At 40.4% G+C, this 576,716-nt stretch overlaps 2 protein-coding genes and 1 pseudogene across 7 annotated transcripts; all 3 read right to left on the bottom strand.

The window, feature by feature from the left end:
• Positions 1-103,045: 103,045 nt before the first annotated feature.
• Positions 103,046-106,209, bottom strand: LOC123647025 (annotated as a pseudogene). Its single transcript, XR_006738111.1, has 3 exons — positions 106,129-106,209; positions 104,627-105,451; positions 103,046-104,406 (listed from the first exon to the last, which is right to left on the bottom strand). The product of XR_006738111.1 is annotated as a heat shock protein HSP 90-alpha-like (transcript).
• A 12,290-nt stretch (positions 106,210-118,499) lies between these two features.
• On the bottom strand, positions 118,500-518,269 carry LOC123647677 (ATP-binding cassette sub-family A member 13-like). Of its 4 annotated transcripts, none has more exons than XM_045565332.1 (56): positions 517,506-518,269; positions 513,778-513,911; positions 502,703-502,867; positions 501,089-501,288; positions 496,946-497,073; positions 496,039-496,139; positions 495,608-495,784; positions 493,496-493,701; positions 492,589-492,728; positions 486,290-486,404; positions 478,844-483,604; positions 473,874-473,983; positions 467,901-468,019; positions 461,222-461,385; positions 460,398-460,477; positions 459,576-459,697; positions 450,857-451,051; positions 447,785-447,949; positions 446,618-446,795; positions 443,696-443,835; positions 428,530-428,643; positions 425,594-425,684; positions 413,397-413,573; positions 411,381-411,687; positions 395,014-395,128; positions 387,387-387,716; positions 385,497-385,566; positions 383,550-383,681; positions 371,286-371,423; positions 370,096-370,276; positions 367,164-367,382; positions 355,855-356,051; positions 349,419-349,576; positions 348,152-348,382; positions 333,833-333,938; positions 301,270-301,519; positions 289,079-289,168; positions 284,759-284,828; positions 277,747-277,865; positions 275,954-276,041; positions 270,237-270,345; positions 246,179-246,233; positions 244,559-244,736; positions 241,452-241,567; positions 234,374-234,530; positions 229,266-229,519; positions 225,276-225,468; positions 221,737-221,846; positions 170,282-170,432; positions 164,038-164,172; positions 159,163-159,266; positions 148,604-148,675; positions 147,150-147,242; positions 122,280-122,385; positions 120,903-121,040; positions 118,500-120,240 (listed from the first exon to the last, which is right to left on the bottom strand). In XM_045565332.1, the coding sequence occupies exons 1-56, from the start codon at positions 517,765-517,767 to the stop codon at positions 120,145-120,147; spliced, it is 12,912 nt and encodes a 4,303-aa protein (XP_045421288.1). In that variant the 5' UTR covers positions 517,768-518,269; the 3' UTR covers positions 118,500-120,144. The 4 variants fall into 4 exon arrangements, with proteins under 4 accessions (XP_045421288.1, XP_045421289.1, XP_045421290.1 ...); XM_045565333.1 differs by having other exon boundaries at positions 289,079-289,165; XM_045565334.1 differs by lacking the exon at positions 148,604-148,675.
• Positions 518,264-569,495, bottom strand: LOC123647678 (ATP-binding cassette sub-family A member 13-like). 2 transcript variants are annotated; one of them, XM_045565336.1, is made up of 6 exons: positions 568,785-569,495; positions 550,387-550,480; positions 545,602-545,725; positions 528,110-528,261; positions 526,236-526,264; positions 518,264-520,190 (listed from the first exon to the last, which is right to left on the bottom strand). In XM_045565336.1, the coding sequence occupies exons 1-6, from the start codon at positions 568,851-568,853 to the stop codon at positions 520,023-520,025; spliced, it is 636 nt and encodes a 211-aa protein (XP_045421292.1). In that variant the 5' UTR covers positions 568,854-569,495; the 3' UTR covers positions 518,264-520,022. The 2 variants fall into 2 exon arrangements, with proteins under 2 accessions (XP_045421292.1, XP_045421293.1); XM_045565337.1 differs by lacking the exon at positions 568,785-569,495 and adding an exon at positions 561,368-561,429.
• Between the last annotated feature and the right edge of the window lie 7,221 nt (positions 569,496-576,716).

Raw genomic sequence — 576,716 nt, 5'->3', positions numbered from 1 at the left:
AAAATTCACTCTTCTTGCCATAAAGTTATATGGGTCTTATCAAATGCATAAATGTCTTATATTCACCTTTACAGTTTCATATATAGTCATTTTGCTGTCTTAAAGTTCTTGCATTTTATATATTTATTCTTTTTCCCTTCCCCTGGGACATTTAAAATCATGAATCACTTAACTGCCTCAGCCAGCTTTGCCTTTTCCAAAATATCGTATAATGGAATCATGTAATGTGTAGCCTATTTATATTGGCATCTTTCATTTAATAATATATATTTAAGTTTTCCTTCATATTTTTTGTGCTTTGATAGTTTATTTCTTTTTTATTTCTGAATAATATTCCATTGTATAAATGCACCAGTTTGTTTATCCATTCATCTGTTGAAGGACATCTTGGATGTTGCCAACTTTTGGAGGTTATGGCTCAATCTGCTATAAGCATTTGTGCAGGTTTTTGTATGAATGTAAATTTTCAAATCCATTGGTTAAATACCTAGAAATGAGATTGCTGGATCATGTAAGGAGACTATGTTTAGCTTTGTATGAGACTGCCAAGCTGTCTTCCAAAGGGGTCTTCACATTTTTCAATCCCACCAGCAATGAATGAGAGTTCCTGATGCTCTCTGCATACACATCAGCATTTGGTATTGTCAGTGCCTTAAATTTTAGTCATTCTAATGGATGTATAAGTCCCTTAAAATTGCTTGGTAATAAATGATGATTATCATCTTTACATATGCTTATTTACCATCTACATGGTGTCTTTGAAGAAGTGGCTGTATTTTTGCATATTATTAAATTGTTCTTTTTCCTTATTGTTGAGTTTTAACAGACATATTTTGTGAAAGAATATTTTCTCTAAGTCTGTAACCTATCTTTTGAGCTTTCAAAAAAGCAGAAGTCTTTAATTTTAGTTAAGTCTAAATTATTTTTTTTCTTTCTTTAACATTCTTTTGGTGTTATTTGTAAAATCTCTTTGCCAAACCCAAGGTCATGTGGACATTTTACTATTTTTTTTCTTAGAAGTTTTATAGTATTGCATTTTACATTTGTATGATCCATTTTATTTAACTTTTGTGAGGTATAAATTCCAAATATAGCTTTTTTCCCCCTTTCATATGAACATTCAATGTGTCAGTACCATTTGTTGAAAAGACTAATCTTTCACCATTGAATTGCTTTTGTTCCTTTGTCAGAGATCAGTTGACTATGTTTGTGTGATTCTTTTACTGGGTTCTCTCTGCTGCTCCATTGAATTATGTGTCTATACTTTCTCCATTACCAAGTTATCTTGATTATTGTAGCTTTATACTAACTGTTAAAGTGGGGTCATGTCAGTCCCCCAACTATGTTCTGTTTCAGTTTGGCATTGATTTTCTAAGGGCCTTTGCCATTCCATGTAAACTGCAAAGTCAGTTTGTCAATATTTTCAAAATAGCTTGCAAGATTTTGATTGGGATTATGTTGAATCTATAGACAAATTTAGAAACAACTGTTATCTTAACAATATTTAATTTTCCAAACTATGATACAGAGAATTTTACTCCATTTATTTGGATCTTTTTTGATTTCTTTCATCAGAGTTTTATAGTTCTCCTCATGTAAATCTTATACGTGTTTTGTTAGATTTAAATCTGTTTCATTTTTTATTTTTAATGCAAATGGTGTTATATTTTTAATTTCAAATTTCAATCACTCATTGCTGGTATATAGGAAAGCATATATTTGTTCTTTTATTAAGTTGAGTATCTTTCCCTCTATTCCTATTTTGCTGAGAGTTTTTAATCATTAATAGGTGTTCGATTTTGTCAAATGTATTTTCTGCATCGATTTATATGATCACATATTTTTTTCTTTGTGAATTAGCTGGATTAGGTGGATGTTTTTGAGTGTTAAGAAAACCTTGCATACATGGAATAAATCTAGTTTAGCTATGGTGTGTAATTGGGGCTACACATTATTGGTTTAGACCTAGTACTATTTTTTGCAGTATTTTTGCACCTATGTTCATGAGAGATTGGTCTGTAGCTTTCCTTTTTTGTGATATTTTTATCTGGTTTTGGCATTAGGGTGATGCTGATCTCATACAAGGAGTTAGTAAATGTTCTCTATGCTTTTATTTTCTGGATGTAATTTTAGAGAATTATTATTATCTCTTCCTTAAATGCTTGGTAGATTCACTAGTGAGACTAAGAGTCAGGAAATAAGTGTGGCTTTAGTATATATGATTATTAAGAAATTTAGTCCTAATTAACTATTCATTAAATACAATAAGATTTTTCTTTCATTTTTTTTTTGCTTCCCCTACCCCCTAATACAGTAAGATTTTGAACAATGAAAATATACCTCTGAAAATATCAGTTCACTGACAATTTTATGTAATCTTTGTGCATTATTTGTTCCAAGTGTCAAATGATGAATTTAGAAATTATTCATATTTTGAAAAGATCGACTAAAAACTGAGAGTTAAATCACCAAGTAAAGAATGCTGCTTCTCACTGATAAGTGGGAAAGCAAGGTCTGAACACTAACGGGAAATGTGGCATAAGTACATTAAAAACTTCAGAAACGCTACTTTCCGGATTCCATTAACACCCTGACTCTGCCATGCTTCAGATATGGTTTTACCTGTGTTTTTCATCTACTTTAGCTGTAAAATTAATAGTTCCTTCAATACTAGATTGTTTTTTTTTTCTGAATTGTGTCTAGACCTAGTGTAGTTCATACATTATTAACTAAGTGGCAATGTCTGACACAATTCACCAGAGATATTTAAAATGAATACTAAGGATTAAACAATGACATTACTTATCTAAACTTTTTAACTGAGGAACTTTAGAACTAGGGAAGGAAAGAAGACAGATTTTACAAAATATATATATATGTACTTGGGCATTGAATGTCCCTTAAAACATAATAAATTATATCTCAAAGAAGCAGTAGAGGATAGTGGCTTTACTAGATGGTATTATTGTTCATGAGTTGCTTCCTCTGTGTGAGGTGGATTTTACTTTCTGCCTCAGTGACTTCGGTCTTTGTCATCTGAAAGGCTCCACCCAGTGAGAAGGTAAAGGTGGCCATGTGAGCCACTCTGAGCAGAGCCTCTCCGAGTCACCGAGTGCCTCAACCACATCTCTTATTTCCTCATCTGATATTAGCAGTGTCCCAAATCAGTCAGGGTCTCACACAGAAATGACAGGAGGAGAGCTGCAGCTGACCCACAATGGACGGCCACACAACAGGACAGTCAACGTGAAGGAGAGCACTGGGAGCAATCTTAAGACTTACAGAATATTTCAGTAAATTATGGTATATTACCCATTAAAATGATTTTAAGAGAAACACATGAAAACGTATTTATAGAGTATTATATAACAAAAATGCAATACAAAATTGAAAATATAAAACTACCATTGTGTGATATAATTACATTTAGATATGGCTCGGAAGGAAATTCAAAAATAGAGGAACTTTGGCACATTTTTCTTCTTTTCCACATTTTTTTTAAAAAACAAAGAAAAAATATCTTAAAGATTAAAGGATAGGCAATAGGATATCTTCTCATAACAGTTGCCTTCAGCTATCAACACATGTGCACACACATACATACCGTATTTACAGAGTTTCTTTTATATTTCTAAAGGTATCGCTGGGTAAGAATAAATTTTCATTGTCTTCCATATCCACTTTGTTAAAAATGGCACTTGGACAGAAACTGTATTAAAATTTAGCCAGAAGTGTTAGAACTGCAGCAGTGAACAAAATGTACTACTAGAACCATAAATCAAAGCGATGCACCATCCCGGCTTCCTACCAGATGCAGCAGGAGAATGAAACCGCCTTGTGAATTAGAACAAGAGGAAAAAGTTACCCACAGAGTCCTTCTCAGACTAGGGCTACAGCGGACGAAAATGTCCTTCATGCTGCTATTTTTTAAACATCTGTTCAAATAGAGCCCACATTTCTGTGTCACCACCTCTACAGGTCAGACTCCTCAAATGTTTTCAAAAGATCTTTATCTTGGAGTTATAATATTTTATTTATGTGAAAGGGACTCTATTATAACCATCCAGAATAAAGCTGGAGCTAGTAAAACAAAATCTAAGAGATTTGCATTTCTAAACAACATGTATGCATTTTAACACACTTTAATGAGAAAATAATCGCTGCACTACTTTCCTAGTTTGACATAATTCAAGACAGAGAGTTACTGCATTTTTAAAGGAGTGAACAATAAATCATGCAGCTAAATGACAACATTTGTATGTACTATGAGATCAATTCACTGGAAAACAGCTTTTTGTTTAACATTTAAAAGAACAGAAAGTCAAATGTCCTTATATCGCACATATCCCCTCTATGAGGCCACATACAATACACTCATGTCTCCATTTCAGGAAAGCAATACCTGTAGACAGCCAGTCACAGTGATGCTCCCCTAGCCCCGTAACCATGGTTTTGTTTCCTACAGTTTCAGTTACCACAGTCAACCACAGCCTGAAAACATTAAATGGAAAATTCCAGGAATAAACAATTCATAAGTTTTAAATTGTACATAGTTCTGTGTATTACGGTAAAATTTTGTGCCATCCCACTCTGTCCCTCCTGGGCCGTGAACTATCCCTTTGTCCAGTGGATCCATGCGTCTATGCCATTGGATCATTAGTCACCTAAGAGCCATGCCATTGTCAGATGGACTGCTCCCGTGTCACAGTGCTTCTATTCGAGTTGCGTTTGTTTTACTTAATAGTGGCCCCAAAGTGTAAGAGTAGTGAAGCTGGCATATTTTTATAATTGTTCTATTTTATTATTAGTTATTGCTGTTAACCTCTTATTGTGCCTAATTTATAAATTAAACAATCATGAGTATGTATGTATGGAAGAAAAACACAGTTCATATTGGATTCAATACTATCTGTGGTTTCAGGCGTGCATTGGGGGTGTTGGAATGTATCCCCCAGGGATGGGGGGCTGCTGTATTCTGCTCATGTAGGTACAAGACTCCACTAATTACCCTCGCTTCCCCATTGGCATCACCTATTAGGGGCTTAGACATAGATGCATAGCCAACTTCTAGAAATCTCGCATGACTCTCTGCCAGGCATTTTGCATGCTACCACAACCTTACCACTAGTTTTTATTTTTATTTTACTTTCCTCTAAATTTTCCCTATTTCTGCCTTGTTTCCATTATTGTCTATATTTTTCTTTTAGCTGTCTCAAGTTAAAGGAACAAATAAACCGAAATCTTTTTTATTATTAAATAATATACAGGAGCCTAGATTTGATTTCTGTGCTCAGTGGCCAGGCCTGGCTTCCTGCACTTGGCCTAGATTAGATCCAAATCCTTCCAGTGCAAGAGCAGCCTGGAAAACGGAAGTTACTGCGTGACATGTGGGTGGCCACAGCAAATCCAGTCTCCTCACTGGGCATCCTTCTAGCATGTCAGGGATAAAATTAACCTCTCCTGGTCCTCCTCTCAGTATAACCAGTTTGGTTACCTGCTTTTCTTCTCAACTCTATTACTATTCCGAGGGCTCAAACAATTAACTGTTCCCTTTCCTGGCCAGTAAAGTCCTCTTTCAGAGACAGTGACGTTACTCCTTCGCATTTCACCAGAGTGTTTCATGTGATCAAGATCTAATTAGTCAACAGTGGGGTTCCCTAGAGGCAGCAAAGTAAACCACAGAAACTGAGCTGTGAATGTCTACGCACAGCCCGCAGCCTGTCCCAGTCACCTGTGGTTCCCCTGTGACCCTGTGCGGCCTCCCCTGGCCTCCGCCAGCTTTTCATGTGTGTCTTGGGTCCAGAAATTTGGCTTCTGTTGCCACAAAGCTGAGTCTCCAATGTGTAGATTTAACTGTCTTTTATCATATCCTTGAAAATGGGAGGGGACTGAGCCCAGGAGGCCCTGCCGAGTTCTGCTGTCCTGTCGGAAGCTGAGCAGATCAGGCCTGCAGGTGGTGTCTCCTTTGCTTTCTTCCCATTCTTGTCCAAACTTCCAGGCCAAACGACATATGGACATGATGATAAAAGTGAAGCGTGGCCACAGGACACCTGCCCCCTTCTACTCTGCCTCAGCTTCTCAGGCAAAGGCCAGGGCTACCCAGCAAGGACAGTAAGACCTGAGTGCCCCAGAGCACATGCCCTGGCCTAGAAATAAGGTCGTCTGTCTCTTAATAACCAAATTACAACAATGCTGAACCCTTCTTGAACAAATTACCATAAAATCTACCTTTCCCTGGGATCTTCCTAAGTGCTCCAGTGACGGTTGAGAGCTCACAGTCTACGAATTACTTATTATGGGTCGACACCTAGACAGGTGCAAAAGTTGAGAAAAATCATTTAGTATGTTTGACAGCAATTTGACCGAGAGTCATTTTATGTGTGTTGAATCTAGTTATAAATAATTAGGATTTATCTGGTGTATTTTTGTGATTTTTAAAATTATGTTTCTGGTACTTTTCTGTTTTTTTAAGTGTTGATCCACCTATGTTAGGGGAAAAAGATAAAGGACAAAGGACTTTGCCACAGATGAGGAGCACGGTGGTGCTAGGCTGACTGCGGGTGTCCTGCAGTCAGAGCCCTCACCCAGGGGCCTGCGCAGCTGCCCGGAGAACTCTGCGAAGCCCTGATAGCCTCTCCTTCCCTGAGGTCACCAGATGACTCTTTACTGCTTTGGCCTCATCCTCAGGAAGGTGCCCGGTCCTTCAATTTTAACATTAGAGGCTTCCCTTCACTTGTGTATTTACACACGTGAATAAAGAATCCAAGTTTAACCTGCCGTGTCTGACAAATGATGAGGAACACAGACAACACTGTTGCCAGCTCTCACCTTCATCAAGTCAAACATTCCTGCGCTCACATAACTGGCATTTATATGGCTTTTTAAATGTTTCCATACTACAGTATAATTGTTTGCAATATGTTATCTTAAAGCAACTCTGACATAAGCATTATTTTTATCTCAAATATATAAAAAGGAGTCAGGATTAAATGGTCTAAGTAATCTGTTCAGATTCTGGAAATTGGCAAAGCCAAGATTTGAACCCATGCAAATGAAAGTCAAATTCCATGCTCATTCCAAAGCCCCAGGATGCCTTTTTATGTATTCAACCTATGCATGTAACTGCCCACTGTACATTTAGATCTGGAATAACCAGCATTTCAAAATGGGCACGTCCACGACAGAATTCTTTAATGCTTCCCCTGACTCCCTCCATTGCAATCTGGTCCCCCTGCCTTCTTCCCCATCTCAGCAAATGACATCAGTGAATTCTCATGTGCTCATGTCCAAACTTTGGACCCAAGTTTGCTTTCTCTGTTTCTCTGATCCCCACAATCAAGATAGCAACAAATAGTTGTTATGCTTGAATCTCTTGACTACACTTCTTTCTTTGCATGTCTCTGTAACTATTTTTAGTAGTCTGGGTTCCCCAGAGAACCTCTTTCTATTAAAGAACAGAGAGAGAAATTTTAAGGAATGTTCACAAGATCATGAGGACTGGCAAGTCCAAAATCTGCAGGGTAGCCAGCAGGCTGGAGGCCCAGGAAAGAGTTGCATGGACAGTCCAGAGGCAGTCTGCTGGCAGATTCCTTCTCCCTCAGGCAAAGGCAGTCTTTTTCTTTTAAAACATTCAACTGATTGGTTGAGGCCTACCCACATTATGGAGGGCAATCTGCTTTACTCAAAGTCTCCTGATTTAAATGTTAATCTTTCAAAAATCATACCTTCACAGCAACATCTAGATGGGTATTTGACCAAATGCCCAGGCAGGAAGTCCAGCCCACACAAGATTAACCATCACAACATTCTCGGCCAAATCTCCATGACCTCTCCTTTCCCTGCTACATCTTCTACTCGAATCCTCCTATAAAGCCACCTTCTCACAGCAGAGAGGCCTTTTAAAAAGGTAAGTAAGATCCCAGATTTTAAAACTTCGTTAGCTTCCCATTGCTCTTAGAACAAAATCTGGGCGTCCTTCCCAAGGTCTATAGGCCACCTGACTTGGGCCCACCCGCCCCACTGGCCGCATCCCCCATCCCTTCGTAGCCTCATTGTTTTCCTGTCTGTCCCTCTAACGGGGGGTCCAAGCCATCGTCTCCAACTCCAGGTTCTTCGCATGATTGCCTCTCATCTTTCAGTTCTGAGCTCAATTGGCATCACCTCGGAGAGGCTTTCTGTAGCCTCTTTAATGATTTTTGTTTTGTTTTCTGGGTCCTGTATCAGACGATAACCATGAGAGCAGGGCTGTGTTTATCTTTCATGAGCACCAAGTAGATATTCAATGCACGCTTGTTAAAGGATGGAGAGTGCATGTGCTCCCATATTTATTCTGGTGTTTTGGGTGTGGACCTGAAATCTTACCTGGTAACGGCAGAGGCAAGAAACAGTTAAATTCGTCCATCATCTGCCTATAACTTTCTGAAGCAGTTTTTCACACGTACCTGACAGAGTTATGGAAGGGGAATCTGATGGCCAGGAGTGAATTAGGTACCAAATGGGTACTTGAAATGTAGAAACCTATCAGTCAAAGTATGCTGGAGGCTCCTCTTGATTCCAGAAAATGAAAAGTTTATGAGCTTCATGTCTTGGAATCTTTAAAGACCTTAGGGTATTTTTTGAAGTATGGTTTTAAAAGAGCAGAGCCATTTTAACTCCCTGATTAAGTCAAATGTTACAAACATAACCATGTTACCTGTAGCCTCTATTGATTAAAAAATGAATTCAAATCTTATTTCAGCAACTTTAACTATAGATTTTTAGCTGCTGTCACTTATGGAGAAAACTTTCTTTTGCCACAAGGTATAATGAAGACTCTCAAGAAAAGTGTGGAAAAGTGGGAAGATGACATTACCTTGGGAAAAGGACACCACAAAATTGAAGAAGTAAATCAAAAAATAGTTATTATGACATAGAAGTTTAACAGCTGCTAAACAAGTAGTGGGGAAACTGTGACATTTTAATATAAAAAGTAGTCAAATATTTTTTTTCCTTTTACCTATGAATTAGAACCTATCAAAGGACATGTATTTAATTCTCACACCTGTACCACAAAGCAAGATTATTTTGTCAATGATTTTGACAGGCAACACTCTTTTCTTACAAAGTCTTGCAAAAATATTATTAGCATCTTCCAAGCATAGAATTATGTGAAAATGAAAGATAATTTCAGGTTTTAGACATATGATTTCTTCTTACAGACCTATCTTAATTAGGTCTGAAATAAGTCTCAAACCTCAGGCCCCTAATTGACAACTAAGCAAGCTGTGAAGGTCAGAAGGGTTCTAATGACGGATACAGACACAGTGTTAGGACTGAATCTGTAAGGCAAAGAAAGATCTGCTTCTGAAGCAGAGATAGGCAGGTGGACCTGGAATACCCAGGAGAAAGAATCACATTCACTTTGGGTTATTATGGGAAACAAGTGCCTGTGAGCCTCCTAGAAAATGCCTGAGGACTTTTATCTCCTTTTCTCCTTCCTTTTTTCTGCCACTCTTTCTGTATGCATTTGTGTACTGCCCACAAAGCTGCAGGAATTGTGCTAGACATGGGAAACAAACATGAATAGGACAAGGTGTCTGTTTGACAGAGCATGAGTATAGTGGGTCAGGCAGACAGGTAAACATTTTTTTTTTTCTTATTGAGACAGAGTCTCACTCTGTTGCCCGGGCTAGAGTGAGTGCCGTGGCATCAGCCTAGCTCACAGCAACTTCAAACTCCTGGGCTTAAGCGATCCTACTGCCTCAGCCTCCCAAGTAGCTGGGACTACAAGGATGCGCCACCATGCCCGGCTAATTTTTTCTATATATATTTTTAGTTGTCCAGATAATTTATTTCTATTTTTAGTAGAGACAGGGTCTTGCTCAGGCTGGTCTCGAACTCCTGACCTCGAGCAATCCACCCGCCTCGGCCTCCCAGAGGGCTAGGATTACAGGCGTGAGCCACTGCACCCGGCCCAACAGGTAAACATTTAATTGAAACTTGCCTGTGCTGTAGGTAATGGTAGGCCAGACGATTTGGATCAACTGTTCTGAGGAAGGTTTTTAAAGCTGCTTGCAAAAATATGTCTCAGATATTTTACTGAAGGCATTAGAGTGCTAATAACTTATTTAAGAAACAGCTAACCCAGATCCAGGAGAAAAAAGAGACTCGGGATCTCAAACCCAGTGTTTGCAGTTGTTCTTCCCTGTGCACTGCGGTGTCTGAAAGGACCAGTGGCTGAATGGTGAATTCACAACCCGGAAAGTGTAGGGGAAAATTCAGGATCCCCAGTGAACAGGCCCCCGGAGAACGTCCCACCCTTTGGGATGGAAGCAGAAGTGAAAGCTCCTTACAGAAGGAGCAACTTAACTTAGTCATCTTCCTTCCTGAAAATGGACGACGGTAACAACACATTGAAATTTTGCCCTAGAAAAAGAAAATCAAATCCTCTCTGAAAAAATGTAGCATCATCCTATATTTGAGGTTATTTTTTTTTACAAACAATATTTCAGATACATAATTTAATGGAACACAACTAAATACAACCAGACAACAACATCTGGCTTCCGGTCTGGCTTTGAAGGTAAGGGGCTTAGAAGTCGTCACGTCATTCTATTAATAACAACAAGTAAAATACTGAACAAAGAAAAATATCAGCAGCTCTTCATAAATCCAGCAGTGGAGTGAGGCCATAGGGCAAACTGCCGCCCCCAATATTGGAGAGACAGACGGAGGGGTACAGAGAGTCACAACTCACCAAACCAGACACCCACAAGCAGAAACACCCTCGGGAACTAGTGTGGAGGCAGAGAAACCTGAATTGTAGTAGAGGGATTGCTGGAAGCTTGGTGTGGGCAAGTCTGAGAGATGAAACTCCAGGGGGACCCAGTCATAGGAAGACTCCCACACTTTTGTGAGTTTTAGCTCCTGCACCTACCGGGTTATTACGGTGAATAGTGGAGAAAAATCCCCTTGTGCTTACAGTAGGGGAAAGGGAGAAGGAACCATTCTGAAATATGCCAGAGCATCCTGTTCTTAACAAGGTCTACCCTTAGGAGGAACTACTCAACTAGAAGCTGGCCTGCTGGGGTTTTATCAGAGCTATCTGACCTAGGGGAAGGGAAATAGCCAACTTTAGCCAGCCCTACCCTTCCACATGGGGGAAGGGAAATACCCAACTCATGCCCGCTCTAGCCATCCTGTCCCAATTGGAGGGTGGGGGAAACCCCAAGAAGCACTGGTGAAGTTCAAGGTCAGAGACACAGGCTCACCAAAAGACTAAGACCTACACAAAGGACTCTAGAATATTCCCCCATCCCCATTCCTTTCCACCACATCACTAAAGGCCTATTTGCCACAATTCCTTTTACCCAGTATATCATGTCTACTTTTCAGTAAAAAATTACAAGGCATACTAAAAGGCAAAAAAAAAAAAAAAGGTTTGAAGAAACTGAGGAAGCATTACAACTAAAGTTAGATACGACTTTTGAAAGTTTCTACTGTCATATTTTCAAGCTCAGAGATTCTTTTTTTTCCCACTGAGACAGAGTCTCACTCTGTCATCCAGGTTGGAGTATAGTGGCATCAACAGAGCTCACTGCAACCTCAAACTCCTGGGCTCAAGTGATCCTCCTGCCTCAGCTTCCTGAGTAGCTGGGACTACAGGGGCACACCACCACGCCCAGCTAATTTTTTCTATTTTCAGTAGAGACGAGGTCTCCCTCTTGCTCAGGCTGGTCTCAAACTCCTGAGCTCAAGCAATCCTCCCACCTAGGCCTCCCAGAGTGCTAAGATTACAGACATGACTGCCTTGAACTGAGGCATAATTCTTTTTCCTACCTTCAGCCTTGAAATAAAACTTAGTATCTTCCTGGGTCTCAAGCCTGCTAGCTTTCACACTGGAGCTTACACAATTGGCTCCTTCATTCTCAGGCCTTCAGACTCAGAGTAGAACTTACATGATTGGCACTCTTGGGTTTTCAGCTTGCTAAATATACATCTTGGTATTTTTCAGGTTCTGTAACTGTGAGAGCTAATTCAACACAAGCAACAGGGCGTGTACGCATGTGTATGTATCCATATATATGATATATAAATGTGTGATTTATTTTTTGTCTTGAATTATCTAATTTCAATACATACACATGCGTACACACCCTGTTGCTTCTGTTTCTCTGGAGAACACGGACTAATACATGATTAGATTACTAAGTGATTTCTAGAGGTCTTTTTACTTGTAAAACTATATTTTGCTTTCAAAAAAAGAGAAAGAAAAAAACTCTTAGGACACTATGGTATGCTTTTCATTTTAGATATAAATTTTGGGAAGATGGACTAATTGCAGGTATATATCTGCTTATAGAGAGCACAAATTAGCATCCAAAATGTGAGAAGGACTAGCACAATTCCTGATATTCGGGAGCAAGTCTGGCAATATCGTTTGGCGTTTGGTGTTTTCCTGTTGAGCATAAACAATTTCATAGAATAGCAACATCAGACAAGGCCACCCAGTAAATGTGACAGAATAAGAAACATACAAGGCCACTTCACAATCATGTCAGAACATAGACAAAATCGTGAACATTGACCAAACCACAATATGACCAAGCAGCCCCACATGTGGGCTATTTTGAGCGACATGGCTGCTACTCCTTTATTGATCAGAGCATTAGACTGGACTCATTCATCCTAACAGATAGATAAGATATATTAAGATATTAATCACAGAATGTCATTACTTCCTGATGGCATCCACTCCAGAGTAGAACTCTATTTTCTTTAACTCTACCCAGAATTATCTAACTTGAGCCAAAATCCTATAAGTATTTCTCTATATCTTTTTATTGAGTTGTCCCATGGTGTGTGTTCTTCCTCACTGCATCAAATAAGGAACCCTCCTTGTTGAACTGCAAGTTGCAGTGTAACCTGGTGTAGCAGGTGGTCGCAGTGGCCTATGGGTAGAGGACACTGACATATAAAAAGCAGTTCTGTGTCTTGCCTGCTACCATGATTATGCTTTCTGTAGCAATTAGTTTAAAGGTAGGGAAGAGAAAGAGAAAGAAGGAGAATCTGACAAGACTTCTCTATCCCAGCTTGACTCTTGGTAGCATGAAGTTGTGTCTTCAATGTGTAAATTTAACTGCCTTTTATTGTGTCTTCAAAGAGAGACCGAGGCTGGGAGGCCCTGCCAGGTTGTACCGTAGTCTCCAGAAACTAAACAGATTTGGCCTGTGGGTGGTGTATCCTTTGCTCTCCTATTCTTGGCCAGACTCCATGCAAAACGACACACAGACACGATTGCAGGAGTGAAGTGTAGCCACCTGACACCTGCCCCTTCCCACTTTGTTCCTGTTTCTCAGGCAAAGGGCAGGGTTACCTAGCAAGGATTATAAGATGAAACTTGCCCAAGCCACATGCCCCCTGGACAAAAAATAGGGTCATCGGCCTCTTAATACTCAAATCCCAACATCGCTGAATGCTTATTGGACAAATTAGCATAAAATCTATCTGTTTCCTGGTGTCTTCACCTCAAATATTTCTTAGAATTATTTCCTAAGTGACACTGCTCCAATTATGTTGAAAGCTCATAATCTGTGAATATCTTGCTACAGGTTCAGCCTAGACAAATGCAAAAAGTGAGACAGATTTTACTCATATTAAGATTCTTTAGAAACAACTGCCTCTTCACGAAGTCACCCCTGTCTGGTAACGAAAGATCCTCTTTCAAATCAAGACTCAGATGACTGTACTTCGCCCTTGAAATATAATCCATATTTTCTCAAAGATATCTTGGCAGATCAACCTGCAACCCAAGGTATGAAAATAACTCTTCATTTCCCATTCTTATACCAGCACTGACAGAACTGTCACTGGTTCCAGAAATCTCTAGATTTTGCTTATTACTTGGAAATGTGTTACTCATAGACCAATGTAGAATACTGGAGCTGGGTAAGTTATTATTTAATCCACTGATTACCTTTTGCATAATGAGAGAGTGAGATTCAGACAATGAAATGACTCCACCTGAACCGAGAGAGGTGCGGTCAGTTCTGGACTAGTAACCTATGATCATGGTCCTCAGAGTTTGGTCCCTGGACCAGCAGCAATGGCACCTCTTGGGAGTTTGTAGAAATTCAAACTCTTGAGTGTCAGCCCAGATCCAGTAAATCAGAAACTCTAGAGTTTTTAATAAGCTCTCGGGTGGTCCAAGGCATGCCACAGTTTGAGAACCACTAGTCTAAAGATTGGGACACTGTCCAGCATAGGAAGCAAAACCTGTTTTTCTTTAACTTTCAAACACTTGTCACTTGATTCATTCTCAGTCGCTACTTGTTAAATAATTTAATGAATTCCACATTCACAAGTGTGATTTGTTGGTTTTTGTTTTATAATTTCTGAACAGTCAATATTTCAATAAAATAAACATTCACTGAATTCTTAACATATTCATGCCATTGAGTAAAGAGAAATTCAAACAGATGTTCATTCCCTAACTTTAGGGAATGAATGGCACAGACGTGTGCACCCTGATAACTGGGATGGGGCCACTGTGGTAGCTGACAAAACCTGCTGTCCAGAAAGCAGACAAGATATATACTAATTTTTTTCTGGACAATTTCTTGCAAGGGTGTGGGGAGGTCCTCTAGGACAGGCAGGACCTCTGAGGGCAGAGATTAGCTAGGGTCGGAGGGAGAGCACCTCAGAGAGAGGGGCCTGATGAGTGGAGCACACGTCTGGCAGAAGAGTGAGGGCAAGAAAGCCCTCAGGATGTGGAGAGTTGCCTCCTGTGGTCAACGCCCAACGATGGCAGCAGGCAGAGGATCTGGGAGACTCAGTTTGTACCAAGTGATGGGATATTGGAGTCTGGCCCTTATTTGTATCTGGGGAAGTTTCCCTGAATTACTGCATAGAAGAAGGAGGTGAGGGAAGCTACAGTCTGAGATAATTCAAGTGAAAATATGAAAGAGAGGCAGAGGCTGAAAGCAGGGAGAATAATTTAAACCTTATTACTCAAGATAAAGAAAGAAAGGATGAGATGCCAAGGCAGAAAATGGTGATGTAGAAAGAAGTGAGGGTACAGCCAAGATGGTAGACAAAGTGAAGCCGGGAAGAAGCTGGGTGCTGATTGCCATGGGAGCTGGGGCGGTGAGGGCGAGGCTGCTGTAGCGGGTCATTCTGGCTGTGGGAGGATGCTGCTGCAGCAGAAACAGAGCAGTTGGGAAAGTGGAAGGTGCTGTGAGATTTACCTGCAGAGAATTTGGAGCGTCCTACAGAAACCTCAATGTGACGTTAAGTGAAGAATTGCAAACAGAAGCCTGAGTCTCAAAGCAGAGGTATGGATTAGGGAGATAAGTGCATAGATGTCCAGACACTGGCAATGTAGTGATTATGTCATCATAGGAAAAAATATAGACAATGAGAAAAGTGCATTGTGAAAATAACTTTTGTAAGATATCTATTTAGAAGCCCCCAGGAGGAAGAGGACTGAGGAGATGGTGGTAAAAAAGAAGGACAGTAATCTAGAAAGTACATTCAAAGAAACTAAGAGGAGCGGGCAAGAAAAGCCAGCATTCATGGGGCATTTACTCTGAGTCAAGCTTGTACTAAATGTGTTATATGCGTAATCTCCTGGAATCCTCATGAGGACATGTTGAGGTAGGAATTCGTAATCCCTTTGTACAGAGAAGGAAAACTGAGGCCTCAATGACCTGCCTAAGCTCACACAGCTAGAAAGTAGTGGAGCCAAAGCTCCAAACCCAGACTCAAAACACAAGGTTTTAACCACGACCCAGAAAAGATGCTTCAGGGCAATCATCTCTGCTGCCGGAGGTGCAGCGAGGGAGGTGAGAAGCGTCCCACTAACTGCGAGACCACAGTGCTCCCAGTGGCCTTGAAGTGTATGGTCTCAGTGGACAGCGCCTGGGTAGCTGTGAAGTGAGGGCGAGTGTGTGTGAAGGTAAGAAGACGGAAGTACGGGCTGTGTTCCCACTGGATGTGCTAAGCAGGGGCGTGAGGAGTGAGGTGGCTGGAGGATTCACGGCATGTCTTGGATGGAAAAACTCTGACGGTTACAGGCTGAGGAAGAACCTAAATTCTGTGACAGGGGAAAAAGGAATGATGTCCTATCTCTGCCAAGCTCCCTTTGTTACAGAAATAAAGCAGTGCTGGCTCATATGAGCAAAACCATGAGTGCAGACAGGGCGTCCAAGCAGGGTGCACTGGGTGAGGGACGTGTGTACTCATCTGCTAGGGTGAGCCTGGTGTGCCCGAGAGCCCCAGCCCAAGTCGGCCCGTGAACAGGAGCAAGCACAGGACAAGCCACAGGGTTTGGGACGGGGATAGAAAGTGACCATTCTGTACAAGAGCATCCAGGGACCTGCTTTGACCCATGTCACGTCATGGTGCCTGACTGATCAGTGGTGGATTGAAATTGTCGCACCATTTTGAGTTGGTGGAGAATAAACTGACAGATGCTAAGCCACAGGCCTCAGTCTTCTCTACAGAGAGGGAGTGGGGAGGGCAGGGGCCAAGTTTCAGGTTAAGAAGAGACGCCCTGGCAAAGCTCTCTCCATGCCCTGCCTCTAAATAGCTGTTCTGCTGGCAAGTTGCCCATTTGGGGGACCTTTACTAAAACTTGACAAGCCCTCTGTGACATTTGCTGTAACCACCTAACAGTGTTTCCATTATAACCTTTGAGAAAATTCAATTCAATACCAGAGACTTGAAGGTGCTCATTTTGTCAAATCGCTCGACATTTCCGGCTTGCGGACGGGGAGTGGGTCAGGCGAATGCATACATAAAGGGCCAGGTGCCCACGCCCTTTGAAGTAAGTACATTCTGGGTCACTTTATTTCATTCCCCAGCAGCTCTGTAATCCTCACTCCCAATATTTTTCCTACTTTTTCACGTGTTGTTCCAATTCCTTTCTTCACCATGATCTCCCCTAATGACATGAGAAAACCAGCATGTATTTTCACCTGGAGTTCCACTGAAAACACTTTCGTCACTCTTTAGAATATTTCCTTCCCTTTTTAATAATTCCCCCTGTCACTTTCAATTTTTTTTTCTTTCAGCTTATTATGGGGGTACAAAAGTTCAGGCTATATATATATTGCCCGTGACCCACCCATCCCCCTGAGTCAGAGCTTCAGCCCTGTTCATTCCCCAGACAGTGCACATTGCACTTAAATTAAAACCATTCTGTTTAGGAAAAGCCAACAGGCTTATTGCAGAAAATTCAATTTAGCCTACATTATATATTTACTACAAAATGCAATCAATATATTTACTTTAAATGAATGCAAACTTGGACAAGGTACTCAACCTCCCTGAGTTCCAACTGTCAAGTCAATCAAGTGGTAGATTAATATCTACTCACAGGAGTGTTGTGGGGATTATGTGATAACACATAAATCACTGCCTGGCAAACAGACAGAGAAGAAATCTGGAATATCATCTCCCTTTGTTTCTTTTCTTACAACGTGCTGCCAACACAAAATAGTTTTATCCTGTCTCTTCCATCACATGCGGCAAACTCACGGGGGGCAGGTATTGAGAATCTGGAGAACGAAGAAATGACTAGTAACAGTTGGACCCAAATTCCAGGCATCCTTCACATGGCCTCTGGCACAAACACATACAGTTTTGCTCATGTGTGTCTTTCATGCTGAATTGTGTCTTTGTATCTGCAGGTACCCGATGCAGTAATAGTTGTGCTCATTCAATGTTTAATGAATGAGTGAACACATGAATGAATGAATGAACAAATGAATAATGGAGAAATCAAAAGTGAGATAAATTGCACAAACAAGGTGCTGTGGGATTTCTTTATTAAACAATCTACTAAGAAGTAGTGTTCCTCACTTCAATACCACCGACTCCACTCAAAAGCGTCTTCCTACACAATTGAAGTCTTTTCGGATGTGGAATTCTAAGGTTTGAGCCTGAGCCTTTGCACTCTGAATAAATGACAGTGTGCTAAGAAGCCCGGCCTGTCGCCTGCTGTATGATGCAGGGCAGAGCACGCACGCCCCCAGAGCATCAGCGCCTTTATAGATAAAATGTGTACTGCTCAGCAGGGTTGCAAAGAACAAATGGGATAATAACTATGAAAACATTTTTCTGAACTTCAAAATACTTTTTTACATGAACACAACTGCCTCTTGGATCTCTCCGTTAGGACATTTCAAACACAGTGTGTTTGAACTAAACTCCCGGTGCTGCCATGACCACCTTTTCCCCTCGACGTGCCCCACCGCCGTGAGAAGCACGACCGCAGTCTCCCAGCAGATTCACAATGATGGCACACGCCTCCCTCTCGCTGGGCGCTCCGTCAAGCCCATAAGAAAAGCCTTTTGACTTGACCTCCTTAAACCCCAACCTTAGGTCCTTCTTGCTTTTTTTGTTGTTACTTTTTAAATCTGTAATTTCGTTACCAAACATAGGGTTTATCCCATGCATGTATAGACGTACTTAATATCTATTATTTGTTTGATTGCACTTTCACTTTGCTTAGACAAAAAGGATTTAGGACATTTGCATATGATCATAGAATAAATGGATGAGAGCATTACAGCAAAGAAAGAAATAAGGGCAGGAAGAGACATGTAAAACACAGGTAAGCATAATAGAAACTTAATATATACTTACAAGCAATTCATCCTTCTTCTATTTTTTGCTGACAGAACTCTAAGTTTCATTTACCTCCTCCACTAGGGCATCTGTGAAGGGAATTGACCTCCAGTTCCAGGGGGTGCGTACTGGTAGGTCTAGGCCAGCACTGGCAATCCCATTCCTCATTGCTGGTAGGCAGAGATGTGAGCAGAAATCTGTAAGTAGGCTCCTCTTCTTCCTTTCCACTGAGCATGTCTTCTTGGGATGAATCATTGTGCACCTATGAGAAGAACTCTAATAACAAAAACCAACACATAGAGGAAAAAGCAGATTGAACGAGCACATCTTTGGCTGGGTGCAGTGGCTCTCACCTGCAATCCTAGCACTCTGGGAGGCTAAGGCAGGAGGTTCACTTCAGGTCAGGAATTTGAGACCAGCCTGAGCAAGAGTGAGACCCCATCTGTACTAAAAAAAAAAATAGAAAACTTAGCCTGGTGTGGTGGTTCTTGCCTATAATCCCAGTTACTCAGGAGGCTGAGGCAGGAGGATTGACCAGGAGTTTGAGGTTGCTGTGAGCTAGGCTGACACCATGGCACTCTAGCCTAGATGACAGAGCAAGACTCTGTCTCAAAAAAAAAAAAAAAAAGAGCACATCCCTGCTGAGTCACAGAATTAGTCAGCATCATAGCCACCTTCTCTCTGTGTACTTCTTGGACAAGATAACACCTTCCCCTTACTTCCTTTAATGTCAGCCAAATAGGAGTTTTCCAGTACACACATTCTAAATGTTACATAAATTTAATACACAAAAATGCATATGATTGTATCTTGAAATGCTGTTTAATATGAACAACAAACCTAGCTAGAGCAAAGACCAAAATATAATTGTAATTCAATGACCATAAAATCAAAACAAAACTATTTATACAGAAAAAGAGGAGCTTCCGTGTGCTAAAACAAAGAAACTAACAAACCAAAAAATAAGTTCTTTCCATGGGCTATTATGAAGGGGATGGAAAGTTTTCTATGCTTGTGTTTTTAATGTCCTTAAATGTGAGTAAGAGATGCTATTTAGGAAAATCACTTCCACAGGGTACCAGAGGGTGTTGAGTGTTGCCTTAGCTGTGTGGTGATTTTGAATTGCTCCAAGAGTAATATTTAGCTACTTAGATTCTAGCAGATGGAACAGGGTGTGCATCTCACACACTGTCCATGAGTAAGATTGTTCAGTGTTTAATGGCAAATGGATAGCTATGAGCTTAAAGCTAAAGATTCTGGCCAAAACATATTTATAATACCATTCAGTTATCCTGTGCTCTCTTTAGGGCCTGGCACGTAGCAGGCATTCAACATACAAGTTGAAGCTTTAGTAGTGAAGAGTTCATGAGTGTATCAGACATCCTTCTTCATCATCCTTCAGATCTCAACACAAATGTCACTTTCTTTGCTTTAAGCCTCTGAAGAGGCCAGCTCCATAGTTGAAAGCCTCTAGAGGACATTTCTAGAAACTCTGTATATTCATGGAACTCTCTCTACTTGCAAGTCTTAATTGATTTATTTCCATTCATCCTGCCAGACTGTCTCCAAAAAGTGGGACATGTCAACCGGGGTCTTCCCAGTGTCTCCAGATCGCAGCCCATGCCTGGCTCTGATGATCAATGACCATTTGCTGAGAGCATTAATAATAAAACACATGAGGAAACTTGTGGAGTGTTTTTGTTTGGTTCTGTTTAAATAATAAGTGCTGTGGACTGAATTGTGCCCCCCTCCACACCGAATTTACATGCTGAAGCCCTGATCCCAATGGGATGGTATCTGGAGGTGGGGCCTTTGGGGAGGGATTAGGTTTAGATGAGGACAGGAGGAAGGGACCTCATGATACGATGAGCAACGTTATCAAAAAGACACCGGAGAGCCGGCTTCCTCTTTCTCCACCCACATGCACGGGAGAAAGGCCACATGTAGACACAGCAAAAAGTTATGTCTGCAAGCCAATGAGAGAGCCCTCGCCAGACACCAAATTGGCCGGTACCTTGTTCTTGGACTTCCAGTCTCCAGAGTTGTGAGAAATTCCTATTGTCTAAGCCACCAGTCTGTGAACAGTATTCTGTTAAGGCAGCCTGAGCTTACTAAGACAGTAGGGGGAGATGATAAGGACAATGAGTGAGAATGGAGGTGCAGGCAGGACCAGAGAGCCTGAGAAGAAAGAGCTCAATGCGCAATTTAACAATTTCCCAACTTTCTTGGCACTGAGCCTGGCTTGGTTCAAATGTATATTCACAGAGATTTTAGCTAGGTAGACCTGGGCTCTTATAGATTTATTCTCCTTCCATAAAATAGAAAACAATCTCCATATGCCCTGACGTGGATACTCAGGATAGTAGTTTTATTTCCAGCTTGAAGATTCAATTGTAGACAAAGGCTTATCATAATATCCGCTTTGACCACCCATGTTTCATGTTAACTGCAGCGATAAGTCATAGCCACCATCGCTTGCTCATGTGCCTGGCACAGAGCTTTCTCTCTCCAGTACCTCATCTCTACACTCTGAGGCAAATGGTGTGATCTCCCTTTCTCAGATGAAGAACCTCATGTCAAAAAGCCACAGGTACTAAGGTGCATCCAAGACATCAATTCAAATGGATTTGCCTCTAAAACACGTTTATCTACTACCATTTCATTCTTGAAGACATGTCTATCCAGTTTTCAAGTAAACCTTTTTAAATGCATATCTTTTTAAAATAAATCATTTCCACGTTTTCCTGCTATTCCCACTACTCTTTGCCATAAGAATGCTAACACAGTTACAGTAGCAAAATTATTTCAAATTTTACCAATTTTAGCTGCTTCTCCAGTATTTGTATCTCTCCTCTTTGATGCATTGCCGACTCCGGTGCCCACATGTCCTCACACAAGCCAGTCTGACCTGCAAGCAATTTGCTCAGCTAGGTACGCATTCACACCTTGGCTGCAACATTTGCTCAAAAGGAGCTAAAAATATGAAGCGCAAACCTTTCAGTTCCTCCTAGGAGAAAACTGACACTTGCTTAAGGACTTTAGTCACTAGGTCAAAAAGTTTCTGGTTTCTTTCTATCTATTAAAAAAGAAAAAACAAAACAGAAAACAAATCTCGCTGATAGCTACAATCAATATCCCAAGCATTGTAGGTTATAAGGTGATTGTGGCCATGTGGTGTTCTGCAATTTGAAGTTAAGAAAGGGACTATAGCTACAATTAGGTGAACTCTCACATACTTATTTTAGCAAAAGTGTCTCAGAGATAGCTATAAATTTTCAGTTTAATATCTGTAACTATTTCAGTGAAATCACCTGTGTCCATTGGGGAACAATTGAATGTACAGACAATGCTTGTTACATGAATTTAACACTCATCTTAATTGGCAAATCCAGTAGTTCATTAATTCCAAAATGGTACAAATTTTCCAATATACATAATTAAGATAAACAAATATTGCTATCTTTATCATTGCTGTATAACATTTATGAACCTCAGCCTCTGAGAAATTCTGTGAAAATATGGGATCATAGTAATACTAATAATACCTCAAATTATAATAATAATGAAATACATATGTAAAGTATAAAATTGAACATGTCTACTACATACCTTTTCTCGATTAGATGTTGTAGCATCACTTTGAGAAATTTATAGGGCATAGTGTCACTACTTTATAATGAGGAAAGAGAATTAGAATCTCAGGTTAAAAAAATAAAGTCAACTGCATTACCCTAACTCAATTTATTTATTTTTTTAGTTGTTTGATTTGTACAAGACTATGCTTTTTCCAGTGGAGAAATCTTTCATGTTTGTATAGTGTGGTAAAATGTTCAAGTTCTGCCTTTGCGACTAAGCAATACTGAGACACCTGGTACAGGAAAAGAAACTCTTTAAGGTTCTTTCCAGCAGATCATTTCGAACTCTGAGATGCAAAGAGCCAAGGAGAGGAACGCCCAGACAAAGGGGGAGAAAAATGCCAGGAGTCCTCCTGCTCTATAATGCTGGGTGGATCCCTGACTCTTTCCAAAACTTAGGTTTCTTTTATTTCAACTTAGGGTAACTACTTAAATGAAATAATCTGTGTAAAGTACCTGGCAGAGAAATAACATACAATAAAGTCCCCAGCAGCAATGAAAGGATCTTTCCCAATAAAATCAGATCATGGTAAGATAAGCCTATTAATAAATATAAGGTATTAGTTTGCTTTTGCTGCTGTAACAAATTATCACAAACTCAGTGGCTCAAAACAACACAAATTTATTCTCCTAAAATTCTGAGAGTCAAAAGTCCAAAATATATTTCACTGGCCTAAAATGAAGGTGTCATCGGCCTATGTTCCTTTTGGAGGCTCCAGGAGACAATCTATATCCTTGTCTTTTTCCACTTCTAGAGGTCATGTGCAGTCCCTGGCTCATGGCACCTTCCTCCTTCTTCAAAGAAAGCAGCACTGCATCTTAAATTCTTCTTTGCCTCTCTTCCTTTCTCTTTTGCTTGTAAGGATCCTTCACCCTCCCAGATATCTCAGGATTTCCCATCTGAAGATCCTTAACCAAATCTGTAAAGTTTCTTTTGCCTTGTAAGCTACTTATACAAAAGTTGCAGTGATTATAACATGGACATTTTTGAGGGAGCATTATTTTGTACAGTAATTACAAACTATTAATAGCACTAAATTTACTGGTACACCACCATCACCTATTATTAGAAAGAGATATCTCTGTGAAGTTTGCATATTGTTTGGATTGCTATTTGTGTAAATAAGAATACAAAATATGAGAGCAAGATTAGAGTTAAGGTTGACATGACTTAATTAAGAGCAAGATTAGAGCTAGGGTTGACAGGACTTAGTTCAAAGAGACCCAGGGTCCAGCTATAACACTGACTTTGTTCAACATGTGCACAATCATTCTGGACATTACAAAAGAAGACCACCATCAAATTGTTAGCTATGTAGGGCTTGAAAAGGGAGTAAAGTCCTGCTCACATGTGGATTTGTAAAGTCTTTCAAAGGCATAAGTTATAGGCTTATTTAGTGGAACAGAATTCAATATACATTAATGTAAAGTCCCACTCCTGGGTCCAAGAAGTTAATGATATAAAAGATGAGGGAGATATAGTTCTGCAAGCATGATGTCCAAATACAGAATTCAGACAAACAAACACATACCTTATGGTTTTCCCTTGGTTTTAACAAGAAGGTCAATGTGATTTAAAATGGGAAATAAATAACCAGTTTTTGATAGGTCAGTATATCACTCTCCTCATTGTTTTCACACATTTATTTTATTTAATTCTCACAGTAACTTTATGTGTGAAACTTTGTTTTCTCCATTTTACAGATTAAAATATTGAGACTCATAAAAGTAAAGTAAATACACTTGTCATACATCTATCTATTACTTAGCATAATGTGAAATCAGATCTTTCTGACTCTAGATCCCTTCATCTTCCAAATACATTTGCTCTAAGAAGTGACTGCTAAAATATGTATTTATGATTTATACTACTGAAATGAAAGTATTAAAGTTTGAAATAGAAATGTGTTCAATTATAAGTAAGAAAGCTACCATCTAGAAATTCAGTAAAGATGGTTCCAGTAGAGTTTTCCATGTGGATGGAAATATTCTATATTATTACTATTCAATATAACACCCACTGGCCCCAGATAGCTACTAGGCAATTAAAATGTATCTACTATATTGGACAATACTTTTCTAGAGTGAGACATTAGATTGAAGTAATTATAATGTTGATTGTAAAGATCTCATTCATCTCCAACATTCCGTAGTTCTGTAAGTTCCAACAGCTCAAGGATAATGGTTGAACTCAGAGGCACTGACTAGGTCCCTTTAACCACAAGGCAAACAAACAAATGTTGGAGGGTATTGAAGGGTGATTATACTTTTATATTACAACAGTAGAAGATCTGTTCCTCCATGTCTGAGTCAAAAGGAAACATCAGAATGAGATGATAGGTCTAGAAAATGTAGCTTGTGGACTAACAGAGATTTCTTCAATTTTTGTTTCTAGTTGATCTCTTGCACCCATCATTCAGGTAGAGGAATTCACCTACAGGTTAACTGTGAGAATAAATTGACTCTAGAGCATCCCAAATCCTAGGCAATTGAGACTATGTATCCAATGATACTTTGGGTGGATACAAATATATCTAAATCACATCTGATTTTTATTACTGTTACGAAATAAACAATAAACCTAGGTAGTTACAGATTTGGCCAAGATGCAACAAGCACACTCTACCCTACCCTTCCAACTAACTATAACTAGAAACCCTGGACGAAATACATGATGCACCTATGGGAAGACTTTAGAAGACAAAGCAAAGAAGGAAGACTCACTAAGGACCTCAGGATTCGAGGAACAAATGCAGTAAGTTCCATTGGGTTTTTGGTCTGTTCATGTTTGTTCTTATTCCCATTTGTTAGACACACACACACACACACACACACACACACACACACACACATCCCCTAAACTGGGTGGTAGAGCAATTCATAACCCAGATCTTCCAACAAACACACAGGAAAAAAAATTCTCAAGAAAACTCCATTCCTGCCAGAAGATTTAGAAGAAAGTGGCCCTGCAAGATGGAACCATTTCGACTAAACTCACCATATTCCAGGTGAATGCCATGCAAGAAGTAAGTGCCGAACTGGTGGAGGCCTCGACATACTCAGAAGGAATTTTGAGGAGTGTGATTGGAGTGGCAGCAGCTTCAGTTAAGGGGTGAGTTAGCCTGTGGAAATAACAATCATCAAATGCATGCCACTTAAAATGTACATACACATACTGCAAACTAAATGCAAGCAGTTGCAAGGATCCTTAACCAGAGCTTAACATCCTAGAACCGTAAGTTAAGTCATAGCTGATGGTGGATTAGCAGAATCCAGGAGAAAAGAAGTAGGATGAGTATAAATACCACCTCTTTACCATCACGGTCACCACTAATTCCATAGTAAGGAGGGGCTGGAACTAGACAGAGTATTGCCGTAGAGCAGGTGTAGTGGTCTCAAGCTCTGCCTAAGTTCCATGGCAGGCAAGGCACATGGAGTTCTATTTGATTTCAGTCAAGTGTGAAAATCCTTTTGCCTTTTTTATAAAGATGCACTTTAGAGAACCCTCCAATCTATTCACAGATAGATTCTCAATGAATGGATTGCATCATTCTAGACACTTAAAGTCAAGATCTTAATGCCAGAAAGGAAAAGCTAAGAACATAGCCTTTTATTCTACAATGTTCTATTAAAGAGGGCTTATTTCTATTCAATATCACTATGTATTAATATTGAAATGGATGTGAATTATCAAGACCATGTTGGTTTGCATTCAGCCAGAACTTGCTCCATGCTTATTCTGTGCCATGCACAGAGCAACACCCCAGAGATTCACAAGTCAATGAGACTCATTGTCTGACCTGAAATTATTTAGTCTAGTTGAAGAGAAAGATAAACTTATAACAGTAACAAAGTGGTGAAAAGCAGGCATTGAAAGAATTCACAAAACATCAATAAGATAAGGCAAGAAATGTAGGGGAGACTTCAGAGAAGGTATCACAGGTGTGACCTACATTCCTAGAGAAGTACATTGGCAGAAAAAAATTTCAAATAGATATTTGTAAAATGTGAATTTCTGCTATTCTGCATTGTGATGGTTAATTTTATGTGTTGATTTGGAAGGTGTTTTAGGATAAGATTAACATTTAAATTGGTGGATACTGAGTAATTAGATTGCTGTCCATAATGTTAGTAGGTCTCATCCAATCAGTCAGAGGTCTGAACAGAACAAAAGACTGACCTCCTTTGACCAAGAGGGAATTCTTCAGCAGATGGCCTTGGGACTTCGCCTGCACCGTCAGCTCCCCGAGTCTCCAGGCTGCAGCCCGCACTGCATATTTGGACTTGCCAGCCTCCATAATCATGTGAGCCAATTCCTTATAACAAACCCATTGGTTCTGTTTCTGCTTTCCATTTAGACACTGTGAAGAAGAGCAATAGTCATGCATGGCACAGATGAGTGATCTGGGACTTCAAAAGGCTAAAGCCATTGCATGGAGAATTTCAACTCACGAAGATTGCAAGTTCCAGAAGCCAAGGTTGCCTGTGATCTCGATACTCTATCACAGGCTTTTATTCAACCAGGTATAATTGGAGCTTTTATCCCTTTAGGTAATTTGCCAAGCGATACAGATTGTCCATTTAGTTGAAAGTGGGCAATTCCACTACTAATCAATTTTTAAATTGCTCATTTCTAAGGCAGATTGTGTATATGACACATATGGAAAAGAATCTCCAAAACAGGTTGAATAAAAAACTAAGTTGCAGGATAATGTGCACAGTATGCTTCCTTTGACTAAAGTCCCAAACCTTCTAAAACCAAACAATAGATTGCTTAGAGATGCATATGTTGCTGGTGGGGGAAGGAGATCAAAGAAAATGGGAATAATTAAGATAAAATGTATGATAGTGTTTCTCTCTGTGGGGGAGAGAGGGAGAGCAGGCGGAGGCTGCTGCAGCAGTGAGGTAGTTTTCTGTTGGGTTAGGAGGCTCATTTTAGTATAACTCCTTAAGATATGCATGTGTGTGTGTGTGTGTGTGTGTGTGTGTGTGTGTGTCCATCCCATCCAAATTTTGTGCATGCAAACAAAAAGAAAAACAGGAATACATAAGTAATGTACTTTGTGATTTCTTGGTCTGAAACAATTTAAAGTCTTACACAGTAATCTAGAAAGAAAAAATAATAAATAGGAGCCCTTGTTCTCACAATTCATTCAAACAGTGGCTGCCTGCATGCATTAGTATAATGTTTAATTTGTTAAAGACAATCTCCAGCCTTTGTCTGAAAATATAAATTACTAAGATTCAGTCCTTTGCCAACATATCATGAATAAATAGTGAGCAATAAGTAGAAAGCAGATGAAATAAAAAGGCATATTTTAAAATGCAGTCCATTCTAAAGCAATGCATCTCAAAAGGCTGTTCTTTAATGGCAAATTTCAAATTATTAAATTTAGAATGGTCTTTTAAAATTGGAAACATCACAGAATTTAATAGAGCAAAGATCGAGGGACTGCAGCATCATTATCATCCCGCCGAGCACATTTTCATTCCCTGCCAAATGCAGAGGGCTCTGCTCTAAAAGCCAGTTTGCAGCAGGTAAGCACAGGCCTGGACCATGCTCAGGCACACGCCATCTCTGACCCTCTCTACCTGCCAATGACAGTATCTTACTTCATTTCTTTTAGCTGTGAGTTCCCCATCAGTAAATGGGGATGATAATAAATGCCCTGTTATAAGGGATTTTAAGAGGATTAGATGTGAAAGTACACTTCAAAAACACTTCAAAAAAAAGCGATGCAAATTTTTATTCTTACTGTTATATGGTCTAAGGCTAGACAACTAGTTTGTGGAAGATGTAGGATTATAGTATGTGTATTAGGGTTATCCAAAGAAACAAAACCAATAGATCATAGAATATATGTATATGTGGTTGGCCTTCCATACATGTAGGCTCCACATCTGTGAATTCTACCAGTAACAAATACAAAATATTTCAGAAAAAATTATACAATTTTGTCTGTACCAGACATATACAGACTTTTTTTGTCTTGTCATTATTCCCTAAACAATATTACAGTTATACATTATTCCGTATATCATATAACAACAAAATAGCATTTTCATTGTATTAGGTATTATAAGTAATCTAGAAATGATTTAAAGTATATAGGAAGATATGCACAGGTTATATACAATACTACACTATTACATATATATATAAAACACACATATATATCTATGGGAAGAGAGAAAGAAATTAATTTACTATAAGGAATTTGCTGGCACAATTATAGAGGCTGAGAAGTCCAAGATCTGCAGTTAGCAAAATGGAGACCCAGGAGAACCAATGTCATAGTTCCAGTCTGAGTCCAAAGATGAGAGAACCAAAAGAGATGATGAAATTCCAGTACAAGAACAAGTCTGAAGGCCAGAGAAGACCAGCAGCCTAGCTTGGGGATAGTTGAGCAGAGATCATTCTTTCTTAGTTTTTTAGTTTATTCAGACCTTCAGTGGATTGAATGAGACCTACTCACACTGGGGAGGACAATCTACTTTACTCAGTCTACTGATTCAAATGTCAATCTCATCCAGCAACACTCTCACAGACAACCAAAAACAATGTTTAACCAATATCTTGGCATTATGTGGTCCTATCAAGCTGACACATAAAGTCAGTTATCAGTTATGTTAGTGCTTTGAGACATACAGACTAGCTGGGATGTACTGAAGGGGACACATCTGGAGCTGTAGAAAAATGTTGGCCTTCATTAATTTGTCTGAATATCTCCTTTTCTCAGTCTGCTCACACTGTGCTCCCTTTGTCTATGGATAATAATCAACCCTTCTAAGTTCCGTCCTTCCAGGTTGCCACACCTTGACCACAGAACCTCACATAAGTTTCTGAGTCTCAGTTTTCTCTTCTAACAGAGATTTCTATGCAAAAAGTTATTTTGAGAGCCAAGGGACATTTGTATTGTGGAAAGTATTTTTAAAACTATAAAATACAAAACAAAAGTAAATTCATAATAATATGGTTGCCAATGAAAATAACTAGAATCCTATTATATTAAATAAATTAAAGCACCTTTAGAAATAACACGTTAGCCTACAAACAACTGATCTTTGACAAAGCAGACAATATACACTGGGGAAAATAAGCCCTATTCAAAAAATGGTGCTGGGAAAACTGGATAGCCACATGCAGAAGATTGAAACAGGATCCATATCTCTCATCACTCACAAAAATTAATTCAAGATGTATAAAAGACTTTAAGGCATGAAATCATAAGAATTCTGGAAGAAAATGTTGGAAAAACTCTTCTAGATATTGGCCTACAAAAGAATTTATGAAGAAGACCCCAATGACAATCACAGCAACAACAAAAATAAAAAAATAGGACTTAATTAAATTAAAATGCTTCTGTACAGCTAAGGAAATAATCAACAGAGCAAAGCCTACAGAATGGGAGAAAATATTCGCAAGCTATACATGTGATAAAGAGCTAATAACCAGAATCTACAAAGAATTCAAGCAAATCAGCAAGGAAAAAAACCCACCTCCAATAAAAAGCAGGCAAAAGACATGAACAGAAGCTTTTCAAAAGAAGATATACAAATGGCCAATAAACATATGAAAAAATGTTCAACATCATTAATTATCAGGGAAATGCAAAATAAAACCAAAATGATTTACCACCTTACCCCAGTTAGAATGACTTTTATTAAAAAGTCCAAAAACAATAGATGCTGGCATGGATGCAGAGAGAAAGGAATGCTTATACACTGTTGGTGGGACTTCAAATTAGTACAACTCTATGGAAAACAGTATGGAGATTCCTCAAAGAACTAAAAGTAGACCTACCATTTGATCCAGCAATCTCATTACTGGGTATTTACCCAAAGAAAAAGAAGTCATTACATCAAAAAGACAACTGCACTCAAATGTTTATCATAGCACAATTCACAATTGCAAAGTTGTGGAATCAACCCAAGTGCCCATCAATTTATGAGTGGATTAACAAAATGTGGTATATGTATACTATGGAATACTAAGCCATGAAGAAGGATAAATTAAGGCTTTTTGCAACAATTCAGATAGAACTAGAGACCATTATCCTAAGTGTAGTATCTAAAGAATAGACAAACACCACATGTACTCGCTATTAAACTTGAAGTAACTGATGGGCACATATGTGCACAGAGGGAAGTAAAACTCAGTGGAAATCAGGCGGCGGGGGAAGGGGAAGGAGTTGGATGGGTGAAAATCTACCTAATAGGTACAATGAGTGCTCTCTGGTTGATGAATATACTTACAATCCTGACATAAGCATAACAAAATCGATACATGTAGCCAAAAACATTTGTACTCCTGTAATATTTTGAAATAAAAAAAAAGAAATAACACATAAGCTTAATTAATACTTTGAGGTAAGCTTTTGGAATTGACTGTCATTCCCATGATGAGTGAACTTATGAGTAAACACATAAATTTACCACAGTCAGGAAACTACAGCTACACACAAAGCACAACAAAACAGACTTGTCTTTGAGGTAACCCATCCATCCAATGGAGTAAATGACCATTTTGTTTCAAGCCACTGATTTTCTTGTTGCAGTTCTGAATTATCCCATAGCACATATAGGAAGGAGAAAATTTTGCTTCAAGAACTTTATTAGATCTAGAAGAATCCATTTACCCTCCTGAAGAAAAGTCAGATTCCAGACAGATTAATTAAATATTTACAAGTATGACAAGGAAAACAGCAAATCAGCACACACAGTGACCACTGCAACATCCCAGCATGCACTGGCTGAGCACAGCCCCAAAGACGCTTGGGAATAATCTAGTCTTCTAAGTTTTCAAACCATTTTTTTCATCCTTCAAATCAGAAGTTGCAAGATGAACCATCAAGGTAACTGATCCTTCCCTACTTTCCCCAGGAGCTCTGCCCTCCCTGTGTCCCCTAAGTCACCTTAAAGACGTATAGCTCCAGACATTACTTAAAGCCCTTGTCTGAGGCCAGTCAAAGAGCCTGAGGAGGTCTAGATGGAAGAATAGAAGGATGGAAGCATGAAAAGATAGACAGATGGGAGAATGGAGAAATGAGAGGCTCAGGGGGTGGTCAGATAGAAGGATGAAGGAATATGAGGACAGGAGGATAGGCAGATGGATGGATTGACAGGACAGAAAGATGGGAGAATGGGAGGATGGGAGGACAGAGGATGGGAGGATGGGAGGATGGGAGGAGGAAAGGATAGAAGGATGACTGGGAGATGAAGTTGGGGAGATAAAGCTGGCTAGGCTTATGCAGGTATGGTGGCTGGTAGTAAGGGCGAACTGGTAGCTACTGCAGGCATGGTGTTGCTGGTAGTAAGGGCCAACTACTTACTGGGAAATGGTGCCTAACAACTTATATTTATTATCTTAAAAAATCTTGTGAAATAGTTATGTTTATTTTCCCTAATCCTAAGGAAGCACAGGCTTTGGGTTATTAAGTTGGAGATCTAGAACTTATACCTTTGTCTGTCTCACCCCAGAGCCTGTGCTATTGACCACACTCATCTACAGCCACACAGGGTACAAACCAACAGTGGCAAAGCAGTAATGGATTGTATTTAAGGGCAGAAAGTTTTCCCCTCATCTCCAGAAGTCATCAGGACTATTTTTCCTGCCTTTCAAGGGGAGGTTTAGGTTTCTTCTCACATTTGCCCTATAGAACCTTTCTTTAAATAATATCTGCACCGAAGCTCTTGCTGGGGCTACTTCCAAAGGTTCTGCTGCTCAAGGCCCAGTGATTTATAATTATCCTCACTTACTACTGGTCAGACACTGGACTTTCTGTGCATAAGGCTCATTTGGCCTTTACACCACCCAGTTAAGTAGGTGTTAGGATCATCTCCGTTTGTCAGATGAGCAAACTAAGGCTTATATGAGGTTCATGTCCAAGGTTTGCACAACGAGTAAATGGGATATCTGGGATTCAAACTCAGGTCTTGTCTTTCTCTATTGCTCATGTCCTTAAGCCCTGTGCTTGGATATGTAATGGGGTAGTAGGAAAGGAGTCATTGGCATGAGCTTTGAACACCCCCTACCCTCCGTTAGGATCTTTTCAGTTTGTCTCCAGGGCTGCCACATGGAGATAAACTATCCCAATGGTGAGTCTATAAGAGACACCCAAAATTAGTGAAGTGGGCCATTAGGAATCACCCAGTGCACTGTCTTTGCCCCCAGTCCAGGCACATGGGGCCATCTTTGTTCCCAGCTGGAATGTCATTTACATATCCCCCAGGAGAAGAGCATGTGTCTCAGAGAGTGGGATACCTGGGAATGTGCCCTCACTGCCTGTTCATACATTCACACTGCTAAGCACCAAACTCTTGTGATTTGCTTAACGAGCACCATTTCCAAGGTCTTAATAGGGTCTAGTTAACTTGGTTTCTGGACTATCATGACCTCTTGGAAGGCTTTCCCTCCTTCTGCTATATCCTGCTCTTCCTAATCTAACATCAGCAAGACATTGGATCACCACACTTGAAATACTTTCTCTTCCTTTACATTCAGAATCACAGACCCAAACCACGGTTAGACGGGAATAAAAATATCAGTGCTGTCAATGACAAAGGTCATCTGGAAAATAAGATTTAGGGTGAAGCCTATATAAATACTTCCTTCTTCTCCTCCAAAGCAGGTTATGGGACTAGTATTTAGGATTGGTGGGATATTGGTAGGATGTAAATAAACAGCAGATAGTCATTCAACCAGCTTTCCTGAGGACCTTAACTGCCTTGATATTTATCAAACAGACTAGAAAAAACCAGAGAAACATTCCCTAGAGCCATGTTGCTGGTAGTCAGGCAGGTTGGAGAGAGAGTACCCAGGAGAGGAGGCTACACATATGGAGGGACCTTCACCCCAGCGTTGTCCAGTGTGTTGCCACTCCTTCACCCCTGTCGGGGAAGAAGTGAAGGGCTGGAGGAATGGTAGACCCTGCCTTCCGAGCGCTTTCCAGAGAAGGCAAAAGAGTCTCAAAATCCTACCAGAACTTCCCAAGAGGACAGAATTGTTCATGAAAGGTCATAAACTAAGGACCAACACAGAAACCTGAGCAGAAGGAAAGATGTTTCCTTCATGGGCGCTGGTGTTCCACTGGACAGTTTCTTGTGAAAATTGTCTCATATGTAACCAGCTGTGGCTTTTCCTCCCTCCCTAATGCCAGGGAACTCTGAGCTGCAGGCAGACTGTGGACAACAGGACCTGTCAAATCTTTAACTCCATTTTGTCCAGCTAATTTTGTGAGGATAGTGCTCTAAAGGCACATCTTCTCCATTTGCTCTGCACAGAGTGCATGTTAATAAAGTTTAGAAAAATTTACAAATCTTACATTTTCTTTTCTTACTATTCTTGCAGTTTTCTGTCAGAGGGTTATAATGACTTTGGGTGATAAAACACCAGAGCTGAAGGATAAAGCAAATACGCTTTTACTTTGCATTTTTGGAAGATCATATACAACACACCTAGAGTCTGTGCAACACCCATAATCTGAATGTGCCAATAATTTATTACCTTCATAGCTCCACTGCAAAATCTATATGGGAAGTAGAAAATGTATTTTTCAGCTCTAGTAGCAAGAAAATCAATCTGTGGCTGCCTGACAGATTCTGATCTTGAGACGTAGGTGCTTTTAATCAGAGAAGTCTCATGAAGGTAGAGCAGAGTGCATTGGAATAATAAAGAAGAAACTTGGAAAAATAGAAAAGTTGGAAGCAAATAGCTGCCTACGAGTATCTAACAGCTGTGGCAGAGCAGAGAGTTTGTGATTTTCAGTCTCAAGAGTCCTGGGGTCAAATCTTCACTCAGCCATTTAGGGTATAAAACTTCAGTTTTCTCATCTATAAACCTTGGTACTGACCCCTACTTCACAGAGCTCTCTCATGATGACATAACACTTCCTAAATGACCCACCAAGATCACAAATGAAAGACTGAGAATATAAAGAAAGCAGTTGGTATAAAGTAGCTACTTGGGTCTTTTCTCCACGTGAAGGCTTCTTCAGAAATGGTATCTTCCAAAGCAAGCTCCTTCTCTTTGCCCAGGAACTCATTGACAGTAACCTGGAAACCTTGGAGCCAGTCACCTGATCTGAGGATATTTGACCCTTTTCTCCTCTACATGACATCCCGCTCCCCCAATTCTCCCTAAGCTGCACAGAGTAGTTAAATCATAAACCGGAGGAGACATTGAAAAAGTCTGTTTTTATACCTCCTTTCAAGTCCCGTGGAAGCACTTTATCATGGTAATAGAAACATGAGTCCTGGTGTTATGGAAAAAAATAGAAATTAACAGCAGACAAGCGAGAGAGCTGGAAGACCAGCCCTGTCTACCCAAATCAAACACCTAGACATATTCACCTGTCCGTCTGACTTTCTTACATTCTCTGAGCCCAACAGTGTTGTACGTAATTCATCAAGTTATTTTTTAAAATAAGAGAGGGATGCCACAATTGAGCGTTCTTTATACATTGCACAATGCTATACAAATATTAACAGCTGTAATCTTTCTGGATCAAATTCAACTCAGAAATTATAATGTTTATTCTTTAAAAAGGGAGGTCTCTAACTGCTCCTTTTTCCACAATATGTGGAAATGCACTTAGATAAAGAAGACATTAACATACCCATGACACTTAAAACTGTAGTATTGCTTGGATCCTTGCAAAGAGGAGTGAACAATAGAACATAAGAAGAATTTGTTTTACTTTAAAGACAAAGTTTTCTCAGGCAAGTGTAGAATTTACAGGAAGGACTTTTTTCTATCTGTATGTTACCTCTGATGAAAATATACAAACAGTCTGTAGGAATGAGTCAGAGAATATGCAAACTGGAGTTCTACCTGCCTTCAGGAACCAGGCAGGATGCTAATCGTGAAGGAAGCTGAAATAAAGGTAACAGCTTTGTCATTTGAGGATTCATAGCAGATGCCTGGGGCATTTGCCCATCCGAAGGGGGCCCTGTGCATATGAGGCCCAAGGGTGGACAGAACTGCCCTTCTCTTCCTAAGAAAAGCTAGAAACGTTGATTAGTAATATCTAAATGCTGATATAAACTTAAACACACAATGTATTTAAATGTCAGTGTAAACTTAAAAAATAAATGAAAGCAAAACCAGTGCATCTGAGGGATAAATGTATCGCCTGTCCTAGACCATAATCAATATAGAGCACAATCAAGGACTATATACTTGAAGTGCCACCATTATATCAGTAAGAGAATGACAATTAATATACCAAACAAGACTTGGCTAATGCAACTGCATATGTGTCCATACACATATCTATGCTTAAGATAATCATTTAGCTAATAATTACCTCACAGTTTGGTTCTTCCCAAATGAGTAATTTTGTTGGCTATTGAAAAAATATACGAACTATTGGACCTTTTTAGGTTGCAGGAAAAGGGGACCTTGGTATTAAGAATTCTGTGCCCTGTTTGAGCAGTCCAAGTAAGCAACATAAGTCAATGACTAAATTGTGTGAATCAGTTACTTCCCGTCAACAGAATTTTAAAGGTATGTTTCCCACTATGTTCTAAATTAGGCCTGCATTCTCAACCTGCTCCTAAGAGGTCCACAGTTAAAAGCACTGTGAATCCTCCCTTTCTGCACAGATACTCTAATGGTATTTTCTGCATCATGCAGGTATTTGCAGGTATAATAACGTAGACCTGTGCTCTCCCATGTGGTAGCCACTGGCCACGGCTGGCTATTGAGAACCTCAAACGTGGATAGCCCAAACTGAGATGTTCTGCAGTGTAAAATATACACCATATTTCAGAGTTTTAATATACAAAAAGGAATGTAAAGTATCTCATAAATTATTTTTATATTGAATACATAAACAAATGATAATATTTTGTACATATTGGGTTAAATAAAATACAGTATTAAAATTAATTTTTCCTGTTTCTTGCTTTTTATTTTTTTAAATGAGACTGCTAGAAAATTTAAAATTACATATATGATTTTTATATTTATATTGGATAGCTCTGCTTTAGACCAAAGACTAGATATACAATAAAATTATAAAAATGACAATTACAGTGGCAAGGCATAATGGCAGTTTTTAACAATTCTTAAGGTTGAGTATATAATAGCAGAACCATCAAAAAGAAATGGGAAAGCAGGTTAAATGGAAAAGCATGATTTTGGGAGGACATATAATTTCATATAATAATCTTGAGTGGGTGTACGTGTGTGTATATAGGGAGGTATTAATAGATAAAGGAAATCTCAGTGAGAATAATATAGTCAATCTACTCAATCCAATTCTCCTAAATTTGTTGGGACACACTTCTCTGTAGTGAACAAAAAAAAAATTTCAATTCAATTAGTTCACATGATAAAGATATGCATTACCTCTTACAGTAAGAGGCCTGGATGAATGATAACAGTATTTCTCCACAGTGCTCTGAGATTCTCAGGGTTCTGTTTGATTCAGACTGGAAGCACACTGGCAGCTTCACCTACAACAGTCACCTTCACTCATACAAGGAAGCCTCCAGCTCATGGCTCATTGGCCAGGGTTCACTCCATACCCACTCCTAAACCAAACACGTAACGAGGCTTAGAATGAGGTTATGCCCAACTAACACTAATCATTTTGCATGTAATAGATTTTGAGGACCCCAGTATCATTGTGACTATTGAGAAACTGAGAAAATGGACCATGTGGGAAATGACCACTCCATTCTACGAAGACAAGGACTGCCCTGGAGAGGGAAGATGCAGAATGTATTACAAAACACTGACACCAAGTGAGAATACACATTTATGTAAGCCTCTTGGATTTTATACGAAACCATAAAATTGCTGCTTGCCATTGAAATTAAATCTAGAACCCCTACAGAACATCACCCCAGGGATGATCACTCTGAGCAGGCTATGAAGAAGTTTGTCAATAGTGTGTGAGTGTGCATATTGATGTGTGTAGAATAAACTTTGCTAATGACATACACTCTGAAAATTGGAATTACATAGCTGATTGTGATTTGTCTTCAACCTTCCCTAGGGGTTATATGTCAGAAAAATACCACTTGCTTTTATTTCACAAAACATAAACAACAAAATTGCCAACATAAAATTTAAGTCTTTACCTTGAGATAGAACCTTGGAATCATAAATATTTGTGTGTCTGTGTGTGTGTGTATGCATATGATCATATATGGTCATATATATCGTGTTTGAAACTAAATTTACTCTTTCCCATTTCTAGTCACTTCTGTTACAGTAATGCTCCTTAATCGGCAAATGTGAAAATTTGAGATTCAAAATTGACTTTTCATTTTTCTTACGTAACTTACAATATTTGGTGAAAATATATACTAAAATATTCTATTTTTTATGCAAGACAATCTTATATACCTAGGAAATTCTGGGCTTTTAGATTTAAAAAGTGGTAAATGAAACAACAAAACTAGAATTTTAAAGAATTAATGTAGCTAAATTAGAAAAAACCTAAAATTATAGTAACGAACTCTAAAAATAATAAACTTTCTGTGATAGCAGATACAGCTAAAGACTACAACAGTTTCAATCCATCAATGGCCATGCTTAGCTGACCTGTGCCACCCAGATGTGTAAAGAACAAAACCTAGTAGCATTTATATGAGAATCTAAAAGTAATCAGGTTCTCATTTTCTTTCCTTTCCAATGGTGGGATTCACTTCAAGCATTTCCAGAAAGTTTTAGTTCCTGACAGATATATTAATAAATTAGAGTCTTCCAACCTGAGTTCCAATCCCACCTCACTACAGACATGCAGTGTCACTGAATTGGAAAGTAGTAAGGGCTCAAAACAGTACTAAACATGATTAGAAAAAATCCAAAACATAGAGCACACATGATAAGTATGCAGAAATTGATGCACCCATGATGAACCTCACCTAACTAGCTAGAATATATGGGATCTCATTCACGATAGCAACTAAAATGCAAAATACTGCAGAATAAGCTGTGAGAAAGGCATATGAACTACAAAGGAAAATTACAACAGTTTACAAGTGAACAGCAAAGATGACTTGAATACCTACAGTAACAGAGCATTTTCCTAAATCAAGGGATAAAACACCAATGTTTCAAAGACAATTTCTATACTTTAATGAAATAGCACTCAAAAGCCCAAAGGAAAAACTCTTGTAACCTAGCAAATTGATTCTACAAGTCATCTAGAAAAGCGAATAGTCACTTAATGAAAGATTATTGTTAACATTTGGAACAAATTATCTAACTAGTCCAATTATATATTTAGCCATATATATAGTACTTAAACTATGCCATAACATTTTGACATTATTAATAAAATATTAAAATATTATGTATTTAGTATATTCATATTTTATTGTGAACATAATTAATAACTGCATGTAACTGAAACATGTCAGTAAATGAATCCAATGGCAAAACTTTGAGAAATCAACAAATGTTTGACTGTGATTAAGTTTAAGTAGTAACTTAGACTCAAAATTCCCAGATGGAAATGGTCCTGGCTCCCGGATAGGGTGTGAGTACCTTTTGCTCTACATGGATATCCTATAATTAGCTATAGTGATAATGATGTCTCAAATATTGAACTGAGTTAAATCTCTCCATTATAATAGCATCTAGAAAGTTTATTCAGTATATTTAACTCCTGTCTCCATTATTGCATGCTACAGTGCTGACAATTTTACCCCATCTGTTCTGTCTTATGCTTTTTCCCACGATGGTAGTTGCTGAGTGCTGCCTTCTTTCACAGTAGTAAGTCTTCCTAGGGATGTGCTAAGCACAGGCAAGTGTTAAGTGTTATGGATTCTGTGCCATTTCCCCATTCTTGTCTCTGATTCCCTCCTCCTTCCTGTGTGATGTATTCTTGCCACACTATCTAGTGTCTGGGGATCTTAATCCTCCTCTGCTGGTTAATTAACAAGTCTATGAACAAAATCTATGAGTAAAGACATGTCATTTCTGTAACTACTTATTAAGAAAAGCCTTAAAATTTGAAATGGGAAGTTCCACAAATACTTTTAATTTCTGCATTAACTTAAAAAATTGAAAATACATGTTATAGAAAGTATAAGTTTATTTAAAAATTGGATAAATAATTGCCTAAAAACACATCATATAATTAATAAATGTTTCTCCTCGACAAAACGTTTATAAATTAAAATAGTGTAATGTTTATGTGGTCACAGTATGCATGCATGATCACTGATGGAATTAACCTTATGGGTACAGCATACTCTGCTGATTATTAGGAAAACTTGCCTAACCTAGTCAGTTGACTAAAAGATAGAAATAATAATTAAAAGTCTGATAATTGCTTAACATGAATATACTTGAAAAGTGGAATGTGATTCAAAGGTTGAAAATGGATACCTTATACATCAAACACTAAACATGCTACAAAATATTAATGTAGAGCGTTTACACAATTTAAAGTTAACAAAAAAGTTTATGACACAAAATTATTAATATATGTACAGTATGATTTCCCAAACATAGAAGAAAATTCACACACAGAATGCAAAAGACTCTACCATTTAAATATTATAGTTTGGTTAAATAAAAATCAAACTTAAAATTTTTTTTAAATAAAATATTTAATTAAAAGTAACAGCTATTCTCAATGTCTTATAAAGAGATCATGGAAATTAATAAAATCAATACTAATTTCCAGTAATAAGCAGGCAAACTAAATTGATAAAAGACCAAAGACTAAGATACTTAAAAATAATTCTGTAACCATGAGCCCAGCCCAAACTGAGCCTATGCTGTTGATAACAAAATGTTGAGTTACCTTACAGGTAACAGAGCCAAAATCTGCAAGTCATATAACCTGGGAATGCAAAACAGAAATAGCTTTGATCTGTAACAACACCTGGAACCAACAATTCCTTCCCTCAGAACCAAGAAGGCCAGGACACGACCAGAACCTGAAGCTCAGAATGCTCCCAAAAGCAAGAGGTCCCTTGGCCCACAGGATGTGGAGCTAAAATCTACCTTCACATATGTTTTTGTAAATGGCCAGATTTGAAGCCCTCCAATCAGAACCTGTCAAGTCAACATTCTCAAATCCTTTCCCTGCCCTCCAAGCCCATGAACTTGCCCCAGACTCCGAACTGAAGAGACAGATTTGAGTCTCCTCCTGTCTCCTTGCTACACAGTCCTAGGAACTTCAGAAGCTGGTGTGAGAGTGTTGGCTTCTGTGTGCACCTTTGAGGCAGCAAACCCGTCTGCTTGGTAACAATTCTTGCAATTTTTACCTTTTAAGTAACATTTGAATAGATCTAAACTTCTCTAACTCCATGATTATTACTTAATTCTAGAATATTTTCTGTTTTAAGCTCTATGAAGGTAGAAATTCTGCCAATTATAATTACTGCTGTATCACAAATGCTTACAAGGATAACAGACACACAGCTGTCTCTTTGTCAATGTTTGTTGTATTTAAAAAATGAACTAACATTTGAAAGATCCCATTAGGTGATCTCACTGAATCCAGTTTCTTACTCACATCATCCATTTTTATGTTCTTAAAAAACAATTATCTTTCTGAAAAACAAGAACAATACAATCTTGTGGGAGAAAATGCAATGACATGGGAAGACCGTTAGCTAGCCAGACTACCATTACTGCACAGAGTAACGATACCACCATCTCAGACATGCAAGGACTCAACTTAGCTGTGTGTCCTTCCTGGAAAAATGTTCTAGAGTTAACACTCCGTCATCTGGCTACACAGAATGGTCTGCAAGTCTGAAAATCTGGTGATCTCCATCAATTGGGAGCTTGTTAGAGATCTGTAATCTCAGGCCCACCTACACTTACTGAATCATTATCTGCTTTTCCACAAGATTCCAGGTGATTTGTGCACGTGTTTAAGTTTGGGAAGCTCTGCTATATGTGAATAAGACACTACTCAGGGATGGAAAAAACATATTATTTTTAAGATAATAAACAATGAACTGTAAAACTAATTAAAATTAATTTAATTTACATGATTAAGGAGTAAAGTAACTATCAGAATATAAAAATTTAATAGTAAACCCCTGATTCAAAAATCCCATATTAGTAAAAATTTAATAAAATTAAATAATAGAGAGGAGGAGGATAGGAAGAACTAAAGTAATAAATTAAATTTTCACATGCCTTAGGAAAGTATTGTGTTAACTGAGATATCTTTATCTTTAATATAGTTAAAGATATAACGTATCAAGTATGTTTTGAAACCATCAAAGGATAAATACTGGAATTATAATTTTCAAACCAGTGGGGAGAGACCTGAAAACAAAAGATAGTGAACGACAGGAGATGAAAACCGCAAGGAAGCACACAAACTAACACAGGAGAAGGAGAAAGAGTACATCACCACCTGTTTTGTGCTATTTTAAAGGGATACATTTCTAACACAAAATGACACAAATGGTCAAACATCAAAGGATAGTTAAATTCATTTACATATAAAAAACATGAGTATTCTTTATATATTGGTAATTGGTCCAATGCATCCAACTCTGACTTACTCTTACATGCCAAAATTTCAATTTGAGTTACAACTGACTCTCCACCTACTGCACACCTAGAAAAACACACAGCCATGGGGACTGATGTCATTCAAATTTCATGCCTACAACCTTCAATGACTCCTTCAACTTGCCTGGCAATCACACAATATTTCCCCTGTCTATTCATCCTTCCATTCCCCAGGACAACTCTTCCATAACTTATTTTTCTCTTTGAATCCTCAATACTCCCCAACCCCATGCTGACTCTCTCAGCTTTCCATTTCACTGAGCAAACAGAAGCAGCAACAGAAAACCTCCACAACCTTCCACCCCCAGCATCTCTCTCCATACAGTCTTCCTTCACTCCTGCTAGGAGGGAGAGAGCTCAAATTTAACGGGGAGAGTCTGTCTCAGGCCCACAGGCCCAAACCTACACATTATCTCTTTCCTTCCACTCATGGGCATCTGCCGGTAAGTTTCCCCTCTATTTCCAGAATCACTAATTTTTTTCAACTCTACTGAATCATTCACATCAGGACACAGGTATGTTTTTATTTATCCATTCTTCAAATAATACGAAATGCAAAACTTCTCAGTTTTACTCTCCAGCTATTGCCTCATTGCTTTATTACCCTTTACAGAAACTCCTTGAGGTTTTTGCCCTATGTGTGCAATTCCAGTCACCTGTTCTCTCCTCCCCTCATCGTGCCATCAATATTGACCTTGTCAACGTGCCCGACTCATTGCTAACTCCTAAGTCAGTTCTTAGTCTGCATCACGGTTGCATGTGATGCAAGAGATCTTTCCTTTCCTCACTGATATATTACCTTTACCTGGCTTCCAGGATACCAATCATACTTGATTGTTTTTCTACTTTTCTCACTTTTGGCTTCTCCTGAATCTCCTCTGCTGGGTCACGCTCACTCCTCAAACTTTTCATGTTGGAATGTTTTGGAGCTTGACCTTCAGATATTTAACAGATTTTAAAAAGTCATTATGAATAACCTTATGCTAAGAATTTGCAATTCTAGCTGTAGTGGACAACAATTAAAACAAAAATGATTCTAGGCAATATATGTAACCTAAACATTTGTACCCCCTTAATATGCTGAAATTAAAAAAAAAATAAGTATCCAGAAGCTGAATATAGACAGAACCATTATGATAACCCGTAACAGTCAGATTTCAAAACAAACATGTGTGTGTCTGTGTGTGTGTGTTTGTGTGTGTGTGTGTGTGTGTGTGTGTGTGTGTATGGTGTATGTGGTGTCTGATCAAAAGTACCAGTTTGAGAAGGTGACCTTGGAAAAAGTTTCTGGAGCTTTGCCACAGCATTAAATGCAAATAAAACAAAACTGGAAAAGTGCAAGTTCTGTCCTCCATTATGGATTGTGATTTAAGTTAGCAATATTTTTTTCAAAACAGTATTAGGAAAGACTTCCCATTTTATTGGAAATATCGGGGGAAAAAGCCCTCCAAAAGTAAGTGCCCATTCTGTGTCATGTTGTCTCAAAAGAACCTTTCTGTTTTGCTCTATTAGTAATTGGTTTTGAATGTAGAAGTTATCTTTCTGTGTGCAAGGCCAAGACAGCCACTGCTGTGGGGCTTCCCAGGGGCTCCTTTAGTGCTCTCTCCTTGTCTGCAATATTGCTCCACTTCAAAACCGAATCTCCTAACTGACTTTAAAACAACTACTTTGAGTCAGACATTCAGCAGAAAAACAATATTGTGTTACTGTCTTTTAAAATTGTTTTACTACACAGACCACTTTAAAAGCAGGAAACAGTACTGCTTTTGATCATGAGACATAAGTAATGCCAGACACATAGTAAGTTGCATATATAATATGCATTTGCTACATTACAAAGTAATAGATAAGTTTGGTTTGTTCGTTTTGTGCTGCTGTAACAGAATACCTGAGATTAGGTAATTTATAAAGGAAAGAAGATCTATTTCTTACAGTTCTGGAAGTTGGGAAGTCTGAGGTCAAGGGGGTCTTGTCTGATGAGGGCCTTCTTGCTGTGGCATCCCGTGGCAGGAGGGCAAAGAGGGAACAAGAGATCCAACTGGCAACCTCAAACCCTTTTATAGTTGGCATTATGCATTCATGAGGGTGGAGCTCTTAAGCCCTAAACACCTCCCATTAGGCCCCACCTCCCAGCATGGTTACACTGGGGATGAAGTTCCAACACATGATTTTGGGGGGCACATTCAAACCATGGCAATGCTATTCTCTAAAGTCTTACCTATTACTGAAAGCTTATGGCTTAATAGAGAGAGGGGAAACGTCTTTGCCTCACCCCTGGGATTCTTAAATGTAGGGTAAACTCTAATATACCACTCAGTCACTTAAGCCAATAGCAACAGAATAAGGTCCCTGCCTCAAGGGAACAGGAGGACACAGCACAGAACTGGCAATGATGCTGTGACAAATGCCGGACAGAGCTCTAGAGCCAGAGAAGGGAGACGTGGGGGCTATTTCACAGAGGGGGTGCTCTGGACTTCCACTGTGGAAGAGGAGAAACAGTTTGTCAGATTAAGAAGCTGAGAATCCATCTTCCCGTCAAAATCGGGAGAGGATGTGACATCTGAGAATCGCGCAGTGAAGCCGGGGCTGCTGTCTCTTCAGCAGGAGGGGCAAGAGCAGGAAAGTTTCACAGCCATACTGAGGCGTGTTTACTTCATCACTTGGAAACAGGAAGGGCTATTTGTGTTATCATCGAGTTAATGAAAGTCTTAGGTTTTGTGCCCTCTGTGTTTTCTTTTCCTGATCCCCGCTGAAAACACATCATGCACTTGAAATCCCCCTCCTTACAAAAATAAAGACTAAAAAAACAAGGATTCTGACCTCTAAGGTACTAAAATAGCATCTCTATGATAATTTTAAGAAACACAGGATGTTAGAGCTTCAGACCTGAAAATTCACCAATTCATTTACCGGTGAAAAAAGTTGATCTAAAGGTTAAGAAATTGTTCAAATTCACCCCGCTATGAGTCTAGGAGCCAGGGCTAGAGATTTGCCTTTAACGATACCCATTATAGCGTACAGCTTCCCGACATAGGAATCCCCCTCGCTCTTCCCAGACTCGCATGTGGATCATCCAGATGATGAGCATCGATTACTATCAGTTCTGGAAAGACACTGAGCTTCACTCTCTGCGGACGGCAGCACTGTCCGTCATAAGGTGACAGCTCGTGGGAAACTCCATCAATGTGGATTTATAATGCCAGAGACAACTGTTCTTCAGGAAAAAAAAAGCTCCTCAATATCATAAATTAACTGTTTTGTTCTATTTCCCTTGTTTACCCAGTACTTACCTCCAGTTTTGCTAACTTCACTCATCAATCACTGGAAATATTCACTTAACTGCTCTCTCTTCCCAGTAACTGAGTAACTCAGTGGTACACCGTGAAGGCTTGTTTCTCAGATTCAGGTGGTTTTGTCTGTTACCAATGAACTTAGAATAAAATTAGGAGCGTTCACCATGCACTGGGCTCCCAAACATTAGCTCTGATATTGTAGGTTGGAAGTTGCCTTTGAAAAAAGGCAACTGTGTCAACTGATAGAACTAGACAGCATTCAGTGGTGGAACTTCTGAAGGATGGCTTGTGTATCTGAGCAAAAGATAGAGAATACACAAAGAAAACTGGTAGGCAGAACTCTGAGATGGACCCCAAGTTTCCCTCTGCCTGGTGTCTACACCCTGCCTAATCCCTTCCCTGTGGGCAAGATCTGTCAATATGATGGAAATCACTCCTGGGATTCACCCTTGTGTTACATATTAAAGGTAAAGAGAGCTTTCAGATGTAATTAAGGTTCCAAATAAGTTGATTTTTAGTCAATCAAGTGGGAGATCATCCTGGATGGGTCTGACAATGAGGTAAAAACCCCTAAAAGAGGGACTGGGTCCTTCTTAAAGAGAGACAGTCTCTTTTGCTGCGTTGAAGAAGTAAGCCACTGTGAGTTCTACAGCTGCAAAAAATGAATTCTGCAAACAACTTGAGGCAGCTTGGAAGTGGCTATCATCCCCGTTTAAGCTGATGAAGAGAACGCAGCCCAGCCAGCACCTCCACTGCAGCCTCGTTTGATGCTGAGAAGGGGCTACAGCTGAGCCATGCTAGATTCCTGCCCCTCAGAAACTGTGAGATAATGAGTGCCTGTTGTTTCAGGCCATTATTTTCTTACACATCAAGAGGGAATGAACATAGTAGTCACAAAGATATTGGATAAGGACATTGACCCAGAATAGAAAATGTCCCATTCAACCTTGATTCTTCCTCTACACTCTGAGTTGTATGAAAAACAAACAAACGAAAAAAAAACCATGCTGGTCATTTGTCTATTTACTTTCAGACACATTTCCCACATTTCTGTGGCTGTGCTCTGTAATTTAAGGGATTGACTCCTAAAAATTACATTCCCCAGTTTCCACTGGCCACTGGGGTTCAGATGGGTTTAGTCAACGGAGACTAGGATGGGAGACTTGAGGGCATGAGGAAGAGAGAATCTCAACTGTTTCCACCCCCTCTCTCTGCCTGCCCAGGTACATCTGTGTCCCCTTTGTGGTTTAATCTCACACTGGGATGTCTGTCTTCATGTCATCTCACCCTCGTCCAGGCAGCCTTCCTCATAGCTCCAGCTGTCAGGAAGTATCCCTTCCACCATGTGTCCTATCCTACCATTTCCCCAACACATCCCTCCAGCCCTAGAGGTGGCCAAAGATTTGGGTTAGCATTTTGTAAATTGTTAATCTGTCATTATTAACCCGTAGGCCACCTTACTTTCTTATCTTCATCTCTTCTGACAACTGCATAAGCATTTCCTCATATTGCATTTCCTCTCTTAAACCCCAGGCATAGGTTTTATTCTCTGCGGTCTACCTTGGCTGATGTGGAGCTGGGTTCTAGGAGTGAACTTAGGTAACAGACCTTTAAGATAAGATTTAGGGATCTGGTGGCCTACCAGATTGACCTGGATTAGTAATGACTTCACTGTTGTTGAAAAGGGAATGGTAACAATCAATGGGATTCAGTGGCATCACAATTATTTAAGTTATTAAGCATACATACTTAAAGTACTCATTGAAGACAAAAATGTGGGAGATCAGATAGCTACTTCATTTGACTAATAAGGTAGTCATCATGACACCATAAAGACTAACAGTAGTTTGACTGTTTTTAGCTATTTTGGAAAGGCTACAGAAAAACATTGATCAGCTCAGAATTTTACACTCTTGGCTTCTGTCATAGTTAGAAATCAGAGCTCCTATTGTGGCCTTAAAACAGCCCTAATTTTTTACTCTTTTAATAGACTGAGGCATTGACTGGGAACAGTTGGTAACCTGAGAAATAACGGAACAACTTCGAATGGCATTGAATGAATCTGAGAACCTCGAATCCCCAATACCCATGATCAACTTTATTACCAACAGAAGCAGTCTCTCCCTCTGCCTAGAAACTGGCTTTCTTTTTTTTTTTTTTTCCTTTTCTAAACTTACTATATTTTATTTTATTTTTTATTCTATTTTTTTTATTTCAGCTTATTATGGGGGTATAAAAGTTTAGGTTATATACAATGCCCAAGCCCCCCCATGCCCCCGAGTCAGAGCTTCAAGCATGTCCATCCCCCAGACAGTGAGCATCGCACTCATCATGTAGGTATACACCCATCCCCTCTCCCCACCTCCCACCTCTGAAACTGGCTTTCTTTTGCTTGAAAACATCAAGTAAGAGTATTGCCTGAGGAAGCTGCCTCATATGGGGGTTCCTGTTACCCTCCATACTTAACCCCACCTTCTTCCGTAGTCGCCAACATATCACATCATGAGAATTAGACGGCAACACGCTTCTAGGGGAAAAGTACACGGCCTAATAAGGAAAGAGTGGCAAGAGCTTGCAGCCTACCAGTGGGAATAACTCTGGGGTGATCAGATGAAGGATGATGGAAGTGCTGAATTTGTCACTACAGGCCTCCTTTCTCCAGATTCAGGATTTAATGTACTAACTTATTTTTATACTATGATTACATTAACATGTTTGTATTGAGATAAGGAAGAAATATTCATAACTATTGCAGTTCTCATTTCTGCAACTGGCCATGAGGTTACAGCTGGTATTTATAACTATCTTCTTCAACTATCCATTCCATACTTCCTAGGCCCATAGCAAGCACCTCAGCTGGCCATGGTTCCTTGTCTGACGGGTCACCCAGCTCTCCATCTCAATAACAACTTTGCCCAAGTGATGTTTCATTTTTCTCACTGATGTTAATTATAAGGCATGGGAATACTAAGAAGTGTCCTAGGGGGTCTCCTTTATTTCAGACATACTCTTTCTTATGCCAGTTACATAGTGACAACCCAAATTTCCCTTGATATCCAGGGTCAAGCACCCCAGCCAGCACATACCCCCTTCTTTATTTGTTGATTCAGAGGCAGGAGGAGCCTAGGTGGCCAGTGTCAGTCTTAACTGCCAGTTGAATGGAGTCATTGCCGTGTCCCCTGATGAAGGCATTTCTCCCTTTGTAACTAAAACTAACCCAGCAGGTCCAGTCGGCATAATGCCATCGTTGTGATGGACAAGGATGATGTTCTATAGAAGGAAAAGCAACCAAATTATGATATAAGAGAGAAGAGTTGACTTACCCCTCAGGTAGGTCCAAGAAGGTATATTGCTGACATGGCCAGCTGAAAAGCAATTGTTTCTAGTGGTCTTTATTAGTAGATATACAGAAATAAAATTCACAAGATCCATAGTGGTAAGCCAGGTACCAAGGACTGCATTAATTTTATAACACAACAAATCACATCTGGAACAGCAGATGCTGTTTTATTGAGTCATTTCCCACGATCCATGTGTAAGTGCAATTGGGATGCAGGGGGAATCACCATCTCAGCACCTTTCAAGACCTTGACAGTGGCACTAATCTCTGCAGTCCCTCCAAGAATATGGTATGGGTTTTGGTTTACCATTTTGGTAGTTAGAGGAAAGTAGAAGCTGCAAGACATATAAGCAAGAAAATGAATGACATCATTGCAGATAGTAATAAGCGTCATGGAAAAAGAAACTGACAGCTTTGAAAGAGTAAGAAAAGGCTTTCATTATTTCTTAATTAAGCCTAGCTTTTTAAAATGACATTTAGAAGGATTATTTCAAAATGATATCAAATATGAATTTAAAAGCTGCCATTAATCTCAATGTTTTTGGTCTTTGGACCAGACTTATCATTTGTGTAGAATTATAATGTCATCATCACAGCTCATTAAAGAATAATTTTCTAATATTCAGTCCACATTCAAATTTCTTCAATTCTACAGAATCTCTAGGGTAGAACCCAGGCATCAGTATTTTTTAAAGCTATAGGATGATCCCAATGTGCAGCTTAGGTTGAAAAATACTGCTCTATCCTCCATATTTTTAAATGAAATTTAGACTGGATTTGATTAAATTCAGTTTAAACATGTGTTGCAAGAGTAATTTCTAGGTGAAGCTGTGCACTTCCTACTGTATAATATGAGGAGGCAAAAGTTATTGGGCGATAGCAGTGCTATTAACATTCATCTCTGCATTGAAAGGTATACTTTTTATCCTTTGCAATGATTGAGTTATTTGCACAGATTTTGCTTGTTTGCTTTTTGCACTATCAGAATTCTATTCACCAGCAACTTTAAAGATTTAGCAATCATAGATCATTTCTGACCCAATATTAAATATTTTGCAAGTATAAGAAATTGATGATTTTTCTAATTTTATCTTTCTTCTATATTTATAAGCTAGAATTATTCTCTAAAACATGTATTTACCTTCATCAAAAATTTTAAAATTACAGTATCAATATTACTCTTTACAATAATGTAACTGAGTGAATTTTAAAAGTTCTTCATAGTTATTTCGTAACACATAGTCAACTAACCAAATAGTCATAGAACTATATTTAAATTTATAAACTTAAAATAATTATTTCATTCCTGTAGCTATATTGATATATGGATTCATTTGTTTTTGTTTGCTTTCAATTTCAGGGTGTGCTTTCTAATTAAATTTTACTTTTGAACATGCAAAATATTTCCAAAATTTCAAACTATATGAAAAGGCATACTCAGTAAAATCTTGCTTTCATCCCTATGTCCTTTATCCAATTCTCCTTGCCTGTGAGGTAACCATTTGAATTAGATTCTAGTTTATACTTTGAGTATATCTTTTTCCCCCAAATTAAGCAAATAATTAATTCCAATGGTCACTACTTGTGATGGTTTATTTTAGATGTCAGCTGGAATTAAGGAATACTCAGAGAGCTAGTTAAACCTTATTTCTGGTATGTGTGTGTGGGTGTTCTTGACGAGATTGGCATTCGAATCAGTGTACTGAGTGAAGATCATCCCTCATCCAGCGTGGGCAGGCACCATCCAACTGACCCAAGGCCCAGATAGAACTAAAAGGCAGAGGAAAGGGAAATTTTCTCTTTCTCTCTTCAGAAATTGGGACACTCTTCTTCTCCTATCCTTGGGCATCATAACTCCAGGTCCTCCAGCCTTTGGCCTCTGGGATTTGCACCAGTGGCCCTGCCAGTTCTTTGGCCTTTGGCCTCGGACTAAGAGTTACACCAGCAGCTCCCCTGGTTCTCAGGCCTTCAGAGTTGGACTCAGCCATGCTACAGGCTTTCTTGATTCCCTAGGTTGCAGATGGCCCATCATAGGACTTCTCAGCCTCCATAATCACATGAGCCCATTCCCCTAATAGAGCCCCTCTCACGTATCCATGTCGTCTATCCATATACAGGCATTTAGATATATCCTCTTGGTTCTGTCTCTCTGGAGACCCTGACTAATACACTCCTTAATATAGAGATTTCCTCATTCGTTTTATTTTTATGGCTTGCTGATAGTTCAATCAAGTGGCAATTGTTATCTGGGGAACGTTTTAAAAATAAACTTTCTTTGCTCCAAGGAAAGAGAGCCTTCATTGGTCAGCAATGGGTAGTAAGGGAGAAGAAGCAGATGGATTTTGTCCTAAGTTTGAGGTAGTGTCTAGTCCTACCTTACACCATGCTGTTTTTTTATGAACTTTCACAAATTCAGAAGCTCAGGAATTATCTCTAGATTCATTATATAATCAAAAGACAAGCAGAACAAAAGATTATTAATATTAGTACTACTATTTATTTAGTATTCTGAAACCAGGCTGTGAAAAGTACTCCCTGGTGAATATGAAGGATTTGTGAGAAAGACATGAATTTATCTCTGGAAAGAACAAATTCAGAATGGTGCTCCATTCAGACTATGATAAAAGCATTGTTTATTAACCATTTCGTTTATTCATTCATTCAAAATGTACTCGGTAAGGGCTAAGTGTGGGAAAGGCAGTGTGCTCAGCACAGGAAATACACAGTAAGCCAGACAGACCTCCTGGCCACCTTTGTGGGTATTGTGATTGAGGGGGAAAGAGGCTATAAAACAGTTATTGCAAACAAAAGGAAACTGTTGTGAAAAAGGAGAACTAGGTGAAACCGGGACATTCTACCCAATAAATAGAGTGAACACATGGATCCCAGAAAAAGCGATGTGTAAGTTGAGATCTGGTGCATGGTCAGGACACAGCCAGCAGAAATGATTGGGCCCAATATTTTAGTAACACGGAACAGCCTGTGCAAACCTTGCCACGGAAAAGAGCGTGACATATATTGATTGAAATACACTTGCGGAAGAGCCCTGAGAGAGCTCATCATTCTCTCCAGAACTGTTCTTTCTTTTCTTTCCTGAGGATTGGCTTTTCTCTCTCCTTTCTTTGGTTTTAATTTTATTTTTTAATTGACAAATAATAATTGTACATAGTCATGGGTACCTAGCGATGTTTCAATACATATAGTGTATAGTGATCAGATCAGTGTAATTAGCATAGCCAGCATCTCAAACAGATATCATTTCTTTGTGTTGGGAACAGTCAATGTCCTCCTGCTAAATATTCAAAACTATATAGTATATTATTGTTAACTATAATCATCTTACAGTGATATAGAACCCTAGAATTTATTCCTCCCATCTAGTAGTAAAATGAAATAAGTCAGAAACAGAAAGTTTTTAAACTAAATAACTTATTAACTAATAAATGCATGTTCTCACTTATATGTGGAATATAAATAATATAAAATTATATAAATACACATTTATATATAATATAAACATAACATATATTTATATAAAAATATAATATATATTTATATACTTATATAAATATAAATAATATAAATAAGTTGATCTCATAGAAGTAAAAAGTAGAACTGGTAGAGTAGAACTCTAGAGCTTAAAGGATACAAAATTATTCCTTCTTCTGATTTTGTTAATCTCAATCCTAGAATCCCAGCACTCAACTGAAAAAAGAGCATCTTCAGCTGCTCCTGGTTCAAGCTCCCAATCCATGACCTTGGTATCCACTTATTTTGATCTGTCTCCTCCTCTCTATCCTCTCTGATACTATGTAATTCAGAAATTGGATAGCCATTCATCTAAACTACAGTTATTTCCATCTTCAAATATATAGATATATATATATAAAATCTATCTCTATAATCCCAGTTCAGTTCCTTGAATTTACTGTTAAATTCAAACATTATTATCAGAGTCACACTCTATCTCAAAGTGGTCTTTTTGGCACAGATAGACTTTGAGGTTTTTTATTTTTCTTTTACCCTTTTTTCCTGATCTAAACTGAGCCCTGAAGCTAAGTCCCAGGGTGCTCACTGTGATAGATTATATCATGTTCTCAACTCTTCCCTCCCCTGTGAATGTGCACCCTTTGACATGTAACTGTGCAGTCTCTCCCACTAAAGAGAAACAGGGGAGACATGAGCAAAGCCATGCCAGCTGTGCACAGCAGCAGGAGAATGGCCATGGCTAACCGTGTAGTAAGGATTAGCACTGCCCAAAGAAAGGCCTGGCCCTGGCTCAGCTGCTGGAAGTAACTCCAAGCCCGTGCAACGTTCTGCTAGGAACTACCAGCTCCTCTCTTTGCTCTGTAGTAAAGTGTATCGGGTCCTGAGAACTTTCCTCAGACTCACCTGTCTCGACTTCTTCCACAGCCACTCCTCCTACTCCTGCACACTGATGAAAACATGGCTCTTCTGAAAATGGAAACTTCAAGAGCTTGCAGCTTCTGCAGTCTGCAATCCAGTAAGGAGGGCAATGAATGTAATTACCATGAATGTAATTCTTATATTAACACTGGTTTTTCCCCACGGGACATTCGTAAACTCAGGATAAAGAGGCTGGGCAGAAAACAGAGATGTGGCAGTTTCTTTGGCCCAGAGACACTTAAATTTGTGTTCAGTGATATCCCAGCATCTGAGACTTAAGGGTTTGGGATCTTAAAGAAAAGGAGATTGCATGAAAGCAAGCTCAGCGTTGTGCACACAATTCCCCTCAGTGCTGATTCCTACAGTGCACCCACACAGGGCAAGAATCTGGAAAACCAAGCATCAGGTGGCTTCAAGAGGCTAAAAAGCTAAGCAGATATTTCAGAAGTTTGGTGATTCTTGGAAGATCAAAAAAAAAAAAAAAAAAGAAAGAAAGAAAGAAAGAAAGACAAAAAACAAACAAAAAAAAAGAAACAACTTTAGTTCAGTGCTTCTCAAAAACAAGACACCCTGGGAAATACATCAGGCTTTTAAGTGGGACTCCAGAAAGGACATACTCAAGGAGTAAAGGTAAACTGAAAGTGGACTGGTCTTGACTTATCTGAGGTGATCTTATTATACTCTGTATGCCTATCAGGAGAAAATTTCTTTTTCTATAGAACAAAGAAATTTATTCCAGAAATTCTACAAATTGTCGTGCACTACACCCAGCTTTCAATAAAAATTTACCAAGCAGCCCAGGAATAGGAGCAGGAGCCAAAAACCAAGGGATCATAAAGACATCAGAAGCAGACCATCATGTGATCTATATATATTGGAGTTTTTACATATGAGTGTTTAAATGACTATGATTAATGCTTTCAATTAAAGATATGAACAGAATGAAAATTTCACCAGAGAGTTTTAGTCTGTAAAACAATAAAATAAAATCCTAGATATTAAAAGTCCATAAATGATAGCAAAGATATAAGGACAAAAATGTTTCAATATAGGTAGGTTAATACATATCAGGTTAAGGAGGAAAGAGGAAAGAAAATTAGTAAACTAGAAGATGAGTTAATACAAACCATCCAGATTGAATCAAGGAAACACAAAGAGATGGAAAATAAGGAAAAGAGACATGTGGAGCACAGTGACAGGGTCTAATATGCATGTAATTGGAGTCTAGAATAACAGAATAAAGAGATTGGGAAGGAAGCAATATTTGAAGAGATACTTAGCACAGGATTTTCTAGAAATGATTTAAAAAAACGTAATGAAGAGCTTGTTCTACAAAACTCACACAAAGCAAATACAAAGAAAAACCACACCAATAAATATCATAAACTTCTAGGAAACAGAAACAAAGATAAATCTTAAAGCAAACATAGAACAACATATCTAACCTTCAAAAAGGCAACAGTAAGACTGATAACACTAAAAAAAATATTACTAAAGGAAGCCCTTACAGAAAAAATGACCCAAGATCATTTTCCCAGGAAATGTAGAAAAATATAAGCAGTAACAGTGGAAAGAATAAATAGGCAGGTAAACTTATTTAACATGGGTTATTTAAAACATTATTAATATTATTTGGTGAATTTAAAATATGTAGAATTACAATATTTTGCCACAGCAACATGAAACCAAGGGAATGTCAATGGAGTTAAAATGTTTTAATTAAAGTCCCCCCTATATGATGCAGGAAGTAGTAAAAGTACAAGTATAAGGCAGAATATAATACGTCACTTTCCAAAAGAAAGACAATGTAAATCACATATGCAAATTTATATATTTTAGCAGCAAAATTTTAAAAAATTAAAGAAATAGATAAAATTCATTTAAATAATTTATTTGTATTTAACTGTCACAAAAATATTATTCCAATATGTAATCAATGTAAAAATTAATAACAGATACTTTACATTATGTTGTTAGCTCTAAATATTTGAAATCCTGTGTGTATTTTACATTACAGCACAATTCAATTTAGCATAATTAAAGTGTTCCATAACCACACGCAGCCAGTGGCTTCCAGACTGGACGGTGGTACTTCACAGGGAAAGAAGCAGTAATTGCAAGAGTAGAAAAAAAAAAATTAAAAGAATAATTCTTAGGTCAACACATTGGAAAAAAATGAAAAAACCAAAAATACTTGGGTGAAACAGATCAAGTAAAAGATGAGAGAAATAGAAAACATGGGGCAAGACTGGTGATTTAAACGCAACTGTATTTACAGTGCATTAAATACAAGTGGACTAAACACCCCCCCAGGAGGTCCCTCTGTTAGCTCTGGAGCCAAGAGGGAGACACACGAAGCCTGAAGTGTAGCAAAATGCTGTTTATTTTGAGCCTCTGGCTGCAGATGGCTGGAGGCCAAAAGAGCATCCACCACGAGGGAGGGGAGAGCCTTGGGTTTTATGGAGGGTTTTTCTGGGGGCGGGGAGTGAGCATCACCAGCAGAGATAGGGGAGGGTCGTAGCTTCATCCTTATGAGCTGCCTGTGGTCAGAGTTAGATTTACAAACTCCAGATGCTCCAGATCCTGTGGCTTTTGTTTCACAGGCTTTGTGATCATGCTCGCCATCTAAGTTTTCTATTAACGGCATTCTATCTTATACATACTTCTTGGGTTCCCACCAGAAACAAACCTAACACACTCTATAACGAGCACCCTGTTTGGAAGCACTCTCTATCCCCCTCAAAACTTGAGAATCCCTTCCCTCACTGACAGACATGGGGTGTCCAGGAAGCACAGGTAAGTGGGATCCTGCCTCAGCTGGCCTCCTGGCCTGCGGAAACTGTCATCCATAAGTGGTGAAGAATCCCTTCCCCCACCTTGAAGCACCACAGGTCCTGACCTGAGAAAACTGTCCCCTTCATATGCCAGTAGGGTCACCAGCAAAGCCAGATAACCCAAGCAGAAAAAATTCAACACCACAAAGATTCTGATGATTAAATTGTCATTGGAATCACTAACCACTAACTAGTCTGAGATTTGTATATTAAATCTCAACAGGGACACTCCTACTGAAAGAGGAAATTTGAATAGGATCCCAAGTCTCATAACATAATAGACATAATAGACAACATGTCCAGAATACAACTGAAAATCACTACCAAGAACCAAGAAATTCAGAACTTGAGTGAGAAAACACAATCAACTCAACCCAACATTGAGCTAACACGGACGTTGGAAATATCTGATGGGGATTTGAAAGCAGCTCCCATAAAAGTGCTTCAATAAGCAGTTATAATTTCTCTTGAAACAAATGAATATTGGGATATCTCAGCAAAGAAATATAGTTGTAAAAAAAGAACCAAACTAAAAATAAAAAAAACGAAATTTAAAAACTTACTGGATGGCTCCGTAGTAGAGCAGAGACTACAGAGAATGGAATTGGTGAACCTGAGGACCAGCCAGTAAAATTTTCCCAATCTGAACAATAGAAAGAAAGCAGACCAAAAAAAAAAAAAATTGATCAGAGCCTTAGGGATGAGGGGTAATAATAGAAGAATAGAGTCAACATTTCTATTTAAAGAAATAATGGCTAAAACTTCCCAAAGTTAGCAAAAGACACAAATCTTACAGATTTAAATATCTTAGTGAACCCCAGATAGGATAAATCCAAGGAAATCTACACCAACACACATCATAATTAATTTTCTGAAAACTAATGACGAAGAAAAGAATTAAAACTACCCAGAGAGAAATTGCATTATCTACAGGAGAACACCAATTCAAATGGTTTCCCCAACTGAAACCATGGAAACAAGAAGAAAGTGTGGGGGAGAATGGAAAACCTCCGCTTCACTCCTAGAAGTTTCCTCGGCAGATAGAACTCACATAAAGGCAGATTAATAAGAGAAAGAGATGACAATTTATTTATTGTGTGCACAGGGAGAATCACAGATTACCCAATGATTACCCAATATCCCAGTGAGGTCCAGAATTTTACTTACCCCCATTTTAGAGGGGAGGAGGACATGAGGAATATAGGTTATTCTTTTGAGAGGCAATAAATGGTTATTAGGGAGAATGAACAGACACTTGGGAGGATGAATGGATGTGGGGGGGCGGAAACAGATTGATTTGTAAATGAATCTCTTTGGAAATTAAATTAACCTGAAAGGCAGGTATTACCCTTAAAATGGGTTGGGCCAGGTCTGGTTGCATTCTTCATCTTCTTTCCTGCAATATATTGAGATAACCTGGAGGTGAAGGGAAGTTAATTGTTCTTTTTGATGGGTCTGCTTTTATGCAGATGGAGGGAAAGCCCCTTCCAAAGCCTGTTCATCGCTAAAAGCCTTTAATTCAAAATACTCTTTATAACAAGGAGTCATATTTTGGGGTAAAATTTCCTGAGCTCCTTAAAAGTGACACAAAATTTTCAAATGATATAAGCAAAGAGTTGTGAACCACTAGTTCTGTAACTGGTGAAATGATTCTTAAGGAATGAAGAAGCAATAAAGACTGTGAACTAAAATAAAATTTTAAGGCTCACCCCCATACTGGCTGACTGAATGGACCCACTCATAGCCAAAGGAATATCCTAAAACTCAATTGCCTGCCAGGAGGACAGAGGTCAGACATGCCTCATCAGGCCCCCTCCCTTCTGAGACTTCCTTTGTAACCCATTAACAGGTCTAAGGCTATGCAAGACAAATCTGCAGGTCCTTAATTTACACAACAAATCTATGTCTGGTGCCTTCATCTCTGATAAACAGCTCCTTATGTTAAAACATTCCAAGCCTTTAAACAAAGCTTCATGTCTTTAACCAATTACAAGTCAAAGAATCTTTAAACCCACCTATAACCTGTAAGCCACCACCCCCACTTTGAGATGGCCCACCTTTGGGGGCCAAACCAATGTATGCCTCCCACATATTGATTTATGACTTTACCTGTAGCCTCTGTCTCCCTGAAATGTATAAAACCAACTGCAACCCAGCCACACCCAGTCCACTTGCTCAAGGCTTCTTGTGATAAGGAAAACCCCCATCTATTGCTTGGCACAGCAGCCACCTGACACCCCCAACCCTCACGGAAGACCTGCATCAGCATAATACTAACCTATTACCTGACACATCAACTAACCTATTACCTGGCGGGCATTAGCCACCTGATGCTCCCACCCCTCGGACCACTCCAACTTAATAAAAGTGGGAAAAATCTGGTAGACGGGGCTCAGAATTTGGTGGCAAGACCCCTCTGAGCCCACCGGTGAATAAACCTTGATTAATTCTCCGACTCTCCGTGTGCAGATCGGTTTGTCCTCTGGAAAACCCGCTGTAACACTTGGGTGTGGCTCTGGGTCCTGGTCCTCAAGTTTGGCTCAGAATAAATCTCTTTAAAATTACTTTACAGAGTTTGGCTTTTTTTTTTCCCCCGTTAACAAGATATTCTCAGACAAAGGAAAACTATAAGCACTTGTCACTAGTAGACTTACTCTTAAAGCCAGGGCTAAAGGAAATTCTTCAAATAGAAAGAAAATAATAAAAGAAAAAGTCTCAGAGATCAGAAAGGAAGAAAAAACTGAAAAAGCAAAAATATAGGTACATACAACATATTATCCTTCTCTTTCTGAATTTTATAAACCATATTTGACGATTGAAACAAGAATTGTTACATCAGCTGTTACTCCAGACGATGATATTTAAAAGTGAGGAAGCTACAGGGACTTAAAAGCAAGTAAGGTGTCCACATTACTCAGGGTGGTACAATATTGACACCAATGGACTGTGATAAGTCACGTGTGGGATACTATAATATCCACAACAGCACTAAGAAAACTATGCAAAGAGATGCATTCCAAAGCACTATAAAAATAAATCAAGATAGAATTCTTACAAAATATTCAAGTAACCCACAGGAAGGCAGGGAAAAGGAAATAAAAGGTTGAAAAACAAAGGAAGCACATAGAAAACAACTAATAAAATGGCAAATTTAAGCTCTATCATAACAGTAATCACTTTAAAGGTAAATGGTCTGAATATACCAATTCCAAGTCAGAGATTTTCAGAGTATATAAACAAACAGAATTCAACCATATGCTATTTACAAGAAATTCACTTCAAATTCAACAACATAGGTAGCTTGAGGACAAAGATATATTATACAGACATTAACCCAAAAGATACCAGTTGCCTGAATTGAACATTTTAACTTTGAAACCCCTCTATGGCATTTACGATTTAAATATGCTCTAAAATGTTGATATAATAAAAATTTTAGTAATTGCAGTTATCTGCTTAAAAATTCAAATGTTATTTTCTGCCGCTTTTGGCATTTAGAAAGGGCTAAAAATTATATATCTACTAACTTAGACATCTTCGTTAAGTTTGCAAATGTCAAACATTATGTCAATGGCAGTACTAGAAAACAAGTTGGTGGTTTATCAGGGTTCCACTTATTTGTTTATAATTAACATTGTGGATCCTAGGAAAACATGAATGGATATTGTCATTAACTTTTATAGATAAACATTGGATTTTATTTCTTTAGAAACAAAAAAAAAAAATCCTGGAAAATATATTTGCCTCAAATTACAATTTTTGAGCCTTGTAGACTTTTTCTATTCACTAGTGTAACTAATGTAGACTTGGGAAAAAATGCTAAAAAGAATAAAGGCAGAGTAGACAAATCCATAATTATAATTGCATATATAAGTAACATTCTCAGTAAATGAAAGAAAAACATAAGTAAATCAGAAAGAATATAAAAGATTAGAACAATAAGATTAATAAGTTGGTATAATTAACACATGTAAAACTTTCACAGGGATCAAGAGAAGACAAGTTTTTTCCCATGCAAATCTTCACTAACACTGATCAAATACTGAGCCATAAAGAAAAGCTCAAAAAAAATTCAGAGATTTAGGTCTGAACACAGAGAAATTAAGCTAAAGTATTGTTAAAACAATTGACATTTTAAAAATGTTAAAAATAATTAAGAATGATTAACAAAATGATAGCTAAAAAAATCCCAAATGTTTGAAAATTAAGCAATACACTATTAAACACTCCTTGGATCAAAGAAGCAATCAAAATAAAAGAATTTGTTTTAAACTCAATAAAAATTTAGAATACTGTATACTAAAAATTATGGAATGGATCTAAAGTATGCTTGAAAAAGCATGGATAGGCTTCACTGAGTATTCTCTAAAAAATAAGAAAGAATAAAAATCAAAGATTTCAATTCAACAAACAGATTTATGTGAGCATCTGACTTGTGGACAAGGTGACGCTGCAATGGTATGAGGCATGGACAGTTCATCAACAGTGCTATGCCAACTGGATGTTCCTACAGGATAAAAAAAATGAATCTTTACACCTACCTCACTATACACACATGCCATACTCTTCATGCCACACATATGAAACCACACTTATGAATTAGTAAAAAGGGGTGCAAGACAAGAACTGTGGTAAGGACCTAGCTAAAAATGAGGCACAGGCCTTTCTAAAAATAATGATTTTCACTGTCTCCTGTTTGCTTCTCTGTAATTGCCACTCTGGAGCCACACAGCTGGTGGTCATAAAGATCCTTAGCTTTCTCCATAGGTAATACCACCTTTTTGAAACCTGGGGGTAGTTTCTGAGATATCTTCCAGGCCCCATATCCCAGTGGAACTGCTGACCCACCCAGACCAGCAGCTCCTACCGAGGAACTGACTCAACTGGTCTTGTGACCCAAGAACCTGGTCTGCAAAGAAGACAATTTCTACACCCCTATAGTTCCGCCCCAATCCTGCCAATTAGCAGACTCAATTGCCTATGCCAAACTGTCTTTAAAATTCTTCCTGTCTTCCAAATTCTCAGGGAGGCGGATTTGAGAAATTTCTGCCATCTCCCCACTTAGCACTATGGGGAATAAACTCTTTCTCTCCTGTAAACCCTGCTGTCTCAGAGTATTGGTTTCCTCTTGGGCAGCCGGCAAATAAATGAACCTGGTTGGGTGGCAATACACACACACACACCTATTCTAGATGCATCATTAACTAAATGTGAAAATTAAAACAGTACTGCTCCTTGATGATAACAGGAAAATGTCTTCATTGCCTTATAGTTGGCAAAGATTTCTTAAATTGCACACGAAAAGTACCAACTATAAAGCAAAATATTGACACATTGGACTTTGCAAAATCAATAATTACTCTTCATCAGAAAATACCACTGAATTAATAGGCAATTATAAGATAAAGTATCTTACAAAGGATTTATGTTTTTTATTTAAAAAAATACTCACACAAATTGATATGGAAAAGAGAGTCATTCCAGTAAAATATGGGGAGGGGGTCATTTGACACAGCATGTCACACAGGGCCACTCAATTCTGAGCCAGAAGGAGAAATGACAACAGTGGGTGAGCACCTTTTCTATGGTTTCTGCAGGCATGAGGGTTAGGTCGGGTAACCAGGCTGAGGATTGGCCAGTTGGAGTAATTTCAGTGGGCTCTGGGGCAAAGGGCTGTCACTGGTTGTCTGGTACCTGGATCTGAGGCAAATAGGGTGGTTTTATAGTGGCCCAGAGTTGGCAAGGCAAATAAGGAGGTGACTGTGGAGTGGACTTAATTGGCTACACAAGAAAGGCCTCTAGCCAGGGCCTCTAAACTCAGTCAGCACAGTGCAGAGTAGTTCTCCAGGTGGCCTTGGACCAACCCAAGTCTGCCCGTTCTCCTGCGTGTAGCTCTCAAGGATAACTACAGAATGTGTCAGCAGTGTGACATCCTGTGATAAGCAGGGTCTGTATGGAACAGCCCCAGTTCTGCTCCAGTCCCTGCTAGAACAGGGTGTCCAGGATGTCCTGCCCAGCACTGTGTGTCTCTCTGTCCCTCAGGTCTCTCAGCTACAGTGCAGCTGGGCCTGAATAGACCAGATTACATCGGCTCAGGTGGCTTTCCTGGGCCTCGGGGCTGGGGCTGTCACAAATCCCAGGCTTCTTTTGTCCCTTGCTGCCTATCTATAAGTAATAAACCTGCTTCATGTAACGTTTTGTCTATAAGTGTTCTGTCTCACAGCCAATGTGAACTAAAAAAAAATCATAAGCCCCCCAGCTGACTGAATCGACCTCCTCTTGGCCAAGGGAACCCCAGAAATACCCTGAAGCTGAGTTTCTGGCCACGAGAGGAGAAGTCAGGCATGCCTTGTCATGCCCTCCTCCCTTCTTGGAGATGTCCTGTGTAACTGATTAACGGGCCTAAGGCCATGCAAGACAAAGCTTAAACCTCACCTGCAGGCCAGCAATTTACTTAACGGATCACTTGAGTCTGGGTATATGTCTAGTAGATGTCCAGTGGCTTTTCTGAACTTTAAACTTTCCAAGCCTTTAGACAAACCTTTATTTCTTTAACCAACTACAAATCAAAGAATCTTCAAACCCATCTATAACCTGTAATGCCCCGCTTTGAGATGTGCTGCCTTTTCAGGCCAAACCAACATACACCTTCCATGTATTGATTTATGACCTTACGTGTAATTCCTGTCTCCCTGAGATGTATGAAACCAAACTGTAGCCCAACCATGGCCAGACCACTTGTTCAAGGTTTCCAGAGTGCAGCTCTCGGGCCATAGTCACACATATTCTGCTTAGAATAAACCTCTTTAAATTAATTCTGTTGATGCCAAAAGGCATTGGGATCAAGTGGTATCCTGTGACAGTGAACCCACTTTGCAGACAGAACTTTTTAGAACACTATATCACAATGCCCAATAAGCATTTGAAATGGTGCCTAACATCAGTACTGTCCAGGAAAATGTTACTGGAACTGCAACATGATAACATTGCCTAGCCTCTGGGAGGGCTAGCATTTATAAAAACTGACAATATCAAGTGTAGAGACAATGTGGGGCAATGAAACTTTCAGATACTGCTGGAAGGAACATAAATTGGCAGATTATGCAAAACTGTATATCTATCAAGTTAGCACTAAAGTTATGTGTGTATTGTGACACAACTGTCCCACCCAATGTAAATGTATTCATAGATTCATCAAAACTCATTGCAAAATATTAATAGAAGTACCAATTACAATAGTAAAACTAAGGAAACTGCCCAAATTCCCATCAACAGTTGAATACATAAGTAAAGCTTGATTTATTACACAATGAATGCCATACCATAAAGAGAAATACTAAACTACTCTGTGCGGCATGAGAAATTTCACATACGTAGTGTCAAGAAAAAAGCTGAAAACAAGAAAAGAAAATCCAGACACAAAAGAGTACTTGTCATACAATTCCATTTATATAGTAAATTAAAATAAAAAACAGAAAAAAAACTAATTTATGGTGATCATGAAAATAATAATTATCTTTAGAGGTGCAATGAATAGAAGTCATGAGAGAGTCTCTAGGGTGCTGACAGTCTTCTACATTTTGAGCTGGATGGTAGTTGAATGAGTATGTTCACTTTGTGTGAAAAACGTGTATAATCAAAATCTGCTTCTTGATCATATGTGTCTTTCACTTCAACAAACATTAAAAGAAAAATTCAACTCATCTAATCAAGCAAGTTGCTATCATTTTGCTGAATGTATCAGGAAAATTATTTTGATAAAGCCTGGGCTTAAAGAGAACTTTGAGGTATCCCTGAGAAAAATGTTAAATTAAAAATAAAAATGATAATTGTCCTTTATGAATAGCATTTTACATACATTATTTTATTTCCTTCTTGCAATAATCCTATGAGATAGCCATAATTATTCCCAAACACATATGAGGTAACTGAGGCCTAAATAAATTAAATAATCTCACTGTGATTACACAGCTGGTCAGAAGTGGGGTTGGAATCGAAACATACTTTATTCCCAAGCCTGTGCTATTGCACAGTTTTCTTTATAATAATTATCCCAAACCAAAGAAAGTTCCATTCCGTTGCATGAAAGCTTGGAATTCATGGAGTAGGACAAGGGGAGGGATGGATAGAGCAAGGGTTACCACATAAAATGCAGTATGTGGAATTGCATTTGAATTTAGACCAACTATAAAAATTTTTTAAATAAATATGCCCCATGCAATATTTGGGACATATTAAGCATACAATTATGCCATGCAGTTGAACATACATATACTAAAAATCTTATTTGTTGTTTATCTGAAATTCAACTTTAACAAGGTGTCCTGTATTTTTATTTGCTAAATGTGGAGACCCTAGTGAGGACAAGGTTTCTCAACATGGGCTCTACTGACGTTTTGGATTGTATAATGCTCTGTTGTGGGGGGTTGTCTCGTCCATCATAGGATGTTTAGCAGCATCTCTGTTCTCTATTCACTAGATGCCATTAGCATCCTCCCCTTCCCTCAAGTTGTGACAACCAAAAGTGTCCACGGACATTGCCATTGCCAATGGCCCCTTGGTGGCAGTGCCAAATTTCCTGAAGTTGACAACCACTGGGTTAGGACAAGCCAGGATATAGTCTACTCCCCTGATGTCACTGGTTAAAGAGTCATAATAAAATTGGGTGTGCAGGAAGCAAAGGTGATATAAAAATTCAGTGCCTGGCATTGAGTCCGCTATAAATAAGTACACACGAAAAATACCACCTTCATTTCAGGGTGTGCACACAGGCATTCTTGACTAAATTTTGATTTTCCTTTTTTAATGTCCAAGTTTAATAAGTTTATTCTTATAATGAATTGAGTCTGAGGGAGCATTGATGATAACTACAGTCAACATCCTAGTTCCAAACATCAGAAAAATAAAGAGCAACATCTCCTGTAACCATTTTCCTGGCCAGCAGTTTTATGTTCCCTGTAGATTTAACACATTCATTCAGCAAGAATTTTTGAGCATCTACTACATGTTCTCAATAAATTTTATCTGGATGAGCACTTACTTAGAAAATTAACTCAGAGTCAGCATAATCCTAACTGATCAGTAGTTTTTCTTTTGAATAATTAGGAAAGAAATTCAAGTTATTTCTGCATAAAACTCTCACATTTCCAAGAATCTAAAGTGTATCTAGAATCCAACAGTTCACATACTCCCCACACCTCCTGCTAGATCTCAGAGCATGACCCTGGCCCACGTTCGCTTCCTTCTGCAGAGTTTGCAGGACGGCTCTTCCCCAAAGTGTTTCTGGAAGCAGCAAACCCCACCCTCCCAAAGAACCCTTTAACACCAGTTATCCGCCTTCCAGAGTTCTCCAAGGAGCTCCAGACATTCACTAGCTGTTCCCTTCAGGTGGGTAACAGAGGAATCAATGGTTACAAGCAGATTAATGAGATACTATTTTTCTAATATTCCCAGCATCCCCACAGGCGCCTAGACAATTTCCCAGCTTGCCTAAATGAAAGTGAATTAACATCCTTCCTCACTCACAGCTGCGCATTAAGCAGGCAGGACAAGCAACACGCACGAACCCAGCATCTCTGTTGTGCAGGAATCTTCCTAACCGATTGTCTTCTCACCACGAACTTCTTGATCACCTGCAGAGAGGGCCAGCAAGTCAGTACTTCCTGTTCTGCAGGGCAAAAGCCATGGCATTCATTGAAAAATTGGCTTCTGAACTTGGGAAAGCCATAATGAATTTATCTGCCAAAAGCTGAGTTTTGTAACTCAAGGACAATCAGAGAGGAGTGTGACCGTACATCAGGCAGACGGGCTGAACGCTGAGTGCTGCAGTGAGAGGTGCTGGGTTGAATTCCAAGTCATCAGCCAGGCCACATCCCAGATCACACTGGGAAAACGGCACCACTGAGCCCTCCGCTCTGCTTGTGACATAGGACCAGGCCGTTCAGGGACAACCTCCCGTACCACGTGGCTAAAGATTGTCTTCTGTTCATGGGCTCACGTGCAATGAAAACAAGCCAGTGCCTCCCACCTTTTGCCACCAGCATTGCAGCCTGCGGACTTGACTTTGGGTTTCACAGTCTACTGAATCAGGCTCACAGGTTTTTGGATTCTAAGACATGCTGCTGTATCCATGCTATCCAGATTGCCTGTAGGGATAATATTGAGGGAACTTCAATATTAAAGATTTATCCCATCACCTCACCTCGGTTTGGCTGTATGATACGGCATAGAGACAGAGGCTTTGTGGAGATACATACCTGAAACTCCCTTCTGCTAGCTACTTTACCACTACAAACGTATATTTTTTCCTGTATGAGCTAGGATAATGAGAGTTATCTTTCACAAAGGTTTAGGGATCCAATGAGTTAGCCTAAGACTCCATCAATAGTGCTCTACAAATGTGTTTCTGACTTTGTCCCCTTGGTAGATCTTGATCAGAGCATTGCTGTACCCTGGGCCCGGGCCCCTGCGCATCAGCACACGTTGCTGGATCTCCGGCCGCCTGTCCCACCTTCATGGACACTGGGCGTGCCTTCTTTACCCACAATGGCCTGCTGAAGTCCTTATTTACAAATGACAGAGGATCAAATCCAGTAGCATTCCCAAGATAAGAAGAATGTCAGTGTCAGACACCCTGTGGCTGGGGATCCTCTCTTGGCAGGATCCACTGGCCCACTGAGTGCATCATGCCAGTTCTGACGCCCTGATCTGGACAGGAAGAGCCCAGACAGGAAGCTTCCCTGGACCTGGGACTCCAGCCCTGGGTCGAGGTCAGTCCCCCTAACCACATCTGGCTTATGCCAGCTGCATTACAGGCCCCACTTCTCTTCAACGAAGTAGACTTTTTTTGCAGCAGAAGCCACTTTAACTAAAGTTTAAGACTCTGGCAGTGTCTCCCTGCCAAGACCAGCCTCCAGCTGCAGGCAGCTCCACTTTGGAAGATAAGGGATCCTGTGGGGCACGGACCACCGCTTCAGCCCAGGGGCTTTGCTAGCTCACTTGCACAATGCCATTCAACACAAAACCTAGCTATGAGCTCATTTTTCTTCAGCTCTGGTTGGAATTTGTTGCCACTTCTCATCTGTCCCATTCTCTCATTGTATTCTTTTCAACATAAACGAATGCCAGATTTTAGCAGCATTTGAAACCTACAGCAAAGCTTCCTGTTTTGGCTCATCCTAAGACCCTTCCTTCAACCTCTTAGGGTAATTTAGTCTCATATGATGGAAGCATCTGCTGTGTACAGAAAACATGCGATTTCAACATCTGAAAGAGGCAGCCTGATTGGGCCTAGAGATGAGGCACCGCGTGGCAGCTCCCTTTCAGCAAGTGGCAGCTTCTCTTGGAAGCAGAGAAAGAACTGCTACACGCAGATGTTCTCTGAATAGCACTTATGACAAGAATGGAAGCTTGAACAGCACACATTTGCTAAGGCTAATGAAAGTCTTGGGGGAAATGAATAACCCAACTTTTAAAATTAGAAGGGGAAAGAGCTTTTTACTGAATTTTTAAAAATCAGTTATTCATCCGTTTCCTTTAAAATGATTTTATGCATTTGTCATTTGTTTGCTATTCCAAGTTGCCCCCTTCGTTTCGAAGCCTCCCGGCCTATTCTATACCTTAAAATGCACAAATCACCATGTTTGCTTCCAAAGGAGGGGACATATATACACAATGAATGGATCGCAGGTGTCTCTTCCATCCTAGGTCATTCCAATGTGGTCCACTTGTGCATAGCTCCCTGCTGGAGCATAAACGCCTACTGCTGATGGGGGAGCAGGCTTCTAAATGTTTGCCTGCTTGGGCAGGTGCTGGGCATTAAGCACTCTCAGGAACTCAACTAAAGGGAAGAAGCCATGGGATACAAGCTGTGGGACAGGATTTAATGTAGTCTGCCTGCCTTTGCCACGCCAGGCTGGGATGGCCAGTGAGAGCTGACTGTGCCTTTGCATGAGATTTAACATAGTACCCCCTGCCAGCAGCCCAGCTTGGCATGGTGGACAGATTGAGTTCCCTTATTTATTATTCATATCTGTTTATTATTTTTACAGCTAGCTAGGCACTAGAGTAGGTCTTGGGTAGAAACTGATGGGCAAAACAGACCTGGTTCCTGCCTTTAAAGAGTTTGCAGCTTTCAACAAAAGGAGATAAGGACATTGTGGTTGAAATGATATTGTTAAGCATCTGGTATAAGTGCTCAGAAATAGTACCTATTGTGATTATTGTTGTGTTTCTCACATTTTGTAAACTCAGGGCTGGCACATTTATCCACAACCCATGCCCAGCCATACTTCCCTCCTTTTGAGATGCACTTAAATTGGTCCTCTACCTGTCTGCTTCCCCCACTGAACAGTAAGCACCTTTTAAAGTCAGGGATATTCTCCTTCCAAATTCGCCCACCACCCCTCAGTGCCTAAAACGGTATGTCACACCAACATTCATTTTTTTAAAAAAGTAGCCAGATCTAGAAACAGATAGAGACGACATAGATGTAGCTATAAATCTGCACAAAACATATTTTTAAAAGAGCAGTGAATCAAAGATTCTAGGAATACTATAAAACTCCTTTCTTCATCGTTTCTAGGCTTTCATTCTTAATTTCTCCACTACCAGTGTCCAGGAGCCTAACCTCTCTCTCTCCTTCATGTTCTCACTGTAGAGCTCAGCAAATCCCATCTCTGCAGCTCTCTAGGCTATGACGTTCTTTGCAAAAGGCCCTCTTCACAGCATGGGGAACAGTCAGGGTTGTATATGGGTGGGCTCTTCAAGAATCCTCTTATCTCAATGAAAACATTTGCATTTCAATATCCCATAGTTTGGGGGCTCTCTGGCTGTAGACAGAGAGTGTGTCCTCATAATCCACGTCCTATGATGCCCATGGAAGGTAAAATCCTCCACCAACTGACCTAGTCAACATAATGTTTGTTCCTACCAATCTATGTGTACCCCCCGATCACCATAGCTTGGAAAAAAATAGAAATAATATCATCTGATAAGGATCATCGACTCTTTAATACCCAAACTTGTCAGGCTTCCCTCAAATAACGTGATCAATACTCCCTACACATTTAGTAGTCTGATCCCAGCTGGTCCCTCAGGCCACCTTCACTGGCTCTCAGGTGACTGTCATTTTCCTCCCCTACAACTGTTTGGCGCTTTGCGTCTGTTCCCCAGATGCATCCTAGCCTTTGCCTCTCTCTCAAGCCCAGACTTTCGGAGGGCTTCTACGAAAAGATACATCTAAAACTAAATGCCTCTGGTCTTTCCTTTTACCTTTCTCTCAAAAACTAAAATTTCCAGCTGAGATTTGGAGGTCAGCTTTCCTTAATCTTCTCTGATGGTGATCAGTCCAAGGATTGTGATCTATCTTCCCTCCCCATGGCGTACAAACATGTTCAAAGGCCACTTGGCCTGGCTACTCTCACTCCAGCCTGTGCCCTGCCCTCGCATCCTCCCTAGAGAGCGGAGGTTACTCCATCACCTCCCTGTCACCACGAGTGGACGCCTTTTTCTGCAACAGTCCTCCAGAGATCAACGGCGGCCTCCAAATTTCTTACACTCACTGAAATATTTTATTATGAAATAATTGATATACACAGAAGAATTTATATTTCACATACATAAACTGGAAACAAAAATTTAAAATGAAAACTCGCAAACTCACTACCCATTTAAGAACTAAAACATTAAATGACTCTCCTTGAAACTGCATGTCTTATCCTCTGTATCATCATGTCATCTTGCTTTTTTAAAATATATATTTTATGGTATGCATAAGCATCTCTAAAAATATAAGTGGTATATTTTTACTTAATTTTGAATTTTATAAAAATGATTTCATTCTGTAGAACTGCACCTACCATGGTGCACAGAAGATTGCATGTAAAAATGGAACTGATCAAAGTCTGAGCTAATAGGACAATACCAACGTCAAAGTTCTGGTTTGAGATTGTGCTGGAGTCATTCAAGATGGCATCAGTGTCTCCAGAGGAACTTTTAATCTCAACGGCAGCATTTTCTTTAATTATGTAGACCAAGCTGTGACCAAAAACTATTTGTAGTTTGTGAATTGAGGAAAACTTCAACTATTCAATTAAAAGAAACTCAATTATTTAAAATAAGCTTTAAAATGTATTTAATAACTTCCATATATAGTTATTTTCCTTTATGTCCCTAATATTATGATTTTTTTCTTTTATGCTTCCTCGATGATCCCAGATATTTATCTGTTCCACTAGTTTTAGTTTTTCTATTAACATTTAGCTCCCCTGATCCTTTCTGTGATATTGTCTTCTATTTCAGTAATTTCCACTATAATCTCGACCATCATTTCCTTCTCTGTATTTTCTTGGAGATTATTCTGGTATACTTTTACTACTACATTTGTAAATGTTCCTCTAAATCCTTCTGTAACTGCATCGCCCGCGTACATGATTTTTATCACCTCTCAGCTCTGTGTATTTCTTTAAATTTTCATTGCCACTTCATTTTGATGCACATTTATTAGAACTTTTTTATTTCTAATGTATGTGGATTTAAAAATTATCTTTATTGTATAATTTAATTGCATCGTATCTGAGATTTTAAACATTATGAAACAGATTCTTTAAATGTGCTGAAATTTGTTACATTGGTAAGAACACGGTTGTAGCAAATGCTCTTGACGATCCACCCTAATTGCCTCCTCCTCACCCCTGCAGTTGAGAGCGGCCTGGTTTCCAGCAGCCAGCACCTGCCAGCCTGCAACCCTCCTTGTGTGGCCATGGCCTGTGCTGCCACCCAGCCGTGCTGTGGCCCAGGCGGCACCATGGGCGCAGCAGGACGAACACCCTGCGGGGCGCAGCGCTCAGCAGAGGCCCCACGGGGGCTGGTGAGTCCCTCAGCTCCCGGCCCCTCCCGTGGGAGGACGCGGAGGCGCGTGTTTTGTCCCCGTGCCACAGCTTCTCGCAGGAATGAGCTCCCTGCACCCACCCTGGCAACCGACTGGAAACTGCGCCCTTTGGTGCTTCCCTTTCCCATCTCGCTTCGCGTCCTCTGTCGGTGCTTCCCTTCTCCCTGTAAGTAAACGCTGGCTCTCAAGCGCTTGCCCGGAGTCCCAGTTCTAAACAAACGCCATGGAAAGGCTGCGGCGAATTGGAAGTTGAATACCTTCTGGAGAACCTGCTTTCTCTGTTAGCTGCAAAAAAACAAATAAATAAAAAGCATGTAATTAATGTCATATAGATTGCTTAAGTCTTATGCTATTTAAATGCAACGAACAGGGTCAGAGGAGCTCTCTGTGGCGGGGCAGACCACGTGCTCTCTCATCGGCCCTTCTTGGGGCTCTACTGTCTGCAGAACTTGGCCACACAGACCAGTAAAACATCGCGTCAAGTCCCTCAGAGTCAGGAGGGATTTGAAACGCTGAGAGAAACGCCAGTAACTGCGGCGTATCTGAGAGGGACCGGAGCTGAGTGTCGCACGTCCCTGCAATCAGCCCACGCCCCGCACGGCACCAGCGCAGCCACGCGACACACGTCCTCTCCCGCGTGTCTGCAGAGCAGGGGGTCGGAAGACACCTGCGTCTGAGAGCTCCGTCTGCGACGAAACTTGGAGCTATATCCTCACAGTTTCAAATCAGTGATTGTGCAGTAAAATATTTATTCAAGCCCTTCCTTAGCAGTTTGGGGGGGGGTAGTAGTGGGGGGACAGCCCTAGTTGTTTACCTGAAACCAGATATATTCTGAACTGAATGCAACCTCTCTTCTTTGTGCATAAATACAACAAAAGCATTACTAAATACAGATAAATATTAAAAGAAAAAATTCTATATTTCTGATATCTTTGTTGTAAATAAAATGAGTTAAAAATAACACAATATTTTTAGGATGTGGTTGATGGTCTAGTTCACTTTATCAGCCTGCTATTTTCATTAAAATGTAATCGACAGATGATTTATATCCTGCATGTGTCTGTGAAGCACTGGAGACAAGAAGTACACACAATACCAAACAAAATTAAAAAGACGAAGGAACAAAAGTCGGAAATTATATTTCATTTAAGGGAAAGATTTATCATCAAATGCATACTATAAGATCTCTTGCATTTGCTAAACTTGGAACGTAGACACAGGCCTGGGTTTTTAGCAGCCAGAGAAAGGAGGGGAGATCTTCCCAGATGAAATTCATAAAGGCTCTATTCCAGCTTAAACCAAATGTATAGATTGTACTGTTACCAAGCCCTAATATAACTTTCCTCAGAAAATATAGTCTCAGTGGTGTCTTCATTTTAATATCTAGCCGTGCCTCTTCAGTATCCAGGACTGCTATTTCAGTCTCCAAAAAGACAAATCTCTTTTTCTCTGCTATTCATAACAGAAAACATAGGCTTCTCAAGTTGTGATCATGCATTGTTAGCATGTGGGCAAACTTCTTCTCCCCAACCTCTTGCCTGTCTGTCACCAGTTCCCCTCTCAACATCTCGATCACTGTGGCTTTAAATTACAAACAGTAAAAAAGTTCTGGTGGAAAGAGAAATTACCCCTCTAAGGTATGTTTTTATGACAACTGCTCGGAAAAGGCAAAGTGGCCGTTCACTAAGGGACAGCGTCTCATGCCCACCTGGGCTCTGGGCGTCACTACAGATCAATAGCTACGCCTGAGTCACTGGCAGTGGTTCCACGGTGATTTTGCAGGACATGCAATAATTTAATGAGGAAAAAATACATTTCTTGGGAAAGGCAGCTCTTTGGCTGGATTGCCATAGCAACAAGGAGATGTAACAGGGATTCACAAAGACAGTAAAGGTTTGTTAACTTACGCCATGAAATTTCAAATAGTTATTTAGGAAGAATCATAGAGTATACCTTTTAGAGAGCACAGAATTTCTTGAAAAATAAGCAAAAAATAATAACAAAGATCCTTCCATTGCATATGATGGGTAAACATCTATATTTTAAAACACCATTTTTTATACAAATCCAAATTCCTGCAATTAATTTTCCCTCATTTTTTTTTCAAAAAGGTCTGTTAATATCTAAATAAAATTTTTCTGCTCACAAATATGTGTTAAATTATTAAGAGTTGTCTCATAGAGACACTGGTCACTGGATTTAGGTGCTGTCATTGTGCTACAGTGGTAGCACATAACATTCAATGTTTCAGGCTTCAGGTGAAGCATTTTTGATGCGCCGTGCTTTGATGAAGGATTATAACACTCTCTCTGTTTAATCCCTGTCAGTGAGGTACAATACAGTATGTCTGCATGGTTGGGTTTGAGTCTTTGCTCTATCACTCATTACATCAATAAACCAGGGTAAATTACTTAACCTTTCTGACTTTTTCCCAATTATAATAATGAAGCAATGTGACCAACCTCACAAAATCATTTAAAAAATTAATTGAGATAAGACATCTGTAGCTGATGCTGTTGGTCCCTGTCCATGTTTCCTCCACCCACCCAGGAGGTCACCTGAATAGTCCCCAGGCCTGCAGATGGCATCTGGTATCTTCCACAGGAGGGTGCTCTCTGCCCTAGGAGTGCACTGGGCACACAAGGCAGGCTGGAGGAAACAGCCCAGGATCAATCTCAAACAGTAAGGAATGAGAGCTGATGCAACACACCCCCGCCCCCATGAGACAGCTCTGCAGTTTCTTAGGGGGCCTCCATGGGACTGAGGCACAGGTGCCCATATGGGTGACCTCCTCCTTCCTGCCCTCCCTGCAGGCATCCCTCCCTCCCCGTGGCCCTTCCCCACGCCCTCACACTGAGTCCTACAATCACTGGGCAAATAAATTATCTTCATCCAAATCTTCATCTGAGGGTCTGCTTCGGGCAGACTTCAAACTCAGACAGCCCAGGAGGTGCCAGACAGGAGTAGGCACGCCACGGTGTAAATTCTTTAGTTGAGTCGCCTCCTCTCCTAGCAGTATTTCTGATGAGTATATGGTTGAAAATATTCCTAAGTTTCCTCAAGCAAGTTTACATATCCACAACTATGCGAATTTGATGACTCTTCCACTTAAAACTTGATCAAAAAAGAAATAAGCAAAGAATTCTATGGTGATTTTATAAACAATTTTTTTTTTATTTCTAATTGTCCAAATATGGCAGACTCTCAATTATGCTGATGATTTTGAAGTAGGTGCCCATAACTGATTTCTTGAGTTTGATTTATACAGGAAAGAAGTTTCTAATCTCTGGCTGTTGACACATTGTCTAGTATTAGGCCATAGACTTCTCTATGTCATTAAAGAAAACACTGCTATGGAGATTAAAAATCATTCTGGAAAAGGCAAAAGAGAAATGTAGACTAAATTGCTTACCTAGCCTAGCCCACTCGCCTGATGGAACACTTGACTTCAAGTCCACTGTATGCTTTGCAAGTCTACACGTGCATTGTTAACTTCTGTTCAAGACAATATTTTGATCACCTACCATGTGTCATGCACTCTGCTAGAAACTAGATGAATGGAACAGCTACATTTTGTCACTCTTAGCAAAGGTATAGACAGACAATTAAGATGCAAGGATATTTGTGCTGTGGCTGAGTAGACACACGGCATCATAGGAATGAGTATATCGAGTATATTGCCACACAAAGTTAAGTCTGGGATTAATGTGTTTCAGGCAAAGTGGGCTTCCCCTTGTTGCTCAACGTCTTTCCTCCCTCTTAGAAGTAAAGCCCCCTTAATGCAGGGACCCCGTCTGTCTTAATCACTACCCCAACTAGAGCGTAGTGAGAGCTCAGTGTGCTTTTTTGTTGAATTAATAAATGACATTTTTACAAAAAAAATTTTGACCTAAGAAACATCATTAACCTGCTTAAGATAGATGCTCAATCGATCTCAATATGTCTAGATAGGTTCAAAACTAGACTAGAAATGTGTTAAATGCAACCAGTTTTATCACACTATCCCTGGGCATAAAATTTTTTGAAGTTCAAAGTTAGGTGCTCTGAATAGTTTTCTGCTCCTGGGCAATTTTTAGAGACATTATACAAATCTGTATTCTTTTTTATGAGCTGAATATATTCAGGGTGGGCAACTAAACAAGTGATTAAAATGCCACTGTTGTAACATGTGTGTAGTGATATTTTGTAGACCTCAGCAAAATATGCTCATTGTACAACACCTTCCCATTAAATTTAATGGGTAACCTTTAGAGATTCGAAGTCAGAGCGCATATCTTTGTGGTACTGCATGACACCAGCATGCATGAGGGTACAGAGACAGTAACCCATGGTAATTTTTGTTTCCAAATACGTATTTGCTGTTGTGATTCCCAGGATGATACAAAGTGCAAAAGGAGTCATTCCACAAGGCAAGACATAATGATTTCTAATATACATGTTGACATTTATCAAATGCTGTTATATTTTACTATTACACTTTTTTCAATGGAATGTGATCTGGTTTTTTTAATGTTTTTGTGACTGTTCTAGATTTTTTGCCTAATTTATAAATGTTATACTAATGTTTGATTCTTCAAATATTTTTTAATTAGTAGGACAGAAATACAAGCAAGCCACAGACAAAACAACAAAATAGACTTATAGCTATATACTATGTATCAGTGCAATACATTTCTTTTATCATTAGAAGATTTTTTTAGAATGAAAATTTTTTGCCCTTTCCCCATTTTATCAGATTTCAGAATGATCAACAATAATAGCTTCCTGTGATTTATGTTATGTATAAGTTCAACTTCCTCAAGCAAAATGTATTATCATGGAATATTAAGCTTCCTTAAAGATTATCTAGCTGCTGAAATCTCGTTCTTGTTCTAAAAGAATTTGGTGGGTGGTGAGGGAGGAAACCTGGGATCAGACAGCTAATTAACTTACTGAAGATCCTAAGTAAGGGGAAGTTACTGTTCAAAAATTTCAAAACTTCATTGTATCCAACATGTCACCTGTTCCCTTTCTTCCATATACCACCAAAATCTTCTCTTACTGAAAGGGCAAAACAGTGTACAACCAGGCAGTGCCACTGATAATTTTCACACAAGATTGAGTATTCCCAAAATATAAGCAACATAATTTAGTCCTCGTCTGGGCAGCCTCAGAAACGTCAGCTGTGCTAGAGGTTTGTGGTTGGAAAGTGCTCAGACCCAATTCTACCTTTCTGACAACCTGTACGGCCTTCAGTGATTTACTAACCCATCCAGAGCTCAGTTTTCCTGGCATCATTTACTGGCTTCTGTCTATTATTGCATTAAATTATCAGGGAAAACCAAATTTAAGAATAAATATTAAATGTAAAAAGGACACTGAAATAAATGTAAAGCAAAATGGCATAGTGGTTAAGAGAATGAAATTAGGAGACATGTTGACATGTTCAAATTTAGGCTATGATGTTCCCCAGCTGTGCCTGGAACACTTCCATTCTAAGCCTCAGTTTTCTCACCAGTAAAATGGGTGCCCAGCAGGGCAGTTGTAAAGCAGAAATGAAAAGCACTGTGATATGAGCCGCACCATAGAGCGCTGGCTTGTAGCAAGTGTTCACTAGGGTATTGTAAAGATGATAAAATACTGCCTGATGATATTAATATTTTGCAATCATTCTTGCTCCAGAAAAAGGAATCATTTTCTAATGTAGATATCCCATTTCAACTTTTGCATATTGGATTTTTGTTTGTTTTTTTTTCACAATATTATGAGGGTACAAACGTTTTGGATCACTGCACACTGGTTTTAACACATGTTTTTATAAAAACATTATATATTAGAGTAAGAGGCTGAATTTCTCTAAGGCCCAGGGTGCTCTCTCCGCATTCAATGCTGCCTCCCTGGAGCACCTGAATGCTTGAATGCTTTCTGGCCATACCGTGTTAGACCAGTCAGCCGTCTGCTTGCAGCTTCTTTTTCTCCTGGTGAGAGCCCAGCTGCCCACAGAGCACCAAGGCAGTGGAGCAGAGGGAAGGGGCCAAGAGCCCCCATGCTGGTGAGAATTAGTTTAGAATTCATGAAGAGAGTTCCCTGTCTGCATTTTCTGAGGTTTGGCCTCAACTCCTTCCCCAGCCAAAAACCCCAGAAAAAGTTATCTATATCAACAGATGAGGTTCTTTAAATCAAAAAGTATCTACATCCAAGTCTGACAATGGTACCTGCTAGAATAGCCACAAACACAACATCAAACATGCAGGCAGAACTAAGCTGATCAAAACAGCATTAAAAAAAAAAGAGATGTTCTTTCCTGCTGCTTTCACATAAAAAGGTAAACAAGATTGATAAAAAATAACTTTCAGTGAATCTTATGATGCATAAATTATCATTTTTTTCTGATAAAACTATGCAAAAAATCCTTCATTAGATAAACTCGTAAACACTGACAAGCTGTTAATTGCAAAGAGAGATATAATATATTCAGGGTCTTTCCAAACATTTTCTTACTTACTAAGAGCTTATTTCCAAGGCCCTCTCTATTCAAAAGCAGCTTCAGTAGGACAGTCAAGTTAAGCCAGCCCTCTGCAATGCCTTCCGCCATAAAACCTCTCCAAGAACAGTGTACCTGGAGGGCCTTCCCAGTGTCGGGCACAGGCTTTTTAAAAAAATTCTAATCTTCTCAGCATGTCTAGATTCTTCTCTTGATTTCATTCGTCAACTTTCCTGCCTTAAAAAAAATAATTAGGTGAATTAATGTAAATTTTCTCTGACATTTTCTCACTCCAGCAATCTGATAGAGCTTATGCATAGTTACGTGAAGAAAGAAAGCATCGATCAGGGACTAAGCAGATCCACATTTCAACGAGGCATTTTGGCTTTGTCTCTAAAACATTTCCAGAAAAAGGACTAAACCCCTGAAAATTCATTTCAGCCAAAACTGTACTAGCTACAAATACCTTGTTAAGTTGATACCTTTGCTAGCTTTATCAAATATATTAGACTTTTGCAGACACAATTTTTATCTTTGAGGATTTTATTGTCCCTTAGGGAAATTTTACAACCTCAATGCCAAATTGAAAGTTGTATGTGAGAAAAATTTGAAATATACTTTCTATTCATTGTATAATGTGATTTTTATAAAAAGCAATTATATTTTACATTATTAAAAGAGGAAGCACAGGGCTCTTTCTTCCATAACTGAATAAATGCACATTTACACAGAATTATCTGAGGTATCTGATGACAGCTGTGTAAATTTTCTCTTTTGTATAGGACAATTCCCTTGGCAAGAAAGTGAATGTATTCCAAAATTATTCAAAATAAAGGAATCTCAAAATGGCAAATCTATGAAAGTCTCCCACCTTAGAAATTTTATGCAATGCATCTAAGAATAAGGATAATTAGAACTTGGATGGTTAATATACTTTTAATTATCTGTCTCTACTTGGAAGGCTTCAATAACATTAAAACAAGGTTAATTTCTAAATCAGTAGGAGATATATATAAAAATAGAGATAGATTGTGTGTGTGTGTGTGTGTGTGTATTCTTAATAATTAAGTAGAGAATCATTCAAGGTCAAGGTATCAGGTAATAATTTCTGCATAACAGCACCCTTAAATTCAGTGGGTTAAAAAATCAACCCTACATTTAGTTCATGATTCTGTGGCTTGGTCATTTAGGCAGGGCTCCGCTAGTCAGCTCCTCTACTCAGTACCAGGTTCTGGTGCAGTCAGCGGAGCTTGGTCATGCATCTGTGATCCGCTGGTAGGTTGTCCAGAGCTGGCTGGTTTTTGTTGGTCTCAGATGGGCCAGTTAGAATGATGGGAGCCTCTCCGTATGGTCCCTCATCCTGCGCAAGTCATATTCCTATGAAGGGCTCAGCATTCCTAAGACAGCAAACAAGCCTCAATGCACAAGGACTCCCAAGTCTCTGCATCATGATTGCAATGCCCCATTGGCTAAAGCCAGCTAAATGGCCAAGCCCAGATTCAAGGCAAGGACACAGTGGGGTAGGAACACATCAGGCCCATTTCTTCAGTCATTTGGCCACACTCAAGGAGTTGAATGGGCTATAATACTTTTGAGTGAAGATCCCAAGATATTCAGACTGCAGAGCATTCACACTCAGCAAGTGTTTATTGCAATCCAATTTACAGTGGTTTGAAAATGTCCTCCAGAATTTATGTCTAGCTGGGACCTCAAAATGGACTTTATTTGGAAATAGGATCATTGCAGATGTACTTAGTCAGGATGAGGTCATACTGGATTTGCATGGGGCCTAAATGGAATGACTGGTGCCTTATAAGGAGAGAGGGCACAAGACAGACACACACAAGGGCAAAACATCATGTAACACTGAAGACAGAGATTGGAATGAGTCAGCTGCCAGCCGAGGAACACCCAGAATTGCCAGGAATTGCAGAAGTTAGGGAGAGACGAGCAAGGCTAGAGCTCAAGAGCCTTCCTAAAGAGCATGGCACTGACAACACCTTCGTTTCAGAACTCCACCTTGCAGAACTATGAGAGAATAAATACCTGCTTTTCTTTAAAAAATGTTTTTAAAAGTAAATTTCATTGTATATGTTTGATGTTCTGGGAGACATACAGATACATACAGATAGCACAGGGATTGCTATAGTGAAGAGGGCAGCGTATCTACTATGTTATCCCACCCAGTTACTTTTTTGTGACAGAACAGCTACAGTCTACTTATTTAATAAAAATCCCTAAAGCAATTTTATTAACTTTAGTCCTCATGTTGTTCATTAGATCTCTAAACTTATTCATCCTATATATCTGCTATTTTGTTTCCTTCGACCTACATCGCCCCATTTCTACCCCCAGCCCTTTTCCCCGCATGAAAACCACTGCTCCATTCTGTATCTCTGCATGTTCTCACTTACATGTGGAGTAAAAAAAAACATAAAAGGAGCCCAAATACCTGCTGTTTTAGGCCACTCAGTTTGTAGTAGTTTCTTACAGCACCCCTAGGAAACAAATTACACCTACTAAGCACCACGCACTAAACAAAATACCTGTCTTCATAAAATTTATTTTTTAGGGGGATAATAAACAATAAACAAAGTGAGGAAGACATTTATATATGATAGACTAAGAGGTGATAAATGCAATGGAAAAATGAAGCCAGGAAGGATGATGAAAAATGCTCAAGTGGGCTGGTTACAATTTTGAGTAATGCAATCATGAAAGAGTTTAGTGAGCAGGCGGCATTTAAACAAAGACCTGTGGTAGGCAAGGGTGGTGGCTATGAGGATAACTGGGGAAAGAGCTTCCAAAGCAGAGAGGACAACAAATGCAAAAGTCCTAAGATGAGAATGTGCCTGTAATGAGGAGCTCCATGCAAGCAGGTAACCAGGTGAGCAGAGAGGGTCTTGTTGCCAGACAGGCCGGGAAGGGTGGGGGAGCAGAGCTGGACCCAGACTGGACACACCGGAATGAGGCCCCACAGGGGATGCCCAACACACAGAGAGGGCAGCAGATATGGTAAATTTTACCCCTTTCTATTTTTCATCCTTTGGTTTCTTTTTCAAGCATATCTAAGATATTAATTTAGGAGAGACATCTTGAGTAAAAGGGAATCATGCCTCACTGTGGGAAAAAAAAGAGCCATTTTAGGGTCAAATAGAACTTAGTTTAAATTGCAACTCTACTTATTCCTTGGTAATGTAGTGAATGTCATTTTTTCCTGTTATCTTGTCTGTGAAATGGGAAAAATAACACCTCCTGGACAGTGCTGTTGGGAAGAGTAAACTAGTTAAGTCACAGAAAAGTGCCAGCCAGAGAGCAAGCATTCAACACAAGGGAACTTTTATCATGACTGGTTAGTTATAAGTAGTTTTATCTCCCTCAGTAGACCCAGATTTCTATGTAATTTCTCTTCATACTCCCTCTCCATGCAGTCTCCAGCTGCTTACCTGGTACGTAGCATCACAATACAAATATTTGTGCATTATTAAAGAAAAGAATGAATGAATGAATGAATGAATGAATGAACGAACGAACAGATCTCTGCAAGTGTCTCCTGGTCCCCAGTCTTCTGGCTCCTCTGTCGGCTTCCACTCCCCACTCTGACAAGTTGTCTCTCTTATTCACGGGTTGTGAATACTTTGAGGCAGGCTTTATACTCCTCAGCAAATAGTGCCACGAATTGAATTTAATCCAGTAGACAAGAAGGGAAACCTGAGCTATAGTGTCTGAGCTCTGGTAGACCTATTTTATTTTTGAAGCCTCATGAACTCTTTCTTCCTCAGTTCACGAGATGCTTAATATTGCTAGATAACTTCTTCAAATCGCTTAAGGTGAAAAAGAAAAAGAAGAAGGAGCTGGTGTTATCAAAGTACAAATTGGGAGTTTCTTAAAAGCAGTCGGGTACATAATTGAAAACTAACTGAATGTTCTAATCCATATGCATGAAAAACAATTTGCATTGCTTCATTATTTAAAAGCAGTGTAAAGATGAGGATGTGGTGGGAATTTACTTGAGGAATATTCTGAGACTATTTATACAAAATGAAGCTTAACCCTTTAGACTTTGGAAATATATTTTGGAAATATCTAAACACTGTAAATAACTTGTGTTATTTTATTGGTTTCAGATGAATAAACATTGTATTAGAGCTAGTTATGTCTCCTTTCTACTTAAAAACAGAATTCCATTTTTAAGACTATTTCCTCTAGACAAAGAAAACTGGACAATTCAGTGTTCAAAATAACTTGTATTGAAACTTCTGTTAAGTCTCAATATACTCTGTTAGTTGTAAAAGTCACCTCTGTAACTGCATGTTTAATATTTCCAGAACCACTATTGGTGGTTCAGAAAAACAAATAGAATTCCACGGAAGAAAATGAACAGAATTACAGAACATTACCATTCCCCATCCCCAATAACAGAGTCCCTAATCTGAGTCGAACTCCATGTCAGACATTTTGATTTATCTTTTACTACTTAATTCATGTGTAATTAAAATAGTTGTATATTCTTTCCATATGGTGTTGTTTACTCTGTTTCTAAGATATTCCATGGTACTATGAGATTCATCACACCTTATTTTTTGGAAAGCCCTTTTGTTCTTATTATCTGGTTCTTATTACTGTCCTCAATCAAAATTAAATTTACACGGGGACTTTTGTTTCTGACAAGATGAAGTAACAGGAACTATATTTGCTCCCTCACCTTAAACAACTGAAAAAAATGGAAAAATATACAAAACAATGTTTTCAAACACTGACAATCCCCACGAGTGGGAAAGCAAATAGTCAGAGCTCTACAGTTGTCCCTGTGTGCCGTTGGGGGAGAGATTCCGGGTCACAGCCCAGGGCGGAGTAATGAAGACAGAGCCTGATGACTGCCTGGATGTCAGGAGATGGAATTGTGAGTCTGAGAAGAATGAAATAGGCAGAGATTTTTGGGCCGGGCACCATAGAGAGGAGAGCTGTATGGCGAGTGAGCCGCAGAGTTCGCAGAGGGTTTCCAGCTATTCAGCAGAGTGTGATCAGTGTGGGTGAGGAAAATACCCAAAGGTTGGAAGAGAACCGCCTGAAAAGAGCAGGTGAAAGAATCTTCAGAGCTAATATAATGCCAGGAATAGCTGTTGTTTCCACCAAAATCAGATAATGATAGTAATAATAATACCAATAATACATAGGGAATTAGAAAGAGTTAACCCAAGGGTTTTGCTTCAAAAGTGGGGAAAATAAGTCCTACACTAAATTTTGATCTGGCCTTAAACATTAAACATTAAAATCAAGTCTCAAAAATATCAAACTGTTTAAAAGCAATTTAACTGAATTAAAATGAAGAATTGTTTAAAAATAAAAGCAGAATATTTAGAAGTGTGATGTCAAACAGATAGAACTTACAACTTTAAAAAACAGGAGCTACAGAGATACCCAAATAATATAAAACCACAATGTTGGGCATCTAATTAAAAAATTTCACATGTGAGCAGAAGCTTGAGGGAAAAAATCAAAACTGACCCAGAAAATCATATGGTTTATAGATTTAGTATACAAGGATATTAATATTCTAATTACAACTTTATTTTATATATTCAAGAAAGTAGAAAACAGCACTTCCACTTTTTTATATCTTCATGAGACAAGAAGATATAAAAAAATTAAATCCATAGTGAGTTTCTAGTAATGAAAACTGTAATGTCTGAGATAAAAATAACTGGATGAAAGTTACAGTGGATTCAACACTACAGAAGAATATCTTATAAAATCGAAGACATAGCCATTAAAATGTTCAAAATAAAACACAAAAAGTTTTGGAGGAAAGACTACTAATGAGCCAACGGCAGGACATCTTTAATTGGACCAATACACGTGTAACTGGAATCAATGAAAACGTGAGGGGAGGAGAAATATTTCAAAAAATAATAGTGAATTATTTGTCTAAGTTTGATTTTAAAAGACCTCTACTATTTATCGGGGACTTTGTTCAACAGCAAAACAATAAACTTTTTTTAAGTGTATATGAATATCTCCCAAGGTAGAATATATTTTGATTTATCAAACTATTCTGAATATATTTGAAAATATTTAAATCATATAAAGTACGTTCTATGAACAAAAAGGAATCAAATTAAAAGTCAATAACAGAAAGATCTTGGTGGAAAAAATATTTGCAACAACACAACAAACTTCTAATTACTATATGGTTCAAGGAAAAAAATTAAAAGATATATTAGAAAGTAATTTAAACTTAATAAAATACAAATTACAATATACCAAAATTTGTAAGATGTAGTGATAGAGGTAAATTTATAGCTGTAAAAATATACAGTCATGCACCCCTTAATAACAGGTATGTGTTGTTAGGCAATTTCATAGTCAGGAGAACATCATAGAGTGCACTTACACTAACCTGGATGGTGGAGCCCACTACTCACCATGGCTATATGCTCCTAGGCTACACACCTGCACAGCATGTTATTGTACTGAGTACTGTAGGCAATTGTAACACAATGGCAGTATTTGTGTATCTAAAACATATGTAAGCATAGAAAAGCCACAGTAAAAGTACATATTACCATCTTACGGAACTACTGTTATATATGCAGTCCATTTTTGACCAAAAAAATTATTATGCAGTGGCATGACTGTATATTGGAAAAGAATAAAAGTGACACATCAATAGCCTAAGACTCCTACTTTAGAAAATATTTGTTAAGATGTTAACTTAACAGTCTATGGAAACATCTGTAGATTCAACATAATTCCAATCCAAATCACAGCAGGAAATTGTAGAAATTGACATAGTGATTCTACAATTTGTATGCAAATGCAGAGACTAGAGTCAAAATGTTGAAAAGAACAAGTTTGGCGGATTCACACTACCTGATGTTAAGAGTTATAATACTCAGTTATCAAAACAGTGTAGTATTGGTGAAAGGCTAGATGTAGATGAATGGAATAGGATATGGTACAGAAATAAACTCACATATATGTGCTCAAGTGATTTTCAGCACAATTGCAAAGGAAACTTAATGGAAACAGAATAGTATTTTTAAACAAATGGCACTAGAACACTTGAATATTCACATGTAAAAATAATAAAATAAGGTAAAATAAAGTTCAAGCCATACCTCACTCCATATACAAAATTTACTCAAATGGGTAACAGACATAAATGTATATCTTAAAACTCTAAAACTTCCAGGAGAAAACCACTGTGACTTTGAGTTAGGTAAAACATTCTTAGATGTGATACATGTTCAGCAGAGGAAAATAACTGATAAATTGGACTTGACCTAATTTAAGAACTTTTGCTTTTCAAAAGACACTACTAGGGAATATACAAAATGGTAACATTGGAGAAAGTAGAGTGAGGGATACAAGAAAACTCTCTGTTCTGATTCTGAAATTTTTCTGTAAATCAAAAACTAGTCTAAATAAAAACTATTTAAATAAACGTACAAGCTTCAGATAGGGAGGAAATATTTGTAAATGACATATCTGTTTAGGCAAATGTGTATGAAATATCTTAAAAACTCTGAAAATTCACTCCCTTCCTTTCTTCTTCTCTCCTCATCCCTCCTTCCCACCCTCCCTTCCTTCATGTCTTCCTTCCTTTAAAATAAATTCAGACAATTTACCAAGCTAATATACAGATGGCAAAAAAGTACACAAAAAGTTGTATCATTAGTCATCAAAGAAATGCAAATTAAAACCACAAGGAAAACCAGTAGACGCCTATTAAAACGGCTGGAATAAAAATAACTGACACTACCAAGGAAAGGAGACAGAGCAACAGGAATGCTCTTATATATCATGTGGAGTTTAAAATGGTGCAACCACTTTGCAAAACAATTAAGCAGTTTATTATAAAGTAAAAGAAATACGATATATTCTAGATCTCATTTCTAGGTATTTTCTCATGTTAAATGGAATCTTTTATTCACACAAAATCCTGTGCACAATGTTAGTAGTAAAAAAAAACCTGGTAAAAACTCCAGTACTTTCATCCTGGCAGATGGACAAACAAACTGTGGTCTACATCTACAGTGGAAGACTGCTGTGCAATGAAAAGGAAATAGTTACTGTGATACACTCAACTAGCATGGATCTCAAATGCATTCTAAGTAAAGGAAGACAAATTAAAATTATAACATAGTGTTGATTTCATATATGTGACATCTTGGAAGCCACACAACACTAGGGACAGAAAACAGATCAGTGGTGTCAGGGAAGGGAGTGGGGGAGGGAGGGATTTATTACGAAGGCACAGAGGGGCATTTGGGAATTTGGGGAATTGCACTGTTTTACGTGTTGACTATGTTAGTGGTTATATAGCTATGTGGTTTTGTCAAAACTTGCAGAACTATACATCAAAAAGTATGAATTACATTGTGTATAAGTTATACCTTAAAAAATAAAAGGACAAAGAATATCTACAGAAGCACCCTCTTTCAAGTCAGCCCTGACGGGAGCCATGGGCTTCACTCTGAGTGCCCCACACCATCATGCTGGCATTTTAAGAATCCTGCTCTTTTTCCTGGACCAGGATTCGTTCCCTGAAGTTCTTTGAAATTCAACAGTTCATTGTACGACTTTTTGCATATTTATCACCATCTCTGTGGCTGTTCTAGTAGTCAGTTTATTTTTCCTGTATGTGGTCCCTGGAAGCTGTGATCCTATCGACACTTACCTCCCACCACAGCTACCTGGCGCAGGGGCAGACCCAACCCGACGGCCACAATCCAAGGCTGGTTCTGGGGAAATCAGCTTTCCCATCTCAAGCAACTGAACACAGAAGCATAGAGACTAGATTCTGGTTTTATTTATTGGTTGGTTGGTTGTTGTGTCATTATTGCTTGAATTAAATGGGCATTTATCATGAGGATGACATAGCACCTTTGGTTAAGGCTCACTCATGAAGAAACAGAAAAGACGAGTTATTCAATGGAGAGGCAGTGGAACAACAAAGAGAGAAATGGAGATGAAAGTTGACGCTGCTTCTTAGGAGGACAGAAAACATAGCAAGTCCCAAGCATAGCCTTGGGAAACTGACTTTTCAGGTCCTATTCTCTTGTCTCTCATTAATGGATACTCCTGAGATTGCCTGCTATGTCCTTACAATAAACCGCTCTTTATTCATCATAGCTGGATGAGGTTCTGCCCTTTTAGCTATTCATAAATAAAACAAGCCAGAAGCAGACAACATGGGGCTTAAAGGAGATTAAGGTGAGTGAGTACCTACCTTAATATTTGATTTCTTAGAAAGAGTTCAAGAACATGACCACCAAGCAAAAATTGTCTCCATAGCAATAAAGATGATGGGAAAAACAATTTAGAGGACACCCACCCCCACTCCCTCACATTACACATGAAACCCACGAAGAGGAAGTGCGTTGTCCTGGTAATTCAGATAGTTTTCACCCAAGAACAAGTCATTTGGGCAAGTCTATTTAGAATGAAGTAACTGAACAAATTGGTAATGCTACTACAAAAGGCAAGCTACTCCCATTTCAGGCAACATTAATTGTGAGAAAGTTCTTTGCAACATTAACCCAGAATCCACATAACTTCTACACACTATAACTACTATTGCTGTCTACAGTCACATAAAATAGTCTGATATAAATTTAATATGAATTTGTTTGTCCCATCATTCTTTCAACAAAGGTCTACTGACATTTTTTGTGAGCCAGGCACTTTCATTAATGTCAAAAATATCAAGATGTCAATAATTTAAATCCTTTTTAGTAGAGAATACATCTCTATACATAATTAATATAATATCCTATGCAAATACAGAGAGGAAAGCATTTTGGTGAGGTAAAGAAAGCCTTAAAATATAAGGTGAGGCCGGACATGGTGGCTCACGTTTATAATCCCAGCACTTTGGGAAGCCGGGCTGGGGCGATTACTTGAGCCCAAAAGTTCAAAACCAGCCAGGGAACTATAGTGAGACACTGTCTCTACAAAAAAAACTAAGGAAAAAAAAAAATAGCTGGGCACAGTGACATGCACCTGTAGTTGTGCAACTGCAGTGGTAGCTACTTGGGAGGCTAAGGTGGGAGGATTGCTGGAGCCCAGGAATTCAACATTGCAGTGAGCTACGAGAGAGCCACTACCCTCCAGCCTGGGTGACAGAGCAAAACCCTGTCTCAAACCCACCCCTCAAAAATATGCACACAGACACACACACACACACACACACACACACACACACACACACACACACAGTGACATTTATTTTGGACCTTAAAAAACAATAACAGCAATAATAGTAGTGTTATGTACTGAAAGTTTTTGCCACCCCCCCCAAATTCACATGTTGAAGCCCCAACCCCCTGTGTGCCCGTATTTGGAGACATGGCCTTTATGGCAGCAATCAGGGTTAAATAAGGTCATATGGTAAAGCCTTGGTCTCATAGGATTAGTGCCTTTATACGAAGAGACACCATAGGGCTCCCTCTTTCTCCCTGGTGCTCACAAAGAAGAGGTCGTGTGAGCACACAGCGAGACGGGGACAGCCTGCAAGCCGGGAGAAGAGTGCTCAGAATGAAACCTACCTTGCCAGCACCTTGAACTTGGACTTCCCAGGCTCCAGGACTGGGAGAAGAACATTTCTGTTGTTTAGGCCACCTAGTGTGCAGTATTTTGTTATGGTGGCCTGACTAGTGTAACTAGTAATAAAAATAGTTAACATTTATTAATTGCTTGTCACATACAAGTTTTACATGTGCTATCTCATTTAATTCCTATAAAAACCCTCACCATCCTGATATTCTAGGTAAGAAAACTGAATCATAGAGAGTTTAAACTCTCCAAAGTTACACAGCTAGTATATACAGCCAAAGCCCAAACTGCTAATGACAACGTGATCCAGCCTCAGGACTGAGAATAGCAGTGGCAATATAGCAGCTACTATTCATTAAACCTTTAGTACATGCTGAACACTTGTGATAAGAGCATTGCATGAATTACCTAATTTGATCCTCAAAACAGCCATCTGAATGAGAGACTTTCTCCACATCCATAACACAGCAGAGGGACCTGAGGCTGAGGGAGGTTAAGTCGCAACTCCTGAAGTCTCACTATTCTCAGGAGAAAAAGGCACAATTTGAAAATTGATCTTTCTAATTTCAGAACTCATCTTCCTCCTACTGCCCAAACTTTCACAGCATTTCATTCAGAAGGTAGAGCAGAAAAAAAGCTTTTCAAACAGAGGAAGCTGAGAGACCGTACTTGGACGTAGGAAAGGGCCCAGTTCCTGCAGGAGTGAGTGTGTGAGCGCGCTCAGTGAGAGCATGTGGGGAGAGGAGGCTCTGCACACTGAGCAGCCTCACGGCAGCCCGGGTTGTTTGGACACATTGTGTGGACACTGTGTGGTCTTACATGCAGAGCAGAGGGTGTTTACATGTTTAGAAAACATCTTGACTAGGCCTAGGCCAAGCACAAAAGCCTATTCCTCCTCCATAGATTTTGTTTCTGAATCATTCAGATCGATAAATTAGAGTCAGTAATTCAATGCATTATTGCCTGCGTTATGTCTTCAACCTTTGACTATAAACCGGCTCACATTTGTCCATTTGTCCACCACAGCCACAAGCATATCCCATGGTATGTTCTCTTGCAGTGTGGCCTTACACTGTGGAGAGTAGCCCACTGCCCACTGGCCCTTTATGTGTGTCATAAAAGGAAAGGGACCTGCTTGATTTGTTTTCAGTCTCATAGATTCCTATTTTTCTAGCTTCTTTACAAACCACCTTTTTAATGATCTCATGTAAAATTTCTCAGCTTACACTCTCCCGCCTTCTTTCTGAAGATCGGCATGGCACCTACAAGTCTGGTGAACCTCTTCACAGGGATGCAAGGTTTCCTGAGGCCTCACAACGTGACAGAGTTTTACAAGCACCAGGTTCTTGGGATCCTATTTGTGTCTGGAGAACAACACACTCTGGCTAGTTTTGAGAGCCTATATTTGTGTCTTTGCCTCTACAAATGTCTAATGTGTCTCTTAAGCAACTTATCGACTCCTTCTTAGTCATCTTTGATCTATTTCTTCCAGCCTGAAGATGGTTTGTTCTCCTTTTCACCAAAGTTGGAAACAAGATAGATATACATTCTGATAGGACTGATTCTCCTTGTACATCACTTGGGATCAACACACAACCTTTCCCAAGAATCCTGCCCATTAAAATATGAATTCACTGGAGAGCCATGTAGGCCGCCATTTCCCTGGTTAGCTCCACCACCTTCCACACCCCTTCTCATCCTTTTGGAGCACACCTGAGGACTGTTAGGGCATCGTGTCCACCCTCCTGACCCAGAACTTCTTCCCAGCTCTGAGCCACACAACAGAGCCTACCTTTCCTCTGAATTTTATGAAGTCAAAAAGTAATTAAAATTACCTTTGTCTCATAGTGCCACAGTTATACTGACTTTATTCTCTGATATAATAATTTTATTTCCAATCTTTTGTGTTGCAAAAAGTTCAATGGTATTCATTTCCTTCTCTTTGAACATATGAAAATTGTCAGAATATTAATAAATTTACACAGAGGTCTAATCTTATTTTTAATTAAAAATATATATTTTGACACAATATCAAAATTCTACATCCCCAAATTGCAAATATTATTATTATTTTTTGTCCAGAGCCATCTAGGAATAACCTTAGATAAGATACGTTAGTGTGTATATCCTACAAAGACTTGTTTCTATATAACCAAAGTGCAGACATCAAAATCAGGAAATTACATTGACACATTATTACCTTCTAAGCCTTAGACCCCATTCAAATTTCACCAATTGTCCAACATGTAGCAAGCAAGAGATCCAGTACAGAAATCACTCATTGGGTACCTTTAGTCTGCTTCAATTAGTTAGAGTTCCTTAGACTTTCTGTGTCTTTCATGCCTTTGACCCTTTTGAAAGATACAGGCTAGTTATTTTGTAGCATGGCTTTCAATTTGGGTTTGCATGACATTTCCTTATGATTAGATTCAAGTTTTGAATCTTTGGTAGGAATATCACAAAAACAATGCTATGTTTTACTCATTGCATCCTATCATGTAACATATAAGACTGATCTGTCCCTTTATTGATGACATTCACTTTGATTGCTTAATTAAGTCTGTAAATCCTCTCCACTATAAATTATCATTTCCCCTTTGTAATTAATTATTTTATTGGGAAAAATTTTGAATATTCTCTTCATCAAATTTTTAATTTCTTCATTTTTAAAAGTTTCTATCAATATGAACTCATGGACTCCAATTTTATTCGATAGATTATAATCCATTACTATCATTATTATGATGATCAAATAGTCTCATATTTGGCCAGAAGGAGCCTTTTGGACTGATCATTATCATTCTTTGTGCTTTGCTTTACTTTATGATGAAAAGAAAGAAGCTCCAGGCTCCTGTTGTACTTTCTCTCACCCTGCCCTGGAATCAGCCATTTCTTCAAGGGGCCCTTGTACCTTTTAAGGTGTTAAATGATATTTAAAATCCAAGATGCATATGCTGGTGTTCAGCAGGCTCTCCCAGTAGACTATGCTAGGGAATGTATATGTATATGCATATTTATTTTTGTGTGCACATTTATGTCTATACTTATTTTATATCTATTTATAGATTAAAAAAATAATTTTTATAGATATCTCCATTTCCAACTAAATGCAATAGGGTTCATTCTAATTTTCTCCCTTTCAGTATACATAATTTTCTTCTTTGAGAGTGAGAAGTCTGGCTATCAATATCCTCATATATTTACCTATTTAATTTATTATCCTGTATGTAACCAATTTCTTGTCATCACCATGCAACCCCACTCCCCTCCAACACCCTGCTTATCCCAACTGAGCTCCAATAACCTGTGTGGAGATGCCACCTGCCCCTGCCATGACACCCATGGACAATCTCTCTGCATTGCTAGGTCAGTCTCTGACATCCTAAGCCAAATCTCTGCATCCCATCTTCCACCCCCCTGCAGAAGCCAACCCTGCTTAGACCCACCTAGTGACTTTTGGTCTTAAAAAAAAATTGGGGGGGGGAGGGAAGGGAAGGAGAAGAGGAACAGTTCTAATATAATTTTAAATCTGTAATTGTACCAACTAGGCTACAAATGTTGCTATCTCAGGTAGCTATATGTTGAGTGTGCATTTGGTTCTACTGTTTTATTTCCTCCAAGGATTCAATCATTGCAAGGCAAAGATGAAACTGTGGCTGTATCACAGACAAGAGCAAGTGCAGGGTTCCAAGGCTACTTGAATTCCAAGTCCATTTCTGAATGGGACTCCTGTAAGAGTTCCCCTACAGATTAGCATGTGCTCAGAGAGCTTATGGTCATTTATCATTCACACCATAGCAGCCATCCATCTGTGGTCCCTAAACATAGAGAGATTGTTTGATTTCAGGAATTTAAACTGTGCATTAACATTTAATATATTATGATATGAGATCTTGCTTCCATGCTTCTTAGCAACTACCAAAGGATCTAGAATTAAATGTCCTCTAAAACCCTAATAGCCCTTGATCATACAGAAGGGAAGGGACAGAATCTCATTGACTCTGTCTTTCTGGGAAGATATCAGAATCTACTGGGCTATTAAAAAAATCCCATTTCAAAGACCCAGACAATTATTCCTGATGCATTTAGTCCTTCTCTTTGATGGAGGATCCAGAAAGATTTCAATAAGTAGGTAAATATTGGGTAACCCTCCTGCTCATCTCTCTGCAATCAATATAGTCAGAAATGATGATGGGTTTGAGGACTTTCTTTCAGTTATTTCTGTAGATATCCTAATTCTTCTTTCTTGAAGTCTGACCCTGGTCTAAACAAACAATGATATAATTGTATTTCATCAATATTCTTATGTCTGACTATGACCATTATTTTGGATGCAAAGGATTCTAGGAAATTTTTGGGAGATACTCTGTCATTTTGTTTTTTGGGGGGTATTTAAACATTGCCTTTGAATCTAACATGAATTCCAAGTTGCCAGGCAAGTTCAAATTTCAGTCATTGCACTTCACTTTTATAAATGTTCTATTTATTCCTTGAAACTGGCTCAAATGGGTTAGTTCAGACTCCTCAGGTAGTCTCCTTTCCCTTAGGACTCTGTACTTCTGTGAAGCATTACGTTGCAGTGTTATCATTGATGCATAATCTTCACTATTTCCCTAACAGACTATGGTTGCCTTGAGATCTATAACTTAATAATCCCAGTTCCGAGTACAAGGCCTAGCACATGACAAGCACCCAATAAATACCTGTTAAAAAATGAAGGAAACCTGGATGGGAGTATCAGCCTTGTCATCTAAATCAGGGGCAAATGCCTCATTGCCCTTGATAGCGTTAGTTAGACTTGGTTTAACTTGCAAATCCTTTGCCAGCTCCACCGGCATTTCAGATCCAATGAAGAGAGAAGTAATGTGCATTTGCTTTGAATGTATGGCATTTTACATTGACAGCCAGGGTAGGTATACCAGAAATAACAGCCTCAACAAAGTTGTGACGATGTCCTATTTGGCTTCTAGCTAATGGCTGCCTCTCCTAGGGCTAGGGGCAGAATGCAATTTTGGATTTATGCCAGTTGACTTGGCATTGCCAAGAACCCTCTCCTCTGGTGTCAGTGTGCCTTAGACCACACTCATGGTCAGGTCCTGCAGAGGTCAGCCCAGGCTTCTCTCTTGCAAGCATTGCTTTAGCATGATGATCTCATGTTTCTCAAATGAGCCCACTCTTTCCCTACTCCTCTGCTTGAAATGGGACCCTCTCTGTCGACACACCCACCTTCACCACTCTTATGCATGGCTGAAGCCTCAACCCTCAAGCCTCAGCTTTCTTCTGGCATCTGTCCTCCAGGCAGCCTTGTCCTATCACCTACACTCAGTGAAGTCCCACTTTCCTCACAGTGCAGGACAAGGCCTGAGATAGCCTTGACCTACCTCGCTTTTCCCCTTTTCCTGTTTGTAGTTCTCAGAATAACCGTGGAGCATTCTGAGAATGAAACATCTTGAGTTAAGGAGGAACTGGTGGAAACAGTCTGAGCCCTGTCCCTGTGCCTCCCAGAACAGGATGTCCCACAATGCATTAGCGCAGTGACCCCAGTGGGTAAAAACCCAGGGTAGAATTCTGTTGGGGTCTGTTAGCTGTGGTGCATGTGGGGCACATGCAGGTAAGGCTCCATCTAGCTTGGGTGGTTTTCCTTAGCTGTGGGACCCTGGCTCACCATGAATTCCAGGCTTCTGTCGTCCCTTGCTGCCTATTTGTGAGCCCTGAGGTTGCTTCACCCGACCTGCATGAGTGTCTGGCTCACCAGGCTTGTGTGTGGAAATTTCAGTCCAGGATGAAATGGGAGGAAGTGTCTGGAATCCTATTGCTGGTGACTGACATGGAAATGATCTTTGCTGTCCTCCACGCACTGGGACTCCTCTCCTAAGGTGGGTAACCGGCACACAGTGAACGTGCTTCACCTGGAACACCTGCCGCTTGTCCTTCAAAACAGTCATGTGCTCGTAAATACTTTTTAACTTGTCAGTGGTTCTTTCTGGATTATAAACCCAGTGAGGATGGGACTCTATCCATCTTTCTCACTGCTCTATTGCAATTCCTAGCATTCATATCTATCTTATGCCAACTGTTGAAAGGCAAAATCAGATTATATGTCATGTATCACAGAGCCTAACATATATCAGGATTCCAGAAATTCTTTCTAAATTATTGAAACAATCCTCAAAACATGCCAGGGAGACAGTGATATAAAAGTCACTCATAAAGTTTCAGATTCAATTTCAATTTCCTGAGACAGAATCTGAAGTAACTAGAAGTTGTCCGATTAATTAAAGTACTCTTAACTTGTCTTTGACAATGTCACATCCAGTTTGGAAGCTGCCCTCAGAGCCGTATGCTGGTGGAGATTGTTGCTAATCCTAGGTCCTGCTAACATGGCTATAATGAGGTTTTTGCACATCATTAACTATGGATGCATTGAGAGAGATTCCTAATACAATTGCACTTTTATTATAACTAGGTATTTAAAGCTATAGTATAAGCATCAGTAATAATAATTAGCATTGATTGATGCCATTTCATAGTCTGGCATTCACTGTTTCTAAGTACTTTATATATAACATCTAATTCAGTCTTCCCAAGACCCCTATAGGATAAATAAAAACATCTCCCTTTAAGTTAGAAAACTTCTGCTCAAAAACAGTTAAATAACTTACCCAAGGAGGGTCACAAAGCAGATTAATACTTGGTGAATGGTCCACTCCAAGACTTGCCTGGTGCCAAAGCCCATATTATTATCACGGCTCCATTGCTTCACCGTGTTTTTTGGAAATCACATAGCAACGCCAGTGGAGCATTTCCTGAGAAAGTGTGAGAACTTGCTGTCTCCTTTTTTGTCTTTTTAAGACCTTTTGCATTTGAAATAGAATCTTGAAAAGGGCACAATATGCACCAAAATGAAAACTGTAGTTGGCTGATGCCACCTCCTTTGCCTACCACACACACAAGCACACAGAGTCCTTTCGTGGCTCCGGTTACTGCCAGAGTACAAACAGAGCAACCTGGCCTGGCCCACAAGGCCTCTACCAACATCCTCCCCCACAGACTTAGCTGCTTCTTCTGTCCCTCACCTCCACCTACGTCCAGTACCTGGGCATTCTCTTGTCTTCTTGCCTTCATGCGGGCTTCTTCTCTGAACAGAATGGCTTTTTATACTGTTGTGAATTATACCTCCACTAACAAATCATACATGGCCTAATTCAAATACATTTTGATCAAATGTATATTTGGATATTTCTACAAAATTTCCACACAATTAATCACTCTAACTTCAGGCATAACAATGGCCTACCCATTGAGTGAGTGAATAAAATGGAAATAGTGTTTGCAACGCTAGCTGTATTGTTTTCCAGCTTCAAATACTCAATCCTGGGTTAGGAAATTCTCTTGATCAACTTGTTGTTCCTCAAGATGGATGAACTTGGCAATGAATATGATGTCCATAATCATTTCCCCCCAGCATTGGCACACACATTTTCAGTTGTTTTATTTGATCTCAGGAAAATGTTAAAAAGGGACAAGTGAAGTGCAGTGGGTAGGGCTTACTCCTCTGGGGTCCTCAGTCCCAACAAGACCCATGCATTAAGGCTAAAGTGATTCTGGCATTTCTCCAAAGAAGGGGAGGGAATGTTGGCCTTCCATTGGCTTATGTATTCATTCTAACTCCCAAGTGGATAAAGGACAGTCCAGTTATTACTGTCTGAACGACTTTGTCCTGCTTACCTAGAAGTTAATATTTGGCAAAACAGTGTCATTCTCTATTTTCCCCTCCCAATCTGTTCTGCACCCTCCTCTGTCTTGCTAGTTGCCTTGGGAGGCTGACCCTTGCACACTGCGTCACCCAACCCCCCTTGCCAGCTGGCTGCTGGTGACAGAGAGCAGAGGATGGGACCCGAGACAGGTCAACCTATTTCTCTGCATCTTGTCTGTCCAGCACATCTCGAAGGTGTCTTTGCTCCCTCCCCTCCCTGACCACCCTGACCACTGCTCTCAAAAGGGCAGCTTCGAGCCCCCCAGCCCTTAGCCATTATGGCTCATCACAGTTTTCTGCTGCTGCTGCTCATCTCTGAGAGTCCTTTTTGTCAACCCAGACCTCACCTCTATAACTGTTCTGTTTCTTAAAGTCCCTCTATTTGAGTCCTAAAAAAACAAAAATGAATTCCCTTTTCTGTAGGAGTCTGAATGATACAATCAGAAACAGAACATTGTTCTCACCCAGTTCTCAACCAAAACAAAAATTTTCTCTAATCTGTTATCTAGTTTATGTTAAAGTAGTTTCACTATCTAAACCAAAAACATGTCAATGTAGCCTGTGATTTTATTTTTCAGGGATGAGTACAAGCACACGCAGACACACAAAGATCTCTAACACATATTTTGATGACAACTTCATTTCAAACAGGATGAAACATTGGTCCGTGACTCATATTTCAGGAGTCAATTCATCCCATGGTGTTTTCCCTGCTTCCCTTCACAGAGCTGGACAAGATCTTTATTCTTTCCTTAGGATTCCTCATCCATTGACTATTGAGGGTTCGAGATGTCCCCAATATAACCGTGTCCCCAGGCAGTGTGTGCTGCAAGAGATGGGAGAGACAAAGACATGGACACAAAAAGTAAGGTGAGAGGGGAGAGTGTGGGGGGGTCGAGGGACCACCAGCATTCCCGTGAGCCAGATGGTACTGACTGAAGTCTAGCACCTGTTTTTATTCTCTTTTTCATGTTATAGATTACAATGATTTCACATGAAAAGTTCTTGAGTTAGCAGTAAAGTGTATAATCTAAATGGGAACAAAGAGACCATGTCCTTCTTTCTGGTTTATCTAGTTCCTCATTTACTGAAACATGAACTCAGGAGAGACAGATAGGAACATTGCCTCAGGCTTAGAATTGCAAACTGCTCCTATCTGCTGGGCTGACATCCTTTGATCATTCTCTCTACCTTCTGATTACAAGCCCAGGTCCGTTTGCAGACATCCAGGCTCTAGCCCTCAGGCTTCAAGGGGGCTCCATTTGCAGACATCCCTGATTGGTGGAATGTCTCCCACTAGGTCAAGCAGCTTTTGCTCAGTGAACTAACATGTCCACAGGTTGCTCTTTGGCCAAGTCCTGTCCCACTCCTGGGGTTCTCACGTCTCGACCCTAACCCTTAAGAATTAAACAACTCAATTTTGCAATTGCCCTTCTAATTGTCCCTGGCACATGAAAATGGAAGATTGTACAGCAAAGAAGAAAATGCCTTGAGCACCTAAAGTCCTCCTGTTGCATGTTCATCAGGGCTGTTCCGTACCACTTCCATGGTGGCTCATACGCTCTCCAGCCAGTCTGGCCACTCACCCTCCTGCCACTGTCCAGACTGCACTTGGCTGCCTACGTTCAGCCATCTGGGTACTGCTTCCAGTGATGGATCCCACTGCAATAAACACGTTAATCCTGGCGTGCACGTAGGCACGGAGAGCTCCCCAGCTGGAAGAAACATCCAGGCACATATCTTTATTTGGCACATTATCAAAATAATTTGCCTAAATCTTGCTATTCTGCATAGTATAATCTGTAAGACCCTCGCAGCAGTACACTCTGCTTACTCATGTTTGTGTCTGGAGTGCTCAGCACACTATAGCCACTTGATTAACATTTGTTAAATATTTAATCAAAGAAATTTCGATGGAAAATTAACAGCATGACCACTTTTATGCTTGGAAAGAAGGGCTACTACACAACATAAACATTTTCAACTTTATGATTCAATCCCTTTTTATTCCATACATTATGTTCAAATATATGCACTGAATTCTGCAGTCTAATGTTTTCTATCCCAGCTCCTTCATTTGTCTTCTTATTTCACAGCTAATTCTGCCAGCAGCCATTGGAAGTTTTTGACAAAATGGGAAGATCATTGCTGTATACTTATAGTTTAAATAGCAAGCATTTAAGCTTTCTCTGAGGCAGCTTCTGGGAAGTTCAAGACTAATGAGAAAATAGCTGAGTAAACGCTCCCAGATGAGTTTATGTCCCTAAGCAATGGATTTTTGAATGGTGCAATGTTCTCACATGTGATGGGCAGTGAATTCCCAGAGAACCATCAAGTACCCTCTAGAATAAGTAAAAACAGCAGGACATGTTCTTTCAGGACTGCTGAGCCACAGTGAAACTCCAGAGAATGTTCTAATTTCTTTATTTATTTACTGGCTTTCTTCCTAAAAAACATGCAATGATTAAAACAAATATACAAGGGGTGAGTTCTTACAGTCCAGTGATCACAAAATCATTAATTCTGTGATGCTTCCCACATTATAGGCAAGTAGCAAGAAAAAAAACCCACTGAACTTTGAAGAAATCACTTTGAGAAATTTTCAAAATGATCTGAGAGAAATAGAAGAGAAATAGAAAATAACATGCTGCTGTCCAGATAGATTTACTGGAGGAACCGCAAAGATGAGATTGTTAAGGAAGGGTCAGGAGATGGGGACAGTAAAATGCATTTGTTTCTTCATATCACACTAAGATTTCCAAGTGGCAACTGACATCATAATTTAGAAAAAGAGACAAGCATTTCCAAAGCGAAAAAGGGAGAGAGCAAGTTACATGCACAATTATTAGAAAAGTGACATCTGAGGATTCGGCACCCAGTGGCACACATGTGTACTTTGTCCCTTTAAATGGGACTTCTCACCCATCTTCATGCTGCCCGGCAGTGACCTGCTTCTGAGCCTTCTACTGTTGTCACTGCAGCCTGTCCCAAAGTCTTCTTATTCTAGGCAGATGGTTCCTCCTCCACAAGTATTTCCCCAACCTCTAACTAGAAGCAGTTTTTCCTATTTGCTGAATCTCAGAGGACACCACCGATTTCTACTGCTCTTATTAACAAAACCCTTTTCCCACCCACCACCCCCACACACCTAAGTATAGAAGGACCAGGTGACCATCAAAGGATGAATGTGGAGCTGACAGCCACGGAGCACACAACCCACAAGCAGTCCAGAGGGTGGATAAATGTATGGGGAGAATGAAGTAGCTGCCAACTCCTGGGAAAGCAGTCGGGGGTCCGGAAACCCGACGTATGGGAGAAGCAAGTGGGGAGCCCTGGTGGCGGAAGGGATAAAGGAGGAGAGGAGATGGAATGGTCACCTTGGTGCCACCTCTTGCCCTGCTCACAGTTTGCTCTACTGCACTGCTAGCCAGGGGCTGCACGGCCTTCCAGGTGTGAGGACTACAGTCAGAGAGGACACCAGAACCCAACAGAGTCCCACATGAAGACTTCCTGGGTTCACCTGCTGGAAGCCTATTCTGGAGCATTTTGTAGCATTCCTATGATGGAAGGGTGGATTTTCATGATCCTGTTTTCTTGGTCCATTATTATTGTTGTTATTATTATTGCATCAACCAATAGAGCTGCCCTGGCCTTCACTGGAGCCAAGCCATGATTGTTAAAAGTTTCCTCAGGGCCGGGTGGGGCTCATGCCTGTAATATCAGTATTTTGGGAGGCCGAGGTAGGATGATCGCTTGAACCCAGGAGTTTGAGGTTGCAGTGAGCTATGATGATACTGCACTCTACCTCAGGCAACAGAGTGAGGCTCTATCAAAAAACAAACAAACAAACAAACAAACAAACAAACAAAACACACTCAGCCTATTGACATGGCCAAAATATATTACAGGACCTCTTGGAAAGCACCACTCTTCCTACTACTGCCAGAAACTCTGATGGTGGAAATGGCCAGCAGTAAAGACAGCCAGGAACAAAGAAAGTCATAGTTGCAAGGGGCCCCTGTGTTTTACCTTGGGAGCAGTGGGGAATCGTTGTGGGCAAATTTTGCAATGGTGAAAGAATGAATCAGTCCACTCATAAGAGTGGTAGCAATAGAACTATTCTGTTGAGAATCAGTAGATTCTTACCTTTTCTACCTTGTTGTCCCCTATAAGTGTTGCACATACAGTGGCAGATGCATCCAGTCACACACACCTGCAAATCTAGAAAATATCCATGCTATTGATTATTACAGAGAGCCATGGAGGAAATATTACATCCTTGTGAAAATATCTTTCACCTTCCAGGTGGTGCTGTGCCCAAGGAAAGGGAGCAGATGAAGGTGCCTATGGCTGTATTTCATGGAAAACTGAAGAGTGGATGCAAGGAGATTAATTTATCTGTGAACTAAGAGCAAAAGTTTCAAGTGCAGTATATTCAAAAATGGCATATCAGATATAAGGCCAATGGAAATCCCTCAGACGCCACAATCCATATTTTGCATGGGCATTGAAGCCCTTGCAGAGGGACTTTTTTGTGTTTCAAATGTCTTGTTCCTCAGGAGTCAGCTCGGCCCGTTGCAGCCCAGGGGCAGCGCAAGGTGGGACTCAGGCGGCCGTGGGTGCAGTGTCCCGCCAGGGAGCACCAAGCAGCTCTTCCCCAGGGTCTTGGTGTGGACCAGCCGGTTATTAGACTCGTGCTAGACAGCATCAGCAATCCTTGTTTTGCGAGTACAACTCTCCAAGCCCCAGAAATTTTTCAGGTCTAGCCTCAGGGCACAGTATTGCTTTTACCTCCCTGCACACGACTGTGTGTGTGGCAGGGACCCATCTTAGCGACGGCAGCGGGACGTCCCAGCTCGTCCTTGGCTTTCTCCTGCCCCGTCTTGCGGTTCTTGTGCCAGTTGTCCAGAGATCTTCCTCCACCTCTGCTCAGTCCTCACATTTCAACAAGTGCTCCTTTTCCTTTGTTCTTCTTTGAAATTTTGGTCCCCTCAGGATTTGTGTTTCCTCTTTCTCCACACTCCATCTTTAATGAACATCAACCCCTCCATAGTTGATGTGCCACAGCTCCCTGTACTTGCCAAGTCTTTCTCCCAGTCCAGATCTCCCTGCCGAAGACCAATGCACACACTCAGTTCTCTGCTGGCCCTCTCACCTTTGCTTTCTAGATCTCTCCCCATCTGCCCACTGCCAGCTGAGGCCCTCCAGCATTGTCACTTGGGCCATGGCTGCAGCCAGCTAGCTGACGCTGGGGCTCTGGGCTCTCCTGCATTCCCAGTTAAACCCTGGTGGACATCAAAGCTGTTTTTCCAAAACAGGACATTTTTACTCTATTGTTAACCCTCCTCCATGGTTCCCCATGACCAATACAGATTCTTAAGCAATGGTGTACCCCAGAATGTCTTCAAAGAGATCATACATAATGCGCTTGCTCAGGAGCCATGGGAAAACCTGGAAGAGGACCTCATCAAATTCACTGTTGCAGTGAACTCTAAACTCTGCAGCATGGCCCTAGAGATGCTCCAAACCTGTCCAGCCCCAAACCTCGCCTCCCCCTGTCTGAGCCTGTGCTCCAGCGACACTCACACTGAACTGCCGGCATTCTAGAAGTCCGCCTGGCAAGTGTCGTCTCCACCTTTCCACACTCTTCCTGTTCCCTGGATGCAGCCATCCTGGTCCAACTGGCAAACTCCGATCTTCCCAAGAGTAGGCACAAAGCTTCTCTTCCCCTGTGAAGCCATCCCTGATTGCCTTGGGAAAAGCTATCCCTCCTTCACTTATGGTTGGTTGTACCTTTCTCCTGGTACACCCGTATCTACTATTGCAATGTTATCCTTAGCATTTGGGGCTTTTGTTTCCTCTACTAGACTGCAAATATTCAAGGGGTCTTTATGTCTATGGACCCCAGACCTAGGACATAATCGATAGTAAATAAGCATTTTTGGGTGAATACATTAATGAATGAAAGGATAGCAGAGAATAGTTTTTGTTCAAATGATATGGAACATGGAATAGAAAAAACAACTACAAAAACAAAATGATTGCTTGCATTTATATGACACCTTATAGCTCATACTCCCACGTAACTTGTGACTCCTTATCTCCTGACAGTAAATGTTCACAGGATTTACTGTGATTTAACAGGATTTTATATTTTCTTATTTTTTTGTCTTGGGGAATTATGGCCTTTAGCAGGTTGGGTAGTCATCGTGTCCTTCCTCCTCTGCCTCAGCCCCTGTCCCCACACCACACCCACTCTCAGGATGCTGAGCGGGAGCCTCCCCATCCCATCTGCCCATGTGGCTGCTCTGTTTCTCAGCACAGCCGGCCAGGCGTTTGAGCTCAGGATTGGATGGCAGATGCTGACTTTCCTGGTTGACCACACAGTCACCATCATTCCGTGTGAGAACACCAGAATCACTTCCTGTGGCCCAGCTAGAGCGTAAACTCTGCTGCCTGGCTTATCTGACCCCCTTTTAATCACCTCCCCAGAGTCAGACGCCAAACCCTAAGCCTCTCTGAGAGGACACCCCCACTGCCTGCTGCACAGATTTCCTCCAAGCCCAGTGTGGATGAGGGCGAGTTTTCTCGGTGGCCCTTTGGCTGTACATAGACAGACACAGAGAATGTTCCTGCTTTTCACCTAAAAATCCACTGACAATGTATTTTAAGAAAATAATCTGAAATGCACACAAAGGTTAAGGCACAAAGATATGAATCACAGAAATACCTACAATGATGCAAATGTGATATATATGTATATGTGTGTGTACGTGCATGTCCTTGACCTTAAATTCTGACACTGTTGCTTACTTATCTAAATAGAAATTTTGATAGTACCACTATCATTTCACAGGGTGGCTGCGGGGACTTCACGTATGTGTGCACGCACACGCAGAGGGAGGCCTGTCTGCACAGCCTGCTGGGCAAGAGGGAAAGGAGACCTGACTTCTGAAGGCAGCATAGCAAGTTTCTCTTTGCAGTAGGCCCAGAGTCAGCTACTTTAGAGTCTTGTGCTTCTCCAGTTTTCTTTTTATCCCCTATTCTTTTTTGTTCTGTTTTGGTTTTTTAATTTTTTTTTTAACTTATCTGTATTTGTCACAAGTTTTAAGTGGATTGTGACTTGGGCACCACATTTCCATTCACAAGCCTCACTTTTCAAAACAGCTTCACAACACGCATGGGGAGGGCTTATAATTTTGCTCCTCTAAATAATACTTTTTCTTTGGAAAACAAGCCCTGTGTAGAGTTTCATCAAGTTGCTTCAATTTAAACATACTTATTTCTAGAGGACTTAGTACATGCAGAAACTACAAGGTGATGAAAAGTTTAAAAAGTAGATTCTAGAAGATGAACTCAAGTCATTTAACAAATACTTTTCTTCTAAACATCAAGATATATCTTGGAATACTCAGTGACAAAAGATTTGGTCTACTAAGGAATCCAGCTTAATATCTAAACACTCTAGGCCACAAAGTTAACAGAGGTTAGATATATCTTACAACACTTTTTACCTCGGTCTATTAAAATAAGCCAATGTGAAACCAGAAAAGCATTACTAGCTCTGCTTTAGTGCCTAAAGTATCACAGTATCACACTTAGAAAGAAATCTTATCTTCCCCTTAAGGTAGTTATTGTCATGCCATACAGATTTTTTAAATGTTAAAAATAAATTTAAAAAATCCTTGAAAATATATTATCAGAGGAAATGAAGTATTGAACACGTATATAAGTCATTCTTCAGAGAGAGCTTAGTCTACTTCCTCCATGAGTGATGTGTCGTCATCTCCTTCAAGAGGTGGCATCTCTTCAATTACAGCAGCGTCAGTATCATTGGTAGTAGGGTCATCTTCATCAATTCCCAGACCAAGTTTGACCATCCTGTAGATCCTGTTAGCAGGGGTCTGGGATCTTCCAGACTGAAGCCAGAAGGCAGGAGTGCAGTAACGTAAAGCAAGATGGCCAGATCCTTCAGACTTGTCGTTCTTGTCAGCCTCTGCCTTTTGCCTTAGGGTCTCAATAATGGAATGGTCAGGGTTTATCTCCAGGTGTTTCTTCGCTGCCATGTAACCCATAGTGGAGGTGTCTCTTAGGGCTTGAGCTCTCATAATTCTTTCCATGTTTGCTGTCCAGCTATATGTGCTTGTGACAATGCAGCATGGGGATGTCACCAATCCAGTTTGACAGAACCAGGTTTTCAACTTTTTTCTCCAAGATGTCTTTCATGATTTTGCAGAGGTTTTCAAACTTTGTTTTTTTCTCTTCCTGTTTCTTTTTCTCTTCTTCATCTCCTGGAAGTTCTAAGCCTTCTTTGGTGGCTGACACTAAAGTTTTCCCCTCAAATTCCTTTTGCTGTTGGACGCCGTACTCATCGATTGGCTCGATCATATAGATCACTTCTAAGCCATGCTTCCGAAGACGGTCCACGAAGGCTGAGTTAGCTACCTGGTCCTTAGTCTCACCTGTGATATAGTAGATATGTTTCTGATTTTCCTTCCTTCTGGTGCAATAGTCTTTGCAGAAGCAGATGTATAGTATCGTAACAGCTCTGAAAGCTTCTTTTGGTTTTGAGAGTTTTCATGTATTCCAAGCTTTATGTTTTTAAAGAAGTGCTCATAAAGCTTTTTGTAGTTCTCTTTATCTTCTGCCAATTTGGTGAAGAGCTCTAAGCACTTTTTGACCAAATTCTTTCTGATAACTTTCAAAATTTTGCTTTGCTGCACCATCTCACAGGAAATATTTAGAGGGAGATCCTCAGAGTCCACCACTCCTCTAAGGAAATTCAAGTATTCAGGGATCAGCTCCTCACAGTTATCCACAATGAAAACTCTGTGCACATAGAACTTAATGTTGTTCTTTTCCTTTCTGTTTTCAAATAGGTTGAAAGGAGCAAGTCTTGGGACAAAAAGAAGAGCTCTGAATTCCAACTGTCCTTCAACCAAAAAGTGCTTCACCACCAAATGATCTTCCCAGTCATTGGTCAAGCTCTTATAGAATTTTCCGTATTCTTCATTAGTAATATCATCAGGATTTCTGGTCCACATAGGCTTTGTTTTGTTGAGCTCTTCTTGATCAATGTACTTTTCCTTTTCTTCTTCTTCTTCTTCTTCTTCTTCTTCTTCTTCTTCTTCTTCTTCTTCTTCTTCTTCTTCTTCTTCTTTCTTCTTCTTCTTCTTCTTCTTCTTCTTCTTCTTCTTCTTCTTCTTCTTCTTCTTCTTCTTCTTCTTCTTCTTCTTCTTCTTCTTCTTCTTCTTCTTCTTCTTCTTCTTCATCTCCTTCTCCTTCTCCTTCTCCTTCTCCTTCTTCTTCTTCTTCCTTCTTCTTCTTCTCACCATCCTTCTTTTCTTCTTTTTCTTCATCAGAACCAACATCTTCTATTTCAGGATTGTCATCAGATTCCAGATTCCTTTTCTTCTTTTTCTTTCTCCTCCTCCTTGTCTTCCTTTTCTTCAGCCTCATCATCGCTGACTTCTTTGTCACGTCCCTTCTCCACACACAGAGTAATGGGATAGCCAATAAACTGAGAATGTTTCTTCACAATCTCCTTTATTCTTCTTTCCTCCAAGCACTCAGTTTGGTCTTCTTTCAGATGGAGGATAACCTTTGTTCCATGACCCATAGGTTCACCTGTGTCAGTTCTAACTGTAACAGATCCCCCTGCTGAGGACTCCGAGGCATACTGGGAGTCATCGTTATGTTTGGTGATCACAGTTACTTTTTCAGCAACCAAATATGCAGAATAAAAACCAACGCTAAACTGACCAATCATAGATATGTCTGCACCAGCCTGCAGAGCTTCCATGAATGCCTTGGTCCCAGACTTGGCGATAGTACCAAGGTTATTGATCAAGTCGGCCTTGGTCATTCCAATTCCAGTATCCACAATAGTGAGGGTTCGATCTTGTTTGTTTGGTATGAGATTAATGTGTGACTCTTTCCCAGAGTCTAGTTTACTGGGATCTGTCAAGCTTTCGTTTGTATCTGATTTTGTCCAAAGCATCCAATGAGTTTGAAATGAGCTCTCTCAGAAAAATCTCTTTGTTTCAGTAGAAAGTATTGATGATCAATGACATCAGCAGGGCAATTTCTGCCTGAAAGACAAATGTCTTAACCTCTTCCTCCGCCACTGGTTGGGGTTGGTCTTGGGTCTGGGTTTCCTCAGGCACCACAGCAGCACCAGGACGCTGATGAAACTTTATCTCCTATCCTAATCCTCATTTTGCCATGCAAATAAACCTGCTTTGCATTATTTAAAAAAGATCTCTCTTTTTTCCATGAAGCTCAAGACTCATTGCTACACTGTCTCCTAAGAGCATTAATTAAATTAATGTACTTATTGACACAAATTAACTGAACAGGAGAATAAATAAAGTTTTAAGCTTTCTAAACCAAGCTCCTCCAACAAACTTCAACAATTTATGGTGTCCCACCCTACACTAAAACATGTAAGGGTGTAAACTCATGCTTTTCAACCTCAGAGATCCACCCTGAGTCTCAGCTTGATGACCTGCAGGTAACAAGTGGCCGTTTGCTTTAAAAGCAAATAGGCTTCCAAACTGAGATCTTGTGATTCATGGCAACATCCTGCCCCTGAGAAAAGAATCTTATCATGAGTTCCTCAAATTGTTTATGTACTGATTAATGTGTCCCCTACTGATATTGAAAGGGACACTGATTTATTTCTGACTTAGAAGTTTTACTGATTGTCTTGCAATTAGACATTTTAGCCTGCATATTGCCATCTGCAGCCAAGATTGTAAGTTTTGTATTCTACCCTCCAATGAAAAAGGACAACTCCAGCATGAGGAGTCCTCTCCCCTTCTTATAAACTCACCTGTAAAAGCCTTCCAACTTGTAACAGACCCCCGGACACTTCCAACTTTGTTGGTGTGTCTTCCACAGCTGGTCCCCACATTTGGTTTCCAATAAACCTTTGTCAAATTAGTTCTGTCTCAACAGAGCTAATTTCGGTCAACAAGCCATAATCCCACTCATTTATGACAGCTTATATTTTAGTTTAGTAACGTATTATTTGTATCATAACCTAGGTACAGTAAAAACTGGTTTTGCCTAGAAGGAAAAAGGATATAGAACAAGAAAATGTGCAACTATTCCAGACTGGGCTGAGTTAACGTTTGAGAGAACAGAGCCAGACCAGACTGGCCCCGTTCTGCTGGACCACAAAGGAATTCACTCAGAAGCCAACAGCTTGCTTGATGCCTCCAAGCCCCATGCAAGGAGAGGGAACAGTCCTCGTTCCATTACACCCTGATGTCAAAGAAAGGCTTCTTCCCTTTCCTCCCATTCCCAAGTGTGGAAAGCTCTTGCGCAGCGGATCCCAAATCCAGGCTGTCATGTGAAGCAGCTCACTTTGTCTCTGTATCCAAGTCTGTGCATTAGGGTAGCTGCTGCTTAGACAGCATCCTTCATCCCATTGGGTGGGCCGTTTGTAACTAACCCCTTTGTTACCATAACAACATATTCAGTTAAAGAACTCCAGCAGGTTCTGGGGAACAGTGGGGTGCAGCAATTGTTCTCTGTATAATGTCAAGGTCTGAAGCAGCAAACCCTCTGCTCCCCTCAACACAACCCAAGCCCCTGCCCCTCCCTCTGCCCAGCTGTCTTGAATGGTCCCTCTTCTTAGATAATCTTAACTCAGTCATCACAGCCTCTCTCTTCAGTCCCCTTTAATCTGGAGACTTTGAGTCAGCACTACAGAGATTTTGGTTGTGCAGCCATCACTTCTGTCACCTCACCCTGCACCAACTCCCTCTCCACAGCCGGAGGTCCAGGAGAGCCTTGCTCTTAGAGGAGGCCACATTTTGGAACACACGCCCCCAACCTCCCAGCCTGTCTCCATTCTCATCTAAGGGGAAAATCTGAGTGGGTCTGGTTAGCAGGCATTAGTGAGTCCCAGTTCTCTGAACGAGAAACACTTAATAGCAGGGCACGCACGAACCAGGTTTATTCCTGTGTGGGAAAGCCATCTCCCACACACGATGACATAAAAAGGGCCAGAATATTTCTAAAGACTTGTAAGTGCTGCAAGGATTTAAAATAATGTCCTATTTTTAAAATCAAAAACAAACTTGGAACCTTTTATTCCATCTTTCTGGATAGTTGATATTCCCTTTGGTTTCTGACAAAATTTGGTGAAGGAGAAGATAAGATCGCTTTTATGCTTTTATTGACATCTGATGACAAATTTATTTTATTCTTTTTAATTTTTCATGCTTTATTGATCTATATTACCTTGCTTTCCTGAGCCATAAAGGTTTAGAACACGACATTGGGAATGTATTGCTACAGATAAAAAAAATAACAAAACACTAATATTAGCACTTCCTATGACTTCAACTCCTCAAGATGTCCCAACATGCAAATGATAATAACTCTCTAAAAAATAGCTTTCCTAAATACATAAAATGATAATGCAAGTTAATCTTATATCAGATGGGTAGAAACACTGTCAGCTCGGAGTAATTTTCACGTAGTCGAATACATCACAAGACTCCAAATGCTATCCCCAGTACAGGCAGCAATAAAACACGCTCAAGACTGCCCATTCCTGGGGTTCTGTGCATGCCCTGACTCAGCACATAAGGTTCACTCCCACAGTGACACATGCTGTAGGCTAGCACTTGGGAACACAGAGAAGTAAAGGAAGAATAAGGAGAAAAAGCACTGTCCCTGACTTTATGGAGGAGTACACTTAAAGTCAGGTAGAGAAAGAGACAAAAATTAAAGAATAAGAAATGTGGAGCAGCAATGCCAACAATGACAAGGGTTGAAAAGGGAACATGCATGATATGAAGAGAGTACCACAGAAAGGTCATGATGGGGCTGCTCGGACGTTCTGAGGACAGAGAAGGACATGAGCAAATGTCCTCTGGCAGGAAGGAACGCAGGGAGGTCCAGGCACTGGAAGATTCTGGTGCTGAGGATATGGAGAGCGAGTGGGGCTTGGTGCTGTGTGAGGCTGTGAGACCAGTGTGGGCAGGTATGCGAGGATGTGTCAGGGAGTTTTACCTGAGTCTTGCTTTCAAGAAGAATTAGAAATCACTAGAGCGATTTGAGGGTGTTCCCAGGGCCTTGGGAGATGACATAATCAGATCTGAGTCTCAGAAATGGCAGGATTCCTCTGACACATCCCCTCTCTGTCTTTACGGCTTCCCTCGTGCCCAGACGAGGACCCGTGCGATTACTTTGAGTCCACCTGGTAAAGCAGGATGTCTCCTCATCGCCAGGTCCTTAACTTAATGGCATCCACAAAGTCCCTTTGGCCATGGACGTTACTATATTTATAGCTTCCAGGGATGGGGTGTCATTTTTGTCTGCCACAGGTGCACAGGTAGAAAAGCTGGGAGGCAGCAGCCTTGAGAGAAACGAAGGCCCTTGGGCCAGAACATCTGCAGGGGAGAGGGATAGAAAGGGAAGGTCCGGGAGGCAAAGTTGGCAGGACGCCATAACGGACTGAGCGTGGACAGTAAGAGGAATGGAAGCACCCAAATAACTATCAGCGCATCCTTGAATTACAGTGTGAGTTCTAAGAGCATGAGTGTTATGTTTGGAAGGGATCAAGGTTTGGCGAGAAAGTCCATGAGTTTGATTTGGGTTATTTTGAGTTTAAAGGCCTTGGGGTCATTCAAAGGGAGATTCCAAGTAGATACTTAGACAGACAGATCTACAACTAAAACTAGGTTTGTCCATAATGTAAATCTGAGATATGTATTATTGAACTGTCCTCTATACCTCATGTAGCATCAAAGAAGGTAGAGAAAAGGGAGAGACAGGGGGAGACGGGAGGGCAGCACACACCTTCCCATGTGGGCGGGGTACTGGGGTGTGAATACTGGTCACTGGCCCCAGGAGCAGTTTGAGTTTGCTGTCTCATTTCGTTTCCCAGCAGCACCGTGCGGCCGTCATCATCACCCCAGCTTAATAAAATGGACGTTAGAAATGCTTAAGTGACAGCGTGTGTTATGAGTTGAAGTGTGTCTCCCGAAAGATACGTCGAATCCTGACCCCAACACTCATGAATCTTATGAATGTGACCTTATTTGGAATGGTCTTTGCAGATCAAATTAAGTTAAGACAAGGCCATTAGGGTGGGTCCTAATCCAAAATGACCGGTATCTTTATAAGAAAAGGAAAACACACAGTTAAAATGGCTTTTATTGAAAAGATAGGCAATAATGAATGCTAGCAAGGATGTGGAGAAACAGGAACCCTCGCACGCTGTTGGTGGGAATGTAAATTAGTGCAACTACTATGGAGAACAGTAGGGAGGTTCCTCAAAAAACTAAACATAGAACTACCATATGACCCAGCAATCCCAGTGCTGCGTATATATCCAAAAGAAAGGAAATCAGATACAGAACACATATCTGTACTCTCACGTTTATTGCAGCACTAGTCACAATAACCAGAGTTTGGAGTCAACCTAAATGTCCATTAACAGGTGACTGGATAAAGAAATCATGGTGCATATACACAATGAAATATTATACAGCCATAAAAAAGAATGAAATCCTGCCATCTGCAACAACATGGATGGAAGTGAAGAACATTATGTAAAGTGCAATAAGCCAAGCACAGAAAGACAAATTTGCATGTTCTCACTCATATGTTGGAGCTAAATATTAAAACAATTGATCCCACAGAGACAGAGAGTAGAATGACTGTTACCAGAGGCTGGGAAAGGTAATTCAGAGTGGGGGATAAAGTGAGGATGGCTAATGGATGAAAAAATATAGTTAGTTAGACAGAACAGACAATATTTGATAGTAAAACAAAGTGAGAATAATTAACAATAAGTTAGGGTATACTTTAAAATAACCAAAAATGTGGAATTGGAATGTTCCTAACACAAATAAATAAGTGGTTGAGGTATAGATACCCCAGTTACCTTGATTTGATTAATACACATTGTATGCCTGTATCAAAACATTACATGTACCCTGTAAAGGTATATAATTATTATGTACCCATAATAACAAAAACTATTTTTTCTAAAGAAGGAAAACACAATGTGAACATAGATGCACACAGGGAGAATGCCAGGTTGTGGCAATGGAGGCAGAGATTCAAGTGACATGTCTTCTGGTCTAGAAATGCAAAGCATTGAAGCTAGAAGAGACAAGAAAAGATTCTACCCAGAGTCTCAGAGGAAGGATGGCTCTTTCAATACCTGGATCTTGGGCTTCTAGACTCCAGAACTGTGGGTGAATAAATTTATGCTGTTTTAAGCTGTCCAGTTTGTCGTACTTTGTTATGGCAGTTCTAGATCCAAGATATAGGACCCAGTCTGATTTCCAAACCCTATTTTTCTGTGCTGTTCCATTTCTGAACAAGATATTCAGTGCTATTTTTCTGCAAATTAATTTTTATGGCTACTGTCTTAGTCCATTTGGGCTGCTATAACAAAATACCATACACTGGGTGGCTTATAAACAACAAAAATTCATTTCTCACAGTTTTAGAAGCTGGAAAATGCAAGATCAAATCATCGGCAGATTCAGCATCTAGAGGTGGCCTGCTTCCTTGTAGATGATGTTGCTCTATGTCCTCGGGCGATGGAAGGGTGAGGGTCCTCTGGGGCCTCTTTTACAAGGTCACTAGTCTTCACTCTCATAAAGTGATCACCTCCCAAAGGCCCCGCCTCCCTAAAACCATCACCTTGAGGATTTCAATACATAAATTTAGAGGGAAGAGGGTGCAAACATTCAGACCATTGCAGCTATACTGATTGGTAAATGGGAAAATCAAACAAAAGTCAAGTTGTGGGTGCAGCTGGAAAAATAAAGGCTGCAAATTCCAAACTGAGAATTATCTCAATGTTTTCAGTCCCGATGTTTCAGTGTTAAGAAGGTGGAATAAGATAAGGACTAGAAGAAGAGTTGTCTCTATGTTTTCTGTGTTAAAGACTAGAGGAAAAAATTAAAAGGGGATTGAAGACATTTCAGAGGGCAATGGCAGAGTGGAGAAAAATAAAAGTTGAGGTCTAAGAAGAAAGATTCAGAAACAATTTGTCCCAGTGAGGACTGGTGGGTCCCCAGTTTCTGCCTCTCTCTCTTAAGACATCATCACAAATCCCATGCTTTTGTAGGTTCTCCTCAGGATCTAGACTTGTCTGTCCTCTCCACTCAGGACACGACCCAGCAGCCAGGCAATTTCAGGGTGGAGAGAGATTCTTGCTGGGGCTGCTGTTACATGTGGCTCTGCTTCCTCTGGCTGCCTGGACACCTGTATTTATTTCTATTCTGCCCTAGGCTGACCTCCTGCTAGAGACATCAACTGTCTCACAAGCTTCAGTAACCACACTCCAAGTCCTACAAGAAAATCCCTTCCAAAACGCATCTAGTTTCCAGTTCCAGTTCCACCTATGACTTGGGTATCTCTGTGCAAATCATCTTTAAAGTAGATGAGTGTCCCTTTTCCCCTTGCAACCAAACACAGGATACAGTATCAGTATCATATCAGTAATAACTGTTTTCTGCTTAGATGTCATGGACAAAGCATTTCCTTCCCTAGAGGTGCCAATTTTCTATTAAGATCTTGCTACCAAGTTGCTTGCAGGAAATGAGATTAAGCTGGTGTGTGGGAATGTGTCCCAACGACCCCATGAAACAGCCCTGGGCTCCTGGGACCTGAAGTCAGGACATTTTTTTTCTCCTTGTGGTCATTACAGTTACATGAGGGATGGCTCCACATTTTTCACTTTGAATAAACTGAAGGAAAATGGATACACTTTTCATGCACCTAAAATGTGCAAGTGTTTTCTTAGAAAGCAGTGAGTAAGTGTAGGGTTTTCAAGGAAAGCACAAGAATAACTCAGGTGGCCTTGCAGCTCTGGAGGACAGGGACTCCAATGTTGCAGATGACTGTGGGGTTTGTGCTGAGGCATTTATGGCCAGGACACCTTCCTACAGCCTAGGGCCACGGAGTGACACACACCATCTCTGTATCAGTGAGCACTGCTGAAAGTGTTGTGCGCAGGACTGTGTTGAGAACTCACACAGCCTAACAAGAAATGACGGAGTCTCTCACTTTGATTAAGTCATTGCCTCGCTATTGCTAGTTTTGAGCAGCCGTCTCCAGCGGTGATTGTGCAGTTTTGCAGGTTGTTGTTTTTATTTGTTCCTTCGGCAAACATTTATAAGAACATTCATACATATGAGGCTCTGGGAATACAATGTTGCAACTGGTTCTGAACTTATTTTTGGAAAATTTTATCATCTGCAAGGAAATAAATAAGAAAAATTATAGTTTTTAATGATAAAGACATGTATAGGAATCAAGACACTCAGAGGTGGTCACCATTAACTCTGTCTGAGCCAGGGAAAGGTTCAAGGAAGAGTTAAGAGAGGAACTAGTAATGCGTCTCGAGAAACGGTCCCTGAAAGGCAAGGGGCAAGCCTTGGCCGGCGGAGCAAACAGCGTGTGCCACACGCAAGCTGCACAAGAGCCTGGCTCGGGGGCAAGGCTGGAAGTTGTGGGTATCAGGGGCAGATGCTGCATGGGAAGGAGGAAGGGGGACGGACCGGAGGGCAACAAGGGACAGGGGAGGACAGGTCTTTTGTGACCGAGTGTGACTTTGGAAAGCCAATCGGGCACAGCAAGGAGGGCTGAGTAGAATGTGGCAGGTGATCGTCCAGGGGGCCCGCCAGGGGCTGCTCTAGAAAACACGAGATGAACAACACGGGGAGACGGGAAGGCAGGCTCTCTCCCTAAATTACAGACCTAAGCAGGGTACGGCCCCGCTGCCAACCTTCCCTGTCTGCTCCTGCAGGTCTGCAGGGCGAGCCCAGGTCTCTGGGCTGCCCAGGGCCTGACCCTCATCTGCCTTCCCTGGAATTTCCTCACATGCATGTTACAAACATTTCAAGTTCTTCTCACCTCTGTGCCTTTTCAGGACTCAATTCTCTCTTCAGAACGTGGCTATTTGCTATAATCAGCTCCCTCACCAGCTCAAAAGTCACTTTCTCAGTCAATGTTTCCTTGACTTTCTTGGTGTTTCAGCGACACTTTATGCTGCTGACCCGGCATCCCCAGGAAACACGGCCGTGGAGGCCCAGGGAAGCCTGGATTGTTCTGAGAGGAAAATCGATGCTCAGTCACCCATTCACTGATTCGTTCCAACAGGTATTTATTGATCACTCATTCGGGGCCAGACGCCGGGAATAAGATGGAGAGAGGAAAACGCACACACAACGCTGTCGCCGGCCTGATGGAACTTGCAGCTTAGCGGGAGATAGACACGTTTCAGATAGTTGCACACGAGCCGTTTTGCAATCACGGCGCTTGCTATGAAGCAGATGTTCGGGGCGAAATGAGAGGGATTCCTAGCGGGAAGGCCCGGGCCGTGCTCAGGAGAGCTTCCATGAGGAGGGACGTTTGCGCTGACACACGAAGCGTGGGGCAGTTAACTGGCAGACACGAGGCGAGGACAGGGCGGAGGGAATCGCGCGTGTGCGTCCTCTGCAGCGGCCCGGCCTGCGGGGAGAGCGCCAGGCGCACGCGGGCCCATCGCGGGACCGGGAGGGTCTGTGCAGGACAGGCCGGTCACGGTGCTCCAGGCATTGTCGCAAATGTTTTCTTTATCCTGAGAGCGTTGGGAAGGCTCAAAGGAGTGACATTCTTGGCTTTACATGGAAAAAAAAAATCACCCCATCAAAAACGTGGACGGCAATGGTAGACAGGAAAAGTTAGATTAGATAAAGAGAAGCTAGTTAAAATATTAGTGCTATGGTGAAACTGTTGTCCAAGTGAGAAATGACGGAAGCTTTCATTAGGACAGAGAAAGAAGAGGTGGAGAAAAAGTCGGTCAGAGACGTTAAGGAAGATCACCAGGACTCCGTGAAGAACTGATCCCGGAGCACGGGCAGCGGCAGTCTCGAGGACAGCCCTCGCAGTCCCACTCCTGGAGCTGCAAGGTTGCCGTGATGTTCCCTGGCGTGGTGAGCACACAGGCAATGGGTGGGTTGCCCTGGAGAGAGGGTGCATTCATTTGTTCTCTTGGTAAGTTTGATGAGCCCGTGAGACATGCATGAGTGGAGAAGCCAAGTGGGCTTTGGTGCATTTCTGGGCTGTGGAGACAGTGATCTGTGAACTGTCAGCCTGCCGTGGTCACTGGTGGGGAAGGGATTGCCTGGGAGGGCAAAGAACTGGGCCCGCAAAGCCCCCGCAGTGCGCTGCCGCGTGAAGGAACATTCGCCTGAAAAGGAAATTACAAAGAGGGAAAGAAAACCAAGAAAGTGTACAGTCATGGAATCCAAGGAATAAAAACATTTCAACAGGGAGGGGAGTGGACGTGAGCTTTAAAGTATCTATTGGACTTAGAAAGATGGAGACCCCTGGTGACCCGAGCCAGGGCGGTTCTGGCTGCATAAATGGAGCAGTGGCCAGAGTGAACAGCAGGGGCAGTGGCAGGAGGGGAACTCGAGGCAGTGAGACAGAAACGTCTTCTGAGACTGCTTGCAGGGCCGGAAGGAGATGGAGTGGACGCTCAGTGGGACTGCTGAGTTGCCACTGATTTGGCACTTGCAGAGTATTTTATAAAGTGGGAGAGAGAAAAGCATCTTAAATGTTGCCAGAAGGGCCCAGCTCTAGAAGAGAGAAAAGAAATAATCAAAAGATTCTAGACAAAGAAATATTATATTCGCAGAGCATACCACACTTCAACTTTTAAACTTTCATAAATATTATTAGATAGATTTTATCAGATTATGAAAATTATCTTGTAATCCTAGCTTTCTCTAGTAAAAGTTATCATCTATTTTGTGAAATTTTTTCTTCATTTGAGACAATGCATATTCTTGCCTTTGAATACAGTGACATTCTGTAGATAAATCACATTTGATATGAGACATATTGTATACACTACTGAATTTTATGTACTAATATATCTGTATCCATGTTCATACATTAAGTTGCTCTATAGTTGTCTTATTTTCTATTCTTGGACAAGTTTTTGTACCAAGGTTATGTTGATGTCATAACGTGAGATGGATAGAATTTGTTTTCTGAAGTAGTTTGTATAATAGAGAGTTCATCTCCTTTAGTGTGATGCATTCGTAAAACCATCTGGGCCTGCTGTCTTGGGACGGGGTGTTGGTGGGGATGTCCTGTGATAACATTTTACTGTCAAGTCATTTTCTAGAGTGGCTGTTGTTTTCTTGAGGCAGCCTTGATTTTTAATTGCTTACTAAAAATATCATCATTTCATCTGTTTTCAAATATTTTGCATAAAATTTTTCATGTTATTCTCTTATAATTTTTTATTTCTAAAAAAAATTAGATTTGCTAATTTTATTAGGCTTCTTAAAGATCTTTTCATTATTGTAAAAGTGAGGAAAATGGAAGTATAATAGAGCAGATCCCACCTCCGATGGGTAGTGGAGCCTGGTCTCCTGACCACCAGCCTAGGAATTTTCCCCGGGACTTGCTACCATGCCCTGGCTTGTGCTACTAACTTACTTCGGTTTATGCCAAGGCAAACAATGTTTCCATTTGGTTATGTTTGGGCAGAAAAAAAGCCACTATGACACTGAGTGCAAGTGTTGTAGTGGGGATTTTTCTCAGCTACTTTCAAAGGAATAAGCAAACATTGGTAGGAATCGGCGCCCACAAAGGGTTTACCTGAGCTGTATTCACAATAGCTCATGAACAAAACCACTGGCCGAATGGAACCCCACCACTAACAGATGTAATTCACCAAAACAAATCCACATCCATGGGACACAAATGCAAAGGCAAATATGTTGTTCACGGTGTTGCCTTCTATTTGAAAAAAAGAATGTGTTCATAAAATTTCTACATGTGTTTTTTTAACCAGTGAATTTTCCTAGGTTTAAGATGTATCTTTAACTCCGTGGACCTCATTTTTTCTTAAAACACTTTAAAATAAAGAGTATTTCTTTAAAACACTATAATATAAAGAAAAAAATGTGATGGATTCAGTTATAGTGAAATACAGTGAAATGTCTCTTTTGTGATGACAAGCAATAGCAAATAATTAAGAAAAATGTTTCTGACTTCTTCCAGCACTGAAACCCTTTCCAGCAGGAGACATTTACCCATTAAAGTTCTCACTAGGAATTCTTACTGTGAGAAAATGACAACGCTATTTATTTAGCCCAAATGGAAAATATCCATAAAATTCTTTCTTCTCTTTATCTACTGCATTCAATTTGACAGTAATGTTTATAAATACAAATAGCATTTTCTCTACAGATCTTAACATATAACTTTAATTCTGAAAATAGTGACACTCTTAGAACCTGGATTGCTCAAAATAGCCACATAATTTGACATTACCTAATTTACTCAACATCTCCAAAATTAAGTGCATTCTGTGCCCCTGTAAAATAGCCACAAAACTTTTGTTTGCTTTCCTGTGGTAGACATTGCTGGCTGGCCATCTATCCAGTACCAATTTGGTTCTTCTTGCATAGAATCAAAACTCTCATTTCATTTTAGGGTTGTCAGAAGCCTAGCTGAAGACTACATTGATGAAACATTCTTGCAGCTAGTTGGGACCATGTGAAGATTTCTGGATGATGTAATGTAAGGCTAAATGTGCAGATTAGGCTGCTGGGAAAGTTCTTTAAACAGGTGTGCTTTTATCTTCTTAGTCCAATTTCTCTTTTTATTTCCGCTTTGAACATTGTGATAGCTAGAGCTCTAGCAGCCACCTTGGAATGCAAGGGAAATTCTAAAAATGATATGCTTGGCGTCTTGATGCCTGTGGAACCACTGAATTAGCTACTCCCAAAGTAATAGGCACACATCCATTGCTCATTAAATATCGTTGACTTGCTCTGATACTACCTTAGCCTCAGATGGCATTTTCCCCATCTTCTTCCTGTAAAGGCCCACCCAGTTTGTTCCTACGTCCACAATTTGTTCCTACATCCTTGGTGACAGAATCACTCTGTGGCCTCATAGCAGGGAGTATTCGTTGCTTATAGATCTCACCTTGCCATTGCCACCTGTTTGTGTGCTACTGAAGGACAACAATTGTGGCTTTTTTATCTATTAGTCCACCACCCTCATGTTTACAGTACCCATCACCTACTTAGATACATGGGACAGACTCAATAACTATTAGCTGAAAGAATAAAGGTTTGTGTGTTTGATTCTGTGGTATGTGCGCATGTGTGTAATATGTGCATGTGTGTTTCTGTATGTGTGATGTGTGTATGTATGTGTGTTTATGTCTGAAAGGGATTTGAACTAGTCAAGTGTGTGAAACTGAGTTATAACATACCATAAATAAAAATTCACTGAACTGAAATAGTGCAACAGACCAAAGGAAAAGCCAAAGGAGGACCGTGGTTAAGCCAGTTTGAAAATTTAAAATGTCTATAACCCCCAGCTGAGTAGAAAAATTTGTGATTAAGCCAATATCCATGTAATTCTCATGAACACTTATAGTGCTCACGTGGGGGGATTGTGGCTTGTGTGTGTGCATTTTGTAAGATGTTTTGGAGCGGCCATGTTGAGCTATTTTTCAATTCAATGCCCATGAAACAAAGCTATCTGTAACCTTAAGCCACCTAGTCTTTGCTATTCTGAAAATATAACTCTTATTTGTTTTTTACAATCATGATTTTGCATGAGGACTTTAAATATCATCATCTGTTTAAATATCTCAGTAAAGATGAACTATATAATAAATGCTAGATTATGGGGACTGAAATAATCATCATTTTATCTCTGTCTTAGAAAGTATTCTATTTGAAATGATTTCAAAGGAAGGCAGTTTGTTTAAAAGTCTCAGTTGTGTGACCTTAAGCCCAAAGGTCTTAAGACAAATGTTTAACTCCAAAGGCATAAAATATCTGCGTACTTATAAATGCAATGACATTTTCAACATTAACATAAGATTTGACCTTTCGTGTTTAGTATTCTGGGATGTGGTGCTTTAGCATGTTGGGTTCTTTTTCTTCCTGTTTATTGTTCAAAGGCACACCTTGAAGTATAAACTTTCAGAATACAAGCAGTTCAAACCAGAAAAGAACCCCTCAGAGCAGAACATAGCAGAGTAGAACTCAATTAAATTTTAACCTTTCAAGCTTTAAAAGATCTGGAGTGGCTTCATTTCCTCCTTGCCTAAATTAAATTGGATCCCTAAAGACACAAATAAAGATGCAAGGAAATATATTGGCAAAAACACAATTACGTTACAAGAATTGGGTTAAATTAAAGCACATATCATTTATTTACTGCAGTTTAAACATGTTCATGTTTCATAAATTGGTATTTATTGATTCAACAATAATAAAAAATATTACATCTTTTATTTTGACAATAAGACTATGTTATAATTGGAGAAAAAAATCATACAACCCTAAATTGCAAAATAAGAATCAGAATCACTCGTGTCATAGCTATCCATGATTGGCTTAATCCTAACCATTTAAAAAATATCTCTGATATAGAATGATATTTAGGAAAGAAAGATTTAATGAGATCTTGCTTTAGTAAGGAAATGTTACAAGGGAGTTTTTCCTTTGATCACAAGTTACTAGTACTCAATGATAGTGTTGAATAAGGTCAAATAGTAAAATGGGATTAATGTGTTCTTCCACTGAAGGTTTGGAAAAAAGTTGTTAAAAGAATATTGAGGAATGTATGACTAGAAACTATTTTCAGATGTTGCCAGACTGGTGTTATACTTTTCACTAAGAATAACATACAAAATATCAAGTTTATATAGCCTTTGAGAGCCACATCTCAGGATTTTATATTTGAAAATACTTGGAGGACAGCAATTCTAAAAAATGGCATAATTTTTAGAAATTTTTAAGTTGAAAATGAATGTTTAGTTATTACATACTGTGCTGATTTTGCTTGTATAATTAGGAGGTTACTAGCCATTTCCTTAGGTCATGGGTTTTCAAATGGGAATATGCTTGTTAAGCCCCAGAGTTTGAGATTCACTGGGTCTGGGGTAGAGCCTGAGAATCTGCATTTCTTACAAGCTCCCAGGAGATGACAATGTGGCTAGTACGGGGACCACCACAATTTGAAAACCATTGGCTTAGAATAACAAAAATCAGCAGTTTTTCTATCAAATTAAGACAAATAAAATATATTTACATTCTGTTTTTTTCTATACTTACATAAAATTATAATTTGTGAGATTCTGGTAAAATTTTTATAAATGGTTCAGAATAACTAGTTCAATTAATTTGATTTTGCTAAAGAGTTGACAAAAAACCTTTTTAATTCTTATTTTTTTAAAAATCTCTTATATGTAAAAATAATTGGCAATTTTTTGTCATACCATATAATGTCATTTAGTATTAGGAAAAGTTTGCATTTAAATCATTAATTTTTTAAAAAAAATCTGTAAGCATATCTAGTAAAGAAGATGACAAAAATAGAAAACAGTTCTTGATACGACTTTCTACACAGTAAGTCAGGGAAGATTTTCAACCGTGAGCAGCAGGGCGGGGCAGCAGGGAGCGCTTAGTTTCCTCCACAGTGAAGTGAGATGTTCGGAGTGGGCGACCTGTGACAGCCGCCCCAGCTCCAAATCTCTCAGTCTGGACTCTGTCAAGTCATTCATGCCTCTGTCACAAAGAAGCTGGTATCCATCTGGCATGGCAAAAAGTATACGTATTGGAGGAATCCCCCGACAGTCTACACTGAGGAAGGACCTTTTCGTTTGCTGGTTATTAATTAACAAAGAGTTTCAAAATAGAAAATGAAGGAGAGAAGGAAATTTGATTGCCAGGAGCATGTCTTCCAGCTCCTTAGCTGTGCACCTGCTGGTTCGATCCTTGACTATTACTTGTAAAGACAAGCCTTTACTCCTTAGGCAAATTTCTTCTTTTAGTGCTTAGATGGGCAGGTGATGTGGGTGATGATAATCAGCGGATGGAATAAGAGTAGGCTGTGGAGTTTGCTGCTGCTCATTAGCAAAATTAATAAATATCTGTAAGAAATAAGAAAAATAGTTGTTAACTTATAAGAACTCTCAACCTTCTGCCTCAACTATTACAAAGGGAGAAATATCCTCTCTAAACACTGCCCAACTTGTATTAAAGGTCAGAAATCATTAATTCATATCACCCCTCCTAAATCACCATAAATGCGTAAATCCATTGAGGATACAACTCCAGAAATGATAAATATTTCTGGACAATTGATAAATCACCTGGAAGTTCTCAGTACCTTACACATGGTTTTAGAAAGAAGTTGTGATGTATTTTTATGTTTCTGGTACTCTGAGTAGATCAAGTCCTTATGATTTCCCCCGAAGTTAGTTATTATTTGATTACAGTGGAGCCCCCAAGCCTTTTGGGGGCTGAGTAAAGTGGATAAGGGAAGATTACTGGGACAGAATTTCACTTCCTGAATGCCCAATGTAATTATGAACAAATTAAAGTCCTGTTGAAGATGTATCTTGAGTGAAGGGCTTACGATAAACAAATCTCCTAACACTCACCATTCTTATCAGAATTTTGTAAAGTTGAATAAGATTAATTAAATGAAATGGTGAGCTGAAGAAGCAATCTGGCTAGTTTAAAAATTGGCTGGATTAGGCCTGATACGCAGACCAAAATGCAACCTGCTGCATCATTCAAGGTACTATACCTGTTCCAAAGTGGTTTGGTTAATGGAGTAATGCTTGATATTCAAGAAGGTCTTATTGTTCTCCAGAACTTTGAACAAGTCAGCTAAGCATCCCCATCTTTTTGGCACATGATATTCCAGTAAATTAAGATGCTGTCCCTAAAAACCAAAAAATAAAAAAAATAACAAGTATCACATGATTAGCAATCATTAAACAAAATTGATCTCATGCTATGTTTAATTGGCTGATACACTCAGGTATGTTTTCTCAACCCACACATGTAAACACCAGCTAGGGCTGCAGGTTAATTTCGTGAGTCTCCAATGAATGCTTATGGATGAAAACTTACCATAAGGCATCTTTGATAAATGGCATTCACCTGAGTTGTGTTGCTGTTCTGCGCCCTGGTATGCCCCCACCTTTCCATGAGCATGGGGAAGACCTCCTACAGATACTCACGATGTAGGCAGTTAATGTGGCCTAACAAAGGTGATGGAGGTGCCCTGAACTTCACAGTGGGACTTGGGCTTGGCTCTCAGATGTCCTCACCATTATCTTAGCAACTCTTGATAAGATATTTAGCCATTCTGATGTTTATTTTAATGTGTGCCAATGGAGGAAATGATATCTATTTATAGGTTTGTTCAGAGTGGTACTTGATCATGACTGATAGTGTCTTACACAGCATGGTTCTTCCATGGTAGGATTTCTCTCAATGGTTGTTGTTGAAATAAGTAGGGAATAGCTACTTTATGGGCTCCAACCTGTTAAAATTTATGATAAACTACCATCATACAGTTATCCAAAAGAATTTTAGACAGTGCTTTTCCATCTTTAATATGCATAGGAGTTACCTGGTCACCATGTTAAAATACAGATTCAAATTGAGTAGGTTGGGGCCTGAGATACTGCATGTCTAACAGGTCCCAGGTGATGAAGATGGGGCTGGTTCAGGGACCACACTTGATCACGTCAAGTCTGAAGGGGATTTTAATCCTAAGAACAGGGATCTTCTTCTAAATGAAAACACCAAGTCTATAAACCCCGCAGCAAATATTAATATATGTTAGAAATTAACTTTTACAATCTTCCATCCCAAGTTAGATGAGCTATGCAATGGAAGTGAGCCCCCAGACAAGAGGAATGACGTGTAATCACAGGCTCCTCTGGGCAATCCAACAAGTAACCCTGCAAGCTGGGCATTCTTCAGAGTGGTCAGACGGCATCAGCCCTCTGTGCTATTTTGAGTAGGGAAGCCTGGCCTGTGGTTTGCAATGACCCCAAGACAACAGGCAGTATTTCACAGCAGGATAGAATAAAAACAGAAAAAAGGGTAGGTACATTTACAAGTTTTTTTTAGCTGAAAACAAAGAAGCAGTGCAGAATATTAATACTACCTTAAACTGGATTCCTGGGAAATGGAGCTTCAGGCAGTCAGAAATAGTGCTATGTTGATTGATTTCCTTGCAGAGCCAAACTTTGATTGTATAACCATCACCAAACCTGAGAGTTAAATAAAATAAAAAATGGTTACCATTATATTACCTAAGATGTGGAAATTTTAAGATTTTTTATACAGAGGCAGGAAAAGGATGTAACTATTCTAAATTTTTGAGATATTTTAGATTCTCAAAAATATAATATGCAGATATTAATTGTAAGTGAATTATGCAGTTTGCTGTCATTCTATGTATATTGACACACTGATTTATCTTAAAACAATAACAGTCAGCAAGTCCTAGAATCAACATCTAGTTGATAAAAGAGAGAAGGTGAAACTGTAAACTGTGAGAGTAACTAAATTAGCTGAGGTCAGAAGCTGGGCTGGAAACTAACCCTGAGAAGCATTACTGCTTTATTGCTTCAAGGTCTGCAGTGATTAACATGTGGCTGGGAAATGAAAGAGAATGCATAATTAATTTAACCAGGCACTCGTTTGTTTGTTATGTAAAAGAATTCTCCCAATTGTACTTCAACCCAGCCTGGGTGAGCAGGCCCTTGACTGCAAGGGAAGTCGCCAGCCTAAGAGGCACTGTTCCTAACGATATTACAGAGCTACAGATGGTAGTGAGTTCAAAGGACAATGCAGGTGGTTATACTCATATTCTAAGGTATTCTCAAAGACAAACCTCAAAAAATGTAGGGAACTTCCAAAAACTATGTGTATTATTCTACTGCCTTATCACAGGTACCCAGCACGGTGGTGGGCACATGATAGCATCTCAATAAAGATCTGTTCAATAAAAACAATACATGAATATACCATGATGATTACAGTTTTTATGTATTTTGCTCACTGATGTACATATTCCAAGTACTTAGCACAGCACCTAGCACCTAGTACCAAGTACCTAGCACTAATAAATACTTAGCTTAATGAATGAATGAAACAACAAATGGCATGTTCAAAGTCTTGCAATCTTACAGTACCTCACAATACAATACAATCATTTACAGAACTCATTTACAATACTCACAAAACAATCTTACAATACCTCACTTACGAAACATTGCTGGGGGAAAATGTGTTACCCTTAAGGAAAGTTTTCCCACCTAAGGTTGACCTCTACTATATGTATGGTTGAATCATTGTTTCAAGTCTGATGAAGTCAGAGGCCCATGATTATGTGACCTTGTTTCAGTTGCATGGATCACCCTTGTGACCCCCCCAGAGCTCCTCACGCCAGGGTTATGTTTCCCCGCCTCCTGCGTTGATTTCAGGGTGTCAGCTGGCCTTCCCCCACCAGGTCTGTGCAGGGACCCAGCAGCCTCCTGTCATTTTGAGTCAATGATTTCTAACCTACATATGGCCGAGAGGTTGTTGAGGACATTGATAAAATATATGGAAAGCATTCGGAGATGCACCTCTATTTAGCTATCTCTAAGAATTTTTAGAGGCCAACAGATTGAGTTAGTACAAGGTACTCAGTGGCCATTCCTCCTCTTCTCAGCAGCATCTGTCAGAGGCTGCGCTGCGGATTAACATGGACCACCCCGCTCTGCTTTCCCCACACCCTCCAGAGCAGGTGTGCACTGCAGCACGTCACGCGAGGAAAGGCTTGAGGCCCAGATAGTTGACTAGTTGACGGGGCTCCCCAAGGTGAAGAGCTGTGTCACTGGAGCTGTGTAACTACTCCGGGGAGAGCTCTCCGCTGTGTCCGGGCACATGGTTGTGTCCTGGGGGCGTGGCGGGGGGGAGATGTTTGTGGATGGAGACTGTTTATGGCCTCACGGTGACGAACGATTCTGAAGACATGACATGATTAGTTTGCACTACTGACGCTGGGTCCCGGCAGCCTGGCTTCGACTCCAGCTCCTCCAGGTACTAGCGTGACTCTGCAAAATCAGGTAAATTTTCTAACCTCAGTTGCCTCATCTAGAAAATGAGGCTAATAATGGTGGCTGCCTGGTAAGGTTGCTAGAGGAATAAATGAATTAATTCTTCTAAATCACCAGGAACAATTTCTGGCACTGCGTAAGTAAGGAGATAAGTAAATAGTGAAATTTAGGTTGGGGGCAGTATATGATCAAATGGAAGAATGCTCTATTTAGGGTGAAAAAGTCCACAGTTTATTTGGGGAACTTAGATGGAAGCAGATGCAATGACTGGAACACGAGCCGGAACACGACATAGACGTGCGACGGTGGCGACGTGCGACGTGCGATGGTGCGACCGTGCGACTCGGGGGGCAGGGCCGGGGGAGGAGAAGCGGCTGCCGTCCTTGCGCACGGCACGTCAGCCCCCACTTTCCCTCCGGGCAGAAGCCGCAGCCCTGTGGGCATATTTTGCTAATGAATGTTGAAAAATTCATGCTAAATTTCAATTGTCTAATTGTCAATTGTCTAATAAATTCTCTACAAGCATATATGCATATTAATATTTAAAATTCTTTGAAAATTAAGTGTCATTTGAAATAAAACACTTTTAGCTTTACTATGGAGAATCTGAATTACACAAAAATAAAATTAGATAACTCTTAAAAAGCAAAAACCAAAACAAACTTAAGAGAAAATATTCCTGAAATAGATGGTAAATTACTGAGAATCTCTCTAGAACAGTTAATAAGACTTCTGGACATAAAATTATAAAGGCATGGCACCTTCAACAATTAAGAGAATCTTTGTAGATTATTACATTCCTTATGATGCAAGTGATTAGCTTTACCTTCTTGTTTCTGCCTGTAACCTACACATTTATGCCAAGCATCTAAATTCCCTGAGGGATTTATTTGATTCCCATACTTCTATGGAATAAAAGGTTTCAAAATAGCAAGGAGTCATTTATTTATATACTCACTCATTGATCTAACATTTCTAGATAATACACCACATACACATCATTTACATAATCAATGATTACACAGAGAGTAATAAACAGCAATATCTGCAGGTGTAGGTGCTCATAAGAAATATTCTACAACTTTTTGCTATACACCATTTTGGTACCACAAACATTAATTGTAATATATGTAATAAATGCTAAAATAGAAGCACGAGTAATGTGCTAGAGGAATAACAAACACACACACACATGTATTTTAAAAGCCGACACTTCCAGAGCACAGGAGAGAGCTGATAATACTCCTAAAGGGACATTTCTGAAAAATCACTTGTCAGGTTATACCAAGAGCTATGAAGCTTTGCATTCCTGTGCTGTAGACTCTACTTATAATCTTCTCCAAAAATTAAAAGTTAAAGATTTATGACAAATATGTTTATTTCAGCCTCAACTATTAAAGTATCTCTACAAAGAAGACGTAATGGTGAGAAAAATGCCTATTACATAATATTAATATTAAATGCAAAATATAAAAGAGGAATTATAGACTCAGTATGATGTCAACTATGTAAGTATATCTACATATTTTTACAAAATCAGACTCAAATAAAATTCTAGATTGTATCTAGACAAGAGGAATAACAGTATGACTGTTGTTTTGTTTTTCTTTATATGCTTCTGAATCCTAAGATAATGACTACATACCACTTTTATATGTAAAGAGAAAAAATACAGGTTTCTAAGGTAATAAAGGGAACATGTTCATTAATGTCCCATACTCTACAACTGCATTTCAGTTTCTGATTGCAAAATTATTTATTTAGAAACCTTTTGTCATATTGCCTCTAAGAATTATATGCATAAAATTCTTCTTAGTATAGAAGCTAATCTTGGGCTTCAGAAAATAATAAAATACTTAAGCTGTGTAATATCTGTATTAGGTGTTTATATGTAAATATATACATGCTCACTTATTTCTATCATCTGCTCCACATGGAATCTATTCACACACACACAGCCTTCCCCACAAGTACCAGACCATGAGATGACTCTGAAAATGACCTTCCCCATCTCACAGGGTGAGCGCAGAGAGAGCAGAGAGCGACCAGGCCTCCTGTGGTCACACACAAAGCTCTCATCAAACACACGTGTCACCGCACCAGCTGTGGGATAGGGGCCCCCACGGCCTCAGACCACATCGGTCTCCAATGCCAACCTTCCTGCCTCAGCACACCACACCCCACTCCTCATGAGTTGGCCCCTCTGCAATATGCCAAATCTCGGCAACCCATCCTCAGTAACTGCATAGTAATCCCTTGTCCTTGGGATGCACGAAGAGGAGGGGAGGGTGGCACTGAGGAAGGGCAGCGGATGACAGGTGGGAAGCAAGCATTTATGTGAGCACCTGATGCGTAGCTGGCATCTCTGTGTTAGGAATGTCCTCATCGTGCCTGCTGGAGGGAGAGGAAACATGAGAGAGAGGACTGAGGGCCCGAGCTCTGTCCTGCAGCCTCTGTGAGTGAGGCACCTGGCACGTTATCCCTTTTAATCCCTGCAGGATGTTGTCTTTCTTTTACAGCAGTGAAGCGGCAGCTCACACAGGTTAGGGAACTCATTCCGGTCACACACTGCAAGGCAATGGAGGCAGGCATGACTGTGACGCCCTAGGATCTCACGTCACCGTTAGTGCTCCTGCACTCTTTGTGTCAACACTTGCGCATAAATATGTTCACTTCATCCTTACAGCAACCTGTATACTGATTAGACCAGACAGCATTTCCTCTTCACAAAATGAAAAACTTTGAGGCCCAAAGAGCCCAGGACATTTTTTCTTTGTCACTCAGCGTATTATCCAGCAGATTTGGGACCAGCTGGGGTTTACTCCACAAACACCTGTCTCGGTCCCAAGTACCTTCATTATTTCAGTTCTGGTAAGTGTGATTAGGAGAACTTTCTAATCATGGCATATGCAAATCAGAGTGGCTGTCAGGATTGTAGATCTAAGGTATACGGTAACATAAAGACAACCTTTGACAAATAACAGATTAAAAACAAACGAACAGTGTTTGGCAGCTGGCACCGCATTCCTCCTGGGGAAGAAATCCTCTTTGAAAAGAGCCTCAGTAAGCTTCCGGGTTTAAAGACAAGGTCATACACGTGGATGACACAGCTTCACTATAAAAATAGGCCTGAACCGTGTCAGCACATTTCTCCATAAAGATTCCTCTCTGTGGCTGGAGGCGTCACTTTCTTAAATAACTCTGCCAGCCACAGATCCAGAATAAAGAGCTCGGGTCAGCGTTGCCTCCAGGAACGTCCAACAGAACGTCTCAGAGCTCAGGAGGCCATGCAGCATCAGGACTGAAGGACTTGGACTCAAAATCAAAGTCATCAGCTCTATCCACAAGGCTGTCCATGATGTCACTAATGCCTTCCTCTCCAACTCATCATCTAAGGGTACCCCTCATGCCACCCACACCACGCCTCCTTTCCTACTTTCATTCAGTACTTAGTTAGTGCTCAGTGATGCAAGGCCCTCCTCTGGGTGTGGGGCCTCCTTCCATGCCATCAGCTGTCACAGGAGACCTCCTAGAGGATGCGACCCACAGGCTTTTCTGCCACTGACCCTAACATCCCACAGATGCCCAGTTCATATTTGATGAAGTAATCAATGGATCAAACTCCTTGCAGGCTTTGGTGTAATGGGCACAATATTTCTTTCTTAAATGAACAGAAAAATGTACCATTTCTATTGCTTTCCTTTCTTCTTTGGAGTTATCAAAAGGGATCATTTTAAAGCATGGAGTAATAGCCAAGTGAGCAGGACAGAAAAATGCATGGTCTCAGCACCAGCACTGCATCATTTCACTCCAGACTAGCAAGACAGACTATTTTCTTTTAGGGTGGTGAGGTGACAGCTATATGGCTCAGCCACTTATGTGGCCTACTGCATTTTTTAGGGTCTCTAAAAATGATTTCTTCACTTCAAAAATACTTTAGAATCTAGATAAACAAAAGATACTTTTTAAAGCTGACAATATTGCAAGAATGATTTTCTGTATTTCTCCGTCTTGACCAAGTAAGTGTTTCTTTTTGTCTTTGGGCTGGGCATGGTGGCTCATGCCTGTAATTCCAGCATTTTGGGAGGCCCAGGTTGGAGGATGGCTTGAGGCTAGAAGTGTGAGACCAGCCTCAGCAACATAACAAGACTTTGTCTCTATAAAAAGTGAAAAAAAAATTAGTCAGGTGTGGTGGTGCATGCCTGTAGTCCCATCTACTCGGGAGGCTGAGGCAGGAGGATCACTTGAACTCAAGAGTTAGAGGTTGCAGTGAGCTATGATCACATCACTGGGTGACAGAGTGAGAACTTGTCTCAAAAAAAAAAAAAAAGAGAGAGAGAAAAAGAAAGTTAGAAAATAAATGTAACAATTATTCATGAAGTTGAAATCCTGACACCATGATTTCCACTTGAGTAACAATAGACAACTTTTGCTTGGGGCACAAAGGAATCCCTAAAATGTCTTTATTGTTGAAATAAGTTGCAGGTGTGATTTTTCTCATTAATAGGAGCATAACAATAGCTTATAAATGTGTGTTATTCCTCCTGTGTAAAGTAAGGGTCAGTAAGATGCTATGAAATGGTTTCAATCGGCAGACATTCGATGTAGTAGAAAGCCTCATAAGCTACCTGGGAAACAGACAAGAATGAAAATCTCTCACTTGGTTTTATTTTACTCTTCAGAAATCCACGCACAGCCCCTAAAGTGAAAATGCTATGAGGTGGCACATTTTCTTTTTCTTTTTTCTTTGTCTTTTTTTTTTCCCCTCTCTTTTTTTTTTTTTTTTTGAGACAAAGTCGCACTCTGTCACCCTGTCTAGAGTGCAGCAATGTCATCATAGCTCACTGCAACCTCCATTCCACTCCTGGGCTCAAGTGATCCTCCTGCCTCAGCCTCCCAAGTAGCTGGGACTACCGGCATGCACCACCATGCCCTGCTGATTTTTCTTTTTTTTTAATTTTTAGTAGAGATTGGGTTTTACTCTTGCTCAGGATGGTCTCAAACTCCTGACCTGAAGCAATCCTCCCACTCCAGCCTCCCAGAGTGCTAGGATTACAGGCGTGAGCCACGGCGCCTGGCCAGCTCATTTTCTTCAAGCAATCAAACCCTGATTATCAAAGATGAGAGCATTTCTGTGGTTTCAGGGTCTACCCATTGTAGTTGACAAAAGTACCAGAGGAGAGGTGTCTTCAGGAAAGAAAATGTTTCTAGCAAGCTGAATCAAGTCCTCATCAGACATCCTCATCAGCCACCAAGCTGTTCCGAGACCAGTTACCACAAGAGGCAAAGAAAGCTAACGTAGTCACTCTCTTCCTGGTTTTTTCTCTGAGCCTATGAACATAATTAAGAAAACACCCCACGGAAGAAGCCAGGGTAACATGCTTTCCTGCCTGATGGGTGCTGCCCACAGAGAAGCCCCCAGCACTTTGCGGGTGAGACCTGAGGAGGAAAACACCAGCATAAAAAAGCCTCGAAGCCAGCACCCCGATCAGTCACCACCTGCGCACAAACGGAAGCTTTGTAAAACGTCTCCCTAGGGGAAGGAGGGTTCTGCTGCAGGCTCACAGGCAAATATACTTTGTTCTGTTCTGCTGTCGGTTTAAGCTTCCGTAGGGACACAGTCCCTTCGGAGGATCTGATTAAACCTCTTTTAAGTTCAGTTTCAGAGGTTTCCCAAATAACCCCCTGAACTCCAATCAGACCCCACGTAACATAGCCTTTGATTAATTAAAGTAACAATAAGCAAAATCCATAATTGTCTTAGCAGAGAGCAATTGCTTTAAGGAGAAACAACTCTCCTATTGTTGAGAAAAGGCTTTGATAAGCCAGACTCTGGGTAAAAGTCCCAGGGCCAATATGTGGCCAGAACTTTTCAGCTGGATCCCAGGGTAAGGATCACACATCCGCCACAAGGAGAACAGAGCCGGGAGAGAAAACAGCTGGGGAGGCAGGGTGGGTGGGGAGCACAGAAATCCCAGAGCTCCCCGATTACTCCCCACTTCACCCCCACATTCAAAAGCATGAGAAAATTCCTAAATTTACAGAATACTTCAGACAAGTGCATTTGGGTGCAGGGGGCAGGGGGCGGTGAACAGTAAAAAGGGGTGTGTCACTGGCTCCTCAGACCAGGGAAAGCATACGTAGGCGGGACCCTGCAGGCTCAAAGACACGGCAGGGCACAGAGACCACGTAACTCACCAGGAACTCACAGGACCCTCAGTGGAGTGAAATCAGGCACATTTACCTAAATTTCCCAAGGGCAGGAAAAACCCGAGTGATAGATGAGTTATGAAAATGAATCAACCAGATGGTGAAAATTTTAAATATTACTCTGGATCCCTCCAAACACTAAGTAAAAACTAGATGAGCTATATGTGAACTAAAATAAAATCTTAAGCCCCCAGACAGCTGAAGGAACCCCCTCTTGGCCAAGCAGATCCCCCCAAAAAAACCTTAAAGCTGAGTTGGTGGCCATGATGAGAAGGGAGGTCAGACATGACTAATTATGCCCTGTCCCTTCTGGAGTTATTCTTTGTAACAATAAGATACAAAATCATAAAGCTAAAGGCCACATAAGGCAAAGGTTAAACTGCACCTGCAGGTAATCAATTTACTGAACAGATCGCTTGAGTCTCAGTACATGACAGGTATATGTCCAGTGGCTTGTCTCTGATTAACAGACTTCTTTATCTTGACTTAAAACACTCCAGGCCTTTAGACAAAGCTTCATTTCTTTAACGGATTAAAAATCAAATAATCTTTAAACCCACCTATAACCCATAATCCCCCACTTCAAGATGTCCTATCATTTTGAGCCAAATCAATGTATGCCTTCCATGTTTTGATTTATGACTTTACATGTAATTCCTGTCTCTCTGAAATATATAAAACCAAACTGTAACCCAACCACTGAGAGACCACTTGCTCAAGGCTTCTTGGGTGTGGCTCTCTAGGCCATGGTCACACACATTTGGCTCAGAATAAACTTCTTTAAATTAATTTACAGAATTTAGGTTCTTTCCAATGACATATAACAAAGAAAATACTAATTGGGATCAGCTTTTCCACATTATAGGGAGTGGCTGTGTATACTGGAGACAACTGACTCCTCACTTTCTCTGCAAACAATAGCATTGGAATTATTTCCTAAATTTCTTATTAAAAGACTGGTGCTTGTGCTTATGTAATGTCATTTAATCACTCAAACATGCCTTTGCAAACAATAAAATTAATACTATAAATGTTTATAATAATGAGAAGAAAGCAGGGGCCATTAGGAAACTAGATATTATAAATGGCCTCAAAAATAATGGACCCAGATTTTTCATTTTATGGTCACAGTCACTTTAGATGTAGGTACAAAACCAGCATGAAGTGGATATAAACAGATGTTTTTGAAAGAGTTCAGCCAGACTTCCAGCAGTACTGTGTGAGAAGCTCTGCAGATCCATTCCCCAAGAAAACCTGTGACAATTATTAAAAAGCAACCATTTAAAGCCTCCAAAAATGGTCTTTCTACATACAGCAAGTGGGAAAAAAGTAGTTATTCAAAAAACTGTAAGAACAGTAAAAATCTATGGCATTTGAAACTAGATCTACTCCCTCCCCACCATGTCCCAGCTCAGGAAGATGAAAACTCCAGACTGGTTCTTCCGAGAAAACAGGGCTCTCTTTCCCGTAGCTCCCAGTCACTGGGCCATTTTCCCAGGAGGGGCATGATGTCAGTGTTTCTCATTCTGGACTCAGCTACCTGTTGCTGAGGCTAAGTTGCCTATAAGTATAGCTAAGATGTAATGGCCCCCTTCTCCTAACCAGCTCTACCTCACGAGTCAGAGACTCTATAGTAGGTGCAGCATTGCTGAGAATATCGGGGTCCCCATTGTCCTTGCTCCAGATCATGGTGTGGGGTTTCCACACTGGGAGAAGCAAATTGAGAAAGTCTGAGTCTACTGCTCTCTCTCTCCAATGAGTGCTCAGCTCCTAAAGTGGGGGTGTCACTCAGACAGAAGCATAACATTGTTTCCATTCCCAACTCCAGATATGTGGCCCATATATTTTGCTTTGGAGAAGTAAGCCTTAAAACATATAGCTCCTAATCTATTTCCAAAGGAACTGATTTCATTTGCAACAGATTATGGAGAAGTTCATGCATAAGCATTCTCTTAATAACAGTGGAAATCACGATGAAAGGTAATTGGGAGGAGATTGATAGATTCATTGAAAATACAGTCTAACCTATAGGCTGTCTAGTTTGCCAGAGAACCCAGGAGATCGCTGAGAGAAGCCCTCCTGCAACCAGAACAAATCTGAAACACTGCCTTTGGGAATGAAGCCTTCAAAGGAGCCTGCATTTGATTAGATTCATATGCAAAGCAATTTATGCTCACAGTATTGTTGAAAAAATAGAGCAATCAGTTAATCTTACCAGCTGGGTGTGGGTAGGCAGAAGCAACCACAAGTTAATTTATAAAATACTTGGTGATGAATGGAAATGAAGGTTTAACATTTGAAAGCTTATGGTATGCAGCTAAAGCAGTGCTTAGAGGGACATTTATAGCAGTAATGCCTACATTAAAAGATAAGAAAGATCAGGAAACCATAATCTAACCTTATACCTTAAGAGACTGAAAAAAAAAGCAAGCTAAGCATGAAAGAAAGAAATAAGATTAGAGTAGGAATTATTAAAATCAAGAATGTAAAAATGATAGAGAAAAATCAATGAAACTAAAGCTGAGTATGGAATTTTGGAATGCCATTTAAAATATGGCTATGAAAAACATAAATGAAATTGACAGATATTTACTTTGATTGACCAAGAACTAAAGAGAGAAGATTCGAGTGACTCCTATCAGAAATGAAAGAGGGGACATTACTACTGACCTTACAAAAACAAGACATCCTAGATAGCTTCATTGGTGAATTCTACCAAATGTTTTAAGAAATAATACCAACTTTCACAAAATATCCAGAAAATAGAAGAAGAGGAACACCTTGAGCTCATTCTATGAGGCCAGTATTACCATGATATCAAAACCAGACAAGAATATTACAAGAAAAAGAAAAACGGGGCAGGACCACTACAGACCAATATCTCTTATGAGTGTGAACACCAAAAGCTCAACAAAATACTAGCAAACAAATCCAATAACATTTATAAAAAAAGAATTATATATCATGATCAAGTGAGATTTATCCCAGGAGTGCAAGATTGGTTTATCATTCAAAACTTGCTAATATATTACATCATTTGTCAAAATTTAACAGAATCTTGAACACTTTTATGATAAAAAACACTAACCAAATTTGGAATAGGTGGTAACTTCCTCAACCTGATGAAGGGCATCTACAAAAAAACCCACAACATGGTACTTCAAGGTAGAAGACTGGATACTTTCCTCTAAGATCAGGAACAACTCAAGGATGCCTACTCTCAACAGCCTCTATTCAGTGTTGTAATGGATGTTCCAGCTGGGGCCATCAAGCAAGAAAATAAAATAAAATGCATCCCAATTGAAAAGGAAGAAGTAACACTGTTTCTATTCACAGATGCCATGAAGGCATAGATAGACAATCCTTAAAAACACACTAAAAAATATTAGAACTAATAAGCAAGTTCAGTAAGGTTGAAATATACAAGATCAATTCACAAAAAATAACTGCATTTCTATACATTTGCAATGAACAATCAAAAAATGAAATTAAGAACTCTATTTCTAATAGCATAAAAAGAATAAAATATTTCTAATTAAATTTAACAAAAGAATTCCAAAACTTACACTCTGTAAATTAGAAGGTATTGTTGAAAGAATTAAAGATCTAAACAAATGGGAAATATCCCATGTTCATGAATTGGAAAACTTGATAATATTGAGATCACAGTACTCTCCAAATGGACCTACACAATCCCTATCAGAATCCCTGGTGACTTCTTCGTAGAAACTGACAACCTGATTCTAAAATTCATATGGAATTTCAAGGGACCCAGAATAGATAAAACAATTTTAAAAAGAAGACCAATGCTGAAGGACTTACACATCCCAATTTCAAAACTTATTACAAAGCAACAATAATCAAGACAGTGTGGTGTTGGCAATAGGACACACCTGTAAATTAATGGAACAGAATCGAAAGTCCAGAAGTAAATTGTGGGGTCTATGATCAACTGATTTTTGCAAGAGTGCTAGAAAAATCAGTGGAGAAAGAATATTTTTTTCCCACAAATGGTGCTAGGAGAACTCTATAGCCACATGCAAAAGAATAAAGGTGGGCCCTTAACTCACACACAGTTAATACAAAAAGTATAGTTGAAATAAATCAAAAACCTAAATTGAAGTGCTAAAATTATAAAACCCGTAGAAGAAAATATAAAGGTAAATCTTTATGACCTTGGATGGCAATGGATTCTCAGATATGGCACCAAAAATGCAAACAACAAAAGGAGAAAGTAAAATGTTAGACTTTGTTAAAATTAAAGAACACTATCAAAAGTGTGAATGACAATTCAAAGAATGGGAAAATATATCTTATAAGATATATATGTATTCATCTACCTACATGTGTATATATGTGTGTATGTGTGTATATATGTATATCTTCCAACTCAGTAATAAAACGACAACCCAATATAAACATGGCCAGAGGATCTGAACAGACATTTCATCAGCGAAGATATACAAATGGCAATAAGCACATGAAAAGAAGTTCAACATCATTAGTCATTAGGAAAATGCAAACGGAAACCACACTGTGATTCCCCTTTGTACCCATTAGGATAGCTAAAAAAAATTCAGATAAGAACAAATGGTAGCAAGGATGTGGAGACATCAGAACCCTTATGCACTGACGATGGGAATGTAAAATGATGCAGCTGATTTGGAAAACAGTCCAGCATGTCTTCCAATGGCTAAACAGAGTCCCTCTGTGACCCAACAGCTCCACTCCAAGTGACAAACCTGAAGAAATTTTGTTTAAAAGGCCACACAAAAATATGACAATAATGTTTATAGTAAACTTATGCATAATAGCCAAATGTCCATGAATGGATGAATGAATGAATGTTAAATATTATTTGGCTGTAAAAAGGAACAAAGTACTGATACAACTGCTACAACATGGATAAACCTTAAAATATCATGCTAAGTGAAATAAGGCAGTCATAAAATTCCACATACTATATTATTCCATTTATACGAAATATCAGTAGTAGACAAATCTCTATGTACAGAAAACTGATTCCTGGTCTTTTACAGCTTGGGGGAATGGGAGCCTCGAGGAACAACAGGTAAAGGGATAGGGTTTTTGTTTTTCTTTCTTTTTGAAATGATGAAAATGCTCTAAAATAAACCATGGAGGTGGTTGCAAATATGTGTGATTATACTAAAAACCATTTACTTACATGACTTAAACAGGTGAATTATATGGTATATGAATTGTATCTTAATTAAGCTGTTAAAAAGCAAAGAGGATGGCAAGGTTTAAAAGAAATGGTTACAAAATGCCTGGAGACAGCAGTAGATTGTAAATACAGCCCAGTTCTTCGCTCCTTCCCACCTCCCTGTCCTTTGCCACATAGCCACGTGGTGTCCTTCTCTATGGGTGGGGATGCTTTCCCACCCTTTTCCTTTGAGCTAGCCACGTGACTTGATGAGGCCAAAAGGACCTTAGTAGATGTCATGTGACCACCCGTATCATCCTTGTGCAGTTTGGCCTGTCGGTTCTCGCACCTTAACCTTGCAGACACTTATACCAGAAGGAGGATGAAAGACAGCCGGATCAAGCCCTGCCTCGGCCAGCCCATCTCCAGAAAGCCTGCAGCTTCTGGAGGGTGAATGACAATTGTTTTAAGCCGCTGACTTTTTATAAACTTTGAAGCATTTTTGTACAAAAAAAAAAATCTAACCGATGCAGGGTTTTTTTGTGGTTTTATTAAAATGAAACCAAAAATCAAATTTGTGAAATGCTTTAAACTATGAAACCAAGAAATGTTGTGAACTCCTGCATTTCTACAAATACACACACACACACACACACACACACACACACACACACATACACACACACATACACATTTTAGGCTGATTGTTTGAACCCAGAGTAAATAAATATTTTCCCAGATCCCAATCCTGATTTATTTTAAACCTAAATATAATTCTGATCTAATAGGTATTCACTTCATTGCCTAGGCTGTGTTTTCTTGTGCTTAGGCTGTATTTACAATCAGAAATCACAATCCCCCTAGTGTACAGTTGAGTTTTGGAATGGCACATTTTTGCTGTCTGCATTGTACATTAATTCTTGGCTGGCAAGTGTGCATCAGTGCTCAGTCTGGCTCTCCTGCAGAGAAGGTGACTACAAAATATTGCCAAGACCATGCAAGCAATTAGGCTTGAATCACACACCTGATAGTTTCTACTAATAGAGATGCTGAATATAGAAAGAGCTCTGTTTTTAAAAGCAGCAAACTAATCGTGAATAATGCAGACTGTTTTGAGAGAAGGCAGGCTTCACCCTGTTTAGAGATAAATGGGCCTGAAATAAAAGTCTCCATCACATGGGGCGATTATTATTAGTAGTAGTAGTTATTCATTAGGACAGCGACTAGGCAGAATCTGAATGCTTCCATGGCCTTGTCGGATTCCTTTTTTAGAATCCAGTCGTAGCAATACAAAAGGAACTACCACTATGTAAAGTTCTGCCAGGGGCTATGGATTTGACATTCATCCTTAACACATCCATCCATTTGTTCAACAAATACTTTGAGCATGTTTATTTACCTGGCATTTGGTGATACAGAATTAAACAGAAACAAAGGTCTACCCTTACAAGCACATATTTCACAGGACACAGGTAGACAGTAACTAGGCAAATAAATTAATGCTGTATTTAATAAGTCAGAAGAAGTATTAGTTGGTTTTGGTTCCTGTATGAGTAACAGAAAACCCTAAATAGTAGGGATGTTAGTAAGTTTAAAGTCTGAAGCCAGGCAGCCCAGAGCAGATAAAGCATTCCTGTGGCTCATTCTATATTATTGTTCCACTTCACAGGTCTCCAGTACTAAGACTTCCTCATGGCCCCAAGGTGGCTGCTTCATCTGTAACCATCACGTCTGAATTCAAGTCAGGAAGAAGGAAGCAAGGCACAGAAAAAAAATGCATGTTCCTCCTGCAAATTCATATCCCCGAAGTTACAGACATCTCTTCTTCCTGTAACTGTTAGCCACAGGTAGCTGTAGGGAAAGCTGAGAAACGCAGTCTGACTTCTAGAGGGGCATGTTGCCAGCTACCATTCAGAGCTTCTTCTGATTCTATGAATAAGTAGAATGAATACTGGAAACCTCTCTGAAGAGGGGACAGTTGAACAGTGTGTCCCCCAGACGTTCACAGGAAGAAACCTTAATTCCTCAGTATGGTGGTGTTGAGATGGGGGACAAGTAAGAGGTTTTTGGGTCATGGAGGCTCTGCCCTCATAAATCAGTTAATGCCATCCTCAAGAGACTGAGTCAGTCCTGGAGGAACTAGGTTAGTTCTCACAAGAGGTTGTTATGAAACAAGCCCAGCCCCTCATGCCTGTCCCTTTTTGCAAATGCTCACTGGTCCTTCTGCATTTCCGCCATGCTAGGAAGTAGCACTGGGGCCACACCAGAAGCCAACCAGATGTGGCCACCTGACCTTGGACTTCCCAGCTTCCAGAACCACACACTAAATAAAACTTTCTCCTTTATAAACTATCCAGTCTCAGGTACACTGCTATAGCAACAGAAAATTAAGACATACAGAAAAATAATTGGTATACTCCTACACTATTTTTCCAAATACTATAAAATATGTATTATTGTCATGAATGAATTAAAACAAAAAAATGAAATAACTTTTGGAGATGTTAAATAACTTTTTCCAAGTCATGTAGGTAGTAAATAAAGCTCTGACTCTGAATCTCTTTTATTTCATCAGACCACACTGGCTTTCAAAGAGCAGTCTGCCTATGGTTTTAAAAGATTGTCTGTTTTCTCAGCAAATACACAGGAAATAATTTAACAGAAGAATTGTGTAGGTTTCATCATGTGTCTATGACACCTACGTGGAGTGGAACTCTGTTCTTTAATCAGTTGTAGACAGTGGGATTATAGCAGTGGCATGGAAAGAATAAGAAACTCAGAGTCAGTAAATTGAGTTTGAGAACTGCTTCTTTCAATAGTAACTCTGGGTTGCAAGCCAACTGCTTAAATTCTTTAGGTCTTGGTTGCCTTATACTGAAGTGGGTAAAATGATAGCCATTTATGCTGTAAGATTTAAAAGAGACAATGCACAGGAAACATTTGGAAAACGGCTTGTTCAGTAATCATTAAAATAAATGCAGCAGCATGGATCTGAGCTCAGCTCACTTCACCCCAGAGTTTATAAACATTGGTTCAAAGCTGTGAGGAGTTCAGCTACTCCATCCCTCTATCCCAACCAGAGGCAATAATCACTCCTACGTTTAGCTTTCTTCTCCTATCTCCTGTGAAAAGTGCACTGCTCAGAATGTCAACTGCACTTCTTCACTATGAGTTACTCAAACAGCCCATCAGAGACCCCCATGGGCATGCCCAATACCTACATCCTGCTCACCCTCACAGCCTTTCCTGACTTCTCCATTTCTCTAGTGAAATCACTATCTTTCCATCTGCCAAGCCCAAAGCCTCCTGCTTTTCCTAAGCTACAGATCAGCCAGTTGTAAAGTTCTATTATTTTTTGCAGCGTCTCCTACACCAATGCTGCCTTCTTCGTGTGCTCTGTCACCAGCTGAATTCAGTTCACCTTATTTAACCTCCAGCTAGAGAAAACAGCTGTTCAATGGACCACTCCTTCTCCTGTAACTAGTTGCTTCCCTTCATTCCCCCACTTTTTACCCTAGAATTAAAACCTCCCATGATTTGATCCCAAAGATGGTCTTCAAGTGTATGCCTCACTGTTCTGTCTATACCTCATTTACAGGCAAGTTGCTCCCAAACATGATTTGCATTGTTTATCTCTGTGCCTTTATCCCCAATGCACTCATATTTGATTAGCGGCCTATGCATACACTTGGTTTAAATGTCTCCTTGCCCATGAAGCCACCAGTGCCAAATCCTTCGCCTAAAACCCTGGGTGTGCATTCTTCCTCCTCTTAACTTCTACCTTGTGGGCTTTGAAACTTTCTTGTGGAACTTAAAGTCTCTGGTATACAATTTTTGATTCGTGTGTCTAGCCCAGTTCTTACAAGGCTCATGCCCTATCCTTCATTCAACCCCAAGGCCCTGGCACTACATGTACACTCGGTAATGTTTGCTGATTTAAATTGAGTTGCATCACACAGCATTCCCTTCTCTTAGTCTCTTAGAGCAATTATGACACTGTGTTGCATCCATCCGTATATGTCTGACTCCAACACTACGCTGAGAGTTTATTAACATCAGCAATCACATCTTCATCAACTCTAATAAGGTGGCTATTCAACAAATGTGAGTGAATGAACAGGAATGTGGTGCAAGTCTGAGTCCCCAGTAAAAAAAAAAAATCATCCATCTAAAAATGTCTCCAACACTTCCATTTCCCATCTTCATTGTGAGAAGCTGTCTATTCACTCTTAACAGAAAATATTCAAAAATGAAAGCAGGGTATTCCCTTTTGGCAAAGTGATAACTCTGGGTGACATCGGTCGTAATTGGAATTTCCAAGACCAGAGGCATCCAACCAAACATCCAGCATGAGAAGGGCATGAGAATCAGAAACTCTTCCCAGGTGATTACGTCAGTGCAAGATTGTGCTCATGCGACACGATGCTGTGAAAACACATGAGATGACCACTTATATGTACCAGTTGGGGTGCAAACGTTCTAGGAAATAGAGGTGAGTTAACTTCGCTCTCTTAATAAAACCATTTCTAGTAATGAGAATTAATTCAGTGGTGAGTGGGGGCAGGTGAATTATATGATGCTTTAAGCTAAAATAAAATGTAGAAAAATATAATTCAGTAGCACATCATTCCATAGTTCCACGTCATGGCAGAAATCATTTTATGTGCTCATGTGCAAACTTCCTTCTTCATTTGTGAAAATGACATAAACAAATTGAATTGTCTATTTCATTTTTAAATGAGCTACTTTATTATTTGGTGATGTAACCTTAATCTAAGCTGTTATGTTTATTGTAACATTTTATAGATGTATTAAATCAAAGTTGCCACACTGAAGCATATGGTGTCACATAAGGTGATATATTAATTTGCAGCTACTCAGATATTGGTAGCTTGAGAGCTCAAACATCAATATGCCTCCTTTCATTTTTTAGAAAAAAATCCACAAAAACCTCTAGACTATTCTTTACATTTTAAGTTAAGTAGCTATATAACATATCTATGATGGCATCCTTTGAAGTTTATTCCATTGAATTCTTGATTCCCAAAGTTTTAATGTTTGACAACTCAAAAAAAAAAAAAAGAAAATTCTCATAATTTTAAGATTTTCTTTAAATCATTTAAAGCTTTGTTTTGTTTACAAATAGACAGCCTTTATCCTCCCTGCCCCCCAAATCAGAAATTGGCCTGGCATATTCCCAGTTGTAAACTCTGTGCTTCAGAAGCACACTGTATTTCTCCTCCTTGGAGGAGTGTTTTGGCTGCTCGGACTTAAGCCTCCTGTGCAACTAAAGTCAGTTCCAAGGGAGGCGAAAAGCACACAGGTGCTGTACGCAGCTGCTACTGGTTCTCTCCAGGTGGGTTATAAATGTTCCCACAGCCTACATGCAGAAAGACAGCTACTGGGGCCTTAGTTATGTGCTCAATTTATGACGCACGGGGGATTTGAGGATGCATCCCTAATTGCCTGGGATTATGTGCTCACACATAAACTTATAAATCTCTATTATATAAAAGGCTCTTCCACATCATATGACAGTTTTGAATCAGAAGCCCAAGGGTCTCTACAGCTCAACTGCTCAATCTAATGACTTATCTTCAACTGAGAAAAGAATCTAAGCCAGAGAACAAGCCAGACTGCATGCATCCCAACCAACACTCATGTCTCCTGTCTTCCTCAGTAACAGGAACCTAACTTTATTGAAGTGGCAAAGTGCCCAGCTAAAGTCTATGTTTCTTTGACTTCTTAGTAGCAAAGGTAACCAATGAAACACAGTATAAGGTGCTGGGTGGGACTTTTTTAGAAAACTACTTTAAGATGGGATGGACATTTGGTACATGCTCTTTTTGCTTTTCTATGTTTCTCTTATTTGCTGTCTAGAACATAAATATTTTGGGTGGAGCTACAGTAGCCATTCCGGGACCAAGCAAATTGTCAGGCCTAGAACCTCTGACCGAATGCCACAGCCAGTGACCTCTGGATTCTTATTACATATAAAAATTAATATGGCTGAGACAATGAATATGCTTAAGTCAATTTGGTGATGTTCTGTTATGATAGGCAAATAACAGCTCATAACTGATAAAAAAGAAAAGATCAAAAGTATAAAAGAGAAAGAAGAAAACTACTGGAGACAGGTCTCAGAAGGGAAACAGGTAGAAGAAAAACACTTGATAGGCAAAATTCTTTCTCAGACATAGACACAAAGAAACAGATGAGAAAGAAGTAAACATTTTGTGAGATCCCGTCAAGGAGCTAGCTGCTAGTTGGCATCTCTCTGCTCAGGAAATTAGACATTATGTAATGGGATGATGAGGTGATGACATCTTAAAAAGAATGGAGAAGATGTTGAAACTTTGACAAAAGAAAGGCCAACAAGAGAGAGTCACTGGTGCAGATGCAATTAAAGATTCAGCAGGAGTTTGTGTGTCCACGCGCACGGCTCTGGGAGGCGCAGAAAGGAAGTGGAACTCGTGCTGGTGGAGTCTGGGTGCGCTGGAGTCAGGCTGGTCCCCGCTGGGCCCAACCTCCTCCATGGGCACCAGGCTCACTTTCTTCATGTGTTAACTGCAGATAATCATGAGAATATGCACTACAGAGCAAAGTGGAACCAGAATCCCAGCTCTTTCACTTATTACCTGGTAACTCTGGAAAAGTCATTCAACCTTTTGATAACTCATTTTCCATGCTATAATATGAGGATAATAATTATAGCTACTTCATGGCATTGTCGTGAAGAATAAATTAATATGTACAAAGTGCCGAGAGCTAGCATATAGTAATCACTATGTAAGTGTTAATTCTTATATTATTATCCACCTAGCAAGGTAATCTATATACAGTGTTCAGGACAGTAGGGAAGAGAATATATGTTTAATAAATGGCAACCAGAAAAGAAATCAGGACTAGAACAATCAGGGAAGAGGGTATTCGTAGACCAGGGAAGGAGGAAGAAGGGAAAACAGAGATGCAATAGAAGGGGCTACACCACGGCTGAGAGATGATCTGGGGTTGCAGGTTACAGACGTGTGCTACAGGTTTCATAAGATGTCACTGTTCTTTTGCCAGGGACCAAAAGGGGAGAAGGGAATTTTCTGGGGTTTCTTAGGGGTGTCACAAAATATACTTAGAGAAACTTTAACAAGAAGACCTAGAACTTGAGGATAATGTAGAACATCAATTTAGTCAATAGTATTTCCTGTTTGGTGTGGTTCTCCTGAGTTTCTGCAGGCCAAGGCCCCCAGGACTGGTGTGATTGCCCTCAAATTTTATCTCTGAAATCATGTGGATGCATGAGCACATGGCAATGCTGGGACTGATAAGAGTCCAAGTCTGTGCTCTCCAGGAGTGTAACATCAAATTGGAGCAAGGAAGTCCTGTGGAAATTAAACACTGTACAAACAGATCTTTTAGCAGGCAGGATGCAGGTTTATGCTAAAGAAGAGAAAAAGGTTATCCCTATGAAGAGAAACACGAGCAAAAAGGAAGAAAATGCCAAGCATTGGAGAGGCCAGAGCCATCTCAAGAAAAAAGGAAGAATGGCCTGGGTGTGCAGTCAGTGGAGGGCAGGTGTTCCAAGCAAGGTGTGCATGTGAGAAAAAACCCCAGGGTACGATGGAGGAATGTGTTCAGAGGAGCACAGAAGAACATCTGAGTGACTGTGACCTGCAGATTCCCCAGTTCCCATTAGGTCTTTGGCTCCCAGATACGACTTTTGAAATCCCATACTGGAGCAGGACACTCTTCCCACATGAACGCTCCTGGAGCTCCTGCAAAATGAGGTCACTGCAGGGCCCAGAGGGTCCACCTGTGGGAAAATAATGCCCCATGTACAGCATCCTCCACCCACCCTGGAGCTCCTATTTCATAGGCCCACCTCTGTATCACCTTGCTGGGCCTCAGTAAATGTTTGGTAGAACATTATTAAAATATTAAATGTCAGAAGCAAACCTTTTGCCAGCAAAAGCTCTAATATTGATTGATTTTTTCCTAAATTATAACTTGGGTAAAAAACAATGTCAGAGTGAAAATAACAACTTGATTTCAGTGGACACACTCAAACCATGTAGTTTCCTACTGCGTTAACTTTTCCCAGAGGCCCTTCACCATGGAGGACTGGTACAATCTGGTCACACAGAGCTCTCGGTTATTTGCAGATCAGAGGTCCCAGAACTTATTTTTTAATACAACAACTCCATAACCTCAAAGGGTTTAGAAATTCGTGATGTAGAAAATTACACTGAAGATAATTCCACTACTGGAAAGATTGCCAGAAAGAACAAAACTCTACCTCAAGGAAGAGGAGGGGGACTTCAGGACCCTCAGCAAGGCCAGGTCCCTGCCTTCCTCTGCAAAGTGGGCATGTCTGGCTTCCTCCAGGAAGGGGGACATGAGGGGAACAGGATGGCCCCACACCCATGGCCCTGCTGAGCCTCAGTGAGTCCTGATAAAAGATATAACCTAATAAAAGATATCAATCATATCTTTTATTTCTGTAATCTGATGCTTTGAAAATATGGAGCCTTGCTGATTCTGGTGAGACTGCCCCTCCCAGAGCAAGCCAGCTCCTAAAGTTAGTAAACAAGTTGCCCACAAATGCCTTGTTCAAATACAAATCAGTCAACCCAGAGCCCGCATACCAAGCACCTCTCTATGGGGTGCTGACACTAGGGCCACTATCTACCTGCCATCATCAGCCCACACAGGTACCAGACAGCTAGGGACAAGCCTCAGAGCCCTGAAATTATTCAAACTAGCCCACCCTGGCCCCCTTGCCCCGTCTCACCTGTTCCTTCCCATGGGAACCACAGTAAAGGTTCCTGCTCATGTTTCCCCCTGTTCCCCTCCGCCTCCAGACCAGCACCCGCCGCTTCCCCGTGCGGCCCTGTGTGTCCTGCCCCTACTCTTGGGGACTCTTAGGAGCTGTCTTTTTAATGGCAGCCATTTCCTGATCTTTCAGCCTTACAGTATCTCAAATTTCCTATGAATGCTGTACATTTAAAACAGTGGGCTGGGGAGAACGTGGGTGTGGACTTGCACCAGGATGCCGGGAGGTCACAGGCAGCCAGGAGCACTGGAATGGGATTTAGTGTCTTTGGAGGATGGTGAAGTACCTGGCTGCACTTAGGGCCCAGCAAAGCAAGTGAAATGAGCACAGCAGGAGGGAACAGAATCACAACAGAGTCAGCACCATGTGCAGGGGATCCATGGACTAAACCACCAGCAGAGGGTGGTAAGGACAGACAGTGCCACCCACAGTGGCCAGTGCCCTCAGCACACCCTCATTCAAGTTCGTGGCTTGTTGCCATGCACTTCCACGGTTCCGCTCTGGCTTCCCTTCTGTCACAAGGACCACTGCTCAAGCCTCCTCACTGCCAGCCTCCTCCCCAACCTGCTCCCTCCCTGCTCTCCCTGCCCCTGCAAAGTGCCAGTGGGGTGCACTGGGCTGAGAAGTTGCTTCTGTTCAGATCACATGTGATAGTAATGGCAGCAAACATTAAAGTGTGGCCTGTGCCAGACAGTCTCCTAAGTGCTATCACCTTGTTTAGTGCTCACAAGGACCCCAGCGACAGCTAAGGAGACCGGCGCAGGGAGCCTGTGCGATGGGCACACTGGAGAAACCAGGGCCAAGCTATGCTCTGGTGTCACCGTCTTCAGGACCCCAGCAGGTGCCCGGGCACACAGGGCCCTCCCCTCAAAATCAGTCCAAACTGAACATCCAGAGTCACCACTGCAGGTCACATCCTATGGCAACGTCATCAGGACACCTGGGAGGTAATCTCCTTTCTGCCCATGTACCAAGATGGTCACAGGTGCGTGTAGGACAACAATGTCTGAGGCAAAAGTCCATTTTCCGTGTGCTCTGATGCCCCCAGGACAAGAGCTTAAGGACCATGGGCACAGGGTGCACGCCCAGGGAAAGAAAGGCAAGGAGAAGAGGACGAGGGGGCCCTGCTGCAGGTCCTCTCATCCGTGTCAATGCCACCATGTCTCAGGGAGGGAAACGGGCACTGGTGTGTAGATGCCTAAGATTAGGAAAACTCTAATTGATGTCACCACCTATTTCAAGACTGATCCTTTCTTCTTTATCTCAATATTATAGAAACATATACAGTCATATGTTTACTTATTATAGGTTTATTTGTTGTAGAAGAATACAAACTTTACAAATTATTTTAAAATTTGTATTAAGTTCAATGTTTCAGTGAAGTACCCACAAGCTTTTTAGTGCTTAATATAGTTCTGTAGTTCCTATCCACTAACAATCCATCCTAGCCCACATATCACCTTGTCAGAGCTGGACTCAGAGGTGGGCAGGCTGTCCAGTGTGGACCGGAACCGGCTGGAGGGAAGCTCTCTCACACGCGCCATCCCGCTGGCCTCTGTGCCAACTTCAGTAAACACAAATCCCACATAAATCTCCCAGCAATCAGGGATGGGCTATAAAACTTGGTGTAGGCATTCATAAAGGTTAGAGAGCATGAAATATTATTTTTCTTTTGATGATACTTATTAAAGGTGAGCAGAGTATATACTGAGAATAGTTTTCAGCAGGTGCATTTGACAAGCAATTGACCCCACGCAGCGAGCAACAGTAAGGATGACAGTCCTGGAGCCCAGCAGCACCTGAGGCCGGGCATTGACTGGGAAACTGACGTTTGCCTCCTAATATGTGACGTCAATTCAGAGCATTAGCTATTTTCTTCATAAAATAAGAATATCTAAACTATATATGAGACAATTTACCAAACTTCTGCTTGAGAATTATAACCTTAGAAACCTTGAATAAATGAAAATGAAAAGAGATTTACTAATATAAATTAATAAATTACTCTATTTAAAAAGTAGCAGATTAAACAACAAATTAAAAGGAAATCAGAAAATCATTTAGGCAACTCTTAAGTAAAAAAAAGTTATACTAAGACATAAAAGTATTCATAGAAATTGATAAAAAAAAAATAAGATTCCAAAAAGTAAATGGAAAAAAGACACAGAGAGATAATTAACCAGGAAGAAGTCTATGGGATTAATGAGCACAGGAAAAAAAAATTTCTAGTCTTTCATTAGTCCAAATGAAAAGCACCCACAGCCCTCTTTTGCCCTGTTAAATTGATAGAGATCTTTTTAAAAGTATAGTGTCTGCTGGGGCAAAACAGGAATTCTGATTCACTGCGGATGAGGGACATGTCGGTACAACCTTTTTATAAGGCATTTTGGGTATAATGAGGACATTTCTTGTCCTGTCTTCCTCTTGACTCTGCAGTCATATTCTCTCCCCTACTGATGTTCCTACAGTGAGGTACAGTGTCCTCCTGGGAGGAAAAAGCAAAATGTTGTAGGGGAAACACTGGACTCTGTCTGGGAGTGGCTGCGCCTTTGTCTTACTCCCCACGGTATTTTAAACAAACCGCCTAGCGTGGCAGGGCTGTCCCCTCCCAGTTTATGCCAGGAGGTAATTGGACCACACTGGTTCTAAGGCATCTCCAATCAGAACAATGCATCATGCTACTGATTTTATAGCAAATATTTAAGCAAAAAGAGAAATTCAACATACCTATTTTTAATGTGCTGAGGGGAACCAAGACACTTAAAGCTGCCATTGACCATTATGGCCAGTCTCGTGCAAAGAGCCTCACACTCTTCCATGCTGGGAGGAAAGAAAAAGAAATATACGAATGAGCCATATCCTGAAGATGTGAGGCTTGAACCCAACTTTTCAAAATAAAAAATAGACAAAATGCCAATAGGAAAAATTATTTAATTTTGTACATAGATGTCTCAGGTAAACCAAACTAAAATCTTTAAAAATTGATAAGATTTTATTTAGGTAAACAATTATACAGTTAGCAAAAAAATTAGGTGTTCCGTATCAGGAGGACCATTTATAAAATATATGGGAGAGACTCATTTCGCAATACTATTATACAAAAATACAAAATAAATAAGAATGATCTTAACAAAATAATGTGAACATTTTATAAAAAGAAACAAGAAAGCTTTCCTAAAGGGCACAAATGAAATGTTGACTCAATGTAAGGCAGTATGGAAAAAAGAAAAGAATGGATATTTTTGAAGTAGGAAAATTGTTGTAAAAACTACTGAAATATAAAATAATATTAATATAATGTTAGGGTAAATTTAAAATAAGGTATTACTGTTAGTGTAATTATAAATATAAATAAATTAATTATATAAAAAATATAAATATGCTATATTTTAATAAATACATAATATAAAATATAATACTATAAATAAACATTTTAATGTATAATTATAATTTAAATTATATTATAATTTAATATTATTTCAATTCAAAATATAATGTTGCAAAGATTTGTAATGTATACTTGTAGTATAAATATATAAAATATAAATTGTAATGTGGATATAGTATAATACCAATACAAATTTTATGTTTAAATTTATCATGCCCAGGAGAAAAACTTGAAGTAATTATAAGGTATATCTTTAAAATCACTTAGTGAGAGAAAGAAAAATATTGAAAGAGGAGTCATGAGAGAAGACTTACTCCAGAAAACATTAATATGTATTACATAGCAAAAATAATTAAATTTAGGTAATACATGAAAGAATTATAAGGCAGATGGCATTAGAATAAGATAAGAAAGCCCCGAATGAGACATTAATAGCTTAAATATACAAGTGATTTGAGGATGGGAACATACTTTCTAAGCATAATAGCAATAAAGGAACTATGAAGGGGACATTTCATACACTTGACAAGGCAAAACTACATACTTCTAATAAGCGTGTCAAAACACAGCTAACTAACATTTTAAAAATTTGCAACAAACACATGCAGGGGTTGATATACTTACTATAAATAAATCATACATATTAATTTAAAAACAAAACAAAGTAAATTGAATAAAGAAAAAGGGCAAATAACATGTGGAGACTATTAAAAGAACTGTTCATGAATAATAAACACACCAACAAATTACAAACTAAACAACAAATCAATTGATTTTAAAACTATTTTCTCACCAGAAAGGCATCCCTCGTGTATGCTTTTGTATATTGCAGAGAAAAATGTGCTTTTTATTCCCATCCTCATTTCTATAAAAATGAGTTCTCAGATGAAAAAAATACCCAGAGAGGTAAAGACATTTTCTCAGTAATTCTAAATAAGTCATCTCATATATTGCTACTGAGAGTAAAAATTGGTGTCACTTTTTCAAAACCAATCTGGCACTAATTACTTTTTTAGGAACTTACTCTAGGAAACAGCAAATATGAATATATATAAGAACTTATTTATAATAGTAAACATCTGAAAACAGGTAAACATAAATGTTTCACAGTAGGACAGTATAATACTCATACAAATGAGAATGCATCCATGTAGTAGTCAGCCATTAAAATGAGGTCCCCTAAAGTCAATTAAGTGCATGGGACAAAGGTCATGATATAGCAATGATAAAATCACAGTGCATATTAGGAGAACTGTACAGGTATGTAAAAGGAATTTCTCAGGAAGAAAAAAAATACAAAAAAAGGTAGGCCTATCAATAACTGAAAAGTGAAATTAATGGTATATTTTCTTTCCTTCTTTTATAATTTTGCATTATCCAAATTCTGTACAGGAAGCATGTCTTCTTTTATTGGGGAACAGTCATAAAGCATTCTGTTAGTGGGGTGAATGGACGTTCAGACCAAGATTATATTTCTCAGCCTTCCTTGCAGGTAGATGTGGGTGTGTAGCAATTTCAGGCCAATAGAATGTACAATTTCTGGGTCCTGTTGAAATACGGCAAGCCCCTTGACCCAGATTTTGGTTTTTTCCATGTTCCTTGAGCTGGGGTGTAGACATAGTGCTGATGAGTCAGCGCCAGCCATGACAACGGTGATGATGGCGTGGGGGAAAGAACCTGAGGCCTTGGTCAGCCTGATGGAGCCGAGCCCAGAAAGACGAATTGTTAAGTGAGAGAAAAACATGTGTCTTGTCTGAGCCACTGTAAGTTGAGGTTCCTTTGTAGCTTAACATGAAGTCTCGGGAATACATGCTATAAACATTCCAAAGATGCTTTATGTATTTTTCTGTGAAAACATACCTTTCTCTATGTTTCTTTAATTAATTTCAATTTAAAAGTCTTACCATTTTCATGAGTGCATGGTAGGTACTCTAATTAAAGAGGGAGGCTACAAAGTCACATCTATATTACTTCCTTAAACATTAGTTCAGACAAGTGCAAGTCCAAATAACAACCAATTCATATGAATTAAGGCCTCAGAATAAATGACTTGGTAGTTTCAACTGAATTGTTAACAGCTATCCAACAAATATGCTCCAAACATGTGGGAAACCACAAAATCTCAGCCTAAAGGGCAGAGACAGATATTTTGATGATCTCTCACATCAAGAAAAATATAGAAAGCCAGAAATTATACAATGAAAGCAGCCACTGGCCATTTACTCAAAAAACGAAGGCCAAATTTCCTTTATTGGAGATTAATCTGATTAGTACATAAATATGGCCAGGTGACACAGGCATTCAAGGACTTATTTGGGATTCATGTATCAGTGTTTGATGTGTGAGGAAGGAGCAGTGTTAGTCATTCTTGTTAGGACTGATTTAAATTCCTCTCAGTAAGTAAAGTGGTATACGGGTTCTCACTCTCAGCTTCCTGCCCCATACTTTATGAAGATCCTCTGGGGTAAGGAACAGAAGAAGCAATGATACTTGAACTCAAAGTTAAGAGGAAAGTGTCCAGCTTAGAGAATTCTTATCAACTAAATGGTGCCATTTTAGAATCACAGAATCAATCATCAGCTGCCCTCCTCTTCATTAGCAGTGAGTAATCTAATTCACTGTATTGCATGAATATGGAAATGTTTATGGAAATGAATATATACCTTTAATGTGAAACCAAATGAATAGTAAGATATAAAAGAGAAATTGCAGTGATATGTGGTCTTTCTGAGAACAGTCTGCAATAATTATATATTATATGAGAAATAAAAGCAATTTTTATTGTGACACCACTTTACCCAAACATGCAGACTGATGTCCTCATGACAGTAAACAAATGACAGCAAAATAAATACAGGAAAGGAGAGAGTTTCCAGAATTGGCAAAGCAAAATCATCATTTTAAGCAAAATCATGTACACATTATGATGAAGTAGATTCATCAAATTTAATTCATTTAAATGTAAAATTTTATTTCCTGAAGTGAAACAGAAGAAAGACAAAAAACTAAAAATAAAAATGAAAGAATCAGGGGTAGGATTTCTGGCTATGGTCAAGTGAAGAAATTGGCAAATTCTTTCCCTCAAAAGCAACTATAAATCTAGACAAAATTAACAAAAACAACAATTTATGAATTCTGAGAATTAACCAAATGCATACAGCAATCTAAGAAGCACTTACAGCTAACAAACTGCTAAGCTTAGGGTAAGAAGGATGGCAATCCGTGGCCTTCCAGCCGTGGGCTACTCCTGCCACTCTCCAGCTTAACCAACTCACAGTTACTAGCAAGACAAGGCAGGCATGAGCTCTGGCAGCTTCTCTGCCACAGCTGAAGCGGGTGCACCCCTGGGTAAAGTCCAGGCCCAGTGACATTGTTAATATACATGACTATCTTAGAGCCAAGCAAACAGGAAAGGCCAACTTTCCAGTATATGGCCAGAGGTGGCTTCTACTAGACTGAAATTTTGTGGTCATGGCATGTATATAGCCAACTGAGGCTGCAAGTACGTGCAGTAGAGACTGAAGAAGGCCAGGCCAGCCACAGACTCCTTGTCAGCCCAGAGGCTATCCACATGCATATAGGAGAGACACAAAAAGCCCCCAGTAAAACTGGGGAAACCCAAAAATGGCCTGAACTTTGAACATTCTCCACTATCCACACACAGGTCCTCAGAAGACAAAAATCTTGTTGGCCTGAAATAGTTGAGCATAACCTCTGCCCAGTCGCTGGCTGGCAACTAGCTTCTGTAAAAACAGGGGCAACATCTATGCAGCCAGGCCTAAAAATATGGGAACAAATTTTTATAAACAAACTGAGCAGAGTCATCAGTAGCCACTCATAGCAAGGGAAAGACTTTTCATGGACTTATTCTAGGCAAACACAAAATGAACAAATAAACATTAAAAAAGAGGAACAATTATCTAATATGTCCAGTTTTCATTAAAAAATTATAAGACCTGAAAAGAAAAAGGAAAGTGTGATCCATCATCAAGGATAAAAAGCAGTCAATAGAAATTGTTTCTAATTGTTTCTCAATGTTAGATTTAGCAGAAAAAATTCAATGCCATTATCATAAATATGTTTAAAGAATATATTTATAATATGTTCAAAGAATTAAAGGAAAGCATCTTTAAAAAATTAACGGAAAATATGAATACAAAAATCAACATAGACTCTGAAGAAGAATATGAGAGTTATAAAGCAAAGAAAGAAATCTTTCAGTAAAAAATATAATAAATGAAATGAAAATTCATAAGAGGGTTCACCATCAGATTTAAGGTGAAAGAGTCAGCAAACCTGAACATAAATCAATAAAGAATATTCAATACAAAAAGAGAGAAAAAAAAGATTGAAAAGAAATAAGCATGAATTCAGAAATTTATGCACTAACATCAGAGTTTCAACATACATGTAATGAAAGAACCAAAAGGAGGGGAGATACAGAACAAGCTAAAAAAAATATTTGAGTAAATAATGGCCAAAATTTTCTCAAATTTTTCACATGGACAAATAAACATCAGAAATGGCAATTATATGTGTGATTCCATTAATAGAACACTCTGCAGATATATTTTTCTCATATATTTTCTTATCTTCTTCTAAAGGTTTAAGATTGTACAAAGTGATTATAACATGTTATATTGAATTACTATGGTAATAAGAGTACAAAAAAGGAGGGAGGAAATGTAGCCATATTAGGGCAAAGTTACAATACTTTACTAAAATTAAGTTATCATTAATTTGATAAATTAAGATGCATACTGTAATCCCTAGACCATCCACTAAGAAAATATCTCAAAAAATGTATAGTTAAAATAGCAAAAACAGAAACTTTTAAATTATTTATTCAAAATATGAAAGGCTATCAAATAGAAACAGAGATAGAAAAAAACACAAGAGACATATCAAAAACAAATAGCAAAATAGTCAGTATAACTTCAGCATTAGTAATAATTATATTAAATGTAGAATGTTCCAAACAACTCATTAAAAGGCAGAGATTGGCAGACTGGATTTAAGAAAAAATCAAGACCCAACTACATGTCATCTACAGGAAACATTCCTTCTATTGAAAGACACAAACTGAAAGTAAAGGGATATGAAAAATATATACCATATGAACACTAAGAAAAAGACAGAGGCAGTGGTTATGTAATCAGGCAAAATAGACTTTAAGACAAAACATACTACTAGTGACAAAGAGGGACATTTCATGATGATAAGAAGGTCAAAATATGAGGAGGACAATAAATAATGCATATTCATCTAGCTGCACAGACTCAAAATACATGGAATAAAAACTGCACAATTTAAAGGAGGAAAATAATATAGACCTTTGGAACAGGAATGAGAATCCGGAGATGAAACCATCCACATATGGTAACCTAATCTTTGACAAAGCAGACAAAAATATACACTGGGGAAAAGAATCTCTTTTCAATAAATGGTGCTGGGAAAACTGGATAGCTACATGCAGAAGATTGAAACTGGATCCCCACCTCTCACCTCTCACAAAAATCAATTCAAGATGGATAACAGACTTAAACCTAAGGCATGAAACCTTAAGAATTCTAGAAGAAGATGTTGGGAAGACCCTTTCTGACATCGGCCTAGGCAAAGAATTTTTGAAGAAGACACCCAAAGCAATCACCACAGCAACAAAAATAAATAAATGGGATCTGATCAAATTAAAAAGCTTTTGCACAGCCAAGGAAACTATTGTTAGAGTGAATAGACAGCCTATAGAATGGGAGAAAATATTTGCTTTCTACACATCAGATAAAGCTCTGATAACAAGAATCTATCTAGAACTTAAAAAAAACAACAGAAAAAAATCAAACAACCCCATGAATAAATGGGCAAAGGAAATGAATAGAAACTTTTCAAAAGAAGACAGAATAATGGCCAGCAAACATATAAGAAAAAAATGCTCAACATCTCTAATCATTAGAGAAATGCAAATCAAAACCACAATGAGATATCACCTAACCCCAGTGAGATTGGCCTCTATCAAAAAATCCCAAAAGAACAAATGCTGGTGAGGATGTGGAGAGACAGGAACACTCCTACACTGCTGGTGGGACTGCAGATTGGTGCAACCTCTGTGGAAAAGAATCTGGAGATACCTCAAAGAGCTGAGAGTGGAAATACCATTAGATCCAGCAATAGCACTGTTGGGCATCTACCCAAAAGAGCAAAAGACATTCTGTAATAAAGACATCTGCACCCGAATGTTTATGGCAGCACAATTCACTATTGCAAGGATCTGGAAACAACCCAAGTGCCCATCAATTCATGAGTGGATTACTAAAATTTGGTATATGTTTACAATGGAATATTGTTCAATTATAAGAAATGACAGTGATCTAGCACAGCTTATATTTTCCTGGATTGAGCTTGAGCCCATTATCCACAGTGAGGTATCACAAGATCGAAGGAATAGTCTACATGTATACTCGCTGTCAAATTGGTACTAACTGATCAACACTATGGTGCTCATATGGTAGTAATATTCTCCACGGATTAGGGGGTTGGGGGGACAAACTCACAACTAAGGTTCACAGACACAGTGAGAATTGTAGAGCGGAAGGGTATGCCTCTAAACCTCACTTGGGTGAGGCAAAGTCATAACATGTAACCAGAAGATATCTGCACTTCAGTGTTTATTGAAGCATTATTCACAATGGCTAAATTATGGAATCAACTTAAGGGTTTATCAAGGGATGAATGGATAAAAATGATGTGGTATACGTACACAAAGGAATATTATTTAGCCATGAAGTAAAGGAAATTTTGTCATTTGCAGAAACATGGATAGATCTGGAGGACATTTTTTTAAGTGAAATAAACCAGGCACAGAAAGACAAATCTTTCATTTTCACGCTCAAATATGGGACCTAAAAAAAAAAATTGATCTCAAGGAAGTAGTGAATAGAATGGTGGCTACTAGAGATTGGTAAGGTGGTGGGAAGGGGTAATGAAGAGATGTTGGTGAAGGGATAATTCTGTTTAATAGAAGGAAGAAGTTCTGATGTTTACTGGTACAATGGGGCAACTGTAGTTGATGATAGTTTACTGTATTTCAGAATAGCTAGAAGTTTTCAAATGCTCCCAACATAAAGCAATGATGAATGTTTCAGGTAAAACTTGTCTCAGTTACCCTGATTTGATCATTGTATGTTGTGTGCTTGTTTCAAGATGTAACATGTAATCCATGAATATGTACAATTATTATGTATCAATAAAAAAATTAAAAAAATAACGGAGGAAAAGAAAATTTAACAGTAATATTTGAAAATTTCAATATCTTATTTTCAATAATTGATAGAACATCCAGGCAAAAATCTACAAGAATATAGAATATTTAACACTCTCAATCTAACTTGCCATATACACAATGTTCCGCCCAACTAGCACAGAACACATACTCCTTTCTAGCACTCATGGACAATTCTCTAGGTTAGACCACATGCTAAGGCAGGAATAGAAAACTAAAGCCCATGGGCCAAATCCAGTCTGTCACCTTTTTTTTTTGAGGGGGGAGCGGTGTAAATAAAGTTTTGTTGGAATATAACCATACTTATTCATTTACCTAATGCCTATGGTAGCTTTCACACTACAATAGCAGAGTTGAATAGTTGCAGTAGAGACCATATGACTTATGAAACCTGCATATATAACCATAATCAAGACAATACTATATTGGTGAGAGGATAGACATATATATCAATGAATAATAATTAGGATTCTAGAAATAAATCCATACAATTGTGTTCAATTGATTTCGGAAATAGTGTCATGACAATTCAATGAGGAAAGAACTTTTTCCAGAAATAGTGCTGAAACAGCTTGATATTCACATATATAAAAGTGAATTTAGACCCTTTTCTCATATTATACACAAAATTTTGCTCAAAATGGGTAAAAGACTTAAATAAAAGAGATAAAATTCCAAAATTTTTAGAAGAAAACATAGGAAAAAATCCTTATGACTTGATTTGAATTGAGTTCTTAGATGTGACATCAAAAGCACAAACCATATTAAAAAATGACAAATTACGGACAATATATGTAACCTGAACTTTTGTACCTTCATAATAAGCTGAAATAAAAAAAAAATGACAAATTATACCTAATCAAAATTTAAAATGTTCACATTTCTAAAGACACCGTTAATAAAACAGAAAGATGGTCATAGAATGAAAGAAAATATTTACAAACTATATATTCAACAAGGGACTTGTATCCAGAATATAAGAATATTCAGTATATAAAAAGAACTCTTACAATTTAAAAATAAGTAGATAAAAACACACAATTAAAAAATGGGGGATGCTTACAAAACTCAACACACTGTTACCATCCAATCCAGCAGTCACACTCCTTGGTATTTACCTAAAGGAACTGAAAAAATGTCCATACAAAAATCTGCACATGAATATTTAAACAGCTTTATTCAAAATTTTCAAAACTTGGAAGCAACCAAGATGTTCCTCAGTAGGTAAGTGAATAAATAAACTGTGGTACATCCAGATAATGGATTGTTATTCAGCACTAAAAATAAATAAACTATTAAGTCATAAGAAGATGTGGAGGAAACCAAGTGAAAAGAAGCCAATCTTAAAGGGTTACATAGTATATGACTCCAATTATATAGCATTTTAGAAAAAGTAAAACTATGGAAACAGTAAAAAGAAAAGTTTTTGCTAGGGGTGAGATGGGAGGGAGGGATAATTAGGTGGAACACAGGATTTTTAGGGCAGTAAAACTATTGTGTATGATTATATAATGATGGATACTTATTATATATTTGTCCAAATCCATAAAATGTCCAACACCAAAAGTAAACTCTAATAAAGTCAACAATGTATTTCGGGTAGTAATGATGTGTCAAGTGTGTGAGTTTAATAAATTTACCACTCTGATAAAGGACATTGATAATGGGGGAGGATATGTATGTGTAGGGGTTGCAGGGGACATGGAAACTTTTTGTACTTTCCTCTTGGTATTGCTGTGAACTCAAACTTCTAAAATAAATATAAAATATTTTTTAAAAATTATGGAAATATTTGAATAGAAATTTCACTAAAGAATAAATACAAACAGCCAACAAGCACATGAAAACACTCAACACCATTAGTCATTAGGAAAATGTGACTTAAAGTCCCACTTCACTAGAATGGCTACAATCAAAAAGACAGTGTGGACAAGGGTGTGGAGTAACTAGAAGCCTCATCATGGCCAGGAATATAAAATGATAAAGCCATGTTGGAAAATAGCTCTGCAGTTTCTTAAAGTGACAAACACAGCCCCAGCAATTAGACTGCTAGGAATCTTCCCAAGAAAAACAAAAACGTATATCTATAAAGACTTTATATAACTGTTCATATCATGTTATTCATAATAGTCAAACACTGGAAACAATCTAAATGTTCATCAACTGGTTAATGGATAAACAAAAGTGGTCCAGCCATATAATGGGATACTGATCAGCAGTGAAAAGGAGCAAACTAGTGATCTGATATATGCTACAACATAGGCGGACTTCAAAAATTATGATAAGTGAAAGAAGTCAGACACAAAAACTTCTTATTGCATGATTCTATTAACACGAAATATCTATATAAAGAAAATTTGTACAGACTGAAAGCAGATCAATGTTTTCTTAGGACAGGGGTTTTGAATGGAGGCTTTACTGAAAACAGGCATGAGAAAATTTGGGGGATGATAGAAATGTTCTAAAGCTCCCTTATGGTGACATTTGCACAAGTCTACACTTTTAATAAAAAATCACAGAACTCTACATTTGGGTGGTTAAATTATATGGCAGGCAAATTATACTTCAAAAAAGTTATTCAAAAAAATCAATGTTTAGTCTGGCAGTGAAAATTTGGAAATGTTGGGCAATATAGGCAAACCTATCAGTGAATGAATATAAGAGGTTACAAAAAAGAGCTCAGAGATAGAAAATTAAAAAGAAAAGTCTACTTGAACATGAAGCAATGTATGATGTGTATGAATGGCTGATTCCTTTACAATAGGTTGGCTTTACAGGCTTGGATCTTCAAGGTAGCCCCCAATACGTTATTAGAAATGTCTGTAAGTCATTAGCAGTCTCCTGAGATCCCCTAAGAGATCTCACATTTCAGATGATACGGCAACTTTATATTTCACTTCTAGTAACAAGGGCTGGGTTACTAACTCAAGCACAGACTTAATGATTTACTAACTGTTGGGAGACACTCCTTCATGGGTCCTTCATATTCCTACAAATCTTGCCATGAATCTCCAGAATGCTAGGCCCTGACTACACTTTACTTGGGCCATTTCTCAAAGTTGTGTTGGCAGTGAATAACCTTGGAGGAAGAGGTGACATCTCTTCCCAAACCAAGAGCCGGTTTGTTTATCAGTCATATAAAGTGGAGGGTTCACTAGGTTGGGGGCTCCTCTCCTGTGTGTGAAGGAATCCATCTACACCCACCTGTGTTACTCCCATGGGAACTGGGGCTCAGGGAACCAATCAGACCCTGCTGACACTCTGGCTACTGCTTTTGCTTTGAGTAATAAAGTCTTTCATCTCTGACCCAGAACTCTTGTGTCCTCTGTCAGCAACCATGAAACTATGAAAAGCTAAATTTGTTAGCCTGTAAGAAGAATGAAATCTCAGGTTCTTGAAAGTTTTTGACATTATATTCACCATCTATTTTACTTAAGCATAGGGAAAGAACAAGTCTAAACCTGAAAGCCTGATCTCCATTACATCATCAGGATTATTATCAGCCAAATCTTGTTACTCATCCTCCATAAATATTTTTATGAAATCTATATTTGTATGGTTGTGTGGCCTATTACAGTGTATTGTAAATTTAAAAAGAAGCCAATGGTTTTGAAACCTAATTATAAAATTAATTCCATGATGAAGAAAAATTAGACCATATTCAGTAACCTGTTAAGCCTTTAGTTCAACTAATTCTACCTGCTTGGATAAGAGGCCTTGGGTAGAAAGGATCTGAAAGACCCTTTAGGAAGACTTGAGTGAGGAAGTCTAGCACTCACCCTTGAGCAGCAGCAATGCACTAGGCAAGGGTATGGCCTTTGAACACAAACTACTAGGTTCAAATTCTAGCTTTGCTACTTGCTTGCTGTGTAATTTTGTTTATGTTACTTAATCTCTCTCTGCTTCAGTCTTCCAATCTATACAATGGGGACTAACAACCATATCACCATTATAATGTTGTAAAGGTGAAGGAATGTCTGTGTGTAGAACGGTGCCTAGCCCTGAATGCACTCCTTCACTTTTGACTGCTACTCCATCTTGCTGAGAAAATGGCCACAAGAGGCAGCTTGGCTCACCTGTGTGAGGTCAGCACTGCAGCACAGCCTTCCCGAACCTCCTTCACTATTGTTTGCCACAGGTACCGCTTAGAGCAGGGATCCATCCCAGAGCTTGGCTCATCCTGAAGGAAAGAAAACACACAGTAATGGGCATTTGGAAAAAACACATAGGAATATGTACAACAACATGTGAGGCCAAACCCTGGCTGAGAGAAAATCTCTGCTGTGCCTCTAACAGGCATTTTCCATCGGCTTTGTTTCACTCGCTTCAACAAAGTCAGTATGACGAGAGAAAGTAAGAGTTTAAAGAGTGAATGCCTGCTTACCCACCCATGTAGGATGCTGCCCAAGGCCCACTTCTTTCTTACCCACCAAAAAATGTTACAACTAAAAAATAAATTCATGGGATACAAAGTCAACATACAAATATAGTTGTGTTTCTATATACTAACAATGAATTTGTCTGGAAAAGAAATTTAAAACAATCCCATTTACAACAGCATCCAAAAAAAGTACTTAGGAATAATTTTAACCAAGGAGGTGAAATATCTGTACACTGAAATCTATAAAATGTTGATTAAAGAAATTGAAGATACAAATAAATGGAAAGACATTTGTGTACATGAATTAGAAGAATTAGTATTTTCAAGATGTCCATATTGCCTAAAGCAATCTATAGATTCAATGCAATCCTTATCAAAATTCTATTAGCATTTTTCACAGAAATAGAAAAAAATAAGATTCTGAAATTTGTATAGAACTACAAGAGGTCATAAATAGCTAAAGAAATACTGAACAAGAGAAACATAGCTGGAAGGCTTCTTACTTGCTGATTTCAAATTACATTTCTAAGCTATTGTAATCAAAATAGTATGATACTGGCATAAAAACAGATATAGACCAATGGAAAAGAATAGAGAGCCCAGAAATAAACTCACACACATATAATCACCTAATCTTTGATAAAGGTACTCAGAATATAAAATGGAAAAAGCTACTCTCCTCAAAAAATAGTTTTATGAAAACTGGATATCCACATGCAAAAAAATAAAATTGTATCCTTATCTTACACCACACAAAAAAAATCAACTGAAAATGGATTAAAGACTTAAATATAAGATGGGAAACCTTAAAACTTTTTGAAGAAAACAGTAAAATTCCTTGATATTCAACTTGGCAATGATTTCTTGGATAGGATACTCAAAGCACAGAAAACAAAAGCAAAAATAAACAAGTGAGACTATTTCAAACTAACAAAGTTTCTACACAGCAGAGGAAAAAATTCACCAAAAAGGCAAACCACAGAATGAGAGAAAATATTTGCAAACCATATATCCAATAGGACTTACATCCAAAATATATAAGGAATTCGTACCACTGAGTAGCAAAACCCCAAACAACCCAATCTTAAAAATGGGCAAAGGACTTGAATAGATATTTCTTAAAAGAAGACACTCAAATCACCAACAGGTATATGAAAAGGTGCCACCATTATTAATCATCAGGTAAATGCAAATCAAAACCACAATGAGATATCACTTTGTACATGTTAGAATGGCTAGTATCAAAAGGACAGAAAATAAGTGCTGGTAAGGACGTGGAGAACAGGGAACACTTGTACACTGTTGTTGGAATGTGAAGCCATTATGGAAAACAGTATGGAAGCTCCTCTAAAAATTAAAAAATGCTACCATACGATCCGGCAATCTCACTTCTGGGTATATATTTAAAGGAAACAAAATCATGATCTGGAAAAGATGTCTGCACTCCCATGTTCATTGCAGCATTATTTATAATAGCCAAGATATGGAAACAACCTAAGTGTCCCTCAGCAGATAAATGGATAAAGAAAATGTGTGTGTGTGCATATGTATATATGTATAAATATATAATAGAATATTATTCATCCTTAAAAAGAAGGGAATTCTGCCATTTTCAGCAATATGGATGAACCCGGAGGACATTATGCTAAGGAAAACAACAAACCAGACATGGAAAGACAAATAGTTTTTGATCTCATATGTGAAATCTAAAAAGTCAAACTCATAGAAACAGAGTAGGAAGGTATTTACCAGGGGCCAGGTGTGGGGAAACGGGGAGATGTTGGTCAAGAGTTCAAACTTTCAGTTGTGCAGGATGAATAAGTTCTGGAGACCTAATATACAGCACGGGGACTGCTATTTTGTCCTCTCCAAAATTCATGTTGAAATTTAATCCCCAGTTCAACAGTATTCAGAGGTATGGCCTTTGGGAGATGATTGAGTCATGAGGGATCCACTCTTGTGAATGAGATTAAGTGCCCTTGTAAGAGGGCCTGACAAAGGGAATTTGTCCCTTTTTGTCCTTACACGGCAGAAAGCATTCTTCCCTCTGGAGGACACACAGTTTAAGGCATCATCTTGGAAGCAGAGACAGGACCCTCACCAGACACCTAAACCTGCCGGTGTACTGATCTTGGGCTTCCCAGACTCCAAAACTGTGAGAATAAATTTGTGCTCTTTATAAATTACCCAGTCAGTGATATCCTGTTATATACCAGCACAACAGACTAAGAGAGGGACTATAGTTAACAGTGCTGTATTATATACTTGAAATTTCCAAAGAGGATAGATATTAAGTGTTCTCACCACACACAGGAAAAAAAATGGAAATCATGTGAGGTTATCAATGCATTAATTAGCGTGTGCTAATCATTTCACAATGTATATGTATATCAAAACATATTGCATTTTAAAAATCTATATAATATTTATTTGTCAGTTATACCTCAATAAAATTGGGGGGAAAAACATTGAGATGTATCAAGTTGGTTCCCCTTCGTGATCTGGTTAGGTAAGGCACCCTTGATGTTTTTAAAATGAATTTTCAGCCTCCGAAAAATTTCAGAATGATATCCCCTAGGAAGACATATGACAGCAGGAAAAAGCTTCATTTATTTAGTAACATCAAATAAATTGATATTTCTTGGAACCTGAAGCTTTCTCCTTCAATAAACAACAAAGCATTTCTTATTTGAACCACTTTTGAGAGAACTCTTGCCAAAGTACATGATGTATTTCCGTGCTTTTTGCAGTCAGGGAGTACTAAACACATATTTCTTAAGAGCTTAGGGTCATAAGCTTCCCTAAGGAAAGAAACAGAAGGGAAATAACAGTGGGGGAGGGGAAGGCACAGAACTGGAAAATAAATGTCTGGTCTTTTCTGAAAATCAAGTGATGTATGTGCACTAGTTATAAAAATAGATAACTAAAAGGTGTGATCATGCATTATTCAGTATGAGAGTTAGATGTGTAAGTTTACATTTTCCTGATTCCTGCCTTGATGTCTGCTCTGAGAGCCACTTCCAGTCTCTCTGTGAACCTCAAAGGATCTGCAATGCGTCTCTTTAACGTGATGCTCTGAACAGTCACCACCGTCACAGTCACTAGTGGTTACTGTGGTTTACCATGTGCAGGCCCCAGGACTCTGTGCTTAATGTGGATGGATTTGTTTACTGCTTTCTGTGGCTCCACGGGACAGACGCTCTCGTCAGGACCACTTTCAGACAAGGAGGCAGCAAGCACAGAGCATGCACGGCTGCATTCTGGAGAGGCAGAATCTGAACCTGGTCAGTCAGAGTCCAGAGTCCCCCGTTGACCACCACGCCACAGCCCTGGGCATCCGAGGGGAGCTGAAAGCCAGGATGTATCGTAGAAGAACACGTGAGGGTCTGCAGCGAGGGGGGCCGTGGGTCCAGAGCAGAGGCCCCTTCATCAGACTGAGGAGATGCCCTGTGAAAGGCCGGGCGTGGGGAAATTCTGCAGAAGGTAATGAACGCCCACGTCTTACCAACTCCTCCACACAGCCCTGCCTCACTCATCTTGAAAGGACAATGTAGTTTGTAAAATGCACAATTGTGTAAATGGTAGTTTTTATTATCAGGTTTCAGAATATGCAATAGTCCCTGATTTGGGACATAGCAAAAGGCAAACTTACAGTAAGTAAAAAGAATATTCCAATAAGTCTCCAGGAGACAACCGGCAAACTATGGAGCCACTTTCCGGCACAGACCTTCTGAATCCCCATTTGCTTCGCCACTGAAAGGCTGCTTTCATTTGATGAGCACAGACAAAAAAAGAGAATCTGCTTTGTTTCCCATACTTTCTGATGCCTCTTAGGCTTTCTACCAGTGTGAAGCCCTGGGGTACACTCTAGTGATTAGAATCTGGTCTATGTATGGCATGGAACAATAGCCTTTATTTACCGTTTGAATGGCATTACTTACAGTTATAGGTATTTTTGAAATGCAAAACAATTGGCTCTATTTCTTGACAACTGTCACCTCCAATCAATGCTGTGATCCAGCCGAATTGAGTTAACTGCAGTTCCCAGATAGATTACAGACCAGCTTGTCTCAGGCCACCCTCTTGCTGGAATCCCCTCTCTACCCTCCGTTCCATGTCCATCCTCAGCCCCAACATCCATCCTCAGAACTCACCACGGTTGGTGCCACTACTGCTATGGTAAACATATATCTGCAGACAGAAAAAGACCTGGAAGCAATATGCTAGAGGAAAAACGTAATTTGTTTTCAGATTACAGGTGAATTCTAATGTTCTTTTTATATAGTGTTTTAATGTTAAAATTTTATTGAATTTTTAACTTGACAAATATAAGTGAATCTATCAAAAATATAAATGTTTTATTTCTGTAAAATTCCAGTGATATTTTACATTCTGTTTGGGAAATGCTGACTTAGGCAAAAGAGTTCATTAGTTCATAGAACCAGCATTGTTACTTCTGAAGTCACTTCCTGAAAAGAACTCTGATAGGTTAAAATAAGTTTAAAAATACACACACAATGTGTACCTTATCCCAAGACACTGGCATATTACTGATGCTACCACTACTCACCAACAAAAGAATGTCAGGTTTCCCCACCAGGGCCAGGGCTGTGGAGAGTTTCCGCTTGGTTCCCCCGCTGTAGGTGGCCACAGGCTTATCCGCGTGGGCTTGGAGGTGTAAGCGCCTCACCAGGTCTCCAGCAACCTGGAAGAGAGGAAGTGCCCACAAGCACCTGTCACCAGAGTGCCCACCAGACAGGGGGGCTCAGCCCTGACTCCTGCACGGTCCTCCACTACCCCTGCCCACCCCTCACACAACAGCAAGTGCATCTCCTGGGACATCGCCCTTCACGAGACAGGAAGTAATTGAGAATGGGCAGGTGGGCGTCTCCTCTGTGCCTGGAGACCAAGTGATGGTGAGAATGCCGGGGTCAGGAGCTCAGGGGAGGAGGGTGGGGAGAAAGGAAGGCTCCAGGCTGGACCCCGGTGAATATCCAACTTAAGGTGAGCAGAGGAGGGTGAGCCAAAAAGAAGACTGAGAAGGAACTGACTGGGAATGAAACCAGTAAAGAGAAGGGACAAAACTTCAAGGGAGGAAAGAATTAAAGGAGAGAATTTTCAATATTAAAACAGGAAAAGAAATTGATACTGAGGAGCCACTGTCAGAGTTTGCACACTCAGAGTTCGGTTTATAAACTAGTGGTGGGGAGAGACTGGGGAAATGTTTCTTATTCACACCTGCTGGAGACCATTTTATCAAATCCCGGGACGGTGACTGCTTTCACCAAACCTCCCCCTCTCGGCCACGGAAATTCTGACTCCTCCCAGGTGCCTGGTGCTCACGGCCCCTTTATTCTTCCCAACCCTTCAACCAGCCAGCTTTCCACACATGCTCGGAGGCCCCGCCTATTTCCACATCTCTCCTCAGCAGAAATAATTGTCACCTCTTCTGTGTATTTTGTGTGTCTATAGAACATTTTTATTTAGCATTTCCCAATGTAATTTGCACCACACTATATTTTCTCTGTTTCCGGTTCTGTCTCCTGTGCTGGATTTGGCTCCTCTTGGGGCCCAAGTTAAGCAACTTCTTTGTTTCCAACTCTGCATGATTTAAAAATTTTGCAGTTTTATTTAACCCTTGTGACCACAGAGGTTTTCATGTAGGTTCATTTTTAAGAGAACATCATACAGCCAAACTGACCAAGATCAGACCTTAATTCAAATTTAGGAGAAGACGGAAAAACTTATAGCATTATGAAGATGAGTTAATAATTGTGTGTCCTAAATAAGTAAATCAAATATAGCTTTAAACTAATGCATGTACTTTTTTGATAAGTGCATAAAAATTAGGATTATAATAATAATGATGATGAAGTGTTAAGGACCTCTAAAAATATTGATAGTAATTATGCCTCCCAACACAAACTTTCAAAGAAATTTTTCTATCACTTTATTTGTACAGCCTCAAAATAAATTAAAAATGAACTAAAAGGCTCAAGAACTAAAAGACTCAAGAACTGTTCTGTGGTCGAATAATATAATTCAAAGAAATGCAGATTCACGAAGCTGACATCTTGAAATTCCAGCTATCTACTGAAGAAAATCATATCAAGGCCAGTAGTTTGTTCTTACTGAAAATAGCAAAGTCTTTTTTTTTTTCAAGATTGTTTTGTATGAATCATCCTTTTTCCTGGCTCCATTCAGTTCAATTATTTCAATCAACATAAATTGAATAAAATGTCATTTAAATAAATAAAAAATATTTAAACAAGACATTTTTATTCAAAACAAGCAAACACACAAATATTAATAGAAGTGCCGTGTAAATAAAGCAATACAATGCGTGGCATTGCAGGAATTAAAGATATGATAGAAGTAGTATGTACATTGATCCAAATTACCCCAAGAGAGGAAATACTAAGAAGTGTGAGACCAACCAGTCCCTGATGAAGAGTCACAAGAAAGACAAAGGAAGAGGAGCCACATGTCCACGTAAAAGAAAAGGAACCTTGAAAACATATTAGACACTTTTAGGAAGCTTTGTCTCTTGGAAAAAGCAAATAGAGTAATTCCTTACTTAACATCGTCAATAGATTCTTGGAAACTGCAACTTCAAGCAAATCGATGTATTAACAAAATCAATTTTACCATAGGCTGGTTGTTATAAACAAGACTTAGGTTCCTAGGGCATATTTCTGGTCACAAAAACATCATCAAACTTCTAAATAAAGACCAAAACACTTTTAATATTAAACACTGAAATAAATGTGAATTATACATACATTGAAGAAAGATTAATAAAAACAGGATAGTTATTTGCCCAGTTATTCCAGTTCAGGGTCATGGGTGGCCAGAGCCTATCCTGGCAGCTCAGGGCACAGGGCAGGAACCCAGCCCGGATAACACACCACCTCATCGCAGGGCACTCTCTCATACCCCCACACTCACTCAACCCAGGCAATTCAAACATGCCAATGAACTAATGGGCACAACTTTGGGACATGGGCAGGAAACTGAAGTAACGAGAGAAAACTCACACAGAACTGGGGAGAAAGTGCAAACTCCACACAGATAGTAGCCCTGGTGGGGAATCGATTTTATTTTTCTCATCATTGTTATAATGAAACTATGTTGAACTAAATGACATTATTCAAAGACCTGCTGTACTAATAGCAGTGAAGCTGGTAAAAATGCCAAATTAGGAAAATGATGTTTTTTGTTATTTTTGCATTCATAAAAAATTACAGAAAAAAATGAAAATATGTGTGTATGCATGTGTATGTATTAGAAAGAAATTTTTATTTTACTCTCATTCATTTTATTCATAGATTAGCAATACATAAATGAAAGCTGACAGACAAATGATATAAAAAATAATAATATAAGCACCTGGTTCTGTAGAAATATACCCCAGAATGATAAGAGTTTTGAATAAATTTGCCAAACTATTATTGCATATTTTTTATGAAATCAGGAAACATATGTCAGGTTTTCCCAATTTCACAAAAGGTTAAAATGTTTCAGCTGGCAAATCCTGGGTTGGTTAACCATAGGAAAGATTCCAGAATATATAGGAACAACTGTATCAGTTTGATCCAATGCTTTCTGAATGTCATCTTGTCAGAAGATAACTGAAAGTAACCTAATAAGAAGTATTTCACTGTAGTCTTTTCTGCACTCAGCACCACCATCAAAGTAATGAGAAACGCAATGGCTTTGCAATCATGCCGGTGAATTACTGCCAAAACCCCAAAGTGTCATAAGTTAACAGAATCTCTAAGCAATTTGGTATTTTTCTCCCATAAAGCTCTTGAAGCACTTAAGACAAGAGATTGGAATTCATTTGTTTTTATATCACTAGTGCTTAATCATATTTGGCACATAGTAGGACTTTTATAAATATTACTGGAGCCAAAATAAATTGCTCAGAGATTCACACATGCATCTGTTGGATTCCAAAGCCAACGTTTTTTCACTAGCACACAGGATGGCCATGTCAAAATTTTCTGTAAGATTAAAGACAAAAATGAGTAATCAAGTAGGAAAAAGGAGCCAAGGATTTCAGAAAGAAATGACTTTTTTTCTCATGCTCCCTGTGATAATGACCTCCTGGCCACGTTCTTCCTATCTTAGAACTTCTAGCTCCTTCTAGCAAAGTTTTGTGAATGGGAGAAAACTTAAAGATGAAAGTCATGTCTATAGAGAAGCTGATACGAAACAAGACACAGTAGGGGTTTTCCCTGGTGGGGATTTGCAGGTATTAATATTAACAAAAATAAGGTGGCAAGGGGCCCTACCTCTGTTCTACTAGGGAATATTAAATGCAGAATTCACCAGTTCTCATCCTACTTAAAAGCGTTGTTTGGTTGTTTTGGTATGACACTGAAATTCACTACTACGATGGACTTCTCTTACATGCTTTCCCTTGCATGCCAGATTATGTAGACCTCATCTCCTCATTTGGTTAAGACTTGATATAAAATTTTTCAGCAGGTTAATCAAATTCAGGCTCAAATATGTGCACTGTACAAAATTGTGTAGTGTGAATGGTGGGGAAAATTGAAATGGTTTATGCACCCTGCAGAACCTAAATTCAAGCCATGTGAAGAAGCATCTTTTTCTCACCTAACTGAACTTTTGGAGGGTTGGGGGAGTGAGTGACATGACTGTAGGTGAAATGACCAGCAAGCTGGAGCACAGGTGGGCTGGGGTCTCCAGTGCAGATGGAGCTCAGTGCCAGGCCTGGGCTCGAGGCTGCGTGGGAGGGAGGAGAAGAGGATGGGAAGCTGAGTGGAAAGGACCCTCCCAGCAGGCACAGGAGGGTCTTCCTCTAGAATCACAGAGGAGAAGAGGAAGGCCAATCAGTAGGAGGAACTCCGTGTTGGAGGAGCCACGTGGTAACCCCACAGAGTGTCCACTTCAGCCACGGCAGGGGCATAAACCATAAGACTGAGCTATAAATGGCACCCGGAATGCTTAGTGTCAGAGCAGTGTCTGAATCACAAACATGTACTGTGGAGCTTGTTTATCTGGTTTCAAAACAAAACCTTGCCACATACTGGCCATATGAACTTGGGTAAACTACCTAATTTCTATGTGCCTCAGTTTCCCCATGTGTAAAATGGGGAATAAGCATCTATTTGATATGGTTGCTGTAAAATACTTAGAACAGTGCCTGACAGAATGAATACTGAAAAATTAGCTAAAACGATTGTTTTCTGTTATTTTATAATAATCTCTTCTGGTAACCTTGTGGTAAGCACCCCAAAATAGATATGCCTGCTCTGCAGTTTAAATATTCCCAAAATTTATAGGAGAAGGAAATTTGCCAGAAAAGGAGCTAACTCCTTAGGGAACAGATGGAAAAGTGTGCTGACATCTTAGAAACAAGAGCAAGTAGCAATACAGTCTGCAAAATCAGTTGCAGTTTTATAAAAGAAATGAAGCCACTTCCTAATTGGCAGCCATTAAAATAACTTTTCTTGGTAGAGCAGTTCAGAAAAACAAGGCTGTACGACAGCCGAGTATCAGGAGGCAATTGCCCTTGAATGGCAGGCAGCACCCAGCCTATGATATTGAGGAGAGCGTTTTCATAGGCACGTCTCCCCTGCACAGCAAAGGGGCCAGCTTACAGCACTTGCCAAGCATCCGCCTCTTAATCAAACACTAACACGGGGGAGCTGACAGGGTTGAACATCTATCTATTAAAGACTGAGCCAACAATTAGTCCCAGATTTCATTAACTGTTTAACTACAATGAGCAGGTCTCCCGTGGGGTGGTCAGTTCTCTTTGCTCTATTAAGATGGGAGGTGAATAAAGGGGCCAGAGTCCCTACAATGATGTGGAGAGATCCTGTTCTGGTTTCACTTAAAGTTACAGAGCATAACTAAGAAACGAAGGCTGGAGCATTACAAAAACAGCACAGGGAATGAATGTTCACGGACCAGTGAAGGCGATGGCTATTAGTTTCGTCTCCTGTGAGTCCTAGGTTGTTCCATCTCTTGAAAATCTAATTGCAAATGCATCATGTAGGCCACTTATTTCTACTCTTTGTTCAGAATCCAGAAATAGAAGGAGCCAGCACCCCAGACTCTCTACAATGAGATGCAGGAAAGTAAAAATGTGTCTTAAGCAACTGCCATTCTGGTGGTTCCTGGCATGACACCCTCTGAGCTGCCAGTCAAGGCTGTCTGCTCTGCTTGGCTGGCCACCGCTTGCAATAGAAGTGGCAGCTGTCTCTTGTTCTCTCTCTGTTCACCTGCCTCTCCCTCCTCTCACAGACAGCGATGGGGGGGAGGTCCTGCAGTTTCTGCCACTCCTTCCTTGTCCTAAGGCTGCTCAGAAAGGAACTCTCTGGCAGGAATTCTCAGCCCACTCACCAGGAAGTTATGCTTTCCAACAATTCCCTGAATTCCAGAATTCCACACATACTGTGTCCATTCCTCTGTAAGACCTGGGGATACTGACTTTATGACATTTGTTCCTGAATACAAATTAATAGTCCAGTAAATGTAAAAGGCATTTAGAGAGGGGGGGAAAAAACCAGCAAGAAATACAAAGTTATAAATGATGTTATCTATATGCTTTAACTCCTACCACGTGACTTTGTCACACTGATACATTTAAATATATAATATAAATAAGGCAAACATATTTTAGTATGTTTCCTTTCAGTAAAATCACATTGAAAAGTATTTTTCAGGTTAGGTTTATCTATCACTATGGTTGCTTCTCATAGGGAGACAGCTGCCTTGGTGGTCACCAAGCATTCCTCAGTGGGCCCCTTTTTCTGGAAAACCCCAGGGACGGTTACCTCAGGGATGTGCTGCTTTGGAATCCCACGTAGGCTGCAGTAATAATGAAGATGTTCCCAACCGGTCAGAAGCTCGTCCAGAGCATCCTGCTGTGGACAGTAGCCAATGAGCACGCCCGCCGCGCCGGCAGAAGCCAGGTCCACCTCACCTCTGTGCAGAGAAGCAGCGAGGTTGAGAACAGCAGCTTCCAAAACAGGCATCGATCATTTTTTACACCTGACTCATCAATATGAAGTCCACTGCAGTTTGTCTAACGCAATTAATTCATTTCCCACGAATAGTTTTAACTAATGAAAACTGAGGGATTTCAGAATATATCACCCCAAAATATGCCTCTTTGGCAAATTGATTATGTGAGCAATGAGCAGTTGAGAACCAGCAACAAAGGAAAAGCTCTTGGCTCCCCCCTAAATGCCTAAAAATTGAATATAAATTTCTCCTTTTGAAAAGGAAATTCACATTCACAAATGAAATTTTTATTTGTAAAGACGTCTCCATTCTAAGGACAGAGCTACTTCTCCGACCACTCTGGTCACCTAGACACTCATCGGTGTAATAACACAACCCTAATTCACAGCTTACCTCCTCCCTCCCTCCTCCTCCCTTTACCTTCCCATAAATTGCCTCCCCTGCCCAGAAGCCCCAAACCCACCCCCTTTTTTTCTTGCTGCTTTTGTTTGGCCTAAGATGGTGGGTAAGCCTCAATCTTCAGGACGGTTCTTTGAGTTTTATTTTTTTGTGAAATTCCTGGGCATATACATATACGTATTTAAACTGTTTTGTTTTTCTTATTAATAAGTACTTTATCAGTTTCATATCCAGGGCCCTAACTGGAGAACCTAAGAAAGTACAGGGAAAAATTTTCTTCCCCCTACCGTAGGAAGACATGTGTCTGGCAGAACAATCTTGGCTCCAGAATCAGAGGCCCAGGTGTTAACTGGGGTAAATCCACAACAGCTTTGAGTGTTAAAGAAAAACATGTATTTCACAAATCACATGTGCTCAATGAATGGCTGTCATATTTATTATTTCCCGACCCAAACAATTCATGTGAACAGCAAATAAATCAATGACCTGTGAACTAAAATAGAATCTCAACCCCTTAGCCAACTGAATGGACCCACTCTCGGCCAATCTTAAAGCTGATGTATAGGCCTGGAGAGGAAGGGAGGTCAGACACACCCTCCCTGCCCCCTCCCTCTTGGAGTTACTCTTTGTAATGATAAGACACAGAATCATTAACAAGCCTAAAGCCATCATGTAAGACCTAAGGTTAAAGACAACTGCAAGTCATCAGTTTACTTAACAGATCACTTCAGTCTGGTTATATGTCCTGTGGCTTGTCTCTGTTAATGGATTTCCTTATCTCAACTTAAAACATTCCAAGCATTTAGAAAGAGCTTCAATTCTTTAACCAATTACAAATCAAAGAATCATTAAACCCACCTATAACCCGAAAGCGTGCCTTCCCAACCCCTGCCTCCAAGACGTCCTGCTTTTTCAGGCCAAAGCAACATACGCTTCCCACGTATGATCTTACCTGTAATTCCGTCTCTATGATCTTACCTGTAATTCCGTCTCTGCGAATGCATAAAACCAAACTGTCACCCTACTACTGCAGGCACATTTTCTCAGGACGGCTTGAGGCCATGTGCTCTGAGCCAGTCACACACATTCAGCTCAGAATGACCCTCTTTAAATCATTTTACAGAGTTTGGGTTTTTTTTCCGTTAACAGACTTAACTATCATTCAGTTACTGATTTTTTAAAAAATTAAATTTTATTATAACAGTGATATATATAATCTCTCATTGAACATATAGAAAAATAGAAAAAAAGGAAAATTCATGGTACCAACTCTCAGTGATTTCTGCTATTAATATTTTGGTGTTAATCCTTCAAGTATAGCTATGTTACATGATGATAGGGTGGAGATTATACAAAACTCTACCTACTTAAATAAAAGAACTCCTGCTTTATTTTTAACATTAATGAATATTCATCGTGGAAAATGTAAAACTACTCAAATATGATTAACATTTTGACCATTGTATTACTGACTTATTTGTATGCAATTTTACATGAATAAAATTGTATTGATCATAAACATTTCTGAGAACACTTTAGGAAGAAAAATTCTTATTTCCTAAATAGGGAATAATGTAAAAAAAAGATGTGCTGGGAAATTATGACTAGTACAAGGAGTGATTATTAGCCTTTCTCAAAAAAAAAAAAAAAAAAGCAAACAGTGAAACAGTGAAAAGAGGATTATTACTATTTTTAATTCCTCTGAAAACAATATATCTACATGGAAACAAGTAAACAATACAAGAAAACTGGATTTTGTATAAAATTTTATGTTTTCAACTTTATTTTGTTTTTCCCTTCAAAATCTTGTAAAAATTACTTCCTCAAACTTTTTCCCCCTAAATTTTGTGTAGCCAAAAGTTTATTTCAGTCTGATTTTTGCTATACCATAAGAAACTATTTTTTTCTGTCTGTTCATCCTTTGAAATATTCCTTATCAGTCTAATCTGAGAGTTCTTTATAAGATATATATATACACACACACACAGATATATATATGTAAATATAGAGATATCTTTTTTCAATGACTTTACCTAAAACATTAAAATATTGTGAATTATTTCAATATATAATATCAGGCCTTGTTTTTAAGCACTGCTTCTGAAAATTTTTGCTTAATAACTTTTAAGGTTTTTTTAATTCTCTTTTTATTGTAATAAGACATATAAAATTTACCATTTTAACCATATTATGGTGTACAGTTCAGTGACATTAGAATAATCACAGTGCTGCACAAACATTATTAACTATCTAGTTCCAGAATATTTTCATCATTCCAAAATGAAACTTAGTACCCACTATGGGGGATAATGTAAAAAAAAGATGTGCTGGGAAATTATGACTAGTACAAGGGGTGATTATTAGCCTTTCTCAAAAAAAAAAAAAAAAGCAAACAGTGAAACAGTGAAAAGAGGATTATTACTATTTTTAATTCCTCTGAAAACAATATATCTACATGGATATAGGTTGCTCCACATTCACCTTTGTCCTTGGCATGACACTGTTAGTCTTTATTCTGTCTCTATGGATTTCCCTATTTTAGATATTCCATATAAAAGGAACCATATGATTCATTTTTATAATCCATGAGTACTGTAGAATCATGTGGCTTTTTGTGTCTTGCTTCTTTCACTTAGCATAATATTTCCAAGGTTAATCCATGCTGTAGCATGTGTCAGGATTTTACTATATTCTCTTTTAGTAAGGAAATGTACACAGCAGTTATTTAAAAAAAATAATACCTTCATTTTGCAGATGATAAAACTAAGGTCCACATGATGCAGCTGGCCCTGAGTTAACCAGAACCAGCTCTAACACTTTAACCTTGCAATTGCAAGTCCACCATTCCTCATTCTGTGACACTTGCATAGAAAGTTAAAGGAACCACATATAAAAGAGAGAAGATAATTTTAAAAAAATAAATAGGCTTTAGTTTTTAGAGTATTATTAACATCCTGAATTGGTGTGGTAAATTGGTTACAATTGATGAACATTATTAATACATTATTATTAAAGTTCATAATTTACATTAGAATTCACTCTTTGTATTGTACAGTTTTATGGGTTTTGACAAATGCATAATGTCATGTATCCAGCATTACAGTATCATACGGAATAGTTTCACTGCCCTAAAAATCCTGTGAACTCATCCTATTCATCCCTCCCCCCTTCCCCACAAACCACTTATCTTTTTTCTGTCCTGACAGCTCTTTTCAGAATGTCATAAAGTTGGAATAATACAATATGTGGCATTTTCATGCTGGCTTCTTTCACTTAGCAATATCCACTTAAGGTTCCTCCATGTCTTTTCATGGCTTAATAGTTCTTTTCTTTTTATAGCTGAATAATATTCCATTGTAATTATGAACGACAGTTTATTTATCCATCCACCTATTGAAAGGCATCTTGATTGCCTTCAAGTTTTGGCAATTATGAATAACATTGCTGTAAACATCCACGTGCAAACATTTTTGTGTATAGGAACACAAGTTTTCAACTCATTTGAGTAACACCTATGAGCACAATTGCTGAACTATGTGGAAAGACTGTGCTTAGCTTTATAAGAATCTGCCAAACTGTCTTCCAAAGCAGTTGTACCATTTTGCATTCCAGTCAGCAGTAAATGAGAGTTCCTATTATGCCACATTCTTGCCAGCATTTGGTGTTGTCAGTGTTTTGTATTTTATTTATCCCATTGTTTTAATTCGCAGTTTTGCCTATGACATATGCTGTTGAGTATCTTTTCCCATAATTGCCATCTATCTGCTTTCTTTGGTGAGGTTCAGATATTTTGCCCACATTTTAACTGAGTTGTTTCTCATTGTTGAGTTTTAAGAGTTCTTTGTGTATTGTGGATACAGTCTTTTATCAGAAATGGTTCTGCAACATTTTTTCTCCTAGTCTGTGGATTGACTTTTCAATATCTTAATAGTGTCTTTCACAGACAAGTTTGTTTCAACTAATTCAAACTTATCAACATTTTCTTTCAAGGATCATGCCTTTGATGTATCTAAAAAGGCATTGCCAAATCCAAGGTCACCTAGATTTACTGTTATGTTATCTTCTAGAACTTTTACATTTTTATATTTAGGTCATTGATCCACATTGAGTTAATTTCTGTGACAGGTTTAAGTTAAGTGCCCAGAGTCATTGTTTTGCTTTTGCATGTCCATTTGTTCCTACACCATTTTGGTGAAAATGTGATCCTTTCTCCACTGGATTGCCTTTGCTCTTTTGTCATAGATCAGTTACCAGCCTCTGTGCAGGTCTGTTTCTGGAATCGCTAATCATTGTAATTTTATGCTAAACCTTGAAGTTGGGTAAGGTCAGTACTCAGATTTTGTTCTTCTTCCATACTGCATTGCCTAACACAGGCTTTTTGCTTCTCCGTGTAAACTTGAAAATCAGTTTGTCAATGTCCACAAAGTAACGTGCTGAGATTTTGATTGGGATTGCGTTGAATCTAAAACCAAAGTTGGGAAGAACTAACATCTGGACAATATTGAGTCTTTCTATCAAAAAATGGATTATTTATTTAGAGCTTTTTGGATTTCTTCTTTTAGGATTTTGTAGTTTTCCTCATGTAGATCATATAAATATAAAAATAAATACATATATTTATAATTTGTTAGATTTATACCTAAGTATTTCATTTTGTAGGCTGTTAATGTAAATAGTGTTGTGTTTTTAATTTCAAATTCCAACTATTCGTTGCAGGTATATAGGGAAACACTTGACTTTTCTATATTAACCTTGTATCTTAAAACCTTGATATAATCACCTATTAGTTCCAAGAGATTTTGGACAGTTCTTCCGGAGTTTACACACACACACACACACACACACACACACACACACACACACACACAAAATCATGTCATCAGTAAACAATGAGTTTTACTTATTTATTTCCAATCTGTATGCTTTTTATTTCCTTTTCTTGTCTTATTGCATTATGTAGGACTGCCAGTAGAGTGCTGAAGAAGGGTGAGAGAAAACATCTTTGTCATATTAAATCATCACCAAGTATGATATTAGCTGTAGGCTTATTGTAGCCGTAGGTTTATTACAGATGTTCTTTATTAAGTTGAAGAAGTTCTTTTCTATTCCCACTTGCTAAGAGATAGTATTAAGAATGGGTGTTGGATTCTGTCAAATTTTAAGTCTTATACATGTTAATATGATCATTTTTTCCTCTTTATCCTATTGATGTGAATGGATCTTTAAATGGATTTTCAAATATTGAACCAGGCTTACATATCTGGAATAAATTCCTCTTGGTCATGGTGTGTAATTCTTTTTATACATTGTTGAAGTTAGCATTATAATATTCTGTTGAGGATTTTTGTATGTATATTACTGAGAGATACTAGTCTGTATAAATAATTTTCCCTTCTTGTAATGTCTTTGTTTGGTTTCAGTATTATGATAATGTTGACCTCATAAAATTAGTTTAGGAAATGTTCCCTCTGTATCTATTTTCTAGAAGATATGGTAGCGAATTGATATTTCTTTCTTAAATCACAGAATTCACCAGTGAAACCAAGGTCTATTGCTTTGCTTTTAAGGTTATTAGTTGTTGATTCAATTTCTTTCATTGATATAAACCTATTTCTCTGTATGCATTATGGTAAATTGTGTCTTTAGGGAACTGATCAATTTCAAAGAAGTTATTAAATAAGTGAACATAGATTTGTTCATAATATTTTCTTATTATTGTATTAATGTTCATGAGATCAGTAATGATGGCCCTCTTTAATTGTTGATATTAGTAATTAGTATCTTCTCTCTTTTTTTTAATGCATGGCCTGACTAGGAGTTTATCAGTTTTATTGATTTGATCTTTTAGATTCATTGATTTCAGCTTTTAGGTTCATTTATTTTTCTCTGTTTTCCTGCTTAAAATTATATTGCTTTCTGCTCTTATTTTTATTATCTCTTTTCTTCTGCTTACTTTGAATTTAATTTGCTCCCTTCTTCTAATTTCCTAAGGTGTGAGCTTAGATTATCTATTTTAGGTCTTTCATATTTTCTAATATATGTATTCTAATATATGTAATCCATTGTGGCCTGACAGCATAGTTTTAATGATGTCTATTCTTTTAAATTTGTTGAGGTGTGTTTTATGGCACAGATGTGGTCTACCCTGGTGAATGTTTCCAATGAGCTTAAGAAGAATGTAATTTTTGTTGTCATTGGATGAAATATTCTCTAAATGTTAACTACATCCAGTTGCCTCAGTCAGTTTGAGCTGCTATAACCAAATCCCAAATACTGAATGTCTTAGTCAGCACACATTCATTTCTCCTAGTTCTGGAAGCTGGGAGGTCCAAGGTCAAGGTGACAGTAGATCTGGTGTCTACTAAAGCCTTCTTTCTGCTTTGCAGATAGCTACCTTCTTGCTGTATCCCTGCATGGCAAAGACACAGAGGGCACTGGTCTCTGTTTCCATTCTCAGAAGGACACTAATCCCATCATGGAAGCCCCTCCTGATTTCATCCAATCCTCATCACCTCCCACAGCCCACACCTCCAAATAGCATCACAAGGGGATTAGGGTTTCGACATTTGGATTTGGGAGGAGGGGTGCCAGCATTCAGTCCATAGCAGCACTTGATTGATAGTGGTGTTCAGCTATGGCCTTGCTGAAATTTTGCCTGCTAGTTTTGCCCATTTCAGATAGAGGAGAATTGAAGTCTCTTGCTATAATAGTGGGTTCATCTATTTCTCCTTTAAGTTCTATAAGTTTTTGTCTCATGTATTTTGATGTTCTGTCATTAAAGATATACATGTTAAGGCTTGTCATGTCGTTTTGGAGAATTCATGCTTGTATCATTATGTAGTGTCCCACTTTATCACTGATAATTTTCCTTGCTCTAAAGTTTTTTCTATCTGAAATTAATCTAGCTACTCCAGCTTTCTTTTGATTAGTATTAGCATGATATACTAATTTTTTCTTCCCTTTACTTTTACTCTATGTCTTTATGTATAAAGTGGGTTTCTTTTAGACAATAAATATTTGGGTTTTGATATTTTATGCACTTAGTTTAAGTCTTTTAATTGATGTATTTAGGCAATTCACATTTAAAGTGATCATTGATATAGTTGGATTGATATCTGGCATATTTGCACCTATTTTCTATTTGTACCCTTTTTCTTTGTTTCTATTTTTTAAATCTTCCACTCTTTTTAAGCTTTTTTATGTCTTTATTGGGCATTTTATATGATTCTATTTTTCTCCTCTCTTAATTAACAGTAAGCTTTTTCTCCTCTCTTTAATTAATTAAAATTAATACAATTTTAGTTATTTTTTTAGTGGTTACAGAGTTTGCAATATATACATTTACAATCAATCCAAATCCACTTTCAATTGACACTATTCTGCTTAAGAAATACACAAATAACTAGCAATGGAGTATTCACAGTTCCTTTCTCCCATTACTTACAACATTGGTGACATTTGTTTTATTTAGCTATAAGCTACAATCATGGAATATACTCTTGCCATTATTATTTTAAACAAACTATTAACTATCAAATTAACCATAAAAATATAAACAATTTTATTTTACCTTCATGTATTCCTGCTCTAACATTCTTCCTTTCTTTATACAGATTTGATTTTCTGATCTATATAATTTTCCTCCTTTCTGAAGAATTTCTTTTAATATTTCTTACAAAGCAGATTTACTGGCAACAAATTCCCTCAATTTTTGTGTGTTGGAGAAAGTATCCTTCACTTTTGAAGGATAATTTCACTAGATACAGGCTGGTGTTTCTTTTCTTTCAACTCTTCAAATATTTCATTCTTTTCTTGCCTGCATAGTTTTAAGGAGAAATTTGATGTAATTCTTACCTCTTTGTTCTTCTGTAGGTAATGTGGTTTTTACCACCCTCTGACTTCTTAAAGATTTTCTCTGTCTTTGATTTTCTATGGTTTGAATATGATACGCCTGGATGTAGATTTTTTGACATTTATGCTACTCAGTGTTCTCTGAACTTCCTGGATCTGTACTTTGGTGTCTGTTATAAATTTTGGAAAATTCTTAGCCATTATGATTTCAAATATTTCTTCTGCCTCCTTCTCTCTTTCTCTCCTTCTTATATTAGAATTACTCATATGTTAGACATTTTGTCATTGTCCTATAGTTCTTTGATATTCTGTTTTATCCTTTTTAGTACTTTTCTCTTCCTTCTTCAGTTTTAGAAGTTTCTATTGACATATCTTCAAGCTCACTATTTTTTTTCTTAGCTCTGTGCAATCTACTGACAAGCCTACCAAGGGAATTCTCCATTTCTGTTACAGTATTTTGGTTTTCTAGCATTTCCTTTGGACTCTTAGCATTTCCTTCCCTCTGCTTATACTATATTTCTTGCATGTTATCAAGTTTTTCCATTAGAGCCTTTAGTATATTAATCATAGCTATTTTAAATTCCCAGTATGATACTTACAAAATTTCTGCCATATAAGAGTCTGATTCTGAAGTTTGCTTTGTCTCTGTAGCCTGTTTTCTGTCACTTAGCACGCTTTGTAATTTTTGTTGAAAGCCAGACAAGGTGTATTAAGTAAAAGAACCACACAGGTAAACAGGCTTTTAGTGTGAGGTTTTATGTTTACCTGGCTAGGAGTTAGGCTGTGTTTATAGCTGCTGTAGCTGTGACATCAGATTCAACAATTTTTTTCTAGGGTTCTTGTTTTTATCTCCACCATTGTCTTTAGGTTTGCCCAGACTCCATCTTAAATAGAGTGTGAGGCTTGTAGCTCTTATATAATAGTCATAGTCCTTTGTTATTATATAGGAGCTCCTCTAATGTGGTGGTGAGGAGTTGGTGGAGGGGAAGAGTCCTATGATCATGTCTCCATCTTTTAGAGCCCAAGCTGGACATTTTGCTTCCCCAGGTTCATTAGGCTTCGGGAACACCCCAGTCAGATAGGCTCTGGTCAACACAGTCTCTCCTGTGGACTGGCCTTTCAAGGAGAACAGAGGGCTCTGGGCATATTTCCATATGATATGCTCTGCTGGAAACAAGATGGGTTTTTTTTCTCCAGACTTCACAGTGAGAACCTGGTAGAGTTCCTGAAGCTAATACTTAACAATGAGGAGCCCCGTAAGACTGAGTCCCCTTGGTGTTTCTGACTCTCAGGTAAGTCCACACTGAACCTACATCAATTTTTCAACTACAGTTGAAGTGTTCCTACTGATTTGGGGTCCATGAGGGGATTCTGCACCTAAGCCTTCTCATTCACAGTCCTAGACTTCTTCTAGTGAAGCCATCCCTCAGTATTCATGGGGTACTGGTTCCAGAATACCCCTCTTCCCTTCCTACAGATACCAAAATCTACAGATGCTCAAATCCCATATATAAAATGGTGTAGCATTTGCTTATAGAACTCACACAGCCTCCAGTGTACTTTATATTATCTCTAGATTACTTATAATATCTATGCAATGTAAATGCTATTTAAATAGCTGTTATACAGTATTTTTTAAGGAATAATGACAAGAAATAAAGTCTGTACATGTTCAGTACAAATGCAATCCTACACTTTTTTTCTGAATATCTTTGAGCTGCCATTGGTTGAATCCACAATGCAGAACCCACAGACATGGCGGCCCACTATATTCCCCGACTCTGTTTCCAGTGCTGGGGCATCAGTTTGCTCTGTGACCTCTGTGTTCTGAATCTTCTAACAAGAGTTAGTAATTTACAGGTTTTCAGGAATTTTTTGTTTGTTTTGAGAATGAAAATGACAACTTTCAAACTCTTTAAATGTTGTACCAGAAACCAGAACTCAATAACTTTTTCACTAGACTTTTTGTTTCATTTTTTCATGTTCCATATCCCTTCCCCTCAGAAAAAGCTATAAATTTTACATGTGTCTCTCCAGCCTATATATTATCTACCATTCTTTTACTCATCAATTTCATGGCTTCTAATCTATACCCTGGGACAATGTCTTAAGTTGATTCCTGCTATTAGTAATTTAATATTCTACACTTTTAATTCTGCTCTTGTATGTGACAAATATTCCAAAAAACTGGATTTAAGATCTACTGTGTGCTGAGTCTCCTTTATATTATTAGTTCCCATCACAACCATATTGTCTTGTCTTTCAAATTCAGCTAGCACATTTGTCAAGAAGTTTTCCACATCTGAAAATTACTTTTTTAGATCAAGATGATACCACATTTTCTAAAAGTATTTCCCTATATTTAAATAAGTCAAACTGTGCATGTATAACTTTAACAGTTATAGTCTTTCTCTAGTGCTATAATCAGTTTTTGGACAATAATTTTATATATGCTTTACTGTTTACTCATTCTTGTATGGGGAGCAAGATTGTCAGATAAAATATAAGATATATACTTTATTTTGTATTTTAGATAGACAATGAATAAATGTTAAGTATGAGTATACACCATGGAATATTTGTGTGTATTATGCAAAAAAAAAAAAAGCTTGTTGGAAATTCAAGTTTCAAATGTTTCCCATATGGGAGAATATTTCTGAAAGATAATGTATATATTATCAATGGCTCCAAATATATCATCCGTGTGCTATTTTAAATTCATTATCAAAACTGAAGTTCAACTGGGAGAGTAGTTTTGAATAGACCACAAAACAATGGAACAGCTGTATGAAATGCAAGAAAATCTATTTAAAGGCTAGGCATTAATGATTCACATCCCAAAGAGAAGAAAAACTCACTGAGATGAGACATATATTCTGATTTTTCTTTTGAAGCATTGACCACTCGTATAGGATGAGGGAGAAGAGGTGATGATGCTGTGTAGAAGTGCTTTGCAGAGGGGCTAAGCAAAGCTAGTATCATTCTTCTGAAGAGACAGAAAATGAGGTTTAGAGTAACCAAGGCAGATAAGACTTGGGGAGCCCGTATCTCAGAGGGAAGGAAGAGAGGAAAACTCTGTAACTCTAAGGTGGCTTCACCCTTGGCACACTCACTAATTCATGAGCAATGCAGGCCTATAATTGAAGAAGGAAAGCATGACACAAGTCTGATAAGCTAAAAATTAAGCAAAACTTTCAGGTTTATAATAAATGTGTAATAATAAAAACTGGAATTAAGCAGAGAGTTAGGAGTTGGGACTCTGGTAAATAACCATGACTTTGAATCAGGATCACTAAAAGGTGAAATCCTGGAAAACACAAAAATGAGACAAGTCCTTAAAAATTTATTTAATAAGATTGTCTTATTTTCTGAATGTATTTTTTCCTATCCTAATTACACATCAAAGCCAAAAAGAATTCTCTTTGGAGGAAAACAGAATCATCCGGAAGTCCTAATGTTTTCATTCAATCAAACTTTATCAAGTGTTAAGAGTTGACTTGTGTCCCACCAAAAACAAAGAAACAAACAAACAAACAATGTTGGAGTCCTAAATCCCAGCACCTCAGAATATGTCCTTATTTGGAAATAGAGTGTTATAGAGAAAATCAAATTCAAATGAGGATATTCTGGTAGGCCCTAATCCAATATGACTGATGTCCTTACAAAAGGCAGGAATTTGAACACAGAAACATACTTAGAGGGAAGACTGTACAAACATCCATGGAAAAGGTGGCCATTTACAAGCCAAGGAAAGAGGCCTGGAACAAATCCTCCCCTCACAGCCCTCAGGAGGAACCAAGCCTGACGATACTTCTAGCCTCTAGAACTATGAGAGAATAAACTTTTGCTGGTTAAGCCACCCAGTTTGTAGTACATTTTTACAGCAATCCTGGAAAACTAATACACCAAAAATATCATTAAACAGAACCAAGGTGAAAAATAAAGAAAATAAAAGTAAATCCACAGGTGGATATTGCATTTACAGCTATAGATTTTAATATAGTTCAATTAATACATGAAGAAAAAAGCAGAAAAAGTGGTGAATTACACTAGAAAACTGGGATCTATAAAAAAGGAATAAAATGAAAATTCTATAATATGAGAATTATATTAATAATAAACAAAATTTAAAAAGTAATGGAATGCTTTAAACAGTAATAAATACTAATATTAATATAATTTGGCACAAAATACCAACATCACTAAGGTCTTTATAGATATTAAAAGTAAAATGTTAGTACATTATGCACAAAATATTTCCAAAGAAATGTGATGATTTAGATGAAATAGAAAAACTCCTTAAAATACAGAGTACCAAAACAGAAGAAATAGAAAGTCTAAAAATTTCTATACCTAAAAATTAAGTGAATCATTAATTAAAACTGTTTTGGTAAATTCAGGCTAAAATGGATTCACTAGGACATTTTTTGAAATATTTATGGAAAAATTATATGAATCATATACTCTTTTCAAAAATAAAAGTACTGGAAACAATTCTCAAGTTATTTTATGAGGCCATCATTACCTTAATACTTAAACTTGACAAGTATGCTACAATAAGTAAAATCACAGCACAACTTCTCATAATAATCATTGTAAAATATTAATAGTTATTACCAAATCAAATCAAGTAATATATAAAATGGATAATAAATGTTGACCAAGTCAGCCCTATCCATAAATCCAAAAATATTTTTAAAACAAAATTTAACAAATCATTAAAGATAATATGTACACTAACAGAAGAAGAAACACTATATGATCATGTCAAGAGATTAGGAAAAAATTCAGCAAAGTTTTTAAAATATTCTTCATAAAAATCAAAAACTGAACTGGCCATGTGCAGTGGCTCGTGCCTGTAATCCTAGCACTTTGAGAAGCCAAGGTGGGAGGATTTCTTGAGTTCAGGAGTTCAAGACCAGCCTGAGCAAGAGAGAGACCCCCATCTCTACTAAAAATAGAAAAATTAGTCATGGCATTTATCTATAGTCCCAGCTAACTTGGGAGGCTAAGGCAGGAGGATCACTTGAGCCCAGGAGTTTGAGGATGCAGTGAGCTACGACGATACTATTGCACTTTACTTGGGGTGACAGAGCAAGACTCTGTCTCAAAAAAAAAAAAAAGAAAGAAAGAAAAAAACAATAAAAAGAAAAAAATATTTGCAAGCTAGGAATAGAAATATAAGAGAACTTTCTGAATTTGATAAAAAGTATCTACACAAACCCACAGAAACTGTGTAATATTTAAGTTAATAATAAAAAATTTGAAGTCTTCTCCTTGATATCAAGAAAAAAGATGCCCATTGTCACTTCTTCTATTCAACATTATATGGATAGTCCTGGCCAGTGCAATAAGGCAAGGAAAAAAAGTTCTAAGAAGCAAAAGAAAACAATAATGCTGCATATGTTTACAAGTCAGATCATTATGTATAAAATATACACAAAATTATCTACACCTAGACAAATCATAACTGCTGTCAAAAGCTGAAGACAAAGAGAGGATCATGATAGCAACAAGAGAAATGACTCATAATGTACAAAGAATTCTCAATAAGGTTAATAGTTGATTTCTCAACAGAAATTATAGAGACCAGAAAGCTATAGGATGACATATAAAATTCTGAAAGGAAAAAAAAGCCAACTAAGGATTCTACCTGAAACAAAACCATCTTTTAAAATTGAATGAGAAATTAAGACATTCACATATAAAGAAAACCTGAGAGAGTTTGCTGATAGTAGAGCTGCCTCAAAAACTACTAAAGAAAGTTCTTTAGGCTGAAATGAAAAGTACTAACAGTAACTTTAATTTCCATAATGAGATTAAATGAAGAGCACAGGTTCTTTATTTAGATAAAGAAATATAAATGACAGGATATATGTACATGTTGCTTGTAATTTCTTTTTTCCTATGTTATTTAAATGCACCTGCATAATATAATAATAATAAATCCATGCTGATGAGCACACAATCTCTAAAAATGTAACTTGTAATAATAACAGCATAAGCAGGGCTGGAACTATATAGGAACACAGTTTTATAAACTATTGAAATTAAGTGGGTATTCATCTAAATTAGAGGATTTTAACTCAAGATGTTAATTATAATCCCCAGGAAAATTGCTAAGAAAATAATTCAAAAATGTATCTCAAAAGAAATAAGAAATTAAAGTGGTGTTATAGAAAATATATATTTAACACAAAAGAAGGCAGTAATGGAAGAACAGAGGAACAAAAAATATAGAAGACACGTAGAAAGCAAATAGCAAAATAGTATACATCAATCTGACCATTTTAGTAATTATATTAAATGTAAATGAGTTAAATACTCCAAACAAAAGTCAGAGACTGGCAAAACGGATTTTTAAAAAGTGGTTTAATTATACTCTGTCTATAAAATATACAATTTAGAATCAAGTCACAAATATCCAAAGGAGATCTGGGGTAGCTCTACTAATATAAAACAAAATAGTAAAGCAAACATTGTTACTATAGACAAAGAAAAACATTTTAAAATGATAAAAGGCTCAATTCCTCAGGAAGACAGACTAATCATAAAAATACATACACTGAAGAACAGAGCTCCACAACATACAAAGCAAAAGCTGAGCATCAAGGGAGAAAGAGACAATTCAACAATAATAGAAAGTTCAACACATCACATTCAATATTGCATAGAATAAGTATGCCAAAAGATTAACAAAAATATAGGAGACTTGAACAATATAACAAGCCAGCCAGACCTAAGAGACTATAGAAAGTTATAGAACTCTCCTCCCAACAAGAGCAGAATGTACATTCTTCTCAAATGCACATGGAATATTCTTCAGGATAGAATATATGTTTGGTCATTAAAAAAAAAAAAACTTCAATACATTTAAGAGGACTGAAGGTATGTGCTCTGTCTACAATGGACTGAAATTAAAAATCAGTATAGAAGTAAACTTTGGGAAATCCCAAATGTGTAGAAATTAAACAACATACTTCTACATAACCAATGGGTCAAAGAAGAAATCAAAAGGAAAATTAGAAAATTCTTTGAGATTAATGAAAACAAATCCACAACTCACCAAAACTTATGGTATTCAGCTAAAAAAAGTTCTTAAAGGGAAAGAGATAGCTGTAACATCTATATTTTAAAAAATAAAGATAGATCTCAGAACAATAACCTAGCCATTATCTTAAGAAATTAGAAAAAGTAAGGCAAACTAAACCTAAAGCAAACATAAAGATGGAAATAATAATGATCCAACCAGAAATAAATAAGATAGGGAAGAAAAGAATAGAAAAAATCATCAGAATCAAAAGTTGGTTCTATAAAATCAACAAAATCTACAAACCTTAGCTGCACCAACCCAAAAAAATCAGACAATATTCAAATAACTAAAATAGGACTGAAACATTTCTACTAACATCAAAGAAATAGAAAAGCATATACAATAACAGTCTAAATATTCATATGCCAACAAATTAGGCAATTTAAACGAAATGGACAAACCCTAGAAAGATACAAACTACTGAAAGTGACTAAATGAAAAAGAGAAATCTAAACAAATCTGTAACAAGAGATTGAATTAGTAATTAAAAGAAATAAAAACAAAAACCTTCTTACAAATAAAAGCGTAGGACCAGATGGTTTCACTGGTAAGTTCTACAAAATACTTAAAGTTGAATTACCACCAATCCTTCACAAACTGTTCCACAAAAAGAAGAGGAAAGACTTCCAAACTAATTATAAGAGGCCAGTATTACTCTGATAGCAAAATAAAAGACATGACAAGAAAAAAAACTATATAACATTTCCTATAAATATATGTGCAAAAATCTTTAACAACATACAAGTAAATCAAATCCAGCAGCATCTAAAGACATCATGATCAAGTGGGATTATTCCAAGGATGTAAGGTTGGTTTAATACATAAAAATCAATCATTTGTTACAATATATACCACATTAATAGAATAAAGGGCAAAACCTAGACAATATTTCAATAAACAGAAATAAAACATTTGACAAAATCCAACAGCTTTCATGATAAAACAATTAAATAACTAGGTATAGAAAGGATTTTATCATAAATGGTATGAAACCATTTATATGAAATTTCCAGAATAGTCAAATCCACAGAGATAGAAAGTAGATGAATTGTTGGGAAAGACTGGGGTAGGGGAGACAACAGGGGATGACGGCTAATTGGCGTAGGGTTTCTTTGCAAGGTAATAAAAATATTCTGAAATTAGATAGTGGAAATCATTGCATGGCTTTATGAATATGTTAAAAACCACTGAATTGTTACACTTAAAATTGTAAGTTCTATGGTGTGGGAATTATGTCTTAATTAATCAAAATACTATCAGTCCTTACAAAAGCTGAACATACTCATGCTCTGTGGAAGCAATTTTATTCATATGTGTACCAGCATATATCTGTAAAAATTATCAGTCAATATTAAGGAAAATAAAACTACTGCAACATGAAACAACATGGGTGTATTTTGCAAACATATTATAGGAAAAAATCACTCACAAAAGGATATACACTGTATGATCCCACTTACATAAAATTCACAAATAAATGAAACTCATCTATGGTGATAAAAGTCAGAAGAGTGTTTATCTTTGTCATGAATGGGCTCATGAAGGGGGTTCCTGGGGCAATGATCTATTTCCTAATGATAGTTATATGTATGCTAACATTATAAAAATTCATCAACCCACATACTCATGACTTATAGATATTATATATCTCAATTTTAAAATGTATATTTTAAAAATTGTTGTTCATCTCTACATGTTAATTGATAAATCTCCTAGCACAATTCTTAATGTTTAAAAAGATTTTACCTAGGTTCTTCTGGAATGAGTTTTGATGGTCTACCAAATGTTCCTCAATCTCAACTAGCTCTTTGACAATTTAAAGATATGAAATATATTTAAACCATTTCAAGATATAGAATATACATTCAAATATCCTTCATGTTGTTCAGTGACTCCAGGACACTTCCTGCTTCTGCACTGCATGGGCCCATATTTGTTCTAGTTTCTAGTTGGTATCTCTGAACTTCAGAACAGATGGATAACAGTAGTTTGCAGATACAGGGATTCAACAACAAAAAAGGTCTTCCTGCCTTCACAGCAACTTATCATCTGGTGCAGTGATGGCTGCCTAATTTCTAGCTATATAGGAGTTATATTTTTAAACTAAGAGTACAATTTCACCATGGAATGAAATGAAGAGCCTTTACTTCAATCTCAGAGCAGAACATCTTTGCGGTGCAATTGAAGTGTTTGCACCTGTTTTGCAGTTAGAGGAAATCACCTCCTCACTCAACTCCTGCACATAGGATATCTATCAGTTCTATAGGTTTTGGTGAGAATTTATGTCTATCATGGTAGATAGTTTGCTAGAATATTTGCCTAGAGGATCCTGCATGTACTGAACCACAGTAGAGCCAGGTACTCAATAGCATTAAAGACAATGTTAAGTCAAACCATACCGCAGTTCCCTTTGCTCTGTTTTATTAGCTTAAATACCTGCTGCTCTGTGACCAGCTAGGTCTCTTTATCTAAATTGTGGGGAAAATAAGGATCTAGGAAGATTAACCTGACAACTCAAAGTTTAAGGGTCAAAAACCTATTTTTCAATGGTGTTTTATTATAGTCCAGATTGAGACACTAAGTGGGCATAGTGTTGTGCAGATTTGCATACAAAAGAGGGCATATAATGAAGCTGTTCGGTCAGGCAAGAGTTTAATACCTAAACTGAAGTTCCTTTTAACTGACCTAGAAGATGAGCTCATCTATATAAATCTTCTCATCTCTCTGTGTGATGTTAGCCAACACCTCCTTAATCAAAATCACTGTCAATCATATTGATATTATTAGAAAATGCCCACATCCATTTTAAAGTTTCCATGCACTTGCCTTTCAGTTAACTCAACCTAACAGTGAAGGTCATAACATTCTGTGTGCTTTATGCTTCAGCACCACTTGGAAAGGCAAGACATCTTTCAGTCCCGGGTCTGACACAAAAGTGAACTTCAAGTGGCTTTTATCATGATGCATGTTGACTAGCTCCCCCTGCTTTATTTAATGACATAACAGATCAAGGAACACTGGACAGTAAATAAAATATTTAGAGCACTCTCAGGGGTCTTTGCCAAACCAAGAACTTTCTCCTTTCAGGCATTTAATTTACTTTATATTATCAGCAGTTGGTAAACTGCAAAGTAGGTCCAATGAGAGTTAAGAAAGAACTGTTTGGTGGTCTTAATTTGATTAGCTTTCTAGCTAGTATTTTAAATCCATTTGCTTTCAAACTGCTTGATTTTTTTCTGGCACTGTCCACATTTCATTGCAGGATTAACCCCCAATTTGCCACCCATCCCTATTATCAAGTGACTGGATCCAGAATGCCTGGATTGTTTACGTGTATTCACATGAACGCCACTGGCAGTTAGTCTCGTTGGCTCTTAGACATGAGCCATGAATCAGGAAAAGTCTCTGAGCCCATGATCAAGACCAAAGAACTGAAATCCAGTAACTGCTTCACGGAGTGCACCCTCCATGATAGCCTGACATTGTTTTAGAAAGAATATGATGCTGCCACGGTGCTTTGTTTCTTAAATATGGGTCAGGAACATGTTTCCACTTCATTCTTTGAAAGATAGAGTAAGTTCATTCCCCAGGTTTAAACCTACACACACACACACACACACACACACACACACACACACACACTCAAACACACAAACACATACACACTACCTATTTAACCATCCAATAAAGGAGCATTCTTCAAATTGGTATTTAAACATAAATATGTTTGCAAAATAAGAGAACATAGTTTTATTATTTTAGGAAGTATTTAAGCAATGATTTTTATTCATTTTCCTCCTTTGTAACTGACAAAGCGAGAAGCCAAAAAATGTGATTAAATAATTTCTTTTCAAAATAGTAAAATTACACACAATTATATTTTCATGCTCCTCAGGTTTTTCCTTTTTGTCCACCAGAAAAATGTGAGCTTCTGGCAACAAAATGGCTCATTAAATTACATGTATGCATCGTGCATAGCAGTTGCCCATCTTCCCATCTAATAATTTATTGAAGGAAGAGAATAAGTTAATACATCAAGCACTTGTTTTTAGAGAACACATGCTGGATTATGTTTATCACCTATTCCACCGTCACTCGGACTTTTCATTTGATGTTTCTTTCATTTGACATGTCTTCCTTTATGACACACACAGGTCCACGTCTAGAAACTACCCAGAAAGCATTAGCACAGCTCCAGTTTCCCAGAACTCCTTTACCTAAGACAACTCTTCCTCGAGGTCAGTATTATAGGTTAAGCAAAGTCACTGGTATGTTTTATAGAATCTGGGTAGCAAATATGATCATCACTAATTCATATAACTATCTATAATATATCTTGCACATACTTTTATTATTGTCCAAGTATGTAGAGTCAAATTTTTAAAATGCAATATTAATTTCATAATATTGTCAGGAAGAGTTTTTAAAATTGAATAGTTCAAATTACTCTAATGTTGGATATCTTTAACTTGCTTTAATTATATAGGGAATTTTTATGTAAATAAATACTAGAAACTATGTCATTTACAAGGATACACATAAATGTGAATACACATACACAATCCAAGCATTACAGATTAAGATTAGTACAACTATTCTCTACCTACTTGATATTTTGAACATTTAAGCAAGGGCAGGCTAACTCACTAGAGTTCTTATTTTCCTGAAATGAGACTTATAAAAAAAATTCTACATGAGAAGCACAGGTAATTTTACTACATTATGTGTCAAAATCTACTAAGAACTATTATAATAAATAAATAAATTGAAAATAAATCTGTCAGAAATACAGCTTTATTTATATTTATTGTCAACAAACTGTCAATAAACAGTAGCCACAAGATGATAATGCCTCAGTTTTATAGCATTCTTTAAAGTATTCGGTCCTTTAGAGATTCTAATACATATTTTGTAAAAAAAAAAAAGAAAAAAGAAACTTGGAAAATTTATTGTTGTTATTGTTTTACAAATTAAAAACAGGCAGAATTCACGTCCATATATAGGTCTGAGAGGTGAGTGTCACCCAGAGCCCCTGGCTATCAGTCCCGTTTTCGCTCCTAGATTTATACCGTGCTGCTTTTCCAAAACAAACAAATAAGCAAAACCAATGCTAGTAGTAAAAAGATGAAAGGTAAAGATCTACTTAAAAACAAAGAGAGGGACTAGAGATGCCTGGTGCTCACCCCCCATAACAAGGGCCAAGGCAACAAATGGACAGCTGAGGTGTGCCTAGAGACGTGGAGAGCACTTAAGTGCTGTGGAGGAGCGCAGAGGCATCTGTGGTGATTGGAAGTCCCTGAGGGCAGTGTGGAAGCACCCTGCCTCTGCAGCCCCATGCCCGCTCTGGGTGGGATCTCACTGGCATCAGGAGAAACTTTCCATTTGGGGATAAAGGCAAGCAGAACCCCAGCAGCCACCAGTGCCACAGCAAACACCTATAGTCCTTATCACAGGAGAATCAAATGGTCCTTGCATGCCCGGAGCCTAGTGTGGAGAGCTCTGGGAATTCACGCATCTGCACAATCACAGATTAGGATGATAAGGTATGTACTTCCCACCATCCACCCACACCCTGTGAAACAGGATGCTGAGCACAGCACTATTTTGAGACCAGAGCCACCTCAGGAGTGCACCCTGCTCTGGGGACCAGTAGCCACTGCACCTCGACAGCACTGGGGCTCCAACTTCATTTCACCAAACCCACATGGTGGCTGAATGCCACAACCCCAGCTTTGAAGAGCGTAGGCCCAGTATTGGCTGTGACTCTGGTCCTGCACAGCAGAGAAACCAACCCCCACCACTGCACATCCAACCAGAGGAACAGTCTGACAATTCCACCCATGGTGAACCTGTCCTGGAGTCAGCCAAACTGCTGCATGCCCAACCAGGAGTGGCAGAGGCTCCTGAGCCTCCGATCAACCAATACACCCCTTGGGCCAATGGAATGGCTGTACACCTGTGCTCGGGACTGAGATACAGCCCTGTGGAGTCTCTGTCTTCTGCACATATGTCCCCTGGCCTGCCCAGTTATCCTGCACCCACCATCAGAGCCTAAGAAACAGTCTTACAGGCTGCCCCTGGTAGGCTCATCCCCAGACTCACAAGCAGCTATATGTCCACATCTCAGGCACAAGACACAGTCCTGTGGGCTGCCTCTGGTTAATATACCCCTAGGCCTGCCGAGCAGCCCCGTGCCCACGTCCCAGGCCTATGAAACAGCCCAGTGGTCCACCCCCTGCAAAACGCTCTCAGGCCAACCAAGTAGCCTTGTCACAAACACGAGAAACAGCCCTGTGAGTTGCCACCAAAAGATGTATCCCCATGCCAGCAGAGCAGCTGTGCCTTTGCATACCAGGCATAAGAAACAGAGTTGCTGGATGCCCATGGCAAGCATGCCCCCGAGCTGGCTGAGCAGCCTTCCACCCATGTACGAAACCTGAAAATTAGCCCTATGGGCCACAACCAACAGACATATCCCCAGACATATCCCTGTGTGGCTGCCTCTAGGCCCTGAGAAATAGCCCAGTGGCCTACGCCTGGCAGCACATCCCCAGGCCAGCAGAACAAATGTGTGCCTGTAATCCTAGCCAACATAACAGCTTTGTGGCCTCAGCTGCAGTAAGCCAGACTCCAAGTTGGCTGACCCACCATATGTACGTGTGTGCTGAGCTCCCACCCTGAGAAACAGCCTGGCAAGCCCAAATCCAGCAAAGCTACACCACTGCCAGGATAGACCTCAGCCTAGGCCACTGAGGTACTTGCAACTGTCACTAGTATGGATCACAGGTGAAGGAACTTCATGGAGACTACACTACTGCATCCACCTAAAACAAAGGCCAATGCATCCTACCCAAAGTGACACTGTAAGATCCACTCATATGAATAATCCTTTCCCTATGAAATCTACTCCATAAAATTTGAAGAGGCAACTTTTTGACCAGATGTGTAGAAATCAATGTAGCAATATATCAAATATGAAAAAGCAAGGAAATTTAACCCAAATAGGTCCTATCCAAGAAACATTATAGTTTAATTGTCAAAAGTCAAAGACTAACACAAAATTTTAAATTGGCAAGAGAGAGGCATCAAGTTGTGTACAAGGGAATCTCCATTAGACTAACAAAGGATTTTTTAGCAGAAATCTTACAGGCCATTAGGATACAGTAGGATATACCCAAAGTACTGGGGGATGGGGAGAAATTGCCATTCAAGAATACTAAATCCAGCAAAGCTATCCTTCAGAAATGAAGGAGGAAAAAATCTTTCCCAAAGAAGCAAAAGCTGAGGAAATTCATCACCACCAGACCATCCTTACAAGAAATTCTCAAGAGGATCTTACAACTAGAAGTTAAAACAAGAAAACCACTATCATACAAATATGTGAAACTAAGAATCTCAATGGTAGAGTCTATACACAAAGGAGAAAGAGAAAGGAATAAAACCCCATCACTACAGAAAACCACCCAATCACAAAAATAAACAATAAGAAAGAAAGGAAAGAATATAGAATATAAAAACAACAAGAAAATAATAAATTGACAGGAATAATTCCTATACTAACAATAAAATGTTGAGTGTAAATATATTAAATTCTCTACTTAAAAGATATAGACTGGATGAACGGGTTTAACAACAACAACAACAAAAAAAAACAAGACCCAACAATATGCTGTCTATAAGAAACTCACCTCATCTGTAAAGACATCCACAGAATGAAAGGAATGAAAAAAGATATTCTACACAAATGCAAACCAAAAGTGAACAGGAATAGTTGTACTTGACTTCAAGTCAAAAGTTGTAAAAAGAGACAAAGAAGGACATTATTTAATAATAAAAAGATCAATTCACCAAGAGAATATGCCAATTTTAAATATATATGTACCAAACACAAGGGAACCCATGTATACAAAGCAAATATTATTAGACCTAAAGGGAGAAATAGACCCTCGTACAAGAATAGTTGGGAACTTTAACACACCACAATCAGATTATCTAGACAGAAAATCAACAATGAAACATTGGATTTAAATTGTACCACAGAACAAATAGATATAACAGAAATTTATAGAACATTTTATTCAGCTGCTACAGAGTACACATTCTTTTCATCAGCACATGGAATATTCTCCAGGACTGACCATATGTTAGTATGAAAACCAAGTCTCAATTTTTTTAAAATGGTCAAATAATCAAATATCTTATCTGACCACAATGGAATAAAATTAGATATCAATAACAAGAGGAACATTGGAAACTATACAAATACATGGTAATTAAACAGCATGCTCCTGAACAGCCAGTAGGTGGAGGACAAAATTAAGAATGAAATTTAAAAACTCTCTGAAACAAATGAAAATAGAAATACAACATAGCAAAAGCTATGGTACATAGTGAAAGCAGTATTAGGAGTCAAGTTTATAGCAACGAAAGCCTCCTACATAATAAAACTAGAAAAATTTTAAGTAAACAAACTAACAACGCATCTTAAGGAACTAGAAAATCAAGAACAAACCAAATTAAAAATTAGTAGAAGAAGACCGGGCGTGGTGGCTCACGCCTGTAATCCTAGCCCTCTGGGAGGCCGAGGCGGGTGGATCACTCGAGGTCAGGAGTTCGAGACCAGCCTGAGCGAGACCCCCGTCTCTACTGAAAAATAGAAATAGAAAATTTATCTGGCCAACTAAAATATATATATAGAAAAAATTAGCCGGGTATGGTGGCACATGCCTGTAGTCCCAGCTACTCGGGAGGCTGAGGCAGTAGGATCGCTTAAGCCCAAGAGTTTGAGGTTGCTGTGAGCTAGCCTGACGCCACGGCACTCACTCTAGCCCAGGCAACAAAGTGACACCCTGTCTCAAAAAAAAAAAAAAAAAATTAGTAGAAGAAAAGAAATAATAAAGATAAGAGCAGAAAAAAAACAAATTTTGACTAAAAAAATATAAAAGATCAACTAAACAAAAATTTGTTTCTTTGAAAAGATAAATAAAATCAAACCATTACCACAATTAAGAAAAAAAAGAGATAAGACCCAAATAAGTAAAATCAGAAACAAAGGAGACATTACAACAGATTCCAAAGAAATACGAAGGATCATTAGCAACTACTATGGTAACTGTATATGATACATTTGAAAACCTAAAGGAAATGAATAAATTCCCGGATACATATAACCTCTCAAGAAGTAACAGAAAACCTAAAGAGACCAATAACAAGTAATGAGATTGAATGAGTAATAAAAGGCTCTCAAGAAAGAAAAGTCCAGGATTGAGTGGCTTCACTGTTGAATTCTACCAAACATTGAAATAAAAATTAATATTAATTCCTTTCAAATTATTACCAAAATTAAAGCAGAGAGAATTTTTCCTAACTCATTCTATGAGGTCAGCATAGCCCTGATATCAAAACCAAACGAGGACACAACAAAAAAACAAAACTATAGGCTAACATCCTTGATGAACATAAACACAAAAATCTTCAATAAAATACTAGCAAATCAAATCCAACAACACATCAAAAAGATAATATACCATGATCAAGCAAGATTTATCCCAAGAATACAAGGATGGTTTAACATACACAAATCAATAAACATGATACACCACATCAAGAGAATGAAAGATTAAAACTGTATAATCATCTTAATATTAATAGATACAGAAAAAGCATTTAACAAAATTCAGACTCTCTTCATTATAAAAACTCTCAATAAATTAGGTATAGAAGGAAAGTACCTGAACGTAATAAAGGTTATATACAGCAAAACCACACCTAACATTATACTGAATGGAGAAAAGCTAAAAGCTTCTCCTCTAAGAACTGGAACAAGACAAGGATGCCCATTCTCACCATTCTATTTCAACTTAGTATTGGAAATCCTAGACACAGAAATTAGGCAAGAGAAAGAAATAAAGACATCCAAATTGAAAAGGAGGAAGTCAAATTGTCCTTGTTTATAGACAACAGGATCATATATATAGAAAAACCTAGACTCTACCAAAAATTTCTTAGAATTGGTAAATGAATTAAAGTTACAAAATACAAAATCAATATAATCAGTAGCATTTCTATACACAAATGGTGAATTAGCTGAAAAAAAGAATCAAGAAGGCAATGCTACTTACAACAGCTACAAAAAATAGCTAGGAATAAATTTTGTGTTAGTTTGTTTTGATGCAGGGTCTCATAGTGTTACCCAGGCTGGAGTGCAGTGGTGCTATCATAGCTCACTGCAGCCTTGAACTCCTGGATCAAGGGATCTTCATGCCTCAGCTGCCTGAGTAGATGGTACTACAGGTGTGTGTCAGCATGGCTGGCTAATTTTTTATTTTTTGTAGAGATGGGGACTTGCTATGTTGACCAGGTTGTTCTCAAATTCCTGGTCTCAAGCAATCCTCCTACCTGGGCCTCCCAACACACTGGGATTACAGGCATGAACCCCCATGTCAAGCCCCTTAGGAATAAATTTAACCAAGGAGGTAAAAGACTTTTTGAATAAAAACAACAAAACACTGATCCAAGAAATAGAAGAGGATACAAACAAATGGAAAGACATCCTATGCTCATGGATTGGAAAAAATACTACTACTTGTCTTAGTCCATTTAATCTTGCTAAAAAGGAATACCTGAGGCTGGGTAATTTATAAAGAAAAGAGGGTTATTTGGCTCATGGTTCTGCAGTCTGTACAAACATGGAACTGCACCTGCTTCTCATGAGGGCTGCAGGCTGTTTCCAAGTCATGGAGAAAGAGCAGAAGCAGTGTGTGCAGAGATTGCACAGTGAGAGAGAGAGAGCAAGAGAGAGCAGAGGGAGGTGTCAGGCTCTTTTTAACAACCATCTTTCTCAGGAACTAACAGAGAAAGAACTCATTACCACAAGGACAAAACCAAGTCATTCATGAGCAATTGGCTCCCATGATCCAAACACCTCCCAGTGGGCTCTATCTCCATCATTGGGGATCAAATTTCAACATGAGGTTTGGAGGTGTCAAATATCCAAACCATAGCACTAACCAGAAAATCTACAGATTCAGTGTAGTCCCTATGAAAACACCAATGTCATTCCTCACAGATATAGAAAAAAAAATCCTAAAATTTGTATGGAACCACAGAAGACTAGCCAAACTAATCCTGAGCAAAAAGAGAAAGCTGGAGGTATCACACTACCAGATTTCAAAATATATTACAAAGCTGTAGTAACCAAAACAGCATGGTGCTGGCATAAAAATAGACACATAAACCAATGGAACACAATAGGAAACCCAGAAATTAATCCATGTATCTAGAACCAACTGATTTTTGACAAAGGTAACAAGAGCACTCCTTGGAGAAAAGACAATCTCTTCAATAAACGATGCTGGGAAATCTGGATATCCATAAGCAGAAGAATGAAACTCAACACCCACCTCTTACCCTATACAAAAATCAACTCTAAATAGATCAAAGATCTAAATATAAGACCCAAACCTGTAAAACTACTAGAAGAAAACATACGGAAAATATTTTAGGACCTTGGTCTGAGAAAAGATTTTTTGAATAAGAGCTCAAAACTATAGACAACAAAAGCAAAACTAAACAATGGAATCATATCAAACTAAAACACATCTTCACAGAAAAAGAAAAAATCAGCAGAGTGAAAAGACAAACTACTCTCAGTACTCAACACTTTTCCACTCCTAGGCCTCTACTCTCTCTTTCCCCTGAGCTTCCAGGTCCATAAAATGACAAGAACCTTTTTTTTAGGGCTCATCAACATGAGACAATCCTCATGTGTGCACAGACCTACCTGACTACCATTCCATGGGGGAGAATGGAACGGAGGGAGTCGGCATTATCTCCAGTTTAGACTCTTGCTTATATATTGAAATACATGACTAAAGGATTAATTCCTTCATTTTTCATCTGCTGTTTTAATTGGCTATTCTGACACCTGACAGCTCAGCTCTCTTCCAGCTCAGCTGAGCTCCTAACAACATTTATGTGTATACACACACACACATGTAACAAGAGTAGAAAGCAAAATATAAAATGAGATGACACAACTAAGGGTAAAAGAACTTGTCTGGCAATAAATAAAAATAGGCAAATTCAACTATTGCAGCAAAAGACTCAGATTGAATCAAAAGTCAAAAATCTAGCATTGTTGTCTTAAACAGATACATTTCAAGTGACTCAGAAAAGCAGACCATACAGGGGTAAGTAAAGATTAGGAAAAGGGAAGCAAAAAGAAAGATGATGTCACAGCATTAATTTCAAATACAGTTACATTCAAGTCTAAGCATTAAATGAGCCAATATATTAAAACTGACCATATATTAATATTAGAAGGAAAAATATCAAAAAAGGACATGAAAACGTCCTATTGCAAAGAAATAAACCAATAGAAATCAAAACACCATACCAGTTTTGAATTTCAAAATAAAAGCTCTTTCCAAAAAGAAAAAAAAAGAAATGATATTGCAGAATATTTGGGATTTATAAAAATGAAGTCATGTGTGTAATATTAGCTAGAACAATGGTCAGAGGAAATTCATGAATTTAAATTTTTGCAGTAACAAGGAAGATATAATTGGAATAAATTTTTTAACATCATACTTCAAAAGTTAGAAAAAGAACAAAAAGACATCGAGGGATATAATTCCATGGAAAACATTGATAAATTTCGTTTCTTTAGAAACAGAGGTTAAAAAAAATCACAACGCTAAAAAGGTGAAATGAATTGAGACATAATTATAAATATAGATTAAATTAAAACAATAAGAAGATATTACTTTACCCAAATCAAAGCAAATAAATTTAAATTTTGGATAAAATTTATTATTTTCCAGGAAATATAAATGATCCAGTTTGATCCTCCAGATTGGCAATCTAAACAAACACCAATTACTGTTTTAGAAATTGCAAAGAACATGCTAGTAAGCAACTCCCCACTACCTTCTCACTTTCACTCAAATCTGTGCACAGAAAATATACAAAACTAAACAAGAAACTTACGGAGAGAAAAACTGGATGACTGGAAAAAACTATATCTGCCTGTATCTTTGACATACATTGATTTTACCTCTTATAATCTGAATATTTTTACCCTGTACATGCATTGCATATTTAAAAATATTTAAAATGATTGTGTCATCACAAAGTGGCATCACAAAACATACACACACACACACACACACACACACTTATACATACATAAAATAACTTAAAGCTATAAAGCATCATCATTCTTTTGTAAATCACAATATTTTAGTGTCATTACAGATGATGATACCAAATGTTTACTATTTATGCTCCATAATTTTGGCAATCATCTACCATATTCACAGGTAACTAATTATATCAAAATCATAACTTTATGCCTGTCAATCTCATGATGCATATTTATTTTTTATAGTTATGTCAAGGAAGAAAAAAGAAAAGAGCATGAATTATGATGCATTTGTCCCTTTAAAAGAAAAGCATTTCTTTCAGGAAAAATAAGATTGAATGTGTAAAAATACCAAAAAATGAATAATAATATCTAAAAAGAAAGGCAGCATCTTATCCCCTGATGATCTTTTTCATTTTTTCTGTTGCTGATTAACATTTCACTCCTCAAAAAATCCTGACTCAAACTTCTCAACCTCAAATTATATTGGATTCTACTTTTTCACTGCCCCTGTTCAAGATTTACAGTTCTATGGAAACAAAGCTGTGTTTGCATATTTCATTTCTACTTCTTTAACTTCTCAAGTCTTCTCCTATGTTTCAGTTCCTCATTGTTCCTTACCTAGATATCTGAGAAAAAACTTGAGGAGTCATTGCCCATGGTAATCTACACTTTACCTTGTCAGAGTTACTATCCAAAATCAGAACTCTAATGTTCAGCTCAGAATGACACCTCCAATATTTCCCACAGAATGAAAACAAAAACAAGCCACACACAAAAAAAAGGTAATGGTAACTAGCAGGTGTCAATAGTTGCAAAACAGAACTAAGGCGTATGACTAAAACAAGCAAAAACAAACTATCACAACTTCAGCTAGGGTCACCATAAGGATTTAAGTCATGAAAGAGAGAATATGTGGGGAACAAAAGGTAGGTAAACCTCACATCCACACTGGTACCCTCGCCACACACATACGTGCATACGCCATCTGAGCCCTGGCTTGGAGGTGGGGGAAGTACGCTGACCAGACGACAGGGTACTTTGCTCCTCAAACACTGGGTGCTGCTCAGGGTACAGAGCCTGTCCTCATGTGCTACACTTGTTCAGGGAAGGCGAAGGCAGCACGCAAAAGAATGAAATTGGACCCCTATTTTATATCACATAAAAAATCAATTCAAAATGAATTAAAGACTTAAACATAAGACCTGAAGCTATAAAACTACTAGAAGAAAACACAGAGGAAAAAACTACATGACATTGGTCTGGGCAATGATTTTTTAGATCTGACCTTAAAAACACAGGCAACAAAAACAAAGATAGACAAATGACATTATATCAGAATAAAAAGCTTCTGCACATCAAAGGAAACAATTAACAGTGAAGACACAATCTAAGAATTGGGAGAAAATATTTGCAAGCCATACATCTGATAAGATATTAATATCCAAAAAATATATAAGCAATTCAAGCAAACTTTCTACAGAAAAAAATCTGATTAAAAAATGGGCAAGAAACCTGAATAGACATTTCCCAAAAGGAGACATGCAAATTGCTAACAGATACATGTAAAGACACTCAACATCAGTAATCATTAGGGAGATGCAATAAAAACCACAATGAAACAGCACCTCACACCTGTTAAATGCCTACTATCGAAAAGAGAAAAGACAGCAAGGTGGCGAGGATGTAGAGAAAAGGAAACCTTTGTACACTGTTAATAAGAATGTAAATTATTACAACCATTATGAAAAACAGTATAGTGTTTTCTCAAAAAATAGATTTACCATATGATCCAGCAATTCCACTTCTAGGTATTTACTCAAAAGATTTTAAATCAAATTGAAGAGATGTCTGCACCCTCATGCTCACTGCAGCACTATTCATAATAGCCAAGTTATGGAATCAACCTACGTGTCCATCAAGGGATGAATGGATAAAGAAAACGTAGCACAGGAATACCATTTGGCCCTCAAAGAGAAATAAAATCTGTTATTTTTGACAATACGGATGGAATTACAGAGCATTATACTATGTGAAATAAACCAAACACAGAGATACAAATACTACATATTCTCACTCATATGTAGCATCTCCAACAACTGAACTCACAGAAGCAGAGAGTAGAATGGTGGATACCAGAGACCTGGAGGGGAGAATGGGGAGATTAGAGTCAAAGGGTTCAAAGCCTCAGTTAGATAGCAGGAATAAGTCTGATTTTATTTTGAGATCAATTGTACGGGATGCTAAATATAGCTAATAATTGAATACTGTGCATTTCAATATCACTAAGAGTAAATTTCCAATGTTCTCATCCCAAAAAATATTAAATATTTGAAGTGATGGCTATGTTAATTAGCTTAATTTAATTATTTTGCATTCTATTCAAAAATCATAACATCACTTTGTACCCTATAAATATATAAAACTATAGTTTATCAATACCTAATGAAATTTGTTTTAAAAGACAGCAAAGTGCTATCTCAATACAAAGGAGGTACAAAATAAAAACCTGCTAGAAACCAAGACTGAACCGGGAGCTCTGCCTCTCCACCAGACCTACGGCGACAGGTCTAAATTTAGTATGAAGCCATCACCAAAGTAAACAGAGAATTCTATTCTCCACTGCTGTTCATAAACATCAATTTAATAAAAATTTCACATTTTCTGAGATGAGTAAAACAACAGCTCCTAAAAATAATGTTGAATAGTGGAAAGGGAGCAATATCTACAAGATTCAGCAAGAATATGTACATGAATGCATGTTCACATGAATATGAATATTTAGGAAACACATAGATATAGCCAACAGAATACAAGATGAAGCAGTCTCAATGAAATAGAAACACAAAATCCAAGGAGAGAAATGACAGATAAAATTACAACAAAATAAAATAAAAGGTCTCCTACGGTGAGAACAGCAGGTTATAGGTCAAAATAAGGAGGGACTGCAAGGAAACCAAAATTATTTTCTTTAACTTAAGAGGGGAAAAGAAAAACCTATGAATGAAGACAGAAAAGAAAAAAATAATTGAAAATACTACTAAGCCTTGATGCTTCCTGACAAAGAGTTTAATGGGATTTGTTTTCTTCCTTGTTTTTGCTTACCTTCTCAGGAAAACATAGAACATTAAATATCAGAACAAGAATCATAGTGAGGCTGACTCTGACTTTCCACTCACTCGCAGAAGAAAATAGGGCAAGGTTCAGAGACTGGAGAGAAAATGCTGTCATGTGAGGTTAAGTTGTTCTTTAGAAAGGAAGGCAAAAGGAGGGCGACAGAAACTTACTCTCTGATATTCAGGAAATCAGGACATAAGTCTCCCACCCCAGTTAGCCTTTGTTAAAAAATTTAAAAACAACTAAAATTAATTTTATCAAATTGAGAATTAAGCATTAAATGGAATGAAAAAGCTAGTGGTCAGTACTGAAACAAATTAAAACAGACATATATCTAAATAAATGATGTATGCAATACACAAGCATCTCTTTCTTTGAAAAGGGAGAAAGACTAATGTAAAACAATAATCTAACAACATCCTAAATCTAAAATCCAAGAACATATTTCCAAGTCTGAAGATAAAAAGGACAGATCTAACAATTCTTAGATTTAAGTGTGTGGAACTCAAAAAAATGTTTCACTATTGATTCTAGAAATTGAAGCTTTTTAAAAGTTCAAAGGAATAAAACATAATCATATGGGATTACAGTGGTGACGCAAAAGTGGTTTCAGGTAGTAAATCTCGACATCTAATTAAAGATGGAGATTAAATATACATTTTACCTTTACTGCCTCACGAAATTATGTCAAAATGATGGCTCCTTCTACAGTGAAGCCAGCCAATGAGCCCTGGCCATATACCAAACATTTTCATTAAATATTTTAATACTAAAATTTAAGTACGAGTGGATAACCACAGAGCATTCATTATCTGTAGGAAACATGTGACATGAGCAACATAAACAAATACACAGAAAAAGAAGACAGAAACTTGAGGTAGCAGAAGCAATGCAGAGACACTATTTTAAAAGTGTATCAATATTTAAAGAGATAGGAGGTGATATTGCATTTATGAAAAAATAGGATGCCATGTTTTTAAAAAAGATAACTAGAGAGAGAAAAAAAAGCTAAGATACCTAAAATATTTTAAAGTATTTAAAATAAAATGCTTAGTAAATAGTTGGAAGGTAAAGTTGAGAAAGTCTTGCAGAAAGTTAGAACCAAAAGATAAAGAGAGTTCAAAAGATTAAAAAAAGATAGTCATTATTTAGAATTAGCAGATAAAATCAGCATTTATTTCTGACTAAAAAAATTCAGAAACAGAGAGGACTTAGTTAAAGATACTTATTACAAGTGCAATTTCTAAGCATAATTCTGGGAGTTCTAGTAAATTTAATTAAATAAAATAATTTTATATATAAAAATATTAGAAATTAAAAAGCAATACCATCATTTTTGTCTGTCAAGAAAGTGAAGATACTAAACTAAGAAAAGATTAAATCAAAGGAATTCAATAAAGTCATTTGTAACAACTTTAAAAAACAATATTAAATAGTCTTCTTGTATATCAACACTAGCTGATTAAAAACACAACAGAAGAAAGATTTCAGTCACAGCAGCATCAAATTACATAAAATGTGAATGAGTACCCATAAAAAAGTAATACGCTTTAAAATTTAGTGAAGTGTATAATAGAAAACTCCTGAATGAGGAGGCTCAACATTATAAAACTTTCAATGATACTAAAAATTGTTTATATTTGCATATATTCCACAATAGGAAAATTCTGATAACTAATAATGAACAGACTTGTCTTGATATTCAAACACATTATAAAACGTAGTTTTAAAAATGAGGTAGCCAGGCATAATGGTGTGTACCTGTAGTACCAAATACTTAAGTGGCTGAGGTGGGAGGATCACTTGAGCCCAGGAGGGCTCACTTCCTTGGCAACATAGTGAGACCTCATCTCTTTAAAAAAATGTAGAAGTAAATTAAAATATATTTAAAATGCAGTAACCCCATTGCCAGAAAATGCAAAGTCAAAATTAAAGGCACATAAACACATTCAAGTGTATATAAACACACTTAATAATTTATTATATAGTAAATGAGTCATTTCAAATCAACAAAGAAAAGATAGATATTCCATAAATGATATTGTGGAAAAAATATATTTCCTAATAAGATGGAGATCTATTGAGGATTTTGGCATAAACAAACAAACCAGCAAAATACTAGAATTTTCCTCTGGGGTAAATACCCCTATGGAAGTGAGGAAGGCATTCCTAAGCATTACCGTGGAGTTATAGGTAAATTACTCAAGAAGAGATAAAATCATTTGAGTAACTGGAAATTAAAAACTCACTGAAGTCATCTCATCCCTAATCATAAAAGATATCTTAGAATTTAGATTGTCAATAACATTAATTGTCCCTATGTGATGTTAAACAAAAAAGTGGTATGTGTTTTGGTTGTTTTTTACTGGTTCTTCAAAAGTATTGATTTTTATAATATTTTCAGAATGTATTTTCCTTGTACCAGTTCAGATTGGCTGGTGCAGAGGATGGGATGGGAAAATGGTATCTATGGGTGCACTATCTGAGAAGCGTTCTCACCTCTGCCAGAGCAAGCAGCCTGTGGCACTTTTACCAGAAAACAGCCCATAGACTAAGCCTGTCCATGTGTCCTCCACTGCTGCACTGGGAGAGGTTTATAAGTCCCCAAGTTTATTCATCCATGTTTGATGCAGAGGAAAACTGAAATGTGTATCAAAGTTACCTACACCAAAGTGACAATAGGAAAGATGGTGTAAGTGTATCAGAGTGTAGAAAGAGTGGAAGGGCAATGCCTTTTTCACGTACCAGTGGATAAGGATTTCTATGTGGTATATGCTCAACCGTCTTTGTAACTGTTTTATAAAAGGAGGAAGAGAACAAAAGGAGAAGGAAGAGCAGAATAGAGAAAAAAGAATGAAGAGAAGGGAAAAGAAAGAATATTTTTCAACTGGATGTATTAATTCCATTGGTGATATGATTGAAAACAGCCCCAGGGATACCAGTTAGCGAATGTTGAAAGAGGTGACACAGGAAGGATGACTTGTGCCAAGGAAGGTAGGTACAGAGATAGAGAGATAGAGAGAAAGATAGATTGATAAATGGATACACTCAGAGTGAAATTCAGCCCATGGCCTCAACCACTACAAAAAGAAAAGTTAACAACACACACACACACACACACACACACACACACACACACACACAAATTGTTTAAGGAATTTGTTATTCAAAGATAAAAAAGAAAATAGAGAAACTGCAAAGAGTTTGGTGCAAAAGAAAGTACATGAAAAGCTGAATTTTCTATGAAAATAAACAATCAGCTATTTTGCGATAAGCATAGTACAGAAATGTTAGCTATGCCCCATCTGACTGTGAACTTGAGAAGTGGAGAGAAAACAAATGTCTCCTGGTGAACCAGAGCATTATAAAGTCCACCAGGTCATGATCTGCCCCTTGTTTCCTAGACATTTCGAGGACAAAACTTCAAAGTAGGCAATAACAACAAAAATTTATTAAGCACCCATTATGTGCCAGGCATGAATTATCTAATAAACCCTCACATCAATCAACCTTTGAGGTAAGTTCTATTATTATCTCATTTTAAGAATTAGTAAACTAATGTTTACAAAGATAAACAACTTAACCCAAGTTTACGTAGCCAGATAGTGGCAAAAATCAAGGTTTAGAACAAGAGTCTTGCTCCAGAACTCAAGTTCTTAAACTACTGTGAACATTCCTTGAAGGTTGAGACCATGGTTCACATGGGGAAGATACGTAACAATTACAATGAATGTCTGCTTTACACAGTAAAGACACAACGGCAATACATTGGATAGCTAAAGCACTACAAATACCTTCAGTTGTTATTTTTATAAATCTCAATGGTTCCTATTTGATTTCACCCATAAGACTAGTTAAATATTCAATTGATCCAAAAGCCATATGAGTTGTGCCCACGCACATGGGTTGTGTGCAGATGGATTATACGATCAACTCGTGAATGGGAAATATAATGACTAATTGTTGTTTTAAGTCAACAAAAAACCTTTTTTGTTATTTTTCTCTCACCACTTTAGATTTAATTACATTGTTTTGGTTGGAGTATTTGAAGATGAATCCTATATGTGGCATATATGACACCATTGTAGATAACATGCATATTTATGTTTCAAGAGAGGAGTCAAATGTCTTCAGAATCAGTGTGTGAGACAAATAATGACTCCTAAATAGGCAGGGTTCTTTGGCCATCAGTATACGAGGCAAACAACCACCCACCTCTGTTTTAATAGAAATGTGGTCAAGTTTCAATCTTAGGACACAGCTGGGACAACCCTACCTTCCTGTGGGAATCAGTAGACTCCACTGTGCTTGGCACTGAAGGAAGATTACGGGCTCCCCAAGGGAAAGGGCACGTGGGGAATATAGAAGCTGTGCCAAGCAAGACATGCAGAAAATGTCATGGCACGAGAGAACCTGCACGTTGTTCAGGAAGGATTAGTTTCTATGTGGTGAGAGCAGCTGAAGCAGAAAGAAGGGCTCACAGGGAGGACTTCCCAGGAAGTGCCAGGGAGCTTAAACAATGTATTAACTCTAATTAAAAGATCAGAAGTCAACATGTGAACTCCCCTACTGTTCGATAATATATAAGGCAGCAGTTTGAGATTGCTTTTGATGTTTAAAAATCTTTAGACAAAGAGAAAGTATCTCATGTTGGTGTTTTTATCCTCCTTCACCCCCAATAGCCTATTCTATTAATTAAAGAAAATATGGTTTTATGCTGGAATAGCCTTAGAAAAAAACAGATTCTAGATTTACAAAGACCTCAACTTGGCTTTTGTATTTAAATGTCTGAGAAATAAAGCAATTGCTTCCAACATTCCTCTTAAGTGAACATTATCCCTTAATTAACAAAATGCTTAGGGACATTTCTCTGCCAGGGGACTTTCAGAGTTTTCCTAATACCGCTACATAATGAAACAAATATGGTATCCAAGATGATTTAATTATACCAGCACATCAGTATAGGAGTATAGGAAGACATTTATTGGTATACGATAAACAATATTTTTCAATGAAAAATAACAAATGAAACTACACACTATGTATGAAAAGTTGGCAGCTTGTTACATACAGAGGATATTTTCCATTAAAAAAAAAACTCACATCCTCTATTCTAGTTGTGCATTTACACTGAAAAGATATGGAAGATACCATGAATGACAGAAACCACACCTGAGGTGGTGTGTTAGCACACATGAAGTAAGCATGGACAAGCAGCGTATAGAGATGCTCCTCAACTCATGAGTGGGTTATGTCCTGATGAAGCCATCATAAGTTGAAAATATCATAAACTGAAAATGCATTTACTACACCTAACCTACCAAAGATCATAGCTTAGCCTAGCCTACCTTAAACGTGCTCAGAACACTTACATTAGCCTACAATTGGGCAAAATCATTTAACACAAAATCTATTTTACAATAAAGTGCGAATATTTCATGTAATTTATTGAATACTGTACTGAAAGTGAAAAAAAGAATGTATGGGTACTCAAAGTACAGTGTCTACTGAATGCATGTCTCTTTCACAACATTATAAAGTTGAAAAATTGTAAGTCGAGCCATCAGGGACCATCTGTCTTGAACTGAGCATCTTCATTCTGGAATTAAGAATACCTCTTCAAATACTACATTCTGGGTGCACCCCATGGAAGCCGGAGGCAGCGCGCAGCAGGGGAAACACCATTAATGCACAGTGATGATCTACATGGTGTCAATGCTATGGCTAAAGACGGTTGCCTGCTGCTGTTAATAGTTTGCACTCTCTGCCAAATCTTAGCCACACCACAGAATAGACACCATTTTCTCTCATAGAATAAGACTTTTTTCCACTAGGAGATACTTTGTTCCAGGAAAGGAAAATTCGAATGAGACTATAACTGCGTAATGTCAGTACATGCTGACATGGAAACCCAGTGGAATATAGGGCAGGCATTAACATGAAGATTGTGCAGCAGTACTGAAAACATTCTGATATGGTATAAAATGAAAAACTGGGTGAAATGAATGAAAAATTTTAATATCACTGCAATCATATCAGCATTTATGCATGTATGCATGCAAATGTGTATGTGCAGATAGATGATTGATACACACATACGTACATAGTTAGAATTTTTTTCAAATCTGAAGACTACAAGAATAAAATCACTTTGATGTATGATTGTAGAGGATTTTCTTTCATTGATTTCCTAACTCTATGTTACTGTTTTTAAATTGCCATTTAATTCAAAATGGGAGAAAAACAAATTGTCAACTAGTTGCTAGTTGGTGAGGTCATAATTTAAACTACTCTAATTTGTGATTCATGTTAGTCTAAAGAAAGATAAAGCCTTTATAAGCAATAAATGAGTTGCATGTCTTTTTTAATACTGGTACTGCATTGGTTTATGTGAGGCAGAGTAATTAGTACATAAATTCCTAAGTGTTATACCCATAATACTTAGCATTTTGATGGTGTTACAGCACTTAATAGTTACTGCTCACATGAATTCTATGATAGGGTCATTTAAAAAAAGGAGAAAAACAAAGCAAAAAAAGAGGTCTATCCCAGTTGCATACATTAAAATAGAATAAGATCAAAAAATGCTAATTTGAAATATGAAGAGAAAGTCTTGTGTCTTAAAAGAGTTTATGTCTTGTTTATTATTTAATTGCCTGATCATCTAATACATGATCATGGTGTAAAATCTGGAAAGTACAAGAAGAAATAAGGAAAAAATAAAAATTACCTATAATTCTCTATCTAAACATAACAACTATTGACCTATCAATGCAGTTTTATTCATCACGTTCGTTCTTCCATTGTACTGAATTCTGTTTATATTCCTGCTGCCAAGAAATTGGTCTTTTGTCTAATTCAGCACTGTCAAATTGAACTTTCTGCAACAATGGAAATTTCTGTATCTGTGCTGTCTGAAGCAGAAGAAACTGTTGAGCTCTTGAAATGTTGCTAGTGCTGCTGAGAAGCTAAATTTGTGACTTGATTAGATTTCCGTGTATTTAAATTCAATTTTAAACACCGCAAGTGGCTAGTGACTACTCTTGTGAACAGGCACAGGTCTGCTTTTTACTTCTTTATTGTAATTTGTCAATTCTCCTTTCTTTTAAGAGTTTTTATTTGTATTTGGGATTCTCTCTCATCACAAAGTACCTAGGAATGAATATCTTCTTTTTGATTATGGTCAATAAGTATATGCTTCTTCAGTCTAAGCAATCATCTGTTTTATCAGTACTGAAAAATTCTCCCTACTATTTCTTCAAATGGTTCCTCTTTTCCACTGTCTCTATTTTCTTGTTCAGAAACCTAATAGGCTATCCTTCATTATCATATAATTTCACTTTCATAGTTTTCCACAAGCTATGTATCATTTGTTTTTAACCCAACCATTATGTTTTTCTTTTTAATGTCAATGACCAAATTTTTCAGTATTAGTATTTTTTTTTTCAAATCTATTCTCTTTCATAATGTCATGTTGCTTTTATGTTCTCTGTGATTATAATTATGTTACATTCTTGGTGTTCCAGTTCTGTTTTGTTTTGTTTTTTTAGCCATTAATTTATATCTATAGTGGATAGTTGTCTTCTGTGTTTTGGCATGTTTGACTGGAAACCCCATTTTAATGGGGCTCTTTAAAAAATAATTTTGAAACCCTTGATGTATGGTTTGGGAGAGCATCCTTGCCAAGAGATTCAAGTTCTCTTCTCGTAGTTACCCATGGATACCATCAACATGGAGCCAATTTTTATGTTATATTCTTGGGTAGAAGGTGTTGCAGTTCTTGGACAACAAGTAGCTGAATTTAAACTCTCAAGCTATATAGGATATAAGCTCAGCATTTCAAAATTCCAGGCGAGATCTTTTCTTTTAAACTCTCAGCCTAGAAAGAAAGCAGTAAGTTTTCTTATCATCTTTCTATGCCAGTGTGGGGATTTTGGAAAAGCCTACTATTCAGTTAAAATGCAGGCCTTCCATGATCTTGGCTTTAGACAGGGTTTCAGTTCAATGTTTCCCCTGGTGCAGAGCTGCAGGCCTAGCTCCTCCACCCTCAGGGACCTTAAAACTCATGCCTCCAATTCACAAATTCAGGTCTGCTCTGCCCCTTTCTTAGGCAGCCCCAGCATCAGCTCCAGTGACTACTCTGGTGTAAAAGTGGAAAAAGTTGAACCATTTTCCCTTTGCTTTCACACCACATCAACATATAAGATTTCTGTGACCAAATGTGCGGGGATTTCTCCCCACCAATAAGCAAGCAAGCAATTCCACAGTGGATACCAGCTGAGTGTCCTCGAATCAGTTCTATTCTGATGCTATTAGGTAGTGTCAGATCCCACAAGTTGAGGTCCCAGTCCCCAGAACTGCCCCTCTCCCCCATTCAGATGCCAATCACAAGCTCCAGGTGGTTTTACTTGTGCTTCTGACCTACTGGTTATAAACTGGAAATCTCATGAACCCCTCCTTGGATTCAATTAATTTGTTAGAGCAGCTCACAGAACTCAGGGAAACACATTTACCAGTTTATTATAAAGGATATTACAAAGGATATAGATGAAAAGACTCATAAGGCAAGGCATGGGGGAGGGATGTGAAGCTTCCATGCCCTCTCAGGTGCACCCCCCCCCCCCAGGAACCTCCACATATTCAGCTCTATAGAAGCTCCTGGAACCCAGTCCTTGTGGGTATCTATGGAAGCCTCATTACATAGGCATGACTGATTAAATCATTGGCCACTGGTAATCAATGGTCGGGAGGGGTAGAAAGTTTCAACCCTCTAATCCTGGCCTGGTTTCTCAGGTGACCAGCCCCCATCCTGAAGCTACCCAGGAGCTGCCAGCCATCAGTCAACAATTAGCATACAAAAAGACACCACAGCACCTTGGAGATTTTATGGATTTTAGGAGTTGTATGCCTGGAAACAGGGTCAAAGACCAAATATATATATTTCACAGTATCATATCTGGTTTGTTGGTTGCTTTTTTAATGGCGCTTGGGACTTCTCTTTCTTTCTTGTGGCCCTATAACAGGAAAAGTCGGGAAATGGGCAAGAAAATGTTTTATGAGTTGTCTCTCTAAAATCCCCACCCTTTTCTGGGAATTAAAACCTGCATTCCTACCCCAAGGCCGGTAATCAAAGGGACAGAAAAATGTTCTTTGCTGTTTGTTTTCTAGTATCTTAAACCACAGGAGATGGCTCAACAGAATTGTCTGGACAAGGTCACAAGATCATCATCACCAGAGATAAGGTAGACTGAAGCCATCAACTATAGTTAAACAACAATAGCTCAAAGCCACAACATGGGATGGTCACGTAGACCTGAGCCAACCACAGAAAACCCCCCTTTTAAAAAGCCCTGTATTTCTGCTTAAAGTTAGTACGGCAGTCTTTGGGACACTAGTCCACTCACTGCCCTCCTCATTTGCCAGCGAGTGAGTTAATAAATTTCTCTTTCCTTCTCAAACCACTTGTCCTCATTCTTCATTCTCACTGATTTGACCTTGGGGACAAGTAACGAACTTGCAGTAACAGCCTCAGATAAGCACTTATAACATAATTTTGGTTAATTCTTACAGAAGAACGAGGACAAGTGGTTTGAGAAGAAGGAAAGAGACGTTTATTAATTTGCTGGCAAATGAGGAGGTTAGCAGACTCCCATCTTAAAGTACAAACATTCAGCTTCTGAGCAGAAGTACAGAGCTTTTAAATGGGATAGTTTTGATGAATTCCATCTTCAGCTAAGACAATCTCAGGACCTCCACTGGGACAATTCCCTTGAGCCATTCACTGTGGCACAAGGAACAAAGGACACACTCCTGCCCCTCCCAACCCCTGGCCTGAGGCAGGTATGTAGGTTTTAGTTCTCAAAAAGGGTGAGAGGGTTTTGAAGAAACAGAAAACATTTTTACCCTTTTTCAGGCCATTTTCTCTTTTACAATAATAAGAGCATTTTCAAGTTATTCTAGTTTTCTATATTAATTTTTTAAATATAATTTTGAATGATTTTGTAGCAATATTTTATAATTAATCATTAAATATATAGTAATAGAACAATGTCTTCTCAATTTTTGCTATTATAAATAATATTAGAATAAATATATTTTCATTTAAACCTTTATCCAAGTTTTTGTTATCTTCCTGGGCATAAACTCCTAGAAGAAAAATTACTACCTCAAACATTTTTTATGCATATTGCCAAGCTGAAATCCAGTAAAATTAGAGTTATTTATTTTCCAAAGAAAAATATATAACAATGTCCACTTTACTACATTTTCATGAAATGGTGCATTATTTTTTAAATCTTTATAATGATAAAAATACGTATTTTGTTTGTTTTGCATTTTTATATTAGTGATGGCAACTATTTTAAAAATGTTTGTTAGCCATTCATTTTCATATTACATTAAATGCTTGTGTCTTTTTCCAATTTTTGATTGTGGTCTTTTCGTTGTCGCTATACAGAACAACTTTATATATTATGTCAATCATTGCTTCGTCTAATTTGATGCATATTTTAATCTTTAAATTTTAATGTTTTGACTTACAGAAAAAATTCAAATTTCCACATTTAAATATATGTGCACTTTGTATCATAAATTATATATTAATTGAATGTTTAGAAAGAATGTCCTTATTGAATAAACAATGTATATATTTATGTGCTTTATTGCTGGTTTTCTTTGCATAATAGTAAACACCAGTCTCAGGAAAATTTGGAACTTGTTTTCCTTTTTATCACTAATGTAAAATTAGTATTATCTTTTTTCTTTTCTTTTCTATGACATTGATTAAACTATCCAATTAGAAAAGAACTATTTTATTACAAAATCAATATAGTGCATTGAAATAACTCTCAGGGCAATTAGCCATTGTTTACCTATTCTTTTTCAAAAATGTCATGATTAGACTTACTTATTTATTCTTCTATTTAAACTTCAGAATTTCTTTATTAAGCCTCTTCCTACCCTCTGCAATATCAATTAGAATTACATTAAATCTATAAAACTTAGTGAAAAAGAATAATATTAAAACTATTCAGTGTTTCCATCCATCATCGTAGTATATATCTTACTACTTAATCATTCTTATTATTCTAAAAAAAATTATGTAGCTTTTAACATACAGGTTGACCATATTTCTTTCTAAAGTTATTCATAGGCACTTGTAAAGGAAAGTAAAATTCTCAGGACTACCCCCCCAACTCCTTATGCAAAAGGGAAGGTCAAAACTGGAGACTGAGTCACGCTGCACCCCCCATCCCCTTCCAAATGAATAGCTGTTACTAATGTTATACACCAGCCAGATCCCCAGAAAGGCAAAATCCTCAGGCATCTACAAGGACTGCTCCCACAATTACTCATGAAGAAATTCCTTGCTGTCCTCCCAAAAGCAAAGACATACAAATTGCAACTTTGGGTCTGCAGGCTAAGTCTAGCCCCTAAAGTCTGCTCCACTCCATACTCACAATGAATTACAAGTTTATCTTCCCAGGTGCAGAACAGAGATAGAATCAAACATTCTTCTCCCTACCCAGGGACAGCCACATAATTGATGCTTCTTTCACTCCCTTTTTCTCTTCTAACAATCATTTTACCTTATATAAAATACTGGTTGATTTCCTGGGCCTCACAAGAATGTAACCATTTTGCCTCACTGCCCACCTCCCTGCTCCTTTTTCTCTTTGTATACCCTATCCCCCTTAAATACTAAAGTTCCAAAATTTCCCTTCAGAAAAACAGTCACAGATGCTTCTGCGGTTTGTGTTTTTCCAGGAGTGTCCTCAACTTTGGCTTAATAAACCTCTGCTCACTGAGATCACTGCCTTAGTCACTTATTTTGCCTTGCCACACTTTATGTTTTCTTTTTTTTTTTCTCTTTTCTTTTTTTAATTTTTTTTATTTCAGCATATTACGGGGGTACAAATGTTTAGGCTACATATATTGCCTTTGCCCCACCCAAGTCAGAGCTTCAAGTGTGTCCTTCCCTAGATGGTGCCCTTTTTTGAAAAAACTATTGTAATTATGTGTTTTTCTTATTCTATATCATTTCATATATTTATTTTTTTTGGTCTGGTCACCTCGGTTGAAATTATTTCTTACTTGATTTTTGGGGGGTATTTTAAGTAGATGACACAAAAGATAATGTTAGTAGTATAAGTACTCATACTATTTCTTAACTATGTCTTATAGCAGGAACTTAAATTCCAGAATAATGCTAAATAATAAAGATGATAATGTTATTTCTTGTTTCTTGTTTTAATGGGAATTACTCTAGTACTTAAGAAATAAATACAAGAAGTTTTATTTACAATCTTTGTATCAAATACAGTTGTCTTCTTTGTGTTTATAATATTAAATATATTCTCAGTATATAGCATAGTTCTTTAACTATTAGGTAATTAGAGGAAAGAGTTAAGGGCTCTTCATTCAAATATCCTCTCATTCTCTTTCTGGTTTTCCAGCAGAATCTGTTTTGCACATTTTGATGCTATGTCTTTCACATATAGAATTTTTTACCTTCATACAGGAGAGTACATTTTATTAAGTAAAGTGTTTTTGCCTCAAATATGCCTTTTTCTTGAATTATATTTAAAAATGTTAATATATTTATATACTTTTGTTTTTATTTTCCTAATGGCCATTATTTTTATTTTTAAATTCACTGTAATGTGTGTTATGTCTTATAAAAAATATACTTTTTAATCCAGTTTCTGAGTGTTTGATTTTTTAAAGAAAGATAATCCCAATAATATTTATTCTAGAAATATATGCCTGTTCTGGTATTGTCAACTTGCCTTAAATTATATATATATATATATATATATTTTTTTTTTGCTTCTTTTTTATATTTTATGTTCTGTTTCTTATAGACTATGGTTTGGGGGGGTTCTTTAGTAATCTGAGGGTGGGTGGGAAGTACACGTGATTTAGGGTTGAAAAAACTTGGATTCAAATCCTCTACCACCTTCTAGAAGTTTGACTTCTGGTAAGTCACTTAATTTTTTTGAATTTTAGATTTTTGCCAGTAAAATTAAGACAACAACCTCTTCACAAGGTCATTATAATTATCAGATAACATCAAGAATGCAGGCCAGGCGTGGTGGCTCACACCTGTAATCCTAGCATTCTGGGAAGCCCAGGCAGGAGGATTGCTTGAGCTCAGGCATTGGAGACCAGCTTGAGCAAGAGCGAGACCTTGTCTCTACTAAAAATAGAAAAATTAGCCAGGCATTGTGTCACACACCTGTAGTCCCAGCTACTTAGGAGGCTGAGGCAGGAGGATTGCTTGAGCCCAGGAGTTTGAGCTTGCAGTGAGCTACTAGGACGCCACTGCATTCTACCCAGGGTGAGAGAGCAAGACTCTGTCTCAAAAAAAAAGAAAAAAAAAAAAAAAAGAATTCGAAGCTTCAGCCAGACATGGTGGCTCATGCTTTTAATCCCAGAATTCCAGAAGTTCGGGAGGCTGAGGCAAGAGGATAGCTGGAGGCCAGGAGTTCATGATCAACCTGGGCAACATAGTGAGACTCATATCTAAAAAAAAATTAAAAATTCAAAAAAGAATGTAAAGCCCCTAACTTAATGCTTAGAGAATAATAGTCACAGTAAATCATGATGTGTGTGCAGAGGCCACAAACCCCAATAATTTCAAGAACAGTCAAAGTAAACATCTGATGGCACCCACCAATAAGGCAATAGGGATTGACAAACTGGGCATTATATGTCCTGACCAGCAGCAATCCAAATCCAAAATTTAACACTGTGCTTGCCAAATAAAAAAGTGTGTAATTTTTGGCCTGCAGTCTGTCAATTTGTGATGATTGTCATTATCTCAGATGCTTATTACATGCTTTGAACCAAATTATAATGGCCAGTTTGTAAATGAGTTCTTTAGACATACATTATCCTCGAGTTTGAGGATATGCATTCATGGAAATTAGCAAATTAAACAACAAAGAAAGAAAGCACTTTTTTGGATAATATAATCTCAAAGAAGTGATGAAATAAACCTTAATATAATGAATTAGATGTGTTTCAATTAGGTAGCAATAAGTTATGAGCTTCATGGGCAGGAAGGCATATTTCAGTTCCCTAAGTAGTTAAAAATTCCATTGTGCTTTTAATTACCTATTTAATTCCTTGAATACCAAAGTGAAATTAACATTACAAATAATCAAGGTTAAAATATAATTAATGCAAGTGTGATTTAGTTATAATTAAACTAATTACACAGATATGTAGTATAATAAGGAACTTGCAGACCATTATTTGGATGTAAATTTATTCTTCCTTTCAAGAACAGTTATTTGAATTTCATTTTCCAGTTATTTTACAAATGATGAAATGGAATTATAAATGAGAGAGTAAGTCTTTCTCAGATGAAAAAAATAAACGTTATTTTTTTATTCCTTTATAAGGTCTGATTCCTTTGTCCATATGTACTTACAAATAGAGAAGTTGGAGAGAAAAAAGTTTTTTAAAAAACCCACCACAATCAATAAAAATATCTTACTTCTTCTATGATTGCAGGAAAAAAAGCAACAAAATAATACTTGAGAGAAAATCCAATTCCATACAGCATGATTTTCTTTTAGAATAAATAGTATATCAACTGTTTATATGTGTAAGCCTCAAACACTTGCTCAACTAATAAATTAGCTGTATTTTCTGTTCTCAAACACAATTCATTTCTACTGTTGAGTTTTCATCTGTTGACATAGATTAACCAAATTATAACTGCATTCTCTGCCTACAGACTACAATAGTTACAGCACATAGCACTGGGAGCAAGATAGATAAGCTTCCAGGTCTGCAGCTTTCTTCATGTAAGTTAGGAAAAGAAAATATTTCTTATATGACAACTGCATGCCTATTTCTGGACAAGGTGGATTTTATATGGGATATCACTAAACCTTCATTTAAATAACTGAGCTATTCTTATTTCTAGTATGTTGATGAGGAAATAAATAGAGAAGAATGGGAAGAGGAAAGAAAAGGAAAATATTAAGAAGTAAAATGGATAATTGAGCACAAAATAACATAGAACTCAGGAAAATCAGCAATAAAAAAATCAAACAACCCTATCAAAAAGTGGGCAAAGGACATGAATAGAAATTTTTCAAAAGAACATAGAAGAATGGCCAACAAATATATGAAAAAATGCTCAGCATCTCTAATCATCAGGGAAATGCAAATCAAAACCACAATGAGATATCACCTAACTCCAGTGAGAATGGCCTTTATCAAAAAGTCCCATAACAATAAATGTTGGCTTGGATGCAGAGAGACAGGAACACTCATAAACTGCTGGTGGGACTGCAAACTAGTGCAACCTCTATGGAAAGCAATATGGAGATACCTTAAACAGATTCAAGCATACCTACCATTTGATCCAGCAATCCCATTATTGGGCATCTACCCTAAAGAACAAAAGTTATTCTATAAAAAAGACATCTTCACCCAAATGTTTATAGCAGCACAATTCACAACTGCAAAGATGTGGAAACAACCCAAGTACCCATCAATACATGAGTGGATTAAAAAAATGTGGTATATGTATACCATGGAATATTACTCAGCTATAAGAAATAATGGTGATATAGAATCTCTTATGTTCTCCTGGGGAGAGTTGGAACCCATTCTACTAAGTGAAGTATCCCAAGAATGGAAAAATAAGCACCACATGTACTCACCAGCAAATTGGTTTCCCTGATCATCACCTAAGAGCACATTTGGGAATAACACTAATCGGGTGTCAGGCAGATGTTGGGGGGGATGGGTGTATACCTACATAATGAGTGTGATGTGCACTGTCTGGGGAATGGACACACTTGAAGCTCTGACTGGAGGGGGGTGGGCGGGGCAAGGGTAATATACGTAACGTAAACTTTTGTACCCCCATAATATGCTGAAATAAAAAAAAAAAGAATGACATCTGAATTATATAAACAGACAAACAAAACCTAATTTGTCACTTTCTGAGGCTGGCTGGAAACTATTATCAGGACAATTGGGTAAATAAAAAGAAAAGAGTTAGCATTCTATCTCTCCTTTCCTGTATGAACTGTACCTCTGGGTAAACAAAAGATAGTAAAAGCGTCTCCTTATAAAATTATTCTAGTTAGCAAATGAAAACAGAAAGATACTAGTTAAATATCACCATTTTGCAATGGACTAATGCACCTAAGCGTTAAACATCAAAACTGCTAACATCAAAAAAAAGAGATAGTAAAGACCAGATTATGATGCATCTCTTGATGAAAGAGAACAACATCATCTCTTGCTTAGTCAGCCTGAGCCTGACTAAACCTCTGGATCCAGATGAAATTACAAGAAATAAAAAGGACAGAGAAATATGTTAAACTTCATCATTAGCATGAAGTCAGCAAAGTCTGTAGGCAACTCTCTAAGTCCAAAGGCCCAGGTTCTTCAACAAAGAGATTAGAAAGAAATGAAAAGGATGGATGGGGCCTGTAGATTGAGAAGCTTAAAGATCACATCAAGTTTTTACAGGTGAGCAAGATTAAACGATGATGTCTAGGAACACATTCTTGAGTCACAGAACCATTAAGAATCATTTGGATGGAAGGAGTTGAGGCTGGGATGGAGCACATGGAGGGGTTTACAGGTCAGCTGTCAAAGTTCTATCTCTTGTCCTGAGTTTTGTTTACAATAGTGCTTGATTTATAATAATACACTAAGCTATAGTTTAGAAAAATGAGAATAGGAGTTACCCTTGATGGGAAAAGTGATTTACTGGGTGCTGGTCTTGTTCTGTTTCTTGAGGTAAGTACTGATTATACAAAAATATTCATTTTATGAAAATTCATTGAGATGTTCTTTTCCATATGTAAATTATACTTCAAAAACATCTTTAAAGAGATTTTTTAATAAAAATATTTAAGCAAGAAATAAGATTTTGAATATCTGAAAATATTCTTCCACGTTAAGTTTTTAGAAAAAGAGATTAAATCAAAATCATATATGTCATTTAGAGAATAACAATAATATCACATTATATTTTTAAGATCAAGGTAAAGCTATACAAAGAGGCATATTTATAGCCTTAATGATTTGATTATTTTAACAAAAAACTTAAAAATCACTTAAATCAGAAAGTTAGAAATAAAACAACAATGGAAAACTTTCTTTTATTTCAAAAAAAAAGAAACTCGTTTATAGAAAGAATTAAAATCCAAATAAAATTTTAAGAAATATGCAATGGAAATAAGATCATCAACCAAACTGGAGGATCCCATTGAAAAATCTGAAAATTGATAATTTATGCTATATTAATATAATTTATCCCATCAATGGATCAGCAAAAAAAAAAAAAAATTAGAAGAAATAAAACAGCCTGAACTTTTGTACCCCCATGATGATAAGCTGAAATAAAAAAAAAAAATTTGAACAATAAAAAAAAAAAAGAAATAAAACTAGATTGAGAAAAGCATGGGGGAGGGGTTAATAAACATGACGAAATTTGATAAATTTAAAAACTAAAAAAATTGAATTGCTACAGAAATTCAGTATTTCATTCTTTTCAAAATAAAATAGTCAAAGGCTGAAAATATAAAGATAATTTTATATAATAAAGCACAAACATACAGATATAGAAATAGAAAGAAATAAATTTTAGGAGAATAATAGTTATAACCCTATGTAAGTAATGTAGAATTTTAGTTAAATTAATGAGTTTCTAAGGAAATATAGTCGAAATTCCAAAATAAAAAATAAGAATACTTTAATGGCAAAAATTGAGAATGAATTTTTCAACAGACTAATTTTTCTTATGAATCACAAATGTAAAATGATACCTAGAATATTAGCATATAAAATTTAACAAATAAGAAAACCTATAAGAAAAATAAATTTTACTTTTATCAACAATTTTTTATTTATAACATAAATTATGTCAAAAGAAAAAGAACTGTAAAATATGTGTATGTCTATAAATCCTAAAATGATAAATTTACCACATTCTTTGTAAGAAATTTAAATAAAATTACAAAATAATTCTTAGATGACAAGTAATATATTACTTTCAACCCATCATATTTAATAAGTAGAAATATTGCAACTAAATGAGAAATAAGATGCATTGCCATTTAACATTATTTTAACATTATTTTAGTTCAGGGAAAGCACTAAGGATAATTAGAATTAGAGATATTACTATAGAGAAAAAATAAAATATTTTATTAACTATTGATAAGAACATCCTGTTCTAACAGAATAAAGGTCATTTAAAATACTTTAAAAATAAATTCTATTTATATCAGTAAGTGAAAGATTTGCAAAGTTTGTATGAGTGAAAGACAGTATTGTAAAATGTTAGTTATTTTCCAAATTAATCTCTAAATGCAACATAAAGTCAATTAAAATTCCAATGGAGAATTGCAGCAACAATGTTTTAAATTATTGCCTCTACATCCCAAAAAATGATTAATGGATTTTTACGTGCTTTATTCATTGCTACAAAGCGAGTGTCTAGAACAGATAACCATCCATAAAAATAAACATCTCTGTAGATCATAAACTGCACAGAAATCTAGAGATAGGGTTCAACCCAGTAGCTCCTGGGTGCTGGGTTTGTGTTACATAAGGGCAGCTTTGGATTTGGCTATCCACCGGGTTACAACGAGTTTGCTCTGGTAGGAAAAAAGATAGATGCCTCAGGCCTTCTAACGCAGTTCTGAAAACAGAATGGGACAAGAGGACACCCACGTTAGGAGGCACAGGAGTGCCTTGTGGAGAAGGAGTGGCTAGAAAAGAGCTGTCATAACAAAAGTGTAGGATTTTAGTTTGTGACATTGAGCCCAGTTTGCTGTTGGCAAACGTGCTAGAACAAGAATCAAGTAGCAAATCCAGCTGAGAGATTTAGAGCAGGGAAGCTCTAGAAGAGAGAAAAATCACTAACATCAGTCCTGATGGGAGCAGGGGAGGAGAAGACACGCTGCCACAGTCGCGCACAAAGGGGCCCGAAGGCTCCAGCCACGGAAGAACTGTTTGTTATCAAGCAGGCAGTTTTGGAAAGAGCTCCAGAATCGGGTACCACGTGAAATGGGAGTGAAAGGGCCTGGTGGAGAGAGACCTGCAGGAAGAGCACCCTGCCTGCGTGTGGCCCACAGAGCCTGCAGGGGACATCTGGCCTCCGGCAGCCTCCAGTGCGCAGGGTGCCCAGTGACCTCCTCTGTGTGCAGAGCAAGGGGAACACATGCCTTCCCCACCCCCTCAGACACCACCCTCTGGGTTTGTAATGAGTTTCCTGCCCAACCAGAAGCAGTCACGAGCCCCTGAAAGAAGAAGCCTGGGTGGCAAAAAGAAGAAAATCACAGGCCCCTTCTGGCCACTTTAACTGGTGGGAACATCTGAAGCTTTATCTAAATAAGAATTAAGAAAAACCAGCCCCTGGCCATCAGACCCGTCCCCAGGCCTGGCAGCTGCTGGTGACACAACCCCCTCCACCCTTCCCTCTGGCTGAAGTGCGAGCTCGGCTTCTCGTACTTGGAATCTCTTTTTCTCCTTCAGAGAATAGGTAATTGGAAGGTAAATTTGGAGGAAAATTATGTTTTCAAACTTTATTCCACAAGATGGAGGGGATGCTGGGGGGTGTCTGGACTTGATCATTGTCTCCTCTGGCAGCAAGAAGGATGAAAGCGGGATCTTACCCCGAGAGCGTCCTGACGACAGCGTGTCCCCACGTGGGAGGCACTTCCCCACTCAGCATCTTGAAGGTCGTGCTCTTCCCGGCCCCATTCACCCCGAGAAGCCCAAAGCACTAAGTGGAAATACAGTTAAATAAAACAAGTTAAATAAAATCAAAATTATATCAGAAGCTTTTGGCAGATTTTGAGTTGACATTGGGTTTTGATATCTGTAGATTTTAAAATCACACTATTGTATAAAGCACTTTATATTAATAGATTACAAAGTCTTTTCAAAATCATCATGACGTTTGGGTGGTATAAAAATTTCAGCATTAATTTCGGACAAGTAACTTAATGTACAAAAAATTCAAGAGCATGAGAAGTAAATGCCAACTACCCTAAATTATGCAGAGATAATATAATATTCTTTGGAAGTCACATCATCATAATAATTGTTATCCTCCTGATTTCATTTCTGTATATTTTAGAGTACTTTCTAACACTATTCCATCTTCCATTTTCCCTGCACTCCACTATGTGTGTGTGTGTGTGTATCACTCACAATTTTCTTGTATACCATCTTTTTCCATATAAGAGACTGTAAATTCACCCCTAACTCAGACTCTAGGCTAATCCTGATATTAATTAAAAAGATGACCTCTAGTTCTATACTCTGACACTCAGCATCATGTCAACATATTTTTTCACCCAATTCTGCCTTATAGTTCATGTGAAAAATAGCTTTCTTGCTCATTTTTCTGGACTTTGTCTCTGCATTGTACCTCAGTGGATACTTTGCCTGGGACTCCACCTTGCAGACTGTCTCTCTCATTCTTGGCAATCCCCTTCCAAGACAGCTGTTTACTGATGACAGAGCGATGCTACTTACTGACACAAACTGGCTTCCTGGCTCCTTAAACCTTGGAGAGTGACTGCTTCTGGATTTCCTGTCACCAGGCCTTACCTACCACATAATGCTCTCTATACCTCGGATTTCACTGCTTCCCTGAATTGCCACCTACTTCAATTGCCACATTTCTCCCAATTCCCTGGGATCTCTCCCACCGTCTGAAATATGTGCCCATCTTGGTCCAGGCCTGCCCTGTCCCATGTCACTGCTGTCAGACAGCCCATAGCTGAGCTGGGTGTCCCAGGGTATACTGCCATCAGCCTATCCACACTATGTCTATGTTTTAAAGCTCAGATATACACCCAGCTCTTTAATAAAGCTCTCCCCACACACCCTGTCATTCCACTCCTCTTCCCTCCCTGCGCAGTCACACTCTGGACTTCCGGCACTGAAGACAATACTACTCACATGCCTTTCAGTGCTGTCCTGCCTTCGGACGACAATGCTCATGTTGTCATGTAACACTGTATATGCTTATGATATTTTGTTTCCTACCCAATTAATTCCCACAGGGAGAGGGACACATAGTCATGCACCACATAATGACATTTGACGATGATACACTGCATGTATGACGGTGGTCCGTAAGATTATGATCCAGTAGTTTTCTATACTTTTTCTATGTTTAGATACATAAATACTTACCTTTGTGTTACAGTTGCCTGCAGTATTCAGTACGATAACACGCTGTACAGGTTTGGCCCTCAGGAACAATAGGCTATACCAGATAGCCTACGTATAGCTATACCTATATCATCTGGGATTGTGAACTATATGATGTTTGCACAGTGAAGAACTAGTCCAGCAATGCATTTCTCAGAACCTATCCTCGTTGTTAATCAGCTCATGACTGTATCTTAGGCATCTCTATATTTTCCACAAGCTCTTGCTTAGCACTTTCCATCTAGGTAATAAACTGTGATACTAGTAAGAGCTTAGAGAATAGGACCCAGGTTTAAATGGCATCGTGGATCATTTCAGATACCTGGAGCATCATTCTTTTAAAGTTTTCCATGTTTTCGTCTTACCTCTATTGGAGCTTAGAAATGATACTCCAAAAATGAAAGTCTCAGAAGCAGCCTCTGAAGCAAAAGCTTCCCTCTGACTTCTACTCTCCTGTCTCTCAGTCCCATTCTCTCCTGAGTCTACCCATAGAAACTAGAATCCATCTTCCCCACGGTGGGTCAAGGAAATCAGAACCCCCTTTCCCCAAAGCCAGCCATAAAACCTAAAAATATTATTCTTAACTCCTAACACTTCACCGACTCTTCTGTGTAAAACCTGCCCCTAACAAAATTATCTGACCTACCTTGTTTGATTGTAGGACATGGCACCCCCATCGCAGAGAGGGCCCTGCCCCACACTCAGAAGGAAGGACTGCTGTTCAGAGAGGCCAAGAAGCATCTAGACAGACAGGCCTTGCTGGGTTGCCCCACTCAGTCTACCAGGATTAGATCATACCCTTTTGACCCAATCATATTTCTACACGGCTATCCATACCTTGTTGAACCTAAGCATAAAAATCAACAGTTTCCCTGTATCTTTGGGTCTGTATTCTGAAGGCTCTCATGGCATGTGAAACTATGATCAAACAGACTGTACGCCTTCTTCCTATTAATCTCCCCTTTGTCAGTGATTCTCAGCAAACCTGCAGAAGGCAAAGGAGAAGTTTCCCCTCAGCACCTACATCCCCCTTTGCATAAAACTACCATGGAGAGGTAGTGGAAAAACTAATGTGGATTTTCAAAGCAAAGGTAAAAACAGATAGTTCAACGTGATGGGTAAGATTGCACAGCCAGTCTTAGAGCCACAGCAAACAACAACTACACAAAAATCCTCGTTAACATTTTGTTCTATTCTACCAGAAACCATAGCCCAGGGAGTAAGGATAGTCCTGAATTACTTCAGTTTGGTCTCTTGGCTTCTCTTTGGCTCAGAATGCTCATATCCGAAACTCCTGTTCTCAGCTCACAAGCGGAACATGGATACCAATTGGATAACAATATGACCTACTTTGAATTTCTCAGGAGCTTGGAACAACATGAATGCAAGGTATCCTGTTATTTTTAACAGTGAATTAAAGGTAATCATTTGCAGAACTGATTTCCCTTTATGCATTGAACACAAATCAGGAACAGTTTATATGGCTTCTGTCAGTTCTGATTGAACATTGTTGCTAGATTTAATGCCATATCCATGAAAAAATCTCTGAGCTGTTGCCATATCGTGTGGGTGTTCTTTACCTGTCCAGAGCAGCCTTTCATCAGATTGGCTTAACTGGACATTTAAAGAGTACTGAAGGCCAAGTAAAAGATGAAAGTAGTTTCCTTAATTAATTGGATTCATAAAATATTTGCACTCAAGAAAAAGTCATCTCATAGCCCAAACAATAATTAAAATTCCCCAATCACATGAAATTTTAAAAATTATGAAACAAAATAAACTCAATCAATCAATCAGCAAAGTTTTCACTGTGGAAAGAGCCAACAGGCCCTCTATTAAGGTTCTGTTTCTACATATTTTGTAGAAATTCCTGAAAGTTGGAGACTGTTTTGACTCCAATTTCAGATATTCTAAGAATAACACAAGCAGATCAGCAATTAGAGTTACATAGGTTCACAAGAGAGGGTAAAAATAGAAGCTTCATTACCTCTCTTTTTGGTATGCCCAGACTAATATCTTGCACAGCAGTGATCTTCTGGAAAAAGCTTTGATAACTTTTACTAAGGTTGTACAGCACAAGAATGTCTCCACTGGTTCTTCCTTCAAACACTCTTACTCTCTCTTTTTCAACGTCTCTATCTTTAGAAGATTTGACTGTGCCTTGGAGGGCAGAGCGATGCCTGGAAAGAAAAAGTCAGAGTTAACTCACACCTGGGAAATTATACTGGAATAGCCTACGAGAGAGAGAGAAAGGTCAGAGATCTGTAAAAACAGAGGAAACGCCCTCAGCCCTCTTAGTACCAGTTGTGTCCAGTGCACCCGAGTCCTGTCATCCTTACTACTGATTGCAAGCAAGAGTCGATTTTTGTTTTCTAACAGAAAGAAAATATACACGTTCCTAAAAGATACTGAAATGGATTGACATTAAACTAGAGCTAGTTTTTAATTTTATGAATAATAAAGTCATGCCAGACTTTTGTGCTAAATGTAAAAAGAATTTATCACAAAATTATTACAAGGCATCAACTTGTCCAAGTGCTTTGAGTAAACAGGTCATTTAATAAAGTAGATTGTATATAAAAGTAGCCAAACATTATAAATTTATAGTATATGTTAAATCATATAAAAGTAGTGTATAGCCAGTACTTTGCACAACACTTCACAAAAAGTATTCAATAACTATTTGTCCAATGAATACAAATTTAATTTTCAACTCTAACTTATTTATTCTAAATCTAAGCTGCTCACTTTTCAATCTTCTTTATGATTTTCAATCTGATGCATTTTAACTTTCACGTAAATTTTAATTTCCCCTGTCAAATGTAATATGCCAACATTTTAATGATTATATTTAATCATTTAAAATATATTTAATGATTATATTCCAATGATAACACAGACTGCTGAGTTAGGATTATAACCAACATCAATTACCTGGTTTTGACAGGGTAATACTGCTGTGTAATATATTATCACATTATCATTGGGAGAAGCTGTGTGCAAAAGGTACATAGGAATTTTTTGTAATAATTTTGCAACTTCTCGTGATTCTTAAACTATTACAAAATGAAAATGGTATTAAAAATAAAATATCTACTGGCAGCCCCCAGTATCTCCAGCAACTTTCCCTGTACCGCTTTTGTACACCTGAAATCACCATTTGACAAACAAATTTATTCCACACATGACATATAGCCAGACACTGAGGAGCTGTACTACATGACATCATTTATATGACACTCAAAAGCATAAAAAAGGAATCAGTGGAGACAAAAAGAACTGCAGTTACCTTACAGGGTGGATACTGACTGGAATAGGGTCCCCAGGGGCCAGCTGAGGTGTCGGCAGCATTCAATTTATTAATGAGAGGGGTTACATGAATGTGTTCAGTTTGCTAAAATTCATTGAATCTTACACTTTTCTGCACTAATGTCGTTTCCCTTTCCCAGATGACGGTGTGGTTCTTGACCATCCTTTATTCCCACCTGCCTCCCAGATCCCTCCCCACGGCTCCCCAGGCCAGCGGTCCTCCTCCTCTCCTCATGGGAATTGCCCAGCGGGCTTTATAAATAGCTCCTGGTCTCATCCCAGAGCTGCTTAGCACAGGGTTCTAGGGAGGGGCCAGGTGTGTGCCTTCATCTCAATCTCCTCAAGTCATTCTAGTGTGAGTGGGACAAGTGACCGAGGCTACTGCTGGTCCGTCCCCTCACAACAATCCAGTGTCCTAATACATTCCTCTAACTGTGCCCAGAAAGTGCCACTTAGTCATTTTCCAAATGATAGTCACAAAAAGTGATGTCTGCGCTAAAGAGGAAGAATCCAGATGGGCCCGAGGTTGCAGCAGAGCTCTCTAGATATCCAACATGTCTAATATCTGCACCGTGTGGCTGTTCCAACACAGCCAGCATTCAGGGTCCAGAGAGCAAAGGGCAGCTCCAGACAGGAACTGGAACAGGCAAGAACTAGGGCTCAGGTGCTAACGGAGACCTGGCTTCTTAGCAGAAAGCCAGTGCCAGCAGCAGGACGGCAGGACTGCAGGACAGGGGCCAGCACAGGCTGGTGAAGGACAGCAATGGAGTGGGCTCACTAGCACTTGGAGCTGGTCTTGCAGCAGATGCCGGTGACAGGCCCTGCTCAGGAAGGGGGGGCAGGATCTCTCCATCCCCAGACACAGAGGGCAGGGTCTTCCTACTCTCTTCTAAGATGCAACTGTGGCAAGTATAATTTTCCTGCATGAAGGAACTTATAGTCAAGCAGAGATGATTAATATAAATAAATATTATAAAACAGTATGAATGTGTCCTAATAAAGAAAGAGGATGTAATGGAAACACTGAGACTGCATCAGATCAGCGCAGGAGGCAGGGTGGGGACAGAAAGAGGTGATGGATGTTGAGAAGTCAGTGGAACAGAAGAGACCCGGGGCAAATGTTCTCTGCAGGGCTGGGAGAAGGACCACAGACAGCTCCACTGAGCAGGAGGCACCCGACTTGCGGGGAGCCTTGCTAAGAACCTTGGACTTGACCTTTAAACAACGATTAGTGACCTGGTTGGATCTGTACTTAAAAAGTAAATTAACTAGGTCACACAGGCATTGTGACAATGGTCCATAAAAGAGTAGTAGGCAACTGGTGTCTAAATTAGCTTAAATTTCCATGCTCTGTAACCTTCACATAGACCAAAAAAAAAAAAAAAAACCAACAACAAAAATTAACTTTTTACTATGGATAACAAAGACATTATTCTAAAATATGGTTCAACTTGTACTCACACTCTACAAAATAAAGGTAATACAGAAAGTCTTCTCTTTAAGGAAATATCTTTTGATACTACGGGAGAATGGAGCAACCTAAAATCTTCCAGAAGGAATTGTACATTATAGGTTTTAAAATAGATTGCATTAGTAAGGGGCATCAGAGAACCAATTATGTTTGAAAGGCACTCAGAATTCGGCTCCAAATTCGGTCGGCTATTGGAAATCTGCAGATTCCAAAGTGGCTGTGGACTGTGGTCAATTCAAAAGAGCATTTGGATTTGCATTCAAAATGATTCTCTACTTTAGCAGCTTAATGGGGTTAGGTAAGGCAATGTGTTGTCAAATGACTGAAAGGAAAATAATTTATGATGGGATCACCATAAAATATTAATAATGTGTCTTTATAATATCTAATAGGTTCTCCAATGACATGGTCTCGATTAGTAATTTCTCTATAAAGGATACTTCCCTTAAGTAGACATCAGAGGGAAATATACAACACTTGGAAAGAGCAGGGCAATAGATTACGGATTAAGCCACTTGGGTCATGGAGGGGAAACACACGATTTTGGACCCTACACAAGAAAGCACATTTCTCCCTCACGTATGTCAAATGAGTTATCTGACAATATTTCACACATCCTTGCAAAGCCACCTAAATCCTATTTAGGGTACTGGGGGTGCGTGTGTATGTGTGTGTGTATACAGGCCACATCATGTATCCACATGTCTACATGTACCCTGGTGTTACTGACTTTCATCCACACCTAACAAACATGAGAACATAACAGCAAGAAGCAACAGGATCTGGCAGAGGGCATGTCATTATCTGCACTGAAGTTTCCTACCTTCCTGCTGCCAGGAGTTATTGGCATTTAGTCATAAAAATAAGTTATTTTATGGTATCAACCAAATTCACTTTGGGTGCTACAGAGTAAGAGGGAAATTGACCAATTTCAAAGTGAAAAATACACTGAGACAATTACATAACTGGAAAGATTATGTAACAGGTTGGTACCTTATCTTTTGAAATTCTCCTTCCTAGTGTTGGTGACTTAACGCCAATCAAAATTAAGGATAATAATAATATCTTAACTCATTAGAATCATGTAGAACCTGGATCAGATGCATTTCTGAACTTGCAGGCTCCAGGATGGATTTTTCTCTCCCTCTCTTTCTTCTAGAGCCAGTGCTATTCAAGGAGGAGCCCTTCAAAACACACCTTGACCACTGCAGAAGATCCCAGTGCAGCAGAATCCTCAAAAGGAGAAGAACTGTGCCCTGAAAGGCCAATTCTACGAAGATCCAGCCCAGGAACTTCATCTCAAAGGGACTCACGTAGGAATCAATGCCGAAGTTGTGTGTCAGGTCGTATTTGATCTGATTATAACAGAGTTCTATCAGTCCTTGGCCCAGGCAGAATTGAGGAAAAATAGTAAATGCCCACTTGAGGACACCATAGATGTTCTGTAAATTCTGTACAGTGAAAGAAAGAAAAAAACTCAAAATTAAAAGCTATTTCTCCTTTTGTGACATATACCAATTACTTCTTTTTCTCCTTGATTAGTCCTGTGTTCCAGGTCCTCTATGCTCCAACTATTCAATGACAGCTATCAAACCAAAGAGGATTATTCTTGAGATTGTAGATATAACGGTATTTGCCTTGCTAGATTTTACTTGCTCGGGACCTGTTACCCCTTTATTTTCTTTCCAATTTCTTTCTTTCAAAATGTGAATGTCTATCCTACACCTGTCCCACCATTATATTTTGGAAGCACATATTTGATTTCACAGTATGTGGCTGAAGAGAAATTTGCCTCTGGATGAAATATACCTTCAAGTCTCACCCACATCTGATTATGATGATATTTAGGTGAGACTTTTAATTTTTGACTTTAGAGCTGATACTGCAATGGGTTAAGACCTTTTGGGCTACTGGGATGGAATGAATTCATTTTGCATGTGAGAAGGACATGAATCTTGCAGGCTCCAGAACTAAATGCTATGGACTGAATATTTGTGTCCCCCCAAATTCATATGTGGAGGCCGTAACCCACAGTATGATGGCACTAGGAGGTGGCCTTTGAGAGGTAGTTAGGTGTACATGAGGTCATAAGGGTGGAGCCCTCATGATGAAATTAGTGCCTTTGCAAGAAGAGGACGAGGCACCAGAGCTCGCTCTCTTTCTACCATGTAAGGACACAGTGAAAAGGCAGCTGTCTATAAGCCAGTAACAGCTCTCTCACTAGTAACCACATCTGAAATCACCTTGATCTTGGACTTTCCAGCCTCCAGAACTGTAAGGAATAAATGTCTGTTGTTTAATCCACCTAGTCTATGGCATTTTGTTATAGCAGCCTGAGAAGATTAAGGTGCATGGGTAACATTAATAGTCACAAGGTGACATATTTAAATGAGTCAATAATATTAGGAGCTGTGATTGTGAGCATTTAAATGACATGCAAAATGCCTACTTCATCCTTAGCATATAATAAATATTAAATATACATAGCTGTCATTATTAGACATAGAATTAAGTGGTATTACAGAACAAATATGTGTAAGGGATAAAATGGGAAGAGATCAAATAGGATAAAATTCCAGAGAAAATAAAAAAATATAAGGTATGCCACATATTTGAACACAATCACAATTTTTAAATTAAATATATCTAAAAAGTCAACATCTACCATGACTTTTATTATTGTCTTTATCACTTGGTAAATATTAATTTTATTTTATTATAAGATTAAAATTATGTTAATCAGTTGTCTATTAGATGCTTATCGTATACTTCTAGCTTCACTACACTTTATCACATTTCATCCTCTCAATAATGTACAAGGCATCAAGGCGGAAACGAGGTCCCAATGAGAAAGTATGCTCAGGGGGCCGACTGAGCCACACTGTCCAAGCCACACTGTGGTAGGGCTGGGACATCATCCCGACCTTTCTAGTCCAAAGGACAAGATCTTTTGACCAAGGAGTGCCGTCTTTAGAGAAAATTTACCAAAATGCTGGTCTGTTGAGCTGACTTTAATATCCAGTATAGCTACTTTAAAGTATTTAACCCAGGAAGGCCACTTAACTGCAGCTACCACATAAAGCTGTGGAAATATAATGGAGAATTAGATTTCTATTTCATAGTCTTTCTCTCTTTGTGTTCAAACTCAATAATTGATTTAAATATAAACTATAATATTTTATAAGGGAGAAAAATCATCATACTATGTATATGTAACATACAATAGTGTATGGATCCTATCACAAACGCTAAAGAAAAAAACTTACAGAATTGCCCATTGCATATTTCATAGTATATAACATCCAGTTTTCTCCTATGATGCAAACTTATAACCTAACTAGGATAAATGTCTTAAATAATGTGGTTTTGGGAAAATAGAAGATTCAATGATAACTTTAAAGGGCATTTATTGTTATATTATGGTTATTGTCATTTGCATACAGACATGGGAAAAGTACAAAAGGTTCGTTTAATTTTCTCCTTGTTTTCTTTTTGACTGACTGCCACTAGTTATAAATTTCAAACAGTTCTAAAAGAGCTAATTAATCCCACTTTTCATAAAGCTGTGTCCCTGGATCAATTATTGTACCACACGGAAAGATTTTTCTATTACTAGTGATAGTATAGAAACAGCAGAATATTGCAAGTTTTAACTCAGAAACTAATTAGGGAAATGGCATACTAACGGTGATGATTTATATCTGATTTTAAGGAATTCACAATGGTCTTTACACAAGTATGAACAAAGGTGCTGGCAATGCATGAATACTGAGTTAGCAAATAATCCAGACAGACGAGGGGCACAGCTGCACAAACTCATGGAGTGACAATTCATTGGTGTTTCATTTAGGATATGTGGAGACTGAGGGATGATCAGTATGCAGATAAATTAGAAAACATGAGTTTTCCTCCCCCTAACCCCAACAGGGAACCTTGCCAAGAAGAGAGGTAGATGTCCCAGATCTGGTGTTAGAACCCCAAATGCATCATCATATAAACTGTGATTTGGGAGCAATGAAAATGATCACATTAACACTACAGTTTGTGTACGCGATGGTTAATACTGGTTACATAGCTTTTAAGATTAATCTGAGAATCCAGTCATCTTTCTTGGTTTCTTTCATTAATTCTATCAGATATTACTCCATAACTTACAAATGAATATTTGAAATCATTTGAAATAAATATTTGAATAATGTTGAGATTCTTAAACAAACAATATCCAAATAAAGAGCAAAAGAAAATAAAGACCTAAATAAAGGTAATAAAATGCCTTTTATTATTTGTTATCAATTGATTTAGATCCATTTTTCTGCAAACAACTCATTGCCTGTTTTTTTTTTTTTTTTTTTTTGAGACAGGGTCTCGCTCCGTCACCCAGGCTAGAGTGCTGAGGCATCAGCCTAGCTCACAGCAACCTCAAATTTCCGGGCTCAAGCAATCCTCCTGCCTCAGCCTTCCCAGTAACTGGGACTATAGATGCATGCCACCACACCTGGCTAATTTTTCTATTTTTAGTAGAGATGGGGTCTCGCTCTTGCTCAGGTTGGTCTCCAATGCCTGAGCTCAGCAATCCTCCCACCTGGGCCTCCCGGAGTCTTAGGATTACAAGCGTGAGCCACCACACCCGGTCTGCCTGTTGATTTTCTTTTTCAAGTAAGCAATGCTTCTGTTTATAACTGAAGATAACAATGCCTTTCCACCTACCACACTGTTAGAATCTCATGGATGGAAAGGTTTCTGGTGAGTTTCCTCTTTGGATCCGAAAAATTCTTCTTGCTTTTTCTTTTGGAGCTAAACACCCGCTTTGGTGACCCCATCCCTGAGGGAAGGCTTCTGTTTCTAAGTTTCTCACCGCGAGGATTATCCACCTGAGTCTGTTTCCGGTTCACTGTAGTTCATGACGGACACCCTGGTGGCCCGTATCATATTAGAGATCTGATGGGGGAGGAGGGAAATTGTATACTCTGCCTCTGCTTATTTCAATTTTCTCCTCAAGCTAAAGCCAATTAATTGTTCTGCAAGTTTTCTACTTAAAGGCTAGACATATTAATACAGATTAGTGTCAATATCAAACCTGTAAAAATCACCAAAATAGAGTATTACCTTCATTAAATGCATAATAGATATTTACACACTTCACTGCTTCTATCCAAACATGAGGCACAATAATAATTAATATTAGCCATCACTGGGGAGTCTACTAAGTCCCTGAAAGTTTGGCCATGAGGAGGCAGGCTTGTCCCAAATGAGCAGATGTCAGTCTGCTCATGAAATGAGACCAGCCGCACATCCTTCAGGGCTGGGAGCTCTGCACCTTCTCCAGGTGATTCTCTCAGCCCCTGAGTCAGCCACACACCTGGGAGCTACTGAGGAATCAGAGTCCATGCAAACAGCGGACAGTTAAGAGAGACAGTGTGGTCAGAACTGAGAAAAGACAGTAATGAAAAGGATTGGATATGGGGGAAGAGGAAAGGGCGAAATCTGAAGTCCATACCTCCAGGTAGCACACGGTTGCAAGACGGGTCCCAGCACAGGCCAGGATGCAGGCAAGCCTCACTAGGGAGGAGACGGGAGAGGAAGGAGCACGGTGGGGACAAACGGGGTGTGTCAGCAGAAACAGATTCAGCCTAGACACCTGCTGGGGATACTACCGCAAAAATGACTTGCCAATGAGAAGGCCTGTTGGAGGGAGGCATCCTTGGGGGAGGCACTTCCCTCACAGGGAGAAATGCTTCCAGACTACGGAGCCCATGCTCAGGACCACCCTTTTCTGACACTTGGAAAGCAGCAAAATTTAATTTGTTCCAGAGATCACAGAGTGCAGACCCACCCCCCGACCCCCTGACACTGGTCATCCTTCAGACACGCGATGGCCTGAAAGTGTGGTCAGGAGCTGTGGCCCACCCTACCTTGCAGAGTCTGACCCTGACTACGGTGACACTTTGACAAGACATGTTTCACTGAAGTCCATCTTCTACCACTAAACAGTAATTCATCCACAAGTAGTCTCAGTGAGGGCACCAGGCATGTGGCAGTGAATGTCTTCGTGGCTCTGTCCTCACTAATAAACAGGCAGAGAACCCATATCTTTTTGACAATTGTTGCCAACCTAGACAAGGCTCTTATAACGACACAGCTGTTTTTTGTTAATTAGAATCAATTTTTCTTTCTGGAATTTAAAGACACCGTGGATACTCGTGCATTTCTATGGAATTCCAAGTGGAAAAGCAACAAAATAGCCATGAGTCAACACAGTCTTCTTTCTAGTACATTTGTAGACGTGATGCTGCAAAGCTACTGACCTTAGCTTTGGAGATGATGGCCAGCAGCCGGGGCATGGTGGTCATGAGCATGGTGCAGAGGCCAAAGATGAAGTTTAATGAGATGTAGGAGATGAAAGCCACGTCTGAGCTGGAGAAGATTCTGGACAGCAGATACATCCATGGAAGAGTTGCATATCTGAAAAGTGAAGTGAAAAGTCATGTTTAGTTTACTGTAACATTTAGAGTAGTCCCTTCTTATCCATGGGGGATATGTTCCAAGACCCCAAGAGGATGCCTACATAGGGGAACCAGAGATCCCCTCCTACTCCTCTTTAGCTCTTAGTGGGCTCCTTGCTGGGTCTAGAAACCAAATTAACACCAGGCAGCTTAACAAAAGAAAAACAGACAAATTTTATTAGTTTTACGTGTATGTGGGGATCCTCTTAAGAAAACGAAGTCTGAAGAAGTGTCAAAGCAAGATACTTTTAAACTTTTTAGAAAAAGAGTGATAAATTTAAGAAGAAATAACATGTAAAAGGGATCTGGTTAGGAGCAGTAAATTTCTAGGGGAGTCACTAGGACATATATGGGGAGGTATAAAACTAGTAGAAGACGAGAGTTACTTTGGAAAGTGTATTTATTTGGGTCCATTGCAGCCCCCAATTCCCAGTCTCAGAGCAAAGAAGTGCCCCCCCACCCTGGGAAGAGACAGTGGGAGTCGAGGCCCTCGCAGGCCCGCTGTGTTACGCCCCATCCAGTGTGCTTTCACTGTATGGCAGAGCCTGTGGAGGCCCCAGGAAGGGGCTTTGTCTGGGGCTTCAGAGGGATGTGTTACATAAAGTGGTTTCTGTTCTCTGAGTGAGGAAAAATTGGCAGACAGTAAAACTGCATCTATAATTCAGTCATCATACAAATATGGTGGTCTCCTCATCTGCAGTTTTGCTTTCTGACAGTTCAGTTACCTGTGGTCAAATGAAGTGTCAAAATATTAAATGGAAAATTCCAAAAATAAACAATTCCTAAGTTTTAAATGGTGCACTCTTCTGGGTGGTGTGTCCTGCTGCATCCTGCCAGGACATGGATCTTCCCTTGGTGCCCTGCATCTGTGCTGTCTGCGCTCGGTGCCTGCTGGTCACTGAGGGACCCTCTAGGTTATCAGAATGACTGTCTGGTATTGCAGCGCTTGCGTTCTTCACCGTTATTTTACTTGATGGCCCCGAAGCACAATAGTATTGATGCTGGCATATTGTTATAATTGGTCTCTTTTATTATTGTTGTTGTTAATCTCTTACTGTGCCTAATTTATAAATTAAACTTTATCATGGTTATATATGTACAGGAAGAAACCTAGTGTATATCAGGTTCAGTGCTATCTGCAGTTTCAGGTGAAGGAGTGAAGGCCTTGCCATCTCCAAATATGCCAAACTGGTACATTGACTATTTAGAGCTGAAAACATTGGCAAGATTGTATTTCAGAAAGAGCCAGCTGACCTGTCTCTTCCTTCATGCAGTAAGCCATAAAGACTCCCCTGGGAGGGGTGCCCTTTCCGTCCAGAGCAAGAAAAGGAAAGCAGGAGTATTACCCATCAGTAAGGCAGGAGTAATCCCTATTCATTATACTGAGAATTTAAAAATATCAAGAATATGAAAAGCTGACGAGCTCTATATAAAAATTAAGGTATAAAAATCAAAGCTGAAAGTTTCCTTTGCAGTGTCCACTGCATATTGGGCACTGTGCCGTGTCCCCAACATGCCCTGACCCGCCCCACATGCTCCAACAACCCACTATGGCCACTGTGATCCTCACCATACAGGTAGAGCAATGGGGATTCACAGAGTTGACACACCTTGATGGAGGGTCTACAGCTGATAAGAAGGGCAAGATGAACAAGGGATGCCTTCTGTGTGGCCCCAAAGCTGGGCAGTAAGAGACATTACTAAGAGTTGAACTCTAGAAGCAGTCCCCACCTGTATCAGATGACATCGGGATCTAAGATAGCACTCAATGTCCCTAAAATGAGAACATCTCACTTTCTTCTTTCTGTCTCCCTAATTCTAGAGCCAGGTTTCACTCATGGCCAACTTCCTTAATCTCCTTTCTGTCACGATACCACTGTGCCCCATTAAAGGAGACCGACACTTTGAACGATGATTTCCAGTATCAGCAGAGAAGTCACTGATTTTTAAAGCACAACCTTCGTGTAAGACTCTCATATATCTGGAACCCCCATGTGTTCTCTGCAACTCAAAGTAAACATGTCACTGGTTTCTTAGAGCAAATAACTGGTTTAACCCGAAATATTTCAGTGCCTTTGAAATGTCTGAGGTTTTCTTAATATGTTAGCAAGTTCTTAAAATTATGAGACTTCAAAATGTTGTACGAGACACTAGGCCTTCAATATAGCTATTATTTTAATACATTTCCCTTGTCATATGAGAATCTATGACATTAGAATACTTCCCTGGGTTAAGAGATACATTCTCATGGTTCAGAAAATATCATATACGTAACAAGACATATGAAATCATATAGAGCTTCAAAACTTCACTCAATAGCAATTTGCTCCAACTCTAAAGCAGTTCCTGCTTAAAATAATCAAACTAATTATATCAAAATAATTACCACAGAGGTGAGTCATGACTTCTTGGTGCTTTCCAGTGTCAATACCTCAGTCTGAACTAGAGCACCTCAGAGCGGATTCAAGCCCTGGTCACGCTCACGCCCACCACCCGCCCCTCCTCTCTCCTGTACTGGCCCTTCGGGCACAGGGATCAAGTGAGACCCTCCGTCACGTGGCCGCTTTGAGAAACAAATGAAATCATAGCACTGAAAGTATTTTTGCTACTGAAATATATGCAGTAGTAGAAGTTTATGAGCCAAAGTTTGGGGCAGCTGTAATTGCTATAAAATTCATTCTGAGAGTGAACAAAAAAATCTCTCTAACTTATAACTACTGATTGAAACTCCATATTGTGGAACAACTTGTGATAAGGAGCTTTCCTTTTCCATGTGACAGCCCTTTAAACAGCTGAAGATAACCCTGTTAGTCTGCTTAAACCTCTACTACAAAAGACCATGTCTTTCTTTTTTCCTTACACAACATGGTACTCAACCAGCTCTCTCTGTTAAATTTTGCCATTTGGGGTTCAGGGGAGTGTGGGTAGCAGCACCTCACAGAGCATAGGACGTGGTCATCCTGGCACAAGGCACGGCAAGCTTATTATCTGCTTTGATCGGCGTCTGCACACCCAGCAACGCCGTCTGAGAGTGCAGTAGCCCCACTACCCCACTGTCAGGCCCAGATACCCCGATGTGTACTCGAGGGACTAATCACCACCTCGACATTAGTCTCTGCTTCCTTTGAGAATGTTCAGAATCTGTACTTTGTTACTCATTACATAAAGTTTCCATACTGGGTTGTGTCATTTAAATATCTGACAAGTAGATCGAAGCATTGCATAAGAAAAGAAAAAGAATCAGAGACATGGTCCTAAATGATGCCACCGAAGTTCCTATTGCTACATTAATGAACAGTCTTTCAGCAAGGTTTTCAGCTGGCTGTGATTGTATCACTTTTTTTTTTTACTACATTTTCATTAGTTAGTTTTCAAATACTTGGCTCAAATTAATATATTAGCAGCTCCAGTCTCCTTTTTAAAAAAAAAATTTTTTTTTTAAAAATAAATACGATATTTCCACTCCCAGCTCTTTGAGGTGTCTCCAGATTCTTTTCCACAGAGGTTGCACCAATCTGCAGTCCCACCAGCAGTGTAGGAGTGGAAATACCGTTTGATCCAGCAATAGCACTGTTGGGCATCTACCCAAAAGAGCAAAAGACATTCTATAACAAAGACATCTGCACCCGAATGTTTATGGCAGCACAATTCACTATTGCAAGGATCTGGAAACAACCCAAGTGCCCGTCAATTCATGAGTGGATTACTAAAATTTGGTATATGTATACAATGGAATATTACTCAATTATAAGAAACAACAGGGATCTAGCACCTCTTATATTTTCCTGGATTGATCTTGAGCCCATTATCCGCGGTGAGGTGTCACAAGATCGGAAGAATAGTCTACACATATACTTGCCGTCAAATTGGCACTAACTGATCAACACTATGGTGCTCACACGGTAGTAGTATTCTCCAGGGATTAGGGGGTTGGGGGAGGCAAACTCACAACTAACGGTCACAGACACAGTGAGCATTTGTAGAGGGGAAGGGCATGCCTCTAAACCTCGCTTGGGTGAGGCAAAGTCATAAAATGTAACCAGAAGATATTAGCAAATAAAAAAAAAGGAAAAATAAAAAAATTGGCTTATAGAGCATAAGTTTTTGGAGAAAACTTATAGTGGCTTTTAATAATCTCCACTATTTTATTAAAACATAATAAAATATATTAGTGATTTTAGAAATTGCTGGAGATTGATGTACTCTTCATAATATTTGGGATTCATGAAGGGGTGGTTCCCTTCCTTGAAGACTGGCTACTTCCCCACGTTTTGTGAATTTCCCAAGGCACCACAACGGGATCCTGCGACCTCATCTCCACAATCTTGTAGCACCAAATATACACTAAATATGTACTTAAGCTTTCAATTTTTTACAAAAGCTAGACTCACTATTCTCTCAGACATTTTTAGGTGTTACTTCCCTTTTTTTGATGCAAATTCTCCCCCCATCCCCTTTACAGTTTAAATAACAAATTTTCCTTGATAGACAGGGAGGAAAAAAAACCAAAATTGTTACTGGGCATGTTTGTTTTGTTATCTCTTATGAGGATCTATCCATTTATCCAATCCCTTATTTCTTCAGATTCCAAACGATTAAGCGGCCCTGTTTAAAGCCTGAACACATTCTTAGGTTTCAGTGCATCCTGGGATTCCACCTTCCTGAGACTTGTCCTTGGGCTCCCAGTACCCACAGGTCCCTGTGGAGACAAGAGGAGTGAGCCCGCTCTGCCATCCGCACCTGGAGAGCACCGGGACGCGGGAGACCGCGGCTGCCCAGACTGGAGTTCTCATCACCCCTTGGCTGTGCGCCAATGAAGAACTATCTGCACTCATCCAGAACCCCCCAGGGTCCCCCTGCGACCCTCTTCTGTATGCCTTGGACTCTCCTTCTTCACTGGAGTTGGCCCTGATCACAAACACAATCTGAGTTACCTTTTCACACCTCCCTGGTCTCTCTAACATAAGAATTCTTAACCAAAGTGTGTAACCCCTGTTGGCTTGTGATTGTGCTTCCACAGATCTGTGAATCCTCAGAAATTCTTTGAAAAAGTGTCGTAGTTGTGTATGTGGAGAAGATTTTTAGCTTAAGTCAGATTCTTAACAGGGTTCACAATCAAAACAAAGTCAATAAAAATTTCTAAAAACATGGTTCTTAGGAGCTTCTAACCATTTCATTTTAAGCTTTATCTCAATTTTTGAAATCTATTCTCCTAAAATTCAAAAATAATTTTACAGAAAAGTCTATTTTACTCAAACTATAAGGTGATATGACAACACTATCCATTCAATTGGATCAAAAAACTGAAATCAGACTTATGTTCTTAGAGCTAGGTACACATATAGAGAGATCTTTATACACAGGCTCATAAATTTCTAGTTGAGTATAACAAACGTGTCTACTATAAACATGTTTTATAGCTTAGGATATAATAGCCTCTGAAGAGTAAAATAATTCTAAGGGTAACAATAATAGCTAAAATTAATCTAATGGGAACTCTGTAGCAGTCATTGTCCACAGTACTTATATAAACTACCTAATTTAATTGGTGTAGCAACAGAAGTGGAGTTTTACAGGGAAGAAAATGAGCCTTAGAGAGAATAATTAATATTTCCAAGGCCACAGATTTAGTGAGTGGTAATATCTATACTCCCCAAAAGATCATCTTTCCATCCTGTCTCTTTCTCTCTCCCCATCTCTCCATCCATTCATCCACTCACCCATCCATGCATTCATCTAGTAATGATGTATATTTGTTTAACTAGAACTCTGTTTCCAATTAGATATTTTGAATAATTCTATGTCACTGATATAACTACAAACTGTGTAAAAATCATTTTATTTTTAATCTTTCGCTTTAATAAAAGATGGATGTTTTGTTTAAAAAAAATGCCTTGAGGCAGGGCGTGGTGGTTCATGCCTGTAATCCCAGCACTTTGGGAGGCCGAAACAGGAGGATCACTTCAGGCCAGGAGTTCAAGACCACTGGGCAATAGCGCGAGAACCTGTCTCTACAGAAAATTAAAAAAAAAAAAATTAGTTGGGCGAGGTGGCATCCACCTGTAGTCCCAGCTACTCGGGAGACTGAGGTGGGAAGGATCCCCTGAGCCCAGTTGTTTGAGGCTGCAGTGAGCTATGCTCTGCCACTGCCCTCTAACCTGGGCAACCGAGTGAGACGCTGTCTCAAATAAATAAATAATTAATTAAATAAAAGCCTTGGATTATAATAAATTAGCATGTCGATTATTTTCCTACTATTAGCCAGTATGTCTCATATAGTTAGTCTCTATGTAAATATGTATGCATGAGATAAGAAGACACATATATCCTGATACCAGGTAGGTTTAACTTGAGACCTGTAGCAATGATCTTGATTCATGCGCATAAATGAGGAATTTGTAAAATGACATTTCTGCTTTTGTAATTTTTTCTTTGAGAAAAAAAGTCATAGAAGTCAGACAAAACATTTCCAAACTACTAATATCACAGGAGATGGGAGACTATGCCAGACAGAGCTTCCTGAGAGAATCCCCACGAGTGCAGTCTCTGAGCTAACCGGATTATGTATTTGAGCCCCTGATTAATGTCAGCGCGAGAACAACAGAGAATCCGTTTCCAGCAGCACACGTTTGTCAGACAGTTTGAGGGGCTGTCGGAGACAGGGCAATGCCATCTCCTCACCACCATGTCAGCCCTTCCTCCCCCATGGGGCAGTCATCACCCTGTTCCAGCTTGTTTGCTCAGCGCCCCTTGTAGAAGCAACATAATTGCTTCAGAAGAGAGGAAATCATGAAACCAACAGCAGGTTCAAAGCCGTCCTGAGGGTTTTCTCTTTCGGAAAACAAACCGTAATTCTGCAGCAGCATTTCTCATCACATACCCAAAAAGTGCCAGCAGGAGGGCTGTGGCTGCCAAGTTCTCACGGAAAGTAAAAGCTGTTAGCTGGAAGGCGGCAATAGCAGCGACACACAGGCCGACGGAAACCAAGTAAAAGAGCTGAGAAAAGAAAAAGAAATATGGAAGAGCTGTTACATCAGACGGTCATATTTATTATCATCTACTTACCCTGAAGTTTCCTTTCAACCTCCAGTGAAATACATATCCTATTTTGCACATTGGGAGTTTTGCAGCTATGGAATTAGCCCTGGAGGGTCACTGTTACGGTCTGAGCCGTGTCTCCCCAAAATGTTTAAATTGAACCCACAGTATGTCAAAATGTGGCTGTATTTGGAGAAAGGGCCTTGAAAACAGAGATTAAGATAAAATGAGGTCATTGGGGTAAGCCCTCATGCAACATGACTGGTGTCCTTATTAAAGAGAAGATCAGGACACAGGCACACGGAGGACGACCATGTGAGGACACAAGGGGAAGATGGTTGTCTACAAGCCAAGGAGAGAAGCCTCAGAAGCAACCAACCCTGCCTGTACTTTGATCTCAGACTTCCAGCCTCCAGGACTGTGATAGAATAAATTTCTGTGGTTACGCTGCCCAGACTGTGGCCTTTTGTTATGGCTGCTTGAGCTGACCAATACAGTGATGCCTACCCATCTCCTTCGAGAGGAGCTGAGGAATCCAAACACCTTCCATGAAACATGGCCTCCCCACAACACGGAGAACGAGGACAGGCCCCTTGCCTTGACCCTCAACCCAGCCTTACCCCGGGGTGTTCCCACAGGCCAAGAACAACCACGACTTTCCCTGGGGCCTCTCACATACCCGGCTCCCTCTTCTCCTGGAGCTCCGGCTCAGAGCTCTTTCTCAGTATCAGCCACGTGGACGGCTCCTCCTTACTTCTCAGCTCTCAGCTGAACTTTCACTTCCGTCTTTGACCACCCCATGTAAAGTCACCCTCCATCCCATGGTTGTGTTTCATTCTCTCAGTGGATCCAGTCATGAGCCAACTGTATCTGGTGTGTTTATTTGTTTACTCATATGTTTCCTGCTTCCTCCCATAAGAACACAAGTTCTGTGAGGGGAAAGATCTTCTCTGCCTTATTCGTGGCTTTATGCCAATATCTCTGTCCACTTGGGTGGCTCTAAAGAATAACATAGACTGGGTAGCTGATAAACAACAAAACTTGATTGCTCACAGTTCTGGAGGCTGGAAGTCCAAGATCAAGGGGGTACCAGATTCAGTGCCTGGTGAGGACTGACTGTCTGGTTCAGAGACTGTGCCTTCCCACTATGTCCTCACATAGAGCTCTCTGGGGCCTCTTTTAAAAGGGCATTAATCCCACTCATTAGGGCTCTACCCTCATGACCTAATTGTCTCCCAAAGCCCCACCTCCAACTCCATTCACATGGGGGATTAGGTTTCAACATATGAATTTTGGGGGGAGGGACACAAACATTCAGTCTATAACAATCTTGGACACACCTTAACCTATAGCGGATCCTCAAAAATATTCCTTAAATGAATGATTTGAATAAACAGGGAATGATTGGAGGAAGGTGAAAAAACAGTCAACCAAGAAAAAAATAACCCTCCCTGCTCTTAAACCCCAAGGCCAAACACCACAGAATAAAGAAGAGCCACATTTAGTGCGAGTGATAATGAGATAATAAACTAAGCATACAGGAGACAGGGGAGACCCTGTAGTCTTGGAAACTCTGGATGCTCCATGGTGTCTTCGAGATGTGGACCCCCTTGTGTGCTCTTATTCTCTTTTGATGAACCCTTATTCCACTTTCTCTGGGCAATTTGTGGCCATTAGACAAAGCTAAAGAGCAGACACGAGAGAGTGAAGTGGCCACTGGCTCTCTGCAGCACCAGGAACAAAACTGATGCAGGAGGCAGAGGCAGGCACTGAAATGCCACCTCTGCACCAACTAGAAGTAAGAGCTTAAGACAAGTCACTTCCTCTCTCCTGCCCTAAAGTATGCCTTGGTAATTATGAAGAGTTTTGAGGACCAGCATTTTTTAATCTTGGTTGAGATTCACAAATCACCTTGGGTACTTAGGAAAACACAGACCTCCATGTCCCACCCAGACCTACTGAAAAGAATCTTGAAGGACAGGCTCCAGGGGATCCTTATTGTTACTAAATGTCCCAGGTGATTACGATCACTGGTCAGGCTGAGGGAAAACCCTGCGTAAACTAAATGAACTCCTGAAATGTTGAGGTAACTTAGGTGTGACCTACACAAATTGAATTTTCAAAAACAAAATCCAGGTTACAAGATCAAATGGAAGTAAATTAGCTAAATTCTAAGCCAGCTCAAAGGAATAAACATGGCATGAGAGCAACATGTAAATATGCCAGATTCTGTGCAAAATATGATGCAGTGTGCACAGCACCTGGTGTGCAGTGGATGCTCAGTGAATGCAGGGCCCCTCTGGCCTTCCACTGACCTAAGCAAGATTTCCTGTATCACAGGAGAAATTGTATTTACGATGGCAAAGACTCCACTTTCCTACAAAAGGACAACTCTTCCACAGAGCAATGAAAGTAGAGGTTGACCACTGAAGGACAGTCTATCACATAAGATGCATTTTTTGACTCAAGATAAATGTCCTGAACAATAGGGCACAACTGGACAATGCATCTGACTTTGTCCTCCTAAGGACTGGAGACACTGGTCTGGAGGGTGTCCGCTGGGGAGCTGAATGCACATGGGAAATGCCAGTGATACCCGCTATACACATTGGGGAACAAGGCACAGGTCGCATTGGAGGGGCTTTTAGGGATGAAGATGACAGACCATTTCTAATGATTTTTGTCACCTCACCTTCTACATCTTTGAAGAGAGCATATTAAAGGCAATTACTTTCTCATCGCCCCAGTAAGAAACTTCGCAATTCTTTCTGTGCAGGTCCCTAATTTCCCAGATATCCAACCTGAGCCCCGTCAGTCTTAGACTTAACCTGAAATGCTCTTACCAGTAAGAAGATCCCAAGGTGGCCTGTCCTCCCACCCCACTTCACACACACACACTCAACAGTTCATTAGCAAGGAGGCATACAAAGCCTCCTTCCCGAATCCTACCATGTCATACAGGAAGTGAGTGAACCAGTACGTCCTGTGGCCAAGGCCACTTATGTGCTGCAGCCTTTTGGCTCCGGTCACCCTGTCCCGCACCACGGCGCTACCGATGGCTGCAGTTAGGATAGAGAATCCCAGCACAATGCAGAGGGCAACACCACACTGGCGGATGCTCTCCAGGCTGTAGGCAGAACAGAACAGACCGTCGGGTGTTACACGGAGGACACGAGTCTGCTTTCTGTCCTTAACAATCAGTGACGATGACGGCAGTAAGAACCACTAATTAAAAACACATGATCGGCCAGGCATGCTGGCTAAGGGTGTGGATCTCCTCATTAAGTCCCCTCAACCGCCTTTGAGACAGGGCTATTGTTCTCAGTTTATAGAAGACATAACTGAGCAGCGCAAGTTGAGGAGCATTGAAGAGTTTGCTGTGTCAAGTCTGCTCTTGACCTTGAAGCTGGTAAGATGAGGGACATCCCCAAAGTGGCACCCACAGTCAGCCATGGCCTTTGCCCATGCTGGGACTGCTTTGCTCAACAGGAACACCTGCCAGGGAGGGGCCTTTGCCACAGATCCTCGCTTCCCTGGACCATTTCTAAATGTAGTCACCTGAAATACCAAAAAGCTTTTGCAACAGATCAGGGTGTTTGTGTAAAAACATACACTGTACGCTTTCTGGTTATTTTTTAATCTGGAACACTACCCTAACATCCTTCCCTCCAGTCAATTGCCACCTCCTCTCTGCTCACTCTTTAGGAACAGTCAGGCCAGACGTGTCTTACAGGAAGTTGACATGATGAAACCTCTCACCACAAACCATCGGCTCAGCTGTGCCCTCGTTCCACTACGACTCATTTTATAACAGACGTCGACTTGCCTAGCCCTGGTGTCCTGGGCAGGTATCAGAGACTACTCAAGCCAGCACCCACCCCCCAGTCAGCATGTGAGTGTGAGGACAGGCTGCAGCATGCTTCCTGCTGGCTTAGCTACTTGAGGAGAGAACGCCCATTAAGCAGATTTGCATTCTCAGCTCAATTTGGTAGGTCATAAAAAGCACGTAAATAATGCTTACTTTTATTATTAACTTTTAATTAAAAGTTTGTCAACCATATAATAGAGAAGGGAGATGAGTGAAAAAACAGAAGACAGGCAGAAGCATGCTACCCCTTATCAAGACGACAAGAGCTGGCGGGGATCTCTGTACCTGGAGAGCACTGGCTTTGTCACCACTGGACCGTAAGGAGGAGGTTGCATGAGAAATGCTCAAGGAGGCATTACTATGTTTACCTATATGTACGCTACGTTTATGATTTTTAACCCAAAAAAGAGGTCTGAAAGATGTGCAGTCCCATAGGATTCTGGAAAATCCTTCCCTTAGGACAATTTTTGCGTAGAAGTACAGCTTATCTTTTTTAAGCTCAGTCAATGTACTTCCTCTTTTAATGCTCATTTTTTACACACTTTGTAAAAAAATACCCAAGCCCTGTGCCACTAACTATATATGCCAACATCTCTTGGGGCAAATGTCAAAGAGAGATCAAAATCACCCCTAAGATAACCCCAAGATTTTCTTCCATAGTTGGGGTCACACCCCCCACTCCCAGCATGCCATCAACTCACATCTTGTCCTCGTTCAGCAAGGCCCCTCCGTACGGGTGGCTATAGAGTGTTATTCCTGTGGACGACAAGTTGAAAGGTGAGCCTCAAGCCTGCCCCTGCATGGTGAATCACAGCCCATCTCCAAGCACACAGACTCCCTGTGCCCAAAAGATAGCTCCTGTTTGCTATGCCCAGTCCTGGTCCATGAGCAGCAAAGAATGGTAAATTTCATCAGCAGTTCAGCAAGGGATTTTTGTCATTGCTGCTGTTGTCAAACATAACCAGCATGTATTGTTCATGCCTCTATGACAGGCACTGTGCTTATGGGTTATCACATTTTATTGTCTACTCCTTAAAGTATCCCAGTGGTCTGAGTAAAATATTATCCATATGTTTGCAGTGAGGAAACAGATTCAGGTTAAGTATTACAATATGCAAAGGAGATCATTTGATAGAAACCATGTCAATATTCAAGAATTCACCTGTAGATCAAGCCAGGTACAGACAGATAGAAAACTGGACCATTTCATTGAACCAATTTTGCTTTTGGAGTTATTTTGTTTTGCTTTGTTCGTTTTCTTGGCTTGTGCATTAATGCAATGTCAGAAGCCAATATGGAGAAAGTGGCATCAAATTATCAGTTAAGAGGGTTTTATCATGAAGGCTGTTCCTAACATCACACAGTGTGAGAGCCCTTCCCCAGAAAGTTCCAGTCAATATTTCATCAAGAAGAACTCCATAAATGAAATCGGTTTGTGTTTCATCCTCAAGACATTATGGACTGTGAGAGTGATCAGTTTTCCTTTTTTCATTTGGTTGTTTGAAGTGTGTGGAGCCCAACGTGTGGCTTGCGTGTGGAGCCACCACGGAAGGCACAACACACTTGTTTATTGTGCGTTGCCACTCCTAGGTTTTTCTTCTTCTTTTGGCTCTCTTTTAATTTATCCTGTCATCTATATTTTGCATTCCCTTATGAGAGCACATTAAAGATTTAGTAAAACACCACAGGGTATAACTAAGCATAAATAAGTTAAAAGGTACAGAACTGGAAAAGATGACAGTATTTCAAAATCCCAACAGTGTTACCACCTGGCATCTGGACTTCTGTCCCTTTGCCACCTCCTCCCCTCTCCAGCTGTGCCAGCCTCAGCCACACCCTGAGGTAAGTTCTGGCTCGTAGCATATAGACCAGTGGGAGATATTTGTTCAGGAAGTCCTCTATATAGTTTTACAGAAAAATTTCTTTAATTATAAACCAATGTTGTGCTGATATTCTGGTCCAGGCTCTCACCATGTAGCCCTGATGTCTGCTGTGTCACTTCCAAGGTCCTGGACTTACACAGTAATTGTGAACTGAATTGTGTGGTCTTGACCCCCTGCCTGTCTGGATCAACAGCATCTACCAGTCTTTCACCTACCATTCTTTCTCTTACTGAGCTCAACTTCCAGCCCCAGTCTTCCTAGAGTCTGCCAGACCCCCTCATTCTTTTCTAAGGTTTTGAGTTGCAGGCAGTGTTTCACTGGAGGAGCAGCCCAATATTAACCAACCCCATCAGGCGGGTGTGCAAAAGCTAACTGAAATTAGACTGTGCAAGTACGAGGTCCTGCCAAAGTGTGGCAAGTGCCCCACTGGGTGCTGCAGATGGTGGGAGTATAGTCGCAATGTTGTGTTGCAACTACGAGCAATGAGCTCTTCCAGGCTCTACACATGAATGAGAACAATCTAATATTATATAATTTGAGGAACACAAGAGAATATTGGAATTATTTAATCTGAAAATACACACAAACACACACACATGTACACCTGGGGTGAGAGGGAGTATAAAAATGTCTTTAGATAGATGGAGAGGCCGGGCGCGGTGGCTCACTCCTGTAATCCTAGCACTCTGGGAGGCCGAGGCTGGTGGATAGCTCAAGGTCAGGAGTTCGAGACCAGCCTGAGCAAGAGCGAGACCCCATCTCTACTAAAAAAATAGAAAGAAATTATCTGGCCAACTAAAAATATATATAGAAAAAATTAGCCAGGCATGGTGGCACATGCCTGTAGTCCCAGCTACTCGGGAGGCTGAGGCAGTAGGATCGGTGAAGCCCAGGAGTCTGAGGTTGCTGTGAGCTAGGCTGACACCACGGCACTCACTCTAGCCCAGGCAACAAAGCGAGACTCTGTCTCAAAAAAAAAAAAAAAAAAAATAGATAGATGGAGAATTGCCATGTCTCAAAGGAAATGACTTGGTCTATAATATTTTAGCAAGAAAAGTTGGTCCAAGCAGCCAGCTTCAAAAATTATAATACAGCATATGCTTACAGGGTTGGACCTTTGGGTCAGCCCAACCTCTGGGGAGGAGAGAGGGCTGGAGACTGAGTTGATCATGTGGTCAGTGATTCATTCAGTCATGCTTACTAATGGAACTGAATAAAAACTCAGGAAACTGAGGCCCAGTGGACCTTCCAGTCAGTGAACACATGGATGTGCTAGGAGGCTCATGTGCCCGGATTCCACAAGAGGAGGAGATAGAAGCTCTACGATATTCCTCGATGTCACTTTATGTGTTTTTTCATCTGGCTGGTCCTCTTGATTTGCATCCTTTATAATAAAACTTTATTTGTAAATACAGTGCTTTCCTGAATTCTGCAAGTCATTCTAGCAAATTATCAAACCTAATGGAGACATAGCTGGTGTTTGAAGCATGGACAATCTTGTTGGGGACTGTGCCCTTTGACAGTGGCAGAATCAAACTGCCACACAGCAGGTTGGGGGTGAAATGGAACACGCTTCACAGCTGAATTCTCCTCATGCAGCAAGAGGTAGCAATGCAGGCACATCGGGAAGTCTCCCTGCAGCTGTCTTCTCCCCACATCCTCACATTCCCCTGAGGTCTTCTTGAGCATCCTTTGACTATCATAGATATATCCTACATATTTCCTCCCACAGTCTGTGTTAAATCCAAGAAAAAGATCCCATCATCAGCCTACGGATGTTCTCCTTCAGCTTTCCCACTGCGGATGCCCCCATCATCCTCCCAGCCACTCAGACTCACAAACAAAGCCCTCCAATCTCCCTGCTCTTCTTCACCCACACATCCAAGAAACTTCATCTCACCTCCCTCCCCACAGTGCCAGGTCTCAATCATGAACACCCGCACCCCTGCCTGGATGCTCCTAACTTGTATCCCCTGTCAGCTTGCTTCCCTTCAAGCTCATCAATCTCCCACAGAAGCCCAAGAGAACTTCCAGGAAGAAAAAGAAAGAAAAACATAGAGTCCATATTCTTTACCTAGACACTGCTGCCTGTTAAAATCAAGTCCAAAACTCTCGTAGTATCCTCACATTATCCCATTCTGTTCTCATGTGAAAAACTGGATCGCTATCATTTTCCCAAACTCTGTACCTGCAAGCATGTTTCACCACTTCCTTATGCTGTCCTGCCCAACCCCACTCACACCACACTCCCATCTCACATCTGTCCGATGAATTAAATTTCCTTTTTCTAAATTATTATTGCTCTTGCATTGTTTTGTTTTGTTTCCAGCTTAACTGAGTTATAACTGGCAAATAAACATTGTATATATTTAAAGTATACAATGTGATGTTCTGAAAAATGTATGCATTGTGAAATGATTACCACAATCAAGCTAATTAGCATATCCATCACCTCTCATACACTGCTGGTGGGAATATAAATGGTATAACCATGATAGAAAGCAGTATAAAGGTGCCTCAAAAAATTAAAAATAGACCTACTATATGCTCCAGCAATCCCACTTCCTGGTATATGTCCAAAGGAATAAAATTAATATCTTGAAGAGATATCTACATTCCCATATTCATTGCAGCATTATTCACAATCGCCAAGATATGGAAACAACCTAATTGTCCATTGATAAATAAATGAATACAGAAAATGTAGGATATACAGATAGATAGATGATAGATATATACACGCAATGGGATATTATTCAGCTCTGTAAAAAAGAAGAAAACCCTGCCTTTGCAACAAGACTGAATCTGTAGGACATTTTGTTGGGAAAATAAGCCAGGTACAGAAAGACACACTGCATGGTCTCTTTTACATGTGGAATCTACAAAAAATCAAACCCACAGAAGCAGAGCAGAGGGTGGCTATGGGGGGCCGGGTGAAGGAAGCAGTGGGGTAATGCTGGTCAAAGGTGCAAACTATCAGGCATAAGGTGAATAAGTTCTGGATGCCTAATGGACAGCATGGCAATGATAGTTAATAATTATATTTTGTACACTTGAAATTTGCTAAGAGATTAGATCTTAAGTATTCTCACCGTGCACAGAAAAAGATGAATTAAATGTGCAGGAAACCAGAGGTGGGTAAAGAGGAGAGGCAGACCTCAGACTGAGTCCTTACTTACCTGCGAGCTCAGAGAAGGGTCTAGAATCCAACAGTACACAAAAAACAGCCTGTGGCTGTGTGCTGTATGCAATTTAGAACATTAGGCTGTTTGTGTAGGTTCTGATTGAGCAACTCAGTCACATCTGTGTGGCTGTACCCACCTACAAGAGCAGCACCTGAAGTGCAGGCATTTCCGAAACCTTCCCAGAGCCTGACAGCCGTGACGCAGCTGGGAGTCAGACCTTGGGCTGCAGCCGCCACGGCCCATTCCCCACCAGCACATCACACATCTCTCTTCAGCACAGCACCTGGTTTTCCAAAGACTACAGCCACACAGTGGGAAGGAGACAGGGCTGGAGGCTGAAGCCCTCTGCTCTGCTCATTCTGCAGTACAAGGCTGCAAAAATAGCTTCTGTTTCTATGCAGAGTTCAATAATAAAATGTTAAGCTACCAAGGTTGGATCTTTATTTGATCAGGTTGCATAAATATCTTTTCTTACTTCAAACCATGACAGTCATTGCTGAAAGATTAAAACCAGTGCTCTCATATTTGCTTTCTGTACCCGCATTCATCTGGTATGAATTTATTGCCCTTCATTTTAGCATATTTCCTGGATTTGTGTCATTCTGTTAGGGTTTTAATCGGAGGCAAGAGTACATCTGGTCTCCCATCGCACTGGTGAAATGACTGACTGCTTCTGTGGTTAGTAATTCCCCGATGTGCCAGACGCTATTCTGGATGTTTTCATAATACATTTTCTCATTCAGTAATCTGATGGTGAAATTTCGTGTTAAAGAAACTCGTATACTGTGCATGTATTTCTTTGTAAATCAGCTTGCAGCATTTTAGAATTGCAGATTCTTGCAGGAAAAAGGAACCCCATGAAGTGGTCTAATGTGGACACTCGTTTGTGTTCCAGAAGCAGAAACAGCAGCAGAGGAATGTGCTGATTTTCCTGGCGCACGGAACCTGCCGTGAACACAGGCAGAACCCACGTGTCTGGAGCCCCAGGTCTGCGCCCGTCTCATCAAATCGCCTATTGACACGCAGGGCACTGAAAATCTTGCCTCTGTGCTAAGAGCCACAGGGCGTGCCAACAACATGTATAACATAAATGAAACCTCAATAATTGCAGAAAAGAGCTGCTGATATTCACATATTTCTGAAATAAGCTTTAGGAGAGAGCTGGCAAAGGCAGCCATCCGGCCCCCTCTTCCTGTCCTTGTGTGCTTAGGTATCATCCTCCCTGGGGTCTGCCCCTACCTCGGTCTTAGAAGCACGAGGCCACAGGTGCAAATACCTGAACCCCACAAACCGCAGTGGCTGTCCCTCCCTTTCTGGGGCCCTCACTCATAAATACTTCAGGGGGGGCCACAGCTTTTCATTTGGTGCTGGCTTCAGAGCCCTATAATTCACATATTTCTCACAGAGTAAATATTTAAATACAATATATTGAAAAACACATGTGCGAGCTCCGTGGCTCCTCTCCCAGCGCCCTCCAGGGGATCATCGTGGTCCTGGAACACCTTCCTGCTCAGCGCTCGGTACTCCGGGAAGATTCCTGAGCACTTTTAAAGGCCACCACTGACCTAAATCTCACTGCAGAGCCATTCCCACATCTTCACCATGAAATTAAGAAATTCCCTCTCAAACTTAAGATACAGAGAAATAGAGCACCTTAGACCACAATGTTTAGGAAGGAAAGGCCATCACATAAGCAGGGCGAGTCGTGTTAAATCTCGTCCCCCTCCATGGGGCATTTACCTCCCGCTTTTGTAAGACAACAGCCTGCCCCTGTCAGATCAGAAGTCAAACAACATGTTGACTTTGTTCTAATTTTGGTGGTGGAAATCTGGGCAGTGGACATTAATTTAGTTTCATCAAGGGTCAAATAGAGATTTGATGCCTTTCTTTACAGGCCTGAGAATTCATTCAGAAGCATCTCTTCCATGCTCACCATGTAGCAACACGCTATTTGGGAGGGACAAGCAGGCCCTCCCTTGAGAAGTTCACCATCCAGGGGAGCTAGAGCCCACCCATGAGACTAGGTACCCTGCGAGGTACCCAGGAGGGTTATGTGGAACAGAGTGGGGAGGAAGTCGGGAGCTTTACAGGGGAAGGGCCAAATCCAGTGATGCACATGGAACCCTAGCTGGCATGCAAGGAAGCATGATCTTGCAGGGCGGCCCTCAAACTGCAGAGGCAAGGTTGACAGGAGCATGGTCACCTGGGACTACAGGCAGTAAGTGCGCACAGGTGGCCCCTCATACAGTTTTTTTGGTTTACAAACACTGATGAGCTTTTCATTTTTATGTTGCCATTTAGCTTATCACTACATTAGATGTTTTTAGAATCATAGTGATGTTTTAGAGGCAGCTCTGAAAAATTAAATATCTGTAAATGTCAAGCTAATATTTCTTGAAATTGGTGCTGAGAAGATTTTATTTGCATTTTGCAAAACAGGGGAAGGACTTGAAGTCATTTAAATAAATGATGTGTGAGTATTTTCTGAAAAATAGAAGAGTAGAAGAGGTAATGAATGGAGAAAGAATGAAGAAGACACAGGTGGAAGCTCACTCTCTTCCCCAAGAGTCTCTGGGTTCCCCGAGACCCCTGAGCAAGAAGCAGCAAGTGGGAGAAATTACACCCACATGGGCCCACTCTCACTGACTCTCACAGCAGCCCCTTGTTCCTGAAAATAGAAAAGCTTTAGAAACCAGAGCTCCTTTTGCAGATCCAAGGGGAGAGAGGAGAGCTTATGAGCTGTTTCACAGAGAGGAATATTGTCATATGTGCAGCTGAAGGACTGGAGGGGTGCAGGGAAGGAAAGCAAGGCAGAGAGATGTTCCAGTGACTTATCTGAGGTCCAGCATAATTGGTAGCAGAGTGAGAACTACAACCATGATTTTCTGGATCCTGGTTTAATCCATTTTCTGTGAGACTCAGAAAATCATTTATAGTCTTTGATATCCTTGCTGTAAAATCCCACATTATTGCAATGGACAATCTCTGTAATTGCATTGTTATTGCCATTGTATTATGTGCATTCAGCACTCTATTTAGGTAACAATTGTATTGTGATGGAATCTTGAAGTTGATAAGATGTCCAGACTCTTAAAGAGAGGGGCCATGGTTTCAACACCACAATTGAGTAGAAGAAGGAGCTCACTCAATTCTTTCTGGCATCACTTCACAGGTTTTCAGAAATGATGTTTCAAAATGTACATTTTGAATACATTTGAATAATTTTCTTTCTTTGATTATTCTTATCATTTATATTCTGGCTTTTCTTTTGAAGAATTGGCCCACAGCAATGTATAAAATGTATAAAATTAGTTTTCTCATTCAGTATTCTCATTATGGCTACATCTGTTATGGTTTCCAGACTCAGTATATCTGCCATTTGTAAAAATGCACATCTGTGCTTTTGTCCAATATCCATTATGATAGCAAGACACTTAGCATGTCTCCAATTCAAGTAGTCACTTTCGGGTTCATTACTCCTATAAAATGTATATCTTTGGAAGTATTAATGTCCAGATGTCTATAAGTATCTATATCAAAAGAAGAGACTTGTCTTAACATCACTATATGAGGAAAAGTTTGTATTCTTTTAATTAATTCACTATGAGACACAGTAATATATGGACAAGTAAAAAAAGTTAATTCAATCTGATGGAGTATTAAAAGACATATATGAACTATTCTGACTAAAATACATTTTGATGGTTCTCTCTCTCTCTTCTTCCTCTTAACCTCTCTCAGAAATAATAGAATTTACTCAACCTAAGTAACATAAAAAATAAATTAAAAAATAGATATTCAGGAATGGGACCTGTGGGAAAATAACAAAAGGATCAAAGTCTTATTACTAGATCTTAGAAGACGAAAAGAGAGAGAGTGAATGAGAGCAAAAATGTATTCAAAGATACAATGGCTGAAACCTTCCAAAATTTGGTAAAAGACATAAACCTAAAAATCCAAGAGCTAAGTGAATCCTAATTGGATAAAATCAAAGAAATTAACACCAAGACATATTGTAATTAAATTACTGAAAATTAAAGTAGGCAAAAAAAAAAAAAATCTTGAAAGCAGGCATAGAGAGAGAAGGGAACACCAGCTGGAATAGCAATGGATTTCTCATTTGAAACCATGGAGGCCAGAAGGAAGTAGCACATTTTTCAAGGGCTGAACTTTTCTCTAACTGTCAACCATTAATTCTATACTCAGTGAAACTATCCTTAAAGAATCAAGGGAAAATAAAGACATTATCAGTTGAAAACAAATAAGTACATTTGTCATAAGTAAGCCTACTCTTAAAGAATAGCAATAGCAAGTTCTCTAAACAGAAAGAAAATCATAACAAAAGAAGGCTTAGAACTTCCAAAAGGAAAGAATATCAGGAGGTGTTAAAAACAAGAGTCAATATAATAGACTATCCTTCATATCATGAATTTTATCTCCTTATCTCATAAAATTTTTAAGTGATTTAAGTAAGGATTAGAACATCATCTGATGTGGTGCTCAACTTACAAGGAAATACTTAAGACACTAATATTTTAAAAGTGGAGAAGATAAAAGGACCTAAATTGAAGTATGGTTTCCATACTTCACTCAAAGTCATAAATGACAATATCAGTAAACTGTGATAAGTTGCACATGCATATTGTAATGCCCAGAACAACCACTAAGAAAATGATATGAAGGGATATACTCAAAAACACTACAAAGAAATCAAGACAGAATCCTAAAATAATATGGGCAAGTAATTCATAGGCAGGCAAGAAAAGAGAAACAGAGGAAACAGAAAACAAAGAATAGAGTGTCATACTTAAACCCCAACATATTAATAATTAACTTAAATGTGAATGGTCTCAGTACACCAATTAAAATGTAGAGATCGGTAGTGGATTAAAAAATACCACCCAATAATATGCTGTCTACATAAAATTCACATCAAACAGAATAAGACCGATCCAAAGTTAAAGAATGGAAAAGGTATACCATGTGAACATTAATTAAAACAAAGTACGAGAGACTACATTAATATCTGATAAAGTAGAATTTACAACTAAAATTACTGGTGACAAGGAAGAATATTACATAATGATAAAAGGATCAATCAACCAGGGATACACGACTATGGCAAATGTATATACACATTTGATGTGCACATCATAGCTTCAAAATACATGAAGTAAAAACTGATAAAGCATAAAGGAGAAATAGACAAATCCACAATTTGGAGACTTTAATACCCACCCCTCAGCAAATGACAGAACCACTAGATAGAAAATCAGTGAAGATACAGAAGAACTGAACCACACAATCGACCAATAGGATGTAATTGACATGTTTGGAACACTCCCATCAACAAGATCAGAATATATTTTCTTGGTCACCATAGAAGCTTCACTAAACCAGTATCCTGATACATAAAATAAACCTCAACTGTTTTAAAATAATTGAAATCAGGCATAATATGGTCACTGACCATAACAAATCAAACTAGAAATCAGTAACAGGAAAACCACAGGAAAATCTTAAAAACCTAGAATTTAAACATCACACCTCTAAATAATCTCTGGGTCAAAAACAAAGTCTCAAAGGAAACTAAAAAAATTCAGAGGCCAGTTTTATTTGTATTCTCTTGAAAGTAATGTGTTTTGACTCATAGCTTTGTAAAAAATTTCTTTATCCTTGAACTTTAGAAAACTCAGCAAATTTATGTATCAATCATTGCTATTTCTACAAAATCCAGTTCAGAAATTTGGCTTGAATCATGGCAAACTATTCCAATCTATTGACCTAGAAGCTGTTTTGTTTTGTGTTTGATACAAGTTTTCTTCTTATATCATTCCTTGTTACTTTGATTATTCTTCATCCACCTTCTTTCTCTATCTAATTCCTTTAGCTCTTCCCCTCTGGTCAGCTTTATTGTGTCAGTTTTCCTCTGTGTTCTTAGAGAATTATTTCATGTGTTTCCCCCTCTAAATCAATAATTCTGAGTGAAGGAGAGAGGTTTGCAATCAATAATGTTATTCCCTGCATCCAACGAAAATTCATATTTCTACCTGCGTTTTAGCTAGCTCCTTTTGTGTCTCACTCTGCAATTCCACCTGGCATTTTCTTCTCACCTTTTACTTCTGTTTCATAGAGTTTTCACGTTTTCCTGTATTTATTTGGATATAAACTCATCGTGAGGTGCTTCCCATGAAAACACCCTCTCCACGCATGTGGTCTTCTCCTCTGTGAGGTTGGGGCATTAGTCTCTGTTCCGCGCTGGGTTTGACAGCTGGCTTTGTTATTCTTTTGTTTCTTGTTTCTCCTTGGTTCCAGCAAGAGCAAGCTAGTCCTGATGGTTTTTGACGCTCAACGTCCTACCATATTAGGGTCCCCCTTTACCTTCAGTTGGGTGCTGCTGGGTTTCCTCTCTCAAAATATCTCCAAAGCTCTCAAAGTAATATTGAAGGTCATGGATACCAGCTGATTTCCAATACCCAAAGGCTGTTCATTCAGTAGCTCTATTATACAGATCAGAGATTACCCTGTTCTCATGTTCATGCTCTCTCGGTACAGTTTGGGGACTTATTCCTAGAGAGTTCTGTATTTCATCAAAGGTAAAGCAGGCAAAATGACCATGCATGTCATTTCTTGCTCCAGGGTTCATTTTATTTCTGCCCTATCACCACAGCACGTGGCCTACGCAGCCCTCCTTTGTCGTCCTTGGCACTTGCAGCATCCTAAGGAGTTGTAGCTTTCCAGGGCATTCAGAAAGAGAAGTACTAATGAGGAGAAAGGAGAAGAGAGAAGAAAGAGCGCTTTCTGGTTCCAGGTTCTGGTTCCAGAACAGTCCTCCCTTGTCCCCCAGCAGCCAGGTGTCTTCCAGGTTCCTAACAGTGAGAAGGTGAGTGTGGACATCTCTACTCTGACTTCTAATTTACACTTTTGTCTGTTTTTCTCCTTCAGTGATCGAAGTATGAATCAGTTGTGTCTCAGTTTAACCCAGTGGTTCTTAAACTTGGCTGCAATTAGAATCATCTGGGGACAATAAAAACTCCTGCCATTTAAAACTTACCCCAAACCAACTAAATCAGAATCTCTTTGGGTTGGTAACAGAACCCTCAGGTGACTTCATTGTGCACGTGGTTTGAGGACCCTGGATCTAGCCTGTTCATTACACTGCTGAGGTTAATTCGTCTCACACAGTGGCATTTCATTGCTAGTATTCTGAGGTTTAGATGCAATTTGGATGAGGAGCTGAAGTTTATCTTTGAACATTTCCAACTGCTACCACCACCACTACTACCATCAATAAAATAAAATAATAAAATAGAATAAAATAGAATAAAAATGTCCTATCCTCTTTTTTTTTTTTTTTTTTTTTTTTGAGACAGAGTGTCACTTTTGTTGCCCGGGCTAGAGTGAGTGCCGTGGCATCAGCCTAGCTCACAGCAACCTCAGACTCCTGGGCTTAAGCGATCCTACTGCCTCAGCCTCCCTAGTAGCTGGGACTACAGGCATGAGCCACCATGCCTGGCTAATTTTTTTTTTGTATATATATTTTTAGTTGGCCAGATAATTTCTTTCTATTTTTAGTAGAGACGGGGTCTCACTCTTGCTCAGGCTGGTCTCGAACTCCTGACCTCGAGCGATCCACCCGCCTCGGCCTCCCAGAGCTAGGATTACAGGCGTGAGCCACCGCGCCCGGCCTCCTCTTTTATTCTTACTCTTTCTCCTTAGAGGAAGATACCTACTATCTACTTAGGCACTATTCTGTTGAATCTGTTTTCACTTATTCCTTTAGTCCTACTAAAACAAATTTCCTCTTAGGTTTGTTCTTTTATATCTCTATCTAATATTTCAGTTTAATAGCATTATGCTAACTCAGAAAGTCATAATAATGAAAGCAGCAAGTATTTATTTTACTGCCTATTTATCTTTATTATAGGATATAATTATAGTAATGAAATGTACCACAGTAAACCTATAATAATGGTGCAAAACTCATTCATTTAAATAACGCATTTATTGAATACCTCCTATGGATAAAGACTCAAGAAAATACAAATACCAGTAGTGTAAACACCTTTCATGAGGTGTCTACATTCTTATCACCAAAGACAGAGATGTAAACAAATAATGATATGCAAAGTTTTAACTGATTTAGTGATTATCTGAGTTTGTTTTCTGTTGCTATAACAGCATACCTGAGACTGGGTAATTAATAAAGAAAAGAAATGTATTCCTCACAGTTCTGGGGTCTGGGAAGTCCATGGTACTGGCAATAACTAACCCACTCCTGAGATAACTGTGTTCATTCCTTCATGAGGGTGGAGCCCCCACAACACAATCATCTCCCGAGGGCCCCACTTCCCGACACTGTTACCCTGGGGACCAACTTTCCAATACATGAACTTCAATGGGGCATACTCAAACCATAGCAATGACCCAATATAGTGCCTGGAAAATATCTGTCATAAGATGAACACATGCTAAAAATAAATATATGGATGAATTTTAGAAGCTAATGTCTGTGGGAAGAGAGAGAAGAAGCCATTAACTCATGCTGCAAAGATGACAAGGATTTCAGCGGAGGCGATACCTGAGCTGGGCCTTGAAAGTTCTGCAGGGTGAGGTAGGCAGTCTGGGCCAAGGTGCTGCGGCCACGAGGGCTGGCAGGGATGGCAGGCAGGCCAGCCAGCAGGGGAAGGCTGGTCACACCTTGGGGGAAGGCAAGGGAGCACAGAGAGGTGAGGCTGAAAAGACAGGTGAGTGGCATCTCGTGCATGCCAGCTTACAAGTGTGGACTTTATTGTGAACACCCATGTGAGACATTAGAAGTCCTGACTGTTTGGCAAGAAGGACAATTTTAACATTTTAGAAGCACTTTTCCCAGAGAAATGTCAACATCTTGATTGTCTCTTTATTGGTGAATCGGTGTAAGTGGAGTCTTGACAAACATGCTTTCAGAAGAGAGCAACCAGAATGGAAAGCTGCTCAGACACGTGGTCTATGATCAAAGGGTTATGTCAGGGGATCTGTGATGGGCACACAGGATTGGACTTGTTTTTTGGTTCTATCTTTGTTTTTCCATTATTTCACCCCAAAGGTATGACAAACAGTTGGACATTGCTAGGAGAACCTAAAAGAAATTCAGTGAGCAAGCCGTGTATTAATAAATATGAGGAGGAGAAAATTCCAGGCAATGGGAATTGTGATTTGAGGTGGTAGAACACGTTACACATTCGGGAGTCAGCAAGGAGTCCAGTGGGGCTGGAATCGAACCTTCGGCAAGGTGGCAGGGAAGTGCTTTGAGATGAGGCTGGAGAGGCTGCTGGGCCAGACCAGGGAGGGCCTGTGGGTCACAGGTAGGAATTTTATTTTATTATGAGAGATATGGGAAGCTGTAGAGGGGGCCATGAACTGACGGACACATTCCGTGGGTGACCGTGGACACTTGTGGAGAGATGAGACTCAGGTCAGGGCAGGGAGTTTGGGTGGCCACAAGGAGCCACACAACAAGTGGGTGGAGTCCAGGTAAGAGCAGGTGGCACCTTGGGCCAGATGAGAGTAGCAAAGTACTGAAGTAGTAAAGCACACTGGAGATTCCAAGGGCAGAAGGGATGGGATTTGCTGAGTGACGGTGGGAGGAGCAGGAGAAAGCATAGTCCATATTAGGAGTTTGGCCTCAACTGACTTTTAAGTTCCCTTGAGTTTCTGAGAAATATGTGACGTTGCATGTGACTAAGCTGCTGACATGAACATAAAGGAGGCAATAAAGCCTCCGATATAAAAACATATTCCGTGTTTCACTCATCATACTCCCAAATCCATGCCTTTCCCCCAGGCTCTAGGCTACACCTGCAAAAATCTTGCTCCCATCACCCAAGGAAGTCTTGGCACCTTTTGCAGTTGCTGAGCAGAACACCCCAGTCTCACCCATACTCACGCAGAAGGAAACAATTCACCTTGGAGAAGTCACTTGGTAAACCACGTCTACTGGGTTTATGCCAGGGCCAGCCTTCCAATACTTTAGAAACTGACTCCATTTGAATGGGTTATAATATTCAAACTTACATTGAGTTTTATGCTTGAAATTAAGGGCTCTGATAAGCTGCAAGTTCAATGGGCCGAGCAAAGGGGCCAGCCCGGGTTGTAGTGAGCCAGCCCCTTGTCAAGTGCCCTGCATCAGGGAAAGTCTACATCTGCCAAGACCCCATCACAAGACCACTGTGATGAGAATCACGCTGCGTGTCTGTGTGATGTAGTGATCCAGGCATCCGGCTACTGCCTGGGTGGCCCCTGAGCCGGTGCTTTGGGTGCTGGGGACAAAACAGTGAACAAGACACAGCCTCTGGTCTCATCGGGTTTGCCCGAGCTCCACACCAGGATAGGCTGCCACTTCATTGCAGTTTTTAAGCTAATAGTTCCACCTCTGTCCGTTTCCCCTATGGACAAGCAAACATCAAGGAATATGACAAAATATTTTTGTTCAGAGCCCTGCTTATGGAAGTTATTTATCAATATTTTGACAATAACTCACAACACACAATCCGTGGTGCCATGTAGTACATGTTCCCAACTGATTGCACAAGCATTCCCTTCCCATGATGGCTGCATAAACATGTCAAATTGGAATTGAAATTTTGACATAAATAAATAAAATACCTGTGAAGAAATTTCTGATGACTGAGAATAAACATATTTTTCAGGTCAACACAACTATTTAACAAACAAGTGCCCACTCTGTTGCGTAGATGTTTCTGAAACCAGCATCACCAGGAACATCTGGTAACCTGGAAACAGTGCATACGGAACCCCAGTGACGGCTGGCTGCAGTCGGGTGTCCCAGGCAGTGCAAGACGTGGGATTATGGTTCATAACAGGAGGCAAATTTAAGTCTTGTGTGTTTAATTGAAGTTTATATGAATTAAAATATATTTTAGCCGTAGCATCATTCTGTCATTTAGAAGAGACAATTCCAGTTGTGGTGATTAATAGTTTTCATTTCATCAGGCCATACGCTTGTGCCTCATGTATTTCCAATTCTTCATCCTTCTCAGATCTAAAGTATAAACCCAGCCATGCCAGTGCCATCTTTATAACCCTTCATAACTCCCTGCCTTTATGATGAAGTCTCTGTCTCTGTGGCCAAGGACGAGCTTCTGTCCACCCCTCTAGCCTCATTTCACTTCCCTGCCTGGACCACCTGGCCCATACCCCAGATGCTTAGAGATGCACGTATTACACTCACGGGCCAAGGCCCTCTTGCATGGGTTCCTTCTGCCTGAAATTCCCTTCTACACCCTCCACCTTTCTATTCATTCTCTTCTCATTCCCACTCCTGCATTCACAAAAAGTGCCTGCATCCCACTAATTCTTCAAGACATGATTGAAATATCCTGCTCTCCTGAACAACTCTGCCCACCCAGACTCAGACAGGGTCAGGCCCTTAGATTTCTATATCGTTATGTGCAGAACTTTGCCATCCTTACTACGCCATTATAATGTGATTATTATAGTAAGTCTGTTCAAGTCTTCTAGTGCTTCATTATTCAGCACTGGTAGTTTGTGTATTTCTAGCAACTTATTCATTTCATCTGGGTTATCTAATTAGTGTAGGATTACTCACAGTGCTTTCTTACGATCCTTTCTATTTCTCGTAAGTACCATGCACTAACTGATTGCATCACTGAACTACTGAGTTATTTCTGTACACTGAAATGCATAAAATAAAACAATGTCTCCTCTTTCATTTCTGATTTAGTTATTTGAGCCTTCTCACTTTTTTTAGTCAATCTTCTATTTTTTACCTTTTCAAAGAACCAACTCCCGGTTTTATTGATTTGCTCTATTTTTTTGTATATTTTCTGTTTTGTTTCTCTCTGCTCTAATATTTGTATATTTCCTCCAATCTCCTAGTTTTGGGGTTATATTATTCTTAATTTTTTAGTTCTTTAAGGCATACAATTTGGTTATTGATTTAAGATCTTTATGTTTTAATATAAGCATATACAGCTGTAAATTTCCTTCCAGCACTGCTTTTGCTGCATTCCATAAGTTTTGATATGTTGTGTTCTCATTTTCATTTCTCTCAAGATATTTTCTAACTTCTCTTGTGATTTATTACTTAACCCATTGGTTATTTAAGAGTGTGCTGATTAATTTCTATGCATTTGTGTATTTTTTTATTTTCCTTCTGCTGGTATTTCTAGTTTTATTCCATTGTGATCAGAAAAAAAATACTTTGGATGATTTAAATCCTTTTAAATTTATTAATACTTGTTCTGTAAACTAACACATGACCCATCTTGGAGAATGTTCTATGTGCAGTTGAAAAAGATGTGTATTCTACTGTTGTTGATTGGAGTGTTCTGTACACATCTATTAGGGCCAATTGGTCTACAATATTTCAAGACCTCTATTTCTTATTGATCTTCTGTTTGTTCTATTCGTTACTGAAAGTAGGGTATTAAAGTCTCCTACTGTTATTGTAGAGCTATCTATTTCTCCTTTTAATTATGCCCATGTTTGCTTCGTCTATTTAGGAGCCCTAGTATTGGTTATATATATGCTAATAATTGTTATAGTGCCTTGATAAATTGACCTTTTTATCGTTATATAATTTCCTTTTTGTCTCTTGTAACAGCTTGCTATTTAAAGTCTATTTTGTAAGATATTAGTATAGTCACCGCTACTCTTTTTGGTTACTATTTGCATGAAATAAATTTTTTCCATCCTTACATTCAACCTGTGCATTTCCTTAGATCTAAAGTGAGTCTCCTATAGACAACATGAAGTTGGATTATTTTTTTATCCAATCTGCCAATCTAAAGCTTTTGGTTGATGAGTTTAATCCATTTAGACTTAAAGTAACTACATAGGGAAACACTTACTATTGCCAGCTGTCATTTGTTTCCTATATGGCTTATAGCTGTTTTGTCCTTCGTTTCCTCCCTTGCTGCCTTTTTGGTGTTTGCTGGATTTCTTTTAGTGACAAGTTTTGATATCCTTTCATTTTCTTTGTGTATGTTCTACAAATATTTTCACTGTCATTATCATGCAAACTACATACCACATCCTAAGGTCATAACAATCTATTTAAAAATGATTCCAATGTTACTTCAATCATATATAAAAACTGTATTCCTTTACAGCTCCACCTTCAACACATACACTTTGTTATTTATGCCCCAAATTATATCTTTATATATTATTTACCTAATAATATACATTTATATGTTATGCTTATGCATTTAAATCTTATAAAATAAAAAATGGAGTTGCAAGTCAAAATTACAATAATATTGATTTTTATATTTGTGCATGAATTTACCTTTTCCAGAGAACTTTATACTTTTACATGACTTTGATTTACTGTCTAGTGTCCTTTCAGTTCAGCCTGAAGGACTCCATTTGACATTTCTTATAGAAAAGGCCTAGTGATGATGAACTCCTTCAGCTTTTGCTTATCTGGAAATGTCTGAATTTCCCTCTCATTTTCAAAGTGCAGTTTTGCTTGGTATAGAATTCTTGGTTGACAATTTTTTTTCTTAAATTCACTACTTGAAATATTCGTCCCACTACCTTCTGCCCTGTAAGATTTCTGATGAGAAATCTAGAACTTTTACTGAGAATTCTGTATATGTGATGAGTCACTTTTCTTTTGCTGCTTTCAAGACTGTATGTCTTTGGCTTTTGGAAGTTTGATGATAACGTGTCTCCGTGTGGGTCTCTTTGAGTCCATCCTATTTGGAGTTGTTAGGCATGTTACAGTTGTATATCTATGTCTTTCCTCAAATTTGGGATATTTTTAACCATTATGTTTTCAAATAGTCTTTCTGCCCCATTATCTCTCTCTTTTTTCTTCTTCTGGGATTTCCATAATGCATATATTAATCCACTCGAGGGATTAGTAAGTCTCTTAGGTCCTGTTCACTTTTCATCATTAATTTTTCTTTTTACTCCTCAGACTCAGTATTTTCAAATTACCTGTCTTCAAGTTTATGATTCTTTTGCCTGCTTGAGTCCTCTGTTAAACCCATCTAGTGAAGTTTTCGATTCCATTATTACATATTTCAGTTCCAGAATTTCTGTTGTTATTTTTGTAATTTCTCTTTGTTGATATTCTCATTTTATTCAAATAATCGTTTTCCTGATTCCCTTTGGTTCTCGATGTTTTCCTTGAGCTCTTTGAGTATATTTGACAGTTGTATTAAAGTTTTTCATTTTTCCCAAGTAAGTGCAATGCCCCTGTTTCTTCAGGAATGGTTTCTGGACACTTATTTTGTTTTCTTGCATGAGTCATGTTTTCCTTTCTGTGTTAATCATTTTTTGTTTTGCATGTTTGATTCTTTGACATCTTGGGAACTTGCAGAACCTAGAGGGACTAGCCCTCCCTGGGAAAGCTAATTCCCAAATATATCAAACAACTCACCTTCAAATGTCCCTTTCATGTGCAAACTAACCAATTCAGTACCCAAGCCCCAACCACCACCTCCTTTATGGAGCTTTCACACTCAGGGTCATTATTCTTCTGCCCTAATCTCCCCAGGGCCAGGTATTATACAACTAGGGACACCTTCAACACACTAGAGCCCACTGAAATTTTTCAACTACCCAATCCTAAACCTGCCTACCCTGCCCTGACTATTCCTTCCCACCACAACCACAACAGAGGCTCCCGCCCACATTTCCCTTGTTCCCTCTGTCTCCTCCCCAGGCCTGGTGCTTCCTCTGGGGCCCTCAGTGGTGTGCTGTGCCTCCCTTTCTTGGTATTTGTGAATATAATAAACTATCCTTTCAATGACAATTGTCTCCTGATCTGTATGCCTCACCATATTTAAATAATAATAAAACCTATATTTTAATTGGACATTTGAAAAAATATCCACCTCTGCCAGTGTTGCGTACAGGCTATGTGCAGAGAAAGACCTTAACTGATCAGCCTTGGGTGAAGGGTTAAGGTTTCCTCAGGCCTTCCCTGGACATGCATCTTCCATGGGCCTGTGCATTTGCTTTCTTCCAATTCTGCCACATACAGGGCTACTTTTAGATATTTTAATATCACCACTTTCTTCTCAGGCCTTAGGTGTTCTATTGTATCCCTCAATTAGTAATCTCTTGCCCCAGGCACCTGCGGGTCCACAGTCCCCATGTGGTTTTCACAGGCCACATTCACTGCTTCCTGTGGCATCCAAGCATCTTTTTGTCATCTAAACCCCAAGGCCTGTGACACAGAGAACAAATTCTCAGGTGGCCCACAGACAGATTAGAATGTAGTGTGCCCCACTATCTCCACTTCACAGGAGGAAACTGGTGACTGGGCCATCACTTTCCCCAAATCACACCAGGCCACACTGGGGAGGGCTGAGACAAGAGAAGTAAAAATGCCACAAAACTTCTGCTTCTTCTTGATTGGTTATTTGTTTGGTTACTGTAGATCTTTGATTTCTAGAGCTCCTATAGAGTTATTTTTGTCAGTGTCTTGCTGTTTACTTAATGTTTCCGTGGGGGAATGAGAGCCTGAGCTTCCTACACTGCCATTTTGGTGATGTCTGAGCCTCACTTTCTTCATTTGTGATATGGACTTGCATCTCTGCGGATGCACATGGATGGCAATTCTAACGTGTGAAAAGCTCTGATGGTGTAAATCATTTCCAAAAGGGCATTTCCACCTGTTCATCTAAAATGAGACCTGGCCAATTGCAGCTACTCTGCTCCCTCCATGGCACAGCCCATTGCCAAGGAGAAGCAGGGGCGACTTGTCACTGCCATTCACTGCCATGTAAAGTGAACGGGCTAAGGATGGGTAGAAAAGGACTCTGCATGCTGTAATGAGAAACTGCTAAGAACTAGCAGAGAGAGTCTGAACCTCCTAGAAGACTAATGGAAGCAAAACCAAGAAAGGCATAGTTGAGAGGTGGTGTAGACCATGACAGCTCACTGCCCTTCAGGACTTGTGTCCACGGGAGGCAGATGAAAATGCATTATCGTGATCAGTCTATCAATTAAAGAAGGCAAACAATCTTCTGGTTTCTAATAAGTTCCTCAGACTGCTTTCTACCAGTGTAGTTCACATTAATTATTATTTCAAATCTCTACATCCCATGTATTTTATAAGGTTTACTTATGCTTATTTGTCAATGGCAAATATTTATTTACATGCTACCATGCCTTGAAGAGAGGAGGCATAAAAGGCACAAAGCCTAATTTTTAAAATAAAGCTCAATTTTTTAAATATTTTGTTAGTCATATATTTATTTTTCCTTATAAAATACTTTTAAAAAAATGATTAAATGGTGTTTCTTTTTTCTGTTTTTCTTTCCTTTTTTGCATTTTTATCAAACCTGGTTAGCCCCTCCAAATAAATCTGAGATGTTGTCTCATTTTGCTTCCATTCTGCAGTTGGGGGTTCATGGAACTCTGTATCCCCACATAAGCGCCGCCTTATAAACGCCGTCAATCAGGTGCGCTGAGTGGGAAAACAGCTCAGAAGTGCCACAAATCAATCCCCATTCTTCTAAACAAATGCTGTAACAGCATCCGTTCTCTGCACCTCCACCTCCTATTGAGCTCATCAGTGATTTCTGTGTCACTTCAGTGTTTCCTCTCACCCTTAATCGCAGCGCCCTTCGCCCTCACCTCTTTTCACTCATTGGCAGCACAATCTGTGTGATCTCAAACTCTGGCCCTTATTCCCTTCGCCGAGTCTTCCTCTTCCCCCCTCCCCTCCTTCGTCAGTGCTGTAGAGCCCGCTCGTCACCCACGTTGTGACATCTGCACCACCCAGAAGGCCTGCTGACCGTGTCTGCCTCCCTCTGCAATTTGGAGCCCACACTAAGACATTCCGGTTTTTGTCTGTTTTCATGCCAGAAAACACCATCGATTCTCATTTGTGTTAATTCCAAACCACTAAGAAAAAATCATGGCCGTGTACTGGCTGCATGCCGACCGCTCCCACTAGAAAAGTACAGTGGTTTCAAATGTGCATCTCCTTGACCTGCGGTCATGACTTCACGTGTGTCTGCTCTCTCTAATGTATTCTCCACGTCAAGGTGTGCAGATTTCCTGTGTTTCGCTCCTTATCCACGTTCATCTTTGTCCCTTTAGTCTTAATTCCTTTTTACAGAGATCAAAGCAGTCTGGCATGAAGTTCCACAACTTCCCTCCACAGGTTCAATTTTACTCCTCTTCTATCACATGAAAACATGCTACCTTTTCCAGATAAATCTTTCCATTCAGGATTTTTTCTCTTGATTCATCAATTTTCCTTTCTTTCTTGAATGTTCAAAATCTACCTCTTCATTTCATCAGCCTACCAAACGTTCTCTTATTCCTTATTTCACACACATGCACACACACACACACACACACACACACACACACAGTTTCTCTTCTCACTCCTTTTCACAGCCAAATTTCCATACAACAGAATTTATCTGTTTAGTCTCCTAAATCCTTAAGGCAACTTCTCTCTCCTTCATTCTGCCTATTCTGATTTTCCATTTCTAGAACTCCACTGAACTAGCCTCTGGGGGTCACAAGCCACATCTCTACCTTCTCATTCTTCCTGATGACTCTGGAATATTTCATCATTTTTCCTGCCCTTCCCTGGCTTTTCTGCCAAGATCTTCACACCTAAAGGGCTGCAGCATCTGTGTCTCCCTCCCCCTGTTCTGCTTGCACCCTCCTCCTCTGCGTCTCAGTCTGACCCCTGCAGGCTCTCACTTACTGACCACCTTTATCTACCGTTTTTTATTAATAATAAAGTTAGGACTAATTTTACTTATGACTAATCTACTGAACTTTTCTGTCCAGTTTTCTAAATCCTACTTCAAATTTTCATCTAACTATGTAAATCAAACCAGCATCTCTCACCCTGAACAAATCATCATACCCCTTCCTTGAAAATACCTCTTCTTTTTGTCTTATTTCTTATAATGTCATTAACACTGAACAGTAAGTAATTCATTCTAAAAATGCTCAGATTTATATTTCAGATTTGTAAACTCTTTCCTACCCCCACCCCCCCATATCCCAACCTTTTCTCCTATCTGTCTGAATTTGTCATTTTTTTCTCCATATTCACCCTGGCCTCGACCTATAAATTGTGGGCAGCATCCTTCCAATAGGTCACTGGATTGTAACCAGCCTTCTCTCTCTAACACATGGCATCTCTCTAACATGTCACTTAGATCATGTCATTCTTATTCTCAAATACTGGTCAAGGCTGTCTGTTGCTTATTAACGTCCATACTCCTCATTCTGTCAGTTGAGGTTAAGCAGAATTTGACCTCAAACAATCTTTCTAGAGAGATCAACAATTATCCCTCTATACTCACCTTTATGATGAGGCCAAACCAGATTCCCCCATATAACCTGAACCCACACTCTGATTGCTTTTGCATTGCTAAGACCTACACTGGTTTCCTGACCTCAGTCAAACTTCTGCCCGGTCAAGATCCAGTGTTAATAAACACCACCCTGCTTCCCGCATGAAGCATGTTGCATTCATGTCAACCAGAATGACCACTCAGTTTGATGTAGTAGAAAAGGCTTGTTATCAGCTAGAGACCTAGAATTCATTCATTGCCCCATTACCTAACTTTCTCAGAGCCCCAGTAGTAGGTGATTTTTCTGAACATCAGTTTTCTAATCAGTAATGTAGGCAAATATTACCCATCATAAAAAAAGCGATATGAAAAGTAAATGAGACCATGAATGTTAAATACCTGTTGGGGTTCCTGGTACATTTGTACATTTCAGACACTTAATAAATGTTATGCTGCTGTCCCTATTCTGCATGGCTTCATATTTTTTAATATTTCTCTTAATCATACACATTATAAATTTTTCATATTACCTATTATCATTCCAAAATAATTACAGTGCCATAAAATAATTAAATTTACTTTGTTAAAAATTTTACAGATAAGGAAAAACAGGGAAAAATGAGGTAAGGTTGGAGTAAAATGAGCATATTAGAGAAATTGTTTAGCATTGATTTCTGTGTGAATTAATGCTTCAACAAATATAGTTTGTAAATAAATTATGAAGAATATGGCCTATTGTTATTTACATAATACTTCTTGTTTCTTTCTTTCTCTTTTTTTCAAGAAACTGAATTTGTCTGACAGTTATAATGGATCCCACCCAAGTGAAATAAATAAACATTCCCATAAACCAATAAATTAACTATGGATTCCAGAACTGGACCTATGCCACTTGCCGAAACAAGAAAGCATAGATAATGAATCAAGGATCAACATAGACAATTGGCGAGTTGAGGGCCCAGCACAAATCACAGGGTGATGTCTACCTTCCCAATGGCAAAGCAGAGGGATAGTCTAGCCTGTCCTCCCAGTGACAGTATTCCACACAACGGTGCTCTAAACACGTAAACTTATTCTTGCTTCTGTAAGATATTAAAGTCTCAGAATAAAAAATAATTTTAGGAGAGAACTCTCAAGTCAGCTTTCGTTCCCCTCATCTTACAGATGAGGACACAGTTTTAAGAAGGTAAAGCCATTTAATAACATGGAGACACAGCCTACGACTTGTGCTGTGTTCACCTGCGGACGGGCTGCCAAGCAGACAGCTCCCCAGTGCTCTTCACATTCCTGTTCAGAACCTTTTCTGCTTCTCTCACTTTTAAATGCATTGTGTTTTGAAAGTAGTGAATTTATATAATGCATGAAAAACAGCATTACCGTATTTTCTCCAGTCCACAGCAGGGGGTAAGTGCCGCCACAAGATCAGGTTGTTTAGATGATTTAAGTAGGAAGGGAGGGCATGAAAACCCTTCTGATTATACCACACCTAAAAAAGAAAGATGATTCAATGGCGCTCATGGAATCAGCTCCTCGGTGTGCGCGTCAGCCACGCTGGGGCGCAGGGAGCGCACGTGCCAGTCAGCTCCCGCGCACCTGAGCCAGGACGCCCGCAACGTCGGCACGGCTGACGGTGAGCACTCAATTCCAGCCTGCTAATTTTATATTTATCTCAAGCATATAATTTACAGCTAAAAATAGATGAATTTTTCCCAGAACAAATGTGAATCTTGCTCTATAATTATATTCTTACAGAGAAAAAGGAATCGAAGCCCATCATTTTTTTTTGTTCTCAGTTGGTAAGCTAATGAAATTTGACCTGCAAATTAAAAGTGTGGAAAATGATCAGAAAAAAATGATTACTTTCAAATTAATACCTGAACATGGAACATTATTTCTCAAAATAAATTGAACCGAGTATTTGCTGAGCATAAAGAATGAAGTGGCATGCATGTCAGGAAAAGGGTGAAGGAGAAAGTAAGAGAAAGACAATATTATTAAAGTTGAAATAACTATCATTCAAAACACTAAGGAAATCATCAGTATCTATATTTCAGAAGATCAATATTTTGATGAAAAATGAAAAATATATGCTCTGATGTCTTCAAGAAGTATAATGAATCAAACTGGCACATTTCAGTCTCCATCCAGTTGACTGAACGGATCGTTTCTCTAGACCAGGCCCTCTTTTGCGACAGACCACCCACATGGGAGGACTGGAGTGGCCCCAGGGAAAGTTAACCCTTCAAGTGCTCACCGAAGTTTATGCAAAGTTTGGAGCAGATCTTAAGTCCCTTCCAACTCCGAGGTATTCCAACCCATTTTCCTTCCATCTCATCATACTATGACCAATTATTTTTTCAATCAGAATCCTGTGTGGCAGCTATTGTATTCACTGGAACAGCTAAGTAATAAAATATTGCTCACGTACTTAAAAATAAAAAATAAAATCCTGTTACACATGCCAGTGTTCCCCAATTCTTTCTCAGATACCTGCTTCATTAAGCAACTAAAAAAGCTGACTCTATCTTTCATGCCACTCATTCCTTTTTTCAGATATTTTCTTAAGTTCACAGAGAAATCCTTGCCAATCATTTTTTAAACTTCAAGGGGAAGGAGTGCAGCTTAAATCCTACTAACCAAAGAACACAGGACATTCTGTGACTGTCCAAGGCTATGCCTAGCAGAGTGGGACTGTGTGACCAAAAAAAAAAAAAAAAAAAAAAAATCTGCATTTAAAGTAGGGTAAAGCCTGATTTCCATTCAACATGGAACTGAAGGAGCTTATGCCATGTATCAGAGGCATGTGCCCCTCTCCCACCCAATACAGACACTCTCTCCCACACAGCTCTGCACTGTCGCCCTCCGGGGTCTCGCCCTTGCCTCCCTGCCCCCTCATACACACACACACACACACACACACACACACACATCTGCTCAGGCACCAGCCATATTTCTGGAAATGGTAGAAACTTAGGGTTCTGTTAAATTCAAGGGACAGGCTAATATAGTAGAAAATCCACTGCCTATGGAAACTGGAACCTCCTACTGACCCTGTTGTGACCTCTTCCCCCTTAATTGTTTAAGTAGAGGAAAAAAATATGACAGACAAAGGTAGTCTTTGCCCATGGAGTATGGCTTTTTAAATTGCGTTTTGTTTCATTTATTTGTTTTAAAAGCAGGGTGATGTTTTCCATCTTAGAAATGAAAGTGAAAAACTGTATAGAAACCCAAGAGGGGCAGCTTGGTGGAGTGAAGCTGGGGAGACAGCAGCCTGCCGGCTCAGCCCCCCTCGCCTGGCCCCCGTGGGTCCTGAGGCTCCCGTCCTTGATTGCATTCAGGGTCCCGGTTCTTCACCGTCCCTGCATCCACACGCTTTGTCATGTGATTTTCACCTCCCCCCCCATTCCGACACTGTACTTAACCATGTGGCTGGCTTTGGCACTAGAATGTGACACATGAGCAGAGGTCCAAGAAGCACTCACACATTCCCACACTCCCTCTGGTGCCTCTGCTGTCACCATGGGAGCATGGTTAGGCCAACCTGCTGGAGGATGACTAAACAGCAGAGCTGAGCCTCCACTGTCATCTCAGCAGAAGCCAACAGCCAGCCACCCACACACCACACACAGTCATTCCTGGCCAGTGTCAGCCTAGGCCAGCCTTCAGTAGCAGACCCTGGCAGGCCCATGAGCTAAATTAATGTCCCTTGTTGAGATCACTGAGGTTTGTTAGTGTTGTTATACAGCATCATTGTGGCAACAGATAACTAACACAGTAATTGGCACTGGAATAGGGTGTTCCTGTAGTAAACACTGAAAATGTGTAGCATTAGTTTTGAAGCCAGCAAGTGGGAGAACAAAGAGACAATTAGAGGAATTTGGAAATACAGGAGAAAACATTTAGTAATGCTGGGGAAAATGACAAGGAAATTACTGTAGATAACTGAAAAAATGTTGACCCATCCATATTACGTAATGTCAAGACACTGAGTAAAATTGTCACCTGTGCTAACTTTGAAGATACAAATTTCCCGAAAAGTACCTTGACCTGGGTGTGGTGCTCTCTAGACAAAACGCAGTAAGACACGGCCTCAGAATAAAGATCCGGTCAAGAGAGTGGCTGTGAGAACTATGTTCAGATCATGGAAAGAAAGATGCTAAGGAATCCTCTAAGGGGGACAGAGGACCTCTAGGAACCTAAGGGGTATTTTCCCATAGCATCCAAATTTGTATGAGTAATTAATTTTAGAGAGAGCGGCGTGTCTCAACAAAGATCATGAGAGTGGCTCGTGGACCTCAACTAGATAAACAGAAAAACTAGAGTGCTGTACAGGGAGCTGTAGCAAGAAGGCTGGATTCAATGCAAAATGTAAACAGGCTCTGAGAGCCCAGCTTTCTACAGGCAGGAAGCAGGCTATGAAGCTGCTCAAAAGGCGTATTTCCAAATATCTTCTTCACACGTAGCCATGGAGGGTGATGAAGAGGAAGCACTTGGTAGAGAGTAAAGGGTCATGGTGGGCAATGGGCTGGGGACATTCCCAGGAGGCAGAACCGGGCTGTGCTAAGGAGTGGTCCCCACAGGCGGGCTGACCTGGCCCCATGTGCTAAGCACAGCCGACCGCAGCCCAGCCCCACGGACCCATGAGCTAAATGCATGTTTATTGCTGATGCCACTGGTGACTTGCAGTTGTTTGCTTATGGCATTATTTTCACAATAAATGATTGATTCACAGAGTTTCATGGGACACAGTTAAAAATGCCCCTGAATTCCCTTTCAGATCTTCTATAAATTGATCTTTACTTGAGAGAGAACTCTTTAAGTAAGCAAGGCATACTTTATGATGATCTTAAAATTAGCATTTAGTAGAGTTCAAAGGAAAAGCTTTTCTTCCTTTCTCTTTCTGTTTCTTTTTTTCTCCCAAGAACGGTTTTCTAAAACTGGACTGTATTCTGGAAATAAGTCATGGGATTTCCTTCCCTGCCAGCCCATAAGTCAGGAAGCAATAAAGTCTAATAAGTGAAATAAGAAGTTAATCTCCTTTTAGGAACATATTACGACACCTCAAAACAGACCTTTCATCTCAGGAATCATGAGTAATAGTTCCTCAGAAAAGTAACTAAGTAGCTCTAAGGAAAAAAAATCACTCAGTGGATATTCAAATGTATAGAATTCCATGGGAGGTGGAATTTCTGCAAATAAACAAGAGGGGCAATATGTTTGTCCTTTTTATCTGATGTGTATACGTTCTAAAGGGTGTTCTCATTAAACAAGCCAAGCACTCAAGATGTGAATGATGTAACTCATAAAGGTTCCATGAGAGACATTCTGTAGTATAATGGGCCACATATTAAACCTATCCGTTTGCAAATTTTCCATTTGTCCTTCAAAAGGACTTTGAAAATCATACCATGTATGTCTTATGAATGTAGCTTACAGGCTAAAGGAAAAGGGTAGTTATTAATTACTTAAAGGTAAATGCAATCATTTGACATGACATCAGCCCCTAGCAGCCTCTAGCAGGTATTTCAGATAACAGATTGCCCTTTAAACCGCTCTGCAATATTGGATTCCTTGGCTTCCTGGAAACAAGCTCGGTCCCCAAAGGGCAAGATACAATGCACTTGCATGCCCATGCCTGGCCAAGAACATGTCAAACAACATTAAAAACTACTCAAACATGTCAGTACAGAAGACTAATCTAAACAAAGACAAAAAGGAACAGGTGTCAGGGGAACACATGAATCACTGGCCCCTCATCACTGAACAAGAGATCCGTGCTGAATACCTCAAAGCAAAGACACAGCCATCTACTATAAATGAGAAGGGTTTGGACTTGGATAGATTACATAGTCAAAATATTCTTAGCTTCCTTCTACAAATTTGGTGCATTTTTATAATGGCCACTTAATATGTTCCAATATATGCCAGCAAATATATTTTAAGTTTTTTTTTTCTAGCAAGATGTGAATGATGATATTGTCATATCAAGCTATAAATCTCATGTGTGTTGCCCTTAAAGGGAGAGAGATTTGAACAAACCTCAGCTGAAAAAGATTTCTGAGCAGTCCACACTATGACTTAAATTTTTGTCAGGGCTTACATTATGAAGTACCTCTAAAGAACTTTCACTCTACTGAATAAAGCTCCAACATGCACATGTCCTTATCCCTATAAGCTTTGTCACGTTCACATGAACCATGAAAGTCCCCACTACAGAGCAGAGAAGGCGCAAGATCGTCCTGGCTCCATTAGTTCTCGTAAGTAGACACAACACCCACGCTCTGTAGAAAGAAACGAGTTGAGGTCGTTTTGACAGTTATGTCCCAACATGAAGTCACATGCACTCTCCCGCAGTGGATCTACCTTCCTTCCACAATCTACTCTTTTCCAGTTTCTCTCTCCATCAAACACTGTTCCATACCCCAGTCTTGGAGACTGAAAGCTTTGAATCTTTCATCTTTCCCCATTTGAAGGCTGTACAGACGTTTCCCCCCTTTGGGGAGCCCTCTGCTACCACTTCTGCATTCCTGCTGGTGTCAAGGCACCTTTCCTCTAACTCAGTCCTCATTGCCTCCCACCTGAAGAGCCCTCCCACCTAGTGTCTGTAACTCCAGGGGCCCATTCTTAATAGGTAGGGATAGTCCTGACAGGGCTAGAAAATCCAGGGACCCTCAGAGCAGCCCTGTGTATTGCAGCTCTCTTTGTGTGAGCTCTGCATCTGTCCAGCCTTCTGGAAGATGAAGCGTTTAAGTTCATATGTGGAAGGACTCCTTGGCCACCAGGGAAGCGAGTGATGTTTCCAGTTATTGCCACTATGGATAGCTTTAAAAATGTATTGTTTTCTTATTTGACCTATCGGCTGAAGTCTTAACACAAAGCAGTAACCTATTTGCTCTATTTCTACACAGTCTAAAGGAAAACAAGTCATTCTCTTTCAAGGGAATGTTTCCATACAACTATTCTTAATGCTCAGTAACAAATACTGGGATTGGATCTGTCACCCTCACTCTTGTGCTCACAAATATATTTGCATATCAAGTTTCCCGAAATACTTTCTAAAACAGGAAGTAAAGAAAAAGAGAGAACTCTATTACCTTTGCCAGAGGTTTGGGATCTGATACGTTTGCATTTGCATCTCGAGCTTCACTGGGGATTCGCACTCCAAAAGACCAACCTCCAAGCCTATTCACAATAAACACTGCGTTAGTGTTCCAACCAGGGAATGCCAGGACTTCTAACCAGGGGTGTTTCATTACCAATAACGCTAGTTACAGTGGCCTTAGGACAGGAGCCAGCTGAGCATCCACGGTCTGTGGCATGACCACAGTGCTAGTGAGAGTGGCCTAAGTCAGGCATCCAAGGAAGGGAGCTGCTTTCAGAGAAGGTCTGGATGAGGCTGGCTGCGTTACAGAGCGTACTTGTCAGAACCTACCATCTTGTTCAGAAATGCACGGCATGTGATGGATATGACGATGATCATCAGCACTCTAATTATTTTAATTAATGGTCATTTCTCCTGCAGTGTGCTATTCACAATTACTTAGTCTTTCATGATCTTTCAGGCCACTCTGGTTTGCCTTCCGTTCCCTACTCTATTTTTTTTCCTAATCCTCCACTCAGATCTTGCCTGGTTCAGAAAGCCATTTCAGAGAACTTCAGTTGGGTTAGATTAACCTTCTCTTTTGAGTTCTCACAATATCCTACATTTCCACCCACTGTACCAATTACTGTTTTAATTTTCTATTTGCTAGTTTATCTTTTTATGCAGCCCTGTGAATTTTTCCTGGGTGGGAATTATATCTTTTCTCTCCATATCTTGATGGGTTATGTATCTTGCACCTACTAAGCTTCCAAAAAGTAGTTAACATTAGAAATAAAGGCACATTTTAAACTTTGTTTCCCACTCTCTGGATCAATGGGGACTGAAGAACAGTCTTCTAGAACAGTGCCCCTACTCTCAGCAAAATTTCAGGCAAGGAATAAGGACACATTCCCAACTGGCTCAATTAAATATATTCATTAATTCAACAGATATTGATTGAGCATCTTTAATGTGCCAGATACTATTGTAAGTTCTTGGCAAACAAGCTCCCCCCTTCTCAAAGCTATCCGTCAGGGATGGGAAAGAAAATCAGAGACTCTAGGACCTGTTTAAAGGCATTCAGAGGTGGGGCAGCCAAAGAGAGGCAGGAAAGCCACACAGGGGCAGGGGAGAGGGTCCTGGGAGGACGAAGACACACTGGCCTGGCACGGCAAGGATGAAAAGGGTACAGTAAAGGACAGTGGGGCATCCCAGGCAACACGGACAGCCTGTGAGAGGCCTTTCTATGTAAAGCAACACAATGCATTTGGGGGACTTAGGAAATTGATGGTGTGGAGAACGTTATCAAGATTTACAGCCCTGAGAGGTACTCACAGCCGTCTGTCTCCCTCATCCAGATTCTCCCCCTCAGGCTCCAGGAAATGCAACATGAAACAAAAGCTTTCCCAAAAATCGCCCAAGAGGAATTTTAGGACACCAGTTTGTACCCAGGTTTCCATACTGGATGCTGACTAGTAGGAGGAATTCTAAAAGCAGGCCATTATTTCACTACGCTGTTAACTCGTCTGCCTTTATTACCCAAAGCAGTCAAACCACTTCCGGCTCTGGCTCTCCTGCTTCTACCACGGAGGAATCTCAATCTCTAGGATCCCTCCCAGTGCGCACAAGACTGAAAGTCAGCAGTGGGGGATCTCACGAAGGCCTGCAGCAAGTCTTTGGAATTTTTATGAGCGCCAAGGTTCGTATGAGACTTCTGAGTTTATAAGAACATTAGCATTTGAAACAACAGGTTTTCCAAAGTTCTTCAAAGACAAAGGAAAAGACCCAGCAACAGTTCTGACACACCTTGGTTTTTCTGAGGGCACCAGCAAGTACTCCTCCACGTCCAAGCCTGAGAGGTTCAACAGCGTGTGGCCCAGGCGGCTGGTCAGGTAGGGGGCCCTGGCACTTCTATTTGGGCACTTCTGTAATTGTTTTCAAACAGATGAAATAGAAATTTAGTTATGACCCGCACACTGGTTTACTGACATTACTTTAAACTAAATGTGATTTTTTTCTTGCTTTCAATTTTTAGTAAATTATCTATGGCCTTTTATAGGGTCTGATTTCTAAAATCTCTTTAAGAGTCACCTACATTTGAGAATTATGCTAGAATTCCACCGAGACCTTTGCAGTCAATTATATCTGAGAATTTCGCATTTTTTTCTGTATGTAAGTTTGGGTGGATTTGTAAGAACTAAAAACAGAAATGTGTTTTTCAGTGGGGTGATTCTGCATTTGATGAACCTGAAAGAGAGTCCAGGCAACTAGTGGGAGAGAGATTAATAGGAGAATTCAAAGGTATGTGTTTCTTTCATAAATGTTGAAAGTAGAAATCAAATAGCTCTCCTCCAGTGACTCACTAGAGTGCTAGCACCGGCTCTGAATTATGAAATAATCACTAAACAAGGTAGGAAGTGATAGTTGGCACAACATGAACCCTGGGGCCGCTGGAACCTGCCCAGTGATGCGCCCTCCCCTGCCACAGATGGGATGCAGGCTTAATGTGCTCTGTGTCCATTTCTCAAACAATTCAGGGAAAAATAACATATTAAAATAGGAAATGACTCTGTCTCTGAACCTTTTATTTCAGCTTAGGGAACTTGTTTTCTCATTTGCAACATGGAAATAAAAACAGCCTTACTTAATGCGTGGGTCCAGATATATAAGAAAGTATCATGGCAAATTAAGATGGGCTAATATACATTTAAGGTATTACTTTCAGGTTCTTGATAGAAAAACTTAGAAAAAGACACTATAAAGAATAATTGTTGTAAGTTATTAATATAATTTAGCCAAATTATATTAATATAATTTTAGATTTCACACTCACATGTGAAATCTAAAAAAAAATTGGACTCATATTAATGGAAACAGAGTGAAATGGTGGTTTCCAGAAGCTGGGAGTTGGGGAGATTTTGGTCAAAGGACACAAAATTTCAGTGAGACATGAGGAATGAGTTCAAGAGCTCTCTTATACAGTATGGTGACTACAGTTAATAACAATACATTGCATAACTTTGAAATCGCTTCAGTGTCCTCTCAAACAAATGGTCAGTATGTGAGGTGATGCAGATGTTGAACAGCTTGATTCAGCCATTCCACAATGCATACGTACATCAGAACATGTTGTATACCACAAATATATGTAATTTCTACTTGTCAATCTAAATACACAAATAATAAATAAATAGGTCAAACTCAATCATTTCACTCATAGATGAACATAACAAACCCTTAAAGTGTCCCTGCCTCTAGCATTTCTCTCTCCAACCCCTTTACCTCTGCATCAAAATGTATCTTTCCAAATTGCTGTTTTCATTTAGATGATTCCCTTGGTAAAAAATTCAAATTCTTATCAAGAATTCATGTCTACTACAAAATGTTTTTAGTCTCTTTTTCTAACCCTTATCTGTGTATGTCCCCAAATAGACCCTCTGTACTAAGCTGGATAATGGCCCCACCCTAAAACATCTCTGGAATCTGTAAATGCTACTTTACATGGCAAAGACCTCGTAGGCATGAAGTTACAGATCTTGAGACAGGGAGATTGTGAGGGTGAGTCCTAAGGCCATGTAGCACCAGAGGAGGGAGATTAGATAGAGAGAGAAGGGGAGGAGGCACTGTAACCTTGGAGACAGAGACTGTAGCAAGGTGGCCACAAGCCAAGTACTACCAGGAGCCATCAGAAGCTGGAGGAGGCAAGGTGCAGGTTCCCCGCTGGAGCCTCTGGGGGAAGCACCTTAATTTCATCCCAGTGATACTGATTTCAGACTTCTGGCCTCCAGCACTATATGAAAATAAATTTATGTTTTCTGAAGCCAGCCAGTGTGTGGTAATTTATCACATCAGCCACAGGAAATAAATACATCCTCCATTCACTCTATTTAAAGCCACATTCCTTCCTGATTACATGTCTTTGGTCATAATGTTGCTGTTCTGGTGAGAGCTCAGGCCCTAAAAATTCCTGCATGTTCTTCAGAGCTAGCTCGATTCCTGTTCTCACTGGAGCCTTCTCTAATGGTGTGTCTTCCAAATAACATCTTCACCCTTAGAAGCAGAACTAACCTTGAAACTTTTTTGTGAGTTTGGAGAAAGCCATGGTGTCTCTGAGAAAAATACAAGTGAACATACATATCCTTGACGACCAGGACTTCTGAATAGCATGTATGAATTTAAGGAGAAAGAAACATTTTGCCATCCGACAAAACCCAGTTAACTTGGCTCAACACGATCACTAAAGACAAGAGAACTGGCCTTGGATATGGGCCTTTCTTCCATACTCCTCTGTGTATATCTCCTTTGAGCCATCCTAAAAAGCAACACCCATTCCTTGGGAATGTGATCTGAGAGAGCAAAATACTCTTTACCAACTAAGATAGACGCTAAGGTTAAGGAAACAAAAGTGACCTACATGCCAAGAGTTCAGGACTCAGCTGGTATGGGAACTTCCTCAATTCCTACGCACCTTTGTTAACTCCCTAACAATAGGAGCTACGGGGCAAATTGTCAGACCCTTCCTAACTCTGATGTACAACCCAGACCACTACAGCTCTGATTGCAGAGGGCTGGCCTTACAACCAGTCTTTCCTGACAAGCAGCTACTGACCTGAAGCCAGTTTCAGACGCTTAGAGAGACTGCTCACAAACGGTCTTTGTGTCACATAGTTCACCTTTCCATGCAAAGAGCAAAAATTCTACCTCATTTTAATGCTAAAACCACACCCCAAAGTGAACATATATGTTTACCCATTGTATATGCAGTTGACTTCCTTCATAAATGTGTATAGCTTTTCCCCAAAACCTGCTGGATGTGCATGACTGTGTAATACAGACCCGTGAGGCATAAACCCAAACTGCCCTTTCCCTCTTGGAGGAGAGAGCACCTTTGGTCCATGCCAGGGACTACGTCTTCATGGTTTGCAAACTGATATCACCAACGAAGCTTTCCTTTCTACTAATTAGCCATCCTGGTGGTCTTTGGGATGACAGGAATTCCATTAATGCCACCTCAACTCCCTCTCTCCCAAGGTTCTCTGATTTCTAATGTGCGACCCAGCATTTCTCAAAATGCATCGCAAAAAACACAGGTGCCACAAAAAGGAAGGACTATTTAGATAAAATTTGCAGAAAATGCTGCATCTCCTGCACCCCACTGTCAACTCAAGTGTAAGTACATATCAGATAATAGCTTCTTAGAGGAGCTATAGCAGAGAGATCTGTTCAATACTGCTTTATCCAAGATTTATGAAACTTATTTTGCTATGGAACTTTTTCATGTGAAACTTTTCTTTCCTCACATAGACATCACTGAAGTCTTACAGTTCATGTGAGTTGGAGTGAATTTAAGGACATAAATATCAGCTATTCTAATATTTATTAATTCATTCCTTTACCACTGGTACGCAGTCTAATTCTGACAGACTTCAGGTAGCTAGTAATAAAAGCTACTGGAATAATAGATCAATTCAATCAAGGCTAGAGAACAGAGCACAGAGTAAAAACTTAGAGATTTTGTGTCTGATGGGGTACAGAAAACAACTGCCAAAACACGGCTTTGAGCATGCTGAGTACTTCCGTAAATCGAAAAGCCTCATAACTAAGGCCCAGAGACAAGGTCCCTCTACCCTCTTCTGATTCCCCCCAAGCCTCAAGCTCAGGGAGACTCTCTTTGGAATTCCTTATGCAACCAATAAAGTTTCTTACCAAGAGAAATACAAATGTCTTCTGTCCCCTCCCTGAAATCTCGTATCTATTTCAGAAGAGAAGGCTCAAGAAATGCAACCACACTTGGATGGACTTTTCACAAGATAAGGCCTGCCTCTGGGGCTCATTCAAATCCCAAAGAGAATAATTTACAAGTTAACTTCTGTCTCCCTGTCCATTCATTCTGCTTAGTAATCCATTCCTGCTCCTCAAAAGAACTGTGTACATTCTCCATCTCCTCCTTCCCCTATGGAAAGAGCATATAAGCTTCTGTACTCCTAGGAGAGGTTGGGATAATCCCTCTGTGATTCTCTCCGCACACACGTTAATAAATTCGTATGTTTTTCCCCTATTAATCTGCCTTTTGTCAGTTGATTTTCAGAGGAGAACTTTCAGAGTAGAAGTTTGTCCTTTGCCCCTATGATGAGTAAATGGAAAAAAACAAGACAGGGAAAAAAAAAAAAAAAACAATAATTGTGTCCCACAAGAACTTGAGCAAAAGATAGCTGTGTTAATGGAAAAAAAAAAAAAATCTGTTAAGCAATTTTAAAGAGATTTACTATGAGCCAAATTTGAGGATCACGACCCAGAGCCACGCCCAAGAAGCCTTGAGCAAGTCGACTCGGTGTGGCTGGGTTACAGTTTGGTTTTCTACATTTCAGGGAGACTGGGGTTACAGGTAAAGTCATAAATTAATATGTAGGAGGCATATATTGGTTTGGTCCAAAAAGGTGGGCCATCTTGAAGCAGGGCCTTACAGGTTATATAGGTGGGTTTAAAGATTCTTTGGCTTGTAATTGGTTAAAGACAAGAAGCTTTGTCTAAAGGCTTGGAATGTTTTAACATAAGGAGCTGTTTACCAGAGATAAGCCACCAACATAGATATGTTGTATAAATTGAGGTCCTGCAGGTTTGTCTTGCATGGCCTTAGGCTTGTTAATGGGTTACAAAGGATGTCCCCAAGAAGGGAGAGGGGCATGATGAGGCAGGTCTGACCTCCCTCCTCCTGGCAGGCAATTTAGTTTTAGGATATCCCTTTGGCCACTAGGGGGTCCATTCAGTCAGCCGGTGGTGGGGTCAGCCTTAAAATGTTATTTTAGTTCACAGCGGGTCACTGCAAGGGAGTACCAAAGACAGCAGAGCTTATTGACAGCCGAGGTGACAAGGGAAACATGCAGAATTCCTTAGTTCTCCCGGGTCAGCCAGCACCTTGAGTGCCTGTTATGGTGCTGTGTCATCACTCTCCCTCACGTGTGTGCCTTCTGCCTAAGAGAAGAAAGCAGACTAGGTCCTCCAAACCCAGCTTTCTAAAGTCACTAACCTGTGAGAAAGAAAAGAAGCTTCTTACCTGAGAATTCAAGCCCCCTTTAAACGATCAGGCCCAGAGAGGCACTGCAACGAGACAGCAGTCACATCGCACGGCCCTGGGACTGGGTAGCCATCCTGAAGCTGCCTGCTATGTGGACTCTAGACTGTCACCACCGATAGCTGTAAATTAACCTAACGACGCCATATCCTGGCTGCCAAAACTCCTGCCCTGTAGTTCAGAGATGCATAACCAATCACTAATCAATGTTATTTCTGTAAACCTGTAAGAATTCCTGAAAAGCAACTTTTGTAATCAATCCTTTCCTGATTCATCCTTTTTTTCTTTAAAAACTCAAGCCTCTCCTTTGTTCTCTGAAGCACTTCCCAAGACAACTGGGAAGTGTGTCCCGGCTGCAGTCTTCAACCTTGGCCCAAATAAACTCTCTACCTATATGAATTTGCTCAGTTTCTTCCTTTAGGTCGACAACTATTAAGAGCAATACATTCCACGCCCACTAAATAGAAAGACCCTGTAAACATGTTCTCCATGTGGACATTTCCTTTATAGATGCTCAATTAACATAAAACAAGAATTTTTTCTTCTCTTTTCCTGTAAATTAGGATTGCTGCACTAGCTTGTTGATTGTGGATAACAGGTCCATGCCTTTTATTAATTAGCTTTTGATATTCCTCTGAAACGAGTTCCAATTAGTTTTCTAAATAGATTTCAATTCGTTCTCCCTCACAGACTAGACAGCAATGGCCCTCACCTCAGTAGTGGTAAAGGCACCTATATTAAAGTAACGTAAGGCAAAAAGCAAGAATTGTGGTCAAAGTCTGATTTCTACAGAGGTGTGGCCACAGCTAAAAGTTAACCGGCCATTGTTTCCCAGCTTGCCTTCCTATAACTGCTTACTGCTTAAGAGTCATGTATCCCTGACTGATGTGACATTTGTGACTTTCCAGTTGCTCCTGTAGGTAACAATACTATTGTAAAACCTAAGACTGATCTTTGAGATGTCTTCCAGACTCTGCATTCAGGGGGACCAAGTGATATCAACCGGACCAGTGGCCATGTGTGGGAACTAATTCAAGAAGAACTCTCTCGGCAAAGAAGACAAATTTTGCTTCCCAACCCTATGAGTTCATCCCCAGCCAATTAGCAAACCCAATTCCCTAGCCCTTTATTTACCAAACTGTCTTTAAAAAGCTTAGCCCTAAAATTTTCAGGGAGGCTGATTTGAGATACTTCTCCCATCTTCTTGCTCAGCATCCTGCAGTACTAAATACTGCAGGTATCTCAGTGTATTGGCTTCCTCCTGGGCATCAGGCAAGGAATCTGATTGGGCAGTAACAGTGGCACACCTGCTTCCATCTGTTTTTGTGTTAATTAACCGTAGTTAGAGTCAAGTGGTATCTTAGCTCTTAATATCTACTCAAATAAAAATAGGACAAGAGCCTTGAGGTCATCCTGCCTTGAAATTTGGGGAAATTTTCTTCCAAAGGGCAGTTCTAGCTTCCTTATCATTAATTGAAGAGGATTCGTTTGCTTAATGAATGCCAATTCAGGTGTTAATGATCAAAGGCAGTAGGCAGTAAGTGAGAACACCACCAGTCTGTACAGTGTCCATGCTGTATAAATGTTCATTTCCTGTGATGAAACTTCCCAGAAATAGCTAACCTAGGGAACCAAAAAGTCATAGCAACTCAGTTAACAAAAATGAAGACTTTATAGATGGAATAAAATCATTTTTGTCACTTGAGGTTTAGATCTTAAAAAATCAAAAATGCTGCAGAAATGTACCAGGCAGCCACAGGAATCCTGGAATTCCAGGTGAGAAAAAGGATCCATGTGCCAGCATGAAGAATTCTTCCTAAAAAACAAAAGAGAGAACTGGAATGATCTTTCAGATTACAAAGCTCTTGTATTTCCATAAAAGAGAGTTCCATCAAACTAGAACAGAGTTCACAAGATAATCACCTCCTACTGCCAACAAGGCAGAGCTCTTACATTTGTTTTCACAGCTTGAGCTCTTAATCTGATGACAATGTTTTATTACAATGCCAGTATTTCATTGTGTCACATGATGCTCACTTGTCTCACTGTACTGAATGTACCACTAGGGTTCCCTGCAACTTTCACGGGGTGGGGCTGGGCTCACAGTGAGTCCTGGTCCTAGTCTCAAAACCAGGTAGCAAGAAGCAATTAACAAATACAGTGAGCTGCTAATTCCTTTCCGTGGCATGACACATTTTAACTTAATCATCATTTAAAGAAAAACAATTATTAAGTTTCCATTTTGAAGAAAGCTTGTGCAACAAGCTTTTAGCTTGCAACAGCTGGCATTTGTACCTGTGGTTTTAAACCCTTTTTTATTCCAGAGTTCTCCTACAGCTTTTGTTTTTTTCTTTGTGAGTCCCTTACCTTAAAAACACTTTTTCTAATATTTTTAAATCAAAATTTGCTTTAGTAATGATAATCATTCTTAATTACTCAAAAATTGGAAAAGAAGGCAGGAAACTAACATTTCTGAATTATAAGCACCAGCTAGATATATTTACCATAATCCTAATTAGCCCTACTTTTTGGAAGAACAAGTAGGGTCCTCAGAATTGAAGCAGCTGCCAAGATCACGCTGCAGAAGGACGGGCCGCCAAGCTCCAAGCTGGGGCTCTGTGCTCCAAGTGTGCTGCTCCAATGAGAAACAGCCAGGGTGACAACACTGAGTTGACAGAGTCCAGGCCAAGGGAAAAGAAACTTGCTGTATCTATTAACCAGGTTGCAAAGTACAATTTCCATGTAATTTTTGAAATATCAAAAATAATTTACAGACTTCCCCACTACTACTTTCTTGACTGAATAGCTTATGGGGACTCCAGTTTGCAACTTAAAAGTTTACATGGAAACAATACCTAAGGGAGTTATGTATTTAATCAGAGTACTGCATCGAGAAGTACGTTTTTACTTCAACTCAGCTGGCTCTTATTCCTTCGAATGCTTGCCTTATGACAGTTAGCAAGTGTTTATAATTTAATAAACAACTTCAAAAAGTTAGTTCTTTTTTTCTTTTCCCAATCCTTCCTTGTTCTTCCCCTAGCTCTCTTTTATAGAGTAAAAATACGTGACTATGAGAGTTGCACAGCAATCCCTGACAGTTCTGAACACATTTTGATTTTCTGAGCACCTCTCAGCCCCCAACAAGTTCGTGTTCAAACAGATGCACTAAGAAGCTGTGTGAGCCTTCTTAAAGGGCACAGACGGGATGGTATGTGGGCAATTAGATGTTTCTACATAAATTTCCTTCCAGATTTTAGGAGTCTAAACACACACTTTGACTTAGCAAAGCATTTCCCTACAGTGGTCTCTAGGACTGCACTGCAGTGATGCCCTTCCAGAATAAATGTCCTGTATGGGGTCACTTGGTTCTTGGGGTTCGGGCATGGTGGGTTAAATAGGTCTCTCTACTGAAGGGCTGCCTGGGGTTTTTAATAGTCTAACGTGCATTTTAACTCTTGAAGAGACAGACAGAATCTCTAAGGACCCACTCTCTTTTGAGATTTTTAAGACAGTCAATTTCTGAGGTAGGAACTTGCCTAAAGAGAACAAAAGCTGTCCACGAGGGACACCTGTGGCTTGAGGCGAGCGTTGTCCTTTCTACAGAGCTGGGAGCACACCGATGCAAACACGGCACGCAGAGGCTCAGGAAGTGGCCCGGGTCACACAGCCAATGAGAAGTGGCAGCGAGATTTGCATTCGCACAGCCTGGTCCCTGAGGTGTGTTCTCCACCCCTCTGTCACAACGCCTGGTACACACATTCTTCTGTACTTCTGACCCTTGACCTCAACTTTCATCTTCACAGTCCCCTCAGAGGCAATCTGTCACCAGCCGTGTCAGGCTCCAGGGATCTCACTTCCTGAGGCAACGAGCCTCCAAGATTTTCCTAAGCATCGGAAATATGAAATCGCTGCAATCTAATCATGACCCTGTTTTTTTATTAAGTTATGAAAATAATTCTTATACATTTCCCCACTTGGCTTTTTCAGTTTGATAGAAATATAAGATGTGATAATTACCACTTCTGTTTTGTATTAAATCCTTAATGAGAATGGGTGGGTAAAGTGACCATTTTGCCTTGGAAAAAGTAGGGGCATTCACCCACTGGAGTGCCACTAGATATAAGCCTTGTAAAATGAAACTAAATGTGTAAATCTACAGTCAGCTTCTGAAAGTTGACAACTTTAGCACATTTTAAAATAAATTATGCATTGCCCACTATTATGAGAAAACTTTTATTTTAGGTCAGATTTATACCAAAGTGGATTTTTCTGAAGCTCTTTACTGTCTTCTGCATGGTAGGGAGGTAGAGGTCAGAAGTTCAACACAACAAGTATCTCAACAGAAAAACAACCTAGCAGTAGAATCTAAGCTATTATTTTAAATGTTTCCCCTAATTAATAATCAAGTGATTGCTTGAGTCTGCCAGGAAGGTAAAATATAGACATCATTGAATTCAATAATATTTTACACTTACATAAGGAAATCTACTTATTTTAAATATAACTTTTTGCTTTGATTGGGGCCCTAGCGAAGCAAGCCCTGTGTGTGTAATATGGACATAAAGTAGTGCTAACATAAGTATTTCTAGCATCCTTGCATGCACCAGCCACCCCACCCCACCTTTTGTTACACTGACAAAAGTGTAACAAAGTGGGTAGAAATTGTTACAAAATAGGAATGAGTTAAGGCTAGATTAGGTGGTCACAAAGAAAAGGGAGAACATGAAAACATAAATCCAGGAAGGCAGAAGAAAAGACAGAGAACAGCAGTGAGGTTGAGCTGCATTGGCCTGTATGCAGTAGCTTGGGGGACAGAGGGAGGAGGGGTGGGGATCTTGGGGGGGGGCACTGCCACCTGTGTAAAAGGAAAGAGAAGTAAAATAGATGTCCAACAGAATTTTGAATATGTTTGCTGTCCTTTAATCATTGATTCCATCTTTTCCCCCCTCCTTGAGAGACGAGATAAAAGAACTTTCTTGTGCTAACTGGTCTTTCTTTGATGCAGTGTTGGGCCAGGACTGGACCACGTGGGTCCCTGGGTTACATTTCAATTTCTCTAAGATAGATGTATTTCACATTCTGTGTGTTTCCTTAGAGGGGAGGGAAATAAAAACATCACCATTGAAACCTTAGTTAAATAAATTACTTTGTTTTTTAAGAGACGACAGGAGTAAAGCAACATAATTAATTTTCTATTAATTCTTCCTTACTGAGACCATTAATAGTCTCAAACTACTCTCAAACTAATTGCCAACATGACTAATGGGCAAAATATGTCATCACAAATTAGAAAACTTATTGCCACTATTGGATTATTGTCTGGATTTTTAAATTTATTACTTAAAAACATACATTTCTGGCACTTAACATACCATTATGGTTTTTATCACTTGCTTCATTTGCTCTACTGAGGACTGTAAATTCCTTGAGACCAGGGCCATATTCTTTATTAGTCTTGGTTCATGCAGCAGCACTTAATTTATAGTAGACCCTCAATAAGTAACAGTTGAGCAAAATAAGAGGGAAAGAACTGTTTATGAAGAAAGGCATGATTTATCAAGTTTCCACAGAAAAGTCATCACTATAATCACTTTAAACCCTTGAAAAATAATTTTCAAAGTAATTCACCCCACATTGGTGTGCAGTACTGACCTTTAATTCTCTTAAGTTAAAAAAAAGTAATTAATTTTTTCATATATACAAGTTTTTTCTTAAAGTAAATAATAGTTAATATACAATTCATACTTAATTGCTACTTCATTCTTTTTAGCTTTGAGCTTGATTAAGCAAATTGAATGCTGTTAATTTTTAATAATTTTGCAACAAAATAAAGCATGTGTCTATAAAAGGAAAAAATGGGAAATTATGTAGCTTATTTCAGGTTATTTTTGTATGTTGATACCCATTAGGCCTGTTCAGTATGAAACTACTCATTAGGCTAATATTCATTTCATGTAATATAATGTTCCAACATGAAATGACCAATCCTGGAGAAAAACAGTGCTCCCAGGCTACAGTGTTACTAGTTGGAAGTCTTTAGTTTTGCAGAGGGCATATGATACTTACAGATCTGTGTTTAAATCAGCACAGAGCAGATCCTGATCTCTAAATTTCCGCAGAAGCACATGGGTGAGGTCCATGTCATCGTTCTCACTGCTGTTCATTATAAGACAAAGAAAATAAAGTGAGATTACTAGTAGCTTCCAAATGAGAACATAAAACCAGATTCTGACCTCACATTGTGCCGTAGTCAAGCTGATCCAAGTAAATGATTCCTAGTAACATGGATAAAGGTATTTTTCTGCTGTTTTTACAGTAAAGCCAAACAAGCAATAAAATTTGAAAGTGTATTAAAAGCAGAGTCTTGTTATTACAGATTCGCATTTTTATATACTTGCTTTCACAGTATATTATTTTCTCATCTTTTCATTCAATATTAAAACGTGTAACCATTTTTCATATATTTACATGGTTTTTAAAAACAAATTTTAAAGGCTGAATAATCTTACATCACATTAATATATCAAAACCTATAAAACTATACTCTCAATGTTGGGGCTCTGGATTGGTCTGAATATTTGTTCTGTTACATAGCCTGGCAGTAAAACAGCTTCTTATATTATATTGTTTGGTTTCTATATGTGAACTATATTGAACTACATTTTCTTATAAGAGGTCTTCAACACAGAATCCTATGTGTGCTTTAAGTACACATTGAATTATGGTATTTATTTTACTGGCATAAGTCTTGGAAGTTTATTAATAGTTCAAACAGCTTTACTGAAAACCAAGGCCACCAACACTGAATTTCTTTACTGAAAACGCCATCAGCAAAAATCACAGTATTCATGTAGCTCTGGGGGAGGTGCAGAAACAAACTCTATATTAAATTTTGCACATCAATTTTAAGAAACATCTTGACTTGAGAAAAGGTGGAAGAAAAGAAATCTTAAACTTCTCTAAATTGGACTGAATGAGAGTGGGGGCTCATTTCAATTAATTAAAATTTTAAATTAGAGTATTTAGAAAAATATATACATTTATTACTTTCCAGAATTTGCACTGTGTTATTTACAAAATTCTTTTCCAGTAGATATCTTTGGGAACACGTGTCTCAAAAATAAAGAAGGATTGTGCATAATTAGCCTTATAAACTACTTATATGTACATGGTGACCTCAATTCTTTTTGGAAAGAATTACTATAAAGATTAACAAATGTACATAAATGGTTCCTTTTAAAAAACTTATAACATTAGCTTCTTTTAAGAACTGTAAGTATTACCAGAGGTTAGAAGAGCAACAGAGGGCAGGATAAAGAGAGGTTGGTTAATGGGTACAAATATATAGTTAAACAGAAGGAATAAGTTCTAGTGTTCAATAGCACAGTAGGGTGATGACTATAGTTAACAACAATTTATTGTATATCGCAAAATAGTGAGAAGATTTTAAATGTTCCTAACACTAAGAAATGATACATGTTTGAGGTGATGGATGTCCTAAATACCCTGATTTGATCCTTACACATTGTATCCATGTATCAAAATATCATATGGACCCCATAAATATGTATAATTATTATGTTTCAATAAAAAGTAAAAAAAAAAAGGGAAAAAAGGAATGTAAGCAACCTAAAGTAGTCTTTAAGCATTGATTTTTCTAATTAAATTTTTTGTCCACGGACAGTAAAAAGTTGACTCCCAAATTCCTTTCTGAATTGCTATGAGCATTCACATATGGGGAGTTCTGAGTTACTGAGGCTTACTGCACCCCCACATCCTGCAGTACAAATGTAAGCCCAGGATGAGAAGAAACTTTCATACTTGTGCAGTGCAACTCTACATATTAATGGGAACTTTACAGATTCCCAATTTCCCTGATTCCCTCAGTGAGCTCTCTAACACACCAATTTGACGTTTTCTCTGCCCAAAATGTATCAACGACTCCGTATTGCCTATATGCCTTGAAATAGTATTGAAATCCCTCCACAGTCTTTGGGCCTTGATATCCTCAGCCCTGTTGGACATGCTCTTCCAGAAGGCAGCGCCCAGCCCAGCCCAGCCAGGCCCAGCTGAACCACTTCCACACTGGGCGGATTTTCTTTGAGGATGCTGATCCTCTGATGGACTCGCTATGCCCCGCTTCCTGGATACTTGCTCGGGAGGCGCTGGCACACTGATGCCACCTGAGCCCTCCCGCCTCCTCTTCTCTACTGGTTCTGCCCAGTGGCCCTGACACACACCTCCACTGGACTTTAACTGTGGGTTTCTCATTACCAGAACAAAATAATCCTCCAGAGAAAGGGCACATGCTTATAACCATAGTTGGAGCCCAGCAGGTTCTCAAAAATAATTTGCTGAACATACTGTGATATGCACTGAAATCATCGACCTAATCCTGCATCTCTATCCAATTATTGCACTTCCCTAAATCTGAGCTTCTCTGAGTTCTTACCATTCAAACAAGAACAAAATTTAACATAAAAGAAACTGAAACTCATCATACCAAATTAGTATTATATTCTGAGGACAATTGGTTTTCAGAGCAGTAACTCTGCATAAACTTAGAATACAAACACCTCTGTAGCATCCAAACCCAGAAAGAAATAGCTGTTTATAGGAAAACACTATCTTCCCCTCTGCATTATATACAATAAAGATTTTTAAATAATCAGTTTCTTTACAACTGGCCTAATGTGATTCCCTACAGCTATGGCCAGAAATACACAATGGCAGAACATGCTGAAATTTACAACAAAGTTATGTCTCATAAGTAGACAGTGTGAGCTCTGTATAAACAGCCTTCAGGGTTCTAACAAATAATGAAACATTTTTATAAGGAAAGGGATATACTTTCTGCTCAAATGTGGCTTATGTAAAAGGAAACTGTTATTTGTGGCATCTTTGGAAATACTCTAGACTTCTCCCCTATGACCCATTAATCCAAGAACAAATATGAAAGCTGAAAATATTTTTCTGAAAAGATATTTGATCCATAAAGCAGTTTACCTGCAATAATTACTAATAACAAGTTTAAAAGTTAAGGTTTATTTTTTATTACCTTTTTATTAGGTCTAGAGCTCACCATTTAAAAAAAAACACAAAACCTTGTTTTAAAGTATTTCCTTGCTATAAAATTCAAATACTTGTTCCTAAACTATCCCTCTTTGGTTGCCTTTACACTCTTGGTTATATTTTTAAATAAATCTCAATATTAGAAGCATTTGACATCTGTCCTTACCAGACAACTAGAAATTGAAAATTTCTGCTTAATTGTGATTCCTGAGGCAGTTAATAAATGGGGTGATTTTCTCTCTTGAAATCATTATTTCTCAAAATTTAATGGGCACAGGAGTGACTCAAGGAACTTGGCTGAACAAACGCATACTCCTGAGCACCATCCCCAAGGGTCATCCTGGTTAACAAAAGCCCCCTGTGATTCTGATTCAGATGAAGATCAAACCAACCCTGAGAAGCACTGGGGCTTCCGGGAAGACCCGCATTCTCTCTCCTTCCTTCCCTATCCTCCCAGCTCCAACCTTTCTACCCTTCCTGTTCCAATCAGCTTCTGGTGCTGAACATCTGATTGCAGGTGAGGTGTTAGGCTCTAGGGAGTTACCACTGGCAGAGCTGACTCAAGGCTGTCCTTCCTGTAGGCCAGGCAACAAATGTATGCAATTGGAAGACCAGGAGCAGAGTGTCCAGAGGTGATGACCAAAAAGGACCCACCTTGGGAAGTGCTACCCTCAGAGATCTGCAAATCCCCAGGTAAGATTGACCTCAGCACCCCCGGTCTCACTGGCCCCTAGTAGTCAAGAAAAAGCTTAATTGAATGGGCTGATGCCTTCCTATTCCTAAGTCTGGGAAAGTGTAGGAAATGGGGAATTGGAGAAAGCACTGGCAGCGCCCGCTGCTCCACGGAGGTGGAATGGGCTTGGGTTCCCCTTTCTCAGAGCTGTCTCAGGTGACAGGCAACGTCCTTGTCTGATCCGACAAAACAGCAATAGCAATCACACATCCCAGGGGTCTCGGAAACCAGAGAAAAACTAAATCAGTACAGATACTTATTGAAAATAAAATCACAGGAGGAATATACACCTTAAACAAAAACAAACAGCTCAGTAATAGTATTTGAGAATCACACTCACAGGACTTTCTGAAACCAGCAGTGGTTTCCTAAAGATAATATTGAAGATATGAATTGAGTAAGTTGCTGGTCACTGTTTAGATACAACAGAAATAGAACAAACAGAAAACAAGAAGAAGAAGAAAAGAAAAGAGAAAGAAATCCTTAAGGAAAGACAAAGAACTTGAAAGACGGACGTGGGAGACCCGATCATGAGATGTGCTGGGAGTTCCGAGAGGAGGTGAAGGGAAAACAGGTGTGAGGAAGAATTAGATCAATTATAGCAGAAAATTACCCTGAACTGAGAAAAGACCTAAGCCTGCAGGTTTGATGAGGAAACGATGGGGGAAAAATATCCTCTGCTCCAAGGATAAAGACGAAATCTTACATGAGTCCAGAGAGAAAAAGTTACCCACGAGGGAGGAAGAATCAGAGGGTCTGCTCCACATCATACTTCATGCCCAGAAGCTACAAAAATAAGCCCAATTATGTCACTGCCCAGATTTTAAAACTTCCTAATGCCTCCCGCATTCTGTTTGCAGAATACTGTCTCTTCTACTTAGACTCTTACAGCACGTGTCAGAAAGCACAAAGACTTTGGCGGATTACCTTCATTACTCCTCACATTTATTCACATTTCTTCCTCTAGAGAGAGAAGGGGAGAGGAAACTTGCTCTTTAATATGGCTGGGGAACACCTATTCAACTCTGAAGATTCAGCCCAGGGGCCACAGTCTTAAATAACCTTCCTTGACACCCCAAAATGGATTCTCCCAACCAGCTAAGTTGCAGCCCTGCACCCCGTGTCTGCCTCTCTCAGCATTTCTAACACCTGCCCCCGTCTGTTTCTAGAGTTATTCTTCCCACCTGACTGTAAACTTTTTGAGGGTAAGACTTGGGTCTTTGTACATGTTTGTGGAATGAGAAATAGAGCCAGAATGCCTGAACTGTATTCTTTTTTGTTTGTTTTTGCTTTGTTTTTGTTTTGTTGTTGTTGTTGTTTGAGACAGGATATCACTCCGTGGCCTGGGCTAGAGTACAGTGGTATCCTCATAGCTCACTGTAACCTCAAACTCCTGGGCTCAAGTGATCCCCCTGCCTCAGTCTCCTGAGTAGCTGGGACTACAGGTGCTCACCACCATGCCTGGATAATTTTTTTTTTTTTTTTCAGAGATGTGGAGGATCTCACTATGTTTCCCAGGCTGGTATTGAACTCCTGGCCTCAAGCAATCCTCCCCTCAACCTCCCAAAGTGTAAGCCACCATGCCCGGCCCTGAATTGTGTTCTCAGTCCCACTCCTTGTTACTTGTGTCAACTCAGAATGCACTTAACATCTATGAGCTCAGCGTCTTCACAATGAGAATGTTTTCATCAGTGACTCTTTCTCTCTTTTTTAAAAATTTCTTCACACTAAGAGGTAGGACATATTATAGTTCCATACTATCAGCAATTCACAAAGTACTGAATCTCAGCTGGGTTGGGCCATACGACAGTTCATCCAGGGCAGTAAAGTGCATCTTAAATTCAGGGTTGGGTAGAGAGTAAAGGGTATAAATTCACTCATGAGTAAATATTTAAGAATGCCTACTCAGTGCTAGTCTTCGAACCCATGCAACGTTTATATAAGTCAGGCAAACAGACTCAGCTATCTTGTTTGCCACCTATTTTTCCCCACTGGACCGTAAAGTGACCATGGGTGAGTTGAACTGAGAAAGCAGTAGCCATGCCACGACTGGCAGGAAAAATGCTCCTGAGGTATTGAATTGGATATGCAAAGTCATGGCAGAGTTTGGGTGCTCCACGATCTGGACAAAGCCCGGGGTGAGAGCAGACCTCGCAGACAAGGGAAGGACAGCCGGGGCGCGAGGTCTGAAAGGCAGTCAGCGCTTGTGTGTTCCTCTGCCAGGAAAAGCTTTCCACGCGCCTGCAGGTGATTGTCCTGTGCCCCACTCGTCCCATTCAGAGGCACAGATGATCTATTCGCTCCACTCTAATATATACTAAGAATAACAACAACTTTCATTGAGCATTTAATTTCTTACAGAAAACTGCCCAATTTTTTTCCATTCATCATCTCACTGAATTATCAAAAAAAAAAATGAAGTACTGTTACTATCTCATGTGACAGAGAAAGATGTCACATATATAAAAGGAAGTTGTACATATACAGAGAGAAGAATGTCAATAATTGAAGATGTTCACAAGGAATGCTGAGTGATAACTAACATCACTGGAAAATTATCACCATGTGTACATTTGACACATTCCAGTGACCATTTTGCAAAGCATGGTGGGGGTTTTGACACGACAGGAAGCCAGTGAATATATACCAACAATTGCCATTAGTCTTCAGTTAATTTTAATTTCTGTTATCCTTTTGCACACAGCAGAAGGGCATGGTTTTTACAGAATACCAAGTGATTCTACTTTAGGCCAGCGGCCAAGAATTTGGTCAAATTGGGTGGTATTTGATAAGGAAAATGTTGTGGAAAAGAGTTGAATAATTTCCCCTCCAAAATTCATTTCCACCTAGAACTTCAGAATGTGATCGTATTTGGAAATTAAGTCTTTGCAGCATAAGTAGATGAGTTCATAGAGGATTAGAGTGAGCCCCACATCCAGCCTGACTTGTGTCCTTCTAAGAAGAGGGAAATTTGGACAACACAGAGACAGAGAGGCAGAAGGCCACGTAAAGACAGGAGGCTGAGATTGAAATGATGCCACCACAAGCCAAGGCATGCCACAGACTGCCGGAGAGGCAGAGAAAGATCCTCGCCTGCAGGCTTCAAAGAGAGCATAGCCCTGCTGACACCTGGCCTCCCGGAGGTCAGACTTCTGCCTCCAGAACAGTGAGAGAATAAATTTCTGCTAAATAACTCAATTTGTAGTACAGCAGCCCTAGCAGACTAAGACAGGTGGTCACCTTCTGCAGGCAAGCAAACAGGACAGGGACAGGGTGAAGAGCAGGCACTGACTGGCCACCTATGCCCACTGGCCTTTTGGTGGCTCCTAGAGAACAGCTACTGTGACCAGGACTCAGAGTCCTACACTTGCTCCTCTGAGGTCGTTTTCTGGTTGGAGGACTTGGAGATACAGAGAGAGTTCCACGGTGGGAACAAATAACAGGCAGTGGGCCAGGGTCAGGTCCATGTTCCAGGACTCCACAGGTTCTTCCAATGCAGTGAACCTAGTGGTGCAATCGGGTGCATCTCCTCTTGTTAGGACCAGGTGCCCCATCCCAGAAGGTGGGGTCATGAAACAACTAAATATTTTTACTGTGTAGAGACCTATTTTTCCATAGCCCATTTATTTGTCTGCTGCCTGTCCGAGTTAATTTCTGGGAGACTTTTCCTGGTCCATTTTATTCCGATTGATTAATCCACTTTAACAAGTATTTAATGAAAGTAACCATTCCAGACTCTGTGGCAGGCACTAAAGGTACAGGGATGAAGAAGGTATGATCCTTACCCCCAAGGGAGTCTCCCTGCAGGAAAGAAGGCAAGAATCTCCAGCACTAAGTTAAACCACAGTGAGATCCAGGTAGCAATAATAGACATATGGAGAAGAGAACAGTGGCTAACAACTGCTCTGAGCCAGGTTTTGGAAGCATTCCTATTTTGCTAGGAACATGAATGTGTATAAAGTCAGGTGGCACAGAGAACAGGGAGTGGGGAAAGGAAGGTAGTTTCTCATTTCCTTAAACATGGAGAGATGGAGCAACATCGTGTATGACTGTGTCCCTCTGAAGATCAGAGCACGAGGTAGAGGCACCTGGAGGACCTATGGACCATGCTCATATGTGCAGACATCATCCTGGGGCAACAAGCAGCTACATGGAGCTTTGCAGTGGGCCCACAGGGCCTCACCACCTGCAGGTGCTTGGCTGTGTTCACACTGCGCAGCGCAGAGCTGCACAGCCCTCTCCCAGCTTCTCTGGGGCTGCTCTGTGCCGCCTCTGCCCTGAATGGGCTCAGAGGCCCCACCTACCCCCCAAGGCATTTGAGTTGGAGACCATTGGAAACTGAGTCACCAAATCTCCTGGTTTGTTTGGGTCCAAGGAGCACAAAATTCTCTGTGAACAGTGGGGGGTGCTGTCTGCTCACTTCATTCACAGAAGGATCCAGATGGAAGAGAACCTCTTTGGTGCATTTGTTTTGATTTGTGTTCCTAAGAAAATTTATAGTCTGCAAGAAATTTTAAATGTATTTAATGTAGGTATATAACTTCTTTTTCTCAACCGTAAGATTTTAGGAATATGGCGGTGTATTGAGAATTGTCAGAACACTAATAAAATAAGATTTATATGTACTGTCCAGATCAACACAAAGCTAAAGCACCTAATGATTTTTGAAAGCTACATACAGGTCTGAATTATACACCTGTTAACAGGGAGTTGCTCTACAGAGAAAGTAAGGAACTGTAATGGAAACCGTATCTACCTCCAAGGAGATTGCTCAGGGATCAGGAAACGAGGATGTGCCCACATTTGGAGCAGCAAGGATGTGTGCTGGGTGACCATGAGCAGTTGGGCATGTAGGCAGTTGGGAGGAATGTGACAACTGGGAAGCTGGGCCCTTTTGGGAATCATTCCTGTGCTAAGATTCAGACCATGGTGTTCAGATTCAATATACATAAAATAGTCACATCATTTATCACCCTTGCCAGGGCACTTTTGAGAGTGAAAAGGGGCAGGTTTAATACATATGCAGAACAATAGGAGTTGTCTTTGGAGAAACTAGTCAGCCTAAATGAGAGGATTCTGTACACGGAAGAAAAACAGTGAATTTCAACAGGGAGTTCTAAACAAGAGCAGTTAGAGGATAGTCATTCTCTCCCTCACTATTTTGTGTGTTGACTGTCACTACCAACACGCAAGATAATGCAAAAGAACACGAAAACTTTCCATCAATGTGGATGCTCTCTGGTAGCTTATTATTTTTTCCTCATAACTAACTAAACTACTACTCTACTAAAATAAAAATTACAAAAATGTAAGCTTGTTCTTTTCTCTGTAGCCTGAAATTAACAATTAAAAGAGGGGCACGTGCAGCCCTTGATGGAGCAGGTAGCATGTCCTGTTGCAGGTGGGACTCACCTGTAATGAGAAAATAAAGCTCCAGATACGTGAGCTGGTATCTGGGTAACACCGTGAAAAATGGGAACAAACAAATATCCTCCTTTAAAAGAGTTACTCTTACAAATAGAAGAAAAGATTAAAATATCTCTAATTCTCGGACTCAAAATAATTTTGGAGTGCTTTACTGCTGTGAAAAATGAATACTACAAGAGAAGAAAAAATGCTTTCAAATGAAAAACATAATTACCAAATTAATATTGTAAGAGAGAATGTAAATAGCTGTTTGGAGTCAACTGAAAATGGTGTTGGTAAAATAAACACCATGTAGAGAAATTCTCACCAGTCTTAGAAGGAAAGAATGAAGAGGTGAAGTTGGGCATGGGGGAAGCGTGAAGGAGAAGTCAGTTAGAAGCGAGAGTATGGAAATACATTTACATTGCAGATGATGTTTAAAATAGTCTATATATAAAGCAAAAATTTAAATAATAAAAAATATTAATAACTGAAAAAATTCAACTTCAACAGTAATCAAAAAGCTAGTTAAAAAAGCAATGAGATAACAGGTCTGGACTCTCAAAAGTGATAGAGTTTGGAGGTGAGCTTCCTTTCTCCCACAAGGGTAGGAGTTTTGGCCTGCTCTAGTCATAACTGTGTAACTACCACCTGAAATAGTACCTAGCATATAGTAGGTGCACAATAAATATCTGTTGAATAAAAAAATAAACTACTTTATAAGATTTTCAATTGTCACCAATTTATAAGGGAAATTTGGCAATATCTTCCACTAAAATACTGATGCTGTTGCCCCAAAACTTCTAATAGAAATGTACGATAATGAAAATAATTTCACAGTCACATGAATCTAAACAAAGATATTCATATATGGCCGGGCGCAGTGGCTCACGCCGGTAATCCTAGCACTCTGGGAGGCCAAGATGAGTGGATCGTTTGAGCTCAGGAGTTGGAAACCAGCCTGAGCAAGAGTGAGACCCCGTCTCTACTACAATAGAAAGAAATTATCTGGACAACTAAAAATATATACAGAAAAAATTAGCTGGGCATGGTGGTACATGCCTGTAGTCCCAGCTACTTGGGAGGCTGAGGCAGGAGGATTGCTTGAGCCCAGGAGTTTGAGGTTGCTGTGAGCTAGGCTGACACCATAGCACTCTAGCCTGGGCAACAGAGTGAGACTCTATCTTAAAAAAAAAAAAAGATATTTATACAGCATTGCCTATAATAGGGGAAAACACTTAAATAAATATTTAGGTGCCCCCCATATAGAGATTATTTAAATAAATTATGATTTCTTCATGCAACATACTACTGTATACAGACTGTAGTTTGGCTAGTATAGCTTTTACAGATAATATAGTTGTACTGATTTACGAGAATAGATACAAATATATGACTGAGTAAACAAACAAATTACAGAAAGCATTACAGTGTAATCTCATTGTCATAAAAAATACAAATGCATGTAGTTAAAAGCCTTATATATGACATGCAGAAGATTATACATCAATAGGTTTATGGGAAATATCTCTAGCAGGATTACATGTGATTGTTTTTTAATTTCTTTTTTCTTTTTTTTTTTTTGTTAGCCTATGCTTTAATTATTTTCTTCAAGAAATATATTTTATAATTAAAAGGCTCAAAATAGTGACAACCCTTTCATACTTGAGGAGTGTGGCAGAAATCTGAACCTCTAGGAAGAATAAAAGCATTAGTGGGCATTCTTACACATAGGTATGTTCATTTTAAACACTTCTAAAAAGAAGGATGAGAGGAGGCCAATAGAATAGATGACCCCAGAAGATAAGAAAGCCCGTTGAAGAGGGGACACTGGGGACATGGACACAATTCTACAAACAGGGTTGTTGCAGGGATTCTTTGTTTTAGTTAAACCCAAACCCCACAGAGCATAAAGACATCCAGAGGTGAAGTATGATGAACCAAAAGAGAAAGGAACAAACTTAAGAGTTCATAATAGATTTTTCCTTTGTCCCTGTATTTGTTTATATTTAATTCCAAATGACACATCACTGTAAAAGTTACATAAATATTAGCAAGCACTGAGAGACTAGCTGATTCAGCTCATTACTTTAATAAAAATACATATTTGACACAAGCAGGACTGATACTGTCCTCCTAGTCATCCTTAGGATGAAAGGGCAGGCCAGCGAGCTTGTGCAGTCATAAACCAGTACCACTGGGTTGCAATTATCTGCCCCCCACCGCAAATGTGAATAATTACAGCCACCTGGAAAGACAATTGTGCCTGCTCACGGCAATCACGTCTGTCACCACACGCAGGGCAGTGCCCAGCACAGAGCAGGCGCTCGGCGACTGTGAACTACTGTTGACCCTGGGGAGGTGCCAGCCAAGCGCAGGCAATGAGAACTTAGGGGATCGGGTTCCTGTTAGGTTCCCGACCCTATGTCTATGCATCTATAGCACAGAAGTTCTAAGAAGCTCTTGTGTAAATGTGTTTGGTGGCAAAACCCAGACTATTCTGAAAATATTGCAGCAAGTCCTCACCTACACTGGCCAGCGATGTTTACCATCTTGATCCCATTAGCCAAGTCATCGTTTCTCTACAGAGAGGTACGTGCAGTTACAGGCTGTTGTCCCAGAACTGTGGTGGGGGGGGTTGTGAAATGTACATTGTATATACTTTCCAGAATCCTAAAACTTCTGGGCTATATCTGGCCCTTCAACTCCCTGCAGAGGGCCTGCAGGGGAGGGTGTGCCAGCCTCTCCTCGTCAGCCAGTGGCCTGGCGTGCCCTTTCCCGGAGGGGACGTGGCGCCCGTGGGGACCGTCGGGACCGGCGTTTGGAGGCCAGGCCTGCCCCTCCAGCCCTGAGCATCTGCCCTGAGCCAGCCCTGAGCAGAGCAAGAGCTTCTCAAAGGTTCTGCCTGTCAACTCAGACCTCGAAAATAACGAGAACATTTATGTTTGAAATTTTTATTTGAAATTCTCAAAAGTATCAAAGCTATTGCTATTCATAATCTGTCCTGACATACTGTTGTAGTAAAAGGACAAAAAAAGGTTCTTACCTGAAAAAGTAAGTTTCAGCCCGCTGGTAGTGGCCAGGGGTCAGTCTGAGCGGAGGGTAGCGGGTGGCCAGGGGCCGCACCAGGAACAAGCCCATCGCCAGGGCCACGAAGAGGACGGGCAGCAGCAGGCGCCAGAGGGTGCTTTTCCAGGCGCGGCGCGTGTGGCGCAGCCGGGTCACCAGGAGCGCGGCCATCTGTGCGCGCAGCAGCCGGCGGCCACGCATGGGCGGGGGCCTGGCCCGAGAGTCACCTGGGGACGGGGAAACGAGAGCCAGAGGCCGCAGGTCAGCTCAGCACAGACAAGGCCCCCTGGTCTCTTCCTCTAACCTAGAGACGACCCTGCAACAAGTTGTAGCCACAGGAACACCACGCCAGCCACTCCCCATACTGGGTAAGCACTGCTATGGGCCACAAGGACCAAATCTGGGCCTTTGTGTGTCCCTGTTCTGGAAGGTGACAATATGAGATGATGGCACCACATGGCAAGACCAAAGCGTCGGTTGGGCCTTCTCTGATAGTGTTCCTGAAAAGAGAGGGGCAAATTGGAAAGGATGCGGAGGGGTCTGGGGTCTACCCTTCTTGGTTAAAATAAAATTGGGATTCTAGAACAACAAAGATTAAAGAAGAGTAAGAGGTTCTGTTAGCCACTGCTCCTATACACACACACACACACACACACACACACAGACTGAGGGGACCAGGAGGGGCTGTTCGCTCCCCTTGGGACCCAGGGCTGTCCTTCCTCTCCTTCCTCCTCCTGTTCTCCCACCATTCTTTCCCTCTCTGTTCTTAACCCTAGGTGGCCTTTCCTGGGAAAGCCCCGGGTTGTGCGCCTGGCTGCCCTGTGACACATCTCTGCCCCTGCGGCTCTGCCTTCTGTGTGTCTCTGCCAGCACGCAGTCACGCCTCCCTTTCGTACTCTGCAGGACACAGCAGATCTCAGAAAACATCCTCAGTGATCAGAGGAGTCAGCAAGGAAAATTTGAGCATGATGTTGTGCATCATTAATCTATTGGTCATCTCCCCCATGCTCCCTCAACAGTGATCCTTCGGGGATTAGACACACACACACAAAAAAAATCTGTATAAACCTGCTCCAGTTTAGGTCAAACATTCCAAATAAAGCTGTTGAGAGCAATTTTTACGTCCAGCGTGAGGATGAGAAGCCAGGAGCAGAGAGACTCCATGACTGCAGGCTTAAACCGTGTCTAAGGGAAGGACACAGCTCCATCAATCAGCTATGTTGACGGTTTTTCCCAGCAGTTCCCTCTAAAGTACTCCAGAAAATCCAATACAAAGAATTTTACAAGAAAAGAGGTCTTACAAAAGAAATGATGTACCGAACTGATTAATACAAAATAGGAATACAGTTAATAGAAGAGCAGTAAACAAGTTTGAAGACCCAAAAGAAAACACTTTTAAAGAAATTGTACCATTTTTTTTTTTTTTTTTTTTGAGACAGAGTGTCACTTTGTTGCCCGGGCTAGAGTGAGTGCCGTGGCATCAGCCTAGCTCACAGCAACCTCAGACTCCTGGGCTTAAGTGATCCTACTGCCTCAGCCTCCCTAGTAGCTGGGACTACAGGCATGAGCCACCATGCCCGGCTAATTTTTTTGTATATATATTTTTAGTTGGCCAGATAATTTCTTTCTATTTTTAGTAGAGACGGGGTCTCACTCTTGCTCAGGCTGGTCTCGAACTCCTGACCTCGAGCGATCCACCCGCCTCGGCCTCCCAGAGCTAGGATTACAGGCGTGAGCCACCGCGCCCGGCCAGAAATTGTACCATTTTAAAGAGAAATCATTGGTAATAGCATTGAGAACAGAGCTATAGAGGTGTCATTGGGGATAAAGAGGCATATCTGAAATAGCTCCCTCATTTATCTGGGATCTACTGATACATACGTGGAGGCACTGAGCCATTTGGTTTCCGTCCTCAAAAAATGTGTAACACAGTGTTGGGATAAAAATGTAAAGAAATAACCCGACACAGTGTAACAAACCGTTGGGCTAGAGGAGGGCCAAGCTGAAAAACTCAGTACCAAGGAGTGAGTCCCTGGGATGCTGAAGGAAAAAGTGAGAAAACAGGTACAGCACCAGGGACGTTTGGGCAGAATCCTGAAGATCCATTGGAATTTGCAGGCAGACAAGAAAATGTGGATGTTTAAAGATCAGAACAGAAGCTCTAACTAAGCATGGCATATTCTCTGAATAACCATCTGTGTGCAAAGGAGCAGAATGTGGCCCATGCATGTGGCCAGTGGCGGGAGATGAACAGTAAAGGTGGTCAGAAACCAAGCCCTGAAGGGCCCTGGCAGCGATTTTAAGGATTGCAGGATTTGTGCTGGGCTGAAGGCTTCCCAACCCAGGAGTCTCGTGGGTCGAGTCAGAGGATCAGACTTGCATAGCTTAAGGCAAAGGCATCCTTTGTTGCTTGGCAAGTAGAGCTGTAGTCAGGGGGAGGCATTACGTGGTTAAAGCAGTGGTTTTTAAACCAGGCTGCATGTCAGATTAACCTGGGAACTTATAAAAAATGTTCATTATAGGCCCTACCTCAGAAAAAAAATCCCAATCTCCAGGGACTCAGAGATAAAAACATGCTTTTTTATAACTTCCTGGGAGATTGTGCTGCTCAGCTCAGTTATGGAACCACTGATTTAATGTATCATCAATGGTAATTCATATACAGCTCTCATAACGCAGTGATTAAATCAGCTTATGTACAGATGTTGGTGCTAGGAAAAAGATATTATTAAAGTAAATTTAATCTTTTCATCTATATATACCCTTCTTGATAGTTTTATGAGTTTATAATGCGGGGTCACACTAATTCATAATATTAAGTATGCAGACCCATTCGGAGAATTATTTGAGTTATCTAATCAAGCTAAATAAAATAATTGAGATGTTTTTTGTTGCCCACCCTGTGGAATTCTAAAAGTTATTTTTGAGATAATTGATGTCTTCATTGGTCTTTGACTAAGGAGCTCTTTCACTGGCTCCTTACAAAGGTGACTTACTTTGTTTAGGTTCAATAAAAATTGAATAGTCACAGTCTAACATATGTCACAATCCATGAATTAGCCTTTACAGAGCATCTTTTGACATTCACATCTAGCTACACGTACTTAGCAGCCTGCCAAACTAAGTACCTTCTCACATACGTGTATAGCAGGCAAAGCACTGTAAATATATGTTGGCAGAAAAGAGATTTTTGTTAGGTGATAAAAACTTAATGTAACTAAATGGGTGTCAGATATCTTGGCGATTTGCTCTGGTGATGAAGAAGGTGTGGGAGCAGAGTCAGAGACGGTGTGTGTAGGCGCACCGGCCTGGCTCACTGAGAACCACCGCGAGAGTCACTGTGGGGTGGGGGAAATTCAGTCTTTTAATCCACATAGACCTGGATTTGAGTTTAATCTCAGCTACCAACATACTGTGTGATTTCTGGAAAATTACTTACCTTTCTGAATGTCATCCCCTCAGTTGTGAAATAGAGATTTATAATATTTCCCTCCAGGTAATGAGAATTATTATTAGAACACTTATTAAACTACGAGAATAGGCATAATGTTGACCTCCAGTCATAGTAAATGCTCATTAGACAGCCTCAATAAGTCTGTGGGGAAAGGTGTTTCTCATATTAAGAAGAATAAATTTTCTCCACCTTTCCATATATGTTAATTGGACATAAATGAGAAAAATAAAGGGCTAAGATATTTTATGGTTATGAATCAACCACCAATCAAATATTCATGGTTAAACTCATAAAAATATTCACATGAATAATTTAACAGATAAAATTAAAATGCTGGACCAAATTGTTATGAATTGTCTTATGTGACTTATGAGTGCAATTATTTTCAAGGACTCCAGTTACATCCATAATTATGCATTCCCATTTCCCCTGACCATCAAATTGCTTAGAGAAAATGTCCAAGGATTTTTTTCTTTTGGTCAGGTGGCTGCAGTTGTTCAAACATTAACACCTAGTTATCAAAGTCTCAGCAAGCACCCACGAATATGATCTCCATGTTACAGAGTTCCTCCAAATGTTCCTGAATATTTTAAAATAAATCCTTACAAATGTAATGCTTTCAAGTCAATAAAATTAAGATGAAAACTCCAAAATAGGCACACAGCATGCATGAATATACAGTTCATAAAATATCTATAGTCAAGATATGACTATTATAAAATAAGTCAATAATTTAGTTTTTCAGCTCATCAATATGGTAAAGATTGAAGATAATGTTAACACCTAATATTATTGAGAGTTTAAGGAAATGAGTCTTCTTATACACTGCTGGTGGGAGGGTAGATCTGTATGGTCTTTCTATGGAAAATAAATATGGTTCTTTGATCTGCTTAATTCTAATTCAAGAGTTGTATTATAAAAAAATAAAAATTCATCAAATATATAAAGAAAAGTGACTTGTTACATTTTATAGAAAATAGTATCAAGAAGGTGGAAATAACTTAAATATTTAACATGTGGGGATTAATTTAACAAATTATAGTGCAACCATATAGTAGAATATGGTAATCCTATAAGGCAACAGTATAGCTAAATACTCATTGATATGGAGAGTGTTCATTAAATTTTGTAAGTGAATAAAGCAATTTAGGATAGAATTATAATCTTTTGAAAAAAATAAATATGGACGGTGGCTCAATAAAATGGGTAGAGGAAGGACTACTACCCAAGGTATTAGCAGCATGGATTAGCCAAAAAAGAGAGAGGATTAAAACATTAAATATGTAATAATTGGAAAACACTTAATATATATCAGATCAAAAATGTTACAAAATAATACACATAGAATGAACATAATTTACTAAAAATACTAATCCTAAACTGGAAAAATTAATATTTGGATATACATATTTTCAGTGAAAAGTTGCCTTTTACAAAATAATTTTTACACTCCATATACTATTTGATAAAGTGGAGTTTTTTTAATTCAAAACCTTAAGTAGTATAAGCATTTTTCAACCTAAAGATTTATGTTAATTTTTAAGGTGATATTATGGCTACTTTAATTTTCTTTGTAATTTTCTGGGATGTTTCAATAATGAATAATGATCTTATAATCAATAATTATTAATATTGATATTATTAAGCATGTTTTTATGAGATAGAAATGGTATTAATTCTCTGTTCAGTGAGTTACAGAATTCTAGAGCTGAAATAGATCTTTAATATAACGTAATTCAAGACTTTTATTTATTTATAAATAAATACAATTCAGAAGCAGTTTTGAAATAAGTTACATTTGAGGGAATTAAATTTAGTGAGTATTTGCTAGTGCAAATGCTATGTTAGGTCCTTAGGTTATCTATTTGAATAAAGTTCTCAAGAGGTTCTTGGTCTTGGAGTCAAACATGTAACCAAAACATATCAGTGAAACCTGACCAGCACAATAGAATGTACATAACGGTGGGGCAGAGGAAACTTCTTTAGGAGGCTGCCTATGACAGAGATTCAAAAGTAAAAAGGTGTTTGCTGACAGGTAGAAAGGGTAACCAGAGAATGATCCAGAAATACAGGGAATCTCATGCAAAGACATGGATTGATTATGAGAAGGAAGTATGCTAAGCTGAGCAGGGAAAGGGCATGAGGGATATTTTCTACTGACTTCAGTCATGATCTTGGATTTCAGAATCATTAGCAGACATGAAAAGGCATAAATCATTGTGTTTTTCTTACCAACAGAGTGAAACAGAATCAGGTGAGCTGCATTGAAATCCTATAAGCCCTGTCGTTTACTTAGGAATATATTTTTAAGTCAATAAGTAGACACCATTAAGATGGGTAGTCGCCCGAGCGGAGCGGCGGGCAGGGAAGGAGGGAAGGCGGAGTCCCCCCGAGGAGACGGCGCCTTGGGGACCGAAGGAGCGAAGAAACGGCGAGGAACGGCGGTGTGAACCCACGGAGAATCACCGTGGGACACGGGGAACAGGAAAAAACAGAGGCGAGTGAGAAATCAGACCGAGATAATTTGGAGAGTGCGGGACGGAAAACAGACAGCGGAGTGCGGGACGGCCGTGCCTGCCTCACCGGCGAGTGGGGCGGGTGCAGCCCCACAGCAGAGCGGCTTGATCTCCCCAGTGACCCCCACATCCACTCGGTCAGGGATCTGACTGAAATTGGTGCAGAATCACCGTGGGAGACGTGGAGCTCCGAGGACAGGTGACATAGGCGGGAGAGAGCTTGGACTCGGGCGGGTCTCCGTGGTGCCCTATCTCTTAAAGGGACAGACGCGGACCTGCACCGAGGCGAGGGGCCGCGAGCGTGAAATATTAAAGCGGGACTTTTTTGCTTTTCTCTTCCCCTACGGCAGCTCTCTGGCTGGGGAGCCGCTGTGGGCCCTGGCGCCTGCCGAGCTCTGAACGCTTTCCCCTGGCGCCTGCGACCGACGGACGCGCGGTGGCCATCTCGGTTCCCACAGCTAAGCGGAAAGGACCTTGAACTCTGGCAGGCCTCCGCGGTGCCGGAGCCCTATCTCTTAAAGGGACAGACGCGGACCTGCACCGAGGCGAGGGGCCCCGAGCCTGAAATATTAAAGTGGGATTTTTTTTTTCTTTTTTTTCTTTTTATCTCTCTCTTTCTTTCTTTCTTTCTTTCTTTCTCTTTTCTTTCTTGTTTTCTCTTTCTTCTTCTTGTTATTCATATTGTTTCTCTCCTTTTTTTTTTCTTTTCTTTTTTCCTTTCTTTTTCTTTTCTTCTTTCCGGTGTCCCTCCAGCCCAGGAGCTACTGTAAACTCCTGAGTGCTCCAGACCCCCAGCTGTGATTCCTATCGGACCCTGAAAATTACCCCCCAGTGCCAGTGATCTGCGGGTGGGCAGGAACAATTGTGCGGGCCAAGGTCTAATTGCTGCAGAGCCATAGGGTGCCAGGCGACTCCTCAGGAGGCTCCATCCCCTGATCCATAGACCCTCTCCAGGTCCCCTTCCCAGGTGTGAACACTGAGTGCTTCCCTAAACGCAAGAGTGTGGAGCCCGGACCTTGGGAACACTGGGACAGTGTAGACCTTTGCCCGTGGGAGCTGCAGCAGCTGGGGCACTGAGGGAGTGAGGGCACTGCCTCCTCGGCCTAGCCAGTGTCTTTCCTGCTGAAGGAGACAGAAACCACACATCCAGAGGAAGAACCAAAAAGCCGGGGGGAGGGGAAAAAAAAAAAAAAAAAAAGAGAGGGAGAAGAGGCTTTCTGCTTGCAAATCGTGTGAATCCTGCCTACTAACTGAAAGTCCGCAACACAATGATTTAACTTGCCAAACTGGTCTTAGGTCAAGCCAACCCTCTGGGGGTGGACCCATCAGAAGCAGTCCCCCAACTGAGATAGAAAAAAGAAACTCTAAACAGCACACAACAGTCTCCCCCTATAGATAAAGGAAGCAACATTCCTAGACTGTTCCATAGCCTAAGAACAGAGTACAAGACGTGCTGTTAACTAGACTAAAGCTGTGAGAAAAGATCTAACGATAGAGCCAGATGGGAAGGGCTCAGCGGAAAAATATGGGGAGCACAAAAAACCAAACGGAAACCTCGCCCCCAAAGAGAAATACCAACTCTCCTCCAATTGGCACAAGCCAGTTTCAGAATACCAATATGTTACCAGAAGAATTTCAGTCTTGGGTTATAAATAAGCTGAATGATATACAAGAAAAAATTGATATCCACCGCAAAGAAACCGCAAAAAAATTCCAGGATTTGGAAGAAAAATTCACTAAAGAAATAGACGTATTGAAAAAAAACCAAACTGAACTCCTAGAAATGAGGGATTTATTCAGGGAGCTACAAAACACAGTGGAAAGTCTCAAGAACAGGGTAGATCAAATAGAAGACAGAATCTCAGAAATCGAAGATAACTCTTTCCAATTAAATAAGACAGTCACAGAGATAGAGCAAAGAAATAAGAAAAAAGACCAGAGTCTTCAAGAAATGTGGGATTATGTGAAGAAACCTAACGTGAGAGTTATAGGCATCCCTGAAGGTGAAGAAGATAATAAGCAAGGGCTGGATAAACTATTTGAAGACATAATAGAAGAAAATTTCCCAGGCCTTGCTAAAACTTTAGATATACAGGTTCAAGAAGCTCAAAGAACCCCTGGTAGATTCATAGCAAATAGGAAAACACCACGCCACGTAGTCGTCAGACTGACCAAAATATCCACTAAAGAGACCCTTCTTCGAGCTGTAAGGAGAAAGAAACAAGTAACATACAAAGGGAGGCCCATTAGAATTACGCCAGATTTCTCAACTGAAACTTTACAAGCAAGAAGAAGTTGGGGCCCCATTCTCACTCTTCTGAAACAGAATAATGCCCAGCCTAGAATCTTGTACCCAGCTAAGCTAAGCTTTCTATATGAAGGAGAAATTAAGACATTCTCGGATAAACAAGGACTGAGGGAATTCACCAAGACAAGGCCACCCCTCCAAGAAGTACTCAAAAGAGAGTTACACATGGATCATCACAACAAAGACCCACGAATGTAAAACCACCCAAGAGCTAAAGATCAAATTCTAGCCACCACAATGGCTCAAGAGAGAAAACATAGCAATGAAGTTCTACCCAATAAGATAAACAGAAATCTATCCCAATTATCAGTTCTCTCACTAAATGTCAATGGCCTGAATTCCCCACTCAAGAGACATAGACTGGGCCAATGGATAAAAAAACACAAACCAAGTGTCTGCTGCCTTCAGGAAACTCACTTAACCGGCAAAGATGCATTTAGACTGAAAATAAAAGGATGGAACCTGATATTTCAAGCAAATGGTAGCCAAAAGAAAGCTGGTGTGGCAGTTTTAATTTCCAATAACTTAGTCTTCAAACCAACAAAAGTAATAAAAGACAAAGACGGTTACTACATACTGGTGAAAGGCACAATTCAACAAGAAGACATAACCATACTTAATATATATGCACCCAATCTAGGTGCACCCAGATTCATAAAGCAAATCCTACTCGATCTAAACCAAATCATAGGCAACAACACTTTAATAGTTGGAGATTTTAATACCCCACTGACAGCACAGGACAGATCCTCCAAGCAGAAAATAAGTAAAGACATAGTAGACTTAAACAGAATGCTAGAACAAATGGGCCTGACTGACATCTACAGGACATTCTACCTGAAAACCACTGAATATACATTCTTCTCATCAGCTCACGGGACATTCTCTAAGATTGACCATATCCTAGGTCATAAAGCAAGTCTTAAAAAAATTAAAAAAATAGAAATCATACCCTGCATCTTCTCAGATCACAATGGAATAAAAATAATAATGAACCTTAACAGGAACTCTCATTCCTACGCAAAGTCATGGAAGCTAAACAACCTTCTCCTGAATAACAATTTTGTAAAGGAAGAAATTAAGTCAGAAATCAAAACATTCTTTGAATTAAATGACAAAGGTGACACAACTTATCAAAATCTATGGGATGCAGCTAAAGCAGTCCTGAGAGGAAAATTCATTTCCATAAATGCCTATTTCAAAAAGACAGACAATTTACAACTAGACAACTTAATGAATAGACTCAAAGAGCTGGAGAAAGAAGAACAGACTGACCCCAAACCCAGCAGAAGGCGAGAAATTATTAAGATCAAATCAGAATTAAATGAAAAAGACAACAAAAATACTATAAGGGAAATTAATAAAACAAAAAGTTGGTTCTTTGAAAAGATAAATAAAATAGACACACCACTGGCTAGACTAACCAAGAGCAGAAAAGAAAAATCTTTAATAACTTCCATCAGGAACATGAAAGGAGAAATCACAACCGAAGCCACAGAGATACGTGACATTATCTATGAATATTACAAAAATCTTTATGCACACAAATTGGAGAATGAGGAGGAAATGGACAAATTTTTAGAATCACACAGCCTTCCCAAGCTCAATCAGGAAGAAATAGAATTCCTGAATAGACCAATATCAACAACTGAAATTGAAACAGCAATAAAAAACCTTCCCAAAAAGAAAAGCCCTGGTCCAGATGGGTTCACACCTGAATTTTACCATACATACAAAGATGAACTGGTGCCCATCCTACATAAACTATTCTTCAATATTGAGAAGGATGGAATTCTCCCCAACACATTCTACCACGCCAATATTACATTAATACCAAAACCAGGAAAGGATGCAACAAAAAAAGAAAACTACAGACCAATTTCTCTCATGAACGTAGACGCAAAAATCCTCAATAAAATCCTAGCAAATCGTATCCAAGTGCTGATTAAAAAAATAATTCATCATGACCAAGTAGGCTTCATCCCAGAGATGCAGGGGTGGTTTAACATACGAAAATCTATAAATGTAATTAACCACGTAAATAGAAGCAAAAATAAAGACCATATGATCCTCTCAATAGATGCAGAAAAAGCATTTGACAAAATTCAACACCCTTTTATGATAAAAACACTTAACAACATAGGCATAAATGGGACCTACCTAAAAATAATACAAGCCATATATGACAAACCCACAGCCAACATCATACTGAATGGGGAAAAACTGAAAGCATTCCCACTCAGAACTGGAACCAGACAAGGCTGCCCACTGTCCCCATTACTTTTCAACATAGTATTGGAAGTCCTTGCGAGAGCTATCAGACAAGAGAGCAGAATCAAAGGTGTCCAAATAGGGACAGAAGAGATCAAACTCTCACTCTTTGCTGATGACATGATGTTGTATCTGGAAAACCCCAAGGACTCAACCAAGAGACTCCTGGAATTAATTAACGAATTCAGTAATGTCTCAGGTTACAAAGTCAATACACACAAATCAGAGGCATTCATATATGCCAATACCATTCAATCGGAGAACCAAATTAAGGACTCAATACCTTTCAAAATAGCAACAAAGAAAATAAAATATCTAGGAATATATTTAACTAAAGAGGTAAAGGACCTCTATAAAGAGAACTATGAAACGCTAAGGAAGGAAATTGCAGAACACGTAAATAAGTGGAAATCCATACCATGCTCATGGATTGGAAGAATTAACATCGTTAAAATGTCTATACTACCCAAAGTAATCTATAGATTCAATGCAATTCCTATTAAAATACCAACATCATTTTTCACAGATTTAGAAAAAATAATTATACACTTTGTATGGAATCAGAGAAGACCCCGTATAGCAAAAGCAATCTTAAGCAATAAAAACAAAATGGGAGGTATTAATTTGCCAGACTTCAAACTATACTACAAAGCTGTGGTTCTTAAAACTGCCTGGTATTGGCACAAGGGCAGGGACACAGACCAGTGGAACAGAACAGAAAACCCAAATATAAAACCATCCTCATATAACTATCTAATCTTTGACAAAATAGACAAAAACATACTCTGGGGACAAGAGTCCCTATTCAATAAATGGTGCTGGGAAAACTGGATAGCCACATGTAGAAGACTGAAACAGGACCCACAGATTTCACCTCTCACAAAAATCAAATCACGGTGGATAACAGATTTAAACCTTAAATGGGAAACAATTAGAATTCTAGAAGAAAATGTAGGAAAGACTCTTACAGACATTGGTCTAGGCAAAGAATTTATGAAGAAAACCCCTAAGGCAATCGCAGCAACAACAAAAATAAACGACTGGGACCTGATTAAATTAAAAAGCTTCTGCACAGCCAAAGAAACAGTCATGAAAATAAACAGACAGCCTACAGAATGGGAAAAAATTTTCGCATACTACACATCAGATAAAAGACTGATAACAAGAATCTATTTAGAACTCAGGAAAATCAGCAGGAAAAAATCAAACAATCCTATCAAAAAATGGGCAAAGGACATGAATAGAAATTTTTCAAAAGAAGACATAAGAATGGCCAAAAAACATATCAAAAAATGCTCAACATCCCTAATCATCAGGGAAATGCAAATCAAAACCACAATGAGATACCACTTAACTCCGGTGAGAATGGCCTTTATCAAAAAATCCCAAAACAACACATGTTGGCGTGGATGCGGAGAGACAGGAACACTCATACACTGCTGGTGGGAATGCAAACTAGTGCAACCCCTATGGAAAGCAATATGGAGATACCTTAAACAGATTCAAGTAGACCTACCATTTGATCCAGCAATCCCATTATTGGGCATATACCCAGAAGAACAAAAGTCATTCTTTAACAAAAACACCTGTACCCGAATGTTTATAGCAGCACAATTTACAATCGCAAGGATGTGGAAACAACCCAAGTGCCCATCAATCCACGAATGGATTAGTAAACTGTGGTATATGTATACCATGGAGTACTACTCAGCTATAAGAAATAACGATGATATGACATCTCTTTGGTTCTCCTGGAGAGAGCTGGAACCCATTATACTAAGTGAAGTATCCAAAGAATGGAAAAACAAGCATCACATGTACTCACCAGAAAACTGGTTTCCCTGATCATCACCTAAATGTACATCAGGGAAGGATACCAATTGGATATCAGACTGGGATGGGGGGTGGGGGGAGGGGATGGGTGTATGCCTACATGATGAGTGCGTTGCACACCCTCTGGGGAATGGTCATGCTTGAAGGTGCAGACCCAGGGAGGTGGGGGGGGGGAGGGGATGGAGGTATGACTACATGATGAGTGCCAGGTGCACTGTCGGGAGAATGAGAACGGACGCGCTTGGGACTCTGACTCGGGGGGATGGGTGGGACATGGAAAATGTATATAACCTAAACTTATGTACCCCCATGATGAGCTGAAATAAAAAAAATATATATATATAAAAAAAAAAAAAAAGATGGGTATTAACTTTGTAAATGTGTTATAACAGAGGAAACGGCCTGAAAAAGGGTAAACTGTTTTGTGAGCTGTCTCTTTAAAACTCTCCCCCACACTCTTCTTGAGAATTAAAACCTACGTTCCTGCCCAAGGCCAGTGATCAGAAGGGCAGAGGAGTATCCCCTGTTCTCTGTACCACAGAAGATGGCTCAGCGGAATTGTCCAGGCAGAGGTCATGAGATTGTCTGCCCGAGATGGGATGGATCAGAACCATCATCTACAGGTAAAGAACAACAGCCTGAAGCTGAAAACTCTCCCTTTAAAAGCTCTATATTTCTACTTCTAGATAGGAAAATGGTACTTCAGGATGGGAGTCTGCCATTCTCCTCATTTGCCTGCAAATTAATAAACAACCCTTTCCTTTTCCTCCGACCACTTGTTCTCATTCTTCCTATGTGGCCTCGGGGACAGGTGCTGAACTTTAGTAACAGTCTCACAGGGGAAGCCACACAATCTAGCACCAGGAGTCAGGATGTCTGAATTCCAGCTTTCACTTACACTGAATACACTGAACATTTTGGACAGATAATTTTCCCTGTTTTCTCATTTATAAAACAAAAACCTTAGAAAGGGCAGTCTTCAATCTTTGTCCTAGTTAAAACTATAGTTGTATGGCATTTATACAAATCATGACTAAATTGTCTTATTCATACCATTTATGTTTCCCCAAGAAGAAAAGCAACAAAATCAGATATCTTCTTATTAAGGAAGAAGAGAGGAGGGAAAGGGAGGAGAGGAGAGGAAAGGAGAAGAGAAGGGAGGGTAGGGGAGAGGAGGGGAGGGGAGAGAAGGAAAGAAGAAATGGGAAAGAGAATAAAAAAGACAAAAGGTAAACATAGGAAAGGAAAGAAAATGTGTTAGTGGCATTTTTGTGCTTATTAATACAACATAAAATCCAAAATGCAATTTTTAATATAGAGAGACAGAATACAAAGTTTAAAACCATGCTAGTTTATTCTAACTTTGGTTAAATATGCTTTTAACACATTAACTGCCAGGTGAGTTGTATTTAACACATGCCAGTTCTGAGCCTGGGGCCTCATGAAGCATATGTAACTCACATATCTCCTGAAAAATCTTACTTGTTGATTTTCTTATTGTTACAATTAATACTGACAATTTAATTGCATATAACTCAGGCACAGAAAACAGCAAAAAATAACAAATTTTTCATTAAATTAGAAAGGGTCGTTTTGTTTTCAAAGCTTTTATTCTATTTTCACAATAAAACACCATAGCCCTAAGGAAAACAATTTTTTTTTCCTAGTGTGGCAGTCAATGTGTTAAAAAATAAAACCAATGTTAATTATGTTTAATTCTTTAAAGAAGGTAATAAATGGAGGCTATGCTTATATAAATTGCTTTCTTGATAATCTCACAACCATATCTTACCCAAGTTTTACCATATTCTATCTGTCCATTTCTTATAACAACTATACTGCTTTTTAAAACATGACTTTTCTTAAAAAAATATACACAAAAAAATAAGATAGCCAGGTAAAAGAGCAATTCTACATGTCATGCCACTGAAGTTTCCAATTGCTATACAGATGATGCATCATTGATTTGGTTGTTGGAAAAGCACTATGATTGCAGTAGCCCAAATCTTAAAAGCATGAAATTAGGATTCACTTTGGAATAAGGTCATCCCTTATACCCAGCTACAGTTTGTGAATAAAGGTTGCTGAAACTCCTATGACATTAAACCTGCCTTGAAAAGACAGTGACTTGGCATTCAGGGAGTCAGGAGTGCAGCCTCACTGTATCACTAAGTCCTTATGCCACGGGGCAGTCATCTAAACTCTGAGTTTGGGTTTTCTCTTATATGCAACAAAGACAGGTTCTGCTGCAGTCTCTAAACAGCCCCACAGTTGGGTTTCCAACCCTAAGTTTCCTTCACAATTCTAATTGATGGTTAAGGAAATGGCATGAGGGATACATTTGCTGCAGTGCAATTATTAAATATAATACTAGCCTTGACCCTGTTCTCTAGTTCCTCTTTTGATCACACCAGGGAGGCAGGGTGTACAGGGAACAGGCATGTGGGCTGAAAAAAGAAGAAAAATCTCCCTACCACCAAATCCTCTCTTCAGCCTGAGCCCTATGCTTATCTCCCTCACTATCAGCTTCAATTTATCTGTCTTCTTCATATGCGATGAGGTCCTTGTAACCAGAAGGAGTAGGACTTGATTCACCTTGTATCCTCGGCGTTAGGCACACCCCCAGCCCAGCTGAGATGCTCCATACAGTCTGATGAATGAGTGGATGGATACTCAGCATCCTTATCTATCACCCACTAAGCTTCCCTCTTTCGTAGGTCCATCCTTCCCCTATTCAGAATATAATTCTACCTAGGCATTTCTTCCAGTTCCTGTGGTTTTTTGATTCCACCCTCAGCTTTCACAGTCATGCCTAGTGGGCCTTCTGCAACAGCAGTCGTTAAGTCACCAACAGTGGCTCCATTTCAATATGATTTGCCAGGTGTAAACAACAGTTAAAGTAGTTTACAAAGCAAAGTCATGATTTTGCACTGTGGTCTTAAGAGAGATAAATACAGCTGCTCACAACATGCCAAGACATCTCTATCCCCTGGGAAAAAGGAAATGAGATTTGGGGAGTTGGGAGGAAGACAGAATTGAGGAAGCCAGTTCTGGATGGCCTACTCGACTTTCCCGGGCTCAGCTGAGGAGCTGGGTGTGGAAAAGGGATTGAAGAAGCCCTCAAGGGCACGTGTATCTGTAGCTTCCTGGAGATAGATGTGCTAGTGAGGGTTGCCCAGAGCTCGTCCTGCATGAATTACCCAAGTTGTTCCATAACCACCCTTGAGGCAATGACGACTCTTAAGATGAATGAAGCTCATCTTGTGTCAAACATTTCACATGAAGATGATATTTCAGTTCAGGACATGAGGATTGGAGCTGCTCACAGTTAACCTTAGGAGCTTTCTTCAGCAGCTCTGATCTGCATGGCTGCAAGAATTATGGTTCACACACTTTCCTGACTTCCCACTGCCCCTGACAGAAGCTGCTTCTGTCTGGCACCTGCCACCGGCATTTGTGCTGCCCAGATCTATTTTGATTCTGTTTTATTTTGGCAGACTCTTCTGCAAAGCATCCTGCTGTTAGCTCTCTGCTGATTTTAGCTAATGTGGAGAACAAACCTTCTTTGGCATATAGAACAGGCAGCAGCCAAGTCACTTCCCGCCTTGCTTGCAGGGAGGGCAGTTTTTGAAATTTGAGGAAATGTGGACAAAGAATAAAAGACAGCACTCTGGGCTTAACACTATGGTTGAACCTAGGAGACACACACAGAATTTGAAACAGCCCTTTAAAGAGGCAGAGAATTATGGCAGCCTCTCCTCGGACGGGCTGCACAAACAGGATTGTCTTCAAAAGCAAAGGAGAGGTTGCAAACCCTTCAAATTAATCACTGCCAAAATTGCTTTCCATCATCAGAAACAGCAGCAATTAGGAATGAAATACAGAGGATTAAACTGTGGGAGAGAAAAGGAAAAGAATTTAATGTAAAGCGGCACTGACGAACCGTAGAGCTGAACATTTAATGTTATCTCAGGTCTCACGTGGGGAACAGGCTTCTTAAAAACAAAGGCGTGGCAAAGCCCCATGTAGGGAAAAACAGCCATGTTTCCCACACTCACTCGGTGCGAAATAGCTCTGTAATGTCTCACATAAACTCTGAGCTTAAAGAGACTCCAATAGGGTGTTTTTCACAGTAGTGGCCACAGAACATCTAAATCAAAGGAACTTGGGGTTCTCCTTAAGCAATGTAAACAACTATGTCTTTGGAGTCAAAATTTGTGAAAGTTGGGCCTGAGAATATGCCACTTTAACAGGTAGCCAGGTGATTTTTAAACCTCCTTTTAAAAGGCCCCGTCTCTCAAAACTATATCCTGAACACAGCAGCCGGGGAAGTGGTACCTCAGTGTGGTTGGCCCGGTGGGGCTGTTCATTCTGTACGTGGGACAGGGCCTCCAAAGGCCAGACGTGTGCAGGGACACACGGATACCAAAAACCCTAGAGGTGAACCCAGGTGAGGCCAAATGGTCACCACCTGCCTTCACATGCATGCCACCTACTCATGCATCTGGTCAGTGGGTCAGGCAAGAAGCATGCATTGCACGTGTGTTATGACAGAAACACAGCCACACATGAGGCAGCTCCACTGCACTCACATTCTGTCGGTGAGCACACGTGCTAAGCACGTGCAACTAACTATACAAACGCAACCTGCCGCCGCTGCTGCGAAGGATGAGAGGGAGCACTGGTGTTTATCAGGAGGGATCTGACCCATTCTGGTGGGTTGGGGACGATGAAAGCACACACTGAAGAATGACCAGGGACTAGCTCAGAGAAGGGGAAAGAGGAGGAGGCATTAAGGGCCCAGAGCAGAGATGTGAAGATTCTGGGGCTAAGAAGGAGCTCCATCTGTCCAAGAAACTGAAAGGAGTCCAGGCTGGCTGCAGGACAGAGAAGGGGCAGGCAGGGTCTAAACCATGCAGCAGTTTAGGAGTCCGTGGGCAGGATTTGAGTTCAGGAAAATGGAAAGCCGTTACATATTTGAAGGGAGAACAATGTGATCAAATTCTTATTCTTAAGACTCTGCTGTTGTGTGGAGAATACACTGATAGGATATATGGAGGGTGAGAGGAAAAGGTTCATGAATAACTCTGGCGTTCTTGCCTGTGAACTAGGTAGAAAGTGACAATATTCTCCCAGTATGAGGGAGAGAATAAAGGTTTATGGATGAAAATCATGAGTTGGGCTTGAACATGTTGAGAAGGAGGTAGGGGGAGGTGTCAGGATGGAGTTGCCCAGCAGGTGGTCTCAGCCTGGAGCCACAACGAGTGGTGACCTGAGCTGACCCTGGACGTGTGAGCACCGCAGACTGGGAACCATGAAGCCTCGACTAGGGACAAAATGGCCCATGGGAAGAGGATAGAGAGAGAAGAGGGCTTAGGGCAGCTGAGCACTGGGGAGCCCTAACATGTGAATGTCAGGCTGAACGAGGTGGGTCGAGGAGCAGCACTCAGAGGAAAGCTCAAGAGAGGTACCACAGAGTCCAAAGAAAGAGAGTTTAGAGAGCTTAGAGATCGAGGACGAAGCCCTTTGAACCAGCTGCGTGCTGGTCATCAGTGACAGTAGAACTGGCTTTTGAGAGAGATGGTGGGAGAACAGCATGTATCTGAGAGGACTGAGGCACAGGTGAGAGACCGGAAAATGCAGTCAGAGCCTGCCTTGACAGCTCTTTTGAGAAAGAAGTTTGGCTGTGAGGGGGAAGAAAGTGGGCAGGCATTTGGAAGGGAAGTGGTTTGGAGAGAAAATTTTTTTTGTCTTATGCTGCTTTGTTTTTTCCAAAGGAAGAGCCATCAGCGTGTTTAAACCCTAATGGGAAAGAACCCTATGAGAAAGATGGGGAGACACTGAAAACAGAGCAAACAATTCTTCCTTCGAGGGCGGGAAGGGATTCATCATGGCAGAGGAATTGGTCTTGCCTGGGAAGAGGACCCTACTCTGTAACAGGAAGGAAAGCGGATGCAGATGAGAGAGGGGGAGGGGGTTGGGGGTGGGAAGGAGGTCGGATTTCACCCACTTACTTATATTTTCTCTATGAGGCAGGAAGGAGCTCCCTCAATGGGAGCGGGAGGAGGAGCCAGAGGCATGAGGAGAGGCGACATTTGAACCTGACTTGGCACAAGGGAGAGAGAGTTGACCAGGGAAACACAGCAAAGTTTCTGGGCCGCACTGAGAGCCTTGTTACTGAAAATCTGCTATAGAGCCTGTGAATTCTAGACGATAAAAATGCTGAATCTCCTGGATGGCAATGAGAACTATGCAATAAGCAACAGTATATCAGCATGTGGAACCCCTAAGAGAAGCAGATATTAAGTGTTGGAGGAACATGGAGAAGAGAGTGAATGACCTCTCAAAGGAGCTGAGAGAGGCTTCCAGAGGAGGGAATGTGTGAGCGGAGGCAGGACGAGCGCTGTGCACTGGGCAGTGCCCGCAGGGGCCAGCTGTGACTCTCGTTCAAGCCGAGCGGCACAAACATTCAGATGCCACAGCCAAGCTGCTGCGTGGGGAATCAACCAGCCAAACTCTCGCTGCACATGTGTGAGCTCAGCACGGAAGTGACTTCCCCAGTTCTGTTAGTCAGCCCGGGCTACAAAGTACCACAGGCCGGGCAGCTGCAAAAGCAGACAGTTATTGTCTCACAATTCTGGAGACTGGAAGTCCAAGATCAAGGTGTCAGCAGGGTCGGTTTCTCCTGAGGCCTGTGTTCGGCTTGCACAGGGCCGTCTTCTCCCTGTGTCCTCATGTGGTCTTTTCTCTATACAGGTGAGTCCCTGGTATCTCTTGTTATGTCCAAATTCCCACTTCTTGTAAGGACACTGGTCATATTAGATTAGGGCTCACCTATTTGACCTTTTGTTTTAACCTTTATTACCTTTTTAAAAGTCCTACCTTCAAATACATTCACATTTTAAGGTACTGAGGGTTAAGACTTCAATATACGCAACATATGAATTTTGGGGGAACATAATTCAGGCCATAACCTAGTGGAAAGAGAGAATAGAACCAGAATTTATGATTCTAAATTCTCCTTTTGCGATCACACCGAAGCAGTGTATCTCAAGGTGTGGTGCACGGACCGGCGCGTCACCTGGGAGCTTATTAGAGACATAAGTTCTTGGGCCCCATCCTAGACCTACTGAGTTGGGAGATTTGGGGGTGGAGCTCAGGAATCTGTGTTTTAACAAACTCTCTAAGTGGTCATTGTGATGCAAGATCATTACACTTTTTAGGAAGCCAAATAGTTAATCCAATTATCTGTGTATATTTCAAATATTACACCAAACACTAGTTTATTGGTCCTCGGAAAAGTCTTTCCAAAAAGAAAAGGAAAGGACTCAAAGAGATTACAATGGCAGGTATTGTGCCTGGACAGGAGTTTCATGTTGAACCTGCTGAGGGTTTGGGCAAATCAGACAACATTTCTAAACCTTGGTCTCTTCAACCAAACTGCAGAGATAAGAAACCCTGTTTGCAAACTGGCTATGAGGAGTAAGTGAGAAAATCCAAATGCACGTAAAGTGCCTATCACAGTGTTTGATACACTCCAGGCAGCTAATAGTTTCTTTCTCCATGAAGTGACTTCCACATCCTGCAGTGCAGTTCCAGGGGCCAGTCTTCATAACTCATTTCTAGGGAGCTACTAGGGTCCCTATGATTAAAAAGTATATATTTTATATTTTATTTTGCCTTCATCAATCTCGCAGAGAACCAAGAAGTAAGTTATTTGAGAGCTAGCCCTTGGAAGACTGTTTCTGAAGACAGATGGCATCTGTAGAAAGAAGGGGTGTCCACAGGCAGGTGCAGCCCAGGAGTGGGAATCAATAACAAAAGAGTAATCTTTGAGGGCACCAATTGGAGGAAAAGGCTTTTGGAAATGGTTATTCTAGAAATTGAATTTCTCTAGTGTAGATCACACACACCACACACACACACACATATACACACAAAGCAAGTAAATCACTTTACTTAGAAGACATTAATGCACAGTCTCCAGTATCCTGACCTAACATTGAGATAAAGTTATATCTACTAAGTAACATAAATTTGACTTAGGTAGATGCCTCGTGGAGTTTTACTTGAGGAATATAATAAAATTGGCAAATGTAGGCAATCTCATACCAAATTTGTTTTAATGCATCCTGGACTTACTTCTTATTTAGTAATGAAATATTTAAATCAATTTTTAAATAATATATATTCCAGTTCCCAAATTTGTAATTTGAATGATAAATAAAATTACATTTTCAAATCATATTTTACAATGGTAATGAAAATGTTATAATTTTTCTTTCTTCAGGGTTCTTTCTTAAATTCAAAACACTACTTTTTTTCACATAGCATTAGCTTTTATTGCATGTTTTATTTCCAACTTATTTACGTGGGTTTTTGTAATGTTCTCCAAATTCAGAACATAAAACTATCATTTTTAAAACAGATGTACAACTATACTGAGGAGGATATATATATATGTGTGTGTATATATATATATATATATAAGCAATATCTTTTCAATGTAAATTATCCATTCTCATGATGACAAAATGTTAATGAGAACCTAACAACCATATTTTCTTTAAATTCACACTTACATAGGAAAGTCATTAACTAATGTATCTTAAAAGAAATTAATGCTCAGAAATTAACTGTTTAGGCAAAATGCTAATAAATAAAAGAGAAAATAACATGTATGTCCAGTTAAAATAAAATTTTACATAAACAGTAGAAACAGAGACTCATTATGATTACGCAGTGTAATATCACTACATAGAAATCACATAAGCAGTAGCATGGATGGATTTCAGAGAAAAAAATAGAAACAAACACAGAGCCTTGTACACACTGCTTGTATATAAAGTTTGACAGCAGGTACAATTATTCTAAAGTGATAGAATGGCCCTTGGAAGGGGATTGATTTGGAGGGGATATAAGCCTGCTGCCGAGATGCTAGAAATGTCCTACCTCGATGTGGGTAGTGGTTACACAGGCTGATACGATGTAAAAGTCCTCCTGGTTGTACAATTAGGATCTATGCCATTTACTATAAGATGTATGCAGTTTATGTTAGTAAAATGAAACTAAAAACATTATTCTTAAAGAATATATAATCCATGGGTAAATGTAAACAACATTGTAACAAAAGAGAAAATTCAAATGGCCAATAAATATGAAAAAGAGCTCAAGTTATGGAAATTCAATTTAGCTTGTTATAATACTGTATTGTTAGGTAGAGGTCTAAAATGACCCCCAATGGCTCAGACCCTTGTGCACTCCCCTCCCCTTGAATGTGAGTGAGACTTTGAATACAATGTTTCTCACTCCCACAGTTAGACAACACCGTATGGCGAAGGGGAAGACACTTTGCAGTTAAGATCCATAATCAGCTGCCTTTAAGTTAATCAAAATAGAGATACTCCTGCTCACTCTGAAGAAGTAAACTGCCATGTGACTAAGACCTGAGGGCGACTCCAGGAGCTGAGAGCAATCCCTAACTGACAGCCAGCCGAAAATGGGCAATGGGCACGTTGAGGAACTGAACAACCTGAATGAGCTCTAGGTGAGAACGCGGTCCTGACACAGCCATGTGAGGTCCTGAGCAGGGCGCCCTCGGTCTGTGCCCAGATAGAAACTCTGAGACAATAAATGGGCATTGTTTTAATCAGCTCAGTTGACAGTAGTGTTATTAGAAATAGGAACTAATAGATTTTGGTAACTGGAAATGGAGAGTTGCCATAACAAATACTTAAAAATATAAGGGTGTTTTGAAATTAGGAGCAAGCAGTGGATGGAAGAGTTTTGAAGAGCCTGATAGAAAAAAACATAGATTTCCCTGGACAGACTGTTAGTAGAAATCTGAACTATAAAGATCCTGTCCATAGGGATTCAGAAGGAAGTGAGAAGCATGTTTTTGAAAACTAGAGGAAGGATGTCATTGTTGTGTAGTGGCAGAAAATAGCAAAATTGTCTCCTGCAGTTATGTGAAAAGAAGAATTTGTAAGAAACAAAGTTGGATATTCAGCTAAGGAGATTTCCAAACGAAAAATTGAAGGTGCTACCCAGTGTCTTCTTCAAGCTTATAGTAAAATGGGAGAGGAGAGAGAAAAATCAAAGGAACAAGTGTTAAGCAAGCAAACCAACAAAAATGGGAAATGATGATTTTGAAAACTCTCAACTTTACCACGTTAAAAAAAAAAGTAGTAAAAGTCAAGGAGAGCTACTGATAGTGTGGCAGAGAGAAAAGGCTGAGTGTGTGACTGTACGATCTTTTGCTGAAACCTCAAAATTTCAGAGTATATGGTCACAGAAAGGTCCTGTAAAATGCTTAAGGACAGCACTAAGATGAAGGATTAGGAACTTCAGGCTCTCATCCCCCAGTGGAGATCAAAAACACAACTACAGACTAACTAAAGCTAATTTTATTGGAGCTCTGGAAATCTTTCAAAGATCTACAGCAACCAAGCAAACTCCCTGTCCAAAATAAACACACACTCCAAACAGTAGAAAATTCTGTGGTGTTTTTACCCGACCTTGCCCTGCCCCTTCCCCACATTGGTGAAGTCATAAAGAAATGGCCCGGTTCCTGGATCCCTCCTTTGGGGCAGAAACAGCAAAGTAGAAATCATTTTTAAAATCCTGGCCTGGCTGTGGATAGCCCAAGCAACTGGAATCCATCTCACTTGACTTAGAGCTCATCCAGGAATGATGGCAAGTTTGGGCCTCAGGCTTGGCACCACAGAAGGCATTGGTAGGCAGCACAGCACACGAAAACTGAAGAAAGACTGCAGACATACGGTGGCGGGAGGGGGAGGCAAGAGATTATGAGAATACAATGGAACATCTAAGGCCCTGAGATGAAGCTGGGGTGAAATTCTTTGAGAAACTAAGGCATTCAAAAGTGGCCAGGGGAAATCAGAAGGAAAAAAATAATAAAGCACACATTTGCAAAGGCTGAAACAATGCACATGCCCAGAAAAGAACTGATAAGACCATGGCCTTTGCCTTAGGTGGATCTGGCTCAGGGGACCGCTAATTAATTAGAAAAAGTCTTCCACACCAGTCTGCAAAGAGAGGGAGAAGTGGCTGTTTTATCAAATGACCAATTTTCAACAAATGATTACAAAAAACAAACAACAGCAACCTGACCCATGCAAAGTAGCAAAGTAATGCCCAGACACAGTCTCTAAAGAAACACACGCTAGATAAAGATTTTAAAACAACTGTCTCAGAGCTAAAGGAAAACATAAATGAAGAACTAAAGAAAATCAGGAAAACAATATATGAACCAAATTAGAATATCAACAAAGAGATAAAAATTATTTTAAAAAAGAACCAAATTCTAGAGCTAAAACATATGATAAATGAATTGAAAAAATCATAGAAGTTCAAGACTAGACTTGAATAGACAGAAGAAAGAATCAGCAAACTTGAAGACGGTCACTTGAAATTATTGTATGTGAGGAAGTAAATTAAAAAAGAATGAAAAAAAGTGGACAGAGCCCAAGGGACTTATAGGACAACATCAAGCGGACTGATACATGCACTAGGAAATTTCTAGGAGAAGAGAAAAAGAAAAGGGCAAAACATTTTCCAAACTAAAAAAAAACAAAAAAACAAAAAAAATGGATACATAAGTACAAGAAACTCAATGATCTCAAAGGAGGAGAAACCTAGAGATCCCTGCCAAGATATTGTAAACAAACTATTGAAAGTCAAAAAAAAAGAACCTTGGAAGTACCAAGAGAAAAGAGACCTGTAATGTACAAAGGATCCTCAATAAGACTATGGGTGGGGAAGGAGTATCTCAGGAGAGTTCTTGCTGGTCAAAAGGCAGTGGATAATTATGTAAAGAGATTAAAGACAAAAAACCTGTCAACTTATACTTTATATATATTATTACATAAATGTCCTTCAAAAACAAAGTGAAAATTAGACATTTTCAAACAAACAAAAGCTGAGGAAGTATATTACCAACAGGATTGCCCTATAAGAAATGGTAAAGAAAGTCCTAAAAATTGAAATTAAAGGATGCTAAACAATAATTCACAAACATGTCAAAATAATATGTTCTCTGGTAAAGGTAAATATAGGAACAAACATAAAAATTATTATTATAATTTTTCTTTGTACTTTACTTTTAATTTTCTACAGGATTTAAAAGCCAAATGCATAACAAATAGCTATAAATCTGAGTTAATGAGTATATAATATATAAAGATGCAATTTATGACATCAGTAAAAAGTGGGTAGAGCTATAAAAGAATAAAGATTTTGTATGTGATTGTAGTTAAGTTAGTATTAATTTAAGATAAATTATCATAACTTTAGGATGTTATACATTATCCCCTTAGGTAAACAAAAATAAAACATCTATCAAATACAGCAGTCCTCCCTGACCTGTGGTTTTGCTTTCCATGGTTTCAGTTGCCCACAGTCACCTGCGGGCCTAATATAGGTGAGTACAGGACAATAAGATATTTTGAGAGAGAGACAGAAAGAGACATTTACATAACTTTTATTACATTAGATTGTTATAATTGTTCTATTTTATAATTATTGTTTTTAATCTCTTATTGTGCCTAATTTGAAATTAAACTTTATGATAGGTATGTATGTATAGGAAAAACATAGTAAATATAGTTCAGTACTGGTTTCAGGCATCCACTGGAGGTCTTGGAACATATTCCCCAGGCATAAGGGAACACTGCTGTATACATAATAGAAAATAAATATAGAATCAAAATGTGTCATTATAATAAAAAAACTAAACACAAGAAAGTCAGTAATGGAGGAAAAGAGGGATAAAAAGGTATAAGATGTACAGAAAACAAATAGTAAAATGACAAATAAGTGTCACTCTATCAGTAGTTACTTTAATTATAAATGGATTAAACTATACGGGGTCTTCTCTGATTCCATACAAAGTGTATAATTATTTTTTCTAAATCTGTGAAAAATGATGTTGGTAATTTAATAGGAATTGCATTGAATCTATAGATTACTTTGGGTAGTATAGACATTTTAACAATGTTAATTCTTCCAATCCATGAGCATGGTATGGATTTCCACTTATTTACGTGTTCTGCAATTTCCTTCCTTAGCATTTCATAGTTCTCTTTATAGAGGTCCTTTACCTCAAAAGCAATCTTAAGCAATAAAAACAAAATGGCAGGTATTGATTTGCCAGACTTCAAACTATACTACAAAGCTGTGGTTCTTAAAACTGCCTGGTATTGGCACAAGGGCAGGGACACAGACCAGTGGAACAGAACAGAAAACCCAAATATAAAACCATCCTCATATAACCATCTAATCTTTGACAAAATAGACAAAAACATACTCTGGGGACAAGAGTCCCTATTCAATAAATGGTGCTGGGAAAACTGGATAGCCACATGTAGAAGACTGAAACAGGACCCACAGATTTCACCTCTCACAAAAATCAAATCATGGTGGATAACAGATTTAAACCTTAAATGGGAAATGATTAGAATTCTAGAAGAAAATGTAGGAAAGACTCTTACAGACATTGGTCTAGGCAAAGAATTTATGAAGAAAACCCCTAAGGCAATCGCAGCAACAACAAAAATAAACGAATGGGACCTGATTAAATTAAAAAGCTTCTGCACAGCCAAAGAAACAGTCATGAAAATAAACAGACAGCCTACAGAATGGGAAAAAATTTTCGCATACTACACATCAGATAAAAGACTGATAACAAGAATCTATTTAGAACTCAGGAATATCAGCAAGAAAAAATCAAACAATCCTATCAAAAAATGGGCAAATGACATGAATAGAAATTTTTCAAAAGAAGACATAAGAATGGCTAAAAAACGTATGAAAAAATGCTCAACATCCCTAATCATCAGGGAAATGCAGATCAAAACCACAATGAGATACCACTTAACTCCGGTGAGAATGGCCTTTATCAAAAAATCCCAAAACAACACATGTTGGCGTGGATGTGGAGAGACAGGAACACTCATACACTGCTGGTGGGAATGCAAACTAGTGCAACCCCTATGGAAAGCAATATGGAGATACCTTAAACAGATTCAAGTAGACCTACCATTTGATCCAGCAATCCCATTATTGGGCATATACCCAGAAGAACAAAAGTCATTCTTTAACAAAGACACCTGTACCCGAATGTTTATAGCAGCACAATTCACAATCGCAAAGATGTGGAAACAACCCAAGTGCCCATCAATCCACGAATGGATTAGTAAACTGTGGTATATGTATACCATGGAGTACTACTCAGCTATAAGAAATAACGATGATACGACATCTCTTTGGTTCTCCTGGAGAGAGCTGGAACCCATTATATTAAGTGAAGTACCCAAAGAATGGAAAAGCAAGCATCACATGTACTCACCAGAAAACTGGTTTCCCTGATCATCACCTAAATGCACATCGGGGAAGGATACCAATTGGATATCAGACTGGGATGGGGGCTGGGGGGAGGGTATGGGTGTATGCCTACATGATGAGTGCGTTGCACACCCTCTGGGGAATGGTCATGCTTGAAGGTGCAGACTCAGGGAGGTGGGGGAGGGAGGGGATGGAGGTATGACCACATGATGAGTGCTAGGCGCACTGTATGGAGAATGAGAATCGACGCGCTTGGGACTCTGACTCAGGGGGATGGGTGGGACATGGGCAATGTATATGACCTGAACTTATGTACCCCCATGATGAGCTGAAATAAAAAAAATAAATAAATAAATGGATTAAACTTTCTGATCAAAAGACACAGATTGGTAGCATTGATAAAAAACAGGATCCAGCTGCATGCTATTTGGGAGGCTGATGTGGGAGGATTGCTTAGCCCAAGAGTTTGAGTCCACAGCCTGGGCAACATAGTGAGATCCTGTCTCCAAAAAAAAAAAAATGAAAAAAAAGAAAAGAAAAGAAAAGAAAGGCTGGAAAAACATTATTCATGCAAATAGTAACTAAAAGGGAGCAGGAATGGCTACACTAACAACAGAAAAAATAGACTATAGAAAGCAACTATAAGAGACAAAAAAGAATATTATATTGACTGTTTTATAAGTAGTCAATTAACCAAAAAGATGTTACAATTATAAATGCATAGGTACCAAACATAGGAGCTCTTAAACATATGAAGCAAACATGGATGGAAACAAAGGAAAAAATAGACATCTCTACAATAATAATAGGAAATTTCTATATCCATTATTACTCTCCATAACTGAACAACCAGACAGAAGATCAATAAGGACACAGAATTAAACAACACTGTAGAACAAAAGTACATAACAAATATTTACAGATTACCCCACTCAACAATAGCACAAAATACATTTTTCTCAAGTACATATGGAACATTCTTCAGGATAGATCATATGTTTCACTTCAAAATAAGTCTTAAAAAATCTAAAATGATTGAAATCATACAAAGTATCTTTTCTGATCACACTGGAAAACAACTAGAAATTAACAGCAGAAGAGAAACTGGAAAATTCACAAATATGTGGAAATTGAGAACGCAGTCAAAAGAATAAATAGATCAAATAATAATCCAAATAAAATTTAGAAAATATCTTGAGGAAAATAAAAATGAAAACACATTATACCACAACTTATAGGGTACGGAGGAAGCAATGCTAAGAGGAAAATTTATAACTGTAAATGCTTACATTAAAAAACAAGAAAAGTCTCAAACATCCCAACTTTATACTTTAAAAAGTAGGAAAAGAAGAAAAAAACTAAAACTAACACTAGCAGAAATAATTAAATAAAGATTAAAGCATAATAAAATAGAAAATTGAAAAACAATAGGGAACATCATGAAATCAAGAGTTGGTTCTTCAAAAGGATCAACAAAGTTGACAAACATTTAGCTAGACTGATTAAGAAAAAAAGAGAGAAGGCTTAAATAACTAAAATAACTAAAATTAGAAATGAAAGAGGGGATGTTACCACCAATTTTACAGAATAAAGAGGATTTATGACAGTACTATGCACAATATATGCCAAAAAATTTTCTAACCTAGATGAAATAAACAAATTACTAAAACACCAATATCCTAAGACTAAATCATGAAGAAGTCATTGAGCAGACCTATAACTAGTAATGAGATTGAATCAATAATCAAAATCTTCTCAACAACAACAAGAAAGCCCAGGACTACATGGCTTTACCGGTAAATTGTATCAAACATATAATTTTGATTTGACTAACAACAGTCCTCAAACTCTTCTAAAAAATTGAAGAGGAAGACAAACTTCCTAACTCATTCTATGAGGCAATGTGGGGCTGATAGACTGAGTTAGGAAGTCAGATGAAGACACTATAAGAAAAGAATACTACAGACCAATATCCCTTATGAATACTGATGTAAAACCCTCAACAAAATACTAGCAAACCAAGTTCAACAGTATATTAAAAGGATTATACACCATGACAAATGAGGATTTTTTCTTGGCATTCAAGGATGGTTCAATATATGAAAAAAAAATCAGTGTAATGTATAGCAGTTCCCTCTTATGCACAGGGGATATTTTCCAAGACCTCCAGTGAATGTCTGAAACTGCATATAGTACCGAACTCTATAAATACTATGTTTTTTTGTTCTGATAACTAACATGGCTGTTAAGTGACTAACAGCATGGTGTGGAGATGCACAACAAGGGGATTATTCAAGTCCTGGGAAGGACAGGGTGGGATTTTATCATATCACTCAAAGCAGCACACAATTGGAAACTTATGAATTATATCTTATTCCAAAAGAAAATAAAATTTTCCATTTTATTTTCAGTTACCCACTATAATTTACCATGGGTAACTAAAACCATGGAAGGTGAAACTGTGGGTAAGGGGGGACTACTGTATCCCCACATTAAGAGAATGAACAAAAAATACCATATACTCATCTCAATTGAAGCAGAAAAAGCATTTGACAAAATTCAGTACCCTTTCATGATAAAAACACTTAACAAACAAAGAATAGAATGAAACTACCTCAACATAATGAAGGCCATCCGTGAAAAACCAATGGCCAGTATTGTACTCAACAGTGAAAATCTGGAAGTGTTTCTTCTAAGGTCAGGAACAAGACAGGCTTGCTGACTCTCACCACTTCTATCAAGATAGTGCTGGAAGGCCTAGCCAGAGAAATTAATCAACAAAAAGAAATGAAAGTCATCCAAGTTGGTGTGAAATTATCTCTGTTTGAGATGACATATCTTATATAGTAAAAACTCTAATGATTAAGCATACACGCACAAACTGTTAGAACTAATAACAAGTTCAGCAAAGTTTCAGGATACGAAATCAATACACAAAAATCAGTTGCATTTTGATATATTAGTGATGAACAATCTGAAAAAGGAAACTAAGAAAACCATTCTATTTACAGTAACATCAAAAAGAATAAAACACTTACGAATAAACTTAACCACAAAGGCAAATAATAACCTGAAGACTGAAAGCTACAAAATGTTACCAAAAGAAATGAAAAATAACACAAATAAGTGGAAAGATATCCTACATTCATGAATTGGAAGAATGAGTATTTTTAAGATAGCAGTACTAGTCAAAGCTATTTAAATTAATCTAGGAAATTCTTATCAAGTTTCCAATATACACTTTTTTGCAGATATAGAAATATCCATCCTAAAATTCATATGGAACCTCAAGGAGCATAGGAAAGTCAAAACAATCTTGATAAAAAAACAAAGTTGGAAGATTCACACCTTGTAATTTCAATACTTACTACAAAGCCACAGTGATCAAAACAGTGTGCCACTGGCATAAAGACAGATACATAGACCACTAGAGTAGAATACAGCCCAGTACTAAACCATTGCATATATGGCCCATTAACTTTCAACAAAGGTGCCAAGACCATTCAGTGGCAAAAAGAGACTTGTTTCAGCAAATACCATTGGGAAAACTAGATATTCACATACACAAGAATCAAACTAGACCCTTACCATATACCACATACAACAATTAATTCAAAATAGATAAAAGATCAAACATAAGAGTGAAAACTGTAAAATTCATAGTAGAAAACCCTAGGGGAAAAGATTCATGACATTACAGTGGGTAGTGATTTTAGGGGTCTGACACCATAAACACAGGCAACAACAGAGTAAATAGGTAAGTTGAACTTCATCTAAACTATATAAAAAGGATTGTATATCATGACCAAGAGGAATTTATCTCAGGAATGCAATACTGTTTTAACATCAGAAAATCAATATAATACACCATATCAATAAATAAAGAACAAGAAAGCGCATGATCATCCCAATAGATGCAGAGAAAGCATTTAGGAAAATCCAACACCCTTCGTAATAAAAACACTCCACAACTAGGAATAGATAGGAACTTCCTCAACTTCATAAAGGACATTTATGAAACCCATCATTAGCATTACACTTAACTCTCACAATTCCATAATCAAAAAAATCTTACAGCTCTGGAAATAAAATTTACCCAATTTTAATAATTGGCAAAAAAATCTGAAAATGTATTTCTACAAAGAAGATATACAAATGGCCGTCAAGCCCATGAAAAGATGCTCAACATCATTAACTACCAGGGAAGTACAAATCAAAACTGCATTGAGATATCATTTCATACCCACGAAGTTGTCCATAATCAAAACAATAGATAATAACAAGTGTTCGTGAGCATGTTGGAGAAATTAGAACCCTCATATACTGCTGGTAGGAACGTAAGGTGTAGTCACTGTGTAACAGTCTGGCAGTTCCTTAAATGGTTAAACATACGATTCAGAAATTTCACTCCTAGGTGTATATACATAGGAGAAAACACATATTCACACAAAGCATGTTCATAAATGTTAATAGCAGCATATTTGCAACAGCAAAAACCTAGAAACGACTAAAATGTTTATCAACTCATGAACAAACAAATGTGATGTACATATACGCAACAGAATATTATTTGGCAATCAAAAAAATGAAGTGCTGACACAGGCTGTTACATGCATGAACCTTGAAAACATCAGGAGTGAAGGGAGCTAATCACAAAAGACCACATACTTTATGATTCTCTTTATACAAAATGTCCGAACATGCAAACCTATAGAGATAGGAAGTGCATTAGAGGTTGCCTGAGGCTGGAGGGGGTGGGTGTATTAAGGAGAGATGTCTATGTGACACAGGGCTCTTTTCCGACTAGTGAAAGTGATCTAAGGTTGATTATGGTGTTGGATGCACAGTTCTGAAAAGCCATGGAATTGCACACTTTAAATGAGGGGATTATATGATATGTGAATAATATCTCAGTAAAACTGTGAAAAAGAAAAAGAAGATATGCTCAACATATTCATTAGGAACATGCAAATTAAACCACAATGAGAAACCACTGTGCACCTTTTTTAATGGCTAAAATATATATACATTTTTAAATCTGATAATACCAAGAGCTGGAGAGGAAGTAAGGCAGTTGCAAAACTCCTACAGGTGTGGACGCAGTTTAGCAAACATTATTACAAACATAATGTATTTAATTCTAGTTATTTATTCATGGACCTGTGTTCCTGATGGACTGAAGTCTCTGAAGGAAGGCTCTGAGATTTATTGCCCTCCATGTCCCTACAGCCCAGCTCCGTGCTCCTTGGTGAGTTGCTGCTAATAATACGCTTGGAATTGGGCTGAATCAGACTGCAGCCACACACTTAGAAGCCAAATCTGGATTCCGTTCAGTCTCTATTATTGCCTATGCAAGGAGGTCTGCACACAAAGGCCAGGACCACGGTTTGGTCCCAGATGGACAAAGGCTGCATGGAGGCAAGGCCACATAAATCCATTCCCAGCAAAGGGCCTGAACGTGACGGCACACCATGTTCATACGCTGGATCCTTTTGTTTGTGATGAAGGTAAAACAAGACTGACAGTTTCATTACTCTAATTTTATGCACTGACAAATTTTTTTACACTAAGTCAAGTTCTGAAGAAAAGATACACAGTGTCCCATAAACACACGTTGGTCTTTTCAAGCCAGGATAAGACTCAAAGCTTTCCGTTCTGACCTGTACTCACTTATGCCCCTCACTGTACACTCGTGCCTCCTCGCCAGCTTCAGTCTCTTGCTATTCAATGTTTAACACAAGGAATGGTGGCATTGTTCCTGCGGCAGAAATGCAGGAGACCACTCTGTACTTACAGCTTCTGGGAGGATGTCCTGCAGGCCTGTGGTTCTGCAGCTCTAACTTGGTCCCAGGGGCAATGTGAGATTTCTTGTTGGAATCTTGCAAAAGCATCAAAAACACCTTTTTGAAAATGAAGCAAGAGCTATATGTTATTTTATGTTCCTTTCCACATTGCATTTCCTCAATTGCCCAGTTAGGTCATGACAACACACCCCAAACACACCACATATATTTCATTTAGTTGTGCATTTAATTGGCATAACTCTAAAGCTACCTAGTTCTTGGCCAGCTGGTTGACAGGCTGCCCATAGGCTGAATGCAAAGATGAAGGGCACTTGACTGTGAACCTCTAGACCCTTACATGCAGGCAGAGGCTGGTCAAATTCATAGGCAGCAGTAGGCAGGGAGGGGACAGGAAATAACACAGTATATCCAATTCAACTCAAGTTTGTGACTCACACAATAAACTTGTGGTGCTCACAGTTTATTTAGGGTAGATGGGATCTCATATATAAAAATCCCCATTGAATATGTGCTCTCCATGGGCTATGAGGTACCATGTTGCTAAAGCAGTTAATTTAAACAACTTGCTTGAAGTCACTATTTAGTGCTGGAAATAGAAGTCCAACCTCCATTTATTGAAAGCCAAAGACTAGGACCAAATTAGCAAAAATAACATGAAGAAGCAAGAAAGGGAGCCAAGACAGGGAGAGAGGGGCAAGGCCACTGAGCTACACCCAGAGGCCTGGCATGGCTTTATGGAGAGATGGAGCAAGAATCCATAACATAAACATTGCACAGAGCACAAGAAGCATTAAAATCAAAGAGAATACGCTCTGCAGCAACACGGCACAGTGATTCAGGGCTGAGGCACCAGCCCTAACAGCCTCCACTCCTGGCAATGTGTGGGCCTGCCCTGCATCTGCGAGCACAGGACTGCACCACCCAGAGTTCCGGCTGCCTCATCTGCAAAACAGGGCTGATGATGGTAACAGTAACTAAAGGGCAGCAGATGGTGGCTATAAAGTGCCAGGCACAGACTCTGGAAGCACGCAGTAGGTCTTCCATTATTCATGCGGTTAGCCAAGATTCATTGGATGTCCTCTGCAGGCCATGCACCAAGCTAGGCACTGTGTGTGGCCACTCTCCCCTTTGGCATTCTCCATGCATGTGCCTCCATCACTCCCTCCCATGCACACATCCAGAAGGATCCAGGTTCCGGGCTGTGGCCCTCTCTAAGCAACTCCTGCTGGACAAGTCTCATTGCCCATCCAGCTGGTACCTCAGCTCAACGTGTCCACACTGAGGACCCTCCCTCACTTCTGATTTCAGGACACAACATCACTATTCTGATTCCCTTAAATAAGCAAAAATGCACTGACTGTCTCTAGGTGTTCCTGAGGAGCCACCAACCCATAGGGGAAGACAGGGAGAGGGCACCAGAGAAGCAGCAACGAGTAAGCAAGCCTGAAGGAGAGGCAGGCAATCTCTCTGTATGTAATTAATTAGTTTGCATGGAATCCAACTGAGCAAAACCTGTATGCTTAGCACTGGTGAAGGGTCAGAACATTTAATTAGATCAGATGGAGTCACCTTCATTTGAAAGATAACCCTTTGCTGATTCCCAGGAAAGCCTCAAGGAAAAGCTGCAAAACTCACTCCTGCTACTACAAATGATAACAATAAGAATAATTATAACAACAATTTCAGAGTATGTGTCAGCCCATGTGACCTTAGACAAATTATTTTGTCACTCTGTGGCCTAGTTTCCTCACGTGATAAAAGTCATAAATAAGACATATTATAGGATTGTTTCAAGAATTAAGTGCATTTATGTATAAGCCATGAGAACAACGCCTGGCATGTAGCAAGCTGGCAAGGTCTGCTCTTAAGAGCAGCCAGAGGAGGAGGAGGAAGTGTACTGGGATGTGCATGGTGCGTTTCACCATGTAACTCTCAAAGCAACCCAGTAAGATAAGCACTGTTATCCCCACTTAAGACGAGAGCACTGAGGCTCAGTGCAATAAGTCTTCACTGAGTTCGTTTATAGGGAATGCAATTAGAAATAATAGAAATAGTGAAAATCAAGAATTATTTATTGAGTGAAGATTTTCTTTTTTATCATATTCTAAATGAAATTTTTATGTAATGGTCACATGTAACTGAATATAGAAAGCATACCTTAAAAATGAAGGAATTCTTGATAACAATCCTCATCTATCCTTTTAAATTTTCCTTCTCCCCTCTCATAAAAAGGCTGTGTGTGAGTGGATGCATGTGTGAATGTGTATGTGTACATATGTGTGTGCACACACCTGTGCATGCGTGTGTTGGAGGATAAAACAGAGTAAGGGCAGAGTTTTTGCCCTCAATAATCTCACAGATCAGTGGAGATATGATCAATTATGATACAGCACTAAGTATCAGGGTACAGCATGTCTGGGAATTCTGGAACTTTGCATTGAAAGGCATAAGGCAAGTCTAAGACCATAAGAATGTTATGAGCGCCATCTAGGGGCCACTCACCCTAACTGCAGGCGCATCACCCAAGAGGCTCGGAGAATATGGGAAAATGTCAAAGCAGCACAATTAACAGAAAGTGCAAATAAAGGTAAAATTTTTGAAAAGCAATACATCATTGATCATTGTAGTCCAAGGTTTGTGTCTTGATCGTGGAATTTACCCTTGTTATTTGGGACCATAATTCTCATACTAAATGGAAACAGATGGCAATTGTGAAACTCCCCTTGGCAAGTGACCCACGGAATCCTAACATCCAGAATAGAACATTATCCAGGAGTTTAATGACATGAAATTTGTAAGAAAATTCCTAGAATTCCAGTGAATTTGGGAAATGGATGTTCCACATTATAATTTAATATACAACTGTAAGTCTTCACTTAACATTGTCATTAAGATCTTAGAAACTGTGACTTTAAGGAAAAAGACGTACAGAGGATCCTTAAATAAAATCATTTCATTCAGCATTGTTCTGTTATAATGCCAATGAGAGAAAAGTACTGTTTTTGTTATATACGGCTTTAAGTAACCATTTCCAAGAACCTACAAAAGATGTTAAATGAGGATTTACTGTATTCTTTATTGTCTAATACATATTTTCCAGCAAAAATGTAAATCAATATTTGTACTTAAAAGCCAAATCTTCAAAAAATTTTTGTCATGTAATTGACATAAGGAAACATTTGCTTTGTTTCATTGGACAATTATGAGGAGATGCAAAACATTGCAAAAATAATCTCATTATAGAAAAGACTATGAGAGTTCTGGTCAACACATATAAACAACCCCTCAAAAGAGACAGAAATAAAACTTGAGCCACTGCAGAGGAACTTATTCGAATTCAGGGTAAACACATACTGTCCCAGCTACACTTTCCACAGTTTAAGAAGAATGTTGTGTTTGTGCATTTGGTACCAAATGACATTATTTATACATAGATGTTCCTCCTGTTTTTCTGTTTTCTCTATCACTTTTAACTAAATGTAGGCCATAAGCCAATTAAAATGGCTCCAATAAGAGCCACACCTGTCCATTTTTATACAGCAGGAGTAAGACACTGTCTTCAGTCTTATCTAATGTTTTGAACTTCACTGGAATTAGCTCAGGCCTCTCAAGTCAAAGCACAATCAAACTGGTCAGCTACTCCTATTAATTTTTAAGTAAATTTATCACACAAAATGAGTAACAATGAAATAAGTGATGAAATTAAATCTTAAGGACACTAACTAGCATGGAAATAATTTCTAATTTAACAAAAATATGGCTTTAAAGGCAACGCCTGAGGTATTCCTACTCTGTCTTTTCAAGGAAGAATAAATTAAAAACTTTGGGGATTCTTCATTTGAGGACTCATGTCTTCTTAATTTAAAAGAGCTGCAGGGCCTAAGCATTTGTGATGGCCCACTGAGTGTCATCCCAACACTGATTGTGCCATCAATCCCTCAGCCTGGCATGCTCTGGCCCATCCTCCCGTGCTCTCTGTTTAAAAGGACATTGTCAAGGAGTGCTGGACCCCAGAAGTGATCCACACTTAAAGTGTCAGTTTGATGGACTGCATCCTGGGGATGGTCAGTGCAAGGTGCCTTTTTGCTTAGATGCTAGAGAAATTTATGAAGCTGACCAAACTTCTGTAAGACAATGACAATAGAGTCCAGCTGAGTGATGACATGAGCAGAGGAAGAATTTCTAAACTTTGACCAAAACGTAACATATGATGTATTATTTCAGTTTCCCCAAAGTGATTGTTTTTAACAGAAGCAGAAGATCAAGCCATGCGGAAAGCTCTTAGCTGGTAAGAAACACAAGAGGTACTGGCAATTCCTTTCCAAATACAGGACTTTGGGCAGAGCTGTCCGGTGACGTGCCACACGGTGCACACAGCAAGATTTTATCATTTTATAGGAACTTATGAGTCCCCTATTGTGCTGTAACACATTACCACAAACGTGGTGGCTTAAGAGGACACATTTATTATCTTATGATTCTGAATGTAGAATCCTAAAATGAACCTCACTGGACTAAAATCAAGGGAGAATACATTCCCTGGACTTTTTCAGCTTCTAGTGACCACCGGTAGCACTGGGCTGACGACCCCATCCTCCACCTTCAAGGCTCATCATGACATCACCTTCCTCCTGTCTAACCCTCCTGTATCCCTCTCATGTGGGCTCTCCTGATTCCACCAAGCCCACCCAGATAATCCTGGATTACCTTCCTGTCACAAGCCATATATAGGTAACATTTAAAGGCTCCACGGACTAGGATGTGGACATCTTTGGGGAACATTATTCAGCCTGTCACAGGACTGTCACGCCATCAGTACATCTTTGAAACAAGCGCATTTGATTTGATGTGTCCCTGGACACTCCAAAGACAGTAAAAATCAGAAGGCAGAGTAGAAAATTTCGGAGTCCAACACAATTAAATTCCAATTTCTGACTGTGGCAACTTAGTACCTTTTTCAGATTAAGTCTCTCAGTCTATGTATCTATACAAGGGGAAGATTAAATAAGATAAGGTATGAAAAGGTTAACTCTACGCTGGGGGTCTATGACATCCTACAATACTGTTTTATAAACAGAGAATGCAAAAGTGCGTCACAGCACTCCAGTCTGAACGACTGGTAGCACAACCAGTGTTTAGAAGACACCAGGCTGTCTTAAATGCTTAGACTATGAGGCCATTTTAAATGAGGAGGACCTAAGCCCCAAAACGAAGACTACCCAAAATATTCAAGGTATTATTCTTCGGGGAGAAAGAGCACGATGTGACATGAGAGAGAGAGAGAACAGCTTTTCAAAAGAGTTAATTAATGCCTGCTTCCTCCTCTGCCCTCCTCCCTCTTTCTTCCTCCCCCCTCCCCTCTGCTTTTTGTTCTCTGGCACCAGATTAAGGCGTGGGGCCAGCAGGAAGCGGGCAGGCGTGGGCCAGGTTCCCACAGAGGGCACGAGGGCAGAGTGCAGCACGGAGGCCTTGGGCCATGAGCTGCACCCTCGAGGACTGAGCAAGTAAGGTAGCAGATTTAAAGTCGGGTTTCTCGTGATCAGAGAAAGGAGGTACAAATAAGGAAAAAGGAAACGCTAAACAAAAGCTGTGTTATTGGGTTAAATTTAGAGATTCTGTGTGGAGGTGAACTCCTGGTTTTCATGGTTTAGACAGAAAGAGACAAAAACGGAGGTGAGTCTCTCGCCTTCTCCACGAGGGGCCTGAGAGCGGCAACACCCCGGCCACCGTGGGCACGTGAGGCCCCCAGGACTTCTTGGAGCAGTGGCTGACTGCAGAGCTGGGCTGGGAAAGTGCAAGACGGTCCCAGAGCATCCTGTGACAGGAAGTAGCAAAATACTGAAATAGGGGGCATGCGTTACGAGCCACAGAAGCCAGCATGAAGGAGTCCCCCGGCTCCTCCCAGTCTGACTGGAGCGTGCACGGAAGTGAAGACCAGGAGGAACCGTAGCTCACTGAGCTGAACAGGAAGCCACGGGTCACTACTAACGGAAGCAAGTGAGTCGGGGGAAGGTCAAGTTCTCCCCTACTGGATGACACCAACTAAAACACAGAATGAATGACGGACTTAGAAAACTCCCACTTGGCAAATGCCATGGTAATAATTAATCCCAGCAAGGTGCATCGGAGAGTGCTGAAACTGGTGGTTGAAAAAGTGGAATTCAGAGAGCCCCGAAGTATGTCCTCAAAAAATAATTAGAAAGAGAAAAGGAAATTAACTTCGGGAAAGCCTGGCAGACACCCCTTTAGCTGGGTGATCAAAGTTCTCCCCACCAGCTGAGGGGCAGATCAGCCGCAGGGCTGACAGTCGGGAGCAGTGGGACACAGCATCTCTCCTGGAATATTCTAGCTGAAAATCAAAATCTGGTCCAATCACAACAAAATGGGGCAAACCGTATTGAAGGTCATTGTGCAAAAATACTGCTCTGGAATCTTCAAGAATATTGAGGTCATGAAAGTCAAGGAAACTGAAGAATTCTTGCACATTGACGGTGGCATGCAACTAAGTGCTGCTCGTGACCCTGGACTCGAAACTTTTGCTCTTAGGGACCAATAAATAAATAAATAAATAGATCAAGCCTTACTCCCAGACTTCACCTCTTCATGCTGTGTAGGATCCGGCAGCTGAGTTCATGCTCCCAAGGAACCAGCACCCACAACCCTCGTGCAGAGGCACAAAGGGAACCCAAAACCAGTACTTAGCAAGCTGGGTGGAAAAAAACTGCTCAGCTCACACTGGCAATCTAACCTTTCTAGCATACTACTAAAAACTACACCAGCCTGAGCAACAGCGAGACCCCGTCTCTACTAAAAAAAAATAGAAAGAAATTATCTGGCCAACTAAAATATATATAGAGAAAAAATTAGCCGGGCATGGTGGCACATGCCTATAGTCCCAGCTACTTGGGAGGCTGAGGCAGGAGGATCGCTTAAGCCCAGGAGTTTGAGGTTGCTGTGAGCTAGGCTGACGCCACAGCACTCACTCTAGCCCGGGCAACAGAGCAAGACTCTGTCTCAAAAAAAAAAAAAAAAAACTACAAAATTATTAAAAATACACTACTAAAATTCCCTCTGTTTGTATTTTGCCAGAAAATGTTGTTTTGGCTTCAGAGATTGCTGCCAGTGTACTTCATATGCACAGCCAAGCCCTGCAGCCCTCCTTCGTCCCCAGCCCCACACAGAGTAAATACTGTGCCTTGCCAGCATCTTCCTTAGGTGCAAGCATGAGAGCAGAAAGTGTAAATGCCTTAATAAAATTGGTGATCAACACCATTTAATTTTAAATCTCAACTTCACTGGCATGGGTGCAGATCTGGAGACCATGATTTGTAAGAAATTAATTGCAGTTTAAAAATGAAATCTGCTTTCTAGCTTCAATGTGAGAAGTGTTCATTGGCAGGCCCTCCTCACCCCGGTAAAGTCATCAGGCAAAATGCAGACGAGCAAAGGGACAAGCACGCACAGTGCTGTGTCAGCCACGCTGACTATGGATCAATAACAGACATGCGAAAGGAAAGTCAATACTTTCCAAGTGTGAAGAGACAAAATTGGTTGTGACAGACATTTTATAGACTACACCAAGCAAAGGAAAGTTCTTTAAAGGCATCTTTTTCCAATTTAAGCTATCTTTCTCCAACACATCTAATATAATATTATATTATATTTTGTTAGATCTCATGTACAATTTTATATATCTCAGATCCTTTGCCTGTGGTTGACCTTAAGACAGATAACTTATTTTGTAGCATCTGTGCGTGTGTGAAAGAGAAAAAGAAAGATATATGAGATCTGGTAAATCAATACTTATTTAGCACCTATCATGTAAATAATACCAAAGCATGTACTAAATGTAGAAAGTAGCAATTATGGCAAGAAACCAAAGAAACACGTACTAAATCTGCAAAGTAACTGAGCAACTTGTTCTCTTGCTCCTTGTTCATCTTGTTTTCAGGGTAACTAACAGCAAGAACATAAATCTTGGATTTAAAAAAAAAGAAAACTTGCCAGGGTAACATGGAAGAATTATTCTTTTAAGATGGCAGTGGGGACAGAACCCTCCATAATTTGATTGTGGTGCTGGTTCCACAACTCTATATATCTGTCAGACTCATAGACTGGATTTTACTATATAAAATTTAATTTTACTAAATAAATAAATAAATAAATATAGGTATGTATTTATTTACAAGAAGGCAAAGAGGAGGACTATTGAGAAATTTCCAGAAGGAATACAAATGGGTAAAGTATAAATATAAATGTGTTGGAGAAGAAAGGTGAATACTAAACAGAAATAGAAATATTTAAGGAATATAGCATAAAAATTTCTTAGAAGTTGCTCTATAATGGAACATATAATGTAACATTTAAAATATAGATAGATTAAAGTACAGCAATGCTTAATCTCAGAATACATCCCACATGTATTATGGACATAAATAGCAGTAAAAATATTTATATGTCCTCATGTTTGTTTTATACCCAGCAATTTGTAATCTTCACTCAGTACTAATTGTATTATTTAACCCAAACAAAAACTGTGTGGTGAAGATAGGGAAGATATTCCTATTTTTGTGATGAGAAAAATAAAGTTAACAAAGAACTCTTAAAACTTAACAATAAGAAAACAAACAGCCCGATTAAAAAATGGGCCAAAGACCTCAGAATGTATTCAGATGGAAAATGTGCATATGGAAAGCTGCCCCACATCATGTGTCTTCAGGGAAATACAAATTACACCAACAATGAGATGCCACTACCCATCTATTGGAATGTCTCAAATCTAACAGGGACAGAAGGGGGAGAACCAAACCTTCGCAAGGATATGGAGCGACAGGAATTCTCATTCACTGCTGGTGGGAATGCAAAATGGTACAGCCCTACAAGATAGGTTGGCGGTTTCTTACAAAACTAAAGATATTATTACTGTGTAACCCAGCAATTGCATTCCTAGGTATGTGCCAAAATAAGTTGAAAACTTTGGTCCATACAAAACCCTGCCCAAGAATATTTATAGCAGCTTTGCTCACAATTGCCAAAACTTGGAAGCAACCAAGATGTCCTTCGGTAAGTAGATGGATAAATAAACTGTGGTATATCCAGACAATGCAATATTATTCAGTGCTAAGAAGAAATAAACTATCAAGCCATAAAATGATATAAAGGAAACATAAATGCATGTTACTAAGAGAAAAAAGTCAATCTGAAAAGGCCACAAAGATTGTATGATTCTCAACTCTGCAACATTCTGGAAAAGTTAAAACTATGGAGGAAGTAAAAAAATCAGTGGTTGCTAAGGTTTAGGAGGAGGGATGAACAGAGCACAGGGATTTTTAGGGCAGGAAACTGTTCCCTATGACACCAATAGACACATGGAATTATGCATTTGTCCAGACCTATAGAATGCATGTCACTAAGACTGACCCCTAATGTGACCTATGGACTCTGTGTGACAATGCTGTGTCAGTGTAGATTCGTCCATGGCAACAAATGTGCCCCTCTGTGGGGGATATTGATGGTGGGGGTGGCTGAGGGAAAGAGGGGAGGACACAGGGATCTTTTGCACCTTCTGCTCAATTTTGCTGCAAAGCTAAAACGGCTCTAAAATAAATAGCTTTAAACAATACATTTAAAAAAATGAAGTTCAGCCTGAGTGATTGGTCCAGGTTCACCCTGACAGGCAGTGATGAGACAAACACAGCGTCAGGGTCCCCCCTCCCACCAGTGGGGGTTTGAGGACAGGTCGGCAGGGGACTGGTTAAGGAATCTTAAATGCGAATGGAAGGCCCCGGGCTGGTTTTGAAATGATGACAAGTTGAGGCATATGAGAAAAAGCGTCCGGGGCACAAAGGTGTGCGACCGTTTTGGGAATCCATGACGACACTGCCACAGATCGAGTTCGTACCCGGCCCGGTGGACCCAGCTGCGCTTCCGGGAATCGGTCTAAAGCGACGCCGGGGGACCTGTTCCCGGGCCCTTGTGGCACCTTATTGGTAAAATCGAAATGCTGGAAGCAACCTAAGCGCCTTACAACTGCATAATGGAAACTTCATAAGAGAAATTGTGTCACTGTGAAAAGATGATTATGAGAAATATGGAAACTGCCGAAGTGTGAAATGGGGAACTCCTGTTCAGAAATCACACATGCAAGGAGGGTTCAAATCTGGCTTACAATCCTGGGCATAAGGCCTGACAGCACAGCAAGTGCTGGACGGCGCCCCCCACTGTCCCAGCGGGAGTGGGGAGGGGCAGACGGGAGGACGAGGCGCAGGTGGGTAGCCTGGAGGTGGGAAGAAGGGACAGAAGGGACAGCCCCCCACCCTCCCACGCAAGCTGGCACCTCCGGGCCTGGTCCCCTCGTGCTGCGGGACACTCCTGGGCCCGGCTGCTCCCGGGACTTCTGGGAGTCCTGAGTCCCAGTCAGGCTGAATCACGGCCTCCGCCTGCGTGTCCCCCACTATGCTGGGAGTTTCTTCCCATTGGCGCTGGTCTGTGGCTTGTCCCATGACGCCCAGCCTGTAGCTGAGCGTGGGGTGGCTTCCCGCCCAGGGACTGAGTACCGGGTGGCACCCAGAGCGCTCAGGGGCAGTCCCGCGGGCTCCGTCCAGGCCTGGCTCTCCGAGGTGGGTCGTCAGCACCCCAGGGGGTGTGAGAAGAGAACAGGGAAGCCTCAGTTTCTATTTCTGGGTAGACCCCATAAGAAGTTAAGAATTCTTCATTTTCTCAGATGCTGATGGGCATTGGGGTCCTCAGTCCGCCTCTGTGGCCACAGTGACAGCTCCTTCAGTTTCAGCAGGTTGTGCTTTGTTGTGGCCCGTTTAAGTAGATTTTTAAATTGATTTATCTAGGTTTTACTATTAAATGAAATAAGGCTTATAAAAGAGACACGTGGCTTCAAAAGATTCTGCATATAATAGCAGTAGCACAAGCACAAGCCAACACCTGAATGCAGGGGTGCTGTGTCTTCCTCCTGCCAGCTTTTTGTTTAAACCTCAGATGCAACTGAAAATCAGCCAGGCCTGATGCAGGGAGGGATGGGAGGGAGGGAGGAAGGAAGAGAGGGAGGGAAGGTAAGAAAGGAGAAAAAGGAAGAAAAGAAAGAGAAAGGGAGGAAGGAGAGAGAGATGGAGGGAAGGGAGCAGGCAGGAAGTAAATTACTAACAATATTGAAGTATCTTATTTTTATACACCATGGTATGAATAAGCCTCTACCTAAATATATATTTTGCCTTGAGATATTATTGATTGGTCCTACAAGCCACAATGATTAACAAAATCTTTTAGGAACTAAGCATCTGCTCAAACATAAAGATGCTCTTCCCTGTTTTTTTTTTTTTTCCTGTAATGTTTAAATTTATAAAATGTTCAAGCCAAACATTCCACACAATTACATTCTTTTTATTGATAAATATTAAAAGGATTCCTGAGGTTTCTTATTTTGTTAGCAATAGATAAAATGCCACTTACATAAAGGAAACACCAACTCTTCCTGCCACGTATGTTGAATTGTAAATAAGTAAATATACCTACATTGAGGGTGAACACATTATTCTGTTGATAAGTATGCTTGGTCCAAAAACTTTGATATTTCCACAGGGTCTTCTCCCCTACTCTGAGAGTTTAGTGAGTCTATGAATATGTTCAATTTATCTGTATGAGATCCAAACAATTAGTAAACCACCTGATTAACCCGATGAAGAATTAGAGAGACAGACACTAACATAACAAGCTTTTTCACAACTTCTCCTTATAATCCAAAAGAAATTATTTTACTTTTACTTTTCAAGTGACCCAGGCTGGTGAAACAACTTTTGAAGGTGATACTCTTTACGTCTGCAGGGAAACTGACTCGTGCCAGTTGACAGTTCCCAACTATACAAACTATCAGCTTTCTAACGTATTGTTTGGACTTGTTATCCACATTTCAGAAGTTAGTGACAAGTGGTGTCTGACATAACCGCATTGGAGTCCAGTGCTTTTGTTAGCTATAAACCTATATTCATGAAGAATTCCAAACACATCCTGACTCATGCAATCAGGGAAGAAGGGGCTTAGGACATTTCCTGTCCTTCTACATTGGCACAGGGAAAATTGTTATCTCACAAAAATCCCTGGAGAAAAGATGCCCTTTTAGGATCATAGATGTGATTTCATCCCACCATTACTACAAAGCTATGGCAGCAATGTCTCTCACCATGCCCCTGTAGGTCAGAGAAATCATTGCATTTTAGACCGACCAGTTTGTTCCAGGGGTTTAACCATTGCTGTCATTCCTTGGAATAATCATGTAAATTGTTCTGAATTTTCCATTTTGAAGACAAAAAACTGGCACCAGGCATAGTGGTGTGCACCTGTAGTCCCAGCTACTCAGGAGGCTGAGGCAGGAGGATCTCTTGAGTCCAGAAGTTCTAGGCCAGCCTGGGCAATATAGTGAGACCCCCTCCCTGTCTCTAAAAAAAAATTTAAATAAAAATAAAATAAAGATGAAAAAACTGAGGCTCACAAGAGCTGAGTGATTTATTCAAGCTCCTAGAGCTCAGGAGGGAGAAAGATTTGAATTCAGAACTTCCTAGGGCACAGCTCACACACTTTCCATTGTAACATGCTACTCCCAGAGGCTAGATGAATCTTTGGATATGTTCTGCACACAATTCATTCAGAAAATATGTATTGAACAACAACTAGAGCTAGCAACTGCCCTGGACACTGCAGGTGTGGAGGTGAGCAGAGAAGATACAAGCTCTGGTGGAGCTGCGCTTGCACGCTACCCCCCATAACAAGCTGGGGGAAGAGTCATGCAGGAAAGCTACAGAGTTCAGGGAGAGGGAGGGGATGGACGTGAATTGATGCTGAGGAATCTGGGACTGTGCTGTGGAGACTTGAAGAAGGAAAGTAGGAGACGGCCAGACAATCAAAGAGGAAGTGACTTTGCATTCTTCGGCTTTAAAAAACAGCTCAGATCCATCATGCGTGTATTACGCTGCTTTTTGTTTGTCTCTGTGCACCTCGACTTGCTCTATTACAAAGAACACAGCAGAGGTAGTGGGAATTGAGGTGCTCCAGCCCTGGTGGTTGGTGGAATCCAGAGCATCACCCACAAAGGCAAGGGTATGTCTGGAGAACTGGACTAACCACTAGAAAATCCCACTTTGAGTATAGCTCTACCACCCATGACCTTGGTGGTTTGGGGTAAAGAATTTAGCCTGTCTGAACTTCAGCTTCCTCAACCTTAAAATAGAAATGACAAGTTACAGAATTTCAAGGGAACCAAATACATTCTACATATAAAAGCATTCTGTAATATTATAATTTTATGTGCTGCAATCTTTTATGATGATTTATTCCAGACAAAGGTTGTAATGGCTGCTGTCTACTTGAGACTACACTGATTGATCACACAAGGGTCGCCTTTCCTCCGGCGTCACTAACCCGGTGATGTGCCCTCGGCCCCAAATCCATCCCCAAACACAACTGAATGTTTCAGACTTTGACTTTCTAAAGGTCAAAACATTTTACTTCCCGTGGTTATTTTTAAGTATTGTTTCAGATTCTAAATGTCAGCTGCTAATTAAGAACCTGATCAGGCACTATTGCTATTCCTGGGTAATTTAGAGAAATAGTCCAAAATTCTTCCCTGATTTTTTTTTTAATTTGCACCATTTATTTTTTAAAAATCTGAAGCACTTTATATAAGTGATAGCGATGTAAAATTAAAATACAATTATGGCTCACACCTCAAGAACCCCAAATAGGGCTTGCGTTAGGTCGAGTTACACAACACAGCAACTTCCTCCTGCAGGAATTGCCTGATTCTGACTCTGGTTGATTGTACACTGTGAAGAAACCACACTGAGTAGTTGGTCTCACCCAGCTCAGTCCCAGGTAGAGGAGAGGTGGGATCTGGGGGTGGGAGCTCACCAGGAGTCAGCAGTGCTCACCTGCTGAACCCTCTCACACCTGGCTCACCCAGCGTGGGGCCAGGGGCTCCCAGACGGCAGCCCGTAGAGAAGAGGGGGACACTCCCCGTGCGGAACTAGCACAGCAACCGTCCGCTATTGGAAATAGTGGTATAAACAGGTAATGATTCTGGATTAAAGACACCAAAGTTCTCAAATGTAAGAATGCTATTTCCCTTAAATAATAATAGTCACCTGTGAGGTGTGTTGGCTTCCACTAGGGCTGAGACTGATCAGAACTTGAACATAAATAAAAACGCACAGTGTTCTCCATCTCCTCCCTTTTATCTACCCATTGAATGAAGAATGGCTATAAAAGCATAAATAATAAAAGCATGCTTCAGCATTTCTCAGTACCTCTTCTAAGGTGGTGTCTGAGATTCCATAGCCCGTCAGGTGCAGATGATGGAGGTTGTGATCCAGGGCCTGGAAGAGCCCTTTGAAGCAGGTCTTGTCTGCGTCCTTGGGAATGGTGTAGGTCAGCTCACTCCCACTGCTGTCTTTGAGAAATGCTTGTGGAATATAGATCTGTATCAGGGACGTCACGCGAGCCACGTCCTTTGGATCATGGGCCTCCAGAACAGAAGGCTAACAAAACAAAACAAAACAAAACAAAACAACCCCGAGAAACCAGTAAGGAATGTCAATTCAAATATACATCAATTGATTTCATGTATATACGTAAGCAAATTATTGTTAAATTCCACTTCAAAGCTTAAATTAAACACCACATTTAAGCAATAGGCATCTCAATGATACATCGTGGGTTTTTTTCTTTCTTTTTTAAAATATAAATCTACAGTTATAAACCTGGTGAGGCCACACCTGCATGTCCCTCTTGGGTACTGGGTATGCCATGGCCAGCCCCCAGGGATCTGTTCATGCCTTCATGAAGTGCCCCCCACCCCTGCTGGTCCCCTGGGAGAATCACAGAGGACTCTGGGCCTAGCAATTACACTACAGAAACGGGGCTGGGTCTGCTCAGAAGGGAGACAAGGATCCCCAGCTGCAGAGGAAAGGAGCCATCTCAGAATGGTAAGATATTCACCCTGAATTAGAGAGGAAGCAAACAGGAACCTTGGCTCAGAGGTCAAGGGCAGACTTTATGAGGGCCACTAAGGGTCAGATTCAGTCATCAAGAGTGAGGAGGTGCCACCCCCACCCCCGTCCCAACCCCAGAGCCCCCACTGCCTGCCCCAGTTGACACAAGGCAGTGATAACTACAGACGTACAGGTGGGACAGGTCCACCCCGCTTGCTCTGTGCCCTCACACTCTGCTTCTGCATTAGGGCAAAGTTTTAGCCTAAATGGGGTATCATTGTCAGAAAAGTATTTCTAGAATGCAGGATTCATGATACTTCCTGACCCAGACACTCACAGCAGCCCCTACTAACTATCGGGTAATTCTGACCCTTCATGTATTTCCTTATCAAAATGCACCTTTGGGTTCCCAGAGGATAGCTCCCTTTGCTCAGCCCTGGGGGGACTGACTTTGGCATCTCAGCCGTTGTACACAGGAGGCCTCTAATGAGATGCTGTTATTATCTAACTGTCATAGTTTGTTTCTTACGCCACAGATAGGTGTGGGACTTCCCCAACGAAGCAAAGTGGTTGTACTTCTTACCTGCTTTGTGAGTGTCAGGCTGATTCCCCGGCCATACACCTCCTTCAGGCAGGATGGGGGACCATAGCACCTGAGCCGGCCCTGCTGGAGGATGGCCACGTGGTCACCGAGCACTTCTGCTTCATCCAGGTGGTGAGTGGTGAAGATGATCGTGCGACCTGGGTCCAAGCACAGAGCACATCAGCACTGGCATGACAAAGGCCCCGAGGAGAACTGTCCACGCTTTCCTGGGAATGGTGGATCCAGGACACAATTTGAAACTCGTCACCAATTTTTTAGTTGAAACAAATTGAAATGGGTCCTGCAGAAACGACTTAGCTGAGGACATTTTGCAAATTAGAGACCCTGACAGGCTTCTCGATACAATTGTTTCTACAAATCTTCCCCCCTCAGGAGCCAAAGGGGCCACTCTGGCAGACACTAAGGGTGAAACTGAGAAAGGAAACACGGAGTCCTTGTGCATAGCCACCTGCTCCCCAAGACTCAGAGGCAGATCACTGAATGGATGTAGAGAAGAAATTTAAAAAATAAATAAAAGCTACGAGGGCATCTCCCTCTCCCCCTGATACTGAACTCCTCATTCCTCTTCAGATGACAATCTCTCGTGCACTTAGGGAGAAGGCTTATTCTATGGAAGGTCTGTTGCATAAGAAAATCAGCACTATGTTAAGGCAGAAATTGATCAGAAAAAAAAAGATGGCTGAAATGGCCATGGTATATATTGATGCCCTTTGGAATCAGGGATGATGGGACCACATGTAGTCATTCATCAAACGTAGCAGGATCAGAACATACCCTACCTCCCTGGGAAAGCCCACAGCAGCCGTGACCCACAGACAGCACGGTGTGGGAGGCGGGTGGGGGAGCTGGGGCACAGGGGCCGCTCGGCCTTCTCAGGCAGAAGATGTCACTGAGCCCAGTGTCCATGAGCACTTTTTGTAGAAACAAGTGTTAGGCTCAAATGTGTCCTCTATGAATTCTAGCACTGTGTCACGTTTTACGACCTTTGCTTGGGGAGAAAAAGCCCCAGATTTACCTTAGGAGAGCAGAGGCCAGAGAAGCCAAAAGATGCTTTGGTAAAGTTATGTAAAGGGAAGATGTTACTGCTTTTAGCTTCTACACTCCCCATTGGCTTACACTGAGCCCCACTCAACCGTTCTATTTTATTGAGCAGAAATAAACACATTGATTGACTGTTACTGCAAAAGCAAATTTCCAGAGAGAAGGCTAAACATGTTTTTAACTCTACTCAATTAAATGTTGGAGGCGATGGATACGCTAATTACCCTGATTTGATCATTATATTGTATACATCAAAATATCACACTGTACCCCATAAATATGTACAATTATTATGTGGCAATTAAAAACAAAATACAGGTAAAAAATAATAATACCAACAGAGGAGAAGAATTAAGACCAGGATTTTTAATTCATTAAAAAAAAAGATACATCCAGAAAGACACCATAAAATGTACATCCAAAGGTGACAAAGACTGAGGGTCCACAGTGACTATTCTCACCACAGATGTGTCTCAAAGACCAAGGCCAAGCTCCTTGCACGGTAGTCCTTTGAGGCTAAGACAATGTGTTCAAGCCCTAATTTGGCACTAAAGGCGGTTTAGATACCCTGACTAGAGCTGCTATGAAGTTCAGATTATATACTCCTATACAATGAAGCAGTTTACAAATAAAAGTTAATTGGAATCTAAATAATCGAAAGAGAAGCAGAGTAGAATTGTGGTTACCGGGAGCTGAGGGCGCAGTGGCAGGGTGCCGGGCGGGAATGGGGAGATGTTGATTAAGGATACAAAGTTTCAGTTATGCAAGATGAATAAGTGCAAGAGATCTACTGTACAGCATGGTAACTATATTTAATAATAATGCATGGTGCAACTGAAAATTGCTAAGAGATTACATCTTATGTGCTCTTACCACACACACAAAAAGAAAGGATAAATGTTTGAGGTGATGGACATGTTAATTAGTTTGACTTAATCATTCCACAATGTATACATACATTTGTCCCTCGGTATCCCTAGGGCATTGGTTTCAGGACTCCCAAGGATAGCAAAATCTGGATGCTCAAGTCCTTTAAATAGAATGATGTAGTATTTGCATATAACCTAAGGCACATTGTACATCCTCCCTTATACTTGAAATCACCTCTAGATTGCTTATAATACCTAATACAATGTAAATACTATGTAAATAGTCATTATACTATATTGCTTCTATTTACACTATTTTTTATTGCTTTATTGTTATTTCTTATTGTTTTTTCACTGAATATTTTCCATGCAAGGTTTGTTGAATACACAGATGCAGAACTTACAGATACGGAGGGCCAACTGTATGTCTAAACATTACTCTGTATACCATAAATATGTAAATTTTTTATTTGTCAATTACACCTTACTAAAGCTTGGAAAATAAACAAAATAACAAATTCTGAAAAAAATTAGATTAAAGTCATAGACTTTGATCCCTGATGGCTTCCTAGTGAATGCTAAAGAAACTCAAGACACATCTTAAGATGGATCAGGGACCCCTCTTAGGAGCCTGCCAGGCCCCCTCAAGCATGGAAATAAAGGAAAAATCTTCAGTCCCTTCAAGGGAGACTCTGGGCACCTAGCCAGCCTTGAAAAGTAAATGAGCAACCCGATGTACGAGAAGATAGTAATAACTTAAAACTATGGTCTCCCAAGCAAGCCAGAGTCACAAGGTGTTTTTGTTCCCTGTGGAAACTAAAAGATAACATTTTAACGTATGTTCCTGAGTTGCTTTTCAGAAACTCAGACTCCACCAGATGGAAAATGGCAGCCACGACCACTGTCATGCAGAAAGTGAGGACTGAACTCTGACTGCCGTTCTTTGTTCTAAATTTCTTCCCGAGGGGCCTGGGGAGAGTCACCCCACAGGCCAGACCTTAACCTTCCTTCCCCCTGACCCCACGTTTTCAGACAGTTGCTTCCTTAACCAACTGCGAATCAAAGAATGTCTGAATCCACCTATGTCCCATAAGTCTCACTTCAACATATCCTGCCTTTGGGGGCCAAATTAATGTATAACCTCCATGTACTGATTTTGCCTATAACTTCTGCTTTTCTGAAATGTACCCCTGCCTTTAAAACCCCTTGCTTGTAAGCCCTCGGGGAGTTTGGGTCCTAAGCATTGGCTGCCCGTTCTCTTTGCTTGGTTCCATGCAATAAATGCCTGCCTTTCTCTCGCTGCAAACCTCCATGTCCGTGTTTGGCCTTGCTGCGCTGGGGGAGTGGACCCGAGTACAGCTCAGCAACAATCCCAAACCTTGAAGAACAGTATTACTCTGTTTTCCCCAGGATGCTTTCTCTCTCTGATTCGGCTGATGTGTTCTACCCCCTTTCCTCCAAAAGCTGCACTTCCCACATTCACCTCTCTCTTCTATTTTAATAGCAATAATGATAACCTGTCATTGATTGTGCACCCACATACTGATCTGTGCACCTTCACATACAGTGCACTTACTTCTCCCAAAATCCTACAAGATGGTACAACTGTCTTCATTTGCAAATGAGAACACTGTAGCTCAGAAGAATTTGATAATCACTCCTAGGTCACACAGGAATTGTAGAGCAAGTGCATGTCCCAATACAGACATTAAGTGGTGATGTGTCAGTTTGCTCTTATATATTTTGCTTCCTTATTTATTAATATTTTTCCATGGGAGGCACAGAAGTACTCCTACCAGGACTGATCAAAAGCTCACGCTGTACATCACTAAGTAAGAAACAGACAAAATTCCAGGTAGATCGAGCCCCCAGCATACTGGTATTCTGACAAAAGATCTCTTTCTACTCAGCAGGGAACATTTGTTTTTGCACAGTCCTTAGATCTATCCACAGAGGTATATCAGTTACCTGGAGGTTTGAGGCTGCTTCCAGAAATAGATATACATTTTGATTCTTGAAAACATGTTTTTTCCCCAGCACCACCTATCTAATCACTTAGATCCTATTGATTTTGCACTTCAATCAGTGCAGGAATGATTCCAAAGGAGTCCTCCAAAGACAAAAAAAAAAAAAAAAAAAAAAACAGTGCTAAGCAATGGAGAACAGTAGGAAAATATTTCATTTATAGCAGCAGAAACTGAAGAAAGCTGTCTGTTTCTGAAACCTTTATTATATCTGTTTTTTTTGCCCAAAGTAACCTTTATGCTGATTACTCAAATGTTCTGCTAAATTTTGAAGACTCCATCTCTGATTTTTAAAATAAACAAGAGTGGCAGGCATGCAGTGTTTAATGCACACTGCAGTTCACAGGTGCAGAGACAATGTAATCTATTTCTCTATCTCTCATCCATCTTCTTCCTCAGCCCTCACTCGGGGTAGCAGGCAAATTATTTAGGTCACTTTGGTTTCATCTCAAAATTTAACCAGTGCCTTCAAGTGGCATTCAAGAGCCCCTTCTATGCTCTCCCCAAAGGGCACTTAGGTAAAATAGCAAAGAGGCTTGGTGATGTGGTGGCAATGGGGAGATCTTAGGATCTCTGGGTACAGCGTGGTGTCTGAGTGATGACTGAGACCACCTGGCACTGTCGCCTTCTCCACCTTGGCATTTGTAGCTCCGGCAGGGACCCCGGCGGGGTCAGGTCAGAGCAGAGCGCTCCCTGGCTGTCAGGTCCTGCTGGCCTCAGAGCCCTGAATCTCTGCCCTGAATCTCTGCAGCCAGCCAGCTTTGAGGGCCCCCTTGTTCTTCCACTGCAGCATCCCTGGCAGACTCTGCCTCCCTCTGAGTGTCAGAGCTCATAGACCTGGAAAAGTGCAGGAACTGCAGCTCTCAGTGCCTTCTGGGTCCTGCGTTCCACTCAGCCTTGCAAGCTCTGCTGTGGCTGCACCAGGGCTGAGGAGCCAGCACCATCAACAAGACCCACTTTTCTCATGCAAATGCCAAGCCCAGGCCAAAGCCCAGAATGGAACAAAATGCCACATCTGTTTGCTCAATTTTCCTACTTTCTTCTCTGACTTCTCCTCCCACAATTCCTCTAAAATTCTAGGGTAGAAGGAACAGGATTGTTCTTTAAGGCTGCCTTTGTATTATCCTTCTCCTGAGTCCAGCCTATGGCAAAGCTTTACAGGAGAATCTGATGATCTGAGGCAGCCGGGCTCAGCCCTCCGCATGCTAAGGAGAGGCAGGGGCTCTTTCATGTTCCTTCTCTTTGCCTTTCTTCAGTCACAAATCCTAATCTGCCCCCAGGGAGGTGGAAGCTTCAAGTCATGTCAGAAGGTCTTATACACAAAAAGCAAAAGAAAAATGCAAAACAACGTTTTAGAAAATTCTGTGTTAATCCTGCCACTGTCGCCTCTACACTTGTTTACCAGCACCAAGATGTGCTTCCTTCCTAGTGAGAGTGTTTCACACAAAATACATAGAGGAGCACTCGCTACCTGTCAGGATTCAGACAGAGTCAGGAGTTGGAAATTCCTAACTGCCAATCCAGTGCCCTCAAATGGAAACAGGCAATAACAGAGGTGAGAAACGTGGGCCGGCGTCCCAGGTTCCAGCCACCCTTGGTTCAGGGAACTTTCTCTGCAGCTATGAGCTGTCACAAAAAGGAAACTCTGAAAGAAAAATCTTTAAATGTGGCCCGAGATGGCTGCAGCTTGGACAAACATGTAATAGAATCTGGGCCTATGAACCAAAGCCGAACTCTCGCCCGAAACACTGAAGTCTGTCAAATGCTTCCCTGACACGGACTGATTAGCACCTTCCCTGTTAGACGAAGCACAAAGGCAGGAGGGGATCAGTCATCCCGTCCCCCACCCTAAGACGCCTACATGCTCATTAACGTCTCGCCCTGTGCACGCGCACTGCACACGTGCTTCGTCCCACGTATAATACCACTGAACGCTGGTCAGAACTGTAAGAATGCCCCCTTTGCTCCGCTGTCCCTCGTTATCATTCTACACGTCACAGAGCCTATAAACGCCGCGCCTCTGGTCGCCCACCCTGGGACACAGTCTGGGTTTGTGCTGAGTCTTGCGTTTCCAGGCTGCAGTCCTCAACCCTGGCTCAGAATAAAATTAACTTCTATTTCCTCAAGTCGATAAGGCCTATTATTTCAAATTTGGGTCCAAAGAGCAAACAAGATGCCCATCTGTCTGTGCCTCAGTTTCCTCATCTGAGAAAAGAAGGGCTTGTCCTAAATGGTCACTAGGATGCCTTCTCCAATAGTCTATGCTTCCAGAGGAATGCAATTTCAATATAAATCATAGTGTGCACTGATAATGTCACTGCTGGTATTGTGTTAAGGGGTCAAACACAAAGTATGCAGTTCTGAGCCCTACAGAGATCTTATCTAATATCTCTATAAACTCATGAAAATGCACTTTTAGCAGTCCCTTTCCTGGGCCACAACACTGTGGGAAGAGAAAAAAGAATGAGGCCCGGCTCCTACCTTCTCGGTACTTGAGCAGAATGTCCCAGAGGCTGCAGCGGGAGCAAGGGTCCACCCCACTGGTGGGTTCGTCCAGAACCACGGTCCTCGACGTGCCCATGAAAGCGATGCCCACGGACAGCTTCCTCTTCATGCCTCCGGACAGCGTCCGCGCCAGTTTGTGCTGGTGCTGGGTCAACTCCACGTCCTGCAGAGTTCTGAAATAGGAAGAAAGCCCTCACTCTTCTACCTGGAAACCTGAAAGCTTGACTTGAATTTCACTCCATCAATAACAACTCACAGTGGCTGAGATCTTTAAAAATCACAGAGACATCAAGGGCACACCTGAGTCCCCAACAGAGTGGCATTGCCCTTCTCAAGGCTCAGATAGGACCATGCCAATGGACGAAACATGATGCCGCTCAGCAGTATCTGCCCTGGGTACTGCGCTTGGGAAATACTCTAGTGTCTCCTCTCTCGGGGAAACGTGTCTCTCATTTCACTCAACCTCCCGCCCAGGAGGGCCCTGCCTTTCCTCTAGGCCGCAGGGTGCACCCGTGTGGTCAGGAAGCAAAGCCAGGCCCAGCTCTAGTGCTCGCCAGAGAACCCTTTAACTCTCTGGCCCACCGTGCACTATATTTGGATTCCCCGCCTTCCTGACTAATTGGGAAGTTCCAGTGAAATGCCATGTGCCAAGTATAAAGTATCAGTTGCCATTAATGCCACGAATAAGTCTCTTACTCCCTCGCAGGGGGCCTTTCAGTCTTGAGAGTTCCAGATGTGATACCATTGTAGGGGTGAGGGGAAACACCCTTTGCCCCGAAAGTTTACTTAAAGGTCAACTCACAATTAAGGCAGATTCATAAGAGAAAGTTTTATTCACCATGTGCGTGGGGAGAATCACATTAGTCAATATCCCAATGAAGTTCAGATATTTTTATACACGCCTTTTAGAGTGGAGGGGAAATGAGGAGTGTACGTAATTCTGTTTAGGGGGATAAACAGTCGCTGGGGAGGATGACTGGATGGGGGAAACAGATAGACTTGTAAATTAAGCTGAGAGACAGGTATCATGTTTTAAATGATTTGGGCGTGGTCTGGTTGCATTCTGCAATATACTGAGATAACAGGCAGAGGAAGGGAAGCCAATTCCCTCTCTGGTCTTGTGATCTGGTCAGTCAGTTGTGCAGAGAAGGGAACGCCCCTCCAGTGCTGGGCTGGTCTCCAGGGGCTGCGATTCAAAACACTCTTTATACCAATGAGTCATATTTTGGGGTGAAATTTCCTGAGCTCCTTCACCTAGAACACTGGTTTCCCTGTGTGAAGCTTCACCCACCTTTTGTGGATCCACTCTCATTCCTCACAAGTAAGTTCCACTCACCACCTTGCCTTGCCAATGCCACATAAATACACACCCCTCCCCACACGTACTTAAATCTTACTCATCCTTAAAGACCAGTTTAAACAAAGCCTTCCTGAAGCCTCCCCCGACCACTCAAACCACAGTGCAGTCCCTGCCCCATGCCACAGGCACGCTTATAACCTCCTGATGGCCATCGACAAAAGTGACAGTGCCATCCTGCTGCCAAGGGGAAGCGGGCTAGACAGGCAGAGGAAGATGAGACAGATTCCAGACAGTGGAGCTTCAAGGACAGTTGGCTCCTAGAACGTTCCAGAACCCTAAGCAGAGAATGGGGTGCATCCCAATGTTTGCCTGTAAATTAATCATGTCTGTTTCAGTATTTATATACTTCCTGTCCTGACCAGAAAGAGCCCAAGCCAGCTTCTCAGTGTCTAGTTTTCAGGCCATGCACTTAATGTTGAGTCCAAGTCTTACAGTGCATTTTCTGCTGGTGAGATCTCAACCTAGATTTATGGAAGTCATTTATGCCACTGCTTTTCAGGTGTTCCCACTGTTGACAGCACCGCACCCAGCTGGAAGGAGAACGATGAATGTTTCAGTTTCAGCAGGTGACTGCTTGACCCTACATCTACCAACACCTTCCCACCTGGATGGCCCCAACACAGCAGAGGAGGGGACTCTATTGTACCCAATTTGAACACGTTAACCAGAGAGCAGTCAAGAGGGAAGACAAATAGATAAGAAAACAAGTCAGTGAGATGCCAGATGTTCACACACGTGAATGTCCTGGTTATATTTCTGTGTGAACCCAAAGCTCCTCCTTTCTTTGTTTCTTCTGTTGGCACCACTGGGGATGCCTGGAGCACCCTCGTGGGCGGCCCAGAAAGCCACCTCCTCGCACACCCTAGCCAGGTGTGAAGCTCACCTCCTCTCCATACACCTGGCATTGAGCTTCGGGAGTGGTTTTGGCCCTGTGCCACCTCGTCCCCCACCTGCGCAGTCCTTCACAGCACCTTTACTACACAGGTGCCGGGCGTGGTGTAAACAAAAGGTACCATGCTCTACAATCGGATTTATCCAAAGAGGTTGAGACTTGCTTTCTGTTATCCCGTGTGCACCAGGTTAGCACTAAACTGACCCATCTGTTCCACTCTGTACTTTTGCTTGTTTTTGGTGGAAGCCCGTTTTTCTGATGCATTTTGAACTTTAACATACTAATACATTTTATGGTAAAAATTTACCCCTTATCTTCTTTTTCTGTTGTTTTTGGTTTTTTTTAAATTCCCAAAACCAAGCTGGTAGGTGATGATGGGGTGGAGGGAGTGAGGAAAAGTCTATTTCATTCATGCGTATTACATAAATTCTTGCAAGACCAAGCGAAGGGCTCTATGCATCATAGGTGCTGGGTGCACGCTGGGTGTACAAGGAGTGGGAGCTTCAAAGAGCAGCAAAGCACAGACCTTCTCCAGGAGACGGAGAGGTGGAGAAACCACATCTGTGTGTCCAGCGAGAACACGCTGAGATGAGCGTTACAGGAGAAATAGAAACAAAGTGCCATCAGGGGACTCACAGGAGACTCTCAGGGCCCAACGTGAGGTAGAATCTGCTATTCATATCACAGTACAGTAGAATTTATGATTTTGAAGAACGTTATTCATTCATTTCCCACAGAGGGAATCCCAGCCAGTTTTCTTTTTAATATTACATTCTTTTTTTTATTTCAGCTTATCATCATGGGGGGTACAAAAGTTCAGGCCACCTATATTCTTTTAAATTTTATCCCCAAGCCTGGATAATCATATTTAACACTTATCGGACATGAAGCACATGACAGGTACTGTTCTAAGAGCTTTATGCATATAGATTAATATAATCCACACAACCTCCCAGCGACGGTCTTCCTGTTATTAGACCCACACTGCATTGGGGAAATCCGAGACAGAGACAGCACATGTTGCAGGAAGCTCCCTAAGCACGTGCTAGAGCTGGATTCCAACACCAGCAGCCTGAAGCCAGAGCACACCTTTGCCGTCGTGGCACACTGGCACCCACTGGGTCCCTGTGCCAACCGTCAGGGGTACTTGTTACTTGAGTCACTCCCCACATGGACTGAGGCTTTCCCAAGGACAAGGCCTTTGTCTTCATACTTGCGTTTTCCCAGAACCAAGCCTGGGGCCTGACGCTGACTAGTACTCACGGCATTTTCTCCACTAAGGTCAGTGTGGTCAGGGGACTTGACTTGTTCTCCACAGAAGGACACATTCCTAGGACTCTAAGCCACTGGGCATTGTCTGGAGCCGGTAAAAAAAAAAAAAAAAAAAAAATGTCTGAAGACCTACTCTTTGGGCAGGGAGAGGAATTTGTTGAGAAGTCCAGTAATTTTCACTCTGCTGGTTTCTGGGCATGGTTCAGATGCTTAGATCAGATTTAAAAATTAAAGAAGACAACAATTTGCAAACACTGGCTTAATGTTTTAGTCTGTTAAATTTCCTAAACATTTCAAAATCCAAAGTTATCTAAGGGCTAGTATTTTCCTAATTATTGATATTTAACATACAAAAAAAACCCAATTTCTGCAAAGTTAAATTTCCAAATTTCTTCTCAAAAGGATAGAATAACCCCTTAATTGAGAACATTGGTAGGCAGCAGGAGAAGGAGGAAATTTTTCATATTAAGTCCCAAATACACACCAGAGGATATATTTTAGGTGCTGCTCTTCAATCATCCGTTTATTTATTCAAGAAATGATTATTGAACCCCTGCAATGAATGGCACCTGCCACCTGCCAGGGCTAGAGAAATAAATCGAATCTTGTCTCTGATTTAAGAAACTCAGAGTCTAGTGTGGAAGACAGACAAGAAATGATAATAAAATAAGAGAAAGTTAATGATAAACTCCCAGATGCTCTGGGGATTTCCTCCAACTCCAGAGAGGGGCATAAGAAGTCAGCCAGATGTGCGGTGGGAGTTGGTGAGGTGGAGATACTTGAACCATGTGTTCCAGACAAGGAGGAAAAGCATTTGCCAGGACTTGGGGGAGAAAGAATGACCTATGCAAGGAACAAAAAAAGTGTCCTTAAAGTACCGAGAAAACCACACAATGACCTCAGATAAGACAGGAAGATGGGCTTGAGCCAGAACTTGCCCCTGTCATAAATCCTCTGGTTCTTTCTTTCACCGGGTCTAGATGTGAGGCAGGTGACTCCCTGCATCTCACTGGGACCTTCAGTCCACATTTCCCCACCTCTCCTGAAAGCCCCAGCCTTGAACCTCAGGCCGTCAGAGCATATCACCCACTGCCCTCGCCATTGCTGTCCTCCACCAACCCCTGAATCTGTGCTTGGGGGCTGTCCCTTTCTCCAGTTCTACTCTTGTCTTTACTCCTGGAGATTTTAATATTTGATATAGCACATCCTCCTGCCACGCCCACTGATCCCATTCACTCGCAACTGAGGTACACCCTAGACCTTGTCATTTCCAACAACCACAGCTCCTCGAGGCTCAACTGCATCTGCTTCTGACCACACATCCCTTTTTCCAGCTGGTCCTTGCCCCCAGCAATCACTTAACTCCACGAAACTCAGTTTTTCACTGTCCATCACCCCCTTGAGGTGCTTTCTTCCTTCTTCCCTGAGTTTAGAGTCCATGGTCATCATTATAATTACTTGTTCGCATGCACTCTTGCCCCTAAAACACATCAAAGCTGAATAGAAGCACCCACACACGCTGCTTTGCCTCCTACTCTTGTAAGTGAGCCAGCTGTGTTCTTGGGAGTCCATTCCTCACCTCCTGTCTAGGTCCCTGTCTCTGTCCTGCACAGGACAGTGTCCCATACAGGACGATGTCCCAGCGAGCCACCTGCTTTCTAGCTCACCCCAACCTTCTGCGTACAAATATTCTGCTGGATCCCTGTCTTTGAAGCATTCTTCTCTTGACCTCACTTTTCCTTCTTGATATTCTCCCACTTCTTTACTCCCCTTTGCAGCAAAACTCCTGGGAAGATATGCTATCGCCAATTCTTCTTCCATTTCTCTTTCACTGACTCCAATAAGAACTTCAGTCCATCACATCACTAAAATTGCTCTTCTAGTGACCTCCACATACTAAGTCCAAAGTCCATTTTCTCAGACTCCGTTTTACTTGACCCTCACTTGATGCCCTGTTCGCACCCTCACCCTTAGTGGACTCGGTTCACTCCTCATCTTCCTTCCTTCTTGCTGTTTTCTCTTTCTTGCCTGCTGGGCTGGTGCCTGCTCACCTCTCCATACCCTTCACGTTGGAGTGCCCAGGGCTCAGTCCTCTGCCCTCTCCTCTACCCTCCCTGCACTATGCCCTCAATGAACCTCCAAACAAATCCTCCTCCGACTTAACTTGAGCTCCCTAGTGCACGCCAGGACTCTAAGCGGTAACCTCGACTTCATAATAACATCATGTTGACTTAAAGGTCTGACAAAGTTCCTCTCCTAACTACCCTTATCTTCTCTAGGCCAAATTACGGGCAAAACGGTATGACTTGACTCTTGACAAATGTTTACTCCAAAGACTCTACTAGGGAGGCTACCTCCCTTGAACTCACATTTTAATGAAGCTACACATTAAGGAAAGTAAGTGGTGCTACAGGAGACTAATAAGCAGCATGGTGGATATAAATCAGGTGTTTTCAGTGTTCCCTTTCTCTAATTGAGAGCCACTGTCCTAAAACATGATCTCATTCTGATTGCTTTCGTGCAAATTGGCTTTGTTGCTAGGTAACACACTATGAACCGATAATCATTAAGGTTGCCGGGCACCCAAATCAGCTGAAGCTTGTGTAGCATTGTCAGATGCCTGATTTAAGGTCCCAATCACAATCACGGTAGAGCTTACTGTGGTTCAGGGTAGATACATTTTTAAAATTAAAATAGGTGACTTATAATTTTTTTAGAAGAAATTAGATTACACATAGCCAATTTGCTATCTAGTAATATGTAGTCCACGTAATACTTAGCCATTTCTCATTCAGTACCCACTCAAATTTAAGGTAGGTTTACACAGTACCAAGTAAACATTTCCCTGTATATCCAAGAGTTCACTGTCATCAGTATTATTACTGTTACCAGACACTTTCTGAAGACAGCATGAGATAGGAACCAGCCCACCTTGCAGTAGAGAAGGCCCACTTAATATGCCAACAACAAGAACTTTGAGAGTGGGGAGTAAGGAAAGACGAACTATTGAAAGAAAATCTGTGGTACCACCCACCACTTTACACGACGGACTTCTGTCTCTCGAGGATTTTCCCCATCAATCCAGGCTCAGTTTTCACGTGACCCTCACAGTGCGAGCATCCGTCCACAGAGAGATCTGGCCCAGACATGCACTTGTCGCATAGCTGGTCCCTAAACACAGCCAAGTATTCCAACTTGAGATCACCTAAACAAATACTGGCCCCTTCTAAGTGTGAGAAAATAAAACTGCACAGTGCGGTGGGGCATTTCTGGAGAACCAGTCTGTCATTTTCCAGTGCTGCTCTCCGCTGAAAGATTGTCAGGAGTAACCTGAGCATGGTTTCACCTGCTGCTCACTTTCAGACACTGACCCTGAGCAACATGTGCCTCCACCATATTCTGGGTTTGGGGTCTTGTTTTGTTTTGTTTTCTCATCACCAACAGAAGAATCTCCATAACACCACCAAACTTTGCCCCTCTAGGATCCACCTTTACCTGAAGATGACCTTATTCAGGTGAGACTCCTTAAGAGACTGATGCTCCAGAGGATCATTCCACAATGATCCAGAGCTGCTTTGTCCACATGTCCCTCCTCGTGGGTGTGGTGGCCCACCCGCACTGCCAGCCAGGGTTCTGGCAGGGCTGCCACCCACGTTCACTAGACCCAGGGAGAGCAACTGACAACAAATCACCTTCACTTCTCAGACTCTTGGAATTCCCTGATGGGTAGGTATCCACCCAGCAGTTACGGCAACAACACTAGGAATGTGCTAGAGAATCTGCCTTCCTCTTCCCAGCAGGTTCCTTTTCTCCAAGGCCCCCATCCCTACAGCACGGCAACTAGCACAGAGGAAAGGGAGGAGAGTACACTTCACATCTGAGCATCTTGGGCTAGATCCTGGCTTCCCTGCACGACCCACGTGGCCCCATCTCCCTGAGCATCAGCCCTTCCTGCATCCCAAAGGAAAGACACTTGCATGAGACCACACATGCAAGGTGCCTGGCATGCAGCCATAGTAGCACCCAGCACAAAAATAGGTGTCAACAAACTGAAGTCCTAATTTATACATCACAAGTAACCAGTTGCAGAGATGAGTCTAGAAGCAGAAGGTCCCTTCTGTCCATCTGAGAGAGACCACAGGGCTCTTTTTCCTGCCCTGGCCCACGTGTGCTACACAACGTCCCAGGGCCACAGTGGGAGCTATCTGGTCCATGAATGATCTCAGAATCTGGGCACACCAAGAAAACAGAGGCAGGGCAGCAGTGGAAGGTAGGGGCAAGAGCTAAGAGAAACAGGCATGAGCAGGAGTGCAGGTCCTTGACACCTGACGGGAGCTTAGCACTGCCGCTGGCCCCAGCATCGGACATCACCAAGCCCCTCAAATTCACGTCTCTAAGACAAACTCACCGTATTCCTCTCCCTGATCCTCACATAGGCTCTCTCTATACAGTTGATCCTTGAACAACACGGGGGTTAGGGGTATGGTAAAAAATCCACATATAACTTTCAACTCTCCAAATACTTAACTATTAATAAACTATTGCTGACTGGGCATGGTGGCCCATGACTGTAATCCTAGCATTCTGGGAGGCCAAGGTGGGAGGATTGCTGGAGATCAGGAGTTCGAGACCAGCCTGAGCAACAATAAGACCCCGACTCTACTAAAAATAGAAAGAAATGATCTGGACAGCTAAAAGTATATAGAGAAAAAAATTAGCCAGGCATAGCGGCACATGTCTGTAGTCCCAGCTACTCGGGAGGCTGAGGCAGGAGGATCGCTTAAGCCCAGGAGTTTGAGGTTGCTGTGAACTAGGCAGACATCACAGCACTCTAGCCCGGGCAACAGAGCAAGACTCTGTCTAAAAATAAAAAAAAAAAAAAAACTTATTGTGGACTGGAAGCCTTATCCATAGCATAAACAGCCAATTGTATACTGTATTCTTACAATGAAGTAAGCTAGAGAAAAAAGAATGTTATTAAGAAAATTACAAAGAAGAGAAAATGTATTCACTCATCCTCGCCTTCATATCGAGTAGGCTGAGCAGGAAGAGGAGGGGTTGGTCTTGTTGTCTCAGGGGTGGGTGACACAGAGGAGGTGAAGGATGAGGAAGGGGAGGCAGGAGAGGGAGGCACACTTGGTGTAACTTATATTTTTAAAAATCTGCATATAAGTAGACCTGCACAGTTCAAATTGTGTTGTTCAAGAGTCACCTGAATTTTGAGAAACATTCTGCTCGTCTGAGGCAGAAATTGGGGAAATTTCATAGCACTACCTCTTCTTCCTCCTCACCCTCCATAGACCTCCTCTGGGCCTCCCAGAGCAGATTTGCTCCGGCCCACCCCACCCTCCCCCTGCCACTAGAGAGAGCACCTGGCCTGATAATTAGCTGGCCATTTACCAAGCCCCTCGACACTCGTCAGGGCCCCCATGCCTACGAGAGAATGAACTGCTGTTGTTCAAGCTGCCCATGCTGCAGTACGTTGTCACAGCAGGCCCAGCAGGCTGAGTAAATAAAACGTGTAGAACGAATGAATGACGAGCAGCAGGATGAAAGGCTGGGAAGTCAGGATGAGAAAAGAGAGTGAGGTTCTTTGCATCCCCAACCTAAAGTAATGGATGTCATTCCATAGAAGATGAGATGACATGGAGGACTTTTAGCAGGCAAATGGCATCATTCATTCATTCAATTATTCAAGTCACAGAATATTTATTATGCTGTAGTGAAACAAATGACAACATCCCTGTACTCAAGGGGTTTGCAACTGGTGGAGAGAAACTGAAGACAGATACAAACATGACATCATTTGCTGATAAACATTATGAAAAAAAATCCAGGTAAGAGAAACAGAGAGGACTCACAGGGGAGGAGGCCGGCAGTGGTGTTAGGCGGGATGCTCAGGAGGCCTTCTCTGATATAACGTCTGAGAGGAGCCCCAAAGCAGTGAGGCACGTGGCACACCAAGCCGATGACGGCACAAGAGCAGGCTAGGCAGAGGGAGTAGCAAGTGCAAAGGCCCTGAGGCCAAGGCCCTGTTTAGTGTTCAGGGAGCTGCAACAAGATTATTGTGGCTGCAATGAAGGATGAGCGAGGTGGGAGGAGAAGCAAGAGAGGTTGGCAGGGCCTTGTAATTTATTGCCCAAAGGAGGAGGGTTTTGAGGTGGGGGGGTGGATACTACTAATACATCTGGGGACACTCGGCACGAGAACCTAAATCACATTATTATAGGACACCAAAACCTTTGGATTTCACTCCGGGTGTGGCGGAGAGTCTTTGAGGGGTGGTGGGCAGAGAGGTGCCAGGACCCGGACACATTTCTGAGACGCATTGGCCACCATGGAGAAGATAATCCGGGTCGGGGAACAGGAAGACCACGGAGCCCTGGCTGAACTCGGGGGCACTTAGGAAGTCGGGTTGGCGGGGAATATGCGCTTTGCAGAGGTGAGCAGAAGGAATTGCAGGAAGGGGGAGGAGAAGCCAACAGCAGGCAGGACGGGCAGCTGCAGCCCCGCATCTCCGTGGAAGGCGCGAGCAGGGGTGACCTGCTGGAATGGACTGGTGGAAGGGCACATCCTCCCTGCAAATGCTTCGCTTGGTTTCCAATAAGTAATGTCACCAAAGTACAAAGAACATGTGACAATTTGAAGACTCGTTCCTCTTTTTCTCAGAGATCTAGGGCTAGAGACATCAGGTAGAATTATACCCCCGAAGCACACACTCGAGAAAGTGGTAAGGAAATAAGGTCACACAGAGCAAAATGATACGAAAGCCCTGCGTGCTTTCACCCTCATTAAATTGAGATGATAAATACCTACTTTTTAAAGTGAAGCTTGGACAAGTATTGTAAAATAATGTGTAAGCTCATTAACTTCCCATCTCTCCTTGGGTGTGTGCAGTCGGTCACCCCTGCACGCACGCACGCACGCACGCACCCACGCACACACGCACGCACACATGCACACACGCACGCACGCCTCCACGCGGCCCCGCCCAGCAGCTCACGCCCTGGCTCATGCTCTGCTTTGCAAAGTCTGTCCAGTGGGGTTGGCAGGGATGCAGCACCAGGCCCAGGGGACCACAGCCACATCTTCCTGAGGGGAGAGAGCCCAGCACGGGACACACGGCCTGCACGTTTAACCACCACTGTTTTCTGCATCGATGGCCCCACCCTGGGTTAGTGCTTCCACTCCCGGTTGCTCTCCTCGACTTCCATTGCTCCACTTTCCCCTCCAGTCCATCCTTCCAAGGTCCTCACCCTCAAAGGCCTCTTTGTTCTCTAACCAGGAACCTACCGTCTCCCTTCTCCCCAATCTAAGCTTCCATCGGTGTTTAGTGAGACAGGAGAGTCTTCCTTCTGCCTTGTTGGCCATCCTGGATTCCCCACTTCCTTTCCGTCTCTCCCCATACACAGCCTCTAATCCGGGTCTTCCTCATGCTGTTCCATTGCATTGGAGGGCTCAGCCCTCCATGTGGACCTACCCAATCCTCAGGACCCTACGTGGACTCTGCCACTTCCTGCCTTGTACAACCAGTTGGTCAGCATGACCTAATTCTTCCAACTTTGAATCAAGTCAAATTCAATCTCTTCCCTGAAAAGCCTTCTCTGACATTGCCTGTGTTGACGGATATGTCATAATTCTATAGTTAACACTCTTATAAATGTAGATACAGATGACTTTTTAAAGTGTCTCTTTCTATAGTCTTCACCTACACAATGGGCAGAAGAAGCAGGAGGAGCAAAGAGATAACCGTCTACTAACTTATTGACTTGCTGGTGCAGCTCCTTCCTGGTCCACTGAGGCGCTTTTATGGAAGCAAACAGTAGCAGATGTTCCCGGACGGTGAGGTTGTCCAGCAGGATGTCCTGCTGTGGGCACACCCCCAGCTCCCTTCTGACCTTCGACAAGTCTGTCTGCAGGTTCTTGCCATTGATGGTGATGGTTCCAGAAGTGGGAGGGTAGAGCCCCGTCAACATGGATCTGCCAGAGAAAATAAATCAGTGCAGAGAACACATCCTGTGATGCTCTGAGCTTCAGCAAGCTGCTCTGCTCAGAGAGATGCACACACCCTGCCTAGAGCACACATCCCCTGCAGACCTGCCTTGTACAGAAGTTAAACGTTGTGAGGAGCTTAGGGGTATGTCAGTTGTTTAGTCTTGAAAATGTGGGCCTGTGATAATGTTTATACTCCCACAGGATATACAGATGCCCCTTGACTTATGATCAGGTTATGTCCTGATGTTCCCATCATAAGCTGAAAATATTATAGGTCTAAAATGCATTTAATAACCTACCAAACACCATAGCCTAGTCTACCTTAAACATGTTTAGAATACTTATATTAGCCTACAGTTGGGCAAAATCATCTAACACAAAATCTATATAAAATAAAGTGTTGAATATCTCATGTAATTCATTGAATACTGTACTGAAAGTAAAAAGCAGAATGGCTGTATGGGTACTCAAAGTAGTTTCTACTTGATGTGCATCACTTTCACACCATTGCAAAGTCAAAAAATTGTAAGTCGAAGCACTGTTAAGTTGGGGATCAATCTATCTGTACTGTGGTCATAGACCACTACAGTTGTGTGAAACTTTAGGATCATAACATCCAACTTTGTTTTTACAGATGAGGAAGGAAACAGGCTAAAGAAATGATATATTTACCTCATAATTAGACATAAGCAAAACAGAAATGTAAACCCAGACTCCCACCCTGGGGCCAGCCTTCCTGCCACTTCTGCAGGGCCATCTGTCCATGTCAAAACCAAGAGAACTCAGTGGCCTGTCCCCATAAACTCACTTGGCTGATGTTAGCAAAGGAAGCCTGAGGATTGCCTGGTTCTGCTTCCTTGCTTCAGGAAGTTTATTATTTAGGTTTTAAACTGTTTTCTTATTTCTAAAAAGTTAAACATGCACCTACCATAGGACCTAGAAAATCTACTCCTAAGCATTTATGAAAGAGAAACTAAAATGTGTGCAAACACAAAGATACATGCACAAATGTTCATAGCATCTTCTTCACAATCACTAAAAAAAGGAGCAACCTCAATGTCCACCGACAGTGCAAACATAAACCAGCTGTCCTGCCTGCATGCAGGGGACTACCGCTCAGTGATCCCGGGGGCCAGACTGCTGGCACGTCACCTCCACGGATGAATCTGTGAGGCAGTTTGCTGGGTGAAAGAAGCCAGGCATGATTCCATTTATATGAAATTCTAGAACAAGTGAACTAATTTATAGCGACAAATAGCGGATCAGTAGTGCTATGGGGGCCAGGGTGAAAGGAGGGCAAGGCCTATCTTGGAGGGGGACAGAAAGGCTCTGTTTCTTCACTGGTGCTTGTCCCACCATCAACCAAACGCGTCAAAACTCAGCAGATTGGATACCTCGCTGGACACTGTCTACTGCGCGTAAACTACACCTGAACAAATTTGATGAACAACTCTTTGCAATATTATATTCAAATCTATTTTAGGGATACTATAGAATAGTTTATACATGCTCCAGATGAGTCTCAAAGATTTTTGTTTTAAATAGTGAAGATCCAGCCTATTAGTTGGCCTCTCAGTCTCTGATCTAAGAACCACCGGGAAGAGCAGCCACTGAGGACGGCTCAGGATATACTACAAATATACATGAAAAGCAGTGTGCTCAGTGAACCCTGAAACATCGAGAAACTCCAAATTCTCATTCCTCTGCTAAACAAGCACTCCAGGTTTTCCGTGCAAGCAATGTGTCTTAGTAAATGTGGGATGTGGAGTGCTGGCTTTCTGAGTCATTATTTGTGTAACTGGCACTTTCCAAATTTGCAAACACTAAAAAAATACTCAGAGAGCTTTTCAGTTCCATTTCAGCAGCTAAAGAACAAAGAAAAACTATCCACGGTTTTTTTTCTTTCAGATTGTTTTCAATTTGGGATTTCTGAAGCTGTATATATGTTATTTTTCTACCTTTCTTAATAAGTTTCAGGCAAAGTTCTTTTCATTATTTTGACTAATCATACTTTAATCCTACATATTTAGTGAGGAAAAGAACAAAGGGATATGGATTTGTTCAAACAGTTATTTCATAATTTTAGTTGTTTAACCTTAAACCACCATTTCCATAGCCAGCTCAAGGCCATGAATGTTTGAACTCTCTGTTTCTCTGGGGTCACATGGTTTGATTCTTTAATCAAATCTCAAGCCATTGGGTCCTAAACCAAAACCCCAGCCCTAACAATAAAGCAACCACACAAAAAGCAGAACATGAAGAAGAAAAAGAGCCAGGTATTTTAAAAAAATTTGCAAATATCGTTCTGATATTCATCTTCCCATAGATACGCAAACAAAATTACACTTACTAGGACAAAAACTAAAAGTGTCACAGGACTTCAAAAGACTAAAGTAAAACATGGTAAGTTATTTATAGAAAATAAAGAAGAATTAAAGAGTAAAGATTTAAAAAAACCCACACAACCAACCTACCCTACCCCTTGGGTCCTACTCCAGGCCCGAAGTGTGACCGTGTGGTTGAGGACACAGGGCCACTCTGGTGAGGGGGCTCTGTCTTTCTCCTATGTCTCTAAACTCTATATTGAGCACTCAAATTTTTTAAAAAGAAAGAGAAATCAAACCTTCTGTCTCACAGGTAAACTGACACTCTTAGGACTCAAATGCCTAGTGTTCTAGGAAGGTAAAACAGGACCCACATGATGGTGGTTTTCCCGGCTCCGTTGGTCCCCAGCAGGGCGGTGATCTGGTCTCTGTGGAAGGTGAGGGTGAGGTCCTGGACGGCCGCCGGGTGGCCCTCGTACTCCTTGGTCACGGACACCAGGGCCACTCCTGGGGCACCTGCTTCCAGCTCTGCTTCCCTGCCTGGCGGTGAGGGCCCTGTGAAAGACACAGTGAGAGGGCGTCAGAAGCCCCACTCACACTGATCAATGCAGTGTTCTCCTGTGGAATTGAATTTGAGCTCTGTGAAACACGCAAAGCAATTCAAAAATCTTCTTTACCAAAACAAGAAGCAGATTATATAGTGGCAAAAATTAAATGCTATCACTGATTACAAAGTTTCAAGCTCTTATGATAACCATTTTGTAAAAAAGTATAAACACACACGTGTCTGTGTATGTGCAGAGAAGAGGCAATAGGCAGACCAGTTCCACACCAGAATCTCCGTCAGAAATATCAATAGTCTCCTGAGGAGGTGACAGTTCATAGGTGCTTGTTGGTGTGCCCCAGATTTTCTAAAAAATTCATATTTTACTTGTTTAGTCAGAAAAAAATTCACTTTCTAATATTGACGCACAGTATAAAACCACCATGAAGGGAGCTTGTTCATCTCTGGCTGATGTGTCTGCATTTTCACATAATCCCCCAGAAGTCCGCCTTTTCTGGAAGTGGCTGCGTCCCCCTGTCTGCAGGAATGGGCCAGGGCTGCAATGCAGGGGTGGGAACCATGCTCCCTGTTTGTAAAGGGCAGTGATAATCTCTCTCACAGAAGCATTAGAAATTAAAAATTAAATTAAATTAAAAATTTTTAAGCGCATTATATCTGGTAGCTACCCACGTTTGCTTATTTTTTACACATATTCATTTGTGGAGTTAAGCTTCAATTTTACTGAATGATAATAGATGCCCAAATGCACATAATGCCTGGAGGGGAGGATGCTAACAAACAGATAATGAGAAGCCTCTGGGGTTCCTGGCCTTCCGGGGCTTCCCAGAGAAAACAAGATCAGGGCCCCTGCCTTGCAACCTGGCCCTGTAGCTGTTTCCCGGTGGAAGACAGCCTGAGAATCAGCACACACTTGCAAAGGCTGGACCAGAAATAAAATACAAAAATCAAAACTGACCAGAGGAAAAATACATGAATCCAACAGTGCTGTTCCTTACAAACCTTTGTTCCCAACGCTCTCACTGAAGAGGAACAGACCGGAACGTAGAAAATGCCGCCTCTTCTCCAGCAAGCCACTCATGCTCTTCCAGTACGAGGCGGTGAAGGGGAAATACCATGGCTTCCTTAAACCGAAAGTTCCTAGAAAATAAGATACAATTAAAAGCAGTTTAATTATCCTTTTATTTAGATGAAGATTCTGAAATAGAATATCTTAACTAATTAGTATAAAATGTTATCCTATGCTAATATTTTCAATACACACCCATTTACAAACCAGTGATGCCCTGCCCCGGGGGGTGGCCCTGAGGTGGGGGTCCAGCTCGCCCTCCTGGGCCTGACACAGGGGCGTCTGCTAGGACCCCCACCCACACCCCCACATCCACTTCCCACAGCAGGCCCTTAGAGTAGGTGTTCAATAAACATTTTTTATTAATAAAAACTGCTGAATATTCCCCAAAGTCTCAGCCCTGCCCTGCGTTACCCCTCTACTTTGCTATTACTCTTCTTCCACCTGTCTTTGACACTCGCTTGGGTGGCTAGACAAAAGGAAGGGCGTGAGTAAGAGCATGACGGGGTTAATAGATGGAAACGTCCACAAAGAGGAACAACTCATAATGCTAACATTTCCATATGAAACACATCACCGTTCTTCAAAGGTATTCATCTTGGACCGTTTGCCAGTCACTTTGCCCTCATTACATGAAGAAATGAAAGGAAATCTAATTACAACACTTCTCAGTTTCCTTTTACATACCCATTCTGGTTTAAGTTTGATGAATGCAACTTACCTAAAGGCCTAAATTCTACAACTGACTGGAATAAAAAAGGCCTCCATGAGGACCCGTGTAGCACTGTGATCACGGAGCAGCAGAGAGAGGTGCAGCTGTCACACACGGTCCGATCAGAGGCGTCAGAGGTGGTTACACACAAGGGAAAGCTCACGGAGCCGTCACCGTGGAAAGGGGAAGGCAGGCGTTGCACGACCAGCGGGCTCAGCACCGACCTTTGGGGGTGGGCTGGGTCGTGTCCCCGAAATTTCATGTGTTGAAGTCCTAACCCTCAGTACTTCAAAATGTGGCTGTATTTTGAGACATGGTCTTTAAAGAGGTGATTAAGGCAAAATGAAGTCACAGGGGTGAGTACTAATCCACTCTGACTGGTGTCCTCAGAAGACCAGGACACAGACACCCAGAGGGACGGCCCTGTGACGAGGCAGAAGCCAGGGAGAGGGGCCTCAGTGAAATCCAGCCCTGCCCACGTCTTCATCTCAGACTTCTGGCCTCCGGGACTGCGAGACAATGAATTTCTTTTGTATAAACCACTGTTTTGCGGTACTTTGTTACGGCGGGCCAGGAAAACTGATGCAGGCTGGTGTTCTCCAAGACCCCAGCAAACTAATAGCCATCCCTACACAGGAAGAGGATGGGTAGCACCCGGACAATTAGGCCATATAACAGCCAGTATTTCTCTGTTCTCTTCATTTGCATTAACTCAGAGCCCTGTGGCCACTGATGTGCAGGGTACTATTTTCACCTCCCCCTTCCCAACGCCGACGGGAGGACCAGCACGGCTTGCCCAGAGACACGCAGCTGGTGGCTGCAGAAAGCACGCTCTGGCTGGCCTCTCCCCTGGCAGTCCCTGCCTGTCTGAACACACACGTGCCACAGCAAGGACACTGCCTCTTTCAAACAAGAATGGAGACTTCCCTCATCCCCTGCACCATGGTGTCTTCGAGTGCCAATAACAAAAGACGCCTCTGTTCACATACACGCATGGACCACGGGCGTGTGGAAATAACAATACTTAATAAGCAAACACATACATCAGGGAAATTATCCTGCCAATGCTAGCACTGCTTTGGTCTCTCTCGTGCACGCCTAGCAGCGGTTCTTCTGCTGAGGGGCCCCCAGGTCGCCAGGCTCAGTCACAGTGTGTGGGGGGGGCGGGGGGTGGTGGGGAGAGGCGCCACCTTTAGCTAGAGCAGTCGGCAATGAGGTTCAGGTGCCTTAGAAGGCTCATAGATTTCTGAATTAACAATTAAATCCTAGGAATCTAAATGACACACAATGACAAAGTGGGGACATAGAATTAAGCACAAACATATTCATGAAAAAGGCAAAAATTATTTAAACTTGCAAAGCAGGAGAAAGGTGCAGGAAATCATTACTTTCATTTAATGAGATGTTAACAGTATTTTCAAAGATGTGGATAAATGCTTATGACAAAAAATACTTTTAAAACATAGAGGGAAATTTATATATACAGTATGAACCCAACTAGGTAGAGAAAAGTGTCTGGAAGAAGACTGGGGAATATTGTTAGTTTTGGCTAGTGAGATCTGCGATAATTGGATTTTTTTCCCTGCTTCTTCATAAACTTTCCAAACATTTTTTAATAAACATGTAGCCGTCTGATGTATTACATCTCAAGTTCTCAGAGCCATTGGAGAGAAAATAATATATGCACATTCTGAAGGTGAAACGGTGCAATTTGCCACCTGTTCCACAGGAAGTAATTGAACACCTTCACAGCTACGGGGTGCACCACAGGGAAATCCTGAAACAAAACATCAGCTCCACTCCACTTCAGTGTAAAAGGAAGTTATGCAAAGATAAATATAATTTCATAAAATGGCTTTCAAGCTTTGGGCCGTGGTGATCACCATATATGTATGAACACACGTGTACATGCATACACATACACATGCACACATGTGGTTATGCACGCATGTGAGTGTGAACATGTATGCATGCACATACTCGGGCACACATGCACATATGCATGTGTGCACACATACACAACCGCAACGATGTCAGGCATCTCCAGTTCCCTGCAATAGAGCTTGGATGTTGCTGCTTATTGATCGCGTCCTCATTTGCTCACTGAGTCGTTGGAAAATGACACCTCCCTCCAGCCCTGACTCACTGCGGAAGATGCTTTGCTGAGAAATGAATAGCTAAGCATTTTGTACAGAGGCAGGAGGGGAGAGGCTGGCTCATCTCCCAGGGGTCACAGTCCCAGCTGTCAGCCCAAAAAGAAGCAGAGCACGTGAGGCCTCAGCACACTGACAAGGAAGCTGGGGAGGTCACTTGGGGCCAGGACGTCCCAGGCCTTGTCTCGCTGTTCCCAGTTTACAGCATCCTGTTCCAGAGACATAGGTCATCAGCAGAATCAATTAATCACACACTCTGGTGGTACGAGGGAGTCACAAATGAATCAGGCAGAGACTGCACCTTCCTGTGATCTTCACTCTAGTAAAGGTGACCAAACAAATATTGAGGGGAACACAAGGTGACAGGAGATCGTCATCGTGGGGTTTCCACTGACACGGAGTGGAAGCAGGCCCTTCAGGCAGGGGGAAGGCACCAGAAAGAAAAGGCAGAGAGATGTGTGGTGGGCTTGCTAGAATTAGGAAACACAAATCCAGGATGCTCAATTAAATTTCAATTTCAGACAGTTGACAAATAACGTTCTAGTGTAAGTATGTCCCAAAAATTACCTGTATTTTATCTGAAATTCAAATTTAAGTGGGTGCCCTTTATTTTACCTGGCCACCCACGTTGGGTGCTGGGCACACTGGAGACTGTCCTCCCTCCCAGTGCAACCGGAACTGAGAGCGAGATGTGAGTTTACGGCAGAGTCACTCAGGCTGCACTGGGAGCCGCTGCAGGTTCAGCCTTCATTCTGTGCACATTTGGAGTCAGGGAAGACGACCAGCTGGGGGCGGGCAGGGTCCACCTGGGCCGCTTTTAAGAATGATAACTCCCGTCAACACAGATTAGAGGTGAGCAGTAGTGCGGGGTGGGGGCGCTACCTGGAGGCACAGGAGGGCCTTACAAGGGCACCGAATGGTCCGGATCAGGTGCAGCAGGTACAGCAAGGCCCAAACTAAGGCTTCAGGGCCGGAAAGGGGCAGCAAAGTCTGGGAGACTTTTCAGAGTTAGAAAAAAATAAATTAGAAATAAATTGACTATTAAAGGTTGATTTGCTAATTAAACCATCTCAGCCTTAATCTGTCTGGACTTTCAAAATCCTCCTAATTAATCCACTCTAACTGAGGCGGAGAGCTGCCAAACCCACGCTGGCGTGGAGGCGCCGGGCTCCTTGGCCGGCTCTGCAGGCTGCTTTGCTTGCAATCCCACGCTTGCTCTATGTGCACACGCCAGCACCCTGCTCACGTCACCAGATGTAATTGGGCACATTAACGTGTGCAAAGGCCCCCAGTTGATGCGGAGATTTTCTCCTCAAGGGGAACCAGGCCAGGAAACTAATTAGCATTGCCCCCCAAAACTGACAGTGATAAAAGAAGAAGTCAATGAAACTAGACAGATCAAGCAGAATCAGATTTAATTGGAAGCACATAAAACAGAGTTTATGCAATGAAAACGCATTGAGAGGACCAGATGTTTGCTTGCGAGCTCCTGACTGGAGACCTGCGGGTGACACAGAGCCCTGCAGGCCAGGGAACGATCTGCCTCGGCTAAAATGTTGGGGTCATACCTACAGAGTCACTTTACAACGAAGAAAGAAGGAAGGAAATGAAGAGGAAAGCATTTATATGGGGCATGGTGTGAGTGTGTGTGTGAGAGAGAAACAGAGAGAGCGAGAGAAAGTTCTCACCCACCTCCCACGGGGGAGACCGTCCTACACACTCAATTCGGTGAGACTCTCTCAGGGGTGTTTTGGAAACGTTGGTGGGAGCACATTTAGTTGTCACAGTGATTGGGTGTTTTACAATATATTATTTATTATTATTATTATTTGTATTATTTTATCTATTATTCATTTATTCATTTTAAATAAATAAGTGGCCTGCTTCCACTCTGTGTCAGTGGAAACCCCATGATGACAATGTCTTATCACCTTGTGTTCCTCTCAACGTTTGTTTGGTCACCTTTACTAGAATGAAGGTCATAAGAAGGTGCAGTCTCTGCCTGATTCATTTGTGACTCCCTCGTACCACCAGAGCGTGTGATTAATTGATTTCTGCCGATGACCGATGTCTCTGGAACAGGATGCTGTAAACTGGGAATAGTGAGACAAGGCCTGGAATGTCCTGGCCCCAAGTGACCTCCCCGACTTCCTTGTCAGTGTGCTGAGGCCTCACGTGCTCTGCTCCTTTTACTTTATTATTTATTTATTATGATTGCGCAACGGTGAGGCCAACAGATCAGGAGATGACACCTTAAAGCTATAGTTTGTTACTCACAGATCCCAAAAGGAGGGAGTGTGACACACCACACAGGGCCACACAGGCAGGCACCAGGTCTGTCGGAAGATAGAGGAAGGACGGGAAAATGTGGGCAAGAGCCTTTACTGTGGTTTCCAAGGGAAGGAACAAGTGAGGAACGGCAAGCAGGTTTAGAATTGACTAGTTTGTATACCTTCAGCAGACCCTGAGGCATAAGGGCTGCCTGAGTTGTCTGGTACCTGGCCGTGGGCTGTGCGGGGCGGGTGGACAGTGGCCTGGAGTGGGAGGCCTAACAGAGGAGTGTGGGCTCTGAATCGCTTGGTTTTCACATGGAAAGCACACCTGCAAGCAAGTCCTTTACTGTGTCAAGGAACTGGCTAGCCCTGGGAGGGTCGATAACTCTCCTCCCAGCCAAAGCATCAGAAATACATAAAATACAAAGCCATGATTAATACAATGAGAATGGTACAATTGCCTCTGGTGTGCCGATGCCTGGGACAGTAGGCATCCTACAAGGTTCAGAACAGCCCACCCAAACAAGGAATTGGCCTTGACTTTCATTCTGAGATTCATCATGCAGCCATGCAAGTGAAAAGCCCTTTGTGGTCATTGAGCCTAGGACACATAAACCCAAAGTTTCTGTGCAGTTTCAGCGTACTCTGAATTTTCCAGGAATGCAACCACTGTGGAAACCAGTGGAAGATTACTATTTAATGCAGAAATTGTCTATCATTTCAAAAAAACACACCATCTATAGTGATGCCACTCACTGTTTTTGAGTCTGCAATTCAGCATGAATGGATCAGTCTTCATTTTGCCTGGTTGCAGGCAAATGTATGACAAAATATTTGGAGATTGCTTTTAACAAACTTATAACCAAATATTCCTTAGATTAGCAAAGATTCACAAAATTCACTAAGTTTTGTTACTAAAGTTGTTTTAAGAAACTTTATATTAGTGATTCTATATATTTTTAAAGATTGTATAGCACACTTATGACCCTGACTCAAGTACTACAAAAGTGATCCTTGTAACCAAAGACACTTGTATAAGGATCATAATCTTTGAAACCAAAAGCATTTGTAATAATTTGAAATAAATTTTTTATAAAAGGATTGTATAGCACAATAAGAAGCCCCTTTTGTAAAAACTGCACAATGAAATGATTAACGAAAAGTCTCCTATTAGTTTTTAATCTGATTCTGATGCTACTACCAGATATCTACCCCTCTACTTCTCTAGAAACCTTCTTATATTACTGTTCCTTTGTCCAATCCATCCTGTTTCCTGCTACTACTAAACAATAGATCTCCAAAACTCTTTAAAAACCTGGAGATTGAAAGTAGGGACTGATATGAGATGGAATCATGAGATAGGAGCTGCATCTTCGGTTATGCTTTGTCACCACCTGTCCCATGTGATAACAGAGGGAATTATCTGATAGTATACTTTAAGGTCATATACAAAAATACCATTCTTTTATTTACTTCATTCATGTCTAGTACTTCTTCCCACATTGTTTCTACTTTCATTGAAGTTACTACCATCTATTTTATCACACACAAATAAGTCTGCTCTGGTATTACTTATGCGTTAACATTAGATTCTATCCTAGTATCTCTATTCATCTCTACTTGCACATTTCCTTCCTTTTAGTACCAAATGGCTCCTGATCATTTTCCTTTTCTTGAATACAAACTTACTCCACATAGGTATACGCAGCCGAGTGTCTCATTCTGTGTTCTAATCAATCCATGCCTGAGCATTGAGAATTACATATTATCTCATTGTAAATTACTTTCTTTTCACTTTTACAATTAAGAAATTATATTAATTTTAAGAATCATATATGCAAGTAGTTTACATCATCTGTAAGTTTCAATTCAAGAGAGTAACAGGGGTAATACAAAATATTTATCTTCAAAAGAAGGTACTCGGTCAGAGAACACCTAGAAATCACAACGCTCCTTATGGATCTGAAGGTCCATCATTGTTTTCTAGTAATCTTATTTTTTGCTATTCTTAGCAGACTTTGTCAAAGCTGAAAATAAATACTTTGGGTAATTTAAAGATATGTAAATTGACAACTCTAATTTTTTTTAACTTTTGAAATGGGAGAATCAGAAATTTCATGATAAATAAAGAAATAAATATTCACTGTCATTTTTTGAACAACTCTATATAAATAAAATAAAATATTTTGAAATCTACATTATCAAGATTTTAGAGCTTTGATTTTTTTACTCTAGAATAGATTCTGGTTTTCCTTCCTAACTAAAGCAGGTAAAATGGTGATACAATCACAAAGGGATAATATAAAAACCCACCACTCAAATTCTCTAAACAAAATGTAGAGACGGATCTTTGCGATTCGAAGGTGGCTTGAGGTCCTCCTACCCTTGCTTCCCGTTATGGGGTGCAGAATCCAATCTGGCTGGGAATCCTAACCCATTTGAGGTCACAGAACACTTTGTGTGGTCTGATGAAAGAGTGACAATGTTCCTTGGAAAAGGTACATCCATGCAGATTTACAGGAGACTTAGAAAGTGAAAGCGGTAGCTCTTTGTCCCCAGTTGGACGTGGTAGATGGTTTCCCCAACCGAATATAGGCAAGTTCCAAATGTGGCAAATTACATCACAGTATGGCCCAGATGGCCAAAGTATTTCCAAAAGATTACCAGATTTGGTATTTAGATCTGCTGGTCCACTGAGGAAAACAGCTTTTCTTTTTCCTCTGAGCCCCAGATTGACCTCATTTAGCTTTTAGGAAAAAAATCTGAAAAGTCAGCGGCTTAGCTCATATTCCCCTGACTCCCACGATAAGGAATGACTCCACACTCTCCCCTACCCGGGGCGGCCTCACCATCACTCACCTTTCCCGCGCTGAGTTACCTTCCTCCATGAGCTCACCCCCAATTCCCTTTCTTCCCTTCGAATATGACCTAGAAAGTGGACATTTCTGCACACCAGACACCCACCTCAAGGCTCAGTCTCTTTTTTCAAATTGTGATAAAGTATACATAAAAAAATTTACCATCTTAATCGTTTTTCAGTGTACAGTCAGTAAAGTACATTCACATTGTTGTACCACCATCACCACCACCCAGCTCCAGAACTTTCTCATCATCCCAAACTGAAACTCTGTCCGCAATAAATACTCTCTCTCCATTCCCCCTGCCGCAGCCCCTGGCAACCACCATTCTACTTTCTGTCTCTATGAATTTGATTGCTCTAAAGATCTCATATTATACAATATTCGTCCTTTTGTGTCTGGGTTATTTTACTTAGCATAATGTCTTCAAGTTTCATCCGTGCTACAGTATGTGTCAGAATTTCCCTCCTTTTGAAATCTGAATACTATTCCATGGTATGGATATACCACATTTTGTTTATTCATTCATTGTTTGATAGGTACTTGGGTTGCTTCCATCCTTTGGCTATTGTGAATACTAGACTATAAACATGGATGTGTAATTCTCTCTTCAAGACCTTGCTTTCAGTTATTTTAGGGCTCAGTCAAAGTGCTTCTTGCTCTTGCCAGAAGTCTCTTCTGGTGAAATCACTTTTCTATTTTGTCCTCCCCCATGAGAGCTCATCCGGCCTCTCCAGACCTTCCTTGAGAAAGCCTGTGACCATGCTCACCTCTCCACCCCTGTCCCAGTGCAGCGCTTTTGGGAATCTTTATCATTTGCCCAAGTGATTAATCACCAGCGTCCAGAGCTGCTGGAAGCAAAAAGAATCAGAAAATTAATGAAAACCTCATCCTCAGGAGATCCAAGGGTCCAAACAAGAGGGGCCACATCTGTCTACAAGCTTAAGCTGCAAATTCATCACTGGAAGTGGGAGACAGAGCCAGGAAGCAGTAGCCTGAGAGAGGCAGGGGTGGACATGGACCAAGCTATACAATGGAATACCATTCGGCCTTAAAAAGAAGGAAATTCTGCTGTTTGTGACAACATGGACAAACCTGGGAACCTGGAGGACATTATCCTCTGTGAAATAAGCCAGTCACAGAAAGACAAATATTAATAACACATGATACCACTTACAGGAGGAATCTAAAATAGTCAAACTCATAGAAGCAGCGAGTGGCATGGTTGTAGTCAGGGCCTGGAGAAAGGGAACATGGGGAGATATTTGTCAAAGGGTACAAAGTTCCAGGTACAGAAGATGAATAAGTCCTAGAGATCTGACACAAAACATGATGTTTACAGTTAACAATACTGTACTGTACACTTACAAATGTGACAAGTTTCTTGAATTACAAAAGAAATGCATTTTCAAAGCAAAGAAATTAAAAACAGAGAAAACCATAACGCACATAATTCCACATAAACTTCAATAATTTGGTACATAGACCAAATTGTGCATTTTTTTAAAAAATTCTAAACTGAATATTGTTGCATTGTATGTCTTGTTTCATAGACAGCTTTGGGCTCGTGGCAGCATATGACCTGCCTTACTGCACATCACTGTATACTCCTGTAAAATAGGATTCTCTCTTATGTTTCATTTTTCCCCCTATGGCTAGAGCTTTCATGTCAGTTAAACTTCGCGTCCACAACAAACAGCTCCAGGGACGCCAAGAGCTACAGGGCGGCGCTGAGGCCCCATTGCCTCCCACAGGCACCGTCCCGCTGTGCTGAGAACACAAGTGCCCCAGGGGTCAAGAGGGAGCATCCCAGCTCCGGGGGCCCCTCAGTCGTGTCTGTTAGCAGGGGAGGCTCACCGGGGTCCTGGATGGAGGTCCCTCTGTGTATGCCTTCCTCCCCTCTCCCCTCACCTCTCACGAATCCACGCAGCCCTCGCCCCTCCTGCTCCTACCATGTCAGTGTCTCCTCCGAGACTAGAGCATTCTCACAGGCACCCAGTTATGCCGCCATCTTAAATAATAATAACCCTAATAATAATCCTCATCAGACCCCGAAGCCCACTTCCCCTGGCAGCCACAGCTGCTGCTCCAGCTCCATTGCATTGAAACCTCACTCAGTTCTGCTTCAAAAGCCGCGGAGTTGGAACAGAACTCTTCTTTGATCTCTCTCTCCTCTCCACCCCAGCCCTTTTTGTCTTTCCTAAACTTTGCTCTCCCTGGACCAGGGCCTCCCTCTCTGCTCTGGCCCAACTCATCGCACTTCTCTGCCTACAGTCTGGATGAAAGAATTTGCTCACATAGGGCTTTGGTCTATTGATTGGAATTCCACAGTGGGATGTGAGGGAAAAGCCCCAACTGAATATCAAGAGTTTCTTTGCTCTATATATGAAAATATTTCCCCGGGATCCTCCTGCCTCAAGTCCTGGTGGTTGAGGGGGAATCAGATCATTCTGCGTCCCTGGACACATTTTATCTTCCTCTTAACATTCCCAAGGGAGCACATTTTTATTCATCTTTGTCCTTGTAGCATTCTTTTCTTTGTCCTTGGAGTTCAAGACATCCAGCATTTTACATCTAGATAAAGGTTTCTTCTTCTGGATTTCATGTGTCATGCAGTGAGTGCTTACTCTGCAAATCCAGGTTTTTCTTCTCCTTGACAAAGGGTGGTTCCATTTTGCCTTTTGCTCCTCTCAGGGGCAGCAACCGTCCGTAAGCCCATGGCTGTCCATCACCTGCAGGCCAGGTGTTGCCATCTGCTCACCTCCATCCTGGGGACTTCCTTTGTCATGGTCCTCCAGGTCTCAGACTCTCTGCTGATGTCAGGCTCTGCCTCTTTTGCTCATGACCTCTGTGTCACGCATCTTAAATTGACATCACACGTGTGTTTTATAACATTCCTTTCTTGTTACTTAGCTTCTTTTCAATATCCAACTGCATCTCATCCAGTTTCCTTCAAACTTGAGCTTTCTCAACTCATTTTTTTATATCTTGTTTCCTAGAATCCACCTTTTCTTAAATTTTATTCAAAGTGCAAAGACGATGCAATCTAAACTTTTTAAAAATCGATCACATTTCCAATGTATCCTCTCTCTCTCTACCTCTTGAGGGTCCTATATTCCTACTTTAATGTACAATAATCTTTTCAATAACCCGCATTACTTTTATGTTTACCCATCCTTAAATGATGCATGAGCTCTCCAAGTCTGGAATGTGTTTTCGCAAACAGAATGAACTGGCTTTTTTTTCCTTCTATCCCTCCATTTTCATTTGTACATGATAGAATCTCTTTCTTCAGTTCTTAATTTTAAAAGTTAGATGCCAGTTGCTTTGGAAAGTATAAGGCCCAAGTCACAAGTAATTTCAGCAAGAAAATATAATACCATCAAAATGTTATTTCTAAATAATAAAATAAACATTTGGTTTAAGTGCTATTTCTGCTTCTTTATGGCCTGAACCAAAAAGATAAAGGTACGAGTACCTCTGTCCCTACTAACACAGCAGGGAAAATCCTTTATCCTCAGTGGCCCTCCCTGCAATCAGTACGCTCATCCCCAGACCTCCACGGCGTGTCTGTCACACCAGGGAAGAAGCCACATCACATAGGGAGGAACCACGTACCTGGGACACCATTGACAGCCCTGGGTTTGGAGGCGGGCCCACCCCCAACCCACCCACTCCAGCTGCTGTCGGGCTCTGCCTGCCTCTCTTCGGGTTTTGCCGCCTGCTCACCTGTCGCCGGCTGGGCGCTCTATCCCTTAGCTTCCGCTGTCCCTCTGAGGTGCCCTGAGCTCCCCTGAGCTCCCCACTCTTTCTGGCCCGATGGCACCACAGGCCCCCGAGAAGCTCCTGCCTTCACCTCCTCATGCCCACCTTCGCCAAACACTCGATCTTGGGAATCAGGATCTTTTCTGTGTAGTGAACAGAAGGCCACTTGTTGGGGAGACTTGTAGTGGGCTGAGTGGGTTGTCATATGCATGCCACCCTGGCTAACCCCTCCTGTGACCTTTGACCTTTCACCCTAGATGCAGAAACATCATGTTTTCCTCAAATAGTCACAGCTCTTTTTAAAATTTAAAAGTCCTAAGACTTCCCTTTCTAATGTCTTCCTTAAGGAATAAACAATTATTCTAATATTCATGTATATTGGTTGAAATGGTTTTGAAGGTTTATTTTGTTATCATATAAAGTGCAAAATTCTTACCAGGAATCAAGTTGCTGAAGTACCATCCACACAGAAAATAAAGGCTTGAATCAAACAGAATCATCCAGCAAACCCAGCCAAATGTCATGCCCCCTTGTTCTGGAGCCTGGTACATATTATTCCACTGAATCCCTGGCAGGAAGAAAAAGGTCAGAGTGAGAACTGGGCATCCTCTTTTACTGTAGATTTTGGTAAGATGAATTCATTAACTCTAGAAGCTCCAGTAAAGCTGAATACAGATAAAACAAAAGGAAGGTCAATACCATTGGCCATAACTCTCTGAAGAAAATGTTAACTTGTACAATCTTACATCTATTTCAATATCAGGTGGAATGACCATTAACCACATTCAAATATCTAACATTTGAACATTTTTAAAGGTCACCTTACTTATATCTAGTTTTATTTACCCAACTAAAAAAGACTTCATATTTTGGAAAAATAGCATATTTTTTAAAAATGATAAAGAAAGTTCCTTGAGAGCCCAAACTCTGAATTATATAACTCTTTCCACTTGTAGAAAATATCTAAATATGATATATAAGATCTGGGGTGAGGAAGAATCATTATTTTATGACAATATGTTTGTTATTTATTGCTGGATTAAAATATAATTTAAGAAAAATATCTCCCTTTCTAAATTTCCCTACTGTTAGGCTTGAGCTCATTAAATTACACGTTTTAATCATTGAGTACTTGTTGGAATTTGGAGTAAAATATTCAAATGGTCTAACACTGTCCATTTTTCTTTTTTATCTTCTTGGTCCAATTTATTTTAGAGATTGGGTCAAAGAATACAAAAGAAATCATTCAGGATTACTCATCTGTTAAAGGACATTTAAATATGTTTCACAGAAAAAGTCTAAGAACTCTAAGGCCAGTGAAAATTAACTGGCTAACACAACAGTAGCTGGAGTTGAGTTTTACTTATGGCATATGTTTTGCCTGTGTTTACAAAACACACCCTAAAAACCATACAAACATGTAAGAAATACATGTCTGTTCTAGTTTAGGATTTTAGTTGTCAAAAATCTCAATGTAAGTGAAAAATGCTGTCAACAATTTTTTTAATCATTTTAAACTCTATCATAGGAAAATGGAGGAGATAATTGTGCCATATTCTGTGTTGGTTAGACCTATGTCTGGATCCTGACATTCAGGAAGGCTCTAGAAAGTATGGGGGCAAAGATGAGAGTTGACAAATATGTGGAAAGTTGTCATGTGAAAGAGAGAATTAGGAAGAAGGAACTAAAAAACTGGGACCCGGGAAGACGGGTCCAAATTCACTAATAGTCTAACACTGTAGTCCCCAATCCCCAGACCACGGACCACAGCCTATTAAGAATAGGGCCACATCACTGCCTGAACTCTGCCTCCCCACACTCCAGCCCTGGCCATGGAAAAATTATCTTCCATGAAACTTAGGAACCAGGCTGCACAGCAGGAGGTGAGCAGCAGGTGAGCAAGCAAAGCTTCATCTGTATTTACAGCCACTCCCCATTACTCGCATCACCCCCTGAGCTCTGCCTCCCTCCCACCCTGTCCGTGGAAAACTTATCCTTTATGAAAGCAGTCCCTGGTGCCAAAAAGGTTGGGACCTCTGGTCTAACAGATGGATATGCATGGGCTCCTCATTCTTGGAAGAATTCTGAAGGTCCTGAAGCTGACCTTATGCCAGGGTGTTATAAAGAAGACCCAAGCACCGGCTGGGTGGCTGACCTGGAAAGTACCTGAAGCAAAGGATGCCACGATCACTCTTGGTTGTTCTCAAACCTGGGCCAACTAGATGGTGGGAGGTGTTTGCATCAGCAAAACCAAATATCCGTAGCTCATTCCAAATGTTCCACTTGGTAATGAAGACTTTCTACTGCATCACTTGCAACATAAATATAAATTTCCCAAAACATGAATCACTCAGAGTCACTTTTTAAAAATGTATTCTCTTACCTGCCTCTTGTCCTTCCAAGAATGTAATGAAAAATACTCCTTGTCCAAAGGCAGTTGTTGAGAGGAAACACTACGCACAGATTGATGGGGTGAGGAGAAAAACAGCACATTAGTGTTACATTGGAACCGCAGAAAACCCGCAACACTCAATTCACAGAGAAGCTGCGACACCTTCTGATGCTGATGCCAAACCACTGCTTCAGGCGGTGATTTAAATATTTGAACCTGAAAGACTGAGCAGAATGTCAGCCCATTCTGAAAAGCATGATAACAAGCTAGTTTTTAACGTTAAAAGGAATTATTTCTCTTTACTACAATGTTTGAAGTGTCATAAATCCAATGCACCGTATATAGAAACGTGTAACACAAAACAGTGGAAAATGGAATACAGCAATTTACTGTTTTTTATTATTAAGTGAATGCCCTGGAGCACACTGCAGGCAGACTGGTGGAATATATATGCTATTCTACACTAGAAAGACAGTGTATTGAGCAAAAATGTTATTCTATCTCCAGTAGAGAGGTCCTATGTCAGAAAAGAAAAGCCCATTGGAAAAGTATCTTATATTTAAAATTACAATATAGTTACAATATACAATAGAGTTAGATTTTGTTTACTTGCTAGAAAACATTTGAATATGTAAAAAGAAAATCAAATTTTATATGCATAGAACCCTTAAATATAAGGACTGAAGTAAAAACAACAATAACAGCATTTAATAATCAGGCCAGATCACAGATGATCCCCTTTCTGCGTGTAAGGAGTGGTGAGGGAGGGGCACCAAACGGTGTGGCTTGGGTTAATTATTCTGAAAATGCCTAATTAACACTCACATGAAATTATTGGTTCTCAGTTATTACAAGTGTTACATAAGCTAATTAAAACTGATGAACACATATCAATGGACACAATACTGATGGAATTTAACTGCTTTTTCATCATGCATGAATATCACCATATACACACAACATAGGTGTGGTTTATTGAAGAAAAATCATTTGGCTTCCACAGAAATATTTTACTCTAAGGCTTTAAATAAGCAGAGAAGGTGACCCATTCCCAGTGAGTGGGTGATACACTGGGGCTGTCCTGAGATCTGCACTGGACCAACTGGCTTCTAAAGGCCTTTAAATACCCCTTGGCAGCCTTGTGACACTACTTCTCCTCGACCCCACCCCAGAGTCTCCCTTAGTGATTTCAGCCCTACCTCCCAACAGACTGATATTTGTCTTGAGTGTAATGCAAATGTTACAGCTATGCCACTGGCTCTGCGAAAGAGACTGTTTTAATAGTGAGTTGTTCATCCCTCCTTCAACAATTGAGTTCCCACTATGTGTCAGGCATGTGCTTGCCAGGAAATAGTCATAAAAGAATGGATACATTTCTATCTTCTGCATATTTTATATAATGGACCCAAAAGTATTGTCATACATTTTCAGGAGGTACATTTTAAATGGATGAGCAACTCTGACATTGCTAAGGAAGAGATTTTTCCACTTAATGTGATGTAATTCATGGTGCTTCAAGAAAAATGCTTATTTTTTACTTCTAAAATAGCTTTAGAAATCTATTTCTTTCCATGCATGAAACAAAGAGAAACTAAAGTTATATGCTTCCTTAAGGATGCCGCTGATTTCCCAGACTCTGCAGAGTCCCCATTCCATAAAAAATGGCAATTCTCAATGGGCTGCCATCCAGCAAAACCATTGTAATTTCAGTGAACTACAGCTGCAAGGTTCACATCTGTGGGCAGGATAAAGAAAGTAGAGATCAGAAAGCCCGTGGAGATCTGAACGTGATAAATTAAAAAGTTGAGGGTAGTGGTTTTGATTTGTTGGAGGTGTGGCAGTTCTGTTTTATTTTGCCTTTTTAGAAAACAACTCACTTACCAGAAATGTCTGAATGACAAAACTTAATTGGTTATGTAGGACCAGCAGAACTATGTAGGGCAGAAAGCTGATCATGTACGCCAGGCTGGTACAAAGGGCCGCGGTATTGGCTTGGCTGAAAAATGCACTCAAGAAGTAACTCAGCATGACGACCGACACCCCAAAGTCCAAGAGAAAGAGGAAAACAATAAAGGCGTTGCTGTGCGCAAAGATGCCACTTATTTTCAGAATGGTGGCCAGAGCGGCACTGCTTATGGTCAGCGCAGCCGTGTTCTCCAGAAACCAGGCCAGGAAATGGATCGCTGGGTGCACGCCCATCATCCGCATGTACTGTCAAGAGAGAAAACCTGGGTCACTACAGCAGCGGATACTTCAGGAAGAACAGGTCAGACGGTGGGAGAGAGAAAGGTGAACGAGCATCGCCTGCAAAGTCAGCCCTGCATAGGGCAGTGGAAAGGACATGCCCTCCTAGAGCTCGGCATTTGACTCTCACGAGCACCTTAGGTCATTCACCACTTTGGGGGAGAGAGAACTGAGGCGAGGAGATGTTAAAATAATCTCACTGGCAAGAACACACAGCAGGAATGGGTAGGAGCACATATCTTAGACCTCAGGCTTGGTCAACTGCAGTCTCATTGTGCTTTCACATTTATTTGGGGTTCATTGTTTTTGTTTTAATTTTTGTTTTTTGATTTTCATTTTGTCTGTGGTTTTTTGTTTTGTTTTGTTTTGTTTTGTTTTTTAATAAAGACAGAAAAACAAAACAGGGAAATACTGGTCCTTGAGCTCTTCAGTTTGTAGGGTCATTGCATACGTCGTAGAACGCGCTTTGCAGAATAACCCTGTTCAAAGTAATAAAATAAAATCAATTCATTCGCTAAACCTACCATATGCTCATCTATCACATCATGATTTCCTTGAGTGTGGGGCTGATTACTTGTGATTTGAGGACAATCGGTTCTGAATCGTGCAGCCTGGGTTATCCCCTGGTCGGGTATAGCCCAGCAAGCCTAACATTCACCAGGTCCCTGTGCCGAGGGGCTAAACTGAATGCGGGAAGAAACACACAAGTCTATAAGTAAATAGGTTGTAAATAGGAAAATGACATGCAGAACAGTAATGCAAGTTCTATGCAGTACTTGTAAAATTGAATGGAAAGCACATTTTATTTTACCACACTGTTTCTTCACTTTAATAAATATAAAATAAGTAAACAGTGCACACCCATTGCCTCATGGCTTCACTTTTTCTGCAGGAATAGATGGGAAGTCAGGCCTTTAACAGATACTTTTACAAACTTGCATTCTTAAAAGCAGCTCTGATAGTTTCAAGTTTTAACAATATTAGGACAAAAATAGCAAGGCTCTACGTGAAGAATTCTTTTATTTTTCCATTTTTTTATTTCAAAATATTAAGAGGGTACAAGCTGTTTTTGTTACATGGATACCTTATATAATACTTGAGTCAGGGCTTTTAGTGTGCCCACCACCAGAATAGCGTTCATTATACCCCACAGGTAAGTTTTTGCCCCTCACCCCCTCACATCCTCTTTCTTGGTTTCCAATGTCCTTTACATCTCTCTGTGCCCTGTGTGCCCATAATTTAGCTCTCAATTATGAGACAGAACATGTGGTGTTTGTCCATTCCTGAGATACTTCACTTAGGATAATGGTCTCCAGTTCCATCCAAGTTGCTGTGAAAGACATTATTTCATTGCTTTCTATGGCTGAGTAGTACTCCATGGTATACATATACCACATTTTCTTTATCCACTCATGAATTGATGAGCACTTAAGTGTATTCCACATATTTGCAATTGTGAATTGTGCTGCAATAAACATTGGAGTGCAGGTGTCTTTTTGATAAAATGATTTCTTTTTCTTTGTAGTGGGATTGCTGGATAGAATGGTAAGTCTGCATTTTTTTCTGTGAGGAATCTCCATACTGTTTCCCATAGAGGTTGTACTAACTTGCAGTCCCACCAACAGTGCATAAGCATTGCTTTCTCTCTGCATCCATGCCAACATCTATTGTTTTCTGACTTTTTAATAATGACTATTCTGACAGGAATAAGGTGATATCTCATTTTGGTATTATTAATAATTTGCATTTCCCTAATGATTAGTGATATTAACCATTTTTTCATATCATTTTAAGCCATTTGCCTATATTCTTTTGAAAAATTTCTGTTCACATCTTTTGCATACTTTTTAATGGCGTTTTTTTTTTTTTTTTTTTCATGCTGCTTTGCTTGAGGTTTGGGCAGATTCTGGATATTAGCCCTTTTATCAGATGTATAGATTGTGAATATTTTCTCCCATTCTATAGGTTGTTTATTAATTCTGTTGATTATTTCTTTTGCTGTGCAGAAGCTTTTTAATTTAATCAAGTCCCATTTATTTTTGTTGTTGTTGTTGTTGCATTTGCCTTTGGGGCCTTCATCATAAATTCTTTTCCTAAGCCGGTATCTAGAAGAGATTTTTCTACATTTTCTTCTAGAATTTTTATGGTTTCATTCCTTACATTTAAGTCTCCTTTCACCTCCTTGGTTAAATATATGCCCAGGTATTTTATTTTCTTTGCAGCTATTGTAAATTGTATTGAGTCTTGATTTGATGCTCACCTTAACTATAATATTATTAGTACACAGAAATGCTACTGATTTTTGTACAGTGATTTCGTAACCTGAGACATTGCTGACTTTATTTATCAATTCCAGGAGACTCTTGATGGAGTCTTTGTGGTTTTCTAAATTCAAGATAATATGGTCAGCAAACAGAGACAGTTTCACCTCCTCTTTCCCAATACGGATACTCTTTATTTCTTTCTCTTGACTGATTACTCTGACTAGGACTTCCAGTACTACGCTGAATAGCAGTGGTGACAGTGCGCACCCTTGTCTTGTTCCAGTTCTTAGGGGGAATACTTTCAACTTTTCCACACTCAGTGTGATGTTGGCTGTGGGTTTGTCATATATGGCTTTTATAATTTTGAGATATGTTCCTTCTGTGCCTAGTTTGTTGAGGATTTTTATCATGAAAGGGTGCTGGATTATATTGAATACCTTTTCTGCATCTATTGAGATAATTATATGGTCTTTGTTTTTGCTTCTGTTTATGTAGTGAATCACATTTACTCACTTGCATATGTTAAACCATCCTTTCACCTCTAGGATGAAACCCACCCGATCATGGTGAATTATCTTTTGAATAGGTTGTTGAATTCAGTTTGTTAGTATTTTGTTGAGGATTTTTGCATCTATGTTAATAAGGAATATAGGTCTGTAGTTTTCTTTTTTTGTTATTTCCTTTCCCACTTTTGGTATCAAGGTGATACTGGCTTCATAGAATGAGTTAGGGAATATTCCCTTCTTCTCAATGTTATGAAGTAATTTCTATAGGATATTTATGAGTTCTTCTTTGTAGGTCTGGTAGAAGTTGGCTGTCAATCTTTCTGGTCCAGGGCCTTTTTTTGTTGGGAGATTTTTTTATTAATGCTTCAGTCTTGGTGCTTATTATTAGTGTGTTCAGGATTTCTAGTTCTTTCTGATTGAATCCTGGAAGGTTGTATATTTCCAGGAATTTATCTATTTGCTTTACATATTCTAGTTTGTTATCTGTAAAGGTTTTCACAGTATTCACAGGTGATATTTTGTATTTCTGTAGTATCAGTTGTAATTTCTCCTTTTCCATTTCTAATTGAGGTTATTTGAGTTCTTTCTATTTTATTTGTGTTTAATCTGGCTAGTGGCCTACTGATTTTGTTTATCGTTTCAATGAGCTAACTTTTTTTGTTGTTGTTGATCCTTTTTTTTTTTTTGGTTTCCATTTTATTTAGTTCTGTTCTAAGCTTTGTTATTTATTTTCTTCTCCTGGCTTTGGGTTTGGTTTGCTCTTCTTTTACAGATTCCTTGAGATGTGTCATTAAGTTTTAATTTGTGATCTTTCTGTCTTATTGATGTAGGCATTTAAGGCTATGAACTTTCCTCTTAGGACTGCCTTTGCCATATCCCATAGATTTTCAAAGCTTGTATCTCATTTGTGTTTCATTCAAGGAATATTTTCATTTTTATTTTAATGTCATCATTGACCCAAGGATCATTCAGCAGCAGTTTGCCTTATTTCTGTGACTTTGTGTAGATTTGAGTGTTTCTTTTGGAATTGATTTCTAGTTTTATTCCACTGTGGTCTAAGAAGGTACATGGTATTATTTTGATTTTCTCAAATTTGCTGAGACTTGTTTTGTGGCCTAAGATATGATCAATCTTGGAAAATGTCCCATATGCTAATGAGAAGAATGTATATTCCATAGTTTTTAGGTAGAATGTTATGTAAATAACTGTTAGGTCCATTTGTTTTAGAGTCCCATTTAAGTCCAGTAGTTTTTTTATTGATTTTCTGCTTTGATATCTGTCCAGTTCTGTCAGTGGGGTGTTGATGTCCCCAGTAATTATGATGCAACTGTTTATTTCTTTGCTTAGATCTAGTGGAGTTTGCTTTATGAATCTGGGACCTCCTGAGTTAGGTGCATCTATATTTATGATTGTATGTTTCTTGAATAGATCCCTTTACCATTACATAATGACTATCCTTATCTTTTTTTTTCTTTACCATTGTTACTTTAAAGTCTATGTTATCTCATATAAGAATTACTACACCTGCTCACTTTTGGTTTCCATTTTCGTGGAATATTTTTCCCCTCCTTTTGCCTTGAGTCTGCATGAGCCCTTGTGGTTAAATGTATTTCTTGAGGCAGCGTATAATTGGGGTATGTTTATTCATCCATTCAGCTAGTCTATGTCATTTAAGTGGAGCATTCAGACTTTTCACATTCAGTATTAGTATTGATATGTGGGTTACGGTTCTGTTTATCATGTTGGATAATACCTTGTGGTTTTGTTTTCCCTTTTGTGCTATTGTTTTATTAGAACTGTGAGCTTTAACTTTTGGGTGTTTTTACACTAGTGAGTATCTATTGTGCTGCTCCAAGTATAATACAGTTCTGAGTATTTCCTGTAGGACAGATCTAGTAGTAACAAATTCCCTTAGTGTTTGCTTATCTGGAAAGTACTTTATTTCTCCATCATTTAAGAAGCTTAGTTTCTTAAAATTCTTAGGTGGCAATTGTTCTGTTTAAGAAGACTAAAAATGGGTCCCTAATCCTTTCTGGCTTGTAATTGTCTCCACTGAGAAGTCTGCCATTAGCTGATGAGTTTTCCTTTGTAGGTTAGTTGTGACTTTCATCTTGCAGGTTGTAGAATTTTCTCCTTCATTGTGACTTTGGCTAGGTTGATGACTACGTGTCTTGGAGGTGAACTATTTGCTATAAATCTTCCTGGTGTTTGACAACCATCTTATATCTGGATATCTGGATCTCCAATGATACCAAGGAAATTTTCATCAATAATTTCCTCAAATATGTTTTCCATGCTTTTTGCTTTTTCTTCTTCTCCCTCAGAGATACAGTAATTCTTATATTGGCCCACTTTGCATAGTCCCATACTTCTCTGAGTGATTGTTCATTCTTCTTTATTGTTTATTCTACAATATTGTTTGACTGACTGGGTTAGTTACAAAACCTTGCCTTTAAGCTCTGAAATTTCTTCTGCTTGATCTAGCCTATTGTTGAAGCTTTCTGCTATATTTCAAAATTCCCTAAATGACTCTTTCATTTCTTTATGTTCTATCTTTTTTTATGTTGTCTATCTCATTAGTGAGTTTTTCATTTTTTTTATTCATGTCCTAAAATAATTTTTTGGCTTCTTTGTGTTGGTTTTCAACTTTCTCTTCAATCCCATTCATTTTACTTGCCGTTCACATTCTGAATTCCATCTCTTACATTTTGACAGTTTTTTTTTTTTTTTTTAAGATTAGGGTCCATTGCTGAAGACCTTTTGTGATAATTTGGGGCTGTCAAAACAGCTGTTTTTTTCATGTTGCCAGGGTTCTTATTCTGGTTCCTTCTCACCTGAAACCTCTTCTCTCAGCTCTAAACAGATAAGCTTACAGTGTACCTGTTCTCCTCTGCTGAGAACTCTCCTACTTAGTGCAAAGAAGGCAAGGTCCCTGGATGGTTCACCTGTGTCCTACTCTGGAGGGCTGATCCAGCATGAGATGGGCAGAAGAACTGTCAGCATTTAACAGTTTCTCTCCTGCCTCACCCTTCCCCTGTGGTTGTCACTGGAGGTCCTCATGGGGATCGCAGAGTGAATGAATGCCCCACCTAGTTCTGTCAGCAGTGGCGATTGTCAGCCTGGGCCAGCTTGAGAGCTACTCCACTCAGATCTGCGGGCAACAACATTTGTCAGCCTGTGCCAGCTTGAGGGCACCTCACCCATGCCCACAGCTGGCAACGATTGCCCACACTAGCTTGGGAGCTGCCCCACTCAGATCCATGTGTGGTGGCATTTGTTGCCTTATGTGACTTGAGCATAAACCCATTTGTGCCCTCCAGTGGGGGTGGACTGATGGCCTATGCCAACTTGAAGACTGCCCCACTCAGATCTGCAGTCAGCAGCATTTGTTGGCAAACTGCTGACTTAAGCACAGCCTTGCCCATGCCTGCAGGTAGTGCTGATTGTCAGCTTGCACTGGCTCGAGAGCTCTCCTCCGGGTTAGATCTGCAGGTGGTAGCATTTGTTGGCTGGGCTCCCGCTTGAGCATATCCCTGCCCACATTGACAGGGTTCAGTGATTGTCCAGGACCCCAGTGGCAGAGGGCATGTAGCTCCTGCCCGCAAGACTCATGAGAGTGCCTGGCTTCCCCACACCCTCCCTCCTTCCATCAGACTAGCAGGGGCAATGGGGAGGTAGCAACAATGGATCTGACCCCTGGGTAGAGGCAGTGCTCTGGGTCTAAGATTTTAAAATGGCACCAGCCTCAATGCCCAGAGTTTGTGAGCCAGTGGGTCACCACTGTGGCATCTCTCCAGAGCAATGCTGCACAGTCTCCAGATAGTTCCCTGTGTCAGCTTTCTGAAGTGGAGGGTCTTTCCTGCAGCTTGGATAGGAATGATTGTGGGGGAAGTGTGGAGCCCCAGGATTCTCCCCTCTGTGCCTTCCCCACATGTGTGCTTATTTTCCCTGTATACCTCTAAACCACAGAGCAGGTCACCTCTCTTCCTGCTCCTTCATTTTCGGTGCCTCCTGTCTCCTCTCTTTAGATTCACAATGCTCTCTCTTAGATGACTGATCTGAAGGTGGATATCCATTCACCACCTTCAGTCCTCTCTGTGACAGTGGCATGTGTAGGCTGCTTCCAGTCCACCATCTTGGCCCCCTCCCTCTACATAAAGAATTCTTACCATAAATTAAGAAGGAAAGTCTGCGTTAGGTTTTTGAAAATTGCTGCATGAGCAACATTGGCTTTGTTCTTGCAATCTCATGTTATTATTCTTTAATTCTATTTCATATCAATAGAAAATATCTGTTAAACTCTAGCAGTACTTCAGACTTTAACATAAAATTGCCTTCCTGGGACAGGGACTCCACTGGACTGTACACAGAAACCCCAGCAGAGGAGAGGGAGGGCACAACAGAGGAGACCAGGTCAGTTATGGAACAAGATCCGTTTTCAAAGACCCCCGCCTGCCCTTCCTTGTCTGCCAAGTAAGGTATAAGTCTATTTACCTCTTCTATCTGGATCTCCCGCTCATAAACCAGTTTTCGGACCATGCTGGCCACAGACACCATCCAAGTCAGCATCATTATCAGTGGAAAAAAGAAACCAACATTGTTCAGGAATCTGTAAGGGCATAATTTAGTCAGCATTCAAGGGGAAGAAAAATGAAATCTACCAATAGCCATGCACATAGTAAGTCCTGCACTTGCATGTGCTTTTTTACATTTTTCTTATGAGTTAGAAAGCACTTTTAGGAGCAGCATCTCCTTTGGCTATTTCTACAGGCCTGTGACTTAGGCAGGACAGTTGTGATTGGTGTGTTGATTTTGTTGGTGTACAAACTCACAAAGGAACCCATGAAGTAGACACAACTGGTTCAAGATACCTCAGGTAGCCATACCCCAACCCCAATCCTCTCTGACATCTGCCATAGGCAAAGCAGGTCAGAGGAAAGAAACAGGTCATTAGTCCATGACTATAATCTCCCCCACTTAATCGGGGTCATTATGCGTCTTCGATCATTGATATCAATTGCTCCTCTCCTATTTCCCCAACCCTCACATTTTAACCCACTCTATCTGGGCTCCATTTATAATACACACTTGAAATTACTCTTATCTAGGGCACCAATGACAGTCATGCCTCTAAATACAATGGGAATTTTTCAGTCGCTTTCTTTCTTGACTTCTCAGCCATGTTTGGTGACACTGGCAATCCCTCCTTTCTTTTCTCTTAGCTTCCAGAACAACTCCTGACTTTACACCCACTGCTTGGCAACTACTCCTTTACCTGCCTTGAAATATGAGCATTTTCACCCTAACATGGACCCTCTGTCTTCTCACTTCATACTCTCTGAGCATTAAATCCATGTATTTATTTTATTCACCAACCAAATGTGCAAGCATGTTATTGGGCTTGTAATACATGAATTAGTCAAACAGAAAAAGGTCTTGCCATTAAAGAATTGTCCATTCTAGTGGGGGCAAGGCATAAACAAACCAATAAACAGAGATTGCTATGTCCCTGCTGAAACTCATGGTGAATTTTAATTGCCTGTGTACCAGTATTGGGAGGTAGTGGGGCCTTTAAGAAGTGGTTGGGTCCTGGGGGCTCGAGCCTCATGAATGGATTAATGTAGTTCTCTTGAGGATGGGTTAGTTCTCAAGGCACCGGGTTAGTTCTTGTGAGATCTGGTTGTTATAACACCAGTGTGCTCTTGGGTTTGGTCTCTTTGTGCACACCTACTTCCCATTCCATTTTCCACCACGAGTTGAAGCAGCACAAGGCCCTCCCAGAAGCCGACTAGATATGCTGCCAGATCTTGGACTTTCTAGCCACTAGAATCACGGGCCAGATAAATTTCTTTTCTTTTTAAATTACCCAGTCTTGGATATTCTGTTATAGCAACACAAAAAGTACTAAGACAGAGACATATAATGTCAAGAAGTGATAAGTGCTGTGAGGAAAAACAACCATCTTGAGCAACAGTGAAAAGGGATGCTATTTCAGACAGGACAATTAGCTGGCCTGACTGTGGAAGAAATAACTGAGCAGAGAGCAGATGAAGTAAGGAAATGAGTCACACAGGTATCTAAAGGAAGACTTCCCCAGGCAAAAGAGCAGCAAGTGCAAGGGCCAGAGGTGGAAGCATGCTGGGCACAGTTCAGGAGTGGACAGGGCCTTTGTGGGTTAGCAGAAAATGGAGTCAGAGCATTAGCTGGGGCCAGAATATGCAAAGGTTTTGCATGTCAGGGTGAGTTCTGATTTTAGTCAATGGACAAGAAGATACATTGAAAAGATTTTTAAAGGTGGAAAGGGATACAAAGAGGTGGCATAATCAGGTATGTATATATTTAAAGACCACTGAATGCATGTAGACAATGCCTCCCCACTGTGCCGCCTCTCCCTGGCAAAGGCCTGCCTCACAGTAGAAGTCAAATATTTGTCAATGAGTACATGAAAGTCTAAAAAAGAAAAGAAAATTAATCTCTTTCTTTTCATGCACTTTTCTGCTTAAGAAAACTGTTATGAGCTGTCAACTTCATGAATCACATTTTAACATTAAATATGGTTAACTTGTATATTTTACAGTGACTGTTTGCAGAGGGCAGAGTGTTTTAAATTTTCAGTTTTGTGGCTTTCTGATTTTTTTTTTAATCACTTTATTTCTTTGTAGTTCTCAGAGCAGGTAGAAATCTATGAATAGGTAGTGCCATAAACTCTAGCAACTTATATATCCAGCAAATGCCATCTGTTCTCCCAGAGTGACACAATTTACCACAGAGATGAAGCATACATCACTGTAAAGTTAAAAGAAATTAATGCTGAGTTTATTTAGGGGGTTGAAAGCTTGTCTATTTGTTCGTGAACTTCCCCTTTTATACTTAATGTCAGTGGAATTGATGGCTATTGAACTTTATTCTTGCAGTAACTGAATCTTACAAAAGAGCCAGTAAGTATCATACACAAATATTATCTAAGTTTCTACTCTAAGCTATCGCCTCATAAGTCATGTTGGGTCAAAATTCTGTGATACATGTGTGTCCTGTGGATCCCTTGAAGAAAGCTTTTACCTTTACAAAGGAGAGAGTCATGAGAGGCTTGGAATTGGATCAACCCAGCTCCGGTATTCTTGGAGCAACTCTCTTAGATCCAAAAGAATATTCAGACACTTTGCACAAACATGTCTTACTGAGGTCATTTGGTGGAAATCAAATAGAATAAGAAATTGAAGATGAGCGATTACAAGACAAGGCTATGTAACTCAGTCTTTTTATCTGCTCCTGGAAAGTAGTTCAAAATCAACATGAGAAGAAAAAAATATATACTTTCTGATTTTGATAAATATTTGAAAGAGACACCCAAGTATTTGAAAAGGCTGCTAAAAAAAAAAAATCAAGTTCATGTGGGAGTCACACAAAAATGTAAAAAGGAGAGATGTCAGTAATAAACCCCACCCTCCACAGATCTCAGAATACACCATCAAAACTAAACTTCTTAAAGGCACGTGGCACACTCTGAGGGGCAAAATATGTACAACAGCATGTGTCAAGTGGGTGTCAAGCTGCATGTTAAATTGGATAGTGTGTTACTGCTTCAATCCCCTTACATGTTATTGGCCTGCTCAGGCTTTCTGTAATATTTCTTCATGGTTCAATCTTGGTAAGTTGTATGCATCCAAGAATTTATCCATTTCTTTGATGTTTTTCAATTTGTTGAAACCTAGTTGTTCATCATAGTCTCTAATGATGCTTTGTATTTCTGTGCCATCAGTTACAATGTGTCCTTTTTTGCTTGTGATTTTATTTGTTTGAGTCTTCTCTCTTGTTTTATTAGTCTAGCTAAAAGTTTGCCAATTGTGTTCATTTTGTCAAAAACCAACTTTTTGTTTTGTTGACTTTTTTATTATTTTTAGTCTCAATTTCATTTATTTTTGCTTTAATAAGAAGTCACCCATCAAAGAATAGCCCAAGACTTGATGGCTTCACTGCTGAATTCTACAAAATATTTAAAGAATAATATCAATTCTAATTATTTCAAAAAATTGAAGAGAAGAACCTACTTCCAAACCCATTCTATAAGGCCAGCAATAGTCTGATACCAAAACCAGACAAGGATACAACAAAAACAACAAAACTACAGACCAACATCCCTGATGAAAATAAATGCAAAAATCTTCAACAAAATACTAACAAACCAAATTCAACAATACATTAAAAAGATTATTCACCATGATCAGGTGAAATTCATCCCAGAGATGCAAGTATACTTCAACGTATGCAAACTAATAAACATGATACATCATATTAACAAAATCAAGAACAAAAACCATATGATCATTTCAATAGATGCTAAAAAAGCATCTATTTGATAAAATTCAACATTCTTTCATGATGAAAATTCTCAACAAATGGGGTATAGGAGAAACATACCTCAAAGCAAAAAAGGTCATATATGACAAACCCATAGCTGAACAAGGAAAAATTGAAAGCCTTTCTTTTAAGATCTGGAACAAGACAAGGATACCTACTTTTATCACCTTTATTTAACATAATACTGGAATTCCTAGCCAGAGCAATATGTCAAGAGAAAGAAATAAAGAGTATTTGAATTAGAAAAGAAGATTCTTTTCTTTGATTTTAAAAAAGTCAAATAATCCTTGCTTGCAGGTGACATGATTTTACATTTAGAAAAATCTGAAGACTTCACCAAAAAACTACTAGATATGACAAACAAATTCAGTAAAGTTGCATAATACAAAATCAACATAGAAAAATCAGTAGCACTTCTATATATCAACAAAAAACAATCTGAAAAAGAGTCCAAGAAAGCAATCCATTTACAATAGCTACAAAGAAATACCAACAATAAATTTAATCAAAGAAGTGAAATGTCTCTACAAAGAAAACTATGAAACACTGATGAAAGAAATTGAAGAAGACACAAAAAATGGAAAGATATCTCACGCTTAATTAACAATTTTAACAATTAATATTGTTAAAATGTCCATACTACCTAAAGTTATCTATAGATTCAAGGCAATCCCTATCAAAATACTAATGACACACTTCACAGAAATAGAAAAAACAATCTAAAAATTTGTATGCAACCACAAGGACCCAGAATAGCCAAAGAAATCCTGAGCAAAAAGAATAAAGCTGGAGGCGTCACGCTATCTAACTTCAAAATAGACTACAAAAGCATAGTAAACAAAATAGCATGGCATTAGCATAAAAACAGACACATATACCAGTGGAACAGAATAGAGAACTGAGATATAAACTCACATATTTACAGCCAACTCATTTTCAACATAGGAGTCACAAACATACATTGGCGAAAGGACTATCTCTTCAATAAACGGTGCTGGGAAAGTTATATGTAGAACAATGAAACTAGACCCCTGTCTTTCACCACATACAATAATCAACTGAAAATGGATTAAAGACCTGAAGCAATGAAACTAATAGAAGAAAACATGTGAGGAACACTTCAGGACACTGGTCTAGGCAAAGACTTTTTGGGTAAGATCTTAAAAGCACAGGCAACAAAAGCAAAAATAGACAAATGAGATTACATCAAGCTCAAAGCCTTCTGCATAGCAAAAGAAACAATCAACAAAGTGAAGTGCCAACCTACAGAATGGAAGAAAATATCTGCAAACTATCCATTCATCAGGAAATTAATAACAAGAACATATAAGGAACTCAAACAACTCAATAGTAAAAAGTAAAAAAAAAAAGAACCAAATAATCTGATTAAAACATGGGCAAAAATCCTGAATACACATTTCTCAAAAAAAAAAAAAAAGACATACATGGCCAACAGGTATATAAAAAAATGTTCAACATCTCTAATCATCAGAGAAATTCAAATCAAAACCACAAGATATATCACCCAGTTAAAATTGCTATTATCAGAAAGGCAGAAAATAACAGATGCTGGTGGAGATGCAAAGAAAAGGGAAAACTCATACTCTGTAGGTAGAAATGTAAATTAGTACAGCCACTATGGAAAACAGTACGGACTTTCCTCAAATAACTAAAAAATAGAACTACCATGATAATCTAACAATCCTACCATAGGGTCTATATCTAAAAGAAAGGAAATCAGTGTATCAAAGAGATGTCTTCACCACGAGCTTACTGCAGCCTTAGTCATAACAGCCAAGATATGGAACCAATCTGAGTGTCCACCAGTGGATGAATGGACAAAGAAATGTGGTATATATACACAATGGAATACCATTTGGCCTTAATAAAGAATAAAATCCTGTCCTTTGTAGCAACATGAAAGGAACTGGAGGAATAATCCAGGAATAGAAAGACAAATATCACATGTTCTCACTCATATGTGGGAGGTAAAAAAGTGGATCTCATGGAGGTAGAGAGCAGAATGATGGGTACTAGAGGCTGGGAAGGAGACAGGAGAAGAGGAGATAAAGAGAGGTTGATTATTGCATACAAGCATAGTTTTATTCAGAAGGAACAAGTTCTAGTGGTTGATATTAATAGCACAGTAGTGCAACTATAGTTAGCAATAATTTGCTATATATTTCAAAATAGCTAAAAGAAAAGCTTTGCAATGTTCCTAACACAAAGAAATGCTCATAGTTTGAAGTGATGGATATTCCAGTTACCCTGATTTGATCATTACACATTGTATACATGTGTCACATTATCTCAACTACCCCATAAATATGTATAACTCTTATATATCAATAGAAAAAGAAAAAAAGTTTTTAATTGGGTAGTGGGAGAAGCCACTTCTGCCCCTAGACTCTACTTCCAGAGAAACAGAGGAGGGAGGGCTATGTGTGGAATCCACATATTTACAGGAAGCACCCTATCTTTGTGGCAATAGAAAACAGAGCCTTTGCACTGTGCGGCCATTAATGTCACCTGGTCCTTACTACCAACAGGACCTTCTTGCAGATACCTGCTCAGGAACGCCCAATTCATTCCAGGTGAGTAACAATCACAACAAAAATTTAGCACAACATTTGTGCAAGAAATAAAAGAAGGTTGAGAGTTGCATGATTACTAACAAATCAAGAACATGTGCCAAAAAGATGGTGACATGGAACAGATGAAAATAGTGGACATATTTTTTGTCATCAATTTAAAAATGCTTAATAAGGCAAGCCCATTATTAAAGAAACACTGTTCAGCAAAATTGTTAGAACTGAGTTAAGATAGCAAGATGAAATAGATGAACAAAAATAACCATCAGACGAATGATAAAACTGGAAGAAAAACAAGGGCAAACTGATATTGTACAACACACAGTAAGGGACAAAGAAAATAAATATGAGAAATGCAACTAAAAGAAACAGAAATAAAGATAGAGTTTTAAAGATTCAAGAACATTTTATTGATTGGACATGCAGGGAAAAGAAATTCATACAATTAGACTTCCTGAAAAAGAAAAACTAAGTGTTTATAAATTAGTAAAGTTAGCCCTGGCTTGGGTGAGGCAAAGTCATTACTTGTAACCAAAATGTTTGTACCCCCATAATATCCTGAAGTAAAAAAATAAAAATAAAAATAAAAACAAAGAGTTTCCATTAAGAAAATATAAGTCTACACAAGACGAGTCATGGAAAATTATCGTAGAATGGTCAACAATGAAATGTACTCTAATAATATTTATTGAATTTTCAAGTTACTGGCAGCTTGTCAAAATTACCAGGTCATTCAAAAGAGGGGAAATATCAAGCGGGCCTCAGATTTCTCCAGAACAACTTTCAAAGCCAAATATAATAGAGTTATTTTTATAAGATATGTGAGGAAAGAGTGAACCAAGGATTTCATATCCAGCCAAGATGTCTTTCAAATACAAATGCCACAATGAGTTTTAAGTATGTAAGAATTCAGATTATATTATTTTATGGGATCTTCTTAAGGAAATTACTAGAATACAAGCTTTAGCCCACCAAATGACGACTGGTAAACTATAGTAAAAAGGCTAAGGGTAAACAATGAATACATTTTCCAGTAAAAGTGAGACAAAAATAAAAATTAAGCAACAAGACAGACTGGAAATGTCATGGTCTCTGAAATGTAGAAAGGATGTAAAAAGTAAATTGAAGAAAAAGGGAAATTATTTAGAGAGGAAGAATAAGTTGGTGCATGCCAAAATCAAAGGCTATTTTTTGAAATATTGAAGAATGTAGAATATTAGTATAAATGTCTTTAACAGTATGAGATTAATTAAGATAATAATAGCAACTAAAATTGCATGATGGAGAAGAGAAAGTATATGATGAAGTAAGAGAAAATACTTTATGTTTTTTTGCTCATGGTAAAAAACAAAGGGTTCATATTATTTATTTAAAGTTATAACTACAAGGCAACTATGAGGACAATAATAAAACATTACTAAATATTAGTTTAAAAGCAAAACTATAAATATAGAAAAAACAAGATAGAAGCAAAACTATATATATATATTTGCATTTTATATTATTAAAGAGTTAATGTCACCTATATAACAAGCTATATGAGGCATACAAGAGACACAACTGAAACAAAATAAAAGTTTTAAATGAAATGATGGGCAAAGGCCAACCAAGAAAATGGAAATATCAAAAGAAAAAAAAAAGAAGAGAGAAAGATAAAGAGAAGAAAGACAAAAAGCAAAGTTCACCATTTTAATATTATAACAAGGTAGAATTATGTCCACGAAACATTAAATTAGACCCAGAGCACAATTATTCATAGTGATGCACACAGTAACGTAGCACAAGATCCAAAAGCCAAACACTGCAGGAAGAAGAGACAGGGACAACAAAGAAATGGAGGACTATAGTTTACCTATCTTGTTCAAAGACGGACCAAGAGGATATAAACTAGACAGAGAAATCCTAAATAACAAAGCCAACACAGACAAAATTCTCTGCCTTAAAAATAGGGAATTAGAAATTCTTTGCAAGTGCCATAAATCATTTATAAAAGTAGATTATATATTAGTTGATAGGAAAAAATGCCATAAATCTAAAAGTGAAAATAATAAAGATAATATTTTTGATGGGAATGCAAAAATTATGATTTGGTAACAGAATTTGGTGACTTATTACATGGCTTTTTTCAATCTGATAGGTAAAAATATGTTCCTATAGAATAGATTTAATTTGAAATTTTCTTATTACATGCAAACTGAGTAATTTTTCATATGTTTAAAATTCCTGAGAATTTCCACTTAGAAATTAAAAGAAGTTTTATTTAAACAGCTCTTGAGTCAAAAAGAAGATAGAAACCTGTGTCATAAGTATGTAGAAAACAATTAATTTCTAGCTGAGTATCAGATCTATGAGTTATAAAGTAGTGGTTGAAAAAATGTCATGTTAAGTAACTACATAAATTTAGGAGAAAAAGAGCACTAAACATAAATAATTTAACATCAGTCTCAGGTCACAAAAGAAGGAATATAATACATTGAAGGTATGTACAATAAGGAAGCAATAAAAATAAAAGCAGAAATAACAAGTTAGAAAAGACAAAAAAGAGAATAGATAAAGTCTGAATATGGTTCCTTGAAAAAGAAAACAAGTATGAAACAACTTATGTGCATAATGAATTTTGGAAATCAGGAAAGAGAAAGCATGTTAAAGAGTAACCACAGGAAGAGAGGAAATGAAGGGGGACACGGTGGGAGAAAGCAGGAGGAGAAAATGATTTCCTGTCCTGACTTCACTTCCTGTCCAGGATCGTAATAATTGGGATGGGTTTATACTTAAAGACGAAGCATTATATGCCTCTAGCGACTTCTGCACTGGGTAGCGGGTCCTAAAGGGCTTTTCTGGTCCTCATGCATTGGGGGTTCCCCCTAGAGCAGGGTGACGGAAGAGTAGATTTCAGTGGTAGTTCTCTCATCTTACTAAGGTCATAATAATCCTGCTCTCCAAGCTTCCTGATGGCAGTTTGAGAGTAGGAGACTAGGAGAGGGGGCTGAGCTTGGATGCAGGGGCTTGCAGAGTGAGGGCAGGTGTTAAAGTCTAATTAAAGGGGGCTGATAACAACAGACAAGGACTGGCTTCAACTGGCTGTCACCTATCTAGGTCACCTCACATGAACTTTGGCTAATTACAATATAATTTGCATTGTGGTTTTAAAATTTCTCCACCCTTGAAATCACCATGACAGTTCTGAAACAACTATAGGACATATGAAAATGGGAAGGAACCCAATTCTAGAAGTTACTACCCAAATTCTTAGTAAAAACTAACCCCTTAACCTTGAATATTCCTGCCCTCAAATAGTGAAACTTCATAAGACCAAAAACCCCTTCCTTTCAAGCCTGCCCACTGCCTCTCTCTTGAGAGAGTGGACACCAAGACCCTGAAAACGCCTCCTCTGTGGGGCCGTTAATATTAACAGCAGGACTCATCTTTTTTCACTACCACGTAGGTTGTGCAGCCACAGTGCATGGCACAAAGTGAGTGTTTCATAAGAAGTTCCCAAATGAATAAATAACACAAAAACTTTCATGCTAACTCTTGGCAAACTTTTGCCATTTCTAGTATGTGAAACATGCATCACAAGGGCAAAGAATGGAGGGAATAGTCCCCAAACAAAACATAAATAAGCAAACAATTGTTGTTTTAGGACAGGATATTAAACATGATATTTTTCCTTTACTTTCTCCACTTTGATAATCATTTGTTTATAAAACTAACAATAAAAAAGCAACATTAAAATCAGGGATGTCTTAGTGACCTCAGAGATAGCTTTGTCCTATTATCAGGAAAGTATGAATCAAATTAAGATGTCCCAGGATCTTCTCTGTATATATCCCTTCTCTGGAACCCGAACAAAAGCACGATCAATAAACTTCACAACTAGAAAATTAAACTCTCTTATTTCTTTAAGCCTTTTTAAAAGGATACTCTGATCTTCACAAACATTTAATTGTCACCATTTCTTTTTCTGCAGGTGGCACATCCTTGATTTACATTTTAATGAGCCCTTGTTAATTGTGTTTTATCTGCTCCTGGTCTCTATTAGCACCATCAGTGAGTTCAAAGACAGAAAAGTGATGAGCATGTTGAATCAAAGTCACACTACAGGAAGAACCGCCCTGAGAAACTGGCTTTTGTTTCCCTCAGCATGCAGGACTTCGACTGACTGTAGTGTGGGGAGGTGGGAAATTCCCAGCCCCCACTTCTCACATCAGCTTGGCCTCTGCCTCTCTCCACCTGACCCCACCACCACTGCCCCCCAGGACCAGCCCTCGCCATCCTAGGAGAGCCCAGGGCACTGCTGGTGGCAGCTGCTGAAGAGAAGGACCAGGGAATCTGCTCTCCCACTTCCTTCCCCCCTTGGAAAAGTGGGTGAGCAGACGCATGTTGCTCTTGTTGCTTGCAGCTCCCCGGCTTCCACAGCCTTCCTCAACATGGCCAGCTGGAGTCTGCTGCGATTTGTGATTTGGATGGGGAGGGAGGTCGGGGAAGGAGTGGAGTAAGGGGCATTTAAGACTCAAGTTAGGCTGTGTGCCTGACTCAGGCTTTGCCAGAGCAATGCACAGAAGCATGCACACTTCCCCAACTATAAACAAAGGGGACTGCGCACGTTCATTCTTCATTGTATTGTTGCAGTTCATGTGACTCACTTGGGACAGTCAGGGAGGAGGGAGGGTGCCCACCTGCATCCGTACCTCTCTGAATACACCACCATCCAGAAACATCAGACCCACCTTGGCTTTCAGCATTAGTAGGTGGAAGAACTTTCTGACAGTCAGAGCTGACCGGAAACAGAGTGGGCTGCCACTCGGAGCGTCCGGTCCACTCACAGTGCCTGGCATTGCCCCTCCTTGGGCTTTTCTTAAGCAGGACGATTTGCTGTGTACTATAAGCCAATGAGCTAGGCAGGTTAGCAATTAACATCTGGTTCAAGGTGACAAGACTGATCCCCGAAACTGTCAAATAACTGACCCAACAACGTCCTGCAACCAGCAAGTGGCAGAACTGGAACCCAAATGCAGTCTTTTCATCCTGGTTCTCTCATTAGCTCAAGTCTGAGATTCTAAGGGGATCCCAGAAACTCAAAAGAGATTGTACAGCCTTAGCAGGTAAGGCTCACTGAACCAGTATGTCTGAAGAAGCAAACTTTGGAAACTGTAATTCAGATTTCTGGGTAATAAAAATTCTTTTTATCAAAAATTTCCCCTCTGTTTTGCTTGGTAGGGGAAGGCAGGAAGCCAATCGGCCACACCCTCAGCATCTGGATCTTAAAGTCTTTCTCCCTCTCCCTTGTTAGTCATGAACACATGTCACTCACTGTTTTAAACAGGGAGATTCCTAAGCTCAAGAATTCCCTGGTGTCCATCTCTGCATTCTTCCCAGCGCCTGGAAAAGTCCATGTCATACAGCAGGCATGGAAATAATCGTTTTTGAATGAATGAATGAATGCATGAATGGAGAAATAAATATCTGAGTGAATGAAGGCACTGAAATAATATACGAGAAGCAGAGCACACAGTACTAAATGAAGGTGTTTTAGAATTTGTGTAGGACTATTCTTCATTGCAAATGACTGTGCAGTTTATTACAAAACAATTGTCAACTCTGGCCTGCAGGCACTAAACACACCCGCCCCCATGTGACCATCAAAACACCCTACAGGTTTCTGAACTCCCACACACCCCATATGAAGAATGACTGCTGACATCCGAGCACTGATTAGGATGTAAGGCAACATGCCAGGCTTTCTAACACAGTGGAGAGAAATGGCAGCCCAGTGACCAAGTCTCCAGCACAAAGTGCTTAAAAGTAGCAAGTGGCAATTAATAGTTCATGAGGAGTGAAGGGCACTCAGATGCCATGAGACCTTGGGGCAGATAAGTTAACGTGTCTGGGTCTCAATTTCTTCAGCTGTACTTATAAGGTACTTACAGGATAAAGAGGATGATGTTTTTGAAGATGTGATACAATTTTAAGAGAAGCATGATTATTGCTGCTGTTGAGGAAAAGAATGTGGAGAAATCCATTAAACGATTCCTGAGGTTTTAACAAGATGCCGTCCTCCTCTGCCCAGAAGGGAGAGTGAGTCCGTGCGAGCTGTGTGGGGCACACAGAAGCGGAGAATTAGAAAATTTAATGAGGATCTTTCTTCTGCTTCCCACCGAAGTTTGTGCAAGTCCCTGCAGTCAGGTGTCCTTCAGTGGACAGGGCAGGGCCTGGGGCGGGGAAGGGGGCTTCCAACACTGAGCTCTGGGCATTATCAGGAATGGGACTTTCTGCCAAGAACAAGGGCTACTGACTGCATAGAAGAGAGGGTGTTTCATAAGGTTACGTGAAGGAGAGCCCAAGGAAAAGAAACCATCAAAATGCATGAAATGAGGGGTCCTCTCACTGGGCTGTTGCGGGTCAAGCTGACTTTTTTAAAGAAGGAATCTGACATTTCAAGCATGAATCGCTGTCAACCCTTCACTCTCCACTTCCCCCAAGACAGGACAGTGTCCAGACGCAGCAGCTCCTGGAGCGGAGCCATCACTCAGCCAGACCCGCAGGCCCCGTTTCTCCCTCTCTCGGACCCAGCCCAGCGTCCTGTGAATCGAAGCAGCCAAAAAGCAGCGGGGGAAATAACAGGTGCCCTTTCAAAGAATATTCTTTTTGCATATAAAACAATTCTAAGGGATTGTTATACTTCTGTTTTCTGAAAACCTTTTTAGTAAGTTGGCTTACTCTTTGAGGCAATACATTAACCTTTGAAATCTTCATATTCATGAAGTACACCACCGTTCCAACCATAAACACATCCTGTGATAACCGCCCACGAGTCTTGGGGCTCTTAGAAATAACGCATTTCACAAAGCCCCACTCCCTGTCCAACTCTGCAATCTCAAAGCAATATTTCCCAATGCATGCCCCTCAAATATTAGTTCTGTGTGATGCTGATAGATATTATATGAGAAAATAAAACTAAAGAAGGCAAGAAAGAGATCTGTGTGCAAGGAAGAAGGGAAATTCTTGGTTAAGTGAAAGGTTTTGTTACCGTGGCTGGACTGCCATGTTTTGACCTGTGCTGGGTTCCCTCCACTTGCTGAGGTCTCTTTCCCCTTAGCTACTCAAGGGCACAGCTTCCCTCTCTCTTACATACATCAGTTTTCCAGTTTTACTGCACTATTCTCATTAGCATCCATATTAAACAATGAACAAAAGAATATCTTCCCAAATTCCCCTGTATCTACTGCCTATTTCTTCCCACTTACAGCAAAACTCCTGAGAGATTCTCTGTCTCCAGCTCTACTCCTCCAAGTCTCTCCTACGTCTGTCCACTCCAGTCCCACCACGGGATGGAGGCTGCTCTCTGTGCAGTGTGCAATGATGTACTCACACTGCTAAATCCAGCGGGCAAGTCTTTTACAGTACGGCTCAGACGATGACATTTCTGCTCAGAACCCTCCAGCACGGCCTCTTGTGTCACTCAGGTGCCCTATAACCACATGATCTGTGGCCAGCTCTTTGACTTCCTCTCCTGTCCTCTCACCCTTGTTCACTCTGCTCTGTGACCCTTCACACACACCCGCCACTCATGCCACAGGGTCTTTGCTCTGCCTCTTCCTCTGTTCCCCTGTGTTTCTGTCCCCCTCCAAGTCTTTGCTCAAAGTCTCCCCGGCAGGGTCTGCCCACCCGGCTCCCCTTCCAGCGTCCCTGACGTTGCTTCTCCTACCGCTCCCCGCCCGCGTGGCTCTTCCCGCCTGGAGACCCCGAGGCAGCGCTCCTCACTGCGCTTGTGGACGCCACTCCCCCGGACGGTCAATGCCAAGGAGCAGGGTCTTCACCTGTTCCCTTCACTGATTCACCCCAAGCCTAGAGACTCACAAATAGTACGTAAATGTCAGTGAATAAATGTATACATTAATGAACATGTAGCTCATTCTGCAAGCAGCAGGAAACTACTAAAAAAATTTAACAAGTATGGTCTACAGTCTAAAGTGTACTTAGGGATTTTTCCTCAAGTGGCTGAGTTCTTGCAAGATCTTAGACTGTCTCAGTCATTGAAGGTACACTAAGCCCCCAAGAAAGGGAGACTTTTTGAAACTAGATATAAATAAAAGAAGGATATACAGCAACGAGAGGTCTTAAAGATTTAAGTGTTTCCAAGAACTAAAATACTTCTTCACCTTTCTGAAAGAAGTAAAACAGTATTTCTGAGGAGGTACATTGTGGTACCCTAGAAGTAGACTAAGAAGTAATTCCAAGAATCATAACCTGGACGTTGCACTAGCAACACGGATGGAGATCATAACATACTTTGGAGATAGAATAAAACTGTCAAAATCGGGCTTCTTTTTTTGAGATTCACCTTTTTAAAAAATAGCACCATAAAACGTTGACTTCCCCAAATATCTAATGCAGGTCATTAATTCTCAGACCTCTGGGGTATCTGAGTGGGGTACGAAGCATTTGTGCGTGACACCTAGCCAACAGCAGCAGTTTGCTTGGTTTCTGCTCTCAGTGCTGTCACCTCTAAGCAAAATGCCTTAGAAGCAGAAAATCACTGGTTGAAAATGTTCAAAGCCAAAAATATCATCACTCTGAAATGAAAGAATAGCTTTCATTTTACAAAGAAGGAGGTTCAGAGGCTTACCAACAATCTGCTAAGGAGGCAGTCTCTGGGTGAAGGTGACACCTTGGTCTCTTTCTTCCTGACCCTTTGCTCTCCCCACCACACAACGACACCCTGAGAGCAGCTCAATCAGGCCGTCGTTAGCCTTTTTCCTTCTAGATTGACCAGCTATTATGTGTGAGTCATATCACTAGACAGGAAGGAGGGGATAAGACATCAAGTCACCTGTCCTTGCAAATGTGGCCCCAATCACCTGGAGAGGCAGTCCCACCTTCTGCACGGCGGCCCACTCCTCTGGCTGAGTCACGGATGGGACGTGCCATCACTGCCCCGTCTCACTGAAGATCAAGGGTCTGTCCCTGTACTCAGAACACGCAAGCCTGCCCCTTCAACAACCTCACATTCAGCCACTTTTTCCTGGTGTGCTTTGATAGAGCTCAAGAGAGTGGCACCCGAGAGCCAGCATGCAAGGACTGCAAGTGCCCTGCACTAGCCAGGGCCAGGTGCAGGGCAGGATGCCCATGGGTACAGCATCCGTCACACAGGAAGTGAGGCGTCCAGGCTGAGCCAGCAGCAGTGCGGCTCGTGCCCTCCGACGCGCTTTGACGTCCTCCCAGCCTCTGCTCCCGCCCAGGTGTCCAGGCTCACCCTGGGGTTCACTGAGCCCCGGTCAGACACCAGCCACCTCCAGTCCACTTGGCCAACACCCCCTGCCTGGCCCGGCCTCCCTGACAGCTTCTCAAATCTTCCCGTCCAGCCAGAGCCCGTCACTGAGCTCCCCCTCTCGCTCCCTGTGCCAATGTCACCAGCCAAATCACACGATGGAACTCCTAAATATTCTCAGATTACTTCACAGGACCTAAGCCACAACCAAGGCCCCTGTGGAAGCCCTCACCACTCTGAACAGCACGCTGCCTAGTTTGTTTTAAAGACAAACAGCCTTCCTTTGTTTCCCCGGGTTTCTATGGGTGGGGTTTTTTTTCAGACATGCACAGCCCTTGTGAATATTGTTCCTCAAATTTATTCCAAGGGTATTTAAGATTATTGATGCCTGAGGCCAAATTTAAAATTCCACTTGATCACATTATCTCAACCGCTCTATTTCTCCTACCTAAATAGGTCAAGCATATAACAAATGAACCTTAAGAAATTCAAAAGGGGACTGGACTTTTTAAAAAGTGCTCTTTGGAATGACTACAGAAACAAATCAAAGAGGTTTCTCCACTCCTCTTTCCAAAGACAAAGCCCTTCTCCCTGCAGGTGGCCGCTGCAGGACAGTGTGGCCCCGACTCCGGGCTACTCACAGGTCGCTGGTGTGGCAGGGGTAGGGCATCGCCTGCGCCTGTGCCGCGGGTTCCGGAGCTTCCTGCCCCGTCTGCGCCGAAACGATGGCTCTTTCGATCATGTCTTGCAGTGGGACAAAGACGTAGTTATATTTGAACCCATCGGCCGGTAGACTCTGAGGATGGAACTTCCAAGAAGGGTTTTTTACCACATCTGTCCTCATGCTGTATAAGACACTGGTCCGGATTGTGTATGTGACATGGGGCGGCAGTTTGAGGCTCTCTGATCTGAAGTTCTTGCCTAATAAGGAACTGTTGAATATGACACCTAATGGCAGAAAAGGGAAACAACAAAGCATCATCACAACTTAGGGAGTGGCTTACGCCGTGTCTGCGCTGGGTCGGAGTGGCAAGCTGGCAGGACTGCGGGACCCCCCTCCTGCACACGCGACCCAAGCCCCAGGGCGGCAAGTCAGTCACAGGCAACTGGTGGTGAGCTTGAACGAAGACCTCCTGACTCCTGGTCCAGTGCTGCTTTTTATTTAATAAAACCATGCAGCAGTGTCATCAACACAAAGAAATTATTTGTTTGGTATCTTCTGTAGGACTTAAAAAACACATGAGGCTGTCCAGATCATTTCTTCCCTTGAGTTGCAGATAGAACTCAATGTGCAGAGTCCGTCTCTTTGAGGTTACTTATCATTCATAATTTAATAAATGGATTCTGTTTCCTGCCACGTGCATTCTTTGAATTTCATGCAGAAAGCTTATTATGGGCTGAATCGTTACTCCCCTCTCCCACCCTCTGCCAAACTTATATGTCAAAGTTCTAACCCCTAGTATCTCAGAATGTGACCATATTTGGAGACAGTATCTTTAAAGTGGTATCAAGTTAAAACGAGTCAGTTAGGGTGGGCCCTCATTCAGTATGAGGGTGTTCTTATGGAAAGGGGAAATCTGGACACAGTGATGCAGGAGGAAGACGACGTGAAGATACACACAGAGAGGACAGCCATCTGCAAGCCAGCGATCAAGGCCTGGAGAAGACCCTTCCCTCTCAGTCCACAGACAAAAAACTATGGAGGCCTCGATCTTGAATTTCTAGCCTCCAGAACTGAGAGATGATTAATTTCTGTTGTTTAAGTCCGTGACAGTTTGTTACAGCAACTCTAGCCAATCAATACAAACCCTCAATTAAAAATAATTAAATGTTTGCTCAAAAAGAATATGAGAACACACATCATGTTTATCTTGAATAGGTGAACAATTAATAATGGAGTTGAAGTGACCATTGTCTTTTCTCTGTGCTCAACCAGGATATCAAGACACCGCACCGTCTGGGGAATGGTCATGCTTGAAGGTGCTGACTCGGGGAGGTGGGGGGGGAGGGGATGGAGGTATGACTGCATGGTGGGTGCCAGGCGCACTGTCTGGAGAATGGATGCGCCTGGGGCTCTGACTCAGGGGGACGGGTGGGACACGGACAATGTATGTAACCTGAGCTTTTGTACCCCCATGAAGAGCTGAAATAAAAAAAAAAAAAAAAAAAACAATATCTCCTCACTTAAAATTGACCGTTTGCCCATTTACCTAATTTGACTCCTATTGTTTTTTTCTCATGGTTTCACATGACTTTTTCATATAGTAAATACGTTTATAACAAAATGTTTATTATATCTAAAAAAAGATACTATGATAAAAATAAAGGTGATGGAGGGAATTAGAGTATACATTTAATCAGGAAAAATATAATTTATCATGTGGGATTTCACCGTGGCATGGTATCATGAAGCAGTGAGACCAGAGGTAAGGATTAGTGCTGGTCTCGGGATGATGGAAATGACATTAGTCATTACAGCACACACACATCTTTTTGTTGGCTCAACGCAAATATTTCTACTTTATCTTATGTTTTATCTGGAAAGGACTTCTTTTCTTTCTGAGCCCTCATAAGGCACCCTCAGGGAGAAATATGCAAAATGACAATGTATTTGAGCTGGCACCCTTGTAAACATATCTTTTTCATAGAATACTCACTGGCCAAGAAGTTGTTCTGCTGCATGAGCTCCTGTGCTTTAGTCTCCAGGATGTCAACAGACTCCACAGCCTGGAAACGGTCCAGTGCTACACAGGAAGAGAGACTGACCAAGATGCTGCCCAGGAAGTGGAAGCGTCCAGCCCCTGCATGGTTGAACATGGCATCCAGCATCCCTCCTACAGAGATCAAACAGATTGGGACAGATCAACTTCTGTTTCGCCCCAGTGCTTCCTGCTCATAAAGTGGAGATTGCACAAATGAATTTGGAAATGAATATGAATTCCTTCACTAAAAAATTGCTCCAAAGAGTCAAATTTTGTTCACATGCAAAATTTGCCACTTACTTGCTGAGTGTAAACCTTCTCATTTTATAGACATTCTCTGTGGCACTGATATTGACATGTAAATAAAAAGAAAACAGGTACAGCACAAAGGGTGGCACTGCAGACCGAGGGCGTGTCAGACTGTGGGAGGAGACGGCCGGAGGAGCAGGAGGAGGAAACCTCGACAGGTGGCGGGGAAGAGCCTTCCACAGTCAGCTCAGCAGTTTCAGGGGGAAAAAATTAATGCTCCAACATGGAGTCAAATAATGCTAAAAATGCATTCCCTGAAGCAGCAAGCATTTTGGGAAAGTAATTTTATAACATTAATTTTGCAAAACCAATTATCAAGGAGTATTGACATTGAGGAAACCAAATCCTCATGCTGTCTCCATCCCAGGTCTGCACATTCGAAATGAAAATAGAAATATCAGTAGATTAAAGTTGGCAATGGCTTCTTGACTGTGGATGCTGAACAGTAAACATTTTTCAGGGCAGAACTCTGAGGATGTCTCAATATTCTCTCTCTGGTTTCAGGAAGGAGCTGGAAAAACCAATGATAGGGAGTAAGGCAGGATGAGAAGAATGCCTGGACCCTTGAGAGGGAAAGTGGTAGGAAAGATTCCAGAGCCCCTGGGTGGCAGAGCTGTGGGGGAACCGAGTCGCTCAGGGGGCACTGCCAGTGGGAGAGTCACAGAACAAGGCCGCCCCGTCACTACAAGGCAGGGTGAGTATGCCTCCCTCTGCCGTGGCGCGAGAGCAAGCGGTTCCGCCGGGCCCTGTCCTGTGAGCAAGATGCCCCTCTAGTCAGCGTGATGTTCCCAGCAGAGACGTCTCCACCTGCCCTGGGCCCTGGATCCTATTCAGATCCAGACAGTCTTTTTTTTTTTTTTTTTTTCTTCACTGCTCAGGACCTTATAAAGAAAATAGAAGAACCGAGAAGAACTGAACATACCTGGAAACATGCCAACACGTTTTTAGACACCCACAACATGCACGGTAACACACAGCAAGCTGTAAAACTATACAGACAAAATCACAGTTCGGGACAACTGTCAGCTGCCAGTGACCACTTTCTTGGCCATGAGAGCTGCTTAATCTCATCTCAGGTAGTGGGCGGGGGACCTCAGCGTCTGACACATGGTCCTCCCATAAAGGACCTAGGTTACAACTAGCTCCTACCCAACCCCAGATCTGTCAGATTGACCATAACCGTCCATGGGAAACACAAGTAAGAAAGAAATGCAAGCATGATTAGAATCTTCTGGGACAGGGCTTACAAGTATACATGACACGCAATCTTTTCAGCACCTTTTAATGTTACAGAAGAATATTATATAATTCTGGGCAAACATTGGTTGGCTGACATTCTGGATCTATATTATTTTGCTCTTAAATACCTGAGTGCATTCCCTACCCAACAATCCTTGATGATCACCCCTGGGAGGACTGTCACCAGGCAACCCCACACCAGACTCTGACACGAGCATCTCATTGGAGCTCAGGAATACCCCACAGAATGGGAGTCCCCCAGGTGCGTCTTCAGTGTCAACCCTCCGTCCCTGCCTGCTGTGTGCAGGCCCCGCTCCCTGCTGGCCTCCCTCCATCCACTGACCTTCGAATGCTCCAGACTGACCGCTTGACAGTCAGCTCCCCCAACCCAGGCCCACGGCCATCCTCCACCCCAGCCAGAAGCGTGCCTGCCCCCCCCCCCGGTGGGCATTTGTCCCATGACACGGCAGCACCGGTCTCCCCTGAGGGCTGCCTCCACCTCTCACAGCACTTTCCTCCTCAACTAGGCTTCTCCCTATTCTAAGATCCTCCAGACTTCCCGGGTTCCTGGATGAAGTCTGGGTTTGGCCTGCTAGGCGCTCTGCCTGCGTTTGAAAGGCAGCTTGGGGCTGTGCAAGGGGCCAGGCCTGAAGGAGAAATTATGTCAAGATCCATCTCCGTCATCCTGAGATGTGTGGAAAATTCACTTAACACGTCTCGGCCTCAACTTCTTCCCTGGCAAGGAAAGAATCATTTCCATCCACCAACTTAGGGAGCTGAAAACATGTAAAGTCCCAAATACCAGGAAGTGCTAGGATTGTTCTGCCATGCAATGCTTCTCCACTGCATTGCTCACTGTTTCTCAAAGGTCATTAGTTGTTACTGCGGCTGTTACTGTTGTTATTACGTTCCAGCAATTTCGAGATCTCAGGCCAAGACACAAGTGTGAGGATGTGGGAAGGTTGGATTTCAGATCATTTTAAGCTTTTGCTAAATATCTACAGTAACAGTGAGATGGCATGGTCTGAGCGCCAGTCCTGTGCCAGGCACAATTCTGGCATTTTTATGTATTATCTCACTTAATCCTTCTATTTGTAGAAAACTGTCAGTAGCATGTTCATTTTAAAGTGTAGGAATTAAGGCACAAAGAGGATGAGCAGCCAGTAAGTGTCAAAACCATGATTCAAACACGCACCATCTAGCTCTGGAGGTCAGGTTCTTACAAATGCGCCAGGCTGCATTCATATTGGGTGGAAAAATATAAAACTATGGTTTGATATTATGCCGAAAATACTCAAACATCGGGAATTCCAGACATCCGGGAATTCCATAACACATAGTAGAAAGAACACATGATCTCGAGTTCAAAGAATTGGGTTCCTGCTTCCACCAAATATTGAAAGAGGCAGTCTCTAAGCCTCAATTTTATCATCTGTATTTCAGAAAGAATAAAAATCTTGTTAATGTTCCCCACGGAGAGATCAAATGGGAAGGAAAAAAAAAAAAAGACATGAAGCTATCTAGTGAACAGCAGAAGACCAATTAACTATTGCCATTGGAAAGCACACAACACTGTCATAGAAACAGCCCCTTAATTCACAGTTTGGTAAACCCTGAAAGGTATGGTTAAGTGAAGACAGTCAAACTGAATGCACAGAAGATTAAAACAAGCTCATCAGAAAATTCAGTGAGAAGAAAATCCCTCAAGCCAGAGCTCTCAGATGGCATCAACATCAGAAACGTGTAATTGACTGGAAGTTTTCATCTCTCATTTATTTCTACAGTCAACAATTTCTAAGGTTTAAGGCAGGAAAGGACCTTTGTCTATTTAGCTGACATCATTTAGAAGGATCCACAGCACTGGGTCTTCTGTCGCAGTGTGTCCTGAGTTCCCCAACTAGGACAGGGCATCTCAGCAGTCTTTGGAAAGGTTCTGAGCTTCAGGGCCACTGTGGTGGGCGCCAGCCAGCCTTTCCCTCAGCACTGACACGGAGGGCTGCAGGGAGCAGCTGGTGGTCTGCCCTGGCCCTCCTTGCTGAACAAGAGGCGCTGAACACAGGGTGGTTGGTTTAAAGAGTTTCTTTTGGTGTGATGCCCATCTGGCCCGGAGATGGGGACACAGGGCCTCTGCTGTCTACTGGGCCTCGTGGACTATAGGTGAGATGCAGTCCAGAGCCTGCTCAGCAACCCCTGGTAGACAGCTGAGGCTGTTTAATCCTCAACCTCTGTGACAGATGAAACGAGATAAAGTGTATAACATGCTTGGTACTCACGGTGTCTAGCACAAACTGAGCACTCAGTAAATGCTTCCCAGCATCACAGTGATCAATATGCTACATAAAATTGATTTCTAGTAGAGGAGCAGACAAAACACACTGCCTTTATGTTGCTCCAAGACTCAGATTTTGGCTCAGGTAACTTGGCACAACCAATCTGATACCCTGTGTGGCAGGTGGGTTTCCAGGTCTCCACCTGCACCTCCACCCAGTCAAGACGGAAAGCTGGTACCCCAATGTATATGCCGTGAAAACACAGGTAGCTGGGGCTGCACAGCGGGGCTGGACCGGCTGGTGCAGAGGCAAAGCTGACACCTGTAGTTCTGAATATTTTCTCGTCCATTTTCCCATTTCCTGCTCTGAGATTGCGCCATGTCTCGGAGACGGCCGTGGGCTGGTGACTCCAGCATGCAGTGCCGACAGGGCTGTGCTGGGGGCCACTTCCAAGGCTTTCCACCCAGCGACAAGGGGCGAGGGGGTGTGTGCAAGGAGACAGTGATCCTGGAAGAGCCTTTACAAGGTGAAAATTCTGTGAAATAATTGATTCTTTAAAAAAAATTATATAGTATTTGTCTACTCATCTGTGTTAATATAAAATTATGTCTCATTTTCCCCAAAATGTTCAAGCAAAAGTGATGCCTTTGGACAATTCATCATGTTCAGTCCATGACCTTCTGCAGCCCTGGTGCACTGCCCACCACCTGCTAGAAATAGTGACGTGTCAGGCCCTGGAGACGTCACTGTTGCTGTGAAACTCTACTGTAAGGGGTGGTGTTTACGGGGTATGCGGCGGTTGTGATGACAAGTCCCTTAAGGAAGTTACTGTTTTCTAAATATTGTGGGTACAAGGCTAAGCCTGGATATTCTTGTGTGCAATGATGCCCCTGGAGCCACCAGAAAGCAAGACCCGTGAGAGCCATGTGCTGTGTAACCCGGCTCAGGGCCACAGGAGCGGCACCATCTCCCTGCTGCAGCCACTGCAGGGGCACAGGGCCTGGTGCCCAGGGCTGATGCCACGTGGCTGTGCTCCTGTGGCAGTTCCACTGTTTATCACATGGTTTACACTGGAAAGTTTTTTAATCTGTCAAAGTTTTAGTTTCCTCATCCGTACCACATAAAAAGCAAAACTGCCCACAGAGTTGTTAAAATTAAATGAAGTTTATATATATCCTTACTGTAACCTGATGTTATAATCAGTGCTTACTGAACGCTATTACCACCTTTATAACTGCTAAAGGAAAGAGCTAGGCGCAACTCATTAGCTTTAATTCCCCTGCATGAAACTAAACAGAACAACTAGAAAACAGGAGATCAAAAAGTATATTGTGGAGGGCTTTATTTTTTTTTATGGTGAATTGGAGAGTGTTAAATTTCACAGCAGGGGGCAAACTGGGGACATTTTCACATTGTGTTTCGATATTGCTGACCATTTGCCACTCGGAATATGTTGCTCCATAAGCTTGCCTAGTAAGCACGGTCAGACGATTTAACTGTATAATTCCAGGTGTTAAATGCAATAAAGAGCGACCTGGCTTCAGTACAGCGCGGTTTTAATCGTCTTCCAGGGGAAGAATCAAAGCAGCTTTGCAGACGGCCTTAGGGAGCTGAACCTGTCATCGCCGGGACACGCGCACGTACAGCCGTGTTGGCTGACTGCTGCCCTCAGCCGCACACCTGCGCAGCGCGGTCCTGTGCTAGACACCGTTCGCAGTTGTGACTGGGCGGTATTTGCATATCTAAACATGCCTAACCGTAGAAAAGGTACAGTAAAAACATGTATGAAAGATAAAAACGGTACAACCGTACAGACCACTTACCAGGAGTGAAGCTTTCGGGACTGGAAGTTGCTCTGGGTGAGCCGGGGAGTGAGTGGTGCGTGACAGTGAAGCCAGGACATCGCTGCACGCTTGGTGAGCGCTGCGCACTTAGGCTGCACTAAACGTACAGAAAAATTCTTCTTTCTTCAACAGTAAGTTGACCTTACTGTGACTTTTTTACTTTATAAATTTTTAATTTCTTTTAACTTTCTGACTCTTTTGTAATAACACAGCTTAAAATACAAACATATTGTACAGCTACAAAAAATATTTCCTTTTTTATATCCTTATTCTATAAGCTTTTTTACTTTTAAATATTTTATTTTATTTTTTTACCTTTTAAAATTTTTTGTTAAAAACTAAGACACAAACGCACACATTAGCCTAGGCCTATATTGGGTCAGGATTATAAATATCACTGCCTTCACCTCCACATCTTGTCCCACTGAAAGGTCTTCGGGGCAATGACACATGGAGCTGTGACAACAGCACCTTCTTCTGGAATGTCGCCTGAAGGAGCTGCCTGGGGCTATTTTACAGCTAATTTTTTTAGTAATAGTAAGTGCATTCTAAATTAATGATTAAAAAGTACAGTAAATATAGAAATCAGCAATATTTATTATCATTATCAGGTAATATGTACTGTAAGGAGTTGCAGGTATAGCAATATAGTTTTTTGGTGACTGGCAGCCCAGTAGGCTTGTCTACACCAGCATCACCACAAACGCATGTGCTACAATGTTATGACAGCCATGACATCACCAGGCATTAATTAAAAGCCAAAAAAGCAGCTCCACACAAAAACTCACTGGGTCTCAGGACACTGTGCAGATCTTCTTCCTTTGAGAAGAAAGCAGCAATATCCATGTGGAATAATAGCTCCTGCACAATGAATTAAATATAATAAAAATAAAATGTGGTCCAGTATTAATAGCAGGTTCTATCACTCTGGAGACCTGGAGTGCTTGCCCCAACCTGAGGGGATGAGGGGCACTGGTGTGGGAGAGGATGGAATGCAGAGGGCAGAGTGGGTGGAGCCCACCCTGAGAGGCCTAGAGCCAAGGCTCCCTTGTCTTATTGGATCGCTCCATCTCATACGATATGTAGTAACAGCTGGACCAGCAGAAAAGCCATAGGGCCCATGGAACAGGAGGCAAGGGAAAGACACATAGGCCTACTTGTAGTCTGGAAGGGCAACAAGAACAATGAGACATACATATAGGTGGACATAAAACAACATAGTATAAAATTCTACAATAATTTGGGGCCAAGCTTCAGATAATAATAAAAGTTGACCATTGTTACCCATTCAGTGTATACACCTGAGGACCCTAGATATGGCAGGTGTTAGCCAAAACAGACTAGGGGATTTGACATTCCAATGTGTCTGCCCCTAAAAATTATTTTCTACAAATGACTCCATCCTATTGTTCTAAATGAGTTTCTCAACCTAGGCATTGTAGACATTTTGGGCCCATAATTATTTGTTGTGGAAGGCTGTTTTGTGCATTATAGGATGTTTAATAGTACCCCTGGCCTCTATTAGATCCCAGTAGTATCTCACCAGCTGTGACAACTAAAAATATCTCCAGACATGACCAAATGTCCCCTGGGGGACAAAATCACCCTCAGTTGAGAATTATGGATCTGAACTGAGTCACAATAAGTTCCACCCATATAAAAAACTTATAGTCAGGTTTTAGTGCCTCATTCATAACACCACCAAACATTTAAGGAAACCTTCCAACATGAAAAAGAGAACTCAAAATAAACACATAGAAAATAATAACAATTATTAAAAAATAAACTAAAGTTAAAAATAACATTATTTTTAAATAGAGGTTAAAATATCAAAGAAATAATGACAGAAAAACTTCCCTTAATCGAAGGACAATACTCTTCATATCAAAAGGACCTGTTGAGGATATCTCTGCTTAGAATAATGGAAGACACTTTAGTGCAGACAAATTTTCCTACAAAGAACAACTAGAAAACGTGAATGACTTTTTAAAAGTCTATATGAAGGCTTTGAAGAGCTACCAAGGCAGCAAAGACTTGAAGGTCTGAGATCTGAGGAAAGGAAAGCACAGGAAGCCTGGTATGCGGTATCTCCCAGAACTGAGAGACTAAGCTTCCAGTGGTCCCACGGGGCTTCAAGTTCAGGACCTACCAAGGCCCTAGGAAACACCAGCTTTTTAGTTGAGATCTCTCACCACCCAAATAGAGTACTCCGTAAGAGTAGAGGGAAACTGAAAATTCCCCTTTTAAGACTGAATTCCTGCTCCATCAACAATTTCAGTCCCAGATTAAATTAGGAGAATGTGGCCCCACCCTAGCTCTCTACCAAAAGCAGTAAAATAACATTATCCAGGTAGGATAACACCATCAATAGACTCAGTTTTATTTCTACAATTTTTCATTCATAATGTCTGGTATTTAATTTAAAAATACTTAGTATTCCTGGAGATAAGACAGAATAGTGAAAAAATAAGAGGAAAATAGACTATAGAAAAAGACCTGCAAAAGATTCAAATATTATAGTTTACAACATGAACTTCAAAAGTATGACTGCATCCAAAAATTAGATGAAAATAGGGAGACTTTCAGCAGAGAACTAAAAACTATAAAAAATAATAAAATTAAAATTTTAAAAGGAAATATAATAACTAAAATGAAGAACTCCATGGGTATGTTTAACAGCAGATTAGACCCAACTGAGGAGAGAATTAGTAGATTAGAAAACTGGTAAGAAAAAATCCATAAACTGAAGCATAAAGAGAAAATAAAAGGTTGGAAAACACAGAAAACGTATAAGAAGCATATGGACACTGTGAGAAGTTTTAATCATATTTAACTAGAGTGGCAGACAGAGAAGAGCAGAGAGAGAGATGATTAGAAGCAATATATTTACTCACTGATTCAAGAAGTACTATAAAATCAAAGCAGTATTCTATCAAAGAAACCATATCTAAGTAAGTCATAGTAAAACTGCCAGAAAGAAACAAAAAAAAGAAAGAGAGAGAGAAAGAGTGTGGGGGGGGAGGAAGGGAGAAAGGTAGGGAGGGAATTTAAATAATTTAAATGCAAACAGAAGGAAATACAAATATCTCAACATGTTGTCAACAGAAATTAAAATACAGCCTCAAAATATATACAGCCTCAATTAACAGAACTTTAAGAAAAAAGATACAAATCCACATCATAACAGGAAATTCAAACACACACACTAAATGACTGACAGCACAAGGAGACAGTGAGAATATACAGAATTGCACGCAGCAATTCCAGAATCATCATGTATAGGAACCAAAATTGACCATGTGTGGGGACATTAAGTAAGTCTCAATAATTTTCAAACAAATTCATCATATTGACCGAGTATAGTCTCTGACCACTGCGAAATAAAGCTAGAAATCAGTAGCACAAAGATAAATAGAAAATCCCAAATATTCAGAAATTAAGCTATGAACTTTCAAATAACCTGAAGGTCAAAAAAAAAGAAAAACAATTACACTATACATTAAAATATGTTTAACTCAATGATGATGAAAATACAACATATCAAAACTTGTGAGATGCGGCTAAGGTCATGCTCAAAGGGAAATGTATAGTCATGAGTGTACGTTAGGGAAGAAGACAGTGGAAATCAACCACTCAAGTACCCATCTCAAGAAGTTATACAGAAAAGCAACAAATCAAAGACTAAAAATATAGAACCAATTAAAAAAGAAAAGCAATCAATGAAATAGAAAATAAACATAAAATTGAATAAACAAGGCCAAATATAATGAGGTTTTTTGAAAAGATTAATGAAATTGATGACCCTCTGACAAGACTGATCAAAAAGAGAGAAGATACAAATTTAAATTACAAGGAATGCAATAAGGAATATTTCCACATATTCTTCAGTTATTAAAAAAAAAGATTTTACTGAGTAAGATTACTCAGGAAATTTTTTTATCATGCTTTCCTTTTCAGGATGACATTTGTGAATATGAACCCGCAAAAACATGACAATAAAACAAAAGTGAGGAGGATGCAGAACACAGAAATCACAGTCTCCATCCCGGGAGAGCAGAGCATTCCCAGCAAAGCAGCCAAGTGGTGGCGGGAGCAGTCAGCACCCAGATGGGGACATGAGAGAGGGGCGCTCGGGTTGGGGGAGGGGGCACGTCTGTACAGACAAGAGGACTCAAGGCAAAGATGATCTGTAGGCACACGGGGGCAAGAGCAATGGATGGCAAGTGTTCCATGTAACAGCAAGAGAACACGGAACTCCGGGAAAAGGGAAACATTATGAAAAAGGAAATGTCATTACAGTGTAATAGCCTGGCTCTACATTGAACAATATTTATCTAATCATAATGTTTTATGACAACTGAAATGGTCTCGTAACTACAATGGGAGCAACTGGTCAGGGAAATGATATGGTGCAAGACTAAAACTGCATCTTTCATAGCAGGAAATCAATTGATATTTCCTACAACAAATGAATCAAGAAATACTACTATAGGCATATTGTTTAAGGATATAATGACCGATCCAGAAAAAATTGCTAAATAAATTTAAAATAATTCAAACTAGCAAGTGAAAATGGAAGCAGGGGCAGGATTAGGGGGCTCCTCTTCAGTAACAGAATCGATGTTTACAGACACGAGAACCTTCCTAAGAGAGTTAACTTTTTTGCAAACAGGTTACAAAATGATACGGACGATATGATCATTTTTGAAAATATATATACCTATGCTTGTATTAGTACATATATATCCACCTAAAAAAGAACCCTGAGGCCCTTACAATAGATATCAGTGGTGAGAAGATTACGGGTGGATTTTTTTTCTGAGTTATTTGTATTTTCTAATGTTTCTACAACAGACATATACAGTTTTTGCAATAATCAAAATTTAAAAACTTTTATAATGAATAAAAACAACAGCATGATTGGGTAAACATTCTTAGGAATTGCATCAATATAACTTCAAATGGTCATTTTACCCCAAGTCTCCAGATACTCATTATGTACGACCAGGTACAAATTTTTAAAGGATGCACGCAGTAAGGTGAGGTCATTCTTTAGCCAGGGAGTTACAAAAGGAGATTTGCATCTAGTCAGTGATCCATTCCCCGCCCCCACCCCGCCCCACCACTACCCCAGCCGTGAGGAATGCCTGGCTCCACACTGCCCGCTCACAGAGGCTGTGCAGGGCCGGACGGAAATAACCACCATCCCCACCACTGATGACAGGATCTCCAGACTCCGACTTCGGAGGGGAGCAGGAAGAAGGGAGGAATCATACCTCGTGAATCTCTAAATTCCATGTGAGTCCCGTATTCTGCGTCCCAGCATACTTGTAGGTCTAAACTAGGGTTTTTTCCCTTAATTTTACAACAGAAGTGCCTATGTGGAAAACCTATTCAAGAGTGGTGTTGCTTTTCGGCAGCATGTTAAACAAACGTGGCTCGAGTACAGTTCACACTCTGAGACGCTGATACTAACGCCAGGGCTACTGCAGACGCAAACTGAGGGAGCCATCTGTGTTCCGGGCAAAGCTCCCCCAGACCCACGTCAGTGCCTGACTGCCAACAGCGTGAGATGGGGACTCTGTCATGACAAGCCTTCCAGTACCACTTCATTTAAAAAAAAAAAGATGTTTTAATTACTTGAAAAAATTGTTTAAGGCAGTAACATTTATTTTAAAATATTATTAAATTTTCAAAGTAGTAATTCACCAATTTTCTTTTTCAAAAAAAGGGAAGTATTTTGCCTAAGAAAAGTCCCTGCCTTCCTCTAACCCTCATGCTTCAGGCAGATCCAAGCCCCTTTCCTATGCACAAGCAGAGCCCCAGGGTGCCAGGGACCCGAAGCAGCCTGACCCTCCCTTCCCCTGTCTCCAGGGGGGTCGTCCCCTGACAGCCTCCCTGGGCCCTGACAGAGAGGGGATTGTGCCCCAGCGTAGTGGTTTGTAAGCATGTTCACCTTCCCCTCTGCACTGCCTGGTGGGACAGAAATATGTCACACCCCTGTCCAGATTCCTGCACGGAACTGGCTCTCCTTGTGTGTTCAGCAAATGTTTGTTAAACACCTAAATGAATTCATAGATTAATCAATTGAGAGGTACAGTAAATGTTTGCTCGTTGATAATTTTTTTATCTGAGCTCCGCATTTTCAAATCACTGTGACTCCTTTCAATTTACTGTTAACTCTATAATAGTAATTTTTTTATAAACTTGCTTTGTAACTCCAGTTCTTATCTTTGAATAAGAAGGCTTCCTTTTTCACTAAGTTCTTCATTAGTCAAGCCCTGAATCAGCAAATCAGAAAACTTCAGGTATAAACAAACTTTAGAGTGTATTTAGTTCAAGCCCTTCACGTTGCAGATAAGAAAAAAGTAACAGAGAGGAAAAGTGACTTGCTGGAAGTGATCGAGCAACCTCAGGGCCCAAAGGTTAGGACCTAAGTGTCAGAGCCCTTTGGGCAGATGGACCCTGACACACCCATCAGCACACTTACCGTACGTCTGGAGTTTTTCAGTAAGATTGTCTACATCAATGTGCAGCTGGCTTTCTACAAAGTTTCTTACAAATTTGTTTCTCAGGGTTTCCTAAAGGAAAATAATACAGCTTAACAAAAAAAACTGCATCATTTTCTCTTATTGAATAATACTTATTAGACTTACTCAGAGTTTCATCATACAGAAAAAAGGCACATAAAGTGAATCCACTTAAAAGAAATTCTAAAACGTCACAACAAATAATAAGGTAACACTTGATTAGGACTTTACCTAGAAAAAAGTGTAAAAATTTAGGTTATAACTATAATTATGCCTTAATACTGAAAACAAAGGATGAATTAAGTGGTGACTTTTTAACAAAATTTTCTAGCGAACCTATATGATTACTTTCTATAAGATTCTTTTCTTTTTTTTTTTAACATTACCTTTTTCACAAGCAACTTATAAAGAGGGGTTTATTGCTACAAAAACACTGAAGAGAGGTTTCATAATTTCCCAAACTTTCTCTTAATGCTTTGATTTTTCAAATCATCATCTTTGGAAACATTTGTCATTGCATCATCTCTGCCATCCTCCTCTCGTTATTGAAGGTTCTAACTTTGCCTCATTTGCCAGTGGTTTTACTGTGGAGAGTACTTCAAAATTATTTTCATCAGCTTAATGACAATCTGCACCTTTGCTTTGCAATTGGTATGTGTTTATTTGCATCGTACTACCACGTACTTACAGCACCTGACAAGCGACAAGAAGCTGAGTGGGGAAGGTGCTAGAGCATCAGCACTCAGCGTCAGCATCAAGGAGCGGGTTCATCTGGGGATTTGCCAGCGCCTTGGGGAGTCTTTGTGTGTCATCCAGACTTTGTTTCAGCACATCACCGACAACATAGGAGCCACAGACAGGAATTCTCCAATAATGTATACCTTCTGTAGCTCCTTTAGCTCTCACACTCACTTCATTACATGGGATGGCTTTATCTAATCTTGTCTAAGGATGACAAGACTTTCTTATGAAACCTTGGTGCTCACTTTTTAATGGAATTTTATCTGTCTTCTTTCATTGAGCATTAGCTATCGCCCAGACAATGTGCAGGGCACTTTATTATGCATTACGTCATTTAATCTCAATAACATCCCATGAGGAGGTTGCTGTGGGCTTCACCCAGAGGCACTAATGACGCCACCTAGTGGCACAACCAGGCTGGTTCCCCATCTGTAAAGGTAACAGTCTCACAGGAATGTTGTGGAGATTACATGACCTGATGCCTAAGAAGGTGTCAGCTCTACTACAAACTACAAACCCAAAGACACTACATACAAGGTATCCCTGAACATGATCCCAATGCTAAGAAATAGAGTAACAATGTATGACATTTTATCCTATGCAAGATGAAGAGTTCTTCAAGTGATTGAATAAGTGACTTTAATTTCTGACATAACTGCTTAGTAAACAATACTCAGCTAAACCGTAGACTTCTCAAGGGGCCACCCATTCTTGCAGCAGGGTTAGGCACTCCTTCGTGTTCTCATGGTACTTTGTATATTCTCAACTTGGCACTTACAATATTGCATGTAATTAGTTATTTGTCGCTGCAGCAGAGACCTTATGAAGTCTAAACTATGTACTATCCGGCCCAGTAACAGCAAAGATGTGCTGATGTCTGTATTAACAAATTAATTCATGAACAAACAAAACAAAGGAGAAGAATATTACAACAATAGCTGTAATTACAACAACAGTTAACACATGCACTTAACACGTCACTGTGGCCTCTGTGACGATGCGCACATGGCAGACCAACGACCAGGGTCCCCTGCAGCACTCTGAATCTGTGTCAGTTTGCCCTAAGGCCACACCTCCCACTAGCTGCTCCTCGCCCGTGACCTGCACATCAGGCCAGCTGCTAGCAGCCACTGGACTCTGCTGAGGCAGGACTCCTCCCTTGATAACTGGCATTAGCTCCATGCCTCCCCCGTGGCCTTGTCCGATGTCCATGAAATTTCAGGGCAATCAGGATGCTTCCACCAACTTCCCCCTCTCTCCTTCCCTCAGGCTCTGACTTCCTTGCCCCAGGCTTTCTGGGTCCCTCTTCCTTTGCTCCACCAGCCTTTTCCCAAATAAAATTCTTGCACACGTAATCCTGTCTTGGAAAACCCAGACTCACACAGCAGCATTTCCTCTGAGAGTGAACCTATTCCAAGTGCTTTACCTGCCCTAACTCGTTTACACCTCGTAACTGCCATCACCTCCTCATCTTTCAGGTAAGAGACCCAAGGCACAGAGAAGTTCAGTGGCTAGTCCAAGATGACACGGCTGGTGGGGCTGGGAATCAGACTCAGGAGATTCTGGCCCCTGAGTCCATGCTCTGAACTACTCGGCTGGTGGGTAATAAATACGCCAAACAAGAATAAAAATATGGGAATTTTTTCTAATTCTATCAGATTTTAGGGTAAGTTAGAGCTACATAAATGCCCCAAACGTTATTAGGTGATCTACCTAAATCGAAGTTTTACAGTCAATGACTGACAGGCTCTGAAGGAGTTGGGCCATTTAAAACCACAACCCACTTAAATTTGTAAATGTTAGAGTCTGTCAATACAGAATATTAGTAAAGGGCCATCGGTCATTGTCATAGAACCCACAATTGAAAAGTATGCAAACCATCTAAAAAGCATTACTTTTAATGTCAAATTTAAAGCACAGGTAAATATTAAGAAATTATTAATCATTCTCACAATAGTACTGTATTGCATGGGCATAACACTGAAAATTCACAAAAAGTTTTCACACATCCAATTCTATGTCCATTTCATTGGTCACCTGGGAAAACCATACCTGCTGTGACCTTGTAGAACCCTCTAACGGGCTGCTCCGTGTCTCAGACACATGCCAGCCATCAGCTCCCCAGCCCTCAATGGCAAAGGCGGTCCCCACTCACCTGCAGTTGCTTCAACATCTGCCTGTTTCCACTTCTCTGGAAAAAACTGAACATTTTCAGCAGTGTTTCTGATAAAGTTTTTAGTTTGTCCACAAAATTAAAAGTGTAATTTGCCTGCAAAATGAAGCATATTTGGATACATCTCTTATTCAGTTGTTCTGTTAGGATGAATCTTCAGTCCTGTAGCAACTACAACAAGAAAATCCACAGGCGTTGTACAGATGTGGGCACCAGAGCTGAGCCCTGCCACAGCCTCCTACAGGTTGGCTGACACCTCCCTCGACAAGGTGAAAGGTTCCAGTGTCCCCATATATAAGGTGAGTCCTCCGGCACCTCTCTCCTTGACTCTGCCCATGCAAGTGCCACCTGCCTGTTCGTCACTGTCCCCCCCAGTGTGAGGCTCAAAACACAACTAACCAAATTAAACAATATTGCCCACATTTCTCCCTCAAAAATATGTTCTCGACCAGTATCTATTTATTTGTTTTATGGTATCCAACACTACTGAGGGTAGAGTAAAAGTGTTTTGTTTTGTTTTGTTTTGTTTTTTATTTACTGCTGCTGGCAGAGTACATTGGTGTAAGACTTTTGTAAAATAATTTAGTATCATAAAAATGCTCACAGTCACCAATCCATAAAAAAATGCACGTGCCTTTCTCCTTCAAGATAAAAGGACTGTATTCTAAGGAAATACTTTAAATAAAATATAAAGCTATTTCCATGGAAACATCTGTTGCAACAAAATTACATTTAATACTGAAAATGCCAAAGAGACGAGGGTTTGAGAATCCAACCACATCTCCCTTGGGTCACTAGGAGACCCAAGTGTGGCACCGGCAGCCACTACAGTAAACAGAGGAAAAGCTTCACTCTCCGCTTCAGCCTTCAAGGAAAACAGGGGTAGAGAGTGTTATAAACACTAAGATAAATTAATATTCCAATATCTTGGTACCAGGCCTGGCACACAGTAAATGCTCAGTAAATGCCAACTACACTGGTTGGAAAATGTATACAGATATGCTGACATTGAATAATGTTATTAATGCAACCAATTTAGAAGATCTTTAAAATATGTTAAAACTACAAATAGAAAACACACACACACACACGCACACACACACACACACACACACACTACATATGACAACCCTCATCCAACAGACCCCGCATTCTTCAGCCGACAGTCTAGTAGTGGAAGGCAGCTTAGCTGGGCTCATACCTCTCTGGCCGGCAGCACCATCAACGGGACACCCAGGGAGAGTAAGCAGCCAGGGAAATGGTGCTCCTTCTCCCGGGGGGCACAGACGGGCTTGGGGTGAAGCTCCTGCGACAAGCACCCAGCCCGGACCCTGAGCAGCCAGGGGACAGGACGAGGGGAGCCCACCACAACAGGCGGCTTGGCCGGACACGCTCCCCGCCCCACAGCAGGGGGACTCCTGACACGACAGGGCTTGAAGTCCTGTCCTTTCCTAACTGCCCAGACTCCAGTCCCCCGTGTGGGCCCCCTTGGAAGCTGGGCCTGGAGAAAGCCCATCTGCCCCCTCAAGCAGCAGCGTCAGGGACCAGCGGGGGTGCCAGAAGCAGCTCCAGATAAACCAAGCAAACAAAAACTGCACCCCAAAGGCTGTGAAAATCAAACTGTCATTGGAGCTGCAGCCCACAGAGTAGACTGGGAGCTGTTGGTTAAGCCTAAGTAGGAAGACCATCTGTGCAAATAAAAAAAACATTCCCGCACAGGCTCAGTCTCCTCACATAAAGCCAAAGTACCCAGGATATAATTGAAAAGCATCCATCGTAAAAAGAGCCAGAGAAAACACAGCAGGAATTTTAAAAAGCAATTGATTGACAAATCAGATAGATGTTGGTGTGATCTGGCTAGTATTTTAAAGCACCCATCACCAAAAATGCTTCAATAAGCGATTATAAGTCGTCTTGAAACAAGTGAAATGCAGAAAATCTCAATAAAGAGAAAGAAGCTATAAAAAAAGAACCACATAGGATACTACAGAACTGAAAGATGTGATAATACAAATAAAAAACATTCACTGGACGGTCTTGGTAGAAGGGCAGTGAAGGCAGTGAGCCTGAGGACTGCTCAGCGTACTGCACCGGTCTGAGCAACAGGGGAAACGGGCTGGCAGAACAGCAAACAGGGCCGCAGGGACCTATAGGACAATAATAAGAATTCAACCTTGGTAGCACTGGAGTCTCAGAAGGAAGTGGGGCTAAAAGAATATTGGAGGAAATAATGGCTGAAAAACTTCTTACAATTGGGGAAATATAAAAACCTACACACTCAGGAAGCTCAGCAAATATTAAATTAAATAAACTTAGATAAATCTACACCAAGGCACACCACAATTAAACTTCTGAAAACCGAAGACAGAAAAATCTTTAAAGAAGCCAGAGAAAAATGACATGTTACCTGTTGGGAATGTGAATTCAAAGGTTAGCAATCTCTCCCCTAAACCCTGGAGGGCCGAAGGAAATGCCCCAACATTGTTCATGATGCAAAGAATTGTCCATTGTGAATCCTCCATCCAGCGTACATGTCTTTCAGAAATGAAGGGAAAATAAAGACATTCTCAGATGAAGAAAAACTAAAAAAGCTGAAGTTCATCCAACAAAAAGAAAATACAGGAAAGAATCTTGGAGCATTGGGAAGGAAGAAAACCCAACAGAAAGAGCAGCAATGTGGGTAAATGCAATAAACTATCCTGTTCCTCATTAGTTTTATAAATCATATTTGATGATTAAAACAGAAATTATAACACCATCTGATAGTGACAACGATGATATTTAAAAGTAGGGAAAGTAAAGAGACCTAGTGAAAGTAACGTCCCCAGACCTGACTCAGAGTGGTACAATGTCGGTGCCACCAGACTGTGGTGTGTCACAGAGGTCTGCGGGTGCTGCGGTACCCAGAGTCACCACTAAGAACATCATTCAAAGAGATTCACTCAAAAGCACTAGTAATAAACACTTGTTTAGGATGGTGGTCCTAAAATTATTTTTTAGGGTGGGAATCCTCAAATATCTTCAAATGATCCACAGAAAGGCAAAAAAAAAAAAAAAAAGAAAAGAAAAGAAAAGAGAGAGAGAAATAGAGAGCACAATAGCCAAAATTTGGGAACAACCCAGATGCCCTACAGAGTGTAAATGGTTAAACAAACCGTGGTCCACACATACCAGCAAGAAACACGAGTGAACTGTTGTGGGGACAAATCTCTAGGGAATTATGCTATGGGGGAAAGGATGATCCCAAATGGTTATATGCTGCATCATCCCACTTATACAACAACCCAGAAATGACGACATTATAGAAATGCAGAATGGATTCGCGGCTGGCAGGGATCGGGGACTTGGGGGGAGCAGTGTAGGGACAAATGAGTGTGGCTGTGAAAGAGGGACACACAGACCCGCAGGGATGCGACTACTCTGCCTCAGTTCGGTGGTGGATACGCAAACCTATACAGGCCATGAGGCTGCGTGACACTAAATACACACACGTGCAAGTGCAAGTAAAACGGGGAAATCAGAGTCAGATCAGTGAACTGCATCCGTGTCAGAATCCTGGCCATGCTGTTGCACTATGGGTGGTGGTGTGAGATGTTGCCTTTGGGAAACTGAGTGAAGAGCACACATAATCTTTCTGTGTGGTTTCTCACAAATGCACGTGAATCTCCAATTGCCTCAAGATAAAGCGTTGATTTTTTAAAAGAACATGGAAGTCTGATTGAAGAGAGGCTCACTGACCACAGATGGAATAATTTGAACATCAAGAAGAATATTTGCAGTGGACTGAAATATATCAAATAGGTTTAAATCTATGATTTCAAAATAATATATTTATAACTGATCACCTTCGGAAGATTGGAGGGAACAGCCGAGGCTCAGAGCTCAAAGCTCCACCTAAACATGGTCATGATTCTCAGCTAGCCTGTGATTAAAGTCTTATTTTCACTTTCATCTCATTAGAGCAAATGACCTGAGTTTTGGTTTCACCTATATACCACCTACTAACTGCTGATTTTAGAAAATGGCCTATTCCTCTCTTACTTGCAGTTATCTTTTGTTTAAAAAACACAGGAAAAAAATTAAAAGGTGACTGGGTCATAGCACAAGATATTAGTTCTGGGTTTATTTGCTCTGCTGTATCCATTATTTTCTTATTTATATCACCCTCTTCTCTCCTCATTCAGACCTTTGCTTATTCAAAGAGGCACAAGGCAGAGATTTAAAAAGGAAGTAAATGGGACATTCAGAGTAGAGAAAAGGAAGAGGTTTCTTTTTCACTTAGCCAAAATCAGGAAGAGCAAAACCCAGGGAGGGAGCATCTCCCCTTCCTCTCAAGCCACCTTATACTAGAAAGAGACTGCTTCCTCCCCATCTTGGAGGGATGGAAGAATGGATGGGTGGATGGATGGATGGGAGAAAAAGAGGAAGGGGCCGTGCGCCATGGCTCACACCTGTAATCCTAGCACTCTGGGAGGCCTAGGCAGGAGGATCACTTGAGGTCAGGAGTTCAAGACCAGCCTGAGCAAAAGTGAGACCCCCATCTCTACTGAAAATAGAAAAATTAGCCTGGCATGGTGGCACACGCCTGCAGTCCCAGGTACTCAGGAGGCTAAGACAGGGTGATTGCTTGAGTCCAGGAGTTTGAGGTTGCTGTGAGTTAGGCTGGTGCCACGGCACTCTAGCCCAGGCAACAGAGCGAGACTCTGTTGCAAAAAAAAAAAAAAGAGGAAGTCTTCCCTATGGCCCCAGAAACGAAGGGACTTGTGCCCTGACCTTCCCAGATAGAGGACATGGCTGGGCAGGTCATCTGGAGGGCACGTGGCCAGTCCTCCAGGACGCTGACACTCACTGCCAAGGCCTGTGTCTTCAATCGACACACAAATCCATTGCAGTGTGAAACGACGAGGTAGAAAGACTTCCTGGGACTTCTTGTATATGTTTTTTGCTCCCTGTACCAAATTCCAAGCCTTCAAAGGGATTTGTGAAGAGAGTCTCTCCATTCCTACTCTGTCCCCCCAAAACTCAGTTCCAAACCCAGAGGGAAAATTGCTATTGGTTCCTCCTGCAGCTTCCCTGAGGTCCTCTATATATTTATAAAAACAGGTTTGTAGGTTGGTATTCTGTTTTTCTTCACTCCTACTGCCCAAGTTTTCCTTCACTTTGCCTGAAATTCATTGAGCAGTAAATGTTGAAGATCAGTTTATATCTGAAGATCAGTTTATATCTAATTCATTCTTTTTAATAAGCTGCATATTTTTCATTTCATGGATGTACCAACATTTAACCAATTCCCTACTGGTGACCAGGCTGTTTCCCATCCTTAATGCTCACAAACAATGGTACAAGAAAGATAGACTTTTTCATGTGTGAATAAATGTGTCCGTAATGTTGACAGGTATTCCCAACATGCCTCAAAGTCATATACTCCCAACAGCTATGTTTAACAGTGTCTTTTTCCCAGTACCTTCAACCAACAAAATATATCACATTTGGGGCCTTTATTATTTTGGTAAGATATCTCATTTTTTAGTATCTTATTTTGGAGATTTGCATTTCTCTTACTATAAGTAAGTTTGAGCACCTTTTCATTTGTTTACAACCCATTATGCTTTTTTTTCTCTTTTTGAATTATATGTTTATATTCTTTGCTCATTTTCTAATGTTCTGCTTAAATAATTAATGAATTAAATTTTTTTCTAATAAAACTCCATTCCCAAGTGGACAGGATCTATTGCTAGGCAGCTCAGAGAGGAAGAGGAAGACTGCATAGGTGGCAACCTGCCACGGGAGCCTGGAGAAGATGGTACGAACCTGAGCCTCCCCACCCCATGACCTCTCCTGGTCATTTTTCACTGCCCCTCCCTACTCTTAACACTTTTAGGAGTAAAAAAAGTGCTAACCCCACCTTTATGGGCTCTCCTTCATCAGGGACTAAATGACCTAGAGGGGCCCAAGAGAGATTTTGAGTCCAAGGATGTAAACTCTAGTCCTGGTTTGGCCATTGACTGGTCACAAGAACTTGAGCAAGTTGTCTCAGCTCTCTGGGCTTTGAGTGCTGTATTTGCACATTGGATACAGCAGTAATACCTGTCTCTTACAGCGTGGAATGTGGCTGTTTCTTTGTTGGTTTCATGCCTTCCATCTCAGGGACATTAACATGAACTGGCAGGATTGGATTTGAAGGCTGGGATGATGGAAGTGCACAGACATCCAATGTCAATAAAAGAACAACATCCATACCCATCTCAGGGACTGGATATTATCTAGTCTCACAAAACAAGTGTATTCACAGGCCTCCTGATCCTGCTTTCTAGGAGAACTTCTGTTTTACAGGGGATTATATCAAACAAGTCTATTCGCAAAATGTAATTACCTCTACTCTGGGCAAGTTTGCTGAGTTTTGATAAAATGTTCCATGTCGGACGCTTTCATCTACCTGAGAGCCTTGCTCCAGGCTGAGCCACTGACAACGTGCTTTCAGACCACTAGTCAGATGCCTACAGCCAGAAGGCAGACTGCGGTGCATTCTGTTCCCTCTGTAGGGTTCCCTGGGGGTGACCTTGACCTGTCTGGAGGTCCTACCAGTCCCCTTCACTGCTGTTCTGCTGTGTAAACAGTCCCAGATACGTGCAGAGCCCGTGTGGCTTCATGTAGACTCCAGGTCTGGGCAGCTTCTACTTCTCTGGCATTTTTCATCTTTGATAAGTATCATAGAGCCAAAGATTTTCATGTCTATTCAGGTTAATCATCAGGCTTTATGTCCATTTAATGATAGCAATAGCAATAAACTTGTGCTCATCTTTAACCTGTGTGACTTCAATTCTCATCCTCCCAAAGGTGTCCCTTTGAAGGTAGTCAGAGGTCTGGGGACAGGTGAAATGCATTGCCACACAAAGCTATAAAATATGTGGTAAATATTTTAAATGAGGTACTCGGTATCCCAGGCTGATGATAGTAAAAGAAGCTTTAGTGTACAGGATCCTTACTATTTGATAGCTAACACTATAAATGTGGCCAATGAAAAGAACCCATTTGGTGCTGTAGAGTACACCAGACTTGAATTCGAACCACGTGCTACTGTTTACCAGCTAATAAATTTGGAAAGGTAAACCTCCTCAATTCTTAATATTGTGATCTGTGAAATGGGTCTAATAATGCCTACCCCACCTGGTACTTGTGAAAATTAAATGAGAGAGGATTTGGGAAACTGTCCATGATGGTTCCAACAACCTTGTAGAAGTAAGTGCTCAATGAAGAGTGGTTCAGTGTATACTTAAGACAATGGAATTGTTAATGTTAGAGTCCCAGAACCATGAGCAAAAGTCAGACTCTCCATCTGCCCTCCTCTGTTGCTCCAGATTCAATCACAATCCACTACACCAGAGAGACAAGATCGAAAGCCAGCCTCTCACCACCATAACCCAATATTCCAGTCCTAAAGCTTGGGTCCAACTCCCTCCACAGGAAGCAGTCTCCCCACGCCCTCCATCACTGGGACTCTGTGTCTCCTTCACACCATGATCGGTTCCCCTGAGGCAGAAACTGAGTTTTATTAGTATGGGAATCCCTAGTTGGAGAATATAGTAAAGTGAAGCAGAAAAAAAAAAAAAACAACATTGGCATTGGAGTTAAACAGACCTGGGTTCGAATGCCATCTCTTCCACCTGTGGAGAAATTTTGACAAGGTTATTTACCCCAAGACTCAGTTTCTTTACCTGCAATTAATGCTAATTCCTATCCTTCCTAACCAACAGGAGATCTTAGCATTGTCAGGAATTCCTCCCCAATACCTCTCCTTCTACCTCTAGTCAATTTACGTTTGATAAATTAAAACGTACACTCAAGAAGTGATGAGTTTGACAGAAACTCTTTATACCTCAGTAGTCTCATTTTTCTAAAGTAAAGAAACCAACTTACAACTGGCTGTGCCAGTTATCAATTTACCATCTGGTAACTCACAATCTCGTAACAACCCTTCACTGCCTGCTCTGCAATAATGAAGATGGGCCTTTTAATAATTCTCTTTTACCAGTGACATAATGCTAAGCTTTGCCAGTAGAGGAAGGAGTAAGGATGATCTCTTCCTGGTTCCAGTGTGCTACTTCTGACAGGCTGCCACAGAGTAAGCCCCTGCCTTGCCCCTTACCTAGCTCCTCCTCTAGCTCATTGGAGCACAGTGAGTGCAGCAAGCATAGCACCCTCTCATGGCCAACATCCACAGCATCCCAAAGAGTGGTTTCCCAGGAATGCTGCTGGTGCAACATGGCCCTTGGGTGACTTCCCCAAGCATGTTCTTTTCTAGCTTTGCATAGTTAAGAAGTACAGAACTTCTCCTGGCACCCCAGAGTGCAGATTCCCAGCAAGTACCACCAAAGTGGCACCTCAGTGGCTTTCTCCACCATCCAGTGGTCCACCGCTGTGCTCTGTCCTGTGACGTCTGGGTAGCAAGCATGGGTGGTGAGGCTGCTGCTAGTTTTGCTGCTTCCGTGGGTGCTCGGCTCCAGCACTAGGGGCAGGAGCTGCTCCCTGCATCTGCCACTGCTGCGTTCTTCAGGGTTCTCTTTACTGTTTCTAACCAATTCCCTGTTACTCTAATACCTTTCTTTTTTTTTTTTTTTTTGACACAGTCTCACTCTGCTGCTGCCCAGGCTAGAGTGCTATGGTGTCAGTCCAGTTCACAGCAACCTCAAACTCTTGGGCTCAAGCTATTCTCTTGCCTCAGCCTTCCGAGTAGCTGGGACTACAGGTGCACACCACCTCACCCGGCTAATTTTTTCTATTTTTAGTAGAGACAGGGTCTCGCGCTTGCTCTGGCTGGTCTTGAATTCCTGACCTAAAGCAATCCTCCCACCTCGGCCTCCCAGAGTGCTAGGATTACAGGCATGAGCCACAGTGCCTGGCTCCAATATCTTACTAAAGTAATTATTTATATTAAATATGGCCTGTTTTCCCTTTTCTGCTTAGACCCTGATGCTATACTAACTAATAACAAAAGGGACAATGTGCTTAGAAAACAGCAATCATGCAGATGTCATGGAAAGAACTAAGAAGAGAAGGTAATGAGATTTCTTACATATGTCAAGATCACCTAAGTGCCAAAAACTACAGTTTTAAACACAATCTGATATTTTCAAAAAATAAATAACAAAGAAACTATTGGGATGTGGAGTTGGCAAAGGTGGGAAGCCACAGGAATTAACGCTGGGGCTTGGGAGAGGCTGAGGAAGGGAGGCCAGTGCTTTGCCGCCTCGTGTGAGGCAGGGCTCTGCACAACATCTGCAGGGTGACCACAGTCACCAGGTGGGTTGGGTGGACAGGGAGCTCCCTGGTTCTCACTCCTTGGCTCACATACCCAGCACAAAGCCCTGTTGACAGAGAGTACCTGGACCACAGGGAGAACTAGAAATAGGCCATCACAGATCAGCTTTCCTGCCACCAGCACCAAGCCAACCTCAGCCTGCAGAAACTTTCTCAGGCACAAATTAGCAGGACCCCACAGGCAGGCCTGTCTAATGTCTGCTTCAGTGACTTTGGAGCCAACTATTGTCAGAATAAAAGAGACACTCTTGGTTCTCTGACAGAGGAAGCTTCTAACGACCAAAGTGAAAGTGGAAGTAATACTTAGCTCAATTTTTTGAGGGAAAATTTTTAATTAAGAGAGCAATTTGAACCACATCTTGTCCTCCTCAAACTGGCCTTGAAACAAAAATCTTCGTCCATCAATGCAACGTCACAAGCTTTCTGCCAGCAAACACTGGGCATCGCCGGGCCAGGCGCCCGCAGTCTGCACAGACGGGCGAGACGGGCCCCTGCCCCAGCGAGTGCACCACCTGTCACAGGAGTCTGAGGCTCAGCGGGCCCAGGGGCAGGTGGCTGCTGAGGAGTGACCTGTGGCTGGTTTCTGTAAGCCTCTTGCTTGTTTTTTTAGCATTCAGCCCTATGTTCATGCAGTAATTAGCAAACTGTCCTCCCTTGGTTACTGTTTTCACTGTGATTCCAGACCCAGCTGCAGAGCCACAAGGACAGGCTTTGCCCGTTTCGTAGATGACTCCAATTATTTCCATTTTCAAGTGGTAAAAGACGATTTAGAAGAGGCAGTGCTGAGGGCTGGATTGTGTCCTCCCAAAATGTATATGCTGAAGTCGGAACCCTCAGTGCCCCAGAATGTGACTGTATTTGGAAATAGGGTCTTTAAAGATCCTATTTAAAGAGGCAATTAAGTTAAAATGAGGTCACTGGGGTGGGCTATAATCCAGTCGGACTGGTGTCCTATAAGAAGCGGAGAGGAGGACACAGACACGCGGACGGAAGACCACGTGAGGACAGGAGAAGACAGTCTCTGCAGGCCACGGAGAGAGGCCACAGGAGAACCCAGCCCTGCCCACACCTTGATCTCAGACTCCAGCCTCCACAGTGGTGATGAAAATAAATGTCTGTTGTTTAAGCCACCCCGTCTGTGGTACTTTGCCATGGCAGCCCCAGCAAACTGATACAAACTGACACAGGCAGTGCGTCAAAGACTTCAAACTAACGGACTTGGCCTGGATTCCAGCTCCACCACTTGCTGGCTGTGTGACCTGGGACAAGTTAACTTTTCCTCCCTTAGCCTCAGTTTCCCTATCCATAGAATGGGGATAATATTAGTACCTATCTCTGTGGTGGTTGTGAAGAATAAATGACATAATCCATGTAATGTGCCTGGCCCAGGGTTAATAAATGAGATTAATGACCACGGGAGACCCCTCTCAGTTGACCACTGCTAAACTCAGACCAAACTATTGCTGACCCACTTCAAGGCACAGCTCTAGCCATGACACAGGGGCCCCTGGACTCTGGGAAGGGGCGGAGGGCTTGGCACGTGTTTTATTCTGTTCCTGACATATTTAATACAGGAACATCTTTGACTCAGTTGGGTACAAGAGCCAGATACTCGCTGTTCTTTAACTTATTCAACAACCACTTGCCGACTGTGCTCCCAGCATTTTCTGGGCCCCCGGGGGGGGAGGTCAGGAAGACACACAAGCTCCTGCCCCTCACGGGGCTCTCATGACAGCAGGAGACAAACAATGGCAAGCAAGCCCATAAACCCATGAGGTGATATCAAGTATTGACAAAGATAAGATCACAGCCCCACTGATAATCACCAGGGACCGGAAAAACCCAGATGCCCTTCACCAGGCAGACGGATGAACAAACCGTGCGTGCACACTGTGGAATACTACGCGGCCACGAAGAGGAGGCAACTGCTGAAAAACACACCCCTCATGAATCACAGCCCTTGTGCTGAGCAGAAGACGCTGCTCTCAGAGGTGACACCCTGACAGTTCTGGCAGGCCCCGGATGACCAGGGCTAGGGCCAAGACCCTCAGCTCCCGGCTGCCCCTCAGCCCACAGCTCCTCACCAGGAGGGTGAAGCCAGGACACACCTGACCACCTGCTTCCTCTGCGTTTATCCCTCTCTTCCCTCCCTTGCCCGCCCTTGTCTGCCACTATGTACCCCTTTATGCTGGGGCTTCTCGACCTCAGCACCGTTGACATTCTGGGCCATATAATTCATAGGGTGGGCGCTGTCCCGTGAATTGCAGGTCATTTAGCGGCATCCCTCTAGGTGCCAAGAACGCCTCCTCCTTGTGACACTAAGAATGTCTCCAGATATTGCCACGTGTCCTCTGCTGGGCAAAGTCATTCCAACCCACCTTGGCTAGGACCACTGGTCACCGCCTCTTCCATCTTCCTAAGGTGACATTCGCCGTCCCCACTCCCTGCAGCAACGATGGCAGAATGCCTTTCCAGGAATAACAGTTTTAGAGGGAAAAATCCCAAACTACATTCGTTTACTGTTTTCTAAATATTATTACCGATATTTTTTCCAGTATTTTTTCCAATCCTCCTCACAGCACTGCCAGCTGGTTACTATTTAGCTCAGTGTTAAGAGGAGGAAACTGAGCATGACACTGCCGATACTGTGGCCGGGGCAGAGGGCGGATGGTCTGATGTCGGGGCTCGCGCTTCCCAAGCACAAGCTCAAACTGAACCACGTTGCGCAGAGGAGACTAGAACGAGCTGGCGACTCTGCTCGCAATGGCACGCTGGCATGCCACTTATTCTGGGGAACAACCTGATTTTTTTATTTGTTTTTACTTTTATAATCTCTCTTCAAGCTCATAGTGGGACTACACATTGTTTCTCAATTTTTACATCAGCCTGGGGCCAAAACCAAACACAATTCTGACTTATTGAATTAAAAAAATAGCATGTATTGGAATCTCTTAACTAATAACATGGAAATACAATAACTCCTTCACAAATACTGAGTCTGACACCCTCAGAGCAGGAGTTAAGTTACTCCTGTTAAAATAATTACCTGGGAGGTCACTAGGCCAAGCTGGCTATGGCACCTTGGGTTCACAGGTAAGCAAAGCAAAACCCAGTTGGATGCAAACAATGAAACAACACTTATAATCAGAAACCTCCAAGTAATCTCTAATTAAGGACTTTCCACTTGAACAATCAAATATGTTTTCTTCGTCCTGCTTCCACAATGCCTTACAGAAGTTGCTCCTCCCCCAACCCCAACACACAGTGGAACGTTGCCCGCTTGCAGTCTGGTGCTGTTTATTTCATGAATAGCTGAACATTCAAATAAACTCATTAAAATGTTAATGTGCCTAAGTTTATCATTTAACACTCTAGAAATTTTAGCCGTCATTTTTTTTCCAGGCCACGAAAGTGCTCAACCTGTGCTGCCTTTGAGGCTGCTGGAGGTCACACAGCCCCGCGGAGGGGGAGGAAAGGGCGAGGGGCACATGTCCCCGGCGGGGGGCGCCGGAACCCACGGGCTTGGCGAGGGGCCCGCAGTGACTGTGATGTGTCCCTCATGAAGAGTGTCTCCCAGATGACTGAAAATCGCGGCTCTACCTCAAGCCTTTCATTTCACCAATGGAGGAAAAGCGTCCTTCAAAGGGAAAGCCCAAGGTCACAGAGTTAGGAAAGGGGACGCCGGCCCCCCAGTACTCACACGCCTTTCTTGCCACCACACCAGGCTTCTGCATGCAGCCCTCGCTATTAAAGCTGAACAACATGAAATCGCAAATTTTTATAGATTTGTTTTCCTGCAAAAATGGCAACTTCATGTGGTTCCACCTAACAGGAAGTAATGGAAAGACCAAGTGGTAAATAATTTATAGCGGGGTCACCTGGACACTGTAGATGATGTTGCTTCACACAACCCTGGTGGCAAAGCTGCAGGCACCTCCCCATTGTGCGGGACGTTAGACCATGGGTCTAATGACTACAGCCAATTTCCATAAAGCTAAATAGCCGTGGCCACTGCTGGAATCATTCATCCCAGGTACAGCGCCGTGAAGCCAGCTCTGTAAGTACAAAACCAGGACACCTGCACGGGAAGTCGTCAGCCGTGGAAATAAAAAAGACACCAGCTCTTCTTATCTGCCTATGAAATTTAAGAGGAGGCTAAGCAAGGACCAGTGAAATCTTTGGTGATTCTTTCAAAATTCTCCCCCTTCTCAGAAGGCACACGCAGGCCTTATCCCTTCCCCCACCTCTGTCAAGGCACGCCTCCCTCCCCCCTCCCCCCAGCAGGGGCCTACGCACCCCTCCTTCCAGTATTTTTCCCAATCCTTCTTTCCAGGGAGATGAGTTGCTCCTCAGTGTGGGTCCCTGCTGCATCCAACGTCTCTTTTGTCATATTACATATAAATTATTTCTGTAGCTGTTTGTCTTCTCCACTGCACGGTGAGCTCCGCAAAAGCAGAGATCGTTATAGTAATTGTTATATTGCAGAATATAGCACAATATGTCATACTATAGTAATATATTATTAATAATGTTAATGTATAATAATCTACCATACAATCATAAAAAATTCATGGCCTACTTTAAAATTTTGAATTTAAAATAAAGATGTGAGATAGAATCGTTTTCTATGAAATTCCTAAAATAGCCAGGACCCTGAAAAGCCCAACCCACCCGGGAGACTTGAGCAGCGGTCACCAGGCTCCAGTCCTGGGCTGCTGCTCCCACCGGACAGAACGGCTGACACTGGGTGTACAGGGAGATTAATGTCATTGTGCTGGAGAGTCCAGACTTTCAGTAAATACCCCTCCCACAGGACACTCTCAAGATTGAAAAAAAAAAAAAAGTTATAAATACAACTGAGAATAGGCGGCGGCAAATGCAGAGCTAAGTGGCGAGGCAGGAAAGGCAGCTCGCAAGAAACTTGCTACCACTGCTGCGACCTCACCCAGCAGCTGCAGGGGCAGGAGCATGAAACTTGCAAACGCAAGTTTGATCAAAAATGACTTAACAGCTCATATGATCACATACTGCTGTTAGCTTTTAAGTTTAAGTCATTAATGCTACTTGAAGATCGAGAGTTTATCATTGATAGAACAGGTACCTTCTCTGCTGTGTTTGACAGTAAGACCAAATTATTCCTAGGTCTTTGGTAAAATGTCCCCTTTCGAGGTACCTACAGGCTCACAAGCTACCCACAGACAAGAAAAGAAAATACAACCCAATCATTCAGAAAGAAATTGCAAATGCTACTACTAATAAATCTGCAGCAAATAGATTGGAGAAGTCAAACAGGACAAGAAAAGGAGAATAGGTGAACAACACAAGGTCTACATTCCTCCTGGAGAAACTACTTTGGCCTCTTCCTCTCCCCACAGGCTCGAGCAAAGCCCTGCCACCAGTTCGAAGCATCACTTACCAAATCCTAACTGCTAATACACCAGTTTGCACATGCCACGTCAGATTCTTTCTTAGTTGCCAGATGCACCAAGCAACACAGATTAGCATTTGTTCTGAAAGTTTTCCTGGAACTATTCCAAACAGTCCTCCTCTCTAATTGTCCTCGACTTTTAATATTAGAGCTCTGTAAGTTCACTGCATTAGTTATTCTAAATGACACCCCCAGCCTCCAAAGGGTCCTCTAAAAGAAAGACTCAGCAAATCCATATTTAACACCAGTAACAGGAAAAAAATAACTCAGGCCAAAATGAATTGTAATTAACACAGGAACACTTTTATGTAATACAAGGCATGTGATAATTATATTAAACATTTTAAAAGGTATCTTCCTGGTAAAACCCATGTGTGTTCTCTATGATTCATTTTAACTTACCTTTTGAATGACATTGTTAATCTCCGGAGTGTTTGGTGTGTACAGTATTTTTCCGTGTAATACAGGTTTCAGGAAGGACCACACCAAAGCGCCATTTGGAGACTGTAGAATTTCCTGATAAAGCTTTAAGCAAAACGGTGCTGTCACAAAAAGAAAGAACAAAAGTATTACGGAATGCCCAGGTTAATAGGGAACATATCCACAATGTGTTTTGAATGAATGACTTAGATGTTTCTCCTGACATAGCTATGAACTCGGGAAGTAAACCAAGAATATTTTTCCTTGTTACAGTTTTCAGCAGCTCTTGTCTCATGAGAAGCTGCATGTTACTGTTTCACTTCAATGATTTCACAGGAAGGAAAATGTCAAGAAGAGCACCACATGATGACATAAATATTTGAAACTGAAAATGGTAATTGAAAAAATAAATTTGGTTTTTAATCAAGAAAATTCTCATTGCAACAGTCACAATATTGAGACCAGAATTAAGAATTTAAATGAAGTCAGCTTTACACATTACTACTAAATTTCTTTAACGCAACTATGCATCAAAGTAAGGGTCACTAGTACTAACTTTCAAACTCAGTACTTTTGATAAGTAGTTGCCTTATTTTCACTCAAACACTTAATTCCTCTAGGTGGCTCTCTTCATTGTTGTGATGCTAGAGTTGGTTTCCAGTAAAGATTTATTTAACTTAATCAGTAGGTGCCGGATGAATGTAGAGCTTTCATCACTACAATGATTAGGACCAAATATTATGAGATTGTAAGCTAGTGAGGAATACTTCAGTATAACTAGTTCTTTACCCATAAAGAGAACATTGAAAATGAAAGTATTGTGTTAGCTTTGATATTGTGATTCATAATATTCAAGGTATGAAGAATACTGTTGTGATTATTTTAACTGTTAATTTCATCTTCCCAAATTCTCCATTTGCAAAGACAAAAACCTATTTTTATTTGACAAGTACAATAAAATCAATAGAAATAATTCCCTAAAATATAAATTAAGAGCATGACTACACAATGAATTTTTAAAGCATTAATTTATAGAGGTTAGTGTTACTGTAATTTAACAACTTACTCCTTAAATTGCAAGCTTAATACAGACAGTAGCAATTTTTATTGCAAGACATAATCATTATATGCACAGACCTAAAAATTTAAGTCTAGGAATCCTGACATCTGCCACTTATGAACTGTGTGAACTTGGGCAAGTCACTTAGCCTTCTCTGAGCTTCTATGATGTCATTTGAAAAATGGGGTACTAATGTTGTCTGTCAAGTGTGTATTTCAACCATTGGAAATAAAGGACATGAAAGAACCAATAAAAACTGTTCCTCAACATTAGCTGAATGACTGGATGGGTGGAAGGGTAGATGGATGAATAGATAAATGGATGGATGATTGGACTGTATGCACAAATCAATAACCCTCAAGAATCCCAAATGCAAAAAAGAAGAGAAAATGAAGATTAGGAAAAGAGAAAACAAAAATAATTAAATATTAATAGTGTTAATGTGTGTTTACACTACCAAATTATCTGATAGTTGATAGCCTCCAAATTACGCACCAGCTGGTGACACACTAACAGACTGCCTCCCAGGTAGCCCTGAGGACACTGTTACCTGGCTGCTCGTCCTACACCTCCAGCTCTTGGAGAGTCCCATGCTCCTTCCCTTCCCTGGTCCCACCAACACCTCTGTCCTCATTCCCATTCCAGGCACAGAGTATATAAAGATAGATCTTGGGTGTGGTAGGCAGAATTCTAGAACGATCCCTGGAGTTTACATGTTGCATGATCTCCTGCCCTGAGTGCACATAGAACCTGCCACACCCATGATTAGGTTTTACAGCCAAGGTGAAAGAATACTGAAGATGTAAATAAGGTCTCTTAATTGGTTTACTTGGAATTAAGCAAAGGGCCGAGCAATCAGGTAAACCCTTTAAAAGAGACTGGAAGCCTCAGAGTGAGAGAGATACTCCTGCTGGCCTTGAAGACGCAGCCCCCAGGAGTTCTACAGCTTCAAGGAAAATAATTCTACCGATGACCTGAGCCTCTGATGAGACCCCAGCTCTCGCCAACACCTTCATTACAGCCTTGTGAGGGCCCAAGCACAGAGCCAGCTAACTGGTGCCTAAATGCTGACCTACAGAGATTACGAGATGATAAGTGTATGTTGTCTTAAGTCACTAAGTGTGTGGTGATTTGTCCTGCAGGATAGAAAACGAATACACTTAGGATCCATTTACGTTACGCTAAACTGCTAACGCTCCTCATCGCTACTGCGAAGCACAAGGCGTTATGAGCGAGGTGCTACTGTTTCCGTGCCAGAGATTAGACCAGTGTGATTCAGACACATACAATAATGTGGCCAAAAAGCACAACTGGTCCAGCTGAACTGTCTAAACCCCAAATCCTCACCAGTATGTTTTGTCTGCCTTTCTAATAAAATGTATTCACTTAAAATGGGGCCAGAAAATCACTTATCAGTCCACGTTCATTTGCATCTGAGATTGACAGACAGCAATTTGGAGGTGGCCACAGACTAGTTCTCTTTGTTATATGACATGGCCATTTTGCAAGGACCCAACTGGTGCTCGTGGTCTTTGTGCCTGGACCCTCACTGAGTCTGGTTAGCGGGGAAGCCAAAGGGGCTGAAGTTTCAAGGGTGTCAGATGTTTCTAGCCCAGTTCTTTGATGACACAGGTGGGAAGATTAGTATATGCTCACAGGCACTAGGTCCTTCCAAAGCCAACTGCCTTACTAAAATGAAGAAGGATAAAAGTAAGAAGGAGGAGGCAGAGGATTCTATACCAACATGTGCCAGCTGTCTATACAGACAGAATATCTGGTATAAAGTAGAACTAATTATCAAGATACAAATTAACCTAAGCAAATATAAATTACTATTGTCGTACTTGAATCTTCAGGAATGTTGAATTTTTCTTTGTCATCTTCCAAGAGTTCATTAACTCTGGGCAAATTAATGAACATGTTAGAATTGCTCAGGAACGATGCATGGTCCTTGCAAATCATCTTTATCACAGACTGGAAAGAACCAAAGGCTGAACTTCTGGTCTGGACATTTTGTGAAACCTGAGAATATTTTTAAAAATAAATTGCAATTACATGGTGACTTTAAGCAATTCCCTCAAACACTTCTGAAATTCGAGACCCTTCTGCGACTGAATGTACAAGATGTTTGACTTGAGTGACTCAAAGAACGAAAACTCTGTGTTAGACTTTTCTGCCCTTGGGATACCATTCAAATCCCTGCAATGATTTTTCTGCCCAACACACCTGGTAGAAGAGAAAAATATCACACACACACACACACACACACACACACTCAAGCAAGTTCTTGTTTGTCCAGTAATAAATTATTAATCCATAAAATATCACTAACTCAGACTATTAATAATAATCTTAATTGTGTCCATACTACCAAATTACCCAGATATTTGACAGTAATCCAAATTTCCCATCAGCTGATGAACTAACTGACATTCTGACTCCAAGGCAGCTCTGAGGACATCGCTATCTGGCTCACCCTACACCTCCCACACTAGATAACCCCACACCCCTCCTTGTCTGTGCCCATCACTTCCATCCCAGGCAAAGAGAGTTCAAGCAAAAACAAATATCAAGCCACTAACCTAATTCAAGTTTGTGTTTGCATTTTCTGCAAATTATCTGTAATTTGTAAGCCAATTATTTATACGTAAATAAATGTTTTAAGGTTTTGGAAAGCAATTTGCTTTCCGAATTAAGTTTAACAGGCCCTTGAAATCTCATTTTTGCTAACAATTGAGTTACTAATTTTTTACTTCATAAACAATGCACAAACTATCCCAATCTCTGCGTTGGTGGAATGTGGATCCACGATATCTCTTTGATCCAGTTTTCAGGGAGAAGCCAGGACTTACTCTTTGTCATGCTGTTGCCTTCAGAGACATTAAAAGGTCCTGTATTTTGTTGTGTAATGCAAATTTTAGATGTAGGAAGGTAAATAAAGGCAAAAAGGAACAAATACAAAGAGAGAGCAAGTTCAAATGTTTCCCCAGTGGCAAAGATCAAACACACACCTGTTGAAAGTCCGGCATATCCAGCAAGGCAGTGAGTTTAAGGGTGCGAAGGAATTCAGGAAGGTATTCAAAGACGTGCTGGCCTTTGGCAAGCAACAAGCTGAGACTGGAAACCACATCCAACAGGGAGTTGAGCAAACCATTTGCTTCAGAAGGTATCAAAGTCTTAAGGAGGAAAAAAAAAAACCAACAAAAACAACATGAAATAACCAACAGTGTATTTTTACTCTCAAGCGCATCATTTGAGCAGTGAAAACTTGGTTATTGGATGTTATTCTCTCTCGTACTTCAGAGATATCTTTGTTGTATAACATAAAAATCTTCTTTATGGAGTAGACATAGTTCAGTTTTTTGGAGCATACTAAATTGTTCCAGTATTGTTAAAATGTAAACCAGACACAAATGTGATCTATAGTTAAAATTCAGACCATTTTCAAAATGCTCCTTTGTATCTTTGAGGTGACCAAGGTGGAAACTTGAGAAGAGGCTCAAAATAAAGCCAGGCTTATATGTGAGACAATTTACACTTATCTGCTGATGTTTTTTTTTATTATTATTTCAGCTTATTATGGGGGTACAAAAGTTTAGGTTATGTATATTGCCCATGTCCCCCACCCCTGAGTGAGAGCTTCAAGCGTGTCCATTCCCCAGACAGTGCACATCACACTCATTATGTAGGTGCTGTGTTCGTAACGTTCACACGTCACTTTAGTCTCCCTAGCACCCGGGGGCTGTGCCTCACAGTGCTCCTTCTGTGGGTGGAGACACTGAGGCTGGAAGAGACTCAAGGGCTTCCTGAGGTCTCGCAGTTAGAAAGATTCAAGGCTCTGAATGTAACCGGTTCTTTAAAAATATCAGTGCCCTCTGCAACCTACTTTTGCTATCACCACCTGAGACGCTATGTATTTTACTTGTTATTTGCATATTGTCAGCTTAGACTGTAAATCCCACAGAGGCAGGGGTTTTTCCTGCCTTGATCATTTATGCAGCATCTGCAATAGGGATAGAACAGCATCTGCAAACATCAGTCGCTCGGTAAGTATTTGCTGGATGAACGAGCGACTCATGATGGCTACATGGGCAAACGCCAGCTTTTTCCACAGGGTGGGAGAAATCGCAGTGAATCTCCACCCTCTGTCATTTATGTACTAAATTTTTGGTTTTCCAGATGGATGTGGAGGAACCCAGTTGTCTCTGTATCTTATTTTTGCTCTTTAGGGTTCTGCTCCTACCACTTAGCTGCTGGCTCTGCTCTGACCTTCAGGGCCCTGCGATCACAGCTCCATCCTTCGCAGGGGCACTGTGCTGGTAACGACGTGGTTCCGTCCAGTCAGGAGAAATGGCATGTAATTTTGGACTCTTTTTCTACTCACCTTTCTAATTACAGCTGCCCTTTAGACATGGCACACAGTGACCCCTGACACATGGTGGACTCAGTAGTAGTACCACAGAACAGACAAATGTGCCAAGTTAATATGGCAAATCATGTTTTGCAGAAGGCTTCAGGAATTCATTGTCAGCCGAGTGAAACAAAAAGGATGTGGACCTGGGAGTGAGCTGCAGCTGCCCCCTCGTCCCCACAGAGCTGCCCGTCACTGTGCTGCGGGACTGCCCCACCATCTCTGAGCAACATCTCGTACTTAGTCAGTATTCACAGGGCCCTGCACATAGGAGCTACCTGATGAACAGAGCTGTTGTTATTTATGGTGGTGTCATTTTCATTGTGTCTGGGAGACTGAGTCCAACCCACTGTCTCATCCTCCAAAGGAATTTTGACACAGATGATGGCCCTTGTCACAGCAATTACGTGGGCCCCAAGTACGCATTGCCAATTGGTGGCCTTTGGGCGTATGACAGAGTGGCCACTAAAATATCCACTCACCAGTGGAGGTCTAACTGTTTCCCCAAAGATGTATTGTAAAGGTACAAGAGGGGCTGCCAGGAGCAAATGCAAAACAGAACTGTTCTTCCTGTTAGCTGGAAGTATTAATTTTACCGAGCACAGGTGGACTTGCAAATTACTTAGGAAATGTTTATCCTCCTCCTTATGAGTTTAAAATGTATTCGTCCTGAAAATGAATATTTGTTTCCTGGAGTGTGTGTGTGTTTGTCAGAGAGACAGAGAGAGAGAGACAGATCCAACATTTACCCACTGGATTCTTGGAGTAACAGAAAGGAAGGAGGCCACGAATGGCTGGAATGGCAAATCCACCCTTTCCTGAACCCAAGACTGTTCTCCTGGACCTGGAGCACCTACAGCCACCCTGCCATACTGCAAACCCTCTGATTCACCCAGATGTTGTGAAATATGTGCCTAAAGGAAAAACAGTGGAACTTGGAGCACGACTGATCTCTAAGCGTGGGAAGTGAGTGCAGTTTCTGAAAGTGTAAGTAAGGATTCAAACAGTGCAGGCCAGAAGAAGGAAGAACTTCTAGAAGGGGCAGCCCGAGAGCAGGAGGCCAAGGTCGGGAACCGGCCGTCTGGGAGGGGCTGGACCCAGGCCTGCCCCAGCTCCCACTCGCCTTCCCCTTTCAAGTCTTCCCCGCAAACGCTTCGTCCTCAGATTCCCCCAGCCTCCACACGCCCACGCCGCTGTGTGCGGGTGTTGGGGGGCAGGCAAGAGCCGGCACACACAGCAGCCTGGGCGGCCGTGCTGCCCTCTCGGGCCGGGCCGGGCAGAGCTGGCTCCGTACTAGGGGGACAGGTCACGGCAGGTGGGCGCAGCACCGACTCGGGCGCTCGGCTGGACGCACACAATCGCAGTCCTCCCAGACACAGCCCGCGACGGCGGCCTGCAAGGACGCGGGAGCACCTGGCGCCGGCCCGCGGGGTTCTCTGCTGCGGTCCCGCGCTGGGCGTGGAGACCAGCGGCTGCGCGGCGCCAAACGCGCCCACGGGCTGCCTCCAAGGCCCCCGGAAACGTCTCCTGAACATCCCATTATTCCAGCAAAGCCTCTCCCAGTCCACCCCAGGGTCAGCAAACAGGTGACAGCAGAGACAAGCCGAGGCTGCCACAGAGTGGCCCGGTGCCACGGCCGCACGGACGCGGCAGCCCCGCGGTCACTCCGCACCTTGTAAATGAAGGGCCGCAGGTCCAGGTTCCGACTCATCAGCACGATCAGAGAAAACACTTTCGACCCCGGCAAAGCACAGAGCTCCTCTGTCGCGAGCCAGGACTTTTCATCCTCAGGAAACGTCAGCAGGAGACGAAGGATTTCCCGGTCACACTTTCCGGACAGAGCGAGGGTGAGGGCACCGGAGAGAACCTGTCCCCAAGAGTGAAGACCAGAGGTGAGTGCACCCAGGACGCCGGCGTTGGCCTCCCGGACCCAGAGCTTCCAGCCCGCTGGGGCCGCCCTGGCGGGCATGGCGCCTGGCCCGTGGCTCTGTTTTCGACACTCGGAATGGAAATGGCCCTGAAGTGCGCACAGCGTTCTCTGACTTTGGTGCCACCTGCCCTTGCCTGAGGGTTGGGAGCGCTGTTCCAAATCCTGGTCCCTCTGCGCTCAGCAGGGCTCCGCCCAGACGCTCGCCCACCCCGCCCCCACCCCGAGGCTGCCCCCGTGGTTAACATGTGTGTCTTCTTTGGTTTTAAGTGTTACCCTTTGCCCTCAGTTTACCAGCTGCCGCTTTTCACTGTTACCAGTGTGCAATTGACATTTTTACCTCCTCCATTTCCAGATTGAAAGAACAATTACCAAATTGTTATTTATTTTTAAAGAAAAAGCAAATAAACTCAGAAGGAGGCACTAAAGACAACGTGTATTATTATCTAGTTCATTGGTATTTGGTACCACAATCAAAGGCTCTGAGGTGCTTCTTCACTTGGGCATGACGTTCAGTTGTAATATATCCGATTGCAAAGCAAAATAAAACAAAAACCATACTTCCTGTTCCATGTGTACACTCTCGCTGGGCATGATTGCTGTGACACATTCCCTCCAAGTGAGGCCTCGGTGCACTAACCCTTGAGAACAGGAGCTATTGTGTTCCAGGTGGAACTCATGAGATGATTTCATATGTCATAAAATCCCCCCAAAATTATTAAGAGATAGAAGGGTGTTTTAGTCAGGGTGCTCCAGAGAAACAGAACCAGTAGGATGTGTGTGTGTGTATAACTACAGTCACGCATCATGTAGCCATGGGGACACATTCTGAGAAATGAGTCAGTAGGTGATTCCACCACGGTGCGAACATCACAGTATACAGTGTACAAACACAAACCAAATAGTGGAACCTGCTGCACATCTGGGCTATGGAATATAGCCTATAGCTGCTAGGCTGTACACCTGTATAGCCTGTTGCCACACTGAATACTGTAGGCAACTGTAACACAATGGTAAGCATTTGTGTATCTAAATATATCTAAACGTAGAAAAGGTATAGTAACAATATAGTATTATAATCTTCTTATGGGACCACCATTGTATATTCAGTCCAGGGCTGACTGAAATGTTGACATATGGTGCATAATGACAAACTGCATGTACACTGGTGATCCCATAAAATCATAATGACACTGAAAAATTCCTGTCTCCTAGTGACGAGGGAGCAGTCATGAGTTTGTAGCAAAATGCATTACTCATGGGTTTGTGGTGATGCTGGTGTAGACAAACCTATGTGTTGTCAGTTGTATGAAATTCTAGCACATACAATTATGTACAGTGCATAATATTTGATAATGATAATAAATGACCATGTTATTTATATATTTACTATACTATACTTTTTACCATTATTTTAGAGTGTATTCCTCCTACTTATATTTTAAAAAGGTGACATAAAACAGCCTCAGGCAGGTCCTTCAGGAGGAGTTCCAGAAGAAGGCATTGTCATCGCAGGAGATGACAGCTCCATGGGTGGTATTGCCCCAGAAGACCCTCCAGTGGGACAAGGTGTGGAGGTGGAACACAGTGATGCTGATGATCCTGACCCTGTGTAGACCTAGGCTAATGTGTGTGTTTGTATCTTAGTTTCTAACAAAAAAGTTTAAAAAGGTTTTACAAACTAAAAGATTTTAAAATGGAAAAAACCATATAGAATAAAGAGTAAAAGAAAGAACATATTTTTGTACAGCTGTATGATATTTTTGTGTTTTAAACTAAGAGTTATTACAAAAGAGTTAAAAAGGTTTAAAAAATTAAAAGTTTATAAGGTAAAAAAGTTACAGGAAGCTAAAGTTAATGCATCACTGAAGAAGGGAAATATGTTTTTATAAATTCAGTGTAGCCTAAATGTACCGTGTTCATAAAGTCCACCGCAGTGCACAGCAACGTCCTGGGCCTTCACACTCACTCACCACTCACTCACCGACTCACCCAGAGCCACATCCAGTCCTGCAAGCTCCATTCATGGTAAGTGCCTTATAGAGGTGTACCATTTGTCTTCCATACCATCTAGAGTCTACAAATGACAAAACCAACTAATGATACATTTCTCAGAACATATCCCTGTTGCTGACTGACACATGACTTATATTAACACATATATTCAGAGAAAGATTTATTTTAAGGAACTGGCTCATGCAATCGTGGGGGCCTGGCAAGCCCAAAATCTGCTCAGCAGGCCACCAGGGTGGGGACCCAGGGAGGAGCTGACGCTGTAGCTTGGGTCTGAAGGCAGAATCCCTTCTCCCTGGGGGACCTCAGTATTTTTTCTCTTATGGCCTTCAGCCGATTGAGTGAGGCCCACGCACATTATGGCAGGTCATCTGCTTTGCTCAAAGTCACCGATTTAACTTTAATCTCATCTAAAACATACTTTCACAGGGACATTTAGAATAACATTTGACCAAATATCTGAGTATTGTGGCCTAGCCAGTTAATTGGCAAAATTAATCATCACAGATGACTAAAATGCTCTAGAATGTTAATGTGCATTTTGAATCTTTTAAGAGAGAATGTTAAGTGTTTTCATAACTAATTTACCAAAAAGCTCTTTTTTCTCATGGGAGTTGCATAGTGCAAACACACCTTGGTGATGTTTTCCTTAATGCCACTATTTTCAAACACGCTTTCCCTGAAGGAGAGGGAGCTCTCAGGGGGTAGCTGGGGGTGAGAGGTGGGTATCCATCTTTTGATTTTGTTAGAGCAGCCCTTCTCTGATCACTTCCATAAAATGAGCACCTGCAGGAAATTTTCTGTGAAGATGGGGCACAGCCACACCCAGCTCCAGAGCAGTTGCTCCTGGCTTTTCCTGAGTACCCACCCAAAACGGCCCAGTGAAAGTCCTGCATTTGCTGTAGAGTCTTTGCCTTATTTCCTGGTGCATCATGCAATGGCACCATGCAAGGTCATACCCAACACATTTCTTAGAATTTAGATCCAGGGCAAAAATATTTGTCCTGAAATTTCTTACATCTCTTTTTACCCAGTGGGGAGAATCCCATGCCCGTCACACTCCACACTCACAGCACACAAGGCAACAGCCCCGGCAGCGTATTTGCTTCCACTCCTTTTCTCTGGTTTTCCAAGTTTTACTAGTTATCTTTTTAAAGTCTTATAATGCTCAGTTTTTCCTGTTTCAAAAACACCTGTTTGAAAGCAGGTGGGAGCAGGAGGTGGGGAAAGGTATAAAAAAATAAAGGTAACCGTTTTGCTTGGTGGGAAGCATCACATGTTATTCCTGTTCAAAGTGAAACAGGCGCCTTTCAACTCAGGCTTTGCTCGGGCTAACACTGCAAATTATCAAACCACAGACGCCAAGGTGTTGCTGCCTTTCCCGTGCGTGCATATTTGGCTTGGAAAGTTGTGAGGGAGACAGGGAGCCCGACAGACGCCCCCACCCTGCGAGCCCATCACCCACACTCTCCACCACTTCCATAGCAATTGCGGTATTTATCTGGTTCTAAAACGACAATGATCCCTAGGAGAGGCATTTGCATTTTTAGCTGGAGCTTGTTTACTGGACATCTGCCTGAAACCCTAATTGCATTCAGAGCAGGGCACCAGAGCCAGGCCTGATGTTGCCCAGAAGATCACTGTAGACGCAGAAGGGCAGGGAAGGCATGGCAGGGACGGCTGCTCTCCAACTAGCTGTGACCAGAAAGGAAACAATAGAAATAGTGGGGCAGAGGGACTCTGCCAAGTTAGTGTGTAAGCCAAGAAATCGAAATCAGGACAGATATTAAAAAATAGACCCTACGCTTTTCAGAGAGAAGCAAGGTTGCTCTCTGCTCTTGGAGACCCGCTTGCGCTCAGATCTGCTCACAGATAAAAAGGCAAGAACAAGAGATGAGCGTCAGAGAGTGGGAGAAAGCTGCAGGGACCCGACTGAAGGACTGTCACCACACTGCATGGGTGTGGATCCTGACTCCAGCTCTCACTCTGACCTCCAAGAGTCACCTAACATCTATAAGCCTCAACGGGGATGATAATAAATCCCAAAAGAGTCCACGGGGTTGTTAGGGGAATTAAATGAGATCTCAAACACTCCGCACAAGACACAGTGGACATAAGTGCTCAGTAACAACCATTATTACCAAGAAGTCTATCAGCAACCACCGGCAACAGCACACCTTTGACTCACAGGATATTTAAAGAAAAAGATGAGTAAGAATGATTGATTGAGAATACTGATTATGCTTAAGAAAATGAGAGGACTAATTAATTCCTTCTTTGTTTTTACATCCCTAAAGAGAACCACCTTGGCGTTGGAGGGGGTAGAATGGCATGCGGAAGAAGTCCTTGTGTCCGCACCCCCGCGCCCTCTGCCCCGCCCCCCACGGGCTGCATCCATGTCAACAGAGTCACCATAGATGGTCCATGTCAACACAAAGTCATTTTCTTTTGGCGACAAAATTATTAGTCTAGTAAGTTACCAACACGCCCCAGATGGACATGCCATGATTGATTTAAGACCCCAAACAAACTGATCAACGGATGTGAGTTGGTACCTTCCTGGGCCATGGTCAGCTGTCAACACTAACGACTTGAATGAAAATACAGGAGGTACTGTAACCTCTTTGGTACCTGACAAAGTTGACAAGGCCAAATGATACGTTGCAAAGTAGAGTCAGAATTAAAAACACCTTGAAGGTCAGAATATTTGGCCAAAACTAGCAAGAAGTATTTCTGCAGAGATCAGTGCCAATCCTGAAATTAAGCTTCAAAAATATTTACATATGTGCTAGTCGGAAAAAAGTAACCCTCAGCAAGGAGCGATCTATTAATATTTACAACAGTTAATTTATAATAAATTGAAGTAACACCAGCATGAGATGGAAGAATAGAACAGCTGGAGTGTGGAGGCCTGGGTGTGAATGCAGCTCCTCTCCCCAGCCGCGACTGTGGCAGTCCCACACTCATCTGGGAAAGGGGGAAATGCCTTGCTCAGAGGGAGTTAAATGACACACAAATTCCCTCAGCACAGTATGTGCCTTCCACAAACCTCCAGAATGCTGGCTCAGTTAATGTTAGGAGAGAAGCTGGACTTTCACGTCCTTGTAGTGAATGTTTAATGAGAACCTACCGCATTTACTGAGAACTCCCTGGTAGAACAGCAAAACAAGCCAGAGAAGAGCCCCACCCTGGGAGCATAGGGAACGAGCCGGGGTGGAGGGTGGGTGTGTGCCCAACTCGATGGCCACAGGCTCCACCTGCCGATGTGCTGTGGGGTCGGGGAAGCTGCCCAGGGTGACCTCCCTCCAGGGTGACGCTCCACATGACAGGTGAGTCTTCCAGGGGATGCCTGGTCACATTCCTCTGCACGCTCCCGGAAACCCCTAACTCCAGTCGCACATTAATTATTTTTCTCTTTGGGTGGGAAAAAAAAACAGAATGAGCATATTTTTATCAGTGTCTACTCTAAAGTTTCACCAAAAACTATCTGTTGAAGCTTTTGAGAAGACAAACTTCATGTACTGCAACAATGGAATGTCTAGGGTTGCTAAATCCCTGTACAGAATCTCTTTCTCTTTCCAAAAACTGTGCTGGGCAGCTCTGTCAATGAAGCAACAGATAGAACCAGCACATACATGGGACCAGCCTCAAGTGAGATGGGAAAACTTGACCAGATTGACACAACCCAATTATTTCTGCTCCACAGAAATAAGAAAACGTCTCAGAACACCTTTCCATTTGAAGGAGCCTCCCAGAAGAGACCCCCTCTCCCTTCCTCCTTAAGCATCATGGGGAGGGGTGAACAAATCCACTGAGGATTGTGGAAAATATTTATCTTCCAAGCAACAGACCAAGTTCTTCCAAGTAACGTTCAATTATTTCGCACAAAAAGTGAATGAGCAGAAGACAGACTCTTTGATTACTCTCTCAATCTACTGGATCCTGACTCTTTGACCTCATTCTTAATCTTAAAAGAATAAAAATTTGGCCCAACACAAAGGAGGAAGCCACTGTTGATTTGTATGAGTGCCTAAAACACAGAGTCCAGCACAAAATGGGTGCGCACTCCATGGGGCAGGGGGAGGGGATCCAAGCCCAGGACAGAGGCTGAACTAGCTGGGCTCAGGGTCCAGGAAGCCCCATGAGTCTGTGATTTGAGGTTTTAATGGTGTGATGCTGATGTTAAAGAATGGAGCTCTGCAAGAGAGGAACTTCCCACAGGTACCCATGGCAGATTCTATGCATCCAGGGAAGAGGGCAGGAAGGAAAAATGAGATGGTATGGGGATATCAGCCTGCCTTTGCCACCTTTTGCTCATTCCTGCCTCTAGTCCTTTTATGCGATGTCCCCAGTTCTGTGACTCTCAACCAGCTTGTCGTCATTCCAAGCTAACCTCCAACTTCACCTGCTCAGGGAGGCTTCCTGTGACCACCTGTCCCCATGACTGCATCATATGTGCGTCATAGAACTTTACAGTCTATTAACTTTATGATGTTCATCATTTATTTACATATTTACTGTCATCGCACATAGAACATTCACTGTCTTAGAGCAGGGACTTTGAAGCTCCACTTTGGAACCACACCTGACATGCAGGACATCTTAAGTGAATAAATGAAGGAATGAAGGCATGAAGCTTTTGCAACTTAGCACCACAGAAAAATTATTTCCTACAGGCCACCAACAGGTCGGAATGAGAATCTGAAGTGATGAATTTGCAAACTGACTAAAACTACAGTGGAGAAGCCCAGGAAGAAAGATTGTCAACCTGCCAATCTAGAAAACACTGATGTTCAAAGTCTCAATTCCTAACCTGACGTGAATTCCTTCTCTAGGATCTGTAGAAACATGTGGCTTCATGGATATATTTAGCTATCAAAGCAAATAACCTCATTAGTTATTAGAATAATTAGTATGCAACTTTTTAAATACACTTCCCAGTTACCTAACTTTCCAGGTAACCATAATGATTTATATTAACAAAGAGGCAGAGAAAGATACACAAAGTGCAAAAAACCACTGCAAAACCGTCTATACGGCAACATCACGTTATAACATGAGCCTCACTGAGCCCAGCCCTCCCATGGTAGAACAGCAGTGACACCTGGTGGCTGCTTGGTTAGTCAGGCAGTGATCACCAAACACAGCTGAGCCCAAACCCAGAGCTTATCATAAGGACTATGAATTTGAAAGGAACCCCAGAATTTAGCTAATCTGATCCTTCTCTTAAGGCATTCCTAGGTAGCTGCTCAAATTAATTCAGCCAGTGTTCTATTTCCCCCATTACAAGTTTCGGTAACTAAAGATTTGAAAGCACATCTGTTCACCATAAGGCAGCGTAAGGGGTGGGTAGAAGGAATTTCACCTCCATCCCCTGCCCCCTTCCCCTCCACCTTCAGCCCCAACACCTCTGTGCATATGTGGTGCTTAATAAGCTGAATTTGACATTTTTTCTTGAAGATAGATGCCATGCATCTTACTACTATAAGTAATTTGGTGATACTGCCATTTGAATTTGGGGTTCCTAGCTTTTAATTTATTTCTTTCTTAATTTAAATTAATTATTAATTAATCTACCTATCAGGCTTGCAATTAGCCCCAATTAACCAGGAAAATTGAAATTAAATGTGTGTTGGGGCCTACCTGACTGTCAATTGAAATGTTCATTTGTGAGTCAGCTACATGCTTATTACTTCTAGAAAGTTCTCTGTACAGAAAGGTGAAACCACAACTAGAAGTGCTGAAAGGATGTCTCAGAACTGCACCTGCTAAGGATGCAGGTGATATCGGCTATGGCCAACACGATATTTACCTGTTCCCCGCTGCCATGGGCAAACCACACCCTCATGCCCCCCATTTGTGTCACTCACTCCATGACTTGCTGCAATGGCTCTTTAATAGTTTTGTCTTTTTTTTTTCAGTTGCCTCCACAAGTGCTTCCCAACCACCTTGGAGATGAAGCAGCCTGTCATTCCTCATTTACTTTCACAACAAGCCACCGCTGTGACATGCAGTCAGATTGTACACCGTTACTCTTCACTCAGAGTAAAGCACAGCTGATTTTTGGATACTTTTAGCTGGTTTTGTTTTTGGATAGTTTTGATAATTTTGCAACACTTACTGAACCAATTAGAAACCCCGTGGGGTGTTGTGCATCAGAGTTGGAAATCACTGGAATAAATATCATAACCAACTTTATCCTTTCTAACCCCAAATAAAGACAATATTATAAAATCAAAGACCCTAAGAATTGGAATGAAACAATGACAATCTTTGGTTCCTCGCTCATTCCCTCATCTCCCTTCTGCCTCCAGTCATATCATTGTTCAGCAACCCCTTCCCCAGCCACAGGAGAGAGGAAGAGAGGAAAGGGTAACAAAACAACAAAACGCGTAGCTTCAGGCGAGGGCTCCTTCCACGAGCAAACAGACAGACAAGAAACAGCACCCACCTTGGAGTGGGAAATGTTTGCTTCCAAAACACTGTGGATAGTTTCATGTGAGATGTTAATGGAAGATCGAAGCTCCTCAGTCAACTTGGTGATGTTCTTCATCAAATCCTTTACTTTCACATCTGAAAAATAAGCAAAAAGAAGGAAATTGTATAATAAATGTTTGGGTTATTACTGACTGTGAAAACAAAATTGGATATTATAATCTGGCAAGAATAGTTTCCTTCACTCTATCCAGCCCATAAGAGACGCTAAATAAAGTCAAATCTTACTCCTCAAGGGGTAACAGATAATGCAGACTACAAGTAAACCAAAATCCCAGGTTATGTGGCTTTTTTCTAGTCACTGGTTTACTCTCTAAGACCTGTATGCTTTAAGATTCACTTTAGAAAGAGGTTTTTCCTAGGGAAGAGTGACCAAGTGCATAGGAAGCTCACTGCTCTACATGTGTCTGCTTATCTCACTAAGAATGTGCCAGACATCTTGAGACTTGGCATACTGATGCTGCAAGAAGCTTCATGAATTGTACAGATGGAATAGTTGAAGAACAGAAACTCATAGACATCAACTGGCTTGTCCAGGGAGGCAGGGCCAGAGCAAAATCCAGACCACAGAAGTTTCTCTTCCTTCCTCCACTGATTTTAGTACTCCAGGATTTTGGGACATTCCTTAAAAACCCCAAATAGATCAGACCAGCCAAGTTCTAAATGATTATAACATATAGCATAACTTTTCATTTTTATGTTTTATTTTAGTAATATATTTACATGAGAAACTAAATTTAATTTTTAATCAAGCAAACTTGAAAGACCATGTACTTACCCTCAGTGACTATGAAATCACTAAGAAAAGTCGTAATGGGGCTCTCTGATGACCAAGAATCCTCGAGGCTTTTGGCCAACCTAAAATGGCAGAAAACTAAAGCTAAATTAGGCGAGATAAAACCATCAGAAACAATGTTGGACTGAATAACACTGTCTCAGTTCCCAGGAGATGAGCTGGATAACAAGATCACATTTCCATAACATTCTTCCAACAATTACACACATGTCTCCTGACACCATCTGTATGTGAATACCCATTAATACCCACACCGCAGTGTTTCCTTCTCAGAGCCCCTGCCAAGCAAGATGAATCAGGGGAATACGGATGCATAGTAAATGCAATTGTGAAAAGAATAGATAGAATAGATCATGGAACATAGGAGAAATCAGGAAGTTAAGAGTCAGATGAACGTAATTCTTTTTGTGAATAAGTTGTCTGCAGAATACACAGTCCCTGATTTCCTCTTCCTGGGCTTTATACTTGGAGAACGAGCAAAATTAATCAAATATGAAGGTAATTTGAAAAAATATTTGACTGTTCATACAGAACCTATTTAATACCACATTGCCACCTTGGATCATGACATTTTGATCTAATATCTTGATCACCAATAAAGTTAGCCTTCTGGCTGATGCTGCTCTTACATTTTACCACTTAAAAATTTAGTCACAGAAAACTTTGACTTTGTTTAGAATATATATATATTGATACATATATTGATAGTATGTGGCACAGACTGTTGTCTGAAATTCACAACTTAAAAGTGACATCTCTCTATGAACGACAGTGCTGGGGAGGCAGGAGAACACGTTAGCACCTACGTGTGCATGTGCCGCTGCAGGGTTTCCAGCCCGGGCTGGCATGCACAGTCCTGGTTGGCGGCATTTTCCAAGCTGCTCTTGAAGTTTTCCAGGATGTTAGAGAGATTCCTGCTAAGACTTTCACAATTTTGTTGACTGGGCGAGGACCATATTGTTTCAATTTCCTGGAAAACATAGCAATGATATAGGTTAGAAACATACATACTTATTTGTATGAGCTTAAGTCTGGTTTCCAGATAAACATGTGCCCTCACTAAGTATTACATTCATTGTCAGTTTTTCCTGTAGCCTCAGGAAGTATAGAGAATGAACAAGCATGTCCAATTGCTTCTGGGCACTGCAGAGTAGTAGAAAGAGCCCTAGGCTATAAAATAGGGGAGCTCAGCTTTTACTCCTGGCTCTGCCATTAACCGGCCAGGCAAAACAGCACGTTCTTCAATAGATGGCAGACAACAAGCAATGCCCCCCTGCATGGCCTGGCTCTTAACTTTCTGGATCTCAGGTCCTAGGAACTCACACAACTCAACATTAAAAAATAAATAAATAAATAAATAAATAAATAACCCAATTTTTAAAATGGGCAAAGGACCTGATAGATATTTCCCCAAAGAAGACATGAAAATGGCAAACAGGTATATGAAAAGTGCTCTGCATCACTAATCCTCAGGGAAATGCAAATCAAAACCACAGTAAGATACTACCTCTCACCTGTCAGGATGGGTGTTATCAAAAGGACAAGAGATAAGTGTTGGCCAGGGTGTGGAGAGATGGGAACCCTTGTACACTGTGGGTGGAAATGTAAATCCATACAACCATTATGGAAAACAGTATGGAGGCTCCTCAAAATATTAAAAATAGAGCTAGCATATGATCCAGCAATCCTACTTCTGGGTAATAAATTCAAAGGAAATGAAATCGTGTCTCAAAGAGCTATCTGCACTCTCATGTTCACTGAAGCACCATTCACAATAGCCATGATACGAAATCAACCTAAGTGTTCATCACCAGATGCCAGGATAAAGAAAATGCGACACATACAGTGGAATATTCAGTCACAAGAAGAAGGAAATCACGCCATTGGAAGCAACGTGGACGAACTTAGAAGAGCTGCTAAGTGAAATAAGTCAGTTACAGAAAATACTCCATGATCCCACTTATATATAGAATTAAAACAAAAGTCAAACTCACAGAAATAGAGAGTAGAATGGTGGTTACCAGCGGTGAATGGGGGAATAGTGAGATTTTGGTCAAAAAGTGTAAATTTGCAGTTATATAGGTTAATAAATCTAGAGATCCAACATACAGCATGAGGATTACAGTTACTAATATTGCATTATATACTAGAAATTAGCTAAGACAGAAGATTTTAGTTGCTCTTACCACTCCCCACACACATGCACATATACACAGATAACTGAGATTGTAGATATGCTAATTTGCTTGACTGTAGTAACCATTTCACTATATATATGTTTATCAAAACATCATGTTGTACACCGTCCATATATACAATAAAAAACATAAAAAATGAAAATGAAAGAAACATTAAAGAGGCTTTTCAAAAATAAAAGCCATAAAACCAATAATTGGAAAGAAATTGTATGTAGCTCTATATACATACAGTGGATAAAACTCTGCCCTGAAGTTTGGCAGAGCAGCCTGGAAGAATCCCGTCCTCCCCGCTGCGGGTGGAGGGGCCCCAGGGACACCAAAGCACACAAGGAAAAAGCCCAGGGCTGGGCCCCAGCTCTCAGCCATCCCCAATCCTTTTCCAAGATTTCATGGACACCTGATCAGCATCTTTCTAGAAGCATTAACCAGTTTTACAAAAGACCAATAATTTTGGGAAAAAAGAGAAAAATCTTTTTGAATAATACCTAAAAATTGATGAAAATGCAAAATATTTATCATATATGGAATTAAGTGACAAATATAGGTAATTTAAAATGTAAAACAACATGAAAAGCAGCACATATGTATTTACATCTGTGGCTACAGACGTACACATAAATCTATACACATTCCCTGGACACAGCTATTCTACCATATATAATTTATTTCATATGATCATAATTTATTTGCTTCATCACATTTTATTTGTATCACCCAATTCTAACTGATATTGGAAGCATAGTTTTAGGTTATGCCAATTATGGGAAGGTGTCATATGTAGGTCAACACTTCGATAATATTTCTGTCTAAATAAAACTTCTAAATATTATTCTGAAAACACCGTCAGTTTCTCTTGCAGAGGAAAATCATGAATCATTCAAGTGACCAGAGGGAGCTAAGCAGGCTAAAGTGTTCTTGGGGCCCAGAGCCCTGGAGGCTGCCCCTGGGTGGGTCTCAGGCACAGCTGAGGGAGGCTGGGGAGAGAGAGAGACTTCTCAGGAACTGCGAGCTCCACGCCGCGATCACAATACCGGAGCTCACACCACCGCGGGCCAAAATCTCACCACAGTGGGGGGAGCTGAGCCAGGGGATCCTTCCACAGCATGTGACTCCTTGTGTCTAATTCATCCACTAATATGTTCACTTTCCAGGCTCACTTTTCCCCAAGCGATTTGGGTGTGAAACTAGAATGGAAATCCTACAGGACTATCCACCCATTCACTCAAAAAAACCTTACTGAGCGCCTCCCAAGTGCCAGGCAGATGTGGTGCTGGCCTGGAGGAGATGAAATCCTCGCCTCCGCCTCTGGGAGGTGCACAGCCGAGAGCTGCTGGAGGGACAAACTGCTCAGCATGTCACAACGTGATGTGGAGAAGAACAAGGCTGGGGGCAGGGCCGGAGGTTTGAGCGGAGGGCTTACAACTTTCTTTAGCACCATCCGGGAGTCCCGCTGCAGGAAACGGGAGCAGTCAGGCAAATGCCCCGAGGGGGCTGGAAGGAGCCAGCGAGGTGGAGAAGAATGCACAAGGGGGGACATGCAGGAGTTGACCGCCACCCAGATGGCAGGACCTTGCAATGGCCTCCTTTAGGACTTTGGCACTTATTCTGAATAGGGTTGGAAGACACTGGGTGTCTCTCAGCAGAGAAGTGACATAACCTGGTGCAGCTTTAGAAGGATCACTGTGGCTCCAGGGTTGAGGACAGAGCCAAGGGGAGGAAGAGGAGAGGCCTGGGAGGTTGTTGCACCAGCCGGGTGAGATGTGGTGCAGGTGGAAGAACACGGCCAGATTCTGGAAACATTTGGAAGGTAGAATCAGAGTTTGCTAACAGAAAAAAACAAAAAAGGGTTCCCAAGTATGCCAAGGTCATTGCCCCGAGCATCTTCGGAAAAGAACACCAGGGGAGGGAAAAATTGGGTGGGAAGGTCCAGAGTCCTTTCTTAGACGGGTGGAGTTGAGAGGCCTGTCTGACATCTAAGTGGAGAAGCCAAGGAGATGACAGAACATTCTGGCCTGGAGTTCAGGAGAGGTCTTGGCCAGAGAAAGAAATCTGGAAATTGTCAGGAAGTAATTGGAATTTTTAGGTTGTAAGTGAATCTGCATAAGATTGCTCAGCACGTGAGCCTAGACAGAGAAGAGAAGAGGTCTGGAGACCAAGCCTAGGCCATCTACCACATAGCGGAACCGGGCATGGAGGTGGAGGTGGTCAGCCAAGGATGCAGGAGCCCAGGACGGGTCCTGGGAGCCCAGTGCAGAAAGGCTGGGGAGGGGTGAGTCTGTGTCGAGGCCGTGCTCAGACCCAGGGAAGGGAGGAGCGAGACTCAGCCACGTGGAGCAGCCTGGTGGAGTGGTGTCTGTGGCCTGCGGGGGCCTAACAGGAATGGTCAACTCAGGCCTGTCTCTTCATTTAAACTTGCAGCAGGACTCAAGGAAGAGATTCCTTTCCCTTCCTCACTGGGGTTTCCACTGCCTGCTCTGTCCTCGGAGACACAGCCTCCTCCAGCTTCCTCTCACTCCCTGCCCCTAAAGACAGGTGCACAGACCCCGTTCATCGTCTGAACATAACCACAGGGAAGCAGAAAGGGAAAGTATGGCAGCGAACTCCCGCAGTGCATCTGAAAGGCGGAGAGACATCTGGGGCCAGTCCCGAGTCTCCAATCTGTGTGTCCATTTCTAATAACATGCATGGATGCCGCTGCAACTTTCACACTCTGCTCTTTTACCTAAGTGTGGATCTTCCTGAACCTTCCCCAGTTTTCTCACCCACACATTTCACAGGCCCAATATTCTCCTTCCTCCTTAGAGGTCCCTCTTCAAAGCACACTGGTGCACAGACACAACAAGGTCAGAACAATAGGTATAGATGGGTGTTCCCTGGGGGACCACTTTCTTCTGAGAAAATTGATTGAATTAAATCCACAGCACAGGGACTCTGCCGTGTGTGGAGCATCCCCTCATAGAAAGAAGCTCTGGTTCATAATTTGTTACTGTATGCAAATTAAATTTTATCCAATGCATTTCTAATATTCTTGCTATAGATGTCATTCTTAAATTTAACAAAATAATAATTTTGACACAGAGAGGATGACAAAGCAGGAAGTGCACATTCCACCCAGTAGCAGGGACTAATGGAAGAAAAGTTCCAACTTTCTTCAGCACAGGGGTACCAGGCTGCAAGGAAAGAAGTGTCTAGCACTAGGTTGAGACTGACATTCACTAAACGATACTTTTGGGATTTGGTAAGATCACCACGTGGAAAAGACAGTGTACATCAGCCTCTCCTTCTCTGGCTAGATCAGGCCTGTAATTGTCCAGGAACTAGCAGGTGCGTGTACACAGGTGGGCCCAAAGGTTTAGATTTAGGAAGGTGACAGGAAGCCCAGGTTCAACCTGGAGTTCCAGCCACATTCTCTGATTCAGCTTACCCCAGAAGTGTTGAGACTCATTGCACACTTGCTTTCATTTTTGACATTCAATTTCTGATTCCTATTTAGCTCCTTATTGCTACTATCTACTGTTTGGAACAAAACGTGGAAAAGGGTATGGAAAGTTAAACCCCCAAACTTCAATCATATCAATCAGTTGCGACTTTCACTTCCAATTGGAATTCTGTGTTAGTACTGCGAAAACTATGTGTTAGAATATTTATTTAGATATTGAAAAACTAAAAATGGCATTGTGTCCTTTGCCTACCTCTCTTGGGCATTCATATCCCACAGCCTGGAAAAGATTCATATTTCTGAAAGTCTCACACACTGAAAGCTCTTGAACCACAAACCCATCCTGGAAGCTTGGCATCCTCAGATAAGCAATATTCTATTTTTGTCATTAGAGACAGGAACTTCTGCTCTTTAGCAAAATGAACCTAACTGTTACTGTCCAGAATTGTTGATGATCATATAACAATCTGAACTATGAATACAGTCTTGAATCAGTTGTTTTAAAAGCTGAAGTCTCTTGCCTGTTTTATTAACACAATCTTCACTCAGCACTCAAAAATTTTCTGAATTTGTTTGTTTTTGTTTTTTCTGTATCCACATTTAATACCTGACAAAGATATACACAACCTAGAAATAAGAAACTGATGACCGAATAAGTCAATGTAAATATGACAAATGACGAGCGACTGCACAGGCTTCCTGTCCACATGCACCACTCCCCCAAGGCCGCAGCGCAGCAGCTGGCGATTAGCAGCTCGCACTCCTTCCCCTCACTGCCCCAGAGAGGAGGCCCCCACACGCGCACCATGCTGTGGGAGTTTGACATGGCCACCTCTGATCTCTCCAGGCATCATCCCTCTCTCTGCTTTCTGTGATAATCCAAAATTCACTGGACATATGACTGTCAGTTACTGTACCACAAAAGCAGTAAACAACATTCAGAACTGGATCTAGAAGAAAGACAAGCCTTCACTCCATTGCTGGGAAAACACTGCCATTGCCCAAGCTGCTTACACAGGTCAGGCCTGCCTGGGGACCCAGCGGTCTTAATTCCAAAGCAAGGGAGTAGGTCCCAGAGAAAAGTCACATCCTCCCAGCCAGCTTTACGTGGAGACCCTGCATGGGAGCTCATGGGGCACTTGTCCAAATTAACATAAAAGAAACTACTATGCCAGTTCCCATTCAGCCATCAGTTCTTGGTACTTGCCAGTGTGTTCAATTAGTTAGTTAGAGCCAGTGATGGGCTGATAAACATTTAAAAATAACTCTCCAGGGGGGGGAAAAGACCCTATTTGTAGCACTTGCCAATTTCCATGGTGTAAATGCTCCCACATGGTCTAGTTCAAGCTACCAACATGATACTACTGAACATAGAGTTTGGAAGAACTACATAGTAGCACATAGCTATTAATACATAGTATTTCCATCACAGAGATTCAACAGAGGCAAATAATCTCAGGAGGACAGAAAATAGTAGAACATCCTAAAACTATTAGGAAATGATAAATCTTGAGTATTTATTACTTTGTTTTTAACATAATTTATTCCATCACAAATTTATATAATATGATTTTTAGTTATGTCTATGTTTAACAACTGGCCTGCAAAACTCCTGAAAATTCACAATCAGGTCTCATTCCTTGGTGCCAGTCAACCCCAGTACGGCACTGGGAACCCGGGAGGTGGAGAGGGTGAGCAATCCCTCTGCAAGCCTGACTTGCAGCAGGACTGCCTGACACAGCCGCTGTGGCTGGAAGCTCCAGGCAGCAAGCTTGGGATGACTTGACTGCCTGGCAAGGGCCAGTGGTAACGAACATGAAATTCTCTGAAATTTAGAAGATGACAAACCTGATAGTGGTCGTGTACCAAAGTGACACTTCGTATAGCAGAGGAGATGAGATGGCTTATCCCACCTTGCTTGCAACGCAGAGTAGCACACAAAATGTCCTTGATCAAGGAAGGGTTTTCTGCCAGAAGAAACACAGAAGTTAATTGGTAAACAGTCCTCTCCTGAACTAGCCACTTTCACAAAATCACTTTTTAAAGATTCAAAAGAATAAAATTTTCTAAACATTTCGTAAACCATCAAGATGAACCTGCAGCTGATGAGGGCAAAGCTGAGCCTTTTGAGCTCCAAATGTAATTAAATAAACACTTTGTTTTTTCGGGGCCTAATTGATTTCATAGAAATTAACTTCCTCTATTTCCCCAGACTGGCCCTCTTCTGCGACCCCACAGGCAGGGTACCATTCACCCCAGATAGCCAGGGCGGTCTCGGTTTCACCAACAGTGCCCTCCGTGGTTCTCAGAGGCCCCCGTTGGAAGGATGACTTACATGCACGTCTATTTGTGACCGTCCCCCTCCTCCAGGCCTCACAGGCACCCCCGGAAGCCAGCCCCGACCCTCCGCCACCTGCGCACTGCTCCTCACAGCCAACCAGTCTCCCCACGGGCTCAGCCAGTCATGCCGCCGGCTCACGATCTGTGACTCGTGCCTTTGTCCAGCACCCACCAGGGCACGCCCGGGAGAGCGCCAGGCTCCTGACAGGGCCCGCTCGCATCTCGCCTCTCCCATCCCCCTCCAGCCTGAGCCACAGGGCTCTTCCTCAAGGGAGGTCCTCCGGGGACAGGAAACCGCCCGAAGGCTCCTCGTTGCATCCAAAGCCTTTCCGCAGCCACAGGCCCCTCCACTCCCTCGGGCCCGCCCGGTGTTCCCGCCGTCTGCTCAAGGCCACCTGCTCAAGGCACCCCTGCTTCCCGCCGGAATCCACGACCTTTCAGCCTCCGCCTCGGGACACCCGCCTCTCCCCGGCCGGCCAGGGCCCCTCGCGCTCGGCTGTGCGGACGCCTGTGCTCCCCTCCCTGCGGGGTCGCCCACGGTCACCCCCCAGCACGGACCCGGTGCGGCTCCTCTCACCTCTGCCTTCCTGCCACTGTGACCCCTAGCACGTGGCTTCCTACCTTCTAGATGCTTGCGCACGACAGAAAATAAAATGTCTTTTTATGAAGAATACAATCTTTTTCATTTTTTCAATTAAAGACGACATTAAATCCTGACTTTTAAATTATTACATTGTTTCTCCAAAGTAATTTTAAAAAACAGGTTGGGCATATTACAAAGTGAAAAAGGCCCATCTGAAAAGGCTACATAGCGTACAATTTCAACTCTATGACATTCAGGTAAAACTGCAGACACAGTAAAAAAAATCAGCGGTTGCCAGAGGCTGGGGAGGGAGGTGTGGGGAGGCAGAGCAGGGGGGACTGTGAGGGCAGCAAAACTGTTCTGTGAGATGCTACAGATGGACACATGTCATACATTTGTCCACGCCCTGGAATGTGCAACGCCAGAGTGAACCCTACTGTAAACTGTGGACCCTGGGTGGTAATGTGTCCATTGTAACAAATGTGCCACTCTGGTGAGGGATCACAGCATTTATCTTTAAGCATAAACGGACCCTCTGCTTTGGAGAAGACATAATAACATGTTTAGGAATTACACTGTTCAAGATTAAAGAAGAAAGAATGTAACACGAAAAAGCTGTCCCAACGGTGTGGCCTTAGGCAAGTTCATGGGCTGTGACGACCTCTTATTCCCTTAATGTAAAATGATGACATGGACTAGACAGTGGCCACACCCGGAATTTCTGCAAGGTCAAATCAGGGGTGATATCGTCTCGGGAAGCCGTGCTGAGCCGTCAAGCCACTCGGCCTCCATCTGCCCCTGCTTCTGACATTGTCTTGAAGCTGCCCCTGAGGACACTTGACAAGTGTCCTGACTCTGGTAAGATCCTGTTTCGAGGCTCCTCCCACTCTCCCGGGTCCTCTTTCCCCAGCTCACACTGCTTCTTCACACCCTTGGCTCCAGCCCTTCCTGCCTGCTCTGGTCCCTCTTCTTGGCTCTGAGGACACATTCAGAGACCTCACCTTGCCTTTGCAGATCTGCCAGCTTACCCTGGACCCCTCCACTCTGCTCCCTCCAGCCCCACGGATCAAGAGGGGCTCTGACTTTCCTCCAAAGCCCTGAGCAGCTCACTCACACTCTCTGGGCCTCAACTTGCCAGACCGTGAAACTAGAAGATTAACATAGATGCCCAATGAGGTTTCTTCTGGTTCCTTGGGCCCGCTGGGCCCTCGTGCGATTGCCGTTGTCATACACAAAGCATTAGATCAGGAGGAGGAAGATGACAGCATCCCTCATGGAGACAGCAAAGTCAGCTCTGTGATATGGCAATAGCTACTTCCTCTTCAATAATGATAATAACACTACAACGGATCTGACTGCTCTTCCTGTGGTGTGAGAGAAGAGGAGCCACCTGCCCATTTTGGTCCCTTCCACCTCAAATCTTTGTGGGGTGGCCCTTTAACCTTTTCTGGATCTATCACTGCCCTCCTAGTCTGTAGGATGGGGTAACAATTCAATAAGGCAAGTGGGGTGGCAGTTCAAATATTAGTCATGCTTGAGGTTTTTTTTGAAATAAAATACAAAAATTAAAAATTAATTTTCTGTTACTAATATGATTTCAAGCATGCTATATTAATTTAGCAGCTGCAATACAGAATGGCAAAATAAATATAAATTCAGGCACTAATGAATGTTTAATTCATTTAAAATCCATTACCTTAGCTGACTGTGAAATGTCAAAATAATTAAATCTTCAAACATGGCTGAATTCAACAAGCCAGATAAGCATCTGAGAACCAGAAAGAGGTTTGAATTTTACCAGAGGATGATTCCACGTGCTGAAATCATTTATCGGCCATGCTAAGGTGTACTTAGATACCTAATGCTTTATCACTTTATATTCAACCATATTGTCAATGTTCACAACATCTAATTGGATGTAGAGATTGTCTTAAAAAAAAACAAAACCCTCCACAAACCCCTCCATGGCAGCTGGGGTTTCACTTGCATCAAGGCTGTCTTCCTTTCTCCCTCCATTCCTCGCTCCTTTTTCGTGTTTCTTAGGCCAAACAATTAATCAATTAATTCTTGGGTTCAAAGAAATGTTTGTATTAAAAAGAGGTGAGTGAGTATATTAGAACTGATCCTGTGACAGATAGTCCCTAAATCACTAATTTTCGCTGGGAAACCAGCTTTGTAAGCCGAGACGTGGTTTCCGCAATGGTGTGCAGGGTGGCTCATCTCCAACTTGCACCGTGACCAGGGAAGGAAAGTAGCAGGTCCAAGGCACCCGCGACAGGCAAGGCCCCGGAGGTGACTTGTGTTTGTGGCCTCATTTTATTGAATCCCCTCAACTGCACTTTGAAATCAGTGTCACCCTATTCTTTGTCCAAGGCTCACAGAGACTCGGTCGCTGCCCTGTGTCACTCAGCTAGTGTGAAGAGTCAAACTCAGCTGGTTGGAACTAAAACACCTGCTCCTTCCATTACATCATTTCTTGTAAGAGTCGAGTTTGATTCTGCACCTGCAGACATGTGAGAACAATGAAGCCTTACCAGACTCGACCTTGCATAACCACAGGGGGCCATCACATTACTGAGGAAGTAGCCTTGCCGACCAGGAGGTCCAGCACATTGGCCAGAGCCCCATAAGTGGTTGTGCGGATTAACCCGAACAGTGACAAGTGGCCAGCCTAGGGCCAGCACTCACACGGATCCATCCAATCCTTCAGCATGTAGTGAATGAATGCCCACCGCGTCTACGTCAGGGTGTTTCCTAGACCCAGGGGTGCAACAGTGGACAGAGCAGATACACACTCTCACCTCGCGGGTCTCACCTGAAATGTCCCATCCAAGCTGCACCCCCGAGTCTCCTCTTCTCCTCCACCCCTCACTCTCACCTGCATCACCTTACTTTAGCTTCTTCCTAACACTTACCAGTACCAGAACTTACCTTATTTGTTTGAGTTTGTTTTGAAAAAAGGATTTGACAAGCTGGTTCTTCCCAAGGCTCACTTCCCCTCACTTGCACTTCCCATGGGTGCTGGTCTGTACTCCTGGTTCCCAGTCTCTGCCCCCCACACCCTGGGGCCAGTGACCTTTCCTCTCTGGGGGTGGACTTTGGGCATGCATCCACCGTGCCCCTCCTGGGGAAGCCAGACTCTTCTCCCTACAACATCCTCCCTGGCCCCATGCAGTTGGCTCAGTAGTACAGAATGGGCCCAGAGCACACTCATGGGCCATCCACTGCCTCTTTACAGCAGAACATTGCCATGAGGACAGATTGCACACTTAGGAATTCCAGTGAACCAAGCCGTAAGTGTAGACAGCCTCCCGGCATTTATTTATGTATTCATTCAACAAACATCGATCCATGTCTCTTATGTTCCAATCTCCATATGCTGGGTTTAGCATGATTAATAGATAGGCACAGTCCTCATGGCTGCAGAAGAGACACTCATTCATAATCAGAACAGCACACAGTGGTAAGAGCCAAACACGGAAGTCAAACCACCATGGCGAGAGCCCAGGCAGGGCCACCTGACCCCAGACAGGCCACCACAGGGGGTTCCCTGGGGCAGGGTTACCCGAAAAGCTTTCCAGAGGAAATAACACCTAATCTAAGAATGATAATACAATAATCTAATACTAATCTAAATAATAACAATAACAGTCTAACAATAAGTCAGGGGAAGGTAGGAGAGTGAACATATGGTATCAGATGAGCTGAAGGGACAGGGAGCCCAGGGCCAGCCATGCGGAGCTCCACACAGGGATAAGGAGCTAAGGTGCACCCAAGTGACTTCTCTCTTCCCTCATTTTGACTTAGTTTAATCAAATCCACCCACAGCTTCCCCATTCCTACTCCCCGGCCCTCCTCTTCTGGACTCAGATTCATCTCTCCAGCATCCAATGCCCTTCACCAACCCAGCGCCCACGGCCCAGCAGTCCACTGAGAGGACTCAGCCCTGGGAAGGCACAGACGTGTGCACATGGCAATTACTTAAATAGCAGCAGCCCATTCCATGGCCTCACATGTGCCCTAAAACCTAATACTTACATATTAGAGAAAGTAACAAAGCAATCGAGTTACCCTGTAAGGCAGCTCATGGGACTCTCCTTCCACAGTGGCATTAAATAGAGATTGCACTGAAATGCACAGTAATGGATATGGTAAGTACTATCTTAGTAGACGAATTAATTTATTTACAATAGAGTCACTCACTATGACTGGACATTGCACCGAGTATTACGGAGACACACAATTTAATAAGAGACTGATCCTACTTTCAGTGAGCTTATAGGCTACTGCAGGAAAATAAGGTACCACAAACTAAAATACAAGTGGTAAGTGCCAGTGTAGGGAACTCAGGTTAACGGCACCGATCACTCAGCACACATCGTGGGAATGCACCCTCCGTGCCAGGTGCTGGGTGCACACAGGAGATTATGACATGGTTGCTGTCTTCAAGAAGTGTGGACTCTAGTGGTGGTGGGTGGGGGACATGTAAGAAATAAGAGAAGAAAGTGCAGTACTGCATTTGCTCAAAGTCTCCCCGAGGTCCTTGGCAGCAAAGGAGATGGGGGTAGTCCTCTGGGTGAGATGCCCCCAGCTCTGGGCCACAGAGCACAGCTGGAGCTTGGATCAAGGAGACAGGGTAAGCACGTTCCATGAGCAAAGACACAGAGCCCAGGAGGCCCAGCACAGTGGCAGGAAGGGACTATGCAGTCTGGCTGCAGCAGAGTCCCAGCGGTGGGAATGAGGCTGGAGAGGTTGGTCCAGACCCCTCAGGGCCTTGTAGTCCAGCTAAGAAGGCTGTGCTTTGCTCTAAAAGCAATCATCTACCGGTCTCTCTGACAGCCACACTCTGAAAATTGGCACGGGGCAATTATCAAGCACTTCTTACATAGGCAGCTCACCTGCAAAGATGATGAGCACACGCAAAACCATCATCTTCACTTTCTGCAGCATCTCGATGGCTGCTGGAGGCTTCACAGGATGCCAGGAAACTTGACACATCTCAACAACACTTAGAAAAAAATAGACAATGGCAGCAAAGGGTAAAAATCTGCAACCCATGTGCACGTGTACTGTGTAGAAGGCTAAGTCATAACATACATGTAAGAACCATCCTCCATGCACAACCATATTTACTTCCCAGGGACATAAGAAAAACATGGATAACACAGTTTAGACCTTTAAAAAACTTTAGGTCTCCTAAATTCATTCAAAGCATCAATTTAGTTGCTAATAAACCTGATATTTGCTTTCCCTTCTTGCCTTGGTTCAATCTCTTGAGGTGCAAAGGTAGATGATTAAAGGGTGTCAAAACACGATGGTATGTAGAGCTATGATGTAAATTTCCTCTGCAGAGAACTGAAAAAATTGAGATAAAAGCTCAGATTGGTGGAGAACGGAGGTTCCCAGGACCACCTCCAATCCAAAAGAAAATTTAGAGTAGAACACTAAAGTCAGAGTGTAGTCTGCGGTGGGAGGCAATGAGGAGCTGAGCCAGGATGCTCTGAAAGCTAGCCGTGGAATTTCAAGGTAGTGATGGATCTTTGTGCCAATGGACATCTATTTCCTTAACTAAGAACATCCTTCCAAGCTTTAAAGGCAATATATGTAACCAAAGTGTTTGTATTCCCATAATATTCTGAAATTAAAAAAACAATAGTAATTGGATTCAAGGTGCAGCCCCGTAGCAACAGAACTAGCAGGAAATAGGTCAACTCGTGGGGCAAATGAATGAGGATTGAGATGGTACCTCCAATCTCCACGTGGAACTGAGAGAAAGGCAGGGGCAGGCAGGGACCATGGACCAAACAGTATTGTGGCATACAGAACGGATGGGTGGGGCAGCTGCCGCATCTCTGGGACTCTGCACACCAAGGGACATAAGACCTCCAACCTAAGACAACAGACTTCTTGCAGAGCATGAAGCTAACAGGACTGGAGCTCTTAAGAACAGGTTTCCATTCACCTCACATTCAAGGCTGGGAAAGCTCGGAGATGGGTCAAACACGTAGAGTTGGGCTGAATCCAAAAAGAGCAGGAGCCAACAGCTGCCGGGACCTGCCCGGTGCTTAGCGACCCCTGGAAGCACAATTTTCCCTGTGAAGCGAGCAGCTTCACATTCTTGTCCACATGTGGAATAGCAGGACCCTCGGCTGTCAGAGGATGTAGGTAGAAAAACTGTGTATGTACCTAGTTTTGGGACAAGTGAACAGAATAGGAGATTTTACTTTTGAAAATAAAATAATTACTTTTGAAATATTTTGAATAAGTTCAAATCATATTTGAATGCCAAGTAATGAGTCAAATAGTGCAAAGACCAGACTTGAGTCCCTCTGCCTTGAAGCCAACTGCAGGGTATAAAGAAAGCTGAAGCTGAGAAGAACCACTTACCCTGCTCAGTGTAACCCCTGCACGGCTCTATTTTATATAGTCACTGCAGCAAGGAAAAAATGAAGTGAAGTAGGTGTTTTATTACCTTTCGTCTGTCAGTGGGATTTTTTACCAGCATTTAGTTAATACAAATAATCCCCTCAGGTATTTCCTGAAACATGATAATGGTTTGAAGCTATAAAGAAAATCAATCATCTCTTCCTTAGTCCTGTCTTCTTTTTCTGACGTGACATTCTTTCCAGTGGTTGCATTAATAAAAATCTCAAAAACTGGCTGAAACAAAGTTCTCATGGAATTTACCAGTGAGAGTTGTTTGGCAGAAACCCTTTTCTCCAGAGAACTAGTGTACTTAAAACAATCTGGACTGCTTTTTCAAGTTGATGATGAGTTATACTCTGAATCAAAGATGTGTCAAAAAATAAACTTCACTCAAATCACCTCCACAGCCACTTTTAATTCCACTGGAGGTATCTACAACTGTTTCTGTGGTTCTCAAAAGATTATTTGGATGCTGAGTAAATGTCAACAGATTAAAAACATTCCAATTATCCTTCTTTAAGCTATTCCAAAGAGGCTCTAAGGTGAGAGCAATCACCTTTTTTCAAGTAAGACCCTATTTCTGTGCTGTTTGTTGATAACATTTTATCCCAGAAAAAGTAGTATCACTTTATGAATTATTTCCCATCTTATATCTTGAGGGAAACTATTTTTTGGAAGTTGGTTTGGGATGTAAGAAGCCCATTTGATTGGTGATGTTATTTATAGGAACCAAGCAATCTAGAATTTCTTCCCATAAGTTGACAGAATCCATAGAAAATATATTGGACCCATTATTAAATGGTACCACAAGATGCTCCACATCTCTCAAATTGATTTTCATGGATCTTAAAAATTCAGCAATTTCTTCCAAAATATCAGAAAAGTCCTTAGATTGGTTCACATATGAGAGTATGTTAGATGACATATTGAAAGCATCAGAGTCCTCTGATATATAAGGTTTGACTCCAATCCTTCCAAAAGCCAAGTCAAGAAATGGTGTCAACAAAGCGTTTATCTTTTCAAATACCAAATCATTTACTTCTTTCCAAGTAGTTATTAATATTCCCTTCACAAGGTGTTGAACACTTTGATGCATGATGGAATAGAGAGTATCAAAGAATTTCATAGCATCCTTGGTATCGGAGATGAAATGAGTTTTAAAAATTATGGCAATCTTGTCCGAAACTTTCTTGGCCAGCTTAAGAAGTTTCCAGTAGAGTCCACCGAAGCAGCAAGATCTCTCAGGTCAGCACGTCATTCAACAGCACAACCAGAGTCTTAGACCTTTCCAAAAGGGATTCCAGGGCATGACTTTCTTCACCAGTTCTTGAAATAACACCGAGTAATCTCTTAGTAACTTCTAACATTGCTCTGTTTCTTAGAGGGAATGAATTATTTATAAAGAAAAGCAAATTAGTTAGATTAGCAAGCATAACTTTTTGCAGGATATGATACAAGGGATGGAAGTCCTTATTTGGAGAGTTGAAAGGAGTAGCCATAAGGTTTGCCACCTCTGTGGAACATTCGCTCACCAGGTAAAGAGCTGACCCAAGGTCTTCATTGAGTTTGAAGAGGTCCTCAGAACTATTCTCATGAAAAAGCAATTGAAGCACTACTGTGAAAAAGTCCAAATTATTTTCAGTCTTATTTTTCATGGAGGTTTCCCTTGGAAGGGTGTTAACTAAATGCTGCATGAACTCTAGTCCCTGACGACTATCAAAATAAAATTCTCCATTGTCTAATACAAATAAGCTTTTGATTATATGGTATACGGTCTCCTTTAAACTTGAGAAAATGCTCTTCAATATGCTCTTCAATCTTTTTTCTTTCATCAAAATAAGAAATTGATCCAATTTCAGAGTTTCTAGAATTTTTTATCTTTTGGGACAAAACTGTAAACATATATATATTTTTTAATTCTGTGTTTAATACATTAGCAATGGAAAGGTTAAAATATATACTTTATTTGTTTTATAATAGCATCAAAGGATAATACTGAGTGAAAGATGACATGCTAAAGTAATTGCAGATGAAACTTAATATTTTGTTGCCAAATAATGACAAGAGTGAAGGAATTTCATGAACAATTCAATTACAACTCCTTGAGTCTAGCAACTTAAAAAGCCACATACTTTTGCTTTTAGAAAAGAGGGTGAAATGACTACAAAGTGAATCTCAGTGTAAGAGGTAAATCTCTGAAAAAGCGGTAAGCATATTTATATTTTTCTGGATTTTAAAATAGTAGTGAGTCACTTAGACACTGTGATGGCTTTGTGATTTGTCAACTTGGCTAAGCTGAAATATAGCCCCAGAATGCCCTTTCTTGTATGTTTCTGCTCTGTGTGGGCTACAAGGGAGATTCTCCCAGGAGAGTTGGAGGATAGATGGGAGCTAGCTATTCTGTAGCATAAATACACCTTTTCTAGGCTATTCAATTGAACACTGATCTACGTGCTGCTGTGAAGAGATTTTGCAGACCTAGGTAAAGTCTAGCATCAGCTAACTTTAAGTTAATGAGCAGGGTTATTGTCCTGGGTGGGCACGACGTAATCAGTTGGAAGGCTTTAAAAGAGCACTTGGACCTCTCTGATCCACAGACTCCAAGCAGCAGCCAGGTATGCAATTGTTCCCCTTTCCCCCGGGTCTTCCTCCTTGACCACCACCTGTGGACGACAGCTTCAGCTCCTGCCCGTGTCTTCCCTGCCCACCGTGAACCCTTCCTGACAACCCACCCTACTGATTCAGACACGCTTATCCATCTCCCCAACTGTGTAAGCCAATGCTTGGAATGAAGTCCTTGTTACGGTTGTGGTTCCATGGTTGAGCCCTGACTGAAACAGACAACGTAGAATAATTTTAAATTTCCCTCCAGCCTTTTCACTAGAAACCTTCAAAAGAGATTTTTAGAAATACATGAATATCCTGGCCTACAGAGAATACCAAAATATATATATATTTGTATAATATATATATAAGAATAAAGATAATGTGACTATCAATTTTAATGTTTCCAGATGCAAACATCACAGTAGATTAATTGGAATGAGAATATTTAAACCCCTCATTTGTGATTAAACAGTTAATATAGCAATTTGAATTATGATCATACTACATATGCGTATATATCTATAAAAACTAATTTTTCAGGTCCATATAAAGTGGAATTCTTAATAGTTTTCATAATCAAAAAATTTAAGAGTAATAATATATGATAAATCATTATGGGCTGGGTATATACGTTTACTATTATAGTTAGATGATAGAAATCAAAATTATTTACTTTGACATTTTGATAAAATATTCATTAAGACAAATTCACTTCAAAGATTATTCAAAGGTGTTAGATACAAGTGCTGCTATTGACATGTCTATACTCCAGAAAATAAAGTGGTTTGAGATATATCACAACTGCATATACTACATAAAGCAAATGTAGACTCACCTTATTTCTGCAATAATGTCTTTGTGGAAATCTTTTAGCAGAAGAGATATTTTGTTCTCAGAATTTTCCTTTAGTAAAAGGGAGAAGAATGTTTTCAAAAGCTGTTCTATGAAATCCTCAATGCTTCTTGGAGGGAGAATTATTTTCCCACCAGCTTCTGACTGTATGTGGTTCAAGGTGAGGTTAATGAAATTCACTATTTGAAGGTCAGGATCACTTAAATTTGGAGCTGCTTCTTGAGAACTCCCAGCTAAGTTATTGATTGAATTAATTAGAAGGCTTTCAAAAAGCAACTGAACAGCTGAGAAATCAGTTAGCTGTTCTTGATTTAGCAGATGAGTAAGAAAGGCAACATCAAAATTACCTTCTCTAGAAACATTTTTTAGGGAGCCAAAAAAGGTAATAATATCTTTAGTCAACAAATCTATATCATCAGTTGAAGTCTTATTAGCCATAAGAATAAATAATGTTTGTATCATTCTGGAGTAATCTTCATTTGCATATTCATGAAGCCAGTTTTTTGTGACTAATAGAAAATCTTCAATTATTTCTAATGTGTTTATTGATGATGAATCCAAGATTTCCAGAAAATGGGCAAGTTGCAAAGTTATGTTTTGAAGAGCCACTGAATTTATACTTTGGATTGCTTTGTTCATTTCAGAGAACAGGTGCCTGACACTAAAGTCATGGGTTAAGTTTTTCAGGTGTTTCACAGTTTGTTCAAACTCAAGCCACAGTTCTTCAAAGTTGTAAGTTGCTTCACTTTTTTCAATAAAATTTGATAATGCTTCTAAACTCCTACCTGTAAGATTTCCATTCAGAAGCATCATGAATGAAGAGAGTAGATAATGAGTACTATTTTCTAGACTCCAATCCTCAGACATCAATTTTATTATATTTTCCAAATTTAAGGAAATATTATTCTGAACAGATGGCTCTGTGCCTTCATTAATGTTAAGGATCTTGTTTAAACTAGCTAGTTTGTCAAGAATATTTTCACCTGATGTAATTTTTGTAAAGTTGACAATTTTTAGTTTTTCTATGATTTGCAAAGCAACTTGCTTTATGGGACTACCAGGACAAAGTTCAGAGATGCTGTTCTTTTCAGAAGGTGGGACAAATGGTAATACTTTATCCCAAAATTCTTGCACAGTTTTCATAAGTGAAGTTTCAGACAGATCTAGGAGAATGGCATTCCACTCCACCAATTCATGAATTGCACAGACCGCTTGCCTAGTTATTTCCCCTCGGGAGCTCTCATCTGAACACTGTGAATCAGCACCTCGGGGAGACAGGTGAAGGTGGTCAAGTACACTGGCCACTTTGCTATAAAGAGAAGAAGTCCCTTGGACATTACAGGCTTCTAACGTTGGATTCTGCTGAAATCCAGAAGCTGTATGATTCCAGCACCAAATCACAGGAAGGCAAGTTAAAACCTCTGAAACAATACCTGGTTTATCTGACATTAGTTCAATTGTATCCAAAAGGGTTTTTATCACAACAGCAAAGTCTTCTTTGGTGATGTTTGAAATGCTTATGCCATGAAGCAGCGTGAAGTCATAGACATCCTTGAGGCCCTCGGTGACATTTTTATCAGCCACTCTCTGCAGGAGCCTTACGGCGTGAGGAAGTGCATAGTACACACCCAGCACGGCATCCACAACACCTTTAGGAAACAGGCGTGAGAGCTGCAGCAGACGATTTACGTTCCAAGAATGTGAACTCTCTACAAACTTTTCCATCAAGCCAACAAACAAGTCGACCCCCAAATTGCCAGTTCCTGCTCTACTGATATTCTTAAAGAAATCCACTAGGTTTGCACTCACTTGTTCAAGCTGATCTACGAACAGGTCTATGTCTGTCTTCTTGAGAGTACGCATGAGAGAAGTTACTTTCTTCAAAACTTGAATATGACTTGTATTTTGTGGAATATTGTAATGAACTACAGGCATTAAGGAGTTGAACACATCCCTCATCAGTTGAATACCAAGACCCACACCTTTCCTTATTTCATGTGAAATTACTTTTGGTGAATTTTGGAGATCCCGAGATAAGTTGAGGGCAAAGTAACTAGCTAAATGGTAAATGGAATCGCCCAAACTCCTTACATACTTTTCCTTTGGACTGGTGGCAACTATACTAAAAAACTTTTCAGTTTTAGAAGAAGAATTATTTTCCAGGATGTTAGAGGAAATAGCTTTCATAAATTTCTGAAATTCCTTCCCCAGTTCTACTAAATGCAGCCAAATATTTTGAAACTGGTTAGAAATGTCATCTGACATTTCCGTGGGTCTTAGAATTAATTCAGTAAAATGTTTCCAGTTGGATTGAGATGCAATATCAAAGTCTCTTGTTAAGTTGTTGATAATCATCTTTACTTGTGTTGAGGAATCATTTAAAAGAGCTAATAAAATCTCAAATTTTGGTACCTTCTCTTTCTCAAAGACTGTCGTAAGTATAATATTTAGGAAGTCGGTTACATCTTTCAGGTAAATATTTACACAATTTATATTTGACTCATTCAAGGAACAAAGAGGTCCCTTTATATTTAATATTGAAGTTACAATTTTCAATATAGAGTTCATTTTTTCCTTATCTCTGAAACTCCCTAAAATACTTTGAAGATGGCCTTGTGAAAAACTTGAGTTATACATCACATAGAGATGGTTTATGATGTCTACCCATGCAGTGCATCCTTTCAACCTGCTAATTGTGTTCTCAGAAGAAAATGTGGAATTTAACATGGTCAGAATACGCAATGTCCTCTGTGAGGTATTTACATGCAATAAGCCATTTTCTAAAACCAAGTCAGTAACATTTTGGAAAACATCAATGCAGGACAATAAATCTCGATCATGTGACACATTTCTAAGAAACAATATTGTTTCTCTTAGCTCAGTGATGACACTCTCAAATTTTACCCCATAATTTGTGAAATTATTTGAAAGAAACTGATTTATCAGATCTACATTTCTACCTATATATTCTGAGGTACGGCTGAACTCAGTGAAAACTTCAAGCAGAGAATATAAAAACTCTCTGCTTGTATTTGTGTTTAATGGAAATGTCTTCAGCTGATCCAGGGCAGTTTCCACGGTGAAAAGGGATTTCTCCACCTGGTCCAGGTTAAGTGATTTTATTGTAACTAGTGTATTGCCTAATGCTACCAAAAGATCCCTGAGATCCAGGAAATCATCCCAATCATGGAAGTCATCAGTTTGAGTTACATTTTTAAATAAATTTAATATGAGTCTGGCAATATGATGAGTAGCAAATATTCCCTGGCAGCTTTTAGAAATTTTCACAACATTTTCAAATTCATCCAAAAGCTGAGTGAGACCAACATGAAGAGAAGTAAAAAGATTCATGTCAAACTTAAATATTTGAGATATGCTTCCACAGATTTCAGTCCACATTTGAAGCCATGAAACAGTACAGTGAACAGCCATAAACTCATCAAAAACACTGACATTTGCTGAGAGGTTTGAAAAAATTTGTGCCCATGGAAGAATAAATGAAGACCCCTCATCTGTTGAATAATTCACAGAAGAAATGTGTTTATTATCCAAAACAAAGCATTCATTATCCAACAGGGCTTCTACTGAACCATTGAAGAGTTGGCTCATACATTGAAATAAAGAAATGCGAAAATCTTCATCTACTGTGAGCAGCTGTTTGAGGCCTGTCAAAGTAGCATGGATCATTTCCAATTCTTGGTCCTCTGTAGACATCAGGGATTGGGCTTGAAGCTCCAAAAAGTTAAAAATTGAAAGCAATTGCTGACAATAAGATACATTAGAAATTCCCCCAAGAAACTCTGCCGTCTCAGATAAAAATGCAAATGCTTTACTGATGTTTTGGAAATGAAATTGCTTTAAGATATCCAAAATGCGTTTTGAGATTTGTGTAAGGAAAGTTAGCAAAGACCCTCTACTCTGAATGCTCAAGAATTCATAAATATATTGGTAAAATGAAGAATACATTTGCAGAAGTAAAGCTGAATTCTTGTCTTTGAAGACATTTAGGTATATATGAGTCAAAATTTTATCAACTTCTTGTTTTTGAGGTTCAGGAAGGGCTGAGAAAAGATAAGATACATTCCTTATAGCATAGACTGTGTCCAGAGCTTCTGAGACTTGTTCCTGCCTCAGAAACCCAAATTCATAGAGACTATTTACTATAGTTTCACTTAAATGTACGAAATCCATGTTCATAGCTGGTGATATAGGCCAATTTGAATGGAACAAGTGGGAAAAGTTAAAATTTTTACTAAGAATCTCATTTTTAGGAGCAGAAAAATTTAAAATTGCAGAGAAGTTTTCCAATTTAGCTCTTTCGCCTTCTGAAATTCCGTATAGCCATAATTCTAGTAACTTGGGATTAATTTCAAAAAGGATTAATTCCATAAATCTCAAAATATTTCTTGATTCCTTTCTTATCCAGTGACTTTCAAGAGTTTGCATTTTTTCAATCACTTCTTTGATAAATTCCAAAAGTTTCTGAGTATCAGTGATATCAGTGACAGATGGATTTCTCTCTAAACTTTTTAAATGATTTATCCACAAAATACTTGTATTGGTAATATTCTCAGTGAGAAATGGGAGGTTATGGAATTTGGGAACACGGGATGAGTCAAAAGGATTAGGCCATAATAATTTGCCAAAAAATTCCACAAATGATAAAAGAAAGTTTATCTGTTCATCCTCAAAGGTATGCAATTCCTTTTCCATCATTATAAGGTGCTTGGTGAAATTTAAGGCCCTGTAATAGTAATAGAATTATTTTAATATCAGAAAGGAAAATAAATTAATTAAATCAAATTCCCAAGTTAAGATTCATTTATTGATAGTAAAACATAAGTGAAACATTTACTAGACAATGTATTACCCAACAGAAATTAAACTAATGTGACCATTCGAAAGTTTTAGAAATTCACAATACAGTTGCATACGTTTAGTTTAAAATGTGTTTCCTACAATCAAAAAGAATGCATTCTAAATATATTTTCCCCCATAAATTCATATATATGATGGTTAAAGATAAGTTTGCTATTTATGCTGGAAGAATTTTAGGATTCAATTCCATGTTACATCTAAAAATGTCTTGGACTTTAGAGATAGTACAAATAATGGGATGTATCCAAGACCTCACCCTTGTGATTTAAGGAAAACTGTTGGGATCCCCGTCCCAGAAGGCAACTCCAGTGATCTTTCAACAACGCTGTACATGCTACTATTGTAAACTCATTTGTATAGACAGGATACTTTCTCCTCATGTGTTTATATTTAAATACAAAGGGTTCTCAGAAGAGCAACTCAGAGGTTATGACAAGTCCACTCTTGTAGCAGAGGTCCACCCTTGTAGAACTAACTTCTGCTAACCCAGAAGTTACAAGTTCACTTTTGAAATCCTTGGGGCCATATGTGCTTCAGAATTCAGACATTCAGACTTTAGAAAGGTTACATGGTACAGGTGTCAGATATGTATTAACGCCCCCCACTGGGGACTGGGGCAGCCCTGGTGGTCAACTTATTAACACTTTGGCAGTGAGACCTGTGACTGTCTCACTGTGCAGGATCCATAGATTTGAAACAGCTAGACACTGGTCCAAGCAAAAATCTCCACTGAATGAGTTGTGATGCCAGCCATAAGAAAAGCTTCTATTTTCAGATTTTTAAGAGTTCAGAATTGTGGGTAAGTTATTTTGAACTTTATTGGCTAAGAACGCCTAGAAGGTTTAATTACTCTGTAACTTCTTTAACTGTGTACTACTGTTGTGTAACACACTCTGCGACCTAGGACAGATATAAGACAGATCAAAGTCAGGAATGTTGTTTTGCTCTCTGATAGCTGAGATCTGAGCACAAAAAATATACATGTGGGCTTAGTTTAGTTAATTGTTATTTGTAGGACAGAGACTGGCTGCTTTGAAATAATTCCTGGGAAAAATTTTCATCAGGAAAGAGAAAGTTCTGCTATTAGGAATTCAATACAAACGTTGCCTAAATCCAGCTTTGCATAGAAATGTATGGAAAACTAGCATGCAAATCACAGTGCATTGACAGAAGACAATGCAAAACTATATTTGTATAGGGAACTGAGAGAATTCTGTAGCAGCAATAGTAGTATGAGTAACAGTTGGAGTAGAAGTAGCACTACTAATAGTAATATTGCCACATTTTTATATTAGTTCAGAGTTCATAAAGCACCTTCACAACTATGATCTTACTTCATTGCCACAGCAGCCTTTTGAGGTACACATCATTATTTCCATTTCATGAAAAAAGAAACTTTTCAATTTTTCTCTTAAATTAGCAGATTCAAGCTATTATTATGAGGCATGAACACGACATGGCCCAGATTTTCTCATTTCAAGTTCAGCTTTCTTATTATGAATTATACTTAATGTCCAATTTTTTTCATTCATTAAATCAGCATCTAATTATCTAGCATCTCTCATGAAAGACAATGTGCCAACTGCTATGGGTCTACAAACATAAAATTAAATATGTCCTTGGAGCATATATAGACTCGTTTTGTCACTGTCTTTCTAGGGCTATTCAATATTTGAGAATCTCAGGAAAGTGAGGCATTATAAATCTGACACAAGCAAGGAACTGGTTCTCCAGAGGGTGCACACCATCATCCTTTCTTCTGTGCCCACTAATCGCTGGGCTTAAAAATTTCCCCAGGATTGACAAATCTCTGCTAGATAGATATAGCAAAATGGTCCTCAAACTTTGGAGTGCACAAGAACCACCTATACAAATTGTTAAATATACAGAAACCAGGGCAAGATTTCATATGTCTGGAGCAAGGTGAAGGCAGTTGTATTTTTAGCAAGTTTTATAGATAAGTTTGATCCATTCCTGAGTTTGAGAGCTATTGCTCTAATGAAAAGCTTTTTCCCCATCATGTCCCAACACACCCCACAAATAATAAAGTTTGCCTTTAAACTGGACATAGGATTCATAACCACACAAAAATCTCCATTCCAATACATGTGTTGAAATAGCATAGCAGAAAATAATCTGAGAGATTTAGTTCTAAAGATCATTTATCTCCCCCAAAGTCTCTGAAACTACCAGAAACTAAATTATTGATTACATGTCTAAACACTAAGTAACTAGATAAGCCCATTTTTCAAAGAAAAGCTTTATTTTTGGAGTATCTATTATAAATCATGTTACTATTTAAGGGAAATTTTATTACTATAATCTGTACGTCCTTTCAAAATCCATTGAGTCATACATTCTATTAAACAACTTGAAACTTGAGTCTTACATTCTAATAAACAAATATTTGTTGAGCACCTAATATGAAAGACTGTGTCAATACATAAATCAGGCTTATGAATTTTACAGAATGCATATCCTATAGCTAAGCTTTGAGTATCTTCAGATGACAGTTAAATCAAGATCTGGAAGTTGAATTCTGATAACTTACCTGGATATGGAAGCTACTGGAGACTTGAGTAACTTATAGAAAAATGCAACATAATTATCACTGATGGTTGTCCAATCCATGTTTTCTTCATAACAAGGAGATTCCTCAGAGAAAGCTAAATATAAAGGCATTTCACATATTGATTTCAAATTGGACATAAAAGACAAACTAGTAAAGCCAAAAATGCTAGAGTAGTTGAGCTAATATGGTTGAAAATGTAAAAAAGGAGTTTTAGAAATCTTCGTAATTTAACTTCTGATTCCAGCAAGATGAAGTAGCACTGGCCCTTGAGTAGTGGGGACACTGATCCACCAGAGACAGAAAAGGTGAGACCCATGATGATCCCAGCTTACTGCCTTGAGAGAGAGTCCAGGCTCTGGCACAGGAAGGAAAAACTGAGCTAGAGCCCAGTGGACATGCTGAGTTGAGGAGGTGAAGCTTACAGTGTGAGAGACAGCAGAGAACCCAGCACAGAGCACCAGCGAGGGCTGCTCAAAGCAAGAACATGGGCAGAGAGCTTCTCTCTACTCTGCAGATGGGAAACACTCAACACATGAATGTGGGGAAACTACCTGAGACCAGGGAAAGAACCACCCAGAAGAATTAAAGGTAACAGTTTCTAGCGATCACACAGGACCAGGAACATACTGTTTCCATTAGCCCGACTGGAGCAGTGCATAATTCATTGTCATCCGAGAACAGTAAACAAAAGGGGTCTTGCTCCAGGAGCGGGGAATATTTACAACCAGACAGAGCACTTCATCACTTCTGCCTCACAAATCTTAAAAGCAAGCCCCTAAAGAATCGAACCATTTCAAATGATTTGTTTCAAGAGTCTTTATAGGAATACAAAAACAACCAGCACAAAACAAGATTAAAATGTGTACTATTTGGGATCTGATCAAAAATTTTCAGGCATGCAAAGAAAGAGAAAAATATGACCCTAATAAGGAGAAAGAAATTGATCAAAACTGACAGATATGATGGACCCAGCAGAGAGGAACAGTAATCACATGAAGTGGTTTATATTATTTTGTTTATACTATATACTTTGCACACTCCAACTAAAAAGCAAAATTTGTCACATCAGATAAAATAAGATCCAACTGTATGTTGTGTGTAAGAAATAGAATGACATAAATAAGTTAAAAGTTAAAGGCATACCACCAAACACTAATGAAAAGTAGGCTATCAAAGTAGATTTTAGATTATTTGTTATTATTTATATTAGATATTATTTCATAATGATAAAGGTATTAATTAATCAGTAAGATAAAGGCATTCACAATGTTTATGCACATTATAACAGAGCTTTGAAATACATCAAACAAAAACTAATAGAAATAAAGGAGAACTAGACAAATACAAAATTATAGTCAGACATTTCAATATACCTATGACAAAGTATTGGTAAGGATACAGATTTGTACGATACTATCAATCAACTTGATGTCATTAATGTTTATGAAACATCCACGCAACAACAACATAGTACTTATTCTTCTCAAGTGATGGGACATTTACCAAAATAGATCATATTCTAGGCCATAAAACAAATTGCAATAAAGCCATACAAAGAATGTCCACTGACTAGTGGAATTAAATTAGAAATCAATAACAATCATACACGAAAAATCCTAAATTTTTGAAAACTAAATAGCATACTTCTAAATAACTCATGGATGAGAAAATAAATCAAAAGGTAAATTAGAAAGTCCTTTGAATAAAAATTAAAGGAAAACATTCCAGTGTTTGTGGAATGCTGCTTTAAAGAAGTACTTAGGGAGAAGAAAATCATTCCACTAAACACCCACATTAGAAAAAAAAAATGATTTCAAATGGATGACCTCAGTTTCTATGTCAAGAAACTAGAAATGAAGAGTCAGTTAAAACCAAACTAAGTAGAATAAAGAAAATAATAAAAATCAGAATGGAAATCCAGGAAATAGAAAAAGAAAAACATTACAGTAGAATTAATGAAACCAAAGTCTAGTTCTTTGAGAAGATCAGTTGTGTTGATAACCCTCTAAGCAGAAAGATCAAGGAAAAAATGCCCAAATCACAACAAAAGATAACAAGAAAAATTAAAAAGGGAGGGAGGGTAAACATGAATGATTCAAAGGAACAAAATAAATCTTTAGAAATTGGCCCTAAAGAAATGCAGGCCACTAACTTACTTCACAAAGAATTTAAAACATCTGTCTGAAATATGGTCAATGAACTAAAAGAAAACATAGGGAAACAACTAAATTAATTCCAGAAAATGATTATGCACAAAATGAGAATATCAACAAAGAGACAGAGATTACAGTCATTTGCCACATAATGGTATTTGGTCCTATAAGGTTATATTACTATATTTTTGCTGTACTTTTTTATGTTAGACACGTTTAAATACACAAATACTAGTATGTTATAATTGCCTATATTACTCAGTACATTAATATGCTGTACAGGTTTGTAGCCTAGGAGCAATATGTTGTACCATATATCCTAGGTGTATAGTAGGCTATACCAACTACTATCAAGTACACTCTATGATGCTCATTACTATATTTAAAAATAACCAAATAGAAATTCTGGAGCTAAAAATCTAATAACTGAATTGAAAAATTCACTAGAGGGATTCAACAACAGACTTGAGTAGGCAAAAGAAAGAATCAGCAAACTTGAAGACAGGCCATTTGAAATCAAATCAAAGGAGCAAAAAGAAAACAAAAAATGAAGAAAAATAAACAGACCCCAGTGGACTTATGGGACACTACCAAGCTGACCATTAATACATCCAGAAGATGAAAGAAAAAGAAAGGGGCAGAAAGTGTATTTGAAGAAATAATAGCTGAAAACATCCCAAATTTAAAGAAAGATATGGATATATAAATGCAAAACTCCAAGTATTTACTCATAATGAGGTACATCATAATCAAATTGTGGAAAGTCAAAGACAAAGTAAAAATTTTAAAAGCAGCAAGAGAAAGATGACACATCACATACAAGGGAGCTTCTATAAGATTACTAGCTGATTTCTCAACAGATACCTTACAGGCCAGAAAGCAGTGGGATGAAATATTTAGTGATGAAAGAAAAATACCTGTTAATTGAGAATATTATATTCAATAAAATTGTTCTTTTAAAATGGAGGAAAAATAACAAAAACTCAGGGAGTTCATTAACACTTGACCTACAAAAAAATGCTAAAGAAAGTCCTTCAAGTTAACAGAAAAGGATGTTAGAAAGTAATGTAAAGACATACAAATGTATAAAGTTTTCTAGTAATGACAAATATATGAACAAATATTTAAAAATCTGTATTATTGTAAATTTTGTTTATATCTTCATAATTCTTGTATAGAGCATAAAAAGAACTGTAAATCTAAATATACACAAAAAGAAATGAAAAGAGAATCCAAGTATGTCACTACAAAAAAATAATCAACTAAACACAAAGAAAGGCAGTAATGGAGGAAATAAGGGACGAGAAAGCTATATGATATCCAGAAAACAAATAACAAAATGGCAAAAGTAAATCTTCTCTTATCAGTAATTACTTTAAATGTAAATGGATTAAATTCCCCAATCAAAAGACATGTATTAGCAGAATGAATAAAAAAACAGGATCCAATTTCATGATGTCTACAAGAGCATCACTATAGATCTAAAACACATAGGTTGACAGGGAAAGAATGGGGAAAACATATTTCATGAAAATAATAACCAAAAGAGAATGAGGTGGCTAAACTAATTTCAGACAAACTAGACTTTGAGTTAAAAACTGTTAAAAGAGACAAAGAAAAACATTATATAATGGTGAAAGGGTCAATTCACCAAAAAGATAGAACAATTATAAATATTAACATATGCACCAAACATCAGAGCTCCTAAATAAAAGAAGCAAACATTGACAGAATTCAAGAGAAAAGTAAACAACTCTACAATAATAGCACAATACATTAGGCCACAAAAGAAGCCTTAATAAATGTTAAAAGATTGAAATCACATAAAATATCTTTTTTGAAATCAATAGTAGAAAGAAAACTGGAAAATTTCACAAATATGTGGAAATTAAGCAACATACTTTTAAACAACAAATGGGTCAAAGAAGAAATCACAAGGGAAATTAGAAAATATCAGGATAAAATTTAAAATGAAACACAGCATACCAAAACTTATGATATGCAGAGGAAGCCATGCTACAAGAGAAATATATAGCTGTAAAACCTTACATTAAAAAACAAGATCTCAAATCAACAGCTAAACTTTATGCTTTAAGGATCTAGAGAAAGAAGAACAAACTAAACCCAGAGTTAGCAGAAGGAAGGAACCACTAACAATTAAAGTAGACATCAATGAAATGGAGCAGAGAGAATCAACAAAACCAAAAGTTGATACTTTGAAAAGATCAACAAAATTGACAAATCTTTAACTAGATTGACAAAGAAAAATATGAAAATATTTCAATGACTACAATCAAAAATAAAAGAGAGGACATCACAACTGACTCTATAGAAATAAAGAGGATCATTGAATAATATGAACAATTGTTTGCCAAAAAATTAGATAAGCTAGATAAAATGGGTAAAATCCTAGAAAGACCCAACCTACCAATACTGAATTATGGAAAAATAGAAAATCAAAACAGACCAATAGCTAGTAAGCAGGTTGAATTAGTAATACAAAATCTTCCAACAATTAAAACCCAGAACCAGATGGATTCACTGATGAATTCTAACAAATATTTTAAAAAAAGAATTAACACCAATCCTTCTTAAACTTTTCAAAAAAAAAATGAAGAGAAAAGTATACTTCCAAATGCTATGAGGCCAGCTTTACTCTGATACCAAAGCCAGACAAAGACATTACAAGAAAAGAAAACTGTAGACCAATATCCCTGCTAAATATTGATACAGAAGCCTCAACAAAATAGTAGCAAACAAAATTCAACAGCACAGTAAAAAGATTACACATCATGAACAAGAGAACAAGAGGGATTTATTCTTTAATGCAAGAATAGGTCTATATACAAAAATAAATCACTGAAATACACCATAATAATGGAATGAAGGAAAGAAAACACATGATAATCTCAATTGATGCAGGAAAAAAAAAACCCACCCTTTCATGATAACAACATCAACAAACTAGGAATAGAAGGAAACTACCTGAACATAGCAAAAGGCATACAGGAAAAGTGAAGCCCCCAGCACACATCATACTCAATGCTGAAAGACCTCTAAGATCAGGAACAAGACAAAGATGCCACTTTTGCCACCTCTACTCAACATAGTACTAGAAGTTATCCGGAACAATTAGGCCAAAAAAAAAAAAAAGAAGAAGAAGTAAAAGGCATCCAAATAGGAAAGGAAGAAGTTAAATTATCTCTGTTCACAGAAAACACAATCTTACATAGAAAACCCGAAATATTCCACACACACAAAAAACTATTAGAGCCAATAAGCTGATTCAGCAAGGTTGCAAGATATAACATCATTATGCAAAAACCAGTTGCATTTCTATACATCAACAATGAACTGAAAAAGAAATTAAGAAAACAATTCCATTTTCAATAGCATCAAAAAGAGAAAAAATACTTCATAATAATCATAATTAATTAAAATGCTGTTCCAGCTAAATATGCAGACTCTGGCTGGGACTAATACTAATAGCAGATGATGTTGATTTTTAAGGCAAAAACAATTCTAGGGATCGAGCATCATTTCTTCTTAATGACAAAATAGTCCATCCAATAAGAACATATATTGATTATAAACTTTTTGCACCTAATAATGTAACCTCAGATTATATACAGCAAATAGTGATAAAACTAAAAGAAAAAATGGATAAATCCACCACTTTAGTGGGGAATTTTAATTTACCTATATAAGTAACTGATAGAACACACTGAGCATGGGGTATTTTCCCTGCGGTATAAGGGGCAGACTTCACACTGAGTAAAGTGAGAAGGCTCCGTGCAGTAAATCTGGACTCTCGTGAGAAGGGTCATGATTAGTCCACATATACAAGTATTTGTCATTCAAACCAGGACAATTTTGAGAGTAAAAGGTGTCACTATTAGAAACTGTGCAGAAACAACCTGGCTCAGTCAAACCAGCACTTCTGGTAAGTTTTGTCATAACTGATGGGAAAAAATTATCTGAAGTAATCACAACAGCAAATTGTACTTGGAGTGCCTCCCATTTAAAGCTCCCTTTCATTGAATAGGATAGTCTCTTAGGAATTCATATTACCTCACTAAAATGGGAAAGTATCCGACAGTCCTGTAGTGAAGATGGCTGACTTACCGGACAGACTGTTCTGGAAAGTGCCTTGCATATTCACGTACCGAGCCACTTCACAAGTCTTCCTGATAAAGTCTGCGAAGGCTTTCCAGTAATATGTTTGTTCCAGGGAAAATTGTGCTTTCTCAAGTGAATGAAATATACTACAGTCAAAAAGAATTCAGAGAAAGCTAAAATTTAGAAATGATTTTCAGGATGACAGATCATTATAAATTTATCTAAACACAAATATATGCAAATACCTGGGATTCCACTTAGGTAAGGAATTAGAATCTCTGAAATAGTTCTAAATACTTATTTGTTTATGAATTTTTCCACTCTGACTTGAAAAATAAGTGAAAGCTATTTATAGGAATACATAAAATATAAGACAGAGTAAATCAACAGGAAAGAAAGGAAGATTAAAGGCCACACTATGAAGTGAACTTTGAGGTTAAGAAAAATACGTTCCCTATTTGACATATTAGATTATGAACTTCCCAGCAGCCAAAGAAAGTGGAAATTGATCACACATATAATTCATAAAGTCATAGAATAAAAACAAGGCAAATTTTCTGGAGAATTATAGCTCCCAAGAGAAACCTCCCACTGGTACTTAATGTGAGAGCCCTGAATAATATAATAAATGAGAACCTCAAACACATGCACACCTTGGACTAAACATGGCTCGAACACAGCTTGTGAAAGATTAAGCTGATGGTTAAACTTTAAAAGAACCATTTAATATTTTGTAGATGCTTTCCAATAGTACCAAAGTGGCGTCATATTTTTTAAATAAATTAAACATCTTTCTATCCTACTCATTAGAAATATAATGTACTATGTTGAGCTATCATTTGAGTAGAAGGGGGCAGTTGAAATCATTTTGACATCCAGTCATTCAGAAGTTTTCCATCACACATGTACTTACACTGTGGAGACAAGCTGGTGCTTACAGCCATCAGAAAAGACATCATTCCCAGGTGAAGCTTCAGCTCCCAGCAGCCGGAAAAGCTGAGTACAGGAGAAGCTTGCTTCCCACAGCTGTGTCCCAAGTTCCTGCCAGTCCAAATATCCTTCAGGTATTAAAACTGGCATATTTGTGTACCCAGTAATTACCTCTTGCAGAATATGATCCTTAACAGAAAAAATATATATTGCTTGTAATAAATAAAGCAATTTGAATGCGGGTACCTGAGATGCAACCTTTATCTAGTTTCACTTAATAAGGCGTCCACTTGAACTGCTCATTAAAGACCATGCCCTGTAAGATGAGGATCACCTAAGTCATAGTTCTAGACTTGAGTCTTTACTCATGTTCAGGTCAGTTGACCCCCAGATAAAAACTTTATACAAAATAAAATAGGACAAGACCCAAGTGTCATAGCCATCTGCATCAGCTCGTCTCCCCAAATGGCCCAAATGGACGGGACCCCCAAGAGCCTCACTCTCAGTCACCTCCTTCCAAAATTCCTCTAGGTTGGGCTCTGACTCACATGAACCCATAAAATGCAGAAGTGACTTGTGCCAGTTTCAGTTCTACCTTTTCTGAGGGGTGGCAGCTTCTATTCTCCCTCCCTTGCTGCCTATTTTTTGGATCCCAGGATGACTATGGAGGAAGTCTGGCTACTCTGCTGAGAGACCACATAGAGAGGCTACGCAGAGAAGAGAGACCCTGAGTCTCCAGAGGAGAATGAAAGATCCTCCTCTCAGTGACCCAGCCGAGCATCCAGACTCAAGTCCCCACTGCCATCTGACTGCAACTATATGAGCGATGCTTGGTAAGACCAACAGAAGAAACACCTGGCAGAGCCCAGTCAACCCAGAGTCATGGGTTGTGCTTTGTTTTAAGCCACTGAGCTTTGGGGTGGTTTGTTAATGATAAATAACCTAGGCATCATCAGAAAGGCAATCTCACATGTGTGCAACTGTAAATATACTCACCACTAGTAGTATATCCTGCTTAGTTCCTGCTCTGCATGGGGCTATGAGTTAGGCTTTATAGATACAAAGAAATTTGGAATGAGCTTTCTGCTAGGAAGGAGCTTACACCCAATAGCAGGAAAGCTATGTGCAAACAGGCAGTAGTTTTTCATGCCTGCATACCTTCATATACACTTTGCTATCTGCCTAGTATCCTCTTCTGATTTCGTTTTGCTTCCAAATCTTTTACCTCATTTAAGGCTCACTGAGTTATTTGGGAAGACACCCAGATGCTGAGCTGTTAGGTTGTCTGCCCTTCTCAGCCAAGATACTGCCTTCCTCACATTTGTACTCCATTCGTTATACCATCGTGCACAGAGTAGATGCTAAGAAAGCATTGATTGGGTTGAACTATATACACTACTATCCCAATGACTATCTCAATTTTTGTTTTGTTCTGCTATCATTTTGCTAGTTTCATTATTTCACTGGTTTTATGTCATGGCATATAAAAAAGAAGATTAAAGATATGTAATTCTGAGAGAAAAAAATGAATGACAAAAATATGAATATTATGATGTTTAATTCTCAGTAAGAAAAAAAAATGGGCTGAACTTGACATAATAATCTTTCCAAACAAATTTCAGAACATTCTGCAGTCCTACTTGAGCACTCAGCCAAGGTAGCCCCCTGTCCTGGGCAGAAATAAGAAAAGCATGATTTTTAAAGCCTATGAACAGTAAAAGCCACAGCTTTTCTGTAATTGAATGATGAACAAAGACCTACCTGTACTTTTCTAAGATACTCAGCCAAATGTGAAGCAAGTCAGGGAAGTAGGAAACCAGAGAAGTGGAAGAGGCATGGTTTGAAAGGCTGGGGTGCTCTTGGGGAATGTCAGGTAGGTGTTGGCCAGACACACAACCTCCCGAGGAATCAGACAGAAGGGATGGACCTGAAGGGCAGCTGGGCCTCAGTTGGCCAGTTTCATTTAAGTGTATGAGCTGATGTTAACGCTTGCCTCATCAAAATCCCAGGTTAAATATTAGCATCTTCAATAAATTTAACCTTAAAAATGAGCCTATTGGTTCTCTTGGAAGAGCTCAGGAGACAGAATACTTACAGCATCCTCTACTGAACCCAACAGTTTGCTTAAAACACTGGTCTCATTGGAGGAATTATGATGGCATAACAGTCCCTGCAGGCCACCCCAGATGCTGGAGTTTCCAGGGGGTCGGAGGGCCTCCTGCTCAGACAAGCGTTCATCCGGGCAGAGAGTAGTAACATTCTTCATCAACATCTAAAAGATTAATGAGGGTGGGAAGGGGTAACATTTAGAGAGGCTTAGATAGCCTCTCCATGGGCTCAAGAACTGCAAATAGAAATAAGCAACGATAAAAATTTTAAAACACAGCATAAAGTTATTTGAAAACTTGCCTATTGTTCCCTTTATTTTGCTAGCACAATTCACAACAGGAGCAAAACTGAATATTGCATGAGCTTCTTGAATGTTTTATAAAAATTGTTTATTTATAGTCCTTTGCTGTGCTTTACCTGCTTTAACTCCCAAAAGAACACATCCTTTTCCAGTTTCAATTGGTCAAGTCCAGCTGATTTAAAATCATTAGCTAATGTCTCCAGGCGAATGAGGATTTCTGCAAGATAGACAAATTGATTTATTATTCACCTCAGGTAGGCTACCCCAAGCTTGACTTCTATGCCTGGCCATGAATTAATAAACTGAATTCTGCAAACATGCATTTCAGTAAGCTTGACCTGTTATCATACATTTTGTTACCTTCCTTAGAGAGGAAAACAGAAAACGTCATTAGAATGCCACATATCCTTTCTGAAGACTCGTGAGTATCAGTTTTTAGTTACAGGAGAAATTTGCTTCTAAAGTGACATCCCTCCTCATTTCTTCTCTCTCCTCCCCAAGATGAAAAGGCTCCAGCCCACCTGGGCAAAAGTGCAAACCTGACTTCCTTGGAAGAGGGCAGAAGGAATAATGCCCACCATAGTCGGTGAAGTTCAGAGAGCATTCTGCAAACCTAGGAGGAACATGCTCTCCCTGCCAGACACCGAGAAGCAGAAGGGAGGAGCACAAACCGTGAAAGATTCACAATGCACTCTGGTCCCTTCCCGGCCTGAGAACCACAGACGCCAGCGTGAATGTGAAAGTCAAGCGCCAGTCCTAAGAAACTGCCCCTCACAGGCCACACTGCGAGCATATGGCAGAGAGGATGCACTCTTCCCTGTGACTGCGTTGTTCATTCAGCCTTGGTGTGCTGTCTATGAAACACCCTCGCAGGCATCATAGCAACGCATAAATATGTATACAACACCAGCAAACTTATTTCCAAACTTTATAATGTTGTCAGGCAGTTTCAAGTCCATTTTCCAATAAATTTCGTGTTTGCTCTTAGCAAGTGAATGACAAATAATACCAGAGCTAGTTTACCTTGGACAAAATGTAAATTCTGGGCTATTGAATTCCTGAGAGCTCCATCAAGTTGAAGCAATCTCTTCAGAGCCGGCCACGGGGGCAGGTTTTGCAGCACGCTCTGCAATTTCTGCAGATGCCATAATCTGAGGGCAAAAATAAATAAATGAAATAAAATGAAAAGCAGCTCAAAGTACCAACTAGAGATATAAAAATTCCATTCAAAGGAAAATATTCCACTGCTTTGGGAAGTGGGTTCATAGACGGAAAGTCTTACTTCATCATATAACCAGGTTCTTGACAATTGCATTGTTTGAATCAGCTGATTTGGGGATTCTTTTGGTACTGAATAGGGATTAAACATTCTCTTTACTCAAAAACAGAAAAGTTTATTCCTGACAGTGTGTAATAGAGGTGAGGGTTAGGATAAATTTCCAGTAGAGATTTTAAAACATTTGCCTTGAATCCTACGGTTATAAGACAAAGAAAAATAATTTTAGAAGAGTTTTAAAATGTAGAGAAGATGTGTGGTGGCACACGGAACCCATCAAAGTGACCTCAACCAGGGCAAATCAGCAATGCCTGGGAGAGTCTCCACAGTCACGGCCATCAAGGCAGGATGACCAGGCAGGCAGCTTGACACCTCTAGTCCCTGGAACAGCAGGCTAACGGGGCCCAGACATGTGGAAGACGTGGAGGAAGTAACGCAGAAGAGAAGCTGGAAGGAAAATGACTCTGGGAATGAGAGGAAACTGAAGTTGGGATAAATATGGAAGAGTGAGGAGCACGGTGCAGTCCCACTGCGTGTAGCAGGACTGCCACGGAGCAGGCGAGGCCCGGCTTTCTGAGCCTTTGTGCAAGCTCATGGAGTCCTCACCCATGAAAAAGAAGCCAAGATAAAAGAAGAGAAAAAGCAGAAAGAGATGTGACTACTTGAAGCCCAGGCAAAGTGCTGCACAGCCTGGGGCCGGGCCACCACTTTCAGCTCCTGCCCTCCACTGGGACTTCTGTGCCACAGTGGCTGGGCTCGGCACGGCACCTCCATAGTCCTGGGCTAAGCACAGGTTTGATAAGTTGTTGCTGCCATTCTGTAGCTTGTGTGCCGTTGGATCTGACCCCTGCAGAGGGTATACAGAGAGTGAGGAGGGTCCTCGTAGTGTTTCTCCTGCAAGCAACTGGCAGGAGGACGTACCTATCCCCGTGTCGTCCCCTGCAAGGCAGAGCGGCTACTCCACAGCTGCATGCTTGGGCTCTCTGGCCACTGACCAGGCTCATGCCACCTCCCTCTGGCCTGAAACCAGAGGTGCAGCTTCTTAAACTGGACCTTTCTCTGCGGGATGAAGTGGGGTTAGGCTATTCATTCCTCTGACTCCCTGGGCTACACTGAGGAAGATGCAGAATGGCTCTGGAAAAAACTAGAAAGTGGAAAGGAGATGGCTGTACTTTATTTTATTCTCCCCAAGGGAAAAAGATATACTGTGTGGCTTGGAACCCGGATCTGGGCTGCCAAGCCTCTTCAAGCTCTGAAAAGCAAGGAGATGCATGGCTACGCACAGGGGACTATGCCACTCATATCTGTGAACAGGTGCCTGGCAGCAGCATGCGGGGTTGAAGGGTTAGTCCCTGCTGGAGGCTCCAGTGACACCCCACGAGTCCTTGCCTCACCGGGATCTGGGCTCCCTGCTGGCACGTGCATGGGGGCTCCCAGACCTCAGCCCCCCAACTGAAGGGACTTGGGCAGAACTGACAAAACCCTGACAAGGAAAGACAGTCTATAATGACACAAAGGTCCCAGCGGGAAACTGAGGGTCTGGTGATATTTCCATTCCTCTGGGTTGAAAGACCTGGACAATTGGCGATGGAGAAAGGGTAGAAAAGCAAGGGTGTGGTTCCTGGACCAAAGCTTATGATAAATTTACGATAAAAGGCATACAGATTCGGGCTAAGGGTAACTGTGAATCTCATAAAGATGTGAAGAAGGCTGAAGGGCAAGGAGCTGACTGACTTCATGGCAGTGTTTAAACTGAATTGGAGAAACAAGGATAAAACTTTGAAAAGAAAGTAATAGAGATATCAGTAAGTACAACAAAAACAACAACAACAACAAATATTAAGGTGGAAAAGAAAGAATTCAGCAATACTCCAGAGACAATCAGAGAGTTGGGAGCCATAGGTATGGCAGATAAGAAACTACATAGCACAGAGAAGAGAAAAATTGGAATTTTAAACACCACCACCACCCCCACCCTGACACACACACACACACACACACACACTGCGATGGGACTCAGGACTCCATACAAAAGCAAAAGAAAAAAGTTACTTTGAAAATATAATAGTAGCATTAACAAAAGGGACCACAAATCTGGAAGGTATGTTTGAAGGGACATCTGACATCTGTGTAGGAAAATCAGTGACTCTGTAAGAAGGATGGAGGGGTAAAGGGTGAGTTTAGAAGGAGAGACAAGCAGGTGTTGGTGGCAGGGGATGAGCAGGGGCCAGTGTTGAAGGGCACCCACTCATTGTAAAGCATTCTCATCACGGGGGGGCTCCGTCAGTCCTTAGCAATCTAACAAGGTGAGCAGATTCCTCTTTACAGATGAGGAAGACACAGGGCCCTTGGGTGGTCCTGTGTCCAGTCTCCAGCAGACCAAGGGGCTGAAGACTAGAAAGGGCTTAGGGACCATCTAGTGGCGCTATTACCAAACCAAGAGGCCAAGGCCCAGGGGGACCAACAGCGGGGCCAGAGCTGGACAGGCAACAGACTTGCATGTCATCAGGGCAGCCATGAGGTGGCAGTTTTGCATTACCTTTAACAAAAGTGGTGTCCAAACAGACATGGAGGCTCCAAAGGCCAATTGCTCACCCAGTGCCCACCGCAGGTAGATGCCAAAACCAGTGTTTGGGCCCTCATCTTCCTGACCCTGACAGCACGCAGAAATTACGTATGGGGGCCAGGACACTAGCGCTGTCCATACTTGGTACTTAGAATGTGGTATGGTCTTCAGCTTCCCCAATCCCTGCGCTAGCTAAGAGGTAGAACTTCTGGGACTTCATTCCCCTAGTCTGGCAGAGAGCAAACAGGGTATTTGAGGTTTGTGGAATAGTTAAGGTGACTTACTATGGTATCTCGATTAATGGACATTAAATTAAAGACCAGCAGGAAAGTCAGTAGACCCAATGCAATGTCCTGCATTTGAATCTCATTTATGGGAGAATGCTTTGTCCCTGCCCTGAGCCTTAGGTCACTGTTTGCAAGGCATCCTTGCTGGTTCCCTGTGTCCATCCTCCTGTCGCCTTCATGGCCCTGAGCCAGAACCGCACTGCAGCCTGGGCACAAACAACTCATGCCCCCGGGCATCTCTTAAGCAAAAGTTAAGAACTAGAACCTTCTCAAGCAAGATCCTATTTCCCAAGTGGGTTTCGGATAACGTGAAAGAGATGGAAATGTTTAGAGTTCCTATTTGTTATGTAATCATAAAGACACGATATGGCCCCACACAGTTCTGACATCACAATTCCCTCTTCATGGTGCACAAAGAGCAAGAGTTTGTGTGACTCTGGTTTCAAACGAACCTTTTGAGATAATTTTGAGAAATCATATTGTTCTCTTCGAAGGAGAGCCTTAACTTCAGAAGCAGAATAAGATTCAAGTTACTACAAATTGCCACACATACTCAGCAGAAAAACTCAGTCTTGACTATTTTGGTAAATAAATTTTGATTATCTTAAAAATGAAGAAACCACAAGTTCCACCTTTTCCTGCTCCTAAAATATTTTTGGACCTTATGTAAACACTTCAACTATGCAAAATCTTTAAGTATGAAAACAGGTAGTTCCTTACATGAAAATATCTCTAAAAGGTATTTGTTCATTTTTAAACAAATGCCAAAGACAGAAAATCTAAAATCCAGAAAGCTGACACCTTCTCAAATATTGCTCCTTCGTTAGATGGTTTGCAACCTCCACTCGGGCATCCTGACTGATGCAATGTGTTCTGTCCTGGTCCACAATGAAAACCTTGGATTTCCCATTTGTTAAGTAGGAATTCATTGTCTAGCTATAGTTTTACAGAATTTGTTTCTAACGGTATCATCATGCACTATTTAAAATTCAGTGTTATCTATCTAATTGATAACAGAACAGGGAAATGTGCCTTACATCTTTGGAGATGTAAGATTGTCTCTCGGGCCATCTGCTGCCAAGCTATCATTCAAGAGGAGCAGCCCAGTGTGCAAAGCTTCCACCACCTTCCACGGCTTGCCCTCTTCTTCAAGCCGACCCCTGAGAGCCTCCAGACTGTGGACCATGCCCGTGAGTATCTTCTGAAACAGGCTACCCTGTTGCCACTGATTAAACACCTACGAATTTAGAAAAAAAATACTATTGTTAATAACAGCAAATTAGAAATAATAGTACTTAGTTAAGAAATTTTAACAGACTATTCTAGATGAAAGACAATTTTGATTTTGTGGGCAAATTGAAATGTCTATTAACAATTGCATTATGATTTAATTTTCACTCAGAAATTAAAGATTAAAAATTGCAGCAATGGATACACAGAACTTTTTATTTGGTACCCTATTTCTCTCTTTTCTTCCCTTAAAGAGAAAAAAAAGAAAGAGAGAGAAGGTAATAGCGTAACTCTCTAAACAAATGAAATATAATTTTGAAACTAAATTAACATAATTAGGACAGCATAAATATATTCATATATTTTAAAATATATACCATAATTAATACATAGGTGCTAAATATCATTTAATGACAGGGACTTGGGAGTGATGATACTAAGGGCAATTAATATTATGGTTTACCATCATTACACCAAAAGAGATCAGTCAAGCCCGAGTCAGATAGCGTCGGGCAGTGCGTGATGCACATCTAGTTGTGCTCACCAAGCCTCAGTTAACTCTGAGTCTACATTCCCCAGACAGTGCTCAAAGCATGGTGTGCACTGGGACATTTCCATGCAGGTCATTTCAACATCGTCTCCTATCCTTTTAATGCTGAGGACTGTAGTGCCAGCAAGTGGACAATCACACCTATACATTTTTAATGATGTTTTATCCACTATTTGAGATTTTGACCTTTATCAGTGACACATGTTAGGGGGGAAGTTAAAGAGTTTCTGAGTAAACATGTGAGATGGATATTGTGATGCCCAATAGAGCAAATAAGAAGCAACCACCAGGGAGCCTCTGCTTCAGGGTCTCCAAACCCTCCCCAGGGAGCACAGAGCTGTGGACCGGCCAGGGCCCCCACCGGCTTCCGAGGTCCGGAGAGCCCGATCTCTGGGGGCCTCTGCCCCGCCAGCACCGCTGTGAAAACAGACTGTAGCCTGCCTCCTCGTCCTTTCCCTTTACATCACAGTCACTGTCCTTGCACGGTGCTTCTGGTCAAAACCAGGGTGAGGGGACAAGGAAGCCAGCACTCAGAGTGCTGCAGGGAGGTTGAACACTTGCTCGCAGATGTCCAGAGCCCATCAGAGTAGCCCGGGGGGACCTGACACACCAATAACAGAGCATGGGCCTAGGAACTTCTTAGCTGCCAGTTAAGCCTAGGACGGACGGTTTGGTGACACTTGTGTTGAGCTGCAGCCAGTGGATACACATGGGAGAAGGTGCACACAATGGCCAGGATGTGGGCATCCAAGGCCTTTTCCTGGGAAGGACATAAAATCAGACAGTGAACAATGTGGGGGGTAAGGGGGGGCTCTGGGTGCACTTCAAGCTGGCCTGCCTTTGGACAGAGCATTTGGATGTGGCACAGCACCTGTTTGTAGACTTGCGGCCAGCTGACTGCATGGACGAGATAGTTTTTGGCTTCTGACCAGTTGGGGTGACAGTCTCCACGGTGGCCCTCTCTCTCAGCGTCATCCTCCAATGTGCTGGACAAGACTGAGCACACCATCCTCCCTAATGAGCTGTCTGTGGGAAACTGGCAACAGGATGAGAAAATATTTGTAGGTTAAGCCTTTTTTCCTAGAACGTTTCTCGTCTAAAAATAATACCACAACCTTGCCTAAGTAAGAGCTCTTACAGTTGCTTGATTGAAGAAGTAACAGGTGATAAAGTGTCACTTGTAATGTTTATGTGATTTATTTTGAGGAGATATTTTTGTGGTGAAGAAACTTGATTAGGTTTTTGATAATTACCCACAAGCAATGGGTTCAGCTGCTTCTCCAGACCAAAACATGGAGCTGATACCAAACACTGTTCATCTTCATTCTTGGGCCAAAACCAACACGGACCAGCCCAGTTTAACTGATACTTCAGACTAACAAAGTTCTTTTGCCAAGAACCTTCTCTTTTCTAACTAACAAAAGTGGATAAAATAAGAAAGATTCAAATTGGGGTCCTGGGTCAGAAACTGTTTAATATTTTTAAACCAAATTTGCTTTACTTTATATATGAATTTAAATACAGTTTCTCTAACACTGCTGTTTAAATGCTGATGTTTGTGTTAGAACATTCCCCTATTACATAATTTTAAAATAATTGTGGTGTCATCTTTCAGAGATTCGACTGATGGCTGCTGTGGTCTGAGTGTTTGTGTCCCCCTCAAAATTTGTATGTTGAAAACCACTGGGTCCCTCATGTTTCTGTTATGATTTTTTTCCTTCAATTAAAAAAATTAGTCAATAATACCATGTATCATGTTAGAGAGACAAGGCCCAGTCTCATGGTCTCTGAGAGAAATACATGGGGCCACCAGGTTCCCTGGGACTCGCCCTCTCATGGAAGTGAGGCTGCAGTGAGGTCACGGGGGCTCCACAGAGCATGTGACATTAGACGCCTCTGATTTGGGGAGCAGAGAAAGGAAGCAAGAAGGACCACTCTCGTCCAGGGACAGCATGTGTTGAGGCCTCAACAGGATCCAGGAGGGGCCTAGGAACACAGGCTGACCCCAAAAGTAAAGGGCTTAACAAGGAGAGAGAAGCAGGGCAAAGGCCACCCGAGATGCCCACTTCCTGATCCCCAGAACCTGTGAATATGTCATGCTGCACGGCAGGTGAGATTTCAGGTCACAGATGGAACTGAGACTCCTCATCAGCCGACTCTGAGATGGGAGATCATCCTGGATTATTTAGGGCACCCAATGTCATCACACAGGTCCTTATTAGTGGAGGTAGGAGGCAAAATGTCAGTGCCAGAGTGATGGGATGTAAGCAGGACTCGAGCTGCCATGACTGGCTTTGGAGATGGAGAAAGGGGCCGATAGCCAAGGGATGTGGGCAACTCTGGAAGCTGGAAAAGGCAAGGAACAAGTGAAGGGTACCAGATATGCTACCACAAAATATTTCGCTTTGGCATATGAATTATTTTAAGCTAAAGGCTCAAACTTAGAACCTGCAGATGCAGGAAAAGCTCCTTACTTCTCCCTAACTTCCTAAAAATAGAGTATAAATGTCCCATTTGTAAAGGAAATTTGCATTTATAAAGGAAATTGTCATTTGTAAAGATGTCTTCTACCAGGAAGAGAGCTACTCCTCCAAATAAGGCTGATCACCTGAGACACTTTCATCTGCATAATAAAACAGCCCGATTCACTGTAAGTCTCCTCCTCCCTCATCCTATGAAGCTTGCCTCCATGCCCAGAAATGCAAAACCCATTTTCCTTTGTATAGCCTAATATAGTGTATGTGCCTCAGTCATCTGACTGCCTCCTTGAAACACAGGGACTCCGTGACCTACGGTGGGGTTACGCCCTGATAAGCCCACTGAAACTCAAAAATGCCATAAGTCAAAAGTGCATTTATGAGATAGAGCCAAGGAGGCCGACTAGAGACATGGCTTTTTGAATCATCCTGGCTGGAAGGTAGAATACTGGACTAAGGAAAGCGCAGAGCAGTTGCAGCTCAGGTGTGGATCACAGGGAGAGACAACATAGACATCTGGGGTCCCAACCAAGAAAAACTTTAAAGCTGAGAAAGAAGAAGATACAGAAGAGAACACAGTGGCATAATCCAAACTCAGAAAGGCTGGGAGCCCAGTGAAAGGCTAAGGGGGACCTCCCCTCGCCCACATAGGTACCTTCAGTGAGCATTGGGACACAAAACAGTTCAGAGGTATTTTCACCCTCTACGAGCCCAGGCACAGCAGCTAAATAGGAATAGCGGAGTGAACCAGCAATCCACAGGAGTACAAATATTCAAAAGGGATGCTCAAGAGAGGGCCAGGAGAGATCAGAATACCAGCTTTCTCACATCTAGACACTTCCTCCTCTGCACTCCTCCCCAGTAATGGCATTAGAGAGTGTAATTTTAGCTCTCGGGCCAGCTGGTAGCCCTGCTTCCCTCCCCCCACATTGCAACCACGAGAACACTCTGAACCAAGTAGCTGTGTCTCCATGGCGGGTGCGTGTTCCCACTGAGCCCACCAGTGAAAGTGGGGCCACTGCAATCTGCAAGCTTGCAGGCATTTCACAAGATGGCATGCTGGTTTCTTAGACAGGTGGGTCAGAACTGTGCCTGCCCCAGAAATGAGAGCAGTTCCGGCAGACACAGGGGAGAGGTGTCAGTCCCAGACTTGAGTGGTGAGGAAGCCCTCGTGGACATACCCAACAGGAGAGTATGGAGGGGCACTGAGGAATGGGGATCTGTGAGTACACTCATCCCCCACCCCTGCTAGAGAAACTCCATATTGGATAGGGGTGCAGCACTTGGAGTGAATTAGCATAGCCCTGGTTTTCATGATAACCAAATACCTCAGCTGAATGGGAGCAGTGGCCCCTCCCCCCACTCATTACAATAGGGAGTGCAGCCTGAGCCACGGAACGCGTGAGCGGCCATTTGTTCCATGTGGGAGTGTACCCCTGGCAGAGGCCCCTGTGGACAGATAGGCCTACCTCTCTCCCCTTGGGGTCTTATGGTGGAACAGATGTGCACAACTGGGGATCCCCCCACCTTCCAGCATCTCACAGAGATGCACACTAGTGGGTCAGACACATGGACTGAGGGGTAGTTCAAGAGCTGGTCTCGAGTGGTGAGATCAGATCACACTAACTGATCTGATGCGAGACTGCTGTGGAGTCACAGGGAGCGAATAGGGAGGGTTCCCACCCCACCCCACAGAGAAACTGCACTAGTGGACAAAGGCAGAAAGAGCCTGACCTGAAGCCTTAGTTCACAAGACATTATGCTCCTCCCTAAGGAATAGCCCTCCCAGCTTGGAGGGACTGCTCTGAATTTCATACCAATGGTTACCCCTGGTGGCTGGATAAGCAACCTCTGAGCCCTGTTGAGGCCTTGCAAAGCCTCTCCAGCTTTCGCCAACCCAGCCACAATTTGTCTTGCTCCTCCCCCAACCTCAGGGGGAGTAGAGATCAAGTAAACCCCTGGGAGTTACAGGGTCCCTTCTAAAGCTTGGGGCATTCATATGCCCCAACTGGGGGAACACCGCTTACACAGGCACAGAGACCATCTCAGCAGCTGGCTCTTCCACACAAACATCAATCAATGATGAAGGAACAACCCCATAGGTAAACATAGCCCCTTCCAACTCAAGCAAAAGAGAGTGGCTGATTCGAACTCACAAGTGTGCCACCCATCATCACCAAGATTAAACTGGAGGACCTAACTCACTACACACTGTTGGGAAGAGGTGAAGACAGCAGGTCAGAGGTAACCCAAGAGGTACAGCTAACCTGCTAGAACACCCCACAGGCAACTCAGGACCAGCACTCCTCTACCTGGCATGCTTAGGGATTAATCTTCCAGAACACGGAGACAGACCTGAAAGCCAGGCCTACCAGCCCAGGTTTGAAATGAGAGTCGAGATGAGAAGGAATCAGCAAAAGAACTCCAGAAACATGAGAAATCAGGGCAAAAGGACACCCCCAAAAGAAAACAATAACTCCTTACCAATGAATACCAACCAAATCAAAAGGTTGAAATGACAGATGAAGAATTTCAAATATGGTTTGTAAAGAACCTCAGGGAAATACAAGAGAAAATAGAAACCCAACACAAAAATATTGCACAAAATGAATGAAAACTTTACTAAGGAAATTGAATTTAAAAAAATTCAAACAGAACACCTGGAAATAAAAAATTCATTCAAGGAAATACAAAATATAGTGGAAAGCCTTAAGAATAGGCTAGATCAGGCAGAAGAAAGAATCTAAGAGCTGGAAGACAATGTCTTTGAGTTAATCAAGTCAGTCAAAGAGAAAGAACTAAGAACTAAGAAGAACAAACAAAACTTACAACAAATATGAGATTATGTAAAGAAGTCTAACATAAGAATCATAGGCATCCCTGAGGCTAAGAAGGAAATATACAAGGGTTGGAAAACCTATTTGAAGAAAATTTCCCTAGCCTTGCTAAAACTCTAGATGTCCAAGTATAAAAAGCTGAAAGGACCTCAGGGAGATTCATTGTGAAGAGGCAATCACCATGACACACAGCCATCAGACTGGCCAAAGTAACCATGAAAGAGGCTCCCATACAAGCCCTAGTTAAAAGCAGCAGGTAACTTACAAAGGAAAACCCATGAGACTAACTGCAGACTTCTCAACTGAAGCCTTACAGCCAGAAGGGAGTGGGGCCCCATTCTCAGTCTTCTCTAATGGAATAATCCCAGTCCAGAATTCTATATACTGTGAAACTAAGTTTCTTATGTGAGAGAGAAACAAAGACTTTCTCAGACAAGCAAACACTGAAGGAATTTGTCAAGATGAGACCTGCCCTGCAGGAAGTACTCAGAACTGCATTATATATGGATCAGAACAACAGACACCCACTAGTGTAAAATTACCCAGAGGCTATAAAGGTCAGAGCTTGGATATTACAATGGCTCAAGAGGTAAAACAAAGCAATAAAATTCTACCCAATGGGATGAAAAGAAATCCATCCCACCTACCAATTCTTTCAATAAATGTAATTGGCTTGAATTCTCTACTCAAGAGACATACACTGCCTCAATGGATAAAAAATATAAGCCAAGTATCTGCTGTCTCCAGGAAACACATCTAACTCACAAGGATTTATTCAGACTCAAGGTGAAGGGATGGAAAACAACAGTCCACATAAAAGGAAACCAAAATGGTGTAGCCATTCTCATATCAGATAACATAGACTTCAAGTCAACAAAAGTAAATAAAGACAAAGATAGTCATTATATAATGGTAAAAGGAACAATTCAACAAGAAGACCTAACAATCCTAAATATCTATGCACCTAACACAGGTGTGCTGAGATTCATAAAGCAAACTCTACTTGATCTAAACAAAATGATAAACAACAGCATCATAATACACAGAGACTTCTACACCCTACTGACAGAATGAGACAGATACTCCAAGCAGAAATTAAGCAAAGAAATGATGGACTTAATCAGAACTCTAGAACAAATGGGCCTAACAGATGTTTACAAAACATTCTACTCAAAAACCACTGAATATATGTTCTCCTCAGCTCATAGAACATTCTCTAAGACTGATCACATCCTAGGCCATAAAACACATCTCAAAAAATGTTTAAAAATAGAAATCATATCATGTATCCTATCAGACCACAGTGGAATAAAATTAGAAAGCAATTCCAACAGAAACACTCAACTCTACACAAAGTCTTGGAAATCAAACCACCTACTGCTCATTGATTATTGCATCAAGGAGAAAATTAAGATGGAAATCAAAAGATTCTTTGAACTAAATGACAAAGGGGACACAAGTTATCAAAATCTGTGGGATTCAGCAAAAGCAGTCAAAAGAGGAAAATTTATAGCCTGAAATGCCAACATCCAAAAGATAGACAGATCACAAATTAACAATCTAATGAATTGTCTCAAGGAATTGGAAAATGAAGAATACACCAATCCTAAACCCAGCAGAAGAAAAGAAATAACTAAGGTCAGAGCAGAACGAAATGAAATCGATAAAAAAAGAATTATACAGAAGATTAATGAAACATAAAGTTGGTTCTCTGAAAAGATAAACAAAACCAACAGGCCTCTCACTAGATTAACCATAAACAGGAAGGAAAGGACCCTAATAAGCTGAATCAGAAATGAAAAAGGAGATATTACAGCTGATACCATGGAAATACAAAATATCATCTCTGAATACTATTAATATAAAAATCTCTATGCACATAAATTTGAAAATGTTGAGGAAATGGACAAATTCTTGGAAACACACAACCTCCCTAGACTCAGTCATGAAGAAATAGAATTCCTGAACAGACCAATATCAAGTAATGAAATTGAATCAGCAATAAAAAATCTCCCAACAAAAAAAAAATCTCCTGGACCAAACGGTTTCATAGCCAGACTTTACCAGACTTGCAAAGAATAACTAGTACCTATAATGCAGAAATTATTTCATAACATAGAGAAGGAAAGACTCCTTCCCAACTTGTTCTAGGAAGCCAGTATCAGCTGGATACCAAAGCCAAGAAAGGACACAACAAAGAAAGAAAACTACAGACCAATATCCTTTATGAATATAGATGCAAAAATTCTCAATAAAATCCTAGCAAAATGAATTCAGCTGCACATTAAGAAAATAATCCACATGACCAGGGGGGCTTCATCCCAGAGATGCAAGGATGGTTCAACATATACAAATCTATAAATGTGATTCACCACATAAATTGAAGCAAAAACAAAGACCATATGATCCTCTCATTAGACACAGAAACAGCATTTGACAAAATTCAACACCCTTTTATGATAAGAACTCTTAACCAAATAGGCATAGACAGAACATACCTTAATATTATAAAAGCCATATGTGACAAACCCACAGCCAACATCATACTGAATGGAGAAAAATGAAAAGCATTCCCACTTAGAACTGGTACTAGACAAGGTTTCTCTCTATCACCACTTTGTTCAACACAGTGCTGGAAGTCCTTGCAAGAGCAATCAGGCAAGAGAAGGAAATCAAGGGTATCGAAATGGGGAGTGAAAAGGTCAAAATATCACTCTTTGCTGACAATAGGATCTTATATCTAGAAAACCCCAAAGATTCTGCCAAAAGACTACTATAATTAATACATAAATTCAGCAAAGTCTCAGGTTACAAAATCAACATACACAAATCAGTAGCATTCATATATGCCAACAACAGTCAAGCTGAGAATTGAGTCAAAGACTAAATACCTTTCACAATAGTAAAAAACAAAATAAAATACCTAGGAATGAATTTAACCAAGGAGATGAAAGACCTCTATAGGAAGGAAGAACTATGAAACTCTGAAGAAAGAAATCACAGAGGATGTAAACAAATGGAAAAACATATCATTCTAATGGCTTGACAGAATCAACATTGTTAAAATGTCTATACTACCCAAAGTGATGTACAGATTCAATGCAATCCCCATTAAAATACCAACATCATATTTTGCAGATCTAGAAAATATATTTTACACTTTGTATGGAACCAGAAAAGACTCCAAATAGCCAAAACAACCTAAAGCAAAAAGAACAAATTGGGTAGCATCTCCTTACCAGGCTTCAAGCTATACTACAAGGCTCTAGTAACCAAAACACCATGGTACTGGCACAAGAACAGAGACATAGACCAATGGAACAGAACAGAGAACCCAGATATAAAAACATCCTTATATAGCCATCTGATCATTGACAAAGCAGACAAAAACATACACTGAGGAAAAGAATCCTTATTCAAGAAATGGTGCTGGGAAAATTGGATAGCCACACATAGAATACTGAAACAGGATTTAAACCTCTCACCACTCACAAAAATTAATTCCCAGTGGATAACAGACTTAAACCTAAGGCATGAAACTATAAGAATTCTGGAAGAAGAGGTTGGAAAAACTCTTATAGATATCAGAATAGGCAAAAAATTTATGAAGAAGGCCCCAAAGGCAATCATAGCAACAACAAAAATAAATAAATGGAACGTGATTAAATTAAAAAGCTTCTGTACAGCAAAGGAAACAATCAGTAGAGTGAACAGACAACCTCCAGAATGTGAGAAAATATTTGCATGCTATATATCCAGTAAAGGGCTGATAACCAGTATCTACAAACAACTACAGCAAATCAACATCAAACAACCCCATTAAAAAGTAAGCAAAAGACATGAACAAAAGCTTTAACAAGAAGATAGACTAATGGCTAATAAACATATGAAAAGATGCTCAACATCTGTAATCATCAGGAAAATCCAAATCAAAACCACAATGAGATATCACCTAACTCCAGTGAGAATGGCTTTTATCGAAAAATCCCAAAACAACAGATGTGGGCATGGATGCAGAGAGAAAGGAACACTTATACACTGTTGGTGGGACTAAAAACTAGTACAACCACCATGAAAAGCAATATGGAGATACCTCAAAGAACTAAAAGTAGAACTGCCATCCAATCCAGCAATCCCACTAGCGGGTATTTACCCAAATGATAAAAAGACATTTTATAAAAAAGACACTTGCATTTGAATGTTTATAACAGCACAATTCACAATCACAAAGATGTGGAAATTTTCCAAGTGCCCATCAATACATGAGTGCATTAATAAAATGTGGTATATGTATAATATGAAGTATTACTCAACCATAAAAAATGGTGAACTAATACTTTTTGTAACAGCCAGGATAGAATAAGAGACCATCCTCCTAAGTGAAGTGTTGTAAGAATGGAAAAACAAATACCATATGCACTCACTATTAAATTGGAACTAACTGATCAACACCCATGTGCACATATGGTAGTAAACTTGAATGGAAATCAGGCATGTAGGAAGGGGGAGGAAGGGATGGATAAATTCACTCCTAAAGGGTAAAATGCACACTCTCTGGGTGATGGACACATTTATCACTTTGACTCAAACTGTACAAAAGCAATTCATGTTACCAAAACATTTGTTCCCCAGTAATATTCTGAAATATTTTTAAAAACTACATTTACTATGCTTAACCTACAGACATCATAACTTAGCCTAGCCAACTGCAGATGTGCTCAGAACATTTACATTAGGCTATAGTAGGACAAAATCATCCAACACAGGCATATTTTATAAAAAAAGTGTTGATTATCTCATGTAATTTATTGAATACTGTAATGAAAATGAAAAACAAAATTGTTGTATGGGCACTCACACTACAGTTTCCACTGAGTGTGTAGCTTTTACACCATTGTGAAGTTGAAAAATTGTAAGTCAAACCATCATAAGTGGAAGCATTTTAAGTCGGGAACCATCTCTACATTTTTCTCTGTGAACTCGCATGCATACCTATGTACTTAAAACTGTTTTTTCTCTTAATTATCTGTCTTTTACCAGTTTAATTCATGGGCCCCAGACATTGAACTTAGAAGTGCAAAAGGAAAGGAATTCTTTCTGCCCTACAACGGTATCTCCCCTAGAGCCTCCAGAAGGAATGCAGCCCTGGAGACACACTGATTTTGCTCAGCAAGACCCATTCCAGACTTCTAACCTCCAGAACTGTATCTTAAAAAATTTGGGTTGTTTTGAGCCACTATGTTGGGGTAACTTTATTATAGCAGCAATAGGAGACTCATACATGTGGTATTCAATTTCCATGGAGTTTTGCAGATACACACACTCATATTTCCTGACCATTTCCCTTTTAATTCTAATCTCAAAATATTTACCATTCTAAGGTAAAAGTTTTGTATAGTTTTACTAAAAATATTTTCTAATATAATGAAAAATCAGGGTTATAAATATGGAGAAAACTGGAATAAAAGTCAGTCAACGGGGGTTTCATATCCCATCTACAGCAGCACTTGTGAGAAATGCCAAGGGTCACAATTTCGAGTCCTACAGGAGGTAGACAGTTCATAAAATTGTGAGATGATTAATTAAATTGTGCCAGGGAGACAAGAAAACACAAAATGGATTTTACTGTGGCAAACCTAAACCTGCGTGGCACAACTGGTTTTCAAACGCCGAGGCAGCACGGGAGTCTGCTAGTTGGATCCGGCTGCAGCCCAACCATCTAACACCCAGATGGAGAGCAAGACCCAGAGCACCAAGCTGACAGCAGCAGTCTGCACACACACAGTAGCTGCATTTATATGAGAAGAGTGCTATCACGGAAGAGCGGGTAGTGGGAACTCACAGGGAAATGAGCAAAATCCACACCCCCGGTTTGGACCTAGACCCCTGTAAGAGATGGTGGGTCTTCTCCAAACATTCACAGCTCAACCCTGACCTATGAGATGCACCAAAAAGCTCTAACCCTGGAGGTGGGGTCTAAAGGGGCATCAGTGGACCAAAGCTCCAGGTGCTTAGTTCTTGGCCCTGCACCATGCAAAGCAGAAGAGTCTGCAGTGGACTGGAGTGACAAAAGGGAAATCTGTGGATAAAAGATGCCTCCAAGAACCTCAGCAAATCAGAGGTGAATGAGGTCCTGGGGGTCATCCAGTCCTACCCCCTTATTTCACCTAATTTGAGAAGAGGCTCGATTTTGGTGAGCCCAGCAGGCTTCCACGACGCTCACCTCCTCTTCTTCTAATGATAACGGTCTCTTTGCCTGGAAGTTCGCCTACTTGTGCCCCACAAGCTCCTGCTGGTGCACCACCTTCCTGCCCAGACCCCACTAGCTGCTGCCTAGTGCCCAGAATTGCACACCCTCACCTGACCTGGCTTCTCCCACTGCAAGTTCCCAGAGCAATCAAGGGTCATCGTCCTTCCAAACTGCCTTTGAGTGCTGGGATAAAACGACAGGGTAAGAGGAAAGGGACACTTCTAGAAAAGCTAGAACAGCTGAGGCCTGCTCTGTCTATGGAGCTCAGATTTAGTGGGACTTTCCTGTCCCATCGCCACCGCCCATCCTGCACTGGTAGTGTATTCTAAAGTCACTCTCGAGGACAGACCCAACGGCGCAACAGGCAATCAAATGTGCGTACCTCCTTCAGTCCAGCTGAGTAATTCAGGATTCGTTCTGTGTGAAGATCATCAAAACCAAACTGGGACTTGAGATCAGATTGGACTTTCTGTGGATCCCACACCATGTTCTGCAGGGACAGGTGGGCTCCTGACTCTGTGAAACAACATAAGATTTATACTGTCAGTTGTTTGAATATTTTGACGTGTCTCACGTAATTCTGAAAATAATGCTACATTCACCTCTACAGGAAAAGTAAATGAAAACCAAATACAATTTGGGCATCAAATGGTAAAACGAACAGAAGTTATTACTTGCGGCTACGGAGAGTATGACGAGGTGTTACATGCTCCCTGGCATAAATGATCACAAAGTGTATACAGGATAATTTGAAAACATATTTCAATAGCTTTATAAAGTTCAAATCATTGAACCTAATAATCCTATTTCTAAAAATCTATTTCAAGAAAGTATCTGATACCTGAACAAAAATTATTGTACAGCAATATTATTGCATTGGTTTTATACTGATTAAATATTGGGTCAGGTGGGGGGTGAGGGGGCTGGGGGATGGAAGGTGGGGGGTAAACCCAGAGCTAATGGAAACAGGGCACTCTGTATGGAGGAAGGACACACTTGTAGCCCTGGTGTGGGTGAGGCAAACACATTTCATGTAACCAAAATGCTTGTACCCCCATATTACCCTGAATTTCAAAAAAAGGAAAAAAAATTTAAAAAATAAAATAAAAATTGAATTTTTATTTTCAAAAAATAAATAAATAAATATTGGAAAGTAGCTACACATCTAGTATCAGGGGAAAGGATAAATTATAATATATTCATAGCATAAAATACTATGGAGTCCTTAAAACTGTACTCCCCAAAATTATTTGAAGTCACAGGAAAAGGTTCCCCTAACTCAGGTAATCAAGGTATAAAATGCATAAGCTACCCAAATAACCCAGCAACACTATCGAGAAGTGACACACCCAAAATATAAGTCCAAGACTGCCATGGTTTAACAAAATCTCTGAGGAATATGGTCTAGCAATTTCAAACATAAAAACACATAAATTCTGAGGCGTACCTTCATCTGAAAACCTAGAAACTAGATTGTTTCAGGTCATGATTCAACACTCATCTGCTAAGCCCCTACACTCGCCAGACACTGCACAACCATTTCACATGAATGATCTCACAGGGTCCTTATTAATGCAGTGAGGTCTGTAGAACAGGCACAATCAAGGACATTCACCAAGAAAGAGACACAAGTCAAAGGGAACTTTCAGAAGGTATTGAAAATGGGGAAGATCCTAGGAAACCAAGACACCTCACTTCCGGTCTGTCTTTACATGGCATCATAGGGACAAAAGACAGGTTTCTGAGATGAAAACTAGCACTTTTATGTTACAGAGATACCAGGCCCTAGGCTAAGAATTTCCCGTGGGAGGTCTCAGTCCAACAACACTATGAGATAGGTGCTATAATTATCTCCTTTTTAGAGAGGAGGGATTTAGAGTCACACTCAAAGTCACATGTTTAGAATAAGTCACGATTCAAACCAAGGTGATCTGGTTCCCAAACCTGAGTTGTAACTATTAATCTCCACTGTTCTCAGAATGTATTAGAATTATCCATGAAGTTCCAGAAAGGAGAGAAAAAAATAGATAGTAACTTCAGTTTATGAATAGGTATAAAAACATAAAATCATTCTAAAAAAGTCAAAGACAACTGGTTTGTGAAATTCATTGCTAAACAACAGAGTATTCCTCCCCTTCACACATTGTAATCTGCTCATCAAGCAAAAGAATTTGGGAAAATAAAGACAATTTTTAGTTTCCTCTAAAAGTATGTTTTGTAATAGTGTTCCTTAGCTCTGACTCACTGGCAAGTTGATAGAAAGTTGTTCATTTTGATTACATTCTTAGCAGTAATTACATTTCTAATTATAAGGTAAATTGGTTGTTGTAATTCAGATGAGGTACAAAAACTTGAGCTTCTAAATGAGTTGGTTAAAATAAAGGTCACTGGGAAGATTTCAGTGAAGCATTTTATTTATCTCTCACCCACCTCTAGGTTTTGTTCTCAGGGTAAGAAGTAGTAGTTCCCTGACCCTGGCACTAACCCAAGGTGAAAATTGAATTAAACATTAACAGCCGAGCTTTTCTCTACAGAGACCTCTTGGTGGGATCTGCCTGTGCTGAGTCACAAGCAACAGGAAGAAACACACAACAGGTGGAATCTGGGATGATGGAGGGTATCATGTAGGGTTGCTCCACGCAGCAGGATAATCTCTGTAGAGATTATCCTGTAGAAATTTCCTGTAGAAATCTCTGTGTATAACCATCTTATCAACATTACAGAGCTCTGAGAGCTGAGACCTCAAGAGTCAGCAGCCAGTGGAAAACCTGATCCTCAGCTCCTCACCCCCAGACTCGCCTGCCTCCAGCCCACCCCTCACACCTGCCCACGAGCATCCCTCTGAAACGTAGAGGTAATTCTACTGCTCCAATGACCATTTGCGAGCTGGCCTGGGCTCCTTTCTGGGCCATCTTCTGCCATTGCCTGATGCACCTGAGACACACTGAATGTCAAACCCTCAGGGCTCTGAGCAAGCCAGAGGCTTCACACACTGTTCTCTCTTCCTGCAAATGCTCCTTCATGTCTTTGATGGGCTCTAATTCATCCTTCCAAACTCCTCCTTGAAGTGTTTCCTGAAGAAGATACCAGATCTCTACTCTCTAGCCTTTGTTTTTTCTTTATTGACACATTTCTCTCCTTTAATAAATATGACTTCCTTGAAAGCAAAACTATGTCTTATTCAACTTTTTATTCCCACTGTCTGGGGCAGTGTTTGGCTCACAGTAAGTGCACAGTGTTTACCAAATGAGAGATGAATAATTGAATACATGGATGGATGGATGGATGGATGGATGGATGGATGGATGGATGGTGGGTAGGTCAGTGGGTGAGTGGGTAGGTACATGGATGGATAGATGAATGAATGGATGGTGGGGGGGGTCAGTGGGTGAATGGGTAGGTACATGGATGGATGGATGGATGGATGGATGGATAGGTGGGTGGATAGGTGGACAGAAGGACAAGCAGATGGACAGATGGGTGGATGGGCAGATGAATTCTAATTTTGCTGTTTTCTCACTGTATTTCTCTTAAAGAAAGAGACAGAGGTAGAAAAAAAGAGAAAAGGAGGGAATAAAAATTTAAATATTCAGGCCCAGTTGAAAATTAAAGAAATAATATCCTGGGTTATGAAAAGACCTAGATAATCTCATTCTCTCCCCTGTGGAGGGGCTGCTAACTCAGTTAGGGAGCTCTTTGAGTCCACATCAACCTACATCCTCTTACTAGTCTTATTGTTTTTCAAATATTTCCTCCCAATAGGAGCTTAGAGAAAAGAAAGATTAAAATCATGGACCCAGTGGTAGATCTAATCTAAGAAGACATCAAGTCAAAGAATTTTAAATTCAGTTATGTTTTAATCAGAAATATCACTTTTATTAGCAGTGACTGCAGAATTTCAATAGCAGTAGGAAGTCTAATTCAGTTTTGAGTATCAAATTTTTACTCTAGTACTATCTTTTATTAACAGCAAAAAGAAAATTGATTCTTTTTATGTATTGAAATTTTAATTAAATCGTTTCCTTGAACATCATTTTAGCTCCACTTTGATTGTCAATAATTAATAGTGAAACATTTTAAAATACAGCAATAGCTCTAAGTTACCCATACCAGTGACTGCTACTCCACGTTGCTCCAGAAATGCCAGTGTCGAAATGGTCACATTCAGTGCCATTTCAGAAACCTGGGAGAAAGTTGGATTGAGTTGCAGCCAATCTAAATCTTCTAGGGATGTTAAGAAACTAGAACCAGAACAAAACAAAAGCAATATGAGTTGATAGTTAGCAAAAGAGGTAGCATCAATTCCAGGTTTACTTGTAGCCCATGGGCTGACCTGTTGCAAGATATGGCTGGACCACCTCCCAGTCAACATTCTTCATGCCTTTAATGCCACCCTAACTACTTGGTCTGGGGACTAAGTGTAAGAGGTAAGCCTCCCTCTCTAGAAACACACAGGAATGTTGGCCATCTTCCACTCTGCCTTCAATGAGGAACTCAATTTTGGTTGGCTCTGTCATAGATTTCATTTTATGCTCAGCCTTCCTTCTTCCTGCCCTACAGGGCTATGGGGCAGTTGAGAAGGCCAGCCATGCTGCAAAGTACTGTTATCTTAGAAAAGCAAATGAACAGTCAGCCCAGCTGCTTCAGGTTCAGATAATCAGTCTAATATTTGGAGGGCAGCCAACTGCAATGCCATGTGCACCAATCATCCACTCTGCCTTACCCCATGGATCTGAATATGTCCAGGGTTCAATCAGTGGTTTTCAAACAGCTTCACAGAACAAGGGGCTTTTGGGAAGGGGAGTCCACAAGTATATGGTATTAAGTTTATTTTTTAAATATCAATTTTTATTTTATAAATAAATATACTTCAACTTGTGGATTACAAAATACAATCAACTGAAGTTGGAATACACCTACAGTTTGGCAAAATAAGACCACACAACCATAAGTTTGGCTTCCAGACAGTTTATTTTGTATAGCTTCTCATTAAGGAAAATCTCTCGTGGCATCTTTATGTATTGAAGAGTATCCTAAGATTACAAGATATATTATTGAAAACTGGTGCCACTTGCAGATACTTATCTCTGTGAACGTAGATTATCTTGATGCTGTGTCACCAAAGCAAAAAATAGAAATAAAATTTCTGCTGAAGCTGATATGGTCCAACAACTGTCATCAATATCTTCTAATTTCAAATTTTCCTGTCTCAGGATTACCTGATTGTTCTCACTTTCCACTGCTAATATATTCAGGGCTTAGAGCAAGAATACAAAGGGAGACACAGCAAATATATTCAAGTATTTAAGTTATAAATCAGGCTAACAGATTATCAAAATATGTCCCATTTTCCTACATTGACAAATACATCTTCATAACAACTTGGAAAGCCACATTCAAATTTAGAATTTTCTGATCCTCAGAGCTGTGCTCCAGAGTGTGGGGTTTTGGGGAGCTCACAGCCCTGGCCCCAACCCTCAGCCCACCCCATCCCCACTTGTTTCCCAACCTCAGCTCTGTCTGTACCTCAAGGGGCCTCAGTGCTCATGTGCGGGCACTCCAGCTACAGGGCCGGGCACCACCCACACTCCTGCCAATGGCCGCAGCTGTCCCTGTACGCCCCTGAGGCTGGGGATGCACATTGCACCGTAAGACCTGCCCTCAGAGAGACGGACCAGGGAAGAGGCCAGCACAGGCTCTGGAAGTGGGCTCTGGACATTGCGGTAGGGAATTCCAGGGTGAGAGGGAGTCGGGGGCTGTGTGCTCTGCGGACACATCCGCTTCTCCCCATGGGCTTCCTGAGCCATGAGCAGAGGCACAGCCTGGGGAAGGCCAGGGCAGGGACCACTGAAGTACAGGGCCCAGGACAGGGCCCCTCTCATCCTGGCCTGAGGGCAGTGCAGGTTGTTCTCACTGATGGCAGCTAAAATAAGTAACAATTAAAAATCTGAAAAGAATATAAACTTTTGCTGATAAAATACTGTATTCCTACAATGAGTTTACACAAAATAATTCAAAATTTTAAAGAAAGAAGACAATGCTGATTAAAGAATGGGAAATCCACCATGGGAAAGGGTCTTCCCAAACGTAATCTTCAGGTATCATGGGGGCCAGATCCGTCACACCAAACCAACATCCAACTTGCTGAATTATACAACTTGAACAACAGAGCTGATCAGTCAAATGTTATTTTGGACAACTATGGCATGATATATTAAGAAATTAGTTAAAATTTTTATAGTCACATCTCTAATAGTGAAAAGCTTAAAAACAACCAAAAGTCCAATGCTAAAATTATGAAGTAAATTATGATATACGATACTTTACCAAATGGGAATATTCTGCAGCCATTAAAAATTATTATTTGTAGACCATAACATATGAAATATTAATAATGTAATGTTAAATGTTTAAAGCAGGGAGGATATACTCTGAACAACATCACTGCCCCTTGATGAAATACGGACACAGACAGCCCAGGGACAGACGTGGAGGTGCAGGAGCTCCTGTTGTATTACGGGTGTTTTTTTTCCAACCAAACAATTGCTCAGTAATTTTTACTTCTTATGCAGAAAATGAGAAAGAAAAACTAACTCACCGAACCTTAGTTATATTTCCCTTTTTCACTTACTTCAAAACCGTCTGCAGCAAGTGCTCCACAGCGCGCACGCCATCCTCCGGGGATACAACGTCTGCTTGTAGTCTCGGCAGTAAAAGTAGAAAATCCCAGAAGTGAGGCTGCTGGTGGAGCCTTTCCAGTTTTAATATGACCTCCTCAGTCTTATTGAGATCCATCTGACAGGGAAGAAGCCCAAAAGTTTCCCTCTGTAGTTTTATTAATACATTAAATGAGATAATGACAGGACGTCCCAAAGGTACAAGAAGTAGACGTTCTCCTGGTAGAAAATCATGCTTACTATGTCCCTATGTTGAACAGACACAACTTTAAAATTATTCTGTTAGGCTGTGGGGTATTTTCATTGTTTAGAAAGTATGGATGGGAGGGCCGGGCGCGGTGGCTCACGCCTGTAATCCTAGCTCTGGGAGGCCGAGGCGGGTGGATCGCTCGAGGTCAGGAGTTCGAGACCAGCCTGAGCAAGAGTGAGACCCCGTCTCTACTAAAAATAGAAAGAAATTATCTGGCCAACTAAAAATATATATACAAAAAAATTAGCCGGGCATGGTGGCGCATGCCTGTAGTCCCAGCTACTCGGGAGGCTGAGGCAGTAGGATCGCTTAAGCCCAGGAGTCTGAGGTTGCTGTGAGCTAGGCTGATGCCACGGCACTCACTCTAGCCTGGGCAACAAAGCGAGACTCTGTCTCAAAAAAAAAAAAAAAAAAGAAAGTATGGATGGGGGAGAGGAGAAAAAGGAGGCCTGCTTTTGTAACAAGTTGTACCAATTTCTAAGATTTCGGAAACTACAAGGTCTTTTTGATAGATCCTGGACAAGAATGTAATGATCTATTCTTTGCAAGCAAATGAGAAAGGAAAAGAGAATAATTCAAATACAAACAAGGTTATAACGCCTCCTGTTATTTGGGGTTTTTCTATTACTGCAACTGAGCCCGGTCATGACTGACACGCAGCGTGATAACTGAATACTGTACTCCCTTCCCCCCACCCCTGCCACCACATTTCCAGAGAGCTGTTTCTGATAGTACAATGCATAGAATCTTAGTCTGGAGGGAAGTAAATGGAAAATTAAGGCTAAATGAATATTTTAATAAAGTGGACATGGAACAAGAAACTGCACACCGGATTTCTAATTTTCCCCAAGTATTGGGGGGAAAATTAGACCCAAGGGAAAGAAGTGAAAATATTCATCCCAAAGGGTAGAAAGAAGACAGAAGAGCCTTCTCCCCGGGCAAAGGGATGGGAAAAGTGGTAACATAATTCATTTTTATTTGAAGCCGTGATGCAGCTGCTTTTTAAAACTAGCTATGTAAGCAAAGCAGGAAAGGTTTACACCATCGTAGTACTAAAAAGAATACAGAGAGGGTTATGTGTGGGAAAACTCAGCATTTCACTGAGCACTGAGGACTTGGCCCGCTGTGCTCCTAGCTGTGCCATTGCTGGCTCTCTGCTCTCCACCCAGTCCCCTCCTTCAGGAAAGCTGAGTTCAGCGTCTTCCCTGGGACACTCCCAGAATCACCTCCTGCCATTTCTGGAGGATTCTGGCTTCTAACACACTGCCAGCCTGTGCAACGTGACTCCTACCATAATTCTCGTGACTTCAATATCTCCTAGTGTTTCTTGAACCACTGCTGTTACTTGGCCCCTTCTCCCCCACCGTCCAGTGATATTTTCTTCTACTTGCTTACATCACCCATTTCCATGGTCAAATTCTTGACCTTTTCATTACCAACAGAAAAAAAATCCATCCTCCATCAAATTAAACTCTCTGCCTACTTCACACCCTCACCCAAATGGCTGAATGTGGCTGCAGAAAAATGCACAATGATGTTGACTCTTCTCACATTAAGTTCATGACCACAAACCTTGAGTGTGCAGCTTAGTGTTGTAACTGCAATACAGTAACCTTGTCCATGTTCCTCCCCATTCTCCTAGCCAGCTCTTCTAAACCTCTTCTCTCTTCAGATCTCTAGACTCCTTGGTCTCCATCCTGCACTAATCTGCACATTTGCTTCCTGTTTCTCTGAGAAGTAGCAACAATCAGAGAGAAGCTCCTTACTCCCACAACTGTCCTGCCTGTACCTGCATCGGGGTGGTACCCTGGCTTACCCACAACCTGCTGTCACCATCTCAGCCCAACAATCAGCCTGGGCTCCCACCCTCCAGCCCTCCCAGCCTTCACAAGCACCATCCACAGCTCTCCTCTCTCTCCCTCGGTTCACTCCTGTGTCATTATTCACCATCTTAAAAACACAACATATTCCTGCCATAAATCACAACTCCAAAGCCGACCATGAGGAGACATCAGACAACCCACAAATTAGACAGTCCACAAAATAAGGAACCCCTTCAAAAATCTTAATGAAATAAAGACAAAGAAAGGCTGTGAAACCATTTCAGAGCAAAACAGACTAAGAACAGTACAACTGAATGCAACACATGATCCAGGATTGTCTTTTGTTACTATGGGCATTATTAGAACAACTGGGAAATCTGGAGAAGTCTGTAGCTTAAAGATTTCTATTGTGTTAGTGTTAATTCCCTGATTTTAATAACCACAATGTGGCCATGCACGAGAATGCCCTTGTTTTTAGGAAGCGTGCACTGAAGCGTAGCAGGCCTTCCACATGCAGGACCTGCACCCCTGAGTTCAACCTACCACAGGTGGAAACAATTCAGGAAAGAAATGGAGGGTTGCATCTGTACTGAACACATACAGACTTCTTTTTCTTGTTATTATTCCCTAAACAATGCAGAATAACATAATAACTATTTACATAGCATTTAAATTGTATTAGGTATTACAATCTAGTGATGATTTAAACTAGTTCTAAGGCAGGCAGATCATTTGAGCTCAGGAGTTCGAGACCAGCCTAAGCAAGAGTGAGACCCCGTCTCTACTAAAAAAATAGAAGGAAATTAGCTGGCCAACTAAAAATATATAGAAAAAAAATTAGCCGGGCATGGTGGTGCATGCCTGTAGTCCCAGCTACTCGGGAGGCTGAGGCAGTAGGATCGGTTGAGCCCAGGAGTTTGAGGTTGCTGTGAGCTAGGCTGACGCCACAGCACTCTAGCCCGGGCAACAGAGTGAGACTCTGTCTCACAAAAGAGGGGGTGGGGAACAGAAAGGGAAAAAGGAAGGAAGGAAAGAAGAGAGGGAGGGAGGGAAGGAAGGAAAGAAAGAGGAAAGAAAGTCCCTCTCTCCTGTCCTGATTTAAGGTCTCCTGAAAGCAGCCCTGAGACAAGGACTTATGTGTAGGTGGCTTGTTCAAGGGCATGGTCCCAGAAAGGAGCTGAGGGAGTGGGAGGAATGAAACAGGAAAGAAGGAAAAGTCTATGCAACAGTCGAGGTCCTGTGTGGCCCACGCCACCTTGAATCCACAGAGCCACTCAGGAACCCAAGGTGCTGCCCAGCATTGACCCCAAGGGATCAACCTTCCCACATTGCCTGGGACTGAGATATTTTCTGTGATGAGGGACTTTCAGTCCCAGGCAACATGAATCAGGTGGTCACCCCAGTTGCAGGCTGCTTGGGGGGTATCGGCTCCCCTGCCCTCTCAGGCCTGGCTTGCTTCAGAGAAGGAGCAGGTGCAGAAAGCAAAACACTCTCAGCATGTGCCTGACATGGGACACTGTGACCAGGAGTCCAAGCTCTTGGAGACCTGTGCACCTTAGCTGGGAAGAAACTGGGGAGTCAGTGGGGCAGGAAGCAGGCACCAAAGCCTCCACAACCCCCACAGCCTCTACCCCATGTCTTCCTCCCCTTGGCAGCCTACCGCCTTGAGTCATGTATATTATACTTCCTGTCTCCACTGACTGCCACTCATCCTCTCTTAAACCCATTCCGTCAGGCTTTCACCTTCCTCACTCCATCAAAGGCTTTCTTGTCCACATCACCATGACCTCCACACTGCACTTCCAGTGGTCACTTCTCCGTCCTCCTCTTACTTGATTGATCAGCAGCATTCGGGACAGTGGATTACTCCCATCTCTGAAAACAGCTTCCCCGGGCTAGCGGGACACCCCACTTTCTCATCTTCCTCCTCCCTGCCTGTGACTTCTCAAATGTGAGTGTCCGGTGCTCAGCCCTCTTTCTCTTGTCTGTCTGCACCCTCTCCCTTGATGGCCTTAGAGTGTCATTTATGCACCAACACCTTCCAGTTTATACACCCATCCAAGACGGCTTATCTCAGCTCCAAACTCATACCTCCCATAGCCTCCTTGGAAGTGCCACTTGGATGTCCCATTAACATGCCCAAAATCAACCTCCTGATTTCCCCTTCCTCCTCTCCCCACCCCCAAGAAAAACCTGCTCCAATCTTTCCCCCCCAGCAGCAAATGGCCACTCCATATTTCTATTTGCTGAGGTTGAACCACTTAGAGTCATCCTTGACTCTTTTCTTTCTCTTACAACCTACATCATATTCATCAACAAATTCTACTGGTTCTACCTCCGAAATATGTCAAAAACTCCACCACATCTCAACACCACCCTCACCAACCACATCACTGCCCTAAACCACTGCATTTATTGCACAAATGAAAGAGCTGATTCCCTACACTGACTGCCAACTCCTCTGTGGCTACCATCAGTCCATGCTCAACACAAAGCCCAAAAGGATCCTCTGAAAGCATAATTCAAGTTTTGCTGTTCATCTGCTCAGATTATGCAAATGACTGTTTTACTCTAAATGAAAATCAAATAGTGTAACATCTTTATCAGAATTTTATAACAGGAAAGTTACCTAGAATTCTGTCATCATAATAAAGAGAACTGCTTCCATGTAGCCACATTTGTGTGCTCATTGTGCACATGCCTAAATGTTTTGACATCACAATCACACTGTGGATATGATGCTGACCTCCGCTTTTTACACTTGACATAATAACATAATCATTTCCCATGTACTGTATTTATTATTAAGTGACCACACTAAGGAGGCAATCAACATCCCATTTACCCTACTTTTAGATATTAAAATTATCCATCATTATAAATGAACATCTTTATGCATACAGCTTTTAATTTCTTTTGCCTTACAAACAAGATAAATTATCAGAACAATTACTGGGACAAAGGATATCAAGTTGCTTTTCCAAACGTTATTGTACCAATTTTTTACTGTCACAGACTGTATGTGATTATATCAGTAGGCTACCACATCACAAGCATTTCCTTTAAAAAAATGCTAATTTAATCATTGAAATGGTACTTTATCCTATTTGTAATTTCTTCCATTATTTGTAAAACTCTAAATATGTGTGACCCATGATATTTTCCTTTTGGTCTGGTATATGAGAAAGTGCAAAGTTAAGACAAATGTCCAGTCTAATAGTAATTTGCTAGTATAGTTATGTAATGGATACACTGACATTCCTGCTCCATTCCAATTCATTAGTTGGCCCATATTCTTTTACTTTTCTCCTAATAGTCTCACTGCATATTTGCTTATTTTTTGAATTGTCTAAATCTTTGTTCGAGTTAGGCAGACACAGGCACATGTGCCACAGTTGGCACAATATCACTGAAAACGCCCCCACAGTCAGTGTCTCGTGCTGCAATATGAGCAAGAAAGAATTTTCGATATTGTCAAGATCCTCACCTTAATTCAAGGTTTCTCAGCTTTGGCACTGTTAACGTTCTGGGTCAGGTAATTCGCTGCTGCGGGGGCTGTCCCTGCTCTGGAAGATGTTTAGTGGCACCTCCAGCTCCAACCCTGTATGGGCCGGTGGTATCCTCCCTATCTGTCCCCAGGTGTGAAGACCAAAAATGTGTCCAGACATTGACAACTATCCCCTGAGGGACAAAATCGCTCCCAGTTGATAACTGGTGGCTTAACTAAAGGCTTTGTGCTCACAGTGAGTCACAGGTTATGTGCCAAACACCAATCTCAGGCCTCGCTTGAGCTCAGACAGGCTCAAGGGCACCTCCAAGCAACGCGTGGGCTGCCCACCACTGCCGGCCCTGACTTCCCCCTGCACTTCCCACAGACCCGCAGCCTTGCTTCAGAAAGTCAGAACTCGTCCTTCGGCCCGTCTTCTGAGTGAATTCGGCTCTCTCAGATCCAGCTTCTGCACAATTGTTACCACATATCAAACCATTAGAAAGAAGTGTTTGAAAATGTAAATTAAACTTAAAAACAGTGTTGTAAACTTAGCCATTCTGTCTCTGAAGACTAATTTCAAACTTTCATTAAGATACTTACTGTTAAAAAACTGGAACCATAAGAAGAATCTACAACAAAGAAGATTTAAGAAACATTAGTTCAACCATCAGTGAAAACGCATTTGCCGAGTCGCTGCTTTAGTTCTAAAATCAAATGAAACATCACAGAGCCCTGGCCCACAAGACAAAACACCCAAATAAAGAATAAATCTGAAGAAAAATGTCACTTACAATTTCCAAATCATATTGACATTAAGAAAATTCCCGGAAAAAATTTAACTAGTAAACCAAATTTCAATAATTTGCCAAAGGATATCGTATTATTTTATTAGACTCTAATTTTACCATATATTGCAAACATTCAGGAAAGGATAGAATGAGTGAGAAATAATTTTTTTTTAAAAAAGGAAAAAGTTGAAGAGGGAAAAAAGTGAAATTATATTTTTTCAGATTATTTTTTAATTAATATGCTATAGGAAATGACTCAAATAACAGCAAATTGAAAATAGAGACTTCATCTCAAAAAAGATTTAGTTCTTCTTTCAATAGTATGTTAAAAATCTTATTTGAAGATCAAATTTTATAAAAAGTAAATGACCCCATATTAAATCTTAACGTAAGAGCTCCATCATTTGGTATTTGAAGCCATTCTCACCTTTTGTTGAAATATTTTGGGACCATCGTGAAATCAGCCTTCAGGGAGGCCCTGGCCAGCCCTGCCTTACCCTGGACAAAGGGATATTTTTTCTCTTAAAAATAACACATAAAACCACCTGCTCTGACGAGTTCATTCTCCATTTTTATGCCAAACTCTTTACTTCATTTTCTTGTGTATACTCCATGAAGAAAGAAAAAATTATATAAAAAGAAAAATTGGAGCTGGGTACCAGATTTAACAAATTAAAAACAAAAGACATTTAGTTAAATTTCAATTTCAGATAAAAAAAATGAACTTTTTTTTTGTACTATAAGTATGCAATATTTGGAACATACATACATTAAAAATTTATATATAGTTTATTTAAAATTCAAATTTAACTGAATGTCCTGTATTTTATTTATCTGGCAGCTGTGGTAGGTGGGTTAAAAAAAATGGGGCAGGACCACTGTGGCCACCTGTTGATTAAAAAAGCCTGCAGCAGGCAGTGACTCCGTATGTGAAGGTAGGAAACTGGCCGACTCCCTCTGAGACTCAAACTTCTCCATTTGTAAGTTGAAATTTCTAAGATCTATTTCCATTCTAACTTTCTCTATTGTCGATTTATAAGTAATAGTTGAAGCCTTTTATGATGTGGATATTCTTTATAATGAAAAGAAATTACTTTTGTTTAGGGAATAATCTGCCCAATAGTACAAAAGGTTTGTAATCAAAGCAAGCTAATCATCCAAGACCAGAATTAAAGTGTTACTAACATGGAAAAGATCAGTCCAAGTCTTCAAGGAGGAGAAAAGGAGTCAGAAGTGTGTGCGTGTATGTGTGTGTGTGTGTGTGTGTGTGTGTGTGTGTGTATTTGGGAAAGATGGGAACAGATTTTAAACATAGACGAAAAGAAAGTGATAAAGGAAGACAGCAATAGAAGAAAGTGAAGGAGTAGGAAGAGTAGAGGGAGAGTAACTGTGGAGACAAAGCTAGGATGGGCTGCAGCCTCTGAAGGTTGTATAGCATGTGCACTGCACAAAGTACCTTTCCAGGAAGAGAGGAAAGGATAATCCAGCCCCACCCTCCACAACTGGCCACCGATGCTGGCTTCACGTATCAGAGGGTGCACCCTTTTCTAAGACCTACGACAAGAGATTAGCATACTAAGGGTTTAAGGATTTCAGAAACGTTCTGGGTTTTCACAGCCTTCATGGGAGCTCTCCCTAAACTGTGTCCGGGTAAGGTAGTGTCACAGTTATGAAAGATTTACTTGCCTGTAGTCTTGGATCGTTCTTTCCAAAGTTTTTGTAAGTTTTTTGCCTTGTCCATCATTCTATAAATTTCCTCGACCAGGTCTTGTATCTCTTTTAAAAAGGCAAGACTGTTGACCTTCTTGTGGTCAGTTGTAGTTTGGAACCTAGACAAGCTTTAAATAAATAGAATAAATATAAATAGAATAAAATAAGTGGAACTCTTTTATAAGAATAAGTTTCCTTGGTGGTTTTAAGGTTCTTGATACTCAACATCAAATTCTTTTTAGCTAAACTCGTACCAATTTACATTCCCACCAGCTACCCCTTAGAAGTAGGCCATTTTACCTGGCCCTTGTTCAAAACAGAAATTATCATTTTAAAAAATCTCTGTGAATTTACAATTATAAATTTGTTTTCATTCTCTGTATTATCTGTGTAAAGCTCAGCCATTTTTATATGTTTATTAGCCATTTAATTTTTTAAAATTTATTCAACACATACAGCATGCCCTGTGCAAGGTGGTGGGAACAAATATATCAGTGAACAGAACAGAACAGACATGGCCTCTGCATGAGAAGGAGACAGAAAGAACTATGGGTGGAGATAAATGCTATGAGATAGGGAGTGAGTGGAAAAGTCTGTCATAGAAAAGATGCTCGTGGCAGGCATCTGAGAGGAGGCGATGTTAAGGTTAAGAACGTTAAGATGTTAAGAAGCCTGAAAACTGAAATGGTTCAGCATTGGACAGAACTGGGAGAGTGTGTTCTGGGCAGAAGGAGCAGGTGCAAAGTGTTGTCGAGGTAGGGTGGGGGTGTGGAAGGGGACGTGTAAGGTGACGGGGCCAGAAAACACCAGGCTGGGTAAGTCGTGGGAAGGACTTTGCTGGGCAAAGAGCAGTGGGGAGCTTGAACAGGTTTCACCAGGGACAACATGGTGTAATTTCAATTTTAAAACAGCCCTATAGCAACACTCAAAAATCAATTAATGTAGTTTATCACATCAACAGGCTGAAAACGAAAAATCATGTGAGTATATCAGTAGATGCAGAAAAATCATTTGACAAAATCCAACACTCATCCATGATAAAAAAAAAAAAAAAAGCGCCCTGTAAAGGAGAAATAGAGAGAAACTTCACAATAGGAACCTCAAAGCTTTCCTAACAAGATCAAGAACATGGCAAGGATGTCTCCTCTCACCACTCCTTTTCAACACTGTGCTAGGAATCCTAGCTAATGCAATAAGACAAGAAAAGGAAATAAAAGATGTACAGATTGAGAAAGAAGAAATAAAACTGTCTTTGTTCCCAGATGACATGATGTTCTATGTAGAAAACCTGAAAAAATTGACCAAAAAAACCTCCTGAAATAGTGATGTTAATCTTACTATGCCTGACTTATTTCACTTAATATTATGACCTTCAGTTCTCCAATATCCAATAGCAGAGTAGCATAACTATAAGTAACAATAACATATTTTATATTTCAAAATAGCCAGAAGAAAGGACTTGAAATGTTTTCGACATAAAGAAATGATAAATACTGAAGGTGATGGATACCCTAAATATCCTGGCCTGATCATTACACATTCTATGAATGTAACAAAATATCACATGTATCCAATAAATATATACAAATATTATGTATTAATAAAAAATTTTAAAAAGTAAAAAATCTCATGGAACTAAGTGATTGTAGCAAGGTTTCAGAATACATAGTTAAACTATAAAAACCAATTGCTTTCCTATATACCAGAAATCAACTTGTGGAATTTGAAATTAAAAGAACCCTCTGGCTGCAGGATGAGAAAAGGAGTCAGGAGGGTAAGAATGGAGGAGTTGCATCTTTAAAGAAAGAGCACAAAGACACAGAAAGGCTCAAGATCCACATGGACTGAGAGGACCTGTAATGAAGTGGATGTGGGTGTATTAACCGTGTCTTTTGTTTTCTGTATTTCTGATGCTTTGACATCTTGGGGCCTTGCTGGCCCTGGAAGCCCCTCCCAGGGTTAGCCGGTTACTAGAGATGGTAAACCACTTGCCAGTTACTTCCTTGTCTGCGTGTCTTACCACACCTGATTAAAACAGGGGCCTTTAGAGAGAGGGAATCAAGAAGGACTTCCAGGGTGCCAGGAGGAATAAACAAGGGGTGGTGCCTTCTCCTCAAGAGCGGAGAGCAGCTGTGCAGGGTGGAAATACAGGCCTGGTAAGACTCCAGTTTGCAGTGCCCACCGGGCAGCCAAGGAGAGAAGCCAGAGGGCCCTTTATCCAAGGATCTAGGGATCAGAAGGTCAGGGTTCAGTGTACTGGATCTTCAAGGCCTTTATCCATTTTTCTATTGAGATGATTAGAGTCTTCTTCATTTACACATATGGTCTGTTTATGTTTTAAGTATAGTATAACTTTATCATTTTGTTAAGAAATATTTTCTCCAGTTTTTTATTTGCCTTAGTTTTATTTTAGTTTTGAGTAATTTACTCCTAGAAGATAATAGTAGACATAAAACATGTAAAAAATAATGTCTATAAGAACAGTGTTTAGCAGAGTAAAATAACAGAAACAATATAAATGTCCAATTATAGGAGAACGGTTAAACAAATAACAGCATATGTTTTAGAAGGGATTTTCCTTCACCTATAAAAATAGGCTCCTAGAAACTTATTCCTTCAAAGCTGTTCAGACTTGAGTGTGCTGACAGACCACGTGGGAAACTTGATAAAAACACAAGTTCTCGGCGCCGTCTGCCACCGGCTCCCATTGACTGGGTCTAGAGGCTGGCCCAGGACTCTGCATGGAACCCACACCTCCTAGCAGTTCTGACACAGATGGTCCACAGACTAACCTAACCCTAACATTGTGGGAAAATTCAGACTCTGTAATACTAACTAGAAAATGATAATAAAATTACTGTATTTTCTTAATAAATATCATGTGTGGGAAAATTTTTTTAACTAGTCAACAAGAGAAAACATTTTCATGACCTTAGAAATCAACACTGTGTACCGTGTCTACATTTAGTCTCAAATCCAGTGGAATTTATTTTTAATCAGTAAGAAACTACTGATTTGAAATAAAATTTGAAATCATGCCACAAGTTGCTGAAAGCTTGTTAAAGTAACCAAGAGTCTAATTAAATTTAGCATATCCAAAGGGGAAAAAATGTAAAATTGAGGAGAATTTTTCCTGATTAGAAATTATAGAACCTTTTAGTCTTTTTTAAAATCCTATGCCTTTATTTTACAAATTAGAGAATATTGTGAAAATGAATTAACAGTTGTCAACATGTAAATTTACCATGAAATAATAGAAAGCTTGCATGACAGTGGAAGTAAAATCTCTTTCACAAATACCATCACTTAATTCTCACAACTTATAATGAAGTCAGCGCAGGTTCAATAAACATTCATTGATGAATAAAATAAATTCAATGACTTTCAGGTCACAGCCATTTAGAGATGAGGAAATAAGGCCCAGCCCATCAGAGTGAATCTGTTAAAAGCAAGTGGGTTGTTGGCAGCAAAGCCAGGTCTGGAGCCCAGTGTGCCCAGCGCTCTCAGGGGACCTTCTATTAGAGGTGCTGTTACCCTTGACTGAAATCTCACCTTTTAAAGAGTGGCCTTCAACTTGAGTGGGTTAGATTTCCAAAAGCTCAACAAGAAATCATTTACTTACTACTTTTCTTTTGAGGCTTCGTGTTAAAGGCTAAAAATGAGCTCTGAAAGCCGTGAACCATGACTCAGGCTCTCGGGCCTCACCCCAACGTGACTCTTTTCCTGGGAAACCATAGAATTATCGGATTAGAGAGATTGATGTAATTCAAGATGAGTTTCCCCTGTAATAATAAACTGGTTTTATGTTCTTTTTCTAATTATTATTTCAAAAGTGCCTCAATTTGTTCTTAAGACCAGGTTATGAACTGTCACTAACATGAAAAATGTTTATAGCATGAAATACATATAGAAAATTATTGATTAAATGTTACTTTTCATGTATATGTGTGAGGGAGAGAGAGAGAATTTCAGGGGACCGGGGGAATCCCAGGACTGTAATAGGATTTGGTTGCAAAGCGATTTCCTTCTTCTTGAGTACAGTTCTTTATTTAGACATTTGTCGTATAATGCTCGGCCTGGCCAGGTGGGAAAGGACTTGGAGATTAGAATGCAGGAGGACAAGAGATGGCCACCTGCAGAGATGACTAAACTTTCTTAGACTTCAGACTGGCACGGAGAATCACCTTCTCAAAGGGCCAGGAACCAAATCTTGCACCTGAAAACACTCCCGCAATTCTGCAAAGGAGCAGCCTGAGGATGCGGGAAGTGGAAGGGGCCTCGGAAATCATCGTTCAGGCCCATCTGTCAGTTTGAAGATGAGATAACTGAGACCCAACGAGAGTTCCCCTGGAGTCAAAATATTTTCACGCTGTGTTGCCCTGGGAAAATCATCTTTAAAATAATATCACAATAAGTCCTCCTAATAGGATTGTGAGGATCAGCCAGCACTCAGCTCTCTGTAAATAAGAATGAAGGACAGTGGCAACAGTACAGCTAACGCTGAGATATGTACATTTTCAGCAGAGATGCGACAAGAATAAGTGAGCAACATAAAGCAATATGGATATTTTTCCTATTACAATTTTCACTAATTTTTACTTATATAAATAGAACAAGTTCTTATTGAATTAGGATTATTTCTAAGACAACCAGAACCAAAGGCAGAAGTAACTCTCTAGAATACTGCCCTGGCAGACTCACGTTACTGCTCCCCTTTATCTGGGCCGGAGAAGGGGACGCCTTCCCAGGAGTGAGGCCGGCTAGCGCTGCAGCCCAGCCTGGCCGTCTCCAGCTCGGGGCAGGGGTGCACCAGGGGAGCGTCTGAGGATGAAGCAGCTTTGGAGATCTATAATAGGATGAGAGTCTACAGTGGAATTTGAGGAACTCTCATTTGACAAAACAAGAAGGAGCAAGAATTCTTTGGGACTTTCTTTAGGTCTGTTTAGAAAGAAAATGATCCAAACTCCAGATTAGAAACAATGGCTCTAAGTGCTTGAGGTGATTCAGAATCTCTGTCTACACCCTTGGCTCCCCTGTGTGTGTTCTCACCAGAGATTTCCAACCCAGTCATCATTCTAAAATATCAATGGAAAGAGGTTGTCCAGCCAATATTTAACAGCTTTTTCTCTGGGCATAAGAAATTTCTGTTTATTGGACTTAGATTTTTACTGACACAGAACAATTTTCAGCTATTTAAAGACTACTAATAAACTATAAAAAAGAACTTCTATTAAGGCATGAACTGGAACTCTGCTAAGCAATAAAAAGGATGAATTATTGGCACACGCAAGAAGATGGATGAATCTTAAAAGCAGTATGCTTGGTGGAAAAAAACAAGTCAATCTCATAAGGTCACGTTCTCTAAGATTCCATTGTATAGCACCTCATAATTATAAAACTATAGAGATGTAGAGCAGAATGTGACTGCTGAGGAGAAAGTGGGGATGGTGGGTAAAAGAGACTATACAGGAGTAGCATGAGAAAAATTTTTGTGTTGATTGAATAGTTCTATATTTTAATTGTGGTGGTGATTACATGAGCCTGTGCAAGGGATCAAACTGCACAGAAATACACACACACACACACATACACCAACACAGTGCATGTAAAAACTGATAAAAACAGAATAAGGTCTGCTGTCTACTTAACAGTGTTGTACCAATGTCAGTTTCCAGGTTTTGATGTACTGTAGTTATATAAGAAGTCAATATTTGGGGAAGCCGGATGAAGGACTATATAGAGTATTTCACAGGACTATATAGAGTATTTCACAACTTCCTGGGAGTCTATAATTACTTCAAAATGAAAGTTAGAAAATAAACAAAGTAAAAAAGAAATGACAAACTCAAGAAAAAATATTTACAACTCATATCAACAAGGGGTTAAGTCCTTAATAGGTAAAGAGTCTCTAAAAACCAAGAAGAAAAATAATGAACCAAGAGAACAAGGGAAAAGGGACATGAATAAATACTTAACAGAAAGATAATTATAAATTGTAGATAGAGATATAAAAATAGGCTCAGCATCTGAATAAGGAAATAAAATTAAATATGAATAAGAAAAATGAAATTTAAACTGGACTGAGATATCATTTCTTATACATCAGATTCAAAGAAATCTAAAAGTTCAACACCACCCTCTACTGGTTTCACTAGGAAAAGAGATATCTTCATATATTGAAATTGAGAATGCAGACTATTACAATCCCATGAACGAGCATTTGGAGAAGAGCATCAAAATCAAATACATATTTAGCTCTTGACCTGTAATTCTACTTTTAGGAATCATTCTTACATATAAATGAATTATCATAAGCCATTAGGAATTGGCATAAACCAGTATTAACTGTCATGAGCCATTAGAAAAGAACAACAAAAAGGTATGGTTAATAAGTCAATAGTCAAGAAAAATGGAATAAGAAAAACTTAATTTATGAAAACAAAGGGAAAAGCAGGAGTAAAAAAGAGATGGCAAAAGTAGAAAACAAGTGGTGATATTTAAATGTGACATATTAAATATAAATGGTTTAAACATTGAAGGGCAAAGATTACGTGATTATATGCTGTCTAATTTTAAATATAAAGACACATATAGCTAAAAAGTAAAAAAATGGAAAAATATATATCATGCAAACATTAATCAAAACAAAGCCTCAGCATACAGGTAAATATCAAACAAAGTTGACTTCAAAACAAATAAGACAAAGACAAATAAGGAGATAGTAGGTTGATGCAAAAGTAACTGCCATTTTAGCATTTTTGAAATTTGCCATTTGATATTGGAATACATTCTTAAATAAATCTGGTTATGTTATACATCATTTTAATGTACCCTTCTTGCTTTACGTTTTTTTGCTAATGACTTATTACTTGTGATTTATCTGATATTTATTTTACACTATGGAAATGATGTCAGACAAAAAGCAAATTCAAGTGATTTTCTTGTTCAAGTTCAAAATGGGTCATAAAGCAACAGAGATAACTTGCAACATCAACAACACATTTGGCCCAGGAACTACTAAGGAACATACAGTGCAGTGGTGGTTCAAGAAGTTTTACAAAGGAGACAAGAGACTTGAAGATGAGGCATGCAGTGGCCAGCCATCGGAAGTCGACAACTACAAATTGAGAGCAATCATCAAAGCTGATCCTCTTACGACTACACAAGAGGTTGCGGAAGAACTCAACGTAGACCATTCTATGGTCATTTAGTATTTGAACCAAATTAGAAAGGTGAAAAAACCTCAATAAGTGGGTGCCTCATGAGCTGACCAAAAATCCAAAAATCATCATTTTGAAGTGCTGTGTTCTCTTATTGTATGCAACAGTGTCGAACCATTTCTTAATCAGATTGTGATGTGCAATAAAAAATGGATTTTATACAACTGGTGATGACCAGCTCAGTGATTGGACTGAGAAAAAGTTCCAAAGCACTTCCCAAAGCCGAACTTGCACCAAAAAAAGGTTATAGTCACTGGCGGTCTGCTGCTGGTCTGATCCACTACAGCTTTCTGAATCCTGGTGAAATCATTACATCTGAGAAGCATGTTCAGAAAATCGTTGAGATGCACCAAAAACTACAACACCTGCAGCCGGCATTGGTCAACAGAAAGAGCCCAATTCTTCTCCACGACAACGCCCGACCCACATGTCGCACAACCAACACTTCAAAAGTTAAATGAATTGGGCTATGAAGTTTTGCCTCATCCGCCATATTCACCTGACCTCTCGTCAACCAACTACCACTTGTTCAAGCATCTCGACAACTTTTTTTCAGGTACAAATCTGTAGGAAACTCTTTCTACATTTTTTAAAATATAAATCTAAGGGACTTAGACATACCATTGTTTAACTACGATAGGTGAGGTTGATATTAAACCACTGTGCTGAATAAATGAACAGACACATATTTCTCAATTAAAGTCTTAATTGTAAAAGATGGAGAATGGGCGGCTGTGTTAGTGTGCCTTACCCGCTTGGAAAGAGCAAAATAGTGTGTGAAGATTAACACTGTGCACTTTTATCCAAGAAGGAACATGGGAGCCCAACAGAAAAAGTGAAAGAAACTTTGAATACTTTCAATGGAGTGAGAGGCAGCAGCCCTCCCCCTGGATCAGGCAAAATACTGAGTCTTCAGAGTCTTCAGGGTGAGAGGGAGTCTCTGTGCAATATGCATTTTCACTGGGGAGCTCCTTGACCTTACCAGTGCTAGGTCTGACTTGGTGGAAGGTGGGAGTCTGTGGGAAAGAATGACATCAGAAAGTGTGTTGTCTGTGCTCACAGATCCCAGCACTAATTGAAGGAAGACTTTCCTGATCCTACTCATAGCAGACCTCATGGAAATCTGCTAGCTAATTTGGGCAGTGGTCACAGGTTGAGAGCGGCCTCGTACTGAGATTCGCAATCTAATCTCAAGTGGGGACAAATCCCCATGGCCAGAACTGAGAGGCAAGCGAGGTGTGGGCTTTTGCTGCGGGTTCAAGAACTGGGCATTTGCCCAGACTGGGAGGGGTGTGGCCTGTGAGCTATAATTTACGTCCTGGGTGGGGATCCTTGCTGCCTGGGGCAATTTTCACCACATTAAGACTATTTATTGCCAAGAAAATCTTACAGAGTCTGCACTATGTCCCCACCACCCCCATCAGGACTCATGCTTGCTTGGGAGACCTGAGGGAGGCCAGTCTGGTCCACCTCCACCCAGCTTCAACCCCCTCTGGGGCTGAGAGCCAAGCCAAGGCCACTGGCCTGACCTATCAGAGAGTTTCTCCCTGTAAAAAAAGATCAAACATATACCCTACTGATACTGCCACAGGCAACTTTTACCTGCAAGCACCTGGAGGGTGAACTGCATAACACAATATAAACCTGCTGACACAAATGCACAGCACTTGGGAATGAGATAAACTTCTCAAGACCTCCACCTCTCCATCTCTGCATGAGGCTAAGACCCTACTCACATGCCCAGTACACCATTACTACAACGAGCATTTGAGATAACCACCATGCTAAGGCCACCAATAAATTCATACAGAGCTTTGGACCCCTGAAAGCACCCAGAAGCAAAGCCAAATGACCCTACTCAATGTACATTACAGTCACACCCTGAAAGCAGAAAAGAAGCAGTCCTATCCAAATGAAGGTAAATTCAAAACTAAAAAGTGACAGTTTCTCCAGGTAAGATAGAATCAGCATAATAATTCTGGCAGTATTAAAAAAAAAAGGTGTAGTATCACACTCCCAAGGGATCACACTAGCTTTCTAGCAATGGATCCTAACCAAAATGAAAATTCTGAAATGCAAGATAAAGAATTCAAAATATGGGTTGTAAGGAAGCTCAACGAGATTTAAGATATATCTAAAAACCAATGCAAAGAAATCAGAAAATTAATTTAGGATATGAGCAAGAAATTTAGCAAAGAGGTAGACACTTTAAAGAAAAAACAAATAGAACTTATAGAAATGAAAAATTCATTGGAGAAATTTAAAAAATACAGTCAAAAACTACAACAATAGACTAGACCAAGCAGGAAAAAAAATCTAAGAACTTGAAGACAGTTCTTTGGAATTAATCCAGTCAAACAAAAAGAAAGAAAAAAGATTTTTAAAAAATGAAAAAAGCCTTGGAAAACTATAGGATTATGTAAAGTGTTTGAACCTACAAATCACAGATACTCCCAAGGGAGAATAAAAATCAAAGAGTTTATAAAAACCTGTTTGAGAGAATAATTGAGAAGAACTTCCCTAGTCTTACTAGAGATTATATCTTGCACCCAGATACAAGAGAAAGAACTCCAGGGAAACACACTGCAAGAAGGACTTCATAAAGACATCTAGTTATCATACTATCTAAAGTCAGTGTAAAGGGAAGAAAATTCTAAAATCAGCAAGAAAAAAGCACCTATGAAGGAAATCTCATCAGACTAACAGCAGACTTCTCAGCTGAAACCTTACAAGCCAGAAAACTTGTTAAAGAGAAAAGACATTTGACCACAAATTTTGTATACTGAACAAATAAGTTTCAGAAGTAAAGGAGAAATAAAGTCTTTCTCAGATAAGCAAATGCTGAGGGAATTCATCACCACTAAACTGGCCCTACAAGAAATGGACAAGGAAGTTCTAACCATGAAAAAAAAAGATCAATGCTTGCCATTATAAAAATATGTGAAAATATAAAAATCACAAGTCTAATAAAACAATCACACAAATGAGACTACAAAGCAACTAGATGACAATTAACATTATGATAGAAACAAACATCACATATCATTATCAACATTGAATGTCAATGGATTAAATTCTCCACTTAAAAGATAGATTGGTAGAATGGATTAAAAAAATGATCCAACAATGTGCAGCTTACAAGAAACCCACATCACTAATAAAGACACTTACAAACTGAAGGTAAATGGAGGGAAAAAGATATTCCACACAAACAGAAAAAAAAAAGTGAACAGGAGTGGCTATGCTGATATCAAATAAAATAGACTTTAAATCAATAACAGTAAAAAAAATTAAAGATGGTCATTATGTAATGATAAAGGGATCAATTCAATCAGAAGATATAAAAGTCCTAAACATATGCACCCAACACCAGGGCATCCAGATTCATTAAACAAACATTACTAGATCTAAGAAAAGAGATAGACAGCAATACAATAAATATTGTGATACTTCAACACCTCACTGGCAGCACTTGACAGATATCACAACAGAAAATCAATAAAGAAACACTGGACTTAAGTTGGACATTAGATTAAATGACCTAACTGACGTAACAGGACATTCTACCCAAGAACTGAAGAATATACCTTCTTCTTATCAGCACACAGAACATTCTCTAAGACAGACCATGTCTTAGGCCATAAAACAAGTCTCAATAAATTTTAAAAAATCAAAACAGTATCAAGTATTTTTTGGACCACAGTGGAATAAAACTAAAAATCAATTCCAAGAGAAAATCTCAAAACTACACAAATTCATGGAAATTAAACAACCTGCTGCTGAATGATCTTTGGGTCAATGATATAATCAATCAAGATGGAAATTTTAGAATTTTTTTAAATGAATGATAATAACGACACAAGTTACCAAAATCTTTGAGATACAGTAAAAGCAGTGCTAAAAGGGAATTTTATAGCACTAGATGCCTACATCAAAAGACAGAAAGATCACAAATTAACAACCTAACATCATACTTCAAAGAACTAGAAAAACAAGAATAAATCAAACCCAAAGCTAGCAGAAGACAAGAAATAACAAAGATCAGAGCAGAACTAAACAAAATTAAAACCAAAATATAATATAAAGGGTCAATAAAACAAAAACCTATTTCTTTGAAAAGATAACTGAAATTGGTACAACACTAGCTAGATTAACCAAGAAAAGAAGAGAGAAGATTCAGATAAACTCAATCAGAAATGAAAAAAAGAGACATTACAATTGATACCACAGAAATACCAAAAATCATCTGAGACTACTATGGAAACTTCTATACACAGAAACTAGAAAATCTAGAGGAAATGGATAACATGCTGGAAACATGCAACCCCCCAAGCTTGAATCAGGAAAAAAGAGAAATCCTGATCAGAGCAATAATGGGTGGTGAGATTGAATCAGTAATAAAAAAAATCTCCCAAGAATAAAAAGCCCAGGACCAGATGGATTCACAGCAGAATTCTACCAAAAGTACAAAGAACTAGTACCAATCCTACTGAAACTATTCCAAAAGATCAAGAAGGAAGGAATCCTCCCTAACTCATTCTACAAAGCCAATATCACTCCAATACCAAAGCCAGGAAAGTACACAACAAAAAAGAATAAAACTGCAGACCAATATCCTTGATGAACATAGATGCAAAAATCCTCAACAGAATGCTACCACACTGAGTCCAACAGGATATCAAAAAAAATAATTCACCACAATCAACTGAATTTCATCCTAGAGATGCAAGGATGGTTCAACATACCAAATCAATAAATGGGATTCACCACAGAAACAGAATTAAAACCAAAAACCACATGAACATCTCAATAGACACAGAAAAAGATTCAATAAAATACAGCATTCATTCATGATAAAAAAAAACCCTCAACAAACTAGGTATAGAAGGAGCATACATCAAAATAATAAATGCCATATATGACAAACTCATGACCAATATCATACTGAATGGGGAAAAGTTGAAAGCATTTCCCATAAGAACTGAAACAAGACAAGGATGCCACTTTGACCACTCCTATTCAACATAGTACTGGAAGTCCTAGCCACAACAATCAGGCAAGAAAAGAAAGAAAGTACATCCAAATTGAAAAAGAGGAAGTCAAACTGTCTCTGTTTGCCAATGTTATGATCCTATACCTAGAAAACCCTAATGGCCCCTCCAAAAGACTTCTAGATTTGAGAAGTAAATTCACTAAATTCTGAGGTTACAAAATTATTGAACACAAATTGGTGGCATTTCTATATGCCAATAACAACCAAGCTGAGAATCAAGTCAAGAACTCAATCCTATTTATAATGCCTGCAAAAAACCCAAAGTATCTAGGAATATAGTTAACCAAGGAGGTGAAAGATCTCTACGAGGGGAACTACAAAACACTGATGAAAGAAATCTATGGCACAAACAAATAGGAAAACATTTTATGCTCATAGATTGCAAGAATCAATATTGTGAAAATGACCATACTGTCCAAAGTAATCTACAGAGTCAATGTAATTGCTATCAAAATGTCTTCATCATTTTTCACAGAATTATAAAACACACCCTAAATTTCACATGGAACCAAAAAAGAGCCCAAATAGCCAAAGCAATCCTAAACAAAAAAACAAATCTGGAGGCATAACATTACCCGACTTCAAATTATACTACATGGCTACAGTAACTAAAACAGCATAGAACTAGTATAAAAGTAGATACATAGATCAATGGAACAGAATAAGGAACCCAGAAATAAAACTATGTACTTACAACCAACTGATCTTCAACAAAGCAGACAAAAACATACACTGGGGAAATGACATCCAATTCAATAATGGTTCTGGGAAAATTGGATAGCCTCATGCAGATGAATGAAACTGGATCCCTACCTCTCACCATACACAAAAATTAACTCAAGGTAGATTAAAGACTTAAATGTAAGACCTGAAACCATAAAAGGTCTAGAACAAAATCTAGGAAAAGTTATTTTCAACATTGGCCTAGGCAAAGAATTTATGACTAAGACTCCAAAATCAAATGTAACAAAAATAAAAATAGACAAATAGGACTTCATTAAACTAGAAAGTTTCGGCACATCAAAAGGAATAATCAACAGAGTAAATGGACAACCTACAGAATGAGAAAAAATATTTGCAAACTAAATATCCTACAAAAGACTAATATCCAAAATCAACAAGTTACTCAAATCAGCACGAAAAAAAAAACATTAAAAAGTAAGCAAACAACATGAACAGACATTTTTCAAATGATCAAAAAAAAATTTAAAATGCCCAAACATCACTAATCATCAGGGAAATGCAGATTAAAACTACAGTGAGATACCAACCTATCAGAATGGCCACTATTAAAAAGTCAAAAACAATAGATGTTGGCTCAGATGTGGTCTTAGGGGAACACTTATACTCTGTTGATATATAACTTCCCTGATGTTATATAGTAGTTGATATATAGCTACACTGTTGGTGGGAATGTAAATTAGTACAACCTCTATGGAAAACAGTATGGAGATTTCTCAAAGAACTAAAAGTGGAACTACCATTTGATCCAGCAATCCCACTACTGGCTATCTATTCAAAGGAGAAGAAGTCATTATATCGAAAAGACACCTGCACTCATGTGTTTATTACAGGACAATTCACAATTGCAAAGATATGGAATCAACATAAGTGCTCATTAACTGATGAATGGATAAAGAAAACATGTGTACATACACACACACACATACACACACACACACACACACACACACACCATGGAATACTACTGAGCCATCAAAAAGAATGAAATAGTGTCTTTACAGCAAGTTGGATGGAACTGGAGGCCATTATCCTAAGTGAGGTAACTCGTAAATGGAAAACCAAATACCAGACGTTCTCACTTGTAAGTGGGAGCTAAGCTGTGGGTATGCAGTCATACAGCATGACATACTGGACAATGGAGACTCAGAAGTGGGAGGGTGAGGGATGAAAAATTACCTACTTGGTAACACTTTACACTATTCGGGTGACAGATACACTAAAAGCCCAGACATCACCACTATACAATTCATCCATGTAACAAAAAACCACTTGTATTCCCTAAATTTATTGAAACAAAAAAATTAAAAATAAATAAAAATAAAAGCATACCATTTGCAATAGCAACAAAAAATATAAAGTAACCAGTAAAAAATTTAACAAAAGATATCTATGACCGTCATGGAAAAATACTATAAAGCTATGTTGAAAGACACTGAATAAAACCTAAGTAAATTAAATGATGCATCGTGATCATGGGATTCAATGCAGCTCCAATCAAAATTCCAATAGGGTTTTTTCTTTGACCTTTACAACAAGGTTGTAAAATTTATATAGAAGAGCGGACAGACTTCCCTAAAAGAGAAGAGCAAAGTAGGAATATTTGCTCCATCAAGAATCAGAAAGCTATTGTGAGAAAGACAGTGAAGTATGGTTCAAAGAATGGCTGGAACTAGAACAAATTGGACAAGCTGGGAACAGATGCAGCACATGTGAAAACTTAATTCACGTCAGAGTAGGAATAAAAATCAATGCAAAGTGGATAAACTGTTTAATAATTAGAACTGAAACAATTGCTTACCCAAATGGGTAAAAAAAAATGCAATTGGATCATTACCCTCACTATACATAGACAAAAATCCCAGATAAATTCAAGACCACATGTGAAAGGAAAAATTATAATACTTTAAAATATAATGTAGGAAATTATCTTTATGACTTCAGGCAGGAAAAATTTCCTTAAACAAAACTGAAATGTGAAACACAGTGTAAAAACAAAGTAAGTTTTTTGAGGGAAGAAATTCACAGATAAAAAAGTAGCAGAACACACACAATCCCCCAAGTTCTTAACAGTCCACCAAGAGGCATGCTTAGGTGGGGCATGGAAAGGACTCCAGGACAGGGACCCAGCCCCAAAATGCTCTATACAGGTGGACAGGTGACTGAGTGACAGGGAGACCTTTCTTCTCAGAGAAGTGGCCGAGAGAGGAAAGGGTCTCTGGGCGTCAGGGGCTTGGATGACACCTTTGTTCCTCACTCATGCCCCCAGGTCCAGCTCTCCACTGAGCTACTGAAAGTGGCTGGGAATTAAACCCCAGGACCATCCAGAATTTCCTTCCTCAGGGTGCAGAGGCCATGGCGTTTCATCCTGAGCAGGCAGCTGGCCATGGTAGAGCTGTCTGCACATCGTATAGGAGAGCCCTGCTCTGTGTGAAGTCTGCGTGGATGGGGACAATGAAAAGGGAAAGGCGGGTGATGCTGTAGAAGGTGCTGAGAAAGGGGAGGGAGGTGCTGATCATTATGCGGGCCCCAAGGCACAGGCCTGGAAGGAATTCTCACTGCCTCGAAGGTTGGTGCTTCTTTATGTCAGAAAAGCCATTTAAGAAACAAGGATCAAAGTCTTAGCTGTTATGGATGGAGCGACTTAGAAAGAAGCTAGACATCGGGGTAGGGAACATTATAAAAACTGAGTCTACGAAGTCTGGAAGATACTCTAAAGAGGTTGTTTTTATAATTCCTGAGTTTCCACACATTGAAGTGAGAGTGTTGAAATGGAAAAACAGAGAAAAATGATTATTTCCTGATGTCAGATAATATTTTATAATTGTTACAGCCATAGTGATAAGAATTTGTCATTATTAATTCCCATTGGTTGAATGCTCTGTGCCACGCACTGTGCTAGATGTTTTCTGTATTTTGTCTTTAATACTCACGACGCTTGAAGTAAGTAAGTGAGAAAACTGAAATTCAGAGAGGTTAATTTGCACAGACTCACAGAAGCAAAAGGTAACAAAGCCAGCATTATTTGGCTGCAAAGTCCTATTCTTTCCTTTTCAATGTTATTTAAAATTCCCGTCCTGAGTAATAGATACAAGAAAGATCTGAAATGAAAATACTAAGTCCTAAACTCTTCTAATCTTCCCAGAAAGACAGTTTTGTATACTTTCTTTCACCACACACACAAGAAATGATCATCAAACTTTTCAGGGTTATGATTTTACACTATTTTCAAATGATTCTTTTTATGTCACACTTTTGTATGGCCTTTCTCAAAAACAGTAAGCACCTGCTGTGGTCTGAACGTATGTGTCCCTGCTAAGATTATGGTATTGGGGGCAGAGCCTTTGGGGAGGTGACTAGGTCGTCCTGCTGGCCTAGTAAAGGAGGCCTCAGAAAGCTGCCTGGCCTCCTGCCACCCTGTGAGGACACAGCTAGGGGGCCTTATCCATTCGGAAAGGGCCCTCACCAGCCTTGGACTCTGCTAACACCCTGACCTTGGACTTCCCAGCCTCCAGAACTATGAGAGATAAAAGCTTGTATTTTATAGGCCACCCAGCTTATGATATTTTGCTATAGCAGCCCAAATGGACTAAAATAGCACCATTTATAAATATTGTACCAGATGTGTCCAAAATTATCTGGAAACTTCCAATTTTTCTCTTACAAGTTAAAAGATAAAGATCATATATTCTAACATTTGTTTCACGTTTAAATATGTTAGATTATTCAATACCCGTATGTATAGATAAAACAAAACCCAGATCATTCATACTTGATAAACTCAAATTATCATGATCAACTAGTCACTTCCTTCCATTCCTAACTTCACCTGGAGAAGTTTCCAGAGCAATCAGGAGCCTCCCAATTAAACCCTTCACTTTGACTCTTTTCACATGAAATCCCTCTTGCTCTTTCTCTTCTTGATTTTCAATGCTGACTGACACCATAGGCACCTGCAGGCAGAGCTCAGCATGGAGAGAATCAGAGAAGGCAACTTACCTGTCATGTAGTGCATTTAGATGGTTATATGAAGAATAAAGAGGTGACTTTTCATTTGATCTCGGCTGGGGATAGGCTTCTGATCAACGAATAGCACAGTAAGAAAAACCCAGTATGTAGCTCAAAAGATAGTTTGTTTGGGTGGGCATTTGGCACCAAAGTGAAAAGTTGGCCAGGCAGTAATTTTGAAGTCAGAATTTTAACCTACAGAAAGCAAACTGGTACATGCAAATGGCATTTGCTAATCAGCAATTACTCTGTGGGTCTTGAAACAGCAGTGAAATGATCTCCTACTGGATGATAACCACGAGTTGGAACCATTAGTGTGTGACTCTGAACTTAATTAAAACTGATTTTCTTTTAGCTCTAAATTCCATACTTTTATGATCTGTGACCTGTCCCAAATTATTGAGACTTTACCAAAACATTCTGTCAAGGATGTTTGTTTCTCTTACCGAAGATGGTGCTCCATCAACCCTCCATAGCTGATGTTTCTGCACCTGGACCCCGTGTTACAAAGAAGGCCTTGGACAAAGGGAAGAACGCCCTGGCTAGGCAGATCCCGGGGTTGCAAGTAACCTGGATATAGAAGCAACAAACAAATGAGTCCTTATTCCTGCTACCAGCAATGGAATTCCTATTGAGTTAGAATTGTAATATGTCACATCAAATTATTATATTATTAACCCTGTTATTAATTTAAAGGAGATCTAAGGACTCAGACAAAACAAACTAACAAAAAATGCTTTGTACCTAATGCCTTTCCCCCAGGGCCAGCACTCACCCTTCAAGGCAGAATGGTTCTGAGCGGCCACAGTTGTGTGATCCACTAGCTTCCCCACCCATGGGTGGCAGTAGCTCTGATGCACAGCCGGGCCTCCCGACACAGCCCTCTAGAAACAGGCCTTGGGCAGGAAGAATAAGAATGCATGCTTCCTCCCATTTCTTATAAAAATTTGGGAGTTTTTAGTTTTGACAAAAATTTCAAGTTCAATACAACTTGAATTCTTAAATGTTTAAGTGTGATTGCTAAATATCACACAATGCAAGAAAGATTTTCTACATTGCGTAGGACTTTTCAGGACAAAAGTTGCTACAATAAGCTACCTCCCTTGAGACAGGGCTGTTCACACTTTCCCCAACCATGTCTGCCCTTCACACGGCCAGTTGGATGGGGTGGTGTGGTGCTGATGACTGCAGGCAACTTGGAAGTTCCGAATCTAAAATACTGTAGCTCATGAAATCCTGGCAACAGTCTTTCCCCTCAAGTCTAGTTTGGTCTGGGAGATGATCTCACTCCCCAGAACCTGGAGACCCACTATGCCCAGCATTTAGCACATAAAAGACATTCACTAAATGATGAATGAATGAATGAATGAATGGATGGATGGATGAAAAATACATGAATAGGCTTTTAACTAAGGGGGCAAATTGAGTTGTTAGCAGACATATGGCCCAGTGCTCTGGAATAGGAGACCACAGAGGGATTTGGGGTTATATCTTAGCTAGTAATAAAAGGTGCATGACTTCTGTGTCCTGTCTTTCTCAGAAACACATCAGGAATGGAAGTCACCACAGTGGGGTGGTTCAGTGGGTCAGAGATTTTGAGGACACCAGTTTTGGATACAATTTGTCTCCAAGACTGCAGATTTGGCTTGGTATTATTGGGCCACCTTGTAATACAAATAACCAAGTGTGAAGGTCTTGAACTTCTGATGGAACACAATGAAAAATGTTCTTTACAACCTCCATCTTACGGATAAGGATGCCAAGGCTCCCAGACATGTCTTTCCCCAAGCCACACACCCCAAAGAATGAGTCCAAGGTGAACACTCCTTCCCCCACCCTACTGTCTCCCCAGGGAGCAGCTCTGGAATGGAGATGCCTGTCCAGCGCCCCAGCATCCCCAGGGCCCATCTGAGACCAGGCGTGCTTTCCCAGGTCCCTCTGCATCCCTGACCACTTCCTCTCCTCCTGGTCTCTGGAAGTGGGAACGCAAAGGCCACTCAGCCCTGCCCCAGCGGTGTTTTCACAGCCGTGTGTAGCTCGAGGGAGCAGCAGCATCCTGGGCTTACTCTGGCCTCGACTCCTGTGCCTGTCCCCCTGCCGGGCAGCATGCCGGGACCACGGGCCAGAATCCACCAGCACAAACAATACTTTACTTGGGCAGATAGATCAACAAAGCTTCTCAAGCTTCTATTTTTAATCTTTCAAGGTACTTAATGGTAAATTTCACTTCTCTATGCAAGGAGTCTTACTTAACTTTAGAAGGTTATTTATTCCTAGTGAAAATATCCATGTATGCAGTCTTAGCCTTCATTTTAAAACCCTCAAATCCACTTCACCATTTCTGAGGTACATTCCAGGCAGAGCACAAGCAGGGGAGCGAGTCTCCCGCACAGGGCAGGGGCAGAACACCCTCAAGTGGTCCTCACGGAGGCCACTTCAGGCTTCAGGAACAGCCCAGCTAGTGATGAAAGGTGGGTTTTCCTGGTGGCACATCTATGTACCATCTCTCTCAGGAACATAAGACAAATGGTAGCTGCCACGTGGGGTGTTCAGTGGGTCAGAAATTGAGGACTCTAGCCCTGGACACACTGTCTCCAAGACTGAGAATTTGACATGGTAACATCAGGCCACCCCAAAACAGCAGGAAGCGTGAGGGAGGGGGATGAATGTTTGTTGGTCATCTCTGTGCCAGGCCCCGTGCTGGCTACATGCTCTTGACCAGCTTTCTCGCCGAGTCTCATGGCAGCCCTGGGAGGCAGGAGAAATTAGCTATCTTTACAGAGAGGAAGCTCACGGAGGTTACGCCCCATGCCCGTGCCCACAGAGCTGGTGGGTGCCATGATGGAGCTTTAACACGTGGTCCTTAAACAACTTTGGCTCTTGGATCCCTTTGAGACTCTGACAATCTTTCCCTTCCTAAAAATGCTCATCTGCATCAACCTCTAGGAAACATGTCAGTGTTTCTTTATGGCACAGCTTTGTTGGGCTGGACTCCTGATACAAAGCAAGAGCTTAAGAAATGGATGGAAACTTTGGGGATAAGGCACAGCATAAGCTGCTCTTTCCATATGGCAGGACTGAGCTAGGACCACGCTGGATTGCAGATTGAACACGCTATTATTTACAACCAAATAATTCACACTTCTATATTAGCCACTATCAGTTTCAGGCTTCCCATCCGTCCTGGATGTCGTGTTACCCTCAGGTCACATGCAGACTCCCACCTGTTTGTCCTGCACAGTAAGCCTGATTTCCTCCCATGTACCTTCCCCTTCTCACCATGCCTCACTCTTCAGGCCACTACAGTCTGGGGCCTCCACATGCCACCACGCCACTGAACTGCCCTGGGGACTCGTCAGCCCTGATCTCACACATGTGGCAACAGTACCTGCCAATGTGCCACACCTCCTTCAAGCGCTTCTCAGACAGACGCCATATTCTCTTCATTTTCCCTCCAGCACTCTGGCTGCTGGCATTGTCCCCTCTGCCTGGCCCTCGAATGTGCCCTCCTGTGTCCTGGGTCTCCTGTGTTCTATGTCTCTTCCTTGGGAGTCCTCGTCTATGTGCTTCCAGACTCGTGATCTGACTGACGGGGCTGCTCAGCCCAAGGCGCCCACACTGGGCGTAGCTCCCCAGACCCCCACTCTGGCTGCACCTCTTCAGTTTGGGTGAGGGTGTGTGCTGCACCCAGTGGCCCCAGTCGGAGGCCTCCCTCTTCTCCTGCACCCGGCCAGTTGTTGCTCCTTTCATTCCTCCTCCTTCATGTCTGTCCAGTCTGCTCTTTCCCCCTTACTTCATGCCACAACCATGCCTTTACAGGTTACTCAAGAGCTCCGTAAACTGACCTTGCATCCTCCAGTGCTGCTCTCCGCACCACAAGTTCAACCTCGGCCAGCATCTAGGACGTGACCCCTGAATGCCCATCGTATTATGATCTTGCCTGAAGCCTGTCGATGGCTCCTCAGAGCTCTTTGAGAGTGCACCGTCCTCCCCACCACACCAAGCCCTTTATCGATCTGACCCTGCTGCCTCCCCAGCCACGTCTCTGCTTCTTAGTCACAATGCACTGCTTTTGTTCCCCTTTGGGCCTTGCCCTCTGCTGTCTTCCCTGCCTAGACCATTCCTCCCCTGCACCCCTTACTGACAAAGTTGCACACTGCGGGCTCCTCAAAGGCCTTGCCCTAGAGCGGGTTGGCCACCCCCTACGTGCTCACACGGCCCCTGTACGAATCCCCGTCATGGCAGTTTTCCCACCATATCGTGATAGTCTGGCCCTGCAGTACGTTCAGTAAAGGCAGGGAAAATACCTTGTCCACAGTTTTATCCTCAGCAGGCCTGAAACACAAAAGGCACTCAATACAAATTTCCTGAATGAATAAATTAATTAGTAAAGTAGGAACCCTGAAAGGCTTTCCAACATTTCCTAAGTGTAGTTTTACTAAAACGGCATCACCATTTTCTGCAATGCACAATGGAGGCCCCAAAACAAAGATAAACTATCAGGACTATTCCCTTCTCTATGTGTAAAACCTGAATATAGCTGACGCACTATTTTGGATAAATCTCGACACTTCATAATCCTTAATTCATGTAACACTTACAGAATCACCACGCTACACATATTTTAAGTGGCATAGTCTGACAGAAACAAAACAGGCCATCATTTTTCAAGAATGAAGCTATTGAGGTTTCAAACCAGATTAACAAAATGACCTGTCTAATCATGTTCCTGGAGCAAAGGAAGTTATCAGTAACAGCTTACTGGTGCAACACCATCATGATTGTCATCGTCATAGTTATCACTATCATCACCTCCATCAGCATCACCATCTCCATCATCACCACCATCATCACCATCACTACCATCACCACCACCGTCACTATCAATATCTTGTTGGTTAACTGTGAAATGCATCTCCCACTTTTCCTTCTTCTTCTACTCTTCTGATATTGATAATGGTTTATATTCTTATGCCCAGATTGTGTCAGTTTAGTTGGAAGAAGAAGTCTATCTGCTAGATTGAGTAAACATATATGAATATCATTCTGAAAAACAAATCTACATAGTTGCTTACCGGCACATGCCTAAGATACAATGCTATTGTCATAACAAAACTCTATCTATTCATTCCACTCAGACTTCAGAGTTTACAAAGAACAGAAAAAAGAGAACTATTTTTTTCTCTCTAAAGGTTTTTAATTCAAAAAATGTATTAAAAAGTCAAACTTACAATTGTCTCTGTGTCTGGGAGGTTCTTGAAGACGAAGTACTGTCAGAATCATGAACAGGAGACATGGCCAGAAGAATTCAGCAAGGGAAAGGACCTGGGGACATTTTTTTAAAATACAGCACTTGAATAAATTGCAGAGCTTTACAATATTTCCATCTCCTGAAGGAGCTTATTATAATCCCTACTATGTGTCTCTTAGAACAATCATTTGGGACAGGGGCTCGCAGAGAAGGCCCAGCTCATTTGTCACTGCGTCCAGATCTGTGACTGTGTCATCTCTCTGTCCTCCCACCAGACCCGACTTCTGCTTTTTTCCTTTTTCTGCACATTTTTATTGATTATGGAACTTATGACATTAAAGAAATTAATAACTTAACTTGTATTTCCCACACTCCAACAAATTAAATGTTATTTTTCTAATTTCTTTAACATTCCTGATTTTTCCATCCAAACGGATATTTTTCCAGCTTTGGTGGTAGCACTCATTTCTCATTTACCTTCATCTTATGCATATTTTTCAATATTGCCACATGAGGTTCATAATTATCAGCTTGCAGATTGCATAACATTAGTACCAAATGGATATATCATAATTCACATACCTGTTCTTCTATCAAGGAACATTTTTGTGTATAAATAATTTTTCTTTTGAATTACTTTCTTAAGATTGGAATAAATTCCTAAAACTAAGATCACTGGAGTCAAATCTCTTCACACATACTACAAAAGAGCTACCCAAAAGGATTGCAATAATTTGTACAACCCTGAATTTTCAAAGTTAAAAGAAAAGGAACTGCCATTGATACATGAAATTTAATTATTTGAGAAAGAAATACCACCTGTAAAGTACAGCCCAAAGAAAAATTAAATTTAGAAAAGTCTTGATTATCATAAAATTATTTTTATTGTCATCTTTCTTCACTTGTTTTTATGGTAGATAATCTTCTATTGACTTCAGGTGATATTCTTTTATAAAAATGAAAGTTTATAGCCAGACACAAAACAGGCAAGGTATTGAATAAATGCACACACAAAAACCTAAAAATCTTCAAGTTGAGGATGTTCAGGCAAACACTGAAGAGGATGTCTTACTGTTTCAGACTCCCAGTTATAATGCTCTGAACTAAAATGAACTTCTGGTGGCATTTGCTCCTTTATTCCGTACACTGCTGTGGTCATACCCCACTGTCGTAATCCTTCCTGTAAGTGGAGCTAAATGTGAACAGGTGAGTGGCCTGAATCCATCAAGACAAAACACAGGTGAAAAAGAGTATTTCAATCCCTGGTGTAATTAAAGAAGAAAAGAAAGCACCCTCTTTGAAATCGTCCATGAGGAAGTATTTCTTGTGCCAAAAAGTGCGTCATGATCAAAAGTTTTCTGACAAAGTGCTGAAACCCAATATCACGCATTCTGATAGAGAAAATGTCCGTGGGAGGTCACCCTCCGGTTCAAGGGACCATAATTAAACTAGAAAGAAAGGACAAGGACACTCAGGAGATCACAGTTCTTTTAAGTCATGTTGGTCATTGTCTGTAGCAAATTAATAATTTACTGGAGTATTGGGGTAGGGAGGTGGTAGGGGAAGATTTAATAATTAATTCTGGCTGAACATAAACTAGCAAAATTTAGAATGTGCCTCATGTTAAACAATGACTTGGTACCATAAAGAAGAATAAACAATTTTTTATTCTTTTTCATTTTTAATAACATATGATAGCTATTTTTAAGACAGAGCTATAAAGAAAATAAAAAATGGTTTATAGACCCAAGATTTATTTATATAACATCTTTTGATATTATAAATAAATAAATAAGCATGTGCATGGTTAGGAAATTTTAAAAGTAAAGAAAGATTACAACTATTCTCCCAACGAATAAATTATCTTAATAGTTCACTTATAAAAAACGTGTGTAATCATAACTAATGTTTTTAGAAACAATTTTTCATATGAGCACTTCTAGATGTGCCTAATTGCTTTAAAAGACTACATAATATTCTACTGTAGGATTTAATTTATTTAATCAATTACCTAGTTATGGAAATTTCCATGGTTTTCTGTTTGGGGCCAGTGATACCATGAGTTTCCTTTCCATGTTTGGCTTTTGTAAATGTATCTGTGAGGTAACATTGCTAAGTGGGATTACTGAGCCAAAGCGTCTATCATTTTTAACGTGGATTTTTAATTTGGATAGATATAACAAAATGCCCTCATTATAAGCTAATCATCATTCAGTCTAGTAACACTCTCAGTAGCACCTGGGATTAACAAACTTTTAATTCTTTGTCAAAATGATATAAAAAATATAGCAATAAATTTATTTAATTATTAAGATCAAGTATTTTTCATAAGTTAAGTATGTAATAATTCCTTATCTCTTAACTTCCTGTTTTTTTAGGTACTTATTTTTCAATTAAATTGTTCTTTTTTTTAACTGACTTATAAACCACAATTTCCTATTTTTTAATTAAAGAATTTGGCTCTTTCTTGGCTTAAGGTATTATAAATATTTTCCCAATTTTTATTTGCCTTTTTATTGTCTAAATCTTTTATGCAATCAATTTATCAATCTTTTTATTTATTATGCCTAAATTTTTTTCTACACACAAAGCAAATATAATTGAAAGGACCCTACCGGAGCCAAATTATACTAGTCAGTAGCAACTCTAAAATTACCAAATATTTATCAGTCCAGTCTGTAAATCAAAGGCAAATCTCCAGTTTCAAATGGAAACAACATTGGTAAAAAAATAAAACCCTACATCTTACAATTTAGAAATTTCTCTGAGGATCCTGAAATAAAAATAGAACTCCAATTAAACCTAAAAGCAAAACAAAAAAACACCACAATATCTCAGAGTTTTTTATTTACAAGCTGGTCACTGACCTTTCTGAAAAACACAGTAAGAAAAATGTTTCATTGTTCCAAATTTAAAACTACTTCATTCAAGAGAAAAGTATCCAGACACCCAGTTCTGCTGTGTCATTGTCCATTGTGAGTGAGTGAATCACCTCCTTTCATGAGACTGTTTCTCTGCAGGGCTGCAAAAGCAACCTTCGCTTTCTCATCACATTTTTATATCATGTTTTCCTTTCTCATGTGTCATTATATCCTGGGATCTTCCTTAATGTTGTTAATCTTATCCCTATTAAGTGGAATGCTTTCCGATTAATGCTAGAGTCTCGTGTCTCCCCCACTCCAGGCCCTCCAGTGCTGGCTTCTTACCACCAGGAACTGACCTGAGCAAAAACAGACTCATGCTGTCCAAAGGCGCCTAAGTAGATGCTGTCACAGGCTCTGCTCTCAAGAAAAATACTCATCTGGTAAACCTATCAGTGCTTAAAAACCAGTAGCCACCCTTCCAAACAACCATGAGCCCTCTACTGTGCTGGGAGGGAGGCTCCCCCAGGAAAGGGTGGACGTGCTCAGTCCCACACCCTGAGCTTCACATCCCCAGGCCTCTCACCACAGCTTCCATGGATGGCCAGGTCCCTGTCCCATTCCCCATTCCTCTCACACTACCGCCTGAGGGTGCATATGAACCTTTCTGTGGTTCCTTCAGTACAGCTGAGACACAATGGCATTTGGGGAGACCTTAACAATACATACATGGGAGCATGTACACCCCTGGGTGAAATAGTATACCGAAACTTTTTCACAGACTTTTTCTTCTCCCAGACAAAATTAAGGAGGAAAGAAAAAAGATGGAAAAACTTGTCTTTGCCTAATATGAAAACATGAAAAAGTCAAGTAACAAGTTTTTAGAGCAGATCAGACAAAGTCACCGTGCCTCAGGCCTAACTCAGTCCAGCATCTCTAAAGCCATAATGATGCACCCTCAGGATCCTGGTGACTTTCCCCAATACCCACATCTGTGGAGGCAAACACCCCAAAGGAGTCTCCCTATAAAACTTCTTCCAACAGAGGAGGTGGGGAAACTGCCCCTGGGAATGATCAAATGCAACAAGAAAAGTGAACAGTGAGGCTGACTCTCTTGGGAAAGTCTCCAGGGCTACATATTAAAATCCAAAATGAATTCGAAGTTGGGGAACAATATCCCCAATGAGGTGGAGCAAACCTGGTACAAAACATTTAACAAAATGTCAAAAGAGAGCACATGAAGTTTGCATCTCATCTCAGATGATACCCCTCCCACTTCTCCAATATCATCTGGACCATTTCCTTCTGCCAGACAAACCTGGAGCATGTGGGATGAGCTCAGAGACCACACCAGAGACTGAGGGAGAAATCAGACTAGTCCAAGACTTATTGAAAAGAGAGTCAAGAACAAACGTAGTACCTGGTCTGAGCTGCCCAAGTGTGAGACAGATTAAAAGAGAGCACAGCAGTTGTCGAAATATATGGGTGGGGCAGGGGGGACAAACAAACAAAAAAGCAAGGAAGCAAACAACAGAAAGTCACAGAGCATGACTAGAAAAGAAACAACTCAAATAAAATAAAAAATTTCTTTACAGTTGATTTATTATTAGGAACAATTTAATGACAGCAAACATTCAGAAACAAGAGTTCAAAAAAGAGATGATAAATTAATGAAAAGACTGGTTGTGCATCTAAGGAAAAAATAACAACAAAAAAAAAAGTCATATCATCACTGGAATTCTAAATGATTTAGAAACCATAAAAAGAATATACATACTAGTTAAATTTAAATTTCTGAAATAAAGAAACAATGTGAAATAACAAGAGTGATATTTTTAAAACATTTTCAAAGGCAAAAATATTGAGAAATGAAAGCTAATATATTTGAAAAATAAAGACTATACAAAATAAGGATTATTGGCATCCCTGAAGTAGAGAATCCCCATGAATGGAACAAAAAATATGTGCAAAGATATAACACAGGAGAATTTCCATTAACACAGAGAAGAAGAAGACTGAAAAAGGATACTGTATTTCAGAAAGAAAAAAAGAAAAGCCATAGTTAAACTAAGCTATTAAACTTCAAGCTATTGAATTTCAAAGATAAAGTAAGAATACTACAGATATCTAGAGAGGGAGAAAAGTAACTAACAAGAGGGAGAAAAATCAGGCTATCCTCAAACATGTCTTCAAAACATTCAATATTAGGTACCCAATGCATCAATATTTACAAAGTTCTAAGAGGAAGAAGATATGATTTTAAAAAAATGATACCCAATCAAAATGGCCCTTAAACAAAAACCAATATACATATATTCTCAAGGATGAAAGAACACAGATAACATATTAACCGTGAACACTGAGGGAGAAAAAAACTTGACAGTGAAATCCAGACCAGAGGAAAATGTGACAAAATTAAAAATCCATTAATATGACTTCTGTTTCCACCACTATGCTGCCTAGAAACAACAGGGCCACACCTCCCAAAAGAATGTAGTTTTTGTTGTGTTGCTGGTCTTACTAGAAGTAAAAAAAAAAATTTCCAAAGAACTGAGGGGAGGAGACTGACCAAAAAATAAATTAAAAACAAAAAAAGTCATGAACTGAGTCTTTAAGTGTAAGATTCAAGAGGAATGGAAAAAAGCAGGAGGGGCAATATTTAAATAACTAATTGCTGAGAACATTTTGTAACATATGAAAGACAGACACAAATTCATAAAGAAAATACATTTACTAGAAAAGATAAATTCACACTAAGATATGGTGTGGTGAAACTTTTATTGAGAGAAGATCTCAAAAGCAATTCAAGGAATAAAGACACACTACCTCAAAGGAATAATTAGAATTACCAAAGACTCATCAAAAGCAAGAAGCCAGAAGACAGTTAAATATCTTTAGACCACTGAGAGAAATTCTGTCAATCTAGACTTGTATACCTAGAAAAATGATTTCTTAAGAATTAAGTAGAAGAAATTTTTCAGCTAATCAGAAACCAAGTTATCCAACAACAGACCTACATTTTAAAAACTTTCAAATAATATACTTTAATTTTAAATAACGCTTCGATTAAACTCACTATTTGAAAGACAAGGATTTTCAAGCTTGATTTTATAGAAAAAATACTATACGCTATATAGATAAAACTACAATATAAGGATACAGAGTGGTTGAAAGTAAAGAGATGAAAAAGGTATAGTAGGTAAATGTTAAACAAATTAGCTATATTAATATCAGATAAAGAGATTTTAAGATAAGGAATGTTGTTACATAGAGGATCACCATATATAAAAAGACTGATAAAACAAACATATGTAATAATTTTATGCATGTATATATTTAAGAAAATAGCCTCAAAATATATAAAGCAACAATTGATAGTACTGTACTAGATAGTAGTCTACTACAGGAAGAAAATTCTAAACTTATATTCATAGAAGAATCCAATATCTGTCTCACAACAATTCTCTACAACAGCAAGAATTAGTAAGAACACATATCTTTTAAATAAGATGCAATTTGTATTATAATAAAAAATATAAAGGGTCTAAGGGGAAAAAAATAACTAAAGTGTGTGCAATTATTTCATGAAGAAAATGATAAAACTTTACTGAAAGATACCAAAGAGAAACTAAATAAATGAACAGATGAACACTGTTAATGCATAAAAAACTCAAAATCATAAAGATGTTAATTCCACCCAGATTGCTCTATAGACTCAATGCAATTCTAATGGAATTCCAGCAGGTTTTTGTTTGTTTTGTTTTGATTTTGCTGTTCTTGTCATACTTAATGACCTGATTCTAGATTGTATTTGGGAGAACAAAGGTCAGAAATATCCAAAACAGTTTTCATCAACAGGTTGAAAGAATTTGTCTTCCTACCTACCAAAGCGTTCTATAAAATAATAGTCATTAAAACACCACGCTATTTTTAATAGTTCAGCAATCAGCAAACTAACCTGGGGAGCGGCATAGACAGCCTAGAAACAGAGCTGTGCATATCTGGAAACTCAATATATAAAAAAGGTGTTTGAGAGACCAAAGGGACGACAACTTGTTATTCAGCAAATTGTGCCATATAATTGGTTATTCTGAGGTGGGGGGGCAGACAGGGATGGATTAGATCTTTACCACCATCATATACACAATTCTAAATATGTAAAAAAAAAAAAAAAAAAAAAACCATAAAAATGTTTGGAATAAAACATAGAGTACCTTATTTATGCTTTGCTTATCCTTATAGAAGACACAAAAACCATGAACCACAAAGGAAAATTAAGCTACATTAAAATTAAAAGTCTCTGTTCATCAGAAAAGCCAGCTGAAGAGTGGAAGGAGCACCCACAGCTGCAGATGTGAAGACTCTGTTTCCACATGCGGAACCGACAGCGCAGCACCCGCAGCACCCGGCATGCGTGCAAAGTCCGCGAACCAGCGAGAGAAAGGCAACATGGCAGAAAACAGTCAGAGGGCGTGAGCAGACAAGAGGGAAATCCGGACACCTTATAAGATGCTCAGTAGTACTCAAGCAGATACAAATTAAACCCCAATGAGACACCATTTTACATCCACCAATTTGGGAAAAAGTAAAAAGTCTGACAAAATCCAGCATCAGTGATCATATGGAGGAACAAGAACTTTGGAAAGCAATTTGACAATATTAGTAACCTGAAGATGTGCAAATTCTATAACCCAGTAATTCAACAACTATGTAATAGGTTGAACCATGTTTATTTATTCATTTTAGACTGGTTTAAACCTCTAAAAATATGTGGTTCAGCAGAATATATAGCTGTTGAGAAGGTATAACACATGTGAGCCAAGAAGAATGCTCAAGAGTGCTTACACAGCAGTATTCATGAATGAAAAACAAAATTGGCAGTTATGCAAAACCCATCAGCTGGAGAACGGATCGATGAGGTGTACTAGAGCAATAAAAATAAGTGTACTTGCGCATTCATTCATCATTCGTCAGGAAGTGTGTACCATGTCAGGCACTGTCACAGGGCCTAGGGAAAGAGCAGTGAACAAACATAACCGAATCCCTCCTGAGAGTGTGGTATGGATGTACTTGGGAAGTGCATGACGCAGAGCCTCGCACATCCCCTGATGAGGTTCTTCTGGGCTGCTGCTGTCAAGAGGACCAAGCCCTGTCCTCAGGTAGCTCATTTGCATAGCCTTGGAGCCCTTACAAGGTCATGTTCGCCCATTACTTAATCCCCATGACAAACAGTGAGACGGGTAATATTTTTACACTGGACATTGTAAAGATAATTATTTTTCCCAGTGTCCTTGAACTAATTTGTGATGGAGCCTGGGAAGAAGCTCAGGCCTGCAGATTCAATAAGAATCCTCCAGACTGAGTTTAAATCCATTTTAAATCCTCCACTGGGAGGATTGGCTCATACAGCATGTGGTTTTGGTTGCAACTGAAAACTACAAAGAATAAAATGCTTCAGTACAAAAACTAAAACTGTAAATGAATTGAGAAGGGAAGACACCCTTCAGAGAGGGGCTGGCCACGAGATCCCATTGGCTGAGAGAAGTGGAAAACATCATAATAATTGTAGATAGAATATCAAGGAAGCTGAAGTAAAGCATATAATTAGTCTGTTGCCCTTGTCCTTGGAAATAAAAGGCTTTGCAGTAAGCGTGAAATTCTATTGTGTCTCTTTGGGGTGCTCAGGGCCTCTAGATGCCAACCTCTTAGAAAAGGGGATTTTCCCAGACATAGTTTGAGGTCCTGTTGTTAAGCCCTGCAAGGAAAGACAGCCCAATGTTCGCACAATGGGTTCAAACAAAGCATGAGTCAAAGCCGAAGAACACTGAATAGCAACTACAGTTACAGCCGATCTGCTGAGATCCTTTAGGCTTAGGAGCTGAGGCTTCCAAAGTTCTTTCCAGCAAAGTCCAAAACTCCCTCCCCATTCACGCCTAATGGGTACAATGCACACTAACTGGGTAAAAGGCACATAATCAAAACCTGTGTACCCCAGTAATATTCTGAAAGAAGAAAAGGTAAAAAAAAAAAAAAAAAATCCCTCCCCAAGTGAACTCTTTGCAAACCTTTTAGTTAGTTGAATACTGAGAGAAAAAAATGAACAAACTTTTTCTTCCTTCCCCTTTTTTTTTTTTGATTGCTTTTTAGCTTTCTATTGAAAAATAATGGCTTTTCTTTCAACCTTCACTCATTAAACCTTTATTTAGCACTTACTCTGTCAAACATTGAACTAGAGACTTTGGCATTATAAAGATGAATGAGGAATAATTTCTTCCCTCAAGGAGACCAGCAAATGAAATATGAGCACTGGAAGGAGAAGTGTGTTTGTACAAGCTTCCTGGAAGTCAAGTAAGAAATGCATTTTAAATTGTGAAATGTGCCTACTCTTCAACCCAAAGATTCCCATTCAATGGATTTTTCGTAAGAAAACAATTGGGAAATTGTCTAAAATATGTACAAAAAAACGTTATTTCAACATTGTTTCAATTGCAAAAAATTAGTTTAGAAACTAAACAACAATCATTAGGGTATTGATATATTGTATTCAGTGAAATACATAACAATTGTTACTTTTTTCTTAAATGAAGTTAAATATATATATCTGTTGAAATTTTTTAAATCCCCAATTGTTGTGGTCAGGGTTGGGATGTTTGAACTAGTGACTGAGCAGGTAGTGTTTTTTCTGCCGTGGCTGAGTCCAGTAGGGCTGTGGAATGCTGCAGCCAAAGGGAGACTGGCCAGGAGGTGAGTGTCTGGGGTGTGGAGCGCTCTATTCACAGGGACCCTCAAGTCATCCAGCCACCACGGCTCCAGGGGGAGAGCGGAGAGGTGGGCTGAGAGGACCCTCTCTTCCCAAGTTCCTGCCTACACTGAATGTAAATCTACCCAAAGTACAAACTAGACTAATATTTTAAGCCAAAATTGTTCTAAAATATAATTGGTGAGTAAATATATTCCAAAAACAAAGAAAATTCTGAAGGAAAAGTAATTTCTATAACAGAATCAAATCCTACAAAATATTAGACATATGATAAAGTATCAATGCTTTAAAAAATAAAATTGGTGGAAAAAAAAAAGAAATGTCTGTCAATATAATAGCATGGGAAGTCAAAAGATAGACTCTACTTTGTTTCAAAATATATGATGAGATAATATTTTCAGTGCAATGAGGTAAGAAAGAGTGATTCAACAACGGCATTAGGCCACCTGAGTTTGGATTAAAAAAAAAAAGATAAATTAAAACCTTCCACAATACTCAAAAGTATACTCTAAGTAAATGAAAGTTAATTCTAGAAAAACTAGAAGAGAACAGAGTATTAATCAAACTTTTAGATAAATGAAGTATACTTTCAACAGTTTTGAAATTATAAAAAATATAAAGAAGTGAAAAGATGATAAGATATACAAATTAAATCTGAGCAATAAAGATAAAAAACAAAAAAAGACAATTAACCCAAGAAATACTTGCCATACATGTAATCACCAGGCCTCTAATTATACAATGGGAAAAGAATTTGATGGACAATTTATATAAGAAAAAATATATATGAAAAAAATTCATTCTTACACTAACTCCTCAAAATAGGAAATTAGATGAACTTTAATAGACCGTGGTACATGGACTAAATTTGCAAGCACAGAACCCACAGGGCCAAGGACAGTGCAGCGCTGGGCTCACCGACTGGCGTGACATGAACTGCTCGTTCCTGCTGAGAGTAGCCGGCCGGCAGGGGGCATAAACCATAGAGAGGTAGGGTAACCTGAGTTCCCTTTTGGCTCAGCCATGGTGCTCTTTAGCATTTATCGTAAGATTATTAAGACTGTGCCCAGCAAGCAGGTAATGTTTAACATGACAGGACCTATCGAAAGAGTAGCATGGTAGGATAATCAAGACACCACTGGGAACCAGGATGCCCCACAGCAGAAGTGGCAAGGCTGGTGCCTCAACTTGGCCTGGAATTTGGAACTTACACCACGCATGCCAGTGTGTGCTGTGGACACAGAGTTCAAGGCCGTGCTAGAGACAGCATCGAAGGCTGTCCTCTTGTAATGCCACCAGTAGTTCCTGAAGGTTGACCGTGTGGAAATGACCAAACTCACCCCTGGCATGTGCAAGACAGAGTTTCCTAATTTTCATTGTTTGGTGGCATTTTGTGCTAGTTCACCCACTCTAGTCTTCACCAAATAAATTCAGGGTGTTTCTTCAGCGCTGCTCACTCCAGGAACGGGGCAGGAGCATCATGGGGTTCTGTGGAGGGCGAGAGCTCGGCATCAGATGGAGCCCCGTCTGCTGCCTCCCTCTAATGGGCCTGGGCAAGTCACTTCCCCTCCCTGGCTTCAGTTTTCTGCATCTGTGCAGTGGGAATAACACGTCCTGTCACGCAGGAGTGTGGGAGGCCAGGATAAGGCTAGCATCCTGGTCCGGGATCAAGCTGGGAGACAGAGGACACTGTGACACCATCTGGCTTGGCTGTTGTGACAGAAGAGCAGGAGAGAGACTGAGCGCTCAGGGCCCAGCGGGATCCCAGCACAACACTGTCACAACACCCACTTCGGGTCTTCTGTAGCAGCCCCTTTGTCTGACGCTCAGCCATGGTCCTGTCCATCTGGGACAGGGCACCACGCCTCCTGCCTGCTCCCCGCCCATCCCTAAGGAACAGCAATAGGGGGCCCTAGGATGCAGAGATTCGATCTCCTAGGAGCTCCAGATTCAGACCTGCAATGGCAGGTGCTGGTGAGGCACGTTTGGACGGCCAGAATGCCTGACACGGGACAGCTCAGGAACAAGGTTCAGACCAGGCTCGGGCAGCATCCCGTGGGTGAGCCCTCTGGCTTAGCCTACAGCAGGCAGCCGAAGAAGAAAACATCCCCAGCGGGTATGATGCAGCGAGAGAGGAGGGACACATGGTGGAAAACGCAGCGCTGACCTCGGACAAAGGTTTGCTTGAAAGGGGCCCTCAGAGTCCCGAGCTGACAAAAGGAATGTGCCTTTCAGTCTGAGCCGTTCCCCAGTAAACAGCCTCCACCTCTTACACAATCCTAAAACAGCCTTGAGGTTGCCTTTGCCTCTGTTCTCTCAAGTTATTGTTAATATGAGGTTTGATTTTTGTTCTGTTTTGTTTTTGTTTAAACCTGTCTCGTAATTGAAAAGCCCAGGCCTATCTGGGCCAAAGTAAATAACTGCACCAAGGGAGCCCCAGACCCTCCCAAGGAGACCTACGTGCACACGCAGGGAGAAAAGCCTCTTGGGAAGAAGGAGGTCCTCCTCAGAGGTGTTTCTGGTTTCTGGTTTTTGTTTTTCACAGAAGCCATATAAATCCACCATCCTAAGTAAAATCTCCCAGATCTAGCCTTTTGACAGTTGTAATTTTTTCTCCAAAATGCTGTTAACAATTTCAGCAACAGAGCAACATAGGAGAATTTTTTTTCTTTTACCCTGACAAACAATCAAATTGGTAAATGGAAAATTGGATGCCTGTTTTTGAAATCCAATCAGTTTTCCCTACCTTTAGAAGACTGGATAGTCCTACTTTCTTCAACTCAGGAAATGATGTAGAACAAAAAGGATGCTTTACTGCTGCCAAGCCAACCTCCAAATGAGCCGCTTTCTCTATGCAAGGAGTCCCCCCATTTCCCTTCAAAGTTGTGTTTATGTTTGGTCGTTTATTTCATCACTAGCACTTTGAGAAAAGGCGGGAAGAAAATGAAGCTAAAATTAAAGGATTAGAAGCCAATTAAGATCAATCAAAATTAAAGAAAAGACACTGCTGATACCATAATTATGAATGGAGACAGTATATGCCAGCTCCATGCTATAAAGACACAAATTAATGCTTTTCATTAATTCGATTTCTGAACTGCTTCTCCTAGATCACTGCTCTGAGTAAACTGAGGCACAACCGAATGACACTGAGTGGCCTTACAGTTTCCTCCCAGGGTCCAGGGCAGGGAGAGCCCAACAGCCCGGGCCAGCCCCAGGAAGCCACAGGCTCCAGATTTAATGATGAGTAGGAAGATCATCAACTTTGTCTTCTTATCTAACCAAAGGGGAGTTGAATTATTCTCCAACTTTATTAAAGAGCCCTTGGGCCAGAGCTTCAAGTTGTCACAAGGCCATAGGTATCTGCATTACAATACAGCTCCCACCAGAGGGAGAGAAGTGGTCCTGAAAGTCTCATGTGGCCTAATCACAGGAAACGGGCCATTTCCCTGTAACTGCTAGAAAACGTGAATAGGTCAAGGGCTCCCACGCTGCCCCGAGGACCCCTTTGCCTCTCTCTGCCAGCCTTTTCAGTGGTGCCCGAGTCTGCAGCTGAGTGGGTTTGTGTGTGGAGTTGTCCTGGGATGGTCAGCTGCTGGGAGGCAGAGCAGAAAGCATACTGGCCAGCAGGTGACAGCTTGTCACTCCCAGGCTCCACTTCTGACCAGCAGCCAAGCTCTGTTTGCAACTTCTGTTAGGTTCTAGCACAGCAAGGAAACTGGTGCTGACCACCGTCATGACAACCATCTTGGGGTTGAGAAATGGCTAGCAGGCTTCAGCCACTGTCACCACCAAGCCCTGCAGTCTGTGCAGGATGTGCCATCAGAAGGATCTGAGCAGGGCCAGATGACTGGCCACGTCCTGAGTCATGTGGTCCAGGTCCTTCTAATGAAAGGACTCTTAGGACTAACTGACCAGAGGTCCTGGGACTCTGATGTGGAGAGAGAGCCCGGTTGAGGATGGCCAGAGCCGGCCTACCTGTGCCCAGGAAACTCAGCATTATTTGGACAGTGCAAGGGGACCACAGACGTTCAACTAAAATTCAGCCGCTGAGCTAGAGGAAAGTATGCATTGTACCACTGTGGCCTTTTAAATTAAGACTGCGGTGCTTTAGGTATGGGGTTTACACCACTGGTTTCTGGGGTACGGTATTCACGGGCATATTGGGGTTCCTAGTGAAACCGTGACCAGCATAGTTTTGTATTTCCATCGGTCCCTTCCGGCCCTTGGTTGCAAGTGGACCACAAGTTTTTAGGACGTTGATGTCTGATGGGGATAAGACCACCAGGGCTTAGGGGCCCCATTTCTGAGTCCGTGAGAGGAGAGGAGGTGAAGGAATGCTGCCTGGGCAGGAGCCGGAGACAAGGGCAGAAGTTAACTGCCTCGTTGGTGGACACTCCAGCCATCTGGGAGCACAGCAAGGCAGACTCCCCCCTTAAAGCCTGAGGGGCCTCATGCCTAAAAAGCTGTGGAACAGCCTGACATGAAAGCCACCCACGGCTGCAGAGGAAGAATGCAAAATGTCAGTGCGGGAGAAGGGACCCAGGCTCCAATTCTTAAAAACACCAGGTTGAGCTCCTCCCCTCCCCTTTCTCAGTAGAACACCTCAGTCAATGGGGAGCTGACCTCCCAATAAGAAATACTAATGTCTTTGTTCCTCAATCAAAGGGGCCACAGCTGCTGAGTTCAGAGATACTATCTGTACATACCTTAAGGCGTAGTTGTGCTTAGTAATGAGCTATGTGTTCCTGCTTCTATAGATAAAAGAGTAATTAGTTAAGACATCTTGTGACTTTTAGGGGAGACTTGAAACTTTTACACATTGTAACCCATGAGCTTTTCACGTGAAATCATTGTAATCTATAGCATGAAAAAGAGAATAAAAACCGGTGCTAGACTTCAGTCAGTACCACCTGGCTCACGGGAATGCTGGTGGTCCCCTGACTTCCCCACACCCTTTCACCTGACTTTTTGTGTCCATGTCTTTGTCTCTCCCATCTCTTGCAGTGCACACTGCCTGGGGACCTGGTTATATTGGGGGCATTGGGAACCCCCAATAGATGTCTTTGTATTAAACTATGTTTCTTTTGTTCTAGCAGAGTCAGTTAAAATATAAATAAATACATATGCTTCAATCCCCCTCTGCCAGCCCAAGTCTTCAGTAAAATTGACAAACTCAAAAGGCTCATGTCAGCTTTCACTACTACAGTAAGAGATCAGAGTCTGTCCAATTGGCAAAATGGGTCAGGGGTCTGTAGTCACAGGAAGCGTCATTCAGAACTGAGATCAAGGTTTCAACAGATGCAGGAGAATGGAGACAACAGTGACCCCAAGAAGGGTCCCTGCCCTATGATTTGAGGGCCAGGCTGGCGGAACTGTGTCATCTGTGGTTCACAGGCTATGGGCTCAGCCACTCTATTCAGTATCAAAACACCATGAAGAACCCCAAAAGACTTTAGGACTAGGAGACACCCCTGGGGCAGATACTTGACTTACATTATTCTTTTCTTTTTGTTATTGTTGTTTTTTATTAAATTTTTAAAATAAGAAATAATGGATCAGATTGACTTATAGTTAGAATGAAATATAAACATGAATTTATAAATTCATGTGGAAAAGCATGGTTCATGGCCACTGGATATTTGCCAATGCTGATGAGGTTGCTTAGGGTGCTCCTGAGGGCATTGTCGATTGCTGTCACCCTGCCCACACGCAATACGCCCTACCTTGACCCAGAAACCCTGCCCCAGGAAACTTATTCAAGAGAAATGATCCCATGATTCATAGAAAATGTGTCCTTCATGCATAACAATGTTATTCATAATAATAAGAATTGGAAGAACCTTAATGCCCAACATAAAGAAACAGTTGAATAAACTATGTGTCCAACTGATGAACTACTATGCAATAAAACCATTAAATAGGAAGCCCATACAGCAACTTTTTAAATGTTGGTCTTTAATGTTAAGTTGAAAAAAAACTGTAATTTTAATTATGCAAAGATATTTCACTGTGCATGCCTAAGGATAAGAAAAGACCACAAATGTAGCAGATGAATTAGGGTAATGGAATTTTAGGTGATTTTTAAATTTTTCTCTTTTGTTATAGTGTTTTTTGTACAATAAATAAAATAAAAGGAAAAAGTAAGTAATATTTAAAATAGTTGTAATAATATGCTTCTATTTAAACTGTTTTTTCCAAGAATAGTAGAATTTTAACTATCTATAAAGCTAGATATTAAGTATGATGGATACTATTCATCTATTATACTATTTTTTTATTTTTTTCACTGTTTGAATTCATAATAAGATGATTTTTAAGGAACTATAATCATAAAATATAATAAAATGAAAGATTTTTTTAAAGTAAACATACAAACAGACAAGCTTCCTTCATCTTACAGATAGTGTCTGGTTCTTATACACTAAATAAACATTTGCTTGAGACCTTTTATTCATTCAGTTAGTTTGGTTAGCCCACAGTTTGTGCCAACATCCCACTTCCATAGTGAAAAAAAAAAAAGAATTTACAGATCATCATTGCAGAATGGGAGAAAGCTGTGAAAAATAGGTCAGTTCAAAGACATTCACCCAGAGGGGCCTGGCCTCAATATTTCCACTGCAATAGCATTAAGAGATGTAAACATGTTCACATTTCATGCCCCCGGAGTTCTGTTCTAACCCACTTGTGCAAGCCAGGAACCTAGAGTCACCCTTGAGTCCCCCTCCCCAGAGCCCACGGTTGGCATCCCACAGACATCCGAGGCCACGTCTCTGCCATCTCCAGCACTGTGGCCAAATAAGAAAGCAGCTCTGACTTAGGAGTGCCAGGCGCTGTGGCCAGCACATTACATGCATTTAATCATTTAGTCTTTGCAGACAATCTCATTTCACAGGGAGGAAAACCTAGTTAAGAAATTGCCTGAATCAGTAAACCCGTAAGTGGCAGAGCTGCGACGTGAACCCAGACCGGCGTCTCCAAGTTCCACTCACAAACCACTTGTGCTGTTTTCACTATGCTGCTGTTATAAGCAGTGCTGTCATGAATAACCTTGTACAGATATCACTCCTCGTTTGTGCAGGGACATCTCTAGGACATATCGCCAGAAGTGGGTTCGTTAAATATTTAATTACATATTTTGTTGCTTTTCTCTGAACAGACTGTAGCTCCTTGAGGGCGGGGCACATGATTGGCTTGCTCGTCCACTATCTGCACACGGCAGAGGTGCAGTAAGTACTTTATTCTTTCCTTCCTTTACTCGTTCAGCTATGTTTATTGAGCATCTATTGTATGTCGAGCACTATTCTCTGTATAAGGAATACACTGGTGAACGCATTTGGAAAAATGCCCGGTTCTCACGAATCTTACATACTAATGTAGGATCCAGAGGCAAGTAACAAATAAGCACATCTGTGGTGTGTTACAAGATGAAAAGTACTAAAGAGAAAAATAAGTCAAAGAAGGGTGGGGTGCAGGAGCTGCCATTTTAAATAAGTGGTCATCAGATACATAAATTAACAAAATATTTCTGATGAGGAGATTTACCTTAGCATCAATAATACCTGTGAAAAATTTTAAACAACTCAAGTGTCTAATGAGGGGCAGACAGTCGCTGAACTGTCTTGAGGTTTAAATGAGTTGACATGCATGAAGCAAGCGGAAAGAACAGTGCCTGGGGAACCGACTTCCACTTGTAACATTCTTTCATGGGAAAATAAGCTTAGCTCTCCACGGCAACAAAATATGCTGCCCATAAATAGAAAGCCACCTACACAGACACCAAAGCACTAACAATCAATGAAGAGTGTCTCACTTGTTCATTCCTGACCTTAAAACTTTTGCACAAATTTTCAACTGAGATTGTTTTGGTCCTGAAGATCACATGAAAAAGAAAACATCTCCTTTAACATTTACATTGAGAAAGAATATTCTGGCTATAAGGATTCAGCAAAATGTAATTCAATGTCAATTACTGAATTTCTTCAAACAGAAGAATTTGCCAGCAGAAAAAAACCTCATATGTTAAGTATAGACCTTAAAATCAGAAATAATGTCTATAAATTACTGCAGATCTGCGGCTTCCAAAAATGATATTTATAGGTGTTAATGTTTGTCTAGTAGCATCAGGAATAAAGGATGGTTAATCATAACAATAAGTAATCAATTTCTATTTCATTAAAACATACACTTACAGGGTATGTTTTAATGAAACATATTTAAGTATTCCCATGAGTTTGGCTGGAGCAATTCTAATTTGCTTAGGAAAATCTTGCTGGTGTAATTCGAATACAGTTCTAAAACAATGTGAATTAACACTAAAGATATGACATTACAGAATATTACTTAGTAGACGTGTTATGTGCAGCTCTATGCACATTGTGTAGTCTCAGGCTTTGAGCCAGTACCTGTGATATTCTATTTACGCTTTAAATGTGTCTGACGCCTTGTCCCTTAAACCTTTGCTGTTCAGTTTTTATAAGAAATGCTCAAAACACAAATTATAGTTCAAATTCTACTTTTTATTTTAGAGCTTTTCTAACTTAGCCCTTCTCTGACAAGATTCTACAGCCTTGATTTCATGCTGGTTATTAGAGTTCCGCTACTTTGGCCCTTAGGGCAGGTTCTGATTTAAAATAATCCAACCTCCCCAAATTCCCTTCAGTATGGACATTTGTACCTTCTGGGAGGTACAAGAGCCACCCTGATCTCTCTCTAGACCTCACTGGAACCCTGTGGAAAACCAAGGCAAGCACTTACCGGATGCCTGAGTCTGCAGAGCCAATTCTTCCAGAGCAGGGCTTGGAACTGGCGGCCAGAGTGCCCCATGCCTGCCACTCCCTGTCCTCGGTCAGGAAGCCAGCCTGTAAGGACGGTGCTTATATCTGCTGGGCTCAAGTGAAGGCATGTTGCCTATTAGTCAATTCTAACAAAAGTGAGTGATGCAAGAGAGATTACTGGTGACTGAATAAAGCAGGCATCAAATGTCCCCTCTTGTTCTGCATCTGCTGAGAAATCTTATCTTTTCACTGGCTGCTCGGTGGAAGGTCCAGGGAGGGTTGGGTTATAGGAGGCTGCCTTCGGGGCCTTTCCCGGGCATTCACACGGAGTGCACGCACCCTCTCCAAGAACCCACACAACGGATGCACGCAACGAGAAGTGATGCGCACATTTACCATTTATCTCCCTTTTCCCTGGACATTAACTGGATGGAATTATTCCTCCTCTCTCCCGACATAGCAGCTATCATACTAATTTGTCAAGATGTTTCCGGTTTGGTGATCCCACGGCAGAGAACTGGAAGAGAAGGAGATAGAAGCAGTGTTGGTATCTGGGTGGGTGGGGATGGTTGTCTCAGGTCCATTCTGCTACTGCACCCACACTTCATACTTCTCCTTCACCCATTTGCCCCCTTCTGTGTTTCAGAAGGCAGCAGGCACAGACACAGCAGGGCTTAGCAAGGGGCCTGTGAGTTACCTCCAGGTCCTGTTTGATCTTTGCCTGTTTGTACTTTTCAGCTGGCGTCATGGATTCAGCCAGGCAGCTGGTTGCTCCACGTCCTGGAGGCCAGGCCCCCCAAGTTCCTGTTGCCCCCAGTTGTGGTCAAAAGGATGTCAGGCAACCCCGTCTTGTGGTCTTCAATTTCATAAAGCAATTTTCACAAGCTGTAAATGTTCTATAAATGGCTTTTGCAACAGGAAAAGGGAACACAGGCTTTGGCAAAGAAATGGGTTCAATTATTCTGTAAACTTATTTTTTAAAAGGATATCAATTTTATTTTATTGTTACATAATTGGCAGCACTAGCATGAAGGCCATTCCCTGGAAGGATGGGGCCCAGCATCTATGAGTGGGTTGGCCTGTCCCTCCTCAAAGGCCTGTCAGGGTCGTCTACTTGTCACCACCCTGGTTTTCTTTGCAGATAACACTTAGAACACCTTATATCACTGGTAACTGTCATGTTTTTTTAAAAAATCTGGAATAAGGAAAAGCTCCCAGCCATGGGGTTTCCCATGCTATTTTCATAGCAGCCAGTTTTTGTGTTTCTATGCTGGTATCATCAGGGGGCATAGACACTATTTCATCCATTGCTTCCATGGAGCAGTGCTGTTAGGGTTTCCAGAGAAACAGCTGATAGGTGATCAATTGGTTGATTACAAGGAATGGCTCACACAATCATGGAGGTGGGCAAGCCCCAAGATCTGCAGGGTGAGTCAGCACATTGGAGATAAAAAAGAGCCAATGACATAGATCTTGTCCAAATCCAAAGACCTGGGAACAGGAGCCAACAGTGCAGTTTCCGAGCAAAGCCCAGCATGCTCAAGACCCAGGAGGAGCTGGGGTTTCCGTCCAAGTCTGAAGGCAGAAGGACACGCCAGTGTTCCAGTTTGAAGGCCACCAGACGGGAAGAATTCACTTACTCAGGGGAAGGTCGGCCTTCTTGTTCTATTCAGGTCTTCAATTGCCTCCGTGAAGCCCACCCACACTGCGGAGGGCAATCTGCTATACCTAGCCCTCCAGCTGAAATGTTCCTCTTATACAAAAACACTCTTGTGAAAACTCCCAGAATAATGCCATCTTTGGGTCTGTGTTTCAATCGAACTATTAGAGTCCTTCCTGACTCCCTGAGCTGCAACATTAAATACAGAATCTCTGCCTAGTGAGCCCCTATCGATGGATTTGTCCTCATCCAAGTTTGTGTTCCTTCCACCATCGTCCCACACCCTTAGGTCCATCCCCGCGCGTGTTCCCCAGATTCCTGCACGTGTGAACTAGAAAACACAAATTGTTCATTTGAAGTGCAGCACACCTTTTCACAGGTCATACTTTGTACCTCACCTTTGGGTGCTGCTGGGACTCGAGTCCAGTTGTGGGCCTAGAGTAAAACAGGAGTGGGGGGGCTGTGTCCCGAGGAAAAGCAGCCTTGTCTCCACAGCCGCTGCCTCAGGGCAGGCTGCTACAGTTTCCTCAGGCCATGCCGGGTTAATCCCCCAGAGGTGGGGTGAAGGGCCACCTCCACTGGGGCTGGGGGGACCTACTCCACTGGCAAAGAAGACTCGTCAGAATTTAGGGGCTCAGTGTCCCCAGCGTCACCGGGGCTCCCACTCACCGCCCCCCAAGTCCGTGTCCCCACTGTAACAGCAGACGCCGCAAGGCTGGGAGTTCAACCTGCGCTGCTCAGTTCAGCCAGGTGCGGGGTGACGTTCTCGGTTTGATCTGCGGCAGTCTCAGCTCTGCAGCTACAGGAGATGCGGGTCTCTGCCGGGGCACACGCAGAGCTTCCAGGACACTGTGCAGCACGTCTGCTGGAATCCGACCCTCAGCTCATCCCTTCTCCACTTTGTCCAGCAGCATTAGGAGCAACCAGCCAATCTCCTTATACTCACTAGTGTGACAGAAATCCTGTAAAGTACCAAATACACAATGACCCACACCCTTGCTTCTTAAAAGTATTTGATTAGGAGTATCTAATCGTGGTATTTTGTGCATCTCTATTGCTAGATCATGTCGTGGACTCTCAGTGTTCTCTCTACTGCTGGAAACAGAGTCACTAGCATCTTTAAATCTAATAGGATTAGAAAGTCAATCCTAGAAACTTTATCCTTAAGATTATCTTCCACTAGAATCACTCTCAGTACCAAAGTCTGTGTTGGGGTTCTCCAGAGAAATAGAACCATATGCATATTATATTTATACATATAAAGAGATTTACCCTAAGGAATTGGCACAAGTAATTATGGAGCTGGGCAAGTCCCAAGATCTGCAGAGTGAGTCAGCAAGTTGGAGACACAGGCGAGACGACAGTGTAGCCCCAGTCAGAGCCTGAGAACCAACAGAGCCGACAGTGCTGTCTACAGGCCGGCAGGCTCAAGATCCACGGAGAGCCAATGTTTCAGTTCCAGTCTGAGGGCAGAAAAGCTATCTCAGTTCAAAGGCCATTAGGCAGGAAGAATTCTCTTACTCAGGAGAGGATCAGCCTTTGTCTTCTAAGCAGCCTTTTAACTGACTGAAGGGGGCCCACCCACATTGGGCAGGGTTGGGGGGCAACCTGCTAGTCAGTCTGCCGATTCAGATCTTAATCGCATCCAAAACACCTTCACAGACATACCCAGAATAATGTTTGACCAAATACCTGGGCATCCTGTGGCCCAATCAACTTGACACATGAAACTAGTCATCAGAAATGCCACGAATTTAGTACTCGCATTACAATTGTAACAGTTGATATGGGATTACTAGCCATAGCAGTTTCCAAGATTCAAAAAAGCAAATTTTAGTTAAACATAGCATTGCCACATAACCCTGCAATTCTACTCCTAGATACCTACTCAAAAGAATTGAAAACAAGGACTCAAAGACGTACGTGTACTTAAATGTTTATAGCAACACTATTCACAATAGCCAAAAGGTGGAAACAACACAACTGTTCACCCACGAATGAATGGATAAACAAAATGGAGTCTATCCAAACACTGGAATATTATTCAGTCATACAAAGGAATAAAATACTGACACATGCTACAACATGGATGAATCCATGAAATGTCATGCTAAGTGAACGAAGCCAGACTCAAAAGGTCACATGTTGTACAACTCCATTTCCATGAAATGCCCAGAATAGACAAATCCACAAGCAGAAGGCAGACTGGTGGCCACCAGGCGCTGCAGAGGAGGGAGATGGGAGAAATTGTTTAATGCCTATGGGGTGTTTCTTTGGAATGATGGAAATATTTTTGAAACTAAGCAGTAGTAGTGGCTGCACAACATTTTGAATGTACTGAACGCCATTGAATTGTTCACCGCAATATGTTGATTTTATGTCATGTGAATTTCCCTTCAACAAATTATTTTTAATTAAATTTTGCCACTCATCTCTTTTCAGTCATTTGGCCAAGCTCAAAATAACCTGAGCGTATGGTGCCGCTGGGGGGATCTGCATTTTGGAACCGTCCTGTTCTTTATGTTGTCTTAGCCACTTTGTAGACTGCCACGTCATCACTCTTGTGAAAACTGGACAGTGGCCACTGAAGTCCTATTTAGCAGAGTCAGGGAAAAGTCTCGCGGGTGGCTCACACGCTTATCTCACGTGCTTACCGCTGACTCCCAGCTCCTGCTCGCTGTGAGGATGTGCCTCCCCTGCAGGGAGACTACGAATTGGGAAACCAGCTCCTGCGCTAACACACTCTCTCCCTCCCCCCAGGATCCCACGGAGCCCAGCGGAAGCCGTAAGTTGTAAATAATAACAATAATAAAATGGGATAGATTGGGGGACGGAAGGGATGCGGAGTCAGTTTCAGTACGGCCAGCAAGAAAGGATCTAAGCCCGGAGCAGCGATGGCAATGTCCCTGAGGAGGTGCGCCCTCTCAGACCCCCTGCGGAGAGGCAGACGCTCCACAGGGGTCTCCCCAGCCCCTGTGCGTCTGGGAGTGGCCGATCGGCTGACTTCGCCACAGAAAGGGAAGCCAGTGCTGTTTGTCGCTTCTGAGTCCAGGCTCTCAAAGGCAGGCAGCGTTCTCTCCTCTCTCCAGAACAGGCCCCAGGGAATGATGGCACAAAAAGATGAAATGTGCCTGGACCCTGGAACCCCACACGTGGCAAAGCCCCCTGAGCAAAGAGCGTGTGGCAGAGTCCTTGGCGAGTGTAGACAAACATCCCCGCTGAGCCAAGATATATGGGCGCGTATCAGTTAAAGTGGCTGGTGTGGCAGAGTTCTTGGTGGGAGTTGTCTCTGCTCCCCCACCCTCCACTCTGCCCCCCGCCTCCCCTCACCCCTAGCAGGGCCCCAGCTCCCATAAATGACCTTGAGTTGTAGTGATCCCACCTCCTGCCCTGTGAAGGAAAACAAAATTTTTCTCCCCAAAATATTGCAGATTGTTAAGTAAAAGGCACTGAAAACACAAGGGAACACTGTCTCTGCCTCTATCTACCTAGTGGGAGGACATGAATCCTTCCTCTCTGGAGACAGCACTTGATTGTTGGCCCAGAGAGGGCGCCAGCCAGAGCCAAAGGACTCTGGGAACAGACTTTACTGTCTTCCCACCTTTTCCTGCCTCTTAAAAGACTGGAACTGCTCTCTCCTTTGCCTGTCACTGCACAGGATTTGTGGCTTAAGGTCAAAATACCATCTAAGCAAGGCTCCTAAGCCGCTGCCCTGGGAAAGAAATACTTCTGAACTGAGGTCTCTCTGCGTGATGGGTACAGCACCCGCTAATAAATTTCTGCCTGTTTTTCTTTTGTTAATTTGACTTTTGTTTTCAGGACAGCGTCTCAACTAAGAACCTAAAAAGGGAAAGAAAAGAAATTACGTTTTCTCCCCTATGCCTCGCTCCCTCGGCCTGGAGGCCGCTGTGGTGATCTGCTGTCCTCGTTGCTGGTTTCCGGGGCCCCTCAACATTGCCTGCACAGCTTCTCGGCTCTTCCATCACCTACCCGAGTTTTCTACTTTAAATTTCCTCTCTTTATAATATACAGAATAATTTATATTTTCCTTGTTGACCCTGATGGACAGAATCCACCAAATGGCTCATAAAAACCAGCTCCTAGGAGAACGGCTGGACCAGGGTTTGGAGCCAGCCTATCATGCACGGTGATCAGGAAAGAGAATCAATCTCCTCTCTGTCTGTCTCTCTCTCTCCCCCTCTGACACGACACTCAGACAAGTGGCTGGAAAAGGACAGCGTTTGTCCACAGGGAATCCCGGCTGCCCTGCCTTCTCTCCCTCTCTTTCTCTGTAAATAACCATCGCAGCCACCCACCTCCTCTTTAACACGTCCTCGAGTTAGGGAGGCCAGCAGGAAGGAGGTTGTTGTCCAAGGAGAAGGACTTCCAGCGGCCATGGGGCACAGGACGAAGCCCAAAGGAATGAACGTGATACGGCTAACAGAACAAGAGCAGGCAGAGAAGCCACAGCTGGTGAGGAGGTGGGGGTGGAGGTGGGGTGGGTACCAGGTGGTGGTTGATTTCCGAGGGAAGTCAGGTTCTGGTAAGGAAATCAGCCAGGTGGGAATTCCAGGTCCAGCCTGTGGTTAACTAGCTATCCGCGTGTCCTTGGCCAGCCGGGGCCTCTTTGTTCTAAGCAGTACTGTGGAGAGAACACCGTGGATGAAACAAGAGGAAGCACCTAGCACAGCCCTGGTTCTCCCAGTGCTGCCTGTTCCCAGACTCTCCCGTCCCAGGGTCCACTCATCTCTTGCCACCTTCCCTGTGCCAGCCACTTGCCTGGACAACCTCTTGTTCCACTTCTCTCTACCAGGGGACAGCGTGTAATGAGGGAAGCATTAGAAGTCCAGTCACAGCCGTGACAGTCAGAGGAGAAGGCCACGAGAGCAGGCTCACCGCCCCCCTGCCCCGGTGCCGTGCAAAGCCGAGGTGGGCTGGCTCAACACTGCTCGGGAAACGGGAAACGCACTGTGAAACCCACATCACAGCAGAGTCCAGGAAGAAAAGGAGGGTTTTATGGGCAGAATTCTGTCCCCCAAAATTCATATGTTGAAGCTAACATAAGTGACTGAGGCAAAGATCCTCAATCAACGGAGGCTGATTAAGCCAAAGTTTGAGGATGTGCCTGGGAAACACAAGCCAAAGATGCATCTGTGACTGTTGTTCCAAAGCAGGATTTAGGAACTCAGTTTTCTGGAGGAGAGAGGATGCACAAAAACAAAGAATGAAAAGGGAGGTGAGCAGCAAGACAAATGGTTACATTCTTGTGGGGCCCAGGAAACCTACATTTTACGGGAGATAAAGTGAATGTTAGAAGGAAAAAAGGCAGTAAAGGAAGCATCAGTTACATAGCTGTCCTTGGGTGGGTGGAAGAATGCTAAATCCTGTCTTGTCTCTGTTCTGTACCTGGGAAGATAAACTTATAGTCAGCATTCTTTAGTTTTAGGAAGTAGATTTAGCCTGCAGATCCAAAGTCACAATTTGCATGTCCCTGTCCTTAGAGGCCAGTAAAGACTTTCTTCATGAACACTGTGTGGGGGTCCTTCATAAACGCCAGAGGCCTTTGCCTCGTCATGGGCATCTGGCTAATGCACAACGCTGGTGACAGCCGTTCACCCAGCGTCCAGGCCCGACCTCCCTTGTGCACAAGGAGTTAGGGGTGGAGGGATCCTGAGATTTTTATTTTCCTTTACAACGCCCTAACCCCCATGTGACTGCATTTACAGATGGGGCCTTTAGGGAGGTAATTGAAGCTAAATGAGGTCATGAAGTAGGGCCTAATCCAATAAGATTGGGGTCCTTATAAGAAGGGGGTAGACAGCAGGAGTGCACGCACAGAGGACAAACATGCACAGAGGAAAGACACGCACAGAGGAAAGGCCATATGAAGATACAGGAGACAACTGCCATCTGCAAGCCGGGAAGAGAGGCCTCACCAGAAACCGGCCCTGATGACATCTTGATTTGGGGCTTCTGGCCACCAGAAATGTGAGAAAACAAATTTTGTTGTTTACGCTGCCTGGTCTGTGGTAGCTTGTTACGGCAACCCAAGCACACAGATACCAGAGGGCTGCAGAGGGCAGCTGGAACTTCCACTTGCATCTAGGTCCCTGCAGAGGAGGCTGGTTAAGGAATTTCAGGCCGATGCTCGCACCTTACCTAGAGCAGGGAGTTTCTGTGACCCTGGAAGACACAGAAAACCACGGAGTTAGCAGAAAAATTTTTGTCTGAAAGGGTGCTGAGAATGAAGCT

The sequence above is a fragment of the Lemur catta genome, chromosome 11, assembly GCF_020740605.2.
Source record: "Lemur catta isolate mLemCat1 chromosome 11, mLemCat1.pri, whole genome shotgun sequence".
Taxonomy (NCBI): Eukaryota; Metazoa; Chordata; class Mammalia; order Primates; family Lemuridae; genus Lemur; species Lemur catta.
The sequence above is the reverse complement of the archived record's forward strand: the minus strand, read 5'-3'. Positions and strand labels throughout refer to the sequence as shown.

Bases quoted from the DNA above. Each gene is read 5' to 3' on its own strand.
- LOC123647677 (XM_045565332.1), bottom strand. From the start codon at position 517,767: ATGTTGACTGGGAGGTGGTCCAGCCATATCTTGCAACAGGTCAGCCCA. The intron at 461,386-467,900 runs GTTTGTCATCTT...TATGTTTTCCAG, and splicing joins TGGTACACGACCACTATCAG to GAAATTGAAACAATATGGTC. The intron at 459,698-460,397 runs GTAAGTACATGG...CTTATTTTTCAG, and splicing joins TGATTTCATAGTCACTGAGG to ATGTGAAAGTAAAGGATTTG.
- LOC123647678 (XM_045565336.1), bottom strand. From the start codon at position 568,853: ATGGGGCACTCTGGCCGCCAGTTCCAAGCCCTGCTCTGGAAGAATTGG. The intron at 550,481-568,784 runs GTAAGTGCTTGC...AAATGTCCCCAG, and splicing joins TCTGCAGACTCAGGCATCCG to GTCCTTTCCCTTGCTGAATT. The intron at 528,262-545,601 runs GTAAGAGAAACA...ATTTATTTAAAG, and splicing joins TTGATGGAGCACCATCTTCG to CTTGTCTAGGTTCCAAACTA.